This window comes from Ictalurus punctatus, chromosome 13, assembly GCF_001660625.3.
Source record: "Ictalurus punctatus breed USDA103 chromosome 13, Coco_2.0, whole genome shotgun sequence".
Taxonomy (NCBI): Eukaryota; Metazoa; Chordata; class Actinopteri; order Siluriformes; family Ictaluridae; genus Ictalurus; species Ictalurus punctatus.
Window position 1 is genome coordinate 10,695,001 of NC_030428.2, and position 527,500 is coordinate 11,222,500.

The 527,500-nt window shown below is 38.9% G+C and overlaps 13 protein-coding genes and 6 non-coding genes across 39 annotated transcripts in view; 9 read left to right on the forward strand and 10 right to left on the reverse strand.

The window, feature by feature from the left end:
* Nucleotides 1–17,087, forward strand: part of map2k4b (mitogen-activated protein kinase kinase 4b) — a 21,287-nt gene extending 4,200 nt beyond the window's left edge. The window contains exons 2-13 of one of the 2 annotated variants that reach the window (XM_017484196.3): nt 6,833–6,868; nt 7,424–7,456; nt 9,673–9,775; nt 9,877–10,051; nt 10,218–10,337; nt 12,527–12,646; nt 12,743–12,794; nt 13,069–13,196; nt 14,493–14,570; nt 14,701–14,849; nt 14,945–14,990; nt 15,184–17,087. In XM_017484196.3, coding sequence (XP_017339685.1) covers nt 6,833–6,868; nt 7,424–7,456; nt 9,673–9,775; nt 9,877–10,051; nt 10,218–10,337; nt 12,527–12,646; nt 12,743–12,794; nt 13,069–13,196; nt 14,493–14,570; nt 14,701–14,849; nt 14,945–14,990; nt 15,184–15,297 — 1,154 coding nt within the window. In that variant the 3' untranslated portion in view covers nt 15,298–17,087. The remainder of the gene's footprint in view (nt 1–6,832; nt 6,869–7,423; nt 7,457–9,672; nt 9,776–9,876; nt 10,052–10,217; nt 10,338–12,526; nt 12,647–12,742; nt 12,795–13,068; nt 13,197–14,492; nt 14,571–14,700; nt 14,850–14,944; nt 14,991–15,183) is intronic. The other variant, XM_017484197.3, reaches the window with a different exon arrangement.
* A 4,639-nt stretch (nt 17,088–21,726) lies between these two features.
* Nucleotides 21,727–122,227, reverse strand: myocd (myocardin). Of its 10 annotated transcripts, none has more exons than XM_053684868.1 (16): nt 122,115–122,227; nt 103,540–103,833; nt 57,842–58,272; nt 34,056–34,121; nt 30,994–31,049; nt 30,704–30,779; nt 30,245–30,409; nt 28,339–28,520; nt 27,863–27,964; nt 27,290–27,573; nt 27,001–27,157; nt 25,897–26,835; nt 25,615–25,758; nt 24,746–24,871; nt 23,892–23,946; nt 21,727–23,673 (listed from the first exon to the last, which is right to left on the reverse strand). In XM_053684868.1, exons 3-16 carry the CDS (start codon nt 58,221–58,223, stop codon nt 23,168–23,170), a joined length of 3,240 nt encoding a protein of 1,079 aa, XP_053540843.1. In that variant the 5' UTR covers nt 58,224–58,272; nt 103,540–103,833; nt 122,115–122,227; the 3' UTR covers nt 21,727–23,167. The 10 variants fall into 10 exon arrangements, with proteins under 10 accessions (XP_053540843.1, XP_053540841.1, XP_053540842.1 ...); XM_053684866.1 differs by having other exon boundaries at nt 21,727–23,736; XM_053684867.1 differs by having other exon boundaries at nt 23,892–23,949.
* A 22,373-nt stretch (nt 122,228–144,600) lies between these two features.
* Nucleotides 144,601–244,068, forward strand: dnah9 (dynein, axonemal, heavy chain 9). 4 transcript variants are annotated; one of them, XM_017484454.3, is made up of 69 exons: nt 144,601–145,104; nt 149,156–149,352; nt 149,933–150,091; nt 150,189–150,319; nt 150,439–150,650; nt 152,066–152,299; nt 152,483–152,650; nt 152,732–152,848; nt 153,153–153,303; nt 155,230–155,344; nt 155,489–155,557; nt 157,955–158,081; nt 160,603–160,858; nt 161,119–161,360; nt 161,449–161,584; nt 161,693–161,892; nt 162,590–163,014; nt 163,168–163,390; nt 163,629–163,795; nt 163,948–164,818; nt 165,256–165,386; nt 165,595–165,721; nt 165,979–166,131; nt 166,610–166,735; nt 167,236–167,475; nt 168,081–168,241; nt 171,759–171,915; nt 172,945–173,049; nt 176,298–176,455; nt 176,874–177,012; nt 179,528–179,815; nt 181,857–182,067; nt 182,193–182,320; nt 183,110–183,218; nt 183,439–183,586; nt 185,269–185,443; nt 185,709–185,882; nt 185,995–186,202; nt 186,771–186,936; nt 187,460–187,562; nt 189,203–189,442; nt 194,318–194,479; nt 195,124–195,320; nt 195,560–195,722; nt 195,986–196,109; nt 196,455–196,597; nt 197,927–198,088; nt 198,471–198,704; nt 203,282–203,542; nt 209,171–209,596; nt 209,968–210,087; nt 210,484–210,672; nt 210,882–211,117; nt 211,226–211,348; nt 211,962–212,166; nt 216,540–216,704; nt 217,017–217,157; nt 217,746–217,916; nt 218,049–218,171; nt 222,566–222,759; nt 223,718–223,866; nt 224,358–224,485; nt 227,022–227,249; nt 230,156–230,347; nt 232,923–233,114; nt 236,345–236,515; nt 237,271–237,453; nt 237,998–238,387; nt 243,590–244,068. In XM_017484454.3, exons 1-69 carry the CDS (start codon nt 144,754–144,756, stop codon nt 243,815–243,817), a joined length of 13,398 nt encoding a protein of 4,465 aa, XP_017339943.1. In that variant the 5' UTR covers nt 144,601–144,753; the 3' UTR covers nt 243,818–244,068. The 4 variants fall into 4 exon arrangements, with proteins under 4 accessions (XP_017339943.1, XP_017339944.1, XP_047015421.1 ...); XM_017484455.3 differs by having other exon boundaries at nt 161,696–161,892; XM_047159465.2 differs by lacking the exon at nt 144,601–145,104 and adding an exon at nt 147,345–147,950.
* Nucleotides 244,069–258,420: 14,352 nt separating this feature from the next.
* LOC108273473 (protein shisa-6) lies at nt 258,421–316,768 on the reverse strand. 7 transcript variants are annotated; one of them, XR_008397761.1, is made up of 10 exons: nt 315,840–316,768; nt 314,398–315,276; nt 312,118–312,278; nt 308,896–308,994; nt 276,833–276,871; nt 269,751–269,813; nt 265,315–265,467; nt 260,763–260,789; nt 259,322–260,195; nt 258,421–259,214 (listed from the first exon to the last, which is right to left on the reverse strand). XR_008397761.1 is itself a non-coding variant. In XM_053685211.1 (9 exons), exons 2-9 carry the CDS (start codon nt 314,940–314,942, stop codon nt 259,381–259,383), a joined length of 1,902 nt encoding a protein of 633 aa, XP_053541186.1. In that variant the 5' UTR covers nt 314,943–315,276; nt 315,840–316,768; the 3' UTR covers nt 258,421–259,380. The 7 variants fall into 7 exon arrangements, 6 of the variants coding, with proteins under 6 accessions (XP_053541186.1, XP_053541190.1, XP_053541187.1 ...); XM_053685211.1 differs by having other exon boundaries at nt 258,421–260,195; XM_053685215.1 differs by lacking the exon at nt 265,315–265,467 and having other exon boundaries at nt 258,421–260,195.
* Nucleotides 316,769–389,242: 72,474 nt separating this feature from the next.
* On the forward strand, nt 389,243–391,378 carry LOC108273541 (transmembrane protein 238). The gene has a single exon (XM_053685282.1). The coding sequence runs from the start codon at nt 389,355–389,357 to the stop codon at nt 389,880–389,882; it is 528 nt and encodes a 175-aa protein (XP_053541257.1). The 5' UTR covers nt 389,243–389,354; the 3' UTR covers nt 389,883–391,378.
* Nucleotides 391,379–396,433: 5,055 nt separating this feature from the next.
* Nucleotides 396,434–417,053, reverse strand: foxk2a (forkhead box K2a). 2 transcript variants are annotated; one of them, XM_017483681.3, is made up of 9 exons: nt 416,544–417,053; nt 415,066–415,260; nt 405,828–405,969; nt 403,055–403,201; nt 402,698–402,891; nt 402,389–402,585; nt 399,935–400,204; nt 399,640–399,840; nt 396,434–398,257 (listed from the first exon to the last, which is right to left on the reverse strand). In XM_017483681.3, exons 1-9 carry the CDS (start codon nt 416,828–416,830, stop codon nt 398,088–398,090), a joined length of 1,803 nt encoding a protein of 600 aa, XP_017339170.1. In that variant the 5' UTR covers nt 416,831–417,053; the 3' UTR covers nt 396,434–398,087. The 2 variants fall into 2 exon arrangements, with proteins under 2 accessions (XP_017339170.1, XP_017339169.1); XM_017483680.3 differs by having other exon boundaries at nt 396,434–398,260.
* Nucleotides 417,054–418,038: 985 nt separating this feature from the next.
* On the reverse strand, nt 418,039–427,944 carry wdr45b (WD repeat domain 45B). Its single transcript, XM_017483682.3, has 10 exons — nt 427,588–427,944; nt 426,915–426,989; nt 423,878–423,979; nt 423,071–423,158; nt 421,392–421,486; nt 420,310–420,500; nt 420,066–420,151; nt 419,863–419,964; nt 419,602–419,723; nt 418,039–419,368 (listed from the first exon to the last, which is right to left on the reverse strand). The coding sequence occupies exons 1-10, from the start codon at nt 427,652–427,654 to the stop codon at nt 419,262–419,264; spliced, it is 1,035 nt and encodes a 344-aa protein (XP_017339171.1). The 5' UTR covers nt 427,655–427,944; the 3' UTR covers nt 418,039–419,261.
* A 492-nt stretch (nt 427,945–428,436) lies between these two features.
* Nucleotides 428,437–428,509, forward strand: trnar-ccu (transfer RNA arginine (anticodon CCU)). Its single transcript has one exon. It is a non-coding gene; the product is annotated as a tRNA-Arg (tRNA).
* An 802-nt stretch (nt 428,510–429,311) lies between these two features.
* Nucleotides 429,312–429,383, forward strand: trnaq-cug (transfer RNA glutamine (anticodon CUG)). Its single transcript has one exon. It is a non-coding gene; the product is annotated as a tRNA-Gln (tRNA).
* A 210-nt stretch (nt 429,384–429,593) lies between these two features.
* On the forward strand, nt 429,594–429,665 carry trnaq-cug (transfer RNA glutamine (anticodon CUG)). Its single transcript has one exon. It is a non-coding gene; the product is annotated as a tRNA-Gln (tRNA).
* A 152-nt stretch (nt 429,666–429,817) lies between these two features.
* mrpl58 (mitochondrial ribosomal protein L58) lies at nt 429,818–433,113 on the forward strand. Its single transcript, XM_017482598.3, has 6 exons — nt 429,818–430,011; nt 430,135–430,162; nt 430,240–430,299; nt 430,417–430,499; nt 431,911–432,080; nt 432,802–433,113. Exons 1-6 carry the CDS (start codon nt 429,841–429,843, stop codon nt 432,884–432,886), a joined length of 597 nt encoding a protein of 198 aa, XP_017338087.1. The 5' UTR covers nt 429,818–429,840; the 3' UTR covers nt 432,887–433,113.
* Nucleotides 433,114–433,294: 181 nt separating this feature from the next.
* Nucleotides 433,295–433,366, reverse strand: trnam-cau (transfer RNA methionine (anticodon CAU)). The gene has a single exon. It is a non-coding gene; the product is annotated as a tRNA-Met (tRNA).
* Nucleotides 433,367–433,544: 178 nt separating this feature from the next.
* trnar-ucg (transfer RNA arginine (anticodon UCG)) lies at nt 433,545–433,617 on the reverse strand. Its single transcript has one exon. It is a non-coding gene; the product is annotated as a tRNA-Arg (tRNA).
* A 2,644-nt stretch (nt 433,618–436,261) lies between these two features.
* si:ch1073-357b18.4 (myb/SANT-like DNA-binding domain-containing protein) lies at nt 436,262–440,531 on the reverse strand. The gene is made up of 4 exons (XM_017482577.3): nt 440,072–440,531; nt 439,855–439,911; nt 438,019–438,335; nt 436,262–437,897 (listed from the first exon to the last, which is right to left on the reverse strand). The coding sequence occupies exons 1-4, from the start codon at nt 440,223–440,225 to the stop codon at nt 437,280–437,282; spliced, it is 1,146 nt and encodes a 381-aa protein (XP_017338066.1). The 5' UTR covers nt 440,226–440,531; the 3' UTR covers nt 436,262–437,279.
* Nucleotides 440,532–445,618: 5,087 nt separating this feature from the next.
* LOC108273946 (E3 ubiquitin-protein ligase rnf213-alpha) lies at nt 445,619–486,809 on the forward strand. The gene is made up of 66 exons (XM_017483655.3): nt 445,619–446,053; nt 448,515–448,645; nt 449,330–450,169; nt 450,260–450,504; nt 450,648–450,809; nt 451,140–451,336; nt 452,858–453,144; nt 453,278–453,522; nt 455,460–455,672; nt 456,076–456,268; nt 456,640–456,695; nt 456,975–457,137; nt 459,485–459,634; nt 459,719–459,817; nt 459,938–460,060; nt 460,154–460,343; nt 460,431–460,604; nt 460,743–460,895; nt 461,770–462,419; nt 462,557–462,716; nt 463,175–463,392; nt 463,812–463,949; nt 464,121–464,282; nt 464,398–465,640; nt 465,766–465,950; nt 466,036–466,191; nt 466,296–469,883; nt 469,983–470,113; nt 470,242–470,337; nt 470,431–470,552; nt 471,636–471,758; nt 471,882–471,901; nt 471,978–472,131; nt 472,220–472,355; nt 472,516–472,707; nt 472,830–472,960; nt 473,702–473,859; nt 473,981–474,190; nt 474,515–474,687; nt 474,987–475,107; nt 476,009–476,109; nt 476,201–476,383; nt 476,522–476,688; nt 477,388–477,490; nt 477,673–477,787; nt 478,425–478,623; nt 478,757–478,944; nt 479,099–479,221; nt 479,345–479,455; nt 479,568–479,807; nt 479,929–480,001; nt 480,186–480,220; nt 481,280–481,380; nt 481,515–481,671; nt 481,784–481,958; nt 482,043–482,137; nt 482,728–482,979; nt 483,107–483,239; nt 483,378–483,458; nt 483,608–483,788; nt 483,881–484,082; nt 484,541–484,618; nt 485,001–485,198; nt 485,345–485,434; nt 485,551–485,729; nt 485,814–486,809. Exons 1-66 carry the CDS (start codon nt 445,957–445,959, stop codon nt 485,956–485,958), a joined length of 15,690 nt encoding a protein of 5,229 aa, XP_017339144.2. The 5' UTR covers nt 445,619–445,956; the 3' UTR covers nt 485,959–486,809.
* Nucleotides 486,810–493,184: 6,375 nt separating this feature from the next.
* On the forward strand, nt 493,185–495,888 carry LOC108273509 (transmembrane protein 100). The gene is made up of 2 exons (XM_017482784.3): nt 493,185–493,287; nt 493,436–495,888. Exon 2 carries the CDS (start codon nt 493,576–493,578, stop codon nt 493,987–493,989), a length of 414 nt encoding a protein of 137 aa, XP_017338273.1. The 5' UTR covers nt 493,185–493,287; nt 493,436–493,575; the 3' UTR covers nt 493,990–495,888.
* Nucleotides 495,889–510,023: 14,135 nt separating this feature from the next.
* Nucleotides 510,024–513,446, reverse strand: LOC108273488 (solute carrier family 2, facilitated glucose transporter member 11). The gene has a single exon (XM_017482747.3). The coding sequence runs from the start codon at nt 512,338–512,340 to the stop codon at nt 510,826–510,828; it is 1,515 nt and encodes a 504-aa protein (XP_017338236.1). The 5' UTR covers nt 512,341–513,446; the 3' UTR covers nt 510,024–510,825.
* Nucleotides 512,706–512,787, reverse strand: trnal-aag (transfer RNA leucine (anticodon AAG)). Its single transcript has one exon. It is a non-coding gene; the product is annotated as a tRNA-Leu (tRNA).
* Nucleotides 513,447–516,146: 2,700 nt separating the features above from the next.
* Nucleotides 516,147–516,904, reverse strand: LOC108273447 (cytochrome c oxidase assembly protein COX19). Its single transcript, XM_017482666.3, has 3 exons — nt 516,715–516,904; nt 516,461–516,572; nt 516,147–516,353 (listed from the first exon to the last, which is right to left on the reverse strand). Exons 1-3 carry the CDS (start codon nt 516,794–516,796, stop codon nt 516,266–516,268), a joined length of 282 nt encoding a protein of 93 aa, XP_017338155.1. The 5' UTR covers nt 516,797–516,904; the 3' UTR covers nt 516,147–516,265.
* Nucleotides 516,905–527,500: the final 10,596 nt, after the last annotated feature.

Consider the following 527,500-nt stretch of genomic DNA (forward strand, 5'->3'; position numbering starts at 1 on the left):
GTATATATAACTCTCCTGGAGAACATCCTCCTGTGGGTGATACTGGCAAAATGGCGGCGGGGGGGGGATTTTAGTTATCAAACACTGTCTGACAACGAGTGGAGGCTGCAGTGGAGGTGCAGCACTCCTAAACGCACACACGCACGCATGCACACAGACGCACGCACGCACACCCACCCCTTATACTCTGAATGCAAGCATCAGTTTAAATTCACTGATATGGTGGCAGACCAAAATGATTTATTAAAATCATGAACATTTAAATGATTATTAGTGACATTAGGCTACATTTAGCTGACAGGACACGGGCTGAATGGCGATGCATGGTGGCCCATTAGGAGGTAGTTTATAACATTGCAATGCGTTAGCGTCGTTAACAAATAACTGGCTATTGCTAACATTACATGGAGTATAACGTTAGCTGGTTTGCCACAATGCAGCTGCCTCAAACAAACATAATATAGGACCGTCTTTCAGGTGCTTCGCCAAATTCCAGGTGTTTCCTCGCTTTGTTTGAAATTAACGATAGCATCGGTTGCACACCGGCTTCACAGCATGAACTATATGTTTGTTGTTATCCGCTTCGAATGCGAAGTGTTTCCTTATTCCATACCACGTTTCCTCTCAACGAGTCTGGGCGGAGCTAAACTTCTGTAGTTTGTCCCGTGTGCTTGTAGTTGTTCTTCTTCTTCACCACTTGTGGACCGACTAAACACTTGTGCGTATTTGCTGCCCCCTTCAGGTCCGGAAGAATTGCAACCTCGTTCTTGCATTAGAAACGGTACTAATGCTACTGCAGAAAAACAAGTACCGTCACCTTTTAAGAATGTTGGTACAGAAATATCGGTTCTCGTGACATCCCTAATAGCAAGTGTGTATAAGAAAGTACAAAGCTGTACTCCTGTAGTGTGCCTGAAGCGTTCTCATTGATAGCTGTGTACTGACACTGTGCAGCTGTGTCTGGCAACCAACATCCCTGGTACTGATATGTGTAGATGTGCTGGCCTTTGAAGCTGGATCAAAAACAGTTGGTAGTGATCCATGCTTGAGAACATTTTTTTTTGCAAATCCTCCTTTATATATTTATAGTTTACAGCCAACAACAGAACACTTACAAAGCTTACGAAGCTGCTCCAGTGCAGAAATGGTGGCGGACTGTGTGCAGCTCACTCAGGGGAGGAGCTATGCTAATAAGGCAGAGCTCTTCACAGTCATGGGCGGGGCCTGTTCCAATGTGACTTCACGTTAGAGAGAAAACCAAAAACGACTCGTTTTGAGACACTGTTTGTGATTTATGGGGAGAATATATAATTTTAAAAAAAGGGAGTGGGTGGATTTTTACCGTTGTAGGGTGGTTGTGTACACACACTGCCGACTCACATTTATGTTCACACCACGTAAAAGTGAATTTTGCATAATTGCAGGTCTCCTTTAATTATGATGCAACTCATTGATGGAAAAAGTTAACTTGAGGCTGTTTTTCACTTTAGCTTCTGGTAACATAAGGTTACTTTGCCTAGGTATTAGGTATGTAGTCACATATTAAACTTATACATTTTGTGGTGTATATTTAAACTTGTACATGGACAATCCACTTGTAGTGGATTTTAATATCAATAAGAGCACAATTGTTGCTGAAGAATGGACTGTTTATTATTCTGTATTGATTTATGATTATTATTTCTTTCTGGCCATTTATTTAGCTACATCCCGCTGCTTTGCTGGCAGTTTTCATCAGTTGTGCTCATTCTAGATATTCACACTTCTGATATAGTATACAGTGGTGCTTGAAAGTTTACGAACCCTTTAAAATATTCTATATATCTGGATAAACATGAACTAAAACATTATCAGATTTTCACACAAGTCCTAAAAGTAGACTAAGAGAACCTAGTTAAACAAATGAGACAAAAATATTCTATTTGGTCATTTATTTACTGAGGAAAATAATCCAGTGCTACATATCTGTGAGTGGCAAAAGTATGTGAGCCTCTAGGATTAGAAGGATTAGTATTAGAATAAAACCCTGTTTTATTTAATGAACAGAGATTTATTAGTCTGATCTTCACAACACATGTTTGTAGAAATGTATCATGGCGTGGTCAAACGAGATTTCTGAGGACCTCAGAAAAAAAAGTTGTTGATGCTCATCAGGCTGGAAAAGGTTACAAAAGCATCTCTAAAGAGCGGACTCGAATCCACAGTCAGACAGACTGTGTACAAATGCAGGAAATTTAAGACCATTGTTACCCTCTCCAGGAGTGGTGAACCAACAACCATCACTCAAAGATCAAGACGTCTAATAGTTCACGAGGTCACAAAGGAACCCAGAGTAACTTCTAAGCAACAAAAGGCCTCTCTCACGTTGGCTAATGTTCATGTGTCCACCATCAGGAGAACACTGAACAACAATGGTGTGCATGGCAGGGTTACAAGGAGAAAGCCACCGCTGTCCAAAAAGAACTTTGCTGCCCTTCTACAGTTCGCTAAAGATCACGTGGACAAGCCAGAAGACTGTTGGAAAAATGTTTTGTGGATAGTTGAGACCAAAATATTTGGTTTAAATAAGAAGCGTTATGTTTGGAGAAAGGAAAACATTACATGCCAGCATAAGATCCTTATCTAATCTGTGAAATATGGTGGTGGTAGTTTCTTGGTTTTGGCCTGTTTTACTGCATCTAGGCCAGGAAGACTTGCCATCATTGATGGAACAATGAAGTCTGAACTATACCAGCCAATTCTGAAGGAAAATATCAGGACATCTGTTCATGAACTGAATCTCAAGAGGAAGTCGAGCATGCAGCAAGACAATGGCCCTAAACACACAATTCGTTCTACCAAAAATGGTTAAAGAAGAATTAAGTTTTATGTCTTTGAGTGACTGTAGAGTCTTCATAGAGTCTTAAGGGATCTTTATGGGATCTTTATGTCTGTGTTGAGGAGTCTGAGGGATGGCCTGAGGGAAGAAGCTCCTCCTGAGCCTCTCAGATTTAGCCATCAGGCTGGTGTAGATGTCATGCAGAGAGGGGCGAACAGACCCGGAGATGTGCTCAGCTAAGCCCACCACTCTCTGCAGGGCTTTGCAGTCTGGGATAGAGCAGTTTCCGTACCACCACTGAGATGCACTGAGTCAGTAAACATTCTATAGCCAAAATACATCGCTGGGGAGTCCCTGAATTTCCTCAACAGTCTCAGATGGTACAACCGTTGGCTGGCTTGATCACCTGATGCGTCCAGATCAGGTCCTAAGAGATACCTGAAGCTGCTCACTCTGTCCACGGGGGTCCTGCCAATCTCGAGTTGGGTGTAGTTTCCTCTGCTGCCTCTTGTTTATATCCACAACCAGCGCCTTGGTTTTAGTGACCTTCAGGGAGAGACTGTTAGCCTGGCACCAAGCTACAAATTTGTCCACCTCGTCAAGGTAGGTGGCCTTGTCGCTGTTGGAGATGAATTGTGATCCGGCAATTGTGTTGTTGATAGAAGTGGAGCTGTGAGAAGACACGCATGACTGTGTGTAGAGAGAGTTGAGCAGGGGGCTCAGGACAAAACCTTGGGCTCCGGTTCTCAGGTTGAGGGAGGTAAACTGGCCCACTCACTACTTGGGGTCTGCCTGTGAGGTAGTCCAGGACCAGGTGTCAAAGAGGGGAGCATTAAGGCCGAAGTCCCTGAGCTTGGAGGCCAGTCTGTGTGGGACTATGGTATTGAAGGCTGGGATATCGTCCATAAACTGCAGCTTCACATAGCGCTCTTTGTTGTTGTCTGTATGGGAGGGTGGTGTGAAGGACCTGAGATGGCATCCTCAGTAGAACTATTGGGGCGGTAGACGAACTGGAGTGGGTCGATGGTGTCAGGGATGGAGGAGCAGATGGAGTTTTTGATAAGCCTCTCAGAAACCTCAGTGACAAGTTATGTTAAGACTACAGGATAATAATCATTTAGGCAAGAGGGCTTATTGTTCTTATTCACAGTAATAACAATAGATTTTTTTAAAGCTAGCGAGGACCACACACTCAACGGGACTCGTTGAAGATAGAAGTGAACAGACCAGCTGGCTGATCAGCGCAGGTTCTCAGCACTTTCCCGTAGGGCTGCACGATTATGGTCAAAATGATAATCATGATTATTTTGGTCAATATTTAGATCATTATTTATCACGATTATTCATTGTATATTAGGGACAACGTATTTTTGTTGCACTTTCACATTTAAATAAACAGACCGCTGCTTTCACCTCCATATTGTGCTACATTCCTGCAAATGTACAAATCTTTGCATCAAGTAAGACTGATCCTTAAAGTGCATCATCTCGTAGAAGCAAAGTATAAATAAAATTGTACTTAAAACTTAGGATAATTTAAAAAAAAACCCAAAAATGCCATCAACTAAATTAAAAATATGTAATCAAATATAACAATACGCAGCTAAATGAAAAGTTTACAATACTAACACTTTTTTTCCATCAAGATAATTTTCACAAATCAACACAACTTTTATGAAGTTTGAAGCCTAAATACAATCGCCAGAAATAAACATCTAACCATACGCTGTAAACGAACTACACCACGGTCGCTCGACTTCAACGTCACCATCACCAAGCTTCCCACAACTTCTCCAAACTTTTTTTTAAACCTTTTTCCATAATATGGATTTACTCTGTGGATGAATCTTCAGCCACGTTTTTTTTTTTGGGGGGGGGGGGGGATGGGGGGGATTGTGCACAGCATACCTGAACCAGTTTATCTGCAAAGATTTTTCCTGTTCGGCGTGATGTTAGTGTCATGTTTTCCCCTCGTGCAAGCACTGGAGCTCGCAGCACGCTTCCGGGTTATTTAGTGACTTTCTACATGTTCATTCCTTATGATTTCTGTCCTGTCTCCGCCGTTGTATTGTCATTGGTTGTTCCCTTATATGTCATTAGTCTCAGCTGTTTTGTGTTCACCCTTAGTCACGTTTGTCATTTAAACCCCTCGTGTCTCTTTGTTCGACGCGAAGATCCTATTCTCGACCTCTTTGTTTGATTATTGTTTAGCCTTGTTTATGCCTGTTTGCCAATCGCCTGACCTTTTGCTTGTTTTTGACCACGGGATTGCCTCACGTTTTGGATTTGTTGGCCTCACTTCAGTAAAGCTCCTATCTGCACTTGCATCCGTCCTAAACCCTCATTACGTGAATCAGCAACAGCCTTTCCAATACACGTATAAGCCTTTAAAAAAACAAAAGAAAATCATGAGTGGGGTTTTACTGGTGTATTTTATGTCATAGAATAAAATGCGAGAAATATTTTGAGCTTGTGTTCACCACAGACCTTATTTCAGGCTTTTAACCAAAATCCCATTTAAAAAAACCCATTGATTTCGGGATGGAACCGAAGGGAGAAAATGCTAACTCGTTTCCAGGTTTTGGCATTGGGCGGCTGTGGATCAGGTTGTAGGGCGGGTTGTCCACTAATTGTAGGGTTGGCGATTCGATTCCCGGCCCACATGTGTACTTGGGCAAGACACTGAACCCCGAGTTGCTACCCATGGCAAGTTAGTGCCTTGCATGGCAGCTCTGCTACTGTTGGTTTGTGTGAATAGGTGAACGAGACAGTGTAAATCACTTCGCATAAAAGCGCTATATAAGTGCGCCATTTTACAAAATGACGTCATCCCTGCGCCGCTCTGTGGTGATTGGCTGCAAATTAAGGAAGCACTTGATTTGATCTGCAGCGGAGTTTTCTATGAGCGGAGGACGAACTTTAAACAGTATAGCAGTCAACCATGTTCATGTAATTGTCTGTTGTCAAAATTGCAATCAAGATCAATATTCAATTAATTGTGCAGCCGTATGATGTGCCTGCTGGTAGAAGTAGCAGGATGAATTCTGAAGTGTATAGAGTTGCTTTCTGCTCAGATTCAGTCAAATGCTGAACATTTGATAGGACGGTGCTTCACAGTACAGATGGATAATAACCCAAAACATACCGTGAACGCACCCCAAGAGCTTCTTAAGGCAAAATAGTTACATGTTCTTAAATGTCTGATGACCTCAACCCAATTCAGCATGCGTTTCACTTTCTGAAGACAAAACTGAATGCAGAAAGACCCACAAACCAGCAGCAACTGAAGGCGGCTGCAGTAAAACCCTGGCAAAGCAACTCAACAGAGGAAACTTGGAATTTGGTGATGTTCATGGGTTCCAGGTTTAGGGCTTTGCATCCAAATATGAAAAATAATCTTCATATCTATGATTTTTTTAGTTTGTCCAATTACTTTTGAGTTGTGAAAATGGAGGGATTCTGTAAAATAAATAAATAAATAAATAGATAGCTGTAATTCCTAAACGGTTAATGCAATAACCTTTTTTGATAAAGCCTCCGAGTTAAAGCTGAAAGTCTAGACTTCAATCACATCTCGATTGCTCCATTTCAAATCCATTGTGGTGGGGTACAGAGGCGAAAAGTCGGTCGTTGTCCAAATACTTATGGACCTGGCTGTATATGCGGTAGTTAGCAACAGTGGCTAATATGCCATCTGTGGTTTTCCTTCTGTGATTGAACGTGTTCGGAGTCACTGGTGAAGAGGTGTATGTTAATAATACACCAGTGCTTGCGATTGCACCATCCACTGTGAATGATTCTTATCCGTTTGAATGGTAACACTATCAGGACAACCCTAATATAAGATTTTTGATGACGTGATCTCAACGATGACTGATTAGATCATTCTTTTGTTTTTATTTTCTTCTGTCACGAAGATCTTATAGCCACATCATGATAAATGGCATTGTTACTGTTTTCAAGGTGGATTTTATAACCATGTAAAAAAAAAAAATGTCTAATTTATTTTTACAGAGTCCAACACTTGCTGGAGGTGTCAGAATGAAACAGGTATTGTACTTTTTTGTTGTTGTTGTTTTTGGCTTTAGCATTTTGATTTTTAACCAATTTGGGTTACACCAATGCTACATGGAAAGTGTTTCTAATTTTCTGTAGGGATGTGGTAGAAATAGGTCTCGAGTAAAAGAATCATTTTTGCATGCACGCCATTTGCGTCCATGTGGCCACGTTGATTTACATTGGAACGTATTGGACACTTGTACTACATCTGGTGTAAAGCTTAACGCCCATTTTAGACTCCAGGAATCTTGACTGGTCATCGGGGCATCAGTGCTTCCACAAGCCTCCACAGTAAGAGCAGGGATTTAAAAATGTCGCCAAGCATATCCAACCATATATCGAACAAAATGTTCTAACTGTATGTACAGTGGTTGTCAAGCCATTTTCCTAAAATGAGACGAAGTAGTATGACAATTTCTGAATAGTTCATTTGATGTGAAAGTGTTTGAGAGGAAAAAGAAGCTATTCACACTTCATTCTAGTGGCTTGCAAAATAAATCTTTCCTGCAATTCCAAAAAAAAAATTGTTGTCGTTTCCTGCTGCAGGGTTTCAGATAAATCTGTCTGGTGCTCCTCAAAGTAAGTCCTTTTTTCCTCTGTTATTATTTTGTTTTTACACCTTTATATAAACAGTGTTGGTCACTTCTAATGTAAAATAAGGAAATGTCTTCACACTCAATATAGTGTTGATTGGCGCTAAACATGTAAGGTCATTTGAATTCAGTTTATTTTGGTAGAGTTAAAAAGGTAATCATTAGAATTTGACCAATTATTAGATTTAACCGATACAGATAACTTAAGTTGTGCAGTACCTGCCGATAACCGATTAATCACCCGATAGTTTTTAAAAAAAAAACTGATACTGAATGAAAACACTTAAAGTAAAATATTGCTGAACTTTTACAAAAATAAACAGTGCTGACTGTACCATGAAAATGTACTGTACTTTTTCAAGTAAATAAATAAATAATGAAATAAATATCAATAATATTAACTATGGGTAAGTAAATAAAAGATACACATCCGGACTGAACCAAAAAGTAACCCTCTAAATAACAAGTAAAAATGGAGACATCCAAAATGAATCAAAAAGCACTTCAAATAACACAACAAAATTTGTTCGAGATATTTTTTTTTTGTTTGTTTTGGCCTCTAGAGGCCGCTCTCATGCTGTATAATAGCCGCGAACCCTTCTCAGACGCTCCTGCAACAGACACAAAGGGAAAAACTATCGTTGTGGATTTTTTCTGATAACTGATTATTTGGATATTGTGCTGTAGAAACAACACGGTGTGCAAAGTGCAGAAAAGGAGAATGCATGTGTGTAAGTGCAAGGCGAAATCTGGCATCTGTTCCAGAAAGCAGGTTTTGCGAGTTAACTCGGGATGAACATAATCAGGATTTTTCCATTCCAGTTCCAAGGATTAGGTGAAATCCGCATCATGTACCATGACAGTTTATGTTCCGAAGTATGGCTGCAACTAACAGTTATTTTTGATAATCAATTAATCTGTCGATTATTTCTTCGATTAATCGATTAGTTGGCTTAAACGGCCTTTTTTTTTTCGAAGAAACATTATTTTGTCCTTCAAACGTTGTGCGAATTGAAGGTTGTGAAAAAGGTATTAAATGTATATGTGGGCCATGCTATACATTGTGCAAAGGATTTTTAAAAGTATTAACATTATATTTTGAAAACAAAAAAACAACTGCTTGTCCACAAGCTTCAAAGCAGAAGTTAAATCACTATATTAAAATGCTAAAAAAAGAAAAACAAAAGCACAAACTAAGTGTTAACTGGTAAGAGGTTAAATTTTCTGCAGTAAGACACACATTCACTCATCTGAACACAGTAACATGTTACGTTATTCTGTAAATGTACAAGATTTACGCTTATATACAAATTACATGTTATAACCCCATTACAGCTACTTCTCTCATAAACACAATTACTTTTGTTAAATATATCAAACAACATATTTTAATCAAAATGAACATTTTATTCCGAGTCGTCGCGCTTCCTTTCTATTGCGCGCTGTTTGATGCGTATACATGGACTCGTGCTCGTCCAGTGAAGATTAAGGGAGACTCACTCGCTGTCAGGACGAGGCTTTATGTAAAACGGAAATACTGGCGAGAATTTCTAACAGTCATAGATAAGGATATAAACGTAAAAATGTCATTTCTGCACTGAAGAAAACATGCCTGGGACACATTAAACAGCACACGCATCTGTCGCAGCATCTGACACGACAACCCACGTTAATACACTTACGAGTTTGTTTGAAACGCTTAATATAGAACATTCTCGTTTTGGATGATCTGGATCGTGCACTTTTCCCACAGAAGCAGCTCACTCTGTGACCTCCGCTGTTTCTCAGACGTGTTTAATTCATAGTACTGCGTTTTTCACCGTTCTGAAGTGACGTCACTGACCGGGGGGTTATCCACAGTGACGTCACAGACCCAACTAATCCAGAATGGAATTCGCTGTCGATTATTTTAATTATCGATTAGTTGTTGCAGCCCTACTCTGAAGCTAACCTGTATAACAGCACTTTAGGTCAATCAAAGCTTGACCTTGTGTGTGGGATTTGGGGTGCAGAGAGTACCGTCATGTTTAATTGTGTGTCAGTTATACATGTTGTGGCTTTTTATCAAACATTTTACTGACATAGAGGTTCGACTGATTGTCATGGATTAGATTTAGGAGTCTAGGATCAAACTGTCCAGATGTCTGTCCAGATGTTCTGGATTGTGTGTTAATGCAAAGTATAAATGGTTCTTGTTCCCAGGTAAACGTAAAGCACTGAAGCTAAATTTTGCTAATCCTCCGATTAAACCGAATGCAAGACTCCCCATCGCATCAGCCAATCCTTCTTTCCATAACCCACACATGTAAGTGACTCAGAAATCTTTTTCCTGTCTGAGGGTTTGTCGTTTTTAAGTTGTGTTGGTTTAATTTTGTTTGTGATGTGTGTGCACTTGCGCTGACGCAGAGAGAGACTGCGCAATCACAGTATCGAGTCATGTGGAAAGCTGAAGATTTCTCCTGAGCAGCACTGGGACTTCACTGCCGAAGACCTGAAGGACCTGGGCGAGATCGGCCGAGGAGCCTACGGCTCGGTCAACAAAATGGTTCATAAGCCCAGTGGTCAGATCATGGCTGTTAAGGTAGGATACAATACACTGTTTAAAAAAAAAAAAAAAAAATCATCATATGGACAATTTACACAAAAACAGGAGCCTTGCAAGAAATGGCTGACAAAAGCCTAGTGGTGATACTCAAGGAAAGAATTACGTCTGTGTGCTGCATGACAGTTGTGTGTTTGTGTTGCAGAGGATTCGTTCCACTGTTGATGAAAAAGAGCAGAAGCAGCTGCTCATGGATTTAGACGTAGTTATGAGGAGTAGCGACTGTCCCTATATCGTCCAATTTTATGGGGCTCTGTTCCGAGAGGTGAGCTTATCTTTATCAACCATTGACTCTATTGGACTCGCAGTCTGTAAAGGGTAAATGTGAGCAATGAACATCTCGTATATACCATATTATTAACCCCTTTGACCTTTTATAAAAAAAAAAACCCTCAAATGTGATCTTTTGTAAGGGCCAGTTTAAACACCGAGACATGCGAGCAAAAAGGGAAATCAAAAAAGAACTGGGTCTCTTTTGCATTGGTCTTTGACCCAAAAACAAACAACTAGAAGGCAACACTGGCATAACCTTTGTTTTTTAAAGTGCTGGAAACAAAACTTGTGTAATCAAATACACTCATTGAGCACTTTATTAGGAACACTATACTAATACTTGCTAGGGCCTCACTTTGCTCTTAAAACAGGCTTAATTTTTCATGGCATGAATTCCAGATGTGAGAAACATTCTTTCGAGATTCTCGTCCATGTTGATATGATTGCGTCACTCGGTCCCTGCAGATTTTTCAGGTGCATTTTCTTGCTGTGAATCTCCCGTTCTACCACATCCCAAAGGTGTTCTATTGGATTCAGATCCGGGGACCGGGAAAGCCACTGAAGAACGCTGAACTCGTTGTCGTCTTCATGAAACCGGTTTGAGACGACTTTTGCTTTGTGACATGCTGCGTTTTCATGCTGGAAGTAGCCATTAGAAGATGGTAAATTGTGACCATGAAGGGATGCACATGGCCAGGAACAATACTCAAATAGGTCGTGGCGTTCAAGCGATGGTTGATTTTGGTATTAACGAGGATCAAAGTGTGCCAAGAAAACATTCCCCACCTGACGTGGTCTTCTGCCGTTGTAGCCCATCTGCCTCAAGGTTTGACATCCTGTGCGTTCTGAGATGCTTTTCTGCTCCCCACAATTGTCAGAGTGGTTGTCTGAGTTACTGTAGCCTTTCTCTCAGCTCGAAGCAGTCTGGCCGTTCACCTCTCTCATCAACAAGGTGTTTCCGTCCGCAGAACTGCGGTTTTTACTTTATTGCACCATTCTGAATAAACTCGAGACTGATGTGAGTGAAAATCCCAGGAGATCAGCAATTATAGTAATTCTCAGAACACCTCATCTGGAACCTACAATCATGCCCCCCCATATTCTGATTTTTGGCGTGGACATTAAGCTGGTGGCTCGTATCGGCATGATTTTATGCATTGCACCGAGGCCACACGATTGGTTGATTTTAGATAATTGCATGAATGTGTAGGTGTACGGGTGTTCCAAATAAAGTGTTCAGTAAGTGTACAAAGCAAGTCAGTTCTCACTGAAAGCGTTTCAGAAGCGGTTTCACTCGTATGTATTAGGCAATATCAAGCGGCTCATGTATTGGAGCACCTCCGCTCGTGTTTAAACTTTCAATTCTAGCGGTTACTGAAGGATTTCTTTTTATTGTGTTGCTTGACTGTGTGCTATATCTTTACTGGGAGTATATTAGAAGGAAAAATGCGCAGTCCTGTAGTATTAAATGGGCCAATTTATTTACAGCTACAGCTGGAATACTGCTGCTTGTGACGTGTATTTAAAGGTGTTCAGTGAGCGAGTTTTATTATTTATTCATTTATTGTTATTTGTAGATACGCACATCGTGTGTATGTGAGTGCGTCTCTGTGTGCCACGTTTACCCATAAACCCTCGTTCTGCATCTCAGAAGTATAAATCGGCCCTAATAAGAGCGATCCTTTCTCCGTCCGGTGTTCTAATTTAATATACGATACGTATAATACAGGGTGTCTCAAAAGTCTCCATCACAGGGGAGCATGTTCGCCTGCACCACGTCGGTTGTGTCTTCGTCAGTGGATGTTGGTGGACGTCCACTTCTCGGTCGGTCCGCAACACTTCCAGTCTTTTTGAATTGGTTAATAAGTTTGGCGACAGTGTCGTGTGTGTTTGTGATGTGCTCGCCACGTTTCCTGTTCAAGTCCATCTCAACCTTTTGCGACAGCACCAATCCAGCCACGAAAATGATTTCAATACGTTCTTCTTTTGTTAAAGGCATTCTCAAAGGCTCTCTGAAGGAAATATATACATATAAACTAAGTGAGACAAATTTGGACAAAAAAGTGTTAATTTCTCCAGTGTATGGAGACTTTTGGGCCACGCTGTAGTGCGTACAACCTTTTGCCTATTTTCCGAATACAAACTCTAAAACACGTTTTCCTCTTTTCGTCTCTGTTACAGGGTGACTGCTGGATATGTATGGAACTTATGTCTACCTCGTTCGACAAATTCTACAAATATGTATATTGCTCATTAGATGATGTCATTCCAGAGGAAATATTAGGCAAAATTACATTAGCGGTGAGTGCATCTTAGCTTATGCCTTTTTAAGTGCTGTGTTGCTGCCAGTATTTTAGGATTCTTCATTTTTTTTTTTCCCCCTCAAATATATTACAGACTGTGAAAGCATTGAATCACTTGAAAGAAAACTTGAAAATAATCCACAGAGGTGAGTGTTTGATTTGCGACATTACAGTGAACTACCACTAGGTGGAGCTGTCCTATTAGTAAATTGACCTGCTGTGAACTAAAAATGCCCGATTATTGTATGCTGGCTTGTACAATGAAGCGCCAGATATATTAACAATAATGATACGTTACTAAATGTATAGATTACTGAAGGTAGAGCTTTTTTGTACTGGGGTGACTTGGAGTGATCTGCTATTACGGATTGAGTTGACTTTTGATTTCTTTAAACATGCTTTTATATTTCCAATTTGTAGACATCAAACCCTCCAACATTCTCCTGGATAGAAATGGCAACATAAAGCTGTGCGACTTTGGGATCAGTGGACAGCTGGTGGACTCTATAGCCAAGACTAGAGATGCTGGATGCAGACCTTACATGGCTGTGAGTCAGCACATTGTCACTCGCATCTCACTTTAACAAAGCTTTCTGTGATTGTAGCGCCATCCTTTTTTATCACAATGCTGCAATTACGAGTGAATGAATGATCGTGTATGAATAATGTCATTAACATTCAGTAAGCTTTTAATAAACGTGTTATGTAATACTTGCATGATTTTCTGTTCTATATTCCGTTAAAAATGTATAAAACACTATGGGTTGTGCTGTACTAGGAAAATAATCAATAGTGGGGTAGTATGATGAGCTTCCTGAGGTGTTTTACTCCTCTTATCAGTTCAAACAAGCGGCGTTTTTTTGTGAATGTTGCAGCCAAATAGGTTTTGTTTTTTGTTTTTTTTTAATTTGCAAAATTACAATTGCACGGAATTGTTTTTTCGCAGTGATGTTTGTTGGTAAATGAGACCTTTTAGCTGTACTCGTGTTCGACGCACGTGTATCAATGAGGGCTTTGACTGAATGCGCTTGCGATGTCACGTGACGCATCTTGTCCCAAATCTGTGGAAAATCTGCGGTAATTTTGACAGATTTTGCAAGCTCCTCCAAATATTGCGAACATTGCTTGATTCTGTGTTAATATCTGCAGTCGCAGAATCCTGGAGAGACTGTCTTATACCACAGCAATTGATCAACGATTACATTGTCCCAATTAAAGTATGGTGTGCCATTCTTTTTCTTTATGTATAGTTGCATTTAATAGGTATATTTAATGGTGTGGAATGCCAGCAAAACAAGATCTCCCTCACTTTCTCATGTCCGTCTCTTGCTCAAACACCCCCCCCCCCCCCCCACCCCCCCCGAAAAAAACAAAACAAAAAAACAAACAAAAAAAACAATCCTGTGCTGGAAAACGTAAAGGTCCATCATACTACTCCCTATTAATAAGCTATAAAAACAATAACATTTTTACAGTGACCACGTTAATATAAACCTGCTCTTTGCCTTGTAGCCAGAACGCCAGTCAGAGCTGCTGTTATAGAAAATTAATCTGACCAATCAGATTTGAGAATTCAGTGGCACTGTGGTACAAGTAGTTTTACTGTATTGGTGTAAAAACATTTTCCAAATTGTATTATTTGTATTATTTCCTTCTTATGTTTTTTTTGGAGCTTGCCTGTAACGGTGCTTGGAAATTCATTTGTGGTGAATAAAATCTCTCTCTCTCTCTCTCTCTCTCTCTCTCTCTCTCTCTCTCTCTCTCTCTCTCTCTCTCTCTCGATAAGAGCAGCATTCCCAACATTCCAACATCTGCTTTTATTGTTGTTATTTTTTCTTGTACAGCCCGAGAGGATAGACCCCAGTGCTTCTAGGCAAGGCTATGACGTGCGCTCGGACGTTTGGAGTTTGGGAATTACGCTGGTGCGTGATTACTTTCATCACTGACTGAATGTTTTTCATATTAATAAAGGATCGAGTTGGTGCATGAAATAAGTATAATATGTTCACATGTCCTGTGTAGCGTTGCATGATTGTTTCTCTCCTCCTTCAGTATGAGCTGGCCACCGGCCGCTTCCCATACCCCAAGTGGAACAGTGTGTTCGATCAGTTGACACAGGTGGTAAAGGGAGATCCTCCTCAACTAAGCAACTCGGAGGAGAGACAGTTTTCTCCCAAATTTATCAACTTTGTCAATCTCTGGTGAGTTTCCCAGCTTTCTCATTATGTTTACAGGGTACAGAAATGCAATACTGTAATGCAACAAGGGCTGATTTATAAACATTTTGTTTCCTTAGCCTTACAAAGGACGAGTCGAAAAGGCCAAAGTACAGAGAGCTTCTGGTAAATATGTCGCGTGTCTACAGTTACACTGATTACAAATACAATTGTTGAATATTTTTCTGGCAGTTCTGAAATGATTTAGAAGTTTGACTAGAATTCCATTGTGTTTTTATATGTACCGTCATTAAAGGTACTCAATAAAAATCGGATCTTAATATTTAATTATTTCTTTCTGTTTGCCCCCGTCCTGTAGAAACACCCGTTCATTCTGATGTACGAGGAGCGAGTGGTGGAAGTTGCCGGTTACGTGTGTAAAATCCTGGATGAAATCCCTGCCTCCCCCAGCTCTCCCATGTACGTCGACTGATTGCGTGTACGTCACCCCGAATGCAGCGCGACGTAACACGGCAGCCGTTTGGCGCACCGCATTGTCCCGTTTCTCGGTTCCACACTGCTTTTAAGGATCGACACTCCCAAAACATTGTGTGCAATATGGATCGGCTTTTCATCTTCAAAACCGTTAGTGTATTGGTCTATAAAACACGCTTAGAACAATAAGAAGAATAAGAACAATAATCCTTTGATTTGAGGTGCGATATTTATTTTTAATGCCACATTTAATGTAAATGGTTCGCTGAGTGCATTCTAGAAAATTAGAACCAGACTTGAACTCCTTCATTCAAGACACACGTCATGTTCACGGGAACGTAAATATCTACTTGAAAGTGACACGAACAACAGGAACAAGAAATCGCCGAAGCAACAGGTCACGTCGCTATCCGAATAGAAAGGAAACGCCTACCGTGTCGTGTACCGTCTAACATTTCTATGATAGGATGTGTCATTTAGAGCAATATCTGTAGGTGTAAAGCACAGCTTAATCGTGGTCTCACTTTCCGGAAGAGTACGCAGAAGTATCGTCGTCCGTGAAAGAATCCGTTACAAATGGTCGGATCATTTCGTCTAGACGTTTCGCTCCACACACGGGGGGGGTCTTTTGTGAAATTCCAACATTTCATCGGTGACGCATCTGTGACGCGTGAACGTCGTGGAAAAGACACAGACGACACTTAGATGCAGTCTGGTACCATTTGACAGATCAGTTAGTAGGTTGAAAGATTAAAACAAAAAAAAAGTCATCTTTAAAGTAGTTTTGTATAAATATGCAGCTTTAACTCACCAAATTGTATTGAATGATTTTTTTTTTTTTTAAAAACCTTCCCAGTGGTATAGTGTACACTCTTGCAGACACGCCTATCTTACTGTAAATGTAAAAGTTACAGTACACGTCCCAAAATTCCTAATATGCTACTTTATATTTTGCCACTTTTTCCTGAAGATGGCTCTGACATCTTTGCTTGTATATGCATTCTGAAAGATGTTTGAATATCACTGTTAAGGTTGCTCACTTTTAAAGAAATGTACAACACTTTGCCAAAGCCGTCTTTTACTAACTGATGTAATAGGACATCTGAAATATGACACTATACAGCATTGAGAGACTTGGTGGAAAGGTGTGTGTGTGTGTGTGTGTGTGTGTGTGTGTAAAATAGAGATCATCTGCCACACTTAAGATGTATCACTGACCTAAGAATGCTTAACTCTACATCCTTTTTTTTTTTTTTTTTTTTTTTATATAAATAGGTGTACCTTAATAAAGAAAATCCCAGTTTTGAAAACAATCTTTCAACTGTACAAAATGGCACCGTAGTAGAATATTTAATATTAGAAGGGAAAATTATGGATTTTATGTAACGTTATATTGTATCGGTATAAAGAGTGGGAAATATCTTCAAGAATTGTTCACACTGTGAAAAGATTTTAAGTGTATACATTGTGAACAGCAATCTGTAAAAAATAATAATAATAATTAAAAAAAATTGTAATTAGAGGATATGCAGGGATATTGCCTTATGTCTGCTTTTGGAGATATTAACCTCTGACGGTCTGAGCTATTTGTCTTCTTCACTTCACATATTTAAAGGATATTGATGAAATCGTAGTGTTCTTGTAGTAATGATGAGCGATAAGTATCTGCCTGCAGGTCAGTTGTGATAAGGCTAGGATGTGATTGTGACCTTATCGAACTTTTTTTTTTTTTTCTGTAAGGTCTGGAAACAAATGGACTGAATGCTAGAATAAATCCTATGAATTAGCCTCTTCTGGTGTACTGGCTGTTTGTGTGGGAGAATAAAAACACGTTAGTGCCACAGGGTCCAGGGTGTTGGGTTGAGCTCAGGTTATTTTCTATATACATTTTTTTCCTACATCTCCAAAATATGACGGTATTTTCTTGTTAAATGATCCATATATGTGAATGAGTGTGTTTCCAAGGTGTATTTTATCATGTCCATTGTTCCTGGGATAGACCATGAATCCACCTTGACCCTGACCTGTGTAAAACGGTTATTAAAGATGAATGAAGACAACTGAAGTCTATGTAAGGAATAAAACACAAGCTGTTATAAGAAAACAATCAACGTTAGGGCCGTCGGACATGATGTAGAGGGCCGTTACCAGTCCAAAGTTGATTCGTTTCCTATAACAGTACTTCTGGAAGTGTTTTATTCCTCTTATACCACAGCAATTTGTTAACGTTAACATTTTGTATTTATTAAAGAACTACAAGCCATACTTTTTTTTTTTTTATCAGTTTATAGTTACGTTAATGCTGTGAAACATCCGCGGAACAAGTTCGTACCTCTTATGACTTACAGCAGCTATAAACAGTCATTTCCTCATCAGCCGCTCATTTTGTCCTCTTTCTTGAAGTTAATAAGACGAGGAGAAAAAGTTTGTCATGTGACACAGAAATAAAGCCCTCCATCCTAAAGATTGTTGTGTTAGTGTTTACTGTAGAAACAATCATGTAATAGAAGTAATATAAACCTGTGGTTTGTCTTTCTGCTGTTATAGAAAAGTAATCAACACCCTTGACCAATCAGAACTGAGAAATCAACAGTGCTGTGATATAAATATATAATCTTAATCAGTGCTAATAATCCTGAAGAGATGTTAAGGATGGACCCAAATGGGCAGCCTAAAGATCATGAGATTACTGTGGATGGTACCATAACACCATGTAGAAACCATGAGGATGTTCTCCCTTGGATAGCCTTAGGATTGCACTCGAGTCTCCATCATTGAACAGTTAATAACTTCAGTTTGATACAGTAAGTTAAAACTATAACGAATTCAGAAGTGACTCTGATACTCGAGTTCCTATTAACACAATTATATATTCTTACTGTCCGTTTTATTCGGAACACCTGCACGTTCATGCAGTTATCTGCTCATGCAATGATGTGGCAGCAGCGCAATGCACAAAATCGTGCAGATACAAGTCAACCGCTTCAGTTAATCTTCGCATCAAACATCAGAGTGGTGAAATAGTGTGATATTGATGACTTTAACCATGGCAGGGTTTTTGCTGCAAGATACCAGTATTTTTAGATGCTTCTGATATCCTGGGAATTTCACGCACAAGTCTCTAGAGTTTACACGGAATGGTGCGAAAAAAGAAAAAGCATCCTCTGCACAAAGGGGCTGTAGTCTGAAACACCTTGTTGATGAGAGAAATCAGAGGAGAATAATCAGACTGGTTTGAGCTGACAGGAAGTCTATAGTAACTCAAATAAGCACTTTTTACAACTGTGGTGAACAGAAAAGCATCTCAGAACACACAACACATCAAACCTTCGCGGTGGATGAGCTACAACAGCAGATCACATCCGTTTCCACTCCTGTCAGTCAAGAGCAAGACTCTGAGGCTATCACGGGCACAGATTCACTGAAACTGGACAGTTGAAGATTGGAAAAAGACCAGGCAATGTATTTTTCTAAGTTCAGTTTGGGTGAGTCTGTGCCCATGATAGCCTCAGAGTCCTGCTCTTGACTGACAGGAGTGGAAACTGATGCGATCTGATGTTGTAGCTCATCCATCTCAAGGTTCAACTCAGGTTTTGTGTATGCTGAGATGCTTTTCTGCTCACCATGGTTGTAAAGAGTGATTATTTGATTTATTACACACTTCTAGGCAGCTTGAACCAATTTGGCCATTCTCCTCTGATCTACAAGGCGTTTCCACCCACAGACCTGTCACTCACTCAGTCTTTTATCGTTTCTTTACACCATTCTGTGTAAACTCAAGAGACTGTTGTGTGTGAAAATCCCAGCAGATCAGCCGTTTCTAAAATACTCAAACCAACCCATCTGCTACCAACAACCATGACTCTGTATCAAAGTCACAGAGGTCACACGTATTCTTCATTCTGATGTTTCGACGTGAACATTACCTGAAGCCCTTGACCTGTATTTTCATGATTTTAGTTATTGTGCTGCCATGATTGGCTGATTGGTTCGTAATAAAGTGGATGTTGAGTGTAGTATACAATTACAGAAGAGTAATGATGTATAATTTTTATATAATCCCACTCTCTGAAGTCACCCAGATGAAAATTGATATCTCCTTTTGAGTCTGGTTCCTCTCGAGGTTTCTTCCTCATGTCTCAGGGAGTATTTCCTTGCCACCATCACCTCTGACTTGCTGATTGGGGATAAATTTATAAATGTAAAATTTCTATCCAGAACTTGTACATTTCTGTAAAGCTGCTTTGTGACAGTGGTCATTGTTAAAAGTGCCATACAAATAAAATGGAATTGAATTAAGATGACAATTGAGATTTGTACAACTGTTTCATCACTGAAAAAAAAAAAGAAGGAAAGAAATCTATTACTCAAATTTTGGAAATTTTTAATTTGTTGGTGTTTATTGTAGTTTTAATAGTACAGTGGTGGAGACATACTGAGACGGTTTACATTGTAAAGCTGTTCAGTGGCCAAGCAGTACAAAAGCTTTTTGTCACATCTATATATTTCTTCCGCAGGAGAAAAAAAAAAAAAATGAAGACAAAAACAACACAAATTTGTTTTCTTCAGCAAGACAGAGCAATCATGTGTACTGGACAGATGTTCTGGAATGATGGAATTCGCTCGCACTCATCTGGTTTGCTGGAGTAGTGTGTGGTAAGACTGGAATTGATGAATAATGTGTCTTTAAAATTTGAATCCAGCACTACAGAACATTAGGGAAAAAAGGAGAACATGGCTGACTGCCACTTGGTCTGGTTATGAGTTTGTCCATTGGCATAATGGAGGTTTAAAAAAAAAAAAAAAACACATTTCTTAGTGATACAGTCCTCCAGAAAACATTGAATGGACATATATTTATAAATCCAATGTAAGATTCCTTACATCCCCCTATTCTAAAGCTTCGTCTCTGTAAACCTGTCATGTGTAGGAGGATTTGTGCCAAAGTAAAGCCGTCACAGACCACAAAATCAAAGACGAAGCGGTTCTGTTGCTTTTTTTTTTTTTTTGTCTCTGATAATAAGAAAGTAAATTAATTGAAACTTCTACGTGATCCGTGAAGCCCTAAATGCACTAACATAAGGCCACAGTGTGAATGCTCTTATCACTGTGCTGTTCATTTACATTAAAATACATAAATGGTTTATAAGGCAAAAGTGGGGAGTTCTGAGGATAGTGTGCAATAATAACACAGCAAGTTGTTCATTGGTGTGGAAAGTGGCTTAAGTCCTCCACAAATCGAAACATGACGACATCCATTCAAATGTCTTGTAGCACATAAAAATCGGGTCTGTTCACAGTTTAAATCGTCAGTGAACTCGATTTTCCTCTCATTCATCACACACCGAGGTTTGACAATACACAAAGATGCACTTTTCTTTTGCGCGCGCACAAAATACTGTTGAATTAATAAAGAGAAAAATGTCCACAGGTCTCGTATCTGCCAGTCCCACTGTGGGTGCAAATGTTCACAGTAAAACAATACACGGTATAATACATTTCATTCTGCACAACTGCTGGGAAGAACGGGCCACCTCTATTAACACTTTTCTTGTAAAAATAATAATAATAACAACAAGAAGATAAAATAAAAATTCCATTCGTCAATGAATTTGAACCTTAACGATTGAATTTCAGCTTTCAGTAACATTGCAAAATTATTCTTTTTTAAAATAGTACAAAAACACTTTAAACAAGCGAAACTGACACTGTGCTGTTAGTGCAATCGGAACGTTTAGCCTAACTTGCTACATCATTGACTCAACCATGGACAAGCGAAGAAAGGGAAATAAAATTAAAAACTCATTGACTTTGGGCGCACAGTGGCTTAGTGGTTCGCCTCACACCTCCAGGGTCGGGGGTTTGATTCCCACCGTGGCCCTGTGTGTGCGGAGTTTGCATGTTCTCCCTGTGCTGCGGGGGTTTCCTCCGGGTACTCCGGTTTCCTCCCCCAGTCCAAAGACATGCATGGTAGGCTGATTGGCGTGTCCAAAGTGTCCATAGTGTATAAATGGGTGTGTGAGTGTGAATGTGATTGTGCCCTGCGATGGATTGGCACCCTGTCCAGGGTGTACCCCGCCTTGTGCCCGATGCTCCCTGGGATAGGCTCCAGGTTGCCCGTGACCCTGAAAAGGATTAAGCGGTATAGAAGATGGATGGATGGATGGACACATTGACCTCCACTTCCACCTATAGTGTATCTGTATGAAGCTTGTGTCTGGTTGTAGAGTATCAAAAACTGAATGTAATATTTGAACCATGATTTGCAGTTGAATTGTCAGCTGTATAGTCAATAAAATTTTTTAAAAAAATATTACAATATAAAATATACTATATATATATATATATATATATATATATATATATATATATATATATATATATATATATATATATATAATATTATAAAATTATATTATAAAAAGGATTTTGTACCATTCCAACTTCCATTTTATTGGCAATTACACACATATACATGAGGGCATTTAGTGTAAATGTGTGTGTGCTTTTGTTTTCACTTGAGCTCAAACTGCAGCATGTTTTAACTCATATGACAGCTGTATGACTTTGATGAATACGTGCCAGTGTGACATTTGAAACTTTCCATAATAGTAAAATATATATATTTATGTTTGGATCATTTTTAAGACACAAAAAGTGCATTCAAGGACGCGACGGTTAGTATTCTGTAGAAAAATAAAACTCGGCGGTCAGATTTTCCTAGGCCAAGCATGATTGTCATGAATCTCTTGCATGAGTGTATGTCTCTCCTGTATCCTGTTCCTAAACAAAGGAATGTCTCATAAATATCTTCTGTATAAATATATCTATGCAAATATCCAAATGTCCGAATAAATACAGCCGAGATGTGACGTCTTCCAAGATAGCAAATGGGTCACGTGTCAATATTATTAGTCATATTACAAACAGCCACAAAGATGGAATCTTTCATATAGGGGGCAAGCAGTGAGCGAAATGTAAACGTAACATTGTTTTTTTTTTCTTTTACAAAGATAAAAGATGTTGAAGATGTGTACAACATGCTTATAAAGTTTTATATGTAGTCATTCATTAAGGGAATACAAATCAAGGGTTCTCATTGTTGAGACCTGACCTAAATGCATTGACTGTAAGATTAGCATGTTTGTTTTGTATTTAATCCATGGACTTGTAACTAAGACATACTCTCACATTATAGATAATGATATATTCTGATACAACTACATTGTATCTCAGCTGTCTAAATAAATTAAAATGATTTGAAAAATATAAATGGGGACGGAAACCGAAAAAAATATCTAAATAATAGAACAGAGGCAATTACATGCTGTCCAAAAATATATGCCAAATGTGTCAAAGTACTATACTACTCAAGGTGCAGTGTGAGCATTAAAGAATATTTACAATAGCACATTAGAATACATGTGGTGGTGATTTGTTTTTGTGAGCACTTCAGGAGTGTTTTGCCACACACCACGTGCAGGAAAGACATTTGAAGCAGTGGTGTAATATTTACAAATGGATTGTGAATGCTGTTGAATTTATTCTAGATGTTTAGTATGAACGGATTCGGTTCGTTTGGTTTCTGTTATTTCCAGTAATTCTTTCCCACATTCTTTCCCCACAATATAAAGTCTAAAGGATTTTCAAGTTTTGGACCAGAACAAGGTTGTTTTTGTTTTTTTAACTATAGGAAGAACATACTGACTGATATTTTAACAGGTCAGCGTGTCGCTTTATTTTATCCTATTGGCTGTGCGTCTTGTGGAAAACCACATCATTCAAAATTTTGGGTGTGAAGTGCTTCGTGTTACTGCTCAATATATACCTAGCTGTATGTTCTAACTAACGAGGGTCTCTGGTCAACTTCACCAGTGCTCAAGATGCAGGTCCATGGCTGAGTTCAGTCCAATGTCAGTCACGTCCAGGAACTCTGTGTTGAAGATACTGGGTGCTGATGGAGCCATGCTGCTGCTGAATGCTGTGGCTGAGCTGGGAGGAGTTAAGTCCAACCACTCCATGCTTTCCCACGGTGACTCAGAGAATGTCATGGCAAGCCCTTGGCCATCTGTGGGTACTGGCGAGACTTTGGTGGCCATGGGAGACAGAGGCGTGTCCATCAGGTCTCTGTTGCTGAGCAACTTGTCGTCGTGGTGATGACCTGGGAAAGAGTCACCTATTTCCTCCAGGTGGCCCTCATCAGTGCCCAACTTGACAGGGATGATGTCAACATGGCGGCACACTGGGCTCAGAAGCACCTCCAGTTGGCACTCGGTGTGCCCTGCAGCATGCTCGTATGGCACCTCAGAGGGCGAAATGTGGCTGTAGTGGCGGTGGAACTTTGGCATGGATGTGGCAGTGTTGTTGGGCGAAACTGTAAGGTGAGGCACAACTTTGGTTACTGGGGACCTCTCTTCTTTGGCGTTACCTGGCATTTCTTGATTTGGGGGGGGGGGGGGGGGGGGGGTTATGGACAGTGCAGGAAGAGGGGAAGGACATTACAGCATTTATCAGAACAGGTTAGATTAAGGAACGGGGATAGGGGACTAGAAGGGGCATGCTACTTTTATACATTTCTACTTGTATACTCACCTCCGCTTTCAATAAGGACATCAAGGAGTTCGTCCATTTGCTGACTTCTGGTCATCTGCTGCAACAAAAGAGTGCACTCATATAAATCATTAATCATACAAGCATTTGGTCTCATATTCTCTAATTTGGCCCTTTGCATTTGCGTTGTAGTTATCATAAGCTTACAAAATGTCACTGCCACTGTTGGACACAACAATTATGCTAAGCCACTGAAACTTTCAAATACAGTACATCTTGTTTACTTCTCATGAGAAGAATAGTGCATAATGACTGCAGCAAGACAAACAATTTCTTTACTGTACATAATGGCTTATCCTGCAGTACGGACACTGCCGTTTAATGCTCATAAATGGGAATTCCACCCAAAAATCAAATATTGAATGTTTCTCTTCTATACCACTAGCATGCTGATAGAAGCTAAACTTGTAGAACCAGTATGCTTTTCCAAGTCAGCTTGCTTACTTTCTTATTTCGACTCAACAACATGTCAAAGCCTGAAAACAGATTGAATCAATGATTTCATTTCAAATCCAGGAAGTGCACACTGTCTACCTGTGAAAGCATTTTTTTTCACCACAATGTATATATAACTGACAATCGAGACCAATATAGGTACACACTTTTTTTTTTTTGGGTGTAATTTTTAGGCAAAATATCAGCCAGGAAGCTCTCTACTTAGCACAACTGTTCATGTATTAGGGTGCTGATCATGCAAGGTGAAAGCAGAGAATTGTGCATTGTGAGGGTGGTATAGAAGAGAAAAAGTGTTTGTGATTTCTGTGTGTATGAGCGATGCCAGAAGCTGGTGTGATGGTGGAAGCAATGAGGCTCAGCTGGTCTTGGGACTCCTTTACCTGCTTCACTGCATCCTCATAGCATGGGGGCTGTTTAATGGCAGATGCAGTAGAGTCTGAGCTACAGAAGGTAGTGATGGAGGTGGACTTTTGGCCAATGTGCCTGGGAGAATGTAATATTGCCATCTATATGAGGAGATAGGGTGAAACGTTATACCTCAGATGTGGAAGAGGGACCAGATAAAGGCTGAAAAGTTTTCACAGATCACGCTTGGGTGTAGCAGGCATTATATGTGTTTGGCCATGACAAGGGACAAAAGGATCAACTGCTCATTTCTTTCCTCACTATCTGTCCTGGAATCATCTGTCAATGTTGAATAATAGCAGGTAGCTTTGATTTGTCCTACCATCTTGTGTGAGTTTGGCATGTGATATGACCACATGATCAGATTCATGCACATTGAGAAACTTGTGACTAGCAATGTTTATTCAGTTCAGTGAATAATGGGCTGATGAAAACATGTGACCAGTGTATTCATGATTGTGGAGAAGGTATTACAGAGAATAGACTTATATATGTATATATGTATGTATGTATGTATGTATATATATATATATATATATATATATATATATATATATATATATATATATATATATATATATATATATATATATACACACATACATACATACATATACATACTTATATATGTATATATGTATGTGTGTATATATATATATATATATATATATATATATATATATATATATATATATATATATGAGACAACTGTGGGAGGATCGGTTTTGTGACCATAGATAGAAGGAAAATCAGAAGAACAGTCAGTTTGTGTATGAAGGCTTTTTGTGCATGAATATAGTTAAGAAGGTGGGATGATGTGGACTAATCTCATCTCCTTACAAACCTTTTGCTGCATGTTTAGACTTTTGGCCTTAGAAGACCCTCTGGAGTTTAGGTTATTCTCACTGCTTGGGTACAATGGCTGCATATTTCTCTGGTCAGGTGAATAGCTGCAGCTCACAGACTGAGCAACATTCTTCTGCTGGAGCTGCAATAAGGAGCAATATTTTGTTAAATTTGTTTCAGATCCTTACGAGTCGTACCAGCTATATTCCATGTTCCTTGATGAAAAGGACTGAAGCCGTACATCAGAAAACTACTATAGCTTTTTTATGAGGTTGTGTACCTGCATGGGATGTGGTCTGGCTCCATTGTGAGGGCAGCTGTCCCTACCCAGGGGAGGTGTGAGCAGAAATGGATGGCTAGGAGAGGAGGGCAGGCTGTTGGGCTGTGGGCTACTTGAGTTCTTGGTCACTGGTGAGTCTTGAGGAGAGCACTGTGGGCTTAGATAGGCTGGGAGACCAGAAGGACTTCTAGAGGAGGGCATGTCCAGGCTCCGAAGTCCACCACCTAGGCCACAGTGTCCCATTGGCTCCATGCAGCTGTTTGGAGGCCCATTTTTTGGCTGCTTGGAGGCCATTGGACAGCTGGAGGCTACATGCTCCTGTTTGATAGACACACCAAAGAAGTGTTGCATCTGGCTCGGGGGCTGCAAGTGCACTGGCTCCTGCAGACCATGACTGTGCTTTCGTTTATGCAATTGCATCCGCAGCTCCTCTACCTGCCTTTGCTCCTGGTGTAACTTCCATGTCAGCTCCTCAATCACCTTTTGCTTCTCCACCAACATCTTGTCCTTCTCAGTGTCCAGGCCTGGTTCACCGTGCAGGCAGTTCCCCAAGTTCTGGTTGTCCTCTGCACTCAGTTGAACCGGCGACGGCTGCAGGCCAAACTGTGGAGAGGACATAGTGACGTCGCTAAAACTGTCAGGAAGAGAGCCGCTGACAGACAGCTCAGAGGAGGCAGGAGAGATGGGTGGGGTGGATGTAGTACTGCAGAATGGGTAGTACCCTCCTACATGAGAGACAGTACCAGAAGAACTTGGGGATTGGTAGGAGGAGAGCGAGCCAGTGGGGGTCACCGGGAAGGTCACAGTCGTGATATCTCCAGAGCTGGAGGGAGAAGCAGAGCTAGAGTCTTTATAGGGCCTCAGCCTTTCTATGAGGGCAGTCTTCGTGCCCGACACTGGAAGACCTCGTATTCTCAGCTGCTGACGAAGCTCAGACACCTGTTGCCAGGAAAAAAACAGGAAAATTGTACTCAGTACAAGTGACGATCCAAGTTCTTCACTTCTCTTTCTATATCTGCAAAGACTACAATGCTATAACTTTACCCTATGAAGATACTGTACATAGAGTTGTGTAAAATGTCTCCAGATAAGTGCATTCAGTACCTTTAGATCATCAAGGTTAGCAGGCAGAGGCCCTGGTCTGACTGGAGTCATGTTGGATGTGCTGCAGTATGTGGTCTTTACAGGAGATGAGGAGTTGCTGTTTTCTGTACTGGTGGCAGCACTGGAACTACATGGCGTTTGCTGTTCACTGGTCTGCCTGAAAGATATTCCCACAGTCAAACAAAAGTCAGACAAAGTTTCATCCATAATAATAGGACTGAATTTGGAATATCCTGACCAAATCTGAAATTTGAAATTATATATATATATATACATATGTAAGACTCACTTGTTTGACAAATGCTGGTGTATGGGCTGGTAGCTAAAACTCTGGCTTTGTGGACACTGGGACTGGTGTGAGTGATTCTGCTGCTGGTGCTTCTGCTGGCTGAGAATCTGCAGTTGCAGGAATAGCTGCTGCTGCTGCAGTAGCCGAGCGTAGGCTGAGTCCATTGGAGGAGGAGACTTTTCTGCTTTCTGGTCAGGCGGAATGTACTGGTGGTACTTCAGCTTTTTCACCTTTGGCTTAACATCTTTGGGCTTCTTATGGCGATTTTTGTCTGATGGTTTGGACTAGTTCATGGTCACCAAGGGCAAATAAAAATATAGTGAGATGTTTATCATTTTAAGTTATCATTATTTATCATTGGGTTTCTTAATGGTAGATACAGTACATGGAAATTGCAGATCAAATAATGCCCATATTAAGTGATTGTACATGTCTTTGCATTCTCTTGGATGTAGACTGTACTGCACCAGCTATTGGTATAACTGGTATAACATATACTTGGCGATAAAATGTTTGCACTCATGTTTATCAGTAATATTTGCAGACAATATTTGTAGAAAATGCTTGTCTTACCTTTATTATTGCAGGGACTGGAATGGGTGGAGCTGTCTGGCTGTTTGTCACAGCTGGACCTTCTTCTTGGTTTTGAATAGTGGATTCTCTGGTTTGTGACCCCTTAACAAAAAAGTTTGACAACTTAGCAAGAGAACTGACAGAATCTAATTCAAATATGTCTCTTGAGGCATGTTGGGAAAATTGTGTCTGTTGAGCCATGCCATGAAATATGTAAAGACCATTGCATTGTTTACAGTTTGTTGGGGCATGTCAGCACTGTAAGCACCATTTATACACTGATAACAAATTAAGCAGGACACTGCAATTTAATTTATTGCCACAGAGGGCAGACTTCTCAAAGCTATTTCTGACACTTCTGTAAAACTTGCAGTATTTTGTGGAATCCTGTTGATTTTCAGTCTTCTAATAACCTAATAGTTTAATCAGGGTAGACTGAGTAATGTGTATTATTGTATGTTAGTATAGTTTATCACCTGTGTAGGGCCTGTGGCCAATGAGGGGGATGGAATGCCACCGCTGGCCTTGCTCTCTGCCAAAGGCCCGGCTGAGCTCTGGGACTCATCACTAAGAGGCTGTTCAGGAGACAGGCTTTCGCTGCTGCTGTCCTCCTCAAATGCATACGAGTCCTCCTGCTTCGGAAACTTCCCATGATTCACTAGAAACATAACAAATGGACAAAACTATACCAAAACACTGCAACTCAAAGGAACTGAGATAAAACTATGGAGTCAAACCTACAAACAAGCAAATTAAAGAGGGGAAGCAAACGGATTCACTCTTAGATTGAAGTTATGACTGATAGAAAACAAACAGACTGAATAATATCTTTACTAAGAGGATGTCTCTGAAGCGTGTGTCTGTGTAAATATTTGGGAAATTGGCCTATTGCATTGTGCACACCAATCTTGTATATGTGTAGGCAGGGGCTGCAACAGATGCGTAACTGGACCCAAAATCCTACTGTGCCTTATGGTTGTGCAGCAGACATGATCCTGGCCATTGCTGAATGGTGCCATTTGTTTTTTTTTTTACTTGTGCCTAGTCAAAGCACTTGGCTCATTGGTGCTGTGATGTAGAGGGAGCAGGCTGACAGGACCACTTCATTCTAAAGGGGAACCTTGATAGTACTGAGCAGCTCTGTCCTATCAACGGAGGTCAGCTTAGGGGCTACGAGAGGGACAGTGTGTAGTGCCAGTGTGCGTTGAGATGGGAAATGGTGTGTGTGTATATGTGTGTGTGCTGACGCTTGTGTGACTTGTTCAGTATCTAAGCATGTGACCTGCCAAGAGTGTGGGCCCTGGTTTCAATCATGACAGACACTCTGCCTGCATTGTGTTGGGCACAAACGCTGTGTACCCTCCCCCAAGCCTAACTGCTGTCCAGCAACAGCCAAGGAAAGTGTGAGTGTTTTTTCCTTCCACCTGTTGGGGTTAGACTGGACTGGATAGTGTAACTAGAGACACCTGACCTCTACCTGTCCACTTTTATCAACTAAGTTAATCCCATACTGACCCCATCTGATAAAAAATATACAAGTGGATAAATGTACCAAATGTTGCTCAAAGAACAGACAAATTGTGTCTGAGTGTATATATACATATACACACAGATACTGATGACTTTTCAGATTACAGAGAGCTTGTAATTACCTTACGGGAAACATTGTAAAATCTCAGCGCTCCGTTGCTTATTTAAAAGCCTGCAGGTCTAATAATCAAACCCGAAGAGTAGGTCATGGGAGTGTTACAGGATGGGGGTCTCAGCACTGAGGACAGCTGCAGAGCGGCACAGTCCCCCCTCAGACACCTTTGTAGGTGGCTCGGTGGAGCCACATAAATCATGACGAGTCAAAACAGAGCAGCGAGAGGCCACGTTCATTTGATCTCTAGAGAAAAGGGTGGGTCCAAATACAGCTGCTGTTTGTCTCAATAAAACATGCTCGTCTCCCCGCAGAGGTAATGTAAACTGAAGTCCTCTGCCTTATGGTCAGCTTATGCAATACATTTACAGACAAGTCCGAGGAGAAAACAGATTGTTTACTTTTGAGTATGTCTAAAAACACTGGCTTTAGCAGAATCTAAAGGGACAAAGTGTGATTATGCAGCATAGTAAACACAACATTGAGTTAACACTCGTGCGCTAGAGCCGATGGCCTCCTAAATCAAGCTGTGTTTGGTGAGGAAAAGTTTGGAAGGATTGTCAGGAATCTTGCTAAATATCACTTGATGGGAGTGTATTTGGGGTCAGTGAGTCACTGCCAGAGCATGAAAATGGCTTGAAAATATCTCCTCCACATTTCCTTTTGATATAGAACGTGTGAATTGCAAGCAGGGATTAGTTTGTAATATCAGTCAACGTCAACCTAACGCTTTCTGCTACCTTTTAGAGCAGCCTCTTTAACTGTTGAATCGATGGGTATGATGTTCTTCTCGACCAGTTCCAGTGGACCTGGTCTCAGAGCGATTTTCTCGTTAAGGTCATCAGCAAGTCGGGCACGCTTGAGTTTGCTCTGCGAGTCTTGAGTGGGGCCCTCGCTGGACGAGTCTGCATAGCAACACAGCAATCACAAGCAGTATTAATCCAGATCCAAAACCTTCCACTTGCATGCATACACCATGCAGCAATGGTAGGGCTTCTAGCATAAACAGTTATTGTCTGACCGTCCAAGTCAGGCCTCACCCACAATGCTCATCACTCAATGTGGATCAAGCAGCTGAAAATGCATCTAATGTAAGTAGCTTTGTTGTATGAAATACTGCCAATACAAACCATTTTAATGTGGAGTTTAAAAAAAAAAAAATTTTTATAGGACAACGTGGTAAGCATGGAAGGTCTTACCTTGTAGAATGTGCATGTTAACCAGCTCTGACTTCTCTGGCCTACTTCGGATTTTATGCTTTAAATAATCTCCAGTCTGCGAAATATTAACAATTAGTGAAGGACTGAAGGACAGCAGAATTGTAACCAAATGTCATTTTCCCATTTTATTTGTGCACAGTACTAGACAATTTCTTGATTATCCATATTTATTCTCCAAATAACACAAGTTCCTCCTGGCAGATATGGCACGTGCCAAGGAGTCATGTTTACTTTTGCTTCAGAAAGATAAAGTGGCGTTTTGCTCTGACCTTGGAGCGTTCAAGACTTTTCCTCTGCTCATGGAATGCAGCCGGACTCTTCAAGGCTGGAAAAATAAATAAGAATGAACTAAATAAATGAGAAGGAACTAACCGTCTCTGTCAGTGAGGCCATTTGTGTGCTCACTGTCAATAAATCCTACATAAATACCCATTGCTTGCCCCATCTGTCCACTCCTGGATCAACTGCATTGTCCTCAGTAACAGTGTTGATTGAATGGCTAATCTGATCACTTGACTTAAACACAAAGGTTATTTGACCGCAGATTTGGTTGTTTTTCTTGTCCCCAGGCAAATCAGTATGCTTTAGAATTATTCCTGATACAGATATACATACTGTATGCAGATGGAGAATATGCATCATAGTTATACTCCCAATATAAACATATTGTTTCCCACCCATGTTATCTAATGGATGTGCTCGCTGGATGTGATAACTGCAACGTGGTAAAAGTGTTCAAACCTATTCCTGGAGCCCTGCCTGATTAAGTAGCACTAATGATGCTGATTAGATTAGAAATGTTAGATTTCTACTAAGCCTTGGTCTGAGACATCATCCAGACTCCTTGTCTTCTTTGGCTTGTAAAAAAAAAAGAAGCCATGTACAATTATATAAAGTAGATCTAAACTGTCTGCAGTGTGATATGCTTAGATCTATGTAGACCAGTGAAGTACCAGTTTGTTTGTTTGTTTGCTACAGTCATGGATATCACAACCCGCATCATCAAGTCAACTTAGACCTAATGTGTTCTATTGGTGAAAAATTCCGGAAAAGAAAGCTTAATGGCTCCAAACAATATTGTTTGGAAAATGTAAATAATCTTGATGAAATTAATCTATACTGAGGGAGTCGATGGAATAGTTAAAGGGATCCATGGATACCAAACAGTTGAGAACCACTGATTTAAACTATGTTAATATAAGCGCGGGGGTGGGGGGTGGGGAGGGGGAAGTCACCTTATATAAATCTGTTTTGCACTGGAACTGTCAGTTATATTGATAATAAACCAGTTCCTAAAAATAATTCTACAATTTCAAAGCCATTTTAATGAATCTTGAATCGTCAAATGCATGACCAGAACATACAATTACTTTGCCTTGTATGCTCTGGTTTGGAAGGGTACTTAATTTCCATTGGCTGTCAGTATAACAGAATATTTGCTTTGCATAGTTGCTTTGCGCATTGAAAGTTTGCAGTTCATCTGAAATTGTTTATTGCATGAAGTTGTTTATTGCCTCTGTCCTAAAGTACAGGCAGTTATATGTTTATTTTTCACCTCTGTGAATCTAACAGAAAAAGAAGAAATGTGAGGCCTTTAAATTAGACTGTGGAAGTTTAGCTGAATGTAAAGGCATATTCCCAGACAGTTAGTCAAGATAGGGTGAAATAAGATTTATGAAAAGGCCGCAAGCTCCTCCCGGCCACACGCCAAACAGCCTTGAGAGGCCTGACTGCTGCTTTCAAGTGCCTAATAAACACCAGATGTTCCTGGGGAGCTGTATATATGGGGCACACACACACACACACACACACACACACACACACTGACCATCATCCTTCCAGACAACAGAAGAATGGCTGAAATATTCCATCCATAAAATAATGTAACAGATTTAGTCATTTCAGCCTCACATGTGCTCTTTGAAACATAAGGTGCACTTTGGCGGGCCGGAAAACACGTGTGGAGACCTGAAACCTGGTGAGATTACGAAGACGAACCAACCTGGAAGAACGCTGACATTCTGCAGTCTGATACAAATGATACACTTGTCTTTAGTGAAGCTATAACTTGCTACAGAACACTGTCCAGCAGTAGCTCCAGCTCTGTTATTCATTGTAATTATATATATATATATATATATATATATATATATATATATATATATATATATATATATATATATATATATATATATATATATATATTTGTACTGTACATTTCGCCTGGTAAAAGCTTGTTGATGGCAGCTGTGGCAAACCTCCAGCTTCATTCACTTCTGGCCTGTAATCAATTGATAAACAGCCGCTGAAAATTCTTTTTAAAGGGCTGCAGACTGGCCAATCGTGATTTTGGGGGCATTTATCTTTGGCAGTCTCCCAGAGATTGATAGGACTGGGCAGGCCTCTGGATTCCTTTCCTGTGCGCACTTACACTAGTTATCTCACCACTGGAGCCTTTCTGCCTGCTATACCATTCAGCAACATGTCTCAATATATCCAGTTCAAGAGAAAAATACGCTGTGAGTAAGCTGAGACCCAGACCCATAACGGTACTGCACGTGTGTATATGTGTTTGTAGCTTAGAAGAGTTTGACACTCAGTACAACTATACAGTAGAAAGGGGATCTAGTTCACAGGTGAGCCATCCCTGTGGCAAGGGGTGTATTTTCTTTCATTCCTTTGGGTATTTTACTTCATATCATTCGACTGTCAGTATCCTCACATGAATAGCATTCCACTGTATGGAACTCCTGGTTAATTGTCTAACCTAATGGATGAAGGATGTCTGAACTGAACATGAATGTCAGCAGGCCTACTGATGCTTTGCTGCTACATATTAAAGAGTCCTGAAAGCATTGGTGGCGAAACAGAGGCGATCGTAGTGTTGGTGGTGCACTTGGCTTGCTCATGGCCTCTTGAACAAAAAGCATTCCACTAAAGTCATCCTTTACCACAGAATGTACATGACGGAATATGATTTAAAGCAGTGGGATGTTTATCACTTGCACAGGCCATTCCTTTTTCATTGTTCTGTGGAAGACCTATGCTGAACATTGCTGTGCTTCCTCTGAAAAGCCTTACACTTCTGGCCAGGCGCACTCTAACATCTGATGTGTGATTCTCCACATTTATGGCATATCATCCACTTTTTTTTTTCTTTTTTACCACTTCCCTACCTCTTGTAATCAATCAGCTGGTTTGCTTCAGACTGACACATCTCAGAAACGCCACTTGGTAGAATGGAGCATACCAAGGGCCTTGAGGAAAGGGAAGGGTGGGGTGGGGGGTTGGTTGGTCAGTGATGAGTGTGAAAAAAGGAGGTGTTACTCACGAGGCATGATGCCCTGGTCTGCTAACTGCTCCCGCGTCCTCCTCTGCTGGAGCCTCAACTGCAGGACTGTGAGTAGAGGAGGGGAGGGAAAGAGGAGAGAAGAGAAAGAGCGAGGGAGCGTGAGACAGAGCGAAAGAGAGAGACAGATCGATTCACTAACCACGAAGCAAAACTTGAGAACTGTAAATCTGCATCTGGCCAGGGAACACATCATCCCCTGCAGGCATGCAGAGATAGCAGAGTGTCTTTCCTCTGTCCTGCTTGAAGTCTAGCAACGGGCTAAATGAACAGCTCTTGCATTTATGACCCTCCTCTTCACTGGCCCTCACGCCCACGAGGACCACACACTGTAGGGAGAGTTGTTTAAAAGCCAGGAGCTATGTTTATCATAGACCTACATCCTGTTTTAAGAAATATTTGTGGGTCTGTTGCTTTCTTTGTTTTGGGTGGCGTGTCTCATATCAGGATAGCAGACGTTACTGTGTCAACTGTGGGTCACTACATGAGAAGTCATTATGAGATAATGGATTGACAAATATTAGTATATTGCTGTAAAATGGAATTTGCACCCATGGATCAAATGTTAAGCGATTTTCAATGGCGACTGTGGAGGCCGTGCACCTATGCTTGAGCTTTCACGCAAAAACAGTCTCCGTGCAGCACATCTGCTTCTCTTCTGAACACATTTTGGGTAAGATGAAGCTGAGAACCACTGCCAAGCACAGAAGAGTGGACTGTTAATGGGCAAATAGGTGGACAGTGCAGGGGAGCCTGGCTGATTTTTGGCACCAGAAAGGATCCTCTCTCACCCGAAACAGCACTGGCAGTTCTCACAAGTCCCATCATGGACTTTACCTGGAAGCAGTTTTGGACAATTTTTTTTAGTTGTTTAAAGAAATCTAGGTCACGCACAAACATTTATTTTACAACATATATCTACCTGTTGTTTTGAAAGATTTCTCTTTTTCAGACGTCCAAATAAATCAAGGCAGGATTACAGTGAGAGCAACAGGTGAATTATAAAAAAAAGGAAAGTAAAAAAGTCAAAGATAGAAGAAATGGCTTCGAGCATGGGTCTGAGATTGCTTCCTGGCAGTGTCAGCACTATTTGGCGATTGTTTGCGGTGGGGAGAGGTGGGCTTGATGAAGAATGCCAAACCCCTTGATTGCCCTAAATAATTATCCTCTATAATAACCATCGCAGCTTCACAGACACTCTGGATCGAATAACCTCAGCAATAAAAACCATATGAGCTGACTTAATGGCCTAAAATAGCTGCACCAGTTGTCTTCGGGGCATATATCTGAAATAAAATTTAAAAAAATAAAACCCAACTCGTACCTACCCTAACAGTTTTGCATTTGTTCCTGTTGTCGAATAATGCCCCGAGAACTTTCATTGGTATGTTACTTTGAATAATCCCTTACATGTTGTAGAATAATAAGAAATCCATTTGTCCAGTGCCTGAACATCGTGGACTTCATCAGACTCAGAACAAACAAATCCTGAGGCCTTTGAAGTGAAATGCTTTTTCTGTGAATAGCAATAAGGCAGTATTCTTGACATGAAGCAGATGGCTCGGAGACATTTGTATCCATATGATCAGTGTGCTTCTGTAGTGGTTGACTTATCCCAGCCGTATAGTTCACGACACCAGCAACTGCACACTTGGCTACGGGCAGGTTCAGCTGTTCGGCTTTTGCGTCTAACCAGGATCGCCATTGTTTTGTGTACCCCCGGTATCTCGTTCGCCCTCTGTATACCATATGAACTCGAGACCATTTCTGTACAGAACAGCCAAGGTCAAATCAAGACCCAACCTCAGAGGAGACGCCAAAGGTAATGCAGTAGCTCGCAATAATCACGTTATTTATGCAAGTTAGGGGGAAAGGATCATTGTGGGAGGACATGATAAACTCGCTTTGACTCACCAGAAGGCTCACAGACTTACTAAGCTGTCAGTAATTTGAGAATACCACACACATGGCCAAACACACAGTGAGCAGATGCAGTTAAACACAGTCTAACTCAGTGGGGTCTAGTGTATGTTCCGCCCCCTCCCTCCCTCCCTCCCTCCCTCCCTCACCCCTCACCCCCTGAACTCCAGCTCCTAATCCAAGTGAGCAAAGTAATTAGCATTGGCAGTGCTTGTTTACTAGCTAAGATTGAACCACACTGATGATAATCTAGGGTCTAACTGATACGTTAGCTCCCAAATCAAATGACCACTCCATTAGTTAGTGGATGCAATAATATAAATAATAATACCATCTTGGAATTTTTTGAAAGGAAAATCAAAGTGAAAGCAAAAAGGTCAGTCTGTTAAAGGAACACATGTATATAAGATTATCAGCTGATATGGACAGTTACACATCTTGAGAACCTTTGGCTGCATCGATCAAGTGACTGCGACTGGATAGTTCTCAGCTGCACAGGACACCAATTCTGCACTACACACCTTTAATTGTCTGCGCTTTTGGTACAGCATGTGCACAGTTATGTAATTACGTAATTCCACCCATCCCTTACAGCCGCTAATGAAGCTCCTCAAAGCTCTGAAAACGTCCACAAGGGACACACTGGCAGATCTCTATCTACCCTGTTTTCTCTCACGCACACACACTCACGCAGGGGAAAATAGTGGCAGCCAGTGTGCATTATCGAAGCAAAACCTATATCGCTGTGTAAACAGTCCAACATCTGTGGAGCATTATAGCACTAATATGTGCTGGTCAAAATAAGCATCTTTTTTTTTCTTTTTCTTTTTTTTTTCTTCCATACCACACTGTGGAACCGAGACATTACATCTACCCTTCCTCTGGACTCGGGGTCATTTCCTTTGTGTCAATGCTCTAAACAACAGGAGGGAAACGCTCAATTTTGCCTGTAATTTTGGGTGAGCCTTTAAAAAAATGTAAGAAAGAAAAAAAAAAATCAGACTGTGAAATCAAATAAAGTCTTTGAACGCAAAGTGCAATTGAGCCTTCAGTTGGTTCTCAGCAAGTTTGGCGTGTTTAAATATTTGTCAGACTATGTCAGTAGCATTTATGTCAGAGAGGTGGCAGTATTGTTCACAACAGATTCGTTTCAAGACAAGATTCCAGTATTCGTCTGAGAGAAGTGCCGTGAGCCGACTTGTATATAAACACGAGCACAGAAGAGACGCTTCTCAGTTCCTGAGAAGGATGGCAAGGCAGAGAGAGAGAGAAAGAGAGAGAGAGATGAGTGGAAAATGATAGAAAACAGCCCAACACACTACGAACATGAGCTGTCAGCTTTTAGGAGGACTTTAAAGCAGCACTTCGAAGGAGTAACATGACTGGTAAGGTCATGTCAAACTGCCATTTTTGTCTTTTGATAACCTTTGACCTCTGTCTCACATCAGTTCGAGCTACTGGAAGCAAGCAAACAGTCACTTATAACTACACATGTGCTGTACGTTAAAAATACTGCAATGACGACTCCAAGCATCATAAAAACACATAATTACGAGCACAGCTTAACTTTACAGAGTGATACGTTCTATAAAATCATAGCTCTTTCTTTATGATTCCATTCTCAAATAATATCAATATGACTATTTAATGTGGTTTGAAGTACTACAGTTTAATAAACAATATATTATGGACTGTTAATTAAATCCAAACAAAGTAGGTGATAAAGGATCGGCATGAGATATCTTACCTGATCTAAATTTGCTGCGAATGAGTACGGAGTGTTCAGAGCCCAGCAGGGTCATTCTGGTCACAGTAAGGTTCCAGTGTCAGCGCATTAACAGAGCAATTTGCAAACTTCAGTCCAGTTGGGTAGATTTGTCATCAACAGGGTGGCCCCGAACAAGTGAGCACAGAAGTGTCAAACGTATACACATGTAAATGCTAAGCGCAAGATGACCACAGAGTGTCAGACAGCCTGCTCGACTCTTCAGAGTGGCTACGGATCCATGTAGCAGTGGGGGCTCCACTCCATAAGAGAGAAACTGATAGGACTGTGCTGCTGGGAGGGTCTTAAACCGGAGGAGAGTGTGCTGAGCCCTCCTCCAGCTCACTACTGAGTTCTCCCTCAGCACAGGACAGGGCTGCCCCTACTGTTCAGCAACATGCGAGCCCACCACACACACATACACACATCAAAACACACACACTCATGGGGACCAACAGGTGTCAATGCTGAGAATTAAGATGTTCTACTTCCTCAACAAAACATTCCTCTTCGTCTTCACATCGGCTCTTAAATGCAAGAGCGTCTTAAACACCATCCTACCGTCTGGGATAAATTTTCAATTTGAAGTGTGGCTGTATTTCATTCTTCTCACATGTTCCTCAGGAGATCATCACAAAGGCAAAAATATATCCTGGTGCACGGTGCTGAAACTAGAGTTAGTCTGTGTGTATTTTATCTTATCTAAGGAGAAGAAATCTCCACTCAGTGTTCTGACAGCCTTTCCTCCAGCTCCCACGATCTACCACAAATATCAGAGCGGATAGTTTGGTCTCCTTTGGTAGTTGGAACACTTTAACTGTCCCTGTAGACCTGCAGGTTTACTCCATACAATGCACAAGAAAGTGAGACTATAGCAAGGTACATTTATTTATTTGTTTATTTATTTATTGCAATTCCGAGAGACATGGTAGTTACAATAAGAGCCTTGTGCTAGAAATTGTGCAAACTCTTGCAAACTAATGCATATGGACCTCAATTCTACATGGACATTCTCGCTGTGGTTACTGGGATTACGGTTGCTACTATGGCCTTGGGACTGCACTTACCACGTACAGTTTTGCACTCAAGTCTCCTTTAGTGAACAGTGGATTAGTTCAACAAACAAACTTCATGTAAAAACCATAATGAACTTTCTTTTACTTTCACACTATCCGTTGTTACCCAGATGATGATGGGTTCACTTTTGTGGCTGGTTCCTCTCAAGGTGTCTACCTCATATCATCTCAGGGAGTTTTTCTGTCACCACCGTCGCCACTGGCTTGCTCATTAGGGATACATTCACACATTTAAAATCTGTATGCTGTGTTTATATGTTTCTGTAAAGCTGCTTTGCGACAATGTCCATTGTTAAAAGCGCTATACAAATAAAATTGAATTGAATTGAACTGAATATGTCCCATTTCTAACTGTTTACACTCGCAGGTTTCCTCATAATGGAAGGGAATATAGGAGAAAAACTATAGTGATGTCATTGCTTAGCTCCGCTTACACTTCTGTGTTCCTCACATCTATTTTTCAAAGCTTTTTTCCCCCCTCCAGACTCAGCACTGGCTTGTTGTTTTAAAGCACTTTAGATTTTAAACGAATCCAAGAGCTTAAACTTGCTAATGGCACCCAAACAATCTGTTCACTCCCTTTGCCACGCGTAACGCTCCACTGTCCAATATACAAGCGCAGTCAAATATTTACATTAGTACGTCTTGAGTTGTAAGCGTGCTGTTTTTTGGGGAAAAGAGTGCCTGGCTGCACACAGTTCCCCTTGACTGGAGCTTGGAAGGCTTAATTAGCAGGTGAAAGTGCTTAAAGGGAGGTTGTGGCAGCGGCCGATTCTGAGCATCCTTGTGAAATTCCTCAGAGGGTCACTGAGTCCTGTCCTAATCCCTCCCTTTAATTGGGTCTCACGTCTCTAGAGGAGACATGTTTCATCTGAGCAGACTCCTCAAGAGCGGCTCAGTGTGACACTTCGGGACATGAATAACAGCTCTGGGTTTATGATGAATGAATGTTTACAATCATATAGTATCGGCCCGAGCAGACACACACGTGTTCTATAGCATAGAATTCAGCTACAGGCTTATGTTATGGCTGTGGTGTAATATAGCTTTATGACCTCTGGAGTTTTAAGTGCTTCTTGGAAACCTGCGGTTAACACCATATTGAATTCATCAGTAATATTACCATCCTCCGAAATGTGTTTATTGGCACCCCAAAAGGAGGTTTTATTAAAAACCTTTGCTTTGAGAGTATTGTTAACATTTGCATTTGGGTTTTATTATAACCAATATTGCACACACTGTATAATTCAGTGTGTTAAGGAATAACAAATATCGTTCATCAGTTTTCACTGGAAAAAAAAAGCTTTTAAAATTGAACCGAATCTACAAGTTTCTTGTTCCGTTTTGTCTTCTTCGTTGTAACAGCATAAAGAACGATTTCCTAACGGGTTAGTGTAGTATAAGGACTGACACACATGTCACCTGATGGATCTGTAGAAATCAGCAAAGTTTCTATAGCATTCTTGTTGTTTCAGAAAGTCAGAAGACATGAATTTGTTCAGGATTGCAAACAGACACCCACCTGTTTCATGTTCTGCGATCAATTAATGTTTTTTTTTTTGCTGTACACTGTGCAGTAATGTACTCTGGTTGGTCGATGTAATGTAACTATCTCTGTCACTACTGATTTAGACAGTCTGAAGGCAGAGCTGTTGAAAAAATTGGGGAGTGGAGGAGTGGAGCTTGTCATGCTCTTGGCTATATCTCAGAACACCTCAGACAGACAGCGTCTCACACACGCAGACGGTCAGGGGAGGAGCCGCAGCCTGCCGAGTCCTGAGTGGAGCCAGCAGGACTGAAGAGTGAGAGACAGAGAGACAGAGACAAAGGGAGAGAGAAGAAATACACAGAACGACAGACCCAGAAGGGACAGAATTAGCATGGTAGAATAGAGAGTTAGTGCTAAGACGGAGTTAAAGTAAGACAGAGTAATGAAGGCAAGAGAAAGCCATTAGCAGGCTGAAAACCTGAAGCAGCAGAAACAGCTGGCTCTTATCTGTCTGAAACGCACTGGTCTCCGTTACAACATTGCTTTAATGACCATTCTCTGCTTACTGTCCCTGCTGCGTTTGTCTTAAAGCGATGACTACGGCCACAGGTAAACACTCCCAAATGGAGCACCCAGAGAGTCCGTCTCCTGAGAAAAAGCCAAAAGATCGGAAGATTTGTCCACTTTCGGGAATGTTCATGAGCCTTTTTTTTTTTTGTGAGTCCTTTGTTTAGATCCCTCAGCATTCTTCTGAGTTATGATTTTTCAAGTTCCTCTGAAGGCTTGTATTTTTCAAAGAGCACTGCCAGTTCTCCTCAGATCCAGTTTTAAACGTGTATCACAATGAAATGATAGAACAGAATATCCGGGTGTGAACAAACCACTATTTTTTTTTTTTTTTTCATTTTCTTCACAGAGCCTGGATCTTGGGGTTAAATTGGGAGAAGAAAAGCCTATCAAGAGAAGAAGTCACGTTAAACCTGCACTGGGATCATATTAGATAGAGCTATGGAGCAAAGTCAAATTAGAAGTGAAATAAGACGAGCTAGGGCCAAAGCCTACCGAATATGAGAAGATGTGAAAAGTATTTTCATTGGTGTCAGTGAGTAAGGGCTCAGTTGTGCTGGCAAGAGGCAATGTACCTGGAATCCGAAACACAAAAAGATTATGCAGGACCCGAGCTCTGAGCATCCATACTCAGTCTGGATTGTGCTTTGTTCAGCTGGTTAGAGCTCTTTCAAATGAATTCACAGGACTCTGGCTGTTGTGAGAAAAGGAGAAATGTGCATGAACGATTGCAGTGCGAGGGCACGTGGAGCTCTCGCATCACTTCAGATTAATGCAAACTCCTTGTTATTCGCTCAATTCGAGCTCTACGCATGCTTAAAACCTGACCCCACTTTAAATTCAGTTTAACTTTCTCCAAGCTTGATTTTGCTTAATCTGAGGCCATGACTAATACTTAGATAAGAGCACGTATCAAAAATAACATTCGAAGGATTCGAGTGCAAGCTCTTTTTCTTTGCTCTACAGGAACAAAATTGATTGGTTTCTGTCAGGTAAACTAGGATCTGTTTTCCTAGTTTGATTTATGCATGGAATGGAATGTTTGCGTATGTTTTGATCAAATGTCCCTGAACTACACGTAACACTCATCGCTGTTTAGTCTAAGGACTACTGTGTATGTTGAGGAACATGTTTGGTGTATAAGTCATTGTCATTGTAGTCTCGTGAGTCTAAAGTAAAGTATTTTGGCCCAGTTTTACAGTGTAGCCTGCATTGGACTCGCAAGTTCGTGTATTGTGAAAATGTCAAAAAGACGCTGAACAGTGAAACAGCGGTCACATTCATTTTTCCAGCTTCCCAGAAATAAACTGCCTAGGTATAGGTGGAGTTCAAGTATCAGCTGAAGGATACTTGCTGTGTATGTGACTTTAGATTATGATTGGATTAGGAATCAGGAGTACATAAGAAAATAATACTGAGTGATTTTTATCCGATCTTCTTATACAGACGTGGAATACAAGATGGTAGAGACTCAGATGTACAGTGGGAGAAATAAGTATTGGACACGTCAACATTTGCTTCAATAAATATATTTCCAATGAGGCTATTCACATGAAATTTTCACCAGACATCAGTATTAACTCAATAAATCTGAAAATATAAAGAATTCACAACATTAAAGTCCTTAAATAAAGTTACGTGTAATAAAGAGGAATGACACAGGAAAAAAGTACTGAACACACTAACTGAAATGTATTTAATACTTAGTGGAGAAGCCTTTGTTTGTAATGACAGCTTCAAGACGCTTCCTGTATAAAGAAATTAATTGGCCGCCGTATCCAGGTGTGATTTTGGCCCATTGTTCTAAACATATTGTCTTTAAATCTCGTTCAATTGGATTCAAGTCAGGTGATTGACTGGGCCAATCTAACAGCTTGATTTTTTTCCTCTGACACCAACTGAGAGTTTCCTTTGCTGTATGCTTTGGATGGTTGTCCTGCTGGAAGCTCCACCCACGTCTCATCTTCATCATCCTGGTGGACGGCAGCAGATTCTTCTCAAGAATCTCCCGGTAAAGGTCTCCATTCATCGTTCCTTCAATTATATGAAGTCTGCCAGTACCATGCGATGAAGAACAGCCCCACACCATGATGCTTCCACCTCCAAACTTCACTGTTGGTGTAGTGTTTTCAGGGTGATGTGCAGTGCCATTTCTTCTCCAAACATGGTGTGCAGGATGACAGTCAAAAAGTTCAATTTTGCTCTCGTCTGACCAGACTACTCTCTCACAGTATTTCATAGTCTTGTCCAAATGAATTGTAGCAAACTTTAAACAAGCTTCGACATGCCTTTTCTTTAGTAATGGAGTCTTGCGGGGTGAGCGTGAGCAGTGGAGTGCATTGCCTATTGTTTTCTCTGTGACGACGGCACCTGCTGCCTCCGAGTGTTTCTGGAGCTCTTTCCGAGTGGTCCTTGGCTCTTGGGCTACTCTTCTGACTATTCTCCTGACTCCCTGGTCAGAAATATTGTGAGGAGCTCCTGTGCATGGCCGGTTGATGACGGAGTGATGCTGCTTCCACGTGCGGATAATGGCCCCAATGATGCTTACTGGAGGATTCAGAAGTTTGAAATATGTCTGTATTTGATTCCATCAATATGTTTTGCAACAATAAAGTCGTGAAGGTCTTGGGAGAGCTCTTTGCTTTTATCCATCATGAGATGTTTCTTGTGTGACACCTTGGTAACGAAAAGCCTTTTTATAGACCATCAATTTACTAGCCCAGCTGATATTAATGTGCACAGATAGGAGGTATAATTACTTATGGATTTCAGCTGATTCCTTGCCTTACCTTGCCTTGGAGAACTGCTTTTTTTTAAGCGGTTGAAGATGGATGGATGGATGGATGGATGGATGGACTATTGCACTATTCCAGAGTATTCTACAGTTCTGACTGACAGACTAGATTATAGTGAGCCACAGTCAGTTTTGAACTACACTACACTAAGTCTCAGGCTTAAGTATTGATTTTTAAATCCAGTTCTTAGGGAACCTCTAACAGACCATGAGACAAATGATCAAAAGCTGTAGAGCTCACTACCTGCTGCAGTAATGTTAGGAGTTGAAATCGGATTTTGCGATTGTTATGAACATCATGTTTAGAAAGTCTTAACCAATATGGAAATGTGATTAAATAAACTGACCTGTCTTCTACTGGGACAGTAGGCTGTGAGGTGAAACCTGTCTAGTCACTTACCAATTACGTGAGCGTGACACACATTAATGTACAGTAATGATCATGGTTTTTGTTTTCATCAACTCAGGAGCACTTACTTGCAGATGATGACAAGCTGAGCTTTCTTTAGTTGCATACCTTACAGAGATGTTCTCACCCTTATCTCATCTTGCTCTGTCCTGTCTCTTGCGTACTCCTTGTGGTCACCCTTTCATATCTCAGAACATTCTAGTTTTGTACTTTGAGCCATGAAAGTCTATTGCTTATACAAAATTCAATAACATCAGTACCACTTTACTATGGTATGTACTGTGTAAATGTCTACAATCAGTTAGCATGAATTTAAGGTTGTGTTAATTATCTCACATTACAGATGAGAAGATGCTTGGGGATATGCACAGAACGATCATATTATTGCTATCCACGAAGACAAAATGTCTATATTTTATATTTCAAATCTGAGTTTTAAATTATTTGTCATTCATGTTTATGTGTAATATTTCATATTTCTGTCTTCATCCAATGTTATGGGCAAAAACATGGAAATACTACTTACTCTCATTAATCAATTTAATAACTAACTAAAGAATTATAGCAGGACTTGGTCAAGCTGTGTCCTGTATTATTTTATTTATATAATCCATTATCAGCTATTGGAGTAATGATAAGTTGGACTCTTCAGAATCGTTTAATACTACAATGATGCTCTGCTCCTCAGTAATAAGATATATATATATATTTTAAACCTAACATATAATAATAATAATAATAATACCAATCCCAATACCAACTCAAACCAAAATACTTGGTACCAAATGTAATCTTGGCATTGTTATAAAGATGCAAAATCTCGGGCAGTGATGAAAAAGACTGGTTTGGTTTGTGGTTTGCGAGCAATACAAGACTTGGCTCAGCATTAGGGTCAATTACCACAATGCAGTCATACTTATCGTAACTTCCACACAAGAGCACAAATCACATTCAAGGCATCCTGAGTGGAATGCTCTGGAAGGAGATGTTTTTTGGCAGACAGTGCAACTCAGTGCTTGGCCTCGTGTGTTCTTGTGTTAATCAGGTAGCCAGAGGACTATGAATTACAAAGTACTGAAAACATTACTGTGGCACACCTGTCTGCAAGGTACTCAAGGTATGCTTGTTAAATGTAACAGCGATTCCACGGATCTGAGAGCAAGTCAGTGATCTTCATTCTTTTGTCTTTTTAGATTCCTGCACAATGCATTAGTTAAGCAAATGAAGATACATTCTATGCAAGTATTACATAGACTGTAATACATAGAGTAATACGACGGTAAGACGTATCTTGTGAGTGACTCACATTCTCAGATAGACTTACGAAGGTGGTCACTGTGGTGAAATTTCAATATTAAGAGGTATTACGCTGTTTGTATTTGAGCCGATTCCCAGAGCTGCTGGTATGTCAGCTGAAACCTTTAAAAAATATGACCCCATCCTTCAGTGTTTTACTTGGCCTTTAGGAACGACAGCTTTCAAAAGAAATTTTGAGCACCATTTGATTGATTCCCCAGCATTACAGTTTAATGAATACCACATCCAGTACAGAGTGTGCAGCTTCCTGCTCATCTAATGGCTTTATGCTCTATTTGAGTTGATAGAGATCGCTCTTTGATAAGCTCGGCCGTCAACAGTTGGGTTGAATTAAACAGATATGTTGAGTTAACCAGACTAACATCCACATGGGATTTACGTGCATCATGGGTCGTGTTAAAGATCAGCAACATGAAATGCAGTAGATGCTTTTTCAATATTTAGTATGAAGGCATAGGGGTTAGAAAAGCTTCCTGACCTGTCTGTGGTTTATTTGGCTTTTGTAGCATTTTCACATCTTTGTGAAAGAACTAAGATAAACAATATTAGAAACCACCAAAAGTTAAGTCATAAAATATCACTAAGTGCCTCCACATAGTAGCTTTAGCTGATGAGTTGTCATACTTCTCACCTCATAGCATACATCCAACACACACTGACAAAAATTTCAGATTTAATTCTTTGTACATAGTTTAAATTGATCGGTGGCTGGTAGCCAGAAACCTCATGCAGATATTGTCTTTTTCACAACTGCCAAACTGTTCTTTATAAAATCTCCGCAGTGAGCAGAAAAGCATCTCAGAATGCACAACTAATGGATCCTTGAGGCGGCTGGGCTACAACAGTAGAAGGCCACTTTGGGTTTTACTCATGTCAGCCATGAACAGGAGTCTACAGTCGGCACAGGCTCATCCAAACTGAACAGCTGAAGACTGGAATGAAAGTTTTAAACAAACTTATTGAGCGAAAATATTAAAACCATACAGTTTTCCTAATCAGTCATTTCATTAGGGCTAAAATGGTCATATGCCGTTACAGAAATGTATAATAAATAATGTTGTAAGAATAAATAAACGGATAAATAAATAAATAATAAAGAAATAACATTGATAATAAATAAATTCTGTCTTACACAGATAGCACACTGATGCGATAAAGGTCTACCATTTTCATGTCATTTGCATTTACGTCAGGAAGACAACCTTACTTCTACTGGTTCAACATTTCACTTGTTATTGCACTGCATTTGAATCCTAATCACAGTTCAAATACATGTGTAATAACCCATGTATTAACTGCACATTAAAACATCAACCAGACATTTGACTTTCAAATCAATTATATAATTAATGTAATATATGCAAAATACCTACACACTATATAGTGTATTATATTATATTTTTAGCTACATTTTAAATTATTTTAATTAAGTATATCAATTTGTTAGTATATACTGTATGCATAATAGTAGAACTACAATTTATAAATACTATATTGTACAAGGGCAGTGCTTTGTATATTTCTTCCACATTTGTTTAAGGCAGTGTGTATGTATACGTGTTTACGGAAAGCCTTTCTTAGTGAGGGCTGGAATTGTGAAGTTTGTTTTTAGCACTTATCTTGCTAATGCCTTCCAGAAATGCACAGCGGAACTTTAAAGCCTAAAACCTACAGCTCACTAAAGCATCAGTTCAGCAATACATTACTAGATGTCTCAAAAATGACACGTTAAGTACGTCCTATCACAGTTAATTTCACTGAGAAGACCCACATCACCTTTGCATCATAAGAATTCATAAATACTTACATCATCAAACTGGTTCACTAGGCATACCGTCCATTAGCCAGTCTAAACTATGTCATGACATACCAAATGCATTACACGCTGCGGGTATTTATAGCTCTGATTTAAGTGTTCTGTTTATCAGGAGTGTTCTATGATAGGGTTTCAGAGCTCATGTAAGAGAGAGCTTCAAATGAAGCATCGAGCCATTTTTCTTTCATTAAATCTAGACATTCTGGCTCAAAGTGGTGAAAAACTTCTCTGGCTGTTACTACTGGACTTAATTAATCAAAAACATGGCTTTGACGCATGAAAAAAAGAGCCAGGCAGGTAAAATAAAGATGACATTCGCTTACTCGTTGGGGAGGAAATTGTAAAAAAGGTTATATTGTTCTTTTATTGAATAATAAAGTCCCTTATTGTTTGGAGAATGTGAGCTGGCAGTGAGATGAATTAGGATCTTGAGTAATAAACTCTGCAAGTGTTGCACCAAAAGCATGTGGTATTATCTGGGATGTCTCTTGATGTGGACCTGTTATGCATTAATGTTCTTTTTGTTTTTCTTTAAACGAGTATGTTTTCCTACCTGGCTCACACTGCCGACTGTGTTTGGCGCATTCCTGTCGTCAACAGCGAGCCTCTAATCATAGCCAGGTGCTTTCTACTGAAATTAACATGTGGTTCTAACTTACCTCCTCTACACAATGACACATACCTGAGCTGCTAGTGAGAATAGCTTCAAATTAATTCGGCTTTTTTTTTTTTTTTTTTTTTTTAATATCTCAGAACAAGCAAAAGGTTGGAAAAGGTCAGAATGCAAATGTTAAGTGATATCACTTGAAATGCTATCCTTCGGCTGAGGTGAGAAAAGTGAAAACAGTCATTCCCACTGGCTCTAACGTCATCACTTATACCAGGTTTTTAGTTTTTATTTCTCTTGCTTGATGAAAAATTTGCATTCCGACCCTTTAAACTTCCAAGTTCCAGTTTACAGATCCAGACTTCCTCTTTCTCTCCGTAACTGCATCCTTTTCCTATTAGTTGCAATGTAGCCACTGAATAATTCAGTAGTTAATAAAATATGTGCTTTGAGATTAACTGAATAATAAGCTGAGATTTTAAGACAGGGGTTAAACAAACTAGTCTAGGCAAACAACTCCAAATAGACATAATGAATTATCAGTGAATTCAATCTTTTGCCATTTTGGTTTCTCCTCCTTATTTACCATCACGCTTCTAATTCCATATTTAGTAAATGTTTCGGCATATATTTTTGTGTTCGTTTCCTTGACTTCTGTGGTTCCACTGAGTCAGAGTCACTCAATATTCTGAGGAACTAGAGAAATCAGATGTATGGGGAAATTTTTATTGTTGAACTCCAACGCTAATGCAAGATAGCGAAGAAGAGAAAAATGACATGTACACTCTTAATATAAATGTGTCTTGTTTGAAAGTGATCACAGTAACATTTCAAAATATTTAGTTAGAGTTATGGTCTTAAAAGGAATTTGTAAAAAAAAATAAATTGGAATTTGAATTTGTTTCTCTCTCATTTGTAAATCAGATGATCCCTCATGGGGTTATGACCTTTAGTTTGGGAAACCCTGATTATATATATATATATATATATATATATATATATATATATATATATATATATATATATATATATATATATATATATATATATATATATATATATATATATTTCTTTACAAAAACAAAACTAATATACAATATATAAACTACATTGTTCTGTTTTTGCACTTTATATACTGTATACACACAGTGGTGCTTGACAGTTTGTGAACCTTTTAGATTTTTATTCAAACCCAGTTCTGAAAAAGTTGGGACAGTATGGAAAATGCTAATAAAAACAAAGAGGAGTGATCTGTAAATGTACTTTGGCTTTTTACCTTCTGTTTAATTTTTTCACCTTCTACAGTGCACAATTCGCCACTGCATCCTCAGAAATTATGCAAAGCAGAAGCCATACATCAACACTGTCCAGAAGCGCCGCCGACTTCTCTGGGCTCGGTCTCATTTGAGATGGACAGTAGTACAGTGGAATCGTGTTTTGTGGTCTGACGAGTCAACATTTCAAATAGTTTTTGGACAAAACAGCCGTCGTGTTCCCCGGGACAAAGATGTTATCTGTGTCAGGTCCAAAAGCCAGTGTCTGTCATGGTATGGGGGTGTGTCAGTGCCCATGGCATGGATAACTTGAACATGGTAAATGGTATAAGCACTTATATAGCGCTTTTTTTTAACCTTAGTGGTTCTAAAGCGCTTTACACTGTCTCATTCACCCATTCACACACACTCACGCACACCGATGGTAGCAGAGCTGCCATGCAAGGCGCTAACTTGCCATCGGGAGCAACTTGGGGTTCAGGGTCTTGCCCAAGGATGTGGAGTCACGTGGGCCGGGAATCAAACCACCAACCCTACAATTAGTGGACAACCCGCTCTATCAGCTGAGCCACAGCCGCCCATCTGTACACATCTGTGAGGGCATCATTAATGCAGAAAGATATGTACACATTTTGGAGCAACATACGCTGCCATCCAGAGCAGGACAACGCCAAACCACATTCTGCCCGGATTACAAGCGCATGGTTGCGTAAGCAGAGAGTGCGGGTGCGAGCATGGCCTGCCTGCAGTCCTGACCTGTCTCTGATTGAGAATGTGTGGCGCATTATGTAATGCAAAATAAAGCAATGAAGGCCCTGTACAGTTGCGTAGTTGAAGAAATGCATAATGTATGAATGAGGGACAATTATGCTTGCTAAACACAAGAGTCGACTGTCCCAACTTTTTTGGAGTGTGTTGCAGTCATCAGATTTGAAATGAGTGTATATTTTCAAAAGCAAATTAAATTCACAAAGTAAAACATCAAATAATTTGTAAATAATGTGTGTTTCCATATAGTACAGGATGAATAGAATTTTCAAGTGACACTTTTTATTGTATGTTTTTTGCCTTTTCCATACTGTCCCAACTTTTTTCGGAATTGGGGTTGTACATTTCTGCATAAATATGACCTAAAACGTCATCATATTTTCACACAAGTCCTAAAAGTTCAGATGCACTGATATTTTCCTTCATTGTTCCATCAATATATTAATAAATTAATATATTAATCAATATATTAATATTACACGTCTTGCTCTTGGAGTGATCTTTGTTGGTTCGCCACTCCAGGGAAGGGTAACAAGGGCATTAAATTTCCTCCACTTGTACACAATCTGTCTGACAGTGTATTGGTGGAGTCCAAACTCTTTAGAGATGGTTTTGTGACCTTTTCCAGCCTGATGAGCATCAACAACTCTTTTTCTGAGGTCTTCAGAAATCTCCTTTGTTCGTGCCATGATACACATCAACAAACATGTGTTGTGAAGATCAGACTTTGATAGATCCCTGATCTTTAAATAAAACAGGGCGCTCACTCAAACCTGATTGTCATCCCATTGATTGAAATCACCTGACTCTGATTTCACCTTCAATTTAACTGCTAATAGTAGAGGTTCACATACTTTTGCCACTCACAGATATGTAATATTGGAACATTTTCCTCAAATAATAAATGACCAAGTATAATACCTTTGTCTCATTTGTTTAATTTGGTTCTCTTAGTCTACTTTTAGATCTTGTGTGAAAATCTGATGTTTACACAGATATTTAGAAAATTCTAAAGGGTCCACAAACTACATACCCATGAGGTAAATACAGTAGCTGGATGCTGGAATTATGGTTAAAAATTTAACATTACTTTTTGAAGTAGGACTGTTCAGCACGTTCTTTTTTTTCTCTCAGCTGTGCTGGATCAGGCCTGTATATTGTGTTACTGTTTTCATTTCCAAGGGAAGGATTTCTCGCTTGGTAAAATTCAAGGACCAAATCTCTTGTATCCACAATACAACACCTGGAAAAAGAAAGTGTTCATTAATCTTTGCCGTTCTGAAATCCGCAGCTTTGAACGCTTTACTCCTCGAGCACATGCATCCAAGCGCTGCTCCACGACGTGACTCTGTGTTTCAGAAGAACTGTGTGGGCTGTTTGCAGGTCACCGTGGCCGAGTGCTTTCTTAATTGACTCTCTGTACGCTTTGTTTAATATGCAGCCGTTAAATAGACCACTATAAATAGAGCGGTGCATGTAATGAGCTCATGTTTTCACTCCTGAGAGTCTGCAGGATGTTTTATAGCCGACACTCCTTATCATCTGTTGTTGTGAGTGATGAATGAATCAAGATAGGCTATGTCTTTACAGTTTAATGTAGATGTCACCAATATAAAGTAAATATTGTTCCTCAGATGTATAGAGTCACAGTGGTACATGGATAGTTCAAAGTATGTGAAGTGAAATAATCTTGGTGCTCACCCAAATGTGTAATGAGTATAGTATGTCATTTTATTTACCCTGTTTTATACTACTATACACTACTTGTCAAAGTTTTAGACACACTAGATTACGTGATTAAATATACTGTATAGGTTTCATTGTCTTATGGTTGAAATTGGTACTAAAACAAATATACATAGTGAAGTTAACGGCCATGTACAAATTTATTTCTGTATTCATTTATTTAAAATGTTTTCCCCAAGTAGTTCTCTTATTTATAACTAAGTAGAAGGAACCAAAATGTGCTCAGCCTGTTAGGAAACTTTTGGAAAGTTTTACTGCACTTACACCAAAGAAATTTGCCAACAATTAAATCTTTACGCATTTTTTCTTTTATCTGCTTATAGTTACATTTAATGTTGTGGAATGTTATTATATCACTTATGTTATAATATCTTAAACAGACATTCCCTTAGCAGCCCCCCCCCCCCCCCCCCCCCCGTGAAGACTTTCCTATGGCAGAAAACCTCCTGAGTGACACTGGAGACTCCTTCCATAAATGTTCAACAAACATCCTATAGAATGCTTCACCATATCAACAATTATACATTTGTTGAAATACATTATCGCCAGTTTTACATTATGTAAAGTGCCCTCGTAAATTAGCTGTCACTATAGAAACAATAATCTATTAGAACAAGTATACAGTAATATAAGCCTGTGATTATAGCCAGCACTATTGTCAGAATTCCTGTTATTGAAAATTAATCAACAACTTCAGGCCATTCTGATTCGAGAATTCAACAGCACTGTGTAAAATAACAGGCAACAGTAACCCAACTTAAATGTTCAATTAAAGACATTTCAGCAGCATGACCGAATTTCAAGCCTAAGTTAAGAGTTCAAATCAATTAAGAGTTAAAGATATTGACTTATAGAAAAGGACTGTATAACCTTATAGTGTAAAAGGAATTGCTTTTGTTTCTATTAGCTGTGAACCTATTTCAACTGTGAATTCCTAATAGGTGAACAGCTCCTTGGCCATGGAAATGAATATTTCGAAGCTGACCACAAAATCACCTATCAATGTTCAGTCAACTGAACATATGCCATATGTGCTGCAACAAAAGTAATGATGTCTTATTTATGCTTTTGAGCTCATAACTTTGTAATTTTAAATAACATTCTACTATAATATAGCCCAATATGAGACCAATTATAATGTTCCCAGGAGGCAGCAGAAATGTGGCCTTCAACATTTTTCACTCACTTTTAAAATTCAGTGTTTGTTTTTTTCCCTCTTCATCTCATTTCATTCCCCAATGTTCTGGGCCATAAATACCTATTTATATTTACGGACATGGGGGTTAGGTACGAAAAGCCTGAATACACGATCCATCAACTAATCCTCATTACCAACTCCCTTCAAAAATCAAATCAAATGTTGGATGTACATGTAAGTAATTTCATGGATGAACTGGAACTGCAGAACAACAGCAAGCATAATACATTACTGCACATTCCACCTGTTCCTTAATGAGACAACCCTGGACCTGAGATTTTGTTTTGATTTTGTTCTGCTGATTGTATCAGCAGTGTGCTTTGGCAAAGTATCACTACTTTTTTTTTTCTTTTTTTCATAGCTGATAAATGATGCGAGACTTTTTGGAGTAAACACGGCAGTTTTGGACTATAAACTGAATTCAATGTAAGAGCCTGTGCATATATCAGGTATCAACTCCAAACATTTATAAATGTTATCATAAATGAGATCAAAAGAACCACACTAGGATTTTCACCCGTGGTTAAACAATGTCATTTGCCGGCTCAAATGCAAAGGTAAAAAGATCCTGTCTTCCTAACAGTTAGTTTAAATTTATACCAATGACTTTATCCCTCGACTCAATTTCAACAGCCTGTATCACAGTTGCTCCATTCAGTCTCTTCATGTAGTTTTGTTTTTCCATAAGCCAGGAGATCAAGTGATCCTTTTTTTTTTCCCCCTGCCTGCCTCACTGAACAATTTCAAACACATGGGTGTAATCTCTCACCCACAGTTACCAAAAAACCAGCATGGACTTCACACGAAAGAAGCCCAGAGCTGAATCTGCCTTTGCCAGGCTGTAAAGGGTTCTTATGGCAGGTGTTGGTCTGAATGAAAGAGCCAAAAATTGTTTTGTCAGTGCCTCCCTCTTAGCACTATTTCACTTTCACGATAGGATCAGGTAACAATTTCGTTTGCATGAAATGGCTATAAAACAAAGGGAAAAGCTAAATATATTAGTTCCATGTGGAAGCCTTATCACTGTTAGAACATAAATATTCAAGATCTTTGAGGTCTGCCCAGCTGTACTGACTGCATGCTCATTGTTGAACATTGCTGCATAATGGAATGACTCAAATTCAGTCATTTTCCAAAGCAGTGTTCACAATCTCGCAGAGCACCACTGCCTCCAACCATAAAAACCTCAAAATAGACCAATCATATGGACAAACGTTTGTGGACACCTGACCATCACACCCATATCTATTCTTGAACATCCTGTTCCAAAACCATGGGCATTAATATGGAGTTGGTTTCCCCTTTTCTGTTATAATAACCTCCACTCTTCTAGGAAGGCTTTCCACTAGATTTTGTAAAGCGGCTATTGGGATTTGTGCTACAATGGCATTTTAGAAGGAAAGTTCTCATATCGGGCAAGAAGGAATAGTGCGGAGTTGGAGTTCCAGTTCATCCCAATGGTGTTCGGTGGGGTTGAGGTCAGGGCTCTGTGCAGGAGACTCGATTTCTTCCAGTCCAGCCTTGGAAAACCATATCTACATGGAGCTCACTTTGTGCACAGGGGCACTGCCATGCTGGAACAGGTTTGAACCTCTTCATTCCAGTGAAAGGAAATCTTAATGCGACAACATTCAAAGACATTCTATACAATTGTGTGCTTCCAACTGTGTGGCAATAGTTTACGGAATGCCCACGTATGGGTGTGACGGTCAAGTGTCCACAGACGTTTTTCCACTTTTTAATGTAGGTGATGGGCAGCAAAGTTTCTACATCAGATGAAATCATATATTAAAGCATGATGTTCTCATCCAGAGCAGCGAAAGTGCCCTCATTATATTGTATATTCTGATTATTAAATTGGAAACGGACTAAATGAAGCGGACACCCTTGAGGAAACCAAAAATCTTTTCCTTACTTTGTTTTACAGTAGCTTGACAACAGGTTATCCCACTGACAATGGAGCTAACAAAAGTGAGCTCTGCTGGTCAGAAATCCATTTTGAAAAACTGTAGCACATCCAAAGACAGGGGCACTTAGTTCTGATCTGAAACACATGTTCGCTGTGCAACGAACTGAATCAGAATCTGAACAGAACTGAACTCAGATGAAAGGTCTTAAGATGTATGCAATTAAAATAAGTCTAAAATATGTCAAGGGCAGGTGCCTATGTTGTAGCAAAATAAGGCTGTTCTTCTATGGTCTGCTGATATGTCATACAAACACAGGCATGAGTGAATGAGAGCATCCGAGGCCTCTGTTGTGTGAATGATGCCATCATGTGGACTCTTTAAACACATCAGGCCACCAACACATTTCACGTCACAATTATTGTATCACTTCTACATCACAACAAACAGTAATTTACTTTGATGCAGTAGGTTGTGTATGGATTGTCATAGGATAAGCCTGTTGAGATCACTTCTATCACAGAGCTGTTGAATTCTCGATTCTGATTGGTCAGAAGGAGTTGATTTCCTTTCTATAACAGCAGCTTGGACAGTAGTTCTGTCTGTAAGGCAAATAACAGATTTGTATTAATGCATTCATTCGCATATATGATCACGTCTAGAGTAGCAGAATGTATGGCCGATGCTCTACGTTGTGTAATTATGTAATTGTCGACGTGGTGTTTTCTGTGTGGAGACATTTATTTAGAATTTTATGGAAGGAGTCTCCAGTGCCAGTAAAGCTGTCAGAGGTGAAGCTGTTCCTTTAAGTTTTCCAACATCTTTTTGAGGAACATCTTCAGGACGAACGCTCTGTGGTTTCTCAGTAACATGACAAACTGCATTTATTTATTATAACTTTATTAGTGGCTGGTGGGAGGATGACTGTTCGTTAGCTTTTATATTGCAAGTAACAGGAAAAAAAAAATCACAGATGTTAACATCACAGGCTTATAAGGATGGTCATGAGTCCCTGGGCCAAGACCAAGAGCTAAAGACTGGTATGATCAGGTTAACGCATGGCCACAAACAAGGCAAAAGAGATGCAAGAAATTAAGGGCTTTATATCGAAACACTGCCTTTTTATGGTGAGTAAGACACCGCCTTCATGATATACCTTCCATTCTACCAAAAATACTTGCAGATATTCTTTAGAGTGACCAGTTATGATGCCTTATACTTACATAATCTTATTCATTTCCACCATATAATACTATTCCAGAGGGAATTTGAGTTCTTAGGCCAGTATGATGAGGGCCAAGCCACTTTACACTTTGCACAATACGAGAAAAGAAGTTCCTTCAATTACCAGACAGTTTACATAACATTAACCACCGAGACTGTGACCGCAAGGGCCTTATCTTCAATTTACGTTTAGGCTTTAGAGTTTTGGCAACAGCACAAAACTACATGGTCAAAGACTTGAGCTATTAGGCTCATTTGCAGAGATAAAAATAATACTACCCATACCCCCCCCCAAAAAAAAAAAAAAAAAAAACCTGAATGAAAAGAACATTGAAGCTCGTATTCATTCTTCTCCCCAGTTCCTTTCACCCAAGCACCACCCATGACATCATGGAAAACTGAGGCGGCTTTTAAAGTGAAGTGGGAAACGCTGTATTTCTCTCACCGTTAGGTTGAGAGTTGAGAGATCCATCATTCTAAAAATACAGTTTGCATCGCTGGATTCCATAAATACCTTCAACCCCTAAAAACCTTGTGATTTGAATGGCATTTAGGCGGGTGTGATTAGACTCTAAAGTCAAGAAGAAGGAGATTTTAGCATGGATTACCCATCAGATGGTTCTAATAAAATGTTTTTTTTTTTTTTTTTTTTTTTTTTCTGGCTTAGGGAGTAACTTGGCAAACAACATGTTGCATACTCACCTATTTACCTGGAATGTATGTTTAAGTGCTTTAAGTAGAACATTTGTTGTTTAGGATGCTTGAAAAAATGATTCACTGAATTTGAATCAACTGCATCCAAAGTAAAGCTCACAGTCATGTCTCCTGGGAACACTACTATAGTCGTGTTAGTGAAGGAAAAGTATTTCCTGTATTCACTCTTCCACATGTGTAAATACAGCTTTAATAAGCTTCCAGTATTCTGAAGTAAACTATTAAACTCTAAGTAATGTTAGTAGCTCTTGATAACTCCCACCAGACTTCCACCAAAGGAATTCAATCCCTTCCTCCAATTCAAAGCCATTCATCCAAACCTCACTCCAAAACCCTTCTGTAAATCCCATCCCTAAAGACATGCTCGCACACAATGAACTGGTAAGAAAAGATGGAAAACAGCAGCAGTGTGTTTGTTCCATGCAAGCAGTTAGACACATAATTCCAGATCAAGAACCTTAGCAATCCTCAACACTGATTGTAGAATTAGTTCAGTGTGCTACTGCTTGGTTGGAAAAGTCATCCAAGCAAACATCCAAGCAAACCAATTACAGTACAAGTGTTGTTAGATACTTCTGTAGCTAACATAACTACAACTACAGTAGGCCTTGCTAAAGTACAACAGCACAACCACCACATCATGTACATTCAAATATTTAATACATACACTCTCAGAAATAAAGGTACCAAACAAAACTTTTCCTTGTTGCTGGGATGGTACCATCAAGGGTACAGCTTTTGTACCGTTAGCATATACGTTTATACCTTTAAAAATAATTCAGGACCACTGATGTACCTTTAAAGTTTTTCTCTCAATGCCAATTAAAGGTGCACCCAGGTACAACATGCATTACTAAATGTACCCTTGACAGTACTACTCCAGCAACAAGGAAAAGTACTGTTTGGTACCCTTATATCTGTAATTTTAGACAATTATATATATCAGTAGAAGTACTTTCAGAGAGCTTAAAATATTTAAGTTGAAGTTACTTTTTTCAGTTCATAACAAACTGATTTTAACAGATTAAACTTTCTTTGGCGCCACCAAAACCACACAGCTAATGTGTGATTGTTGGTTACTTACAGCACCTACTGTACGATATTTATTTCTTATTGCTGAATGCTAGTTGGATTAGCCTTTATTCAATTTGTTGGGAGATCGAGCACCTCTACTCACCATTGTTGTTTTGTAGTTGGCCCGATGCTTTTGACGAGACCTGTCTGTTGGTGTTGCACATGTTTCTTGAGCCCTTCTCAGCACTGGTTTTGGGATTCACCATGTTCTTGGAGCCCCTCTCAGCATTAGTGTTACAGTTGCCCAAGTACCTGGAACCCCTTTGAGCATTGCTGTTTGACTTTCCTGTGATCCTAGAGCCCTGATTGGTGCTGTTGGGGTTGCGTGTATTCCTGGAGCCCTGTTCCACACTGGTGTTGCAGTTGGCAATGTTCCTGGAGCTGCTATCAGAATTGGTACTGGGGTTTCCCATGTTCCTGGAGCCCGGCTCAGTGCTGGTACGGCTCTGTCCGAGCCTCTGCTCAGTGCTCTTCACTGCATTCATTGCCTCAGTCGCACTCCTCTTCCCTTCAGATCACCCACAGTTTGTCCTCCTGCCAAAACACACTTGTCAGGATACACCAGCCATGTTTAGCATAGTTGCAATGGTAGCAGTGTGTCATTTTACATTTGCTTGATGACAGCACGACAGTAAACCAAGCGTAATATATTTCCACTGAATAAACATTCAGTCGATGTCAGATTATGGCTAAACCAGTTCTTGGTCTTTAAGCTGTATGTGGACCTTCACTTTCAACCAGGTTGGAAAATATGGCTCAGCTATGGGGGAGCTCTCTGTTGATTTTTTATTAAACTCTACTTAAGCCGGAAGACATTTAGCAGCAACTAGAGTGGCTCTGTTTATTTATGAAGCATAAGCTGACTTAAAGTCCACAAACGTATCACCCTACTAGCGCACCAGCCAACTTATTAATTTACAGACCTTGCTAAGGCCTCGTCTTCTGGATAGCACTATGCGCACACACAACCACACACACACTTGCTCAGGATTCAGTAGCTTTAAGAGCCCCCACAATGTGTCCCAGTGAAAAACGAGGCCTTCACTCTCTCTTCCACAAGCCAAGACCTCTGCATGTATAGTACATCATCTACAGAAACAAACCGCACGAGGCACTACAAACATACATCTCTGTTTTCTTTAATAAGTTATGTTTTGGAAGCCACTTACTGTACATGACTGAAAAACATTCATTCACCCAGAAAATGTCATGGCTTGTAAAAATATTCATGTTATCAAAGCCTTGCTTCAAATTTATGGCACATTTGGGAAGCTAAATAACCTTGCTATTGTAGTAGATGAAGACACTGATGAATAATGGATCTATTAGACACTAACGAGTACAGTATGTAATTTAAATAAAAGCATACAATCACAAAACAGCAATCTGACACCATCCAGTATGTTATACAAGGAAATTACAATACATTCCATATTTTTGGAGGATATTACTACACTTTAAATCTTTAAATCTTCATCTGATTGAATACACTTATATTAGGATACAACGCTGCGCCTTGGAGTTATGTTGTATCTGACAACCTCTATAAGGTTGGGTCTTTGAGCAAGGCCCTTAACCTTCTCTGCTCCAGGGGCGCTGTATCATGGCTGACCCTGCGCTCTGACCCCAACGTCCTGACATGCTGGGATACGCGAAGAAAAGAATTTCACTGTGCTGTAATGTATACGTGATCAATAAAGACTCATTATCATTAAGGTGAAGGCAAAAACCTTATAAAGCTATACTTTTGTGTAAAAACCTCACATTTATCACACAAAAAAAGTCCAAAGTCTCAAAACTATTCTTAATTCAAGTTGCTGACAAATTTACCATTACCAAATTATCCGCGGATCATAGACAATTAATAAAGCATGCAGTAAAAATGCAGTGAGCTAATTTCTCACCACAGAAAACAGAATCAGATCGGATGACAAACCTCGTCTTTTTGTTTCTGGAGCAAGGTCTTTTAATGAGGTCTTAACTGATGGGCAGGACTTAAAAAAAAACCCTTTCTCAGATGGAATCCTGGCAATTTATATTCTAGTGACAAATCAGGATGCAGGATTTGTGGATTAAGCGTGCCAGATGTATGCCAAAGCATAGAAAACGTAGGAGGATCTGCGGCCGAGAGACGATGGCATTCGGATTACTCCAGCGAGACTAGCGTCTTCAAAGTCTGAGATAACATCTTCGACTATGTGATATGCACTCGTGCTCATAATTTGAGAGTTAAGGACGGAATGGCTCAATGGAATTCATGAGCATCGGTTAAGCTTATTACAGTATCCATAATGTCATCACTGTAAATTCTGCATACTGTCGTTCGAGAAAGCGCAGATCTTAACGTCTAACTTGTGGGTTCTACAAGGCAGTTTTATAAAAAGGGCAACTGATTTAATCACACTTCAACTTTCCAGGGTGGTCTACTCCAGAACGGAATAGTAAAAAGTAATTAGGTTTACAACAAAGCCGCTCCAAACGGCCGTTGTCAGCAGGAGACCGCTTTCATTGATAAATTATTTTGGGGCAGCCGCATGTGCCGTGTTTTCTTTCCTTCTGTCAGTTTTAATCATCTTCCCTTTCTCTCACTTTGCACATTTTTTTCCCCTCTTGCTGACCACCAATTGAGTTGAGCCAGGGCCAAATTTATGGGAGGTTTTCATTGCTTTCCTTATTTATGTTGGGATTATTCCAGAACTTCCAGGATGACTTTAACACGGAATTAACACCGGGAACTTTTCAATTATTATTATTATTATTATATAACAATCCTGAACTGATGTACGGCTACAGTACAACATCTTAAATGGTTATAGTTCATATGAAAAGATTCCCCATGCCATGTCTTAAACTTAAAGGACATTTCACCTGAAGTTAAAACAAGCATAGTTCAAAATGGCACATTTTATGGCCTGTGTAAAGATCAAATGTCCCAGGAAACAAAGGAACAAGTTGAACTGAGCTTGATGGGAGGTGATAATCAAACGGAATGTAAGCATAAAATTTTGGTGGGTGACGTCTTTAACAAATGAGGTGCGAATGCTCTAATCAGAAGTTTTATGAGCAGCAGAGGTGAAACGTGAAAGCACGGCTGTGATGGTTTGTGTGATAAGTTCCAAACTTCATGCATCAGAAGTGACGGTGTTTTAGCATCTACCTCACAGTAAATAGACCCCCGCATGACAAAAAGGTGCCGGCACGAAAAAACAGCGCACATCACAGGACAAGCTGTTATTAAATGACATTTTTTTAAAATAGGATTTGGCAAGATTTAAAGCTTTTGCCATTCTATAATAAACAATAGCATGGCTATATTGAAAATATTTACTTAATTCTCTAAAGTGACTTATGGCAACATTGGCTACTAAACAGAATGTCATGAGTGTTATGGCGTCAGGTGCCATAGACTGTATAAATATTCCCTGTACACTTGTTTATAGGAAAACCCCATCTGGTTTTGGCTAGCAGAGGCAGACATACCGGTGACCCCAGGTTTTTCTAATGGAAAATATAACACAAGTGTTTGCTAAGCTGGGGCTAAGCTGAGAGAACTACAGCAGTCAACTGTCAAGTGACAGACAAGACAATGTTGTAAAAGACTACAGGCTCCAGATTCAAAAGTCAGGTTTATTTTTTCATGCCTAGTAAATAGCATGTTAACATCTGAAATGCAATTTGGGGGAAATAAAATACCTTCTGGTTTTGTTTGTTTTTTGGTTGTTTTGTTTTTTTTTAGCATGGTTTAAGTGGACATTTCCTGATTTCCTTGGCTGAATCCATGATTGGGGAGCTATTTAAAAACTAACAAACAAACTTTATTTCTTAAATCATCCTGCAACACTGACTCTAAGATTACATACAAGTAAACTTTCAAAACCCATCTCAGGCCCCAATATGTTATGTTACTGCTAACAGGCTGCGTTTTGGTCTTAAATGAATAACAGGACTGAGTTAGCAGTCAGAATTAGCAATACAGAAATTGTGGATAAGTAGCATCCATGCTAATGGCATGATGATATTAACAGCGGTCTAATGATTGACATTTTATAATTTACTTTCAATCTACAATTGGGTAACAGCTTAAAAGTCAAGGTCACAAATATAATTGGAGATGAAGTAAAAAAAAAGAAAGAGAATGTGCTTCTCGTCTTCTCATGATCTTCAGGAAATGTGGATGATGCACTTCCTGTTGAACAGGTAACTTGTGGAATCTTACAAATATTTCCATCCATCCATTCATTTTATGTACCTCTTATCCTACACAGGGTTGCAGGGGAGACTGGACCTATCCCAGGGAACTCTGGGCACAAGGCAGGGGACACCCTAGATGGGGTGCCAATCCAACGCTGGGCACATTCACACACCCATTTACACAATATGGACAATTTGGAAATGCCAATCAGCCATACAACGCATGTCTTTGGACTTGTGGAGGAAACTGGAGTAGCTAGAGGAAACCCCCGAAGCACAGGCAGAACATGCAAACAACGTGCACACAAGGCGGCGGCAGGATTCGTACCCCCAACCCCAAAGGTGTGTGGAAAATGTGCCCCCTCACAAATATTTCACAGGATTGAATGTGTTTAGGTACCAGGGTTGAGTGAATGTGAATTTGAATTTTCCCTGACCTATAAAGGATGACTCATGGACAAGGATGTTTCAAGATTGTTATTTTAAATGAATTTACACATTAATGCAAAATAATACGTATTTGACTGATTTTCTTTTCAATGTAAAGTATAGGTATAGTAAGCAAAATGCAAGATTCATTATAATAACATGTACATATGTTGTTTTTGAAGGACACTTTGCCTATGCTTAAAATCTCATTTACCTTTATTCCACATACATATTTGTAAATGTCATATAAGTGGGACCCCAATCATGGAATCACCCATATGACAGACAGATTCAGTATAATTAATTCCTATCTGCAGACTTTCCATTTTCAGCATTAGCAATACCACTGGTATTCCAAACTATAGCATATCTGTCATACTTCTAACCTGCTGAACCACACACATACACCAGGCCTACACTTAATGAAGTGGTGCAGCAATGCTATTCTTGTGGTTATGTTAAATGATGCTTTTTGTGCCATTTACCTTATTTATTACTAATATGATTTAGTCTGCGAAGCTTCTAGCAGCCATGTGTGATGAACGCAGACAGATTAAAGCTGTGACTCGGGGAAGATTTACTATGTAAACTGATGTCTAATTGTTGGTTGGTTAAACTTCTAAACAAAAACAGAAAAGGGGGGAGGGGAGTTTATGTTCATGAGTTTGTTTAATAACTTCTGACTGTGGTTTGATTCGGGACTTATGGCTTTTTGTTTAATCACACTTTCAAAGTTTCGGTGCACACTGAAAAAGGATAAGGCACGCTTCATTTCATGACATTCTAAAACCTAAACCAAACCAAACCATCAAGAAACGAATCAGTCATCAATGCAAGCACCATTTTTACCAAAATTTAAGTAATTGCACCAAGCAGTACATTTGACATTTTTATGCTTTAAAATTTCCTTTACTTTTTCCTAACACATTAAATAACACCCTGATCTTAGGTTTAATATTTTGTGAATCTACTCTAATCAGTAACTACACCAAATCAAACCAGTCATATTCCCATTCCAAGTGAACTGATCCGACTGAAAGTATCATAAATCGCTAAGCATTTGAGTTTTCTTGTCTGCTTGACGTCATACAGACATTATGGTATTCTTTAGCCAACACACATTTAAAAACACAGCTGAACTACTTGTGCAGGATGAAAATATTTAACACTATTTAATAATCAGCACCCACATCCTTTAGAAAGAGAGTCACTGAACTCGGACACTTAATCATCTCTTGGGCGGAAAGAAAGGAAGAAATTCCAAGTCTCCTTGTGCTTATGTTCAACAGAAAAATAGCTTAAATTCCCAAGAGTAAAAACATGACACTTGTCTGAAGAAGAGATGCCAAGAAAGATTAGGATATTAGCTGAAAGGAGAATCAGTGAGTTTCTTGCAGCTCACCAGATGTAGCCTAACAGTGATGCCAAAGAACAGGAGTATAAACCCATCAGTCCAACACCAAAATCATTAAAAAGACATCAAGTGTGAAGGCTCAGTGCTATAGTCAGTACATAGATATTAAGTTTGTGATGCAATCAGGGGTGGCCGGTTTAATTGGCTAGCGGGACTGTCTTTTAAAGATAAAAACACATCAATATTAGGTTTCACTTTTTGGTGTCAGATTATTTGCTGTTAACAAATGTATTAAGGCAGGTTGTTTTTGGATTTTTGTGGAACGAGGCAGTTCAGTGCCACCAATGGACATCAGAAAAATGCACAGAAAGGTATAAAGAATTGAGCCTGGGGCTTATTTCTCGCTAGCCCAGATTGTCAATTCATATAGAGTGAAATGCTCCCTAGATTTGATCTCCATTTGAGGATATTTTTCAGACCACTTGACTGGTATGTCCGTACAGTGATTGAGAAGGTGTAATGAACATGAAAGTGGATTATTCACTCTTTAATGCCTCTGGAGAAGAAATTAAAAGTAGACTGAATCAGACATTAACAAATCAAAGTACAAATTACACAAAAGGACAGATGACAGAATTGTAGGATTTGTGCATTTTTGTTGTTGTTTGTTTGACTGAAAATATTACAACTTTTCTGTTTACCCTGTTCAGGATTTAAAGGAAACAGTTCAAAGTTAGTTAAAACCACAAATACAGCGGCCTATCTGCCTTGTATGTATGTGTGTGTGTTATAGTTTGCACCACATCATTCTTATTACATCATCAATGAGACCTTGTAACATAATGTGCTACTCAACTTGAATAGTTTCATTACCAAGCTATTCAGAGATTTTAGCCTTCCTATCTAATATCACCACCATTCATCACTTTATGCAATGGTATGATGTCAAAGAGTGACTCATTAAGCGTGAAAGACTTCCAGTTCAACCTATCAAACTATCAGTTGCTTGTATAAATAGCTATGAGGACACCAAGGTCCGGACTTCAGTAGTTTTGGAAGGTTTTGGATTTTTTTTTTTGGCACATATACTGTTTACAGCGTAAAAAACTTTCAGGAAATAAGCTGCTGCTTGTATGTTTTGGTTATGTATTCACTAGAAAAGTTCATATGCATTCTCTCTTATTAATCACTGTATGTAAAACGTTTTTTCCTGGAATATAATCTTTGATTTATTGAACAGTATCTCAATTCAATACATTATTCATAAAATTCAATAACTGGATGACGTAAACGATTAATTAAGGGTTAGATCTTTACTGTATTGTTCTTTAATATTTTTTTTAAAGATATATATATATATTTTTTGAAAATAAAACAATTCACCTTGCATCGTTTGAGAAAATTGCAAGGTGAAATAAAGAACATACGATGTAAGAACTAGTCTTCAATTCCAAGGTTGATAATAAGCTATGTTTCAATTAGTAGACAAAGTAAATGGTTTATACTGTATAGATTCAGCATTTTTTTGCATCAGAAATATAAAAGCAACCCTCAGAAAAAGCTTTAAGATATTGTGAACTTGCCTATTTTCTGAATTTCCTATTATTCAACTCTGTCAAATCATATGGGGCGGCTGTGGCTCAGGTTGTAGCGGGTTGTACACTAATCGTTGGGTTGGCGGTTCGATTCCCGGCCCACATGACTCCACATACCGAAGTGTCCTTGGGCAAGACACTGAACAAGGCAAGTTAGCACCTTGCATGGCAGCTCTGCTACCATTGGTGTGTGAGTGTGTGTGTGAATGGGTGAATGAGACACAGTGTAAAGTGCTTTGGATAAAAGCGCTATATAAGTGCACCATTTACCATTTAAATATCAGACTGGAGGGGCGCACGGTGGCTTAATGGTTAGCACATTTGCCTCACACGTCCGGGGTTCGACTCCCGCCGGGGCCATGTGTGTGCGGAGTTTGCATGTTCTCCCCGTGCTGCGGGGGTTTCCTCCGGGTACTCCGGTTTCCTCCCCCATTCCAAAGACATGCATGGTAGGCTGATTGACGTGTCTGTAGTGTATGAATGGGTGTGGGAGTGTGTATGTGATTGTGCCCTGCGATGGACTGGCACCCAGGTGTACCGCGCCTTGTGCCCGATGCTTCCTGGGATAGGCTCCAGGTTCCCCTGAAAAGGAGTAAGCTGTAGAAGATGGATGGATGGATGAATGGATGGATGTGTGGAATGAAAGCGCATGGAAGAATGTAATGATATCACAATGGGGATTAAAAATCAGCGATGGATGTGCACATTCGATATCGGGATATATTAACCATGACATTTCTGCGATGTGGATCCTGGTTACAGCACTGCTTGTATCATGTTGAATTTATTTACTTATGAGGAAAACAAAAGAAGATGGAAATTGCTGCGTAGTAGTATGCAGGCATTTAACAGGATTCTGAGTTCATTCACAAACTGTGTATTCGCTTATTCGAGTAAGCCAGGAAACCAATGAGAGTAATGTTACTAGTAGTACTTCCACTTGCTTGAAACTTTTACAAGGTTTATAAAGCAGTTTTGTACACTTTATCAGTGAAATCAATTCCACATAACTGAAATGCATGGCTGAGAGCGTTTACATGTGTGTCCATTTCAATCCTGAGGAAACTCTCTACATACAGTAAGTAGTGGGAATAATGCAAGTGCTCCCAAAAAAAAAAAAACAACAACACTGGGAGGCGTGTTCTGTTCTTCTCGCTGTGTGGTGAGATCTACATGAGTTAGTCCTTCTGACCATGGCCTCTGCAACCTTGCGCAGCACACCGTGTATTGAACTCTTTCGCATTCGTCTTTGCAGATTTCAAACTATGAGGACGTTAACTCTTTAGGAGCACATCTCAGAGCTCAGGTTTTGCGTGCAGTACGCCATTTCCAGGGCTTACTTTTAATGAAGCGCTGTGTAGCATCAATACAGTGTGTCTCGATTTGTTTTGATTCGTCCAATAAGGAATGCACATGTCACGCTCGGGTGCACTGATCCTCCGCTACTTTGTCCTGTTTTAACCTCGGGTGGCACAGGCTTCGTCACAGGCTGCCTCGGAGTGTCCACCAATCATCCTGGTACACTACAGGTCCCACTCCATCGCCATGAATAATACCGTGTGTTTAACTTGGAAAATAAAAGAGAAGCCGTGTAATCTAAATACATAAGGTAATATAAATACAAAGAAACCATATAATCTCCAGTGAGGCTGGCAAGAAACATGCGAGTGTGTGTTGTGTGTGTGCGTATGTGCATGACATTTTTGTTGAAGCTCCCTGGTTCGGCTCTAGCTCTCCGGGCTGGCACAGGCAGTGTTTAAAAAGCTCCCGGAAAGTTTATAGTGGGTGTACTTCTCCTCAGGTTTGTGTGACAACCTTTAACGCACCATACCCGTCACAAGCAAAACACAGGGGACCTCCCTGGAATCTTTCGCATGAATTTCCATTCATGCGTTTCCACATTTTGCTAAAGCTTCTTTTTAACCTTACAGGTATTCGTCAATTGGTTTGCAAATCGGTTTAATCTTACGTGAGTATACCTTGTACATTAATACATTAGAGAAAAAGAAATTCCATTTTCACCAACTGTTAGGCGACAGCAGCTACTCTATTACAAATACTGGGAGCAGAATAATCGACAGGTAGTTAAATAGTAAATGTAAAAAATGAGAAATTTGTATAAGTGTCTTCTCTTCTCACAGGAAGTGCACAGTTTGCCTCTATCTCAGAGTCGGCCTGAGTTGGAGCAGGATTTGACAGAGCACACCTGCAGAGGCTTGGACAAATCTAAACACCTGCCTAAAACATTTAGGCCATTCAAGATTATTATTATTATTATTTTTTTTAACATGGAAGACCTGATTTTTTAAATTTATTTTCTTTTAGTTTTTTTTTTTTTTTTTTTTTTTTTTTAAGTTTTGCTTGACTTAGAGATCCTTTAGAGATAGGACATGTTAGTGTTTTCTTCTTTCATTCATTTTCAGTAACTGCTGTATCCTGGTCAAGGTGGTGGTGAATCCAGGGTCTATCCTAGGAACACTGGGCATGAAGCAGGAATGCACTCTGTCTAATACACCAGTCCATCTCAGGGCACCATGCACACACATACAGTGGCGCTCGAAAGTTTGTCAACCCTTTAGACTTTACTAAATCTGCATGAATACGATCTAAAACATCATCATCCGATTTTCACACAAGTCCTAAACGTAAACAAAGAGAACCCAATTAAATCATCCAACCTCAGCCTGATGAGCATCAACAACTTTTTTTCTGAGGTCCTCGGAAATCTCCTTTGTTCGTGGCGTGATACAATTCCCACACGCATGTGTTGTGAAGATCAGACTCAGATAGATCCCTGTTCTTTAAATAAAACAGGGCACCCGCTCTCACCTGGTTGCCACCTGACTCTAATTTCACCTTCAATTTAAACTGCACCACACCATCATGTCACATGATCACCTGCACCTGAACTTCATTCATGTTAACGAGCACTTACAATTATTTATAGCCACAGTTTGCGCTACGTTAGTAGTCTTAAGTTTTTCTTTCTTTGCTATTGTCAATGTTGCTGTGCTTAAGGTCGTTGCTTTATGTTTAGTCTTTGCTTTAGTGTTCTACTGCTGATTCATAGTTCACTTGTTTTGTATTTGGTTGTTAATTAAATTAAATCTGCACGTGCATCCATCTCAACCTTGAAATCGTGACCGAACGTAAGACAACCAATGTAGTGCAAACTGTGGCTATAAATAACTGTAAGTGCTCGTTAACATGAATGAAGTTCAGGTGCCGGTGATCATGTGACATGATGGTGTGGTGCAGTGGCTACTGGGAACTGCAGTCCAGAGTACCTTCTCTGATGTTACCTGACAGGATGCCCCTATGTGTAAATGTACAATGGTGCTTGAAAGTTTGTGAATCCTTTAGCATTTTTGATATTTCTGCCTAATAAATATGGATTAAAACATCATCAGATACAAATCCTAAAAGTAGATTTAAAAAAAAACCCATTTAAACGAATGAGATGAGTTCCTTCTCTGATGTTATATGACACATCAACTGGGAGGTGGGAGGAAAGCAGAGAACCTGAAGGAAACCCATACAGAAACAGAGATTGCTGTATTACAGTTGATTGCGAACCAAAAACAAGGGCCAGTTATTTGCTGTTTACGTAACTATAAAATGGAGTTGGAAATGCATTCGTGCATAATGGCTTTAGTACTACACTCTAGTTTCATGGCCTTTATAAAGAAATAACTCTTCTTAAATGCTATTGTAGCTGAAAGGTTGTGGAGGAAGCCGATTTCCTTATGTTTACTTGATTGCATTAGCTTTGGCTTATTTGCAATAGGAGCTCAAGGAGGGAGTTACTCAGTAAATTTGGACAGCCTCATCATGACTGTTAGCCTGTTGAACTGACCTTTTCTTTAAGATAATATTTTATCCTCTTTGTAAGACAATTATAAATATTACACTACAAAGCGCTGTAAGTGTGTGACTCATGGACGTCCACTGTCTGTGAGTCACCGAGCCCTCAGACTCCATCTCTGACTGATGAAGTAATCTACCTTCACTTCTAATGTACTTGAATAAGCAGAGTGGAATGGCTTTAGGAAACAGCAGCAGTGTGATCGTAATGACAAGTGGCACCAAGAACATTCCCAGCTTATTCCTGTCTTTAAAGGCTCAATTCGTCTGTGTATCTGCCTCCAACCCTTCCAGCATGACCTCAGCTCTAAACCGATTACTACAATACAGTGTCGCTCTAGTAAAGTGACTGTAACAGGCCCTGAGCTTAAATAACCTAAGTACAAAAATCCTTCCTGTCAATCAGTTCATTCATTAGACAGATTTCTGGAGGGATTTGGACATGTAGAAAGAAAAGTTTGAAATAGTTTCTGCATGAAAAGAAACCACTGCCTGAGCATTTAATGTTCTTGAATAGTAATTTACCAACAGACAAAACAATCAGCGGGCACGTTTGCCTCGCATCTCTGGGGATGGGGGTTTGAATCCCGCCTCCGCCTTGTGTGCATGGAGTTTGCACGTTCTCAAGGTTTCCTCCCCCAGTCCAAAGACCTGCCCTGTACAGTAGGCTGATTGGCGTTTCTAAATTGACCATACTGTGTGGATGTGTGTTTGCGATTTTGCCCAGCGATGGGCAGGGTCCCCATCCAGGGTGTCCCACAGAGTTCCCTGGGATAGGCTTCCGGCTCTGCCGCAACCCTGTATAGAATAAGCAGTATGGACAATGGATGGATGGACAAACCTATCAGCGAATTTGCTGTAAAATCTAGAAAAATAAGCAGGAAAAAGAAAAAAAAAATCTAACTGAATGTATTGGGAACCTATGTTTGACACACATTAAAACGGTTAATTAAAGCTTTCTATTAGAGAGTAGTACTTGGCTGCATTCTCTGTGTCTGTGTGTGTATGAATGTGTGCGCACATGCCTGGGTGTGATTAAGTTGTATACACAAACACTTTCCATGAGCAAGGTAATTAGCCAGATGAAGCATGAGTGAGAAACAGCACGCTTCAGATGACCTTTCACAACCAGTGAAAATGGAAAAGCACAGGCAATGCAGTGATGCACAGCAGTGCATTCCAACAGACAAACATTTATATGACACAATACAGGAGTGCATTTCTGAAGACTTTAGCTAGGCCTCTGACGAGGACCATGACTGGAAACATCAGCGAAATTTCACTATCGGCTTCCTCGTGTAAATATCAATAGCTGGCGTGAACGATCGTGAACTGAAGAACAAAGACGCCGCTGACCTTTGAAGAGTCTTGAATCCTGTCGTCCTTGTCAGTTCTGGAGTCTGCTGCAACGTTTGTCTTGTACAGGCTTATCTCAGAATAGGATTCACTGGAAGTTGTGTTTGCTTATAACACCCCACTCCAACACAAATACACACACACTCACACACATAACATATACTGTGCGTATGTGGCTGTCTGGGAAAACCCTTCGCATTGTCAAAATGTGATATTTTGTACCGTATATAGAGGTCGGAAAACTACTGACTATCCTGAACTGAAATGTATTTCTCTTTTGCATGCATCTCAATCACAAGTGAAATTCCATCCATCCATTTTCCATACCACTTATCCTACACAGGGTTGTGTGGGAGCCTGGAGCCTATCCCAGGGAACTGGAGGCACAAGACAGGGGACACCCTGGACGGTGTGCCAACCCATCGCAGGGCACAATCCCACACACACTCTATACACTCATTCACACACTACGGACAATTTGGAAATTCCGATCAACGCCTACAATGCATGGATTTGAACTAGGGGAGGAAGCCAGAATACTGGAGGAAACCCCCGAGGCACAGGGAGAACATGTTGCACCACTTATCGCTACATTTATACCATATATGGAAAAACATCGCTTCCACTTTTTAAAGAATTATACGTTTACAATGGAAAATGAATTCTAACTTTGATTATCAGCATCCTCCACATCAGTCTCAATCTCATCAAGTCAGTTAAAAGAAAAACACAAGCTCTTATGTCACTGCTTACATCCGGTAAACGCTGAGTAATTCAGTCCGGTTTTGTACTAAATTTGTTTTCATTTCATTTAATTCTTTTTATTAGGGTATTTAAACGTTTTTCTTTTTTTTAAACTTTATTGTAACTCTGCTTCGATAATGTGATGGTGCAGAAGCATCACAGACAATGTCTACGTTTACATGGACCGCAGTAATCTAATCATGGACCTTATTCTGAATAAGACAATATTGTGATGAAGGTGTTTACATGAGTCGCTTTTCGAATACTCCTTTCATGTTCAGGTTTTACATGTTATAGAACATAGATGGATTAACGTCACACGTCATTACGTCCCCGCACCACGCCGTCCGACTCCCTCCAGAATTCCACGCATCGACATACAGTTCGTCTTCGTTATGGAACCGTATACAGTTTTGGGTGTTTTTATTTTTAATTTTACGAAAGCTTCAAGTGCAGTTAATTATTTGTCATGCTATACGAGGAAATAAACGATTGCTTAAAGCCGTGGGCTACGTCCGAAAGCGCGTACTTACCTACTATATAGTAGCCAAAATACGTGTATTTCACCTACTATATACATGCATTTCACCTACTATATAGCAGGTAAGTACGCGGTTTGGGACGCAGCGGTGTTCTCCTGTTTGCCGTCAAACGGTCGAGCGCTGCCGTGTGTGATCGTGTCCTGTCGCAAAATGCGGTGAAAAATCCCACACGACGTTAATAATGTGATTAAGGTGTGTACATGTCTGTAATACACGTCGATAATGCGACCAAAACAGGAATACTCCACACGTCTTAATAAGATTTGTGTTTACTTCGAGTATGACCTTAAGGTCATATTAAGGTCGGATTAAGGTAATCAATAATCGCTGTTTACATGCTAGTTTCTTAATCAGATTATCGGGTTAATATCGGATTATTGTTGTCCATGTAAACGTACTGAGTTTGACAGTCTGTATGGCACATGGCTATTCAACAGCTAGAACAAATCGTGACATTCACTCTGTGAGGAAATCGCACTTAGCTAGCAAGGTTCTAAGGGCTTTACGGGCAGGACTAGGTTTATATGGGGAGGTAGGGTAATATATAGTAATAACTACCAGAGCTTCTGTGTGATTTTAATACCCTGTGCGACCTGGTTGTGTCGGTTATTTTTCCGGACTGCACGTTCCCGCGCCAGTGTAGATTACAGCGTCTTTTACCTACTGTAAAACGACCTGTAAAAATAACCCCAGGTTAAACTAATCCCATGCAAATGCACTGTCTGTATTTTTTTAGGTCGTCGGTTCGTTCTCAATATTTACGTCCAATCTCAAAACGCCACTTTGACAGAGGGACATATATTTAGACAAACTTCCAGAAAAATCTCCTCCCCAATGGAATGATTATGTACCATTTGTTCAAACAGCATCTGAGAATGTCGTTTTCCCCAAAGTTTCAGCTGTCGTCCAGTTGTTTTGCTTCGTCAGTGCCGTGTTGTATTATCAAACGCTGAGGTGCAGCAACATGTTATGTATGACACACAGGGCTGCTGTGATGGATCGTCAGCATCGCGGTAACTTCTGCAGAGATCTCTTATCCCGTGCAAATTGACGACAAATTGCACAGACGTCCCTAGTAAGAATTACTTCACAGCCATATGTCCTGAAAACTAATCCCGTCGGAATAGGGCTCTAGACAACTTTAGGCAAGCAGAATGCATTTATCTCTGCGTTTGTTAAAATGGCTCCATATACAACATGATATTTTTAGGCAGACCTCAACGCAAGTTTAGATCAATCCATGGCTGTAATCTCAATAACCACAAAGAAATGAAATAATTTTTTTAGTTTTGAAAAAATAAGCACTTTACTAGACAAGGTCCTGACAAGGTAGGTTACCCCTATTTGTTCATGTTTTCCTGTAGAGTCAGGACAATATTGGTCCTGATAAGTCACAAAACACAAATGTACACACACACACACACACACACACACACACAAACACACACACACTTGTCTTACTTAACTTGTGAGGACTTCTTATTCACATAATTATTAATTATTTATTTCATTTAATATCATTATTTATTCATTATTTATTCAATATCATTATTTATTCATTATGCGGAATAAAAAGCTGCACTTTTTGGCTGGCCACCAAAAGGTCCCCATAAGGCTAAAACTGTCAAAAATTCCTATCATAGTGGGGAAAGTTGGTCCACACCAACTATTGTCTATTGTCTATCTTAATTTGGTTTTATTCTATTTGACTTTTCTTTACTCTGTTCAGCACTTTGATCAGCTTCACTGTGTTAAATGTGCTTTATAAATAAAATTTACTTACTTACCAAGGTATAAAAACATGTCCCACGGCACACACTTTCAACTCTGACACGCATATCTGCATTTGTTTAGAACATGTCAACATTGTACACATGAAATTACTCAACCAAATCACTCCGTTTGACAATTCGATTTTTCATAAAAGTCTACAAGGGAATCTTTCTGTTAGCTGTTAAATATTCTTCTTTCATTATATTCCTCATTTTCACTGATTGTTGGTGGAATGTTTTGCTTGTGTGCTGATAGACTTCGCTGAACTCTGAAGGGTCATGATAATTCGAGTATGTTGTTTCAAGTGTATCGTACTAACAGAACGGAGCAGAGTCCTTCTTTCCAAGGGATTTACAAATGTAAATTTAGAAAAGCCTAAATACCTCAGTACTAATATGGTCAGTTTGTGTTTGTCTAATTGGCAAAAGGCTGTGATTAGTAAACAGTAAAAAATGTGGCATTCCACTGAAGAACTGGCAACTCCGAGGTCACCGTCATCGTATTTTGTTGAACACTGTTTTAAAGTGCCTTTAGACCGAGATTATTCTGCAGTTTTGAGAGCAAGCAGGCTAGTTCCACACTAACACTCGTGAAAGTCCGCTTCCTTATAAGCATAAAGCCTTATAGATTTCCGTCTTCCTCTACACTTATCGTTTCAGCTGAGTCAAACAAACAGAGAACACAGAGTCCATGAGTGACCCAGGAACACAACTTAGATTGTATTTTGTGGATGTGTGGAGTTACAGATCCACAGGCGCAATAAAGAATGGCTGTCGCACACGTTTAACCTTCTCTGTGTGGAAATAGAAGAACATTCTGACGTGTGTAGAGTCATCTTATCTGTCCTGGTCTTCTTGCGTGATTTGTGCTCAACCTCCAACACAAGCAAAGCTCTCGCCAGTGGAATTCGGTCAGACTTGGAGCCACTGGGGATTTAGCACCCTAGAACCCTTCACAGCTTGGAGAAGCTGGAGTTCTGCATGTCAGATTGAGGACAAAGTGCTCTGAAAAACAACAAACACAGCGGGGCTTTTGGCAAACATAGCGCTCTGACTAGCATGCGCCTGGTTTAGTGTGGTAAAGCTAAGAACTTTAGCTGTGGTTAAATTATTTACCATATAATGCACTCTTTGTGGTGCAGACATTTTGTAATGTTGTCAGTGGACCATCATATGCCCTGGACAGGTCACTGCTGTAGCAAATCCAGTGTAAAAGTACAAAAGTACTATAATGCTTAGGGATTTCCTTCATCTTATAATTTATTTGATGATATTGGCAGGGTTGCCAGGTGTGTGGTTTATCTGCTGCTGTGGGTTAATATTTTCTGTCTGTGGGTTGGGGGTTTGATGCTTTTTTTTTTTTTGGGGGGGGGGGGGGGGGGGGGTAGATCATTATATATTAAAACATATACCATTTTAACCAAAATAATTTTATCATGCCCAGATGTTATATGAAACTGAAAACAAAATCATCATAACACACACATTGCAATTGAAATTCCCTTCAATATATATCCCTAAACTTGTCAAAGAATTGGTCTCACAGAACAATTCAGGACATATTTATGGAAACTGTAATATATAATGTAACTATTAAAAGCTGTGTATAGTCACACCTGAATAAATGAGAAACATAATGAGTGCAGATGCTTCCAGAAAGGTGTACGGTCTTGATACAATCAACATTTTACCATGCTCTGTGGCATGTAGTAAAATACCGAGCAGGCCCAGCTGACCTCAATTTTGGATCAAGATGGCACGAGGAAAAGATTTAAGAGATTTCGAAAGAGGGTTCATTATTGGGGCATGAGCTTCGATCATTAAAAAAAAAAAATGTTTTACCTGGTGAGTATTTAAATAGGGAATGCTAAAATGGGGTTTAAATAGGAAGCGTGACTGTTGTTCAGGAGACAGTGCCAATGTAGGGCATAATCAGACAGTCAGCAAGAACACCACTAGTTCTAGCAGTGTATAAAAGTATATAAAACTAACAATTGAAAAGAAATAAAAAGTCATAAATTGCCTTTAGGTTTAAATCACCTTAAATTGTCTTAGGTACAGGTTTAAGCATTTGGGATCTTGAAGATGTTTTGGCTCCCTCGGGGTGTCCCAAATGTCTCTATCCACAGGGGGTTATGTCTGCCAGCACCGTGTCGGTTGTGCCTTCATCAGTGGATGTTGGTGGACGTCCACTTCTTGATCAGTCCACAACACTTCCAGTCTTTTTGAATTGGTTAATAAGTTTGGCGACAGTGTCGTGAGTGTGTGTGTGATGTGCTCGCCACGTTTCCTGTTCAAGTCCAAATATTAACTCATTTTGGTTGTTTAACACTTTTCTTAGTGCACCCTCAAATAAGTCTTTTCCAAATTCAGGCAGAATTCTTATTTACTGCTGTCTTATACAGTATAGTGTTTAGGATAGGTCATAGAGTGGATAATAAATGAATGAGCGAGGGTATAATTTCAGACAGATCTCTTTACACTAGAATTTGGCTTTTTTTTTTTCTTTCAGGTACTTTCTCTGTAGCTGGTGACTTTGTCACATAAACTATCCTAGTGCACATTCCAGCACTTGATAAAAAGGCTTTTAACTGCTTTATACAATGTCCTGCAATACTGTGCCAGGTTTGCAGTGGTAGCTAGGAGAATTCCCAGTCACATTACATATACTGTACTGTAGGTATTAGACATACTGCCTGAGGTGTATTATTATGATAAGCAGGTGTTTATGTGTGCGGCCAGAGCCAGTGATCCAAATGACATCACATCAAAGAACAGAAACACAAGACAGCTGTACACAGTGTTGCCACACACAAAACAAATATACCCATGACAAATCACAGTGGTTTTAGTAAACAGCAACATTTCTGGCAATCCAGAAATAATAAATATGCAAGAGCAATTTCACCAGTTTCAAATTTTCCACCCATGGCTCACAGAGTCTCATATTTGGCCACAAGCTTCAGGATCCTGAACACTGCAATCTGATTAGCTCTCTGCATTTCAGTGTATATGTACTGTACTTCCATGTAAACATTTGAACACACTATTCCTAAGAGAGTTTTTGTTTTGTTTTGTTAAATGAAGCAGTTAACATCAAGTAAATCAACCAATCTTGCAAATAGTAGAAGTGTTATTATTATTTTTATTTTTTTTTTCAAAACAGTCATGCAGCTTGTAACTGTGAAAGTAGGCGGTTCTTATCTACATTTAGTGCCGAAAAACACCAGACACTCTGGTTTCTGTGACTATTATTCTCTAATGTGATTTCAAAGCTGAGCTATTCTGTAGTTTGATGGTAAGCAGGCTGTTTTAGCACCACTTGTAAAACAACACTTCCTTATAAGCACAAGGCCTTATAGATTTCTGTATTCGTCTTATCTTTGGGAGAAATTGTGATCTCATTAGTGACTCCTCTTCTGAAGAACTCCAGGGACAACAGAACATGTAAAAACAGGAGCTGAGCCAATACGATGCACTGCTGTGTTACAAGAAATTTATGGTGGCTTGTAAGTGCACACTAACAAACCAAAAACACAACAGCAAATCTCAAAATGGAAATTCTAAATGGTCATTATTGACCATCACATGCTTGTTGCTGATTGGCTACAGTGGGCATCAGTGTCAGGAAATATGAGCTTATAGGAATCTACAAATACGTTTTTATTTGTGCTTATTTTTATCCATGGCATTCATATGATGTTATTTTATATATGCTGTCAACTTTGCAAGGCATTAATATGAGTTTTGCGAATGGTGAAAGCTCATAACATTAAAACCACTTGCCTAATATTGTTTAGGTCCCCTTGTGCCACCAGAATAACTCTGACTTGTTGAGGCATAGACTCCACAAGACCTCTGAAGGTGTGCTGTGGTATCTGGCACAAAGATGTTACCAACAGATCCTTTAAGTCCCCTAAACTGCACGGTGGGGCCTCAACGGATTGGACTTCTTTGTCCAGTACATCCCACAGATGCTCGATCAGATTGAGATCTGAGGAATTTGGAGACCAAGTCAACACCTTGAACTCTTTGTTGTGTTCCTCAAACCGTTCCTGAACAATTTTTGCAGTGTGGCAGGGCGCATTATTCTGCTGAAAGAGGCCATGAAGCGTACTTGGTCTGCAACATTGTTTAGGTAGGTGGTACATGTCCAGGTAACATCCACATGTCTGGCAGCGCAGTGGTGGCTTGGTGGTTAAGGCGGGTTACTGATCGGAAGGTTGGGGGTTCAAGCCCCAGTGCTGCCAAGCTGCCCCTGTTGGGCCCTTGAGCAAGGCCCTTAACCCTCTCTGCTCCAGGGGGCGCTGTTTCATGGCTGACCCTGCGCTCTGACCACAACTTCCTGACATGCTGGGGTATGCAATGTAAAGAATTTCACTGTGCTGTAATGTATACGTGATCAATAAAGACTCATACATGAATTGCCCAGAGCATCACACTTCCTCCACCAGCTTGCATTCTTCCCATAGTGCATTCTGGTGCCATTTAGGGATGCACATGCACAAGATCCTGACTGACCTACATAGCCCCATACGCAGCAATCTGTGGTGCACTGTGTGTTCTGACACTTTTTTATAATAGACAGCATTCACCAGTTCACCAGTTGTTCTTTCTTGGACCACTTTTGGTAGGTACTAACTGCAGAAAACATGGTGCAAAAGTCCAATTCCTTTTCCTTGTGACATACATACAATCATACACTGCAGCCAAACAGCGACAAGTACAGTACTTGGCTATTTAATATTCAATATGTTGCACAATTTCTAGGTCACTATTTAAATTTAAGCAAATTTGTCATATTCACTATGTTAACTATTTCGACAAAAAGTCAGATTTTCCATGAGTCTTATCCCTTTTCTTGAAGCACATGTTGAAGTGAGCAATTGAAGAAGAAAGCCAGACAGAAGCATTTCCACTGGTTGACTAAGGATAAGTTTAGACGACAACGATGTACTAAAAACGAAAAAGTTTTTCCTTTGCGTTTTTGAAAAGTTTCTCGTATAGACGACAACGTTGTCAAAACGATCCCCGTTCACACGGATCCGCGAGAAAAACCTAAAAACGCTGTATTATGCATGTCAGGCCAGTAGTTGGCGATGTCACTTTGTACTGCGCACATAAGCATTCATGTCAACGTGTCCACCATATTGATCCGGGCCCTGTAAATAAATACAAGTTAACGGGGGAGCTGCGTTTTTTCTGGATAAAACGCACAATAACGTTTACATTTCTCAAACAATTTCAATGGTTTATAAGCTACATAGAGTATAAAAATGTTCTGTCTTCAGTTACTTAGAATCTCAATAGTTAGACTTTGAAAATTATTCACTGTCTTAAGGAATTGTGAAAACTCACGCTTGTCAAGCATAGATTTGGCTTATTTTTCTTGGTCATAGAGCGGTGCAGGGTAACATCATTTTCTACCAGCACCCGGAAGACACTGGTTCCCTTCACAAAAACCTAATAGGTTTTCCCCAGAGGCTTTTGGATTATTGCAACCAAAAAAAAAAAAGCTCTGTTATCAACAAAAGTGTATAATACTAACACGTTTTGTTCATCAAGATAATTTTCACAAATGAACACAACTTTTATGACAAATACAATCAGCAGCAATAAACAGCTAACTGTGTGCTATAAACGAACTACACCACGGTCGCTCGACTTCAACGTCACCATCACCAAGCTTCTGACAACTTCTCCAAACTTGATTTAAAAACATTTTCCATAATATGCATTTACTTTGCTGGGTATAAAAGGTAACGTTGGTATAAACAGTAAACAGGAAATGTATTTTCGTTGACTCTGAGTATTCTGCTAAAGCTAGCGGTGCCGCGTTACATTTAATGTCCCCGACAACGTCTGTAGTCCCATTCAGTCGCAACTTGTTAGCAACTGCCTTTTTCAATAAACGTAAAAGCTTTAAATAATCATGAGTGGGGTTTTATTGGTGTATTTTATGTTGTAGAATAAACGTGAAAATATTTTGAGCTTTTGTTCATCACACCTTATTTCTGGCTTTTAACCAAAATCCCATTCAGAAAACCCATTGACTTCGGGACGATGGAACCGGAAGGGCTAAAATGCTAACTCGTTTCTGGGTTTTGGAATACAAAATGACATAATCCCTGCGCCATTCTATGAATGTCGAGATGTCCCTAATGTAATATAATTTAACGTACATGTGCATAAAGTTTTTTTTTTCCCACAGCGGAAATGGATTTTTCTGACTTCAAGCACATCTTTTAGCTTTTCTTGTGCTCTAGGTCAGAATTCTGTTAACAAAGCTTGTTCATTTTTAAATACTGAAAAAATTTAAATACTGCATCTTTAAGCACTAATAATTGACCATCATGGAATAAAATCGGCAAATACAAATCGAATAGTGAGACACTAGAAGTCAGTCTGCTTTCTGTATTTTATTAGCAATAAACAAAATGATACAGTTATACTCCAAAACAGATCATTACAAAGATGATTATAAGATTTTGAAAACCCTTCGTCAGTGTAGATGTAAATTAATGTAGTGTAAATTAATAATTTGGCGTATGTATCAAATGCGTCTCCGCCGGTCGTAGTAGTGATGCAGTACATCTACACTTTGCTGGAAAAGCACAAATAAGCTCAAAATCCTGAGCAGCATAAACACAGTCTTGTAATCCACCATTATAGTTTTGAATGTCTCACGCTCATGCCTATTGACTGAACACGTAACACGCGTGCGCATGACGTCCTCGTTTTCACAAATTCTCATTTTTGTACGTTTACATGGAGACGACTTTAGCGTTTTCAGGCCCCAAAAAACGCTGTCATGTAAACGGCCCTGAAGACTTTATGGACCCTGCTGTATGCGATGTTTAATAAGGACCTACTCTTTCCATTCACACTTAATACAGTTGTGTTTCCTTTGGTTTTGTTGCTGCGTCTTCTGATTTGCTGCTGTGGTTCTAAATTTGTTATGTTTTTCATTTTGTTGTTGCTTTTGTTTTCCGTTTGTTAATCTGTTTTGCACTTACGGGCCACCACGAAAAACGGAAATCAGTAGGAACAAGTATCATGTGTGACATGGTGCTGTGTTGCATGAGAAGCATTTCTTGGGTTCTTGTTCACTTGTTGTATTTTTCGGTAATAGAAAAAAAAGAGTTCTGATAACCTGTGGTCTGGAATGAAGGCCAGAATTAATGCTGTACACCCTTTACCACTTTCAACACAAAGATCTGTATAACACAAAACCTAATACAGTACTCCACAATATCTGTTCAAACCCACTACAAAAGGAGCCAATGCTTTTGTGTGGCCTAGCGGAGGTTTACACAGGGCACATTATTTAAACAAATGTAAGACCCAGAAGGATCATTATTTTGAGTTGGATCACTCTTGGCAAACTTGTAAAATAAGATGTGGTGGATTTTACAGGCTTTCTTTAGCACAAGCTAAAAGGCCAGCTCGAGAACACTCCACGCACTGATTTATTTCATTATTCCACATTCAACAAACAGAATAGGTGACAGCTGACCTACGATGTCCTCCTGAAGCCCCCTATCAAAGTCTGTTTCCATTAAAACTTTCATTTATATACACCGTTTTATGTTACGACTTTCACAGCTTAACTTCGCTGTGTAACCTAGACGTTAAAATAATTTTGTTCCCTGCCTCATGATGTATGGTGAAAAAAACAAACAAACAAAAACGTAGAAAAGAGAAGAGTTGGTTCATAAATATTATTTTGTCATGTTTTCCATTCGATTTTGTGTAAATCGTGTGAGTTTGTGTGATTTGCTGGAACTAGTATAAAGCATTCTTTAGATGTAAGCCATATTTGCTTCTTCAAAGTCCCTATTCTTTTGGTTTCGCTCCTAATTTATGTCGTTTCTCATGCTAGGAGAAAGACGGCATGGCTTAACAAATGCCTTTATATTACAGGATTATTTGTTCTGTGGTCTAATGAATCCCCTAAGGCCTTGTATTATCTGCTGAAAGTCTGTAGGCTGAGGGATATGGGACACTGACTGCAGAACATAGCAATTTTTCCTGGGTAAATTCTTTGTCATTCATTTTCGTAGATTCGGCAGAACTAAACTAACACAATTACTATATTTTTGGCACGAGAGAAACGCGAGTCCAAAATAAAGATTGATCACAGCGTTGGCTCTGTTGCAGATGTGATAATGTGGTACATCTGTATTTGATAATGAAAGCGATCTGGAATATTCCAGAAGCTTTTGAACAAAGACATCATTACTAAACCTAAACAATAACTTTAAAAACTACTTTTACGAATTACATCTTCGAAATTACTCTGATAAGACAATTATGATAAGATCGATTCTAGTAATGTGATTTCAATGAAAAATGCAGACTGTAAAATTACGCTTTCGAGTTTCACTGCAAGTCAAGAAAATATCAATGTTTCTATTGGATTGTGCAACATTTCAACTAATAGTGCTATTTTAGGCAGTCCTAACAACATAATTATTCACTATACAGGACACAACATCTATTAAACATATTTATACCTTGTCCCTGTTCTCTTGCATCAGCTAACACTGTAACATCCCACTAACTTGTAGAGAATGTTTCTGGATTGCAGCACTGCCAAAAATAAGGACTGTACACCTGTACTCCCTTTGAAAATCCCACAAATCCCAGGTAAAGAGCAGCAGTGGTGAGGTCATGCATTATGATGTCGGAGTTTAAAAACAAAGCATGACTCAACCCGTTTCTCTGATGGCTCAAGCGTGTCCACAGCAGAGACCTCCGAGGCTTCATGTGTATCTGAGTGTGACACATGTCTTGCTCACAGGTTAGAGGCAAATTTTTATTCTGTCACTGCTTGTGGAATTACTAAACATTAGGTCAGGGACATCTCTCTACTTGGACCAGGTGACATATGGAACCTCAATAACTCTGGCACTGATTCCATAAGTCAGGAGAACTTTATTTCCTGAATTCAGCAGCAGAGTTGTTGGCAGACATTTATTTCATAACTTTGTGGTTAGCACTAAATCCTTATTGGATTCCTTTCTCTCGCTGAAAGAACTTATCCAATTCAGGGATGCTGTGAATCTGAAGCTTATCCCTGAACACTGGGTACAAGGAAAGAGTACATTCTTGGCATCACATGCACACTATCACACCTAGAATTAAATTAGCGTAGCCAGTCCACCAACAAGGCATGATATTGTAAGTGCTAGAGTTCCAATTATTACTATTTATCCATCCATTTTTCCATACTTTTTATCCTACACAAGGTCATGAGCGAGCCTGGAGCCTATCCCAGGCAACTAGGGGCAACAGGACAGGGTTCCAATCTATCGCAGGGTACAATCACACACACATTTCACACACTATGGACAATTTGGAAATGCCAATCAGCCTACAATACATGTCTTTGGACTGGGGGAGGAGGCCTGAGTCCCCAGAGGAAAACCCAGAAGCACGGGGGAGAACATGCAAACACCATGCAACCCCCCCCCCCCCCTTTCCCCATAAATGCTCAATGTTACTGAGATAGGTGTATAAAGAGGATGACAGGTTGGAAAACAACTTCATCATGCCCAAGGTATTATTTAATGTTTGTCACAGCTCTCTGTGCAAAGCATGACATTTGTGTACTGATGACTCCACTGATGGCTGCTGCCTCATAATCTCTGGCCTCCTTCACCAAAAGCTGTGGCTTCGCTGAGGCCTCGACTAATAGCTTTCTTTTCAAATGACTGCTTTGGTACACGACTTCAGAGGGGAGGCCCAAGCATGAAATTCAATTATGCAGCACACGCTGGGCCAGATGCTGCCTGTGTTAATCCTCACCATGCCTGCAGGATTTCCAACACACACCTCAACATTCCCCCAACTACCCCCCAACTACCCCCTCCCTCAAAACCTCCCCAACCGGAGGCCCAGGGCAAGAGATGGGCAAATTGTTTTCCCCTGAGGAAATGGACGAGACTGACTATTTGTGGCAGAAAAGCAGGGCACACTACCTTAATAAAAGCATAACAATGACTTTACGATGGACCTCCCGGGGGTTATTGCTAAGCGCAAAATATGATATGATACATTGATATGATGGTGCATTTTAAAAAACAATATTCTCAAAGCAAAGAAAGTCCATTGGGGGATCTGTTCAGGACCGGGTGGTTAATGATGCAATGAAGATGTGCAAGGGGGGGAGGGGCGGTAATGAAATGAAAAACAAGAGCTTAAATGTCAAAATTAGGTTACACTATTAACAGATTATGAAATACGATAATAAAATCATAAGTATTAAATCAGACCCATGTTAATTACATCAGACTTCATTGCTTTAACAAAAAAAAAAAAAAAAACTGGTTTGTTTTTCAAGTGCGAATATGAATTTTTCTATTGGGGGTTTTCCTTTTCTTTCGTGACTTCTGCCCCATTTTTAACCAGTGAGTCTAAGAAGGAGGTATACTCTTTATGTTTCTTGGTCAATAAGAGTTTGGATTGACCTCAAAACTCAGCGATGCCCACTCAATAAACTGCACTCAACATGACAGACAGAAAGCTTCACCAAGTGAAATACCTGTTACTACAGAAACGATAATGTATTACAAGTCCATCAATATAAACCTGTGATTTGTCTTGCAGCCAGGATTACCTCCAGAGCTGCTTTTACAGATAATTAATCAACACCTTCTGACCAATCAAATTTGAGAATTCAACAGTGAAAAGTTTTAAATGTGCATTAGGAATAATTGCAGCTCTAGCATTTACAAGAACTTTTGCAAATGGGTTGTGTGCCTCTTCACCCTACCTACGTTTCTACAACCAATCAAATCTAATACAACAGACATAAAAAAAATACATAAAACATAAAAAATACAGTCTTAAACTTTTAAATTCAAGGCACAACAACATCTCATAGATTCTGTATCCATAGCGTACTTAGTTAGCAATATGAACTTTGTTAGCTTTAACTTACCTAACTAGCTATCTTATAAGAACCATTAGCTTGCTTATTTAGCTCAACAACTTTTGAGCACACTTGGTTAGCAACAAAGATTTTGTTAATTTCATAAATAACAATATAATTAGCCAGCTTATAAACACTGCTAGCTGCAATTATCTAGCATGGCCAGTCATCTAAAATCAGAGTTTTATCTCATTAGCTACCTAAATGTTTAAAAACCTTTATCAGCTGATTTTTATCCAATGATCCAAACAGTTTACCGTTTCGTTTTTAACAGCTTAGATTAGCTGTCTGTGGCCGACAGTTTTTTCTCCTCCATTTTGTAAAAAACAGTTTTATTTAGGTTTATTTCTTCTAGTTTTGTTAAATGTTTTTTCCACAGAAGATTGTGTTGACAGTGACAAAAAAGGCTTTTGTCAACATTGGGAACTAACTGCATTCCACCATGTTTGTTTTTCTAAAGCACTAAATATGTGCACCCTAAAAGGGCCGTGGGTGAGTATGACTTACAAGGATGGAAATGTAACACCAACCAAGAAATCCACTGACCTCACTCTTTCCAGTTTTTTTTTCTTCCAGGTATATGAAACACCTGCTTCGACAGTCAACACATTAAATACGTACTTTTTAGTGTGTTCCCTATATTCTTTCGTATTGCTTTTAACAGTAATTCAACATAAAAACTGTAATTGTAGCTTTAAGAGCAACAGATAATGGAATCCAGATGGCATCGTTTTCAGCACACATATGCTAGCTAGCGAAAAATGCACAATGGTTACAATTATCATCGATGATAACCCTTTTGTAGGTTGAGAAAATGGAATAAAACTAAATGTGTCCACAGATAGGCTAGGTGTTAACCTAGCTGGATAGCTGACTAGTCTTTTGATGGTGATGTCTCTTTGGACATGAATTTATGTATGCACAAACAAGCTAGTAGCTAATCATATTTCTGTTAACATTGCTAGCTACAAAAGCATTAGCATTGTGTTACCTTTGACAAAATTAAGGCACAACCTGGACATGGAAACATAGGCAGAATTATGTTTTACATTATTTAAAGTTAATCACTTAAGTGTTAACTTAAAATTGATGGTTCAGTTAATGTTAGTTAGCTCTCTAGCCAAATCAGCTAGCTAAAGTGTTGTTAAGGTTGGCATTAACATCTAACATTAGACTGACATTTATGTTAAGGTTGTTGAAACTTGAAAATAAATTGTGTGAAATTTCAAAGAAGCTATGCTATAATAATACAGTTGTTAAGCTGGGCCTGGATATTACTGGTCAAGTTAGATCATTTGGCCATGGTGGTTGAAATTCATTGAGTGAGTAGAAATCTTTTTACTCTAAAATCCTGTTGACCAGCTATTTTTAAAGCCTACCGTTTTCTAAGACCCACACACCCATTAAAAAATGCCAGAATTCAAAAGCTAAGGAAAAATTCTAGCAGAGAAAAGTGACACTGGGAACAAAAAACAAAACAAAAACAACATAATTTTGGCTATATACTAATCTGCAATGCATTCATGTTTCTTGTAATTGAATCTTATGTATTCTGATTGAAATTTTAAATACATCGGTTCTTACATTTCTTAACCATAAGAGCCTTCTCTTCTCTGTAGAAATATTAATCCATTTTATGTGAAATCCCAGCCCATCAGTGCACAGGAACCTTTTATATGGTTGAACACTGGCTACATTCCCTTTGTGCTAGTAATTGGCCCACAGCGATTGCTGTTTTAGACAAACAGAGTGAAAACAGCATCCAGGTCAGTCTCTGCTGTCAGAGTATGGCCATTTCTACTGCGCCCCAGGGGTCAGCACGGACACAGGGCTGCGTGGACCGCCAAGAAATGCAGGGGAGGCTTCCTTCCCCTGATCCTGAGTGGGAACACGCTCTCCTGCTTTCTTCCACAAGGCTCATAGACAAACGAGGCAACGTTTTGTACCCACATGCTTGCTAAGTATCTGGGGCCAAGCAGAATTTTGTGGTCAGATCCGGGGAGTCTGGCTTGTTGTCGAGCGCTGTGATTGTTATGACTTGATGAGCCATTGGTGGAGATTTATGTCCCCATCTCCGTCAGTAACAACATGTTTTGGAGTTGCTTGTAGCTGTTCCCAGCTTTTCTGGGTGCAGAAAGAACTGCTGGAACTATATTTATGGCTATAGACTATCAGCCATCTGCGGTGAAATCTATGTTTGAATAAGGCAAATAATCCTTACAAAACATAATTTTTCAGTACGCCATACAGACGCATCCATCATTGGAGACATATTCGGGGACAGTGGACACACTTCTGGAATATTGAAATACTTCAGGAGGTATTAATGGCTTCCAAGAGGACTTTTTGAATGTATGAGAACTGTTCTCAATGGGGAGGAGAATAACTAGACAAATGGTTGACAAATCACTACTTATATATCAGTTTGAAATAAATCTGATAAACTCCAGTGACGTTCATTTATAGTTCCATCACACTGTGTGACTATTCTTATTTTTGAATCGACGCTTGGCTGAAAAAAAGCCAGTGGAAGCAGGCCATGATAGCCTTTTGGGGATTAAAGCAAGGGGAAACCCCTTTAGGTTGCAAATAGCATTGGGTGGTAAAGGGCGGTAGACAGCAAAAAACCTCCCCAGTGTCTGTGAGTAAAATGGCAGCTGGGAAACAAGCCGGGTCACTGTTCACTGGTGCTCCTATGGGAGTTTAAACCCAGATGGGCCTCTTCAGAACATAGAGTATCAGAATGCCAGGGCTGGTGCATCAGATCGACCCTGAGAGACTACACGAGACAGTACTGGCCAGCAGAATTAGACTACTTTATCGTTTCATCAGATGTAGGCAGTGTTAGAGGAACACAGAATTATAGGGAAAGAAGTCTCACAGTCTCGCGGGAAAGAAAAATCCAGTTTCACACATCCACATTCTCAGGGAAATGGCAAACCAAGTTTCCAGTTTAGTGTTCATGTGTGATCTTTGGAAATTTTGTGTGGGTTTGTGATTCAAATTGGGCTAGTACCTTCTAGATGGACATATTTTATACTTTACATTTTTGTGAGAACATCAGTGATACAGTGCAGAAGTCCATATTAATTGTTTCGGTGCTCACATCTCCCTCAACAGCCCGAAGAAGGCGTTTTACAGCTGACCTCTAAATAGTTTATTGGGGAATAACCTAAAGTTACCTTTCTATCTATTATCTATGGGTAAATGGTAACTTTATAAGCATATACTATATACAGTCCTTACCTGAGCTGTAAGTCAGCATAGATAAGTATTAATTTGAAAACAAAACCCACTCATGTTGAAAGTGAGGCAACGGAGCCCAACGTTAAGCTCACGTCATGATAGTTTGTGTGGGAAAAACAAAAAGGGGCAGGGATTGTCACATGGGTCGCCCAGCTCCCAGAGGCTCTATCCACTCATTCAGTCACCCAATCCATCTCTCCCTCTCTCTGTTCCTCTCAGTCTGGGGTGTCATAACAGCATATGCAATACTACATACAGTACATGGAGGTTAAACGCCCACGATCACACAGAAGCATTGCTTTATTCAACAGTTACGTATTGCAGATGTGGGTAAATACTTTATTTCCAGTGAGTGAGATTTCGCTTAACATGGCCAGCTTTGGCAAGCACTCTCAGATGTGTTACTGAACTGAACATGGGTGCGATGACGTCATTTATTTTCAAGAGGCTTTACAAGGTTCTTAATCATTTCGGGTACAAACCATAGACAAAACATAGACATCCTACTGATTATACTGGTATAACTCTGTTTAACTTTTCAGCACAAGCATGCCTGTACAAGAAGTGATTTCCTTCAACTGAAAAATACAAGTCTGTACAAGTACTATTTAATCAGGTCTCAATTACCAGTGAATAAATATCAAACTAAAAATATTTTTAGCACCGCTTAACCACAATGTCCCTTTGTAGGGAATCTATTTTGATGTTTACTTAATACGCTATTCTTAGTTCATTGTGCCTTTGCACCTGTTAATAAACAACTGGCAGTATTTTCAGTGTCAGAGGAACAAGTCCAGAAATAGCTTTCCCATGAGTTTAGTGTTTAAAATAAATGACTGGCAGGACACGCCCAGACTGCTGGAATGGCTCCGTCATGGGAACCTTTTCAAACTGTCAGTACGGCTTGAACTTTAGAACGAAATCGGGCACGTGTAAATATCTATTTTGTCTGTGCTTGTAATAGCAACAGGTCTCTTGTGGGAATAAAATGTTTTATTGCAGAAAATGAAATATGCTTTAGGTATTCAAACTTCAATGGTTCAAAACATGAGCAGTACAGAAAGCAGATAACTATTTCTTCCATAAATACATTCATATATGGAACAAAGTATAGATATTCGACAGAAAACATGATCCTGATAAGCACACTACACCAAATACTCCAACAGTGAAAAATTAAGAAAAATATGCATTTGGCCCGTTTCAGAGGACATATATACCTTAATATCACGGTCATAAGGAATCAGACAATCAGGAACAAATTTGATAAACATTAGGCATCCGTTCACCTTCATGTGCATTTGGAAGTGAAGCTGTCCAGCGGGAATGGGGCTGTATCAGTTGGCCACAAGCGCCTTTTTCCACTGCAGGGTTAGTTATTCATAATCGCCCAATAATTCATTGTTGTGCCTTGCATGTGGAGTCTACATTTGTGGGGTTAAGACATGAACGGTCTAGGCATCTGGAGTAATAATAAGTTTCCATGCTCCCTCAGAAAGGGAGTGTATTTACTTTGAGGTTGCTTGAGATATGTGGAGAGACAAGAGTCCCAGGTTGTCACTGCTTGCAAGGCAACTTGGGTGGGCAGGTCTTGCCCATATCCATAGAGGCTTACTAGGAACAGGTCTGATAAGATTGAAACATTTTGACAGAATTTATGCCAAATCTTCTCTTTAATGGTCAGGCATGCTTTTAACCCGGCTGGGTCATGTGTTTATGTATTTTTTATGCAAGGTCAGAATTGAAACATGGAGATAATGCATGATATGATAAAAAACATTAATACAAATACCAAAGGAAAAGCTTTATTGTACAAACAATTTCAAAGAGTACTCTAAAGAAGGGGTATGATGTGCATTGCAGACGAGCTGAACTAAAGCAGCACTTGGTGGAAGGCATTGAAATATTAGATTTTTCATCCTCTGTCTTTTGTTCTCATCTACTTTAAGCTTTTTGCAGGTAGCAGGATTTGTATTTTTATCTTTCGCTTGCTCATCCAACTTTTGTTAATGCTACAATGGTGTACAGGGTGTTTCTCCTTCCTTCTTGTCAGGCTCTTTCCCATGGATCTGAGCTACAGTTCTAACCTCGTGTACCACCTGAAACACATTACTCTTCTCCGGCATTTACCACCGAACACCTGTACTTTGCTTTTGAAGGTGTTCCATGATACAGCTATCAGGCCGAGCAGTGAGACAGGCCTCTATGCTTTAAAAACGTTCACACTTGCTTCATCTCCATTGCCTCCATATCTTTGACCCGTCATTATGTTAGTGTACCACGGGACTGCTCTGATTTGATATCTCTGACTTTACAAGACATGCAGAGAAACTGCGTGGAATCTACAGTTTCAGCCATTAATCTTCCAAAAAGCGAGATGTGCATCAAAGCACCACAAAAGCTACAAATCACGCTCCTGTTAAATCCAGTGCAGACATTACCTGACACGTCCAAAGACACTCTCCGTCTTCAGTTAAGCAGAGAGGAATGTTCCACCAGCTTACTCTGTTTCTCTTACTATAAACCACTGCAGAGGAATGGTTTTCTTCTCTGGACAACAAAGCTGAATATTGTACACTGTGTATGTGTGTTTAGATTACTGTCAGGCTCTTTATGATTACTGGAAAAGTTTGAGGAATCTAAACTTGTTTTCTCTCTCTCTCTCTCTCTCTCTCTCTCTCTCTCTCTCTCTCTCTCTCTCTCTCTCTCTGATGCTATCTCATCTTTGTACACTTCTAATAAATAATAAGTGAGAACTGTGTAACCTATTTAATGTAGATTCATTCATTCTATAATATACTGTACCATATTAATTGTGTACATTATTAAAAGTGGTGCATAAAGAGTTGTCACTGAAGCTGCACTTTTAGATCCGTACTAAATAATCAGAAAATACTGAAAAAAATAAAACCCAGAAAAGAAATTAGGAAAAGGCTTAGGAATGATATTTAACCTAGTGGTGAATAAACCGTGGTATCGGCCCTCCTGCTAAATGCATGGCTGCTAAATTCAAAATATTCAAACAATATGCAATTTTTTTAAAAAAAAATCACACATTAATTTTAACCCTTAAACTCCCAGACATACATACTTCATTCTTGTACAGGTACTTACATACCTGTATTATAACGTTAGCTCCTGAATGTGAGTAATGTGAGTAATGTGAGAACATGAACAAGAACAACACGTCATAAATTTTTTATCCATTTATAGTTACATTTAATGTTGTGGAACATCTGTTGAATAAATTACTGTGCGCTGTGCTGTTACAGAGAAATAAATCAACACCTTCTGACCAGTCCGATTTGAGAATTCAAAAACACCGTGATACAAATGTAATAAGTTATTTCCATATTGATTTTCTGCATTTAGTTGATTATTTTCCAGTAACAGCACATCCCAAAGTGTTCAATTCCGCTTATACCACACATTTTATCCGTTTTTAGATGCGATTATTGTTGAGGAACGTGCATGGAACAAATTATTGTCAGAGCCGTGCTGTTATAGATTGTTTGACCAATCAGAATTCAGAATTCAGAGTTGTGGTGTAAATATGTAATAGTGCCTATGCACCTTTATTTCTACATTTAGGGAAGAACCTTGGGAACGTTATGTGCAGACCAGTTAACTAACACACACACACACACACACACACACACACACACACACACACACACACACACACACACACACACACAGAGTTATGTTACATTTATAAATACATTTCTGGTAAAGGTTTTGGTGAAAATTCTGAAAAACATAAAAAGTAACATAAAAAAGAAACTATGACAACACTTATGTAAAATATGGATATACATCTATTATTAACACCAGAGAAGGTTAGTGGGATTTGTGCCAAATATATGTAGTGTGTTGTATGCCCTTATATTTTGTATTAATATTTAGGGTTCTACATGACACCAAGGAACCTACGATCCTGAAAACAAGCAGAAAAACTCACAGGTAGCATGTTCTTATAAGACTGACTTTTTGTCCCTGATTAAAAGGCATGTAGAATATATTACAATTGTGAAATATTACTCTGTGGTTTGGACTTGACACCAGTCATTAACTCCTTTGGGTAACATTTAATGCGGTAACACTGCAATTGCCAGTTCTATGTTCTAACCAAATAGGAGTTTCGGTGCCAGGAATCTAAAATGTGCTAAACCAAAACAGACATGGACCAAACAGAGTGTTTAGATCAGTGATATGGAGCTGCTGATACTGAAGAGTTTAAAGCTTTTGGAGCTTAGACATGGCAAAAGCCACCTCGTCCCGACAAGGAGCTGAGAGATGAACATAAGAGCTGAGAAATCTGACTGGAAAGCTGGAATGTAAAATGTCATTTTTCATATCTCCTGTTTTGACACGAAAAGCTTCAGCATAGAAACACAATTTAAAAAGCTCGTGAAAACCTAAATATTAATTTAACTTGAATGTGCAAGACACAAATCGTGAGCTGCTGAGTGCGTTCAACTTTGTTTGTCTAAATCCGGTTGCCATGTGCATGAGAATATACAGCACAGTTTATGGAACAACAAATAAGTAAGGAATAAAACACGACGTGTGTGCTGTCATATGAAAAATAATCCACGAGGAGTTGGTGTGATGCAGCCTGATAAGAAGAAGAGTTACTGTTCGCACCCTTTAGTTGATTATTTTCCTATAACAGCACATCCTGGAATGTTTTATTCTTCTTACACCACAGCATCTTACCAACAGTTACAATTTTTCATTTATTACATTGTGCTTTTGTTTTACATTTAATGTTGTGGAATGACCTTGAGACAAGTTAGTACCTGTCATCACTTACTTTTTCGTTATAGACGCTATAAACAGTCACTCACTCACTAGCCTTTTGTTTTTCTCTCTCTTGAAGCCAACAAGACAAAAACACTGCTTGTCATGTAACCAAACCCTTCAGTCCTCAAGACCTTCTCATGGTGGAAAACGTAAGGTACATTCACACATACAGTGATTGTTATAGCTGCAAGTTACCAGTCGCTGTACTATGAAGTCGAGAGTAAGCGGTCCTACTAATGGTTGCCATAGTAACACTTATCAGTGGGTGGCGCAACTTATCATTCCACTTTTGACAACAAACCAGTTTTCTTGCCACTGAAATGCAATATTCTGTAGGGAGAGCGTTTGTATATTAAATTCATATGTATGTATGCATCATATCCTATGAGATGAAGGAGAAGCAGTATGTGTTGTTTGGCATCTCTGCAAAAGCACCGGATTGTCTGGACTGGCAGGAAGCAAGTCGGATCACATGCGCTCTACTGTCTTCACTCCCATTAGTAGTCGTTGTGAGTCAAGTTGCTCCAAATTTGCAAAAACAACAGAAAACTTCACCGTATCAACAATTATGCGTATTCTTTGTGAAATAACAACACATTTTCCCTCTGTTTATTATTAGTTTTAGATTACATAGATCCATAGAAGTCCCTGCGAATGAGCTGTTACTACCGACACGATAAAGTATTAGAATGAGTGCATTAATATAAACCTGTGATTTGAGTTACAGCCGGAACTTCTTTCAGCGTCGCTGCCATAGAAACTTAATCAGTATTATCTGACCAATCAGAATTGAGAATTCAACATTGCTGTGGTATAATTAGGAATAATATTGTGATTCAGATAATGCAGTATGATTAGAATGTTCACACAACTAACATCAGAGCAACAGGCCAACACAAACATTCAACTCTTGAATAAGCCGGAGGAACCGTCATGGCGCACCATTACACTGGCAAGTTATGCAAGATGACATCTTATTTTGACATTATGAATGAGAAACATTCGAATAGCGAGTGGGAAATTATACACATCTTTGAACGTATCACTTTCTATAATGATCCGAATTCAGTTCAACATCTTTTTAGAGTTTGTGTATTTAACACTTGAACTAATGCTGTGGTTCCACACAGCGTGGTTCCAAGCTTTTATTATGTTAAGAGGCTGATATAAAATTCTGTCATTGGCCATCTTGTTTTATTAATCTCCTGAGCGTAAAGTGATAACAGGAAAGACGGAAAAAATTCCTGGCAAGTCAAAAACAAGGGAGAATGTAGTTTCATTTTCTTATTTGATTGCTGCTGAAATCCCCATTAGTATCACACTGACGGGTTTGTCTGTAGCATGGAAGTGATGGTGCTGCCTTTTTAGGCTGATGTCATCAGATAAGCAGGCTTGTTCCCATGTGATAAGAGCTCCTTAAAACAGTTCAGGGGAAATTACTGCAAAGAAACACTGTTTAGCTACACTTTTCTCTGATTACAGCATTTGTTTAGTAAAGCCGCGGAATGGAATGGGGGTGTGTGCAATAATATATTTACTTCGCACAGTATGTTCAAGACCAGTTATGTTCATAACCCTGCTCATAACCCTAAACTTAATCTGTGCTTCTTTTGAAATAAAAATTTTCAGATGAATTCTTGCAGATTTAAGCATAACCATAAAAAGCAACGCTGCTTTCGAGTAAAACTCGTAACTTGTCATTTCTGACCTGCAACTAGGAAAAACAAAGAAAACGCCTCTTCAGCTCTGAATTCCTACTCAGAAAATTGGAACGGTTTCCTCAAACACATGTTCAGCAACGTCAAATCAACATGGCTGCTCATGGCATCGACAGTAAATACGGCAGCACTTCATTACTTTTAAATAGGTTACATTGTATATAATTTAGTATTTGCTTTAGGTCAATCAACATATAGACATATTATCTTGTAAAATCTGTAACATACTGCATACAGACTATCTAGTTTGCTCTTTTGAGCACGATGATACAGTATATGTCACTCATCACAGTTAGTTGATGGTCATTCCTATCTTCCCAGTGTCCCAGTGTTCCCCAGTTAAATATTCTGTTAAAACACATTAATTAAACGTTTCCAAAGGTTTTATGTAGTCAGGACTCATTTTCCCAGGGCCCCATTATGTTAACTACCTTTTAACGTTAAACACCAAAGACACATTTAAATGAATAACAACATACATTACTTTAAAATATATCCTTTATCCACACTTGAAATTTATGAACATTATGACCTTGGAAAATTCACTAGGTTGCACATGCCGAACCCTTATTTGTAGCTGTTAGTTTACATTCATACATACATACAGGCAACTACATGTATGAACAATAGTGAAATGTATACACTAAACTGAAGAAATGCCATACTGTAGCCTATAAAACACAGTAAACGGTCATGAAAGGAACAAAATATTAAGCATTAACATGTCCCAGCTCTCACTTTAAATCATTATGTGCTGTATAAATATGGGGAACATATGACCCTGGGAACACTCTCCAGTTAGTTGGCTAGCTTGTTACTAACAAAGGATGAACATGGAGGTCGAGTTTTAAGTCAGTACAGCATAACACAATAATACAATAGTCACCAAGGCACCTAATGTTGAGTTTGTGGGAAAAAATACTTCAAATAACACTTCACATCCAGCCACCCGAATTTAGTCAATGTTTACTATTCAGTTATGCTAATTAGCAAATGATGCTACTTGTATTTGATAACTTAACTAGCCATACAATAACCAAAACATACTTAATAATACTAACATGATACTAATTTAAAAAAACATTCAGGATTATATTTGAGGTCAATCACACAGTTTTTTGTAGTTTTAATATTTTATAAATATTTATGTAGAAATGTATGAAAGTTTTATGTTATGTGCTGTGTTGCGCTATGTGCTTTTTAGCTAATAACTAACACGCTGGCAGCTAACAATGCGTTATGTAACATAAAAAAACCACTGAAATTGAATGTGGAAGAGCAGGAAATTAGTGTTTGCTTGACTAAGGTTTTTTTGTTTTTTGTTTTTTTTTACAGTATAATATAGACTACCACAACTATAGATTATACAGAGCTGGTTTCAGTCAATAAATATTGACGTCTACATCTACTCTCACTTACAGAGTACTTGAGTACATACAGTGGAGTCGAAAAATCTGAGGCCACTAGTGAAAATGCTTCTATTTGCAATTCTTTTCTAATTTTCATTACAACTTATATTATTGGCAACAACTTGAGTGAAACGTATTGAACTTTAGTAGTATTTGGTTTGTCCCCTTGGAGCACGGTGGCTGAGTGGTTAGCACGTTCGCCCCACACCTCCTGGGTTCCCGCCGTGGCCCTGTGTGTGTGGAGTTCTCCCCGTGCTGCGGGGGTTTCCTCCGGGTACTCCGGTTCCCTTCCCTAGTCCAAAGATATGCATGGTAGGCTGATTGGCATGTCTGTAGTGTATGAATGGATGTGTGTGATTGTGCCCTGTGATGGATTGGCACCCTGTCCAGGGTGTACCCCCCTTGTACCCGAGGCTCCCCCCAATCCTGTGGCATAAGCAGTATAGAAAATGGATGGATAGATTGGTTTGTCCCCTTTTTGCTGTAATGACAGTGTGCACTCGAGCTGACATGGATCCCACAAGTTTGTGCAAAATATTATGATCCAATTTAGATCACAACCATTTGAACGTTGTTCAATTGAAGAAATTAGACACAAGGAGACTCTGACCTTTTGTACAAAGAAGTTAACATGATCAATATCACAAATATGCTTACATTTATATAGGGACCTAGAACTCATGCAGACTCTTGAATACTACATTTTCTAGATGTTGAATGTTTACTTTCTTTGTTTGAAATATTTCAAAATTCTAAAAACTTCTGTTTATTTCCAATTTTAAATAAATAAATAAATAATCCCAAGATTATCAATATGATCTCAGACTTCTGGACCCCACTGTAGTTCACAGTAATGGTACACTTTTGAGTAGAAATAAATCATATTGCTTTTACTTTTACTTTAGTTTAAAAAAAAAAAAAACATTAAACTTTGCTAAAGTTTTAAAAAATTTTTTTTTTTTTAATCACTGCTGTAGAGTACAAAATTTAAATAATAGTAATACCCCAGAAACTGTACTGAAATTAAAAGGCCATATGTGGGGATTTTAAATGATTCAATTTAATACGAAATCAAAATGAAGCAGTTTCCTGACGAAAGTCTAAGCTTCAGGCACCAACTAAAGCAATGTCTGAGACTGTTGAAACAGTTGAGGATCCCTGGCCCAAGTTATAATGCTGCACAGGAAACAACGTGATATTGAAATGCAAACTGTGCGTGTCTAAATCTGTGGCGATTTCAGCATTTCACAGCTCAAAATCCAACCTGCGTAAAATATACAGGGAAGCCATTAGCTAGCTAAGTGAGCTAGACTAGACTAGCTAGCCAGACCTTTTACTGTAGATGTTGTTAGATGTCACGGTGATGTTCAGTGCTACTTCAGCCTATTGGCAATGCTCAAGGTAATGAGTAAGATGCATTTTTATTTACCGAACAGAGCAAGCTACAGAAACGGCAAAAGCGTTTGGCTAAGTTAAGTAGCCTGCTAATGTTAGCTTTCTTGTTGATAATGGAGGTTACTTCAGCATACAGTAGCTCACTAGATTAGAACATAATTGTTAAAAAAGGCACTGCTCAGATACAGAACATTTTCAGATTAGTTGTGTATTGACAGCTAATATAGTAAACTGATATAAATTAACAATATAAATTAATGTAAATGTAAAAAAAAAAAATTAGTAATTACTTAAGTATTTTTTTCTTATTTAATCTTATGGGGATTTTTTTTTTTTTATCACGACTTACTTTTACTCATGTGAATTATTACTACAGTAGCAGTATTTTTTACTTAAGTCTGTGGGTTTTGTACTTTTTTCCCCACCACTGGTCACTAAAAGAAATGGCCATGCAGTTGCTGGTTATCGTCACTCTGCTTTGCCAAGCCTGTAACGCAGACATTTTAATTTATTGCATGTTTCAGAGACAATTTTTCACTTTCATACTTAACTTCATTAAATAAAATACAGCTCACGAGAGGTCAGGTCGGGTGATTGGCTTTTGTAGTCACAAAAAATCTTGACCTTTCGCAAGATCTGTTTGCATAATGATCCAAGCACACACATGCTGGCCAAGAAAGAACCGAGCAGTTGTTTTGTCCAATTCTGTTCGGTCTCCTGAAATGACAGACCCATGTACAGGATATAAATAGCTTTATTTCTTATATAGTTCATTTAATAGAGATGAAAATACACTTGAATTAAAGCTGACATTCGCTGTCACAACATCATATTGGATCTGTCATGGTCTCATGTCAGATCCAGTGTGTACAGACAGATTTCCAGTGCTGTGTCTGATTGCTTTTTTTTTTTTTTTTTTGCTTGAAAACCAGACAGACTTTTCCTTTTTTTTTCTAGCTTGGAAGAAAAGCTATTTGGAAGACACACAGAGAGCTCGCAGGTGCAGGTTCTGGTGTCTGACACGCTTTGAAGAGCATATACTGTGTGTACAGAAATTGGCATTTCACAAAGGATGTCAATCAACAGTGTTTTGCAGTATATCATAGCAATGTATGCATTTTTTTTATCAGCATATATTCGAATAAAAGTCAGGGCCATCCATTAGCATAAACAAACAGCAATAATAATAATAATAGTATAATGACACACTTAGCGTTCAACATCTGTATGGCTAATTAAAGGGGAAAAAATTTTGATAAGAGGTTTCAAAATGAAAATTGATAGTCTTGTTAATTGTTCTTCCTGTTGGGAATCATGATTGTTCCAAACCCCTGCAATCTGATGTTGTTTTATTCTGTGGTATGTGAACTTATGAATGACAGCAGTGTGCCAAAACAGTTTCAGAAGGTCAAAAAAAAGACTTAGCATTCTGGATTGTAAAAGAAGGGGAAAGGAGAGAACGAAGGAAGAGACAAAACGGATAGAAAAAGGTTCATGGGCATTTATTATGTGCTAACAGCAGTTGTTAGACAGCTAGCCATTTGCCAGCTAGCTAGCAAGCCACAAAATGTCCGCTTTTTTATAGAATGAAATTTGTGCCAAAAGTATTGATTGTAACCTTTCAAGAAACAGGCAAAAATATACAATGAGAAAGAAGAAAAACTCTCTGAAACTGAAAACTGTGAACTCAGTGGCAAAAATTTAACATGGTCTTCAAATAAGCGGCATTCTCTATTAACAGTTTTCTAATCATGGTTTATGAATGCGCTGCCAGAGACTGCGTTTATGCTTTCAAATGTTTTGTTTTACGCTTCGCAACTTTACGTTCGCCATTCTGCCACAAATGTCTTGTATGGGCGGGGTTACAGCGATTTACTCTCATTGGCTAGTGAGATTTGGATTGACAGCTCCCTGATCTGGAAGTAGACATAGAATAGAATAGACTTTTGGCACAAATTTAATTCCACACTTTTTTTTTTTTAGCATATTAGCTTGTGCCAAAGCCTAAAGACAAGAAAATGGGTGGTGCTAATACGCAAATTATTATTTTTTTTTGCTCACACACACAACCATACACAGTATGATAAAGTAAAAAAAGTAGTAAAAAAGTAAAATATATTTTATATATATATATATATATATATATATATATATATATATATATATATATATATATATATATAATGAAAATATAATATAAAGGATATAAAAGATGGATGTAAGTATGGACTATATGGACTATATGAGGAATTAAGTGCAGGTATGTGCAGTTGTAGTGCAATACAATGCTGTGCAGCATGCAGCTGATATAGCTGCAGGGAAATTGCTAACATACAGTATGTAATAAATATTTATAAATGAAGGATAATATGAATATACTGTATTAACAGGAATGTAGGGGTTGTCCTCTAAGACCTGATATTTTCCAGGACATTTTTGAGTTTATGTTTTCAGAATCTAGCAGGTGGGTTTTTTTGCTACTATCTCTATATGAAGAATGTCCTAACCATTGTCTTTGACCCATGATGACCAGTATCATGATTTTGCTATTAAATTTTCAGTTATTATCTAGAATTACTTCACTACAAGTGAGCAACAGAGAAACCAAGTAGCATTTAACAGGAAATAAAGGCAATGAACCATGAGGTCATTTGTTGCCGCAACAGTTATTAATCCGAGCGACCACTGAATGGACATTGCCCTTAAGCAGAACAATGATGTCCAGGGTTAAATGAGTCATAGACTGCAGCGGCATCTCGAGCAATTAAAGTAACATTTTACAAAAATCCTCTTACCTATTTTTTTTAACATAATATCTGACACAGAAAAGATGCTGGGATGACTAATGTGTGACTCACCACCCAGTGATGATGATTAGTATTACTAAAGCTCTTATCACTTTGTGCAACTTACGACTATTTTTATCGAATACCTAATGGTTCTGCATGCAAATGTCAAATGCAGCTTTCTTTGTAAAATGGTATTAGAGGACAAATTAACTGTTTGGCTGGTCCAGATGAGTGTACATGCTGTTTTTACAAAATGCTGTTCGACTGGGTTATGTTAAGCCCTGTATTAAGCAGGATTGGATTTGATTCCTCAAACACTAAATCATTTTTGTCTTTGAAAAACCAGTAACACATTACCTTGCCTGTTGTATAAGGGCATCGAGTATGTATAAAACAATATGTGGTGACTTTTGTTTTCAGTGGCATGATGGTTTAGTGGTTCACCTCGCACCTTCGGGGTTAGGTGTTTGAATCCCATTTCTACCCTGTGTGTGTGGCGTTTGCATGTTCTCCCTGTGCTTTGGGGGGTTTCATCCGGGTACTCCTAATTCCTCCCCCAGACCATGGACATGCGTTGTAAGTTGATTATACAAGAAATAAATGTCTTATTGGGTGCAAGGTGGTTAGCACTTTCACCTCACACCTCCAGGATCGGGGGTTTGATTCACACCTTGGCCATGTGTGTGTGGAGTTTGCATATTCTCCCCGTGCTGCGGGGGTTTCCTCCGGGTACTCCGGTTTCCTCCCCCAGTCCAAAGACATGCATGGTAGTCTGATTGGCGTGTCCAAAGTGTCCGTAGAGTATGAATGGGTGTGTGATTGTGTATGTGATTGTGCCCTGTGATGGATTGGCATCCTGTCCAGGGTGTACCCTGCCTTGTACCCGATGCTCCCTGGGATAGGCTCCAGGTTCCCTGTGACCCTGAAGGAAGGATAAGCGGTATAGAAGATGGATGGATGGATAAATGTCTTATTTCTGCTATAAGGGGCAATACTAACTTCTGAGGCCAAGGGTGTACTTACTTTTTTCCACAGAAGAATATACTACTAAACATTTTTGGCGATGACTCAAATATCAAGCAGCGGGTAGCTTGATAACATGCAATATTGTTGGAGGAAGTATCACTATTGCTTAAAACAAGTAAAGTCTGCATGGCTTTAATCTAATGCTATGTAATGGAGGCGCAGTGCTATATTATGTATCGACTGTGTTCTTATCAGTGTTTCAGATTTCTGATAATACTTCATTTCTGTCACTATCATACCATCTGAACGTTGCATGATTGCATGTGTGTTTTCGTCTCAGTGACGACGGCAGCTCATTTTGTAAATATGTGAGGAGGCGAGCCAACACTGCTGCACATGTTTGTACTCCATGGCCACTGAATTGAAACTCACTATGAAGAGCATAGAAGCATGCATTTGAAATAAAATAAAATATGAACCTGTTATGCAAATGCAATTAGCAAACAAATGTCTCTCACGGCAACTACATGAGATAGAGAACATCTGCAGCATGCAATATCAACTGAAGAATGCATTGTTCGAGAAAGTCTAACTTAATTGCAGGGAATGGAAGGTTATACCTTCTGCTTTTACTCTTATGTGAAGAAACATCATGTAATAAACATTATATATATATATATATATATATATATATATATATATATATATATATATATATATATATATATCTTTTAAACTGCTCCTGCATGAAATGTAGCCTCTTTTCACATATGTTGTGGTTATTGTCATATTCCTCAACCAAAATATTTACAGCATGTTTAGAGACTGCTAAATTGTTGCTGGACCACAAGCAGATGTTTAATGAGCACACAGCATACCTGCGTAAATGATTTTAAACCATAAAGAAAAACTACTTACTTGTCCAACCATGTCAAGTGCTACAGACTTCAGGAAACACAAACGCACACATACAGTAGCAGCCAGGTTACTTACGCTAGATGCCATGAAACACACAATTTCTCTGGCTTTGGGATGAACTGCTGTGAGATCACATTTGGACTTGTGTGGGTGTGTGTGTGTAAAATACTTAAAGGTGTTCAGTCCTCAAAAGAATTCAATCGTTAAACCAACTCAGACCAAGGCCTTGAGGAATCAATAATGATAACAATGTATTAAGTAGAAGAATGTTGCAAACATATGGCTTGGCTTCATCCGAACTTCTTTGTTCAATACCTTATATTTAAAGTCTACTCTGAATGCTCTACTTTTTTCTATAGTGCCTCTTTCAAATGTCTTATACCATAGGGCTTTGGAATTCTCGATTATGATTGGTCAGAAGGTGTTGTTTAAGTAAGGAATAACACACAACAGGCATGAACTGCAGTTGGTGGCAGGGTGGCGGATTATTTTCGTACTGCATGGTCTGGAGTGTGTTATTCCGCTTATACCACAGCAATTTGCCCATGATTACAATGTTTCATTTATTAATGAACATCATATCGCACATTTTAGCACATAAAATTTAATGTTGTGGAATGTCCAAGAGACAAATTAGTTTCTGTTATCGCTTACTGAAATGAACGGTCATTCCCTCACCATCATCTCTTTTTTTCTTTCTCTCTCTTTAAAAAAAAGCTTCTCAGGTTACCAAGAAACCAAAAATCATAAACTCCTCTGTCCCGAAGACTTTCCCTTGCTGGGAAATGTTGCAAAGCAGCGTGACTGTTACAAAGTGCTAACATTCGAGACTCCTTCCATAAAAGCCTCATAAATATCTCCTAATAAAAAACATCACCCTGTCAACAGTGATACATTTTTCATTGTTAAACAACAACACATTAAAAAGAAGGAAAAAAAACCCAACTGTTTATTATTATCTTAGATTATATGGAGCGTGCCTGAATATGAGCTGTTACTATAGAAACGAGCAAGCTCACTTTAACCTATCGTTCATTTTACAGCCAGGACTGCTGTTCGAGCCGTGCTGTTATGCAAAATCAATGCACACCTTCTGACCAATCAGATTCAAGAATTCAACCTTGCTGTACACTAGTTCCGACTGCAAGGCAAAGGCAAATCACAGGTTTATATTAATGCCCTCGTTCGAATTCTTTAACGTTTCCATAGTAACAACTTACTCAGGGACTTGTAAGTAAGGAGTTTCCAGTGTCAATGCTTTGTAACAATCCATGGTTAAGCTACTCCTTTAAGACACAGGAAAGTCTTCAGGATGGAGGGCTTTGTGGTTTCTTGGTAACATCTGCATTTTTTTTTTTTTTTTGCATTATTATTAATTTCAAGAAAGAAAAAAAGAGGATGTGAGGGAAGGACTATTTATAGCTGGGTAACAACACTAACAACAAGCTACTACCTTGTTTTAAGACCTTTCCTTGATTGTATGGAACTATAAATGTATAGAAAGTATGTCATTTTCTAATCAATAAAAATTGCTAGCATGGACAAATTACTGTAGTATAAGAGGAATAAAATCATTTCGGATATGCTGTAATAGGACAGTAATCAACTTCAGGGTTATTCGTGGACATCATGAATATTTTCCTATAACAGCAAGCCAAATTGTGTTTGATTCCTCAATTGAAACCTCAGTACACTTGAGGCATTTTTATCTCAAAAGCTCTTTGATGTAGCAATGGAAACTGATTAAATCGAAGTGATGTAGGTGTCATACCTGGGAAATTTCACCGAAACTTGCTTGCACTGCGGGTCATTGCTTCGGGAACGGACACTCACACGGCTGCTCGGTGTGTGTTGCTCTTCAGCTTAGGGCGAGAATGTGGTCTAGAGTGGTGATGTGATTAAGCTTTTCTTCTCCTGCCTGTCTTTCAGTGCTCTTAAGACTCCCGGTTCTCCACAAACACTCTGACACACCAAATTTCTTCAGCAATTGTCTTAGGACTACAGCCATGTCATCACAAATCCTTCATCATCAGGTAGAAAAGGTCGACTGGACAAAGATACATTTCTGTAGAGATAGCAAAAAAAAGGGGGGGGGGGGGGGGGATTTGCTTTTAGGAACTTTGTGAGTGTGAGTGCATGCTGATAGATTATAGCACTAATGTGCATTTTGCATGAGGTAAAATAATAAAGTATATTATTTGACTGTGGATTAAAGCTCAACGTGGGAATGCAGATGTTTTGCCAGCGAGTCTGCATCTGCATAAGTGAAACATCATTTCATCAGAATGTCATATTTGTCATGGTGAGTGAAACAGAGCAATACGTCATTACCACAGACTGGAGCATTTCAAATTATATATATATATATATATATATATATATATATATATAAGCATTATAATGCTGAAACTCTTAATGGATAAATAAACCGTAGCATGTAACTTACAAGTGGAATCTCGCAGGCAAGAAAGGTCCACTGTGCATTTCCTTATCTCAGCTTCCCCACTAGTATACGAGCACACATACATGTATTGGGTGTATGTGTGTGTGTGTGTGTGTGTGTTGCATTTAGCGCGTATGATAAAGAGGAAATGTATGACAATGTGCAAAGGGAAGTGGTAAAAAAGTGACATTCATTTCATTGCTGTCAACACTCTTAGCAGGCATCTTTAGCTGAAGAAAGAGCAAACAATACACCGTACATCATATTTATATTTATTTTACATGAGCATTTATTCTTCAGTTGGGGCTCACAGATGATACAGAATCCAATTTAAGCATATACTGTATCTATTAGAGGACATACCATAGCTTGTCAAAAGTTTGTCAACGCCCTGCCTTTATTCTTTATTTTTCATTTTTACTCACTTATTTTCAGTCTCAGACACACCTCAGAGCGAAAGAGGACAGTTCTATATTTCTGACCTGAAATTAACTTAGTAGTTACTTCGTACCTAACCGTAGAACTTAGTAGAACCTCTCTGAGAAGAATAAAAATCCTCTTCATGTGAATGAAATATGAAGAAACTGTCTGAAGCACTTATAAGAAAGAAAAGACAACAAGACATGCTGTCATAGGAAAATAATCAAGGACAGAGTGCTTGCTATTTTCTGTAATAGCATGTCCTGAAGGCTGGTACTACAGCAATTTGCAAACTCTAACATACATCGAATCCATCCATCCATTTTCCATAGCGCTTATCCTACGCAGGGTTGCGTGGGAGCCTCGACCTGGATGGAGCCAACACATTGCAGTGCACAATTGCACACACATTCACACACCCATTAACACACTACGGACAATTCGGAAATGCCAATCAGCTGAGAACGCATGTCTTTGGACTGGGGGAGGAAACCAGAGTACGCGGAAAAAACCCTTGAAGCACGGGGAGACCATGCACACAGTGAAGAGGCAGGAATCAAAACCCCAGCCCTAGAGGTGTGAGGGAAACATGCTAACCACGTTCCCTCAACTCTGACATAGTTCCTGTTATCGCTTAGTACGTCATAACAGCTATAAACAGTCGTTCCCTCATCTGCCTCTCTTTGTGCTTTCATTTGACATAAATGAGACAAAATGTGCAGCTTATCATGTTATCGGGGAAAAAAAACGCAAAGCCATCTGTCATGAAAACTTTCCTGGGGTCGAAAAAAGTCAAAGTTACAGCTTTAAATGTGACTGCTTTCCTGACACTGGAGACTCCTTTCAAAAATCTCCTTACAGAAAAATATGTTTACCATATCAACGATTATACATTAAAAAAAATAAAAAATCAATTCATGTGGAGCATCTGCCGTACAAGTCCCACTGTTAGTTGTTAGTATAGAGATTATAACGTATTAGAACAAGCATATTGATACAAACCTAGCAGCTGGAACGACTGTCAGAGTTGGCTGTTGTAGAAAATGAATCAACACCTTCAGACCAATCAGAATGGAGAATTCAACAGTGCTGTTGTATAAGCATGATTTTTAAAAATGGTTTAAAAAGATTTTTGTCATGAATTGAAACTGCTTTATAAGATTTTATCTGACAATTCTGTCATTTTAAAGCTGTCTAATCTTAAGGAAGGCCTAAACAATAATAATTTAAAAAAAAAGAATGACAAAGGAAAATCAATGCTTTGGTGCAAAATGTCTCACATATTTCATTTATAACATTCACTCTCTCTTTTTTTAAAATAAATAAATAAATAAATAATAACTCTGGTTCAGCTTTAGTATCATATATTTATTATTTTAATGATTTTCAGATGACAAGTGTAAAGGCTGCAGTGGAATAATAGTATGACAAGTGTGTGCCGAGGGAAGTGTTTGTGTTCTTACCATTTTAGACTGGGTTTATGACAAGGTCATCAAGTTAGCATTAGCATCAGTTTTTATAGGTGCAACTTGTGCATGTTGACATTTGCAAACCTCTGCATTACATCTCCTCGCTTAAAAATGAAAGAGCACTCAGCCTCAAACTCAGTGCTGACGTCATCAGAGCTTTGTACCTAAATGACCTGTCGCCTCATAAACATCCTCTTCATCACTGTTCGTTTCGTTTGCTTTTGTCAGAGCAACCAAGCAGGTCATTTAAGTTAAAAGTGAAGATGAGTCCTCTTCCCAAAATAGCTCCTTCTCAGCCCGATGGCTATGCTTTTCAGTGATATTCACCCCGGAATAGACCTTTCTCAGCTTTATTCTGATTTTCACTGAAATCAGAGACAAAACAATATTGTTACTTCAACTCTCAGGAATTTATGGGCGATAATTCAAAGGCTCAAAGCCCCTGGAGGATCCGTGAGGCCACTGGAGACTCTGCGAAAGAGAGATAGAGCAACAAACAAGCTTGCGCGTGCTGCGTGCAGCTCACACATATCCTGATCTTCTACTCTTATAGTCAGCTATGAAGTGACACTTGCATTCCTCAGGTCGGCTGTTTCACACACAGACCACTCAAAGAGATTTGCATGCATTTATATTTAGCTCTGGAATGCGGCAGATTTTAAATGATGAATCATTTGGGTAGCCTTCGATTTCTCTAAAGTATTATGCATTTAACTTTGGCTCTGTATATAGTGTCCGTGTCCTGTTCTGAGTCACATTCTCACCCTCTTTCTCATTAATAGACACGACATCAGCCATCAGCTCGGGTAAATATATTTTAGACTTGGTCTGTGTGAGTACTCGATTCTGATTGGCTGGAAAGTGTGCATTCAAACCGTATAATGCACAGGTCGTTCCAGTCAGTTAAATCAGCATTCTAAATGCTGCCTATAAACAGTTATAACCATAGTAACATACCGTTCCAGTTGCATGCGGTAGTTAAACTCACAGCTTCATTATTAGTAGAGATGCGGCACAGACACAGGAAATTCACACACGCGCGATCTCTCTTATCGCACTATTTTATCTCAGTAATCGTTTAAAGCGGGTAGAATTCTTGCTCTAACGACCCGTGTATAAAATAACGAACGGGAATTAGCTGGTATTTTTATCCTTTCAGTCCAATTTTGCAATGCAAACATCAAGGATTGCTTTAATTTATCAATGCTGGTAAGTGACCGTTGTATAAACAGGATAATCCAAGGCTAGGTGTGTGCTACACTCCGCTTTGCATCGGGGGGTTCTTTGAATTCAAGTCGTGCTCTAAAATCGCGTAATGCACACCTAGACGTGGATTATCCCTTACGTATTCATACTAGGGATGTAGCTAAATATGACAACATTATTCATACTGAACAGATAATGTGTTTTCTAAACAAATACAAATACAGATTTGAATAGGAGGAGGCATTATAATGTTTTTTTGTTTGTTTGTTTGTTTGTTTTTTTTGTTTTGTTTTGTTTTTTTAAAAGAAAGCTTGCCAGAAACGTTCATGGTGCTTCTAGTTGAGAATAAATTTCTGCATCAGGACTGGGATCCCACTCCTGATAAAAAACACTAACTCATGTGAGTTAGAGAATTTTTCATTTGGGTGAGTGAGTGCTCAAATAAAGACAACGGTCATTAACATGAACATGCAGCACTACTTAGTAACTGCCTGGTCAAGGTCACGGTGGTTTAAACTAGGCTGCTAGTTTGTTTATATTTTGTGAAATAGAGCCAACTTAGTTAATGAAATAATATTGATGTAAGTACTAACAAAAGTAATAACTTTGTGATTAAAAAAATCAGTTCCATCTCAAGTGATGTAGCTGAGGCTGAAGAACTGTCAACTGACATTTCTACCCAGAAATGGGTCTGGTTCCTCTCGAGGTTTCTTCCTCATATCATCTTAGGGAGTTTTCCCCTCACCACCGGCGCCACCGGCTTGCTCATTAGGGATACATTCACACATTTAAAATCTGTATCCTGTGTTTATTTGTTTCTGTAAACCTGCATTGAGACAATGTCCACTGCTAAAAGCGATATACAAATAAAACTGAATTTAAATTGATTTGAATTTCTACTTCTGGGATTTTCCAATGTTTTCTAGTGTTTCTGGGGGCGTAGTGGTAGAGTTCATATTGAATTAAATCTGTCTGGTTTAGGCCACGCCCATTTCATGTTTAAATCTGGATACAGATACAGATATGAATAAACTTGTAGTTGTCTCTGGTCGGATCTTTCAGTTCACTTTTATCATTATCTAAAAAAAAAAGACTGTTAATTATTTTCTGATGTAATTCCAATAAATTTCCTTCCATTTTCCTTTTCCTTTTTAATGAAAAATATTTATATGGCTGATATGAGACAGGGATTTGTCATGGTGAACGTACATAATCCACTCCTAGTCACAAAATAATCAAATCATCGTTGCGAAATGTCTCACGACATGCTTCGTGCTACAGGTCTTATTCACATTACGTGAAATAAATGGTGTTTATTAATAGAAGAAAAGCATTTGACTGAAACCAAACGTCATGAAAGAGCTTGTTTATGCAGTTAAACATACTATTAGCAGTGTAGCAAATGCAATCACTCAGCATATGTGTATAAACAATGAAGTAACAAAGGGTTGGTGCATACCAGCATTAACTGTGCTTTGTTCAACAAATTAGGAAAAGTATAGATTCTGACATTCGCTTAGGATTTGTGGATGAGGCTCGAACGCAAATCCAATAACAGGCAACGAAGTAAAACTCACAAGACCATACAAAATAGGATTGTGTCTGTGACTGAGATTGGAAGAGCTATAGCTCACAGACACGCGCAACTAGAGACGTCGCCGTGTTGCTATCAAGTCTCCTTGTTATACGCATGCAGCTGCTTTGCATTAACCCAAACTCACATGTTTTAATTTGAAAATGTTGGTCTATAGGCTTGTTTCAATATGTATTTCATGATACATGATCAGATGAACAGTATGAGCAACTTTTTAACTGAATTCTAACTTAATTTACTTGATTTAGATAACTGAATGAAATTACAGATTACGTTCACAGTCCAGCACATACTCCATATTTGATTAAGCCATTAAAAGGCTGTTCATAAAATTACGAGGCATGTAGCTTCACTCGACCAAATGAATAAATAAATAGCCAAAATAGGGTTCTTCGGTTTGCCTTAAAGTTTACATGTATAAACCATTTAATCCTTGAGAGACCATCTTTTTTGAGAGCTTTGCTACTCAACATGTGGACTATAACGGTCATGCATTCCATAAACTGGGGCTAGTCAACAACCTATTAGGGTTTGAAAAACCACTTTAAGGTGCACAGACCTCATAGGAATAGCAAAGAATCTTTTGCTTTCAAAAGGTTCTTTTGTCAACACTTGTAAGAGTTTAGCGAGCCTGTTTTACATTTGATCTGCGCATTGTTCCCTGACATTTCCCCAATTTTTCTATTCAGTGAGCAGTGCTTATTGACTATGAGTGTAAACCGTTAGCTACAATTGAGGTCATAGGTTTACGCACGCCTTGCAGAATCTGCAAAATGTTCATAATTTTTTTTTCTCTTTTAAATAAAAGAAATAGAGGGATCATAAAAATTGCATTTTGATGATCGGTATAAATTTGTATTAGTTTTCTTATTATTTTTTTCATTTAGTACCGCCCTTCAGAAGACACATGAGATATTTACATGTTTCCAAGAAGACGTAATAACAATTTACACCGATCATACTGTTAAAAAGTTTACACCCCCCTGGCTCTTAATGTCTCATCTTACTTTATTGAGCATCAGTGAATGTTTGCACCTTTTGTGTTAGTTGTGTACGAGTCCCTCAGTGGTCCTCAGTGTGAAAAAAAGGATCTAAATATCATATAGTTGCTGTTGGAAAGGGGTCCAATGTGCAGAAGATGCTTGAAAAGTAAAGAATGTGCAGGACCTGGAGGATTTATCTGAAGAACAGTGGGGCAGTTTAACTGCTCAGGACAAACAAGGGACTCATGAACAACTATCACAAAACATAAACACATCATGTCAATGATCATCCAGGTAACGATCCATAGTATTAAGAATCAAGCGTATGTAAATGTTTGAACTGGTTCATTTGTGTAAATTTAGTTATTATTGTAATTCATCCACCCACCAGTGGGAGCCCTCGCCCGAATGCTGATCACGGACATGTGCCTCACACTCACTTCCTGTTTGCTACCCTATATAAACATGCCATATCCATTTCACCATTGCAAAGTATTGTTAGTTTTCTGCATTACCGAGCCATTTTCCATTACCTGCCGTCTATGCTTCATGTTATGACCACTGTTTTGTGGATTTAACTATTTCTTTGGATTGGCCATTGTTTTGTTTGCCTGGTTGGACTGTCTTTTGGTTTACCGACTTTATCTGCCTGCACCTCGACTACATCTCTCTGCTTGCCAATTTGGATTGTTTGTTTGTGTGTTTCAATAGACTGCTTGCACATGGATCCTAACACCGTCTACGTGGCTAGTTCGTCACAGAATACTTTGCCTACTGCAGATCCAATGGAAGTTTCCTAACTCCGGGGGAAAAAACTCATTTGCACACCAATCGGGTTAAAGGGGGTTATCAAGACCAGTTGCGTGACCTATGAGGCGCTAATGAGCATTTGACCCACTACATTCGCTTACTGACGACTCATCCCGCTAAACCGGTAAGCTTTGCACTACCTGAACTGTTGTAAATGCAGCAGAACCATCGATCAGTGGCAGATTATGCAATCCAGTTCAAGACTTTAGCGGCTCAAAGCAGGTGGAATAATGAGGCGCTAAAGACTGTTTTCTATGAGGGCCTGAACCACGAAATCAAAACTGAACTCACATGCAAGGGTGAGGAATCCAATCTCTCAGAATTCATTACTATGGCAATCAAGATGGACAATCTGCGACCCAAGACTCGCACCAACCCACAGTCTGCAGCCTAGCATTGCTGGAATTTCCTGAACCCCTGCAAATTGCATATGCTTGGGTCTCCATAGAGGAATGCTGGCATCAACAGAAAGAAAAGCTCTGCAACTACTTTCGTAAACCAGATCATCCCAATGCTTCCTGTCCACACAAGAAAGCTAGCCCACCAGAGTCAGTACGGAAAGTAAGTACCACGAATTGTTAGCCCTCCACTCACCAGTAATGAAGTTTCCATTAATGAGAGCTTCAAATGTGTTACAGCATTAGTGGATACTGGAGCTGCTGTAAACCTTATTCACCAAGATCTGGTACAAGAACTCAGTATACCCTCAGTAAAATGAATCCCTTCCATCCATGTCACCACTGTCCACAACGCTCCCATTAGTTCCGGCATAACACAACAAACTGCTCCAGTAACACTCAAGATTGGATTATTTCATGTTGAACACCTCTATCTATATGTCAAACTTTCCAAAACAAGCTGTCATCTTGGGGCATCCCCGGCTAGCTATTCACGATTCGTAAGTTTCCTGGAACCAAGGTGAGTGCACACAATGTTCAGGTTTCTGTCAGGAACATTGTCTTTATGTCACTGTTGACCTACCATGTTTAACCACCAGCATAGAACGCCCTGATGTGTAAGCTGAAACGTAGCTCCCTGCTGATTATGATGAGTTTGCTGAAGTGCTCAGTAAGACCAAAGCCAACCAACTTCTACCACATCGCCCTTGGGACTGTGTCATTGAACTCTTACCCAACATGGCTTCAGTGAAAAGTGGCTATGGAAACCTACATTGAAGAGGCTTTGGCCTCCGGTTTCATTTGTCCAGCCACCTCTCCTGTAGCAGTGGGCTTGTTCTTTGTGGAAAAGAAAGATGGAGGACTATGCTCATGCATTGACTACTGAGGTTTGAACTCAGTCACAGTCAAATATTGCTACCCACTGCCACTTGTCCCTTCAGCTCTAGAACAACTCCGTGAGTCATGAATTTATACCAAATTGGATCTAAGAAGCGCATACAACATTATCAATACATTTATCAGCATCAGAGAAGGGCATCAGTGGAAGACGGCATTTAGCACCACTAGGGGGTTCTATGAATATCTGGTCATGCCATATGGGCTAGCCAACACACCAGCAGTCTTTCTGTCCTTCATCAACGAGATGTTCAGGGATCTACTGAATCACTGTGTAGTGGCATACATCGATGACATCCTCAACTGCTCACAGAGCAAGGAGGAACATCTCAAGCATGTCAAGACAGTCCTGGTACATCTCCAGAAACACCAACTGTATATCAAGGGAAAAAAATGTGAGTTTCATACCACCCATACATTCCTTGGGTACAATATCAGCCACCAGTTGTGGAGATGGGCATTGCTAAGGTCACTCCAGTCATGGAATGGCCAAGACCAAGCATTGTGAAGGAATTGCAATGATTACTGGGCTTCGTTAATATCGTTTCATCTGCAACTACGTCATCATCGCAGCCCCACTCTCGTCACTACTGAAGGGCAAGTCCTCCAAGTTACCATAGAATGATACAGCCAACCATGCTTGCCGTCTATGCTTCATGCTATGACCACTGTTTTGTGGATTTATCGATGCTTTGGACTACCCATTGTTTTGTTTGCCTGGTTGAACTGTATTTTGGTTTTTTGACTTTATCTGCACCTAGACTACGTCTCTCTGCCTGCGGAGTTTGATTGTTTGTTTGTGTGTTTCTATAAATTTCCTACATATAGATTATAACACCATCTCCATGGCTAGTTCAACACAATTATTGTGTCTTTGTCTATATGTAAACGTCTGTTATGTGATATTAGCTTATTTACAGCAGTACTAATATAAAAAACAAAATGCAGTTTTTAATGATCCCTCTTATGTTTTTTAAAAAAAAAATTTTTTTAATTATTAACATTTTGCAGATTCTGCAAGGCTTATGCAAATGTAAATTTATGACCACAACTGTATGCTATGATTTCTATGTTGACTGGCAGTCTTAAGCATTAATAGTAATAAATGAACAAACAGTCCATTTAAGAACATACCTTGTTCTATAAGGGTTCTTCTCTTTTATAATAGGAATAGCCTTCATGATTTTGTAGAGTTCATTATCCAGGAAGTCCCTGTATGCGGACAATGTAGGTGATCCCTTACAAAAATCTAGTATACTTTAGTACATATTGTAAGTGTGCTATAAGTGCATTAAGTACACATACACTCACCAGACACTTTAATAAGAACACCTGTACATCTGCACATTCGTGCAACTGTCCAGTCATCCAATCAGATGGCAGCATTGCAACCTGAGTTTCAGTTAATGTTTACATCAAATGCCAGAATTGTACTAGTGGCATGGTTGTTGGTGTCAGATGGGCTGGTCTGAGTATTTTAGAAACTGCTGATTTCCTGGAATTTTTATACACAGCATTCTCTGAAACATTCACAAGAATGTGCGAAAAACAAAAAGCGAGTGGGAGTTCTCTGCACAAAACCGGCTTGTTGATGAGAGACGAGGAGAATGGCCAGACTGGTTCGAGCTGACAAAGTCTACCTTTTTATAGTACTAGGTGTATCCTGGAGGCTATCCCAGGGAACTCGGGGCATAAGGCGGGAGACCCCCTGGAGGGGTACCAACCCATAACAGGGCACAATCTCACACACACTATGGACAATTTTTAAATGCCAATCAATGCATGTCTTTGGGGAAACCGGAGAACCCGGAGGAAACCCCCCAAAGCACAGGGAGAACATGCAAACTCTGTGCACAGTGAGCGGAGGCAGGAATTAAACCCCCAACTGTACCACTAATTCTAATTCCTTTCACAGTTAAAATAAAGAGGTAGAACTACTCACCATTATCATTACTAACACACTAAAATAGTGCACATAAAAAAACAACCACGATGCAGTTTTGCTCATGATCAGTAACATAGGGGCCGAGTGAGGGGGACAGAAGTTATTTTAGTTTTTGTGGTTCATCACCACCTGTACATCACCTCTAACAAATACAGTCATCCAACTCACACTGGACAAAAGAAAAGGGCAGAAGAAACTAATTTAGTAATCTATTAACTGAAAAACAAAATGAACACTCAAGTAATAAACGAATAATTCAGTATTTAATCTACTCAAGTACATTTAAAAGTAAACTAATGCTGTAATCGTCTTACACTTAGTGTACTTCTCTTCAAGTATACTTATACATGCTAATATACAATATTTAATGTTTACTGTAAGTGTACTTAACACTTTGTGTACTTCTCTTGAAGTAGTAAACGTGGTAGTATATCAAATGTAAACTGTAAGTGTACTTCTCTCTGATATATAGACTACTAAGACGGTGGTAAATTTGTGGTAAACCTGAATGATTTTTTTTTTCTTTTCTTGTGGTAGCATTGTTAATACAGTGAGGGGGAACTGTGGTAAATATTGTGGTACGCAGCCAGTGTAGTAGGGTGTCTTTTTAGAGTTTGTAAATGAAATGAGTTTAGATTTCCTCTAATAGTTAGCTTTGTAGACTTTCTCTCAAGAGGGCTTCATTTTTCATTTGCTTTTACCATGTTTGCTTTTTCCTCTACAAAAAGAGCCTTTTGACAAATATTGATATGGCTGTGAAATTACCTCACGACCTGACGATATTCGGTATATAAAAGTAAATTACAGTAAACTGATTGCATTCACAAGGAACAGAATGTCAGTTCCTGTCCCGAACAGAACAGCAAACACACGTAACGTCATCACATACTTCCGTTGAATCATACACTGGAAAGAAAGCACATGGAGTGACCTGATCACTTTGCGATTCAATAGCACTTATTTCTTTTTCTAAAAATAAGACCTGTGGCAGACCAAAATAGACCAAAACCTATTTCGGTTGGTTGTTTCCATTGGACGAATGTTTTGTACCCTATGATGTGTGCATGTGAGAGAGGAATGCGTTTTGTTTTTTTGTTCTTCGAGGAGAAAAGGAGCTCGTTCTCCACTCAATCAGTAATGACTCATCACCTCTGTATAGGTCTGACAGATTTCTACATAGTGCAGCCGTGTTATTATTTTCCAAAATAGAAGGTTGTGTATGCACATGCTAAATTTAGCTTAAACAGACATCCTTATGAAAAGGTGAATAAACACATGATGGAATATATTCCACATTTTTAGCATGCTTAGCAAATCAGACATTACAAGCAAATGCAGTAATATGGTAGGAAGCAGAAATCATTGGTTTCAAGTAGTCAAGTAATCAGTGTTTCTAAGTATAAAGAAGATGAATGTAATGCTTACTGGAAAGTTTAACTACTCAGTGTAGGCAACATCATGTCCTATCAAGGGTCTAAGGTGTTATTTTTAGAGGAACGCAGACAAGTGATGAATCCTGAAGATCAAAGGTATGATTCATATAAGTGTAATTTGTTAGGGGGGGGATAAAGGGACAACTTCTTAAGACCTATGACTCACTTTTAGCTCTGGTAAGTCTGAATCTTATAGGTTGTATGATCTCAGACTAGTATTTGAATATAATTTCATACATTCATACATTCCTGCAAGTATCTGAGACACAGCTAAGCATTTGATGAACATATAGGTTATGTATACCCTTTATTAGGAACACCTGAACAACTGCACATTTATACCGTTATCTAATCAGCCAATCGTATGGCAGCAGCACAATGCATAAAATCATACAGACACAGGTGAAGAATTTCAATTAATGTTCACATCAAACATCAGATTGAAGAATAAGTGTGATCTCTGTGACTTTAACTTTGGCGTGGTTGTTGGTTCCAGATGGACTGGTTTGAGTACTTAAAAATCTGCTGATCTCCTGGGATTTTCACAAACAACATTCTCTAGAGGTTACACAGAATGGTGTGGAAAACAAAAACCATCTTATGAGTGGAGGATCTGCAGGCGGAAACAGCTTGTTAATGAGAGAGATCAATGAGAGAGAATGACCAGACTGGTTTGAGCTGACAGGAAGTCTATAGTAACTCAAAAAAGCATTCTTTACAACCGTGGTGAGCAGAAAAGCATCTCAGAATGCACAACACATCAAACTTCCAGCAAAAATCCAGTATCTCAAAATATTAGAATAAAGAATTTATAATACAGAAATGTCGACCTTCTGAAAAGTATGTTAATTTATGGACTGATTCTCGGTCGGGGCTTTAATTCTTTTGCATGAATTACTGCATCAATGCAGCGTGGCATGGAGGCAATCAGCCTGTGGCACTGCCGAGGTGTTCTGGAAGCCCATGTTGCTTTGATAGCGGTCTTCAGCTCGTCTGTAGTTTTGGGTGTGGTGTCTCTCATAGATTCTCTATGGGATTCAGGTCAGTCGAGTCGGCTGACCAATCAAGCACAGTAATACCATGGTCAGCAAACCAGTTACTAGTAGTTTTGGCACTGTGAGCAGGTGCCAAGTCCTGCTGGAAAAGGAAATCAGCATCTCCATAAAGCTCGTCAGCAGATGGAAGCATGAAGTGCTCTAAAATCTCCTGGTAGACGCTACATTGACTCGCGACTGTGAAAACACAGTGGACCGACACCAGCAGATGACATCGCACCCCAAATCATCACTGACTGTGGAAACTTCACACTGGACTTCAACCAACTTGGATTCTGTGCCTCTCCACTCTTCCTCCAGACTCTGGGACCTTGATTTCCAAATGAACTGCAAAGTTAGCTTTCATCTGAAAAGAGGACTTTGGACCACTGAGCAACAGTCCAGTTCTTTTTCTCCTTAGCCCAGGTAAGACGCTTCTGATGTTGTCTCTGGTTCAGGAGAGGCTTGATACTAGGAATGCGACACTGCAACATTTCTGTATTATAAATTCTTTACTCTAATATTTTGAGATACTGGATTTTTTGATTTCCATGAGCTGTAAGCCATAATCATCAACATTAAAACAAAAAAGGCTTGAAATATTTCACTTTATGTGTAATGAATCTAGAACATATGAAAGTTCCACTGTTTGAATTACAGAAAAAATTAACGTTTCTATTTGTCTGAGATGCACCTCTCTCTCTCTCTCTCTCTCTCTGCTTGGCCAGTCCATCACGTTCACTCTCAGCTTCTTTAGCAAGGCAGTGGTCGTCTTGGAAGTGTGTTTGGGGTCGTTATCATGCTGGAATACTGCATACTGATCATGCTCTGCTTCAGTATGTCACAGAAAATGTTGGCATTCATGGTTCCCTCAATGAACTGTAGCTCCCCAGTGCCTGCAGCACTCATGCAGCCCCAGACCATGACACTCCCACCACCATGCTTGACTGTAGGCAAGACACACTTGTCTTTGTACTCCTCACCTGGTTGCTGCCAAGCACGCTTGACACCATCTGAACCAAATAAGTTTATCTTGTTCTCCTCAGAGCACAGGACATGGTTCCAGCAATCCATGTCCTTAGTCTGCTTGTCTTCAGCAAACTGTTTGCGGGCTTTCTTGTGCATCATCTTTAGAAGAGGCTTCCTTCTGGGACAACAGCCATGCAGACCAATTTGATGCAGCGTGCGGCGTATGGTCTGAGCACTGACAGGCTGACCCCCCACCCCTTCAACCTCTGCAGCAATGGTGGCAGCACTCATACGTCTATTTCCCAAAGACAACCTCTGGATATGACGCTGAGCACGTGCACTCAACTTCTTTGGTCGACCATGGCGAGGCCTGTTCTGAGTGGAACCTGTCCCGTTAAACCGCTGTATGATCTTGACTACCATGCTGCAGCTCAGTGTCAGGGTCTTGGCAATCTTCTTATAGCCTAGGCCATCTTTATGTAGAACAATAATTCTTTTTTTTCAGATCCTCAGAGAGTTCTTTGCCACGAGGTGCCATGTTGAACTTCCAGTGACCAGTATGAGGGAGTGTGAGAGCGATGACGCCAAATTTAACACACCTGCTCCCCATTCACACCTGAGACCTTGTAACACTAACAAGTCACATGACACCTGAGAGGGGAAATGGCTAATTGGGCCCAATTTGGACATTTTCACTTAGAGGTGTACTCACTTTTGTTGTGAACGGTTTAGACATCAATGGCTGTGTGTTGAGTTATTTTGAGGGGACAGCAAATTTACAGTTACACAAGCTGTACACTCACTACTTTACATTGTAGCAAAGTGTCATTTCTTCAGTGTTTTCACATGAAAAGATATCATCAAATATTTACAAAAATGTGAGGGGTGTACTCACTTTTGTGAGATATATATATATATATATATATATATATATATATATATATATATATATATATATATATGTGTGTGTGTGTGTGTGTGTGTGTGTGTGTGTGTGTGTGTGTGTGTGTATATAGAATATGTGTATGTATATGTACATATGTATGTGAGAAAGAGAGAGAGAGAGAGAGAGAGAGAGAGAGGTGCATCTCAAACAAATAGAAACGTTAATATTTTCCGTAATTCAAACAGTGGAACTTTCATATGTTCTAGATTCATTACACATAAAGTGAAATATTTCAAGCCTTTTTTTTGTATATATATGTTACATAATGAGCAGTTACTATTGCACTAACACGTCCATACTACACCAGTAGTATTACAATATATCAGTGGTTGATTTGTTAGAAGTAACTGCTTTCAGGATGTCTCCTACTACTGCAGTGGGATTTAAAACAGATGGTCCTGGTAAATAGTGGAACAGTCAGAGGTTATGAGATCTCCAACTGGCTGCATGTATATGGGGCTAACGTATTGGGAATATGGGTGGACCTATTTTATCTGATTTATTGTTGTTGAAATTAGTCCTATAAATCATTGCATGTTGTATCATTTTATTCCGTATGAAACATTATATGTAGACTATACTGTATATAAACCGTACACGTACTGCAAGTAAATTTATACACAGAGATTTGGAACGTGGGTGAGCCACCTAATCTAAATATGATCATAAAGCTTTTTTTTTTGTACTGTTTAACAAAGAAAACTGTATAATCGTTAATGTACGTAGCAAAAATTTTTAACAGTTATGGAAGGAGTCTCTAGTGTCAGCGCTTTATAACACTCAGAGGTAAAACTGTCCATGAAGGTTTTAGCCATGGAAGTGTTCTGTCATTTCTTATTAACATGACAAGCTGCATTTTTATCTTTTCTTTTTAACTTCAAGAGAAAGACAAAATAGGCTAGTGAGGCAGCAACTGTTTAACATCGGAGATATCTTGCTTCTCATACATTCCACAACATTAAATATAACTACAAACAGAAAAAAAATGTATAATGTGTCCTTCATTAATATATATTTTAAAAAAAAATGCTACTGGCAAATTGAGGTAGTATGAGAGGAATAAAACACTTCAGAGAGTGCTGTTATAGAAATACTATCAGCTTGCCAATGTATCACACCACACATTTATTTATTATTTTTCTGGTGTATTGTATTTCTTATTTATTATGTATACTTATGACAGAGAGAGAGAGAGAGAGAGAGAGAGAGAGAGAGAGAGAGAGAGAGTAGCTAGGTCACAGAGAGTTCAGTAGTCCCCAGTAATTTGTATATTTCCAACGGCTTGGCTTTGTGAGTGAATCAGTAAGAATGAGTAAATTGTGTTCAATGAGAATGTATATTTTGCTTAGCACCAGAACTCTATGTCTCGTTTAAACACCAGAGTGTCTAATGTTGGCTGCTTGCCTATAATGGACCTCATCTGCAGGCACAGTGACAGCAGAGCTTACACACTGTCCGTGGTGAATTAGAACCCATGTATCTAAAGAGCGGAGGGGATGGATGACATAGTGCCTCTGCAACCCGTTATGCATGCACTGGCTGGAGCGAAACGCCTGTGACAAATGGGACCCTTCCACGAAACAAGAGTTGTACAGAGAAGAGCGATTTTGATATTTTGTCATTTACAGGCATGATTCTAAGTGATTGTATTCAACAATCGACTGGTTATCCCAAGCAAAAGCACATTTATATTTCTCTGTTATAATATGTCATAGAAGATACTTGATAAATCAGTTTATTATTGACACAGGGAATAAAAGGCTCAAATGACCTTCAGTAAACCTGCCTTTAAAAGAAAAATGATTGAGGATGGATGCGTTTAGTTTTACTCTGGATATTATTCCCATTGTTGAAACAATATTCTTCAGTATCAGATATCTGTATGGAAACTGGACAGAAGACCTTAGCAGATCCCCATGTGCTGCTCGTATCCATTTCCTAACTGCGTGGACTGGTAAATGATGATTAATTAAGTGGGTATTTGGTCTGTAGTGCTTAAGCCGCTGCATAGTCTTTCCATTTGTATAAGGCAATTATTTACGCAGAAACATTAGCTGATTTCACCTGCTGCACCTTTGTAATAAAATAGTACAGTAATGAAGGTTTCTCTGGATTATTTAGTCTAACACGTATGAGAAATATTGACTCGGAGTCTCCTTAAGCGAGCCAACAATATTACTGAAGATACAGCTCAAAAATAACTTTGAAATGTAACCCTGTCAATCAAGTAGATTAAAACATGACATATTTTGAAGGAAATGTGATGCCTTTGCCTATTGTACTAATCTCTGTATTCATGCTAATGATACCTGAATAAGAAATCGAATCTGTATGAAGTCTTTTTTTTTTTTTTTAAAGTCGTATGAAGAGTACAAACGAAGGACAACTACTAATTATAAGACTACTGTGAAATGGCACATTTCTTCAGTGTAAAATATTAACAATATACACAAACCTGTGCTCCACGTTTGGATTTTGATCACATGGTTATAAATTTCAGCCCATTCTACAAGACAAAAGAAGGAGTGGAAAGATCCCCTTCGGTGCCTTTACTTTAGCACACCACTTCATGATGTAATGTTTCTCGAAGGCAACAGGACAAGCACCAAACATTTGAGAGATCGTAATCGAAAACAGATTGGGGCTCGACAAGTGCATTTTTTAAACATGCTTGCTCAGTTAGACCTCAAACTCGGGGCGAGTCCTCAATGTCCACACACATAGAGAGACATATGCTCTGAAGGAGATGCGCCACCGACTACAGCTGATAAAAATAGGCAAGCAATTTGCCAAGCTTCATATAGAGATGTTGGGCTGCACCGAATGATTTTTATCCATTTGGTTCTAATTAGGTCTGGCTCCTGGGATCAGCCCTGAAGATATGTTCCTTCTGAACATTTCAACTTCTATAAACAACCAATCTTCTCGTTTCCAAGCTGACGGCTTTCAGGCACCGACCTGCTCGCCTCTGCCAAGAGGTCTGCGCGTTCCCCCTATGTTCTGCTTTTGACTAATAATCTTATTTCCAATATTCATTTACATCACCCAACAAAAATCCCCCAAGGCCACGCCATGCCAAGAGACATCCAAACACAATGTGTCACTGTACTGTGAGAGCATAGCCCCCGGACTCGAATATCATTTAATCACCATTTTGGAGCAGAGTGTGTGAAAACATTTCCATCAATATGATCTCAGCAAGATTTACTTAGAAGCTTTGCTGATAATGCTTACATCCATGATTACTCACTCGTCTCGGTCCTTCCTTCCTCTGTGTTAAACAACCATGTTTTAACACTGTGCTTATTAGGAAAACATGCTCAGTCAAACGACATAGGAAATATATATATATATAAAAAAAAAACGTTCATCCAAATTCCACGTGATTACACACACACACACACACACACACACACACACACACACACACAAAAAGGACCTCAAAAAATGCATTCTTTCACTCAACATGGCCGTAAATAAAAAGAATAAAATGCTTCACTTCTTTCAGAGATTTGTCAGTAAAACATCCTTCTCTGTGTATACCTTTGCTATCAATCCACCGTGCCTGTTGCACAAACTCATCTGGAAAAAGTTCAAGGACGTATCACAGGAAGGCCTCATAATTTAGGAATCAACAAATGCTAAAAGAAACGTTGTCAAATGTGAATAGAGTCTTAAATGCAAAGCATGTCTCTATTTGTGTGTGTGTGTGTGTGTGTGTGTGTGTGTCAGAAGCACAACAGGCCAGGCTGTAAGAGCAGTAAGATATGAAGGACAGGTAAGGAGGTTGAGTACTCACTGCACGTGTGTCAGAGAGGAGGTGAAGAGGAGGCTCGCCCCGGTCAGACCCCGCTTCCTGCAGCACGCGCTCACCGAGGAGTGAAAGAGCACAGACTTCTCTCCTCCCCACTCTCCGAGCTGCAACTACTCTTTACTGCCATCACTTCATTTAGCAGGGGAATACTTGGACTTAGACTATTACCTCAGCTTTGCAGGGAGCCGCCGATTACTAATGTCATTTCCATTAAAGTACATTTTTCCTTCTGAACGATTTCCATCCATTATATTAATTCACATGATTCAAAGTCAGTGCGAATCAAAAAAGAAAGCATTCCACGTTGAGTACACACAATTAGTGCTCCTTTGAAAAGTGCGAGATGTTCACACTGATATTTCACTTTGATTTATTATGGGCTTATTTCAGAGCCGACGTCATCCAAGAAGTGGACCTCATTTACATATTAAAATGTATAATCGGAAACAGTCTGTATTTTTTTTTTCTTCTTTCCCTTCAGAACACATTCCTGATTTTTTTCTTCTTCTTCTTAATGCATTCTAAAAAGGTTTACGTTTGAAACGTTTTCCTGCGAGGACAAACCCCCAGAGCAGACACTTATCGATGTATGCGTGTATTATGATTTACTGTGAACATATAAGTTAGATGTCTACATGAGCGAACCTGAATTGGCTACGGCAAAGGAATTCAAAGGCAACCCGTTACAGCTGTTTTAATTTAGAATGATGGATTTCTAGCTCTGCCTGGTGTTGAAAGGTCATTCGTAGACATCAAATAGAAAAGTTCTGACAGATAGTTTGGCGTAACTAGTCCTAAAAGAATCAAACACACCCAAGCCAATTTTAATGCATGTTTTGTTTTGGGTTTTTTTTTTTTTTTTTTTTAAATACTTCTCATAGAAGTATTTTCAGTGTAGTCTGGTATTCACTGGCTGTTGTAACTGTTTTCCTGTTTCAAGAAGATTTGATTTCCAGGATGCATGAGTAACCACCACCAACATGTAACACACATACTTACATATAGTGCATACTATGTAATGTATACGAATGACTCTATGTTCACTTTATTGTTTAGTTAAACGTAACTGCATGGTAATATTGAAAATCATCATGTTTTGTGCATATTTCAAACACATTCTCACTCACTCAATTTTGGGGAAGATATATTATTCAACCACTCCTGCGTAATCCATGTTGAAAAATTAAAAAACAGAGTCTGTTGTAAAACATAGTAATGATGACATCACACGCTAAACTTAGCAAGGACTTTACGCTTTTGTGGTGTATTTGGACTCAGCATCAGCCATGATGTCAGTTTTTGCCTTTTTGACTGAGTGTGCCGCTGAGCTCTGTATCATTCAATGCCAACTGAGACTGCCGGGGAGTCGCACATGTCTGACAAAAACAAGAGAGATTATTCTGTTCCAGTTTACACTGCAATTGAAAGCATACTCACATTAATATACGGCTCGACAGGAGGGGAGTGAGAAATGTAACGTGTTTCCTTAACCAAATATCTCATGTTCCACAGTGACCTAAATACAACTGTATCTGCATCTGTTTAGTGCTTCATGTATACAGTACAGCTGTATCTGCGTTCGAATTGAAATCCAAAGTGGGCGTGGCATAGACATGGAGGCCTTTTTTTTAAATGATGGGGGAAAAAAACTCAAAAGTAGAAATGTGAAAGGTTACACGCAGGAGTAGCGCAACAGAAAGGCCTTTGCCCTATTGTCCAGAGATTGCAAGGTGTCCCATGTCAATCACAGCAAGATTAGCCAATCGTAGGCATCTGTGGGCTCATGCAGGCAGAAGGGGGTGGATAGCACTAACACACCCTGAGGGAGCTTGAGCAGCAGTTTGAAAAGATGTGCGTGGCTTTCTGGCTTCACGTGTCTCGGAGGTTAGAGAGGTCTTCACTCTTACTGGTTGGTACTGTAGGTGTCATGTAATAGGGGAGAGCTGACTGGTGGGTGGGAATTGATCAAGATTAAATTAGGGAGAAACAAATCGAAGGGAAAATCCCATCTAAATCCAAGAAATGTAAAAGGTAAAAAATGTTTTTGTTTGTGCAACAAATCCACAATATTTTCTAACAAATGTAGTCGATTTCTCAAAATTATAAACACATTAGTAGCATAATTGAAGCCACAGTGATCCTGACCAGGCAGTTACTAAGGATGAAGAAATGAAAGAAATGTATATTTGTTCATGTTCATGAACATGGTCGTTGTTTGTATTTCAAGCTTCGTATCTGACCGCATTCATATCTGAAAGTACAATCTTTCTAGTCACATGATTTTTGCTGTTGTTCCGCAGGATCCCAAAACACCTCTGCTTTCAACCAGATGCCATGTGCCATTTCTTATAAACGTGATTTTGTTCATGCCAGAGAGAGCGTGCGTCATTGATTCTGTTTACTTTTGACACGTGTATTTGTTTTGGTTTCTGTCCTGTCTCCGCCCCTGTTCTGTTATTGGTTATTTCCTAAAGTCTCAGCTGTTTTGTGTCATCCCCTTAGATGCATTGTATATTTAAATATGTCTTTGTTTGGGGTGAAGTATTGCGTTTCTGTGTTTTGCCGCCTGTGCGTTACCGAGCCTTTGTTCTGTGTTCTCGTTTCCAGGTTCTTTGATCTTGTTCCCAGTTTCTCGTTTCTTTCGTATTCTGCCTTTGCCCTGTCTACCCTGTTTTCTGATCGCCTGACCTTTTTCCTGTTTTTCACCACGTTTTTGCCCTACAATTTGTGTTTGTCTGCCTGGCTCTCTTAACTGCACTTGCATCCATCTCTAACTTGATAGCGTGACAAATACCACTTAAACTACTACAGTGAGCATTCAAAAGAGAAAAAAAACATTTATATCCACAGCCCATTGTGTAAATAAGGGGTTTTTTATAAATAAAAATTGTTTGTAAGAGATTTTACTGCTTGATGGTGATAGCACCAATGACTTAGGACTAGATGAGTCAGTTCTCTAAAAAAAAATCTCAAACCCTCAGCTCTTTGTGAATCAAAAACAAGTGTTAAATGGAAAGTTCTGTTGACAGACTTTCTGGCAAATTTCCTCATCAGCCATGAAGGCGCTGATTGATTCCTAGCTTGGCCGATGTAAATCCATCACTACACTTTAATATCTGGAGCAGATGAACGGAATGTACCCTGGGTTTAGAAACCAACTTTTCCTGCTGGAAGAAAGCTTTAATGTTATGGTGCGCTATTTAGGACACCATATGCACATATCTTTCTGTGATTGGGAACTGCTGTTGTCGCAAACACAAAAATCACATGGATTCTCATCGCGTTGCCGATGAGGTCCGAAATTTCAGATCTTCCTGAGCAACTATCATCAGAAACAATGCCGAGAGGATGGAACAATGATGGTCCGTATTATCTTTGCAGGCTTGTAATGTCTGTTTTCAATGTGATTCGTCCAACACAATATGAGTTGTTTACACCCATAAGGGAAAATCAGTGTGTTCCAAATGCTTCAGTGGGCTCTACATTTAATTAGAACCACCTTTCTACAAAAATAGAGGTACAGGACGTTATAATGGCACTCTTGTGTGATAATGTTTTCAATGGTATTATGATGGTAAATCAATATCATGGCCAAGGAACAAATACGTTGTTTGGGGAAATATTTAACATCATCGGGTCATGGATGTTGAATACGCAAGAGAATAGGTCATTGGATTATAACGTCTATCATCTATGATCGATGACGCATTCATTATTTTTTATATGCTTTTGATATATTTTGATATTCAGATCATGCTAAGCCTGTAGCTCATGTCAAAATATGATGTCATGTGTCAGGCAGCAGAGACGACGAAAGTTTCAGGTAGAATGCTTTTTTAAAAAAAAAAAAAAAAAACAGTGCACAAATCCAGAGTGTAAGGCAAGGTCGTAGTCACAAAATAATGAGGCAATAGCCAGGCAATGTACAAACAGACTATATCAGGCAAGGCATGAGAATCAAAAACCCAAAATCCAGAAACCAGATCACTTATAATCATATCAAAAAATACACGGGATATGAGGCTTGGTAACGTCACGTCAGGCAAAAATATACTGAGCGGATACCAATGAATTTGCAGATCATGTAAATCTAAAGGTATATGGTATATTATGGGGCTTGTGAGATGTTCCAGTTACACGTTTTCATGTGTTATATTAGCAACATTAACTGTTATAAGTCATTTGGTAATTTGAATAGTATCATTTCTTAATTTTATTGATTTGATGACTTACTCTAGGCTGTAGTTTAAGCAAATCCATATGATATCCATCCATCCTTTTTCCATACTGCTTATCCTAGACAGGGTCGTGGTAGAGCCTGGAGCCTACCTCAGGGAACTTGGGGCACAAGACCGGGGACACCTTGGACAGGGTGCCAATCCATTGCAGGGCACAATCGCATACACATTCACACCTATGGACAATTTGGAAATACCAATCAGCCTGCAGCCTTTGGACTGAGGGAGGAAACAGGAGGACCCAGTGGAAACCCCCGAAGCATGGGGAGAACATGCAAACTCCATGCACACAGGGCGGAGCTGGGATTCAACCCCCAACCCTAGAGGTGTGAGGCAAACATGTTAACCACTAAGCCACTGTGCCCCCCTCCATATAATATAATTTTGCCAAATCAGCTACTGATTAAAAAGAGTAAAAAAAATACCAGTGTTTTAAATGGGAAAATATTTGATCTCACAAGTTATTCAAATGCATTTGCTTGGGTAATATTTATGGAATAAAACACAATAAAACCTTGATTATTTTCTAATAACAGTACATCCTGAAGTGAATTTCTCTTATACCACAGCAATCCATCAATGGTCAAATTGTTGTATGTATTAAAGAACAGCGTCATACATTTTTTTTAATACATCGCATTTAATGCTGTGAAACAACTATAAACTCTTATTCCCTTATCCACCTGTCTTTCTTCTCTCCCTTACGTTAATAAGAAAAAAAAACCCACACTTTTTTCCTCTGACTGTTACGAATTACTAAGAGCGGAGACTCCTTCCAAAAAAAAAATGCTCATAGTAAACTTCACAACAGCAACAAGTACCCTCATTTGCTTTATCTGTTTATGTGAAACATCCACATTCAAGCCACTGTGTAAGTTGTTACTATAGAAACAAGTGCATTATTATGCACCTTTTATTTCCCTTGCAGCTGTAACTATTGCCAGAGCTGCTGTTATAGAAAATGAATCAACACCTTCAGACCAATCAAAACAACACAGTAGTATAAATGCAGACTAATCGCCCACTTTATTAAAACCTGAAATGTATATACTTGATGTATACTTGATGTATAGGACCTGTCTTTGCTCTCAGAACAGCCTGAATTCTTCATGGAATAGATTCCACAAGGTGTTGGAAAAAATTCCTTTTAGAATCTTGTCCCTGATGACAGGTCTACATCATAGTAATAATTGCTGCAGATTTGCTCCACCACATCCCAAAGGTGCTCTATTGGATTCAAATCTGGTGACTGGGAAGGCCATTGATGTACACTGAACGCATTGTGATGTTCATGACACCAGTTTGAGATGACTTGTGCTTTGTGACGTTGCATTATCATGCTGGAAGAAGCCACTGGAAGATGAGTAAATTGTTTCCATAAAGGGATGCACATGGTCAGCAACAATACTCAGATAGGCTGTGATATTCCAACTATATTCAATTGGTATTAAGGGACCCAAAGTGTTCCAGGAAAACATACCCCACACCATTATACCACCTTCACCATTTAACACAGGGCAGGTTGGTTCCATGCGTTCATTTTGTTGATGCCAAAATTTGACCCTACCATCTGCATTTTGCAGCAGAAACCAAGATTCCACAGAACAGGCAATGTTTTTCTAATCTTCACCTGTACAGTTTCAGCAAACCTGTGCCCACTGTAGCCTCAGATTCCATGTTCTTGGCTGACAGGCGTAGAACCCGATTTGGCCGTATGCTTTTCTAGCACATCTGCCTCGAGTCCGATGTGTTCGAGGTGGTACTTCTTTGAGATGCTTTTCTACCCATCATGGTCGTAAAGCGTGGATATTTGAGTTACCATAAGCAGCTTGGACCAGTCCGACCATTCTCCTTTGACCTTTCTCATCAACAAGGTGCTTCCCCCTTCAGAAATGCTGCTCACCGAAAGTATTTTCACGATGTTTTTGCACCATTCTGTGTAAACGTTAGAGACTGTTTTTTTGGGAAAATCCCAACAGTTTCTGAAATGCTCAAACCACCCAATCTGCACCAACATCCATGCCACAGTCAAGGTAACTGAGATCCTATTTTCCCTCATGCTGATGTTTGATGTGAACATAATCTGATACTTTTTATCTGTTTCTGCATGATTTTATGCATTGTGCTACAACTGCATGATTGGCTGATTGGATAATATTTTTTTATCCAATTTTTCCTCTAGTGCTCCTTTTTAAGCCTCATTTTGGCTGAATTAGTTGCACTGCATCGAGTGAAACATGATGTGTTGCACACCCACCTGTTAGGATATTGTTCTGCTGTATATTTATACAGTTACCAGCAAATGATTTCTAATTAACATTATAGATGAAGGAACAACAGAGTTGAAAATAGATATTCCACACATCCAAATGTGCACTGCTTTGTGAAAGCAAATGTTCTTAAAAAAATAAAATAAATAATAATAATAAAATAAAGCTGAAAACATATCTCAAAAGTATCTGGTGGTGGTGGGGGAAGGGGGCGGGGGGATAAAAATGACTGAATGTTATGACTGACTATGCGGCTGTAGGCTCAAGCGATGTGTTGCATATGGCCGCATGTGTTTTCAAAGACTCCTGACAGAAAACGGAGAATAAAAGAGCTGCTTTTCTTTTCAGCTTTCTCCCGGGTGTCTAAACATCATCTAGTTGTGACTTTAATATGTCAAAGGAATATGAAGTGTATACGTGTCGTGCCAATACAAACACTGAGCTGTAATGCTAAATCTCGAGGGACATCTTTACACAGCGCTGCTTACAAAAGACTATTTGTGATTTGTCTTCTGACTGTTCTGAGGACTTAACTCCTGTACTTTCGTACTCAATCTAGACAATACAGAACAATAATAAATAGCATTCCAAAAACACTCAGCTTGATGGCTTGCGATCTTGCCAAGTCTTTGTTTTTTGAAACTTTCTTACTTTTTTTTTTTTGTGGGCTGGAGTACAAAAGCTGTTTACATTCTTCAGTTTGTCTTTTAACTCGCCATTCGGGGGAAAGCGCTGTAATAAATTTGGTGAGAGTTCTCTCTGATATTATCATGAAACACTAAGCTGGGAGAGCAGAACTTTGCCCTGTATACGAATCTGAAGGTGACTGAATGATAAGGTGGAAACAGGATCACACTCGATAAACTTCCTATAAGAAACATTTGACAGTGAAATACTTAATTGTTTTTTTGGAAGCAAGACCACCAAGCAGGAAAAGATTGTAAAAATCGTTTCAGGTCATTAGTTTAATAGCTGAGACAAGAAGTGGCCCAACTAAATCATCTACGACTATGCTCATGTGTTTGATGTTTGCTTCTTTAGTTTTGTACTGGACAACTAAAAGAAGTCTATCTCAGCCAAAATCTTTCCATAAACACACGCCCCACTCTTTATAAACCATGCTTTCATTTGTAATTTCACCTTTAAATAAACAATTTTGTAAAACAGCAGGATTAATCTGTATTTTAAAATGTTTCAATTTTAAGTTGAATTGTTTTAGCATCTCCACAACCTTTAATAAGGTAGTTATAATTATTTATGTATGGGTGATTCCGCCATTGGGACGCCATTTAGCCCTTGTAATTCTGACAGAGTATTTGTTTTATATCACTTCCCAACAATTAATCTAAGAAAGCATGCATGTAACCATTTAATAAATGTGTTAACAGATCTCATGCAACAATCTCAGGGTCCTGCACAGGGTCGTGGGGATATGCCAGACACTTTTGCTAATTTTAAGCATTTATTTCTAATCCTAATTATCTGCCAATAGAATACGACATTTTAAAGCATGAAAGGAGTAAAATACTCTAGAGACCAGTTTAATTGTCTTATATTTGGTTTATTTTAATCTTACAATAAGACAATTGTGGATATATTGACCTATTTTCGAGAGAATTTCACTTAATAAAATGTCTTTTTTTCTTTTTTTTAGTATTTCTGACAAAGCTGCAAGGATGAGAGAACTTCATTTTCTTCTTCCCATAATCTTCAGGAATTTTAGATAATGCTGGATAACGTCTTGTAGAACACGTGACTTGCGGAACATTCCAGATATTTCATGGGGATGAATATGTTTAGGTAATATGGTTGAGTTGATGGTGTTTGAACTATAATGTATATAACTAGATTTTTAATAACCTATAATGGATAATTCGTGAAAAGGGATGTTTCAAGCATAAGATGTTAAATGAATTCAGAAATGCAATGATTTCTGAAGCATTTTAATGAATAAATATTCCAAATAAAATTTAGTTGTAGTGGGTTGGCACCGGCATAAATGCTAGATAGGGTTTATTAATGATTGTTTATCTATATAGGGTTTATAAACAATGATGATCATTTACCCGAAATATGCACATAAATTGTGAAGTACACCTGGCATCTCAATCATGGAATCACCTGTATATTTATAGCTGTGCTATAAATATCTATAAGTCACTCCAGCAATAACGGCCTTCCATTAACATGGGTGTGAAAGTGTGCAAGTGTGAAAAGGCAGACAATCATGGCTCGGCTATAAGGTGAGGAAGTTTCTCACTGATACTCTCACTCGCAGTATCTCTCGCCACTGTCTCCTTTTCACAGCAACGCCTGCGGTGAGTGACTGTATGTGTGGAGCGTGCCCTCGGTAGGAGAATCACTGAAGGAAATGATCAATCACTGGGCATAAGCTGTAAACAGGCGAATGACACGTGGCAATATAAAATGGAAAATTCAAATAAACAAGAGCAAGCCTGTTTAGAGGCAGGAGCACTACAATAGCCCTGCAACAGGGCATCTAAGTAATCATTAAGAGCCATAACTCAGCGCCAGAGAACTTTAAATAAACAGTATACTTCTGCAGGCATATACACTCGGCCCGAATTTACTTTACCCAAGTCACTGAGAAACCGTAGGGTAAAGGCCATGGACCAACTTAGAACAGTTGGTATCTCACCATCGAGGAATCCTTCAGCAGTGCTGTGTAGTGTTGTGTAGTGTTGAGACAGCTGATCTTACACACAACATACCGTAGGAATGAATTATGCCCTTTCAATCAGAGGTGAATGACACGAAAACACTTTTTTTTGAGATCAGGTTAGCACTGACACATTATCTGAAAGATTCAACAATCAAATTCGAAATGCATAAATACATTCATATCTAGAATAAATATCATAATAAGCCAGGTTAACGCGTGGGCGTTGGATTGTTTCCGTCTGAAATCTATTTATTTGAGTTTCCTTTTAATATGCATGTCTTGACAGCAATAGAGAGAGCGACTTCAGCTATTCATTCAGCTTATAGCTGCGGTCGTCATTTCCAAACACTGTGGTTGGGCTACACTTTGTCATTTTGTCAGCGTCTTCCCTAGAAGCATGGACACACTAAACTGCTGCTGCTTCACAGGAAGTCACGCTGCTTTCTGGCAACTGACGTGATATACAAAAGGAGCGAATCCCATGAGAAAATAAACAAACAAATCATATTTAATAATCATTTGAATTGTTATTATTTAATATTTTGCTTTAAAATATAAAATAAACAAGTATTTCAGCTGTTGTGGCAATTGATTTACCAATTTTGCGGTGCACATTTACTTCATTTCAACTGAAAAAAATTAAATGCTGTGATTTGACAGTTTTTAATAGCAAAGTACAGTTAGAGTCGATTCGATTCGATTCGATTCGATTAGAGAGTTTTACTACCATTCTATCCATATACAAGTATACAGCAGAGCATTATACCATTCTCCAAAGCCTTGGCATGACATTATAGAAGACATTATATACTGGGTTTCCTATTATATACTCGACAACATGTACAATAATTTGAGGAAGACAATAAAACACAACAGTGGCAACAATACAGTACATACAACACAAGATATTACATACAAAACACAACATAACATGACACAGTTAAACACTATGCGCTGTGAGATACTGTATGTAGCACTGAGAGCATTTTTTCAGTAAACTGAATGGAAATCCAATTCATCCTAAATCTGTTTTTTTTTTTTTTCTTTGTTGTTGTAGAATTTTGCAATGTTTGTAAAATTTTTTGGCATTTTTCATTATCAGGGTTACACTGGGTGCCACACCGGGTACAAGGTGGGACTACACACTAGACTGGATACCAGTCAATTACATGTCACCACACAATATAATTAAAATATAATAGTTTTGAAAAAAAAAAGAAGTGTAAATTGTCAACAGTTGTCAGTGAAGTGTAGCACAGCAGAAAACCTCCATCCATCTTCTATACCACTTTATCCTTTTCAGGGTCACGGGGAAACTTGGAGACTATCCCAGGGACCATAGGGCACAAGGCGGGGTACACCCTGAACAGGATGCCAATCAATCGCAGGGCACAATCACATACACACTCACACACCCATTCATACACTACGGACACTTTGGACATGCCAATCAGCCTACCATGCATGTCTTTGGACTGGGGGAGGAAACCGGAGGAAACCCCCGCAGCACGGGGAGAACATGCAAACTCCGCACACACAGGGCCACGTTGCGAATCAAACCCCCGACCCTGGAGTTGTGAGGCGAACATGCTAACCACTAAGCCATCGTGCGCCCCATCAGAAAACCTCTGATTTACAATTCCATTGTACAGCTATTATTACACTATGCATTGTGGGATATGTAGCACTGAAAATGTTGTCCATCCATAAATTGTTTGAAAATGCAGTGCATCTTGGGATACGAATAGTTATAAATACTTTCGGGTTAGATACTAAGCCTTGCCCAGTGCAAGCTGAGATGGCTGCTATAGATTCAGTATTCATTTAGGAAACCTTAAACTGGGATGGATCCAGGAACATTTTCTCTGCTGACCTCATGGGCAAATTCCTTCCTTTAATTGAGCTCTAATTGAGGCTGATTACATGGCAGTAAAGGGGAGGTCAGGAAGTAAAAACATCAGGCTCGTTGTTTCAAGTCCACTTGATGGGTTAGGTAATACCGACATCAGTTACTCTCATCTATCACAGGTAAGGTGTCACGGCGAGTCGAGACGCAGAGGGACTGAAACTGGAGTCCACATAAAGGGCTTTCAGAAGTGAAATTCGGCATCCCCGTTGCTCCTTGACAAACTCGAGAGCTTTCTCACTTTGATACATTTCAGGCCACATCAGGTATTGTTTCTGGTGCCATTTATTTATGCATATTTTTTTTTTCACTTCAAAGAGGTTTTGCATTGTGTGAATTTTTCTTTACATCATATATGATGTACTGAATGTGGGGCTGAGTAAAACATCCAAGTTAAATGTTTGACTGATGCTGAATGCCTACCGGTTGTCTATGTAGACACCACAGACGCGTTATTGCCCTCCGACTTATCAAAAGAAATGAAATTGATTCAAATGTTGGGATTGCCAAGATCGTTCATGTACTGTAAGTGCCAACATCTTGTAAAACATATCCTTACTGCCAGTTGGCACAGGCTGGGCATTCGTTCATACAGGACTGGTGCTCATTTAGAGTCAAATAAAGTTGCTGCGCTGTTTTCTGCATTGACATAACGTGGAGGGAATTCGAAACATGGCTCGATTGATTGATTGTCATATATTCATTTTTATTTGCTCATTTACATTCAAGTTCATTTGTAAGACCAGAGTATGTCTGAATTTGACCTCCATGCTGCGACAGTAATGTCTCTCGCTCCCCATTTCATGCTGCGTGTGTTATCTCCGACTTTTACTTCATGTTTTAGGTTTCAGACATGACTAGCCCAGGTGGAGTGCTGACCTGAATGATATATTCATTTTTTTGCCATGCTCATAAAAATTCATTCTGTGCTTTTATATTGAGTTCAGAGCACAGGAGGTTTTACTGGAGGATTTTTCAAAATGGTATATGACAGCTAATAAAAAAGTTCAGTTCCTACAATGCAGTATTTACTTCAAGGTATGCAGTGAACGAGAAACACGAAGAGAATTATAATTAGTGAAATGTTTTTAGTGCGAGTTAAATCTGCAAAGGCTTCCATTGGATCAGCAAATGTGTAAAGCAAATCTGTTATTCATGTCATATTGAGGGTCCCTAGACAGCCATTACTAACCCAATATCCTGTTTGAGAGTGAGCCCCCGCTCCAGCTTGTTGGTCTTGGCCATTCACCAAAGCGTGAAAGTATGAAAATTGTCCAGTCATGGCCTGGAGCGCTCAGAAACCACCAATGTTCTGTGGCCCTGCACATGTGTTTCAAACAGGCCTGTTAAGATAGCACGCCACAACACTCGCAAATATTTGCCATGCTGCATATTCCGACGGGCCGAGCGGCTATGCCAGGGTGCAGATAAACAGCGCTGACTTCCTCCAGGCATTTTATCAGGCGTTTCTTTTTTATTATTATTCCAAATGTGTCAAGCCCCTGTGGGGGACGGCTAGGCCCAAAATAGCCCTGACATGTTGCAGCGCGGACGTGAAAACAAAAGCCATGACGGCAGCTCTCATTCAGCAGGGGCCTGTGAGGGGTCCAAGATGTCCTCCGCTGAGAGAGACTTCCAGCCACATATTCTGACATCACACCAAATAGCTCAACACAAACAATGGCCAGAGTTCCCATGTTTCTTTTCCTGGTGAGCAGAAATCACACACAATGGGTCTGAAATTGCTAAAGAGTTTAAGACTTTTATTTTTATCCAGCAGTTTTTATATACAATACAAAAACCTAATATCTAATACTTAAACATTACTTCACAAAATAATATCCACTCCTTAAAAGTAATTAAGGAAGACTTAAGAATGAGAGTTTGCCATTTCAATAGTAATAATAATAATTATTATAATAATTATAATAATAATAATAATAATAACAACAACGTAATAGTAATATATATGCAGATTTTAGCATGAACTGCTAAAGATGTCACATTCTTGATTACACATACACTATGCAATTAGACCATTTTTTTTCGACTTGTCTTAATTATACACAGCAGAAGATGTGTGTGTGTGTGTGTGTGTGTGTGTGTGTGTGTGTGTGTGTGTGTGTGTGTGTGTGTGTGTGTGTCAATTTGTGTGATTTCATTTCTGAGTCAAGGTGAAAAAGCATTTAAACTGCTTACTAAAGTATAAAACATTTTCCCAGTCAATAGTAACTGATAATTTGGTGCACATTTGGTACAAATATATATTGTCAACTTTAAAAATGATATTCATGTATTTGAAAGAGGTTAGATGTGGGTTGAATTGGAAGTTGAGGTCAGTATGTTCAATATTTGCAATCAATTTAAATAGGCTACTATGAGAAAAAGAACCTCTTCTTCTTTAGTAGAGAGATGATGAAAGTAGAAAGCTGTATAAATGTGAATTGTGTATACATCAAATCCTCCCAAATGACCAAATAACTGGTATTCTTCGACTATTTAATTATACAGGTGTTGCTTTAGCCCCCTCCAATGGTTATAAATGGTAAATGGTCCTATTTCTGTTTGCTGTAGTTTGCACAGTTTAGAATAATCCTAATTCCTCAAAGCTTGGCTAAACTTCTAAATTTACACTCGAACTGCGTGGACTGTGATAAGATTCCCATACTTGTTTACCTATTTATCCATTTTTGAAGCAAAAAAAAAATAAAAATGCTTGAAGGATGTATAAAAGGCAGGGAATATTGACATTACTTACAACTCCAATTCCAAAAAAAGTTGGGATGCTGTTTAAAATGTAAATAAATGTAAGTAAAAACAGAATGCAATGATTTGCAAATCTCATAAACCCGTATGTTATTCACAATAGAACATAGATAACATATCAAATGTTAATGGTTTTAAGAAAAAAACAATAAGGTCATTTTTAATTTGATGGCCGCAAAACGTCCCCAAAAAAGTTGGCAACAAAAGGCTGGAAAATTAAGTGTTACTTAAAAGAAACAGCTTAAGGTACATTTTGCAACTAATTAGATTCATTGGCAACAGGTCAGTGACATGATTGGGTTTACAAAGAGTATCTTAGAGAGGCAGTTTCTCTCAGATGTAAAGATGGGATTGAATCTCGATGGAAGCATGCGTTGCTCTAAAACCTTTATATACCTTTCAGCATTGATGGTGCCTTTCCAGATGTGCAAGCTGCCAATTCCATAGGCACTAATGCACCCCATACCATCAGAGATGCAGGATTTTGAACTGAGTGCTGATAAAAAGCCTTATGTCCCTCTCCTCTTTAGTCCTCTTTAGTTTAGGGGATGCGGCGTCCATGGTTTCCAAAAAGAATTGAAAATTTCGATTCGTCTGACCACAGAACAGTTTTCCACTTTGCCTCAGTCCATTTTAAAAGAGCTTTGGCCCAGAGAAGCCGGCGGCGTTTCTGGATCATGTTCACTTATGGTTTCTTCTTTGCATGATAAAGCTTTAAGCAGCATGTGTGGATGACACGGTGAACTGTGTTCACAGACAATGAGTCCTGGAGGTGGTTCTGAGCCCATGTAATGATTTCCATTACAGAATCAGGCCTGTTTTTAATGTAGTGCCTTCTGAGGGCCCGAAGACCACGGGCATGCAATATTGATTTTCACCCTTGTCCCTTGTTCACAGAGATTTCTCCAGATTGTCTGAATCTTTTAATTATATTATGTACTGTAGATGATTAGATATTCATAGTATTCGCAATTTTACGTTGAGGAACATTCTGAAATTGTTCCACAAAATGTAGACGCAGTTTCTCACAGAAACGCAGACGCAGTTTTGCCAATCTTTATTTCTGAAAGACTCTGCCTTTCTAAGATACTCTTTTTATACCGTCATCTTACTTGCCAATTAACCTCCAGCTGTTTCTTTTTAACAACACTTACTTTTCCAGTCTTTTGTTGCCCCGTCCCAACGTTTTTGAGACATGTTGCAGCCATCAAAATGAAAATTACCGTATTGTTTCCTTAAAATGGTCATTAATTCCTCAGTTTAAACATTTGATATGTTTTCTATGTTCTATTGTGAATAACATCTGGGTTTATGAGAATTGCAAATCATTGCATTCTGTTTTTATTTACATTTACATGTTACACAGCGTCCCAACTTTTTTGGACTTGGGGTTGTACAACTCGATGTCTCATTCTATCAATCAGACCAGTGGGTGTGTTTAACTCTTCATGTCTTTAGCAACCGATCATTTTTGTCTTCTCATGGCTCCAGGACTCCCAGTTCAATCCTGAGCTCGGGTTACTGTCTGTGTTGAGTTTTGTGTATTCTCCTCCTGTCTGTGTGGGTTTCCGACAGGTTCAGCAGTTTCCTCACACCTTCCAAAAACATGCAGGTGGATTGACTACTCACTGGTGTGAACGAGTGTGTGTGAGTGTGTGTGTGTGTGTGTGCGTGTGTGTGTGTGTGCTGCATCCCATCCCAGGTTACACCCAGCATTCCTGGGAAAATTACAGATCCACCGTAACCCTGACCAGGAGAAAACATTCACTGAAAATGAATGGAAGAAAATTAATTTATTTGAAAGGTTTTAGAGGGGGCACGATGGCTTAGTGTTTAGTATGTTTGCCTCACACCTCTAGGGTTGGGGGCTTGAATCCTGCCTCCACCCTGTGTACACAAAATTTCCACGTTCTCTCCGTGCTTCAGGGGTTTCCTTCCCCAGCCCAAAGACACGGGTTGTAGGCTGAATAGCATTTCCAAATTGTCCACTGTGTGTGTGTGTGTGTGTGTGTGTGTGTGTGTGTGTGTGTGTGTGTGTGTGTGTGTGTGATGTCACCCTGTCCAGGGTGTCCCCTTGCCTTGTGCGCCAAGTTCCCTGGGACAGGCTCCAGGTGACCCTGTGTAGGATAAGCGGTAAATGGATGGATGACAGGTTTCAGGAAATCTTTTACTATTTGATGAAGTAAGAGACCACCAATGTATTTGCTTTGAGATTAGACTAGAAGCATGCTAAAATAATGATGGCCTTTAGAAACGAACATTGCGGAACAACAGTACAGCCTTAAAAATTACAAACGAAAACAATTTGGCAATGTGTCCACTGAATACTTTATGATCTGTCAAACACTACAAGAAAATGTAAGAGAAAGTCCGCACATCACACCGAACACTGAGGTGATTTGAGGGCATCAGGCAACATGCCTAGACTGATTTAAATGCTAATACACCATTGTTTCTTTGAAACATCATTGTTCCAGTGAAGGTATGGAGCATAACAATACAATAGAACGGAGGAGCAGATGTTTGGAGTGAGAGTATTGGTTTGGGGCTACAGCTGCTTGTGAAAATGTGCAAATAGAAGTTCAGGAGTGAGGTAGACTGATGTTTTCATAGCTGTGTACCCAGAGGCATGATCTCCTCATTAAACGTTGTTATAGGAAATGCATATAATGTTTTATGTGTGCATTGCCCTACATATTTAACGGGAGAACCCCCCCCCCTCCCCCCACGGTATCTCTCACCATGCAGGCAGCAACGGCACCTTAATGACCGCTTTTGCTCTGTCATGCTAATCTTCAAAGTCGTCTCGGTTCCCGGCTTTGCCTACGTGCTCACGTGCTCCTTGAATTTTTTTAAAGCGAGTCACGGTGCTGTCTGAGCTAGAAAAAAAAAAAAAAGAAAAGAAAGACATTTTGCACTAGGCTACTGATGATTCGATTTGTAAGCCAATTTCGATGAATAAACATGATGTGTTTTGTTCTGCCAAGTGTGTTCTAAATGTTGGTCAGTGAAATGAAATGCGTTTCACGTCAGCTTGATGGTATTCGAACGTTTACTCAAAAGCGATATCACAGAAAGCAAACAAGGGGCAACGTAAAACATGATTCAAATTAAAACAGATGTACTACATTTTGTGTTACTTTATCAAAGTGCTTATTTAAAAAAATGCTGTATGCACTTCTAGTGCCATCCACTGCCAAAACATAGTTACTGCAGATGACATTCTCCTCTGTGTGTGTGTGTGTGTGTGTGTGTGTGTGTGTGTGTGTGTGTGTGTGTGTGTGTGTGTGTGTGTGTGTGTGTGTGTGTGTGTGTGTGGTGGGATAAGGTCAGGGGGTTTTAATCATCCAATCCTCGGGAACCTTGGGGACAGGACTGATTCCAGCTCTCAATAAACCTGAGATTATTGCAGTCCTACACTTTTGATTAGCTGTCGCAGTTGCAATAATAATAAGGAGAGGAAAAATAAGAATAATAAGCCTCTCTGGGTTTGGTCTGGGTCCTCCGGTTTCTTTTGTAGATGGATTGGCTACTCGGTTGTTCTCATGTGAGTGTCTGTGACCATTATCTGACCGATTTGACTTTGTGGGGACATTTGGCGTATCTCCAAAAGGAAAACTGCTTAAAGCGCACCTATTACAGTTTTGAAACGTGCCTAATTTTGTTTTAGAGGTGTCATACAATAGATTTACGTGCATCCAAGGTCAAAAAACAGTTTCATGTGCTCGTAATTTAAATTGCAGAGTTACCGTTTTTTCCCCTCAGTGTCGCAAACAACTCGTTCAATGATCCGTTCTAAAGGATTCATTCTAAACTCCTCCTTTCAGAGAGCATACTCTGCTCTGATTGGTCAGAGGTCCCAGTCTGTTGTGATTGGTCTACCACTGTCAGCAATCAGCTGATGAAGATCAGAGGCGGGAGGTGGGGTTTTTGTAACAAGCCTACGTAGGCTAGTACAGGAAGTAAGTCTGGAATTACTAACGAATCGTTTCAGCTGTTCAGAATCGGTTCCTTCTTTTGGGAGTCAAAAACTCAGTTTGCCCTGTGCTTTGATTTTTGAAACTTTGTAGATGTTTTACATTCACAAACAGCTCGATAACACACTACATGAAAGGTAATATTTCAAAAACCATAATAGGTGCACTTTGGAAAAAAAAAAAAAAAAAACCTGTAGCAAAAGGTTTCCTTCTGGTTACTGGGGATAAGGTTAGGGTTAGGTCTATTAATTAGATTCATTAAAATTTATATCAATGGAAGTGTGGAAGTACCTCACAAGGATAGTAAGACAAATATGTGTGTGTGTGTGTGTGTGTGTGTGTGTGTGTGTGTGTGTGTGTGTGTGTGTGTGTGTGTGTGTGTGGGTGTGTATGCGTGTGTATAATGTTCTGAAATGGACTGGTGGGGAATCCAGAACATACTCATACATTGTGCCCGGTGTTCCCAGGACTAATCATGATCCACCACGAACCTGACCATAAAGTGGTTCAATATAAAGTGTAGTTGTTTATTTGTTTTCATTTCTTACTTGTACAAATAACGTGGAAGATATGTAGAACATCATTTAATATAAAAATGGATTAAGCCGTAGCCTCAGCAAAAAAGTTTATTAAGTCGCTGAGAAAACCTGTTTAGAAAACGTGCTTCCAGTCAGGAATGCTTGTTTGTCTTTCGCTGAGCCTCCTGTCATCATTTTATAGAAACTACAGTATATGAGCCACCTAAGATCCTGTGGGTAAAGCTTATTAAACATGGACAGGAATTTAAATGTCGAACCCTGCAACTGCTAAATACTATAAATTATAAAAATGTATTTATTATACACCAATCAGTGAGTAATAAAGCCATGTAAAGACAATAAAACGGATGAATAATTAATGACAGTAAAATGGTATAAGAAATTGAGTCTAATCAAAAGCAGGGGACAACAAATGCATCTTCAGTTTCTTTTAAAAGGTCCTGAGCGTCAGACAATTCAAAATTTTTCAAGTAGAGGATTTACAATGTTTTTATTGCACTTCAGAATGCTTGATGGAAGACTATTAGACTGCTATAGTACTGATTAATTGTGCTATAATACTATCAGAATACTAACTTATACTCATAATGAAACTACAAGTCTGTATGTAAGGGGCGCAAATTTTTATTTCTTGCACCAGCCATAGTCCGGTTTATTCAGCATGCACACACACACTCACAAAATGTATACTCTAAAATGCTATTTGTATCTATAATGAGGGACTGAAAATATAACGACTCAGAATGTAATAAATATTGACTTTAAAAAAAAAAAAAAAAAAGATTATTATATAATCTATACAATTATATAGACTGCAATGTTGTGTTGTGTGTTTACAGAATTTTCAACACAAGGATCCACAGATGAACAAGGAACAGCATTAACTAGACAATAAATGTGAAGACTATAATGTGTGCAAAAGTTTGCACCCCTGTGGTTTCTAAATGCAAAAAAAAAAGGAAGATATTTTACATTTTACCTACAAATAAAAAGAAAACCAAAAAGATTGGAAATGTTTTGCCATGACCATCTCAATCTGAAGGAGGTAGATTATGACATCTTGTAGATATATCAGTACAATTGTGGAATTATACAATAGAGAAGACTCAAAAGCTGCACAGAGGAGCAATTATAAAGGCAAAGTGCAGGACTACAGTTTATTAGAAAGCATTTATATCATATTGAGAAAGTGAAAGGCAGACCTTTAAACTAATTGATTTTACTATTAAAGCCTTGACATCTGCTATTTGGCTGTTGTTTCCTGTGATAATGAAGTAACATCTGTGAAACCCAGAACACTGTCTGTATATATATATATATATATATATATATATATATATATATATATATATATATATATATATATATGACTCTGTGAAATTGTGAAATTTTCACTAGACATCAGTGTTAACTCAAGAAATCCAGAAATATAAACAATTCACAACATTAAAGTCCATAAATAAAGTTGTTTTATCATGAGATGTTTCTTTTGTGACACCTGGGTAATGAAAAGCCTTTTTATAGACCATCAATTTACTAACCCAGCTGATATTAATTTGCACAGATAGGAGGTATAATTACTTACGGATTTCAGCCGGTTCCTTGGAGAACTGCTTTCTCTTAGCGTGTTCAATACGCTTTTTTTCTGTGTTATTCCACTTTATTCCACATAACTTTATTTATGGACTTTAATGTTGTGAATTCTTTATATTCGCAGATTTCTTGAGTTAATACTGATGTCTGGTGAAAATTTCATGTGAGTAGCCTCATTGGAAATATATTTACTGAAAAAAAAATGTTGACGCGTCCAATACTTATTTCCCCCACTGTGTGTATCTGTGTATATATATATCAACAACATATGTATATATGTAGACCGGACGTTCTCCTTTAGGATTTTCTGGTAGAGAGCAGAATTCATGCTTCCCTCAATTAATGCAAGTTACCCAGGCCCTGACGCAGCAGAGCATCCCCACACCATCACACTTCCTCCACCATGCTTTTTTTGTGGGATTCTGTGTTTGGTTTACACCAAATGTAACGGGACTCCTGTCTTCCAAACAGTTCCTCTTTCGACTCATCAATCCACAGAACATTCTCCCAAAATGTTTGAGGATCATCAAGGTGTGTTTTGGCAAAATTCAGATGAGCCTCAATGTTCTTCTGGGTTAGCAGTGGTTTTATCCTCACCACTCTTCCATGGATGCCATTTTTGACCAGTGTCTTTCTGATAGTGGAGTCATTAACAGTGACCTTTATTTATGAAAGAGAGGTCTGTAGGTCCTTTGATGTTGTCCTTGGCTCTTTTGTAACTTCCTGGATGAGTAGTTGCTATGCTCCTGGAGGAATATTGGAAGGTCGGCTACTTCTAAGAAGGTTCACTGCTGTGCTGAGTTTTTCCATTTGGAGATAATGCCTCTCACTGTGGTTCTTTGGAGTTCCAGAGCCTTTGAAATGGCTTTGTAACCCTTCCCAGAATTATGTATGTCAATCACCTTCTTCCTCATCATTTCTGGAATTTCTTTCAACTTTGCCATAGTGGGTAAGACCATTTAACCAACTTCCTGCTGTTGAAAAAGTTCTATTTAAGTGTTGACTTGATTGAACAGGGTTTGCAGTAATCAGGCCTGGTTGCGTCTAGTCAAGCTGAACCCCATTATGAATGCAGTTTCATAGATTTGGGGAATTAGTAACTACGTGGGCAAATACATTTTCATACAGGCCCAGCTGGTATTGGATAACGCTTTTGCTTCAATAAATAACACTATTATTTAAACTGTATTTTGTATTTTATTCAGGTCGCCTTTGTTTTATCTTAGATTTTGTTTTCATTTCCGAAACAATTTAGTATGAGAGATACACAAAAATGGAAGGATTCAGGATAGCGGTAAATCCTTTAATATAAACAATTTTTTTTTTTAATTAAATTTCGGAAGACATTTTGCATAAAAGTGTTAATTTCCCTCATGCATGGAAACTTTTGGGACACCCTGTATAAACTTAAATGTAGAATGGTAGGAATCAATGATCGCACCGCACTGCTGATTTCTCATTAGATGTGAAGAGTGTGTTGAAAGAAAATGTTTAGGATTTAGGTTGGGATTAGGATTTAGATTTAGGATTCGGGTTTAGGATGTGGTTTGAGTGGCTGTATCGGCTGATAAAGGCTATTTTCTGGCTAGTTAGTTTAAAAACATCCGATGATCAGGGCCGCTTATATCCTGTCAGCTAAATGACTGCGGGAAAACACACTGATTTCGTTCAGTGTGTAAAGATGATGTCTCTTGTGTGGCATGATGAAAAAACTGCAGTTTGTAATCTCTGCACTGCTAAAATTTTACACCGGAAGTGAGCAGCAGTGAAGCGGGAGTTTCGGTGTCGAGTCAATTTTATTTTATTTTTTTGCCATGCTGCTCACGCTCAATTAAAGGGCCAGTACGCCGTTGAAAGATTTAAATGAAGATGAGATGACAAATATATATATATATATATATATATATATATATATATATATATATATATATATATATATATATATAATGTATATATTGCACAGAAAAATATATTTCTAGAGTGGTGAATTTCATATCCAGTTAATGTTAATATATAAAAAAAGTTGATATTATATATGACCAGTTTGATGTCAGTGATGATGTAGAAATGCTCGTGTTTGTGGTGAGTGAATGTGAGACTAACAGGAGGTTTTTTACAATTCAGTCCATGTTAATATGAATTAATAACATTCAATAAGTGAAGAAATCTTACTTTAATCTTCAGAATTGAGTTCATGTGTTAATGTTAATTAGAATAATGTGTTTTCTGTTTATGAGACCAGTCACTGTCAAACAACTTGTTGAAAAGGAGAGAATAAAGTTTTTATTTGCATTTCTTTCAGAATTCTAAAAGGCAGAACTGTCTGTATCGGTTATCGGCCGATATCACTCTGAATAATCAGTTATCGGTATCGACTAAGAAATTTACATACACTACATCAGATCTGCTCATGAATCAGACCTGTCCCAGTTTAAACTGTTCAAATGTGCCAAGAAGTGAGCACAGAGAGCAACACAGAGAGTAACTTAGTGATGTGTGCATCCACCTGTGAGAAGAATGAGCAGAAAGTCCTGAGTGTCCCTGAGCAACAGGCTCATTAATGCAAACACTGGGTTACTATGGAGCCTAAGAGGGGCACAATGAGTTTGTATGGACTTCACACTATAATCACTGATCAGCGCCACAGCAAACATGGACGAGTCTCCAGCTGAGGAGAAAAGATTCGAGTTTATAGAGGAGTATGTGCTAAAAACACTGCGATTAAAAAAGGACCGCTGGCAAAAATGCGTGAGCGTGGAGGAGCAGAAACAAGTAATCCAGGACTTTTTGGATAAACCCGACCACACGACGCTTGTTGTGTACCTGAATGCCGCCGGACAACTTGTACCTACTAATGGATTTGCAGCGAATTCGAAGAATAAAGCTGTTTATTTTATTAAACAAAGCCAAACTGCTCTGTCGTTTGACACCATGAAGGCGGACTTGATGTACGGAGACATGTCCTACTCGCCCCTGGAGCAGTTCTCAGCCTTCGTAGAAGAGGTGAGGAAACTTTCCGAGCGCGCGGATTGTTCACGCGCCGTACGTTCTTTACGTAACACACAGTACAATACGTAAAGCGTCCCTTCAGCGACGCTTCTGATTGGATGAATCCCAAATTGCTCCGTACTCACTATAGAGGTTAGGTGTACTTCATAGCGTATACAAATACACCGTGTAGTGCACTTTGTTTCTAGCAGAGTGGGATTTAGGATTCAGCCGTGTGTAGTAATGTCATGGAAATGAGTTGAGATTTAAGGTCTCTCACAAACATTTAGTTTGTTAATGAAAGTAACTTTGCTTGTTTCATGTTTGTAATGTGTTATTTGATCAGTCCGGACTAGTTGAGGATCCAGGACTGAAGTACGTTTCTGTCAGAAAACAAACAAATAAATAAACAATTAAAATCGTGCTTAATAATGATTTCTTCGCTCTGTGAACGTTTAATGTTTCATTTAGGCTGAAATACTTTTTTTCTTTCAATAATGTTATTAATAATACTTCAATCATATGTTGAACTCTCGAAATAATCTGTAAATGTTGAGCCTTGTTTATGAGTGAGCAGGTGTCTAATCACGTGCTACACTGTGTGCCGTCAGATTATAAATACAAAAGTTGCTGCTACATACAGGAATATACAAGTACTAATGCAGAATGTATTTTTGTAGACTTGTATGGGGGTTAAAACGCCAAGGATTACATTTAAGCTTTTGATCTTTTGTTCAAGCAATTCACAAAAATACTCAAACAATTGGAAACACAAGACAGGTTCACCCCCCAAAAAAACTTTGTTAAGTATAGGTGTGCGGCAATTATTGGCACACTTTTAGTCAATACTTTGTGCTATCCCCCTTTGCCAAGATAACAGCTCTGAGTCTTCTCCTATTATGCCTGATGAGGTTGGAGATTACATGGCAAGGGATCTGAGACCATTCCGTCATACAGAATCTCTCCAGATCCTTCACATTTCGAGGTCCATGCTGGTGGACTCTCCTCTTCAGTTCACTCCACAGGTTTTCTATGGGTTTCAAGTCAGGGGACTGAGATGGCCATGGCAGGAGCTTGATTTTGTAGTCAGTAAACCATTTTTGTGTTGATTTTGATGTATGTTTTGGATCATTGTCCTGCTGGAAGATCCAACCACGGCCCATTTTAAGCTTTCTGGCAGAGGCAGTCAGGTTTTCATTCCAAGATGCCATGTATCCTAACAAAATGTCCAGGTCCTCTGGGAGAAAAACAGCCCCAAAACATTAAAGAGCCACCACCATATTTAACCGTGGGCATGAGGTCCTTTTCCATATGGCTACCTCGCTGTGTATGCCAAAACCAGCTCTGGTGTTTATTGCCACAAAGTTCTATTTTGGTTTCATCTGACCATAGAACCCGATCCCATTTAAAGTTCCAGTAGTGTCTGGCAAACTGAAGACGCTTGACTTAGTTTTTGGACAAGAGTAGAGCCTCTTTTCTTGAAACCTTTCCAAGCAACTTGTGGTGATGTAAGTGACTTCAGATTGTAGTTTTGGAGACTTTCTGACCCCAAGAGACAACGAACTTCTGCAGCTGTGATCCTTGGAGATTTTTTTGCCATTTTTTTAACCGTCCTCTTCACAGTGTGTTGAGACAACATAGACACACATCCTCTTATTTGTGTTTGTGTGCGTGTGTGTGACATTATGGCTTAAGCATTCTTCAAAGTTGCTAGGTTTATTATAATGTATTGGTCACAAGTGGAAAAAAGCAATGACATTATTACTTTGATGATGGATTTTGCTATTTTTATTGCTACAATTTAAATGAAGACATGTTATAGATGTTGTTTCCACCTTGTAGTGTCTTGCCTTATACTATTTTGAATTAATCCTGGTTGGTGCATTGACCCATGAACGAACACACTGAATGTCCTCGGAGGTTCTGCAGTTCTAGAGCATGAATCTGTAATTGTTTGTGTATTTAAAAAAAAAAGAACTGAAATTTTCTATTTCTATGAGTGAGTTAAGGCTACACATAGGCTAGTGCTAACTATATTTTTTTTTTTGCATGTTTGTGTCTATTTGGATACAAGCTGAGCACCACGTAAGCAATAACAAAATATGATTCTGTTCACACCGGACGTTTTAAACACGAGTGAGGCGCTGAATGAAAATGTAAACTCACTATTTGACAGTAGATGGCGCTACACGAAACGCAGAAATACTCCGGTACACAAGGTGGCGCTGCACAACTTTCCGTTTCTGACACCCACTTATCACTGAGAAGAAGAAGAGAGAGCGTATTTACAGCTTTAAGCCGTTCACACACGTTTTGCAAACTCGGTAAAGCGTGTACGTACTTTTGTGAAACGTAAGGTTTCTGTTAATTTGGCCACTGCAGCAAATACTTCTTTAAAGCGAAATCCTTAATTAAAGTCCTAATTTTAAACCGGATACTCTTTTTCTAAATAAATCATTATTTCAATTATATCAAAAATAAGTATGTGAATGTATGATAATATAGCGACGCAATAATGGGGCAATCAGCGGATTATCATCTGCAGGGAAGAGACAAAGAAACAAACAATGCTATTTAGTGTAGAAAACAACACTGAAATAATTAAATGGATCATTTAGAATATATACTTGCATTACAGTGTCGTCAAAAAAATAAATAAATAAAAAAAATAGCCACAACATAATAAATACACTTATATAGTATTCAGTGTGTAATTTGGAATCTGGTGCTTTCAAAGGACACCTTGTTTATGTGTGTAGGCAGAAGGATTTATTAGCAGTGAGCATTTTATTTCCGGTGTCACTTCAGCACTCTCACCAAAATGGCGGATGCTTGGATCTTCTTCAGCTGCTTCTGCGTCGGTAAGACAGTTTTGTACTTGAACGCCATCAAGTCGTACTTTTATGTAACTTCAGCAGCGGGCATGTGAACAAAAGCGCGAATCTCATTGGTCGGCCAGGTTTTAACGTGGCACATCACAAAAAAAAAAAGAAAAAAAAAAAGCATTGTTAAAAATATTTGACGCCATGCGTTTTACGCCTGGGTGTGAACAGTCACTGACTACGTTTACATAGACAGCAATACTCTGAATAAGAAACTACCATGTAAACGGATATTATTGATGACCTTAATCCGACAAAAGTCATACTCGAAGTAAACACAAATCAAATTTAGACGTGTGGAGTATTCCTGTTTAGACACATTATCAAAGTGCATTAGTAGACTACGTTTACATGGACAGCAGTAATCTAATTATGGACCTTATTCTGAATAAGACAATATTGTGATTAAAGTGTTTACATGAGTCGCTTTTAGAATACTCCTTTCATGTTCAGGTTTGACATGTTATAGAACATGGAGCGAGTAACGGCACACGTCATTACGTCCCCGCGCCGCGCCGTCCAACCTTCCTCCAGAATTTCACATATCGACATACAGTTGGTCTTTGTTATGGTACCGTATACAGTTTTGGGCATTTCATTTTTAATTTTACGAAAGCTTCAAGTGCACTTAATTATTTGTCATGCTATACATGCAAATAGACGACTGCTTGAAGCCACAGGCTGTGTCCCAAACCGCATACTTACCTACTATATAGTAGCTGAAATACATGTATTTCTCCTACTATATAGTAGGTAAGTACGCAGTTTCGGACGCAGCCGTGCTCTCTTGTTTGCCGTCAAACGGTTGAGCACTGCCGTGTGTGATCGTGTCCTGTCGCAAAATGCGATGAAAACTCCCACATGACGTTAACAATGTGATTAAGGTTTGTACATGTCTGTAATACACATCGAGAACGCGACTAAAACAGGAATTCTCCACACGTCTTAATTCGGTTTGTGTTTACTTCGAGTATGACTTTAGCCAGATTAAGGTCATCAATAATCACTGTTCACATGCTAGTTTCTTAATCAGAGTATCGTCTTAATCGGGTTAATATCGGATTATTGTTGTCCATGCAAACTACTGAGTGACAGCCATTGGGGCGTTAAACGGTGTGAACAGGGCTTAAAGTCTTATTGTTTGCTCTTATTGTGCGTTTTTTTGTACTTCTTTACCCATTCAGGTTGTGGCTCCAGTGTTGCTCAACAACGATAACCACTACCAGTGGCCTCACGTCATGTCTCAGGACCTAATGCGACACGTCCATGCCCTGAAATCCAGTGTGTTTATGATGTCTGGACAAGTCAAAGGCAAAACTCTCCTTCCTCTTCCTGCAGGATCAGAGAGAATTGAACAAGCAGCTTTTGAAAGAGAAATGAGGTGCAGGAGAAATGATCTGTTGTATTTTTAAATGTGTGATATTCATTCATTGCCACAGTGAACTATGGGATAGGTTTGACCTAACTGCTCAGTATAGTTTTATTTGGAACTTTTTTTTAATTAGTTTCCTCAGGGCTATTCCTGCAGTGCATTGATGATGGTTCACCTGTGGCCACTGACATTTCTTTATACACACCTCAGTGCAACATGACAGCAAGAAGCATCAACTGTGACAGATCTCGGCTCAGCGAGAAACTCCCTTGAGGGCTAGCTGTGTACAATCATCAAGAAACTATCTTTCTTTTTGTTTTTGCTCTGTGATTTCAGTATGGCTTGTTCTGTTTGCATGGGAACTTTAACAGTGTCTCCTCAATTGAAGCTGTCATGTCAGCAGCAATTAAAAGTAAAATCTATGACTGCATTAAACGTACAATAGTTATCTCAGTTGAGATACTTTCATTCTTTACCTGACTGAATTCATAAAGTAGATCTCAGTGTATGCGAATGCTTGTATGTTGTACTGAAAGATCTTTGGTCACGAGGCAAACACAAACAGTCCGGTTTCTTTTGAATGCCTCAGGGGAGATCTGGTGGATAAGAGTATCATCCACTCCATTGAATCCATGGTGATTGAGTGGAGCCATCAGATTCATGAGGTTCTCAAGAGAGACTCGTCTGAGCCTTTGCTGGAGGGCGAAAACCCCACGCCACATGTAGAGCTCAACTTTTGGAGGAATAGGTCAGTGGAATTTGTTATTACTTGAAACCAATATCTTTTCGAATCCTCATCACCATTTATACTGTGTTTATATTCTTTCTTTTGAATTTATCACTAGGTATGCTGACCTTGAGTGTATACACAACCAATTTAAGTCACCCAAAGTGACCAAAATGGCTGAACTCTTGGACGCAATGGAGAGTAGTTACTATCCTGCTTTTATAAACATGCTACAGCTTGTAAATGGAGGTAAAGGCAAACCCTGTTCCGTCGTTCGTTTCTAAAGTTACAGAGCACTTTTCCGCTCAGTTTGTTTCTTAACGGCACAAACGCTACTGATGCTTATGCATTGTGTTCCTTTTACAAAGCTTTGGAGGAAGCGAGGGACATCAATATCTTCCTGAAGCCTTTAGAGCGTCTTACAGAAGATTTGGAGAACACAGATTTCACCGACGTGAAAGCCAGACTTGCGCCTCTCATGCACACGGTGTGTCTAGTGTGGGCCAGCTCCAAGTACTATAACACTCCAGCCAGAGTGATTGTGCTTTTACAAGAGTTCTGCAACCTGCTCATTCAAAAGGTGTGTTATTAAACTGCTGAGTGCTTCACTTTGGCTAAAAACATTAGTTGTAAGCTGTGATTTTTTTTTGTTGGACTGTGTTTTTAATCTCTATCTCGTACCTATCGTAGATGAAGGGTGTTATATTGTTTCAAATCGGTTATTGTTTAAAATTACATGTTGAATATAGATTGTTACCAGTTCATTATGTACACCTAGGTTGCACCAAGTGGCGTTTCTAAAACATTGGGCTTTAGTGGCAGACTTTTGTGACAATGGCGTAAGCATTTCATTTGGGTCATGCTCATGTTGCTTTTCTCATTAAAGTGCTTGTATGCGCTTACTCTCACAGCCTTAATATTTCATAAACAATCCGGTACCTGGTGGCCAGTAGAGCTGTCTACACCTACACATAACACAACACTATCACAGCAAAGCAGAAAACAAGCACAGCTACTAAGCAACTAGTAATTCTCTCACACACGCACACACACACACACACACACACACACACATTGTGATTAGTAGGTGCATCAAATCATTTGTAGTTTGCTAATGTAGTTATGATGGCATTTGTTGTCAAGGAAGGAACACCAAAAGGATCAGATAATAAATAAAACAACAACAATAATAATAATAATAATAATAATAATAATAATAAATCATGGCAGCATTACCCTGTCCAATTCTTTCTCTTCACTTTTGGGTTCCACTTATCCAATTTGTAGGTATACTGCACAACTACTGACTGTTCCTCAATTTGTCAGCCCTTCTAACCTGTCAGTTAGTGGAAATAGCTGCTGGTGCGTAGCGTAGAGGGCATCTAGGAGATAAGCTGAAGAGGACAGCTTAAAGAGATTGTAATTTTATATCTCATAAACTCTCCATCTCAGATCAAGTCTAGGTTCCCAGTACACTTGATATTGTTCCCAGTTCTTTGTGTGCTTTTATTTAACTTGCAGCATATGCCACCGTTCTGGTTTTGGTCTTGTTTTTGATGACCCCTTTGTGTTCACCAGTTCTATGTTCAGCCTTAATTCATTATTTATTCCCTTGTTGTTTCTAGTTCTCATCACAAAGTCTTGCTAAATATGTAGTGCATTTTTTCTCTGTATATTGTTTCTGGTTTTTCAGCTCTTGTATGATTTTTGTGTGAATATGCCTTATCCCAAGCGTTGACCCCTACTAAAGAGTATCTCAATCATTTTTGAATTTCCAAATATAAAAACCATTCTGGGTTTACTCATTGTGTCTTGCCTCTAATTGCATATTACAATATAACTACAAAGTGACCTATATGGAAGGTGTACCTGATAAAATGGCCAATCGGTGTAAGTAAAGAGTACTTCAAATAGCAACCTGGTGTAATTGAGATGCTTTGTGCAGATTTTGTAAAGATAAAACCTCTTTTCCACTTCCTGGTATCTTGTGTGAAGGCTCGGAGCCATCTCAATCCAGAGGACATCCTGAAAGGTGATGTGGTGGAAAGTCTTTCATGCATGGAAAGTACTCTGGATGTACTTACACACTTCAAGGAAATCTTCAATGAGAAAAGAAACAGCTTGACTCAGTACCAGAGAAACGGGATGGAAGTAAAGCCTTGGGACTTCTCGCCTTCCATGGTGTTTTCTGGACTGGATCGTTTCACAGGGCGTCTAAAGGCGATCGAGGTGAGTCTAGGGGTATTTGTAAAGAACCAGACGATATAGACGACAGTGTGGTTCCTTGTTGTTTTACTGCTTTAACTCAATGCTGTTTAAAAATGAAATCCCCAGCCAGTTTCTCATATTAATATGAATGATTCTTTTCCTTTTTTATCGATACGTACCACTTTTTTTTTTAATCTCCTCCAGACTTTACTGCTGACTGTGGTCGATATGATGAAACTGGAGAAGGTGGAATTCGGAGGCGTTCGTGGACGAGCTCTTAGTCAGCAGGTTGCGTGGCTACATGAGGACTTCCTGGAGAGATACAAACTGTTCACAGAGAAGTCTTCTGACTGCCTTGATGTTTGCAATGCGGTATGTAGGCCAGATATATTAAACCGATACAGACGCAAATATTGCCCAGATCATGCCTTACTGAATGAAGGTATTTTCCAGGAGTTTGAGGCAGATTTAGCCGAATTTGAATGTAAAGTGAAAGACACAGATCGACGCCTCGGTGCAATTTTCTGCCAGGCGTTTGATGATGCTTCAGGGCTCGAGCATGCCTTCAAGGTGAGTGATAGGCAAATGATGGATGTTGTTGTATCTCAGATTACACACTAATTCAGACAGTCTACAGTAGATTCCATGCCTTTTATTAGTTCCTTATGAATTTCACATATCTGCTTAATGAAAGTGTCAGGAATGCAGCCTGAAATGTATGACTAGGGAGAGTACAAAGCAGTACAAATTCTTAAGAGTGAGAGAGATCTTCACGTGAACCATACATCACATAATGTATGGTTCATAATCAGTATCTTATTTCACTTTGGTTGTATCGTATTGCCATACATGTCGTGGGTGTCCTTATTTGCAGGTTTTGGACATGTTTGGCAGTCTGCTCGAACGCCCTCTAATAGCAGCTGATGCTCAGAAGAGATACCCGGTGCTAGTGAAAATGTTTGACAAGGAGCTCGACTGCTGCAAGGCACTCTACAAAAAACACACACAGACCGAGGAGCAGCTGGGTGAGATGAATATACACTGCCCGTCAAAAGTTTAGACTTTAATCATTCTTTATTCGTATACCCCCCCCCCCCCCCCCCCCCCCCCCCGCACACACACACACATTTTATAATAATAATAAAGAATAGAATAGAATAGAATAGCAATAGAATAACACAAATGGATCTATGGGAATTATGTTGTGATAAAAAAAAATCCAAAATAAATTGAAATAATTTAATATTATAGCATCTTCAATGTAGAAACCCTTTTTGCTTAGAATTTCCAGAAATGTATTCTTGGCATTTTCTAAACCGATTTCTTGAGGAATCTCCCTGAGATGCTTTTTAAACACTATTAAAGGAGTTCCCACCTACGCTGGACACTTATTGGCTGCTGTTCGGAATATTTCGCTCCGTGTATTGTTTGTATATTTTTGTATGATAGTTTTAGAATGAAAGAAATGAATATGTTGGCACAATTATATTTTGGTCTACAACACCGATTTCAAACATTTATTCATACACCTTCAGATCAAAAGGTTTTTAAGATCATGAGAAACGTTTCAGTCAAGTGTCTCCAAACGTTCGACTGGTAGTGTGTGTGTATGTATATGTATATGTGTATATATATATATATATATATATATATATATATATATATATATATATATATATATATATATATATATATATATATATATATATATATATATATCTCCAGAGCATTTATTTGGTTAAATAATGAAATGTTAGTAACAGCTCCTATGAATCCTGTATATTCATTATTCATAACACATTTATAATGCATTTCTGTATGTTATATAGCATTCACATTAAACTAAAGTGAGTTTACTTTTCCACTATCTAAATACTCAGTACGACTACTACATCAGAGCCTGTGTGTTATGTAAGGAATAAAACACCACAGGGTGTGCTGTTATAGGAAAGTAATCAACGATGTGGTGATGTGATGTAAAGAAGAGGGGTGTTACCACCTCTAGGGTCCATTACTTTCCTATAACGGCACATCCTGATGTGTTTAATTTCTCTTATTTGCCAACCAGGGATAAGAAATGATTCTGATTTCAATCCGCTTCATTCTCACTCTGCTTTCTGAAAGCCTAGGGCAATAAATCCAATCCGAACACTACATTTAACAAGAAATGAATATTTATTTTTAAACATCTTCAGAGCATCCTCCTACCTGGCATTATGATTTGTTGCTTGCAGAATTGTAAAAGATTTTCTTCCGAGATTCTCCTGCTTTCGCCCCATTTTCCAAAAATATGACTATATTTGACATTATATTTTATACACTATATTTTACACATGGGTACACACAGGAAGTATTGAGCTGTACTTAGATAACCACACATAAGTAGTGTGTAGGGATTAACAAGTCCTTGCGCGAGGGAGGATGAGCTTTGCGGCTTTGCTTTGCTGAACTCAAGGACGCATTTTAGAGAGGTGTAAATGTGGAAAAATAAATCAAGGAAATGTTGAATTAAACTATATATATTATAAACAATATACACAGTATAAATAATGAAAAAAAGTGATTTCATCCGGGCAACAATGTTCTCTTCCATTACATGACACATTAGTATGTCCTAGTACTTGCACACTTTTGATACACACTCAAAAGTATGCACTTTTTACGATCACATACACATTCACACACGCGTTTATACACTACGGACAATTTGGACATACCAATCAGCCTACCATGCATGTCTTTGCACTGGGGGAGGAAACCGGAATACCCGGAGGAAACCCCCGCAGCACGGGGAGAACATGCAAAGTCCGCGCACACAGTTCCATGGCAGGACCTGAACTCCTGCCCTTGGAGGTGTGAGGCGAACGTGCTAACCACTAAGCCACCGTGCGCCCACATTTTAATAGGAGTGTGTAGACTTTTATTTATATATATATATATATATATTCTAGGTTACCCGCCGGTCAGTAGGAACATGCCAGTGGTAGCAGGTGGATTGAAATGGGCACAGCAATTACAAGAGCGCATCCAGATCCCGTACAACAACTTCCGGTACATCATGCACCCGTGAGTGTTTGTGGGACGTTTTCACGTTTTTAAAGCTAGGTTTGACGTCAGTCATATAAGATATAATGCATTGTACAGTTCTTACTTATGACATCGTTGGTGTCCTTTATCAACTAGGTTTATTATTTTTTTTAATGTGACTAGGTGTATGGAATCAGCTGATGGAGAAAAAGTCATGCAGAAATATGAGGAAATGATGCTGCTGCTTAAACGGTGAGTCACGCATGTCCTTTCCTCCAAAATGAAAGGTAATTACAATGCCAGCTGCAGCTTGCCTCCTCCAGCTTATGTTTCATGTTTTTCCACATTATTTGCACTTGCATTATTATTATTCACTAGACCCACCCACCCCCCACTCCTTGCCTTAATATTTTGTCTGTTAATGTTTTTTTTTGTCTACAAGCAAGTTATTAAGTAGTACATTCTTCATAACCGTTCTTATTTTTTTTGTGCGTGTGCTGTGGTGACATCATCTTAGTACGGAGGCCTTTATAATAGATAATGAACTTGCAAAGTAGACATATGTGGTTTTGTAAAGCCTGTAGCACATGTGCAACAATAAAATACAGAGGAACCAAACGGAGACATCCAGTCCCTAGCATGATTTATTTGCTCATATGGAAAGCCAGTATTTATAGGTTATTACACAGCGGTCTCATTTTCTCAAGCTCCCCTCTATTCTCTCAGTTGTACCGAAAGAACAATAGTTCTGTCAAGCGGTTCTAACAAATATGTCTGGGTAGCACATAGCTGGAGTTGTAGCACACATTTCCTTGAACATGTGTGCACTTTAGAATATACATTTATTTTCGCGTGTGTGTTATTGCATGGATTAAAACCAAATGATGAATTACCCTGTGGCATAGACCCGATGGTAATCGCTAGCATTACGCAAGCAATCTAGTTAGAGCTATTATGGGCATCTCTAGTTATTACTTCTTGACACAGCAGCTTATGATTTATGTGCAGCATGGAGCTATTTGATTTCTCAGGACTCTGTGCTGCAAACCGCAATAAGACAATTAAGCCACCATGCACTGTGCAGAATTCCAATGAAGACCAGAGTGCAAAGGCTCTCACAATAAGCTTATAAAGAGATTACTTTAGCAGTAGGGACCAGGCACATCTTCCTTTTCCTGTTTTATAATAAATGGATCTTGTTTTATGCTGCCTTTTTGTATTTCAACCACCAGAATCGGTTCTGTAGTACTTAAATGTTTGTCAAATATTGAGTTTCTCACAAGGGAAGAAAATTCTTCGAGAGGATCTCTGCGGATCTAATATGTGCGCCATGTGGGAATTTCACTGCTGGACTAGCAATGCGTTTTTTTTGGACTCCTTAAAAAAACAAAAAAACAGTAACACGTTCTATGAATGGGCATAATTATAACGACCTATGAATACACTGACGGCATAAAAAACAATGTAAAAATGTTATAATTACTTAATAACTTAAAACTATAATTCCTACAAAAATACCTTCCACTTTACAGCAATGCATTATAAGTTGTTGTTGCTATAATTGTAACGCATCACCAACACCAAAGAAGCCGTGATGTTTTTAAAAAGTAGCTGAATATTTATTTATTTATTTATTTATTTATTTTCATGTACGAGCGTCAATTACTGACAGGCATGTGATATTGTCGTATATGAAATTCTAAGTTGTATTTATGAGCAGTAAGTAAAGTGGGACATTTTAAACAAAAGGAAATGTTTATTTAACCAGCTGCATTTCAAATGTTTTTCTAATAATTTTCTAATAACGACTCTGGTATTATAAGTAAAAAGTAGCAATGCAGGTCAATGTGCCCTCGCATAATGTGTTACTAACACTGCTTATAATGCTATATGCTAAGAATTCATAGTGCTATAAAGTATTGTATTTTCTTAAGTAATTATATCAATGATTTATATGGCATATATGGCTTATAATGCCGTGTGGATGTGTTATAATATGTTGTGAATGTGTTCATAGTTCATTATACATAATTGTAGTTCGTAGCCCTTACAGAAAGTAGAGATAGCACAATATATTTTTGTTTTTATGATATACTGATACTGATGCTGATATTTAAACCTTATCAGCTGATAACGATGCTCTTCTGGTCAGTTTTTTTTATTTATTTAAATACTACAAAGCTTTAAAATGATTTTAAAAAACTGAAGACTAAAAAAAAAAAATAAAAAAAAAATACAGGAAAAAATACATAGCTAAAACACAACCACCGCTGCTTTTTTTTCTTCTTCAAAAATCATTTACACTGCAAATATGAAGTATAAATATAAGAAAAACCAATCCTAGAAAAATCAAGTCTCTTTATATTTAAAAATATTTCCGGTCACAGAAAGAAAAAAAAAAAAAAAAAACCTTTTCCCAATCCAATTCCAATCTTTTACAATTTTTTCTATACAGGATTGAATCGAATTCATTCTATTTTTCTCCTTTTCTGATTTACAATTTTTTGCTGCTATAAGCCCGATCAAACTGATGCCATCTGGAATATAAAATATTACCAACAAAAACGTTACTAATGGAATGTACATAATAGCAGTATACATATTCATTTTTCATGAGCTGTGTTCTTCATGTACTGTATTTACTTCTAGGTATTCCACTAAGCTTTATAACAGATGGACTGAATCAGTGGGTGAAAAATCCCAGTATAATCTCAACCAGCCCCTGATATCCAGAGACCCAGTGTCTAAACTTATCAGTGTCAACTTCAACCCACAGGTAATGACTTCTAATAATCATGTGTACATGCAGTATTTCAGATGTTTGTACAGAACTAATATTTTAAAATCGAAACGATCAAGAAACAAACCAAGTACTTGTTTTGGAAAGGAAAAAAAAAATGGTTAACACTTTGTTTATGCTTAGTTTGGATTTGCATTACAGTTATCGACTAGACCACTGTAACACTTGTATGAGATCCGTACAGGCTCTCCACTTGTATCTGTACAGGCTCTCCACATTCTTTGTGTATCTGCAAATACTGTGTATATTCAGCTGTTTGCTTTTTTTTTTTTTTTTGGAAACAGACCATGGGTACGAATATCTGCCAAATCACTAGTAAATAACTAAGTAACTATTATTAATGGAAAATCCTGTGCAGGATGTCACTGCGCTATGGCTATAATTGGAGTAATCTTTGACTAAGATTCCAAAACAAGACCCCCCTTCCCTTGTAGTTCATGTTCAGTCATCCACAACAAAATGCAATGTTTTCACATCAACCTGTCCTGCTGTTTTCCAAAGAATATTTTCTCTTCTTTTTTCTCATTAAGAAACTCAGTGTTCCCATTGACAATAAGGACGTTTATTGTAATTATACTGTTGCTTTTGCTTCCAGCATTTAATAAGCCATTTCTCTTTGTGATTCCACAAAGTTTTGGAATTTGAAGCCATTAATTCTTTTACCAAATTACTTTGGGAGTCTTTATACCAATTCAGAAGTAGAGGTGTAACACAGTGCCTCTATCTGTATCTGTTTAGTACTCCCAATATCCATGTTTGTATTTGTATTGTAACTTGAAGTGGGTGTGGCTTAAATGTTTATTTGGCTCTATTTCCCCCAAATATAGGTTTAAACTAACTAGCCTGATTTAAACCACCACAACCCTGACCAGGCAGTTACAAGGATGAATGAATAAACACTGTAAATGCTTTGTTTATGTTCACTTTAATGAATGTACTATTTTTTATTTTTTTTTGTCCCAAGAGCTTCATATCTCTTTTTTTACTCCCACAAACTTCAACGCTTGCATACACCCACGAACTTCATATCTGTCCACCCCTGCTCCCACATGAAAGTGAAAACACTCACAATTGCTTGACTTTTCTGTTGCTTCCCATAGGATCCTGTTCCCAATGCACCCTTTCGAAATTGTTGCTTTAAAGCAACACAACATCTTAGCTTACATTCTACCATCCGTCCGTAACTCAGCACGTATTACCGCTCATGTTTTGCTTGTTTATTCTGTAATGTTGGGGTCAGTGTATCTCAAGTGGTCCAATAATTGTAAACAATCATAAACATAAACATTAATGAAACTCAAACTCAGGTTTCAGGTTTGTCTCTGGTTCCCCCACCAGAGATATTCAACCAGAAAGTGAGGGGAATATCAAAAGAAAATTCACTTTCTCACCCCCATAAAAAGAGAAGTCTCAAACCTGAAATGTTCTGCATGTACACTATAGTTACCTAGGCACCCCCTAAAAAATTTAAACTGAGACTCGAACCCTTCCCATTATAAATTGACCCTAAGGTAGCTCACTGTGAGCTATCTTGAACATTACATTTGAGTTAAGTTCTAAGGTTAAGGAACAAGAATGTACAAAATGGTTTTATATATATATATATATATATATATATATATATATATATATGTATATGTATGTATATGTATGTATATATATGTATGTATATGTATGTATATATATATGTATATATATGTATGTATATATATATATGTATATATATATATGTATGTGTGTATATATATATGTATATATATATGTATATATATATGTATATATATATGTATGTATATATATGTATGTATATATATGTATGTATATATATATATGTATATATATATATGTATATATATATATATATATATATATATATATATATATATATATATATATATATATATGTATATATATATATGTATGTGTATGTATATATATATATGTATGTGTATATATATATATATATGTATGTGTATATATATATATATATATATATATATATATATATATATAATGTATATAATGTATATATGTATATATCTTGTAATGCGCTCTAGAGATCGTTTTTTGTCTTAAGGAGCTAGGACCATCCTGAGCCGAGATTTTGAAGTTTCTGTAATATTTGCCGTATAACCAAAATGTGTTGTGTGCCATGACACAAAGATGGCTGTCGTAGTTAAACCAAGTAACAAAAAACAAACAAACAAAAAAAAAACCTGGTGGTTCTGCAATGCCAATATGTTGAGGTTATCACTCAAAAAATGAATTAGGGAAATTAAAAATGATCAAGCAACCTGCATTGGACCACTTGATATGGAATGACCTGTTGCTTAATATATATGACTGATAATGTCACTCTTTAACTTATCCCTTATCCTCACACATAGACTTTTTTTTTTTACATTGATCTCCTTTAATAAAAGCACAGATGTGCAGGATTCTCTGGTTTTATAACAGCATTTTTATAGAAACGGTACTTGTCGATCTTGTCCTCTAGTTGGTGTCAGTACTACGAGAGGTAAAGTACCTGGAGGCCAGGCAAGATGAGGATATTCCAGATCTCGCTGCTGATATTTACTCCAACAAAGAGCAGCTCTGGCAGTACATAGCTAACCTGGATCTCATGACTGGCTGGTACAACAAAGTGATGGGGACGGTGCTGGAGGTGGAGTTCCCTCTGATCCAGAACCAGCTGAAAGACATTGACATCAAACTGAAGGATGCTGAAGACACCATCAACTGGACAAGCAAAGGTATAGTACAATGTATATATAAAGGTATAATATATCAGAGCTGTTCAAACTAAGACAGCATTTATTATTAATATCGGCCAAAAGCCTTTAACCAAAGTGTCACTGCCTCTTCTTCATTGTTATGATACAGCAATTAGTTTTTCATTTTGTGTAGCCTCAGTGTGAATTCACAGGAACCGTGAAAGCCATTAAAAGCCTGGTAGCTTAATCTGTTATATTAATAACTTCAGTCATGACCATAGCTCATGTGTCACTGCTAGGAATCTGGGAGTACATCCAAGATGTGCGTGAGGCAGTACACGATCTTGAAAAGCGACTTCAGAGGACAAAAGACAATGTGGAAAAGATCCAGAGCATTATGAAGAATTGGACGCATCCCATATTTGAGAGGAAGGATGGAAAGAAAGACAGTCTGCTCAACTTGGAGGACAAGCAAGAGCGTTTGGAGAAAACCTATGACCAGATCCGTACCTCTGGCACCATGCTCCATTTCTTACTGAATGTCAGTGATGGAGTCATTTCATAAAATAAGATAGTGGATGTCTAGAATGTATATAACTTTTCTTTTGCATTCTTTTAAAATCATTTAGGATAACTTGAAACTGTTCCAAGTGGATCCCTCATCAGCTGAATGGAGGTCCTATGTGGAGTACATTGATGAAATGGTTATAGATGGATTCTTCAACAGCATTGAAAGCTCCCTCAAATTCTTTTTGGACAATACTGGTTTGCTTTTGTTTTTCTTAAGTTAAGCTGAAGATTTCGGTGCTTCTTGTGTTTTTATTCATAGGCAGATTGTAATACTCTTCATTAAATTTCTTTAATGGCCTACAGCAGACGAGACACCTGGATTGGCTCCACTTTTTGAAGTCCATCTAAATCTAGAGGTTCCTGACATAGTCTTCCATCCACCCCTTGAGTTTGGAGCTGCTGATGGCTTCTATGATCTAGTGGAGGGTCTCATCAATGATGTCTACAGGATCTCCTCTCTAGTCCCACGACTGGCTGAGTATAACAGCTTTCCACATTACCAGGTATTGCCGTGTCCCTAACAGTTGACTTCATCTGTCCTATAGCACATGTGGTGATGGGTATATTATATAGAGAAGGTGCGACTGTACTGTACATAGCAAAGTTATTACTATCATGCTATAGATCATTAGTCGATAACAGTCCAGATGTGGACCCGGCAAAGTATTTCATTCAGTATTTCAGTGTTTAGAAGAACTTCTCAGCAATTGGAAAAACCTGGCTGTAGCTCAGCCCAGTTTTCTAAACATGAACCCTCATGACTTCTGTTGCAGCCAATCACATACGTTATGTAAATTATTTAGAGGAAGGCAGAGAATCCTCTCGGTTCTGCTTGGTGAAATGATAACATGGTTCAACAATGAATGTTTAAAGATGACTTAGAGAGGCCTATGCGTTTCTGCTCTGCTTCACATTTAAACAGATGCCACATGTGTTCACCGTGCCAGTCACATGAATTTGTAACAAGTGTGAAACAAAACATAAGCACCTTGAAATATAATGCGTCATATTTACAGCCGTGAACTAATCACTAATGGTTAAAGATTAAAAGCTCTGTCATGTTATTTGCCTATCTGAAACTTTATTAGCAAAGAATATTGCCTATGAATATTTGTTGAATACCCTGGCTATAAATCTAATCCAGGTTCTAAGTACATCACTAGAGCTTCTTTCTGAAACATGGACACTCGTTGTCTACAGGCTGATATGGAGGAAATGGCAGATCTTGCAGACATGCGTCAGCTTCTAATGGACCGAGTGCAGAGGGTCATGGTGAAATGTTGTGAGCACTGTAATGCGCTCGAACGTTACGGCTACCTCTACGTTGACGACCGGAAGGAGTTTATGAGGCAGTTCTTGCTCTATGGCCACATCCTCACAAACGAGGAAATCGAGGCGCACGCAGTGGACGGAGTCCCTGAAAACCCCCCGACCCTGGAGCGCTTCCGTGAGCAAGTGGACTCTTACGAGAGTGTGTACGAAGAAGTGCAGAAGCTAGAGCCTGTCTGCGTGTTCGAAGGCTGGATGAGAGTGGACGCACGGGCCTTCAAAAGCGCTCTGCTCAATATTATCAAAAAGTGGAGCCTTATGTTCAAACAGCATCTTATCGACCATGTGACACACAGGTAGCTTACTGTTTCTGAAGGAAATTTTTCAGAAAAGAATAATATCAGGAGTGAATTGTAGTTAAATAGCCTGGAGAGAAAAAAATGATGTAATTGATTGAATAACTTTCACTTCTCTTTGGTGCCTTTTTTTTTCTTCCTTTCCCTCTCCAGTTTGTCAGATCTAGAAGAGTTTATTAAGGTAACCGAGACTGGCCTTAGCAGGAAGGTGGGAGAGGGAGACTATGCTGCGCTGGTGGAGATTATGGGTCACTTAATGGCAGTGAAAGAGCGACAGAGTGCCACGGATGAAATGTTTGAGCCTCTGCGGCACACCATTGATCTCCTGAAGACATATGAGCAGGAACTTTCTGAAGTGGTGTATAAACAGCTAGAGGTAATTGCGTTCATAAAACGGCTAAACAGTCAATACTACCAAAAGGCCATAAAGCTGTTACGGCTCGGGTATTTCACTTTATAAATATAGGGACAGTGCACTCCCAAATCCCACATAAGCAGGCACTTGATTAAATACTTCATCAGAGGTGGTCTATACAGAGTAACATGCAGCTACACACAATAAAACACTAAACAACTAGATGGAGTCCACTCAGACTGTTGTTAATATGTCATAGGAGCTGCCAGAGAAGTGGACAGCCATGAAGAAGCAAGCTGTAGTGATGAAGCAACACGTGGCGCCACTGCAGGCCAATGAGGTGGCTAACCTGCGCCGAAAGTGCGCCGGATTCGACGTACAGCAGCACGTTTTCAGGGAGCAGTTCCGCACCAAAGGACCTTTTAGGTAAACCTTGCAGGACTTGAATATTATCCTTTTTATAATAGACATCAGTAGCATTAACAGAGTCATGAGTAGTGAATGACGGCCTGTTTCTGTTGTTGATGCTCACTAAATTTGAATGTAAACATGACCATCCTGATTTTATTCACTTTTAGGTTTGACAGCGCAAACCCTTACCACATGCTAAACATAGCACACAAACAGATTGAGGAGAAAGAATCAGTTATGACTGCACTCACTGAGTCAGCCAGCCTGTTTGAAGTCAACGTCCCTGACTACAAGCAACTCAAGCTGTGTCGTAAAGAGGTGTCCATCCTTAAAGAGCTGTGGGATATGATAATGGCGATGAGGTTCAGTCTTGACTCCTGGCGCACCACACCATGGAGGGACATCAACGTGGATGACATGGAGATGGAGTGCAAGCGCGTCTCCAAGGAACTGCGGGCTCTGGACAAAGAGGCACGAGCATGGGATGCTTTCAGTGGTCTGGAGGGCATTGTGAGAAACACATTGACATCACTGCGTGCCGTAGCCGAGCTACAGAACCCAGCCATCCGACCCAGGCACTGGCAACAGCTGATGATGGCCACGGGAGTCCGATTCACCATGGACCGAGACACCACGCTGGCCGATCTGCTGGACCTAAATTTGCACTGCTTTGAGGATGAGGTGAGGGCCATCGTGGACCGGGCTGTGAAGGAAATGGGCATGGAGAAGGTCCTGAGTGAGCTGGATGCCACTTGGACGGCAATGGAGTTTGGCTACGAGTCACACCCTCGCACCAGTGTCCAACTGCTCAAGGCGGACGAGGAGCTTGTTGAGACACTGGAAGACAACCAGGTGCAGCTGCAGAACCTCATGTCTTCCAAGTACATTGCCTTCTTTCTGGACGAAGTGTCGTCTTGGCAGCGCCGGCTCTCAGCGGCTGACTCGGTGATCTCCATCTGGTTTGAAGTTCAGAGGACTTGGTCCCACTTGGAGAGCATTTTCATTGGCTCGGAGGACATCCGCTCACAGTTACCTGAGGTTCGGAATAAATTTTGATATATATTTGTTTCTCACTTTTCTATTCTCATGTGTATCGTTTTGGTGACACTATAAGTCTGTGCATGATTCATTTATATATATATATATGTATGCAAATCATACCATCAGTCCAAAAAGACAATATGAATGTACCACAGAATGTATCTGTTATCAATGAGTGCACCAGATGCCTGTAATGAGGACTTGGCCTATCCTAATGAGGTCATTACTGACTGGAGAATCATCTTGTCCTACCCACTGGCAGTGGATTCATTGATTTAGTTCAGAGATGAAAATGTTTGTCTCTTGAAAACCATGCTTTTGGCTGAATACGTCTTGATAATTATCATGGTATTCTAATAACCAGGAACACAGATGTTTGCTAGTAATGTTGGTTATTATTTTACCGCTGCAATTCTCTCATGGATATCTCGCAGGATTCCAAGCGCTTTGAAGGCATTGACACAGATTTCAAAGAGCTGGCTTATGATGCTCATAAAACGCCCAACGTTGTGGAGGCCACCAATAAACCCGGGCTTTACAACAGACTGGAGGACATTCAGAGCAGGTTCATTGCTTGTTTTTATGTCTTCTTTTTTTTTTTTTTTTGGTCATTTATGCTTTTTCAGAGTGGCCCACATTTTCACAGCAGTGCAATATGGGAGTGAATGTAGTGTGACCATTCATATCATCTATAACCCTCAGGGTGTATTTCAGTCCTCTATGAAAGTACAAGCTACAAACACACATTATCGGCATGGTGCTTCTTCCTGCAGGCTGGCTCTCTGTGAGAAAGCTCTGGCTGAATATCTGGATACAAAGCGGCTGGCTTTCCCCAGGTTCTACTTCATCTCGTCTGCCGATCTGCTGGATATTCTGTCCAATGGCACCAACCCTCAGCAGGTAACACACACCCCAGCTTTATATACAAGCTTTACATGTTCATTGATTTCAGCATGTTTTCTTTAAACTAGGCTTTTAGGGAGGAACTTTGCATGCAGCACTCGACATCACACTCCAGATGGCAGTGTTGATCACTGCTCAAGTCGCCCGCTTGGTTGACTTGAAGACACATTCTGTAATGTTGTGATGGATTATGTGTAAACATTTCTAAACAAACAACATTCTTTTTAGTTGAGCTTTTTGTTCTCCACCCTCAGGTTCAAAGGCATCTGTCTAAGTTGTTCGACAATATGGCGAAGATGGAGTTTGAAAACGATGGCGAGGGCAACCCCAGTAAATCGGGGCTGGGCATGTACAGCAAAGAGGACGAGTATGTTCCTTTCAACGAGCCCTGCGACTGCTCTGGCCAGGTATATTTACCTACTGAAAATCATTGGTCAATGAAAATTCTAAGCATGTAAAGTTCTCGTGCCTTCACTGATAGTAATGACGGTTCGTTCATGTAAAATATTATTGTGAAATGCTGTTACATTTCTTCAGATTTCTTCATGTTCTCCTTGTGTTTGGATGGGTTTTGTCCGGGTTCTCCGGTATCTTCTAAAACATGGCAGATTGGCTGTGTTAAATTGCCACTAGGTGTGAGTGGGTGTGTGAAAGTGTGTGAGGAATTGGCATCCAATCCAGGGTGTGTCCTATCTCATGGCCAGTGTCCCCAGGGATAGGGTCAAGATCCAACTCAATAATGCACTTACTGAAGATGAATGAATTCTGACTCACTCTTATACTGCACCAAATTACACACTTTGAGGTGTTTATATTTTCTATTACACTGACTTATTGTAATGATAATGCTCAGGTGATGTAGAATAATGTAACAATGCTTTGCAGGTTGAGTTATGGCTGAATAGAGTTCTGGATACGATGCGTACTACTGTGCGCCACGAGATGACAGAGGCTGTTGTAGCATACGAGGAGAAACCGAGAGAACAGTGGCTGTTTGACTATCCCGCTCAGGTATGCACTAGATCCCTTTCTTAACACTGACAAAGTTCAAAATTTCACAAGAATAAGGGAAGCCTCCACAGACATTTTGAAAGCTTATTATAAACTGAATTGATTAGGCTTAAGTTTGGAACGCAGCTATAAAACAGCTTAATCAAAGCGTGACGTTCACTGTGTCCGGAAATCGCACTCAACTAGCAAGGTTTTAGACGTCTCTAGGCACACTGACGGTTTTCACCGCTGCATTTGTTAAACTGGCCCAACATGATATTTGAAAAGGATAGCCAAGGCAGGTCTAAAAAGTAATCCTAAAAAGTAATAATCGTTTTTGGAAAGAATTCGAACACAGTCAAACCCAAAGAAAAAAAAACTGCCACAACCAACTACAGTGCAATCCAACTCATTTATATTCATTTAAAGCAATAAGTTCTAGTGATGAATTATTAAGCTGGTACCAGACTCCCAGCGTACCCTGTAAATGCTATTATGTGTTTGGGTGTGCGTCTTGTTAGGTTGCACTCACCTGTACTCAGATCTGGTGGACGACTGACGTCGGCATGGCCTTCGCCAGGCTCGAGGAGGGTTATGAGAACGCTATGAAGGACTATTATAAGAAACAAGTGAGCCAGCTGAATACGCTCATCACCATGCTGATTGGACAGCTCAGCCCTGGAGACAGACAGAAGGTCATGACCATCTGCACTATAGATGTCCACGCCAGAGACGTAGTGGCAAAGATCATCGCCCAGAAGGTACCACCATCAACCTCAACGTCATCCGCTTACCATATATAGCGGGACGGCTGTAGTCTCTGCAGAATCATTGTGTATTCTGTCATAGTCAGCACATAGAGAGCGACATTACAGAGCCAGCACTGCATTAGCTTGTTCAGTAAGGGAGTTTGGAATACATTTTCATTAAGAAATGTACATACGATATTATTTGCTGTGTAATTATCTTATTATTCCATATTATTATTTTAGAAGAAAGCCGAACCGTGCTTTAATTTTTTTTTTGGATTTGCTCGAGTAATGACTGCTAAGTCAAATAGAAATCCTAATGAAAGCAAAGTGAAGAGAGTGGCTTAGCCTCTGGATAATTTCTCTTCACCACTCAGGTGTTACATTCTCTCGTCTTTAATCCTCCATAATCACCGTCTTTGCATGGTGCAGAGTATTAGCCGAACATGGTCTGGCACTCGCAAATTGGTTCTCACATGCCAACGTGTATGAAAAGTTCGGAATTGTTAGCAGTTGTAGCTTCTTTTTTTTTTTTAATGACTATAAAAGACTTTGTACAACTTCAACTTCTGTGTGAGATCCGAGTTTAGTCTGTGACTGGGTTCCTTGACTCCCAGGTGGAGAACTCGCAGGCGTTCGTATGGCTGTCCCAACTGCGCCACCGTTGGGACGAGGGGGAGAGGCATTGCTTCGCCAACATCTGTGATGCCCAGTTTCTCTACTCCTACGAGTACCTGGGCAACACGCCACGTCTCGTCATCACGCCACTCACAGACAGGTGAGTCCAACAGAGGCTCTCTCCGGCGTGATGTGACTCTTTATGTAAATTTCAAGTCTAAAGTTAGTTATCGATAACTGTGTGAAGCCCTTCCTAATCAGAGATGCACTTGAGTGGAGATAAAGTACACTACAACAATCAATCTGGCTCCATAACATCCACTAATTCAAAATATTAACCTTTGAAAGTAGGGTTGCAACTAATGATTTTCATAATCGATAAGCTGGCTTAATTTTTTTTTTTTTTTTTTTTTTTTTTTTTTTTTGATTAATCGGATGGGGCGGAGCAAACTTTCAGTACCATTTTTTTTGTTGTTGTTTATTTAAAATAAAATCCACAAACTGTGTGTTACAAATATAAACTTCAGACTAACCCTTTACACAACTGTTTGTCCAACTGTATAAGACTGAAAAGAACCCAATACACACACACACACACACACACACACACACCAGAATATATATTATTCATTTAGTACTGTAGTTTCATTCAGAGCTTTTTTGTGCATCCATAAAAAGTAATGCATAAATACTTGTATATAGTAGTTTATATTATATAATAGTATTTATGCATTTTTATGGATACACAAAAAGCCCTGAATTAAACTACAGTCCTAAATTAATAATAAAAACTCTTTCACTGCACCTTGAGGTTTCTGTTACTCACTGTCTTTAGGAATATTATTTTCCTTGTGTTTACTTTTTTAATCTTACTGTTTTAATTAGACATTACAGATCTTACTCACGCTCCCACTGTGTATCGGCGCGTCTACACCGCGCGTGATCGGCAACGCAGCCTCGTTACTAACGCATCACTTCCGTTATAATAAACACCAGAATTTACACTGCAAGCGTGCAAATACAACATATAATGACAATAAACTTAAATGAAACAAAATCTTTTAAGCAACCCGCACCAGTTTCCCCCACCCCTTGCACACACTGGAGCATTTCGGATATAAACATAGGTTTGTGCTCGTGCATCACTGTCGTGCTCCAGTGCTACACAAACTCCGCTTTATAAAGTTTGATCTTCTCTGCAGTGTTTAATATAAAAAGCTCCCCTGCTTTAAAGGAGAATTCATTGTCGGTGACTCTGGGTATTAGGCTAAAGCTAGAGTCTAAAGCGTTGCATTACGTGCGTACGACATCATGTGCTACTGTCTGGTAAACAGCTTATACTTCCAAGTTATTAAAAAAAAAACGCTCATGTTCCATTTGAGATGATATTACCTTTCTAAAATTCATACACTAAACAGTAGAGTATACAGTACATAGTGTAAGTGTATAGTACTTCATTTGGGACAAAACTTTAGTATTTACTGTTCGAAGCGTGTTTTCGGGAACAGAAGGTTCCCGTAATAAGTATTTGTGCTCCGTGCCGCACGCAGACCACCTGATCGATAATGAGATTCATTGAGAACAATTTTCATAATCGATTATTATCGATTTTATTGATTAGTCGTTGCAGCTCTTTTTAAAAACCCACTTTATTCGGTTTATGATCTTAAAGCACATTTTGCAGTAACCACTTATGGATGATTCAATAAAACGAATAAGAAAAGAATGTGATTAGGAGTGTGAGGAATGTAAGTCTGGCCCCATTTATGTTAGGAGTTTAAAGGGTTAAATTTCAAAAGATGGGAAAAAAAAAAAGTTCAAGTTCTTCAAAACTTGTTCACGGTGTGACAGTGGATAGTGTCGCTTGGATTAATGTCAGTGTGAAGTTTCTTCCAGGTTCTCCAGTTTCCTCCCACATCTCAAAAACATGCCAGTGTATGGTTTGACTATGTTAATTGTGCATTTGTGTGTGCATGGTGCCGTGTGCTGGGCTGGTATCCTATCCAGGGTGTACTGTATGTATTCCCAGCTCTCGCTCATTGTTCCGGCTCAGGATCCACCATGATGGTGGCCAGGATACAGATGAAAGAATGAATAAATAATAAACTGCTTGACATGGACGCTCCATGAAATAAAGCAATTCAACAACATCCAGAGACATAAAAAAGCACCTTATACTTTCCCCTCTTAAAAGAAATGGGTCGTGCAAATGATACGACATGCCCCAAACTTACATTCAGCCATACACTTCCTGTGTTAAACCAGTCTAATAACAGAAGACGTTTGCATATTGCTTCTTGTATTTCATGATGCAATATCACTTTCCTGTTACAATATATTCTCGCAGCCTCCCACAGCAAAACTCTTGCAGTGACAGTTTTCTCTGTTTGACCAGCTTGCTCACTCAAATGAGTTCCCCCTGTAAATAAAAAAAGAAACAGTTTCAATTCAATTTCATTTGTATAGTGCTTTCAACAATAGACATTGCCACAAATCTGCTTTGCATAAATCCTGATATAGATCTAGTTCCGTAATGAGCAAGCCAGAAGTGACAATGGCAAGGACAATGTCTCCGAGATGGCATGGGGAAGAAACCTTGAGAGGTGCCAGATTAAAAAGGGAGCCAGACCCTTGTGGGTGACACCAGATAGTGGGATTATAAATCATTACAGTATACAGCTGGTAGTGTGAAGAGTGAAGGCTAACATACTAAGCATGTTGAAAGGGTGCTCAGTATGAGCGTATTGTGAAGAAGAGTCCTGGGATAACCACAGGACAGGGATTTTGATTACAGCAACAGTGCTTATGTACAAATCTACAGTATCCAGGTAAGATTATCAGCTAAAATAAGGGTGAGACGCGGGCTTGAAAGTGTTTTTGGAACGTTTGAACTATATAAGTTTATGCAGATTCTAAAGTTTAGGATGACTTTACAGTTTAGGCAAATGAGTCACCTAGTGTGTATAGCAAGCAGATGTGGATGGGAAGAAGACAGCACTTGAAACTTCCTTTTCAGGCTTGCTGATTTTAGTCTTCCCAACACACACACAGCTCATCACAGTTGTAGCGCAAGCTTCAGAGCCCAATAAAGAAAGAAAGTGTCCCATTAAACACTTTCCTGTTAAAAGCAGATAGCAAGTTGCTGAAGCTCTTCAGCAAGCTGTTTATACTAAAAATGCCCCAAATGGATTCTGGATGTCTTTGAAACAACAACAAAGCGGAAATGCATGTCTTTGATGGAGAAATCAATGGCGCAGAGTCTTACCAAGCATATGGTGGTGGAGGGGGGTTTCATAGCTCCTGGAATAGTCCGTTGACCTGTAACTCTGTCTTTCATCCATGTTGAGATGAATGCGGGGAGAAATGCTAGCGGTGCAGATGGCTCCATTATGTTTCGGGACTCTAACGGTGTAAGAAAGGTTATTGCTTCCTATAATCATAAACTGTCATTAGGGAAAATGTTTCTGGGAACTAATGGGGCAGCATCTACTTTTTAACTAAATTAGGCTCTGTGTAAGCTCATGTTTAGTTACAGTACACAAAGATATTGATATTGCCAAATATTTCCCAAAATCAAATAAATGAATCACTTATTTATTTATTTATTTATTTATTTATTTATTTAAATTTGCCAAATGGATATTGTGTGGACATGCTTGTGTGTGTGACCGTCACAGATGCTACATCACACTGACCCAGTCCCTCCATCTGACCATGAGCGGAGCCCCAGCTGGTCCGGCAGGCACGGGGAAAACCGAGACCACCAAGGACCTGGGCCGAGCGCTCGGCATCATGGTGTACGTCTTCAACTGCTCCGAGCAGATGGACTACAAGGTGAAAGACTCTGCCGTGTGTAGATCTTCAGTCGTTTATTTTCTTCTTTCTGGGAGACCGTTTTTTTGGGGAGGGTTGTTTTTTTTTTTTTGCATCTGCATTCACCTCAACTTCAGAGCACAACTCTTGGCATGTTGTTTTAATTAAGAGGAAATTAGGGTCGGTGAGTTCACCGCAGGTTTGCTGATGAATGTGTGTTTTTCTGCTCATACCCTGCGGCACATGTCCTCCTTTCTCGCTCTCTCTTTCTCCTTTCTTCTTTTCTTCCTTGTCCATCATCTCCTGAGCTGTGTATTAAAGCAAAGCAAAGCTGTCCTCTGCCAACATGGAGGCCAGCAGATTAGTAAAGCTCTGATGCCTAGGCTTATTTACCTCCTAAGCCTTGTCACCTATCTCCTCAGTATTCCGGCCTCGTTGCTGCTTGTCGCTGTATTCACTAGTCGGGAGAAAAAGCCATATAATATGACAGTCAATAGAGACACAGGACTAATCTCTTTATCCAGCTTGTACCTGCTGAGGCTGCTGCATCATTACCGGACCTGGTTGTACACTGCAGTATGATACTGGTCAGAGTGAGAAAGAGAATCAAATTAAATACAGAGAGGCTAATAAAACAAAAATGAAGGGGTGGACGGGGCTTTAGGATCACACATATCCACAATCAATCAACACTCATTTGTGTCAGAGTTCTTCCTCCCTTGATATTTAACATTGTGTTCCCCTGCACGTAAAGAGGCTCTGCTGCTCTGCTTAGAGTTATTGCATGATGCTTTTTGAATATGAATTAAATGCAGGGATATTAGCAAACACTAGGCCATTGACGCTTATTGGCCGTGGACAGAGTGCAAATCATGCAGCATTCTCATGACTCGAGCGATAAAAAGGGAACGCCGGAACGTAGCTACGATTCGGTCGTCGCACCGCATCTATTCACTATCATCTGTTCTGAAGTGATTCAGTTGAGACTCTAACCAGCATGTAACAATCTCACCCTGCCTCCTTTTCTCTCTTGTCTTTCACATCCCATAGTCCTGTGGCAACATCTACAAAGGCCTGGCGCAGACAGGCGCCTGGGGCTGCTTCGATGAGTTTAACAGGATCTCAGTGGAGGTGCTGTCTGTGGTCGCGGTGCAGGTGAGTTTTCACCTCACGCATGACGTTAACTCTGGAGCGGATTAGTAGGTATGCTTGTGCGACGTTGACTTAACATGCTCGTGATTTTACCGCATACGCAATAAAAAATCCGTGATACACGACCGAATCGTCTAAAATTGATAGCTTAAAAAAAATAAGCAAGCATTTGCACCATTTCAGGTTGAAGCAGAATAACGGGAAGGCATAATAATATTATCAGCTGTTTGCTGGCAGCGGCAATGAAAATGCTCCTGAACGCATGATGGATTTTAAGGTGATTCTGCAGTAATGTACAAATAAACAGTAAACAAACATAAAGGTACATTTTTCAGTTTAATCATTTTACTAATCAGTAGTCTAACTGGCCACCTGGCTGACGTTTTTCACGGTTGATCTGCTGCTCAAAGGTGTTTAAATGAGTCTGAGCTCTTTTAATCACTTTTCAATTATAATCTCGATTAACATTATTTGTAAAATGTTCAATTTGACACGTCTTTGCAGGCATGTTTTTAATCTTTTTTAGGTCAAAACTTCCATCCTTTTTTTTTTTTTTTTCCCTTTTGAAAGTGCTGCTTTTGACCATTTTCAAACAAAATGTTTTGGTGGCATCCCTAATAAATATAGTTAACTGATGTTAGTGGTATACTTGTTATATAGTTATTACCTTGACATAAAGCAGGGGTACCCTTGCTACCCTGGGTGCGAGTCCAGTCAAGAACATGTGAGATGTGGGAAGGGGAACAGGTTTCCAGTATTAGTTAAAATCAAACCGCCTGAGTTCAAAAACACCTGGGAAATCATTTCAAATGAAATATTCCTTATTTCCTGGGAAGAAGACGACTGCTTTTTTTTTTTTTGTTGTATTTTTGTATGACTGTTTGTACTAGTGTACTCGGCTGTTAAATTGCACAGCTCCTACGCAAAATGCTTAAAGGTTAGCAGGTCTAGTAATACAATATAATCTGAGTAAATGTCGCAGGGTATTATATTAGTGTAAAATTATGTAGAGATGATTACAGTACATTGTTATATCGCACAAGCCTATAATACGAAGTGCTTCAGTATCCCTAGTACTAAGCAGAAGACAGGCAACTGGCTTCTTTCTTGCTTTTCTCCTCACAATCTCATTTACCAAATCATCAAAGTCCAGCTGTTTAACAAGCTCAGACTGAAAGACCAGCACTAACAGCATGTTGTGTCTTATTTAGTCCATTTTAGTTTGGAGCTCATTTTATAATCTGAGCCGTTCTGACTCGGTTCAGGTTTTATGGTTATCCATGTTTTTTTGTTAAAAAAAAAAATCGAAATAATCCGCTTATCTAGTTCAGTATGGCCGTAAAAGAATGAGTATCGGTACAAATTCAGACCCTTACACCAATAGGGGCTTGATAGGTGGTGTTTGTGACTCAGCATAATGGCCAATCAGTCTAATCATTCAGTGTAAATCTATGGGAACATTTCCAATAGGTCTGGACAGTAAATCCTTCTCTGTGTCACAGCCAGAGTTCTCTAAAATTGGCACAACACTTTTCGCACTCAGCTGCTCAGAGCAAAACTCGGAACCGGCCATGCTCAAGGAAAACCTCTAATGTACCATTGGGTTTAATCTCACGTTGTTTTAATTAGCAGTTACGAAAGGCATTTTGCTGTACATTTGCTTTTAGAGTGTGCCTGTCAGGCTTTTATGTGGCGCATTCTTGAGAAATTACACGACAAAGTAAATCTTAATTACCCGGTCACAAATACCTGCCTGCAGACATAATCTACCCCTGATGATGGATAGTTTCATAAACCTGAATGACCGGTGAACGTTACGGTTGCGCGTTTTTTTTTCCAAGAACTGTGCTACACTACAGCAGAAACTGTTTAACGGCACATTTCAGGGACTGGTGACTCAGAGATAGCTGAGAATGAAAGCAAAGGTGGGCTCTCTTTAAGCATCGACGGCACTGTCTGAATCCTGAAAATGTCAGAGCAATGTATGTGTTTTTCGGATGCTGTGATGAATAATGAATCAACGTACCATTTATTTTGGCGGTGCGCTTTTAAAGAATAATCTTACCAAGTTTGAGAACATCAGTGAAGCTGTGCTGGGGCGTTAATGTGCCCCGTCTTCCCGTGCACTCGCAACACAAAGTGGCTTTTTGGTGGTGGAGGATCGTTTGATAATCCATTCTATTTAAGCCCAACTGTAGACAGGATGAGAGAATACACGGCGTTTAGGTTTTGTATGTGAGAACTGTTGCTTAGGCGAAAACAAACAGAAGGAAGCCAGCAGACATATCAGTATTGAGACAAATTAGCCCAGCTCAGCTTTTCACTATGGGAGGCACAGCACTAGTGGTAAATGGGTTCCTTAATATGGAACGCTTTATTTTCCTCGTAAATGCTACTAGTGGAAAAGATGTGGCAATTTAACTGATTCTTCTCCATTTTCCCCAAACTGGGCATGATTTTTCAAGTAAATTCAATTTCCTTTGGAGCAGAACTTACTTTGATTTGATCCATCATTCAGTTGAGATGCTCACCTCTAAGATATAATGTGAAAAGACTTATGGATTTGGAGTTCACTCGAGGACACCAGCTCTATTATAGCCTACATGACGCTGGCATTATAACGGTCTAATGCCACTGTTTATCTGCATCATTGAGTGCTGTGAGGGTATTTTTTTTTTTTTCTTCCCCTGAATAATTTGCATTTAGCCAACACTAAACTGCTTCCAATGTGCTGCAGCACAGGTGGAATATATTATATGATGTGATTTTCTGATGTGCGGTGCAATTGATGCCATCCCCAGTGAATATTAATCTGATGTACAGCTGAATTTGCTCTCACTTGGCAATCAAACAGGCTCGATGAGAGAGATAGGATGAAGAGCTAGAGCATATGGCTATGTGATGTCTGCCTTGCATGTTTGGCGCAACGTCTGAGTTACGCTCGAAGCAAAACGCTGCGATTTTTCCCTCGATGAAAAGCATTCCATGAAAAGCTTTGTGCTTATTTAACCTTCACTTCTTAACTTGAAGTGGTGCATAAATGGATTAAATACATCTAGCTCATTGACACCAACACAGTGTTTGGGTGAGCATTACAATCACCTCAAATACTTTTGTAGAGAATGTTATCAAAGCTGTCTTATGATTTCATTAAAGATGCATAATACACCAGGCATTCGAGAGTAGCTGTAAAGCATTTAAATGATCCTCCAGTTTGATCCTTAGCATCAGGTGTCTGTGGTGTTTATCAGGTCAAAAGTATCCAGGATGCCATTCGGGATAAGAAGAAACGCTTTAACTTCATGGGTGAGGAAGTGAACCTGGTTCCTTCTGTGGGCATCTTCATCACGATGAATCCAGGCTACGCCGGCAGGACGGAGCTGCCTGAGAACCTGAAAGCTCTCTTTCGGTAAGTGTGGGATATCCATAAAAATTTGTAAGTGTTGGCAAATTGTGTTGGTATAAGAGGAATAAAATACAACCATTTAGGAAATGCTGTTATTGTTAAAAGAAAAAAAAAAAAAGTTGTGTTTCATTCCATACTTAATCATGGCATGCTTTTGCTGTGTATTTTCTGTATAAATCTAACACAGATCTTGTATGCCGTCTGTTAGAGTAGCTCTTAAAGCAGTAGGTGTATAACCCCGGCGTCCTGGCGAAATTCCCCCATTGGTCTTTCTCTGTCATAGCTGGTGTTTATTCGGTCTTCTGGTGGTGGTTAAGGAGCCCCCCCCCAATACTATGTAAAGTGCTTTGAGTGTCTAGAAAAGCGCTATATAAATGTAACTGCATTTATGTGTGTGAGTATTTTCATGGTTCTCCTGCAGGCCCTGTGCCATGGTAGTGCCGGACTTTGAACTCATCTGTGAGATCATGTTGGTAGCAGAAGGCTTTATCGAGGCCAGACTGTTGGCCAGGAAGTTCATCACACTCTACCAGCTCTGCAAGGAGCTTCTGTCCAAACAGGTAAAGGACATTCCAGCATTGAGATGGTTAAAAATCTACTCTCAAACTCAATCTTTAAACATTCTGTAGTGTTTCCCAAAGTAATCTCTACTCTACTGTAGAGACTATGGGGCGGCTGTGGCTCAGGTTGTAGAGCGGGTTGTCCACTAATCGTAGGGTTGGCGGTTCGATTCCCGGCCCACGCGACTACACATACCGAAGTGTCCTTGGGCGAGACACTGAAGCCCAAGTTGCTCCACGTTGATGGCAAGCTAGTGCCTTACATGGCAGCTCTGCTACCATTGGTGTGTGAGTGTGTGTGAATGGGTGAGACGGTGTAAAGCACTTTGGAAGTGCAGACCATTTATTGCATCCGTAGCATATGGTTGATTATGATGGACACTTTTGGCATGTGAAGCCCAACATTTTCTTTAAACTGTCGCTCACAGGACGGTGTACCAGACACAGAGTAAAGCGCTATCTACCTTCTTACGCATATATGACCTCGCAGATCCAGACCCCGTGATATGATGCGACAGCAGACATAGAGTATGCTATGCATCCCACACAGTGAGCATGGCTCATTTTGCTTCCACAGCTGGCTGTAGCAGTGCCAGAATTTGACCTAAGAATTTGAAAACTGGGACAATTTCCCAAGGGAATAATTTAGAGGTTAAGTGTTATCGTGTTACTCTGCATTTCTACAGTTGAACTCATAAGTGTCTCAGTTTCCCGTGATTGCTCACGAAGAGTGCAGAATAAGTGGAATTACTTTTTTATTGATTTGGATGCTGATGAAAGTCAATAAGATAATCTCTCATCCTAACACCTTTATTTGATTTGATTCTTTTTTAGAGTTCAACAGGTGTCATTTTGAATTCCGATAATTTAAACCTTTATTGACCAAATTTAATAACTGCTTTTAGGACTTTATTATGAGTTTGTTTCAAGTCAGTGGGTTTTCCCCTTTTTTGTTTTTGTTTTAGTTTTATTAATGCAAGAATGTTTTTTATTTTTTTTATTTTTATCAGTGGCAATTGCCTATATGCGGTAGATGTAGCAGATAAAGGTTATCTTGAAAAAATCTGAAATATTCCAGATTACAGTTACAGCCAGCATTGCCATCCCATGAGGCTGGCGTTTATCTGTTAAAATAATATTTTAAAGAAAGCACTGTTCCTTCTAATTCCATTTTACGCCTCTCTCCATTTTCTACAAAGGCCACGTTTTGACAGTTGCAGCAAGACCGTTTGACTTTTTATGGCAGTTATAACCTACTGCGTTTGACTTCGGTATTTTAAAGCACTCAAATATTTTCCTGGCAAAAAGGTCACCACTTCTTTATAGCATGATAAATAATTTTAATGATACTGTATAGTGAGTAACAGGGTTAGATGAGCATAATTTTTTGTTTGTTTGTTTTTGTTACTTTGTTAAATCAGATTTTTTTTTTTAAAAATACAATATTGTTGATAAAAGCATTATGGCTCTTTCATAGTCTAAACACATAGTTGGTCTATTGGCTCAATTTAATCTTGTTAGAGCTTGATTGAGAAAGTGAGTGGTGTCAACATTTCTGCATAATCTGATGCACATCATATATTTATAATTAAATGCACATAGAACTGTACCGTTTCTTATAAAGCAATGAATACAGTTGTGTATTTTGTAAACGATTGAACTGTAACTTAAGCTGCACTTCTTTACCTCGTCATGAGCAACCACACAGTCTGAGCCAAGAACTTCATAATAATACATATGTATTCATATGATGATGGAATATTCCCTCTCTTTTGAGTCACAGTATTGTTTGTGTTTACATCATGAATAAAATTGTTTGCTCTTCGATTTGTTTTGAATATGGCTGTCTTGAGTCCTTGATGTTGCTCATCTTAAGCTGTTCTCTACTACTGCGTATCGTTATGAGTATTCTTCTTCTCCAAGCAGCACTTTTCAAATAGGAAAAAAGCATTTAAGATATCAGTAACAATTTACAACAGCTGTAAATTATGTCAACTGAATAATCATGCACTAATACCTGAATGAAGTTCAAACATTATCGGATGGCGTTGAGACGAAACGATTGGTGTTTATCGTTGATGCGTCTTTCTACGTTCGATAAGGAGGATCGACGTGAATCATGAAAGCGATTCGGCGCCATGCGATGATGTTTGCGTACAACTCGAAATTAGGCATGTTTAATTCATGTTCTTTCTTATAGAGCATGTTTGATTTAGTTTACCCGATGTGTTGATGAATATATTAACTAACAAACATGTACTTAAGGTAGTCGTTATTCGTGCTCTTCATTAGGTTGTGATTAGTGCATGCCTTAACTTATTAGTTTGTATTTTTTTTTAACTAAGTATTAATATTAGTGCATGATTATTCATGTATTGTGTTAAATGAAAACTGTTCAAAATGTGCTGCTAGGTAGACTTTCAGAACATAACGTAGACAAAGTGTTGGTACAGTGTGGAATTGTGTCGTGTGCCATATTAGATTTGGTTTCCTCTGACCCACTCTTATAACTCAGGACCACTACGACTGGGGACTGCGAGCCATCAAGTCTGTGCTGGTGGTGGCCGGGTCTCTGAAGAGAGGCGATCCAGAGCGACCCGAGGATCAAGTGCTCATGAGGGCGCTGAGAGATTTTAACGTGCCCAAGATAGTGACGGATGACATGCCCGTCTTCATGGGTCTCATTGGAGACCTGTTCCCCGCTCTGGATGTCCCCCGTAAGAGGGACCTGGACTTTGAGAAGTTCGTCAAACAGTCTGTACTGGACCTCAAACTGCAGGCCGAAGACAACTTTGTGCTTAAGGTGAGGGAGCCTGCGCATTGGGTTTTTTTTTCAGGTGTGTGTGTGCATGTGTGCATTTTGCTCTGTATCCACGACGACCACCCTGACCAGGATACACTAGTGTAGAACGCCGGTAGGCACCGAGGGGAACAAGGACACCGAACGCAGGCTTTAGAGAGTGTGATGCTGTCTTTTTATTGATGCTTTATTAAGCTATTTTCAGCACTTTACTCATCAAATTGTATTTGATGAATAAAGTTTCACAAGGCTGTCTGTCTTGCTCTCTCTTTGCAGCGTCAACAGAATCTTACTCAAACACACACAGACTATAAAAACACTTCATTCTAAGCCACACACCGGTGTACCCGCTCGCACATTACCCACTATTTCTCTGTGTCTCCTCCACACACTCGCGCCCGGTGCCTGACCCTGTCCCCACTGCCACAAGCGGCTACTGAATATGAATGAATAAACGAATGAACGAGTGGCTTCAGATTTCAGGCTGAAAGTGCAGGTATCCCCTAAACTATATTATGCTCAAGCTGCTTGAGACACCAGTCTTGTTTAGAGGAACATGACAAGGACAGACTTCTCTCTCTCTCTCTCTCTCTCTCTCTCTCTCTATTACCTCACTATTATCTCAGTCTCTCACTCCCTGACATTCTCTATTATCTCTTTCTCTCTCCCTTACCTACCCTCAATCTCTCAGCAAGGTCATATATGGATGATATACTGCGTATGTTCAAATGCACCATTTAAGACTGACGTACGCTTTATCCAATAGACAGGCATTATATTTCAGTAATCCGAATAACCAAATGATTTTTGGTGCCGTTGCTAGCTCCTGTAGGTTGCTTGTTCATGCAGCATAATAAGCTTCTAAATGTAACCATTACTCCTCAAAGAGCTGTCATCTCATATCAGCCCACAGTTGACAGGTGTTACAGGGCATATCTCTCTAGTGAGAGGTTCGGAAGAGCTCAAAATGTCAAGGTGTCATCAGCAGAGAGCTAGGGAATGGCCCTGATGCTGCAATCACTCTTCTCCCCCCCCCCCCCCCCCCCTCCCTTTTTCTCCTTGCCAGCTCTGCTTTTCTTGCACATTGCCTTCCGTTAAGAGCCATAAACCCACTGGTGTGTTTGTGCCAAATAGACATTAGCGTCAAAGGAGTCTGAAACTGGATATATTGGACAAATATAAGGAAACAGAAATTACAGTGTGATAGTGCCTCAGGTGCTGGGGTTGAGTTCTAATTTCCAGCATTAGGGCGAGTCTCGGCTATCAGCGCCGTCGCTCCCGCCAGAGCCAGGGGAAATAAGTGCAATCTCGAACAGGTCAAAGAGCCACCCAAACAGGATAACAGCACTCCATCAGTGGAGGCTGAGCTCTGAGTGAGGATTTTAACCCCTGCCGTGGTGCAGGCGAAGATGCTCAGGTACCTGACTCCAGCTCAGCTGTGCCCCGCACTTTGATGCCCCTCTTCCTCTGTGATTTGTACAAGAAAGGAAGAGCGGAGACAAGGAGGGGTGCACGGAATTAACCCTTAGCCACTGTCCCTGACGAACCAGCTGACAGCCATTGCTTCAAAGATGCAATCATTCGTTCCTTTGAACCACTGAAACAGCTCTGAGGAGCCCAACGGGAAACCACGTCAATGCCATTGATTGAACATGCCATCTCTCAATCACATTCCCTCTGTCTCTCTCTGTCTATCTCGTTTCTTGGTCGTTCTCTCTGTAGCTTTCATCTCTTTCTCACCGTCTGTCTCTTTCCCACTCATCTCACACCCTGTCTCCCACTGCCTCCTCTCTGATGGCTTCTCTCGTTTAATGCTTCTTGTTCTTATCACACTCCAGAAATGTCCCAATCGTTCAGTATTCAGCCAGATGGGTCTCGCTGAGCAGCCTGATCTTCATCAGGGATGTCGTTTGTGAGAGACAAGCCCTGCCAGCACAATCCTACACCAGCTGATGATGTATTCTGCAGTATTCCAGTGTGGTGTTGGATTCAGGAACGGATCTGTATAAAGCTGCACTTAAAAACTGAAACTTGTTTTCTGCAGGTGGTTCAGCTAGAGGAGCTGTTGGCTGTTCGACACTCCGTGTTTGTGGTTGGCAACGCCGGCACGGGCAAATCACAAGTACTCAAGTCTCTCCACAAAACCTACCAGAACATGAAGCGCAGGCCCGTATGGGCCGACCTTAACCCCAAAGCTGTCACCAATGATGAGCTTTTCGGCATCATAAACCCAGCCACAAGAGAGTGGAAAGACGGTGAGGGCTGGCTCTGCATTTCCTGCCTTCCATTCCAAAAGGCTTTCTTTTTAAACGATTCTGCACATTTTCCCCCATTGCCTGTTGTTTTGTAGCATGACACTGAGAATAGGATTTCATTTCAGGGCTGTTTTCTAATATCATGCGCGAGTTGGCCAACATCAGCCACGCCGGGCCCAAGTGGATTGTGCTGGACGGAGATATCGATCCAATGTGGATTGAGTCTTTGAACACAGTAATGGACGATAACAAGGTACAGCTCCGAGCTTTCATGTTTCAGCTCAGTGAATGCCATTTCATCTGCTCGGCTTGCATCTTTGACAATGTGTCATTATTTAAAGCGCACCGATTATGCTTTTGAAACCTGCCTAATTTTGTTTTAAAGGTCTCATACAAGAGATTTACACGCATCCGAGGTCAAAAAACACTTTAACGTGCTCATAATTTAAATTGCAGCATTACATACCCCCCCCCCCCCTCCCCCCAGTGTCACGAACGACTCGTTCAGTGATCCGTTCTACAGGATTCGTTCTAAACTCCTCCTTTCAGAGAGCATACTCTGCTCTGATTGGTCAAGATGTCCCAGTCTGTTGTGATTGGTCTACCACTGTCAGTGTGTTTCGAAAAGGAAACCCCCCAACTACCATAACGAGTTTCAGCGCTGTCTGTTTGCGAGCAGCCGATGAAGAACAGAGGCGGGTTTTATTTTTGTTACAGACCTAGGTAGGTTAGTACAGGAAGTAAGTCTGGAATTACAAACGACTCGTTTCAGCTCTTCAGAATCGATCCCTTCGTTTGGGAGTCAATAACTCCGTTCGTCCTGCGCTTTGATTTTTGAAACTTTGCAGACTTTTTACATTCCCAAACAGCTCGATAACACACTACATGAAAGGTAATATCTGAAAAACCATAATAGGTGCACTTTAAATGTATGTGATTAGTCAGCTAGTTAGGTTAACAGAACCAACAAATCATGTTACACAGTATTTTTCAAACCGAAACGTGAGTGCATGTGTGTATGCGTTGGTGTGGAACGTTGTAGGTGCTGACTCTGGCCAGTAATGAGCGGATTCCTCTGAACCCCACGATGAGGCTGGTGTTCGAGATTAGCCACCTCCGCACTGCTACCCCTGCTACAGTCTCCAGAGCAGGTCCAAGTGCCTTCTATCACACTTACTCTTATAGAAGAACCTCTCCTTTCCACCTTAGAGTGGAAAAGAAGTCCCAGTAATATCTGACAGAACTTTTATAGATATGTAGTGATGATTCAGAACTCTTCAACCTAGAGCTCGTATGCGGTATGTTTACATTGTTTAGTATAGTTCTGGCGTGTTCTTGCGCTTGTGAGTATCAAACTGTGTTTTCTTCCAGGTATATTGTACATCAACCAAGCGGATTTAGGATGGAATCCACCAGTGACCAGTTGGATTGACAGGAGAGAAATTCAGTCTGAGAAAGCCAATCTGACCATTTTGTTTGACAAGTACCTCCCACCATGCCTCGATACTCTCAGATCAAGGTAACACGTAAAAGGTTGTACTGTCAGATTGTACTGTCATATGGCATGTCATTTTTTTTTTCCTCCATTTTTCTTCCATCGTAATGATGCTAGGATTCGGACCATATTTCAAATGATGTCAGCAACTTAAGTTCAAATGATATATGCCTAAATATTGACCTTTATTAATATATTTACAGGGAAAGGTTTATTTTTATTTTATATTTTATTGCAGTTATTGGAGCGCTTTTATTTGTGCCTCAAAGGTTACCAGGTTTATTTCGTGTAGCGCTGTTTGGGAAGAAGTTTTTTTTTTTTTTTTTCTTTCCGGTAGCATCTAGAACACAAGCACTTGTCTTTAAGCAGGAGAAAGAGAAAGAAACACTGAGGGAAGGATCTTTAAATAAACATCTAGTAATAATGCATAGTCATAGTGGTGATTATCATATGAATTTGTGAGTACTGCAATTTGTCGATATGGGTTTAAACCACCCGTTAGCCTAATTACCTTGCACCTCCGGGGTTGGGGGTTCAATTCCCACCTCCACCCTGTGTACAGAGAGGGTTTCCTCCCCCAGTCGAAAGACATGTGTTGTAGGCTGATTAGCATTTCTAAATTGTCTGTAGTGTGTGAATGGGTGTGTGAATGTTGCCACCCCTCTGGATGTATGTATGTATGGATGGATGGATGGTTTTACCAACCATAATAGGATAAACTTCATTAGATTTATAGAGCGATGCGTATGATATAATGATTATATACAAGACATGTTTTAGCTAGTGCCAATGTGCTAAATTGTGCATACAAACGTGTTAATGTGACCGTGAGATGCAAAATCACGGTCATGTGTGCGAATGATTTTGCTTTCTTCATACGCCTCATAATCAATTTTCTATTTTGCGTTCTTGAATGGATAGACCCTCGCCATGTTTTGGTTAATGAGCGTTCTCTTATAAAGCGAATATGCCTACAGTTAAACGAATAAGCCGACTGAGCCGTCATCTGCTGTGGTTAGGAGCATCTCATAACTTTATTATAGTAACGCGTTTAAAATGAGGTCCTTGAGAGAAGGAGAGAACTCCTGTCTCTGATGCATCTCTTCTGAGCTCCTGTATGAACACGTGTTAATACAAATCTTTTCATGACCTCTTCAGGGGCTTTGATGATCAGTTATTTATAATATACAGTATAGTATCATATTTATAATGATAATGAGTCTTTATTGATCACGTATACATTACAGCACAGTGAAATTCTTTTCTTCACATATCAGAGCATGTTAGGAAGTTGGGGTCAGAGCGCAGGGTCAGCCATGATACAGCGCCCCCTGGAGAGAGGGTTAAGGGCAGAGAGGGTTAAGGGTCTTGCTCAAGGGCCCAACAGTGGCAGCTTGGCAGTGGTACCCCTGACCTTCTGATCAGTAACCCAGAGCTTGGCAGTGCTGGGGCCTGAACCCCCGACCTTCTGATCAGTAACCCAGAGTCTTAACCGCTAAGCCACCACTGCCCCCTACCAAGCCACCACTGCCCCCTGCCAAGCCACCACTGCCCCCTGCCAAGCTACCACTTGACTCTGAGTAGAGCACAATTACTTATAATATAACTTGTACAGTATGTTATGCTGTTCTTCTGTAATAAGTTCAGTCACTGGCACCATATTCATGGTGGTCACATTGTCACAGCTGTCAGTGTTTTTCCTCCAGATTTAAAAAAATCATCCCGGTTCCGGAGCAGAGTATGGTCCAGATGCTGTGCCATCTCTTAGAATGTCTGCTAACCCCCGAGCACACTCCTCCAGACTGCCATAAAGAACTCTACGAGCTCTACTTTGTCTTCGCTGCCATCTGGGCCTTCGGTGGGGCTCTATTTCAAGATCAGGTACGTGATTTCTCTCACACTGTTCACCGTTCAAAAATGTACAAGCTATTAAGGCTCTGTCGAAGATAATGCCACAGATGGTATTTAATTTTGCTAATTTGTTTATTTTTCCATGCTGGCAGTTAAAGTATGATGAATACTGTGTAGTTTTTTTTTTTCTGGGGGGGCAGGGTTGGTTTTGTTTTTTTGGGGGGAATTATTAAGCATTTATCATTCAGGCGAATAAAATTAAGGGCAGCCTTGAGATTTGCATGTGTCTACACAGCTGGTTGATTACAGAGTGGAGTTCAGTAAGTGGTGGGTTACTGAGTTCAAAACCATCAAGTTCCCCTCTCAAGGCACCGTGTTTGACTACTACATCGACCCGGAGACGAAGAAGTTTGAGCCGTGGTCTAAGATGGTGCCTAAGTTTGAAATGGATCCAGATATACCTCTACAGGTTGGTCTGAGACTCTCTTTTTTTTCCATTTACTTGTCATTAGAGCTAATGGGGCATTAGATTAGTTTATGGCTTCCATGTCCTTGTGTTTAATGGCCTTTCCTCTGTATAGGCCTGTCTGGTGCACACCACAGAGACCATTCGGGTGAGCTACTTTATGGATCGTCTTTTGGAAAAGAGAAGGCCTGTCATGCTCGTAGGAAACGCCGGCACTGGCAAATCTGTGCTTGTAGGCAGCAAACTTAGCTCCTTAGACCCTGAAAAATACACCATCAAAAACGTCCCCTTCAACTACTACACCACGTCAGCCATGCTGCAAGGTATGTATACGAAACAGAGCCGTGCAGTTATTTTATTGTAATTGCATTCATCTTTGGACAACAACAGAGCATGTTTTTTTTTTTATTTTTTATTTTTTTTTTTTAAACTTGAGATTAGGGTTAAGTGGGGAGCTTTAAACTGTAACAACACGAGTACTGATTTCATCTGCTTTTTTTTGTGTCCTCCTGTGCCTCGTCAATCTGCTGGGTTTGATATTCGTCATGCGTGGTGTATGTAGCCATGTGTCCCTGCTGCTTCCTCAGCGCATCTCATCCATACCAGAGACCGCTGTAGCAAAATGTAGCATGCACATCAGAAACGAACAGGCAGATTGTACGCAGGGCTGGGCGTGATTGGGATTTGCTGCGCTAATTGTTTTATATTAATATTTTGCTGCTGCGATCTCATACATACTCAGAGAGACTGCAGACTGATGGTTCATTAGCTGTGTTTGTCTGGTTTGCATGTGCAGTAGTGCAAAACTGTTTTAACAAAACAAATGCACACACTGTGTTTAGACAAAAACAAGGCTGGATTAATTGTTTAATTTCTATGCGACCGCTCTAGCCGTCTTGGAAAAACCTTTAGAGAAGAAAGCAGGAAGGAACTACGGCCCTCCAGGAAGCAAGAGACTCGTCTACTTTATCGACGACATGAACATGCCGGAAGTGGACGCCTACGGCACGGTGCAACCTCACACGCTAATCCGCCAACACATGGACTACAATCACTGGTACTTGAAACTTTTCCACTTTGCTTATTTAGCATTATTAATATTAACAAGCGCAGGTCTGGATCGCCTGCATAAGCCTGGCTTGTGAATTATGAACCAGTGTGTTGGAGCCAAATTATTAGAAGCTCAAATAAACAAATTTGTGATTCAGTGCTGCTAAGAATAGCGTTGCCCCTGAGCGTTTGCCCGCGTTGGTGCGGATGTCAATTACGCGGGTAATTGCGATGATGTACGCAATCAGGGTGTTATTCTGGCTGAGATGGTTACAGTATGTGATATTTGCTGAAGAAATTTTATTAGATTGAGCAAATAGTGAGAAAATATGGCAGATTTTATTTGCAGAGACGGGTAAAGAGAGTGCACACTCGGTTTCGCAGCATGTCTGGGGTGTGTAAGATTTAAAATAGTGAGAAATAGCTGAGGTCAGTAAATCTTCTAGTGGATTTGGGCAAAGGCAAGCTGTGCATTCTAAGTGAGTGTGTGTGTGTGTGTGTGTGTGTGCGTGTGTGTTGTTTCCTCACAGGTACGATAGAAGCAAGCTGCAGCTGAAGGAGATCCACAACGTGCAGTACGTGTCCTGCATGAACCCCACAGCGGGAAGCTTCACTATTAATCCACGTCTTCAGGTTGCAAGTTCTTACACACTCATACACACACACACACACACACACACACACACAAAATACCACATTTATTGCGCCAGAGTGCCCAGCACACACCAGGTATCAGTGGAGAGGAAAGAGTGATGTAGCCAATTCAGAGATGGGGATTATTAGGGGGGCATTATAGATAAGAGCCAATGGGGGAATTTCGGCAGGACACCGGGGTTATACCCCTACTCTCTTACGAGAACTGTCCTGGGATTTTTAATGACCACATTTTTTATGTCTCAGGTTCTGTTTTTACAGTATAGTGTTCCCATCACTACACTGGGGCATTAGGCTCCACACAGACCACAGAGTGAGGCCAGCAGGTGGCGCTCACTAATACCACTTCCAGCAGCAATCTTAGTTTTCCCCAGCTTTCTTTTATTTATTTCTTTTATTTTATATTATATTATACCAGATAATACCAGTAGTCTTTTTTTTCCTCCTGCAGTAAACCTCCAGTACTGTACAGGCTGCCAGGCCTAAAGTCAGAGTGGAGCTTGCTGGCGTTCGAATAGAAACGAGGGGAAAACGGTGTTTCTGACTGGTGTCTCACCATAGCAGACGTTAGACAATAAAATGGGATTAAACACACTGAGACCCATTCATTTGATTATTTGGCGTGGTTAAATACCGTATTGTAACGATGCATCAGTTGAGCTTTGAATTATATTTGACACTGAAAAACATTGTGTCATAGTAATTGAGATATTATTAGAAAATATTGCAGGCAGATACAAGCAAAAAATTTACTGTATGACTTAGATTTTTTTTTCCTTTTTTTTTTTTAAAAAAAACTGTAATTCTAGGTCTAGTCGAGACAGATTATAATCTGGAGTGATGAGGAATTGTAAGAATCGTGATTCAAGACATCACTGGTATTTCTGCTTCTGGCTATCCTTGTTTTTGTGTTTCTGGGGCATAGTGGTAGCGTCCATATTTAATTTTGGAGAAAAAAAAAACAACTTTTGCTTTAGGTCACACTTGCTTCTCATTTAAATCCAAATACAGATTCAGATATTGGCATGGGATTACACCCTTACTGTAGGTCTTGCTCAAACTTCTAACACTTCAACACATTCTCCAGCATACTACAATGATTGCTTTTTGCCAAACAGGATTTTTGTTGATGCACACTACCCATGGGAAGCATAAACTAAACCACTAAACTCAGAGAAAATACTTCAAATCTTGTGCTAGTGTTTTGAAGTAATCCAAAATATGCAACTGTTAAGTAGAAAATGAACATGCGTGTTTTAAAACGCATTGCCGACGGGAACTTAATCGAATATCTGCTTATGTTATCCACTTTCTCGCACTTCTTCAGATAAACAGTCACTTTGAGCACCATCACGTACAATGCACTCTTTACTTTGGGTTATTTTATCAGACTATCTTCTATTCTCTCTGTATAGTCTAATCTCTCTTTCTCTTTCTGTCCGTCTCTCTCATGGGTTTGCGGTGAAGTGAAATTGTCTCATACTATTGACTGGCTTACTTACCCCAAGCCCTCATATCTGTGCTATTACGAAATCAGTTCAATTCAATGCACGTTCAGTTAGGACAGTTTCGAAAGTACTTTTATATCTATCTAAAGTTCTCGACCCGTTCCTTCGCAGCGCCATTTCTCTGTGTTCGCGCTCTCGTTCCCTGGAGTGGAGGCTCTCAACACCATCTACTGCAGCATTCTGAGCCAGCACCTGAGTGGCGAAGGATTCAGCAGCGTGCTTCAAAAAAGCTGCGGCCAGCTCGTCCAGCTGGCTCTGGCATTTCATCAGCGCGTGAGTGCCACCTTCCTGCCCACCGCCATCAAATTCCACTACATCTTCAACCTGCGTGACCTCTCAAACATATTCCAGGTATATATATATATTTATATATTTATATATACACATTCAGATCCTGCTTGTCTCCACAGAGCTTGAATTATTCAGTGTTAACCAACCTCGCCTCCCAGATGCCCTTGCCAGCCCAAAAGGTTACTCCAGAGTGTGTTTGAGATGTATTTAAAGTTCATTGGGCCTGATTATGCCGTGGATTAGATTGATGGCATTGCTTTTATAAGCCTTTCATCTCCGAGAAGTAATTTCTCTTTTAAATGGCTATTGATTTTAAAGGCAGACTTAATCGGAGAGTAGAGTTAAAGAAAAGGGTAATAGATCACATCTCGCAGGTATTACACTTTTAATGTATTTAAATGAACCAACTCAAATGAAAATTTGGCTGAGGGCAATCCCTTGGCAAATATCTCTGTCGCTGCTTTCTGACTTAACAGGGTCTTAAATGAATAATTAATTCTTCCTGTTGAGTTTTTTTTTTTTTTATTATTATTCATAATTCAATGGAAATTGTTTCATTTCAGACAAAAGACCAAGAAAATTGGCACTTTTGTTTTACACTGAAAGGGCTTTTGATGTCTCTCACAGAAGTTACTTGGGTCAACCCTTGGTTACATTTTCATTTGTAGTCAGTTTTATTGTACTTCCAAAATGCATTTGTACTTTCAACAAAGTTGGATAAGCATAGCCTGCTGGAAACTTTGTGCCATTAACTACAGCTTTATATATAAAGAAGAAAAAAAATGAAGTGTCCTTTCCTTTTAAGTGTGACGTTTTTTTTTGTTTTTTTTTCCCTCGACGTGCTATTGTGCTGCTTTCAACAAGCTGGCACTGATGTCTGGTATTTAAAAAAACGGGGATTTATTGGGCCTCATCCTCAGCACTGAGAAGATGAAAGACAAAACAGGAGGCTGGCCTCTAAACCCCTGCACATTGTGTTCAGTGCAGTCAGAATAATGAAGCAAAATGAGAGAGAGAGAGAGGCGAAGATGGGACACAGTTGAGAGAACATTTGAAGAGCCGACCTTATTTCTGCTTTTACTAATTCAGCCAGCAGTTCAGGCGAGCGTTGTGTCAGACTCTAGGTCATGTCCATTTAGGCCACACTTTCCGGCAGTTTCTCTGCTCTCACAGAAGCTTTTACTGAACCATTTTATCTTATTCAGTTTGAATAGCTTATACGTTTGTGTTTTTCATATTTACTGTACAAGGGAGTCAGTAGAGCTGATTGTTTCTGAACTTCAGAAATGTAAACGTGAACAATACACTATGAACATATAAACATATTTATTGTTAACACTAACGTTCACGCACAAACGTATTAACATATTCCCTGTGGTCATTAACACACTATTAACATATTAACCCATTGAAATATTTACTGTTAACACTAATGTTCATGCATAAACTTATCCACTGGTGATGTTCACAAAGTAACACTAACATATTTATTGTTAACATTAACACACACACGCACACACACACACACACATATATATATATATATATAACCCACTATTAATATATTTACTGTTAACATATTAATGCACTATTAACACATTTATTGTTAACACATTAAACCATTATGAAAATATTAGCCCACTGAAATATTTACTGTTAACACTAATGTTCACGTATTAACATATTCGCTGTTAACATATTAACACATTAACATAGTTACTCTTAACATATTAACACATTAACATAGTTACTCTTAACATATTAACACATTAACATATTTACTCTTAACATATTAACACATTAACATAGTTACTCTTAACATATTAACACATTAACATATTTACTCTTAACATATTAACACATTAACATATTTACTCTTAACATATTAACATAGTTACTCTTAACATATTAACACATTAACATATTTACTCTTAACATATTTACAAGCTATCAACATATTCACTGTTAACATATTTACTCTTAACATATTAACACTAACATATTTACTCTTAACATATTTACAAGCTATCAACATATTCACTGTTAACATATTTACACTTAACATATTAACACTAACATATTTACTCTCAACATATTAACACATTAACATATTTACTCTTAACATATTAACATAGTACTCTTAACATATTAACACTAACATATTTACTCTTAACACATTAACATAGTTACTCTTAACATATTAACACATTAACATAGTTACTCTTAACATATTAACACATTAACATATTTACTCTTAACATATTAACATAGTTGCTCTTAACATATTAACACATTAACATATTTACATTTAACATATTAACATATTAACATAGTTACTCTTAACATATTAATACACTATTAACATGTTTACTGTTAACACATTATTAACGTATTATCCCATTAAAATATTTACTGTTAACACTAACATTCAGGTATTAATGTATTCACTGTTGAAGTTAACACACTATTAACATATTCACTGTAAACGTTACTGTTGATTATAACAGTTGAAATAAGAATGGTAACAAGGTAAAAAAAAAATAAAAAATCAGAGGCATTTCCTCTGTAGCAAGATACGTTTACTTTTAACATTATAAAACAAATCCTAATTCAAATATTGCCACAAGGTTCAGTGTATATCTGGAGTTCTTTGACAGAGCTAAAGTAATTAATTTATAGCCTGTGAATGTGGGTGCTCAGATAATTAGGCTCCATTGAGGGTAAAATCCATCAGCACGCATTGTGTAGGCTCTGCTGCGAGCTGACAGCCTCATGTTTTCTGTAGGGTCTGCCATAACAGAGAGGCAGAGCTCTAGGCGGTTTGCAGTGTGTCTGTGTGTGTGTGCATGTCATCTTAACTGACTTCTCCAGGCACGTTCTTGCCAAGGGAAAGCCGGGGACTGCGGAGCTCATCCAGATTGAATGGGCAATCAGTTTGATTTATCTGTTTATCAACCGAGGGCACCTTACGAAACATTATTATGCCACCATTTCAAAAGACTGTTATTTGAGAGGCAGGGCATCACTTCCATTTTGCATTCAGGATTTTTAGTATAGAAAAAGGCTCTTCTTTTACATAATATCATTCACAGACTACTACATTGTATGTTTATGGCGTTTAGGAAATCCTGGTGAATTTGAGGTGTATTTGCACAGATGGTGCTACGCGTGTCTTGGACAGTTGTAGTTTCATTAACAGTCTGCCTCAGTCCAGAGTGCCACGTCCTCTATGTTCACGTTACATAATTTGCTTACTTCAGTTCACACCGGACATAGAGGACAATTGTCGCATCATTACCAACGTTGGGATTAATTTGATTGCTTCCAAGGCCTATTCCAGGAAGCAGTATGCAGGAACTGTAGCTGAGGCAGAACTGTAGTCGCAATGTACAATGCTGGCAAAATGCCATCTGCATACCTGACCACAGTGGATATTCTGCACGGTCAGAAATATGATCAATTTCCTATTAATCAAACAAGTAAAGCACAGTGCTTTTGGTTGATAAGTTAGTTTGAGGGCTGCCAGATCTTTACAGTGCATGTCGTTTAGTTACATTCAACAGCTTGTGGTGAATGTAAGCATCATTTAATAACAATCAATTAGGAGGTAATGGGGCTTAGTGCAAGTTGTGAAAACAACAGGAAGCTGTCTTAATGATCGAAGAGTCAGAATCCAGAAAGTCTGAAGGTTGAGGCTAAGTAGAAAGTTAGCATACTTGCAGCTGTTTATGTTCCCTCCGAGTAATCAGTGCCTTGTTGAAACATTAAGGTCGGCAGGTACAATCTGCTGACAGGAGAGCTTTTCCAGAAAAGGTCTGTAATGCTAAGCAGTTTGTTAAATCCATTGGAAGAATGTTATTTAATTTAAAGTGTTTCCCTTAACTAATGTAGTATATAAAGTCCTTCTCAAATTGACAGATTAATATTCTTATACAATATATTCTAAAATATGCAAATTTCTGTACAAAACACCCTCAAAGATCCAATTGCCCAAACTGAACTTTGGTTGTTATTATTAATAATAGTTATTGTTGTTGTTGTTGTTGTCATTGGTGTGATAGTGGTGGTGGTATTTTTGTTGGTGTTCTTTTTATTGTTACTGGTGGTGGTGTTTTGGTGGTGGTTGTTTTTTTGTTGGTGGTGTTTTTGCTGCTGTTGATGGTGTTTCAGGTTTTATTGGTGTTTTGGTTGTTGGTGTTTTTGGTGTTGTTGGTGGTGGTGGTATATTTGGTGGTGGTTTTGGTAGTGATGTTTGGTGTTGTTTTTGGTGGTGTTTTTGATGTTGGTGGTGTTTCAGGTTTTATTGTTGTTTTGGGTGTTGATGGTGTTGGGGGTTTTGGTATTGTTGTTGCTGTTGGTGTATTTGGTGGTATTATTGGTGATGTTTTGGTGGTGTTTGGTGGTTTTGGTGGTGGTTTTTTTTTGGCTTTGTTGTTGGTGGTTATTCGCTAATATTCAATGTTATCAGGGATTGCACAGGTCATACAAAATCCATTTTGGTTTCTATTGTCTATACCTTTTGTGAATGAGAAATGAGAACTTCTCAGAAGATGCAAACAGTCAATTTCCTCAGGTAATTAAGACATTATGCGCCATGACATTTAATAATTTGCCTGCTGTAATAAATTCCAGAAACAGATTTAATCTTCTTTGGAAGTCAATTCATTCAAGAACTTGTTTTGGCATGCAGTAAATGGTTCATAACTCTCTCTGTTCAACCTGTCAGACCTTCGTAAGCTTGATCATTTTTGTTCTCTCTGCATTTGGCCTGAATACAGAATGACTGTCCTCCAGGATTCTGCAACCTTTCATTATGAACTCTTCATTATGCCTTTTCTACATTCTCCCCCACACAGCATCTAATGAACAAATGAAAACTGAAAAACACGTCCTCCAGCTAATGTGCAATGACTATGTATATCTTCTCCGTTTCAGGGCATTCTCTTCTGTAAAAGTGAGTGTGTCAAGACACCTCAGGACCTGGTGAAGATTTACCTCCATGAGTCCAACCGAGTTTATCGGGACAAGATGGTGGAAGACAAGGACTTTGCCACTTTTGATAAGCTGCAGTCTGAAATAGTGGGAAAGTTTTATGAGGTGAGAGGCTTCAGCTTGAGTTTGAGGAAGCGCGCTGTAGTCATTAGGGCATGTGTGTCCGGTTCAGCGAGGCTGCTCTGGTCTGGTCAGTCAGTACTACCTCAGACAGACAAAATTAATCAGAGCTAAAGCCTGTCAGCCTGCACTGCCATCAGTCCAGCAAATTAGAGGAAAATACGGAGGATAAAGAAAAGAAATGATGTAATGGCTGTTCTATCCGCTGCCCACCGGCTCCCTCAGTTTATCACAGAGTGGTTATTCTAGTAGAAAGAGGGAGAAAACTGACATTCCTTTTCTTGCTATTCTTCTGTAACGCAGCATTCTGTCAACTTCATGACACACACACACACACACACATTCTCAACTCACAGTCTCACAGTCAAATCTGCCTAGTCCTACTGCATCAGTCTGTCATGTCAGCCAAGAAAGGAAGCTGCCCAGCTCCAGTGTAGGCAGGAGCGCTGTGAAAATAATAATTATGTATTATGTTAATAGCATCAATTAAAACAAAAGAACGTAATATTTTAGGTGAATATTATTTTAACAGATTTGGACTGTCCCCTCCCAAGACAGCAGCATTCTAGAGCTCGTATTCAATGTTTAATATTTGATAGCATGCTAAAGTGAGTTTGTGTTCCCATCAGGACATGGAGGAGGCTCTTGCAGAGGCCAAGGTGATGAATATGTACTGCCATTTCGCCTCGGGCATTGGCGAGCCAAAATACATGCCGGTGAATTCCTGGGAAAGCCTGAACAAAACCCTTCTGGAGGCTCTCGACAGCTACAACGAGGTCAACGCTGCACTCAATCTCGTTCTCTTCGAGGATGCCATGTGTCATATGTAAGCAAAAGACCAGGATTGAATTAAATCAATATGTATAATCCTATACCTGCTGCATATGAGGAAAAGTAAGACGAAAGGCTCGGCCTGATAATGACAGTGTTTGTGGAGCTGAGGAGAAGGAAAATGATGACAGTGATGATGATGATAATGCTGATAACGAACTGACAGCGACGAGTTCCGCAATAACAACTCTAATTCCCTTCCACTTGCATTTCCACCCTTCTCATCTGCTTCAGCTGTCGCATCAACCGCATCCTGGAGTCTCCCAGGGGAAACGCCTTGCTGGTCGGGGTGGGCGGGAGCGGCAAGCAGAGCCTGACAAGACTGGCAGCCTTCATCAGCTCCCTTGAGGTCTTCCAGATTACTCTGAAGAAAGGATACAGCATTACCGATCTCAAGGTGCATCCTCTTGTAACACAAACACAACTACCTGAGCACTTTATTTCTTTTCTAAGTGACACACTGATGAGATGAGATTGCATACTTTTGTTTATCTCTTGGAGCGTATAGCAAGCCTATATATGAATAAAGCTGGTCCTTGCAAAAGCTGACAATTACGATAACATTTGAATATGTACCCGAGGCCCTTTTCAGCACTCTATGATATTATGCAGAATTGCAAAATGGCAATCTGACAGGAGTGTGTGTGTGTGTGTATTTAGAGCGATTTGGCCACACTGTACATCAAAGCTGGGGTGAAGAATGTTGGCACCGTGTTCCTCATGACAGATGCCCAGGTTGCAGATGAGAAGTTCCTTGTGTTAGTCAATGATCTTTTGGCATCAGGTAAGCACTGACATGTACGAACTCACAGCTGGCTTTCAAGTCGGCTTTATTTCTCTGCCAACTACGAAGAGTAGGCTACAGAATCGTTCTGCTTAGTGGTCTATTAATGCAGTTTTATTTTAAAGTAACATCACTGCCAGATAGCTTTAGTCATTAGGTGTTTGCTATCGACTGAGGTAATAAGTACTAAATCAGAATGAGGTGTGCGCTCCCTTCTGTTATTTTGAAATATTTAATCCTAATATTTACAAGACCTGACAGAATGGTAATTTAAAACGCTGAGCCTCTTAGCTGTCATCACCCTCGGCTTCTCACGGTCTATATATTTGTTTCTCTTGCACACAGGTGAGATCCCAGACCTGTTCCCTGATGACGAGGTGGAGAACGTCATTAACGGTGTGAGGAATGAGGTGCGCGGCCTGGGCCTCCTGGACACCAGGGAGAACTGCTGGAAATTCTTCATCGACCGCGTCCGCCGACAGCTCAAGGTGTGTGAGGATGAGTGAATCATAGGACCACCAACTTGTTAACATAATTGCACAGTATAATGGTGTAGATTTCTTTTAGATGGGTTGACATCTGTTCTTTCATTATATGCAATAATATATGGAAGCTAAGTCACTGCTTGTCACAGTTTTGCCTTTTAAGGTTGCAGTATGGTGTGTAAATAGAGGGTATTCATTGACGTCACTTTCCCTCGGGGACACGCCCCCTCGGCCTGACTGAGGGGCAGAACATCCAGCAAAATGCCTGGTTTTAATAGGGGAAGAAGCGAAAACGCTAGTATAACTAACGATTATCAGCTTAAATTAAAGGCGGTTAGACTCGACAGTGACCCTTACAACTTGCTCAAAAACCTGTGGTCCATGGACATTGGCATGTGGCTAGAAATGAGTTTTCCCCACATTTATATGTACTTGATTCCGAGGCCGGGGAAATACACTAAGCAAAGCCTGAAGGTATACAAAAGCCTTGACACTTGCTCATACTTTAAACTGGGATTTGTTGGAGATATTAAAGTGATATGAACACCAATAAACATTCTGGTTGTATGTGGGCCGGTTTGCACACATTTTTATTTTAATATATAATGTTATCTAGTAAACAGTCAGCTAGCTAGTCCTAGTTTGTTTGTAGCGAACAGTGCTTCCACTTCTTTACGTTATAAATCTGTGAAGGTAAAACACAGTCAGAGAATGAATGAGCCCCCGTTATTCATCAATGGAAATAGGTAGTGTTTAAAAAGAAATATGTAGGAAATTATTCAGCATCGTACAACATGAATACCACATGCCAAAAGACTTACACTGCTCGACTCAGTAATGAAGGACTGGATGGGTTTTTGCACTCTGTAAAAAGATAGCTCTGAGTTCTTGTTGAATCTGTTAGCACAGTCGATCTCACAACAGCTTTTTCCCATTTTAGATGCGTTTTTTTCTTCTTCTGTGTTTTCGCGGAATTCACGCTGTACACTAATGCTGCCGCTCAGTCTTTTTGCCACTCAGTGGGCGTGACCGTGGCGAGTTTTACCTACTGTGACATCACGTGCATACCCTTTATAGGACTGTCTCTATTGTGTTTTGATATTATTATTTGAGACTGTTTACTCATCAAGATGACGAACGCCTCCAATTCTATTGGTAAAGAATAAAAAAATAATAAAAACAGGGAGTGCTGTTATAGGAAAATAATCAATAACAGTGTAGTGTGATGCTGGTACCACCCCAAAGTAACAGCATGTCCCAACATATTTATTGAGGGTTATGTAATGTAAAGGACTGCCCATTAACCAGTCTTGGGCTGTCATATATTTGCAGGTGGCCCTGTGCTTCTCCCCAGTGGGTAATAAGTTGAGGGTGCGCAGCAGGAAGTTCCCAGCTGTGGTGAATTGCACTGCCATCGACTGGTTCCACGAGTGGCCACAGGAGGCGCTGGAGTCAGTCAGCATGAGGTTCCTCCAGGAGGTGGAGCACATTGAGGTGAGAAACACGCATAATGTGGGCCAGGGGTCGTTACACAGGGCTCCTTGACACAGAAATGGGATTCCATATATGGTGATTGCATCATATACCATCTTAACTGCATGGACTTAGATAGTATCCAAGTGTGAACAACTATCAGGTTGAGCTGTTAACATAATTCAATGCAGAGTCCTTTTATTTATTTTTTTTGCAAGTCAAGACGCCTGGAGTCATGAGAGAAATAATTAGCCTGCGCCGGGTGGTGTAAAGTCATTCTCAGTGTCGTGTTTGGGAAGAAATGAAATTATGATCCAAACTGAATGCATTGACACCTCTGGCAAGGTGCTGTTCTTGTACACTTGGATGGAAATGAGATTTTTTTTCTCTCTCTCTCCTATAGCCACAAGTGAAGGACTCAGTAAGTAAGTTTATGGCTTATGTCCACGTCAGCGTCAACAAAATCTCGAAGGACTACCTGGTCAATGACAGGCGATACAACTACACTACACCCAAGTCCTTCCTGGAGCAGATCAAACTGTACAGGAACCTGCTGGCTCTCAAGAGGAAGGACCTCAGCATGAAAATGGAGAGACTAGAAAATGGCCTGCAGAAGCTCAACAGCACCTCGGCTCAGGTATGTCCTTCATCCTGCCTGTCTAAAATACAGTCCACATCACGTGGAGACATCTAGTGTTAAATTATTTATATAATCAGCTTACATTCTCAGCAAAATAACAACGGATGGGCGAAAAGAATATCCAATGAAATAGTTTTGGGGTTTTTTTTTTAAGCTCAGTGATGTTAATGTTCCAGATGGACTCACTCCTTTTGCATTGTTCAGCAGTTTCCAAAATCTGAGAGAAAACTGCAGTAACATGCATGACATTGTACCTCACTATAGTCCATCACCAGCTTCGGTCCACCGTGTTCTGCCTTTCTGTTTTGCTCTCCGGCAGCAGTGCATATTTACTCAAATGAGCCATCGTGAAAATGAAAATCAGCAGCCTCTTCCCGGCAGAAGCTGTTTTATTTTCAGGTTACTGCCTCCGTAGACGTCTCTTTAAAAAGACACACTGGAATGAGCTTTAATTGGTTCTATTTACAGTCACCCATTATGGCTCCTATTTCTTCTCAGCCATCAGCTCTCCCTGTAGATTTGAATGAAGAGAACGGGTCAGTTGGTGTCACTATGCTGTGCACTCTGTGTGCTGAGTGCTGTGCACACCGTGTGCATTAAAAAATAAAAAATAAATAAAAAAAGAAAGGTCGGAAAGTTCTGTGGAATAAATTACTGACCGAACATCGCCTGTGTCAAACCAACATGCAATTTTGCATAATCCTGAGGTTAATAATGTTTAATGAAGGGCTGCTGGAAGTTCAAAACATTGTTAGCTCCAGTCATTATCCGCCTAACGTCACTTTGCTTCGGTGCGGGTTCATTTCGACGGCTGTGTGTTACAGTACGAACTACCCTGTGGCTTCTTCAAGCTGCTCGTGTCAGTTTAGAAGAAGGTGGGTGTGAATCCCAGAGGTGCAGACCTGCTAAATCTCTCTTTTCATTCGCGACTAATGGCTTCAGGGCGGCGTTCTTGGACTTCGGCACGCTTTCAAGGCAGACGCGATCGGAGATCTCATTTGCACGCATAAGTCATACTTCTCGAGAGGAAGGTGGGGAAACCGATTTGAAACACTCTATTGTGCGGACCGAGACTGACGCCCACTAGAGTGGCTTGTTTATATTAGTGTCTCGGGAATTGATGATGAAGAAGTGTAGGAAAGAGGGGTGGGTCAGGATTGGCTGATAGCTGGCTGGCTATCAAAATAAGAAGTGGGTGTTAATGACGGAGAAAGTTTATTGGTGTTGTAGAGCTCGGCTTTATTGAAGTGGGACCACTGTAACATGTAATTAGTGAATATTGATGCAAACTAGCTGGGTCCCTACCCACATGCTGGAAATTCATATGGATTTCTGTCAGGTTATCCTTTATTAAATCCATTTATTAGATCCATTATTAGATTGTGTAGAATTGGCCCATTGGTTTAGGCACACTTTGAGACCACATTACTTCGAATCAGGTTTTTTTGAAAACATGCAATATTTAGTTTCTCTCTGCTATAAAACCAGATAAGGCTGCTTTATTAGCCATAAACACCTTTTTTTTTTTTTTTTCTCTCTCCCAAACCTTGTTATAATAATGTTAGCTGATCCATGTTCACATAAGCGTAGTTACCTTTAGTCTTGCTCCAGTCTCGTATTTGAGAGTAGCACGAAAAGCGTTTAACAGAGGTCATACTGGCTTTTGAAGGAATCTTCAGCCTCTACATGGTGCAGTCTCTGTGCCGAAGTTGCATGTAGTTCTCTGAGTACCTTTTCTTCTGCAGAAGTGGGGATCATTATAGCTGTTTCATGCAGTTTGGAGAGCGAAGAGGGAGAAGCTCGGATGAAGTGCAGTTTTAAGTGTGCTTTCTGACTGTGCTTTTGCGAGCAATTAGTACTCCATCATCTCTACCTCCTATTCATCTGTTTAATTACCCACACGATAGCAACTTGATGTGTTTTTGTGTGTTTCGCCATTCCGCTACCCCGAAGGTGGTTTGTCCCAGACGTCTCATTTTCTTCTGACTAATCAGCTCATTTGGAATAAAAAAAAAAAACTCTGGTTTTGATTTCTCATTTACCTTGAGAAGAGTTGAGATTGCAGAGGAACTTTATATATATATATATTTATATATATATATATATATATATATATATATATATATATATATATATATATATATATATATGTGTGTGTGTGTGTGTGTGTATGTATATATATATATATATATATATATATATATATATATATATATATATATATATACACACACACACACACTTATGTAACAATTTGTGCAGTCTAGTTCATACACCATGCTGCTTTAGATTGTTGCTGGTGGCGGTTGTGCAGCTAATTACTTCATTGCAGTTCTCTCCCCTGATTGACTTTTCCCTCTCTGACAGTGCTCGGTGGAAAACGGCCATATCAAGGATTTTGTAATTAGGAAAGACTTTGTCTATTAAAGTATCCGCATCAATCATATCTGCACCAGCCTTCATTCTAGGTATTGTTTTTGCCCGTTGTCAATTAAAAATGACAACTCACTAATTTCTCAGATAACATCATAAATACAATTTCAATCCGACTCCTAAAACAATAACAAATAATCTGTTATTCATAAGCTCTAGAGATGCAATTAGACGATAATGACAAATTCATTAGTTTTCATATTTAACGATTATGATCCTCTTGACAAATATAGCTTGCAGCATATGTTGTTTTCCATTTTGCATTCAAACTGCTTTTGAAAAATTATTATTATTATTATTATTATTATTGTTGTTGTTGTTGTTATCATTATTAATAATAATAATAACAATAATAATCATAATAATAATATACCCTACTTCAACAAATTACCATGAGCCTAAAACATTAAATGTTTTCACTACATTAGAATAATTTGAGTCTTACTGGATGTGTGAACTAAAAATAAATAAATAAATAAATAAATGGTGATCATATCCTGTTCTTGGACTTGCCCAGAATCTCGCAGTCCCAGATCAATAATGCAAAACGTCTGAACTTAAAGAGCAACTTGTTTACCGCAAGTTAAAATATGCCTAAAAATAAATGTTTGGTGAGTACAATTGATTTCTAGCAATAAATAAACTTTGTTCTACCGGCACTTAAAAATCTATGAAACGAATCTGTTCATGAAATGTATTGTTTAGACTATAATCAGAATTTGAATCCGATTCGGAATGAATTTTATTGACCAGGTGAGACTTAATGCGATGTGCACATAAAATAAACATTGGTTTAAGTCTGGAAGTGAGGAGGTTGTTTGCTTTTGCTGTAGTTTTGGAGGCAGGAAATCAATAGAAGGAGAGGTGCATGTGTGACTTGACTGTGTGCAGCTACAATTAAAGTGGGATGTTACTGGCAGGTACGGTGGCTTAGGGTTGGGAGTTCGAATACCGCATCTAACTTTGGGATGTGCGCGGAGTCTCCATGTTCTCCCCGTGCTTTGGGGGTTTCCTCTGGGCACTCCGGTTTCCTCCCCGAGTCCAACGACATGCGTTATAGGCTGAGTGGCATTTCCAAATTTTCCTAGGATAGGCTCCAGGCCCCCCAACGACCCTGTGTAGGATAAGCGGTATGGAAAATGGATGGATGAGAGGTTACATTGCGTACTTACTGGTGAATTTCCCAGAAACGACCCAAAATGGTGTTGTTTTCAGTTGCATTGCACTGTTGCAATAGTGCCAATGAAATATTTCTATTCAGCATTTCATAAATTTCATTATATTTTCTTACTAACACTTTCTTTTTGCAGACACTTTGTCCTCAATGTTTATTCCCCAAATTTGTGATCTGATCGGTTGACATCACTTTACATTTTTCAGAATAGTTCAAACTTTTGGAAGCACTATACTGTGAGGGGGGGGATGCTAGTGGCAGCGTTTTTTTTTTTTGTTTTTTTAAAAGTCACATTCAGTCTGCTTTGCGGCTGCTTCCCATAGGACTCCATGTAAAACACGCACTGGCATTTAATAATAATAATAAAAAAAAAAAACAGTCTGAAAGCAAACTTAGTGTTCACTTACAAAGATCTTGACCTGACAGTCGTTCCCTTAACACAGATCTGAAAACAAGTTAAGCAGTAACTTATTCAAGTACAAGAAAAATAAAACATAAAAAAAAAGAAGCTCGAATTGAATACCATAAAATATGACAGGACAAATAATGAAAGCAGCAAAGAAAATAGTGCCTGAGAATTACAAATGTGTATGCAGGAAAGAACCGAATGTGCTAGATGTGCAAGTTTTATCTCCCTCAAGCATTTTGAATCATCCTCATGCCACTGCTGAAGATTATTGAAGATTCATATTAAAGATTAACAGCTGGATAAGAATCATAATAGAGCAGGCTTGGTCAATTAGTATCACTATCACGTCTTGGGGAGAGCCAGCATGCAGGACCACAGAGCACTGGTGTGCAATAATCCTTTTGAAGAAACAACAGCATCTCTACTTTAATTTTTTTTTTCATATCACCATTAGAATAGTTCTTGCAGCGAAGTCACATACCCGATACAATATAGTAGCTTGTCTAAAGCATGAACTTGTTTATTATTTCTCATGGATCCTCTTGGGTCCTGCTGTAGGTGGATGACCTGAAGGCCAAGCTGGCCGCTCAGGAGGTGGACCTGAAGCAGAAGAACGAGGATGCAGACAAGCTAATTCAGGTGGTGGGGGTGGAGACGGAGAAGGTGAGTCGGGAAAAGGCTGTGGCTGATGAGGAGGAGCAAAAGGTGGCCAGCATCGCTGAAGTTGTGGGCAGAAAGCAGAGGGACTGCGAGACGGATTTGGCCAAGGCTGAGCCTGCTCTCATAGCAGCCCAGGAAGCCCTCAACACACTGAACAAGGTCCAACACACAACACAGCATATCTTCTTACAAACTAGCTCTGGTCTATGGTGTTGCTATATGGAGCATGCTAGTATAGGACTGTGCTATTATCAGTAAATAAGCACGGACAGGATGGTGTGAAGTCAATTATTTTCCTATAACAGCATGTACCAAAGTGTTTTAGAATATACCCTTATACCAAAGCAATATGTTTTGTGAATTAAAGAATGACATCTCGTTCTTTTTAACAAGTTCTCTAGTGCAGATTTGATCATTTTATGTGATAGCAGCTTGTCATGTTGCCAAAAAAAAAAACTTCAGGGACAGGGCGGGACAGCTTTGCCTCATTTACAAAGCTCTGGCACTGGAGACTCCTTTCAGAAATGCTACATGCTAAATGCTAATGCAAAATCAAACAAAAGCCACAATATTCAGCTTCAGATCTTTCAAAATTACCACAGGTCTTCAGATTTCGGTCAAGACGCAAGCCATCTTCGATTTATATGTTTCAAACATGAGTACAGCTAAAAGGTCTCATCTACCAACAAACATCACTACGACAATTTTGTGCAATTGCAATTTCACCGATTCAAGTCGTTTTCCATAAAAAAAAGCACAAAACCTCCGCAAGTTGAAAAGAAACGGCAAAATCAAGCATTTTTGGCCGCAACAATCACAAAACAAACTCCGCGAAATCCTGTATGGACCGCATATCAATCATTAGACATTCTTTGTTAAAGAATGCTTTTCATGTGTTCATTATTAGGCATCCTCAATCCAAGTCCCATGTGAATTACTCTTGTTATTATTGTGTTACTATAAAAATGATAACACATCCGAAGTAGCACATTCATATAACCGTGACCGTGTGGCCAATCAGATTCAAGAATGCGTTCAAACAGCGCTGCCGTATAAGGAAGTATAAAAGCCAGCGTTTGAAAAGAATTTTGTGGCATGAATGAATCACTAATCGAGTTATCATTCATGTATTAGGTGTAGGAACAAATATATAACAGTTTTATTCCTATATAAACCACATGTTACTGTAAATAAATACAAATTGTTACAGGCTGAAACTTCAAATATAGTTTCAGTCTTGACAAAAACTTTGGCTTGTTAGGTCCGTCTTCATACCACTTGTGACCCGTCTGTTACTTTTTCATTCTCTTTGCACTCCGGGTTGCTGTTTATTCCGTCAGCCCTTTCACGCTTGCTATATATTGCCAGCTTTGGCCACAAGGAGAGAACACATAAGCTGTACAGAAATGACAAGAGGCATCTAGTTCTGATGTAAACAAGTGGTAACAGGGAATGAAAGCTCATGGAGCACATGGCAAGTGGTGCTTTACTTGATTATATAATGCACATTTTCTTTAGGATGAGCAGCTTTGAGCAGTATTCGGTTAGTAGGGTTAGAAGTCAGTAGGTTTTGTTTGCAGATTACCGAGCACAGAAGTGTGTCCTTCTGTTCATATATGCAAATGTTCATGTGCAATGGATCCAATATGGAACTAAGAGCAGCTCTGAACATGACTTTAAGATCATTGAAAACCACATAGAAGTCTTCAAGTAGGAATATAACGTTCATTAGGCTAACTAGATGGAACATTCGTTTTGATAACTAGCCGGTTTGTGTATTTTCAGATTTTTCTAGCAAGCTAGCTAATAAGAGATAACCTGTCAGGAATACTAAGAGGATTTTAATTTATATTGATAGCCTGAGAACTAGACCTAACAGAATTTCGGAGAGAATCTTGTAAATCCTGTTTGTATTCTTCACCGCTAGCTAAGCTAACCTGATAGAAGCATTTGTGTCATACTCATCAGTGTTTATAGTACGGTATTACTGCTAATGTTAATCACATTGATAATATAGCCTAAGCCAGATCCATTGACAGCAGTGTGCTAGTTTTTTTTTCTGGCCAGCTCTACTACACCTGTTGTTTCCAACCTTTTTAATGTCTGATTTCTCAGCAATAAGGCGTCTTTTGTCCAGGCTCCAATTGCAGACCTAAAAACTGATTTGATGTGTCTTACTAAAACTTGGCAAAAACTTCATGACTTTTTTCATCTAAACCAAACAATACCACCAGGATTTGTTTACATCTGTAAATCTCGCACTCATTTATCGCGAGAACCTTAAAATCACCCCGGTTTCAGTCTCAGAGCCATCCTCTTTTGAAAGTCTGGCCATCCAACTGAAGGGACCTACTCCCACCATTGTAGCAGCCATTTACCTATCTCCCAAGCCCTCTGCTATATTTCATACTGAACTCACTTCTATTTTGACAAGTTTGTGTGCTATGTCCCCAAGCGTTATTTTAATGGGAGATTTTAATCTCCATTTCGATAACCCCACTAGCGCACTTTGTAAGGATTTTAATTCCTTGTTGGGTTCCCTACACACAATAAAGGTCACATATTAGATTTAGTTTGTTGTTCTTGTATCTTACCATGTAATTCCCCATTTCTAGCTGCCAACAACCCCTTCGTGGTATACACTGGAACTGCCGCCCTCCACCACTCTCTCGGCCTTCAAACCTTCATCAGTCGAGGATCTCATGGATCTCATCACCAAGTCCAAGTCGTCTACTTGCTCACTGGATCCCCTTCCTGCCACCCTGGTTAAAGCCTGCCTTCCCTCAATTTCCCCTATTATCACGTCTATAATTAACTCTTTGCTGTTGACTGCCACTATTGTTTCCTCGTTCAAGACTGCTTCCATTACACCAGTTCTGAAAAAAAAAAAAAAACCTTGTGCAGATCCTCATGATTTTAATAATTACCAGCCCATTTCTAACCTTGCTTTTATTGTGAAAATTCTTGAACGGACAGCGGAATCTCTGCTCCAGTCTCACCTGCAGAAGAATAATCTTTACAAGCCATTTCAATCCGGTTTCGGTTCATCCTCATCCTCCGCACCCTCAGTGTCACCTCAGATACCATGTCCCATTCGCTATTATTGGAGCGACTGGCTGACATAAGGTTAGCAGCACTGTACTTCTTTGGTTTTCATCCTACCTCAACGACAGGAAACAGTTTGTTCTGGTCAAGAATGTCCGGTCAGAATCGGCCTTGGTTAGTCAGGGTGTCCCACAGGGATCGGTGCTGGGACCACTCCTCTTTATTATGTACCTTTTACCCCTCGGACATATTCTCTGCCATCATAGACTGCATTTTCACTGTTACACCGATGACACTCGGCTTTATATCTCCACTAAACCAAACACCTCCCTGCCCCCCCCAACCCCTGTTCTCACTACCTGGGACATCACAACTTGGATGCCTAATAATTTCTTAAAACTTGATGGCAATAAAAGTTAGGTTCTTCTGATTGACTCTAAGTCCACATTCTCCAAAACTCCATCTTTCACTATTACCATTGACGACAGCACGGGTGACATTTCCTCTCCAACAAAGAGCCTTGGTGTCATATTTGACAGTTTACTCTCTTTTGGTCCTCACATCAATAATATCGCACATACTGCCTTCTTCCACCTTCCCGATATTGCTAGACTCCGCCCTTCCCTCTCATACCACAGTACTCAAGTATTTATTCCCATATTGACTACTGTAATGCGTATCCGTTTGGGCATATCTGATAAACGTGTCCAGCAGTTCCGAATGATTCAAAACTCAGCTGTAAGAATTATTACTCCTACAAAGTCCACTGACCAGATCACACCCTCCCTTCTTCAGCTCCATTGGCTTCCGGTCCAACAACGAGTTCACTATAAAATTCAACTGCTCACATTCAAAGCCATTGATAATCTGGCTCCCTCCTCCCTCTCAGAGCTTCTTCGTCCTTATACCCGCGCCAATCTCTACGATCCTCCTCTGCTTCTCTACTCACTGCTCCAGCTTTTAAACTCAGCACTATGGGTGGAACAGCTTTCAGTTGGAACTCACTCCCACTGTATATTTGTCAGATGGACTTTATTTCACAGTTCAAATCCCAGATTAAAGCACATCTGTTCAAATGAGTTTATTCATTATAACAAATTCCTATATATTATTGCTTCATCTATTTTTATTTGGTGTATCTATTTTAACTATGCTGTTCTTATTGTATGTTGTCTTTCTGTAAGGTATCCTTGAGTTGCTATGAAAGACGGCAACAAATAAAATGTATTATTACTATTATTATTATTATTAATCTAGAGTGACAGAAAATCTAAGAGGGGTTTTAGTGTTTTTAATATTTATTAATATATTGGTTATAACCTTCACCAGTTCTTGCTAGCTTGCTAACATAAGCTAATCCTGATAGGATTTCTGAAAGTATTTGAAGTGATGTTTATACACATTTATAATCTTCACTACTAATTCTAAATGGATGAAAAGCCTGAATGTAATCATGAAACTACACCTACTTAGAAATGTTTGACAGCTGTGTCTTTTGGTCTGTTCTCTCTCTCTCTCTCTCTCTCTCTCTCTCTCTCTCTCTCTCTCTCTCTCTCTCTCTCTCTCTCTGTCTCTCATGCAGCTCATTTGCTAATTGGCAAGACACCGACGCAGTGTCATTTTTCCTCACTGTTGCTTTCCGCAGCATTAGACAGAAACATTTATTCAGTGTTCGAGCGTAGTCAGTCGTGTGTAGTACCTGCCTAAGTACGCCCCAAAAAGTGTGGTATCAATTAACCATGGGCGATTGCACGATGGGAAATTTGGATTAAATGTAATCGGCTTATCACATGGTACGAGTGTGGAGATTAAATAAATCATCAGCTGTCTTACAACACTTAAAGATACTCATTGTGCACAAGGATGATTGATGGAGGAGGTGGTGTAAAAACATCATGACATCTTCCTGGTTAGCAGACCGACCATACGAGACGTCGTTGAGATGTAAATTGCATACAGTTGAGGTCATGCGTTTACATAAGCTTTGCAGAATCTGCAAAATGTCAATGAAAATTGTATTTCGTTTTTTTTTTTCATTTAGTACTGCCCTGAATACACTATTTTACATAACAGATGTGTACATATATTCCACAAGAAAACAATAATAACTGAATTTACACAAATGAACCACTTCAGCAGTTTACATTATGCTTGATTCTTAATTCTGTCTGTCCTCATCTGGATGATCAACGACTGTTTTATGTTTTAGGAGAGTTGTTCAGTTAAACTGCCCACTGCTCTTCAGAAAAATCCTCCAGGTCCCGCACATTCTTTGCTTTTCCAGCATCTTCTGCATATTGTACCCCTTTCCAACAGTAGCTATATGATTTAGAGATTTCACACTGAGGACGACTGAGAGACTCGTACACAACTATTACAAAAGGTGCAAACGTTCACTGATGCTCAAGAAGGTAACACGATACGTTAAGAGCCAGGGGGGTGTAAACTTTTGAACAGGGTGATCTGTGTACATTGTTATAACCAATTATATGTAAACATCTGTTATGTGAAATAGCTGATTCATTCAACCAAAAAAAAAATGCATAGACACACCCACTGATCTGCAGTCTGAAAATAAACCATTCTCACCAAACTGGCTGATAAAATTGCCGGTAAAGGTATTCACCAAATCGAGAGCGAGTGTTTGTTTAAAAAAAAAAAAAAAAAAAAAAACTTTTTAGCATGAGCTTATATTTGATTAGCATACCGGGTTTTTTTCAATGTTGTATTTCTTCCCTTTAGAACAACCTGACAGAGCTGAAGTCCTTCGGCTCTCCTGTGGCTGCCGTCACCAACGTGACTGCCGCCGTCATGGTCCTGATGGCTCCTGGGGGCAAAGTTCCGAAAGACCGCAGCTGGAAAGCAGCTAAAGTCATGATGGCTAAAGTCGACACCTTCCTGGACTCACTGATCAACTTCAACAAGGAGAACGTCCATGAGAACTGCCTGAAAGCCATCCAGCCCTACCTGCAGGATCCAGAGTTCAAACCAGAGCTGGTGGCGGCAAAGTCCTATTCCGCAGCAGGCCTCTGTTCCTGGGTCATTAACATTGTAAAGTTCTATGAGGTTTACTGCGAAGTGGAGCCCAAGAGACAAGCCCTGAACAAGGCTAATGCAGAGCTAGCTTCTGCTGAGGAGAAACTCTCAGTCATTAAAGCAAAAATCAATGTAAGTCAACTCTACCTGGGGTTCTTTCCAACATGAAACTGTTCCGAAGCATGTGCGCATGTGCGCTTAGTATCTCTTTGCAGAAATTGTACAGGCTGCCTTGAAAACACTCCTACAAAATGTTTTCAGTTCTATATTTCAAAGTGATAAAGCTGCGTTTTCAGCTGCTAATTGTGTTTGTCCCGCTGGTTATTATCACTGCAGCGAGGATTCATTGTCGAGGCAGCTAAGTCTGCGTTAACTTTTCAAGGCTACAAAGAGTGTAAACAAATATCTTGTTTATACTCTTATGTGGATAGCGTTTAGAATCGTTCATTTCTGTTTTTGTCTCTCTCTTTTAACAACCTCTGTTCCTCCTCTCCCCCTGACAGCTCCTTAATGAGAACTTGGCAAAGCTGACAGCAAAATTTGAGAAAGCCACAGCAGACAAGTTGAAGTGCCAACAAGAGGCCGAAACCACAGCACGCACAATCTCTCTTGCCAACCGCCTGGTGAGAGCCCCAATTCAACCCCCCCATACAAATACACACACACACACACACACACACACACAAGTATATAGTTTTTGGCAGTATTGCTTTGCTCTCCTCTGGAAGCCACTGAATTTCTATGAAGATCAAGATGATGTGAAAAAAATAATCCATTCAGGTAATTTTGGCAGCTTAGGTCTTAATTACACCATAAACACAGCAGACAGGTGGACAGATCCGTCAATCAAAGCCACATGAGCAAAAACTGTAATCATTACTCTTTACTAATGTGAGCCAATCATGAAACTAGTTAAAATGAAAGATGTTTCCACAACAAATTTGTGTGAACTGCTACCAATAATCTTAACTACACGATTCATATTCATGTACCGCAAGTGAATCATTCTCTCTCCTCAGGTTGGAGGTTTGGCGTCGGAGAACGTGCGCTGGGCCGAGGCGGTGGCTAGCTTCAAGCATCAGGAGAGGACTCTGTGTGGGGATGTTCTTCTCATCACTGCCTTTGTTTCTTATCTGGGCTACTTCACCAAGCGCTACCGCCTCGAACTAATGGACAATACCTGGAGGCCTTATCTTAGCCAGCTTACAGTGTGTTTATTTCCATGTCTATTAAATCTTAGACTGTTGACTCAGTCTGCTCTTATACGCTGCTCGACGACAACAGCAGCTTTCCTGTAATCTCTGTAGCGTTATAATAACATCTCACTGTTTGGTCACTCGAGTTCTTCTAAGATTGTTTACTCTTAGAACTGAAACACAGTGTGGTGTCTCACTTATGTCTTCTTTTTCTCCATCAGGTGCCTATCCCAGTCACACCAGGTCTGGACCCTCTCACTATGCTGATGGACGATGCAGATCTCGCCACCTGGCAGAACGAAGGGCTTCCGGCCGATCGGATGTCCACTGAGAATGCCACCATCTTAACCAGCTGTGAGCGCTGGCCACTCATGGTGGACCCCCAACTCCAGGGGATAAAATGGATTAAGAACAAATATGGAGATGACCTTCGGGTCATTAGGATTGGACAGAGAGGGTAAAAGTCACTGGCTGGCTATATCAGATTGCGATTTCTCATTTTTGTTATGTAGTAAGTCTATTTTCTTAATATCCCACGATGGGGTTTTCTTTTTCCATATTGTAGATATCTAGACTCGATTGAGAGGGCCTTATCTGCAGGTGAGGTTGTCCTTATTGAAAACCTGGAGGAGACTGTCGATCCAGTGCTTGGGCCCCTACTTGGCCGAGAAACGATAAAGAAAGGACGGTAAGCGTTGCGAAAACCTAGGTACCAATCAATTCAAGATAAAATCAAAAACATTTATAGGATTAAATACCGGAGTGAAATCCTTGCTAGTAACATCCCCGTGCCTTTATTAATCACATATATATTACATCACAGTGAAATTCTTTTCTTCACATACCCCAGCATAGGAAGTTGGGGTCAGAGCGCAGGGTCAGCCATGATGCGGTGCCCCTGAAGCAGAGAGGGTTAAGGGCCTTGCTCAAGGGCCCAACAGTGGCAGCTTGAACCCCCGACCTTCCAATCAGTAACCCAGAGCCTTAACGCCAAGCCAGGGTTAGGGTTATGGAGAATGAAATATACATGACTGGTGGCCCACATGTACAGAATATCTATAACACACCAGTGCTGTATATTTCACTCTCCATAACATTAACAATGTGAAATGCCTGTGATTGTTCAGATAAGAAGTATACCAATCTTTGACCTTCATAAGCGTTGCATAAACCCTTTATAAAGCAGTGCTGGTGGATGTATGAGTTGCCCAACAGCTTTGTTGTGAATGTAGCAGGGACCGTGAAACGCATCCCATTTTTATTACACATACTATACAGTACATTCTGCTGCTTTATTCCAGCTACATAAAGATTGGTGACAAGGAGTGCGAGTACAACCCAAGTTTCCGGCTCATCCTCCACACCAAGCTTGCTAACCCCCACTACCAGCCGGAGTTGCAGGCCCAGTGTACGCTGGTCAACTTCACAGTGACGCGGGACGGCCTGGAAGACCAGCTCCTGGCTGCCGTTGTCAGCATGGAGAGACCTGACCTGGAGGAGCTCAAGGTGAGAGCTGACGCACTTAATTATTTTCAATTGCCCTTCGTCTCTGGCATCTCACTATTATGCTGATGGGATAATATGCTGTTTCACACTAAAGTCTCCCCTGAAGATCATCACTGCGGCTTTCATTAAAAGCAGGAAGACGGCTCTTTGATATGAGCTTATCCTCTTACTGCTTTGTGTGGAGGAATTAAGCGCATGCAGTTAATTGGAGGAGAACTTTTTTTTTTTTTTTTTTTTAAACTTAATTGGCTTCATCAGTTGTGTTTTGTAGTTGGGGTAAACGCGGAGATAATTAGTCGGGTTACGATGATAGCCAGCAGCTTGTCAATCGTGTTTTTTTTCTTGGAATAACAAAAAAAGTGCAGTTTTACACGACCTTCAATTTTGATGTGCTCTTCAGAATGGCCGTGCTGTTTGACTCATCTAAGAGTGTTCAGAAAGGGTGTTATGTAAATCAAAACAAACGAGGCTTGCTCTCTAGATTACACCTCTTTTACTGTCACACTAATGTTCTGTAGGCTTCCCCTGTCCTCTCATTAGCTTGTAAGCTACTTTCATGCAAGCCTACACTATTAACTGTAGGGTTCATACATTCTACTAATACTCACTAGGTCCATGAGACAGAGAGATGCTTTTATATCTCTCTAATGCTTTTCTTTCTCTGGCTCAGGCTCAGGTGGTAGAGCTGTTTGTCCACTTATCGTAGGGTTGGCGGTTCGATTCCCGGCCCACATGACTCCACATACCGAAGTGTCCTTGGGCAAGACGCTGAACCCCGAGGTTCTCCCGATGGAAAGTTAGCGCCTTGCATGGCAGCTCTGCTACCATTAGTGTGTATGAGTGTGTGTGAATGGGTGAATGAGACACAGTGTAAAGTGCAGACCAATACTTTATGTCCCAAAGTGTGCACTTAATTCAAACCGGAAACAAATGAGTATTTTTTTCAAGTAACCGGAGAGAGAAAAAACCCCAACGTTTTTGGTGATTTGCTCCAAATGCACGGTGCTTGAGTGAAATCTGCTGTGAAATTTAATGAAGTTCAGTCAATCAAAAACGAAGTGAGATACTATAGAGACACTGCAGTATATTATTACCTCAGTTCATTTTCAAAGTTGTAAAAAAATAAAATAAAATAATGATCATTTCATGCTGCTGCTTTATAAACGCAGGGGGTGAGTTGTGCTTTTTGTAAATAGTCTACTGCAGTTAATTACTTACACGTCACAAAACTTTTTTTCCCCCTATAGATTTAGGTACGTTTCATTGTAAAAATTTCTTTATTTAAAGACATTCACAAAAACAAAAATAATCACTAAATAGGCCTTAAACTGCGTTCATGCTGAAGATCAGGAAAGGATTATGAGCTGTGTAAATGTCAGCTGAGCATGTCTGGGCATCTGCCGCCTCCTTTTAACGAAGAACGGAAAAAAAAAACCTCATTTTTTTAATTGAACTTAACTGAATGCCTCATTATTTGCCTGAAATTATGAAAGCATTGTCTCCTTTTAATTTTAATTACACATGCTGACTGGTTAATTGTTTGTTTTCCCCTCACATCTGGGGAAATTGCATATACTATACAAGTCAGACTTACTTAGTAGTTACTGACTCATTAAGGAAGATGAGGGCTTCTTTCACCTTTTTAGCTAAAGGTTACTGTATGTGTAAGGTCAAAGGTCATTGACTTTTGAATGTAAGCGATTTCCAGTCGAAAGCCAAGATAGCCTACGATAGATAGGTGGAGCCTGCATTATTAATGGTGTTATAAAAGTCTTCATAAATGGACCAAGTCCTGTAGATTTCTGTTTATTGCCTAGGTTTTGGGCAAGAAAACAAACAACATATAGATTTTTTTTTTTTCTTAAACAATTATGTCTAAATACACTCACCATCCACGTTATTAGGAATACCTGTACACCTGCACATTCATGCAATTATCTAATCAGCCAGTCATGTGGCAGCATAAAATCAATGCAGATACAGGTCAAGAGCTTCAGTTAACGTTTCCATCAAAGATCAGAATGAAGAAAAAATGCGATCTCTTTGACGTCGATCATGGCATGGATATCGGTACCAGACGGACTGGTTTGAGTATTTCAGAAACTGTTGATCTCCTGAGATTTTCACACAAAACAGTTTCTAGAATTTATACAGAATGCTGCGAAAAACAGAAATCCTGGAGGTGGAAATGCCTTGTTAATAAGAGAGCTCCGAGGAGAATGGCCAGATTGGTTCGAGCTGTCAGGAAGGATATAGTAACTCATACAATCACTCTTTACAACCGTAGTGAGCAGAAAAGCATCTCTGCATGCACACAGTATCAAACCTTATGATGGATGGGCTTCTACCGTTGAAGATTAGATTTAAAAAAAACTCACTTTTTTCGGTCTTTAACTGTCCTGTTCCCCGTGATACCCTCAGATTTTTGTTCGTGACTGACAGGAGTGGAAACTGATGTGATCTGCTGTTGTAGCTCATCCGTCTCAAGGTCTGATGTGATGTGAATACTGAGATGCTTTTCTGCTCACAACAATTGTACAAAGTGATTATATGAGTTGCTGTAGACTTCCTGTCAGCTCAGACCAGTCTGGTTATTCTCCTCTGATCTCTCTCATCAACAAGGTGTTTCACACAGACCCTCCACTCACAGGATTTTTTGTTGTTGTTTTTCGCATCATTTATTAAATAATTCAAACCAGCCCATCTGAGATCAACAACCACGCCATGGTTAAAGTCACAGAGATCACACTTTTCCACCATTCTGATGTTTGATGTGTATTTGCACGATTATTATTTTTTTTGCATTGTGCTGCTGCCATATAATTAACTGATTAGATAACTGCATGAATGTACAGGTGTTCCTGATAAAGTGTAATGGATGGTGAGTGTAGATCCATGTGCTTACCAGGCATGTAAGTGAATATGAATACATATGAACAAATAATTAGTTTTACATGGATACAACTACAGATACGAATAGGAGGAGCTCTTACCACAAGGAGTCCGGTTTAAGTCAGAAGTGTGAATCGGGATCGTGATACTGCAGGATGCAAAAATAAATAAATAAAAGAAATCATGTAAACAGGAGATTTTTACTTTCATTCCGGTGTGAGTAAGCAGTCGGTGATGAAGCTCGCGAGACAAAAAAAAAAAGATGCAGTGTATTTACCGTGCTCATTCATTCATCGTTAGTGAGTGCCTGGGCAGGGTTTTGGTGGGTTGAATTCGGTTAGAGACAGAACCAAGTTAGTCAGTTAGGAAATATTGTGGGCAGATGCAAACATAAACCGAAGATTATGTTATCAAATGCTGTTAGATGTTGTTGAGAACTGTCTGAGCCAGAATTTACATATCACACTGATAGTGCTGGCATGTTTACTTCTGGGATTTCTTCCAGACTTTTCTAGTGTTTCCAGGGCACATAGTGCAAGTAGTGAATAAAAATTCATATTTAATTGAAAATATAAACTTTCTGATTTATCCCATGCCCACTTTGGATACAAATATCTGTATATTAAAGTGCACCTATTACGGTTTTTCAGATATTACCTTTCATGTAGTGTGTTATCGAGCTGTTTGGGAATGTAAAAACGTCTGCAAAGTTTCAAAAATCAAAGAGTTATCGACTACCAAAAGAAGGAAGTGATTCTGAACAGCTGAAACGAGTCGTTAGTGATTCCAGACTCACTTCCTGTGCTAATTTACGTCGGTTTGTAACAAAAACCCGCCTCTAGTCTTCATCGGCTGCTCGCGAACAGACGGCGCTGGAAGTCGTTATAGTAGTGGGCGTTTCCTTTTACAACACACGCTGACAGCGGTAGACCAATCACAACAGACTGGGACATCTGACCAATCAGAGCAGAGTATGCTCTCTGAAAGGAGGAGTTTAGAACGAATCTAGAACGGATCATTGAGCGAGTCGTTTGTGATACTGGGGGGAAAAAAGGTAACACTGCAGTTTAAATTATGAGCACGTTAAAGTGTTTTTTGACCTCGGATGCATGTCAATCTATTGTATGAAACCTTTAAAACAAAATTAGTCAGGTTTCAAATCCATAATAGGTGTGCTTTGAGATGTGTGTGTGTTGTTTGTAAAGGAGAGTCTACAAAGTCCATATGGAGTTTATTGCATGTGATGCCAAGGGGAAGCAAAGTTAATCCACTCAGACTTTTTATTTATTTATTTATTTTTACATCTGCTGTTTGCAGATACAGTATGTATTGATTACTGTCGTCTTTAAGCTGTTTGACACACACAGCCCATCTAACCTGCGTTTCTTGGCCTCACTTACTTTTCACACAGGTCAGTGGTTTTAATCGCTGGCTCTTTTTATTTCTTCTTCTTCTTCTTCTTCTTCTTTTTTTTTTTCCAGTCGAACCTCACAAAGCAGCAGAACGGCTTCAAGATCACGTTGAAAACTCTGGAAGACAACCTCCTCTCGCGCCTGTCTTCAGCTTCTGGAAATTTCCTGGGAGACACCGAACTGGTTGAGAACTTGGAGATAACCAAACGCACAGCTGCCGAGATCGAAGAGAAGGTTGTTCAGTTCGCTCTTTATAAATGGAATCATAAAGGCGGATATTGTCAGTAAAACGATGGTACGGTGTTTAAGTAATAAGGAAAAGTCCGCTCTGAAACACATTCAGATATGTTTAGATGGAAATATTTGTGATGATGTGATGCAAATTCGTTGGTTGAAGTAAGAGCTCATGATTTTCCATTAACATCCCTGTGAGAACAAGGTAATGTTTAGATTTAGGTGTAATAGAGCATTAATTATATGGGTTAATAATTGTCACTGGAAGCTACTCACAAGGATAATAAGACGTGTGTGTGTGTGTGATTTCAGGTGAAAGAGGCAAAAGTGACGGAAGCTAAAATCAACGAGGCGAGAGAGCACTACCGTCCGGCGGCTGCCCGCGCCTCTCTCCTCTACTTCATCATGAACGATCTGAACAAAATCCATCCCATGTACCAGTTTGCTCTCAAGGTAGCCCTCACTACTGATCCTGAACTTTATGCGCACTCTCTTCAAGCACAACTCACTGTCACCGTGCTTCCTCTGTCTCAGCCTTCGAGTTCGGCCTCGCCTGGAACGCGTCCGCTCGCTCTTTCAGCCGTCGAAATATCCCTCCTAATACACTGCTCTGTCAGCATCTGCAAACAATCACGCGCTTGCCGTAATGAAATGGGAAGTTTGATTCTGACAACGTGTCAGCTTGCAGAAGAGGAGCTGCGTGAGCATTAGTGGAAGATAGATTAAAAACACTTAATTAAGTCGCTCGTTGTCTTTGTTCAGTGACATTCTCATATTCCGAGACGGTCGCCGTGCTGTGACAAAATACAATCTTCAGCAATCGCAAAATAATTGCTTTGTTCTTTTATACAAATTTATGCAGGGGAAATGAGCACGAGCGTAAGCGTGTAGAAATGTCCATAAAAGCTGCCTTCTAAAATGGCTTGTTTAATGCTGAGGTAAAATGGCCCGATGATTAATCGCTCAGCAATGCAAATATTTGGAGCTGGTTTACGATCTAGATTTTTGTCTCCTTGCTTGTGTGTGTGTGTGTTCTGTCAGGCCTTCAGTGTGGTTTTCCAGAAAGCTGTAATGAAGGCAGCTCCAGACGAGGTGCTGAAGCAAAGGGTTTTAAATCTGATCGACAGCATCACATTCTCCGTGTTTCAGTACACCACCCGCGGCCTTTTCGAATGCGACAAACTCACATACACGGCGCAGCTCGCATTTCAGGTAGGGTATTTCCCTCATTAGATCTGTCATTGTCTTCATAAGCATCTTTTGCCTAACATTTTTTCTCACTCCTCTCTCTCTCTCTCTCTCTCTCTCTCTCTCTCTCTCGCTGTGTGTGTCTTGTCTACACAGATTTTAGTGATGAATAAGGAAATCAACACTAATGAGCTGGATTTTCTGCTGAGGTACCCCGTCCAGCCTGGTGTAACATCCCCCGTCGACTTCCTGTCTCATCATTCATGGGGAGGAATCAAGGTAAAACAGTCATCAGATGCGTGCGTCGAGGTGTCATTTACTTCTGATTTGTTTCACATGCAAATCCGTAAAACGTGCACATTTGCAGCTTAAGATGATGACTTGCATCACAGTTACATCACCCACCCAAGTTTGTGTAGGAACTTGAGAAGGAAGAAGAAAAAAAAAAAAAAAAAAAGTATTCTTCATGCATGACTCAACCCAGCTGTCCTGGACGTTTTCCTTTTCAGCCATGACACACAGAATAGCATTAGTGCTGAACATCTCCAAGGACGATGCAGAGTAAAAGTTTACCCATTTGTCAGATCTGATAAGCAGTAAGCTGAATTGTAATGGCAAGTACATCCCTGATGCTTTCAAAGCATGTTAATATTTCAATCCAATCCTTAATATAAAGATATAAAGATTTAGAAGTTGTTTTAAAATGACTGTTTTAGTTTAGCTTAACTGTCTAATCGACCAACAGCAATACATAACCGCTGTAATGGAGCCATTATGCTTTTTGGATTATATATAAAGTAACACGGGAACTAACTACAGCATTGAAGACATTAGAATAAATATACAGTAAAGTCAGCCCATATACTGTAAGTGTCTTATAGGCTAGAACAGGAATTTGAGGGGGGAGGGGGGGGGGGGGGGGGCACGTTCATACTGCTTGAACTAAGATAAAAATAAATAAATAAGCTGAATGTGTTTACTAAAATACTAACATGGTCAATATCACAAATTTGCTTATATTTAAATAGGGAACTAGAAATAGTGCAGGATATTGAATATTAAAATATGATGATATATTGAACATTCATTTCCAAATTTAAATGAAAAAATATGAATAAATAAATTCCCTGATTTTTCAGTGCGGTCTGCTGCTGCTATAATTAGGAGCACGTGCACATTCATGCAGTTAACCGATGAGCCAATCGTGTGGCGGCGGTGCAAAAAATGCACACAAAATAAATCATGCAGGTACAGGTGGTCAAAAGCTTGAGTTAATGCTCACATCAGACATCAGAGGAAGAAAAAGTGTCCTCTCTGTGACTTTGGTAGTGACATGGATGTTTGCTGATCTCCTGGGAATTTCACACTTAACAATGTCGAGAGTTTACACAGAATTTTATTTATTAACAGCCATAATATTAATAGTATTAATATTAAAACCACCTGCCTAATATTGTGTAGGTCCCCTTGTGCCACCAAAACAGCTCTGATCTATCGAGGCATGGACTCCTCAAGACATCTGAAGGTGCGCTGTGGTATCTGGCACCAAGGTGTTTGCAGCAGATCCTTTAAGTCTTGTAAATTGCGATGTGGGGCCTGTATGGATGGGACTTGTTTGTTCGGTACATCCCCCAGATGCTCGATCAGATTGAGATCTGGGGAATTTGTAGGCCAGTTCAACACCTTGAACTCTTTGTGGTGTTCCTCAAACCGTTCCTGAGCAATTTTTGAAGCGTGGCAGGGCGCATTGAGGCCATTGCCTTTAGGGAATGCCATTACATTGAAGGGGTGTACTTGGTCTGCAACAATGTTTAGGTAGGTGGTACGTGTCAAAGTAACTTCCACATGAATACAGGACCCAAGCAGAACATTTCCCAGCACGTCACACTAGTAGTACCTTTCTTGGACCGCTTTTGGTAGGTACAAATTGCTGCATACCGAGGACACCATTCAAGACCTGCTGTTTTGGAGCTGCTCTGACCCAGTCATCTAGCCATCACAATTTGGCCCTCGTCACAGTCACTCAGATCCTTACGCTTGCTTCCAACACATCAACTTCAAGAACTGACTGTTCACTTGCTGCCTAATATATCCCACCCCTTGACAGGTGCCACTGTAACGAGATAAGCAATGTTATTCACGTCACCTGCAAGTGGTTTTAACGTTACAGCTGATTGATCACATCAGGTTATGGAGGCGAAGGCGGATGCAGGTGCAGATTAAGGTTTAATAACGATCAAATTAAAACACAAAAAGAATCTAGGAACACGTGGCGAGGTACCAGGACTAGAAAACAAACATGAAACAAAACATAAGCGACCGGAGAGCCGAACGTGACTCGTTACGTTATGAAGTGCTCGTTAGCATCAATGTGAATCAGGTGCAGATGGTCATGTGACAGTGGGGTGCAGTGGCTACAGGGAATCATTGTCCTCCTGCAACCACCTAACCGCCCCCTTAACGCACGGCTCCTAGAGTGCGTAATAAGTTCAGGAGGGTGTCCTGTATACTCAGACTACAGGTCGTTAAGCATTTAAAAGTTCACGTGAGTGTCATCTCTCGCGGGGACGGAAAAAGGACGCTCGATGTCTTCCACGGGACCGTCTCTTCCGCACTGCAGAGAGATGACATCGATTCACATCACATGAATCAGGTCCAGATGGTCATGTGACAGTGATGCCGTGGGGTGCAGTGGCTGCTGGGAATCGTAGTCCCGAGCTAGTTCCTGCATATCCAAGACAGATCACACACACATATGGCCAAAACATTGTGGACACCTCACCATCAGACCTATATGAACCACAAGAAACAGCTAAACTGTGCAGTTTAAAATTTTGAGATGTTTGGGCTTTTTTGTCTTTCGACATCCTCCACACTGCATGAGCTGACAGTGTGCACATGGGCCCAGTTCCTAGCAAACTTCCAACTGTTTCCGACGTGAAATATTTTGTTATAGCCCTACTATAACTGCTTATGTATTTTATAACCATTATCTGATTTGTTCAGATACCATCTACTATCTGTTTTTTTATTTATTTATTTATTTTTTTTTTAAATGTTAAATTTTGGGTTTTCACATGCTAGTGGATGACGGATAGATTTTACAAGTGTGCAACCTCATATTTATACTGCAGGGAGACAGTGCATGGGTAACAGAGTTCCTGGTGTTGAGAGCAAATGAAAAATAATTTTTCAAGAACGCCAATTTGTTTTTCATTATTGAAAATATTCAACATAGGAGTGTCAGTTATTTTGGAACGTTTATTTTTGAGAGAATATATTAGGACATTTCTCCTGAATTGTTATGGTGTGCAGTGTTTTTTTCTTTTTTTTTTATTACAGTTGTTTTTGCTCATTTTTATGAACACTACCCATAATTCTGGAGCCCAGTGTGAATAAGAAAGAGTTTCACAATACGAAGGCTTTCCTTTTGCAGCATCAGCACTTTGCAACTCTTCATTGTGAAGAAACTTGCTAATGTTTACTCAGCAATTTAAACAGTATAAAGACAATTTGCTTCGCCATTATATTAAATTAACACGCAAACACCCACCCCCAAACCTCCCTGGGACTTCTTTTGTTGCCAGTTATTTTAATTTTTTTTCCTTTAGCAGTTCGACATGGCTCATTCAGCAATTATGGCACCTGTGTGCATGTAATATAAAATGCACACCAAGTGTTACAAAGGTATTATAGTGTATAATGTGCTTTAATCTATTATTAGGACCTGTGAAATTTAAACGGAATTGTTGGTACCAGTAATGCGTCATATTCTATTCTTCTACCTATCCATTCATGATTAAAATAAATAAATAATATGTCGTTAATAATCTGATGATGCCCAGTGATGTATCTTACCATTGCCCTTTGTTTCCTTTGCTAAAAAGTTTATTTTCATATGGGATGTTTTATACGATAAAATAAATTGTTAAAAACTCTCTGCTGAATCCGCTTTTTTTTTTTTTTTTTTTTTTTAATGTAAAAATCATACTACTCATACATGTCCTTACCAACAGAGATATTTAATATCCTTAAAATATCAAGGTTAAATTTTGACCAGGTTCTTTGCGGACAACTTTCTGACCTGCCGGTGTTGTAGTTTAAATTGCGGTGCTATTGTACTGCTTAATAACTCTGAAATGAAATTATTTCATGATAAGTACAGTTAAGTGCAAACATCTGCATTCCATTAGGATAAAATAAAGATTTTAATTCTTATCAACAAGACGTTTGGTGCGATAAGTAGATCATATAGTGCATGTTCATTAAAGTGTATGAATAAGAAAAAAATTGATATTAGTTGAAAAGTTTGCATCTCCCTTTCTGAATGCGAAATGATTTTTTTTTTTTTTTTTTCATGGCTTGTTGACACGGCACTACTGAATTCCTGAATCTGATTGGTCTGAAGGTGTTGATTCATTTTCTATAACTGCATGGCTCTGACTTAAACTACAGTTGCTCTAATGAAAGCAATAACAAGAAATGACTTGTCATGGAGGTTCCCAGACATTAAGTGGAACTTTAAATGGACAAAATGTATAACAAATAATTGACCTAGTTGAAAAATTACTGTGGTACAAAAGGAATAAACCACTTCAGGATATCAAATAACTGCCTCTGAATTCTTTGTGGATCCTTTTGATCCTCTAACCAGGTTGTTTGTGTTGTCTCAGGCACTTTGTACGATGGATGAGTTCCGTAACCTAGACCGGGACATCGAGGGCTCAGCAAAGCGCTGGAAGAAGTTTGTGGAGTCAGAGTGTCCAGAGAAAGAGAAATTCCCTCAAGAGTGGAAGAATAAGACCTCGCTGCAGAGGCTGTGCATGATGCGAGCGCTACGACCTGACAGAATGACGTATGCTGTCAGGTCAGTTCTCACACTAATCAAATGAGAATCAGTCCAGCTAATCGAGCAGTAAGGTGTTAATTAGTAAACAGATTTTTTTATGAACATGCCATTTCTGTGGGACGGGGGGAGGGGTAGGTGGTGTCATAGCACGTTTGCCTCACACCTTCGGGATTGGCGGTTCGATTCTCACCACCACACAGTTTACATTTTCTCCCCGTGCTTCAGGGGTTTCCTCCGGGTAATCCAGTTTCCTCCCCCAGTCCAATGACGTGCATTGAACGCTGCATTGAAGGCATATCTAAATTGTCCATAGTGTGTGAATGGGTGTGCAAGTGTGTGTATGATTGGGCCCTACAATGGATTGGCACCCCACCCAGGGTGTCTTCTGCCTTGTTCCCCGAGTCCCCTGGGATAGACTCCAGGCTTCCCACTGCACTGTGCAGGATAAGTGGTAGAGAAAATGAATAGATGGATGGATGGATGGATGCCATCACCGTACACTCTGTAAAAACTTCATTGTCAACCCTTATCTGGTTTGAGCTTTTTATATTCCAGCTCTTCACGTGTATGACTCATGTTATCCGAGGCTGAGAATTCTGATTAGCCGGCTTGAGGCTGTAGTAAAATCTGTGGGCATGGATGAGTAAGCATAGAATTGCTCTACAGTAAAAATAAATAAATAAATAAATAAATCCATGTATATAAACAATCATACGCTTTGGCTTAAGAAGGACCAAACTAACCTTACAAGAATGGTCCTTGTGTAAATGTTCTCTATGCAGCTGATAGTGGAAGCAAATAGCTTGGAATTTGTTCTATTTTGTTTCATGAGCACACCTATTTTTTTATTATTTTTTTTTTTATCACGTTTGATCTAAAATGTGTCAGTGACATGTGTTAGTGTCATGTTTGAACAGACAGATTATAGCACGTTGTAAATGCATTCTGAGTGAAAGCCCTCTGTTTCTCTGGACAGAGATTTTGTGGAGGAAAAGCTGGGAAGTAAGTATGTGATGAGTCGAACAGTAGATTTTGCCATCTCCTTTGAAGAATCCGGAGCTGCCACGCCCATATTCTTCATCCTCTCTCCTGGAGTCGATCCCCTAAAGGATGTGGAGAAACATGGTACAATTGCTTAGACTTCTTTTTTTTCTTTCTGTTCTCTTAAACTTGACAGTTTTCAGACGAAACTTTTTAATGGCCTCATGTTCAAGTCCACGGTGGCTGGATCGACTGGTGTTTTGGGAGATGTTTCCGAAACACAAAATACCGGTTTTCGTTTAAGAAGAAGAAGAAGAAGAAGGGAAAAAAAAGGTATCAGGAGGCTAGCGCTGGCTGTCCATGCATCATGTGATTTGAAAGGGTACATCTTATAAGGCTCCTGGAGAAGTGTGGAGATCGATTAGGCATGGCTGTGTGTGCGAGTGTGACTAATCGAATCACAGCCAAAGTGCACTGCAATCAATTAGTGTATGCTTGCATAAAGAGAGCCCGTCTGACAATTGTAAGCGCATCGAGTGTTTATATACTGTATGAACATGTGTAAAGTAGGTCTAAATGAAGTAGTTCCTATGAACATTTGTGAAGTAGCTGCTGAATAATATTTCGTCTCGCAGGTCGAAAGCTGGGCTACACGTTTGACAATAAAAACCTCCACAACGTGTCTCTTGGCCAGGGTCAGGAGGTGGTGGCTGAAAAAACTTTGGACCTTGCTGCACATGAAGGCCACTGGGTAATATTACAGGTAAAGACGCACAGTTTGGTGTTTCGGGTCACTTTTACATACATACGCAGCTGACTTTACAGCTAATTCATCCACTTCCTGTTGCCCTTTTTAATAGCAGTTAACCTGCGTTTAGCTGATCAGCAGCAACCTCGCTATGGGAATTCAGTTACGAGTTGTAAGTATGCTATTGTCTTGGTCAGCACTGTGTGTCTCACCCAGTCGCCCAGGCTCCCTCTCTAGTGATTAATGACTCGTTTGGTCTGCCAGAATAGTGGGGGGGGGGGGGGAGTGGGGGGGGGGGGTGTGTTCTTACTCCAAGCTAGCACGATGGCCCAACCCCAGGGACAGAGACGCACTCCACTAATGAGTCTATTAGGTTGCTTCTACTCCATCCAAATGTCAGTGTGAAAACACTCTCCGCTCTCCTGCCCAGCTGCTTATTATGGGTATTAGTTTGGAACCCGTCCAGCCCACTATTGAAAAATAACATATTTGCCAAATGCATATGGTTCGACAGACAAAGGATCAGTATGCTAAGAAAATGGCGTTTTGAATACAGGTAATTTACTGGGTTCGGATAAATACCACGGTAATGACGACAAAAACAGTATGTATCCACGCAGATGGATTACATTGCCGTATCTCTTCGCAACAGGGCTGCATTTTTACTTTCTAAAGAAGCACCAGTACAGAATCCTAATGGCTCTTATTGGCAGCTGGAAATGGCACCAGTAGGAAGAATGTGAGTGTTCTTTCTTTAAATCCCTAAGCAGCATATCACTGATCCGGGATTTAAAGAAAACCGCAGGCAAGGAAATGAGCGGTTGTTTAATTACTTTTGCATAACAGTCCAGATCAATGCATTTAGAGGAACGTCCCCCCCCCCCCATAAGAAAGCTCCCACCCCCCCACCCCCCTCTCTCCCTCTGCTAAATGCCCACTCCACCACCCATCTGTTCCACAAAAGTTCAGGGAAGCTCAGTGGGTCAATGGAAAGTTCCCCTCCAGTGAAGGTTAATTATATCACAGCATACAGAGCTCAGTCGACCAAAATGCAGAAATCCACTTGCTGTGGAGAGGCAATCAATTGCAGAGATTGGAAGGAGAAAATCCACAGTCTTGGGAATCAAGTGGCCTAAACTGGCTGGACCCCTCATCCTCCCCCGACCCCCACCCCGCCTCATGTTCTTAAATGTACTCTTAAAGGCCTACAATGAGCTGTGAATAAGAGAGCATCAGAAAGGAACAAGGTGAGGTTCCTCGGGGCAGGAGAAAAGCATTATTGGAGAAAAGGTTGCCATGGCAGCATTCAACTTTTAATGAGTTTTGGAGAAAAGAAGCGACGCCACAAAATACGGTTTACTCTCAGACTGTGTCGCTGCTTAGCACCTACAGCTCATGCTCAGGTTCTGGTGCTGTTTTGATGCCAGTGTGTACATCAAAGTCTCATCATCGTAGTCAAACATAAATTCTGCCTTAGTGGAAGCTGTCATTTTACTTACATGCTCAAGTTCTGTTCTGACGACACTTTTTTCTCCCCCTGATTATTTAATTATGTTGTTAACAGGTTATGCCTAATGAATCAGACACAGTAATTGTATAATCACTTCATACAGCTCCAAAGCCGCTGATTGCAAACTCCGACACATCTCCTCTTCCATGAATGCAGACACCACAGATGTGGCGTCTCCCTGCTGGGTGAGCGCTTGATAAGCCAACGTGTTTAGCCAGGGGAAGGCGAAAAAAGGACACACTCTGCATGCTGGCAAGCCGCAATAACGCACAATAACAGCAAGTACGTGTTGTTAACAGCAATCAAAACACCTCTTCTCCGACAGCGTGGATAACTTTCTGTCGTCTCTAAGTGCTGAGAACATTGAGGGTCGGCACTTTTCTTTCACAAGGAATTCATTTCCACTTGCTCTCTGTCACTCTGTGCCCTTTAGGAACAACGGTTTAATTTGCGCTGACGAGTTGGAAATTGTTTTGTGCTCTACAGTGGTGCGGATCCTTTTCACCCTTTCGTGGCCTGTAATGTGGATATCTTACCATCTTCCGTTTAAATTCAAATGTCCGATTGTGTTCAAGAGCTTTTCTAGGAAAACGATCCGGCCGGTATTTTGGTCGCTGAATAACACCTTTTTTTTTTTGTCCATGGAAATTAGAAGAAATCTTTGCAGAGTCACTGTTGGTGGATCAGTATTCGGTTCACACCTCAGCATGCCTGTGCTAAGACCTGGCTCGTTTTTATCCCAAGCAACAGAAAGAATGCTTCAGGATCTGCTGTTAACAGAACTGTTCAGCCGAGTGGTTAATTCTGGATCGTTTCACTGCGGCTTGTTCTCTGTGTCATAGTCGAGTCTGTACAAAGTGTCTGGTTGTCAGATCAAACATGATAATAGGCTACACGTGTACAGTACACTCTAGATATTTTGCATGAAGCATTCTGTCGTAGCCATATATCTATTCAGCCTTGGCATCGTTTGAGATTTCGATAACACCACGACACCATGTTCATAATCTTACCACACGTTCGTTTCTCTTTCGAATCCAGAACATACATCTGGTGGCCAAGTGGCTGGGCACTCTGGAGAAGAAGCTGGAGCAGCACGGCGACGCCAGCCACCAGGACTTCAGAGTGTTCATCAGTGCCGAGCCTTCGTCTTCCCCCGAGGGTCACATCATCCCACAGGGTATTCTCGAGAACTCCATCAAAATCACCAACGAACCACCGCTGGGCATGCATGCCAACCTGCACAAAGCTTTGGATAACTTCAACCAGGTACACCAAGACAAGTAACATATGGTACATGTGAAACATATGGTATGGCAATTTTCTATCTGTCATATTACAAGCGAAATTCTTTCAGACACACTCGGACAAAATCCAATTACAGATGTTCGTTTCACGAACGTCTTAAGACGCCAATAAAAAACCGAGTGCCTTAGAAATAGCGTCGTCCCTCTATCTGGAATCCTGTGCTTTTCATCGTGGTAATCGCTGTCGACTAAATGATTTGGGATATTGTCATAGCTCATGATGATTAAAATTCTGCATGTCTTATCAATGAAACCCATCCGATGCCGTTACCCTAGAGCTTTGCTCTGAGCTCATTTTGTGCTTGCACAAGCTGATGGTTATCTATCAGATAAAATGCTCTAGCGGCATACTGGCGTTGTAGCTTTTCTCTGTTAAATGGCTCGCGCTCCAGTCATGTATGCACCTTGAAAGCAAATCTACGCTATAGAAAATGAAACGTGGCCTCAGCGTCTCACCAGTTCTAGGAAGCTGCAACAATATCCAGGAAACTGACCTTTTCAGCAACCAGAGCTATTGTAACATTGATATATGGAATTTATATCTGCAGTGTACACTGCTCACACCACCTGACGAAACACATAATTAAACAATACATTCTGTACAGTGGATATATTGACACATGGTTTGGGGAGATTTAGTTGGGCTTGGATGTTTGTTTGTTTTTTTTTGTGAGAAAGGGCCAGCCTACCCCATAGCCCAAATGTGTGAAAAATACGAGAGATTGCCGTCACATGCAGAGAGTAATCAGTACTTGTCAGATATTCCCGCAGCTCTTTTAATGTTGCCGCAGGTTTCTTGGCAGCCTCTCTGATAAGTTTTTTGTCTTCTCCTTTTATAAATTTTGGAGGGAAGCCCTGTTTTTGGTGATGTCACTGTGGTGCTCCATTTTCTCTATTGATGTTGATGATGGCCTTTACAGTGTTCCATAGTACTAATCTAATGTTTTGGAAATTCATTTATAACCCTCTCCTGATCAATACCTTTCAACAAGTGCGATACCACGCATGCTTTGTAAGCTCTTTGCAGACCATGGCTTCAGCACTCAGATGAAACCAAAGAAGATGTGAAGGAAATCCTAAAGCAACAGCGGATCTTTATTTGGGGTTGATCCGAATAATTTCATTGATAAGAACTGTATGATAATTACTTTTGAACACGTGATTGAGTTTGATCGGTTGATTCTGAACATAGCCACATCCCTGATCGTAAAAGGGCGTGCACGCTTGTGCAACCAGGTTATTGTAACGTTTGAATTTTTCCTATTGTTCCCTAAAAATGTTTCCGATTTTGTTTTTCACTTCATTTTAATATTTTAGTGAATTTGAAAATTTTACTGTTAGTATACTGTGTTTTCTATTAGGTTCACTCTCTGTCCCTCGAACCATATCTACATTGCATCTGTCGTTCATGTGCAAGGGTGAGAAAACCAACAATGAAGAAATGTGAGAAAGAAATATTGCATGCAATAATAACAATAGAAAGGACATGATGAGTTATATGGATTTTATCGAACATCTCCCAATCTGCAGAATCACATTTAGCACATATGTTAAAACAGAAATCATGGACAGCTAGATGGATATATCTCGTCTTCCTACAACACATCTGCATGTGTGGCTAATAATGGCCAAATGACGGCTCTCTTATTTTTTTCTCTCTCTCTACAATGCTACATGACATTTGTTTTGTTTGTTTTTTTAATCAATTTTTCATTTTAATGTTTTCTTTTTTTTTGCCTGGACGCACCTATGAGAATCGGTATTTTAATCACCGGTGTTTTTGGTAATTAATCGGCGTTTTAATTTAAACCACCCCAAACCCCAGGAAAAATGTACTGCTGCTTTTTTTTTTTCCTTGAGCCTCTCAGCTGTGCGCTAGAGGAGCAGTGCAGTGCTTTCTGTCGTATTCACCCCAGTGATGCTGTGTTTGGAATCTTAATGCGTCCCGTGTCTGAATGAGAGTCTCCATAACTCCGCCTTTAGTCGAGCTCTCGCGTCCAACATACTAAGTCTCCTATAGCCTTCGCTGCACGCAGTTTCAACAGTGTTGCTGGCGTGCCTGTTTAAGCCACTTTCAGTTGCCATTTATTTCTTTAACGCCCACTCCTTCCCTGTCCTTCTCATTAGAGTCATCTTTAATAATGAGCCGGAGGGGAAAGCAGGATTGTTAAGCACACTGATAAGTGATAACGATTAAAAACATCTCAGAATTTATTGAGTCTGGTCCAATCGTTTGTCTGTGCTAATGAATGAAGGCCTGCTGGGAGATGCAATGGAAAATAGAATGTAGCAGGTGGTCAGTTCAGTAATAATAACAACAACAATAATTTATATAAAGGTATTTGTATATCTTTCATACAATGCAGCTTGAAGTGCTTTGCAACGAAAAAGCCCATAAAATTAATAATCAAACGAACAAAGCAAGTAATAATTTAGAATTTAGAAAAATGTAGAAAATAAAGAAAAAAAATTTAAGTTAATAAAATTATTGTTCTAAAAACAACAATAATTTAACCATAAAATAAATAAGGTAAATAAAAAAAATGTGTAAATCAGGAAACTGCAGCTCAGAAAAAAAACCAATTAAAAGTAAGTATTTAATATACATTAAAAAAAATATATATATATAAATAAATGTCAAATTATACAAAAATGATAATGTAAAAAGTCCAGGGATATATTCTAAGCTGCCTTTTTAAATTAAATTCTTCTCTTTTTTTTTTTTCATGACTAACCGAAGATGCCGGCTGCATGTCTTGTGGGAGGGAGTTATAGTTTGGGAGTGTATACACTCAGCTTTGGTTATAAATGGGAACTTAACACTCGATTGTTCCGAAATGACTCCCATAATTGTGTGCTCTTTGACAGGACACGCTGGAGATGTGCACTCGTGAAAATGAGTTTAAAAGCATCCTGTTTGCGCTGTGCTACTTCCACGCCGTGGTGGCTGAGAGGCGAAAGTTTGGACCTCAAGGCTGGAACAGGAGCTATCCGTTCAACACCGGCGACCTGACCATCTCCGTCAACGTCCTCTACAACTATCTGGAGGCCAACAGTAAGGTGAGGACCTACTGCCCCTGTCAGAGCAACAATAAACTGATTTGAGGATGAAATAGAGTGAAAAAGTGAAAGAAAGAGTGAACGTGAGAGAGGGTAAAAACAAGGCTTGTTGACACATGCCCTGCCTGCAGAAAAGCGAGTCAGGCTTTTGCTGAAGCTGGTGAAATTACCTTTCTCTTCCCACACACCATCCCACTCCAAATCGAAAAGCTTTGGCCTTTTCTACACAAAGCCATTCCGCATTTCAGAGGTTACTTATATGTGGTAAAACCACAATAGAAATAAGTCTTCTTGCATTTCCATGAACCGCACTGAGGAGTGTAGTCTTCAGAGAGCTTTACACATTTACTTGCTTGGATTTAAGGACATGAAGGGAAAGGAATCTTGTAGCGTTTTGCACTTATGCCACAATTAAATCATTTGTACGTCTGCAAACAGACAATGATACGTTGACGTGTTGTATTAAGCCTTGAATCCAAAATTGCACTTTCAAGCCTGAGTGTTCCCCACCTACTTCATCTTACATGGTCACTGAGCTCATTTTATACACCTTTTACCTGCGAAAGCACTTTATCTGTCAGCGGTATGCCAGCCAGTATATATTAACTTAATCACATTGCACGGAGGAGCTACAGGGACATGGGTTGCTGCTAGAGAAGCCCCGGAGGCAGCCATTTTAACAGGCATACATGCAATAATCTACAGTATAATGGATATAAATATATTATATTTTCCTTAGTCGATGCATTTAAAACTGCAACAGTTGACATTTGGTAAGACTTCAGGATAGGGTGTTACATACATATTAGGCATTAATTCATAGCTAATAAATGTGCATATAATTCATTAACACAGCAGTTTTGCATTTTGCAACATCAGCAACTTATTAGTGCTTAATTAGTGTTTCATATCCGTACCTACGTGTATTATATGTTTTGACTGTTTCTCCTTAGTAACTGTGGTTTCTGGAAATGTATATGACCCTGAATGTTGGCGTAACCTACGGTATATTTTGAAATAGAAATCTATTGGAATATCCTCTTTGCAGGCAATATTTAAACATATTCAAAGTCAGCTTGTGTAGCTGCTTAGGTTTTTTTTTTTTTTTTTTTTTTGTTTCTTTTTTTCCGAGCAGTAAAAAGTAAAGAATATTAAAATCACCTCCTGCACATAGCTCACGTCTCTGAGGTTGGCACATTTTCTGGTTGCTCTCAAGCCAGTGAGAACCTTTAAACATAAGTGTTGCCTTTAAGCCTGCGAAATGGCGGGATAGAAAATGCAGACTGTAGAAGCCTGAAGACGTGTTGTTTTTTTTCCCCCCTTCAAATCCTGCCAAGTGATATAAAAGCACGAGACAATTAAACAAGAAACGATTCATCGCAATAATCACTGCAAATTTGGTCTGCGTCTAACAATATGGCTTCCCCACACCTTATTCAGGAGCTTATAGAATAGCACTTGATCCAGCACCTCCTATCATTTTGCATATTATTTTTATCATCTGACAGTTCATAGGGTGCGCAATTTTACATAGCCATTAGACACTAAATAGAGGTTATGGAATGTGTGCAGGACCTAGGCTGTTTCATCATGCTTTTAATAGTGCTGACGTTTTTGTTAATTCAGCACGCTCTCCTGTAAGAAAACGACAGATAAGCTGACCGACGTGATTTTAGCCTTAAAAATGGATGATGATATTAATGACTTCATTAATAGTCATGTTTATGTTTTCAGATTAGCCTTAAATGTATTTAAAGTCCAAAACATGAACGACACAATGTGGTTATATCAAACTGTCAGACAGTGGTGCTGGACTTAATAGTGCACTGTGAAACAAAGGTCGATGTCGAGCATACAGGGTATACTTAAAGACAGACATTTATGGCGACGTCTCATTAATCGTTTTGTGTTGATAGAGTGCATTGCGAGCACACCTTTGAGTGTTACAATCATTGTATTAATCAAGCATATATCCAGAACCTGTAGTCATAAAAGGAGAAGCGGGTAATACCTACAGCATACCATAAAGAATATGAGAGCACTAAATAAAGCATGTAAATCGTGGCAAATTAAGTGAGGAATAAAACATGACAGGGTGGGTTGTTACAATCTGACATGTGTTGTGACGGCATTTTTTTATTTATTTTTTTTATTAAAGAACAATATTCTGAACAATAAAATTGTGGTATGTTCATGAATGTTGTATTTGATTTCAGTGGAGCGTCACTGATACGTGAGGCATCATTATTAACAACTAACGTGGAATTAATTAGACGTTTTCTATTATATGTTATACTCTATTGCACCTGCTTTCAGTAAAAAGCAACCCACATTTTCACTTCTATTAGTATAGTATGATGTGATCGTGTTCGGAAAAAAAATCAAATGTATCATGAATGTATTTATTTTTTTGTAACTGATAGTAATGGAGTTTGATATTTGAACCCTATTGTATACAGGTTATGATGTGCAATATAACACTAGATACTGCTTAGAAGATCAGAAATGAGCTCAGAGATGCACTGCGGTCTCCAGAGTGGAGATTGGAATAGCGAGCGCGTTTTGTTTTGTTCAGGTGCCATACGACGACCTTCGCTACCTCTTTGGAGAGATAATGTACGGTGGCCACATCACTGACGACTGGGACCGCAGGCTGTGCCGCACCTACCTGGAGGAGTTCATCAAACCGGAGATGATGGAGGGGGAGCTGTACCTGGCCCCAGGCTTCCCACTGCCTGGGCACATGGATTACAACGGCTATCACCAGGTAAATGCACCTCCTGCCACCTCTCTCTCTCACAGAAACGGAGTGAAAGTGAGAAACTCCTACATCCCTACTGTATGTACTTGGAGTTATTTTTGGGGAAATGGCATCAAGGCTGGTTATTGAAACGTCATGCGCAGTAATCCTACATATACACACACTTGTGACTGCATAACAGTAATTTTATTCTGTGTTAAAGCAGCAGATGTGCAAATAATTACACTTAAGATGTTGTTCTCTACATAAAATGCCCGAATCTTTGGCCATTATTTGCATAGCAGCCAAAGCTTACTTGTAACAGACTACACTGCATTTCTATAACAAATCGTATTTATCATATGTTAATTGTTTTTATTACACATGTATAATAAATTCACTAAAATTAGTTTTAAGTAAATTTTAAATTGTGGGCATGATGGCTTAGTGGTTAGCACTCTCTCGGGTGCTGGGCTCGAATCTCATCTCCGGCCCGGAGATGTTTGCGCGTTCTCCCCGTGCTTCAGGGGTTTTTTCTGGGAACTCTGCTTTCCTCCCCGTGTCCAAAGCCAAAAGCGTTGTAGGCTGATTGACATTTCCAAATTGTCCACAGTGTGTGAATGGGTGTCCGTCCCTGGAGTCCCGAGTTCCCTGGGATTGGCTCTAAGCTCCCCACAATCCTGTGTAGGATAAGCGTTATGGAAAATGGATGTATGGATGGATGGAAATTTTAAAGTAACTATTCATTTTAATTCCAGTTGATTTTAATCATATGTGATAACATTGATTTGTTTTAATACATTTATCGTTTTTTTACATTTATTGGATTTTTTTTCTGTTTAATAGAAAAACCATAAGCTAATCACTTTATTTTTATGTCTATATGTAACAGTCTCTTTAATCACGGAATTCAATTACACAACCTCCAACTTTATTTGTTTAGAAACCTATTTATTGGCAGTCAGTGCTACTCATTAATGAAACATTGGACTCAATATATCGGACAGCAAGTACTTTTTTAGTCCAGGAATCTTTCCCTGCTGGACATTTTGGAAAACAACAGTATATATTTTTTATATTTTTTCCAGTATATGTATTTATTAAACCAGACCACTGCCTGATTTTCTGATGCATTCACAAGTTCCATATAAACGGTAAAGAAAGCTTTCTGTGCATTTACACAGCCCAGTTTTCCTACAATGATGAATGTTACTAACATCTTAATTCAGTTAAGCTTAGTGTGATTTTGAACTTAACTGCATTATGCTGAAGTTGTTCTAAGATAAAGCGCTAAGGCACATGGCATTTTTCCAACATCGCAGGAATACCTGAGGCGTATTTTAAACAGTATTAGAATGTTTGTGTATCTGAAGCCCACATCCCTACAGCTGGTTTATAAATCCTGTACTTAGAGTGGACAAATACTGAGATTGAAAAACGTCTTTTTCTTAGCAGCAGCTCTTCTTCCTTTGCGGCAACAATATGTGCATCACTCTTGTTTGATTCTGGCAGTCAAGATTGTAGTTGAATTGTTATACCGTTGATAATCATTACAGCTATAAAAGCCTAATTATTTGCAGACTTCCTCTGTATGGTAACAACCGTTACTGCTATGTTTGAAGTGCTATTTAATTATCAATACTTCTCTCAGACCACCCATAGTGCTCTGTTCCTGTGGAATATTATTTTTCAGTTTAAGTGCATCTTATGTAAGGCAACTTGCAGTACAAAAATTGCTTCACTATTTACACAGGGAAAGTTGTGTGTATTCCAAATCAGCTGCTTAAGAATATGCGAATATGTCCTCGGTGTAGTTCACACCTGCACAGTTACCAAATTTGTCTTAAGTAGAAATATCCAAAAACCGGTTCTTCAATATTGTCTAGACCACCACGTTGAAACTCCAAGTACTTGCCATTAAACCCAATAAAATATCAGGAATAGAAAATGCAGACGGAAGACGCAAGTCAGGTTTTTTTCTTTCCTTTTTTCTGACAAATGTAATACTATATATCATAAAAGCAAGAGAGAAATTAAAAATGAAAAAAAAAGAGACTAAATATGATGATGGATGAATGAGAAGTTATCGAGCACTGAAATAAACATCTAAACTAAAGTGTATTGGCAGTGTATTGCCACATGAATAGTCCTAGCTATAATGACGACATTATGCAACGCAAATTTGGTTTAATTTAACAGTATGGCATCCACCATCATTGATCAGCAGATTAACACTTAATCTAACACTTGATGTCTTATTGTTATTTTACTCTTTTATATTGTAGTCTTGAAAAACTAAATCAAGGTCAAGAAATCACGATGTGTGCATGGGATGTGTGTGATTTTATCACACTCTATTTTGAGGTGTTGAATTAACCAAACAGTGTTGTTTGTTATTGGAATGTGCTCTCTGGTAAAGAAAACCCTAGGCACAGTAACCACGGTTTGAAGGATAAGCTGACCAAGCACTCATCTGCTCTGTTTACAGCTCACATTGTGTTACTTTATGGATCATTTTATCCATAAGAAATTGGAGATAAGCAACTAAGATTCTGTCTCCTTCAAAAAATAAAACAAAAACAACTGATTGTGAACTTTAAAGAGATGATACATAAATTCCAGGATGTTGTTTTTACATCATACTGCCGAACAGTGCTGCTGGACTTAACACTGCTCCTCTCTTGATCTGGTATCTTGCAGGAAATATTCGCTTGGGTGCAAAATCAGAATTGTACGTAACTGAGACACACCTCCGTTTTAGTCCGACACTACCTTAACTCATCATCCATTTTTAACTCTCACGAAACCTCTGAGTAAAAACCTCAAACCTCAGCTCTGAATTCAGCCCTTGGTTTATATGCATTGGCATAAATATCCGTATAATGAGTGTTTTCAGAATTCGTAGAGGTGCACACGCTTGTGGAGTGTGGAACTCTTTCTTTCTCTACTTCCATCCAAACCTCTCTATCAGTCTTAAGCTGACCATCATGGCAGCTTTGGAAACCATGTTTCTCTTAGAATTACTGGGTGAAGTCTAAATTCTCTTAAAGCCTCAGGCTACCGGCGAAGCGTTCATTCGCTTAAGCCATTGTTTGTGTGCTGACTTTCTGTGCGGTCTTTCTGTAGTGCCTTCCAAACAGTGAAATTGTCTATATTTGTGATCGCAATCTTGCTTGAGCATTTTAATCCATGATTCCTGAAATTTACCTGACACATAAATACTTTCTGCTCTCCATTGTTTTGTTTTTTTCCCTCAGTACATCGATGAAGCACTGCCTGCAGAGTCGCCTTATCTGTACGGCCTACACCCCAACGCTGAGATCGGTTTCTTAACTCAGACCTCAGAGAAGCTCTTCCGCACCGTTCTTGAGATGCAGCCCAGAGACGGAGGCTCTGGGGAAGGCAGCGGCACCTCACGAGACGAGAAGGTGCACATACGTCAGCGTGTTTCATTGAGTTTTCCAGCAAAACGGCAAAAAACAAAACTTTTTCTGTTACAAGATGGTAAAACCTACACAGATCAAGTTGCCTGTGATGTTTTTTTTTTTTTTTTCTAGCAGTGTACGGACATTTCCTCCTCATACATATGCCGAATGCAATCTGTACCCGTTATTAGCCATTAGTCACAATATAGCTTCATCAGTGTACTTCATGGCCTCTATTTATCCCCATTACTATCATCAGTTGATCAAATAGACGTGATCCTATTCACTATATTGTCTCTGACTAGGGTCAGCTACCCTTAAAAGGGTCAGCTTCATTACACTGTCATATTGATACGCATTTTAATACAGAGACAGGAGCCCCATTTCTGTCTGAAGAGGTTAAGTGGAGCTAATTCCCTAGAAGTGGGCTCGTTTCCGTTAGCTCTGACATTTAATAGATTAGATATGGGTGCTGTGGAAGTGTGTCTGGATGCATTATGACAGCTGACCTTTTTAAGTTAAGAGATTGGGATTTGTAAGCAATCACAATTTTGCATTAAACAGGTCATGCAAGTGGCAGAGACAAATAAGTCTCTTTTTTTTTTTTTTTTTTACCAATATATTGATTGTTATCCACTTCCTCTGTGGACTTTGTGTTTGTGAGATGTTCAAGGAACGCTTAAGAACCTACGTTGTGTAGTTAAGAAATAAATCTGAGTTGTGCTACACTTGCTCACAGAAATGTTTCCATGTTAAAGGTGAAAACTGTCCTGGATGAGATCCTCGAGAAGCTCCCAGAAGAGTTTAACATGACGGAGCTGATGGGGAAGGTGGAGGAGAGGAGCCCATATGTGGTGGTGGCCCTGCAAGAGTGTGAGCGTATGAACATCTTGACACAGGAGATCAAACGCTCACTCAAAGAGCTCAATCTTGGTCTGAAGGTACTGTCCAGCACAGATACACTCATGTACACACTGCCATGAATTACAATGTATGAATATTGATTTTCCTAGTGTGTGTGTGTGTGCTATTAGGATGTAGTTGTCTCTTTGGTCTCTTGGCCAATCTGATACCATGACATTTCAAATGTGCTCTGAGTGCTCCATTACAGGTCATTCAGGATAAATGAAATTTAAGCACCAGGGTGCCACAAATCGATTGCACTGCTCGTTCGAAAGCTATTTTAAGTGCATTATATCACTGAATGTCGTTGCACTCTTGATTAAGGAGAAGTGTGGGCCATTTGAACCTTGCCAAAGAGTAATCTGATTTACTACTCATTGATACATTTGGGATTTAATTCTCATCAGGCAAAAAACAGTTCAAGTGTTACAATGTTCATGACTATGGTTGTCTCTGACTCCAGTAAATACTCACATTGCATCTAGTACACTAAGCCATAGCCACTTTTTAGGAATGTCTTTAAATGGTATTGGATCACTGATTAAAATATGGGAATTATTAATTGGCATGTTCCTCTCTCAGGGCGAGCTCACGATGACCGGTGACATGGAGAACCTCCAGAACGCCATCTACCTGGAGCTGGTTCCTGACTCATGGAGTAAACGTGCGTACGCGTCCACGTGTGGCCTGACGCTCTGGTTCACCGATCTGCTGTGCCGAATCCGTGAGCTGGAGAGCTGGACTTCAGACTTCAGCCTGCCCTCTGCCGTTTGGCTCGCCGGCTTCTTCAACCCGCAGTCCTTCCTTACAGCTATCATGCAGTCCACAGCGCGTCGAAACGAGTGGCCGCTTGACAAGATGAGCCTGCAGTGCGATGTCACCAAGAAGAACCGCGAAGAGTTCAGCTCTCCGCCGCGTGAGGGAGCGTATGTACATGGCCTCTTCATGGAGGGAGCACGATGGGATACACAGGTAAGAGGCAAAGAGGTGATAATAGAAGGACTTTGAACAAATGTAGCAAGAAATACAATCGTGTTTGTGATATGACAGCTTAGAAATGCATTTCAATGGAAAAAGGACACAGCGTTTGGAGGACATAGTATTTGGAGAGAATTTTTGGAGAATCCTCAGTGATTAGGTTAGCTCACATACATCCAAAATGGTGGTAAAGAAGATGACAAATGGTTCAGACTCAAAGTGATAACACCATAAATGCTCAGAGCTTTTGATTGGTTGATGTTGGTTGTTGATTCTTCTTCAAAGATGTTGACCTCAGGGCAGGGGTGACTTGGTAAACTCCAGATGTGCCTGCTCTTCACCTTCTTCTAAATACTGATTCCGACCTGTGACTATTATTAACCACTAATTACAACACATTATTATGTCATTGACTCTACACTAAACAGTGGACAATTACATGTGACAGTTACACTTCTCTATATTCTCTGTGCTATACATTAACTGACTACATTCTTAGGAACACCTCGACAGCTCATTCGTGCAATTATCCCTTCATGTGGTTAATGTTCACATCAAACATTTTCCCCAGAATGGGGGGAAAAAGGTGATCTCAGTCATTTTGACTGTGGCATGGTTTGTTAGTGCCAGATGGGCTGGTTTGAGTATTTCAGAAATTTTCAGTCAGAATGGTGCGAAAAACAAAAAAAAACATCCAGTGAGGGCCAGTTCTGTGGACAGAAATGCATTGTTCATGAGAGAGGTCAGAGCAGAATGACCAAATTAATTTGAGCTGACATGAAGTCTACAGAAACTCAAATTACCATTCTTTACAACCTTGGTGAGCAGAGAAACATCTCAGAATGCATAACACATCTAACCTTGAAGAAAATGGGCTACAGAAGAGCAATCTGAAGAGACAGTAGTCCCAGAACTGCTGCGCATTTTTAGTTGTTTTTTTTTGTACCATTCTGTGTAAACTATAGAGACTGTTGTGTGAGAAAACCCCAGAAGATCAGCAGTTTCTGAAATACTCCAACCAGTTTGTCTTGCACCAACGACCAAGCTACTGAGATCACTGAGATGTTTTCCCCTATTCTGTTTGATCTATTTGAAGCTCTTGACCTTGCATTGTACTGCTGTTACATGATTTGGATAATTGCACAAATGAGAAGGGGAACCAGTGTTCCTAATAAAGTGGCTGGTGAGTGTAGACAGTCTTAAAATAGACCTACATTACACACAGTCATATTGTAAGCCAGAGATCACTGTGTGCAAGTAGGAGGCAGAGGGTTAAGGGTATAGTGTGGGTTCTTGTACAGATTTAATTGGGTATTCTGTGAGAATCAATACCTCAAATCATCTTTCAGTGAAACTGACTTTTAGGTGTTAGTCGGTGTTAAATGCACTGGACCAAGGTTGGTTAAAGACATGGCATACTGTGGGTGCCTCAGTAAACTATATTTGAATGGAAAGTAAAGCATGAAAAATTCACATCCAGAGCTGTTATCCCGTGTAAGATTGGAATGCGAGTGGGAGATGTTCGTTTTTGATCTATAAAAAAGGCCAACATCTGCTAAGGGCGAGAAGACACATCCAGCAATATGTGCACACACATCCTTTGAGAGCCATGCATACGTCTAACGTTCCTTAAGTTTCTCAATCCACGCATTTGAAGCCGAGTTTCGCTTCAACAGAGTCTGTTAATTCAATTCAATTCAATTCAATTCAATTCAATTTTATTTGTATAGCGCTTTTTACAATAGACATTGTCTCAAAGCAGCTTTACAAAAATATCAACACGGTATACAGATATTAAGAGTGCTAATTTATCATGTAGTGCGAATTCATGTAGTGACAATATATTTCTTATCTTAGAAATATTTCTGAGATGAAAGAAGGCTATCCTAGTAATATTATCTACATGAGCATCAAATGATAGGCTGGAGTCAATAATCACACCAAGGTCTTTTACTGCTGCACATGATGAAACAGAAAGACCATCCAGAGTTACTATGTGATCAGAAAGCTTACTTCTAGCTATACGTGGTCCTAATACAAGTACTTCTGTCTTATCAGAATTAAGTAAAAGGAAGTTATATAGCATCCAACATCTAATGTCCTTTACACAATCCTCAACTTTATTAAGCTGCTGTCTGTCCTCTGACTTCGTTGAAACATACAACTGTGTATCATCAGCATAACAGTGGAAGCTAATTCCATGTTTACGAATAATTTGACCTAGAGGTAGCATATATAAGTAAAAAGCAGTGGGCCTAAAACAGAACCTTGTGGAACACCAAATTTAACCTGGTATGCGTGGAGAAGTCTCCATTTACATCTACGAACTGATAACAATCGGTCAAATAGGACCTGAGCCAGGAGAGGACTGTTCCCTTAATGCCTACAACATTTTCTAATCTATCAAGGAGAACAGTATGATCTATAGTATCAAAAGCTGCACTAAGGTCAAGTAACACAAGCAGCAAGACACAACCCTGATCAGAGGCCAGTAGGTCATATACTACTTTAACTAGCGCTATCTCTGTGCTATGATGAGGTCTAAATCCTGACTGATACATTTCATGAATGTTATTCCTATGCAAGTACGAGCATAACGGCTGTGCTACAACCTTTTCTAAGATCTTGGAGTATAGGGGAGATTTGATATAGGTCTATAGCTGGACAGTTGAGAGGGGTCAAGGTCAGGTTTTTTAATCAGGGGTTTAATAACTGCTAATTTAAGTGATTTAGGTACCTAGCCAGTGCTAAGGGAAGAACTGATTATATTTAAAAGTGGTTCAATTACTCCAGGACCAATCTGTTTAAAGAAACATGTAGGTACAGGATCTCGTATGCAAGTTGATGAATTTGCTGAAGAAATTAATGTAGGTAGTTTGGTCTGAAACATGCTAAACATTGATCTGATATTGCTATATTATCATCTAATTGGTTAGTTATAATACTGTTTGGTTTTAATTTAATAGCCTGAATTTCACATTTAATATTTTCAATCTTACCAATGAAAAATTCCATGAAATCTTCGCTGCTATGTAATGATTGAGTGCTTCTTTCTGTAATGCTTTTATTCCTAGTTAAATTTTGCTACTGTGTTGAATAGAAATCTTGAATTGTTTTTGTTATCTCCTATTAAGGTGGAGAGAGAGACTTTTCTAGCATCGCTAAGAGATTCTCTATAGTTCAGGAGGCTCTCTTTCCATGCCGTTTGAAACACTACCAATTTGGTTTGACGCCATTTACGTTCTAATCGTCGAGTGGTCTGTTTTAAGGTACGCGTTTGATCGTTATACCAGGGTGCTAGTTTTCTCTCATTAATTCATTTTCTTTTGAGTGGAGCCGCTCTATCTAGCGTGTAGCGGAGTGTTGACTCTAAGCGTTCAGTCGCCTGATTGAGTTCTATCGGATCAGATGGTGAACCAAATCTAATTGATGTCTCTGCAAGGTTATTTCTGAAGCTCGGTGCAGTAGCTGATGTGAAAGTACGTTTTACACGGTAGCGAGGCCAGGTGTAAATATTATGATCAATACGTGTTATGAACGCGATATTAGATAATGGTCCGAGACAACTTCAGACTGCGGAAAAATTACAGTATTTTCTATATTTAATCCGTATGTTAGTATGAGGTCAAGAGTGTGACCACCATTATGAGTAGGTCCGATTAATGACACCAGCTATATATTAAATGGTATTGTAAAGCTAATCAACCAGTTGATTTGGACACAATAGCTAAAATGAGCTTTTCAAAAATAATCGAGTAAAACGAATGTGCTATTTGCAGGTTAAGAAACATTTGCCTGGTCACAGCTATAGAGTTTATGCAGTAGATGACTGGAGAACAGCTTGCACTGTGGTCTTTACAGGAGTGTGTAAATGTGTGCTGCTTTCCCAGGTCTCTAAAGGCAGGTTTTAATTACAGCATGTGAAAACTGTGCATGGATTCATTTTAATTGGTACCCCAGCTCGGCTGTTTTCGCCTATACCTTAAATCGACTCAGACAGAGAGCCAGGTTTGCCTCCGTGCCCCGTGGGAAAAAACCCACTCTGCAGCTCTCCAGCTGTAAAAGCATAAACAAGCACAGATGCCTCAGAAACAGCATGACTGGACAAATCTAAAGTTTTGACATAACGCTAGGAATTTACATTTAGGATTTAGGTTTTTTCTGAACGATTTTAAAATGACAGTTTTAGACGTTAGATATTCTGAAAGTGCAAGTGCAGAACACACCTTCAGCTCAGCTGTGTAGAGAATATTTGTGGAAATGTGAAAAGGGGGAGAACTTGGGTTGCTTTTCTGCACTAGACAGCCAGAGTCTCAAGTAGGAGTCACTGAATGGTACGGTGGAGATGGAGAGGTGGTGGGCGCAGAAACTCCATCTTGAGTAGAGAAAGAGGGAGATGGGAATTTAAAGAAAGAAAGTTAACTAGGAAGTAGGTAGAGCTTCATGCGTAGTCTTCCTTCAGTTATTTCAAACCTGCATATTCTGTATTTGATCTTGTGGTTTTAATAGCTGTGAGTGGGCCATCAGGTAAAAAAGCAGCTTTCGGTGCAGAGGTGATTTAGCGCAAAGCAGCCGACCACGCAGGTCTCAGGAATGTGAAGAAATTTGATTTGTATGACTGTCTTAGATGAAGAAAAAAAATAAAGCTTAAACCTGAGATATCGTGTTGCTTTGAATTCCTGCAGCAAGATGTTGTTCAATTTGTTCATGATGCTATTAGAGCACTAATTAAAGGGGAGATCACGAACTGTGCATCACTATCAGCACTGATAGCATTCGAGCTTTGGCCTGATATTCATGATCTGAAAGATTTATGCGCTAGAAAATAATAAAACATTCCCTCCTCACAATGTCTGTACAGCATGACGTGAAAAGCAAAACCGTTTCAATTTCAAACGAATTAACTTTCGGGGGTTTTTTTTCAAAGGGACCCAGGGATTAATGCTGAATTATTATTATTGGGCTGTTGTTGTTTTTTTTTTTTTTTTTGTTATAGAAATAATGAAAAAGCTCTTTACTAAGATTAATTGCATGTACTTTTAAGGGACTTGTCAGAAATTGACTGCACTTAAAAGGATTTGTAAAGTCAGATGACTCAGCAATGTTCTTCAGAACAATTTCAGCTACTCGACATTCACTTATATGACACGATAAACTTTTCACAGCAGAACGTTTCCCGTGTGTCATGTGTTGCAGGCTGGTGTGATCGTCGACGCCCGTCTGAAAGAACTCACCCCCGCCATGCCAGTCATCTTCATCAAGGCCGTACCCGTAGACAAGCAAGAGACGCGTAACGTCTACCAGTGTCCTGTCTACAAGACCAAACAGAGAGGACCTACCTACGTGTGGACATTTAACCTGAAAACCAAAGAGAATCCGTCCAAATGGACCCTGGCAGGAGTGGCATTGCTGCTGCAGATATAGAGCGTAACCACGTATGTATATGGATAATCTTAGCAAAACTTTGCCACTATAATTAATTGCATTTATGCACTTTTACCACAAGTCTGGTACCTTTTGTAGAAGCGTTATGGGGTTTTGGGGGGTGTTGGGGGAAAGGGGGAGGAAGTAGTTACAGAAGTACTTTGCTGTAGCTCTGTGCTAAATACTTAAGATCTGTAGAAACTGTGACTTCATGACTATCATCTGGCTATTAAATATCACCTTTTATACCATACCAGTGTCAATTGCTCAATTCTGATTGGTCCAAAAGTGTTCATTAATTTTCACTAACAACACCACTTGGGCAGAAATTCCAGCTGCATGGTTTATGTTAATGCTCTCATTCAATATGCTGTCGTTCACAGAGGCTCGTATGGCAGACATGCCACATATTAGGGGTTTTCACAATACCATAAACAATTCTTATGATACTATACCAGCTGAAGTATCATGATACCAAGCAATATTGTGTTCATTCTTAATTCAAATCTACAAAATGAACAAAAATTTACAGAAATACATGGATATCAATGAAAACAGACTAACCAAATTTTCCTGTGAATACTTTATTAATGAGAATGAATAACTGGCTAACGGAAAAAACCCAAGAACAGTCATACAACTGCCAAGCAACTGATCCAGTCTCCCACATATTTCATCTATTGTGAAATCATCCACATGGAAATTGTCCTCAGAGTACTAAGAATGAACAGTAGGAATAAATAACTGAATTTGGAAATGAACTCCAAAAAAAGCATCAAATTGGGAACGTTACTAGCAGCACGGCTAATTTAAGCATTTACAAACAGCGGTTAGCATAAGCGTTAGCTCGCTTACAAGCAAACAGGAAATCTTTAAAGCTTTAGGTAAAGAATTTAGGTTTAATGAAGTGCCACTAACATTTGTGTATTCTGCAAAAGCAGTGAGATGTGTCATTTTAGTGAAAATAGTAATAAATAGTATTTACATAGCTGTGAATTTAAGTTTTCTGATGTGCGAAAGTCTTCAGGATGGAGTATTTTCCTAGTAGCAGTCAAGACGCATTGTTTAGTCTTACTCAAAAGAGAGAAATAAGAGAGAGGCTAGTGAAGGAATAACTATATAAGTGATATAACGTAAGTAACGACAGAAAATTGTTATGCGGCTGTTCCACAACAGTAAACGTACCTACTGTATAAAAGGATAGAAATTGCTGTGGTTTAAGAGGAATAAAACATTTCAGAACCTGCTGTTGTAGGAAGATAATCAACTTTGGGGTGGGGTGGTAACATTGGGATTCATCACATCGTCCCATCATTGATTTTCCTATAACAGCATCCCCCATTGTGTTTGATCCCTTACTGGAAATCATTCTATAGCATCTTCATACACCTCATCTTCCTTTGCTCTCTTCCCAGAACACCCCTTTTTATATTGAAGTCATGTGTCTGTTCTCTCTCTCCATGAGTCTTTATCCTCTGAGTCTTTCTGCTTGGATTCTCAATATCAGATATCCCACTGAGCTAAAACCATAACAGTACCTCTAACCTTTTGCCATGAAAAGTCTCAACTCCACGTTCAGACCGAGCTGCTGCTTCAGATCCTACCATGTCCTGAGACGGGGGAGAAACTAGAAACGGCTCCCCTGAAGATATTGCAATCCTTGCACAGTATTTTTCTGTGAATCGTCTCGCACAGCAATGGGCCTCGAGGGAACTTTATATCTGTTATTGAGAATACCTAACAGCGCATTCAGACACTGAGGTATGATACAGAGCCATGTGGAAAGGGAATACGGGAAACGCAATAAATATAGCTGGAATCCAATTATAATGATCTAGCAAGAGTAGTTTTAGATAACATAAAGAATTTCTCCTTCTGTATCTTCGAAATCCCACGACGAGAAGTTTAGTTCACTACTCCGTGCGTATGCTGCTTTTATTTTGAAAAACAGATACAAAAGGTTTCGTTTTGGATACTGAGGTTTAAGTTTAAGGTTGGATTTAGGTGTAGGAGCAGAATTAATTAGCTACGTTAATAACAGAGTTGGGGGAAAAACCTCACAGAAAACACTTTTTCTGATAACGCAGTTGTCATAAATTTATGTAATCTGATGACAGTTACTGATCCCAATAAAATGACGTTACTTGCGTTACAAATTTATTGTTAAGAAAACAATATTAAGTAAAATGCATCTTTAAAATAAATCACGTTTTGCCCTGAAGATTTTTTCTTTAGCCCTGAATAATTCTCCACTTGGAGCGGTTTGTCACTACGGAACTGAACGTCAGTAAAAGAAGACGGTGACGTCGTCGTTTTATATCTTCAGTGAACAGATTCGAGACCAGTCGAACAGGGTTTACAGGAAAATACGTGGAAATACTCGTGTCTTATTGGCTCACGGCTCTGAATTCTGCCAAACGCTAGCTCACACCATCAGAGTGAGGGAACATGGATATACGCCAATTTTTTTTAAACTAGTAAAGAGGTTGAAACTGAAACGGTAACATCCTCTGATGCTGAGCAGGAAAATGTACATGTCTATACGAGTTCCAGTTTACGTGAACATGATACGAGCGGAGCATAAGGAAAGATAATGTACTTTGCATGGCACTGTAGCAGCTAAACCCATACAGTGATAGGTTAGCTGTGCCTCCCCTTGGCTAGTGACACCAAACTAGTCTAGTTAGAAAAGTTTTATATTTTATCAGTCTGGAAGTTCTACAAACAGTGACAACACCAGAGGCAAGTGTTATGATAAATGATGTTATGGGAAGTGCCCAGGACATTAGACTTCTGATCTGAAGGTCGTGAGTTCAAATCCCAGCACCACCATGCTGCCACTGCAAGACCCTTAACTCTTAACTGCTCAGTTGTATAAAAAATTTAGATCATTGTAAGTTGCTCTGGATAAGGGTGTCTGCCAAATGGCAAAAATGTAAACCCAACTTTTTCTGATCTTGTCCTACTTTGACATGCGCTAAAATTATTGAAAGAACTATGTGTTTCACTTTGTAGTGTATTTTTGTAGGTTTGGTAAGTTTTGAAAGTGACGTGAAAGTAAAGTAATTAGTAATCTGATAACTTTTTAAATGCAGTAATCAGCAATGTAATCAAATTACAATTTTAATGTAGTAATTAGTAATCTATAGTGGATAACCTTTTTAGTAACTTACCCAACACTGATTAATAAGTACGTCAACTGAAGGGCTTTACAAGAATAGTAAGACAAAGATGTGTGTGTGTGTGTGAGTGTGCACTTGCTGTACTGCTACAGTAAATCTGCTAAAGAAGAGACTTTCCTTTCAACATTATAAATCTCTTAGATAAACCATTATTTAGAGAAAAAAAAAAAAAAAACATCTAACAATCCTGTAATGTAATCCTATTTGCTTATTAAATTGTACAACATCGATTTTTGTTTTCCCCGCTAGATGGGTATATTTAATGAATTACTGAATCAAAAAAAGTTTTAATAAGAATCTAGCAATATGCAAAAGTGCATTGAAGCTCATGCTTTGCCACCAAAACTCCTCCACAACTGATGCTGCACTGGCATGTTGGCATCTGTCCATGATTAAATGTATGGTGCATTGTTTAAGGCAATTAGTCAGATAATGAATGCAGATTATACAGCATTACGAATGGTCAGACCAAGGGCAGAGAGAGAGAGAGACACTCCCACTGTTCTTGTGGCAGAGTAATTGTACAAGTGCAGAAAATTTCATGTCGAAAAGAACGAATAAAATTTCCCTTGGAAAAATTCCGCTCGATTGCAATAGAGGAATTTCTTGTCTGTAAAAAAGCTGCAACACATTGTGATATAAAGTACAGTGCAAAAGTCTTATGCACCCGATTTTTTTTTTATTACAAACTTTGTTATGGATTTTTTAAATTTTATTTCAGTGCAAAACATTTTAGATTCCCAAACTTTAGTTTTCTAGAACAAAATGAAATGTTTGTGTGTCATTAAAGAAAGTAGCGTATTACGTAAGAGACACTTTCCAGACAAAACACAAGTGCGACAGTCAAAGTCTCCAGAAGAACCGTGACTGGTTCTGCAAGATGCTCAATAAAACGTACAGCTCATTTCCTTATAAAACTGCACTAAGTGTACCAGAGAATGCTATTTTTATTTATTTGTCACACCAAATATTGACTTTGTTTCATTTATTATGGTTTACTGCTCTTTATAGTATTTTCTTATATGTAGAAACATTTAATTTTATTATTATGAAGGCATCTTTGCTGTACAGTATTTCTTTGCATGTGCCTCAGACTTTTGCACAGTACTGTATAAATATTCTCTGTGTATATATTCTCTGAGGAGCTACACATGTTACTCCTGAGATACTATTGATCCTGACTCCTTCTGCTCTCCGGACCTGCCCGAGCCATCCTGAGGTCCTACTTCTGTTTGGAAAAACCACTCACTGATGCTAAGGATGGCCCTTAGCACTACTGTCCACTACTGTGGACAGTACCATATAGAAACCAAGAGGATGGCTGTGGATTTTCTTCCTTGGGTAGCCTGAGGATGACAATTTCTAAGAACAATTTGCACTCAAATCATTGAGCGGTTAATAACTTCAGTTTGACACAATAGGCTTTAAGTTGAATTCAGAAATGACTCTGATGCTCATACTCCTAAGCTCACAAGTAGCTCACAAGTTCAGGTTAACACAGTTAGCACTTTTTGACTATATAGTATACGGTTATAGAAGACAAATTATTTATGATCGCACTAGCTGGTGTCACACAGTTGAGGATGCGTTCCCTTTTGAGTCTGGTTCCTCTCAAGGTTTCTTCTTCCTTTCATCTCAGGGAGTTTTTCATTGCCACCATTGCCTCTTGGCTTACTCATTAGGAAGAAATCTATCAATTTAAAATTTACATCCAGAATTTATACATTTCTGTAAAACTGCTTTGTAACAATGTGCATTGTTAAAAGCTCTATACAAATAAGTTTGTTCATTTGAATTATTTCATATACATGTTTTCAGATGAATGAACATTGACTGAAACCTTCTAAAGGAAATTGCATAATTTCTGTTGTGAATGTATTCTCCTAAACACAGCTGAGGTTAATGCAGCATGTTTTTGTCTTCTTTTTTTTTTCTTTCCTTTTTTTTTCAGGCTGTTTATTTGACTAAATTATTTCAGAATTTGACATCTGGATGGAACTATGACTTAAGGGGATTTTTTTATGCTAAACAATTATTCTGATTAATGCTATAAATATAACAAAACAGCTGTGAGATCTAAAAAGTAAGACATTACCAACCTTATTTTATTATCTAAACATCTGCTGACTAACGGTAATCACTTTGCTCTCGATCGCCAGTCATTTGCGCGGAAAAATATTAAATTATCGCCCGCTACGCCATAAACTCTGATTGAATTTGTTCATTTCTTAATCCATAAATTTCAAATATAAATATAAGCAGCACGTTTTTTCTACAGCCAACCTTGACCTAAAGCTTTGCTGTTAATTAGGAGTCTTGTCAGATTTTACAACATGACACCATAAAAAGATGATATAGGGAAGTTGATATAGGGAAAATGATGTAGTCAGAGAGAAATGAAATGGAAGGAATCTCTCTGTGCTGTGGCTTTGAGGCGAATACAGTAGAGCAGAAATGAAAGCCCATCTGCCATCACACTCCCTGCTCTAATTTTTTTTCTGTAACCTGAAGAAATGCTATACGCCTCCACCAGGACCGAGCTGGCATTTTAGAACTAACAGATGAATTATATTAATATTTTATGGTCAAACTAGCACCATCATTCATTCACCTTCAGTAAGAGCTCCATCCTGGTCAGCATCGCAGTGGCTTCAGAGATGATCCCAGGAACACTGGGCGCAAGGTGGGATAATTCACTCTGGTTGGGACACCAGTCTATGCACACACACATTTACATATTTATTTACACCTGGGGAAATTTAGAGTCACCATTCTGCTCTAAATTTGTGGACACCTGACCATCACGCCCTTATGCGTTTCTTCCACAAACGATTGCCACAAAGTCAGAAGCAAGAAATTGTATAGCATGTAATGTATAGTAGCATTACAATTTCTCCTCACTGGAACTACGAGGCCCAAACCTGTTCTAGCATGACAATGAAAGATAAAATATAGAATAATGATATGGTTTGCCAAGTTTGGAGTGGAAAAAATTGAATGGCCTCCACAGAGCCCCGACCTCAACCCCACTGAACACCTTTACGATGAACTGGAATGTGAACTGCGCCCCAGGCCTTCTTGTCCCACATTAGATCCTGACCTCACTAATGCTCATGTGGCTGAATGGACAAATCCTCTCAGCCATGCTCCAAAATCTAGTGGAAAGCCATCCCAGAAGAGTGGAGGTTATTATAAAAGAAAAGGGAGGACTAAATCTGGAATGGGTTGTTGAAAATGCAATTGTGGGTGTGGTGTTCAGGTGTCCACAAACCTTTGGACATACTGTCTTCCTCCAGCAGGTTTTTTGGAGGTGGGAAGAAACTGGAGAACCCAGAGGAAACCCCCATGGAAACCCAGATCCTAAACCAAGGTTCTCCAGGTTCTCCAGTTTCAGATCCTAACCCAAGGTTAGGATCACACCTGAAAACCTTGAGCTGTGGGGCAGCACCACCGCACCACCCAAAAGCAACATCAAGATAACTGGTAGAAAGAGATTGATCAATGTGATGCTTTGTCCTTCGTCCTTTAATGCTTTTGGGAAACTCATTTTTAGTATGTGTAAAAAAAAAAATACATACATTCGTGTTGAATCAAATTCCTTTTGGAAAGCAGCTCCAGTTAGGAAAAAATGGTACAGCCTTGGTCTTCTTAGCAAGTATGCAATATATTTCATGTAAAAAGAAAAGGCTCTAAATCAAGCTTTTCTTCATGATTCTGTCCATCACACAGCTTTAAATAGTCTACCATTTCTTTCTAAAAAAAAATAATAAAAAATTCAGCTCCTCTCCACTAGTTATTCCCAAGCTTACCAACATTTTAGTTGCACTCCTTCACCACTTATTATAGTGCCGTTTATTTTATGCACCATGACTGCCATTCAAGTTGTTTTTTTGTTTGTTTTTTTTTTTTTTATAAAGCCACATTCGGGCGGACAATTAATTTTTCATATTGCATGGGGCATGTTTGCGCTGCAGGGAGCATACACTGGGGGAGAAGTGTCAGTCCTTGTAGAGAAAGGTACTAAGGCTTGTGGCTCAGAATGAGAAAGAAGGTGGCTTTAATCATTTTCTGCGGGAAATGGCAGTTGCTAGGTTACAGGTCAGTGTTGAGAAATGGCTAATGTAAAAAGCCAGTGAGAGCACTCTATGTGTAATTATGGCTGTGCTCCAGCATATTGGGATTCTAACTAGAATGCTTATATTATGTATAGATTCCCATGCTAATGTGTCCTAAAGTGTTGTTATTTGACACCAGGTATACTTTCATTTGATTTGTGTGCTTGAAGGAACACTTTAGAGTACAACAGTGTAGACCTGGCAGGAATTTTCACTCCTAAATATGTAAAGTCATAGCTAAGACGGAAATGGCCCATGATGTTGCAATTAAAGTTATATATTTCTACACAAATTCTATTTTTTGCACTATTCTGTTATTCCATTCGGTTGCATGCTGTACCTGAAGACCGGAATGTCTGAATAACATTGTGGAATTACTGTGTACTGCTTCTATCCGTTTTTTCCACCATGGTTATGTCACTTGACTAAGTAACTGCTTACAAATTATAACTCACCGTGTCTTTTATGTCTCTGGTACAGCTCCTAATTCTATCAAATAGAATTATTAAAAATAATTCTATAAAATTTCTGTCACATTTAGAGATTTTAGAGACACCTTCTATGAAGAATATAACAAAAATATTTCACTTGTTAGAATTTTTTCATTTAGGTTAAGTCTTTAAAAATGGCCTTACAGTATGTTTGCACTGATTCTAACAATGATAACAAGGAAGGCTTGTTGACACGTCCCTCAGGTTAGTTTCCACCCTGTTACACCTGGTCCCTGGATACATCTCTGTTTTGTGCAATGGCATTATATCTTGAAACTGACATAATTATTTTTTAGTGAAACAGCCAAGTCTGGTCGAGTGAGTTGTTCTACTCGCTACTGTCTTGTTACTGTCTTACTCGTCTAGCCCATGCACTTTGTAAGAGCTAACAGAATGTCCACCCTCTTGTTCAGAGTGGACATAGTGAACCCAGAGTGGACATAGACTAGACTAGTATAAAAGTGAAATTGGTAATCAAACGTAACAATTTTTAATATGGGGATTTTACGACAATGAACTCTTGTTTGTCGTTTAGGTCTTGTATTTCTCATAATGTTAATAGGTTAACTCCTATAGAACTTAGAATTTGTGACAAGTTTGCGTGCAATACTCTTTATCCCGCATTAGGAATTATAAAATAAAATAATACTTTACATTATATTTATCAGAAATATTTAAATAAATATGTATTAGAAAAGTCCACATAATGTACTGTATGTTCAGTCGTTTTGTTTGTATATGTCCAGAGTCAGGACAGCTAAGTATCTACGTTTTCTTTTAAGTAAAGTTTGTAGACTTTTTCTGGCACAAAAATAGTTGATGGCCGCTTAAAAATTGGTAAAACAAGATGTGAATTTTCAAGGGACATTTTTTTTTTTTTTTGTCGTCTAAAAGCTTTGCTAAATAGAAGTACATTTACATTGCAGTAGACTGACAAATGTTCACAATTCTGTAAAGGCACTTATAAGTCCTGTATTCTAAATTAAAAATTCAAATGCAAAGAGGATGTACTTTAACTGAACAAGACATTGCTTTCAAAGACAGCGCTAGTGAAAGCTTTTCATTATTTTATAGAGGCTCTGTCTTAGCCAGCAGCCATTTGCACAGTGTCGAAGCTCAGATATGACTCAACCCTGTTTCAGAAGCACATCTTTACTCGGCCTGCTTTGCAATCTCGATTTCATTTAAGTGTCATATTTTTATCTGCATGCTGATGGGATAGAACAGGCCTGAAATGCAATGTTTGCCATCACACCTGAATATGTGGAGAGCAGTACTGCAAATGTCTGAGCCTTTGTTGGGTGTGATAACTGGATTTGCGTCCTTGGAGTTCAATGAATTTAAAGAAGGCTTTTTGGTATTTGCTATGCAAGTGGTAGGTGTTAATTCCAATGTTAAAAAAAGCGTGTTTCTTAGCAGATGGTACACTCTGTCTATTTTCTTATATTTTCCTACTGGATATCTCAGTGGCTTGCAACCCAGCACTAATGTAGAATACCACAATTTTTTCCTGAGCAATTTTTGCACTGTGGCAGAGTGCATTATCCTGCTGAAAGAGGCCACTGCTATTATGGAATACTGTTGCAATGAAGGGGTGTACTTGGTGTTTAGGTAGGTGGTGTATGTCAAAGTACCAGTCACCATGAATTCCAGGACTCAAGGTTTCCCAGCAGAACATTGCCCAGAGCATCACACTTCCTCCACCAGCTTGCCTTCTTCCCATAATGCATCCAGGTGCATGAAAGTGATGCAAATGCATCGGCATATGATGTAAAAAAAATTTAAATAAAATGATTCATCAGATCAGGCCATCTTCTTCCATTGCTCCATGATCCAGTTCTGATGCTCACGTGCCCACTGTTGGTGCTTTCAGTGCTGGACAGGGGTCAGCATGGGCACTGGTCTGGCCAGACTGCAGCTACGCAGTCCCATATGCAGCAAGCATGTGTGTTCTGACATCTTCCTATCATAGCTAGCATGAACTTTTTCAGCAGTTTGTGCTGCAGTAGTTTTTCTGTGGGATCGGACCAGATGGGGCAGCCTTCGATCCCCATGCACTTCGGTGAGCCTGTGCACCTGTGACCCTGTCGCCGATCGACTGCATGTCCTTCCTTGGAACACTTTTGGTAGGTACTAACCACTGCATGCCGAGAACACCCCTCAAGTCCTGCTGTTTTGGAGATACTCTGACCCAGGCGTCTAGCCATCACAATTTGGCCCTTGTCAAAGTTGCTGAGGTTCTTGTGCTAGCCCATTTTTCCTGCTTCTAACACATCAACTTCGTGAGCTGACTGTACACCTGCTTAATATATTCCACCCCTTAACGAGATAACAATGTTATTCACTTCACCTCTCAGTGGTTTTAATGCTATGGCTGGTCTGGGTGTGTAACCATCTGCTTTACTTCTTTACATTCCAGTTCACCACAGCAGTTTCAGAACTAGTTCTTGCCATATATCAAATGTCACAATGGTTCATAACATGCTGTACTCTATTGAGGATGAGAATCATTCAAACTCACCATAGAGTACACGCGTTGCAACGAAACAACATTCAGTCTGTAAACCAGTGAAGGCAGATGGTGAGTTCCATGTTGCTGTGTCACAAATATCCATGACAATCCCATCATTGCAGTCCAGGACATAGCCATAGTATGTGTCAAATTGCATTTAACACAAGAAAGTGACACTTGAGTTCAAGTAATCACTAATCACTTCTTTTACCTAAAGACCTAACCTGACTTCAAAGACAAAACATTTGGTTAGTCACATGACAGCTGCCAGTTATTTCCACATAGCATCCACATGGGCATATTCTCTTCTGCAGATATTTTTCTGAGCTCTACACTTGAATGTGTTAACTGTTAGCACTTGTCAAAGATGATCCAGTCCCAAACAATCTGGAATTTCATTATGTCCATCATTCAACTCCATCAGGGCCTGCTTCAGGAAGCCAGTTGTTTAGTGGTAGTGATTTTTTAACCAACATTGGATGATTTTATATACTGTACGCTGCCTTCTTCAGAAGCCTGTGATCTTGTTCTGTGAGTGGGTGTGTTCTTTCACTTTGGCGTTGAACTGCTGTTCCATGTTCTTCTACTCCCTTACATTCTGGACCACCAGGGCAGTTTCCTGAACTAAATGATTTTTCCCATTTACTTGCCAAGTACTAATAGCGAAGTCATCACTTTGTGAGTATGACCTCAAGTGGGCAGCTTGCCATCAAATACAATGACATTTTATAGGCTGCCCACATGGGTTCATATAAATCATATGCGCACAGAAATCATCCAACGCTGGCTAAAAAATCACTACCAATAACCAACCAGCTTCCCGAAGCAATATTATATTATAATTGTTTATAAGAACAAATCTTGGCAATTATCACACAGATGACTGTAATAAATTTTTTTTCCCACTGATTATATTTCACAATCTTGTGTTTATGTCACAAAAACAGAACAGAAAGTAATTGTGTTTTTATCAGTTGAGGATGTGATGCAATGCAATGCAGTTGTAAGCACTTGATCTGTCCTGGAGTACACACTGCATTATTTATACGACAAATGCAATTATTGCATCAACTAACATGAAGTGAAAGAAGCCATGTTCTAGACGATTTGCCGTGTTTTAGCCATTTTCTAGAAGTTTTCGTTTCATTTCAAAATCATTTCATATTTTATTACCCTCTAATAAGGTTTGTACTATAAAGTTGAAAGCACACAATTGTATAGCAAATGTATAGCTGTAGCATTATAATTTTACCTTCACTGTAACTACAGTGATAAGGCTAGCTCAAACACTGTTCAAACATGACAACACCCCTGTGCGCAAAGAAAGGTCCATGAAGACATCCTTTAGCCAAGCTTGGAGTGGAAAAAATTGAGTCCTGCTCAGTGCCCGACCTCACTAATGCTCTTGTGGCTGAATGGACAAATCCTCTCGACTATATTCCAAACTCTGGTGGAAAGCCTTCCAACAAGAGTGGAGGTGATTATAACAGAAAAGCAGGGAATACATCTAGAATGGGATGTTCAAAAAGCACATATGGGTGTAATGGTCTGGTGTCCGCAAACTTTTGTCCATATAGTGTAATTATAATTATTTGTATGACATTTGATATTCAGCAACAATTTCCTGATTATGACAGATCGAGTCAGTAATGAACTGATTTGCATTGATTAGCATTGTATAAAGATAACTAATTTGGGACTCGAGATTTATTTGTTTTAATATCACACTTCAGTGTTTGGTAGTTGAAGATGTCAGTGTGGTGTGGTGAAGGAGGACTTAATGGTGGTTAACACACCAACATTTTGCAATGAGCCTTAGTATGAATACAATTTCTCCTACCCCTGGCAAAAATGATGGAATCACCACACCCCGCATATAGAGTATGTTCACCCAGATTTTTTACTTTGTAGCAAATAAACAAAGCACAGATATGACACAAAACAATTTTTCTTTAATAGCTGAACATTCTGGCTTCGTAAAACATACCTCAAACAAATGAAATGAAATTATTTTAATTAATGGCATATTTCCCCCCAAAAAATTAGGTAAGGGCATAAACTTACGGAATTACTCAAGGTTGAGGAACAAATTATGGAAACACCTTGTAAATTGCATTTCTAAAACAAATACCAAATGCAAATTAGTCTTAACCTTGGACTTTTTTGAGGGCCATGTTTCCTTTCAAATAGAGTTGTCAAATGAAACAATTGAGGATTCGAAACAATTGTAAAGTAAAGAAGTAAATGAGTAAATAAAACTTCTTCAAGAAGGAAATCTGACTTAAGATGTGACAGAAGATGTTGGTTGTTCTCATTCAGCTATGTATAAAATTTGGTGCAAGTATAAACAAAATGGGAAGGTTATAAAAGGAAAACATACAGGTAGACAAAGTAAGACGCCAAAGCATCAGGAGAGAAAACAAAAGCAATATGCCATAAAAATAGAAAATGCACAGCAAAGCAAATGAAAAAGGAGTCAATGTTTGTGACACAACTGGAAGAAACGTACAGAAAAGCCAAATGAAAACCAGCACTAACACCTAAACAGAATAAATCAGTGGGCTAAAAAGAAGCAGTCATGGAGTATGGATGATTGGATGAAAGTGATATTCAGTGATGCTGTTCTAATGAAACATGTAAAGATGACTGCCTGAAGAAAACAACTTGGTTTCTCCACTCATCTATGATATGTGGTTGCATGTCAGGTAAAAGACAAGGTAAAGGAGACCTCAACAGTCCGTGCACAGGTGTATACTGACATTTTAAGACTCCTTTCTCATTCCATCGATAGAGAATAGGTTTGGTCGTGATGAAGACTTTTTTCAGGATGATAATGCTTCTTGCAACAGAGTAAAAAATGTTAAAGCTTTTCTTCAGGAAAAGCAGATCAACTCATTGACATGGCCAGCAAACAGTCCGGATCTCAATCCCATTGAAAATTAATGGTAGAAATTAAAGAAGAATTCCTGCAAAGCTGATTTGTCACCCGCTATTCGAGAACGTCGGAATCAGCTTGATGGAGAATATTATTTATCATTAGTGAAGTAAATGCCTCAAAGGAAAAAAAGCCCGAGTAGGAGCAACAAAGTACTAATTGTGATTTTTGTTGTTGTTGTTGATGATGATTCCATAATTTCTTCCCTTTATTTGGAAAAAATACGCCATTAAATAAAATCATTTCATTTATTTGAGGTATGTTTTACACAGCTAGAATGTACAGTTATTAAACAAAAATTGTTTTGTGTCATATCTGTGATTTGTTTATTTGCTACAAAGAAAGAAGAAAAAAAAAAAACAGGTGAACATCCTTAAGTGTGGTGATTCTGTTTTGTTTTGTTTTTGACAGGGGTTGTACTAAATCCACCGAATGCTGCATGTTAAATGAAGAGTAGGCTGTAATATCGAGAAGGGGATGCCCGTATATAGTATGGACTCAAAGACACTTAAACATCCTCTCAGGAATCTTGTCAAAACACCTCGTTAACCGTTAGCACTAGCAGCGAAGCTTACAAACATTTATAAATCAAGGCAAGTTAGGTCATGATAGCTAGCTGGTTAACAAAATACATGTCTGTGAATATAAATGTGTAAATGGTCATGACTTCTATATGGACTCTAAGGCTACACTCATAGCACCACAATGAAGTGATACAGATCTGATTTTCTTTCAGGACTGTATGGACACAAAAATCTGATCTTTTCAATCAGACCTGGGCCACTTTAGTAATGCGGCCCCAGATTGGATACATTGGATATTGGATTTGTGGATGTGCAACATGAATGAGAATGGTACGTTTGGAATTTGTGTGAGTTTTCTCCAATGGGCATATACATACAACAGTCACTGTTATCATCTAGTGTTAGCAACATCTAATGGAGTAGAGAAACAACAATGGGGAAAATGAAGATTTTCCTGGTATTTGAGGAATCGAATTCAAGCAAAATTGAAATATCGAAACCGAGTAGTGCACTGTAACAACTGCCCAAGGAACTGTTATGCACATTGGGGTAGTTTATGGGGGAAAGTGCATTCTTATTACAGGCAGATAAGAGTCACTTGCAGTTACAAATGTGAACTGTCAAGACAGACAGCTTTGATCAGAGCAAAAAATAAATAAATAAAAATCAGAATTGTGAAAAAAGCTTGTAATGTGAACATAGCCAAAGACACGCCCACATTTCCATTTCCGTCACTGAGAGACACGTCTTCTGTTTTCTGCTACCTACTATATCGACATTGTTAGTAATATTTGGAAATAGATGCACATTATGAAGCACACAATAGATTTACTCCAGGTGAGTATTTTGTTTAGAAAAATAAGGATGGTTTATTTGAAGCAACTACAACAAGCATATTATATTCTTCTTGTGAGTCACTCACTGGAGCACAGTCTACAGCCAGATATCAAGAGTGGTCATGTAGTTTCACCCAGTTCTCATTCTACAAACACGATTGCAATGACACGTACAATATTTGTATTCATTTAAAATGATCCGATCCTGGGCGAGTGGGTCATATCTGTAATTGTTGAATTTCTAAAAGAAAACTATACAAATGCCAACCAGAACAGACTTCTCCAATTACTGAGGCTAAAACAGCTTATTTACAATCATCTACGCAAAGGAACTCGCCATTGGCAATCAAACGAATGAGCAAAACAAATCAGTCAAACAAAAAAAGCTAAACAAAACAACAACAACAACAAAAAAAAGAAAAAAATTGTTTTTAATCAAAAATCAAAAATTGCTTCTTTTTTAAAAAAAAATTAATTGTGCTTTTTAACCCACAAAACCACTTCGTTGATGAAATGGAACAGTTTCATAGAGGCACCAATAGAAGTGCTAACATCAGTTTCATTTAAGAACTTCTAAAGCTATGACTAGGACTTTAAGTACAAACAGTATGTGTATTTATACATTTATAAAGTTATATAATTCCATTACACGTTCGCACCAACTAGCGCTTTCATTTACACCTTCTGTCGTTCTGGAAAAGTCTCTGCACATTCTTTTCTGCAAAGCCCTTATGAACTGCAGAACTGGAGGGATGGTTTCTAACAAGCTGCACAATCTTCTAGTCCATCCTTTATCAATGATCTACAAATACACAAAAAATAATGGGTATGCACACAGAAGGGTCTCTTGTCTGAGTACAGGGTATATGTGGAATAGAGTATAGTGTAGACGAGGACTGGTTGTCAGACCTTTCTGTGTGTGTGTGAGTTCCTGGTGGATGGCTGAGGTCCGATTGAAATCATTCGAGTTAAACAGTCACTTCGGTCTTACTACCTGTACGGTAGTGGTGGTGATGCTGCTGCTGAGCCGCCTGCGGGACATAGTGCAGCTGTTCCACGGTCTGCGTGCGGCGTGAGGCAAACGCCTGTCTCTTGGAGGTGGTTTGGCTCTTGGTCAGCGTGTTGTGCACTGCAGCAGTGCCGCTGTTGTTCGAGGCACTGGGATGCGAGTGTATTTTGGTCATCTTGTAGTGGTCCAAGAGCGGCGTGGTGGGCATAAACACGTCCGTGTGTGATATGGCTCTGGACATGGACTTGTCACCGTGAAAGCTGCCACGTTTGGGTGGCATCGTCTTATCGGGAGAGAGCAGCGGGTCCTGCGAGCGTAGCCTGTCCTGCGAGTAGAGGCGCTCTTGCGAGTGCATGCGTTCGTGAGAGTGTAGACGCTCGTGCGAGTGGACACGCTCCTGCGAGTAGCGGCGGTCCTGCGAATGCAGCCGGTCCTGGGAGATGAGGCGCTCGTGTGAGCGGAGGCGTTCAGCTGATAGCAGCTGCTCGTCGGATAGGATGCGCTCACCGTATGGGGACGTGGGGTAAGCAGATACGGCATAGTCCTGAGCATAGCCACGCTCTGGGGACAGCACGCGGTCTTGAGACATGGCTCTCTGGACACGGTGAGGACGTTGGCGTGACGACTGCTGCTGCTGTTGTTGTTGCTGTTGAGCCTGTTGGCTACTCTGAGAATCCTGGCTCACCTTGATCATGTGTAGTGGCAGGGTGCCGCGTGCTGCCAGATCAGGAAGGTGCCTCTTACGGCTATAGTACTCATCCACATCCTTGTCAGCTGTGGAAGAGCAGAGGCAGACTCAATCAAAATTCATCATACTTCCACCAACCATGTGTTTTATCAATATCATATGTAAAACTGTCGTAATTATAAACGCAAAAAAACCCCAAACAACTGCATAGTAGCCATGCAGTTTATAACTAGCTATATGCTAGAGGCTGTCTAGGAACAATCTTTATTCTGACCCATTTTTTTTTACCAGCATCATGAGTCCTTCTCAACAAAAGCAACCTAATAAATCTTATACCAGATAAGAGTGAAAGATGGCAGATATAAGTACTGTAAACTCCTGACTGAGAACTATGCTCTCAAATGCGTTATCTCTCTGTTTTTTAGCCGACATTATCTTTACTGTTTTTTAAACTTCATGCCAGGCAGTTTATGTACCTTGCTGACTAGTTTAAGTTTGCTTAAGTAGTGATCAGACCATGCACATTTAAATTAATGGTCTGAATATAAAGCCATATTAAAGGGAATAAAGTTTAACATCTAAGTGGCTTAAGTGATTAAGCAGGATAGCTTGCTTGAAAAGAAACAAATAAACAAATAAAACTCTGTACTTACATTGGGTCTTCACAACACCTTCATAAGCTTTGCACAAAGCACAAAACAAGGAAATATTAGTGATTTAAGACTGTTGTATCTAACATGTTATTACTTTGTCCACAATAACTCATGAATAAATGAAGCTTTGAGATCTTCTGTTAAATATGTAGTCATGTGGAACAAATAAGCATGCCCCATGGAAACGGTTTATATATATATATATATATATATATATATATATATATATATATATATAAATATACATACATACATACATACATACATACACACACACACACACACACACACACACACACACACATATATATATATATATATATATATATATATATATATATATATATATATATATATATATATATATATATATATATATATAATGTATATATATATATATATATATAATGTATATATATTTGGACAAGCAAACATTTTAAACAGTGCCTAAAGTTGATGCACTCTATCAAATGACACATACAGTTGACATTTTGTAATAATTTTCACAATTTAAATGAACAAAAAACAGATCAGTCACATGGAAAAAGTAAGCACACCCCTACATTTATGACACCTTCAAATCCATAAAATTAGAATCAGGTGTTCAAGATTGGGTTCCAGTGATTAGAATCTGCTTAGGGAGTGCAGGTGGAACCTGATTTATTTTTACCACTCTCAGATCTAGTGTCTGGTGTTCTCTTTGTTATTGAGGTGTGTGGTGTCATCATGCCAAGATCTAAAGAGGTCTTTAGACCTTCAGAAAAAAAGGCTGTGGATGCCTAGGAGTCTGGCAAAGGAATTTAGAAAATGTCCAAATGATTTGAAATACATCATTCCACTGTGGGGAAAATCATCTACAAATGGCGCAGATTTCAAACGACTGCCAATTTGTCCAGGACTGGCCGTCCCAGCAAATTCAGCCCAACAACAGACCGTCTGATCCAAAAAGAAGACTCCAAGAGCCCCAAAATTTCATCACAGGATCTGCTAGTAAGTCTTGCAATTGTTGGTGTCAAAATGTGTGCTTCTACAATTAGAAAGAGAATGCACAAATTTGACCTGCATGGGAGGCGTGTCAGGAAAAAGCCTTTACAAGATTACAGTTTGTCAATGAGCATATAGGCAAAGACGAGGCCTTTTGGAATAATGTGCTCTGGACAGACGAATCAAAGAGAGAGTTGTTTGGCCACAGTAACAGCAGACATGTTTGCTGCAGACAAAGGACAGCTTTTCCGAAGCAGCACCTCATACCAACTGTGAAACACGGTGGTGAAAATGTTATGGTTTGGGGTTGCTTCACTGCCTCATGGTCTGGACAACTTACATTCATTGATTCAACTCTGAATTCTGCATCATATCAAAGAGTGTTGAAGATAATGTGAGGCCATCTGTCCAAAAGTTGAACTGAACGTGGACCTTTCAACAGGATAATGATCCTAAGCACACTAGCAGATCCACCAAGGAATGGCTCAAAAAGAAGAAATGGAGGGTTATGGAATGGCCTAGTGAAAGTCCGGATTTGAACCCCATTGAAATGTTGTGTGGGGATTTGAAACAGCCCGTACATGCAAGAAAACCCTCAAACATCTTGCAACTGAAAGAATATTGCATAGAAGGGTGGTCAAAAATTCCAGCAAGCCTGGTGGACAATTATGCAAAACACCTACAAGAAATTATTTCTGCTAAAGAGGGCAATACTACCTTCTGAGGCCAAAGGTGTACTTAATTTTTTCCACAGAAGAATATCACATTTATTGATATTTCTGTTGAATAAATGATTGAAAAAACTAATTTTCCTTGTGGTTTTGTTCAAGTTTATCAACTTTATTAACAGGCGCTGTTTCAAAGATGATCAAATGTTTGCTTGTCCAACTAGCTCAAATAAAAAGCCAACAATTTCCATGGGGTGTATTTTCACACGACTGTAGACCTGTCACCTTGCTCTGTTTACTTCATATAGATTCCTCAACTGACCTGATGATGGTCCATTTGGATTCAAAACTATTATGAAGCACCATCCTAATACAAATTTTCCTGTGGTCAAACTAAATTGGGCTTTTATAAGACTGTTACAAGACACTAGGTACACCTTCACTCAGTTACAATGTGATAAATATGCTGTTAACAAAAACACCAATATCTTTCAAGATAAGCATTACACAAGTATAGTTACAGTCATAAATTATCAACCCATAATGCTAATTGAAGATTCTCTCTTTTGTGAAAAGGTCAACGTAATATACACTGTATAATGTGACCTCAAGTTTTTACTTAAGACTTTCATAGACGTTCCATCATTGCCTAAATTTATGCAATGCATATGAATGTTATAAAGACCCAATGTAGGTACTCTTCAAGTAAAAAACTAAACCAACTAAACACAAAACACAAAGAACATAATGAGAGAATGGTATTTTTACATTTCTTTTCAATTCTAGCACTTCCTGAATCTAAGAATTTAATACTTAACACTCCCAGCTGAAACATAATATGCTTATACTATGATTACTGCATGTATTTCTGTATCTTGCTATATTGTTTTTTTTTTTTGTTCCACCCCTTAGAGTAATATCAAAAATACCAGAATGTTAAATACAGATTGTTACATACATGTTACGTTATAGTTAGACATCAATATACAGTGAGTAATTTTCTTCACAACAGTACGATGGTCCTGATAGGATTCTTGTAATAGAGATAAAGCAAACCAAAACAGATTTCACTGGTTATCTAAACTGGAGCTCACACACAAGTGCACTGAGTGACTGCTGTATCTGTAACTGAATGATTAGGAAAGCAAAGTAATTCAATTATGGCCTGCTCCAAGATGAAGAATGAAGCTGATGACCTTGAGATCCGTTACCCTCGAAGGATCTCTCTAGCTGAGACGCTGATAGTGCTTAACTTTGGGGAGGAATGAAGCTGTATTCAAGGAAATTAAAACCTCAAATCAAGGAAATGTCATTTCTGTAGCAAACCCAAGTTAGAGATTTCCAGATTTAAGGCTACTGCATTTCAGAATGCAGTTCCCTGAGGTGCTGGTAGATTTTGAGACAATACGTAATAAACTTACTGCATGGGAACTCGATCAAGCTTACTGCAAATTAAAAAGTAGGTTTCTCCATGTGTTAAACTGAGCACAACTTGGATATGTTGAACAAACTTAATAGATTATCAGTTCATCTCCCAGACACCACAACTGTATGCAATTCCCTATAAACTAAAGGGTATAATAATAATAATAATTATTATTATTATTATTATTATAAATTCTCACTACAAGGATATTATACTACCCGTACACAAAAACTCACAAGCCTACTAATCAGATGATGGAGATGCTATACATTTGAGACACAGGGGTGAGAATATGAGAATGTATTTATACAGCTGGCAGACACTGTATTTGTATGTAATCTCTGTGAATTCCAATTTTACCTGAATGGCCTTTGGCAAATTTCCAGACATTTTTCCATATTTCATAATTAATTATTATACATAACTCTTTCCCCCATGCCGTTCTTAGCCTTCAAGGCATAATAAAGCAAGCTGACATACTTCTCTACAGCTACAAGGTTGTCAGTTATTGTAAGACAATGGAGGTTTTTGAAATTTAACAGTATAAAAAATGTCTAAAAGCAATATCACCAAATTAAATTTTTCATATATAAACTAATTTAAACTCAAGGAGGAAACGAGAGTGACTTATTTATTACTAAGAGCTGAATGTAGAATGTTCAGCATTTGTGACTGTATGTATGTAGTTAATAAAGGTGGAAAGAAAGATCTACCAATTTCCTGTAGTTCACTTGAATTGAAGTCCAAAGGAGCCTGGGCTAATCCATATTAAATTACACATGCCATTTGAAATATTTACTCTTTACTTAGGGAACATTATGAAAGGAGATCTTATTACACGGAATAAATCTACTATCAGTCAGATCAATAGAATGGAGCAGCGAGGTCATGGGGAAGTCCTCTGCAGCGATTGAAGCAAACTGCAATCTGTTAATCGCTTGCTTTGGTATTGAATGCCATGCCATAAAGAGGGCTTCTGAATGGGGGGGGGGGGGGGGGGGGGGTTAAATAAAGCTTGGATGATCTGACAAGCACAATGGTTCAATCATGGATGTATTCTTCCAGGTGGTAAATCCTGCTCCTGGAGAATTATCCTCCAGCAAACTTTAGCTCCTGACAACTTCAATAAGCTGGATCAGACTTGCTAAATGCGATTGATCTCAAGGAGCAGGTTTGTGCACACTTGATATAGAATACAAATGCAAAAGACCATTAAGTGCGTGCAGTGCAATGTGGAAAATGCAGGGTTGGGGTCAATTCCAGCTATTCAGAGCAATAAATTCAATTCACGCAGTGAAATTAAGTAATAGTTAATAATGAAATGAATCTGCACATTCAAAATACAAGATGCGTTTCAGGTCGTCAACCGAACTGGCTAAGGTTGAAGCGAAAAACGGAATTGAAACGAAATTGATCCCAGCCTTGATAAAAACAACAAGCTCAGTAGAGAGTAGAATGAGAAAGTGGCTCTAACTCAGTCTTTTGAGCGAGGAGTACTTGTTGAGGTCAGCCTTCATGGCGGTTTCATAGGATGGAGGCAGGTGCGAGAGGCTCTGGAAGGAGCGGGAGAAGGACAGATCGTATGGCTCCGTCTGCGATGTGAGGATGCTGTTCATGCGCGTGCTCTCTGGAGGACGACAAGACAGTAGACCAAAAGATGTGTCAAAACAAAGTAACAACTATAAACAATTCTATCTATTTTCTGCTCGGGGGAGTTCGACGCTGCAGCAGAAGGACTGCAGGGAAATCAGTGGATGAACTGGAGCCTATGACTTAGAGGCTAATGAGCCATGGTGAGACAGTGATTTAGTCAAGCCCTTGTAAATAGTGTCGCGTTTCCAGCCTGCTAGTCAGCAGAGAACCCTTGTTTCCTTAGTGATATGATGTCAGTAAAAGCCAGGGAGGAGGAAGGAGGTTGTCACTGCAGCTCCTTCATCTCCCTGGGCTTTGTGGCCGTCACGCCAGCCTGGGCATGGTTTGGACATACAGGGATCGTGCTCTGATTAAAAGTATGGCAGAGACTAGTGCCACAGAATGGGCTCCGAGACAAACATGATGCGTCAGGGAGCCGGAGGGTGCGGCAGGAGGGGAGGATAGTGTTTACGCAACACCATGTGCTCTATTTTACACTGTTCAGCACATGCTGTGATCTTTGCTTTGCCTAGGTATGGCATGGCAAGACAGTTTAATCTTTTTTATTTTTTAAGAGATTAGGAGGAAAAGGCTTTGGTAGGTGGCTTTGTAAGTCTCAGGACGTTTTCACACCTGGCTCATTTGGAGCGTTTCTTTTGGAACCTGGTGAGATTCCTCTCACGGTTCGGTCCGTCTAGACGTGAATGAACACGGCAATCGTGCTCGGATCCGCACCAAAACAATCGGTCTGAGACCACCCGAACCAGGTGGTCTCGGCCCGATTGCAAATGAACGCTGAAGCAGTTCGCTTGTGGTGAGAAAGCAATCCGACCCAACGGACCGACAAACCAACCTGTATAGCAATGCATGATGGGAAATGTGTTACGTAAAAAGCGTGTTTTGCTAATGGCAATCTGAGAAACCGTGGAAAATGGAGAACTGGATAATGTTTGCAGTAAAAGCTTAAATGAAATATGAGATTAAATGAATCTACTGATGCTTTTATTTGAGCATATTGCAATGAAGGCATTCATATGATGTTCTTTTAGATATGCGGTCAGCTTGGCACGACATTAATATAGGTATGCAAATACTTGAAAACTAAAGCCTAAAGGAAGCTTGGGTTATATACTTGTGACAGTCATACGCCAAGTCCAAGCAGCAACAAGCATGTGATGGTCAATAAGGACTTACACTTTCCATTTTGAGTTAGTGGTGGTGTGTTTTGGTTTTGCTGTTGCGCTTCTGGTTTGGATCTCATGTATTTGGTATATAAAGTATAGTACGTAATCAGTGGCAAATTGCTGCGGTGTAAGAGGAATAAAACGCTTCACTGTGTAATTTTATTAGCAAATACTCATTGGCATTGGGACCGCAGTTCACCACCCTGTGCTGTTGTTGATTAGTTTCCTGTAACAGCTTGCTCCAACAGGTTTTATACCTTACATATCATTTAAAGCTGATTTAATATATTAGGAGGAAAAGGAGAATGGTGGTGGCGTTGGCAAGTTTTTTTTTGTTTTTGTTTTTTTAAGTGTATCAACTGATACTGCGATCTGGGACATGTAAGTATGGTTATGCTTTAGCCAAAACACAAACAAATGCTATAATACAGTCTGTTCCTCTTTTCAGTATTAAACACAGTTATGAACATTGCATTTTTGCTTCTTAATTAAATCATAACATCTCAAAGTATACGGCAATAGTAATAAAAGTGTCTGGGAGGCTGCACTGCAGTGTTATTGAGAGGAAAGTTCCATTGCCATAAACAGAATTAACCTCTCTGAGAAAAAGCAATAACAGGCTTTGTCTTATAACAACCAATCTGCTGAAATAAATAAATAAATAAATAAATAAATCTTTGGAGCTTGTTAGGGAGTGCTATCCATCTTCTCACCCCACCCGCTTCCTCCCGGTCGAATTAAAGCGGCTCACCAAAAGGCGGTGATTTAATCCTTTCACTAACAAGATGAGCAGTTGCTGCTTGCTACTTTGAGCATTTTCTAGCCTCCGCATTTCGAGGACACCAGTCGAGAGCTCTTTATCCGAGGCGCACGTAGCACACATTCGGAGCTTTCCCTTCATCTTTTGATCAGTGTGTGTTCATTAAGCAAAAAAAAAAAAAAACATTGATGAAGTATGAATACTCCGTGTCAGCTTGTTTTTATAGTTGTCGCCCCTGCTTGGCTTGTTCGTCTGCTCGAATTGATTCTTCAAGCGAACGTCATGTGTAGCGTGTGCACTGCGGCAGGCGTAAGTGAATTGGCTCGTGCTGAAATGGCCACGTTGGCTGCCTTCGACTTCATTTTGTGGAAAGGAATGAGATTATGAAGGCAAACGCTAAGTAAAAGGCGTTGCAGGAGAAAGAGTGAAGGAGTGGCAGATGTAATCATGGTCTCGAACTTCAAATGTAGCTCATATTAATACTTTTTTTCCGAATTCTAACCTTATTTATATTTATGGCATGTATTACCGCTCTCACTACCAGCCTTCTGAACCTGATTGATATTTTTAGTGTTGTAAGGCACTCAGTTGTGGCTGTTTATCAAATTAGGTACATGGCTTCTCAGTTATGGAACACTTCTTTGCATTGTAGTCATTATTTTTAACAATGCACCACTAAATTCATAATAAATAAGAGTCTATGCTTTTACCACAAGATGAGTACGGGATAAAGCTCGAGGGGGTATTTTCCAATAACAGCATGTCCTAAAGTGTTTTATTCCTCTCATACCATGGCAACTGTTATTTATTAAAGAATGACATCATACTTTTTGTCATTTTATTGTTACATTTAATGTTATGGAATGTTATAGCCACACATCAGCCGCTCTTTTTCTCTAAGTTTTCTTTCCCGGTTTTCCAATTTAGTCTTGCCAATTCCAACTGCCAGTCATGCTGGGCAGAAGAAAGGGTTATCTGCCCTCTTCCACATACATGTGCTTACAGGTGCCTGTGATTGACTAATGTTGTTCTGATTAATAAAGTGGGGACAGTTCTGCCATTTCTCCCAACCAGAGAGCATGGCTAATTTTGCTCTCTTGACTCGGATAGGTGTTTTGAATTAAAAAACATCGATCTCTCAACAATACGGTGAACACTTTTCTGTTGCGCCTCTTGGGAGACTCTCCTGTAGTTAATACCTTGACTTTTGCATGGCGGAAAACTTGCTGGCTGTTACAAAGTGCTGACGCTGAAGACACCTTCCATGAATGCTAAATAAACATCTCAAAGCATCACCATATCAATGATTATTTATTATACAGTCGAGGTCATATGTTTACATATCCTTGAACAGGATGTTCGGTGTTGTTTACAGAGCTTATTTTTTTTATTTAGTACTGCCCTTCAGAAGCTAAATAAGATATTTACATGTTTCCAAGAAGACGAAATAATAACAATTTACACCGATCATCCTGTTCAAAAGTTTACACACCCCCGGCTCTTAATGTATCGTGTTACCTTCTTGAGCATCAGTGAATGTTTGCACCTTTTGTAATAGTTGTGTACGAGTCCCTCAGTCGTCCTCAGTGTGAAATGGATGTTAAAATAATATAGGCGCTGCAAAGGGGTAAAATATGCAGAAGATGCTGAAAAAGCAAAGAATGTGCAGGGTCTGGAGGATTTTTCTGAAGAACAGTGGGCAGTTTAACTGCTCAGGACAACACACAGGATTAAGAACCAAGCAGATGTAAATTTTGAACTGTTTCATTTGTGTACATTTATTTGTGTATTTCTGTTAAGTTATTATTGTGTCTTGTTGACTATATGTGAACATCTATTCTGTGAAATAGCTTATTCAGGGTAGTACTAAATAAACAAACAACATGTAATTTTTATGATCCCTCTAATTTTCCCCTGGTTATTACTATTAGATTACGTGGAATGTCCGCCACACAAATCCCTGCGCATTAGCTGCTGGATTGATCGTGCCAAACTGGCAGAAAGACCAAGCTGAGCTTTCGAAATTTTGAGCACCACTCATTCTGAACAGAGTGGACTGTGTCCACTAGAGAACAATAACTCAATGTGAACTGCATCCTCTTGCTGGTGACAGTGTTGAAGATGTACAGTGGCACTAGCCAGTTCACAGAACCATCAGGCTTGGAGGCAGGTGGTGGTTAAATAGCACACATCTCCGGGGAAAAAAATGGCAGCGGGGAAAGAAATAACAGTGCTTGTTTTTTGTAGTACATGCGGTTGTTATCATGATAGACAGATAAACTTTATTTATCCCAAAAGAATGTGATGAGAAGTGAGGAGAAGAGTGATCCTTACCATTTTTAGGTGTTCGAGTAGGACTACTGAGACCCACATGGTTGTAGTTGTGTTGATGCGTGCCTGCAGAAGAAGCAATGACATGTCTGATTTGTTGGTAAAAAAAAAAAAAAAAAAAAAAAAAAGGATACCGAATCATGATACAAAACAAGCTCTTATCTAGAACATGGATGCCCAGATAAGAGAAATGGCCCATTAGCGGAAGACACAATCCTAATCGTAATGAGCAAAATGGTCCAGCACACACAAATTACATGGACTAAAGAGCAACAACACAGCAATGGTGATGAAAATGTGAGTGCACTTTAAAATATTTAGAGCAATAACAGAGATTTATGTTCGACATGACAGAAGAGAGATGTCATGCAGAAACTGCTTCATGCACATCAAGTACTCATCTGCAGTACCACAAGCTGTATGGGTAAGAATGATACATTAGAAACATCATACATATTTATTACTCATATGTGTGCCATAATTAAAGCTAGCACATCTGCTCGCTTTTATGTTTGTACCTTTGGGGAACCTTTATTTTCTAGCTGTCACAATGTGTGTATGTGTGTGTCTTGGTGTGGTGTGTGTTTGTGTACACTGCAGAGAGCAGTATTTTGGAAGTGTTCAGGCTATGGTACCGCAGTGTGTGACTTTTGTGGAGGTTGGGGAGGGAGCGTGGTACGTTTAGTTCACTGTGATGTGAGCTGTGACGAATGGTAGCTATCCTGTGTTGCCAAGAGCGGACCAGTGAAATGCCTGTGATAAATGACTGCACTGTGGTATGGACCCCACACACCAATAATGGGGGTGTGTGGTGTTCTGCCTGTTTGAAATGAATTGCTGCACCATTCAGAAGTCAAAACAAGTTGGTTTATCCAAGAATTCTTGGTTAATTCTTTAACAGTTGTGAGACATGTGGGTATTTTTTTACTGAACAAAAAGTATTGCTAATGCTATACAAGGATATATAATGTATAAAATACATTGGGGAGTGTTGGGAAGTAGCAAGCTACAAGTATTGACATTATTTTAAGTAGCTGAGCTATTTTCAAAATAATGTAGCTTTTCCAGTAACAAGCCACTTTTTCAACAAGTAGAGTGTAGCGTTTTACCTTCTCACACATTATTCATTTTGAATCAAAGAAATCTCAATGTGTAAACTATTTTATATACAGATTGTCCCAAAAGTCTCAATACAGTACACAGGAGAAACAGATATATATATATATATATATATATATATATATATATATATATGTATATATATATATATATATATATATATATATATATATATATGTATATGTATAGATGGATGGATAGATAGATAGATAGATAGATAGATCATTTATTTGTCCTCATTGATTTGATCATTAATTTGTTTCCACCGTGGGTGCGTATAAAAACAAACACAACAACACCATACATATAATACATATGATACATATATGTCCATTGACATATAATACAAATGGATACTTTTTAGCTAAATGTCTTCCGAAGTTTTTCATACTTTCTCGTGGCTGGATCGGGAAGCTGTCGCAAGGTTGCAATGGACTTGAAAAGGAAACATGGCGAGCACATCACACACACAATGCTGTCACCAAACTTATTAACCAATTCAAAAAGACTGGAAGTGTTGCGGACCGACCGAGAAGTGGACGTCCACCAACATCCACCGACAAAGACACAACCGACATGGTGCTGGCAAACATACTCCCCTGTATGCATGGAGATTTCTGGGACACCCTGCTTTTCTAATTTGCGTAGAATGCAGAAGGTGTGTGCCTCTTGTACTCTGGGAATAACAGCATCGTGCATCCTACTAGTGATTAAAACAGGACGATTGAACTCTACAATATCCATGGCCATATTTATCAAATGTATGGAAGATTCATACATACAGCAGATACACATTTGTTTGTAAACTATGCAAACTATACGGAAATGAAAAATCGACTGTTCACAAATTTAAGCCCCAATTTAAAGTCCCATAAATCAGTCCATACAGGATTTCACTGAGTTGTTTAATAGCTAGCAACAGCCAATATGACATAACAAGCAACGATGACAAGCATTTGCATTGTGGCAAACGGCCAAACACAGCTATTTAATTCAGTGTTATACAGATTACCCATTAATGTTAACTGGCATGTATCTCACTAAGAGTGGTTTGCAAAGATAAAAGTTAAATCCATGTTATGGCACTGCCTGCACAAAGCGTGTACATTTTATCTGCAATTAAATTAGCTGCACAAATAAATATGCCACAGTTGTTTTTCCTCGGTTTGACAAAATAGATTCAGGGCGAAGAATGGAGCTAGCTACTTTTTTTGTAATGTAGCTAGCTCCTTTAAGTGAAGAGTAGTTCAGCTGTAGCTTAACTACTATAAATCATGAGTAGCTTGTAGATTGACAAAGTACAGTAGCTTCTTCAACACTGATGAGCTGAGTTATAAATATATACCTTGCTAAGAGCGTGAGAAGCCTTATTCCTGAACAAACACACCATGGAAATACCTCAGCAGTGAGTCTGCTTCTACAACATCTGCTAAATGAAATCTGTTCAAGTTCAAGTGAAAAAGTTAAAGACGATTTAAGAGGCCAGTGCACTATCAAATTAAGTCACATATCGGACCAAGTGTGTGTGTGTGCTGCAGCACAGGCAGACATAAACTAGATTCGTTGTAAGGCCTAATTAATACCAAGCACGGTCCAGTTGAGTGATCTCGCTTTAATCTGGGGACCAATTAGCCACTTTTCAGAGGGTAAAAGCGGAGCGCTAAAACCTAGCTACAGCCCAAGGTCCGTTACAGTGACCTGTCACTCTGTCATACTCTCGACTCAAAAAAATAAAAAATTCCAGGCAACAGGAGACAGTCGGCGAAGAGGGCGGAAAGTTATTAATAATAACTTAAACCACTCCAGAACCACTCCACTGCCTTTTACAATTCTTTTTCTTTTCCTGCACCTGGCAAGCTTGAGAATGTGAAAATTAATTGGAGGCACAGGGGCACACTGTTGTCTTTTGTTATGGAGATGCTTCCCATTTTGCCTTTAAGGCTATTCGGGTAAGTAGGCGGGCGGTAAAGTTTCAGCTTGTTTCATTCAGGCTCCTTGGAGAAAGGAGAAGTAAACTTTAGGTGTCATTAGGGGAGAAAGATTCACCCGTGCTGAATCCGGGAAAGTTTTGACCCACCGCCTTGAGTGCAAAGATTCCGAGAGATGTTGAATGCAGGATGGTTGAGTCGCAGAAGCCGTGCTGAACCCGCAGCATTATCGCTCCCTTGTTTCGCCACAAGGTCTACTTTGTTGTGAATCATGTACAGCCTACGTTGTTGATGGGTTTGGCCTTTCAAAACAAAAACAGTATAGGGAGCAGCAATCACTGATCCCAGCGCCTACGGGCGAATGAATCTTCACATCGCACGCATTCCTGCTTCACACCTAATACATCCTGACAACAACACTCCTGCCAGTCCGCATAATAATATCCAGATGGTACACCAGTGATTCAGTATTCTGACATTTCTGTTGCATATTCACATGAGGAAAATCTCTATCGGTATCACAAAGAGTGACAAATGTTGTATATGTAGGCTGTATTACTGCGAAAATAGTGGTGTACAGGACTCTTTCGCAAAGCAAATTTATGTTCATGTTATGAAAGTTCCTTGCTTTATACTTCTTTTATCCTTTCTGTCACCATTTCTGTCCAAGGATTTGTTTACAACAAATGCTGAGAGGCTTTTCGTCCAATATTTTTGCATAGACCCAAATTGAATCTAATTAAAATAAACAATACACTCAAAAACATATATGAAGACATGTCTAGAATTTGCATTAGCAATGGCCTGAAAACTCATCAACAAAGACGCCTTTTATATGAAACCTTAGTAGTTGAAACAAAAACCTGAACTGAACCCTGTGATTCTTTTCTTGTCTGAATATTAAGCCTAAAAGGGATGACCTGATTCAAAGAAGAAGAAAAATAATCCACAGAATTTAAGAGGAAGTAAATAAACAAGGTCATAAAAGAACATTTGCATGAACAGCTGTGTAGCCTCCAGTGTTGCAAAGTGCCCCCCTCTTCTCTCCCCAGATCACCCTCAGGCCAGGCCAGTGTTGTTTAGAAGCAACTGCAACACACAAATTGCCTCCTTAATAACCACAACATGCCAACCGTCTGAAATTAGAAATCGTTCCTTTCCTACACTGTGTCTGATTAAAGATGACATTTTTTTTTCTTCCACTGAATGTAAAGACTAAGGTCCTCTGCATGGTTTAAAAAGACCATGAATAAAATAGCTGGTTGACCTTTAATGAAACATGAGTTTTAAAAAGTGGCTGGTGCTCAGGATATTGAGGTTTGGTGGTATGGATATCAGTGCGCCATGAGCAGGAGAGACCAGACCTAGAAGTCTTCATACATCCTTTTACAAACTTAACCTTTTTCATTTTTTTTCTCCCTTTCCACCATGCAAAAAAAAGCCTTTTAATTACCAACGCCGTGTGATATCCAGGGCAGGGCCAGGTGAGGTGCGGGCTCTGGCCCCAGTGGGCATGTTGACAGGGCAAATGCAGTGGGCTTGCCCTTCTCCTGCTGCTCTGATGGACGGAAGAGCCAGGCAAACCGATGGGAGTTGGCATTTAGCGTCTGACAAAGAGAATTAACATTTACTTGCAAAATGTTAAATGCCATAATGGTCCGGCATGCAGATTTGGAGTAAAACTCAATGGTTTTCCAGGGATCATCAGGAATCAGAAAAAAGGAGGGTTCCTGAGTGGTGCAACCAAAAAAAAAGTTCACCCTATCATCAGGAGGTTGGGAGTTTGAATACTGATGATGAGACAGCAATCCGTGGCTCAGGATCCAAGGAAGCATATTTAGCTCTTCTGTCTGGGTGGGAGGAGGGCATTAATCTGGATGGACAGTTCTGGGCTCATGTATATGGAAGAGGGGACAAAGGATGGCCTACATATATACATATATATATATATACAGAACCCTCTAGCATTTTTGTTTTTAGCAGGGTTCAGATCCGGAGATTGTCATGGCAAGATATTGTTCTTGTGTTTCTTTAACCATATCTGTATTGATTTGAATTGCAACAATGCCACAGGAATTCCATCCATCCATCCATTTTCCATACCGCTTGTCCTATGCAGGGTCATGGGGGAGCCTGGAGCCTATCCCAGGGGACTTGGAGCACAAGGCAGGGGACACCCTGGACGGGGTGCCAACCCATTGCAGGGCAGAATCACACACCCATTCACACACTGTGGACAATTTAGAGATGTCAATCAGCCTACAAGAAATGTTTTTGGACTTGATGAGGAAACCAGAATACCCGGAGGAAACCCCTGAAGCATGGGGAAAACAAGCAAGCTCCGCACACACAGGGCGGAGGCAGGATTCAAACCTCCAACCCTGGAGGTGCGAGGCAAACATGCTAACCACTAAGCCACCGTGCTCTCCCCTTCCCCCCCAGCAAAATCGTCTGTGATCTCTGGCTGGGAGGAGCATAGTCTCGCTCCCCTGTGCATCACATTAATTCTAGCTCATCGTAGGCTCCTGTAAGCTCCAGTAAATATGCGGAAGAGGGCAATAGCGCTTTCCTCTGAGTGTGTTACTCTGCCGAGTGATGCAATAGCAGCAGTTAAAAAAGATACAGCTGGTTATCTTCACGTGTCTTGAATGAAGCAGGTGGTTGATAGCTGTAGCATGTAGCTGTAGCTGGCTGGTGCGTGGGAGTTGGCAGATGACCAGAATCACAAATTGTTACAAACTGTCAAGGCTTTACAGCTTTTTTTTTGGTTTTCAGATAGACTAATAAACTGAAAATACTTCTGGTGTTTCTTGGGAAAGACAAAACTAGACTAAAATTTTGATTTATGAATGTTAACGCTTTCCTCCGAGTGTTCAGCTGTTCCGCTTACTTCTCATTCTATGTCACATAACATGAGAAGTAATTTGGTGGTTGGCTTCAAGTGTCTCAGAAGCTGATTTGTGATAGGGAAGAGCTATCTAGTGGGTGGGAATTGGCAAAACTTCAGCCAAAAAGGGATTTAAAAAAAAAAAAACAGAGTTAAGGCATTCCTCCAGTATCATGAAGGGCTAGGTTGTTGATGAAGCAGGTGAAAAATTTGCAATAATAAGCCACTGAAATATTTCCTAGCCATTTGCGATTGCATTCACTAATACTCTGGCAATCATGGTATACCTGAGGCAAGAGGCAGTAGATGTGAAAAAGCTTGATGTGTAAATAATAGCCTGGTCTTTCTTGTGAAGTGCTTGGTCCCACACTGACAAATGCATACTGACAGCCTTTTCAAGTGACTATATAACCCATCTCCAGAGGTCACAGTGAGCAACACTTCCCTGCCTCATTTAGCAATATCACAGACCTGCAGTTATATGAAGAAGACTGACCCCATACAAACGCATGGGTGGATTTCCTGACTGGGAAGGCACATTATAGAGGAAAAGCTCACGGCACACCGTGTTTTCTTGTTTTTATTTCATTTCACTCAGCCTAAATGTGTTACATAACACCCGTAATGACATTATGAAACGTCAACATTTACATCAATTGCAAGATTTCTCTTCTTGTTGTAAATCACTGTTACACATACCAGGTTTCCTGTGGATCCCAGAGTCGAGGTCTTCTCTCGACGTCGAGTAGCGTTGAGTTGTTAACAAGGATAAGCACAGATTTATCTGATGTCTTCTTTTATTAACAAGAAGTAACATCATCAATAAAACTGTCTTTATCCTTGCACAGGTGTTTGCACTTCCTCGTTCTGAGGTGGCCAAAGCTTGTGTAAGAGACTTCAGGGAGACAGAAAACAGTCCAAAAGAACAGAGACACTATGGGGGAGTGAGTCAAGCAGAAGGGAGTGCTGGGCTTTTAATGAAAGAAATAAAGAGAATGAAAACAGGACAAATCTAATCGAGCGTCGGCACAGATCTACAAGGTGAGGGGTGAGAGTACACGGACGTACACAACCACCACAAACACAGACGGAGGCTAGCGTCAGGGGTCAAAGGGGAAAACACACTCAACCACACAGAATTGCCTTCCTACCATGGTGACTCTGAGATCGCATCGGCCACTGCCTTTCTCCTAGAAAACACAACCAAGCAGAGCGAGGCGGTGAGTGGGTGACCATCCAGCATACTGAGCACAAACACACACTGTAGAGAGAGCATTACATAACATCCAGCGTCTCCAAAAGAGGGCACTCCATTTGTTACATTTTCTGAGTGATCCTAGTTAAAATTCATCAGTAAATAAAACAATGTCAGCAAACCATGGCTTAATTAATTGAAAAGCATCAAATAAATCATGCTGTTAAATAGGAAGCATTGAAGACATGTCGAAGAAATATACCAAATTCTAATTAATGGTAATATTAATGTATCCAAAACAAAAAAATGCTGCCTACTAGGCTGGATTCTGAACAGGGGTTTAAGGCTACAGTGGGCACAGGCTCATCCAAACTGCACGGTTGAAGATTGGAAAAAGACCAGGTGATGTTTTTCCAATCTTCAGCTGAGCCTGCATCCACTGTAGCCTTAGATTCGAGGTCGTGGTTATGGCTAAAACGAATGGAACCTGACGTGGATTTCTGCTGTTGTGGCCCATCAACCTCAAGGTTCACCGTTATCTAACATGTTAAGATGCTTTTCTGCTTATCATAGTTGTAAAGAGTGGTTATTTGAGTTACCATAGCCATCATGTCAGCTCAGACCAGTCTGACCATTCTCCTCCTCTCTCATCAACAAGGCGTTTCTGCCCGGAGAACTGTCGCTCACTGACTGTTTTTCGTTTTTCGCACCATTTTGTGTAAACTCTAAACACTGTCGTGTGTTCAAAATCCAAGTAGATCAGCAGTTTCTGATTTGCCATCAGCAAGTCGTTGAGATAATATTCTCCTCCATTCTGATCTGCATGATTTTATGCATTGCACTGCTGCCACATGATGGACTGATCTGATAAACACATGAATTCGCAAGTGTTCAAAGCTGACGGCGAGTGTATGTATATGTTGCTAATCTACGTATCCCACAGTCCTGTGCATCAGCCGGCCTGTAAAAAAATGGCTTGGAAAACGACAGCAAGAGAGGGAGCAGTTGTGAACAGAGAAGTAATTTGTAATTATTCTTGATGTAAGATTTCATTTCTAGAGAGAAACGGTTGGTATAGTCACAGAATATTAATTTGATTTTCCCTAATACTTGTTTTCATCACAGATATTTAGTTAAGTCAAGTAATGTGGCAATATAATCTGCCTTGGAAGCTTGTCTCAAAATATTTCCTCAAAAGGTACTTTATAAGACTGACTTATGACGTCACAGACACACATAATAAACGCAATAAAATCCAGAATATCTGTCAATTTTACAAGTCCAAAAACTGTAAATGAATAACTGTAGTGCTTGGTCTATCTGAGCAATCTAAGCTTTCCATTAAAGGAATACTCCATTGTTCCAATACTTCAAGATAGAAAACACATTTACACAAAACACACTTATAATGTAAGTCTAAGAGGGGCATGTAATAAACATTTATGCAAAATATGTTTTTGTAGAGCACTTTCATGAATGTTTCAATCAAAGCTAGTCTAAATTAGGCTCTAAATCTGTGAGATTTTTTTTTTTTCTTCCTGGGAGGAATGCATGATTATGCATTACAAACATAGACATACAGTCAAGGAAGTGCCTCAGTTTTGGCAAGATTGCTCATCAATACAACAAAACTTTAAATAAAAACAGAAATAACTTTTATTGTATTGCTCCAGTCCTTATATAAAACTTTTCTCATTGTAAAACCTTTATTGTGTTAGAGTGTAATGACAGAATTCTGCAACTGCCCTTTGACTTCCATTAAAAGTGAGTTTTGAGGAAACAGTTTCAGTTCTTTTCTCAGTAAAAGGAAAATTATTCAAAAATAACTGTCTGTGGAAATAGCCCATGCAATACAGATGCAGCAGACAACGTCATTGGAAAAAATAGTGGAATATTGCTTTAAATGAAAGCTCCAATTTGAATGTCCGGGTTGGGTAAGCTATGGTTTCTATTTCTGCACTTTTTTTGTACATTTTACAAAGGGACATATATAATTATTATATTATATACTATAATAAGACATAATGTAATATTCAAAGCCGATCATTTGTCAGTCAGGATATTTAACAACCTGTAGCATATGGTAAAAATGTCATCATGCTCCCAAATGATTAATGGGATCCCCATTAATCTCTTTCCAAAGGGTTTTTATTGTCTTCTTAAATAATGGGTGAGCAAAAGGACAAGATAATAGCTAACTTCACTTTTCACTAGGAGACTCTTCAAATCTGAAGATTTCACAAGTAGCACCATGAACTTGCCCATATCTGATTTCACCAGGAAAACCCTAATTAACCCATAAGCCTGCCTCATTTTTCACATATCACTTTATTATAGTACCTCTGATTTTATATGAGGAGTAGGAGGCTGTTGAGTGGGAAAGTGCCAAATGACTACATCTCTCTAAAGATGGTTCATGGTCTTCAAATGTCAGTCCATGCCTGGCTGGAATCTGTACTCTCTCCTAATTAAAGCGCAAGACAGTTTAAAGAGACAGAAAGAGAAGGAATGACAAGAAGCGCCTACGTGGATGTTCTTCACCAAGTCGTGAAAGACATCAGGAGAGAAGATGAAATGTTGTGAAGATGCAACACTAACGTGATATTACTGCAGGCTAGCCAAAGCCCATCACTTTGATCCCTTACTATTAATTAAACATTTGCAGTGCATAGCCATCACTGCCTGAGAAACGGGGGCAACGATTTCTGCACAGGAGCCGGCTAATCAGAGAGTCACAATAGCATCCCAGAACAACAATCTAGCTGTATGACAGCTCCAGCATTACACCCAAGCAAAAGTCAGCTGAGCTTCTGCGCTACCATTCAAACATGTCAGCTGATGTCAACTTCAAATCAGACTTTCCTCTAGGTTAAAAATGTACACTGCTCATAGCAGGGGATCCAATCTAGATGATTCATTGGCTGATTTGGATGCTATGATGTCACCAGGCTCCAGGCATCCCCAGAGAGCACTCCAGCCCTGATCTCAATCAATCCTAGCAAAGATTTTCATTTAGATTGCAGTCCAGAGTGAATGGTCTTATAAGGGCTCAGCTTCTGTGTCGTTCATACCAGCAATCCATGCTGAGGTGGTGCATTTTCATGAGATCACTAACATGGAGTTAAGCCAGAAAGGTATTATTGCTGGGTATAATCTGGAGGATTAAAGCAAAGAAATGGAGGGTGAGAAAACATTAGATTCACATTGGGAATCTATTAAAGCAGCTGTATCCTGTTCAGGTCCTGGAGTTTCGAGCATTTATCGCTCAGAATGAACTCATTTGCTAATTGGCATGTCCTTCATGAAATTATTTGAGTCTGTCAGAGTAATCTGACACTATGCGCACTAATAGCATTGCCTTCCAAGGACACAACAATATTAGATTTGGATCACCATTCTGAGATCCAGCAGTACTCTGTAAGGGTCTTACTATACACAAAATTCATTGAATACTTTGATACAATACAATAAGTTGGTGTCTGGATATGATACATTTTCAATATAGCCAAAAAAAGCTCAGCTTGAATATGTGCCTCAGGTTTCCTTTTTAAATAGGTTAAAACGTTCAACGTTATAAAAGCACAATACTAATAATGACATAATTATCACACAATGTTTACGTGATCCATTCAAACTCATAGCAGTATATTCTAAACAAACGCTGTACATTAAAATGCAAGAAAATTAAACATATCTAATTAAATATTAGCTCTCTGGACAAACTTTCACAGGTGTACAGGGTTGCCAGGTCTCATCAAACTTTCCACTCCAACTATATCTCAAAACCTGCATGAAATTAGCTTAAAGGTATTGGATTTTTTTTTTCTTTCTTTTTTCTCAGTTTTTCACCTTTTTCCGCAACTCAGTACTCAACCTCACCCCATAATTCCAAACTAGCTCAATTTGGCAACCCTGCTAGTGACTCTCAAGGACTGTGTCTGACGTCACACAGCTCTCTGTGGCTCAAGCATTATATTTGAATCCTGCGTTCTCCACTGTACTGAGTGGTTTCATATCTGCAGCTATGAACTTCCCAATCCCCACAAGGATTTTCTTTAACCCAGACTGAAGCAGACAGAGCGATAGAGAGAGAGAGAGAGAGAGAGAGAGAGAGAGAGAGAGAGAGAGAGAGAGAGAGAGAGAGAGAGACTCTTGATATTTCCACCTACATCATCTATGCAATGGTATTAGTGGTGACTAGTATGCTAGTACTCTAATGTGCATGTATGCAATTAGCTCATGTATTAGCTCATAAACAACAGCATTTTCAGGAGAAGCATGCTTTAAAAAAAAAAAAAAAAAAAAAAAAAACCCTCAAGCTTCTTCTGGTTCGACATAAAGATTAAGCTACTTTGTCAGAGGAAGTGGTGTGGCCTTGATTAAGTTTTAATGTTTATTACACCTCAAGCTATACAAGTCGTTTTTTTTTTTTTTTTTTTACAACGAATAGCCTACTGTAAATGTATTATTCGATATGCTGATGTATGCTGATGTATCAAATTGAGAACCCATTATCAAACGATATGATACAATACAATACACTGTACTGTTACACCCCTAGTACGCTGTTCCTTTTCTCCAAGGTCAGGTTGAGTAAAACTGCGCCGAATCCTCATACAATCGTGTTTGACTGTGCTTTGCATGTATTTTGAGGACGGTGGGAAATGAGAAACCAGCTGAAAGCAGCATTTGCTTTCTGAGTTGGACTGAAGTTTAATGACAACTCTTATCTAACATCTGAAACAGCTACATCTCCATTTAAGCTACAAAGCCCCTTCAATCCATTTCTCTGATGATTGGTGTAAGCATTCAGAGTCTATGACCGCTGCCTACTGTCTCAGAAGAAAAGGCCTGTCTGTTTTTTTCTAAACTTATTTTGTCTCTGCCATCAGAGTTTTAAGCATCTAAAATCAACATTTGCTGAGATAAGCACATGGGCGCAGTAATAACTCACATTAATTAAACATCCTGAGCAGTGGCAGGATCGATGGGAGCCCTTTTGTTCTGAAGTACTGAGACTCACTGTCATTAGCATATTAACAAATCAAATCAAGGAGCAATGCCAGACTGAGGCAGGTAGTGTCTGGAAAGAGAGAGAGAGAGAGAGAGAGAGAGAGAGAGAGAGAGAGAGAGAGAGAGAGAGAGAGAGAGAGAGAGAGAGAGAGAGAACTGAAGTATGTAGGACTGGCGTGACGTCCCACTGAGAGCGATAGGCTGCTAAGTGCCTGCTCCATCATCATGTCAGCATAATAAGTAACATGTGAGACAGAGGAGGATGCGTTTAAATGTCACCCTCCCCACACTCAGGTAACTAAGTAATATGCAGTAAAGTGAGAGTTGTGTGAACAAAAGCTCATTCCTGACTGCAGAGGAAGCCAAAGGTCTGATAGACTTTGGAAACTGAAATGCAACAGTGACTCACTGTGATTAGACAGAAGCACAGCTTGAGTCCTCTTCAATCTGTTTACTTGCTCTTTCACTCAAGCAACTTAACCGAATGTGTGTCTGTTTCAAAAAATCATTTAGGACCCATTAGACAGATCTGCCTAGTGGATATAAAAATATATCACTTGTGATAAATATGCATGTGCAAATGCATATGCAAAAAAACAAAAAAAAAAACAAAACCATGAACAGCAGTAATGCTGGTACACTGAACCTTTAGGTTTACTGTTTTAAATCCAGACACCACATGTAAAATATGTTCCATTATTAACTAAATACAATATATAAAAAGACAACATGCTACCTAAACTTACCGTTAACTTTGTTGTATTTTGTGGAAAGAATTTCAACAGGTGGATTTTTTTCATTCTCTCCAAATAGCAGAGAAAGCTTTCCCCCAAAACATTGTCATTTAGACCATTTATAGTCAATTAGATTAAAGTATCTTACAGAACCAGCCAGTTTTTTTCTGGAGATTTTGACTATTGCACTTGCTTTTTATTTTTATTTTTGCAGCAAAACCCAGCAGCCTTCATTATGATTTTCAGACCACTCAAAAGTGGTCTCTTATGTAATATTCTGCTTTCTTTACTGACATACAAACGTTTTTCTTGAACATTTCATTTTGTGCTGGAAAACTAAAATGTTGGGAAATTTTGTTTTTACAATGTTTTTGTACTGACTTGATAATGTAGAAGTCATAAAACAAAAATCTACAAAATCTATAAAGATTTCACACGCTAGATCGCAAGACTTAAAGCCAGAGTTTGACTTTGGCGGCTTCACTAATATCTTTAGTCTTGATTTATAAGGTCAATTGATTCAGTTGTATTTGCAGAGCATTTTTAGCTAGAGTGATTGTCACAAACCAGATTTACAGAAATCTGTATAGAGATTATATATATATATATATATATATATATATATATATATATTTATTTATTTATATATATACACACACACACACATCCCTAATGAGAAACTAGAGGTGACAGTGAGATGTCATGAGGAAGAAACCTTGAGAGAAACCAGATCCAAAATCTGGCCCATCTTCATCTGGCTGTCACCCGATAGTGGATTATAAATCATTACTTTTGCATGACTGTATACTATAAAGTCAAATAGTACTAAGTTTGTAGAAAGAGAGAAAAAAATATTATGAGCGTATTTGCAATGACAGAAGTTTTGTGACGTATTTATAAGTAAATAATTGACAAATAATTCAAATCCTACCAAATCATAATATGAAGATCCAAAGACTTGGTGTGATACCCCAATAAAAGTAAAATTAATTCTCAGTGTAATAGCACTGGATGACATATTTAATGTTCTATTGCCATGTTTTTGTATTTTAAAAAATACAGTTTAATATAAACCATTCCTGATTACTTTCAACAGGTTACTGTATATTTCATTCTAATGTCAGTCTGTACAGGATTTCCCGGATTTTTTTTTTTTTTTTGTGATTGTTGCGGCCAAAAATGCTTGATTTTCCTGCGGACTTTTAACAAAAATGTGAAAAATTGTGATGTGAAAATTGTGTGGAGTTTTTTGTGCTTTTTTTGCGGAAAACTACTTGAATTGGCGAAATTGCAATTGCGGTCGTTCACAGTGATGTTTGTTAGTAAATGAGACCTTTTTAGCTGTACTGATGTTTGACGCACGTGAATAGAAGAAGTTTTTGGCTGAAAGCACGTTGTGATGGCGTCCCATGACACGTCTTGGCCCACATCTGAGGTCATCCAGAAACACTGCAAGCTCCTCCGAATATTGCAGAGCCTGCTTGATTTTGCGTTAGTTTCTGTTGTCACAAAATCGTGAAATCCTGGAGGGACTATACTGTGAGTAGGAAAAGAAATACAGGTGTTTTATGTATTACACCTGGTCTTAAATCATTACACTCCAGACTTCTTGAGATTACGGTGAGTATCCACATTTCGTTGTGATTTGTAGGTGAAACTTTCACCATACATTTGCGAACAGAAGCAAAATGACGAGACTGCAGAAATGCAAAGCACACCGTGTGAGGGCAAGGCACAAGCGCAAAGCAGAAATAGAGATTCTTAATGTGAGATGCCAGATTTTATTTCCACGCTGCACACAGGGCTCCAGGATCAAAGTGGAGAAGTCATTTTAATTCGGAGACTCATACCTCATCGCCAGTCGACAAGCTCATTACTGAGAGCTGCTGCAGTTAGGTGGCAGGAGAAAACGATGGAGGGTTTGATAAAAGACAATCTTACACATGCTTTTGGAATCATTGATTTGTGCCATTGTTCCACTTGTCTCCCAGCACCATGAGCTACGACAAAGATTTATGGTCCCAAAGCCTTTATGATTTACTCTCTTTCAGAAAAAAAAGAGGTGAACACAAAACATGAAAAGGCTGACAATATCACCATAATGTATTGTCAACTGTAGCACTTAGAGCTCAGTTGGTTAAAAGGCTGTTGATATTGTCCGAAAAGCTGAAACCCAAAAAGATCAGAGACGCTTACGTGTTATGTAACACAATTTTCACTCTAGAGTGGTAGCAGTAGATTTCACTGTTGCTATTTCCAGTGCCCTTGCTCTACCCTTTAATTAGATAAAGAAGGAACTGCAGGTCTTGTAAATGTTGTTCATCATTATATGATGCCATAATGGTGGAGCGACACAGAATCGTGTCACTAAACAGAGGCTCGGTCTAACATGGCTTGTCTATGCTTATACACAAAACCATCTGGTACGCACAACACAACAAGGATAAGCATGCTAAGTCATGTTCGCAAAGAAAAGAGCCCATTAATATGGAAGAAGTTGCTTCCACAAAGGGCGCATGGTGGATTAGTGGTGAGCACGTTTGCCTCACACCTGTGGGGGTTTCCTCCGGGTAGTCCGGTTTCCTCCCCCAGTCCAAAGACATGCATGGTAGGCTGATTGGTGTTTCCAAAGTGTCCGTAGTGTGTGAATGTGTATGTGAGTGTGCCTAGTGATGGATTGGCACCCTGTCCAGGTTGTACCCCACCTTGTCCCCGATGCTAACTGGGATAGGCTCCAGGTTCCCTGTGACCCTGAAGGAAGGATAAGTGGTATAGAAGATGGATGGATGTTTCTACAAAAAAAGGGGAGGCAGTCAAATCTTGACATCGACACTGATAGGTGCAATTTTTCAATGTTCCCTTGCCTTCTCTTAAACGAAACGATATCTTAAACATCATGCTTAAAATTATAAACCCAGACCACAACAGAAAGGCAGATAGTCGGGGAAATTTGTAAAATGTCATGAGACGTTTGCCTTTGCAGATGAATTGCACAGAATAAAAGCCCAGACTACTAACCTAAGAGAAATGGAAAATAATAAAGTTTAAAAAAAAAAAAAATCATTTAGTTAATGACAGCAAAGGAAAATGAAGAGTGCAGAGCCACTGGAATAACTTAGCTATGGATAATTTAAAAACTGCATGAGCTCATGAATGGAATTACTGCTTCATCAAACAAGCAAATGAATTAAATTCCCCAACAAATGTTGGCCCATTAGGAGACATGTGCAAGTCAGCTAGCAGGTAAGAGCTAGTATAGAAGTGCTCGAATAGGATAGTATACAAGTGCTCTCATAGGCTAGTATAGAAGTGCTCGAATAGGATAGTATGCAAGTGCTCGGATAGGATAGTATACAAGTGCTCAAGCAGGCTAGTATGCAAGTGCTTGAATATGGTAGTATATAAGTGCTCAAGCAGGCTAGTATACAAGTGCTTGAATATGATAGTATACAAGTGGTCAAGTAGGATAGTATACAAGTGCTCAAGTAGTACTGAATGCAAAAATATGATGTGCTGAATCTATCGACCGTTTAGCTTTTAAAAATCCTTTTGAATCCTGTCCCACTTATTTAAATATTCAATAAAGATGAAAAGCTCAATTTGATGATTTAATAAAGAAAACTACAGTAGAATACAAATCATATAAAGCATTGCTTCTCAAAGTTGGGTCCCTGAAGCATAGCCTTGGGGTCTTTTTTCTTAAATCAAGTTACAGAGTAGAATCACATACACCTACGAATAGTATGCAATTAGCACTAGTAGACCAGTAGGTAAACACATATGTAAATTGGTATGCAAGTGTGCTACTAAGCAAGCATGTAAGTATGCTAGTAGGCCAGTATGCATGTGCATAAATGGGCTAGTATTCAGTGAGTATATACAAATGCATAGGTAGACTAGTAAAAAGTATGTAATAATTCTAGTATGCATGTGCATAATGTATGCTAGTATGCAAATTAATATGTTTGCTACTACACAAGCATGCCAGTAGGATAGTATGCAAGTGTACATTTAGGGTAGAATGCAAATAGGTTAGTATGTAAGTGCACAAGTATGTAGTATGCAAGTAGGCTAGGAAGCAAGTATGATAAGTATGATAGGTTAGTATGCAAGTAAGCAACTGCATAAGCAGGCTTGTGGGTAAGCTAGTATGTGACTAGGCTAGTATGCAAGTAGGTTAGTATGCCAGTGCATGGCTATGCACTGATGATCCCGTAAGGCAAATGATTCAGTAAGAAAGTATGCTAGTAGACAAGTAAATTATGTAGTAGGCAAGAACGCAAATATGTACGCAGTCTAAGTATGTACATATGCTGGTATGAAAGTACACAAAATTGGAAAATGTGCAAGCAGGCAAGTATGCAATAGACAAATAGGCATGTAGGCAAAAGGCTAGTATGCAAGTGCACAATAGGTTGGTGTAGCAATCATATACTGTTTAGATAAGTAGTTAGAAAGTATTTCTATTTAAAAAATGCACTGGTGACTTGTGCTGTGTGCTGTCTGTCTATTAAGCCTTAACCAAAAGCCTAACTTTTTTTTGTTCAAGCCACATTAAGACGTAAGCAAAGTCAGTCAAAACCAGTACAATCATTGTAGGTTTCAAATGGATTATCGAGAAATAAGATTGGATTTACTGTCATAATAGTAGCCAGATTACTGTTCACTTAATCAAATGCAGTTTACTAGGTAACTATTATCAAATGGCATTCGCTGAAATGTTTAATGTAACATGAGAAAACTGAAGAATTTCATCATTTGTGCACTTGGTATTGATTCATTTTACGATTGCAATATGATGCTATTATCTTTTCATCCCTGGTAATAGAGAGGAACCATGTCAATCAATACCTGCAATGCAAACGTCCACAAGAGCACCAAGGCAACCAACGACACAAATGACTGACCACAATTACAACTAGGCCAGTGCTGGCATAGCAAATGGCCAATTAGTGTTGTTGGATAGATGGGAAACAGCTTTTATCTTCACTAATGACACTGCAACGTTCATAGTTAAAAGGAATTCAGTAGTCCACGTCTACACAAAAGCAAAAGAATGACATGAAGCCTGCAATAGCAAGGTGTCATCTGGTAGCAACCCTGCGAGCCGCTAATCATCTTAACCCTTACTTCTACTCATTACAGGTCCAACCATACAAAATTACTCATGTTGGTCAGAAGACATTGCAACTCACTATGAGAATCGAGAGGCAAAATAAATATGGCTATTTATTATAAAACTAGATAACAATGGGAACATTGTTAGAGACTCAAATGGGAACATTCTTTAAAAATCATGAATTCTTAAGAAATTGTGACATAAAAATAAAGACGCATGAGGGACAAGTATGTGGGGGGTTTAGCAAGCTGCAGACGAAAGCTGAAAATTCGCAGTATTTGGTCTGGGATGCTCTTTACAAATTGAACATTCACTAATACCTCAAAGATGGCTCATATCCATAGCCATAGAAAAGGCAGGGAGGGGGAACACAAACACACAAAGCTGATGCTTGCTGTTAGTTTTGTCTCTGTTTTCTGAACTGACTTGTGTTTTTTCTAGTAGCAAAATCATGACATAACTGAATGAATCCTGCTTTGTATACAAGAGAAGAGAGATTTAGCTTTGTTTATTTTATTCAGCCGAGCCTTTTAGTTTCTGGCCCAATCCAATATGGTGGCCACGTCAATCTATTGGTGCGTCTCAATCAGCTCCCTGGTTCTCTAGGTCGTGAATCAGTATATCGTGTACAAGGGTTCGGGCACTGGTGAAGACCCTGGCTCACTACACATTGGGACACTGATGACTCAATTTCTGCCAAAATGATTTTTTAAAATCATAAAAACGTAAGTCATTAGACTCACGCAAACCGTATAGAGAACGTGAAATAAAGTTAAAAATCACTAACGTAATAATCATTTGAGAGCTACAACAACGATAACAAGCTATTTTGTATACGAAGTTTGAGTTCGTCTGACATTTTTTTCAAGCTGAGAGGCTTCAGAAAAATGTAGTCATTTCCAGTAAGGGAACATAGTGAGTATCGATGCTCCCTGGGATTTTTTTTATGGAGCGAACATTCCAGTACACTGGAAGGATTTCGCGATTGAGACAGCTCTTAAAAATGGCTGCCTTCTTGATCAGTGCCATGACTACTGAACTACTGTAGGTAGCTGATTGAGACACAAGCTATATCGCAGTAGCTAGCAACATTGGCTAATCCTAACATAATAACGATTTGCTACATCTATGCTTCCACCAGCCTGTCTCATTCCAAGGTGGTCTAAAGCCACATTTATTTTAGTACTCCAATTGTTGCTAATATATCATTAATAAATTCATGCGTTTGCATGGATTTCCTGCAAATTCTTCAGTTACCAACAACACGTCTCAAAATCAACCGTGACAGGATAAAGTAGTTACTGAATTTTGGCTAATATTGCAAATTTAAATATGCATCAAGTGTCTATTCAGCACAGTTGTGTTGCCAGAGCCATATGATAATAATGATAATGAGTCTTTATTGGTCACAGCACAGTGAATTTCTTTTCTTCACATACTCCAGCATGCCAGGAAGTAGGGGTCAGACATGATACAGCACCCCGGAGCAGAGAGAGTTAAGGGCCCAACAGTGGCAGCTTGAACCCCTGACCTTCCAATCAGTAACCCAGGGCCTTAACTGCCAAGCCACCACTGCCCCATATCTCCCTGCAGTTCTTGCTTGGTTTCCCACTGAGGCTAAGCAGGGTTAAACCTGGCCAGTACCTTGATGGGAGACCTCCGGGGGAAAGCTAAGGTTGCTGCTGGAAGTGGTGTTAGTGAGGCCAGCAGGGGGTGCTAACCTTGTGATCTGTGTGGTGCCTGATGCCCCAGTATAGTGACAGGGACACTATACTGTAAAACAGCATTGCCTTTTGGACGAGACCTTAAACCAGGGTCCTGACTCCCTGTGGTCATTAAAAATCCCTTGGCGAAATTAATAGGCTCTTGGCGAAATTCCCTTCTCTATCATGACCCCCTAATAATCCCCATCTCTGAATTGGCTACATCACTCTCTCCTCTCCACTGATAGCTGGTATGTGGTGGGCATCCTGGTGCACTGTGGCTGCTGTTGCATCATCCAGGTCGATGCTACAAACTGATGGTGGTTGAGGAGACCCCCCCCCCCCCCCCCATTCTATGTAAAGCACTTTGAGTCTCTAGAAAAAGCGCTGTATAAATGTAACTGTAACAACTAACAACTCCCTCATGAAGAACAATTCACGCAAAGGCACAGACATTCTAAATCAGTTAAAATATAAGAAACATTTAGTAATCGGCCAACATCAGGAAGAACAAAAGTAGAAATTGGTGAAATGATGTACTGAGAATGTCAACAACATTAACATTAGTACCATAGTTATTAACGTGTACCATCATGCTAACATGTATGAAAGAGTTCACATGGTAAAAAGCATTGATTCCCATAGACAGTACACATTTTCTTGTACTGAGAAAGTCACTTATAATGGGAGTCTAAGGGCAGTTGGAACACTACTACATTTTTGTCATTCAGGTGACTTGAGTTTTCACTGAGACTTTGTGTTATCTATGTATCATCACACGCAAACTTTTGTGATCTCTGTGTGTTGATTATGTTTGTAATACATAACCACAAATTCTTCCCTCTGAAAAAGTAATGTCTTAAAGGACAAATTAAACAGATTTCAAATTTGACATTTGACTAAACAGCATATGAGGACTTTCTATTTAAAAAAAACCCCAAACATATTACTCATGAACATTTATTGCCCTTCCTCTGGTGTTTTTAGACTTCCGTTATGAATGAGTTTCAAGTAAACATGTTTTCCATTCTCAGCACAAGGAAGTGTGTTGAATATTCTGGCACATGGTAATTATCCATACCCTACAGACACTGTAGATAGATGTTAGGGTGAAAAGCCTGGAGTATTCCTTTGCAATGTGTTCAATATGACAAATAACGAATATATTAATAGTTATAAATAATGGCACATATGATACAAGGCTATAGATAGACTTGTTAATTGGAGTTAGATATAAAGCTTTCTTATGTTTATTGATTTCAAAGTTTGTTTAATTTGAATGCTTCACTGTTCTGAAGTGGAGGAGGTTGATGTTTTGTTTGCAGAGGAACTGGCATAGTGAATGAAAATGCTCAGCCGTTTAAGATGCTGATTTAAATGCATGCCAGTTATTCACTGCTGTGGTCGTCCAAGCATGAAGTGCATGAGCAATGCATAACTGTTTAATATTTAATAGAAGAACAAAACCTGTCATTATTTCTCTTCGGAAGCTGTAAGCATCAATGCATGTTGCATTAGACCCTGGTTTGTAGAGAAACTCCTTTATGCTTGAAAGTATTGACTGATGAACCCGGACTGAAAATAATGTGATGATCATTTCCTATAACCCTATAATTCTGATGCCAGGTCTATATGGGCAACTGAGTATACACTGGAGAGAGGGAGGGAGGGAGAGAGAGAGAGAGAGAGAGAGAGTTAATTTTGTGTGCTGAGGGTTAAAAAATATTTGAAGAGATTCAGAGACACCTTGACTCATTAAGATTTAATGACTGGTAACGTTTCAAATGGAATTTAATTTCAGTCCCCCCCTTTTTTTTTTTTTTTTTTAGATTTGTTCATCTGGTGGAGACAAGCATTTACACTGAATGAATGTGAGTCACTAAGAGCAAAGTGAGATTTATGGAGATCATTCCATCAAAAGACGGCTTTGTTCATTCATACAGTGCTTCTCGTTTCTTTAATTGCACCTCCTCGTTTCGTTTCCTAGCTTCCCTTCCTCGCTTCTTCGCACCTCCCTCCCAGGAAGCGAAGAAAGGAGACAAGGACAGGAGCAATCAAGAACAAACATATTCTGCAAATGAGGCGTCCTTGTTCACTGAAGCTTCACTTGTTATTTGTACCCATTGTTTATTTAGCCTAATCAAGATGATTCATTTTGTATCTGTGGTTCTTGTTATTGAATCATGTATTTGAATGAGGTTTTTTGTTTTAAAAGATTTTCATTCATAGGCTTGCATAGGTTTATGTCAAACACTAGAATGAAAAAAAAAAAGACTTCCATGGAGGATCTAGAATCGTGCTTTCTCCTTGTTCCTTGATTCCTCCGAGTGAATTTTAAGTACTGCTACGTCCGTAAAGATGGTGACTTCAATTGATTTCCTGGTCATGCCCTGAAAGATGTATGATTGAGGAACAAAGGCATCAATTAGAGTTTTGGGATGCACCCGTATTCACTCTTCAATCATTCTGAAATGTGTGAAGGAGTCAAACATAACACTATGCACACCTACAAATCCATGAAATATATCTGCATCGTAGCCAGTCTTTTGGTAAACAACGCATCATTCGTGGCACATCTTTGCACTCGATTTTTTAAAATGTGCCATGTAATCAATCAAAATAAAAGCTAGACGCTGACGGCTGGGGCTTTGTGGAGATGATGCATTTCTTATGTGCTTGCCTTTCAGGCTGTTTTCAAAGGGTCTGGTCATCGCTTACACAGCTTTAGCATGGGTCTGTGAGCGACACTGATAAGAAATGGGAATACAGTCGAGCATGCCATAATCAATATCAAACAGCAGAATACAAATTAGAAATCTCTATTCATATCAAAGCCTCCAAGTACACAGTAAAATCCCCAGCGTTGACTGAACACCTACAGAGTGTAACTAAAACCTAAACCCATGTGAATTTACACAGACACACACAACAGGCACAGAAAATAAGCTATACAAATCCATTAAACAACTTTTAGAAAGCCAGAAAAAATGTTATCAAGAGAGGAAATATGAATACGTTCATCATCACAAGATCCTGGTGGTAAAGCACCAGCCTTTGCTGCTTTACTATGATCTGATATTTATGATCTTTCACATATCATCAATTAAAAAATCATCAAAAAATCCATTAAAACTTTAAGTACTCTGACTTAAAGCGCACCTATTATGGTTTTGAAACGTGCCTAATTTTGTTTTAGAGGTCTCATACAATAGATTTATATGCATCCAAGGTCAAAAACACTTTAATGTGCTCATAATTTAAATTCAATGATCCGTTCTAAAGGATTCGTTCTAAACTCCTCCTCTCAGAGAGCATACTCTGCTGTTTCTGGTCAGATGTCCCAGTCTGTTGTGATTGGTCTACCGCTATCAGCATGTGTCAAAAAGGAAACGCCTACTACCATAACGAGTTTCAGCGCCGTCTGTTTGCGAGCATCAGATGAAGACCAGAGGCTTGTTTTTTGTTTTGTTTTTGTTACAAACCTACGTAGGTTAGTACAGGAAGTAAGTCTGGAATTACTAACGACTCGTTTCAGCTGTTCAGAATCGCTTCCTTCTTTTGAGCGTCAATAACTCCGTTTGTCGTGTGCTTTGATTTTTGAAACTTTGCAGACTTTTTACATTCACAAACAGCTACATAACACACTACAACACACTGCCAGATTTTTTTTTGATAAACCTGTGTGTTGTTTGCGATTGTTTGATATCCATGAGAGCAGAGTGTTTTTGCAAAAAATTTTAAACAAAAGATCAAAAGGTTAAACAATAAGAGACAATAAGACCATTTAGACACAGCCTTCTTTGTTCATATTTACCAAGGGTGCCAATATTAGTGGATATTGTACATATTATATACAATCATATTAGCGCAAACTTTGTGTTAGACTTAGACTTCTACATTATCGAGTCAGTCTAAAATGAATTGTTAAAGAGAAATGTTTGTATGTCAGTAAAGAAAGCAGAGTATTACGTAAGAGACACTTTTCAGAGAAAAACACAATGAAGGCTGCTGGGTTTTGCTGCAAAAAATAAGACGCGAGTGTGATAGTCAAAGTCTCCAGAAGAACCGTGTCTGGTTCAAGATGCTCAGAAAATTACAGCTCATTTCCTTATAAAACTGCACCAATTGTACCCAAGACTTTTTTTTTTCTTTTTCTTTAAAGCAAAGGGTCGTCACACCAAATACTGACTTTGTTTAATTTATTTCTGCTTACTGCTCTTTGTAGTACTTTTTTAAATGTAAAATGACGTAGTTAAATGGAAGCATTTCTAAGTTTCTGCCTAAGACTTTTGCACAATACCACTGAAGTTAATAGGACAGAAAAATCCTTAGACTGTTCCATGGTGGAAAAATGAAAGGAACAGCTTTACCCCTGATTGTTACAAAGTGCTCACATTTGAGACTCTTTCCAAAGATATAGAAAGCTCTGCCATGAGAATGATTAGACATTTTTCTGTGTTAAATATCAACACATTTTTTATCAGTTTGTTATTAGGCTAAGATTAAGTGGAGCATCTGCCATACAAGTCTCTGTGTACATAGTTACTATAGAAACGCTAACATAGTAGAGTGAGCACATTAATATAAATTTGTGATTTGTCTTGCAGCTAGAACTACTGTCAGAGCTGCTGTTGTAGAAAATGAATCAAGTCCTTCTGACCAATAAGATTTGAGAATTCAAAAGCACTGTGGTATAAAAAAATAAAAAATAAAACAAATTATCTTACCCTGACGCTTCATATCTGCTTTTTTACAGTAAAAAAAAAGAAAAAAAAAGAAAAGTAAAGAAACACAATGGTATGCACATCAATATTCCGATATTAATTGGAATTAGACATTATTCTGATTCCTCTAATTCCGATTCCCACCCCTGGAATATGCCTGTTTTAATCGGAAATGTGTTGTATGTAAACACCTTATTCAGATAATCCACTGAAAGGAGATATATGCACATACTCAGTCTGCGAGGAATTGTGGGTGCTAACAGATGCTTAGCTGTAGGCTAGGTATTTAGGAATGGCAACTTGTACGCAAGTTGTCGGCGTATTCGGAATACACCGTAATTCGGAAACATCGTATTCGGAATATGGCTACAACCCGAACGTAGACTTTAAACAGAATTTGATGTGCATGTAAACGTCTTCAATTACACACTAAAAACTACTCCGGAATCTTATAGTAATGTATTATTAAAATGATAGTAAATATAGTTCAAGAAACAAGCACTCAAGTTGGAAATATAAGTTGCAGTTGGAGTTCACAGCAAACTGACAAATCTCTGCTTATACCACAAATATAGCTGAAGTAAGGAGAGCTATACACATCTGATGTGATAATAACCACTAAATCATATATTCTCTCATATCACAGCTCTCACATACCTACAGCAACATACTGCAGCAACAAGCAATTTTAAAAATCTTCGCAGAGTTTGACAAGAAAGCTGACGCTCAATTTGTCAGTCACTGATTGATTATTCTAGCTGAGAGGTGGGATAAAAGGGAGCCTGGACTTCACAGATGCTGTGCTTTTTAAATGAGATATGAGGCTAGTGGGGCTAAGCGAGGTGCACTAGTTTAGCATCGTGCCAACTGCAGATTTAAATGATCACACACTCGCTTCAAATCATAGAAGGATGTTAACCAGGCTTACATTCCTCATTTTCACAACTACAAACCTATTAGTTACAATTGATTTACGAAATAATTCATAATATGGTTTAATATTTGATATATATTTGCTAACGTAGGGGTTAGATCATCTTGAGTGTACTCGCTTATGGCACTCTACAACATGCTGTTATCTGTAGAAAGCACACTGCATAGTCAACAACAGTAGCAACAGCCATCTTGAAGCCGAATTTCTTTCTTCCTCGCAACGTAGTTTGCTGTAACTCTATGTAAAAGTAACGTCGGATGATAGTTTCAGTTTGGCTAACGTTGATGACGACATAGCCTGAAACAAAATTAAACAGAACATTTGGAAATTTGGAAATGAGAGACAAATTTTTCTCAGCTTTTGTGGCGAAAACAAGGTCACTGTGGTACACATGCATATATCCCTTTCCATTTTCCATGCCTTTCCCTTTGCAATATATCCAGGCTTGGGGAGTAACGGAATACATGTAACGGGAATACTATCAGGATTAAATTTTTCTTTCATTTAAAACCAAAGAAATGAATCTTTTGATGTAACACAATATAGACAGCTGCTTGATAATAGTTCTGGTTCTCTCTTGCCGGTCATGACTCACACGAGCAACCTCCTGGTGCATGCGCAAATAATAAATAAATAAATAAATAAATACATTTTGAGTAAAAGTTCATTTGCTAGAAATGAACACAAATTGTTCTCTGAAATGCTTTTCTGATGTAATGTTACCCGAATCAGGGACAGCGATCGTTTATTTATTTATTTATGTATTTATTTGAAACAAATCCAAACACTGACCGTTCTAAAACAAGCTCTACATAGTCCAAAAAGAATCAGATTGCATTACTTTCATATTGTGATACTTGGATTACGTCACTGATGACATTTTTTATGAAGTCATTTCTAACTGTAACGGAATGCATTTTGAAAGTAACCCTCCCAACCCTGAATATATCTTACAGTAAGAGCAGTTCACAGTTCATTTTTGATCACTATGTGCAAAAAAATTGGAACCTAATGGAGCATTTTGCATGATCTAGAAAGGCGAGCATCTCAGTGGAATACTGTATATCTGTCAATATTTTTAAATTATTGGTCAGTCAACTGAGATATTTAGGATTTCAACAGAATTTTAAATATATGGAATATAACGGCATTGTCAATGTGGACTTGACAAAGATGAACTTTTGTTGATATAAGTGCCCCTGTGGAAGAGTCGCCACCCTTGTTTGTTAGCTACATTATCCAGGTAGCTCCAGTGCACAACTAAAGAAGCAAATTTGTGCCACTGAACACATCTTGGCTGAAAGTCTACATTTGGTATGGGGGGAAATTATACAGATTTCATTTTGGCCCCAATCTTTAGCATAAGGAAGCAGTTTTTATATTTGTAGGGTGAAGTGCAGCACGATGTTTAATTGAACCTGCATTTCTGTACACTTTCTAATGCGCAATATAGCTTAAAGCAGTTTAGTCACATCACAATCTTCTCCAAGGTCTCCCTCACCTCATATCTGATGCATGACTGCCTTCGTGACTTCCTAAAGTTTAATTAATTGTTTTCACGCTTGCCCAGACTGCTGAATCTCTTACAGGAATCGAGCAACACTGCAGATAGGATTTCTATTGCATAGCTGACAAAGCAGTCGGCATGCACCAGCAAGATCTTACATTCCGAGTGACTCGTCAGAAGGTTAATACCGTTCGCGTTGCATCCGAACGTAACTGCACTTGTCGCATTCTGTCTAAAGCAGGTAACTCTGATGGGCGTGGTTAGTGCTCTCGGAGCGTGAGCGATTCAAACCTGACATGAGAAACACGATGCAGTCGAACATTATGCAGATTTACCACTTTATGCTCCATGTCCTGATGATGAATAGAATGAAGTTAAATTACGCTGCACAGCTCTGTGTCATTACACACCCTTTAACTCAGTGGATGCAAATTATACAGCGGCTTCGGTACACCTTCTATCATAGGATAAATGGAAATGAGTTGACGACACTGGTGCATTGGAATAACAGCTTGCTGCACGCAAGGACGATTCAGCTGTGCGCTCCGACAGCAATGGGGGTTTGTTGCTGGTTACAAAGTTGTTTAAACAAGCTAGACGGGGTATTAATAGAGCAGGGACGGCCGACAATGCTCTCACAGGAAATAAATCAATATGGTGCCTTTGAGATGCGGCACATTGGAGAGGCACTCAAAAAGCCCTGCTCGCATGGTACCAGGTTGCGACGATGCAGACATGCAGAGTGCCTCAAAAGCTCAAAACGCAAAGTCATTCCTTTGCTGTGAGTATGACAGCAAGAGATAATAAAAAAATGGTCTCTTTCTGCTGACAAGAACAGACTATCTATTACGATTGCTACAAGAAAAAAATAAATCACAATACAAGCTCACGGTTGTGAATCAGTGGTCTGAATACATCCATGCTGGTCATTGTGCAAAGTCTGGAACCGAGTTTAAGCAGCAGATGTGGAACAGAGAGTGAAAGTGTCAGTGTGGCAGAGACAATCTTTCTTCCCTGTGCCTCGGCTGATCTCGGCCTCCAGGGTCATTGCTTTTAAGAGAAAAGCTGAGTGTGTCTTCCCATCGGCAGGACAAGTTTTTGCAACAGCCTCTATTTTGCAGATGAAAAAAGTTCAGTTCAAAAGATCAGAACACAAGTAAGAGAAAACCTTACTTTTACTATATTCATGTCTTCCCGGAGGCCTTATTTCACAAAAGGGGTGTACACTTAGCAATGGAAAGTCTGAACAATGCTGAGAATCATATTCCTCACTGACACAAACAAAAAAAAAAAACAAAAACCACAGACTCTTATTCACAGTCGTCCACATTCCCCTTCGGACTTGATACAATAACAAATCGCTACCTTTGAGATGTGCGTTTAAGCCTCAATACAAAGCTTTTTCAGCTCTACACGGTGACCAGTGGGGTTTCTCACTCAGAGTCTCTCTCTCTTCTCTTTCTTCCATTACCCGTCCATAGAGATCTTCCCAACACAGCGTGTCATCTCAGATATACCTTCTGACAGCTTTTATGTTAACATCTACCTACCTCTTACTGTCAACATGAAAAGTCTGGGTTTCTTAAGAAAAGTGCACTTGTCACTCTATGCACCCCACCAAGAGAATACAATTATGACTAAAACTTATGTCTTATTACTGTTTTCTAATCTTTTCAACGTTGATATATATTCCAGAAACCCATTAAACACACCCCGTTGCTTTGAATACGTCTGCAATTATCCACCTTTATCCATAAGATAAAAGCAACATTTGGAAAACCCATACATTCGAGTGATTTGCCCATCTGCATCTCCAGCTTATCATACAAAATAGCATGATAGCAATATGAAGTGAGATTACATCAGAAGCATTGCTGTCTCTTCCTCTTCTTGTTCACTTTTGTCAATCTGTGGGCTGTTTTGTTTGTCAAATCAATAGCGCAAACATTAAAACTGCCTATTAATTTCCTTTATTTTATTAACACACAAACATATCCTTCCATTATCGTGCATAAAAGTAACAGGCTCCCAGCAGGAGTCAGATCAGCAGTCTCGCTCTATCCACAGCCCCCTCCTCGGCGTACACACTAATTGGATCTCGGAGCATTTATTACCAGTGAAAAAGGCTGTCAATTATGTAACAAGTGCATCAAATCAATGTGACACAGGAAGAAAAACACCTGTAGCCTCCAAGGGCACTTGGCAAGTTAGTCAGAGCTGCAAGAGCTGCTTGAGGCCTATTAGTCTGGAGATGCATCTAATGGGATATGTTGTATCATGTCTGTACCGCATATCAAATTTCTAATTTGTCACAGTTAAAAAATTTTATTTATAAATTTTAAAGATTTTTTTTTTTTTACCCAAGGGTGCATAAGTCCTTCCTGGATATTTTAAAGATTTGGTGTAATTCCAAAAAAACTGTAATGAGGCAATTACTCAGAGCCTGCTTCAGTCTTGTGTAACAGAAACTAAGTGCCCCAGCAATACTGTTCCCCATCACCAAATTTCCTGCTTTTCACAGAAACTTTATGCAATAGCAGAACAGACAAAACAAACCATACAGAGTGTCATACATAAGCCCTATTCGGATTGGATAAGTTTATCAGAGGGACATCGGGAATACATTTTTCACACTTCTCCTCAGTGATAAAACTCTCGCATCATGGTGACCAATAAAAAATTAGCACAGGAAGAACGAGTTTCTAGCAGGTTGTGTTTTCCACAAACCCGGATGTTTGCGCCATATGATCACGTTAACATTCACATCATAGCATCCAAGCAGTTGAAGAGTCACTGGAGTAGGGAAAAGCCACTGGCTTCCAGCAACAATTGTAAATACAATAAACAAATGAAAATACAATGAAACAATAATCACAAAGTATACGAGAAGCAACCATTGTTCTTTTTATGGCTTGCTAAGTGTTTAATGTCTGAAGTAGGATCGGTGATACATGCTATGAGACTAAATACTAAGTAGCGGCAGTCAATTTTTTTTTTTTCCCCCAATGCAAGGCAGCATCTGCGTAGAAATTCACGAACATGTGTATCCGGATAGGACTAAAATAATCTGCTGAGTTTGGTAAGAAAAAACAAAAACAAAAAAAAGAGTAGGTAATTCAGTCTGTAATTTTCACAGAGGAGGCCTTGAGAAAAACACCGGCATGACCGATCCGACCAGGATTCAAGTCACAAATTAACGCCTGTAAAATAGGAAATTACCCCAGGACCACATGAACATTTAATCCCATCCAGATAGGGCTATAGTGAGTCTTATCATTCGAGCATTTACTCCTTTAATGGTCATAGCTTGGGAACGGTAAACTGATTAGTGCCTGCATGCACAGTGAAGCCATATGTAGCACTGCTCTGCTGAAGCGAAGACGGAAAGCATTACAGACACGATTGCGTGCAGCCCTGGTATTCAGGAGGCGTGCCACTAAGTCAGGTTCGCATTAAAAGCTATTGGAATACAAAGTGTCCTGGAAAATTAAAATAAACACTAAATGCAAAAGCAGAGATGCTCTCTTTAGCTCCCAGTTCACTATCACCTTTTAATCTTTGCAGAATGGATTTACTTGAAGCTGTTGTGTGGATGGCTGGTATACTTTTTATATTTTTTTAAAGAAGTAAAAATAGGAATAATTTTTTGCCATCCACATCGTCGTATTTGCAGTTAAATGGCTTGAGGCATTTGCAAAGGCTCAATGCAACTTGCAGATTTTTTGTGTTCTTTTTTGCGGAAAACTACTTGAATTGGCGAAATTGCAATCGCACATAATAGTTGTGCGTGGTCTTTCACAGTGATGTTTGATGGTAAATGAGACTTTTTAGCTGCACTCATGTTCGATGTATGTGAAGACCGCTTTTGGCTGAATGCCTGTTGTGATGACTTGTCTTGGCCTAAATCTGTGGTAATTTGTGGTAAAAAATTTTTTTAAAAAAAACAACAACAACTAATTATCGCAAAATCCTAGAGGGACTGGGTTGAGAGAAAAAAAACCCACTCGTATTAAGTAAAGGCTGGGCTTCCTAGCTCAGACTGCAGATTCACACCTGCTATTATGACTGTTGTGTTTACACTTGGTGAACCCCCCCTAGATTTACAGTCCATTGGGGAGAGTAATGGAGCTGTCACACCCATCACAGTCATCAGCAGTGAATGAGAAGATGCACATGAAACAGGTGGATTACTTTCTAGATAATTAATTAATCTTTTTTTTTTTTCTCCAAAATGCATTTGGAGTAGATACTGGAATTAAATAGAATAAGTCCATTCAAAGTACAAATTAATGTCTGAACTGTACATTTTCTTTGGCTTGTTTTGAATGAAAGAGCTAGTTAACATTAAGCACAACTTTTCTGTTGACCATGCTTACAACTAGAAAGAGACGGGGCATGAATATGGACTTGAAACACAACATTAAGCCACAGGAACTGTGCTGAATATCTGACTTTCATTGAGTGTGTGTAGCTGTTTTATGCTTATATCTATACAATCGGCCCATGTTATATGGTTCAATCTTAATGGTTTCACAGTAGTAATGGTGGTTCAACACTCCCGTTCAATACCTTGGCCAGCCGTCACTGAGCTTTTACGTTCTAATACGATACCTGCACAATCTCTCTTGTACAAAAACATCAGCTGACTCTGAGAAGGTTTTGCCTGAAATGACATGTCTAGTTTCCATTCCAGACAGAATGGCAAATTTCACACAAGGCAAAGCAATTGTTCCATTTGTGCACCCATACAATAGTGCCTGAGAGTGAAATAGGGGAGAAGAGAAGAGACGGAGGGATAACAGTGATCTGCCTTCTGTCTTCTTTCCTGCCGCTTCCATATGAATAATAGATCACAAATGAAAACTAGAGATTGGCTCACATGTGGTGAACATAACATAAGGTCAAGGAAATACCCTTGGGAATTCGGATGATTCAGATATGCCTTCTTCAATTTCTCAGGTCCATGGTTATTATTCCATGGTTATTCTTTCATGATCAGGCCACACTGGGTTCATTAAATCATGGCTTTGTTACACAAAATACCATCAGGAAGAGGAATTCACTTCAATCCAATTTAATAAAAATGGATCTCTTACAGTAATACTGGCCTGAGCGCCATTAAAAAGCACACACAAATGAAAGAAATGTAGCTTATAACAAAAAGCAAATTCCAGGCTTCCTGCATCTTTTTCATTTTCAGATGCATTTATCAAGGAGTCAAAAAGAATGTTTGTAAAGTGTTCACAAGTTCATTTCCCTTCCCAGTCTAAGCCGTTCTGGCTTTATTCAGCACCCGCTTTCTCTTCGCTACACCTAGCCTTAACTGTTAATTAAACTGCTAATTACAGAGATCACACTGAAAGTGAGAGGTGAGTACCTGAGACTTCTCAAGCTCCACTATAATCGTAGGTACAGTGCTACAAACCTCAGGGGGGCAACATTGGGCGCGAAGTCACACTAATTTCAAAGGAAATACGCAAAACATTCAATAAACAAATTAGGCATATTGTGTCAGAATTTTAGTAATAAATACATATAATTATGAAATGTATAAAAGACAAACCAGTTGAGGTGGGAAAATCATGAGAAAATAATTTTCCCTCTGAGGTGGTTCAGAGCACTGCTGCTCATTATTTGTATAAAGTCTTTTGTCTACTCGCATATTGAATAATAATCTGAGGAGAAAACTCATTCATGTGAATGTTACGCATTTATGTAACACTATAGAACGTGTCTTTTTATGTATGCATTTTTTGGGGGTGAATAATTACATTAAATTTATCTATGCCAATTAAGCCAACTGTGCATGTGAATAGTACCTCATAGAAAAGTGGCAATAATGAGAATAATAAAAGTCTTCATGAGGGTTCCAGTGGTGCGCTTACTCAGTTACAAGCATACATGATCTTCAGAGATGTCATAATGACAATAAATAACATAGTGTACATGAGGGAAATTAGCATGAAAAGCTCTTTATGTTTCAACTGCTGCATAACATTTACCCACGTACGCACTTACTCTAATGGACTCTGATAAAACGTTGCCTCCCCATTTGGGTGAAAATGCCCTGATTAATGGCGCACATTAAGCAGTGCAGACATGTTAAGGTTCTCAAATTTTTTTGTCCTCAAATACACTTCACTCTTTTTCAGAAAAAAAAAAAAAAAAAAAAACTTTTTCAAGTCTGTAGTTGTGAACTTTGGATGTTGGGTTCAAAACTGAAAGAAAGAAAAAAATAGTCTCAAAATTACTCACACATTAATAGTATACAAACTCAATTTCAATGTTAAACAGAGCATAAAATCACTGTTGCTATTCTTCCACAGGCACGTCCGTGCTCGTGGACTGCAAACCACTTTATATCCACAAGAATACAAGAAACCCAACATCATAAAGAAGGCGAGAAAAATCCAGTCAAGCAAATCAAAGTGAGAACATGAACCTGGAGTGAAAAGCGTGTCGGCCCATTTCCTTTAAGACTCGTTATTGGCTTCGGACAATTTGCACTCATCATACTGTAAGTGGGCAGTGAGGTCATTTTTACTTGCTGTCTCGACCAGAAATGAGCAGGAAATCCTTCCACATGTAATAAAAGGAGCTGGAATGAATGGAAGTCAATTTTCATCCATGTGAGACTCTAGTGTCTCCTCTTTGTCCACTCGTATTGGCCTATACAGCGCTTATTATTGGGATTTTTCACCCTTTTTTCCACACCCGTTCTACAACATATTACCACTAGCTTTTGGGGATTTCAAGGCTCAGCAAGCAGTTCAGCAAATTGCACCTCTAAAGTGGTCTTATGGTCAAACTCAGTGGACAGCAGGAAAAAAAAAACAACCTAGAACTGATCAAGTCCAAGTCACAATACAGAGAAATGCACTGTAACTCGGAAGAACCTGTTTTTATCTGTGACACTACAGAGCACTACAAAACTGATGTGAATATTAGTAGCACAAATGCAGACTATTTAGCAGCTCTTTCTTAATGACTATATGCATTAGCATATACTGTATATCATCTAGCATGAGCTTTCATGGAGGCTGTGCCCTGTAAGAGCTGAAAACAATAGCAGTGTGGCAACGTTATGTACAGTAGATATTGGAAGTGACTTCACTAGCATTTTCTTCCAAGGTTTGAAGACAGGGCTCTCAGCACACGGGGGGTATTGAGTGAGACAGCTGGACCAGAGGAGCCAGAGGACGACTGAGCTGACATTTAGAGATTTGGCTGTTTATGGGCACAGCAGGAGGCATTTCCTGTTAGCTGTCAGCATAATGAATTTTCTGGTAAGGATTCTGACAGCCTAGCCAAGTCACCTGCCCACAGATGATAATCACCAGCTCCAGTCTCGTTGCCAACCAAGACACACACACACACACACACACACACACACACACACACACACACACTGGCCACTTTATTAGGAACACCCGTATACCTGCTTATTCATACTGTTATATAATCAGTTATATCAATCATGTGGCAGCAGCAGAATGCATAAAATCATGAGGTCAAGAGCTTCAGTTAATGTTCACATCAAACATCATAATGGGGAATAAGTGTGATCTCTGTGATTTTAACCGTGGCGTGGTTGTTGCTGCCAGATGGGTTGGTTTGAGTATTTCAGAAACTGCTGATCTCCTGGGATTTTCACATACAACAGTCTCTAGACATTACACAGACTGGGGCAAAAAACACAAAAAACAAAAAACATAGAGTGAGCGACATTTCTGTTTGTGGAAACGCCTTGTTGATAAGAGAGGTGAGAGGAAATTGGACAGATTGGTCTGAGCTGCCAGGAAGGATAAAGTAACTCAACTCAAATAATCACTCTTTACAACCATGGTGAGCAGAAAAGCATCTCAGCATACACAAAACATTGAACCTTGGCTACAACAGCAGAAGACCACATTGGGTTCCACTCCTGTAACCCAACAACAGGAATCTGAGGCTATCATCGGCACAGGCTCACGGTCAGAAAATTCACTTTTTTTCCAGTCTTCAACTGTCCAGCTTGGGTGAGTCCGTGCCCATGATAGCCTCAGATTCCTGCTCTTGACTGACAGGAGTGGAAACTGATATGATCTGCTGTTGAAGCTCATCCATCTCAAGGTTTGATGTATTGTGTGTTACGAGATGTCTTTCAGCTCACCACGGTTGTAAAAAGTGCTTATTTGAGTTGCTGTAGACTTCCTGTCAGCTCAAACCAGTCTGATCATTCTCCTCTGATCTCTCTCACCAACAAGGTGTTTCAGCCTATAGATCCTCCACTTACAGGATGTTTTTTTTGTTCTTTCACATCCTTTCTATGTAAACTCCAGAGACTTGTGAGTGAAATTCCCAGGAGATAAGCAGTTTCTGAAACTGTGCACTGTGTTGCTGCCACATGATTGGCTGATTCGATAACCGCATGAATGAGCAGGTGTTCCTAATAAAGTGGATGGTGAGTGCATGTCTGTGTGGAGGAATATGTGAGTGATGAAGATAAAACCAGTCATAGTTTTATCAAATCAGACTGAACGAATAAGGAACAAGAGAACTATTAAACTCTTGAGAATACTGTGTGCGCACTTCACTTGTACACTTTGAAGAGTAAATTATGAAATCCCCTCCAACAAACCAACATCCTAGCCAATAGCAAACAGCCATCTATTTTCAAGTGCGGACAGGTAATCCACTCATCTACTCCTCTTGAATAAAAATAAGCTTATTGAATGGTAACAGATCCCACTGGGATACCAATAAGTCACACACCATTATGGCTGTGAAATTGAATGGCGTCACATATTTCCATAAGATAAACTCCAATCCTGCGTCAACCCACTTTCTACCCTCCTATGTGGGTTGATGGCTGTGTTCCTATGTGTTAATGGCTTCCCAGTCATGCATAAATCACCTAAATTCATTAAAAACCTCAAGCTACCACTTATGCTCAGTGCCACTCATGTCTTTCAAGGCAATGCATGAAATCAAATACTGTCCACTGTTATTAAAAACAAATAAAAACGTACAACTATTCAAGTCCCAGTAAGCTGTGTGCATGTCAGTCCAGAAGTGAAGCATTTTCTAAAGCATCTACTCAATGTCTCAGTGTATAAGCTTTCATTGTACCCACTAATAAATGAATAGCAGGTATCTATCATAATGATACGGATCATCAATAGATATCTTTGATATTTAAGCAAATGTGCATGCTTTTTCAAGCAAAGGCTGTAGTAGACTTGTTTCTACAGAGAAAATGTCAAAGATCAAATACTCCAAACTTTTTTAAAGGCATATAAACAGCAATTCTCAGCTCTTCTCACACAACCCACTTTATCTACCTCAGCTGAGGTTCCTTTTCATTACCAGAGCAGATATTTCACAAGATTGTGTTTTCTCGAACCGTGGAGGAAAGCGACAGCTATGGCGGTGCATGTGGACATTTATGGATGGCTAAAATGTGGCGCTTCACTACTTTCGCGAAAGTGGAATTAGGAAGCGCTGGAGCAAGTTTCCTCTAAAAGCATACTGAACAGATGGCTGCTCCTCATTAAATTCTAGCAGTGTGTGCACAGCTTAGGGGAATTCTGTTCAGGATGGTGAGTGATTCTCCAGGCCTAGTATCCCCTGGACCACTTCTTCAGGCCAGCACAAGACAAAGGAGATCCCATAAGAACGTGCTGCTGCAGTCTCATCCCTCGCCTTGCCGCATGAGCTGATGGAAGCGTTTGATTGCGTGAGCTGACGGATGGGCTCGGAGTCTATTGAAAGTGTGACTGAATAAGCAACTGAATGTTGATAAGAGTATCTTGAAAAGAATGAACAGCTTTCTTCAGGGAGCTATTCTATATTCACAAAGCCGAAGCAAAGGTCAGGGTCTGACAAACCAATCACATCCTTTTCCTCCTGCCCCTGAATGACGCATCAGAACAGTATATCTGAACAGCTAGTGAATATATTAGATTTAAGAGCATTACTTTTCTACATGCTGGTTTAATGAATAATAATTAGTACCTCACCGTGTTTGTGGTAAAATTTCAAGCAGAGTGCTTCTTTGGTGACACACCAGGTAATTCCTTTGAGATTCAAACATATCAGTAATTTTCAAAAGCTTCGTTTGAAGAGTTCTTCTTGTAAAACGCCTAGCTGAATGTTTCAATCGAAAAGTTTGAGCTTGAAAGCGTTCAGAGTTGGATAGATTCTTTAAAAAAAAAACAAAAAGAGCACAGCACTATAGGTCAAACAGAAGGAGAAGAAAACTTCTTTGAACATATGTGAAGCATGCAGCTAACATGATGCCCTTGTTCTGACATTCCCACCTTTCTTCCTGGGAGCAACAAACAACAAAGTCTCAAGCTCTAATTAGGCCCCAAAACAAACTGCTAATTATTTAATACCAAGCTTCACCGAAAAACTCCCTTGTGCACATAGTACAAGCTTTAATTTATATGCTTGACTGCCCTTTCACTTAAGAAATAATCTCTTAGTTGCCTGTTTCCCTTGATTCTTACATCAGAAGGATCTTCAGTGTGTAAAAGTCAAAACACACACAAAAAAAGTCTGTAATCGATAGGTTTTGTTTGCTTTGATCTCAACTGGTTTCCACTTAAAGACTGGAAGGAGCAATGTGTCAGACAGCCTGGAGGCAGGATGACAAGATGCTGTCTAATGTCCATGAGAGGAAAAGACAGAGCGAGGGAGGGGGGGATGTCAAGAAAGAAAACGAGTCCAATTTAACAAGCTAGATGCCATTGCACCAAAAGTCTACTTTCATTAACAATAGCAGTGGAATCCAAACTCACTTGACTATTTGGGACTCTCTCTAGGGTCTAATTCTGATGTACAAAACATTGTTGCGATTTTGCTCCAACACTGAATATTGCAAAGCAAACAAGCATTCTGAGAGATAACATAACAGAAGAATTAAAAAAAAAAAAGAAAAAAGGAATGCTCGCTCTGATGTTCAAGGGCTTCAGCTCCGTCTAAATGATTTTGTATTATGCACCGAGACAAAGCTGACCTTTATGGGATGGACCAAAAAAAGAACGCGAAAAAATACATTTTGAAAGCTGCACAGCCAGTAGCACTACTTTAATAGGAGAGCGGTGATTGTGCTCATGTCTTAAAAACATACAGTCTGGAAATGCACCAGTACCGTCACTACTCATATTTCATCAAGCATCTCTAAAAATAACTAGCACTTCTGTCGTGGAGGCACATGGGTGAATAGGTCTCTGCAAAAAGGGCACTTAAATATACGGAAAGCAAAAACAAACCACCCGGGTAGAGTGGTGGGGGGAATGAGTCACACCAAACAAAAAGAAATGGATTTCAGCTCATTGCTTTGTAGTAGCAAAAAATGCAGGCAGATAAATGGCACCTAATGGAGACTGGCTGTGATGCAGCTCACGCCTTCCTTTCTTCCCTGGCTCACATGGATGCATGATCTATGATGCTTTATTTCTAGGGTAGCTCTTGATTTATGTAGGCAATGGACACTACTCAGAGAAGCCTCACTAGAATGCGTTATGGCAAAGGAACGTATATAAATCACATATACATCAATGACATGTTTGTCATTCTGTGCAATTAAAGCCGATCTAGGTTTATTAATGCCACGCTATAGGTTTGCTTACATATCAGAGACATGGTCTGTTCGCCAATTATTCACTGTCCAATAGGGGAAAAAATACACCACTCTAATAATGCAGAAGGTCTACTGTACAGAGAGTAAAATAAAAGCATTCTCCAGTATTCTAATATGCGTGTGATCTGGAAATGAGCAAGCCTTATGTCAGGAGACATGACTAGACACTAGAGTTATCCCTTAATGAGAAAGCCTCAGTGTGTGTATATACCAAAATCACAGAAAATAATGAAGATCGCAACCTAGCTTCAGGCTCTAATCCACAGTATAATTGCCCACTGGGGTTAAATTTTCAAGATCTGGGTTAGATAATGAAATGGAATTAGCGTGTTATCTTACCTGCTATTTAAACCAGAAGGTAATACAATTATGTAAAGCATTTGTTGGTTTTTAAAAAAGAAGCAAGTTATGTGTTTGTCATAAACATTTGCATAGTGTTAAGGAAAAAGCACTTGATCTGCACGCATCATTCAGTTATGCTGATTATAAGAGTTAGGCTTTATCACACTAATAGCACTTCTCTGTTGATGAACTTGAGTGCACTACACTCCAGTAAGCATTAAAAAAAAAAAAAGCCCAAATATCCTTCATAATATATTTCAGTGAGTCTAATGTAGTTGGAGACTGCCCATTTGTACAAGAAAGAACAGCATTACCTTTCGCATGGCCCCTCCCTAGAGTCACAAAGCCAGACGAGATGAAGTTGTGAAGGTCGTGTCCTCCACCACGGCCGCTCTCCTTCGAATAGTGTCCACCTGAAATGATCGAGTTGACCGTGAAGCCAAACAGCAAGTGCATGAGAACCGTATACACTTGCAGTTGATTCTCCTTTCAGGGTAAACAGAAGCTGAATGCCATAAACAGTAAAATTCCCTTGGCACCCAGAGTTATGACTTTCCATAATTCAGACATGAAGTCACCTTGCTTGTGCAGGTGGGGTGACTATCAGAATCCTGCATGCATCACGAGGTGGTATTTCTGCTCTTGACATTGTAATTACCAGTGCAATACCAAGTATAATACTGTATCTGATATCCTGATGATAACCTTGGATGCCATTTGGAAGCTTAAATCCGAAGGCAATTACATGACACAGTGGCTGGCGAAATAAGAACGGGAAACTTCCATGAAAATATTCAATTACGCCATGAGAGTGAGGACACAATAGATATTAGACTATTATTAATTCCCTAGTCTACTCAGAATTATAAAAATCATATTAGTGTTGTTCAGAGATAGACGGGATGTGTGAAATGGAGCAAGGCAGAACGGTCAAATGAAAAGTGGACGGGTTTTATAATGGGGTTGTTTAAAGAAGCTCCATTCAGTAGCTTCACTGTTCCAGCTATCAAGAACAGTTTTGATCACCAGTAACAGTTGGACAAACCCAGCAAAACAAATGCAGCGAAACTGCCTTGTGCTTGGTACAGGCGAGCACTGACACATCATACGAATCAAATAATTGAGTGTGTGACAGGGCGGTTCAAACTGAACAAAGCCACCGAATCAACCAGACACTGGGACTTCAGTGCATCACCGCGGTAGCTGACAGAAGCAGCTGAGTGATCCAGCTAAGCCTTCATTATGAAGATCCACTATGCAACTCTCTGACTAAATATAACCAACTGTTCTACTAATCTCCCTGGGGTATTGTGAAAACAAGTTCAGCCTTCAGTCATGTCACAGGAACTTTTAAATGACAACACCTTCGAGGTACTGTCAGTGCAAGTGTGTGTTTGATGCAACACTTTGCCTCAGGTGTGTCCTGGAGCAGAAGCGGACTGATAAAGCCGACGTTAATGTCCTCATATTCGGATGTGTGTGAGAGATTTCAGACCCTCTGGGGAAAACCTCACTTATTGCTAAGAGATCATGGCCTGTGCAATGTTTATTTTAATTGCTGCATAGATGCCACGATGTCAAGCGAGAGAGAGAGAGAAAGAGATAGAGAGAGAGCAAGAGAGAGAAAGAGGGTGAGAGAGACCGAGAGAGAGAGAGCGACAGAGAGAGGGCAAGCGAGAGAGAGAGGGCGAGAGAGACAGAGAGAGAGAGAGAGACAAATGCATATAATTATGAAAGTCCTTTGTGGTTGCCACATGTTGAATGAATTAAATCATTGTTTAACGTAAGTAATGTGAATTTCATGGATCTTTTATAGCATATAAGAAAAGAGACACATACATGGAGAGACAATAACACTGATGTTTTCACCTACGGCAATACAATGAATTGTTTTTAGTAGTTTTAAGAGGTTATATTAATGCTCCATTCTGCTTTGTCAGTTATTTTTTTAAAATCTATTAATTAGTGCATATAAATTAGTCAAATTAACCCTGTAGCAAGGACAAACTTTCAATCACAATTCTAAAAGATTATGAAAGACATACATCTAAAGTACTGCAATAATGCAAATAATCCATCCGTCCATCCATTTTCTGTACCGCTTATTCTACATAGGGTCGTGGGGGAACCTGGAGCCTATCCCAGCGGACTCGTGGCACAAGGCAGGGGACACCCTGGACGGGGTGCCATCCCATCACAGAATGCAAATAATCATATAAAGGAAAAAAAATCAGTATGCATTCTTAAAAATCAGGAGGACTGAGACTGCGTTGTAGTTTATGCCAATTTTGCATCAGGGCATGTCATTTCGCATGTTCTGTTTGAACTGACACTGGCCTCACCCTGTCAGTGCACAGGACTGCAATTTATATATAAGTTACCCACACTCCCCTGGAGTCTTTCAGTAAATCTAATGTCAGACAGAGTCTCTAGTGCAAGTGCTCTCAGTGAGTCTCGGTCATAGCTGACCTCCGGTGCCACGATGACAATACAAGGTCAACATGGATGACCAAGCTCAGCATAACACACAACGCATTCAGTCATTCGCACCACTGACTGGGGATCGGAGTACACAAACAGCTGTGACTGAGCGTCATGGATAGTGTGGGATGGTGTAATGTGAGTCCGTAGAGATTTCATAGTCTCCACCCAAGATTTACTTCAACCCGCTATATTATATGACTAAATACTAAAACAGGGATCACAGCATATTTCAACTCTATTATAGAAGCCTCTTAAAATGCTCGATAAAATACTTCTGAGAATGTAGAGGACACATAGTCAGCACTTGGTCATACAGTAAGCCAGCCATTAATACATTTATATTCTAATTATCATGATCAATTAGGTAGAATATCTGCTTATCAAAAAATATCACAATCTGACAAACAGCTAAAACAACAGAACAGATCAATAACCCTTCCCAAATATTCACATTCGGTGGATGTATGCAGTGTTGAACATATGACAGCATACAGTTTGAATCCATACCAAAATGATGGCTGGCTCATAATTGCACAATTGTTTATGCATGTGCCTGAATTTGGCATGGGAAAAATCAGTTGATGAGTGAGGGTTAACATGCCAGATTAATCTGTAGTGCATGAGTGAAGCACAAGCACAAGTTAGCTCATTTTCAGCTGTTCTGGCCTCAGTATGAATTATCCACTGTTTGAGTGACACACGTCTGGCACCTTGACAACAGTGAAGCCCATAAAATCCAGCGATGAGCTCTCTGATATACGCTTAACACAGCAGTCTAACACAATGTGGCTGTGACTGAGACAGACAAGCCTTGACTGAAATCGCATCCATTTAAATAAATACAAAGCTGCTTTGAATATACCTTGGTATCTCAGTTTGGCTTTTTAACACATTTCATTTTATTTATTGCTATATTCTCACGAGATCACTATGTCATCATACAAGAACATTTCCTTTATATAAAGATTTTCCCATTTCATTTGGAAGCAGAAAGTGAAATGAAAGCGAAATGCAAAAGTATTAGTAATCGAGAGTGTTGTCCAGAATCTCACCATGATTGGATTTGGATGTGTGAACAGGGGTGTAGTGGTTTTTGGAGCCTGTCCGCTGTGGAGTGTCGTCTTTGGATGAGCTGTTCATTGCCGCAAAGTTTTCACAGTCATATTGGGATATGGGAATGGGTCCTTGCTGCCTCAAAATATCTGCAAGGGCTCTGCAGGAAGCGATCACACAGATACAGTGTAAACATGATTGACTTGCAATTTCTCTGCTCGTGCAGTTTAACACTCCGGCACAGAAAATGACCTGCGACTACAACTGAATGTGATGTAGTTAAGCAAACTGGTGTGGCTGCATAGGTTTCATCACTTTATCATTTATTATAGTGTTGCAGCATACATGTATAGGTAATGTTTGCCGTTCAGAATAATTCCAGATTATGGATGTTGTGTTATTTACGTTTATTTTAATACAGAGAAACCCAATCTCTTCGCCATTTGCTCCCCTCTGCTCTATTAGCATAATGGAAATGTCAACACCACACTTTCCAATTACATTCTTATTCTGCATGATTATTTGTTTGCTCTGAAGATTTTAATATTTACACAAGAAGCCACATTGTACATCCACCACAACTATAAGAACCTCTTCACCTCTATTACCAACTTATCTTTTTTTTTTTTTTTTTTTTTAATGTGCACTGATTTTTGTTTTTTTTTTGTGTGTGTGTTTTTTTCCATGCAAGTGTGATCGTTTAAATCAGCCAGGGTTTTAATATGATACAGATTTGGAGATCTTCTGTTAAGATACATTTCAAAACAATATGGTGCAATATAATGTGATGGAGGACTGTGCAAAAAGCTGCATTTTAATTAAAAATATGTGTTAGAATGCTTCTAGGAGTCAGAGACTAACAGGCACAGAGGCGACACTTGTGAATCTTTAAACCGATAAACCTCAGCAATATTGATCAGTGCTGAGCAGCGAAATGAAAAGTTGAGAAATATTCAATAATAAATGTGGCATATCCATTTATCTACCACACTGGCTTTATTGAGTTCACTGGTGGACACAGTTTCATATTTTCATCACTAGTGCCTTGCCTTGCCTTGCCTCGAACCCTGCCGCTGTGTCACACAGCCGTGATTGCATGACAATGGGAAGATTATGATGCTGTGGAAAAATAACCAATCAGATTTTTGCCCTCATTTGCTTATTACTTAGACATGAAATTGTCCATGTCCTCTGAAGAATAATGTAACAATGAAATGAGAGCTAGAGATCATCTTGCCCATCATAAACGAACAGTGAGGCTTTATGATGTGCCCAGTCAGGAGGAGGCCGTTATAAAATCAGCTTTTATTGAACACTTCAAATGGAAAGTAAAATTGAAGTACAGTGAATGAGCTATAAAGCCTCTCTTTTGATGTTTGGCTAGAACTGATGACCACAGAGCATCATAATGACGAACATTCAGCTCTGCTTGGGAATCTGGTCACGACCAGCTCATACCACATCTAATATTGCATGCAGGCAGCGATGCGAAAAAGCGGCACATCTACAGAAGAGGAAGACTGCAGAGGTTATTATTTACTCAGAAACCTCCTATCTCCAAAACCAGAAGTTTTCAGGAGAAATAGTTGATCTGGTGAGTGCTTAGTGATGATAAAGCTTTGTGTTCAAAACCATATACACTGGCTTTCGAGACTTCCATCATTTATCATTACGTAGAAAATTGGCGATGGCCTAAAAATTCTGCCTTACAGTAAGTGACTATAAGTTTATGTAGAGCTTCGTATGGAATTTCATACTTCCGTGTTCCACTTTGAACTATTTTCAGTAGGCATCTTAATAGGCAGTTATATCAACTCTGGTGGCACGTGCAAATCACAAATATGAGAAAAGCATCTCTCTGTGTGTGTGATGCTGTTTTTTTTATTTTTACATATTCTGCATGTATGTAGGTACTGATTGATTTCATGTAAGTAAATAACTCTGGCCATGAAGTATCTGTTGTTACACTTGTCACAATGTTTAAACCCAAACACCAAACAGTATCACAGAATGCTTTGGCACTTGTAGTGCCTTAGTGTGGGAGTACGATTTTATTTACATAATATTTAGTGGTACGGGTCCAGAATAAATGTTGATGCTGCCTCAAATCATTTTAACACACTTAATAAGCAAATTCAACCTCCAACAATTATAGCTGTGAAAATGTGATGTGAAAATAGCACGCCACTTTAATTAGTGTAGGTCTATTCATTTTTTGTGCTTACTATTTTGTAAAGTAGTGTGCTGTTTTGGGGCGTGTCCTTAGTTCCTACTCTCACCTGTGAATGTTCATTTCCTGAGGCGGCCTCGTAGCCTTGTCGTAGGCGACCTTAGCCGAGACGCCGAGCGCGATGACGAAGGCTATGACGCCACACGTGATGTACACTGCTGTGTTGGTCTGGTCGGCGCTCGGGTCGTACGGCTCGCTGGTCGGGGCAGGTGACGGTGCAGCGGTTTTCACCCAGTCGGGCTTGTTGTAGTTCTTGCACGAGCGCTGGTCCAGCCGGTTGCCCCGGAACTGGCAGCAGAAGCGCAAGTAGCAGGAACCGCAGCAGTAGCGGTGATCCGTGTTGTTGCACTCGAATTCACGGTCGAACTGGCCGCTTACGTCGTAGTAGCCCAGGCACGTGTCGTGGTTCTGAACCGCAGAGGAAACGGGCACGGGTGCGGGCGCGGGGGAGAGCGCGGTGCCGTTCAGCTCCTTGGGCTTGGCGGTCCGCCGCGGTGCCACTTTCGTGCGCTTTGCTGTCGACGTGCACAGCACACTCAACGGGTCCAGATAAATCAAAAGGAGCAGGATGGCCCAAGGAGCAGGATGGCCCATGGCTCGTACTAGCCTCCTTTTTTTTTTTTTTTTTTTTTTTTTTTTGATTTCACCTTTTTCCCCCCCTGTCGATGATTTGTTTACTTGTGTCCTACACGATCCTAAAGTTCCAGATTCCTCCGTTTCTCTGCATCTCTGCTAAGAGTCTCCTAAGAACATTACAGGCTACGTGCACAGTGCCATTAGTGTAAGCGGAATCGCGTGCCGTTCATGGACAGAGAGGAGACGTGCCAGTCACAGAGATGAACACACATCGCCCGTCCAGTGTTTCCCGTCAGCGCCCTGAGCGCGAGCTCTGAGCCAGCGAGCTTTACCTCCTGCTTTTCATCTTGCTCTGGCAAGAAGCACACACGCACTTCACTGTTATTTGACCGTCAGTTAAACCAGACAAGGCATTAAATGTTGATGAGGGGGTTGGATCAAGCAGGAGAAGTACTTTTAAAGGAGTGCTTTAACTAATTGATGTAGTATGCGCACTGCTCTGCCGTTCCATTACGCACAAGCGTGCATGGCCAGGCTAGTGTTTTAACTATAAATACATTCCAGAACAACACATTTCACTACTAATAATAAGTATAAAATATGTAACATTTAAAAAACACACACACACTTTGTACACAGAATCACTTCTGGATTCTTGACTATTCATATGACAGAGGACAAACTGTTCTAAAGCGCACGTGCGTTAAGGGTCACTGGCTCCGTTCCAAACCGCAGTTAATCTTACTTAACTGTAGATGAGATTTCTAGTCCTGTTTGTGGTAGGTTCATGCCCGGTTAAACACTATGTTGTACAGCAGGATGCGGGTTGGGATGTAGCCAGTGAGTGTTTCGGCTTAAATAAAGAAATGAACTGAAAACATTGCTGTCCTAACATGAAGCGTGAGCGGGACTTACCTGCGCGTGGCGCGGTGCTTGCTGGGTGCGCGGCCGCTGGCGGAGCGCTGAGTGAGCGGGGTGTCAGCAGCCTCGCGCCCTTCTGCCTTGCATCATTAAGAGCGCTGCTGACGTCACGGCTCCGCGCGCTGTTGCTGCCGCTGCTCTCGCGCACACATGTCAGTCTGAGCGCAAGCCACGCCGCCAATCCTTTACAGTTTCTGCGCGTTGAGTTACTTTTCATTTGCGCCATGAAAATATTCACAGACGCGTGATAACATTAGTTAATCCATTGTTTAAACAAATGCAGCGTTAGTCTTTTCTTCCCTTCCTCACCCCCACTCACTCCTTCTGCCTCTCTGTCTTTCTCCCTGTCACCCCCCACCCCTCTCTCTCTCTCTCTCTCTCTCTCTCTCTCTCTCTCTCTCTTGCTCATCATTCTATCTCTCTTTCTCATCTTTCACATGCTCTTTTCCTGTCTCTTTCTCATCTTTCTGTCTTTCCTTCTGTCTGGCTCTCTGTCTTTCTCTCTCTCTCTCTCTCTCTCTCTCTCTCTCTCTCTCTCTCTCTCTCTCTTATCTTTCCATCTCTCATTCTTCTTGTCTCCGTCTTTTTCATCTTTCCCTATCTCCTTTCCTGTCTTGCTCTCTTTATCGCTCTCGTCATCGTTCCCGCTCTCTCTCCCTCGTGTCTTTCTTTTTTTCATTTTCCCTTCTCTGCCCCACCTTTCTTACTTATCTTCCTGTCTGTCATTTCCCCCATCTCTTTCCCACTCTCTCTTTGTCTCTCATTCTTATCTTTCCCACTCTCTATCTCATTTTTCATTCCCTTTCTCTCCCCATTCTTTTTTATCTTTCTCTCTGTAATTTTCTCTCCAATGTCTCTCTTACTTTCTCATCTTCCCGCGCTCATTTTCTACTGTTTTCTTTCTATCCATCTCAGCTCTTTGTTTCTTCTCGTTTTATCTCCACCCATTTCATTGATTTTCCGTGCCTGCAGACGTTTGGCAGGTAGAGATGCTGAGCTGTCGGAGGCAGTCAGTCTTACTGCGCTGATGGAAAGGCTTTGGCTGACAGGATGTCTGAGTTTGAAGCTCGTGAAGTTAGCACACCACACGCTCCAGCCATGCCTGCTCCATCTGCAGCTGATGCTCCGAGCCTATATAGTTCATCACAGTACACAAAGCTCCACAGGCTACAGATCACTCTTACTAACACACATATTGCACACACCATAAGACATGAAATGTTCGTTTTTTTATGGTTTAACTGCTACCTTTAATCTTAAGAGATGATGAGGCATGCTGCTGTATTAGCCTACAGAGACACAGGCACAGATGTTGCGAAAATGAAAAATTAATTAAAAGGGGAAGACCTACTGTACCTTGACATGAGAGATTTCCATCCTATTGGCAAAGGCTGATGAGTGTTATTTTTCAGTCTCACTTTTATGTGTCAAACACAGATTTATTTTATGAACACCTCTGTCCTTTACTTCATCAAATTCTATTCATTTTGCTCTACTTATTTATGTATATTGTCAGATAAACAGAGTACTGTACAGGTACCTACAGTACTTAAACGTACTCAGAAGGTATAAAAGTCAGTGACAAGAGTTTCTTCCCTGAAAGGTACACCGTGGTACCTCCCCCCAAGAGTGTGTTAGGAAAGTGTTGCTGCTAAATAACACTTCCACTGGTTCACTCTGAGCTATAACTGAAATCCATTTCTGCTTGTTATGCCTATGTTATAATTTAACATTAGTCTCTAACATAGGAGTGTTTTAATGCTTCGCTGAGGTTAAGGATTCACTGCGCAGGAAGCAATACGGCAGCTAGCAGTTAATGTTAAGGTTCAAAAGTATAAGTGTGCACGTAAAAAAGATGAAATGCCAAAATCAGGTGCTATTATATAATGAGCAAAGAGTAAATAATTTTAAATATTTGTGCATGTAGGCTTTGAGCATCTCTGAATGAACAGCCTACACAATTCTCTGATTATAAAGCCTGGAAGCAGTTGCTAAGCTACCATTTTTTTTATGACATCCATACTTACTGTAATGAAAAATTTAAATACTCCTTGTGAAGTTTTCCTTCGGACTTATACTCGGACAGAGGAGATACATAATTTCGAAGACTAATGCAGTCACAATAGAAATATGCATACAGGGGGGAAAAACAGCAGATTATACAGAGTGCATATATTTTATGAAATGCTGTAACTTCTACCACTCGCAGGAAGCCACCCACGTTTTCTCGGTGCATTTGTTTCATTTTCATTCACTAGGAGGAACACTGTGAGGAACCCCATTTTGTATTCGAAGCAGCCGTGCTTTTGTGAGAGAAAACGGAGGGGTGCGGTTTTGCAGTGTCCTTAAAGCAAGTCAAGAGTTGTGCCTTGTGCTGGAGAACAGAGGCGGTGTCCAGAGGAAGATTAAAGCCTGCAGTGTTCTGGTAAAGAGTCTGCATCCCACCTACAATTTGAGCCTTTATATCGCTGTACTGCTGTTATAAACTGAATGCCTTTCCCAGCACTCATTTCAATTTCAAATGAAGGATACTGCACTACTGCACATATAAAGCAGGCAACACCTTGAGAGTAATTCAAATGTTAATACCTCCTTCCCAAAAATCAGTTTACATTGTTTACAGACATCAAGAAATACTGAATTTGTGTCTGCGCTTTTATTTCCCTTGGTCACAGCATGAGTGCTTACCTGATTAGAGGCATCAGAGAACATCGGACAACATAAAGCAAACAGCACGATAACCTGTCTCTACAAACGTGCAGAAGAACACGTAGCAGTCTAGAAAACGGTTCGAAGCGTGTGGCCACATCACAAATGTTAATCCTCACCATCTAATCAGACCTCTAATGACTTTGCTCCTTTCTTTTAAACCCAAATATGAATTCCATTAGCAGTTAGCATTGTATTTTCCGTAATTACAGTGTTAAGGAGCTGATTGTGTATTTAATTGATGAACTCAACCGTACCACAAGTAAAAACGATGGCATTATCACTTCATTATTCTGATGAAGTGTTGTACCACATTATTATTATTTCAGTCTTCAGTTACAAGTCATTCTCATGGGGAGAATACATGCCTTTGTAAACCAGTTTAAACTGGCTTGTTCTTACACTCAATATATGCAGTTACGCAATATAAACTAGCAGGATACGACACTCAATATATGGAGTTACACAATAAACACTAGCAGTGTAGGACACTCGGTATGTGGAGTTACACAATAAACAATAACAGTGTAGGACACTCAATATGTGGAGTTACACAGTAAACACTAGCAGTTTACGACACTCAATATGTGGAGTTACACAATAAACACTATCAATGTAGGACACTCAATATGTGTAGTTACACAATAAACACTAGCAGTGTACGACACTCAATATGTGGAGTTACAATTCAATTTCAATTCAATTTTATTTGTATAGCACTTTTAACAATGGACATTGTCTCAAAGCAGCTTTACAGGAACATATAAACACAGCATACAGATTTTAAAGTGTGAATGTATCCCTAATGAGCAAGCCAGTGGCGACGGTGGTGAGAGGAAAAACTCCCTAAGATGACATGAGGAAGAAACCTTGAGAGGAACCAGACTCAAAAGGGAACCCATCATTGTCTGGGTAACAATGGATAGTGTGAAAGTAAAAGAAAGTTCATTATGGTTATATAAAGACTGTTTGTTGAACTAGTCCACTGTTCACTAAAGGAGACCGGAGTGCAAAATAGCATGTGGTAATTGCAGTCCTGAGGCCATAGTAGCAACCGTAGTCCCAGCAACCACAGCGAGAATGCCCATGTGGAATTGAGGTCCAAAACCATTTCCATGGTACTTCAAGTGGTACCATCCTAAGCAATCTCCAGAATGTAGTCTCCAGTTGATGAGAGCTCCAACTAATTTTTATGATGGATGAGGCTGGTCCGGAGAGCAGAAAGGGTCAGGATCACTGGCATCTCCATAAAATCATGTGTGGCTTGACAGAAGGAGAGAGGGAGAGGGAGGTAAAGAGACGGAGAGATTGTTAGGTATGCTTACTGTCCCGTGATGGGTAAGACTATGTACTTTGTGTACAAGAAAGTCTATTCATGATAAGCTTGTGTAAACAAATATGTTTTCAGCCTAGACTACACTATAGTCACACGATAAACAACAGCAGTGTACTACACTTAATATGTGGAGTTACACAATAAACACTAACCATAAACTCCATATGTCATTGAATTTCATCACACTCTCTTTTAATTTTACAGTAGCAGAAGTATTTATACCCTGAACAGGTACACAGTGATCTCAGATCGTCTGAGGGGTTTATGAAACCCAAGCTTTTGCTATTTTCAGCATGATCAAAAGCAACAAAGCTGTGAGATTTTCTGCATGTCTCTCAACCTTTACTTTTTTCTTTTTTTTTCATCAAACACAGCACTTGGCAGCAACACTGCTTTTAAACACACTGTCCCCTTGTGTATCAGCATGTGTGTGGGGTCTCTGTGAAGAAAGTGCTGGGTCAAGAATTCTGAATATATCTCATATGCTGGAAGGAATAAAGGAACAATGCACAAGCTTTGAAGTGAAGACACAGGTTTGTAGTGTTGCACACAAGGACAAAGACACCATGTGGACGTTTTTATTGTGTAAATCCACATGTATTAATACAAGAATAAACTCATGGGTAGGCTGACCGAGTGAGTACTGGCTAATTCAGAGTCCATTAGCGAACCAGGTTGTCCAGACTTAATTTGACCAATAATCAGGCTTGGGGAGTAACAGAATACATTTAGCGGCATGTTACGTAATCAGGATACAAAAAAAAACTGGTACCTGTAATCCGTTACAGTTATGCCAAAAAACAAAGTAATCAGATTACAGGTACATTTTGTTAAAAATGGGAATACCATCAGGATACTTTTTTCATTTACAGCAAAAGAAATTAATCTTTTGACATAAGACAATAGAGACAGCTAAAGGGAAAATTCTCCCTAATTCAAGTGGCTCGACATGATGTACTGCATCATGGGGAATGTCAAGGAGGAGCCTACCAATCAGGCTGGAACCGTCAACCACTGTGACTCTCGTCTAGCCTGCCGAGTCGACAGAGAACGTCGTTCAGCTGCCTTGCTCGTCTGAGGATGCCGCTCAGACTGCCTGTTCAGCGGAAGAACTTGCTCTGCCTTCCGGTGCGGCCAAGAGCTTCGCTTTTCTTCAGACCATGCAGAGCGTTGCTCTCCCTTCTAGCTTCATGGGGAATGTCGCTTTCTCCTCAGGCTCCGACTTGAGCGTCGTTCCTCCCGCTGGCTGTGCAGTACCCATCGCTCTGCATTCAAGCCATGCCGGGGATATCATGTCATCTCTCTGCGGTGCAGAAGAGACTGCCCCACACCTCAAACTCAGAGAGCACACCAGGTTCCTGTCCAATGGCAATGAGGTGACCTCCCAAGCAATGTTCAGTGCAACGAGAAGGCCTCTTAAACCTTGGTCCTGTCTGAGGGAGACGAGACGGCCTCTCAAGCCATGTTCCTGTCCGAGGGCAATGTGACGGCCTCTCAAGCCATGTTCCTGTCTGAGGGCAATGTGACGGCCTCTCAAGCCATGTTCCTGTCTGAGGGCAATGTGACTGCATCTCAAGCCATGTTCCTGTCTGAGGGCAATGTGACTGCATCTCAAGCCATGTTCCTGTCGAAGGGCGACGTGACTGCATCTCAAGCCATGTTCCTGTCAAAGGACGATGAGACGGCCTCTCAAGCCACGTTCCTGTCTGAGGGCGATGAGACGGCCTCTCAAGCCATATTCCTGTCTGAGGATGTCAATCTTCCTTCCTGTTCCGCTGAGGATGTCGCTATACCTTCCTGTTCCACCGAAGCAGACAATCCAGCTTCCCACGCCTGGGTGCTGCCTAGGGACCCTGGTGAACCTGCCCCAGCTTCATGCATGCTCCTCGGATCCTTGAGGAGCCTGCTGTCTATGCTATTGCTCTTCTCTTGACTTTATTTACATGTGTGACCTTGAAGCAATCCAAAAATAATCAGATTACATTACTTTCATATTGTGGTAGTTTGATTACCTTACTGATTAAATTTTTTCTTAAGTCATTTGTAACTGTAACAAAATACATTTTTAATGAACCCTCCCAACCCTATGTCCTATAATCAAGTGCATATTTATAAGAAATATGCACTTGTTTTTTTCAAGTGACATTATTATTATTAGGTTATCACTGGACTGTTGTTTATTCAATTTCACAACCAGTGCCTTGGATTAATGATGCGATCATATACTTTAATGTCTTTGATAACTTTGAATAGTTTTCAGCTGCATGTGCTCTATTCAGGGCTAAAATTCTCCTTATACTTGACATTTTAATATTTTGTGTAATGGGAAGTCTGTATTATATGTGTAGCACATTGTTATGTAGAATCATGTGGCCAGTAAAATGAGTAAAATGAACACTGGGTTGTTGATGAGTTTCTAACAGATATTACTGTTTAAAATACAAATTCGAATACCTATTGCTGAAGAAACTGGTTAAACACATCTTTTCTGAACCTATCCAGCGTTTCTTTGTTTAGTGCTAATATATGAGTGGTGAGCTTAGAAGGGATGAATATCTGCTGGTGTTAATCAAAATTCACATTCCACCAGTGCATGAGAGAGCCAGCATCCATTACGTACTTTCCTCTGTCTCAGCAAGGAGAAAGTGTAGCCTGCGTGAATTAACCGTGATTTTGACATGCACAGCCTGTTATGTTTCCTTTGGCACTTCACAGGTTTGTGAGCACAAGATGTATTGTGAGATGAAAGCTCATCTGTGCGTACCGAATGCACAAATGGAGTGATCCACACCAAATGCTGCTGTGCATACACAGCGAATCATGATGCATAATCTATACACATCCATAACAGGCTAAGGCTCGAACATGTATGCAAATGGGACAGCATGGACACATCAGTGATCTCCTTAAGATCTCAGTCGCAGGTGTTGTCAAGGCAACTTAGCCGCAGCTGTGTGCATTTAGCTCTGTGAACTTGTGGAATAAATTAGCATTCAGATTAAATGGTGGACTAAGAATTTCCTAAGACACTCTATCTTTGTAATATGTTCTAAGTATATTAAGTAAGGAAGGAATATAACCTGATGTTATAGGAAAATAATCAATAGGATAGTGAGATGAGTGACCATTATCCCACTTTTATAATAACAGCATGTCTTAAATTGAGTTTTATTATTTTTCATTTATTAAATCTGTTTACAGTTACACTATATGACATCACACCCATATATAGTTCTTCCCCAAACAACTGCCACAAAGTTGGAAGCACACAATTCTGTAGGATGTCATTGTATGCTGTATCATTACAATTTCCCCTTTTTCTGGAACTAAGGGGTCAAACCTGTTCCAGCATGGCAATGCCCCTGTGCACAAAGCGAGCTCCATGAAGACATGATTTGCCAAGGTTGGAGTGGAACAACTCAAGTGTCCTGCACAGAGCCCTGAGCTCAACCCCACTGAACACCTTTTGGATGAATTTGAACTCTGACTGAACCCCAGGCCTCCTCATCCAACATCAGTTCCTGATCTCATTAATGATCTTGTGGCTGAATCAGGAGCACAAATCCCCACAGCCATGCTCCAAAATCTAGTGGAAAGCCTTCCCAGAAGAGTGGAGGTTATTATAACAGCAAAGTGGAACTACATTTGGAATGGGATGTTCAACAAGCACATATAGGTGTGATGTTCAGGTGTTAGCGTACCTTTGGCCATAGAGTCGGGGTACTCAATCCTGGACTCGGACACATAACTCCAATTATGAACAAAGTCGGACTTGTAGTGCACTCGGGAAAATTTGTACTTTAACTTGACACGGAGTCGGACATTTTGGACTCCGCGTCATGTGAAACATGAAACGAAACATAAAAAAATAAATAACAACATAGAATTAAGATAACAAGAAATTAATGAATTTCTGTGTGCACACGTTTTAAGTGTTTTTTTAAAGTGTTTTTTTAAAGTGTTTTAACACTTAAAACGTGGGCACATCATGCGAGTACCAAACTGAGTTGTCTTTAGCAGCTTATTACACTTGGACGGTCAAATAAATACACACACATCATGTCAAAATCCAGGTCTGGCTGAGTATTCATGCAAACACAGTCAGTTATGTCTTAAGTGAATATAAACAGTTGAGGGAAAAATCAGAGGTGTGCTAATACAGTATATTGGATCTGTGCATTAGGTCTTAAGGTGGCAGCAGTCTAATAAACCTGCTGCTGTCTGTATCATTAATGTTAATCAATCAAAAAAAAGACAAAGAGAAAATCACTCACTCACTCATTTGACGTCAGCGAATTTAATAAGAATCACTGTATATGTCATATAGTGAAGTCTATTTTATTTTACATTTAATTGCTTTATTCAATTTCTGTAGTATTTCTTACTTGAATGCTACTGATAGACCTACCTGAGAAAACGTATCGTTATCGTGAAATAACACTGTAGTCATATTGCCCACCCCTAAACATTAGCATTTGGTGATTCCAGTCTTGAATTGCAAGTAAAGTGTGAAATGTACTTCTTAATGTAGTAAATATCATAAACTCAGAACTGAGTTTGTTGTCATTCATAGACGGATTAAAAGCAGTAATAAAGCATAAAGCTTGTTATGACATGCTGCTAAATGTAACTCTGCTCTGTACTCTCTCTCTCTCAGTCTATATAACTGTAGGGGAGAGGCATCAAATCACTGAAATGTCAACTTGAACTGACACAATATAGTGTGATACAATAACAAAACAATTTCATTTGTATTTTCATACACTTGTAATATAATAAAAGTTACATATACCTCTATAATCCCTTTTTTTTCTTTGAAACCATTTTTTGATAGGAAACTAGTTGAGGTGCTGATGACATGAAATAAAGATATTAAATGGCAATGGCAAGATGTAATAGTGGTAGTTTTTGTTACATTTATGTTGCCATTGATTTGTGAAGGTTAAAATATTCATTTAACCGCTCAATGTTGAGTTTACAATTGCAATTTCAAATCTTTTTTCAATTTAATGTACTTCCTGGACTCGGCCAGACTTAACTCGGACTCTGCCATTGAGGATTCCGACTTGAGTCCATCATGGCCCCTTTTGGACTCGGGCTCGACTGGTTTAGGGATTTGGTCTCGACTCGAACTCGACAAAGGTAGACTCGACGCCAGCACCACCATATAGTGTACATTTAATATTGTGGAACATATGCTAAGTTGATTTATTGTTTATTAACATTTATTAACTTTCCCATTAAAGCAGCTGTAAACAGTCATTCTTTTGCCAGCCTCTTTTTCCTCTCATGCCGCTTGTCATATTACAGAGATACTTTGCGATGTCAGAAAAGTGACAACTTTAGTTCTGACTGGTACAAAGCACTGAGACTGGAGATTCTTTCAAAACTGCTAAATAAATCTCCATCACAAAAAACATATAGAAATCTATATAATTGTTTTTAAAATCAGTATATATGGAGCGTCCACCATTAAAGTCTGTATGAATTAGCTATTGCCATAGAAGTGATAACATATTACAACAAACAAACAAACACGTGAATATAAACTGGAACTACATTCCCGGCTAATCTAGAAAATTAAAACACCTTCTGACAAATCTTCAGGAATTCAGCAGTACTGTGGTATAAAGTATATTATTACAGTCTACTATCAATGTTCACAAGACTGCTTCATTTAAAAGACTGGAACACTGAGACTGATTTGAAGTCCCATGTAAGTCATTTATTTCATTTAAGTCACCAGTGGTACATTTCAATGTTTACATTTCGAGTCATCTTTCAAACAAACAAGATATTCATCACATCCACTATTTTAGCTGAGTTCCGGTTTATTTCAGTTGATGATAGTTGTTGGTGAATATTCAAACATACATTTTGTGACAGTCTAATCCAGAGAGGCAATCTGTTAAGGTACATAAGGAAGACAAAGAAGTGACAGGCAACTGCAATTCCAGAATTTCCATAGTTGCACATACACACAAACACATTCTTCTTTTTTCTCTATCTCCTTTTTGGCTGAAATAAATTAATGCAGCGATAATGCATTAATTAGTGGCCGGAAATATATAGTCTGGGACAAAATCTTTTCATTATTTCCCTCGGTCCCTTATGTCTGATGTCAAGGCAAGCCTTGATTTGATCAATGTGATGCAGAAATGCAACGCTTGGCCTCTTGAAGAGAAGCCCGTTTTGCCATCACGCACATCTGACACATCTGCATATGGCTGTTACCTTCCTGTCAGCTGTGTGATTGCTGCGTGTGGAAGTAAAAGAGTTATTGGAAATGGCTAGCAGCTTATGTGATCCACGCCTGAGCCCCACAGAGGAATACTTTTACAGCTGCTTCTGTTTTGCTTACTCCTGATGTTGTTTGTGGGATGAATGCATTAAGTGGGTCACAGCTGCCATGAGAAGTGCATTTTGGCTTCTCTGCAGGACTTTCCTGGGGCTGGGGAAAATTGAATAGCCCTGTTTCAAATATATACTACTGTTCCACCATCATGGCCCTATTTCTTGTCAAAAGCAGAAATGCATGAGATGGAATGTTAAATCATTCATTTACCAAATGAAACATGCTTTCGTTCCTTCTCATTCCCCAGCACCATGTTTTATTTTGTGTCTTTGCCTTATCTGTCAGAAATCTCATATATATATAAGTACTGTATCTCATAATTCTTTATTTGGCATTATTATTATTATTATTATTATTATTATTATTATTATTATTATTATTATTATTATATCATGTTATTACATAAGTCAATGCTAAACATAGCTGTCATGAATTTGATTTCAATTTAATTTAATTTGGATGGCACTTTTAACAACAAAGCATTTGCAGAAATATATGAATTCCGTAAATAAAATTTAAATTTTATAAATTTATCCCTAATGAGCAAGCCAGAGGCAGTGGTGCAAAGGAAAAATTCATGAGGAAGAAACCTTGAGAGGAGCCAGACTCAAAAGGAGCCCATCCTCATCTGGGTGACACCGGATAGTGTAATTAGAAATAATTTCCCTTCTACACAATCAAAAAGTGCAATTGTGTAACCAGGAACCTATGATCTTATGAGCAACTTGATGAATATTATTTATGAATTGTGACAAGTCAATATAACTTGTGAATTATGTGTTAAATTTATCATTTGGATTTTAGATATTCATCTTGCTTGCCAATTAACACTTAACAGCATGGCTTCTTGCTTTCAATCAGCTCTTCAACTCCGTGGTTGCAGATTTAACAGCCATTGAGCGTGGAGACTGACATCTTTTCATTTACTCCTCACAGCTTGAGCCACACAAACACAATACGCACGATACGTGACCAGTCTTTGACCTTCTGTGCATGCCGTCAAAACGTGTGCGCCACTTCCACCATGGACAACAGCCATTAACCTGACGTAAGTGAGCCACCATTTCATGCAAAGATTTTTACAGACCACCTGGCAGATATTACAATATCCCATATTAATGCTGTCGGCTAGTGCATCTGAGCATAACCACTATTAAATACTGCAGTGGTGTGGTTTGAGGCCTGGGGATAAATTATCTCATCTTGGCTTTTAACATGACCTCAGAAATATCATCTGCCATGAAAACTCAGGGAAGAAGTCTGAGAAGTTCTGAAAGGCCGTCAGCACCGGGTCATGGCTGTAAAAAAAACTTCAAATCTGGAACAGACTCTCTGAGGAAGAAGTGAGAGCAGAACTGCACATCGCAGCACATGCAGATTAAGAACCTCAGAGACTTGTCATGTTCTTTCCTTTGTTCTGTCAATAGAGCGAATACCCACAGAACACACTAAAGAGTCAACAAAAGAGGTGCACATCAAAGACCACGCACACACCCCGATGTCTTTTTTATTTGTTGCTGTTGTAGGTATTGCTGTTTCAGCACTTTGTTCAGTAAGCACTTTATTGTGTGGGCCCTGTAACATGTTGAATGTAAGCTGGGCAGTGTCTCTTGTATACATGTGTATGTATGCACACTTTCCATCCACTTTATTAGGAACACCTGTACACCTGCAGATTCATGCATTTATCCAATCAGCCAGTCATGTGGCAGCAGCGCAATGTATGAAATAATGCAGATACAGGTCAAAAGTTTCAGTTAATGTGCACATCAAACATCAGAATGAAGAATAAGTGTGATCTCTGTGGCTTTAACCATGATGGCATGGTTGTTCGTACCAGATGGGCTGGTTTGAGCATTTCAGGACCTGCTGATCTCCCATGATAGCCTCAGATTCTTGTTCTTGGATGACAGAAGTGGAACCTGATGTGGTCTTCTGCTGTTGTAGCTCATTCACCTCAAGGTTTGATGTGTTGTGCATTCTGAGATGCTTTTCTGCTCACAACAACTGTAAAGAGTGCGTGTTTGAGTTACTATAGACTTTCTGTCAACTCAAATATATACAGTGCCCTCCACTAATATTGGCACCCTTGGTAAATATGACTAAGGAAGGCTGTGAAAAATACCCATTTCCACCACCAGGGCAATAATTAAGAAGTTCCAGTCAACTGGAAATGTTAGGAATCAACCTGGACTTGGACGTGTGTGTATATTGTCTCAACGCACTGTGAAGAGGACGGTTCGAGTGGCCAAAAAATCTCCAAGGATCACAGCTGGAGAATTGCAGACGTTAGTTGTGTTTTGGGGTCAGAAAGTCTCCAAAACTACAATCTGAAGTCACCTACATCACCACAATTTGTTTGGAAAGGTTTCAAGAAGAAAGCCAAAAAATCGAGGGTCTTCAGTTTGTCAGACACTACTGGAACTTCAAATGGAATCGGGTTCTATGGTCAGATGAAATAAAAATAGAGCTTTTTGGCAATAAACTCCAGAAGTGGTTTTGGCACACAGAGAGGCAGCCATATGGAAAAGTACCTCATCCCCACGGTTAAATATGGTGGTGGCTCTTTAATGTTTTGGGGCTGTTTTTCTGCTAGAGGACCTGGACATTTTGTTAGGATACATGGCATCATGAACTCTATCAAATATCAAATGAAAACCTGACTGCCTCTGCCAGAAAGCTTCAAATGGGCCGTGTTGGATCTTTCAGCAGGCCAATGATCCAAAACACACATCAAAATCAATACAGAAATGGTTTACTGACCACAAAATCAAGGTCCTGCCATGGCCATCCCAGTCCACTGACTTGAACCCATAGAAAACCTGTGGAGTGAACTGAAGAGGAGAGTCCACCAGCGTGGACCTTGAAATGTGAAGGATCTGTATGGCGGAATGTTCTCAATGTTCTCAGATCCCTTGACATGTATTCTCCAAAGACTCAGAGCTATTATATTGGCATAGGGAGGTAGCACAAAGTATTGACTAATTGTTGCACACCTATGTTTTTTTTTTTTTGGATAAACCTGTGTTGTGTTTGCAATTGTTTGATGTCCATGAGAGCAGAGTATTTTTTATGATTTTTTTTTTTAAACAAAAGATAAAAAGATTAAACAATAAAGACAGCCTTCTTTGCACATATTTACCAAGTGTGCCAATATTAGTGGAGGGAACTGTATATACACACATACAGTGGATCTCAAAAGTTGTGGACAGTTTTACAGAAAGTATTAGAATTAAAAAAATTCTCAAATAAAAGTGAAATATGCAACATCTTCACTAGTCAAAATTCAAGATATAGCACAATTTCTAGGTCACAATTTACATTTAAGCAAATTTGTCATATCGTCCATTTAGCTCCTTCGTACGAAAGGTCAGATTTTCCGTGAGTCTCATCCCTTCCACTGAAGCATTTGTGAAACAGATGACACACCGATGGATTTGATCTAACATGGATCATCAGGTTTTACACAAACTGTGTGTAACTGTGGAGTCTGTGTCAGCTCAAGAGTGTAGAAGAGAGAGTGATGTAGCCAATTCAGAGTTAGGGATTATTAGGGGGCCATGATAGACAAGGACCAATGGGGGAATTTCGGCAGGACACCGGAGGTATACCCCTACTCTCTTACGATAAGTGTCGTGGGATTTTTAACGACCACAGAGAGTCAGGACCTCCGTGTAACGTCTCATCCGAAAGACTGTGCTGTTTTTACATTATAGTGTCCCCATCACTATACTTGGGTATTAAGCTCCACACAGACCACAGGGTGAGCGCCACCTGCTGGCCTCACTAATACCACTTCCAGCATCAACCTTAGTTTTCCCCAGGAGGTCTCCCATCCAGGTACTGGCCAGATTCAACCCTGCTTAGCTTCAGTGGGAAACCAGGCGAGAACTGCAGGGACATCTGGCTCTGGCATTTAAAAATTCAATAAAAAAAAAAACATTTTTAAATGGTTTTCACTAACCCAGAAATTCAGTCATAAAATGCACATCTAAGATAAAATGTGTATTTAAAAAAAAGACAAGGTGAACAGTATTGTATGTATACACAATATATATGTATACTGTTATATTGTGAATTTCAAACATCTAACCAAGGTATAACCACTTAAGTAGTGCAAGAAATGACATTATTTTACTGGAGCAATCTACAACCCCAATTCCGAAAAAGTTGGGACAGTATTGAAAATGCAAAAAACAAACAAACAATAAGAGTAATTTGAAAATTCAGTTCACCCTGTCCTATACTGAAAACACACTATTAACACATTATTTTATGTTTTACTTTGTGAATTTTAGTTATTTTTGAAAATATACACTCATTTCATATGTGATGACTGCAACACACTCCAAAAAAGTTGGGACAGTCGACTGTTTACCCCTGTGTAACATCATCTTTTCTTTTAATAACACTTATTAAGCGTTCGGGTACTGAAACACAAGTTGGTTAAATTTAGCAAGCGGAATCATTCATCCATTATGCATTTCCTCAGCTGCACAAATGTACTGGGCCTGCGTTGCCTTATTTTGCGATTCATAATGCACCACACATTCTCAATCAGAGGCAGGCAGGCCATGCTAGCACCCGCACTCTCTGCTTATGCAACCACGTGCTTGTAATCCGGGCAGAATGTGGTTTGGTGTTGTCCTTCTCTGGATGGCAGCATATGTGGCTCCAAAATGTGTACATATCTTTCTGCATTAATAGTTCCCTCACAGATGTGCAAGTTACCCATGACATGGGTGCTGACACACTCCCACATCATGACAGACGCTGGCTTTTGGGCCTGACGCTGATAACAGCTTGGATGGTCCTTTTCCTCTTTGGCCTGGAGAACACAACATCTGTTTTGTCCAAAAACTATTTAAAATGTTGACTCGTCGGACACAAAACACGATTTCACTGTGCTACTGTCCATCTCAGATGAGACCAAGCTCAGAGAAGTCAGCGGTGCTTCTGGACAGTGTTGCTGTATGGCTTCTGCTTTGCATAGTAAAGCCTTAACTTGCATCTGTGGATGCAGCAGCGAATGCTGTTGACTGACAAAGGTTTTTAAGACTGTGATGTCTGAGGGATCGGAGATCATGTGCATTCAGAAGTGGCCTTGCCCTTTACGCACTGAGATTTGACCGGATTACTTGAATCTTTTAATTATATTGTGTACTGTAGAAGGTGAAATGGCCAAAATACCGATTTGTCTTTGGGGAATGTTGTTCTCAAAGTATTGGATTATTCCTAGCAAACAATTCGACGTCGAATAGTCAGCGAAAAGTCGCAAAGATTATCGTCGATATGACGTATAATCAAGCCGCAAAACGGGGACACTTTTATAACCATTGGTAATGGTAAATGTAAATGGTACTTATATAGCGCTTTACACTGTGTCTCATTCACCCATTCACACTCACACACCAATGGTAGCAGAGCTGCCATGCAAGGCGCTAACTTGCCATCAGGAGCAACTTGGGGTTCAGTGTCTTGCCCAAGGATACTTCGGCATGTGGGGTCATGTGGGCCAGGAATCGAACCGCCAACCCTACGATTAATGGACAACCCACTCTACCACCTGAACCACAGCCGCCCCTGACTTAATGTTAAACCAGCATTTAAACATATTAACCATATGATTATCTTGTGATAATATATGGAATATTTTAATCAAAGTATAATCCAATCAAAGTATAATCTTATCATCAATGTATAAGATATAAGAGAGTATACTCTCTTATATCTCTTGTATTGTGTACTGTCCCCTATTATCTCTCACATTCAAGCGCAATATCGAACACTATCAGAACAACTTTCGTATTTATTAAACAAGATTTCGACCACATATTAGCAATGAAGGGATTGCGACTTCAGAATCTTTTATTCAGGTATATAAAATAAACAACATTTTTACATGTCATGGAAGTGCCTAGAGTATAGTCTACTTAACAATCCATTCATATATAACACAAACATACCAGTTCAAGATATAGCCTATATGTACAATGAAATCCAGCGTGGTTTAGGGACGATATCGGCGCATGCGCATGCTTAGCTTCGTATCTTTGGTTTCATATGTGCAATTTCATATGCAAGAGATTTCGTATTCCCGTAAATTAGAGAATAGGCTATCAAAAAATGAAATAAAAATAAATCTTAGTGAACAATGAACAATCACCTCTAGATATATTTCTTTGAAATTGCACAGCAGTAACTTCATTAATCAGTTTTTTCCGCATAATTGCAGAGTAATATAGCGTTTCAAGAATGTTAACATTGTTCAAGCTTCTTTTCTACATATATTTGACGTCGATGATTTTTTTCGTCGCGATCAAGCCTCTTTTCCACTACCTGTAGCTTTCATTTCAACGGCGGGGGTTCGCTTGACTTCGTTGAAAGCGCGTTTGTCTTTGCTGGGTTTGCTGACGCATCTGTTGGCAGATTGGCGAGCCTCGGCCCATCCTTGCCCTTGAAGGACTAGTCCTTTTTTGGAGGCTCCTTATATACTATGATTAGACGATTGCCTCACCTGTTTCACATCACCTTCTTATTTCAACTTGTCACATCGCCATTAGTCCTAAATTGTCCCTGTCCCAACTTTTTTGGAATGTGTTGCATGCATCAATTTCAAAATAAACATTTACCTTCAAAAAGCTATGCAGTTGATTAGATAAAACATGAAATACCTTGTCTTTATACGTTTGTTGTTTAAATACAAGTCAAAGTACATTTACAACTCACACCTCTTTGTTTTTATTAGCATTTTCCATACTGTTCGGAATTGGGGTTGTAAGTATAATGTGATAGGGAAAAGCCAAAAATCCTTATCACTCTAATTAGGTACTTGTAGCATACCACATAATAATAATTCGAGCACTGTCTATGAGTCTTTTATCTATTGGTTTCCTTTAATAATAATGCACTCATTTGGAGTCCAATTAGGATCTGAGAGCAACCAGTTAATAAGTTCCACAAAGGTTTAGGTTTCTTTATTTATATGCAATTCCGTATCAGTTTTTTGGCAGTCTTTAGTAAACTCAAATAAGCACTCTTTACAACTTTGCTGAACTGAAAAGCATCTCAGAATGCACAACATATCGAACCTTGAGGTGGATGGGCTACAACAGCAGAAAACCTCATCAGATCCCACTCCTGTCAGCCAAGAACAGGAATCAGAGGCTATCAATGACACAGACTCATCCAAACTGGAGAGTTGAAGACTGGTAAAAGACCATGTGATTTTTTTCTAAGCTTCAACTGTCCAATTTGGGTGAGCCTGGAGACAGGAGTGGAACCCAGTGTGGTCTTTTGCTGTTGTAGCCAGGTCTGTGGGCAGAAATGCCTTGTCTTCGTCAGAGTAGAATGACCAGACAGGTTCAGGCTGACAGGAATTCTACAGTAACTTGATTAGTCTCTGTTTACAACTGTGGTAAGCAGAAAAACATCCTAGAATCAAACCTTGAGGTGGATGAGCTACAACAGCAGAAGACCACACTGGGTTCCACTCTTGTCAGCCAAGAACAGGAATCTGAGACTACAGTGGGGACAGACCAACTAAATCTGAACAGTTGAAGATTGGAAATACACCGGGCAATATTTTTCCAATCTTCAACCGTCTGATTTACTCCAGTTCAATCTTTTTCCCCATTCTAATATTTGATGTGAACATGAAGCTCTTGACCTGTATGGTTTTACGCATTGCTCCTGGATGTTGCATGTGCAGGTGTATAAGGTTCCTAGTAAAGTGGTCCGTGTTTACATCAGTGTCATCAGTTATGCAAGAATACACACTCCATTACAAACAGCCTGGGAAAATTACCCTGAATGAAACAGATCTAATTGAATTGCAGATGTCAGGGATGAGGGTGAATTTCAAAAGCCTGGCATGATCATATACACAGATACAGGGAGAATGTCTGTGTAAGGTAATCATAGGAAAGTAAACAAAGAGGAAGAAGCTAAAGCCACCAGTTCTCATTAGAGGACAACAGTTTGAACACCATTATTTCACTTCAATATTGTACCCTTTTTTTTTTTACTTCAAAGTATTTCTTGGGTGTGAAAGTAGTTTAACTTTATGCTGTCTTCTTTAAAAGTTTGTCCTCTGATGTGAGTAATTAGAAAGGAACGCTCTACGACTGTCCAATTATTCAAGATTGCGAGTGGACCAAGCAGATCACTAAATGATCCAAAGACAAATCCAGGCACATCCACACTGTCACTTCCAATCACAGGTGTAATGGTTAAAGTAACCGTACCTTTAACAGGCCTCTCTGAACTCTTAATTCACATTAGCTGATTGCTACACCTTTGTTAATTAAGAGCTCAGTCTGATATCATGCCTTTCTCATCCTGCTTTTCATTCTACAACTGGATTTGTTAATGGATTTGTTCTGATCCAGGAACTACAGTAAACAATGAGGCCAAATACCTCAGGCATACAAGGGTCTATGTACTGTAGCTGTTCACCGAGGCAGGTTGTTTGCTATAAGCAGGATAAGTGCAATGGATATTTTAGTTATTGGGAAATACAGAAACATATGATTTTTAGGGAGGAGTGTGAGCTATAGTACCATCTCCTAGGTGCTGTACAAATCCAACATCTCCGACACTATTAATCAAAACAGATAGCTCAAAAAATACATTAAAGAAGAATTTGGCATCCTTTGCTTGCATCTTAGTTTCTGGTCATGGTGTTTCACAGTTAATATTATGTGAAAATAGGCGTATCAGTCAAAAGGCAATTTATTAGCCAACAAAGTCGGCCAAATCTCACCATCTGCTTCTGTTGGAGCTAATCCTGAAATTGAAAGCTATTCTTTACTGTCTTGGTGGAAAAAAAATTGGCCGGTGATTTTTCTTTATTGACAGCTTTCTCAAAAGGAAAAGAATAATTATTAATTATTAAAGTAATATATAGGTTTCAGATTTGAAGGATGTATTGACCTTTGATGGTGTTAAAGAAAATGTTTAGTGATATAGCAATATTTATGTAGACATGTATCAAAAACACCTTCACATTCTTTGATCCTACAGATGGTCAGTATGTGTGGATGTGTGTGTGGGGAGCTTAAATAAGACATCAAGGGAAAAAGACTAAAATCACATTTAAAATTTTTTTTGCAATGTCTAGCATGTTTATTTCATTTTGTTGGTTCAAAATGACCTGAACTAATTTATATATATATATATATATATATATATATATATATATATATATATATATATATATATATCCTTATAAACATACAGTACATGACATTTTATTTCCAAACCATCCACCCCTGTGTTCACTTAAATAGACGACACTGACACACGGAATATTTCCTCTCTCTGTCACAGTATGTTGGTGATTTTCCACACACAGAATAATGGCTAGTTCTCTCTCCACTACATACTAATGAAGCCGGGTGTTTGCTAAAGCATGCTAACACTTTATAGAGGTTTCAGATATTCTTTTATTCATGAACCATGAGGGGGAATGCTGTTGAATTTTAGATTTATCTGAAAGTACCAGACTACCACTACAATAGTGCTTGATGCTTTCACAGCTATATACTCTATATTTTATTATACATAATAGTAGGACTAAGAAAGCATAATAATATTGCATGACTACTGACCATATGAGACCGTATGCAATCAGACTTTTTTGTGTTACTCCCAGGATTTTTATTCTGATAATCATGTTAACATATGTTTTGGCAAATTGGTATAAACAGCAAAATTCCTCAGGTTAAATGAACACATATAGTGTTCATGTGTGTACAGATAAATTTATATAAAGATTTATGTTGTTGATAAGTCATCACTGAGGAAGTTGCTGTGTATGCTGTCTTTACTCTTTCCCTCCCACCAAACCTCAGCTGAGACCATAAACTATTCATTAATATTCACAGCCATCATCAATATCGCGTATAATTCAACAACCCTAAATCCTGAAATATATAGCTGCTGTTCCTCAACTATGAGTAAAATGCAGCATCTGAGGATGAAGAGATGTAAAATATTCAACTGAGTGTGGCAGGAAGTTTCAGAGTGTTGCGTTTATACCAGGGCCGTTAGCACCATAGACACTTAGGGGGATTTACCCCCCCCCCCCCCAATAATCAGATATGACCAAATTGCCCCCCCCCCCCCCCCCCCCAGTATTTAATATTTTTGATGCTGCTCTGCTGAACTCAGTTATGCACCACTACTTATGTTGTTAGGATGACAAGGGGGAAGGGGGGGGGGGGGGGGGGGAGTAGGCTGGTCTATCTTGGAGGTCAAGCAACGCTTGCTCGTCAATGTCAAAATGTTTGAAATGGCCAATCAAATCAAAGAGGGCATAAGCTGTGCAATGCTTCAGTCTTAACGGTGAAATATAGTAATATCCAGGGATGCAAACATTTACGTGATTCATGTAATGTACTGCGTTATTGTCAATGTGACGAGACAAGAAACATTAACAGAGCCATGTTCAATATATTAAGCAGAAGATGAAGAATGAATGTGTGCATGTTGTGAATGAATGTAATGAACGTGGTTACGTGGCTTTACTGGTAGCCTTTCAGTAAATTCACTTATCTAAGAAAATGATTCATAAAACTAAAATTGAGAGAGTTATCATCCTCAGACCTAACCTAGAACATGGTGAAACATGTGGTTTTGACTCAAGTGTGTTTTTAGGTTGTGGTTAGGAAAAAGTCATTTATTAAAATAAAAATATATTATTTGCAAATCTAGTTCTTTAACTATTTGTTTAATCCTTTAATTCTCCTTTCTGGACAATAAACCCCCAAGTGTCTGCAACCACTGTATTTTATACGAGGCTGTATGACCTTGTCAGGTCTGTGCTGAAAAAGTTAAAGGGATAGTTCATCTAAAAATGAAAATTCTGTTATCATATACTTCCCCTTATGTCATTCCAAACCCAAATACTGTTCTCATAACATAAAAGAAGATCCACCCCCGCCCCAAACTCTTTTCCACTCTACTACAGCTCTATTCCAGAAGATAGTGATCATGAGCTTTAAAACGTGCACTATAAAAGCGCTATAAAACTATACTCTAAGTGGCCATATGAGACCTTTGTGTCGTATGGACTGCTTTTCTGTATAGCGGTGTAAACATTCTTCAAAATTCTCCTTTTGTGTTACACTGAAAACAACATACAGGTTTGGAACAACTTGAAGGTAAGTAGATAATTTTGTGTAAGTAATTTTGCCTGGCTTGCTGACCCAGTCATGATGTTTTACAGCAACATTATGACAATAATGAAAAGATAATCAAATGATATTATTTTTTTCTTTGGGGCAGCAGATAAAAACGTTAAGCCGACAGGAACAGGAAAAAGGTTAGCAGTATATACACAGTGGAAGTAATTCATATTTGGTCTACTCTACAGTTCAGAACATACAATATTATTCACTATATCTGTGCATAATAAGATGAAAGGCCTGCCTGGGGGAAAAGAGTGAGTAAAACTGAAATAAAATAAACCATCCAATCTAACTTTTATTGTATTGTAATACACACTGACCTTACTATATTTATTTTGGTCCTAAATATAAAGGTCTTGCATTGTATATATATAAATAGTTGGGCCTTTATTACATAGAGAACTAAAAAGGACCATTATATTTGTGACCCCAGCCCCACCAAATGGTTTGGTCTCCCCAATGTTCAGGATGTGGTTACAGCCTACAAACAAATTATCCAGCTAATAGCATGCTCGCTGAAATGGAGAGAATATGCAGATCATGCCATGTAATCATTTTCTTTAAAATCAGTGCTCTGTAACCTGTTGCAGTTTCAAAACTGAGCGAGGAATTCTATATGCTGAATTATTTTTTAATGATAATTATTGTATATAATGAAAGATGTCGCTATATCAGCCGTTTGCACTCTTGGGAAAACAGTTAGAGGATCGACAAACATCAACTTTTCAATGGAAATGGACAACATCTGACCAGACTTTTGGGTGTTGCACCAGTGTGTGTGGTGCTGGTACAAGTGTATATAATGCTGCAGGTTATTTTTGCACTGCTCTCATCCCAGCATTGCCAATGTGCTGTTTAAAAAAACAGCAGTCTTGCTCTACTTGATACACTCATAGCATTAACACATACTCTTGTGTCATTGCCACTTCTGTACCAATGCACAAAGAATATCTGTTCTGCAGTGGTCCTATGGGGTTCCTATCCAGCGGTGTGCATGGCAACAAATGGCCAACAGTCAGTACTTATATACCTTCAAAATGACCTATATGGGTGGTTCGCTAACTCTCTCTCTCTTCCTCTCTCTCTCTCTCTCTCTCTCTCTATCATTAAGTTATGTGATTTCATGACAAAAAGGTATTTCCAGCTGCAGTGCTGCATTATTTAAACTATACTGCAAGCTTTTTAAATCAGGCACCCTTTAATGGACAATTATGCCAGGTGAAATTCAGAAAAAGCAATATCTTCTATATTGTTCTGGTAAACAAATGAGTCCACTTAATAAGTCTATAGAAGGAATATTCAGTTTCTGTAGCTAATTTATACCCTCCACACAGTCACTGCAGTATTATGCCATTTGATGTTGCTCTTTTTGAAAATGCAATACCATGACATAAAGGTAAATCCATGACCTATCCTTTAATCATAGTAAGAAGCAAAGCATGAATTTTTCATACACTTCCAGCAATAGTTGGGAGCTTCGCTGCTCTGAGCCAAACTGTAATTCAAGATAGAAGTTCCCTTTGTCCTCTGCGGTATACAGTGTCCTCCACTAATATTGGCACCCTTGGTAAATATGAGCAAGGAAAGCTGTGAAAAATTGTCTTTATTGTTTACCCTTTTGATATTTGGTTAAAAAAAATTCACAAAAATACTCTGCTATCATGGATATCAAACAATTGCAAACACAACACAGGTTTATCAAAAAAAAAAAATCTTTGTAAAGTATAAGTGTGCAACAATTATTGGCACCGCTATGAATTCATATGAGAAAAATTAAGTATATTCCCATTGATGTTTTACTTTTTTTTACCTGGGTGATTAGGAACAGGAAATTGTTCAACCATAACTTCTCGTTCCACAGGGGTATAAATAAGAGGTAACACATAGGCCAAATTCCCTTAGACGTTCATAACAATGGGTAAGACCAAGGAATATAACTGTGATGTGCGGCAAAAGGTTGTTGAACTTCACAAAATGGGAAGTGGCTATAAGAAAATAGCAAAAGCATTGAAAATGCCAATTTCCACCATCAGGACAATAATTAAGAAGTTTCAGTCAACTGAAAATGTTATGAATCAACCTGGAATTGGACGTGTGTCTGTATATCGTCTCTACACGCTGTGAATAGGATGGTTAAATTGGCCAAAAAATCTCCAAGGATCACCGCTGGAGAATTGCAGAAGTTAGTTGCGTCTTGGGGTCAGAAAGTCTCCAAAACTACAATCTGAAGTCACCTACATCACCACAATTTGTTTGGAAGATTTACAAGAATAAAGCCTCTACTCTCATCCAAAAACAAACTCCAGCGTCTTTAGTTTGCCAGACACTACTGGAACTTCAAATAGGATCGGGTTCTATTATATTAAATGAAAACTTGACTGCCTCTGCCAGAAAGCTTAAAATGGGCCGTGGTTGGATCTTCCAGCAGGACAATGATCCAAAACACACATCAAAATCAACACAGAAATGGTTTACTGACCACAAAATCAAGCTCCTCCCATGGCCATCCCAGTCCCCTGACTTGAAACCCATAGAAAACCTGTGGGGTGAACTGAAGAGGAGAGTCCAACCAGCATGGACCTCGAAATGTGAAGAATCTGGAGAGATTCTGTATGGAGGAATGGTCTCAGATCCCTTCCCATGTATTCTCCAACCTCATCAGACATTATCGGAGACGACTCAGAGCTGTTAAGTTGGCCAAGGGAGGTAGCACAAAGTATTGACTAAAAGGGTGCCAATAATTGTTGCACATCCATATTTAACAATTGTTTGATATCCATGAGAGCAGTGTATTTCTGCGATTTTTTTTAAAACAGAAGATTAAAAGGTTAAACAATAAAGACAATTTCACAGCCTCTTGCTCATATTTACTAAGGGTGCCAATATTAAAGACCAGTGGTGTAGGACATACTCAAACATGGTACTTAAGTAAAAGTACAAATAAGCAGAGGAAAATGTACTCTAGTAAAAAATAGAAGTACCACATTAACCACCTTACGTAAGTAAAAGTAAGTAAGCACTTGCTTTTAAATATACTTAAAGTATTAAAAGTAAAAGTACTTGCCTAATGGGTTGCCCATTATAACTATCTATATTTTAATTAAAGCACAGTATGGACTGTGCCATTTTAATAAAGAATGCTAAAGATGATGCTCCTGGTAATGCTTGCAAACAATCTCTTTTGATTACTGGAAAGGTTGTTGAACTTGTGTTTACCCTCTGTGGCACAGTTCACACTCAGACTTACAGTTCAATAGATAACAAGTAATCCCCTAGGTCTGACCTGCAGAGTTAAATGCTATTAAGCAAAAACAAAAAAGAAGACTGGTTATACCTTTAAAAGATTTCTTTAAATGTAAAACAGTCATCTAATGCAAATCATTGTGTTGTGTTGACTGCAGTATAGAAAACAAATCAAACACACTACTAAACATCCCAGGAATAGACACTGGATTTGCATACCAGGCAGGAACAAAGGTAAATCTTAGAATGAGAAAATGAGAATGAATGAATCTGTAATGAGAATTTAACCACAGCTAAACACTTCCTTTCCTACTTTTACAGGAAAAAACATTCTACCTCAATATGTTTCTTCAAATTTGAGTGCGAATTCTTTGAAAGCCAGCAACTCATGTTTTCGAGGGAGACAAAGAATGCACTGAAATCTCCACGAGACGTTCTTAGAACCCGTTATCTCAAATAACTCTTTTTAAATAGGGCCATGGGTGGCACGTATCAGATGGCTGAGAGATTGCCTCTTCTGAATTCATTTTTTCAAGTGTCAGGCTACTACTGCTGCAAAAGGCGCACTCTGCTCTCGTTGAAGTAGGGATCCTACCTGATTGGTTTCAACTTTAGTGGACCAGCAATGCTCTCTCTATTCTTATATGTATACATATTGGCCCCCAAAAAAGTGATCATAATATGTAACGGAATGCATTGTAGAAATGTAGTGGAAAGGAAAGTATAGATATTTTCTGCAAAATGCACTGTGAAAAAAAAAGTTAAAGTATCCACTATTAATTCTTCTTAAGTAAAGTACAGATACTTGAAAAATGTACTTAAGTGCAGTAATGAAGCATTTGTACTTTGTTACATTCCACCACTGGGAAAGACATTTAATATGTTAAATGAACAGGAGACAAATCAACAAAACATAAATCATGCTCTTTTGTGTTGAACACAAAAAATGCTCATCCATATTCAGGAAGCAGCACTTGATAACGGTAGCCGTACAGGGCACAGATCATCAGTATGTGATATTGGTGTATTTTCCTGGGAACTGTGAATAGTTTGAGTCTTATCCTCAGAGAGAAAATATTTTCATCACTGGAAAATTCATTGACAGACCAGAGATTATCAGTGCAATATGTAATGCTGTACACTTCAGGAAAGTTCAGTAGCATATTATGTGGGATGTGTTTAGTCTGTGTGACATTAGTTTAGAACACTTTGTTTTGCAGTTTATTAGTCATCTGCATAGATCACAACCTAAAGATGAAGTCCGTGTAGCAACATAGGGTGCTTGGCTATAATATGATATATATTCATATTTTCAAAACTTCTCGCTGGCTGCCACACTTGCCACTAGAAGAACAGCATCTAATACATAGTGAGAATTTTACAGCAAATATCCTGCTTCTAACTCTGTCATATTCCTCACTTTTTCACAATATGAAAACATTTCCTGTTAACAATATCATTTGCAAGCTCCCAAGTGATGCAAAAGAAAAGCATCCACCTTTGGGAGGTGCCAATCTTTGGCCAAATTGGCCATACTCTCTCTCGTCAATCACAGAGATATTAGCCAATAGTGGGAGTCTGTGAGCTCTTGAGGAGCGCAGATAGAGCTTTCCTATGATGAGGGTGTTATGCTGGCCTATGATGCAGCATAAGTGGCAGTTCGAAACGATGCGGTTGGCTGGCTTAACGTGTCTCGGCGGAAGTACGTGTTAACCTTCATCCTCCCTGTTTAATAGCTGTTGTGTGATATCATAGAGCTGACTGGGTGACAAAATTATGGAGAAAAATGTGTGGGGGGAAACAGTATCATTTGTGTCATGAAGTAGAACCAACATGAGAAGAAATCATAGTCAGAATCAGACAAAAAACAACTGAGAGTAGGGTAATCAAACTCAAACCCAAAGGGCAGAGGCAAAAGTAAAACATGGAATGGCAAACAGGGAAAAATGCTCAAAAATGTACTCAGGAAAACTGACAACACTTCCAAAAATTAGAGGGGAGTGAGCTGGTATTAATAAAGTTCAGTGTGAGCTAAATGAGAATTAAACAGGTTACAGATGCATTCAGTAAACAAGTGATTGGGATAGATATAATGTCCAGATTGGTCATGGTGGTGTTTTGGTCGGACAATTTGTGCCTAGAGGTTTATAACAAATGAATATTGTAAGCAAACTTAATTTATTTTAATTTTTTCCAACACTCCAAAATTGTGTACATTTTTTTTCCAGTACTACAAAATTGTGTAAAACGTTTTTACTTTAAAAACTGAAATGATGTCTGAAACTGAAATAATGTGTTGCATATTATTTATAGGCCAAACAAAGTGCCAAACAATTCCTACACATATGTAGAGGAAGCCATCAAACAGGTGGTGTTTGGATGCCCAAATGAATCACAGGATAGAACTTCCATTATTTCAGAAACTGATCCCCACCCACTCCAATCATTTGATTGACAAACCACCAACTACTAGGCTATGCTGACAACTGCCGAAAATACAATACCGCTTCTCCCTTGGGTTTAGACGTCAGTTATCATGAATCACTTCTGAACACTGCTGTCCATAAAGACGAGCAGAAGGGCAGCTCTGTACAAGGGATGTAATGTAGGAGGGCTAGTCAGCTGTCAAGTTTTTAAATGGGGTTAGAATAATACAGTTCAGTATTATTCTAACCCCATGTTCAGGGTAATATAGCACTGGTTTCAAGTTATTACAACAAGTTTCTAAGTTTCGTGTTCTAAATGGCAGCCAAGTTAAGTGGAAGGTCTGTACGCTTGTGCTACCAGAGAGAAAGTTTCCACTCATAGCTGAGAATTAAGGCTCAACGAGGCAGATGGGGCTTTCAAAAATGAGTTTGATTCCAGCAAGCATAGGGGAACCCTGGAGATTCAGGGAAAATTTAATGCACGCACCATTTGGTCCTTTAATTTCAGCCTCCTGACTGAAGGTACAGTGCTCTATGGCTGAGTGCTTCCTTTCCTCATTACAAAGGCTGCTAGGCGCACTCTAGAGATTCTCTCCCATCAGGTTTACTAGATATGACTTATTAAAAAACCATACAAGCTCTTCATAAACAAAGCCTTTTTTTTTTTTTTTTTTTAGGTTTGAGGACACTCCATAAAATAGCAAAGAGTATTGCTATTTTAAAGAAAATCCGATTTTAAAAAAGCATTTCATCATTATCGTAGCGATTTGTAAAACATATGACTACACATATATGAAAATATAGATGCAGGAGTTTAATAACAGAATATCTGCAATCTGTAAGCATTATCATGTCCTAGTGCTAAATTGTTTAAATGAGCTGATTTCAGCTCATATATTAAAATAAATTTAAAAAAAGCCTCAGTAAGAATATATAATTATTTCTGGGGCAGCCTCTAATTGTCTCTTCTTGTAACCATTTAATAAGACTTTATTTATTATTTATGATTGCATTCAGTGTTTAGAGACCTAGCCTGTGCTATAGTAGAATGAATAATGCTAGCAGAAATTGCTCCAGCATGATGGCCTACACATGAATTCTGTGATATTTATGACCAATTTAGAGGCTATAACTCAAATAATAAAATATAAATGCCATACAGTAAAGGCTGGTGCAATATGGGCTTTTTCTTTTTTTTTTCTTTCATTTTTCATTTCATATTTCATGGAGGAATACTCCACAACTAAAACTGCCAGAGGCCCAGGCCTGCTTAATCATATCTCAAGAACGAGTGGAGGGATTTAGCTTGTATTCTATATTTTGGAAATCTCCAGTTAGAGGACATATTACTGGTAAAAGCTTCAAAGTGAAGGAGAAAGAAGAAGAAAAATGGAAGGTGCGTCTTGCAAAACATCAGCATTAAAAAGCCTGAAGCTATTTTCAGGCTGAGCAGTGTTTTTTTGCAGGTGAACCTAGGGGCTGGTTTTCAGTGAAAGAATTATCTTTGTAAAGTAGCTAAAATGCAACATTAGGAAGAGAGCTATCTGGGTTTGATCAGATTGTTATGAAAAAGCTTTTCAAAGGGGCAGGAGCAGGTACAGTATGTAGGATGCTTGATTACCAGAAACATTTCTCAATGATGCTCAGTGCATTCATGCTCAGAGACAGTCCATCACAATTTTTTTTAGAAAAAACAGCACATTTACACAGAGTGGTGCGAATAACAAAAAACATCAAGCGATTGATGAGAAAGGTCAGAGGATAATGACTGGTTTGAGCTGATGGGACAGGTATGATAACACAAATAAATACTCTTTAGAACTGTATTGAGCAGAAAATTATCTCAGAATGTACAACATGCCTAACCTTAAGGTAAGCAGAAGACCACATTGGGTTCTACTCCTATCAGCCAAAAACAGGAATCTGAGACAGTCATGGGCACTGGCTCACCGAAATTGGACAGTTGAAGAAAAATATTGACAGGTCTTTTTTTTTTTTTTTTTAATGAATTTGTAATGCATTTTAATGCTGCCACATGATTGGCTGATTGGACAATTGAATGAATGAGCAGGTGTACAGGTGTTCCTCTTAAAGTGGCCAGTGAGTCTATTTATATGCCAGGCCATTATGTGAATACTTGAGGATTGACCTGGGATTATCTTGTATTGTGGCTCTGGTCACGTGATCTTCACTGATGAAACTGCAGTGTCAAATAGTTCTTATCTAGAGACTGTGCCAAACTGGGGCCAATTTCAGAAGGCTCCAAGGCTGAGTACTACATTTAGCAAGCTGCCGATTATACTCATGACAGTCAGATTTTTCCAGCTAACAATGTCAATAATCAATAAGCAGTCAAGCTTATTTCTACAGCAATGAAGCAAATTGATTTAAGCTGCTTAGCAGTGATTTTTAATTGTTCAAAATCACTGAATAAAATATCAGTTCCCTAACACAGGCACCAGCCATATACTTAGCTCCTCCTGAATGTAGGCATTCATTAATGCCACGTTGACATAATAATCATTCGGCATAAATGTCACGCTACAGGTTGATTTAAATTGCATGATCTGCATAAGCAATATTTTTGCCCTTCACCTGACAGTAGTAGCTGCTGTATTATAATTAGGATGTCTTAAAAGACTGAATAAATTAAGTTCTAATTAGGATAAAACTTAATTTGTTGTACTTTGAATTATTGCAGGTTCCAATCTGAACTAAAGTGAACTGATTGTAAATTTTGTCAGAGGATCAAACTGTGAATGGTTAGAGGAAAATATAATGTCAGAGCGTATAAGTAATACAACACAGATTATCAATGTACTTTCTATCTCCCATCTCTACTACATGTTGTGAAATATCAAAACGTTCAGCTGGGTCAAAATTGTTTTTGTGTCTAAGCTTTTAATTCCGAACAAATCTAAAGAAATGTAGTCACCAGTAACAGATGAATGAAATCGATTGATTGAAGCTGCTTCGGTTGTCAAGCAGTCACAGTGATATCTCGTAAGGGAAATAGGTGTAGCAGAAGGAAGAGGAAAACAACCAATTACACTTTGATTCACAGAACTGGATATTGCAATCACTGCCAGGTAATTGGAAAAGACGTCAAATTTAATTTGGTAACGGGTTTTATTTAGTTCCCAAGTACTAATGATGCATTATCTCTTAGATTTCGTTCACCTTTATGTATGGTGGTCTGGGAAAACCCTTCACATGGTTAGATAATGACTTTTCATACTATATACAGTATAGCTCATTCCTTAACTAAACATATGTTTATCTTTTGCATGTGCATCAACAGCAAGTAAACTTATAGCATGTCTGGTTACCTGCAAAAGTGAGAAAACTAGTCTAAAAGCAGTTGCTATTTACTAAAATCAGTAGTATTTAATATGTAATAACTAAGATTATAATTATAAATTATATAATTATATAAATAATTATATAAATTATAAATATGACCATGAGAACTATCTATCTTTATAGCAGCATTCATAGCATATTATACAGACTGACTGGCTTTTCAGCCATCACACCATCCAGCAGTTATTCCATGTTTGTTTGTTTGTTTTTAAAAAGTAAACAGCATATCACTGGAAAATTACATGTTCGAATTCAGACTATGCTAGAATCATTTGTGGCCAGGAGCCAAGTGAGCAAAATTGGTCAAGCTCTCCAGGCAGGAATGATATACTCTCTCCCTTGTCAATCAGAGTGACACTAGATAATTGTGGGGTCATGTATGAGGAAGAGGGCAGATAGCACTTTCCTTCAAGTGTGTTATGCTACCCTGTTAGCTCGAAAAGCTAAAAAAAACTTGGCTGGTGTCCAAGGAAGAACATGTTCGTTGTGTAGATTATTAGAAGTCATTATATTTACATATAATATAAATGATTTTATGAGCCCTTACAAACTCTGAAGTCACCTCTATAGGATCTCAATTGGAATTAATATTATTCTGAGATTATATCAGGTTACAGGCCAGTAGCCAGCCTAGTGGAACGGGGGACCTTTTTTTCAAAAAGTGGACCTGTGTGCAGTTTTTCCCCTCATTTCCCCTCATTTAAGTGACTTTTTATGCACCAATTTGTGCTGCATTAGCTTGTCTACTGGTATCTTCACGAGCACGCTTTTTGATGCACAGAAAATATTTACTACAATGTTTTCAAATTGCTTACCAAGATCCTGTACCACCTTTTTCAGTCCAAACACACACACACACACACACACACACACACACACACACACACACGCACACATACACACAGGGACGGGGGACTACCCAAACCCCCCCTTGTCTACGGGCATGGGTTATCACAAGTAAACAGTCCACCCACCTGTACATTTGTAACCTAATCTACTCAAGAAAAACAAACAATTATAGTGACACTTTAGTCAAAAATAATTATCTTAATGAGTCAGAAGTTTAAAACGAGAAAAGAGTGATCCCTTTGATCATCCAGCATCAACCACATAAGTCTCTGTCTCATCACCTGAGGTAAAAATCACTTGTGACAATTAAACACAAGCCTCATTGTTCTCTTTACACTCAACTAACTCTCTGATTAATTCAGTGAGTTCCTTTCTCCTGGGTAAATTTCCCATATTTTCATTAAGTCAGTCAAAATGTAAAACTTTGTCCACAGTTATCTGTATGTGTGTAAGCTTATTTCTCTCTTTTGAAGACAATGTGATGCGTACCATGGAAAATTTCACAGCTGGTATCTGATTGCAAACTGAATTGAGTTGGCTTATATCTGTTTTTGCTGTGGCATGGCGTTAGCTGACATTCACTGTGAGGAAATACATTTAGCTAGCAAGATTTTGCACATATTTAGACTGACTCATTGTTAAACTCCCTCCATGATCCCAACAAGAACAACCAAGGCAATGTTAAAAAGTCAGTAAAACATTTCACGTCGTTATGATGAATTATGGTTTCTTAATGTTGAGGTGTCAAAGTGTGCTATAGGCAGTAACATTCGATTTTAGCCAAAACTCAATTCTCTACCTTTTTGGTTGTTGTTGTTGTTGTTGTTTCCTAGAATTCAGCCACAGTGAACTTCAATAGGTTTCCCAGTCCCCTATATCCTCGTCATTCCCACCCTCTTCCACCGCCTGGTTTCCTGTCCATTACTGCAGCATGTTCACAGGTCCGACGTCACATTAAATGATATTTCAAGTTCGACACCAACTTAAAAGTGGAGAAAATAAACTGACATTTAGTGATTTACAGTGGTGCTCAAAAGTTTGTGAACCTTTTAGGATTTTCTATATATCTGCATAAATATGACCTAAAACATCATCAGACAATCCTAAAAGTAGACAAGGAGAACCCAATTAAACGAATGAGCCAAAAATATTATACATGGTCATTTATTTATTGAGGAAAATGATCCAATATTACATATCTGTGAGTGGCAAAAGTATGTGAACCTCTAGGATTAGCAGTTTAATTGAAGGTGAAATTAGAGTCAGGTGTTTTCAATCAATGGGATGACAATCAGGTGTGAGTGAATGCCCTGGTTTATTTAAAGAACAGGTTGCAGTTATTGCTGCACAAGGGGGTCACACCAGATAATAATAATGATAATGAGTCTTTATTGGTCACAGCACAGTGATATTCTTTTCTTTGCATACCCGAAAATGCCAGGAAGTTGGGGTCAGAGCACAGGGTCAGCCATGATACGGCGTTAAGGGCCCAACAATGATAGCTTGGCAGCGCTGGGGCTTAAACCCCTGACCTTCCGATCAGTAACCCAAAGCCTCACAGATATGTAATATTGGATCATTTTCCTCAATAAATAAATGATCAAGTATAATATTTTTGGCTCATTTATTTAATTGGGTTCTCTTAGTCTACGTTTAGGACTTCTGATGATGTTTTAGGTCATATTTATGCAGATATGTAGAAAATTCTAAAGGGTTCACAAACTTTCAAGCACCACTGTAAACTTGCAGCAAATATTTTGCTTAGAACTCTGGATCTTATGGTACATTATGCCTTTTTAAACAACATATGATAAATATAACACAATAGTAGTCCCTATCTTCCCTACATTCTACTCTATTACACGAATTTACCTTTATTACTGATACCTTTATTAGCTAGCATAATTATCTAAATTACTAGACAATGCAGTAGTGAAATTTACAAGAACAGCCAACATCCTTCCAATGTTGCAGTATGTTCTGCTCCCATGTCCTCTAGAAAGTCAAAAATGCACACATCAGGGGCAGGGATGAATTTTGTAAGCCATGGGCCAACAAGCTTCAGAAACAGAAATGACACCTTCCTTGTTTTGTGTAGCAAGTTGTTCTGCCCCATCGCTTTTGTTTACTTCTGTTAGAAATGACAAAAAAGTCATCTGCGTTTATTCCACACATCTGTGATGCATGAGCACATGTGACTGATAACATGAGCCTACTATGATTAGGCCTACTAATTGGTCAACATGTAAATGAGCTGCTTGTATTTCTAGAGAGATGCTGACACATAAAAGTTGATCTTTCATTAAAACCATTTTATTATCAATGGTTTATTTAATTTTCGTTTCATTTTATTAAAAGAAAAAAAAAACCCTCCATACTTGTACTCTTCTATCTAGTGTTGACTGTATGTTCTTAACTTTATATAAAGCTACCCACTGTCAGATCTGGGATCTGGATTACTGTAAAACTGCTTTGTGAAAACTTTTGAAATTAATTGTATACAGGAACCCAATAATATTTTGAACCCTGATGCATTCATACAGTATTCAGTAGCAATAATAAAAGGACTTTGGTGAAATCTGCCATTTGTGTCAACATTGCATAAACAGAGCATCCAAAGGAGAGTTTTCCCAGCATAACGGACCTGTGATGTATGCGTAGCAGACACTAAGTGCTGGGATGGATGTGCATAAATTAGAATGGCATGTGATGTAGAATAACAGGGGTTAAGGGTGAAGATGAGAGTGATGCCCCTGCCGTATTAATTATAGCGCCTCTGCCCTCACTAAATCCCCATTAGCTGCCTCAGGAAGGAGGGAGAATTGCAAAAGAAAGCAGTCTTTATGATCTTTTTAAATATATGGTCTTTGATGAGATCTTTTTATTTCCTGCTGTGTGCGTCCATCTGCGTGTATGTATGCAAGTGGGTGTAATTTCTTGCTGACATCTCTCTCACATCTCTTATGATGCTTAAATGTGTTAGTCTTGAGTAAATGATGGTCTGTTAACGGAAGAACAACCTTCATCTGGGGGCGTTTTTTTTTCTCCAGATCTGATGTACAGATCTCCGTTTTTACCAAAGCTTTGCTGAAGAAGGGCATACTGTGTAAAAATGTCTTTTGTTAAAAGGGACAGTGATTCAGAGCTGCGACTGAAGAATGCAACAATACTTTGAATGCGTGATTCAATTAATATTCATTCAGTGTTAAATGCCTTTTATGAGCAATGTTTGTTTCTTTCCTGAGCCTGAAAATGAAAAGCAAATGTAGTCAGTGAGAAGAACAGTCATGTTAACAAGAACAGTCACTCAATGTTTTCTTGGCAAACAGAAGAAGGATAAAGTAATAGTTTTTTGTATTTGAAATATATCTGCGCATAAAAGTCTATTTTCCATTTTAAGAATAGTAATGCTATGCGGGGGAAAAAATCTAAAGGGTCTAACACAGGTGTAAGGAGAGATAGTGGCCGCAGAGTCTGTTCATAGAGTAGCAATTGTATTTAATCCAAAGCCAGCACAACTTTCCTGAAGTTTATTAAACTAAAACCTGAGCCCAAGGAGAAATTTGAGACACCCTGGAAGCAATCCTACTTCCAAGAGCACAATAAAGTACAAGGACACTTTTTAAGTATGTTTTGTATGTAATCCTTCTCTCTCTTTTTTAAATTAAATTCAGCGTCGACACAAAGGCAGATGCACCACATATCACAGCCAGTAGTCTGGAGATAGACCTGGGATTTAAGAATCATGGCATTATCTTTGAATAGATATCTATCTACTTGCCCTTGTTAAATGGTTGAACCGTGTAATCTATTTTCATTTGGTCCTCTTTTTTCCCCCCCGGTGTTTCTACCCGGTTCCTGGCAACACTTCCTGTGTGCGCCTCTGTAGAAAGCAGTGTGATGGAATTCTAAGCATTCGGAAACACTCCTGTGAGGATACTTTATTGCAGGTATCATGTTTTAAGGCAGGCTTGAAATCAGTGTTTACACCCCATGGCCATGCTGAGTGAGTGCGGTTCAGAGGGTTAGATATTTGTTCATATTAGATTTACGTATGACTGTGTCGTGAAAGCTCCTTCTTGCTACTTGTCACCCTTCTTTTTCTATTTGTGTTGTTGTACAGTGCTGCTTGAAAGTTTGTGAACCCTTTAGAATTTTCTTTATATCTGCACGAATATGATCTAAAACATCATCAGATTTTCACACAAGTCCTAAACGTACATAAAGAGAACCCAATTAAACAAATAAGACAAAAATATTATACTTGGTCATTTATTTATCGAGGAAAATGATCCAATATTACATATCTGATCATTTTCCTCAATAAATAAATGACCATGTATAAAATTTTTGTCTCATTTGTTCAATTAGGTTCTCTTTATCATTTTTTAGGACATATGTGAAAATCTAATGATGTTAGGTCACATTTATGCAGATATATAGAAAATTCTAAAGGGTTCACAAACTTTCGAGTAATACTGTATGTAAAGCTTAACATCATACTCAATTAAAAAATTCCAGCACAACTCAGTTTCAGAAACTGAATCTAGCCAAAATATATTTTACAGCAGAAACAGTTCTGTACATCATAGATTTCTGCACTTACACTTTCCCTTTGTTTGCCTATGTTTGTGGAAATTGATTAGATCGAATTCCCATTATTTGCTATAAAACAAGATATTGGAGGCCACCAAATATCTTTAAACTAGCCCAAAACTGCAAGCCACAGATTTCTTTTTGGGGGTTTTTCACCCACAAACTTGTTCTCAAAAAAGACCAATCTGGTGTAAAAAATTGTGACCCTGATCATACCTATGCTCTTGGGCATATATTACGCTATTCGTTACGTGAAGCACTCGGAGCACAGTTACTGTTGTGTCTAGATTTTCCAGTACCATTTGCACAATGTCCACTTGTTGGATCACCTCTACCTTGGTGTTCTGGTACCTCATGTTTTACAAATTGGTCGCTGGTGAAGATTTTTAAGGTACGACAAAGTTTCTCAGAAGTCTATTAGAAAACTGTCAAAAACTGTTCAGCATATATAATATGATAAATGAAGACTGGAACATGGAAGGTAAGGAGTGCCAAATGAAAACAAATTGCATCCAGCAATTGACAGTCAAGCTAGCATGCTTAATTACAAATTAGTAAATATCAGCAGTTTATAAAGTAGGTAATAATTGGCTTGGGTGTCAAGAGTATGCACAGGATGGATGCCGTGTATCTGAAATCAGGAGCACCATCTCACAGTCTTGCATCAGCAGCATGTCAAATAGTATGAGTAGCACCTCGGGATCCTACAACACCAGCCTTTTGGATCGCAGATGTCAATATATTTGGCAAAATGATTGTTAATTCTGTTTGGAGCAAACTGGCACACTGGGTTTGACATGTACATGACAACCAGGGTGCAAGCTGTAACTCCAGTGAACCTTGTTATATTTGTATGATATTATAAATACTGAATTCCCTAAGATAGTAAGAAATGTTTATAGCAATATTTGGTTATTACAGTGGAATTTTATTCATAGAAAATGTAGAGTTGATAACAGTGCTAACATGGTCACATTTCCAGGATCTAGTAAGAACGAAGTGGAGCTTGTTTACTTGAACAACCAGCCTGCATGACATTACAATAGTCCAAAGTAGAAATTGTAATGATATGAACCTTTTTCCTCTGTGTTATGTGCAAATGCTACATTATTTAGCTTAGCAATACTTTTTAGTTAAAGAAAGTATATTCTAGTAATGCTGCTTACATATATGTGCCTGAGAAGACTCAGTGGAATCAATAGTGATGTCAGGGTTTTCCACTTCTGTTCTTGGAGCAACTGAAAAGCTATCAAGGTTTAGCTATTTTTTTTTATTGCATTTAGTAGGAGAACATTGCTTGATTTCTAACCTTTTATGTACTTTATACAATATCCACATCAACACCTTGAACATTCGTCATGTTCTTCAAACCATTCCTGAACAATTTTTGCAGTGTAGCAGGGCACATTATCCTGCTGAAAGAGGCCACTGCCATTAAGGAATACCGTTGCCATGAAGGGGTGTATTTAGTCTGCAACAGTGTTTAGGTAGGTGGTGGGTGTCAAAGTAACATCCACATGAATACCAGGACTCAAGGTTTCCCAGCAGAACATCGCCCAGAGTATCAAACTACTTCCACTGGCTTGCCTTCTTCCCATAGTGCATCCTGTTGCCATGTCATCCCCAGGTAAGCGACGCACATGCACCCGGCCATCCACATGACGTAAACGTGATTCATCAGACCAGGCCGTTTTCTTCCATTGCTCCATGGTCCAGTTCTGATGCTCACATGCCAATTGTAGGCACTTTCGGTAGTGGATAGGGGTCCGCATAGGCACTCTGACTGTTCTGCAGCTATGAAGTCCATACACAGCAAGCTGCGATGCACTGTGTGTTCTGACACTTTTCTATCATAAGCAGTATTAACTTTTCAGCAATTTGTGCTGCAGTATCTCTTCTGTGGGATCGGACCAGATGGGATAATATTATTCACTTCATCTGTCAGTGGTTTTAATGTTATGGCTGATAGGTGTATAATAAACTTTTTTTTTTTAAAAAAACATTCGTGTTCTATTAATTCTCCTGATTATGTGTAAATTTACACATAAGAAGACGAACTATTGTAAACCTCAACTTCATCTCAATTATATCATTCACTGGGACTAAGAGCACCATCAAAAAATTATGTGAAACCCAGTTGTTTATATTAGTGGCATTAATCAAAGAATATGAAAAATAAATAAAGTGAGCCAACCCAAACCCATAAATTAAGACAGCTGAAACTGGGCATTAAATTTTAACAAAAAAAATGCAGCTGTATAAATGTAGGACAGGCTGGTCTGTCTGCACGTAGCCATAAGCCATAAACAAATGCCTCAGGGGAAAATTAAGGTCATGCTTATGAGGGAAAGGATGTCGAAAGTCCGGTATTTCTTAAGAAGATGAAAGCTGGCTTATAAATTGGTTTCATTTACCATGGCATCTTCTTTTAATGCCGTGCTGAGACACTTAAAATTATTTTAAATTAGCAGTTGTGTGACACGCTGGATGTCCATGATCACCTGGGTACAATGTAGATCTTTTTTTCTCCTTCATTTTCATGTCACGTGATTTACTTGTCATCTTACTTAAGTCAACTTTTCTGTAATTTCTGTCTCTTGATTTTTTTAGGTGCTGCTAAATAATTTTATTGGCATAGAAGTGAGTTGAAACAGCTTGCACACCTATCTTTCTGTCTTTTCTCTCGTTGTTAATTTCATGTCCCCAGCCCTCTGTTCACTTGACCTTTTATTTTTAAAATGTTGCTATTTGACAGATATAAGCCAATGTCCTATTTATTCTATCTGTTTTTTGCATCATCAACCCACGCATTATTATTATTTGTTGCTCACACCTCTATTGTTAACTGTGCAATAATCCATATACCCATTCATGTATATAAACAAGGTGTTACTCATCTGTATATATTCAAATTTGTATTCATCTGTACATACATTGAGGTGTACATATACCATTATTATTATTTTTTTAATACTCTAATACTTATTTTTCTATTCCTATTGTGTGTGTGTATATATATATATATATATATATATATATATATATATATATATATATATATATATATATATATGTATGTATGTATTTCTAGATACTTTATTTCAATTCTATTCCTATTTAATGTGTATTCTTTCCTATCAGTTTTTTTGTGTAACTGAGCTGCTGTAACGAGGGAATTTCCCCTGTGTGGGATCAATAAATGTCATCTTATCTTATCTTATCTTATATGCAGTCATGGGGCAGAGAGCTATTCAACTCCATACTGTAAAAGGGAGATCTGCAACAAGCGCTAATAAAGGCCCATTGGGGCAGGAATGCAGACCCATGCTCATTCTATGAACATTTTCAGTGGAAGAGGAAGAGTGGACATGAAAGTTAATGACAGGGTTGCAATTTCATGCTTTGTACACTGAACTGGGAATGTTTTTAAATTACATAGCATATAATCTGAATTAAATCTTTTTTATTTATTTATTTTTTTTTTTTTGCACATATAAGAAATGTGTAAGTGCAGACAGTGTGTATGCTTGTATATGATGTACAGGACCATTTCTTTTGTAATGTATATTACAAAGATTGAGAGAGGGAAAGGAGAATTATAGAGTGGATAAGGATGTCTGTGCATCAGGAATGCACTATGGTGACCTTCTTTCCCACACAAAGGCTGAGAAAAAGAAGGAAATTATTTATTTTTTCAATGTCTGGATTTTTTTGGACTAGTTTCAGAGTCTTTTGTCTGGTTTTTAAAAAGGGATGTTGGGCTGGAAATTTTGCTAAAACTTAGCAACCTAGGTTAATGCTATTAGCTGTTGATATTCAAATTCTGTAGAGAACACAGTTACAAGTGTACATTTAAAACCATTCAAAAGGCCTACTGTGGAGTTACTGTAAAAATTCACTAGATAGTAGCCTATGCTGTGTTGTTGTTAATGCTGTCCTGCCCCACCAAAATCTACTGGTCACGAGTCACTGCTGATACTGATGGGTTGCCATTACTGAGCAATAACACACCTTCAGATTCTCAATTTACCTTGCACAACATAATTTTCAGCCCAAAATGTAAATGAGAACAAACATTAGATATGGTTGGTTGCACTCTGGGCTTTTATTGTGGCCCAGGTCCCAAAAACCTTGAAAGCGACTGCTTACACTTCAGTCACTTTTGACAAACAATACACTTGCTAATGCCAAAACTGGCCTTATGTGCCTATAGTCAACTATATCTGAGGGGGTTTTTTTTTGTTGTTTTTTTTCCCCCGGTAACTAGGGAGTCCTGCTGTAGTAATATTAATTCTATTTCTGAAATATCACGTTGAAATTGTTACCACATACACACACTATGGGCACTATATATAAGCCAATAATGATCTTATTTCAAACAAAAATACAAATTGTTCTAAAGTAATTGGACACATGACATAATTCAATCTTTTTAAATGTTCAAAATTTTTAAAAACCATTGGGTCTGATACGTATAATCCACAGGCAAATTAAATGAAGTGAAGTGATTTTGTTGTTGTTTTCTTGTGTTTTAGGTTTTTGGGGTGGGGGTGGGGAGGTAGCGGTTCAACTAAGCTAATCCTGGTAAAATATGTCAGATAGGTCAGCATGCCTTCATCATGGCATACTTTTCTCTAAGTGGGAAAAGTCACCTGAACACAGAGCATCATGGAAGCTCTTTGTCTGTGCATGTCCACAGTAAGTGAGATGTGAGGAGCGGACATATTGAGAGCCTGAATAGAGCTGTTTGGCTGGCCAGGCCCTGTGCTGCTGGACACGACACGGCTGCCATAGTAACTGACAGTGGCAGGGATGTGAGCACTGGCGCATTTCCACTGCTGGCTTGTCAGGGGGCGCACTACAGCAGGGGGCTGATCACTTTCTGATCCAACAGCTCCTGGAGATGCAAGATTAATGGGGGAACAACACACTGTAGGAAAAAAAAGAAAGTTTAAGAGGAAGTGATTGCAAGCCAAGCTTGTAATGATGACAGAGGCTGCAATTTAAGCCACAGGCTAGCTCCTGGTGCACTCAGAGTTTATAATGTAATCTAAAATAATAATAATAATAATAATAATAATAATAATAATAATAATAATAATAATAATAATGTATAAGGTTTAAATATGCTATTATTACACATCAGGAAATACTTGTAGAAAAGGAAATGTACACATCATACATGCAAAACTATCACTTCCATCCTTCGATGTTCTGTACCACTTATCCTACACAGGGTCACAGAGGAGCCTGGAGCCTATCCCAGTGAACTCTGGGCACAAATCGGGGAACACCCTGGACAGGGTGCCAACCCATGCACAATCATACACATTCACATTGTTCATATGGACAATTTAGAGATGCCAGTCAGCCTGCACTACAACGTATATCTTGGGTCTGCTGGAGGAAACCGGAGTACCCGGAGGAAACCCCAAAGCATGGGGAGAACATGGAAACTTCACACACACAGGACGGAGGTGGGAATTGAACCCCCAACCCTGGATGTGTGAGACAAATGTGCTAATCACTGTCTTATTTGTTTATTAACATAGATGAGATTTTGTGTGTGTGTGTGTGTGTGTGTGTGTGTGTGTGTGTGTGTGTGTGTGTGTGTGTGTGTGTGTGTGTGTGTGTGTGTGTGTGTGTGTGTGTGTGTGTGTGTGTGTGTGTGTGTGTGTGTGCATTCAACTTTCTTTAAATTTTTAACCAGATTGAACAAAAATTGAAATTATGTTGTTTGAGCTGTGTCCTGCAAGTGAATATTTTTTAAGCCACTAGTAAAGTGTCTAATAATTCAGTTTTATATTAAGATTTCTTTAGTTAACATGGAAAAAGTACTTAAGCTTTAATAAAGTAATATTATAATCATGGATTGGAGAAACATTAGTCAATACAGGTGTATTCAGTTCATATTTACACAAATGTTAATTAATCATTAGTTCATTTACCTATTACCTTTCGTGTATTTATTCAGTCATTCGTTTTCAGTAAGATTTATCCTGGTGAGGTTTGCGGTGGTTTTCAGAACACTGTTCGTCACACTAGACGTGACACCAGTCCAATCGCAGGGCACCATGTACACAGATAGATATATAGATAGACAGACAGACAGACATGCAGATAAATAGATCTTATTGATCCTGCGAGGGAAATTGTTATGGTATAGCAGCATAAAGAATAGCAATAAAAATTAAAAGCAGAATTGCAGAGGGAGAAATACATACAGTCAAACCTCATTGCAATGTTAAGTCCACATAACAGAATGTTTAAGGAGGTGAAAATCAGAGAAACTGGAGGAAACCCATGTGAACACAGGAAGAAAATGCAAAAGTCCAGTAACCTGAGCTCTGGATCTAACTGGGAATCCTGGATCTGTGAGGAGATAACGCTACATGCTCTAGCCACTTTATTACTTTCTTAACATTACCATTATTAATGATTTATTCGTGTTAAAGTGTATTATTTGTTAATGTTACCTAATGCAGTAAATTATGTTAGTTAAGGGACGGAAAGCCTTAATAATTCGAATAATCCTAAATTGAAAGTAGTTCGGTTAAATGGATATAACATACACATTATTTAACATGCAAACAACATTGCAACGAGGATTTCCAAACAATCCTACAGTAGCATGATAAATAGGTTTGCTTCGATCACCTAGCAAGAAGGTTTATCTAAGAATTTATCCATTTTTGATGTCAGTGCTGTAGCCCAGTTATAAGTCTCTGCTTAAAAAAACACAACAAAAAAACAAAAACAACAGGATTCTGGTTAAAGTTTGACTCTTGGCAAGTAGGCATATAGTGAGAGAAAATAAATACAATAGAGTCAGGTTGATGGAAAGGAAATTATAGAAAAGAGTTTGATATTCACAGAAGCTAAAAATGAATCACAAAGCTAAGTCAAAATAAAACGCCCAAAGCTCAGACAGCTCACCGCTGTTCCACATTATGGTGATGACGGTAATGACAATAATTACAGCCATTCTCTAAGCTGTAATAAAGGGTGGATGAGAGAATAATTGTAACACCATGTAAATGTGTAAATGGGTAAAAGAGTGTGAATCTTCTACATCGCTGATGCATTTTTAGATAAAAAATGGTGCATGGGTATAATAAATTCTTACTTAATAGTCCAGTTATTACTTGATCCATTTATAGAAATAGTGAGCCAGAAGCTCTACTAATTTTGATTTAGTTAGAAAAGAGACAAGTCACACAAGAGAAAGGTAAACAGCCACACATGTAATTATAAAGGGTTTGTTTTTTTTGTTTTTTGTTTTTCATTATGCATATTTCCAGTTCTTACTCAGGGCATGGAAAACAAATAAGAAGCAAAGCATTGTCGGTATTTGCATTGGTTTTAGCTGTCGGTTATACAGATGCATGAGGAGCAGTTTCATAACCTTGTGTATAGAAATCCAGCCCACTCAGAATACACAATGCATTTGCATTCCCCTTATCATAAATTTATTTGCTGATTTGTATTAATGCCATATTCTAAAATATTTAGTGATCTTTTTTTTTTCTCTCTCAGGGGTCAAATTGAAGGTCATTTCCAAATCCCTGCTATTATCTATACTGGAATAAATTATTTTAGTTAGACATGCATTGTGCTGCACTGATCTTGACCTTTCTGAGTAAGTGAAAAAAAAAACTTTGGAAAAATGACAAATGATCTAATAGTGCAGTGGTGAACCCCTCTCCAAACTTAAATGTCCCATTCTTAAAATTTCCTCGCTCTCTTTCTCCCCCACACATACTTGAAATTGTTTTTGCCATTATAAAGCCACTATATACATTTAGTTTTCCAGGCCCTTTAGCTTTGTGAATAGATTTTGCATTTATGTACAAATGTCCTGTCCATTACAAATATGACTTTTTTTTTTTTTTTTTTTTTTTTTTACTGTGAGACTATCAGAGCCTCTGTGTTTCTTCTCTACACCATCCTGAATCAAACTGTTTTGCTCACTGTATTTCTTGAAATATTCCCCCAAAAAATTTGACTATGAATTTACATTTTACTGTTGCTCTCTCTTGAATTTGCCGCAGAGACATTATTACAAAAATGCAAAACACTCGTCCTCCCTAGTCTCCAAAGAGTTTTCGTCTCTTAACTTCATTTCACTAAATGAAGATTTGTTGATTAGGAATAGAAGAAGATTGCTGTAGAATTATGGCCTTGGCTAATGCTCAGACTGGGGTTTTGCCAGTCATAATAAGGAACTGATAAAGACTCTTCTAGCTCTTAGATCCCTTCTGCACCTGAGACCTACTTGGCCAATAAACAGTGCAGACTCTCTAAATCTCAAAGCTTGGGAATGGAGTAATGCTATTACTTATCAGAAATATGTCTCTGTACCTTCCCACCAGACAGTGATGTGTAATAGCATGCAAATGTAATAACTTTACTGTAGAAAAATAAACGTTCTGAGCACGGGGGAGGGATTACCCAATTCAAGACTCTATTTAATGGTTCTGAAAGTATTTTTAGGAAAATTATGCCATTTATCCATCAGATATGAGGGGTGCTGCCATGCCAGTGGGAGCTCGGTGAAACGGCACTGATTTAAAAAAAAAAAAAAAAAATGAAGAAGAAGAAGAAGGCTAAGGCGAAGGATGTTGTTGGATTTGGATGATGCTTATTTCTTTCATGTATCCATTCATTCATCATCAGTAACTACTTTTTCCTGGTTAGAGTTTCAGTGGGTCAGCAGCCCATCCCAGGCCAGGGATGTAACCTGAATGGGCATCTGGAGCTTTTTAGCCTTGAAGATTTTTTCTTTAGCCCTGAATTATTCTCCATTTGGAGCAGTTTTTCACTACATAACTGAACATCAGTTAAAGAAGGCAGCAGTGTTGTAATTTTGTATCTTTAATGAACAGAGTGTTGTATTTTATCTCCAGTGAATAGTTTCAAGACCAATCAGACAGGGTTTCCAGGAAAATACGTGGAAATACTCATGTCTTATTGGATCTCAATTCTCCCAAACGCTAGCTCACACAGTCAGTTAGTGTGAAGGAAAAATGGATATACAGTATGCCGATTTATTTATTTATTTATTTTTACCAGTAAAGAGGTTGAAACTGTAACACTAACATCCTCACATGCTAAGAAGGAAAACTAGGTGTGTAAATGTCTATTTGAGTTCCAGTTTATGTGAACATGATATGAGCAGTGCATAAGGACAGCTAACGTACTTTGCATAGCATTGTAGCAGCTAAACCCATACAATGATAGCTTAGTTGTTCCTCCCCTTGCCTAGTGACACCAGACCAGCGTACTCTCATGTTAGTTTTATATTTTATTGGTCCGGTAGTCCTGCAAACAGTGATAAAAACCAAGTTTTATGATAAATCCAATTTTTTGTCCAATTTTAAAAAAAAATTAAACCTGCAAGAAAAGGAATACATGGAAACCATCTATTTAGAAGTGAGTTGTTGTTTTTTTATTGTTGTTGTTGTTGTTGTTGTTGTTGTTTTTTTAAATTGATGGAGAAGAATCTGGGATCATGATTAACAGTTCAGATAATGCCCCTGTCCCTGGAACACCAGGAGTGAGATGGGAATAATCAGCCTGAAGATCATTGAGATTACTGAGGATGAAAAGAAAAAAAACAAAACATGAAGATGGCTTTGGAATGCAATTCAGTCTGTTGTCACTCGGATGAGGATGGCCTCCCTTTTGAGTCTGGTTCCTCTCAAAGTTTCTTCCTCATATCATCTCAGGGAGTTTTTCCTTGCAACTGTCGCCTCCGGCTTGCTCATTAGGGATAAATTCCTAAATGTAAAATTTATATCCTGAATTTATATATTTCTGTAAGTGAATTGAATAATCCCTGGATGGGACACCAGTCAATCACACCATGCACACACATTCAATTAAATTCAATTAAATTTTATTTGTTTAGCCCTTTTTACAATGGACATTGCCTCAAAGCAGCTTTACAGAAACATATAAACAGAGGATACAGATATTAAATGTGTGAATTTATCCCTAATGAGCAAGCCGATGGTGATGGTGGCGAGGAAAAACTCCCTAAGATGATATGAGGAAGAAACCCTGAGAGGAACCAGACTCAGAAGGGAACCCATCCTCATCTGTTAGTGTGAAAGTAAAAGAAAGTTCATTATGGTTTTAACATGAAGTCTGTTTGTTAAACTAGTCCACTGTTCAAAGGAGACCTGAGTGCAAAACTGCATGGTGTAATTGCAGTCCCGGGGCCTTAGAAGCAACTGTAGTCCCAGCAACCACAGTGAGTGTGTCCATCTGGAATTGGAGTAGATGAGAGCTCCATCCAGAGGTAGGGCATCTGAATGGATCAGGCAGGTCCGGAGAGCAGAAAGAATCAGGGTCTCGAGTATCTCCATAAAATCACGTGTGGCTCGACAGAAGGAGAGAGGGAGAGATTGTTTAGTAAGACTGTGCTTTGCACCTTTTGATCTAAGTAGGCGTGGCAGATCATAGAAATCCAAAAGTTTGCTTAGATATATTCACATACTCATTTACACCAATCCACCTCTCTGCATTTTTTTGGCTGGTGAAAGGAAATGGGAGAACCAAGAGGAAACCCAAATGGACACAAGAACATGGGAAACTCCACATAGACAGTAAATTGGGCTAAGGATTGAACTGGGGAGCTCAGCTAGGAGATGGAAATGCTACCCACTGCAAAAACCTTGCAGCCCATAGGCAGACTTAGTGTGTTTGGGTATTGATTCTTAATATGTACTTTAACTTTGTTTGAAATGTGTTATCCCCAAAAAACTAGTAACTAATGTTACATGCATAACACTAACAAATTGCTATATATCTGTAATATGTGAATTAATGTCAAACCTGTGAATATTTCTCTGTATTCTTTCTAAAAGGTTACATTACAAGATATCCAATTGTTTCAATGAGCAGGCAATGTGACACTTTGCAAGTAAATATGAGTTCAAATGTCACATCCATAATGCTGAAATTGTCCTGATGTGTTCCTCCTCTTGGACCGCTGGTCCCTTTGATTTCAGGAGGAGTGGAAAGCTCGGAAGAAAGGCAATGAATCAAAACGCCTGCACGGTGAATGCAGATAGCAGAGCAAGGCCTGAGGAATAATAGACTTGATTGAATTAGCCATCCATTTTGCTCCATGCTCATAAATCTGGGACGCCTTGATCTCTCTGGCATCCAAAAAAAGGGGGCCGGGCTTTAAAAGAGAGCGAGCCTCACAGCTATAGCAATCACACAGCATCTGTGCCCAGAGACAGGCTAGTGTCACTGAGTTAATGCAAGACCTTATGGATTTAATCTAGCTGTATAATCCCAGGGACTTTACCTGCCTTGATTTGAGGACGTCTGGGTCAGTAAGGCACTCGGCAAGAAATGATTTGGCATTACAATATCTTAGAGAGATTCAGAATAATGAATTACATGTTCAAGAGTTGTTTGTCACAAAAATACATGAGCATTTCCTCTGAAAAAATGGTACAGAGAAAAGATCACATTGGACAGTGAGAGTATACATCATGATAATAATAGTAATAATAATAATAATAATAATAATAATAATAATAATAATAATAAACTTGCAACCTGAAAAAAGGGATGTAGGAGATCAACACGAGGATATAATGATTAACTTCTGGTGGATAAATTGGTCCTAGAGGACATGAAAAGAGGAAAGCTCAACCTCAGCATGGTATGGATTGACTACAAGAAGGCTTTTGATATAGTTGGATCATGATAGCCTCAATGATCACTGAACATATTTAGAGCCAGCCCAACCATGACATTGTTCCTTGGGAAGTATCTCATATGGGAAGTATGAGAAGACAAAGTCAAAACTGGTCAGGGATAGCTCCAAGTACCAGCCAGTTTTGGCAAAAAAAAAACTTTTGGCATCTGCTGAAAAGTTGAAGTTGAAGAGGACTTTCACTTGTCAGCATGACAATGATCCGAAGCACACATCCAAATCAACAAAAGAATGGCTTCAGTAAAAAAATAATAATAAAATAAAATCAAATAAAAAATAGATTAATGTTTTAGAATGGGCTAGCCAGAGCCCAGACCTGAGCCCAGACCAGAGCCCAGACTTGACCTTTGTTTTTGCAAAGAAGAGTGAGAAGATATTCCCAAATCAATATGTGCCAAGCTGAAAGACTCTTATCCAAACAGACTGAGTGCTGTAATAAAATCAAAGGTGCTTCAACTAAGTATTAGTTCAGCAGTGTGCAGACTTCTGCAATTTCAAAAAAATCTGTTTTCTCTGAAATGCGCCACTTTTTTTTTTTTTTAACATCACAAAACCCTACTATTTTAACAGGGGTGTGCATACTTTTTATATCTATTGTAGGCAGAGCCACAAGAGGGGAATGGCAATACATATCCAAAATTCAACAAGTTTCGACAGTCTCAAGGCAATCAGTGATAAACAAGAGAGATACATTATTGCTAAGGGAAGACTAGAACATGAAGAAATAACATTGATTAATGTGTATGCCCCACTAGATAGTGATAAACAATTTTTTAAGTCCCTATTTACAATCATTGCCACGGAATCAGAAAGCATTGTAATTTGCAGGAGAGATTTCAGTGTGATCATAACCTAGATACACCAATCCTCAACAGACATAAAACCTACATAATCAAATTCATACAGGCATTATTAAAGGACCAGGGAATGTTGATGTTTGGAGGGAACTTCACCCATTGGAAAAAGGCTATACACATTATTTGACTCCACATAATACCCATTCAATAACTGATTTTATGTTTATGAATGGCTGCGAACTACTCAGGGCGGCAAAATGCAAAATTGGTGCGACTGATATATCAGATCATAACGCAATACATTTAGTTGTACATTTGGGTCGTAAACAGAAAAACACCACCTGGAGACTCAATGTAGGCATTTTAAATAACAAAACAATAAGTGAGCAGATTAAAATGGAGATATAGGAGGAGATATAAAGGAGATATAAAGAAAAAGAAATGGAAGAAATTAAACCTAATATTTTATGGGATGTGCTGAAAGCTGTTATATGGGGGAAATGAGTAGCTCTTACCACTCAATAACAGAAACTTAAACAGGCTACTTACCTTAATCTGACTAAGAAACTTGGAAACACACTATCAAAATACTCATCAAACAGATTTTATAGCAAATATAGACAATTAAAGGAGAAGTAGATATCATTTTAAGAGGAGAGATGGAGAGGAAATTAATCATTTAAAACATATGACTCAGGTCCAAAGCTACCAAGCCACTATCAAAATGAATATGAATTGTTATAAAACTCTATATACATAGCCAGCCTTAGGTAAGTAAGACACTTCCTCAGCTCCCTTAACCTACCATCTATCAGAGAAACACAAAACAAGAATCTTATAGTCACTATTAAACTTCAGAAGGTGTTCAAATCCATTTACATTTACCCAGAGCAACTTATAATTATCTCATTTTCAAACAACTGAGCACTTGAGGGTTAAGAGCCTTACTCAAAGGCTCAGACGCAGCTTTCTTGGCAGTATTGGGATTTGCACTCACAAGCTTCCTTGCAGATGTCCACTGCCTTATCCACTGAGCTACCACTGCCCACTGACATATCTACATTGAAGGCTAGCAAGTCTCCAGATGGTGATGGTTTTCTAGTGGAATGGTATAGGAACTTTAAAAAAGAATTAACTCCTCTACTTATTTCGTCTTTTAACTGGACTCTTAAGGAAGCACAGTTATCCCCCTCGTGGAACAATGCATTAATATCCCTAATTCCCAAAGATGGCAAAGACAGAGAATGTTGTAGGAATTACCACCCTATATCACTACTCAGTGTAGATTATAAGATATATACATACATTATTGCAAAGAGACATAGGAATTTCATGATAGAATTCATTGATGAAGATCAACCAGGTTTCATCACAGGTCGTCAAACACAGGATGATATTAGGAGAAGCTTACATATTATAATCACAATACAAAGGAAAACGTACAAGCTCTATTTTGATTGGTCTGGATGCATGGAAGGATATTGCGAATAGGGATTTTTTATATTTAGTGTTAGAGAGATTTGTTTTTTAACAAAGCTTTAATTAATGTATCAAAATCCAACAGCTAGATTGGATGACAGAAAATGACAGAAAGGACAATCTTTGATAGAGGAGCACATCAGGGGTGTAGTTAGCGCAAGCAATACAACAGAGCCGACACCTGAGAGCAGTTACTATCAAAGGGCGAACACATGTCATTATCTTAACTGCAGATTATGTTATAATCTATCTGGAGAATCCTAACATGTTCCCCACTCTTGATGAAACTGTTAGATACATATGGCAGACATTCAGCATACAAGATAGATGTTAATATAGCACAGATATTGGCCTTTAATTCCCCTCCCCCCAAGACATCAGGAAGACATTCCAAGTAAAATGGGATGCAAAAACTTTCAAATATCTGGGTGTTACTTTAACGAAGCAATTACATCAACTTTACGATACAAACTATAACTGTATCCATTCACAGATTAAAAGAGACGTTGAGAACTGGTCTTCTTTATCATTAAACTTTAGCTAAAAAATGAAGTAATTAAAATTAATTTGGTCCCTAGACTTCACTTCCTATTAAAATACCTCAACAAAGGTTCCTTCTGTGGGACAAGATGATTTCCCAATTCATATGGAGTGGTGGGAAGTCAAGAATGAAGTACTCTACACTACAGCTGACCCAACATAAGGGTGGGATTTCACTGCCAAACCGGAAAGATTACTTCTAGGCAGCTCAACTAGGGCCACTAATTAAATGGTGCGGTGAAAATTGTAGTGCAAGGTGGAAAGACATTGAAAAGGCAGTAGAACGAGTTCCAATCCAATCCCTTACTGGTAATATTCAACTTTGAACGAAATTACAGGATTTAATAGACCCACTAATCTCCCATACATTAGTTATCTGTTTTGACTTCATTAAACAACAAAAATTTGAACGGGAAGTGAAACATCTAAGCTGGGTTGCTCATGATGAGAGATTTAAACCTGGCCAAAATTTCAGAAAATGGGGGAGAAAGGGCATCACAGCAATATGTACAATTATTGTACAATGTGATGAGTTGTCAGGAATTCCGGGATAATTCTGGATTAGGGAATATCTTTTCAGATACTTTCAGATACAGAAGTACAAGCTTTCCAAATCTCTAAACCTCTAATTGCAATGGTGGATAATATTATATTGAAGACATATAACAGGATCAAATATAGGGTGACATCTCCTTGACAATTTGAGGGACCGCAAAACTTCCTCCATTCTGTACTAAAGCTAAATGGGAGAGGGAGCAAAATATCAATATTGCAGACGAAGAGTCTGGAAAAATGTTTTAATGTTTTAAAATTGTTTTACACAATGCTTGCCCACTAGCTCAAGGATATGGAAAGAAAAATTGGACTCACTATTTTATAACTAAAATAAAGAGTAAACAATTCGATATTAATATGTGTTAATTAAATTAACACGATATTAATATATCGTGTTGCCTTCTTGAGCATCAGTGAATGTTTGCACCTTTTGTAATAGTTGTGTACGAGTCTCTCAGTTGTCCTAAGAGTGAAAAGATGGATCTTAAAATCATAGCCACTGTTGGAAAGGGGTCAAATATGCAGAAGGTGCTGGAAAACCGAAGAATGTGCAGGACCTGGAGGATTTTTCTGAAGAAGAGTGGGCAGTTTAACTGCTCAGGACAAACAAGGAACTCGTGAACAACTCTCACAAAACATAAAAACATTCATTGTATGTAAACTTTTGAAATGGTTCATTTGTGTATATTCTGTTATTATTGTGTTTTGTGGACTATATGTAAACAGCTTTTATGTGAAATAGCTTTTTCAAGGCAGTACTACATAAAAAAAACAAAATGCAATGTTTATGATCCCTCTTATTTTATTGTTATTATTAACATTTTGCATATTCTGCAAAGCATATGTAAAGTTATGACCTCAACTGTCCATATTGTTGGGGAAAAATGACTTACCAGCTATGGTTGAAGGAAAAAGTATTTTTTTAAGTATGAAAAATGAAGGAGGTATGATGTAACGGGAATACAGATGGAGAAACAGACACACAAATACAAGGATTCATTCTTTTTTGTAACAGACTATTGTAAACATGGGCAATCTTGTACTTTTTTTTGTTGGTTTGTTGGTTTGATTGTTTGTTTTGTTGTGTTTTGTCTTGTTACACAAAATCCTATTAAACATCAAAGTGGAAAAAAGAAAAGTCCTTACTATTGGATAATTAAAACCTAAGGAGTCTGGTGGACACCTGGTATAAAACTACTGAGAAAAGTAATAATAATAATAATAATAATAATAATAATAATAATAATAATAATAATAATAATGAGGCAATTGCTTAATATATAGAATACATTTGATCATTCAAGTAAAATGTGTTGCTAGATTCAAGGCTTTCTTATATCACATTTATTTTGTAGTTTCTTTTATATCATTTTGCTGTCAAAACATATGAACAAGGAAACAGTTGCTCACTGGAAAGTCTGTCCTCTCATGTCAGTTAAATTAGGCTCTTAGCACAGAGACAGCTTGATCAAAAACTTGTTTTAATGGTGAGGAATCTATACAAGAGCTTTAAATAAGACATGAAACAATACTTCTACATTGCTATATGAATGTGATTCATAGCACAGGAAAGCAACACATCAGAAGCAAAACAAAGACTAAAGTCTAAAGCAATGCAAAAATAATCGATCTCTGTAGGACTGATTGTTTAGAGACTACAGAAAGAGTATTGCGTCATCAGAACACAAATAACTTTCTGCCTCATTGCTCTGTCAGGGGATCATCATGCACATTCATGAAGTGTGGGAATGAGAGGTTACTGAATCATAAAGTGATGTGTGTGCATGTGTGTGTGTGTGTGTGTGTGTGTGTGTGTGTGTGTGTGTGTGTGTGTGTGTGTGTGTGTTGGGGGAAACCATAAAGTGCCTTTGGTGCCCTCATCAGAATTACTCAATCATCATGAACATAATGCAAAATAATAAAATTCTGAGGTTTTATTATAAATGGCCAAACATTTACACATATATAAAACAATGATAAGTCTCTTGAAATGTGTTTTTTTCTCATTTCATACCCTTTTGTTTAAGCGGATGTATGAGTGTAAAAAGTGGTTAAATGACACAAAATTCAAATACTTTTTAAATGTTCTTACGTAAAAGTTATTTGATAAAACAAGTCATTTTGATCATTTATATTCGATTTTCATAATAATGTTAAACATTGAATCCCTTTGCTAACTGAAGGTACACCATGTGTTCATTAAATGCTAACTTTAGACAGAAATATCCGCCATGTCATTGTCCACCCTGTTACCAAGCCTTCCATGACAGTGTGGACAATGGTACATGACAGGGAGGAGGACATGTGCGTAGTTTTTGCCAGATTCTTATAATGTTTTCACATATTACAACAATTATTACACACATATTATAACCATAGATGCAATACATAGTAGTAATTATTTTGGTATTTTATACTTTGCAACAGCCAATCTGATTCAAGCCCCTGATCTGATCTGATCTTTTTCACATGTGGTTTAAAATAAAGTGTATAAATGTTGTTGTTTTTTTTTTTTTTTAATCTCACTGTAGGTACCTGCCATAGCTGCCATAAAAGGCACTATGAGAATCCATCAAGCCATCAGTTTGACACCCGGACAGATGAAGTACAGAGATATTTCATGTCTGTGTAAAAGGGATGACGGCGTTTTGAACTACTCCTGCTTTAAGCTTCAGGAGGTGAAGTTCAAGTTTAAGTGGCTTTATTGTCATTTCAACCATATACAGCTGGTACAGTACACAGCGAAACAAAACAGTGTTCCTCCAGGACCACAGTGCTGTATAGAACAACACACTAACCACATGAGACGGCACAGAACTAAATAAGATCTACTTTAGCTGATGTTCCGCCCTGTCATTTTGTTGTCCACCCTGTCATCTTCATCTTTTATGAGAATAAATAAATTATTTGAAGACGTTAGCGAAACCTGTGTGATTTCTTTATTAACAAATGAGGGCCAATTAGTATTGTTTGAAAGTCTGGACAGATATCTTTGTTGTTAGATTTTATTTAGAAAAGAAAGTGCAACTGTCACATATTTTATAAGGAAAAATTTTTTTTGCAGTAATTTCATTTTTATCAAAAGACTTTTACCATTAACTATAATGTATTTCATTGCATATAATCCCTATGCAATGAAAATGTGTTTACTCTACTTTGGATTTGTCCATGACAGTCTGGACATGTTTTGTGGTATTCTCGTACATTGTTTGCTGTTAATTTATAAAAAGTGCTGGAGCTTGACCAACAGGCATTTCTAACAGCCTTAGGTCTCCTTAATAAAACAACTATGAAGTTGGAAAATCTCAGCTTTTTTATTTTGGAAATTGTGACATCTCAAAGGCACTTTATGGTCATTTTGAGCTGTGTGTGTGCATACAACATGACTCTCATTTCTTTACCAATACTGTAGCTTTTAGCTTTGATGAAGCCTTCAGGCCTCAGTATGGTGCATTGATTTATCAGTATTCCTGTCTCACTATGGCCTTTCCTGAAGGCCAAGATGGGCTTGCCTCGAAAACTAAGGTACAAGCCAGTGGAATTTTAAGAACCATGACCAGCATACAAAACTTTTCATAGACCTGTCTGCCTTCATAACACTGCATATGATCTTACTCTCAGTGAAATGTTCAATAATATAAAAGACATAACTTTATTAATTGCGCCTGGAGGTGGAGAAGGTTTATTCGTAATACATATTTGTTCCACTGAGCTGTTATTATTAAGTTTTCCTAGAAAAAAGCTTCAGTTATGTACTGATGTGAGAACGGATGTCGAACATGTCTTCAGATTTGTTGCATATTTGTTAAAACTTTCAATTACACACATGTGTGTGTGTGTGTGTGTGTGTGTGTGTGCATATGGTGGTGTGTGTGTGTGCGTGGTGTGGTGTGTTAGTTTTCAAGGTGTGTCCTTCTTCAAGCTCACGCACAGCTTAATTTTTTATCGATGCACAATATGTAACCCACAGTTGATGGGCCGTGCAAAAGCGTGACAGCTGTAAATGTTAACTTACAAAACCTACAGGAATATTAGTACACGAGACTGATGCCAGTTTGCATATTAATGCACAAGGAAAACATTCCTCTTCTTCAAGTCAGAGGACGTGTAGCACGCATGCTGTAAAGCACAGTGTATTTTAATTAGTCGGCAGGAAGAGTACGTCCAAACCTCACAAGGGGTTTGCAGCAAACGCTTTGATGCCATGCCTTGTCATCTCTGTTTAAATCAACTTTACACTGCAGACAGCTGATTACTGTAACGGTTATATAACTTGCCAAAATATGAGCATTTTGAACAAGAACTCTTAATGTGACCTCTGACATGCACTTCCTTCTCACTTCCTGGTTTTCGTGGACTCAATGCTTTTGAACCCTTGCTTTGTTTTATGGATTATTCTCTGCATTTTCCTTTGGCCTTGTTTAATATATTTATTATGTTTTGACCATTGTTGTGTTTTTAGTATTGGATGGCAATTTCACCCTGTTTGCCAAGATTTGTGTTAAGTCTTCTTTACACATGGATTCTCACTCTGCATTTGCGTCTAATATGTTGCAGAATTTTGATGCCTGTATTTGCAAATTCTGATCATGTGTCCTAGCTTTTGAGTCATGAAAGTGTTTGCTTTATCATCGGGAGATTATGAGTTATAATCCCAACAATGCCACAACCATCTGTGGCCAGGAGTCAAGGGAATAAAATTGGCCATGATTTCTGGGTGGGAGGAATAGCATACTCTTTCTCATTTATGCCATTTTGGCAGACACCCTTATCCAGAGCGACTTACATTTATTACATTCATTTATACATCTGAGCAAATGAGGGTTAAAGGTCTTACCCAAGGCCCAACAGTGGTAGCTTGGCAGAGCTGGGGCATGAACTCCTGACCTTCTGATCAGTAATCCAGAGCCTTTAATCACTGAGCCACCACTGCCCTGCATATGTGATATGTGAGCATATATGCATAGCATATGCAAGCTAATGTATGTGGAAGACGGCAGATCGGGCTTTCCTCTGAATATGACACAGCATGAGAAGCAGTTCGAAAAAGATGTGGTTGGCTAGCTTCACGTGCCTCATAGGAAGCAGGTGATAGACTTCACCTTCTCCTGGTGGTTTTTGTTGTGTAATAGGGAAGAATTGGCTAGTGGGTGTGAATTGTCAAGCCCAATTTGGGCAGAAAGTGGTGGAAATCCCCCCACACTCAAAAAAAAAAAGAGTCTTTGTTACACAGAGTACTGGTTCTTGTATTGACTTTTGTTGGTGTTGACATCACTAATCCCTCCATTTGATTTTATAGCAAAGACCTGATAAAAGATATGAGGAGAAGGAGACACTTTCATGCTGTTTTCAGGAAACAATTATGCATGCAGTGCACCATTCTCTCGAAAGGGTTTGTCTCTCCATTCTGACAGGTTAGAAAGGGAAAAAAGCACATAATCCATCCGACTGAGATATGTGACAGTGAGGGTGGTGAGTAAGCAGACCTATTCTCTTTCATACGGTCTCACTGTTACATATACAAAATGCCCTTGCACATAAATACAGGCATCCATTTATTGGACAGCAGGAGCACTCTGGAAGTGCCTTGCCATTTATTATTTTTTTGTGAATGAGAAGGAGATTGAGAATAGGCCCTGGAATGCAGCAGAGGAGGAGGGGAAAGGATACAAATCATTCTTAGGCTGCCAGAGCCTCCCGTCGAGAGCATACTCTAGGCGGAGGACAAAAATGTGATCGATAGCATTTTTGCAGAGCTGTCAGTGGATTTATCCTGCAATTAGACATCTCCAGGTGGCCATAGGTAAGGCCCTGACAGCTGGGGTTCTCCAAGTGACGGGTGAAATCTCATCATGCCAGACCTGCGGTCTATGGTGTGACGGGAGGGATACACCACACGTTCTTGACACCTTTGCTATCTTTCACAGGGTCATGGTTTATGATCACAGACAATGGGAGGAGACAGATGCTTCAAAGTGAAATGACTCTCAATGAATCACAAACTAGTTAAACTTATGTGCGGACAATTGGCAAGAGATAGCAGTATGCACTAAAGCACATTTTAATTCCTTTAATTACTGTTACAGTGACAAAAGATGTTAAATTGCCCGTACAAATGAAAATGCCAGTAGCTTATGTTAAGAAAACTTGGTCAAAGTGTTGACTGGTAGCTTGTCCTTCTATTAAGTTGTAATATAAATTCCATTCAATTTTAAAACGGTCCTTCTGTTAAAGATTGCAAGCTGTGTGGGTCGCAGTGTCTGCCACTTATCTGCATATAAGAGCCTGCCCTGAGGAGAATCGGTTAGATTTAAAATGAATTAAATGGAACCGGTTTCAATTGAACTCCTCTCAAGCAGAACTGTGGCTTTGGTGAGAGCGAGAGAGAGAGAGAGAGAAAGAGAGAGAGAGAGAGAGAGAGAGAGAGAGAGAGAGAGCGAGAGAGAGAGAAATGGTTGCTTTCTCTCATGTCATTTATTGAAATATTCTACTGCATAATTGCACAAATGGTAACCTGTGCCCTGTCATTGCCAGGACTGAAATTGCTTTAAAATATGCACTGGGCACCCAAAGACGTTAGCACTGCTCTGTTCTGAGACAGAATGGCCTTCTCCCGAAAACAAGGACACCAAAATCTGTTGTTTTTCTCCACACAAGTGCTCAGTCTGTTTGTTGCTGCCACAGCGTGAACTGTTCCAGAGATCAGAGATTCATGCTCGGTCGCTCTGGCTTGACCGAAAAGTGAGAAAACAACAACAAAAACTGTTTTGCAGAGGATATGAGGAGGAATTTGCAATTTAGGTACAGATTTACCCTTCCCTTATATTTAGTGTCCAAAACTATGACAAATAACTTGCAACATAACTTTTAAATTAGTTGGCTTGTAATCCAAAACAGGCAGGCTTGTCTCATTATATAATAAACCCATTAAACCCATATGGAAAAATCCCAGGGTGGACTACAGTAGCACTTGCAGAATATGTTATTAAGATGGGATTTCATAGTACATTATTAATATCTCACAATCCAGTTGGATTTTTATGAGTTACCCCTGGAATGTGGAAGTAAGGAGATACTATGGGATTTTTATAGATTACCTTTTAGATATGTTCTGTGTCTTATCGGCGTCCTACCGTGTCTTTTATGGGCTTATAGTTCTAGCCCATAAAATAAATAAAATTGTGAAAAATATATTACATGTTACTATCTAATGCAGGACCTGCAATATGGCTTTCATATGGAGTTTATGATGTACAGTAAGTTCAGGTGATTATGGGAATGTCATGGAAATCTTATCACATCCTGTGGCTTTTATGAAAATTTAATGCAGATGACATCAGGTGCTTCAGGTCCACATACTCCATGGCAAGCTAAGTGGGTTTACCATAAATCTTTATGAGGTCCCTTTTAAATATGTATAGTATATATACCATGACTTCCCATGAATGCACTACAAACATCTCCTAGGAAAGCCATATGAGAGCATGAGTTTACACTGAGTTTTCATCTATTCAAGGTCAAGGATTTTCCATAAAAATAGTACAGGATAGGGATTATTTTACTGACATTTAAAAGGAGACCAGTTAACCTAGTTTGCATCCCATAGCTTGGCCCCTAACCAGAGCAAATTTGTAATCAAGATTTAAGTTGGGTTCAAGTTTGTTGCACTTGGTAGTTAGCTGATGAGAAAATTATGAGCTTCAGTGTAGCTCCGTATGATCGTGTTAGACTAACTCTTGTGTTATTTTGTAGTATGAATGTTCGCTATCTAATGTTATAGTTAGAATGTTCTTGAATGTAGTCTTTGGACCGTTGTAACAAACTAACTAATATCAAAACTAACCACGGGGGGGAAAAGAGGGTCATCAACCCTCTTCTTGGAGATCTACGTTCCTGAAGATTTCATCTTCAACCAATATCTAACACACCTGTGTTAGTTGATCAAGAATTTCTGCAGGCAATGATTAGATGGTCAGGTGTGCACGATTATGGTTGGAGCTAATGGCTGTGTCCGAAATCGCGTATTGTGACAATATGTACTGCATTCGATGCAGTACCTATTGCACGGGCATTGAAACAGTACGTACTAATCAGTATGTATGTGTAGTATGAATACAATCCCGGACATACTACGTCTGCCATGTTGGCAATTTCATGTGATTTTTGACGTCATCATCAACACAAAAATATTAAAGGGGCCACCAGATTAAAGCAACAGCACTAATGGTAAATTGCACATCAGGAAAGTTAACTGAATTAGTAATTTAATGTGGCCAGTGTTAACAGGTTGAGGTAAACTAATTGCCATTAGCTTGGCCAGCTGAGGCATGATGGAGACAACTGTGACAACTGTTGTCTTGTTTAAACCTTCAACAATTTAACAATTTGCTTGGGTATTGTTAAGCAAGTCCTGTTTAGCCAAGGTTTATTACTTAAAAAGAGCTGACGCATTGTCTTCCGCAGTTCTTTTTCAGAACCAGTCCCATTGCATGGGATTTTTGACTCACGTAGTGTCCATCGGTTGCATACTGCAAAATCTCGCCGGAAACAGTACGCCATCCAGGTGTTTATCACCTGCTGCGAATTCGGACATACTACCCGTCTGGCGTACTGTTTTTCGCCTACTGTGTTGTAGAGTAGTAAGCGATTTCGGACGCAACCAGTGTCTTCAGGAAGGTAGATCTCCGAGAACAGGTTTGGTGACCACTGGTATACAGGAACCTAGCAAGGAGTTATGGGCCCCTTGAAAGAATATCCCAAACCCCCTTTAATTAAATACTGCATTTGATGTAAATTAAACATCCTATTAAATTTTTCTGAGCCCCCATCTGTGGGGCCACTAAAAATGTCATCTCCTATCACCCTACAAGCAACAACCCTTCTGCTATGTACATAATTATAGATGACAATACATAAATTCCCCAACATTACTTACTGGTATTGCTCATTACCAGCTCATCTTAGAGCATGTACAGTAACCCAAACAGGTAAAGTTGCATTTAAAACAATCTGCTAAAGGGATAAATCAGCTTATTTTCACTGACTGTTCTGTTACCGAGAAAGACATGACATACAAAAGGAGGCTTAAAATTCATGTCAGCCTCAGGGACCTGAATGTTAGCTATGGCACTGCAGGCTGCGCATTGTCCTCCCCTCTTGTGATATGATGGCAGTTAAAATATTATATCTCTATACTATTTTCATTCATTAATGTCAGTGGACATGGACAAGGGCTTTACTGCTTTGTTGTATCAGTGTATAAATATACACTGAGCTGAAAGTACCCTATGTATGTGAGTACAGTTTAAAGAATAACCCTTGGCACAGAAAGCAGTATCCAAAGGCTTAATCATCTCAGTGCTAGATGAATCAGTTTTTCACATGTGTAACTGCTAAGAGAGATAAAAACAGCATTATGAGGATCTGCGCAGAGAGATAAGACAAATCTTTCAGCTCCTACTCCAGCTCCAGGGTGTGTGTTCACCAGCACCTGATCAAAAACCTACATATCTGCTTTTGTGTGCAGACACGCCAGGGCAGGGTTGCCCTTTGTTTTGCTCTAGCCATGTTTTATTGAGTGCCAGCACAAAATACATTTAATTTACACTCATGCTTGTCAGTCAAACCTATTCTCCAGGGCTAGACTGGTAAAAAATTATAGCCATGCTGGCTTTATAAGACAACCCCTGTATCATCTTTCAGCTAGTTTGATGGAAATACATGGCATACACTGACAGTGTGCCATCTTTTAACCTGATGGTAAGACTTGACATATACACTGACGCTGTCTCATCTTTCATTTTGATGGAAAAACATGGCAAATATGAGGTCTATGTCACATAAGATGAATGCACTTCATATACTGTACATGCACCTATAAATTGCAAGCTTTTACCCAACACCCACCCACACACACACACACACACACACACACACACACACACACACACACACACATGCATATGCACAAACATACAGCAGGCACACAAATCCCATTAGCTGAGTTGACCTTGAGCAGGATAATGAAAATACAAATTAGCTTCCTCCCCTTTACCCTTCATTCCCCCCCACCCTACCCACTGATTTATTTGATGCTAGTAAAGCTTACACTGTCTGCTCAGAGAGGCAAAGAGAATAGTGCTTTTACTGAATTCAGCTTTTCTTAGTGGTCTCTGATAAACAATGAAGTCTGACACTTCCTGGTCATCAAAGCGTAAGTGACTTGGGGACATTTCCTTCTAAAGTATGCTTGACTCTGAGAAGTAGTCCAGTTTGACCGTTACTGAAAATCTGCTTCCCTGCCTGCAGCGTCAACAATCTCATCAAGAAATTACAGCCTGCTCTTGACATGAGCCTCAAACTGAGTCACACTTAGAGCAGTGCAATCTGCCCAGTGACAGCTGAACTTTAAATTGTATTAGAGTAAAATATTATTGTATTCTACTGTATTGTATTGTACAATTGTGGTATAATATCACACACATTTTTTTGGTATTTTATGGTGTAATATCAGACATAAATCTCCTTTTTTTGCCTCACTACACACTGGAAGGTGAAAGAAACAGAAACAAGGAGAAATAGTGTCTTCGCAGACTACAGAACCGTCTGCTTGAAATGCTGAAGGAGGCTCACGCCTGCCTGAACTACAAACCCACTGGGACATCGGTGCATGGGTAAAACACAGTCTCGTTGGAAAGAGCTTCAAATCCAGGTATTAAGATATTGACATTTTGAAAATGCTGAGCATTAAACCACCTGCAGTGCCTCATTAGAAATCACATTTTTGTAAGTTTTGATACACACCTTCACTCATTCAGAACCTTAATAATAATATGAACTTCTAAAGTGCTTTGTTTATATTCTGAAGTTGAAATATAGTCTGAAATTAGATTATACAGAGCAAAAGATAAATTTGCCCTTCACTTCAACAATTTAGGGCTTTTTTTAAGTGATGTATAACAGAAGCACAACTTACAATTTCAATACTGATAACAAAACCTTGAGTATGAGCCAATGCCACACAATGCCAACACCCATCCAATACTATTTTCTTTAACAAGTATGTTTTAAAATTAAAATGTATTAAAATGTTACTTATTTTTAATTTACCTACTTCACAGTTAAACTCTTTAGCACAACAATTTCTTGCATCTTATAAGTATAATCCATAACAGAAGAAAAAACATTGATATAAAAATAGGCTTAGTGGTTAGCATGGTCGCCTTGCACCTCCAGAGTTGGGGGTTTGAACCTTGCCTCTGTGCAAAGTTTGCGTGTTCTCCCCATGCTTTGGGGGTTTTCTCTGGGTACTCTAATTTCCTCCCCTCTAAAGATGTGTGTTTTATGCTGATTGGCATTTCCACATTGTCTGTATAGTGTCTGTAATTGTGGGATACTTCACTGTGTAGGATAAGCAGTGTGGAAGATGGATGGATATACAGTATACTCATTTCCAAAAAAACTTTTTTCCATTTCCAAACTAGATTTGTTACATCTATCTTTTTTTTTATAAACTGGTATTGGAGAAGTGTCATCCCTACAGTAGTTACCATCTTTCAGTCACTGGCACAGAACCAGTGCTCTCAGCTGACAATTTTATGTTACAAAAATTTGTCTGACTATTACAGCTCAATGGTTTTCAGGTTCTTCTGGAGTGTCTTTATGCAACAATTATAAACATTCCTATTCCAAATAGGAATGTGCTGTGCATTTAACATTTTTAATTGTCAAAAAGTGAAACATTAGACAATGGTTGTTTTTTTGTGAACCTGGAACACTGTGTGAGGAATATTCTGAGAACATTACAAAGCTAATTATTGCAGCAGATCTTTTTTTAAAACACTGTAGGAATGTTAGAAAATATCAAATAATTAATTTAATCCACTGATAATGTTCTCTGGAGTGCACCTTCATTTTCACTCGTCTTTCTAATTGCACAAGTTGGATACATGACTGCACCTAATATCTTTGTTTTTTTCATGGACCATATGTCATTATTGCCAGACCATAAAAAAGATTGAATACAATACGATAATATTACTCAGTGAAGGTGATTGTGATAAGATATTGCCCATATGCAAGATATGCATATGAGTTGATTGTCCTTCCCTACAGCATGCATATGCTTCCTGGTGATTGACTGTGTGATGCATAACACAAATTAAAACAGCTCATGCATGAAAAACAAATATGTGCATTTTATTTGTGACAGGTTTGAAATATGAGAGACACCATATATTGGCAACCTGCCTAGTAAAGTTTATATAAAACATCATCCTTCTATATGTGAAAGCCTGTAAACTACTACTCATTGATCTTTTTTTAACTATAATAAGCAAAGACATATATAAGAACTTGAATTGACTTATTTGGGCATAAATTAGAATACCTATAGACCTACTCAACGTGGGAGAAAAAATATCTAGACAATCCATAGCGGCGCTCGTTTTATATATATGATTCCCTAGGGATCCTTCCTCTGGCCTGCGCACATAGCAGCATTCATTACGTAATGATTAACCATTAGCTTTTCAATCACGTTTGATTGATTCACTTTCAATATACGCAATTACTATTAGTCAATTTTATTCACATGGTGTGAACGTCAACCTTTAATGCTTTACCTGCAATGCAGTACCAGCAAGCTGGCTTCTAACAGTTCTTACAAAAATTCTCGTATTTCATGATGCATATTGTCTGAAGCAATTTATAGTGCTGACTACAGATTCATTAAAATGATCAGCAAAGCGAATAACGTTTTTCCCAGTGAATAGTTTCGTGGGATTGTACATCTCTGAAGCTCAAAAAATCCCATCACAGATTAAAAATACATTCTTTGGTGCAGAACTTTTGCCAAATTATATGTAAACAGTTATGTCTGACACCAGGCTGTTAAATGCTGCCTGTAAATGCCCAAATTACATGCTGCCCTTGATTAGCCAGCAGCAGTACATTTAGCTTGAGAGAAGAACATCACTTGGAAGTGCTCCAAAAAGTCATTTTGCTAGTCCCTGTCTTTAAGGCATTAATTTCAAGCACTTTGTTATGCACAGGTCCAGTGGTGTTGGATTCATTTCAACTTTGGGGGAAGCACCATCGCATAAATATTTCTTTCCTTTTTTTATAGTGTAAAATTCCAACTCTGTGCATAAAATGCTAGCTTGATTCAAATGTTTCTTGCAGTGCCAGGAGAGAGAACACATCAAGAGACTTGAGACTGGGATGCAGGTTCACAGTCCAACAGAACAATAACCCTAAGCCAAAGCTCCACTGAATTGGTTCTAAACCAAACACCCAAATGTGTTAGAATGGCCCAGTCAAAGCCAAGACCTCAAACCGACTGAGAATGTGTGGCATGAATTGAAAATCGATGTTCACCATAATGGTCTCCATCCAATCTGACAGAGCTTCAGCAAATTGGCAAAGAAGAATGGCCAAAAATATTCGGATCCAGTTGTGCAAAACTGATAGAGACATGTCCCAGAAGGCCCGCAGCTGTAACTGCAGGTTGCAAGTATTGACCAAGTGGAGTGAATACTTATGCAACCAACACATGACTACCTTTTTGTTTATTATCCTATTTAAAAAGACCCCCTCCCTCCCCAACCCAAAAATCCATTACAATTCCAGGTTGTAACACTACCAAATGTGGAAAAATTATATTATACTCTATTATATACATTATATGGCCTAATGTTTGTAGACACCTCACCATCACACACGTGTGTCCTTGTTGAACATCCCATTCCAAAGCTGATCCCCCCTTTGCTGCTATAACGTCCTCTACTATTGTGGGAATGCTTTCCAAACTTAAAACTACAGCATACAAAGACATCTTATACACTTGTGTCCTTCCAACTTTGTAGTAATAGTTTGGGGAGGCTCACATATGGGTGTGATATTCGTGTGTCCACATACTTTTGGCCATATTGTGTATACTGTATATAGTACATTGTTAGACAAATAATACTTTCATTAGCTAGCCAACTGGGCAAGTGAAAGCTCCATTATGCTGCCCAGTCTTGTGTTTTGTTTGCCTTAACTGAGTAGGATAAAAAGTGCTAGGTTTTTTTTCTAACATATGGCCAGTTAGTTAGGCAATTGAGTATGTTAAAATAGACTAAGGAACACAAAAAAGTATATGATTTATATCTGTATGATATTAGCAAATATGTATGCACATGCAAAATACATTATAAGCATAAGTAAACTGTGTCACAACAACCTATATGCATGTTTCAGGAAAAGTATATAAAATAGAACGATATCATCTACAGTACTTAGAAAACAAGAGTTTTGCTTATACCTTCAGTTTACACAGAAGTATAATCATTAAACATTTTATTATGTTTGCATTAATGTGTGAATCAAATGTGTGTTATCTTTTTTCATTAGTCATTCATTATTCAACAGGAAGTTACATCATCCATAAATGTTGTTTCCTTTATTTTCAATGATATTGAGATATCGAGTGAGAAGGTCACACTACTGTCCTCATGCTGGTGTTACAAATAAACTGCTGACAGTAAACTACGACACCAACTAATTTCCCTATTCATATAAAATAAAATGACTCAAAACTTTTTTTTTATTGTTACAGAATGAGACACAAGAAACAGAGTGAGTAGTGAGTAGGGAGAGGTTAAAGCTTGCTGGCAAGGAGGTGGCTCACAGCAGGTTGATCATGGGACGTTACATCCCTGTGAAACCCAGAGGAGCCGGCTGCAACAGGCTGGCAGTCTCGTGTCCCGCTAGTATAGACCACACCCTTCACTGGCAGGTTTTCAATACAGAGCAGGAGAAAGAACTTAGGGACTCTTAACAAAGACCATCTGCCATGTACTATGGACACAGACCCAAAAAGGTAGTTAAACTTTTTACTGAGTAAGTTAGCTTAGTTTACTATGCATTCCTAAACTGTGTGCATTACATTACAATTTAATTACAAGTGTTTCATTAGTCTGAGATTGTATGACATCTTTCCTTCCTCATTCAGGGTTCATATACATTCCTACCAATACATTTCCATGACTTTTCCATGACTTATGAGGCAAATTATTATGACCATGCATTCCCTGAAACTATGTACACGTGTAAAATAAGAATAAAAACTCATGTCAAAATTTACCACAGCATATCTTATATATATCTTAAATAAACCAAAACCAAAATAACGACAGTAAGGTCAGTGTGTATTGAAGAATGTTTACACAGCTATTCTGTAAAAGCAGTGGACTAGTATGGCCACTTGGAGAACCGTTTTTATAGTGCACCTTTAAAGGTCATGATCACTATCTTCTGCCATTTTATAGAATAGACCTGTAATAGAGTGGAAAACAGTGGAAAAATATCTTCTTTTATGTTGTGAAAAGTAACAGTATTCGGGTTTGGAATGACAATAGGGACATTAATAGGTGAACTATCACTTTAACTTTTTGAGCACAGACCTGACAAGGTCATACAGACTAGTATAAAATACAGTGGTTGCAGACACTTGGGGGTTTATTGTCCAGAAAAGAGAATTAACGGAATAAAGAAAATAGTTAAAGAACTAGATTTGCAATTATTATTTTATTTTAATAAATGACTTTGTCCTAACCACAACCTAAAAACACATGAGTCAAAACCATACATTTCACCATGTTCTAGTTTAAGTCTGAGGATGATAACTCTTTGAGATATAGGAATCATTAACTCGCCCACTTTGAATTTTATGAATCGTGAATTTAATGAAAGGCTGCCAGTAAAGCCGGGTAATCACGTTCATAACATTCATTCACAATATGCACACATTCATTTTTCATCTTATGCCTAATATGACCGTTTGGCCATTTCTGATTACTGGGGGAACGTGTCCCCCTCATTGTCTGTGGTGGTTATGGCCTTGACTCAAAGTACAATCTGCAGCTGTGCCAGACGCTACCCCACACAAAGAACATAATGTGACTAATCGCCCAAACATCAAGTACTGTTTAACACTATTAACAATTAAACATATATTCCATTATACATGGTGTGTGTGAAGCAAATTTGATTAACTTTTCCTAAATTTTCTGGGTTTATTTATTTTTCCAAAACTTGGTCTGGACATTGCTATTTTAAAATGACTTTTCCGGGGGTTTTTTTATGACTGAACCCTGATCATTCCTTTTTTTTTTTCACAAATTTCCATGTCAGTGTTTTATGTCAGTGTATTATATATATATTCATTATATTATTCATTATTATTAAATGTTATTCATTGTTAAGCAGTTATTAATAATACACTTTATATGTCATTGTATACAGTATATGTCATTGGTCTACTACTGTATTTATTATTGTTTGTCACTCTTGCCAGTATTCATGTTTATGTTGATGCATATATTTAAATCCAGTTAGGTTGTAATTATATATCCATCCATCCATCCATCCATCAATTTTTCATACTGCTTGCCTGACTCAGGGTTGTGAGGAAGCCTGGAGCTTATTCTAGTGAACTCAGGGCACAAGGCCGGGGATACCCTGGACAGGTGCTAACCCATCACAGGGCACAATCACATACATATTCACACACCACGGTCAATTATGAAATTCCAATCAACCTCCAATGCATGACTTTGGACTGAGGGAGGAAACCAAAGTATAAGGAGGAAACTCCCGAAGCACTGGGAGAACATGCAAGCCTTAACCCCCGACTCTAGAGGTGTGAGGCAAACATGCTAACCACTAGTGCCCCCTATTGTAAATATATGTGTCAGAACATCAAAAACTGAATGTGTAACAATTCACTTCTTACATTTTGGCCTGAGTAAGGTAAGATAAGATAGATAAACTTTATTGATCCCACACTGGGGAAATTCCCTTGTTACAGCGGCTCAATTACACACAGCAGATAAGAAAAACACAAAGAGAACAGAAAAAAAAAAAAAATATATATATATATATATATATATATATATATATATATATATATATATAATAGGTATAGAAAAATAAGAATAAGAGCAATAATAATAGTAATATGTGAATGAACACCTCATTTTATTTACAGATGAATAAGAATATATACAGATAACACCTCGTTCATATTAACAAATGGAATATTGCACAGGTCACAGTATAGGGTGAGCTACAAATATTAATAAATTAATAAATATGCACAGTGCAGAATATTAAAAATGTGTAGGCTGATGTTGCAAAACAGCTAGCAGTGCTACATTATGTTGTTTTTGCATTAAAGAGTCTGACTGCTGTTGGAATGAAGGACCTGCAGTAGCACTCCTTCTTCCACTGAGGGTGCAGCAGTCTGTTGCTGAAGGAGCTGCTCAGGGAACCCAATGTCTCATGCAGGGGGTGAGAGGAGTTGCCCATGATTGATGCCAGCTTTGCTAACATCCTCCTCTACCCCACCACCTCTAGATGGTAGATGCTGGAAACAAAGTTGAGTTTTCATTTGTAGCAGAGATGTGGAGGTCGATTGAATTTTTGTAATGTTACTTTTACCAAAACCCACACAAAATCAAATATTACTTGGTTGGTGTGTGTGTGTGTGTGTGTGTGTGTGTGTGTGTGTGTGTGTGTGTGTGTGTGTGTGTGTGTGTGTGTGTGTGTGTGTGTGGAGCATGACGGAGGACCTGCTGCAGAGATATGACCAGATATCAGAATAAATAGAGCTAATCTTCTTAATGAAGCACAGCAGCAGGCACGATAACATTAATGTGGAGATGCTTACTGTATTACTGTACATGCACATTTGTAGTGCCTAATAACTGATTTTGCCTATCAAATGAAATGCAAAGCAATTTTATTTGGTTATTAGCAAGGAAGTAGAGTACGATGAGATCAGTTTCAGCAAGAGGCAGGCAAAGAATTAGAGTCATTGTTCAAAATATGGCAAACTTTGTCCCTTTTAGAAAAATGGTAATGAGCCAAAAGAGTCGGTTCTTAATGCTGAGCTAAATGACTCACTGAAAAGAGCTGAAATTCCCACCCTCAGTATCGGACCGTTTATATTCTACCGGGTAAAAGTCATGACCGAAATTGGTTGCCATGAATCTAACTTGTGGAAGTGATAATTTGATTTTCTTTTCTTTTATTATTTTTATTTGCTCAATTTAACATCCAACAACAATCAAAACAGTATAGCCTATTTAAAAGGGAAACCCCTCCATGCTGAAAAAAAAAAAACCCAATAGAAATCATCACAAGAAATTCTAATGGTTTCCATTACAAATACCTTTACAAACCATCAGCTAACCATTATAACCATTGGCCTACCATTATTGATCATTAATGGTATCCACTAGATATATAACATGTTAACATGTTATGGCATATGCTAACAAGATAACATGCCACCAATAGAAGGCAACAAAATACCGGTAGAGACCAACAGTGACCATTACAGTTTCAATTAAAACCTATGCAATTCCCATTATAAGCATTAAAACCATTACTAATTCTATGAGGGTTTCTGTTGGTTTTTTTTCTTCTTTTTTTCGGGGTGGTGGTGGGGGGAGGGGGGGGGGGGGGGTTCAGCAGGGCTATGTGTTCAGCATGCATTATTTGAGGGGGAAGATGGCGGGTTATGGAATGTGAGAAATATATCTGCCCATAGAATATTGTCCTGTTTATTTTATATGCTCATGAGAATACATACGTGAATAACGAAATAATAAACGAAATATTGCACTGAATCAAACAAACTGGGGGAAAACATCAGGCAGTGGGGGAAATTACTTCTGGGTTTTGTTGAGATGATTGCTACTCGTGTAAAAATGTTAATTTATAAATAAGTCGAATGTGCCTTTATAGGGGTCTTGTGTAGTTTACTACTGCCACCTGCTGCTCATAAAATATACCTTCGTCTAATGCAGTACTGGTGTTGCTGGGTTTTACAAATGTTTACATTTTCGTTTAGTTCGACGAGCTTATCCAGACACGTTTGCATAAGCAAATGAAAAAGCACATGCTGGCTAAACAAACACAAATATGGCAGCTTATGATGTTGGTCATGATGATGGTTGTTGTTGTTGTTGTTGTTATTATTATATAGTCAATTTTGAAGCCACGAGCATATAACTATTTTTGATTCCTCATCTCAATTGGATTTAGGATTTGTATTGTTTTATTAAGCCACAATAATCATGGTCCATGTTCATCCGTCCAGCCATCCTGCCATTTTCTGTCCCACTTATCCTACACAGGGACTCATGGAGCCTGCATGGAGGCTATCCCAGGGAACTTGGGGCACAAGGCATGGGACACCCGGGACAGGGGACGAGCCCATTGCAGGGCACAATCGCACACGCATGTCTTTGGACTGGGGAAGGAAACTAGAGTAACCAGAGGAAACTTCCAAAGCACAAGGAAAGCATGCAAACTCCATGCACACAGAGTGGAGGCAGGAATCAAACCCCCAATCCTGGAGGTGTGAGACAAACATGCTAACCCCTAAGCCCCCGTGCCCCCATGGTGGTTTAGCCTTTTCAAATTCCTGCTAAACCACAGTTATTGTAAGACACTCAGACTAAAACAAACAAAAAAAAAAAAGTCATACTGTTTGAGTACATTTCATAAACTATGAATGTTAGAATAGAAATGAAAAATATATCAAATTAATTAATGTGAATTAAATTGGACAGAGACTGAAACAAATCTTACAATGTCAGCCTTTACAACAAAATCTAATAATACATATTTAGTGAGGAAAAACGTTTTAATTTTTAGAGAATGCATGCTATGTTTAATAACGAATTCACCATTAATGTTCCAATGGTGTTTGTGATGAAATGGTGTAACCAACTGTACTGCAGGACTAAATATACAGTATACATTAAAGATAGGGCTCTACCCTATATAAGTACACACTATAGTCTTTACACCCGTGCACTATTTGTGAGCCTAATGTGATATGATATAGTAGCGTTTCTTGCACAGGTATGAGTGTGTCAAGCACAGCACCAGTTCTGGGTTTTACCCAGAACCTCAGTGTAACTGCTCAGGTGACCACCGCACAACAGTATGCCAACCACCCTGTGGTGGTTGACACTGGTGAAGGGTTAGAAGACATTTTCCATACCACTTATACTAAGCAGGGTGGTGAGGGAGCCTAGATCCTGTCCCAGGGAACATTTTAAAACATAAAACATCATTTCTAAAACACAACATGTAACATGACTAGTAATCTTTCTGAGATGCCACTACCATGCCAGTATCAATGCTGTGCTAAAAATGATCCATCATTCAAATAACATCTGGTCATTGGTTCTATGATGGCCTGTCCAGTGATGTATGTGGTGGATGTGGCTTGAGGAATTCTGCCTACAACAGGTTGACTACAGTCAGCAATTGTACACCTACAAAGTGCATCTATGTGGTAGGTGTATATGACAATGTAGTACTATGTTTACTTATACCACTTAGGTTTTGAATGCTCAATTCTGATTGGTCAGAAGGTGTTCATTAATTTTCTGTAACAATATAGCGTGGACAGTGGTTTGAGCTGCAGGATTTATATTAACACGCTTGTTTTTAATATGTTATTGTTTCTGTATTAACAATTTACACAGGGACTCCACATTAACAGATTAAAATCGTGTGTAATTGATATGATGCCATTTTCTGTAAGGAGATTTTTATTTAGCATTTTGGGAAGGAGTTTCCAGTGTCAGAGCTTTATAAGAGTCAGAGGTAAAGGTTTCTATCTTTAAAGGTTTTCAGTTTCTCTGTAACATGACAAGCTGCATTGGCTTCACAAGAGAGGAAAAAACAGGACACAGGAGCATTAGTAAGGTCAGGAGGCTCTGATGTCAAGCTAGAAGGCCGGGTGCATAGTCGTTATTCCAGTTCGTCCCAGATGAGTTCAGTGGGGTTGAGGTCAGGGCTCTGTGCAGGCCACTCCAACCTTGGCAAACCATATCTTCATGGACCTTGCTTTGTGCACAGGGGCACTGGCATGCTGGAATATGTTTGGACCTCTTAGTTACAGTGAAGGGAAATTGTAATGCTCCAGCATACAAAGACATCCTATGCAAATTTGTGCTTCTAACTTTGTGGCAACAGTTTAGGGGAAAACCGCATATGGGTGTAATGGTCAGGTGTCCACAAACTTTTGGCCATATAATGTATTGAATGGATGTTTAATGCATTTTTTATTACATCATTAAATTAAATGTAACTGTAAATGGATAAAAAAAAAGTATGATCAATATGATTAAAAAGTGTCATTGTTGGCAAATAATAAATGCAATAAAACATGACAGGAAAATAATCAGCTGTGTGGGTGGTGTTGGCCCAACTCATAGCTATTACACAAATATGTATACTTACAGGATTAGACTACTTCTAAACATATAAATGCACTGTTTCCTTGTTTACACTGCTTACCCACCATCTCCCTTTATGGAAAACCATATGCAAGGGCAATAGAAGTATAAAGTATTAACCCTTTCATGCATATTAAAAGTAAAATCGACTTATAGACAGTCGATTTAAGGCTCGTTTTTATGCTTTAGTAAAATATAAGATGCAAATCACTGCCGAATCACTTGAGAACATTACTGTAAATTAACGTGATAATAGTCTAGCTCCCTAGACTATTTGTCGTTCTCAGTGTTTACTAACTTTCTACATAAAATTATATATATATATATAGATAACATTGTGCTGGACTGAGATTTTTACAACTAGTTTTAATTGAATTGAATTGAATTGAATCCAATTTTATTTTCTTTTATTTAATTATTGTTGATTTTGCGAAGATCATGCAACAGTCCTAAACTGTGCAAATTTGCATGTTCAGAAAGGATATTTGTGGTCAACATTGCATATGTTATACTTAGATGTAAAATGTGTGTGTGTGTGTGTGTGTGTGTGTGTGTGTGTGTGTGTGTAGATAGATATGTAGATATATATTTTTTATTTATTTATTTATTTATTTATTTATTATTATTATTATTATTATTATTTCAGTCATACTGAAATGTAAGCCTTTTGTATTCACAGACAATCCATTTACTTTTTAATACAAGTCATGTTTAGGTAGAAGCGAGATATATTCATATCTCATGCAATTTTTAAAGTTTTAATAAAGAGAGAAAATGTATCAAATTTGGATATGCGTATAAATAATTTATGCATTAAAGGGTTTAAAAAAAGAACAACAACTAAACTCCTTTATAGTCCAAACTTCGCTCAACAAAGGCGTGGCTTTCACGTATCGTGACGTCATCTCAGGGCGGGGCTACCACACAGGTGTCCGCTCGGCAGGAGTGAGAGAAAGAACTAGCTTTGCGCTGTTGAACGAAGCACGAGCCGCTGTTTTTGCCCCATGCGGCGGTGGTGTGCGTCATGGTGCCGAGGTGCATCGGGGGCTGCGTGCCCTTATTCGTGCTTGGCGTGGTTTTTGACGTGGTCGGCTTGATTGTGCTGCTCGTCGGTGCTCTCGCCAACCTGCGCCTGGACGGCCGCTTTTACGGCGACTTTCTCGTCTACACGGGCTCCATCGTGGTGTTCCTGAGCCTCATGTGGTGGGTGTTGTGGTACACAGGAAACGCAACGATCCCCTCGGACGAGCTGGAGAAAACCCCGCTGGACAACTTGGCGCTGTGGGCGCGCAGATTGTCCACCAGCATTGCGCACACCGGAGCCAAATCCATGGAGGTTGGAGAGAAGAACAAGAGCGTCGATGCCCAAGAATTGATGAATGGGTCCATGCCTGTGTACATTAACATTCCCACTAGGACGGCGTGGCAGATCTCGGGCATGGAGGGCTACGACAACGCAGCTTTCGAAAGAAGTGTTGACATGCCTCCAACAAGTCAGAAAACAGTACAGCTGGATATTCTGGGGAACGGACGAATAGAAAGACTTCTCTGATCAACAATAAAACATTCTCTTTTTTTCCTCTTAGTTTTCCAGGTTCCCTTTGAGCTTCTCTGGTGGAGTTTTATAATCTTGATCTGCAGGTTGTTCTCCTTCAGATAGTATCAGATGTTCGGATCCAGGTGGATCTGACCTGCTTCAGCCTTTTCTGTACACTTCAGCACTACATATGATCCGATCCACAAGGGTGCCTTCTGTTTACTCAGCACTTTTATAGTTGTGTGCACATATTCCGAATGATTTCTGGATCTTATTCGTTCATCTATGGACTTGAACTTGAATGGGCTGAAGTTTTGAGCTCAAGCGTTTTCTGGCCGTATCATGTTTATGGCCATCATATCATTGTCAAAAGGGCACTCATCTTATTTGTTTCATGGAAAGTTATAAATGCACTGGTACACTGTAAAACCGGATAGTTCGTTTAACTCAAAAACTTTGAGGAAAGTAATTACCTCAGAATTTTTACGTTGATAAATCAATTTCTTTAAGCCAAATACACTTAAATATAACATAAATTGAACTCAAACTTTGTAATGTAAAATAAATTGTTGTTATATTTAAGTGTATTTGGCTTAAAGAAATTGATTTATCAACTTTAAAAATTTTGAGGTAATTAGTTTCCTCACATTTTTTGAGTTAAATGAACTATCCGGTTTTACAGAGTGCTAGGGAAGTGACATGGTGAATAAAGTTAGAGGTTTATCTTGTCATGATGTCTTTAAGACATAAGATTTACTACACTTCCTTCACAATGTTTTGGATTACCTTTAATGATCCCCCAAAAGGATACTAAACTGTTCCTTTCTTGGCACTGGGGTGGAATCCTCTAAGCATACGCATTACGCACCTTTAGTATGTATCTTTTGCCTAGAAAGGTACATACAGTATACCGTACCTTTTAAAGCATTACTCTAATGGTCTAACTATGTACCTTAAATGTTTGTTAAATCCACATGAACGATATACACAAAATATTTCCCCTATGTGTTTCCCCAGTAGGTTATGTATTACTTGCATTTGCTTCAAGTGTAATAAATGGAATGCAGTTTTATGGATGGGGGGGATCTATTATGGCATAAGTTGCTTGTGCCAGTTTGATTTTCTACCACCCTACATTTATTTCAGATCAAGTAATAAGTTAATTTTTAATGAGAGTTAATGAGCGATGAAGTTGTTGTTTATTGTGGTAATATAGTTCAGTATGTTCAGTAAAAATTCCTGAGAATCAACTCTGATGTTCTATTAATTGTATTTTGCAGGTGTCTTTTGGAAGCTCAACACAAAAATCAACTGCTTCTATTCAGGGAACCATGTTTTAATATTGCACAATGCTCGACAGATTTTTATATGTATTTGTATGTACTTTAAACAGATGTATTTTGTTTATATGGCTGAATATTTGTTTACATGAATATATCTTCAGGAATTAAATATATTTTAGATATTAAATACTCTATATTAAAGAATTTTAATGTTGATTATGAACCATAGATATTTGGTTGCATCTTTCATATTGTTGTGTCTAGTAAGGAAATTCATAGCAGTAAATTCTAATTATAAATGTTTTTTCCAGAAGTTACTGGAAATAACGACATAATATGGTGATTACACTTCGAGATAAAATACATAAATGTACTCAAGAGCAGTTCAATTTAAATGTAATGAGAGAATGTTATAAATGTTGTATGTGTAATTTATACCCCAGCACTGTTGACGTCCCAGATCTGATTGGTTAAAAGCTGTTGAATAATTTTCTATAATACCGTGGTTCTTACAGTAGTTTCTGCTGTAAGTTATGTAAATGTGCTCAGTTGAATACAATAACATTTCTATAGCAAAAATAAATTCCCAGGACTCGAAGGGCAGATGCTCCACATAATCTAAGCCTGCTAATAAACAGGTTTTTAAACGTTTTAATTATTTAACAAGGAAAAAATGTATAAACATTGGAGAACCTTTCTTTAAGTAGATTTTTAAAAAAACACAAACGTTTATGGACGTTGTCTCCAGGGTCAGCGCTTTGTAACTGTCACTAAGTTTTCTGCAATGGGAAAGTCTTCAGGACAGAGGACGTTCTCATTTCTCCATAACATGAAAAGTGGAGACTTCTGACACAAATTTATAACATTTATTAATTTATAAAGAGAGGGGAAAAAGTTTGGAGATGTAATGACTGTTTATAGCTGTTACATTTTTTTCTAATGGCTTTATTGTGGCTAGTCTAAATGTTTTATAGCATTATACATCCTGATTATAGTCTCCTGTATTCTTTTACTCTCATGAAACTTGGGTTGGGATTTTTTTTTTTTTTCTGGTTTCCTGTATGATTTTGTTCCCTGTATATTTGCATGACCTCACATTTAAAAACCAGTAAGGGCAGAATGTCAAATCGAGTTATAGACCAGAAGATTGAAAGTAGAGATTTAAGATAATCTGCTAGTAACTCGATGAATGTTTTGATCACTACTGAATTATTCTTCTTAACTTTTTATAACAGAACATTTACCATTTTTGACTATTTCATGACTGCTGCCTAGTCACTGAATTTGATGTATACAGTGGGGGAAATAAGTATTGGACGTGTCAACATTTTTTTCAGTAATTGCTGCCGTTTAGGAGATGCTCTGATCCAGTCGTCTAGCCATCACAATTTGGCCCTTGTAATAGTTGCTCGGATCTTTATGCTTGCCCATTTTTCCTGCCTCCAACACATCGACTTCGAGAACTGACTTTTCACTTTCTGTGTAATATACCCCACTCCTTGACAGGTGCCACTGTAACAAGATAATCAATGTTAATCACTTCACCTGTCTCCACTCTAACACAAGGAATTGATCTGAAAATCGCCTGCGAGGCATATGTACCCTCCAAAGAAACTGCACTAACAACTACAAAAGCGCTGGACAAGGTCAACATTTGTATGTTGGTTGCCATGGTGTGTATGTTGCTATGAAATATGAACTATATCCTGGTGAACTTGGCATCTGACATGCAGTGAAACAGGTTTTCCATAAGGGACACCCTGTTGCTTTGTGTGCAGCCATTTGACCCATGTCTTTCAGATAATCCTGTTTCATATGCAAAGCAGGTGTGTAGGTGTTTAAACCGAAGACAAGCCATAGAAGATTTGGGAAGGAATGTATCTCAGACTATTGCTCCTTTGTTTTAGTCAATGAAAGGCTTTAATATTGAACTGTCAGTTTGAAAAGCCAATATCGGTTCTTATTCTGTCTGATTCTATATAGTGTGGTTTAACACCTCGGGTTGTTCTGTATCCTGTAAACAAGCCCGATGCACACTCCGCCAGTTTTCCAAGCCACTGCTTTACAAACATTACAGGCACTCATTACTAATACCTGAGTCTAGCACTACATCACATCTTTGTGACAGGTGCCTGGTTCATCGAAAGACTTGGATGGACTAACAGGTCAGATTTCCTGTACACCTCTAACATGTTAGACAGACATCTAGATATCCAGTTCCAACACCTCTGAGCAGGGAAACACGACACCGCCAGCAGTACAGTGCCAGAACAGGACATTTAAGGCAAACAGTAAGATCAAATTGTGTCTGATTGCAGACACACCAAACATGCCCTGCTTTTATACTGATAACCCAGAACAAGCACATTTCATAGTTTCATATTACTCTTGTTTACACTTTCTTTTCTGGTCATTCGGGCATTTTAAGATTTTCACCTCTATGTAATGTACAGCATTTCATAATAAATATTGCTTCATGCCATTTCTCGTACTGCTTAGCAAATATTACGTTAACACTGAAGCTACGGGTTGGCTTTAGGCTTTTTATTAGATCCCTACCCAATGTGATGATCAGGGAATCAGGTGCTGCCTCAATATCAAGTGTAATATTTTGACAATTAATAATTCAGAGCGCCAGGACGCTGTAGAGTGTAGCCACGACTAGCCACTGGCGTCTCCAGGTTTAATCTGCAGAGTGCACGTCACATAATGTACGCTGCTACCTATTGTGATCGGAATCAAACCATCTGTACTTTATTGAACCATGCATACAATCATATCAGTTGTGAAAACACATCCTTAATTGTGGTCTGGCACATATTAACCACCCTGTTTATCAGGGAGTCAGTGAAATCAGTGAGTCAATGTGTAATTGTAAAATGCTTGACAGGTTGCATAAAGCAATTATTAATGATTGTTTCTCCTGTGTTTGCATTTGAGGGGTGGCAGAGAGGTGTGGGGAGTAGCGATGTCGCCTTACAGTGCCAAGGTCCCCAGGTTTGATCTTGAGCTTTTTATTACTGTCTGTGCTGAGGTTTGCATGTGTCTGTATGCGTTTCCTCTTGGTTATCGGATTTCTTCTCACCTCTCAAAAACATGGTAGTATGTGGTTGGGCTATGCTAAACTGTGCTAGGTGTGAATGAGTATGGAATATGGTGTACTGCAATGAAGTAGCATCCCATCCAGGGTTTATTCCTGTGCAGTGTTCCAGGGATAGGCTCTGGAACCACCACAATCGTGATCATGATTAAATAGTTCCTGAAGACGAACGAATGAACATTTATTGTTCTGCTTGTTAAAAGCAAAGCCTGCTCACACACGCTCCATACATTGTTTATTCATGCAAAGCAACTTACAGGTAGGATATCTTCAGAGACACCAACTGTGGCTCTAGGATTAGTAGTACAGAATCTTGACAACCCACAGGTATTTCTTGATACTAGTTTCCTTCCAGGATGATGAGAAGAAATGCATAATTATTACAAGTCAGGCAATGCAAATTGCAAATGACTGTGAAGGTCACAGTATTAGGCAAGTTACCATGCTTAAAACAAAGCCAATTAGCTTGTCTTTAAAAAGAAGGAAAAAGCCATTTATTTAAAGCTTGGGCATTTTCTGTACATCCCATAATGCACCAGAAGTCATGAGAAGCAGTAACATTGGAACAGATAGCCATGGCATGTTCCATTATTGTCAGACATTAAGGACATAAAGCTGTTCCACTTCCATTCGAACTGAAATTTTTCAGCAAACTAGCAAGATATACATCCGTAGGATCGTCAGGAACGTCATATTAAATAATTACATGACTCTCCGTTTCACATCAACATCATTAGTCTACACTAGATCAGGAGGTGTACAATAATATTAAGGCTATTTAATGGAGCCATAGAGGGAGTTATTTAGAGGGAGTGGTGGCTTGGCGGTTAAGGCTCTGGGTTACTGATCAGAAGGTCGAGGGTACAAGCACTGCCAAGCTGCCACTGTTGGGCCCTTGAACAAGGCCCTTAACCCTCTCTGCTCCAGGGGCGCTGGATCATGGCTGACCCTGCGCTCTGACCCCAACTGCTGGGGTATGCGTATAAAAGAATTTCACTGTGCTGTGACATCTGTGATTAATAAATACTCATTATCATTAGATACAAGGTGAAATTATTTATAAACCTACAGTACTTTGACTTATTAAGGTTTGTATTGAATCCAATGACTTGTGCTTGCTACTTAGGTCCCTATGTGATCATCTCTTTTATTATCTTTCTTACTTTCTTTATGGAACACTTTGAACAGCATTTTATATATGAATGGTGCTATATAAAGATAGATTTATTATCCTAAGTATATAAAATCTTTAGTTTATCATGGATCAATTCACTATAGTGGCAGTGCACTTATCTTGTTAGGGTCGGTTATTCCACCTACACTGCACGTTATAGTGCATTACTAAGATGCATTTCTTTTCCAGGATTGTAAAATGAGTATATCTAGAATGTCTAATGGAAAGGAAGGATGCTAAGGGATATAAACACTGCAATTGTGGGGATGAGTAGATACCACTTTACAACACTGGGTGGACCTGCATCTAACCTGAACTGTCATACACCTTCTACAGTTGGTTTTATAGAAATGAATCACCACACAATTTATCAAAGTATTATGATTGCAACGTTAGGATAGATTTGGAGTTCTTTTCACTTGTCAGGACCGACAATGACAGACTTTTTAAATGATCGACTTTTTGAAAATTCTTTAAAGAATATCAAAAAAAAAAAAAAACCTCACCAAGTTACCACTGTGTGCAGGTTCACAACTTTTTATTTATTTACTGCAATTTATCCTTCGTATATTTAACAACTCGCTAGATACAAAGGACCTGTGCCTCTGATGGTGTAATTACCTACGTACACAGGACTGTTCGAATGTTTTTCAAAGGGTCAACGTTGAGCAGAAAATCAAAGAGGCAGTTTTGGATACTTCAAACTTCATCAGTTTCGCTTCCCTCTGGAAGGCAGACTGGAAAACTTAAAGCAAGATCATTTCATAATTTAGCTTTAATACCCATTCTGAAAATTTATCTTCAGAAATATTTGTAAAACTAATGCTTCATGAAGAACACAATTTGTTAAACGCTGCCTCACTTGTCAATGCAGAATGTTTACACGGCTATATCTGGAAGAAGCCATGTGTGCGACCGTCGGATGATCATGTGATCACACAGCGCCATCTACAGAAGACGTACACGAGTCATCTCCAGCATTTGTAGAAAACGACTGACACACACACAGTTCGAACAGAAATTATGGAGCTTTTAATTTATGTAAAAAATGCATTTCACCCACTGAAGCAGAACAACATCTACCACATAATTTTTTTTCTTGTGGAATACATCTCATTCGAGCCATCTCTTTCAGCTGTCTGAACAACATAAAATAATAACGGGCAACTGTCAACTGTAACACAAAGTTAACACAGCCAAGGACATACTGAAAACATAAAAGGGTCGAGGGAGGAAAGGAAATAGCATTAAAGAGTTTTAAGTGCAGTGTGGTCCGAATCAAAGCAGATTCTTCTCAGTCTCCCCCCCCATCTCTTTTCCTTCTTGGTTCTTGTCTAAGGAACCAGCTCAGGTGCCGTATATGCTCTCTACACATCTTCATGCAAGCTCTGATGAAATATTTCGGTGAAATACAAATAGGAAATATAATTCCCTTATTTCGTAAGTTATCTGTTAAAATATGAAGAAAAAAAAAAGCTCTTGAGGAAGTGAGAAACATCATTTGGATTTGTTTCAACAAAAGTAACACAAGTCCTCTATTAATAGTGTTTTCTTTGAGGAAGCAATTACATTCACTTCTATAAATGTACGAGTCCATACGTTTAAAAAGTAAAAAGCGAGAAAAACGTGTGAGATAAATGCCACTGAACTCACTTTAGCACTGTTTTCGTTGTTAAATACCTGTGCCGCGGAGAACATAAATACAGACAAATTATATCCTAAGATACACATGTACAACAAATTACTGCATATCTACTAAGGACTGGATTAGGTAGGTCGACATTGAGCGAGGCTAGCTGCCATGATAGAGGAAAAAGCTCCTCATTCTACTTTTGCTGAAGAGAATCGCGTTTAAAGAATAGGGAAAAACCTCATTGAGTTGTGGCTGTGTGCAGGTTCACAGCTTTACAACCAACCTCTTTTTCTTTTCTTTGTTTTTTTTTTGTTTGTTTGTTTGTTTGCTATTTGGCAAGTTCTTATGTGACCTCTTTAAATTGAACCCATTTGCTCAGTATAATTAACAACTTGCTGGATACGAAGGACATGTGCCTATAATTTAGATCTACTGCATGTACAATATAAATCCATCAAAAGTTATGCTACGGTTAAGGAAAACCATAGATGACCAGCCTATATGGTGGAATTACCTGCATACACAGGAATGTTCGAATGTTACCTGTTGCTTCCTGAAATTTAAAACGGACTCGCTATGTTAGGCTGCCGGCTATTCGTCCAGAGAACGCAAAAAATCCATATCGCAATCTCTTCACCTTCTAAGTTCTGCCCAGAGGTAGAAGAGATGGGGGCATGGACCTTCCTGCTAAGTTTTGATCTAAAGTACATTTCGTAGCTTTAAGTACACTATATCAATATATGTATGCATATGTCAGTGAGTACTTAAATATTTTTGCTAAAAAGGTCTCCTGTCACTTTCTCGCTGTCCACTTCTAGTTGTCCTCCTCACAACCTCAGCACGTCTTTCTTCGACTTTGCACATCCTGCACGTGTCTGTGCCATCTTTAAATCGTTCTACTCTCCTCCAATTTGCTTCTCACTTCCCAGTTTGGCACCTTAGACTGAACAAGAGATAACGTGGGTTTTACGGTGGGTGTGGTTTCAACTAAGAAGGGTCTGTGAGGATAAAGGAAAGTGACGTGGCAGCTCTAATCGGTGGTGTCCCTCTCTGCTGCGGCGGGAACGGCCCCCGTGTCCCCTCCGTCATCAGCCTTGAGCCGTTTGGGGTCAGGCTGCTCGGACTGGTCGCCGTTCTGCCTTTTGGTGGGCAAAGATGCTGACGCAGAGGCGTGAGTGGCCAGCATGTGGAGAGGACTGGCTACTGGGCACAGAGGAAAACAAAACAAGACATAAGACAAATTTTAAATGCTTTCAAATTTTTCTTTTTTTAAACAAAAAAGTAACAAGTGTCCAAATTACTCTGAGGTGTTGTCAATACTGTCACATGTTGAAGAGAAAAACAAATTTCACCCTATATTTCTAAAAACCATAGAGCTGCGGTAGTCAACTATGTAATTCATTAACTATTCTTGCTACTGGGTGTGTGTAATATGAATCCTTCCCCTGACTGCTCAAGCATATCATCAGACAACAGAAAAAGTTCAATTACTTGTCAGCGCTTGTAAAGATGAAACAAAGCGCTATTTTTTTCTGTAACGGTTAAGCCAAAGGGCCTTGTAAAGATAGAGCAGACAATCTGCGAAATCAGCCTACAATCTTGAATAAACGTGCACGATTTACATCATTTCAAACTTGCCCTGTTTTCAAATGTTAAAAGATGAATTTTACAATATAAGATGGATTAAAGTTTTTAGAAACATTATCCCACGGCTAAGTTTTGTGAGACTCGTCAGATGCGTCTTCGCCTGAATTCTGAAAACAGCCCAAATGACGACCAAAATCAAGTTTTTTCTGCTAATAATGCAGTTTGACATGTCTATTTAAAGAAAACAAATACACTTTACCAAAACAATGTGGAAATTTTTATATTTCATTTTTTTTTTGGAACCATTCCTAGGCTGTCTGCCTGCAATGATCGTGCTGGGTAATGAGCCAGTTTAACAAAGAGACAGTAGTAAAAACAATCAGTCTGCCTACAGATATCTGCTTTTCTCATGATTCGATCAAGATGTTATAGCTATGCGCCATAGCGAACCGATAATAAGCCTAATCAGTTCAGTTCGTTATCTGATACAGACAATGTCTGTGGGCTGTCACATCGTCATCAAAACAAAGATCGCTTACACACAAGGTACAGCCAGCAGTTTAAAAATGTTTAAATGGGCCAATAATAATGCATTAATAATAATAAATTTAGTCCAGAGAAGTGGTTGAATTAATCAGCGATTAGTTCTGCACTGCTGTAAAAGCAAACAGAGATCAGATGACGATGAGGTTCTTGAGATTTAAATGCCGCAAATGATTTTGACCTCACGCCACTTTTGGGGGTAAACAATAAATTAATTTAAAATGCTACAACTTGTGGTTGAGATATATGAAAAAAAGTTGGTTCAGGATATTTCAGAACCTACATATAAAACAGAAAATCTCACCATATCACCAAAATTGGGCCATGTGCAAGGTTTTCCCAGCCACCACACATTTGACCTGATACCAAAATCCTCACGTCTTTTGTAGTGCTTCATTCTCAGAAGATTCCTTTGCAGCATGTGTGGAAAAGAAACACTGCAGGTTCCTTACCAGTGTTTGTTGATCCTTGGATTGCAGCCACCACATGCGTGCCGTTTTGTGTGATGGCCTTAACAGGAAGCTGATGCTGTCCCAAAGGTGCCTGCTGCACTATAGTAACTGTCTGTATGGGAGTGGCTGCAGAAGTTTGAAGGACACGAGTAGCTGCACCTATAGAGGCAGTTGTGATGGCAGGCACAGGTTCTACTTTCACTGGGGGGGGAGGGATAATAATAAAGTGGAATGAATGGTATTGTACAACGCCAATTTACATCAAATGTGATGTCAAAATTCGAGTGCTGCTCACCTTTGACCTCTGGGTGATCCCCATTCTCCAGTGGTTCTGTTTTGCACACAACTTGGTCTTCTGGTGTGCGCGCATTGGCTGTAGCGAAGCCCGTAACGGCAGTCACTGAGACTGCAGGGATCTGGTGCACCACATGGAGTGTCTGCATGATGGGCTGCTGGGAGGTGGAGGTCGTGACTGGTGTAGCCACGGCGTAGCTCATCGGTTTGAGGCTCTGTGGGAGTTGCCGCTGGACGGTGATCAGCACGGGCTGACTGGAGACTGGAGAACCTGCGAGAGAAGCAGCATTAACTTGAGCTCTACGCCAGTGGTGGTTAAGAATAAACTACTGTACAGGCTTCATTTGGAACAAAACTGCATAATATCATCCAACCACAAAGTCATGCATTACATCAAACGCTTTTCAACACCTGACATAGGCCAGTCATGATAATTACTGTATCGACTTACTGTACGATATATGGACATGGCCTCGATCATTTTTGCTGACCTTGATACTGCCCACTGTGATTACCTGCATGTTTGTTTACCTAAGAATGAATGTGACCAACATTTTAGCCACTGACACTGCTGCTGTCCTCTTGCCTGCTCTAGGGCTGTCAAATAAAAATTCGAACTTTGAATATTTGTTGAATTTAAGATTAAAAACGCAAAAAACGTGCATTCGAATTTAAATTGTGTTGCAAGCGCTAGCACCGACTTGAATTAAAATATACTTTAAAAAAAAAAAGAAAAGAAGAAAAATAAAAGAGACACTAACAAGAGGTAACAGTTCTAGTGTTTCAAATAATCCAGTCATAGTCAATGTCGGAGATTGACCCGTTTAAGCTGCGTGAGCTGAAGAGTGAATGAACACCGGTAAACTGAAGCGCTTTAGTAGCGGGTTAATTAACTCATCCAAATGCATCCTATACGAGAACAAATCAACCATTTACACAACATAAAGCTAATATTACAATTTCCTTTTGCATAAAATGGACGCAAATGCACTTAAGTAACGCGCTAGGTAGAATCAGAATAATTCTCCACTTGAAGCGGTTTGTCACTACGTAACTGAACGTTAGTAAAAGAAGACGGCGGTGTTGTAATTTTATATCTTCAGTGAACAGAGGTGAGACCAATCAGACAGGGTTTACAAGAAAATACTCGTCTTATTGGCTGACGGCTCTCAATATGCCAAATGCTAGCTCACACAGTCAGCGTGAGGGGAAAAAGAATAGATGCCTTTTTTTTCCCCCTTTTTTACACCAGTATAGGGGTTGAAACGGAAACACCAACATCCTCTGATGCTGAGCAGGAAAACAAGGAGTGTACATGTCTATACGAGTTCCAGTTTACGTGAACATGATACGAGCGGAGCATAAGGAAAGATAATGTACTTTGCATGGCACTGTAGCAGCTAAACCCATACAGTGATAGGTTAGCTGTGCCTCCCCTTGGCTAGTGACACCAAACTAGTCTAGTTAGAAAAGTTTTATATTTTATCAGTCTGGAAGTCCTATAAAACAGTGACAACATCAGAGGCAAGTTTTATGATAAATCCAACTTATTCTGATCATGGACAACAAAACATAGGCTACTAGCTGAGCTGGAGAAAATGCATGGAGAAGGATCTGGGCTCAGACCCGGATGATTAACAGTCCAGCTAACGATCCTAGCAGTCTACCCAGTGCACAACATTGTATTACAGTACTGTACTCACTGTAATATTTCAGGAGATCAGGTTTTCACAACAAAAACATGTGAAAACGGGCTAAGATAATATTTAAATGTGTGAATATTTGGTCTAATTTTTGCATTTTCTCTTCAACTAAGATGCCGTTGAGTAATATTCGATGCCATTTTAGTCCGAGTAAAACTGACTAAAATATATTTAGTCGATATGTTACATTTCTCCCTAGGTGTGAATAAGTGTGTGATGTCATCATGTGAACACTGTACAGTGGACTTGCATCTCACTCGCAGTGTATTCCCAGCTCATGCCTAGTGTTCCCATGACTGGCTAATGACCACACTGACCCTGACCAGGATAGAGCAGTTAATGAAGATGAATGATTGTTTCTATTACCTTTCACTGTTTCCTTTATTTGACCATGCCTACCTTCCTGTCAGGAAGTTCTTTCTTGCTACATCTTTATACATGCCTTTATTGCTAGTCATTTTTACATGCGCGTTTAATAAACCGGCTCCTTATTTACCCAACATGTTCTTCCCAGAAAGCCTAGTCAAGATTAAAGTTAATAAAACCTTTCCAATTGGATTAGGAGAAACGTGTTGGCTTAAATCAGACACGCCAAAATACATTACAGCCAGAAAAATCTGATTAATCGGTTTGTAAATATTTAACCGCAGTGACTTCAGACAGGTGTTCTCTGGCAGCTACACGTATTCCAAAATCTTTCAAATGCATAAAAAAATCCCCTAAACAATTTCTACTCAGTGCTTCAGACTTACCTGATGTGTTCTGTGCAAAGCGAGCCTCTTGAATGACTGCTAGTTTGGGCTGAACTGCAGCAGCTGGAGCAGAGGCAGGGGAGGGCTCGGGGTCTGTGGGAACAGGAGAGCCTTCTCGCGACAAGCTGTCAGGAGTCTGTACGCCACTAGAGTGGGCTGACAGCGCCCCTGTGTGGTTAGGAGAGGCTGGAGCACTCCTGGAACAAACAAGGTTGGAACGTTTACAAAATGAAACACTTTCAAAATAAGAACTAAAACATCATTTATTTTAAGGCAAAGCGAGCTTCAGAGGCGTTTGGCTTTGAGTACCGGGAGGACTGCGGGCCGAGCGGGGTCCTGAAGCAAGGAACGCCACGAGGCCTTCTTTTACGGAAGGCCTGATCCATCAGCTTGCCCTCTGTGGAGGGGTCTATCCTCCAGAATGAACCTTTGCCAGGCTCTTCTTGGGATCTGGGCACTTTGATAAAGTAGCGGTTTAAGGACAGATTGTGGCGAATAGAATTCTGGGGGGTGGGGGGGAGGGAGAGAAAGCAAAACAGGAGATGATTAATTTGTGACCTTATGCTCTACACAAGAGGTTATACAAAAAAAAAAAATAATGATAAAATTCAAATTTTGAAAACATACTCGAAACAGAAATTTCACAAAAACTCAGTAAATACTAACCTGCCAGCCCTTGTCTGCAGTTCTGTAGTATGGGTAGTTTTTAGTGATGTGGGTGTATATTCCATTCAGAGTGAGCTGTTTATCTGGAGCCATGGTAATTGCTTGGACAATCAGTTGTGCATATGAGTAGGGCGGTTTAGAGTCATCCTGTTGTACACACAAAATGAGGGATGAATCATATTTACACTTCTCTCTCCACAGTAAATAAGTCACAAAGTCGTTTGCTCACGAAAGCATAACAATAAAGCAGCACAAATTTATCATTTGCAGTGTCTCAAGGTGCCTATACAACGTGCTGCTGCAGAAACACTGCATCCTAATGCACACCCTCACACCATGTGGTAAACTGCTTTCTAGTCTTCGATGAAACCAATGATGCAAGAGCAAATTTCATTATCATATTTTTCTATGAAAAAGGTAGAAATTGCATCAGAGCTCTGCAGAGCACGCTAACACTGTAGATCTGTTTATGAAGAAGTATCCCGCGAGTTACGGCAGTGCGAGAAATTTTAGAAAGAATGAAAATTAATTTAAGGCAAATGTTCATCTGAATCCATACGAGGTAAAACCAGATGATGTTTAAATCAGTATCAGTAAATGGCTAAAGCCCCGGGGAACCTAAATCAGTCTTTGTATTAGACCGGGGTTTAATCTTATCCAGAAAGGACCGGTGTGGGTGCAGGTTTCCATTCCAACCAAGCGGAAGCCATACCTGAATCTATTGAAAGCCAAGATCAACTGATTAAACAGGTGGAATCAGGTGTGCCTTCTGCTTGGGTGGAATGAAAACCTGCACCCACACCGGCCCTTTCCGGATAAGATTGCCCACCCCTGTATTACGCCAACATCAGTCTTGTTCATTCACATTATACGCAATAATAAGTATGAATAACTGGTGCCTTTACAATTCCTCCAATTCTCCCTTTCAGTGTAAACTAGGTAATGCTCATCTTGGGTATAGCTACCCATCCATCATTCGATAGGAGGCTCTTAATTCAATACATCTGTGAATGAAACAATACCTTCTACAGGCTGCATAAAAAAAAGCAGACCATTTGTTATAATATACTGCTTATATGAAAAGAGATTAACATTTAAACTTTTAATCAAGCCCACACAAGCTCCTCTAAACGTCCTCTTTATCTTGGATCAGGAATGGCTACAGGGGTTTCTCCTAAGCATACTGTTTCCATGAGCCACGCTAGTGTGCTGGCAAACTAGTGTACTACAGTGAGAAAAACAGCAATGGCTACAGTCAATGCTGAATGTTTAAGGTCTGGAGTATGGGACCATTTGGCACCCTGTCCAGGGTGTACCCCGCCTTGTACCCGATGCTCCCTGGGATAGGCTCCAGGTTTCCCTGTGACCCTGAAGGAAGGGTAAGCGGTATAGAAGATGGATGGACGGACGTATGGGAGCATTTTGGCAGCCTGATAAGTTACGACCCTCACGGGCAGTGATTGGCGAACCGGACCCTTACAGTCTGCAAATCCGCCAAATGTGTTATAAATATTAATACCTCAATCATACAGCTAATATGGCGTAAACACAAACTGCTCTCTGCTGCACTCAGGCAGCCTTTCCACGCTGATTCAGTCCAGGCTATAGAAATCACCGTGGCGACTGGGAGGTTCATATTAGGTATGTGCATATTAGAGAACACACGATTCAAAAAGACATCAAGTGCTAGAGAGAGCTACGTGACTGACCCAGAGTCACATCAGAGAACACCAACCAGGTTTAGATTTGTACTGCTTCTGTTTCTTTATATGATGCGAAGGGTCTGAATGCATCGCACCAACACGGTCATTTTCACTTATTGTACTTTAATAATGTTGAATGTTTTTAATCAGTTGAAAATGGCACATTCAGGCAAGGGCTTATATTCTGATGTACATGCACAAATGGAATGAATTAGTTTGACCCCAACTTAGAGTTGCACCATGCTGGGAGTGTGCTCATTACAAGGAAGTGTGAAGTTTGGAGTCAATGGTATTTAGTTTATCATCAATAAAAGAGTCAGGGAGTGAAGGAACTTTGACCGAATCACCTAATTTCTCAGGAAACCTTATGTATTATAAACTGTGTATTTTCACCTTCTCTATATTTATTACTGAAGCATGCAGATGTTATGCTCTGGATTAGCCAGTGACTATGTTTACATGGACAGCAGTAATCTAAGTATTGACCTTATTCTGAATAAGACAATATTGTGATTAAGGTGTTTACGAGTTGCTTTTAGAATATTCCTTTCATGTTCCCGGCTTACACGTTATAGAACATAGATCCATTAACGGCACACGTCATTACGTCCCCACGCCACGCCGTCCGATGTTTTTATTTTTAATTTTATGAAAGCTTCAAGTGCAGTTGAGCATGGTTGAGCACTGCCGTGTGTGTACGTGTCCTGTCACAAAATGGGGTGAAAACTCCCACACGACATTAATAGAGTGATTAAGGTGTGTACATGTCTGTAATGCACATCGATAACGTGACTAAAACAAGAATACTCAACACGTCTTAATTCGATTTGTGTTTACTTCGAGTATGACTTTAGTCGGATTAAGGTCATCAATAATCGCTGTTTACATGCTAGATTCTTAATCAGAGCATCGTCTTAATCTGGTTAATATCGGATTATTTTTGTCCATGTAAACGTACTGTGTGTGAGAGAGACATTATCCACAATGTGTGAGAGTCTAGTGACAAGAATTTACTACTGGTCATACTTAAATCACATATTTATCTTGACTTTAGGGTTGAGTTGTCATACCTTCGGACTGTCTCCTCCAGAGGCTTCTTTGTCATTTTCAGACTGCGAGTTGTCCCCTATGAGTTCGGCAGTGAGCCCACGCCCTACTCTGTAACTGGACAGTCCTGCTCCTCGAGGACTGGATGGACATGAGTTCGCAGCACTTGGGAAACACAAAAAGAAGAGCGTTGCTAGGATGAAATTAATAACCAAAACTCACACAGTGAGCTGGAACATGACTTGCATTTTGTTTCTATATTTTGAATCCAAATTATGTAGGAGTCACAACACATTTAGCACATTTTCTTCCCTTATCACCATGTAGAAGCTATGCTGTTCCTAGAAGAGATCTTCAACACTTGGTTGCAAGTAATTTTGTATTAATATTAGTATCCTGAATTGACTGATGGTACAGCAGTCATCATCTGTTCCAGTCTGTTTTCATGTGCTGAAGACTGAACCAGATAAACAAATATGCTGTCCTGGATTTCCGCCTGAAAGCCTTGCTAACCAAGACAACGCGTCACCTTCATGTTGCATGATCAAGCTTTGTACGACATGTTTTGAGGCAGATTGACGAGATTGGCAGACTTCAGAATTTCTCCTGCTCCTATCCACTCTATTTAGCGAGGCGATAATGATATGAATTAAAAGCATTAAATGGCATTTTCATGCTGTGTAATAAAGGGAGAAAAGGAATAACATTTTGCATGAATCCGTTTCACCGACGGCATGGTGAATAGAAGCGCTCGTCTAGATGTGAATATATTCAAACGTGTAAATCAGGAGAACACATTGTTATTTTGATTCAAGTGTAAAATGTCAAATTGTTCCCAAGCCAGGTATTTTGGAAGCGGTCTGGCTTGTGAAGCCACATTAAAAAAGGAACAAATTTGAAAATACACTTATCCAGGTTTTGCATCTTAAAGCACAGCTATTGTGGTTTTGTTTTAAAGGACTCGTACGATAGATTTACATGCAAATCAGTTTAATGCAGCATTTAGCTGCAGCATTACCTTTTTCCCCCTCAGTATCATAAACGACTCGTTCAATGATCCGTTCTAAAGGATTCGTTCTAATCTCCTCCTTTCAAGCATACTCTGCTCTGATTGGTCAGATGTCCCAGTCTGTTGTGATTGGTCTAACACTGCCAGCGTGTTTCAAAAAGTAACCGCCTACTACCATAACCAGTTTCAGCGCCGTCTGTTTGCGAGCAGCCGATGAAGACTAGAGGCGGGTTTTTGTTACAAACCTACGTAGGTTAGTACAAGAAGTAAGGCTGGAATTACTAACGACTCGTTTCAGCTGTTCAGAATCACTTCCTTCTTTTTGGGATTCAATAAGTCCGTTCGTCCTGCGCTTTGATGTTTTTACATTCACAAACAGCTCTAAAACACACTACATGAAAGGTAATATCTGAAAAAAAATAATAGGTGCATTTTAATATACAGTATACCAGAGGGATGGTTCTTCATACAACAACCATTGCTAGCTTTTAATTTGGAATTGCGGTAAATTGTGCAAGGCTAACCTAAAATAAGGAATAGCATAAGGAAAGATAATGTACTTTGCATGGACCTGTAGCAGCTAAACTCATACAATGATAGCTTAGCTGTGCCTCCCCATGGCTAGCGACACCAAATTAGCCTTGCCGAGGCAAGTGTTAAGATAAATCCAACTTTTTCTGATCATGTCTTACATTGGCATGCGCTAAAACTACTGAAAGAACTAGGAGTTTCATTTTGTAATGTATTTTTGTAGATTTGATAGGTTTTGAAATTAACTGAAAGTAACCTAATTAGTAATCTCATTACTTTTTACATGCAGTAATCAGTAATGGATTCCCTTTTTGTTTGAGCAATGTACCCAAACATGATCTTTAGTGTGTTGCTTGGCAACGACTCTACTAAAAGTTGCTGAAGATCTACGTTGATTAGCAGAAGAATGATTATTTATCATCAATATATTATGGCATTTTTTTGTTGCTGTGTGTTTACTTTAGGTATATGTAGTAAACATTTTATAAAAGCAATAAGCCCAGCGAAGACTTTGTTTACAGTGAGTTTAGAACAGCTAAGGGCGTTTTTAACAACACCCCTTATCTGTTCCAAAATCACTAAACCACGGCCTCGCAGGGCTTATTGCTTTATTAAAAATGCTTTTAATTTGTCATAGCCTCAGTCAATATAATATTGAAAATAACTGTATTACTCTTGTTTACAAATTACTTTTCCTAATCACATTTCATATTCGGTCAATTCCAGCACATTTAGCACGTTTAGTCCTTCATATGCTTCCTATTTTCTCATGCAACATTTGCAAATTTTGATATCGGGGGAGTTGGGTCACAGAAAGCACCTCACTTGTTATTGTCTAGAATAGTACCACCATATTAAAGTCATATTAAATATCAGTGAAACTATAGCTGGGCCAGGGTATTTTAGGAAGGTCATTTAACCAAACTTCTTTCTCAAGCAGAACATACACACACACAGAGGAAAGACTATGGAAGAATAAACCTCAATATCATACAGCCGCACTTCTGTGTCTACGTGAAGTCTAATGCTTTATTAATGCTGTGGGACAACTAGCAATGGGCTCTACTTCACGCTGATAGTCGTTCACGTAACATCGGTAATGCGGCCAATTGGAATAGGTAAAGAAGCTAAAGCATGTCCATAACTACAGTACTGTAGTGCATCATTAATAGCTTAGCAATTCGAGAGCAGTAATCAAAGAACCTCTTTAAAATTACCTACGACCACATTGTTTGCAGAGCCATAGCTTGAGCTGGAATAGATTCAGCCGTCCCCAATGACACAGACAGTATCAATCAGTATTTAACACCAACGTAATGCTATTATTCTTCATTTAGCGGTGACTCAAACGTGGCCAAAAGGTATGCAAACAGGTACGAAGCCTAAAGAGAGTCAGAAGTTCTTTTATGGTAAAAACCACACTTGAATTTATACTGGAGAGAGCCGTCAGACATGGTACATAAATCAACAGCACAAAGAAGAGAACACACTCAAAAATCTATCAAATACATTACATTTCATTATTTATGAAAACCTCAAAACAAGTCTACCGAGACTTGCGCTTAAACAGTGAAGACACTACAATAAAAAGTAAGTAAACTACCGGGCTTCAAAGGGCATTTCGTAAGTGACTTCAGATAAAACAGGTGTGCTGCGTACCAATTCACCTACTATCCGTCCAAAACAGTACACGAGAGTAGCATTATCGTGCCCCAAATAGTACTATGTTGAAACGAGTGTCCCAAAAGGTACCCGGATGGTCAACTATTTCTGGTAGATTTTCAAAGTGTGGATCCGTGGACACTTTCAGCTGATATCACCCGCCGCCACTTTCTGACTGTTTGCTTTGTGACGCATTTTAGAGGTGTAAAAGAAACGATGAACAATAAAATCAAGGTCATTTCAATTATATAGTACAAATTATATAAAGGAATAATGAATGAAGAAAAGCTGCAATGCAGTGTTTGTTTACTGTGACTGTAACTAGCCAACGACATGCTCTGTTGCATGATGTGAAGTATGTCCCAGTACTTCCATACTCTTTTGCTACACACTCAAAAGTATGTACTTTTTCATCACAAAGAGTATATACTTTTAGTGCATAACAAAAGTAGGCGATTTGAGACAAATCTAAAGATTTCTTCATTTCAACTTCCATTTTGTCGATTGTAATAGGGGAGTTATTACTTATTGCAAAAAAAAAAAACACAAAACAAAACAAAAAACAATAACTATCTGTACAGATTGTCTCAGATTTACAACTATATGATCGGTCTATCGCCACTTGGCCAGGCTGTGGATCACGTTCCTAGAATTTGATTAGTTACGGAGGTAACCAGTCCGACTACTGTCACACAATCAGCATCAAATTTTTCTTAAAAACTGATAAACAATTGTCGTCATATAGTGCTGGGCAATCATGGGTGCAAAAACAGAATAGGGCTGAGCACACAACCTTGGGGAGATACTGTACTTAAAACAAGTCCATGAGAAAGCTTATTGGCAATTTTCACCCTTTGAGGCTTGCTCACTAATAAGCATTGGGGGAATGACTGTATTAAAAGCAAAGCTGCAATCTAATAAACTGCACCTTCTACTGATCTATTTTCCCTATAAGCAAACTGCAAGAGTGAGGCGGATGGAATTTGATGCAATCCAACACCAGTCCTTCCAAACATTTCAGCAGTACAGAAATATACGACTCTGCTATACGACTGGCGTTTTCTTGGGTAAGAAAACGGATACGTCCTAAATGTTCTCGGCACATAGTGGTGTATAAAATGATGTATTATAAATGTCCGTAGGAACAGCGGTGAGCTGTTCTGTGAGAAATTATGACTAGTTGGACGGCTTCCCAGCTATCGTCCTGGAAAGAGCCTTCTGCCCTTCAAGCTCCTAGAACACTAGATTGGTTAATTTGCTGAAATCAGTGAAAGTAAAACAGCAGGATTTAGTATTCATAAAATCGTGATTAGAATTTTCCACATATGTTGACCTTGATAAAGCACTCTACACCAGGCATGCTCTCTAGATTAGAAAGTGATCATGCGAACTCTAAGCTTAGTTCGTATGTCCAAGTTAAGCCAAACGTTTGATTATGATATTGCTTGAATGTTTTCTGCAGAATGCATGCATCTATATTATCTATCTATCTCTCTCTCTCTCTCTCTCTCTCTCTCTCTCTCTACGAGGACAACATCAGATCTGTTTTTGGGTTTTATTAGATCTAGCCCTCTGAGTGTACACTGAAAAGAAAAATTGATTTAAACGCTTTCTTAATATTATTAGAGCAACAGGCCAGGAAATTATTTCCTCTTGTTGGATGTTTAGCACGCTGAAAATACTTTGAGAATGCTGATTAAAATTTTTTTTTTTTAAATTTAAATCGCAGACTATAATCGAAATCGAATCTGCATGAGAATTTTCATGTTTAAAGTACAAGATCAGGGTGTTATTGATGCTACTGAAGAGTCAGTATGAGGGTGAATAGAAGCAGATGTTAAAAACACTACAGTGTCTATGTGAGTTTCCTCCCACATAGCCAGTAGGTGAACAGGCTACACCAAGTTCTCCATAGGGGTAAATGAGTGTGTGCGTGGTGCCCTGTGATGGACTGGCATCCCATCCAGGGTGTGTCCCTGCCTCCCAGTGTTCCTGGGATAGGCTCCAGATCACCGCAACCCTGACCAGGATAGCGTGGTTACTGAAGATGAATGACCGATATAACCACTTCCAGTGCTTTCTGTACAAACTATATGAAGTATTACACTGCATAATTAACCACTAATTAGTAATCCCACACTTTTTTTTTAAAATTCCATTTCTAAAACCTTCGATGAAAAAACAATTGCAAGGGAATCATTTCAGTACCGAATTCAGAAGTATTTTCCAAGCCTGTCCAGTTAGTAGTATGAAACAGAGGTAGTTATAATTAAAAAAATGATAGTGTCCTGACATTTTGAATGGGTTTGAAGACATTTCTGAAAATATCCGAGATGCTGTCTTACAGTGACATTGACTGATGAGAGTCTAGAATCATCTACATGCAGTCAGATAGCATCCTAATCAACAGCCACTCACTGGGCAAAGACAAGTGATTGCACTAGTGGGCATTGACCATCGCTGTCCATCCAGAATACTCTGAACCAATCTTACGCCTGGAGAGGTTTAGACATGCCCTTATCATCATCATCATCGTCATCGTCATCATCATCATCATCATCATATAAGCAGTGAGGAGATTAGGAAATGAATAATAATTGCATGAATAGTTCAAATGGGAAATGTTAAAAGATAGGGATGTCATGAGAACCGATACTTCGGTACCAACATTCCTAAAACGTGATGGTACTTGTTTTTCTGCAACACCATAGGTAATGAAGGTACCAAGGTTGCAATTCTTCCGGAACTGAAGGGGGCAGCAAATACGCATAAGTGTTTTAGTCAGTCCACAAGTGGTAAAGAAGAACGCCTAGAAGCACACGGAAAAAACTACAGAAAATGGCGAAGTTTAGCTCCGCCCTGACTCGTTGAGAGAAAAGGTGGTAAGAGTCAAATATAGAAATACTTCGCATTTGAGGCGAATGACAAACATATAATTGATGCTCTGAAGCCGGTGTGCAACCGATGGTATCGTTCATTTCAGACAAAGCGAGGAAACACCTGGAATTTGGCGAAGCACCTGAAACACAGTCCTACATTATGTTTGTTTGAGGCAGCTGTATTGTTGCCGTGAAACCAGCTAACGTTATGCTCCATGTAATATTTGCGATTGCCAGTTATTTGTTAACGACGCTAACGCATTGTAATGTTATACACTACCTCCTAATGGTCCACCATGCATCGCCATTCAGCCCATCAGCAAAATGTAGCCTATTGTCACTAATAACTATTCAAATGTTCATGCTTTTAATAAATCTTTCTAGCCTGCCACCATATCAGTGAATTTAACTAATGCTTACATTCAGAGTATAAGGGATGTGTGTGTGCGCGTGTGCTTAGGAGTGCACCTTAGCACTTGTGTTTTATTACTCATTGTCAGACAGTGTTTGATAAGTAAAATATCCCTCTCGCTCTCTCTTTTTGCCAGTATTAGCCAGAGGGGGGATGTCCTCCATGAGTTTTTGATTTTATTTTAACCACACCGTGGTATCGACTTTGGTATCGAGTACTTTTGGTGGTATCGGTACCGACTACTAGATTTTTGGTATCATGACATCCCTAGTTAAAGAAGTAAAAATGTGCTGGAAGATAAGGGATAGGGAGAAGCGAGAAGGTGAAAAAAAAAAATGGGACAGCAAAAAAACTAAACAAAAGGAGTAATATTATAAGAAGTCAATTAGTGTGTCCATTTGAGATATAGAGTTTGACTTGCTCTATAATCCATATTTGTATTTTCCTATATTTTGTATCAGTAGATCTAATTATTATTGATCATTTCTTTTTAGAAATTCCATTTCATCAGCTTGCGCTTCACTATAAGAGCTATTTATGAAGACTGGTGGAAGCTTGGATGCTATTCAGCAATTTCAAGTGAACTAAAGTGATACACACAGTGTGGGAGCCAACCGTAATGATATGCTGCTGCTGCTGTCTAAAACTTAACAACTGTTTCATTTGTTAGTTTATTTAAAGTTGTTTTTGGATTCCAACATGTATAAAAAAATAATAATACAAAAAAAAAAAAATTGTATTCAGATCACATATGGAATTCTATGATAAATGTCATTTGTGATAAAAGGGAAGGACATAACATTTAGAACGGCAACATGAACTTAAAGCCCATCCATCACTATTTTAAGAAATTTGACATGCCTCTAAGCTTTGCTGCTCTGACATGTAGTTTTTGCCTCGTTTTGCCAACCATACAACACATTATCAGTTTTCACACACCCAGCTCCAAGAAATAAATAAATACATCAAATACACGTCAGTATGCAATTATTGTCTCAGAACATGGTGTGAATGTGTACCATCACATGCCTTATCTTACACATTTACTGCTTTCTTCTAACTTGTGTTCTAATGTTTGTTTGCGAAATATGACTTTTTTTTTTTTTAAATATATATTTGGCTGATTTATTTAGGGATTTATTCACAGCTTTAATGAAACCAGTTAGGGCTTAAAATAAAGCCTCCCATCTTGTGGAGGCTCTGTGACTTCACATGAACGTTCCTCCCTAATAAGAAACAGCTGCAAAGCCAACTGTCTAAATACTGGGACGATTGCGCGAAACACACTTGAAATACGTTCCTGTTTACATCACCAACTCAACCTCGAGAACACCCTCACAAGCCGTGTCCAGGCTTCTGAATAAGGAAAAGGTCCTAGTGAAAGAAGCTCTTATCCATGACTGTTCTCACTCCCAAAAACATACTCGGTGATGATTTCCCTCAAAATGCATCCTATTCTAACAGAGGTTCGAACATTGCTACCAAGAAAATCCTAGCTGTTAGATGCACGTGGGGGCATGAGCATGTCTGTGAACAAGGAGGTTCATTTTCTTTCTTTCTTCTTTTTTTTTTTTTTTTTTTTTTTTTTTTTTTTTAAGATGTGTGCAACAGTAAAAACACAGTGAAGCAATAGTCCATTGTCTGCTACTTAATAATAAGAAGCTCCTCCATTTTTACCAAAAGAACCCACAGTTCCATCTACTTTGTTTCTACAGGCTCACAAGACCAAGGCTCATGATTTCATGAGTCAAAGTTCACCTAGATTAAAAAAAAAAAAAAAAAAGCCATGAAATAAAAGTAACTGCTACCAGAACAGCAAACAAGTCTCAAACAAGAGTTTTGTGTGACTGTCGCGGCCAAAAATGCTTTTTTTTTGCTGCGGGATTTTTCAAAATTTGTCATTTCTGCTGAAAACTATTTAAATTGGTGAAGCTACAATTGCATGAAATTATCTTTTGCCGTGATGTTTGTTTGTAAATTACAGATTTAGCTGTACACATGCTTGACACACGTGAATGGAAGAGGTCTTTGGCTGAACAGGTGTTGTGAGGATGTCACATGACGCATCTTGGCTCAAATCTGCGATAATTTTTTCAAATTGCAAGCTCCTCCGAATATTAAGGAATTTGCAAAATTGCGAAATCCTAGAGGGACTGGCAAACGGGCATCTTTCACAACTACGATCCTCTCCCGTTCAGTGAATGAGCTTTTCTACCAGATGAATTTTATCCATGTTTGGGTCTTACTGCGGATTTATCCAAAAACAAAAGGCAGAAAAGCATCATTTTCAGGTGTTTCCAAAATCACTGTAGCTAGGGGTCCAAAAATCATAAATGCTACAGCGTTTGTTTACACGTTTGCCACTGGTCACGTAAGCTTTAACCTAATAAAATCAACCCATGGGTAAGCAATCGTTTAACAGCAACGCTCAGAATCACACAGGTATCTTAGTGTCCAAAAATGTACAAACACATCCAGAATTCTATTTGCTCATCAAAACACACATTAAAAAAAGCAAAACGGTTAAATTAGTAGACACATTCTGTTAACTTGCTAGAAGGCTGCAGACAGGTTTGAAGTCTTTCTCTCTGATCAGAATAATTCAACCAACAAACCTTTCGGGGCATCAACAGCTCTTGCAAAAAAACACAATAACATACAAAATACCGGGAGTTTATCCAGCGCGCTGCGTGTCATTCTTCCTTATGAGCACCAATGCACATGAATAGCTGTTGAATATGAATATGAATATGAAGATGACGGTGTACCTGATTGTCCCTGTGGGAGAGGGAAGAGGACTCATCAGGTGGGCAATGTTGTCTGGAATGTTGATGGTCAGGGGCGAGATCTGAGGCTGGACGGCTTTCACGGGGGACTCTGGGGTGTTCCTCTTATCCTTCTTGTTGCTGGCCAGGGCGGTGAATGTGATCTTGATGTTTGTGCTGGGGAAGCGAAATGTGCACCTTTAAAAGAAAGAGGACAACATTCACGGGACATTTAGACATGGTCTCTTAAGATACTTGCAACAAACAGCCTATTTTGCACCTACACAAATCAAAACCCTTAATCTAAAATAAAAATAAATTAAGCTTAACCTTTTGTATTAGCAAGACTCAAGGTAGCAGACGTACACAAGGCACAGGCCCAATTACCAGGCAGTAACAGAACCCACAAGCATCTGTAGTTTATATATGGGTACCAGCCTGACCAGCTTACATAAGGCATACTCCTTTTTATTTTTATTATTAACACAGATATATTTGAAGCACTGCTAAACTTTAAAAGACCAAGCTGAGACTGGCGTGAACCTGAGGACATTTAATCTGCTTTGTGCAATTCATAAAACAAACAAACAAACAAACGAATAAATAAATATCTGGACTGAGTAACATTTTATTAATAGTTATACTCTTGTGACTCACAACCTGCAACAAGGCTTTACACAACTATCATTTCAAATCATATAAACGATGAAATCTTTCAATTATGCAAATCCTGTGGCTTCCCAAAAAACTTTAAACCAGGACCAACTTTCGAAGGTTGAAATAAAAAGCACCATGTGAATGGATTTGTGAAAAGCCTGATCTCAGCTCAAAACCAAAAGAATAAAACAAACAAACTCAGCTCTTTATTCTTACAAGTCACAATTTTAAAGCAGTGTAACCAGCAATGCTTTGATAATATGGATACACAAAGTCCTGCTGTTGAATCAGGGTCACAAGCATTAATCACAAACCCCCTTTTCCAGCACAATTACACACAAAACAAAAGGAGTTAAGTTTTAATAATAATAGCACTGCATTTACTCATATAATCATATAATGTGAAGGAATCAGGGATTGAATCACAGCGCACAGATGAGGAGCTGAAAGGGTTAAAAGGACAGGATGTTGCCCTGTAGCTAATCACTTTGAGTCGTTCTAGTTTAAATACCTGATTAGCTACACTATGTATATCGCTAAAAAAAAAAGTCTGTCTTGAAATATGTATACTGTACTGAGGGATGTGTGCTGTAGAAATTTGGTGTGAAGGAGAGCTAATGAAGGGGGCAAGTGAGCGTTAGCCGACATGCTAAGTAACGCTGTGCGGCTTAGCAGGAAACATGAGAGATGTGTGTTGGTCCAAACAGACACGTGCTGCCGCGCAAAACAAAACAAAAACCCGCGGGTCAACCGCGTTAAATGCGTTTAGCCGTGCAATTCGGTTGATTTGAATCTATTGCAGTGATGCACTTTGGTGGTCTTACACTCGGGGAAGCTGGAGAGGAGGAGCCCCGCGTCTCTGAAATACCCCGTCCACGAACACCCCGTTTTTGCCGAGGCACCGCAGGTAGAAGTCTCCGCCGCCGGCGCCGTCCTCACCCGCCGTGAAGATCTCGAGGTGCCTACGGGAGATGAAGCTCGAGTGGCCCATGCTCACGTCCACCGAGCCCTGCGACGAGTTGCGGCCGATGGTCACCGAGCGCTTCTTCATCAGGTACTCAAATTCTCGGCCCTCAAGCCGGGCCACTGCCGACCCCGACGTCCCCGCCATCTTTTTTTTCTTGGCAATAAGTCTTTTGACGTTGATTTAAAATGACGAGGCTTTTCACTGGGGTGGTCTTGTTGACTTTTGTGATGGGTGTACAAATTTGGAAAAAATTTGGCTTGGGGGCAATCAAATCGGAGGATGGATATAAAACCGGAGGAGCGTGCCAGTGCGGGGACAGCGGCTCCAACCCACCGCCGCAACAGAGAGAAAGAGGACAGGATAAAACGGAACCAAACAAACAATGAGGGCTGGGCTAACAGTGACCGACAGCGCGGCGGGCCAATCAGGTTCTAGATGATGTAGGCGACACGGGTTTTCATCGGTTAGAGCCAGAACAGTGTGAGTGTGTGTAATGTGTGGAGTTTGGTTGCACCACGAGCCTGACACGCATGTTAATAGTGTGCTGGAGGAGACGGATTGGTGAGAATCAGCTTCAATATATTGAGAAGCCGTTCACTTTCATCAAATAAATCTGGACTAAACGACGACCAGGGTATAATGATGCGGGTATTAAACAATAATAATAATAATGTCACACATTGTGAAGAGATTCTTGTCATGATTGCTCAAATACATTACTAACGTTCATTCTGATCCTTGAGCTGCAGTTTCACGTGTATTATAAAACAATGTTACTGATTTTACTGAGAATGAACTAAATGACATACATTGTCACCCGAAGAGAATATTTTTATACTAAAAGCATCTTTTGTTTCGTTTTCATCATTGTACAAAATCTCATGTTCACAATTATAACATGTCAGACACACACATGGTAATGGTTTAGTAATTAACTACATTCCAGAATGTAATTAAATTCCAGAATGTTTTGGTTTATGGAGAAAAAAATACCCCGACCTTTTGTCTGCATTGCTAATAAGTAACATTATTTCAGACAGGGATGTGCATCTCTGAAGTGGAAAACATACCACCTCTAATATCCATGCTTTTATCAGATCCTCAAATTAATCTGTTATATGAAGTTGACTCAAATGGTTTAACACAGCCTCATTTTGTAATTAGTGACTAACCTAGTAATAAAAAAGAAGCAAAAAAATAAACAAACAAAGATATTTCAGTAGACAGATATACTGTCAGTAATGTTTTGAAGTAGCTACTGGTGTTAGTAAGCACGTTACGTCATTTGATGGACGTGGCAAAACACCGCGAATAGCCAATCAGCACACGTACAGATCAACCAATCAGCAGACTCGGTTTTACAATCAGTTTAATTTGTTACATGACACATTGTGAACTATGTATCCCTGCGGAATTCAGTCGTAGAGTAGATTACAGCATGTTTAACGCTGCATTAGGTGTAAATCACTTGAACATTTACAAACACGAGAAAAGCATGAAATAAGCTTCTAATCAACAAAGTTGGGGAAAAAAAATAGAAAAAAGCCAAAACAATTAAATGAATACAGCTTATAGATGTTACCGTTGGGCACTTTGGTAATATGTTCACAGACACATTAGTAGGGCAAAAAAAAAAGGAAGGAAAAAAAAGAGATGGATTTAACAAACTGAAATGAATACCATCCTTCCATTAATGATTCGCCAATCATTTTTCAGATTTCAAACCAACCGTTTTTTTTTTTAACATCCTAAAATTTTAGCAACCCAAATTATTATTATTTTTTTTATCACTTTTTTTTAAAGATCAAATTCTGGTTTAATAGGATGCTTCTCTCTCTTGTCTTATGAATAATCATAAAGAGGACATCTGTAATCCATTAATGCAACACGCATGACTATGCACATACTATTAAAATGCATTAAGCAAATACTAATTTGTTCCGAAAGATCTCAACTTAACACCTGATAAAAATAATGAAAATTGCACATACATGTAAGTAACAATGAATGAAGAAAAACAAAAAAACCCCCACATATCTACATTGTACTTGTTCTGTTGTATTATGCTATATTGTTGCAGTTACATATGCCTGGGATTTTGTTTTTACACAACAAGTAAAACAAAATCTAAGACTACCAATATTATGTACATATATAGTGTGACTGATGAATAAGCATACACATCCTTCCTCTTCGGTAATGACAGAGGCACTCACTATAGTAGGTTAGTTAGTGGACAAATATTCTTCTAGCCAACTCTATGCTTATAAAAGAGCAGTTCGCATGGAAGACCTTTTAAAAAGCAACTGTTGTCGTTCAAAAATAGTTTCCCCCCCTCTTCTCACTCCACTGAATGACTGCAGTCAGTTTATTCATCCATCTCTCCAGTGGTCAGAGTTTCTTTTAAGTTCTTTAAAGACTGGCTAGTGAGATTATAGACCTCGTAATCTTCCTGCATCAGGGAGTCACTCAGTCAGGAATGCCACATACAGTTATTCGTCTGACTGTCTTCAAATTTGGAGATGTCAGGAAATGAAAAAAAAAAATATCAATTGAAACCAAGAACGGTCTGTGCTCAGATCTTCTCGTCGGTCATTTCCAAGAACTGGGCATATACATCCCTGGAACACTCCCCTTTTTGGTTGAACAGGAACTTGTAATAGCTGCCATCAGCACAAATGGCTGGATAAGGGATAGAAGTAATGAAAAGTAACGGTTAGTAAGTGTGCTCAGAAAGTCAGTAAACTGTTTGCAGTGGAAATGATTTACCACAAATTCATTCTTAATCCAATGTTTGTAAACTATAAAAGGAGTCTTTTCTCAGGCCATGAATGAGGTTTTCATATCTCTATGTCACACCTGATTAGTTAATTTTAACTAAAGGCTGCTAAATTAAACACATAAGTCCTCTTCACCTATGACTGCATTGGGCTCAGTTCCAAAGGCACAGACACAGGGTGAGCCAGATGGGAGCTGGAACTTTGAGAAACTCCACTTGGAGCTGAAATACTTGGGTAGGAAACTGGCTGAGGCCAAGCTGTAATTAAAATAAATAAATAAAATAAAATAAAATAAAAGCAACATAACTACAGGTAAGAAGCAGCGAATCTATGAGGAGGCATAGTTAACAACTATAAAGAAATGTCCAGCAAATGACTTCAAATTTTGTCCCAAACCTTGATTGCTTGTTCCTTTTGGGATCTTCTGCAGCAAATATGTGGACAGTCCCATGGTCACTCGACACACAGATGAGAGACGCATCCTGGTTGAAGTTAATGCTGCAAGACAACAAAGGCATTAAATATATATGTTACTTACCATGGACTCCTGGACGTGGTTTGGAATCTTGTATCACAACATAAAATAATTGACAACTCACCAATATATGTTTGCAGTCTGCGATCCTCGTCTTAACTCCTGAATCAGATGACCCGCTGATGTGTCAAATATTCTGATCAGAGTCCCCTGAAGAAGAAATGAAAACCACATTAGACCATAAACATCTACACTATTCTTTTTCTTTCTTTAAATCAGGAGTTATTTATTTATACAGAAAATTTTCACAAAGCAATACTGTTCAAAATTGCCATGCTCGTATCAGTACTTCCTCGTCAATTTCTCACTTTTTCCGAAGCTGTGGCTATCCGTGTGCCCTGGAGGTTGAGGGCGATACAACACAGAGCTCCTTCGTGAGCAGGAATGTCCACAGGAGGCCTCTCTGTGTTGGCCAAGTCTACTATCTGCACATGTCCAGAGTGGGTGCCGGGAAATGCTAGCAAAGAGTTGTTGCTGTTTGGACACAGAACACACAAACCTGCAAAGATAATCGAAGAAGTAAACTGCATCAACTATCTGAAAATATTCCAGAAGAAAACAATTCAGTTACAACTAACAACGCAATTTTATTACAAGTCAATGTAATAAAACTTCACAAACATACAAAATAAGAATCAGCCTCATGATATGAAACCTATGGACATGAACAAACGCATTTGTAAAATCATGCGCAAGAGCGTTTACACAAGAAATGTGGCATTTATAAAAAATTCCGTTTGGGACAACGTTCATATCCTACAAGAACTTGTGAGTTTGTGGAAACCTACATAAAAGTAGACTCACTAAAGTGAACCTTGATTGATCAGCTTCAAATTGTATAGTTGGTAGGAGTTACTTCAATTTTATATACGACTTATTCTGTCAAGTTTAAATAGCTTATTTATTTGTATGTAATGAATCTTGTGAAACTCTGTCGTTTGATGTTAATCAACTTAAAGAAAGCAATCCAAAATAAATCCATACATAAAAGACGTAAGGCTAGCTATTCAGAAATGCTACCATATAAAAGATGGAAGAATTAGTGCAAGTCTATAATAGCTGATATGCTGCGTGGGCTGAGCTGCATTACTGGAAATTTTAGCGTACACACACACACACACTTCACCGTTTAGTCATTTTCAGCTCTCCGTGAGCGTTTCCCTTTAGCGACGCACACAAAACTCTATAAATGTAAATAAGCTGTGCCGTAAACACGCTTGCTAAGTTACAGGTGATTGGCATTTACCAAAAACAGCATTACCCAAACTTCAGTAAATCTGGTGGGGATTTGTTGTGTGGTTTGTTATACAAAAACATTTCCAGATGTGATAAATGAGTCCTTTGAATATTTCACTACAGTTTATTCAGAGTGTGAAATAGACAGACATACCTTTAGGGTTGTAGCATGTTTCAAAGACATGCAGCTGGTGCGGGTTGTGTGTGAAAGTGAAGACTTTGATCATTGAATCCAGGACCACCACAATTCTGAAAAGAAAAAAACCCCCAAAACACACAGACAAATTCTGGCTTTATGTATTACGATATGCTAACAACCCTTATAACAGCAACATCATATACAGTTAGGTCAGCTGTATTTAAATATAAAAATAAAGCACATGGACCAAGCACTATTCAGCTTAATATTTAATACAGAATTTGTCTTGGTGTCAGAGTCTAAATTGCTGTACTCAGTTGTGTCAGTTGGTACTCATTCCCATACCTAAATGATCAGATTCTTATCAGGACAAAAATGGCCCCATTTTCATTCGACAGTGTACGCATCACTTGACACGCCAGCGAAGATAAAAGCATAATTCAATTTATTTTCATTTTTGGCTTCCTAAATTAAACATCATGGGTTGCGATACTGGTGAGCTTAGCTGAATAATGGCTACTGTCAGTTACTGGTTCTGGTTCGATAAATGACTTGCTTCCGATTTATGTTTCAGAATGGTTTGGGTGGTAAAATTAATTCATTTTACATACACATTTAAAGGAATATTGTATTGTAAATGTACAATGTGAATTAAAGCCCATTTTCTGTTTTTTAAAAATACGATACCTGTTTTGTATTTTGTTGCTACATTGGCTGAATAACTGTAACAAATAATCATGATTTCAATACTGAACTAAACATATTACGGTTATTTTATTAACCTTCACACAGCCCTAATCAACTATCTTTTTATATTTGATGATGTGAGCACTTTAGGACATGCAGCTAGCATTACTTTTATTTCCCACACCAGTCATGTAAAGAGCTACAGTCAGAAGATGATGCAAGGTTGACTTGCTTCCTGGCTCTTAGTTGCATGACTTGCAAAAGACTGCTAGAGATTATTGTTTGTGCTTTGACCTCAGAATTTAAAGCCCCTGGCAACATGACTTCAAACGATCTGTCATTAAACAAGCATTTATCAGCGGTACAGTCAAGAAATATACATCTGTAACGATATAAGAAGTCCTATTTTCTAAATGTTTGGAATGGTGTGTGTATCAGATCACATAATGTCTAACAATGACTTGAAGTGTTCGCACTAGAAAAGCGTGTAGGAATGACAGAGCTGAACTTCCACAGTGCACTTGTTTTCAAACAAGTTGACTCATTACATGCTGTGTTGGTGTATTCATTCATATAACGTGGGTTTTTTTTTTTTTTTTTAACTGCTCATCAATACCTCCCATAAAGTACTACATTGTGTATAAAATGTGTGTAAAACTAGAACACTGTAGAAAGATGCCGTTTCCTCAGGCTCAGGCACAAAGATACAGAGAGGGCAGGAAAGAAGTCAGTTTAGTTTCCTCGGTTGGGTTAAAGCCGTAGAAGCAGATGGTGAATTCTGATATGTCAGTAAGCTCGATCTCACCTCTAACAAATGTAGGACCGTCCAACTCAAATCGGACAGAAAAAAATCTGAAAAAAATTGATTCAGAACTATCTTAACTGGAAAAAAAAGTTCTTTCTTTTGCAGTAAGTTGGCAGGGGCTTTAATGATATTGATTAAATGACGGTGAATGGCATATTTGAATTAACGTGTGAAATTATCGTTTGAAAGTAAAGACAAATACCTGTCTCTTCGAAGCTTAACAGCTTTGACTTCTGTGGAAAACTCAATCTCAATCACAGTCTTTTTCTTAAGATCATCCCAGATCATCACTAGTTAAAAAAAAAAAAAAAAGAAAGATAAAAACATACATATGTGGCTTTTAAAAACAGTTATTGATGAAGTATGATTTAATACAATATCCTTTAAAAAAAAAATTCATTTCATTTCAAATTTTTTTAGAATTTCTATTCATTTCATTTTCCCCCTTGTCTAGATGATCAAACTCACATCTGGCTGGAGGATGTGTAAATTTGCGTGTAACATTTTAACAGCACATAACATTTAATAACCAGACAACCTGCGATTTGTGAATGGAAACCAGAATGTACAGATGTAAATCTTTTCTACTTTTTAATAAGTAGTAATAGACATAAGAGGTATTGTGTAGATGCACCGGGCTGAGGACATGGATACAGATGTGGCTGCCTTGGGCATGCAAATGCACAGCTGGGATATTTAAAGACGCTTGGATATCACTGCATGATTCTTTAGGTTGTTACATTAGAGATTTGCTCATACATCATCCTGCATTCTCAAAACTTTTCTTGTTTCTGAACAACTTTTTAAAAATAACGGTCAGTGTGTTTCTGTAGGTTTGATTTGGCCTCACCAAAATAAAAAAATAAAAAACCCTTACTGCAATACTGACCTCTACAAACAAACATTCAAAACTGCATTCATGCATTTTCAGTCATTATACTGAATGTCATATTAAGTGCTGAGGTATACAATATGCTATTTTGCCCATATTGTGAACAAGAGAACATACCTTTATTAGGTGGGTACTTGGGTTTCTTGCCTCCTCCAACAAGTGCAAGGTAGTTGCATCGAAAGAGCATCTCAACATGCCCGACTCCACCCTCAAGAAACTCTGGAAGCCAAACACAATGTCAAGCAACTTCTCAGGACCACATTTGGAGCAGAAGATGCTCTATTAAATGACAGCAATCAACCCCATGACATCATGGTTCACATTTTCTAAACATAACTCTCATTCTGTCTCACTTAGTTATGCTTAACCTTGGGGTTGTTTTTTTTAATGTGGGTTAGATGGCAGGAGATTTTTTTACCAATCGTTATTTCTAATGTAGTTGGCTTCTAGATAGAAACACTAGAAAATACAGTATTCATGCTATACTGTATTTTGCAAGGTAGGCCCATAATGTGAACAGCGTGTGAACAATATTTCAGTCCGTAGCTGGAAATGGGCGAGATACACTGGGGCGACTCTAGTTGGGGAGTTTGTTTGTTTTTCTTGTTTGGGGGTCGGGGCGGGAGGGGTGGGTTTGAGTTATATGCAAATATAAATATAACAAATATGAACATATAAATACCTCTATAATATAGAACATTACACTTATTTCATGTCTCCCTCAAACAATATGGTCAATGAACATTCATGAATTATGTGTGGCACAAAACAAACAGCGTTCATCTTCCGTATCATATCGTCTCACTCCTAGCTTTTTTTTTCTTTTCTTTTTTTTTTTTTACACCAGGTTTTCCAAAGTAATTTAATATAGTTTTTTTCATCCGGCATAACTGACTGTCTTTTCCCCCTTCAAACTCTTCTCTCTCTCTCTTTCTTGCCTTTTTTTTTTTGGACCATCAACAAAAATAAGAGTGACAGCCTGAGTCAATAGTGGCTTAAGAATCTGTATGAATGACAGCTAAAACACTTTACAAACATTACATATCTCTATGTAACTGCTGACTAAGTGTCTATTTGTAATAAACATGCAGGATAACATAACTGTTCCCACTGGCTGCAGCCTGTAGGTATTTTGGCCAATCACAAAAGTAAACATTGTACAACCACATGCAGAATATCACTGCTACGCTTATGTGTGGAACTTGCTCTCGTAGGCTTTCGAGTGGATAAAAGATATAAATCCTCTTCATTACGCAGACACCGTGTGTAGAGGTAAAATCTCATTGGACTAACAAACGTTGTGATCATATACACTGGTAACCCATGTTTATAACATTTACACAATCACTACATGACTGAAAGCTTATTATAACCAGGAGTGCTAGTAAATTATCAGGTTTGCTGGTTTGTCTGGGTTCACATATTGCATTTCATGTAATATCTTCAAGATCCTAAAGCTCATTGTGTGGAGAATTCATTTCTGTGCTTTCCTACACCAATTTTGTAAATATAACATGCACATTCATTATATGGCCAAAAGTATGTGGACACCTGTCCATCACAACCTTATGTGCCCATTCTAAAACCATGGCATTTAATACGGAGCATGATGTCAAATGCATGTAATGCACTGCCGCTAGCTTTAGCAGAATACCCAGAGTCAACGACAATAAATTTCTTGCTTACTGTTTGTGTCAACATTACCTTTTATGTCCAACATGACCTCAGTCACCAGCAGACAGAGGCGTAATAGTCAAGTGACAGCGGAAAAAAGTGTGCAGCCTCCAAGTCCTCTAAGACAGGGCAGCATTTTATATTAAATGTAGTGTAGAAGACTATAACCTGCCAACTTTACAAAGCGGAGTTTATGTAGCACAGAAGCACGAGCACAAACTTATATTTATATCCAAAATGCTCCACTGCGTGCAAGGGCTTGGGGAATCTGGGGCGAGTTGCTTAAAAGGTTTAGCTTAAATCAAGTTTATTGTCATTATATGCTGTATTCGTGCACTTGCATTGTAAATTCTGTCATTTATTATAACCGAAGTGATTTATTAGTAACGAGGCTCCGGTGCTCCTCATTCGTGGTGATTAACAGTGTAACGCAAGTAATGTTATGTTACTGTAATGTTAAATTAAAACGGTATGATCAAAGTAAACATAAGTAAAACAATATGTCTAAAGGCAGTGAGTAACAGAAACCACAAGGTGCAATTAATGTGAGATTTTATTATTCATTTAGGACTGTAGTTTAATGATCAGTGCTTTTTTGTGCATCCATAAAAATAATGCATAAATACTTTATATATATATATATATATATATATATATATGGATTACTCGACAAACAGTTGTGTTCGTGTAAAGTTTACATTTTTACACGTTTTATGCCGTCCAACGAATCGATTAATCGGAAAAATAATCGACCGATTACTCGACTACGAAAACAATCGTTAGTTGCAGCCCTATTTCCAACTCTGTGGCAACAATTTGGCAGGAAGAAGCACATATGCTTGTGATGGTCAAGTGTCCACAAACTTTGGCCATTTAAATGTATTTGCATGTTATATACTAAACCAGTGCAAGAAAGCACAGAAATTAATACCCCACACAAGGGGTTTTAAGTTTGTGAAAATATTACATTGTGCAATGTGTGAACCCAGACAAACACATTCATTTGCTCACTCATGATTTATTGACTATAATAAGCTTCAGTGTGCCACACAAGAACAGTCCTCTCATTAGTCTTGAGAATTTTGAGCCCTAAAAATGGAGTCACCAACCAAAAAAAATTGTAGTCATGAACGGCAGTTCAGTTTTAGAAACATGGCGGGAGGAGGGGGGAAAATAACTAATTTAGATTTCTCACAACTCACACAACTGCCATGAGGTGCATACTTAACATGCTTGTGTGTGTGTGTGTATTTTAAGTGATCACACTGGAAAATCATGTGCTGGACAGTACACTGAGTTGTAACTTCCTTATACCTTATGTCTTCCACATAATTTTAACAGGATTGCTGAAATGAATCGAGTTTGATATTGGCTATATTTATGCGTTATCGTTATGTATACATGAGTAAATTATCTCCAGAGTGATTGAGTAGATGAGGTTACTGATCTGTCAGGTCACGTGTCAATCAGCAGCACTCACCTTGTTTCTCTTTTTCTTTAAGAGGATCTGTGTTGTACACCCTGAAGCCATTTTCCATCCCGCATGCAAAGCATCCTAAAAAATAAAAAATAAAAAAAACGGAGAGGGGGAAAAAAAGAGAGTAATTCAGCTATAAAATGTGTGCTTTCCAACAGATTAATACATTTTCTGACTGATAAAATAAAGCAACTCCTAGGTATCCGGTCAGCCGAATGAGATAATCTCAGAGTCTCCAAGTAAACAAATATTCAAATGTTTTTGCAGCATAATGTCTTCAAACTGACAACGGCTAATTTGCTCATGCGATTTTCCTGGCGTGCTATAATAAAATGGACATATTTTCGGGATGTAAACAAACCGAATGCAGCCAGTTAGCTAGCTGTCTACCTAGCAAACCGAGAACTAATCGAGCTTTCATGAAATATATGATCAAGACAACTCTAACAACTGTTATTTTTTCATCTAGCTACTTGAGATGTTCCATATAAACAAGTACTTAGATAGCCATCAAGCCAAAATATGCATCTATCTTCATTAAATCGACTCAAACTATTAGCTAGCTTGCTAATGGAGCTACCACTGGCTATCGTCTCCAAGGCATAGCGACGGTCACGTTAGTTAGCTTAGCATAGCTTTAGCTTAGCTCACCAGGAACAACATAAAAACATCCTACCATGGTCTTGGTTAAATCCAGCATACAGAAGTCCATTTCCATGAGGGTTGGATGGTAGTAAATTCATGGTGCGTGCAAGTTGTTTAGTCCGAAACTGTCAGAATAACCTGCTTGAGTTTAACCAAAAAGACACCATTCCTCTAACTAGGCTCTGTAGGATATGGGTTTGGCTTTGCTGTATCACTAAACGCAACTGTCCTGTCCTGTGCTGTGGTGTGTTCCTTCCTTTCTCAGCAGGAAGCTCAAAAGATCGCCAAACAAACCACAGGGAAAAATAATCGACGAGAGCAACGGATTGAAGATGTTATAATTTGTGAGATTAGATTAGCTAGCCACACAACTAACATCTGATTTCAATCTGAAGGCAGAAATCCTTCTGTCTCGGAGACAAAGTAAGGAGAGGCGCTGTGGCAGTGATAAATAAATAAGTATGGAGGGGAAACACTCCTGTCTGAGCTGCAGCCATCAGCTCACTGACATTAGGTGTAGATTTATCATCACATCCGCGTTTGCACTCTTTACACACGGATGAGAAGTGTAAAAAGCAGAGTTGAAGACACAAAAGCAGCCAGTCAGTTAGAATAAAATGCGAATGAAGAAAATAAAACACCAGAGATGCGGTGTGTGTGTGTGTGTGTTTAATACATTGAATAAATATAATACTCCATAGAATAAATGCATACCAGAATAAATTGAAATAATACGAAAGTTAAAAAAGTTATCTCCGCAGATAGGCCTCGACCTTATAATGTGCTAATATTAGCTTATTTGTTTGTTTGTTTATTTTTATTTACACCCTGTTTTAAGCAGATACGTTTATAGTGATATATCTGCTACATCCTTATTATAGCCCCAGTGGCCTAATGGATAAGGCACTGGCCTCCTAAGCCAGGGATTGTGGGTTCGAGTCCCATCTGGGGTGAGCTTGTTTTTACAAACGTGCCAGATTGTTCATTTGGCCACTCTCTTGTCTCTCTGTTAGATCTGTTTTGTTTTTTCAGCCTAATGATGGCCTCCTTCACTTGTACGGACACCTCTTTGGACCGCATATTGAGACCTTTTATCTCTGTCATTTGTCATGAAATGAAGAGGAAACAAGCCATATTCGGCCATGAAACTGCTTATCAGTCAATTGTCCATCTACTTTTGAGCTTGTGAAAATCGAGGGACGCACATCTTGATTGCTTTATTTCAAATCGATTGTGGTGGTGTTCAGAGGCATAGTTACGAACATTATGTCACTGTTCAAATACTTATGGACCTGACTGTATAGTGGACATCTCTTTTAATCCTCCACATGTACACAATATCTGAAAGCAAGTATTTGAACAATGCATCTTGCATATGCTATACATGCGACGAAACTGAAGTCCTCATGGGTTCCTCCGGGTTCTCAGGTTTCCTCCAACCTCCCAAAATCCTGCCAGTAGGTGGATTGGCTAAGATAATAGCTATAGTTATGCTCAGCAGACCAGCGATGCCACCTCACAGCTCCTGGGTCCTCAGATTGAATACCCTGATCTTGAGTTACTGTCTTTGTGTACATGTTCATATGTTGTCCCTGTGTTGTATGGGTTTCCTCCTGGTTCTCCAGTTTCCTCCCATTTCTCAGAAACATTCTGGTGGATTGGATTGGGGGGTGCTCTGTAATGGAGGAGTAAATTCCAGATCCAGATATCAGACGTTTATGTTTATAAAGGCAAAACGAGCCTCAAGTGTCAACTGGTTCCATGGTGTAATGGTTAGCACTCTGGACTCTGAATCCAGCGATCCGAGTTCAAATCTCGGTGGAACCTACCTTTATTTTAAAAACACTTATTATTATGAAATAAGTGTTTTAAGCCGGATGCACACTGTGAGATTTTTAATAGTTCTCAAAATTCTCAAAATGTATCTCAGACGACCAAATCGTGCCAAAATCGTATAGTGTGAAGCCGGCTTTACTATGTATGTATTTGTATGTATGTATTAACATGACTCGTATAGCAGGGGCCCCATGCTTAACTGGTTCCATGGTGTAATGGTTAGCACTCTGGACTCTGAATCCAGCGATCCGAGTTCAAATCTCGGTGGAACCTTCATTATACATTTAATTTAATAAAAAGGTTACATGTAAGCACATCATTATCTTCTTACCATGAACTCATTAGAGGCAAAGCAAAGTTTTCATTAGACCTCTTACGTCCATTTTTATTTAGCAAATATACACACGTACATTACCCGGAAGTAGTACGTACCTTCCTTTAAATCAATATGGCGTCTCCCGTAAAAGCATGTTGTTTATGTTTCTCGCGATCTGTACAGTTTGTAAACAGGACCGAACGGTCACGACAAATATTATCTAAATTATATTGCAATACATTTTTAATTCGCCATTTAGGCAGTTGCCAGAAGCTCCTGGCCAAGCATTCGGATAATTCACAGGTGAGGTACAGACCTCATCGACACAACAGCTCGACTTTAACTTGGAGAGAAATGCTATTTATTGCTTTAATCCGGTGCTGAATTAAAGAAAAGTACAACTCATTAACTCTATACATTCAACAGGGTGATCAGCCTGCTGACGTCCCAGTTGGTACGTATGTTCCATTCATAATGTGACTAATAACAGCTGTTGTGTCTCCTGTTTTAAACTACTTTGTCCTATGACAGATAAACTTAAAATAACTTACAGTCGGAGCAGCGGACCAGGAGGTCAACACGTAAACAAAGGTTGTATCATGAGTATCTACCTTGCACCGAATAATTACTTCAAATCATTAAGGATTTTGTGCACGACATAAAAAAAAGGCATTTGTATTTGTTTGCTGTTTTGTCGTCACTACACAGTCAATACAAAAGCAGAGGTTCGGTTTCATGTCCAGACTGCAGAATGGATTCCAGAGGAGGTGAAAACCGAGATCCTCTTAAAGGTGGGGACACAAACAATGCCATTGTGTTGTCTGCACAGAAATGGTTAAATGTCTAATTTGGTTCCTAAAAGTAGTACAGTGTGAGCCAACACTATTTTGACATAATATAAAACATTGCATTTTTCTATTTAAAAAAAAAATCCTGTTATGACAAAATATAACTTTTGTACCAACCGAGGATTTTTTAAAATAGAGAATGTTTTATATTCTCATATTCATCACATTTGGTTATTTTTTTTTCACATTTGGTTATTACATTTTGCGTTTAAACGGAAAAACATCTAGTTCTCTTGACAAATGTCAATGTGCACTGTTATTCAAACCCCAACCTCAGTACTTTGTGGAGCATCCTTTTGCCTTGATAACCTCCAATAAGCGATATTGGTATGACTGTCAAGTTTCTGGCACCACTCTTGTGGAATCTTTGCCCATTCTTCTCATGCAAATGCTTCCAGTGCATTGAGGTTTGATGGCTTCTGTGCTGCAACTGCTTTCTTTAAATTCCACCAGAGATTTTCTGATCACTCCATATAACTGTGTCCCAGAACTCTTACTGTTTTAATCCGGTTGACCCTTCTTGTGCTTCTTGGTCAAGTGTGACGTGCATAGTGGAGTCCGTCCATGAAGTCCTTGGTTGTTAAGCATTCTTATGCTTGCCACTGACACATTTGTCCCCGTCTTCATGGGGTCATCCTGTAGTGTCTTTTGCAGGAACACAAGGGTTTTTCTTCGTTGACCTGATGAAATGGCCTCGATGAAATTTTGGACTTTCTCCCATGGCCAGGCTGGTGTACCATAAGTTTTGAATGTCTGTACAATGCTCCCAATGAACACTCCCTAGGAGTGTTCAAGGTCTTGGAAATCTTCTTATACCCATAAGAGTAATGAAATTGGAGCAATGAATTTGGAGCAATGAAATTATCTCCTCGCTTAGTCTTCACCATTGCTGCAACACACCTTGAACACATCCCTGGGTGGTGTTTATATGATCACATCACAGCTGAAGCAAATTAAGGGTTGTTATTGAGTTCCCAATGGGTTAATCATGTTTTAACGCAACTTTAGTTCATACAGATTAACAGTAGGTTTTAAAATCAGCAATATTATATAGGGGTTAAATAATTGTGACGTGGTAGTATTAACAAAATATCCTGCTACTCTAAAATGCTACATGATTCATTTTCTTTGTACTTTTGCTGTATCATTAAACTGATAAAGACTTGATTTAAAGCAAATTCTAGCTCTGCAGAAAAGTTTATAACTCCTTACTTTCTTTGGGGCTTTGAATATTTCTGATTGCAACTGTACATCGGTTATGTCTGTGCATCACATACATCAATATGTTGATTTTATCAAGATAAATATTTGTTAATCTAGTTACCCTTTGCTCTGTCTTTACCTACATTTACAGTATAAAACTCGGATCAATAAAGCTGGTGAGTTAATAGTAACTTCAGAGGTTAGCAGAAGCCAACAGAGGAACTTGGATGACTGTTTACAGAAGATCTCTGAGATCATTACTGAAGCCAGTCAGCAACCACCAGAGCCATCAGCAGAGGATCTCACCCTGAGGGCTAAAAGGTGCATCTGTCAAAGGCTAATAAAATTTGTAGTGAAATCAAACTTATTAACCAGGCACTAACAAAACAATAACATCTTGGCATCTTTTTCATAAATGTACAGTGCTTTGTGTAAGTATTCATCCCCGTTTGGTTGCCTCTCTGAATTAATGCCCTCTTTAATGGTCACTGATGTTTGTTGAATCGCCTCCTCTAGGCAGAGTTCCTGTTGTGCCATATTCTTAAAATTTTTTAATAATTGATTAAAATTTATTCCCTTGGATGTTAAAATGGATTTATTTATATAACCAAACAATGATTGATGCTTTTCCAGTACAGTCCCGGATGTTTGTTTAGGTGTGTTGCCTAAAAAAGTCTGGAGACCTCAAGGGACACGTGTATTTATATTGAGATTATGTAACATTTTAGCTACAGGTAAACTCCATATAACTAATTATGTGACTTTTTAAGGCAGCTGGTTACACCAGAACTAATTTAGAGGTTTCACAGAAACAAGAGTGAATACTTCTGCAGTCACAATTTAAAAAATAAATAAATATTAGCAAATAATTTTGCAGACTATTTTGATTTACCTTTACACCCCTTCAACACACCCTGGGTTATTTTGTGTAGATGAATAATATTTCCATTTCAGTTCCAGGTTGTAACACTACAAATGTGGAATACTTATCCAAGCCGCTGTATATTAGCCTATACATTTATTTATCTATTTTGTTCCACAGGTTAGAGAAAAGAAATTTAGCAAGGCTCAAACAGAAAAAGCTCCATTCCTCAACGAAGCAAGCACGACAAGTTAATTTTGACTGAGTTGCAGCTGTGATTTTTTTAAAATCTTTTGAATATATTGTATATATTATACCTTTTTTTTGAAAATTATGAATATCCTGTGTCTGATTTTTGAATGAACTGATGGAAGAATTTTCTCCTATTCCTACATGTATGTGAACCCCAAAGTGATATGTATTTTTGCAAAGTATTACTGTGCATTATGTAACTGTTTGGGTTATAGTAAATAAATTGAATTGTGAAAATTGTTGATTTGTTAAGTTCTAATAATGTTATAATTAAGTTATTACATATTTACATTCTATTCCATGACATGAAACAGCTGGTTACAGACATTTTAGACAGGAATGATCTCATATAGTGTGTTCACCGTAATTTTATTAAAAAAAAATGTGAAAATTTGAAAAATTTTAAAAATGAAAAAAAGCTTAGCAGAGGATGGTTTCGATCCATCGACCTCTGGGTTATGGGCCCAGCACGCTTCCGCTGCGCCACTCTGCTCGTCAGTAGCCTTGTTTCACGTTCTAGCTATTTAGGTTTAATGCAATGTGAATCTGTTAGGAATCTGGTTGTCTATTAATGTTTATGGTGGTAGATACATCGAGGTTAATACGTCTTATTCTTTTCGAAATGTGCAATAAGACTATTCCTTCGGTTTTAGGTTGGGAATAGAAAAAAACGACCACGAAGGGACTCGAACCCTCAATCTTCTGATCCGAAGTCAGACGCCTTATCCATTAGGCCACGCGGTCATTATAGGTATATGCGTTCTACGGTGACTACGTAAATACAACTAAGTTTGTGATTTCGCCAATACAACATTAATAATGTTGGATGTTCACACGTGCTTTATTTTAGTTATATATGACCACGGATTTTCTTGATACTAGTTCTGTTACAAAAAGTCACCTTTTCAGAAATGCAACATGATACGCCCCCCACAACCTGCAGCTGCACAGTAAAGTGTTTATATGTTAATGATGAAGTGATAATCATGATAACCAGAAAATAGATGTGATTGTTCACTTTCCCACCGTCTCATTGGGCTGTGTGTAATTACAGCTGACCAACTTGAACTGTCCCCATCCCCAATGTTTCAAGATATAAACATGTGCATTTTCCTTGATGAAAACGCAGCATGCTGTACAGTGCCCTCCACTAATATTGGTGACTGGACTAATATCCCGTAGACTGGAACTTCTTTATTATTGTCCTGATGGTGGAAATGGGCGTTTTCAATGCTTGTGCTATTTTCTTATAGATACTTCCCATTTTGTGAAACTCAACAACCTTTTGCCGCACATCACAGCTATATTCCTTGGTCTTACCCATTGTTATGAATGACTATGGGAATTTGGCCTATGTGTTACCTCATATTTATACACCTGTGGAACAGGAAGTTATGGTTTAACAATTTCCTGTTCCTAGTCACCCAGGTGTACCAAATATGTAAAATATAAATGGGAATATACTTCAAATATTATTTTCTCGTATGAATTCATAGGGGTGCGAATAATTCTTGCACACCTATATTTAACAAAGATATATTATATATACTATATATATATACAGTGAGGGGAAAAAAGTATTTGATCCCCTGCTGATTTTGTACGTTTGCCCACTGACAAAGAAATGATCAGTCTATAATTTTAATGGTAGATTTATTTGAACAGTGAGAGACAGAATAACAACAAAAAAATCCAGAAAAACGCACGTCAAAAATGTTATAAATTGATTTGCATTTTAATGAGGGAAATAAGTATTTGACCCCTCTGCAAAACATGACTTAGTACTTGGTTTAAAAACCCTTGTTGGCAATCACAGAGGTCAGACGTTTCTTGTAGTTGGCCACCAGGTTTGCACACATCTCAGGAGTGATTTTGTCCCACTCCTCTTTGCAGATCTTCTCCAAATCATTAAGGTTTCGAGACTGACGTTTGGCAACTCGAACCTTCAGCTCTCTCCACAGATTTTCTATGGGATTAAGGTCTGGAGACTGGCTAGGCCACTCCAGGACCTTAATGTGCTTCTTCTTGAGCCACTCCTTTGTTGCCTTGGCCGTGTGTTTTGGGTCATTGTCATGCTGGAATATCCATCCACGACCCATTTTCAATGCCCTGTCTGGGGGAAGGAGGTTTTCACCCAAGATTTGACGGTACATGGCCCCGTCCATCGTCCCTTTGATGCGGTGAAGTTGTCCTGTCCCCTTAGCAGAAAAAAAAACCCAAAGCATAATGTTTCCACCTCCATGTTTGACGGTGGGGATGGTGTTCCAGGGGTCATAGGCAGCATTCCTCCTCCTCCAAAGACGGCGAGTTGAGTTGATGCCAAAGAGCTCCATTTTGGTCTCATCTGACCTGAACACTTTCACCCAGTTGTCCTCTGAATCATTCAGATGTTCATTGGCAAACTTCAGACGGGCATGTATATGTGCTTTCTTGAGCAGCAGACCTTGCGCGCGCTGCAGGATTTCAGTCCTTCACGGCGTAGTGTGTTACCAATTGTTTTCTTGGTGACTATGGTCCCAGCTGCCTTGAGATCATTGACAAGATCCTCCCGTGTAGTTCTGGGCTGATTCCTCACTGTTCTCATGATCAATGCAACTCCACGAGGTGAGATCTTGCATGGAGCCCCAGGCCGAGGGAGACTGACAGTTCTTTTGTGCTTCTTCCATTTGCGAATAATCGCACCAACTGTTGTCCCCTTCTCACCAAGCTGCTTGGCAATGGTCTTGTAGCCCATTCCAGACTTGTGTAGGTCTACAATCTTGTCCCTGACATCCTTGGAGAGCTCTTTGGTCTTGGCCATGGTGGAGAGTTTGGAATCTGATTGATTGATTGCTTCTGTGGACAGGTGTCTTTTATACAGGTAACAAACTGATATTAGGAGCACTCCCTTTAAGAGTGTGCTCGTAATCTCAGCTCGTTACCTGTATAAAAGACACCTGGGAGCCAGAAATCTTTCTGATTGAGAGGGGGTCAAATAATTATTTCCCTCATTAAAATGCAAATTAATTTATAAAATTTTTGACATGCGTTTTTCTGGATTTTTTTGTTGTTATTCTATAGTTAATTAATCTGTCAATTATTTCTTCGATTTATTGATTTGCTGGATAAAAAGGCAAAAAAAAAAACATGTTATTTCACTTTATGTTCAATGTTGTCCTTCAAATGTGAAGGCTATGAAAAAGATATTAAATGTATCTATGTGGGCCATGCTATACATGTGCATAGGATTGTTTTTTTTAAATAAAATATTAGCATTATATTTTGAAGAAAAAAACCCTGATTGTCCACAAGCTTTAAAGCAGAAGTTAAATGCATATATTAAAATGTTTAAAAAAAAAAGACAAACAAAAGCACAAACTAAGAGTTAACACACACATTCACTCATCTGAACACAGTAACATGTTTCTTTATTCTGTAAATGTATGACAGTTCTTACATTGCTATACATGTTCTAACCCCATTACAGCTACTGCTCTCATTAAAAAAACACAATTCATTTTGTTTCTAAATATCACTAAATATAGCATCAAACAACATATTTTAATCAAAATGAATATTTTATTTAGAGTTATTGTGCTTCCTTTATTTTGCACGCTGTTTGATGCGTATACGTGGACTCGCGCTTGTCCAGTGAAGTTTAATGCTCACTCGCTGTCAGAACGAGTCTTCATGTAAAATGCTTTATGTAAAATACTAGCATGAATTTCTAACAGTTATAGATAAGGATATAAACGTAAAAAAATGTCATTTCTGCACTGAAGAAAACATGCCTGGGACACATTAAACAGCACACGCATCTGTAGCAGCATCTGACATGACAAGCCACGTTAATACACTTACGAGTTTGTTTGAAACGCTTAATATAGAACATTCTCATGTTTTGGACAATCTGGATCATGCACTTTTCCCACAGCAGCAGCTCACTCTGTGACCTCCGCTGTTTCTCAGACATGTTTAATTCATGGAAATGTGTTTTTCACCGTTCTGAAGTGACGTCACTGTGGATAAACCCCGCATCGGTATCGTCACAGACCCAACTAATCCATAATGAAATTTGCTATTGATTATTTTAATTATCGATTTTATCGATTAGTTGTTGCAGCCCTACTAATCACAAACATCTTGAATGTCAGAACACTTTAATGTAGTATTTGGTAGCAGTACTATATTGAAAAATGTAGTAAGCTTAACAAAGTAATGAAAATTTAAAAAAAAAAAAAAAAAAAAAAAAAAAAGAAGAGTGGAAAATATCTTACTCTGTTACAACATTTCCAGTAACATTTCTACATTTACTTGTAATTAGTAACCAACAATAAATGAAAAAACAACACTGCACACACATACATAGGACCATCTGAATCTAACGAAATCATATATATTTTTAAAATCTTCTTTTGATTTGTTACTTAATATTTATCAGCCAGTCTCTGGAGCAGGGCAATGATAGTGTCTTGCTTGGATGAGATTAACTCCAGGGCTGTTGCCATCCTTCCCACTGCTTCAGCCATGCTACCTAGTGTTCTTTCCTGGCGCCGTTTACGGGCGTCATTTTTGCGGTGACGCTGCTCATCCAGGCGTGCGCGTTCTTCATGACTGGTGATGAAATTGCGAAGAAGGGTAGTACGCTCACCTGCGTGCCCCTGCTGCTGGGCAATGCGAGAGCCCACTGAGCCGAGCTGAAGATGCAGAAACCTCCGTTTCAGTGGCTGCCTTGTGATCTTGGAAGCAGGTCTGGGGGAAACCGTGGGCATGGAACTGTCAGTGCTGCATGCAGGGCCTGGGTCTGGATTTGGGGATGTGTTACACAGCAAAGGGGATGTCACCAGCGTAGGAACTGGGGAAGGTGCGGTGAAGAGGCCACTAGGGAGCAAACAAGGAGTGGCCACTGCAGCGACTGACACACTGTGTGGCTGGTGCTCTTCAGACTTTACAGCTGTTTTAGCTGTGGTTGCAACTCCAACAGGAGTGGCTGAAGCAGGATCGTGCTGATTAATCTTTGTTTTTCCCAATACTTTGTCCATCATCTGTTATGTGAAGCGACACAAAAAATTTGATGTATGTAAAGACACTTTAAAAAGAATAACAAAACCTACCATGCTTACTGCTGTCATTATTTAATTCAGTGCATCAGCTAATTCAACATACCTCAAAGTATTCCCATGAGGTCTTGGCCTGGCCTCTGCCCAATCTGCTGCGCTCTTTTACTCTCTTGTATGTGACAATGAGGTTGTTCCATTTTCTTCTAATCTTTTCTACTGGCAGCAAGTGGCCAAGGTTCTCCAGCTCATTCTGGACATTCTGGAAGAGACGAGAGCGTTCATGGGAGCCATACACGTCCCAGCAACGATGCATCGCTTCAATGAGGTGCACAATAGCACGGTGGGTGAACTCGGATGAGGTAGACACTGCTTCAGGGTAGCCCCGTGCCGCAGTACCTTTTCTTGCTTCCTCCCTTCTAACAGCTGTGAAAAAGTAAGTATTAGGAATGCAATAATACCATCCCCCCGACCGTATACAAGCGCACTCTTTATGATACTTGTCAATACTGATATGGTTACCAAAATGAGTAACCTACTTAGTTACTGTACATAAACCTAATCAGTAAGTAATAAGTAATAAACTCCATGTGCCGAGTTTTATGGCAAAGATATTATGCCATTTAGTATCTTTAATAGAGAGCGCAAGGTTGATCAACCTGAGTGCTATCTACAAGTGTGGTCACAAGGTGTCTCAGTTCTCGCAGAACTGAAGTGCTTTCATGAGTCACAGTTCCTCTAAACACTAACATTACTACTCAGTGCTTGCCTATGATTTTGTGTGAACTTATTTTTAATCACCACGCTCACTGGTAAGTGCTCCACATTCATAAGGCGTTTTATCAGGTTACTTGTATTGCAGGAAGACGCTGTATGACCTCGTCTTGTTAAATCTCCGGCTCTCAGCCCCAAAAAGAACAGAGCAGACGCAGAGCGAGGTGTGAGTGCAGCAGGAAAGCAAGACCTCACGCTTGCAGGACAGTACTGGCAACATTTGGAAAGTTGCTAAGGTTTGTCCAAAAAGTCGCTAGATTTGTTGCTAGGGTTTTTTTTTTTATTATTTAAATAAAAAAGCCACTAAATTCGCTAAGTTGGCAACACTGGTCTGCACTGACAGCTAGATAAAAGGCAGGCTAAACTCGGCCTCTCCCCAGCAACAAGAAAATACAGAAGGAGAGAGAACATGGAGCGTTTCATTTATACACATTTTACTTGAAAAACAATAAAATGCACCGAGTACCCAAATGATACCCTGTCTGTGAATAATTTTTTTTAAAATTCGCACCCCCTTCTGATCTCTCCACACCCCCCTGGTTGAGATCCACTGAAATAGTCAGGATTTAACTGAGTTTTTTTGTGATTATTGCAGCCAAAAATGCTTGATTTTGCTGTGGCTTTTTTCAAAATTTGTGATGCAATTTTGCAGAGTTTTTGTGCTTTTTTTTTTTGCAGAAAACTACTCAAATTGGCAAAATTGCAATTCCACAAAATTGTTTTGCACGGCCTTTTGCAGTGATGCTTGTTGGTAAATAAGACCTTTTATCTCTACTCATGTTCGACGCACGTGAATCGAAGAGTTCTTTGGATGAATGCATGCTTTGATGACCTCACATTGCCACGTCTTGGCCCGAAATCTGTGGTAATTTCGAACAATTTCAAGCTCCTCTGAATATTGCGGCGTTTCGTTAATTCGTCACAAAATTGCAAAATCCTGGAGGGACTGTATAGTATCACATGGTATTGGAGCATTTGTTTTTACAAGTATGCGTGTGGTATCGGTAACAATACATACCTAGTCACAATAACACTGTAATACTAATATACTTTGTTATGATTTAGTTACATGTTGAATGTATTTTTGCATGCAATATGTGTTGGTACTGTGCATTACACACACACACACACACACACACACACACACACACCAATTTATGAAAAGACTCACCATGGGGTACCTTCTGGTCTCTAAATACAGATACAGGACTGTTTATACTGATAGGGTCTGCAATTCATAAAAACAATTAGAGGTTTATTTTGCTTCATAGTATTTAGAAAGGCACCAGGGTCAATCATGACAACTATTTAAACCTATGACTTCAGTAGAATCTGAGGTGCAAGGCTGTTTTGGGACTACTGGAGAAAGTGTAACCAGTACCACTCACAAAGGAACACAGGGGTCGGCTCCTTGAGCTGCTCCACATGATGAGCCGCAGTTACAGAAGAAATGCTCGCAGTCGACTCAGTTGCAGCTGGACTTTCATCGCAGGATGGAGGCATAACACTTTCAGATGACTCGATTTTCAGCGACACGTCCATCACTACACTGGGAGTCAAACAGTTCGTGTTAATAATGTTATAGTTCCGTGTTACGGTGCGGTTCAAAACTACGCACAAACAGTCTCCAGACTCTCCTCAGGCTTCCCGCGTGTACTTCCCTGAAAAATAAAAAATAAAAAGTGCTCAGAAATCTCTGCTTAGTGAGAGCTAAGAAAGAGCTTAGCGAAATATTCGCGGTATCAGGTATATTTCTTTTTCAGCTTAGTCTACAACCTGTAGTTAACAGTGAGGCACCAAAAAATAATGGCTGCACCCTTCACTATGCAACTGCGCAAATATTCCTGCGTACATCTACAACACCATTGGTCGCCTCTCGCTTACGTCACACGCAGCGCCTGCGCTTTTGCAGACGCATTGCGCAGACGTCAAGTATTCACGGCTAGGAAAGCGGAAAAGCGAAAGCTCTGTGTGTCTGTGTGTGTGTGTGTTCCCCCCCATTGTGAGGACCTTTTTGGTTGCGAGGACTTTTGCCCCCGTCCTCACAAAATTATCACTTAAAACCGAGTACACTGACCTTAATTATCACCATGATCATTATTTTTGCTAAAAACAAAATAACTTGTTTGTTCCTTACATTAGTGGTTAATTTACATGCGCGACTGCGTGTGTGTGGGTGTTTGTGTTTCTGAGCCTCTGCACTCTCCTGATCCTTTACATTTTCCTCAGTGGAGGAATTTTTCTGATTGGCCAGTTCAAATTTGGGACGAGAATCACTCTGGGGGAAATGGGGGCGGGGCTTATACCTTCAGGAGGTAAAAATTTTAATCATTATAATTAACCAATCATTAGTGACTAGTTTAATTGTGTTTTAGGTCTGGTTCAGATGCAAGACTTAGATCACATTCTTTTTTGCCTGGTACCCTTCTGAGAGTCAAGAACTTGCTCAAATGACGCCACACCGTCTCTTTTTCCTCTTCACTCCATGTTTTTTTCTTGTTTTGTGGTGTATCATTATTTGGATCTGCAGAAATAATGCATACCACTGTTTAAGTAAATATCATCTGACATGATAAGTCCATGTGAGACACTAAATAAAGATGACAAAAAGAGAGAGAGAGAAACAGAGACAAACGGAGACAAAATGAGACAGTGACAAAGAAAGAAATAAAAATAGAGAGAAAGACAGAGACAGCTTGAGAGACAGGGAGAGAGCGATAGAGAGAAGTGTTTGTGCCATTGTCACTAACAAATGACTAAAGTGCTGTTCATGGTTTAAAGTCATGATACATGATACATTCCAGGCAATCTAGGTGCACACAGTTATTAAACAGTATACAAACCTGCCTGGAATATGTTAAGCTACATACAAACAATGGGTCAAGGATTTTTGTAAGTAATAACCCCATTTCCAGAAAATTTGGGATTTTTCCTAAAATGCAATAGCAACAAAAATCTGTGGTTTGTCAAGTCTCTTGAAACTTTAATTAACTGAGAAAGAAAAAGAACAAAGAAAAGATATTCAATGTTTTCACTGACCAACTTAATTGTATTTTGTTAATATAAAATTTTTTTAGAATTTGATGCTTTCAGCACACTCAAAAAAAGTTGGGACAGAGGCAAAATTAGACTGAAAAGTTTTATATATATATATATATATATATATATATATATATATATATATATATATATATATATATATATATTGTACTTTGTCAGTTAATTAAAGTTTCAAGAGACTTGACAAATCACAGATTTTTGTTTTTATTGCATTTTAGAAAAGAATCACAACTTTTACAGAAATGGGGTTAGTATGTAGTTAATATGTGTGTTTACTGGAGTTTTGTGGTTTTAAAAAGATTAGTATGCAAGCTATCCATGGTTTCCCTGGTAGCTCCTGGCTAATGTGATACCAAGGCATATACTACACAGCTCTAGCTACAGAACATGTGCAAAAACACAAAGTTTACCACAGATCAGTTTACTCTGGCTAAAAAAAATGACATGCCCATTCTGAACATATATAAGATGTATTCCTGTTTAAAATATAATTCTAGAGTGATCTATACTTTTTAGCATGAAAACATACATGTAAAGGTGGATTCTGGGAAGGCTGTATTCTTTTCTGTTCTTCTGTCCTTTTCTCTGTCATCTATAAAATACTGACTTATTCTGAAATTATTGTCTTTAGTAGATTACATTAAGTCTTTGTTACCACAAATCTGTGACCAGGTTAGTACAGGCTATAATCAAGGTTTAGGTGGAGTATTAGGGCACGCCAACTTAGATTTTAGAGTCCAGTCTAACAACTTGGCATTAAGTCAAGTGTACTTAGAGTGTGCAGGCTAGATAGGGAATTTCCGTTTAGGATAACGTAAAGTTGATTGACCAATCAGTGTACATAGGGTGAAAGTCTAAACCTCTGGTTATTATAATATTCTTCTAGTTAATGTGTAGATAGGAAACAATGCATGATTATATAAAGCTAATTTTATTCAGATATTATTGGTCTATCTCTGTAGATTTTCGTGGTCATGACCTCTGGCTAGAAATAACGTTACTATAATTAAGTGTCACTATCTAAGGGGACTAAATAAAGTACTTTTTAGAAAAGGGCAAGCATGGGGCGGCCATCTAAATAATATTAGTCAATTACCTCTGGCTAATGACCAACACTGCCAAGTTTGTGACCGTGAGGTCCACGTACATGGCATGTCCGAGTGACATGGAATCCGAATGAACGAGCACAATTTAAAGTAAACTAGATAAACTAGAATTAATCAAATGTAAAAGATCATTAGTATCAAAATACAAATAACTAGGAAATAAATACAACATTGAGGTTTTTACAGTTGGAGTCACATTTAATTTAAGAGAGAGTCAAACTGAATTGGAATGACAAATTCACGAGAAAATTAAGTTGTGATCATGAGAAAACAACAGAAAACATTTTTAATCATGTATGGCCGCTTAGGGCTTCCGTAGTTGTGCAATGGACCGTCCCAGCACATTTCTGGTAGTGGGACAGGGTCCTCATCTGTTTAGTGTTCCCTAAGTAATATGTTTCAGCTGGTTAATAGATTTACTGTAGCTGATTAACCAAAAGTTGATTAAGCATGTTTTAATGTTGTAAGCTCTCTGTTTGCAACTGCGACCTCACGTTAACTAAAAATTAAGCTAGTGAGTTTACCGTTACCTCAGGATAGAAGCTAGCATAGTTTAATTAAAATACTTCTGAGGGATAAATTCGACTTTTCAAGAGCCTTGTATATATATCTCCATCTAAATCATATATCAAAATTATTCTTTTTAGATGCATATTTTGATTTATTTAGATTATTGTTGTTAAAAAGAAGTTAAAACTACAAGTATGAGTCAGGCTTCCATCAACTATTGTTTTGCCGCAATGACTTCTGGGACTTCAAGCGAGTTCGGTGCGCTCAGGTCAGCATCCAATGCATCCTCAATATCAAGAACACATCCGGGTAATTTCATGTGTCCCCGGTACTTGCATTCTTGAGTATTGGAATTGAACTTCGGCAATGGATGATGATGTAGAACGAGTTCATGAGGATGTAAGATTCCTTAAGAATGCATATTGAGAAACACCCTAAGACAATATTCTGATTCCCCAAATTCTGATTCCTGAGTCATGTGATGTCATGACGTCATCATGTCACATCATCACAAGGCGCATTCAGCCAAAGCCTTCTTCAATTCACGTGTGTCGAACATGAGTACAGCTAAGATGACTTGTTTACCAACAAACATCACCGCAAAACAATCTTGTGCAATTGCGCCAATTCAAGTATTTTTCTGCAGAAAAGTACAAAAAAACTCTGCAAGTTGCATCGCAAATTTTTTAAAAAGCCCCAGCAAAATCAAGCATTTTTGGCTGCAACAATCATAAAAAATCCACGAAACCCTGTTCTTCACATGTTTCAGTTAGTTAGGTAGTTGGTGTCAGCCATGATACAACAGTCCTGGAGTACAGAGTTCATTTGCTGTTATAACAGCTTCAACTGTTCTGGGAAATCACTAGATTCTAGATAGATTTCACTAGATTTTGGAGCGTGGCTGTAGGGATTTGTGTCCATTCAGCCACAAGAGCATTATGAGGTCATTCAGTGATGTCACACGAGGAGGCCTGGCGTAGAGTCGGTGTTCCAGTTCATCTCAAAGGTGCTCAGTGGGGTTGAGGTCAGGGCTCTGTGCAATCCGCTCTATTTCTTCCACATCAACCTTGGCAAACCATGCCTTTATGGAGCCAGTTTGTGTGCAGGGGCATTGTCATGATGAAACAGGTTTGGGCCCTTTAGTTCCAGTTAAGTGAAATCTTATTACTACAGCATACAAAGACATTCTATACAATTGTTTGCTTCCAACTTTGTGGCAGTAGTTTGGTGATGAACCCCATACGGGCATGATAGTCAATGTCCACATACTTTTTTTGTCAGTGTATAGTATATATAATTTATTTATGATGCATAGACAAATAAAACGGACCACTGTAACAAAAACATAAGCATCAAGTTAGTTCAATGCATGTAAAGATGTCTGTAAATCATTTAATCATTTTCAAGATTTTCATAAATTACCAAACAAAAGAAAAGAGTAGAAAAGGGAAGGGGTATACATTGATCAGCCATAACATTAAAACCACCTGACTAATATTGTGTAGGTAAGCGACACACACGCACCCGGCCATACACATGATGTAAAATAAAATGTGATTCATCAGACCAAACTATCTCCTTCCATTGCTCCATGGTCCAGTTCTGATGCTCATGTGCCCACTATAGGTGCTTTCGGCACTGGACAGGGGTCAGTATGGGCACTCTGACTGGTCTGTGGTTACGCAGCCCCATACGCAGCAAGTTGTGCTGTGTTCTGACACCTTTTATCATAGCCAGCATTAACTTTTTCAGCTCTTGGTGCTACGATAGCTCTTCTGTCGGATCGGACCATACGGGCCTATGCACCCACCTTGGACCATTTATCATCCATACTAACCACTGCATACCTGGAACTTGCTGTTTTCATTGTGGCCCTCACTCAGATCCTTACGCTTGTCCATTTTCCCTGCTTCCAACACATTAACTTTGAGAACTCCCTGTTTACTTTCTGCCTAATATATCCCACCCCTTGACACTGTATCGAGATCAATGTTATTCACTTCACCTCCCAGTGCTTTTAATGTTATAGCTGATCGCTGTAATGGATGGAGCCTTTATCTTATGAAACATCTTAATTAAAGTAAGTGCGCATATAGGTTGTCAATTAGGCTGACGTCCTTAAAAGCCCTATTCCTCTCACAGCAAGCCTACACCCAAGAGCCAGAAAACGAAACAAACAGTCGTATATGTGGAAATCGAAACTTAGACTACGTCCTATACTAGCATACTACCCTACTGAATAGTGTGTCTGGTATATACTTGATTTCACCACTGTGCTAGATTGGTATACTATTTAGAACGCTAGGCTAGTTGTTTGGTTGTTGTACTTTTGCCCAGCTTTGGCGTCAGAGCTTTCTGTTCCTGTGGATCACAGGACACGGACGCTGTCGTGCGCTTCATCAGATTTGAAGACTTGTAAAAACCAGTTCTTGGTATTTGAGACTGAAAGCCATGACAGGATAATACAACAGGACAACGAAACCTTTCGCGCAGCTATGGCAGTTCATTCAGTGCGCGTGGATTTTATTTTTTATTGATTTATTTTAATCGTATAGTCGCTTTTCGGGGCAACAATTTTGATTTATTTGGTTTTGGAGATGCAGTGCCCGGAATGTGGGTTCGCTCTGAAGGAGTCTTTCCGCTTTTGCCCCGAGTGCGGATACAGATTGAGCACGCAGCCAAGTAGCACTACAGGTGAGGGATTTCAGCTCCACTGCTTCTGGGATTTTACATCAAAGTAACCAGTGCACTATCTTCATGAAGTCGTATAAGATTTTTTTTTTTCGTTTTTTTCTCAAATAAATGTTTTGTATGTTTCTTTTTTATTTAATTTTATTTATTTATTTATTTATTTATTTATTTATTTTTTTACGTTTATCAGATATATAGGCCAACGCCTTCACGCCTTCCTTATGATAAATACAATATTACAATGTGATACATGACTATAAATACTTTGAACTTTATTACACGGATGGTGAATATTCATATGTTTGTGCTTTAAAAAAAATACACAGAAGACTGTATTAAAACCAGAGTGTTGATAAGTAATATTCTGTATGTCAGTGGTTCTCAACACGGGGCGCGGAGAGATGGGAAGGGGGGCGAAAATTGTTTTCAAGGAAAAACAAAAACAAAAACAACACCAACAGGGCATCATTTGGGGACTCGGTGTATTATATTGCTTTTCAAATAGAATGTGTATAAATGGAAAAAACCCCGCGTTCCCTCTCTCTCTGTATTTTCTCATTGTTGGGAAGAGGCGGAGCTTAGCCTGACTTTACCTAGCTGTCAGGACTGGAATAAAGTTGGCTTGATGTTGGACATGCATATTCTCCCCGTGCTGCGGGGGTTTCCTCCGGGTACTCCGGTTTCCTCCCCCAGTCCAAAGACATGCGTGGTAGGCTGATTGGCGTGTCTAAAGTGTCCGTAGTGTATGAATGGGTGTGTGATTGTGTGTGTGATTGTGTGCCCTGTGATGGACTGGCACCCTGTCCAGGGTGTACCCTGCCTTGTGCCCGATGCTCCCTGGGATAGGCTCCAGGTTCCCCCGCGACCCTGAAAAGGAGTAAGCGGTTGAAGATGGATGGATGGATGATGTTGGACGGTCGATATTTGCAGATATGCGGAAATTAAGGGACCGTCTCTAAAGTTACATACGACATTGTTACACACGTTTCTAACTTCAATAGCATTTGAAGAGAATGATTTACAGTCATATAACCAACTGTATAGTGTTCATGTAGGTGTCGGCTATAACACACACCTTTTAGATTTTTGATATTTAACCCTACAATGCATGAACCAAAAAACCTACACAAACTGACATTTTTGGTAACTAATTTTTTGTAGCCTGTACTGTAGCCTACATAAGGAACTGTGTACAGTTTAATTTATTTATGTACATGTTTAGACAGATTGTGGATGGGAGCCGAAGGAATTCAACATTATTTACCAGCATTTCCAGTCAACTTTTTGAGCCCTGTTGAACTGCTTCTCTGATATGGAAAGGCATGTCACATGGAACCATCTGCAGTTGTGACATACAATCTGATAAAAGATAATAATAATCTTATCAAATTGCTCAGTAATCAATTAGTTTCTCTCTCTCTCTCTCTCTCTCTCTCTCTCTCTCTCTCTCTCTCTCTCTCTCTCTCTCTCTCTCTCTCTCTCTCTCTCTCTCTCTCTCTCTCTCTCTCTACCTCTACACACACAGTTCCGTATACAGTTTTCAACAAGGCAGTTATCTGGTGGCCTGCTAACAGACATAAAATAAACATCTTTGAAATATTAAAACATTTGTGTATTGTCAGTACTTTTAATTATTTCATTAATAGGACTTTTTTTGGGTGAAGAAAATTATTAATTCCAATACGGGTCATTTTTACCCCCTTTATGCATCCGTGTAGGTTTTTTGGTTCATGCATTGTAAGGTTAAATATTTAAAAAAATCTAAAAGGTGTGCATCATATCTGACACCTTCATGAATACTATGCAGTTGGTTTTGTGACTGTAAGTCGTTCCCTTCAAATGCTATTGAGCTTTAAATTATGGTATATTTTGTGTATGAGCCCAATTGGTAGTGAAATTCATGTCAAATTTACATATGACTTAATTGTTTATTTTATATACAATATCAAAAATCTAAAAGGTGTGCTTTGTAGCTGACACCCAGATGAACACTTCACAGTTGGTTTTGTGACTGTAAGTCATTGCCTTCAAATGCTATTGAAGTTAGAAATGTGTATACCAATGTCGTATGTAACTTTTGAGAAGGTCCCTTAATTTGCGAATATCTGAAGAATATCGAACACCCAACATCAACATCAATGTTATATAGATTCATAAAAATCATAAAAGTTAGTTTAAAAAATCAAAAAAGTACAAAAACACAAAATAATAACATCTATCTATCTATCTATCTATCTATCTATCTATCTATCTATCTATCTATCTATCTATCAAAAACAGATTCTAGATTAGGTTATATAAAGATAGATTTTATATAAATAATCATTATACCTGGTCTCCTCCAATATGGGGGGATGGGGGGCATGCCACATGATAAGGGAGGCTTGGGGGGGGCTTTACTTACATAAGGTTCAGAAGCTCTGCTGTAGAGTAAGCCTACATTTATGAACTGTTTTCTTGACAGGTGGAAAGTCCCCAGAACAACAGGCCCATCAAGGAAAAGAGGCAAAACGAAACCAGGCAGATCCAGACATTGATACCAATTCATCCTCAGGGCATTGCATTGAGTTTCCAGGAGCTAGAGTGAGAGAAAAGGTAAACAGAAATATACTGTAGGTTGTAGGTTATACAGCATTTGTGTTCTAACCTAACAGTATAGTAATGCTCAAGTTCATGTAGACTTTCCTCTGCTCTTTTACCTCGCCCCTTGTCCAATGTGTCATTTTAATATTAAATTCCGCCATTGTGCATCACTTCATCTTGTAATATAGTGCAGTCAGATGCCAGTGACTGGCAGAACTAAATTATTATAGAATTAGAAATACTTAGACACTTATTAGCATAGTGGGGTTAAAATAATCCATTAGCCAATTGTCCATATCTCCATATCTATGACTAAGCCACATTTATTAATCTATAAATCTTCAGTATGGAGTTTTGCATTGATTTTGGGTATTATGGTTTTGGGTTTATGGTTATTTCTTCCTAAAAAATAGATTGCGTAGAAACCATTGTCCTCCCTGGTCAATAACATACTGATAGTTATTATTAACATTCAAAAATGTTTTTGGAAGAGGTGAAAAGCTGAACGCAAGTGGTACTGCTTGAGCTTGAGTTGGTCACACCATACTAAAAATGTTAAATAAATAAATAAATAAATAAATAAATAAATAAATAAATAAATAAATAAATGTTTTTAAATGGCTGCTGTCCTAGAATTTCATTGTTGGGAAAATTTTTAAAAGTGTCATGGGCCATGTTGCTCTCTGTTCTCCTCAGGAAATTTCAAATCCAGGTCTCAGTTCATCACAGACTGACACAAATCAAGATAAAGATGATTATACCTCTGAGAGAACGCACAATGAAATCTCTACTATCAAAGAAGATGTACCACAAGATGGCGCCAGTTTGTCTTCTGAAAAAGCAACTGAAGTTAAAGTTAGGCTGTCTGTTGATACAGCTTCCCAAAACACACAGACATCACCCCATGTCAGGGATAGAATGTCTTCCCAGTCTCATCAAACATCCTCTTCAGATCTTCCAAGCCAGTGCTCTAGCCAGTCATTTCCAGCACCACCTGGAATAAGGTCCTCTTCATCTGAAGCAACCAGCCAGAGTAATGTGGGGCCGGACTCTGGCAAGTGTCAACTCACTGAAGAACATATTGAGATGGAAGTGAACAGTATCTCTTCTGAGCCTGATCCTGCGAACAATCTCAAGACAGAGTCTTCAACAAATGATTTTTCTGTACAGTGTGCCCTGTCAGACTCTACAACTCAATCACAGATAAAGGACCAAAATGAACACAAGTTACCACCTAATGCAAATGAAGCAACAAAAGTGGTGTTGATCAGTCCAACACAGTCTTCCACAGCTGGCATATTGCCTCCTTTAGGTGATTGGACCACTAAAGAACCAGATACAAGTTCTCATGGGGACATTGCGAAAGCACAGACTGAAAACTTGAATCAGCAATCTTCAGTTCCTCTGCAGCCTTCAAACAGCCATACTACTGAAGTCACAAAAGAGGAAACGCACACATTGCAATGTACCACTGGACAGGGTGAAAAACAACAAAAGCCCTTGAACAGGAAATTATTTGGGCCACATAATAATGAGGTATGAGTTACTCTTAAAAATAAAAACAACTTATAATTTGTCACTTGCTTATGTCTATTTTTTGTTGCATGAACATTTATCTGACTCTAGGAAGGAATTGCTGCAAAACCCAAAGCAGACAATGTTGGCAACAAACAGCAAACTAAACATGAAGATGACACAGCACAAAACAAAGAAACAAATGCCCTTCAGAAGAAAAGGAACATAGACACCCCTAAACAAGGCTTTAACACTGAGAAGCCTTTACCTCAGGTGGAAAGTGTCCCTTCAAACCAAAACCATGAAGTGGGTTTTCAAGAAGTGTCATCAAAGAAGAAAAAGGACAACCAGAACTAGTATGTTTAGCTTAATCTCAAGAGATTTCACTGCCTTTTTAACCATTAAGGAAAAGTTTTTCTTTTTAAATTACTCTGTTCCTTCTTTAATGACTCCTATTTGTATGATTTTCTAAGTTTATATCTTAATCTAAATCTATTAGCACATCAAACCAACAACAGGATCCCAAAGACATCACCATTTTCTTTCATGCCATCTTATCCAAAGACTTTAACATAGACCCATCAAAAGACACTGTTACTATAAGATCAGTTGGTTTAGCAGGGAATTGGAATCAGGATATTTTGGAAATGGAAGTCACAAGGTAAGCCATTCAAAGCAGCATTTATTTATTTTTATTTATCTGATAAATATTAATAACAACAACAAAACAACAACAACAATAACAATTATTTTTGTTGTTGTTATTGCTATTATTATTATTATTATTATTATTATTATTAATTGATACAGTGTTCTCCAACTGATTAATGTTACTACAGCCCACTCAGAATTAATCTACGTTTACACTTCTGTCTGGAGCAGACTGGAGCAGACAATGGTTGTCCAGTAAAATAAAGAAATGATTGTAATGTCAACATCTAGGTAATTCTGTGATTTTTCTCACTAAGTTCCTGTTTCTGTTTTCCTACAGAAACCTAGGACATGACGGTTTTCTTGTGCAAGGAAAACTTGAAACCAGTAGAAAGAATGTTAAGAAGTATATTCCTTATAAATATGTTGTTCACAAGCAAGACAAATCACATGAATATGAACATATCTACAAAGACAATGCAAGGGGCATTGTTAATCGCTGTCTGATAATCAGAGAAAACTTACTTACACAACAAGGTAATTTTTTTTTATGTAGGAATCACCTACAACACTGGCAGAAATGTTAAATCTGATGTTATGTAACAACTATAAACAAACAAATAACCTCAGGTGACAACAAAAAGCACATCGGTTTTCAATATGTACTCATTTTTCTTAATTAGCAAGAATATACTGGCGAATGTACTGGCGATAGATCGGAATTTCAGCTTTTTTACGCCCTGATATACATCTACATGTGTTAAACAACTTAGAAAATGCCAATTTTTGTTTGAACCCATGGGTCAGTCCATCTCAAGTGTTACAATAATTGTAAAGGTATTTGTAAACGTTATTATTATTATTATTTGTAAAGTAATTGTAAATGGTTGCTTGACCGTTTAATTTTTTTTTTGATTATGTTTATGTATTGGCATTGCAAAACCACCAGTTTTTTTATTATTATTATTTTACTTGGTTTAACTATGATGGCCATCTTTGTGTTATGGCACACAACAAACTGTATAACAAAGTTATACAGTTGTTTATGGCAGTGGTAACCAACCCTCTTCCTTGAGATCTACCTTTCTGCAGGTTACATCTCCAACCAAATCTAACACACCTGTTTGGATTGATCAAGAACTTCTTAAGGCAATGAGTAGATGGTCAGATGGGCACAATTACGGTTAAAGTTAAAGTCTTCAGCAGGTAGATCTCCAGGAAGAGTACTATTTTGTACCAAAATAGTAGATCAGGGGTCTTCAAATCAGCCGTCGACACTCTTCTGCAGAGTTTAGCTCTAGCCCTAATCAAACACACCTGAACAAGCTAACCAAGGACTACTAGAAAATTATAGGCAGGTAAGTTTGGAGGATGGAGCTAAACTCTACAGATTTGAAGAACCCTGTGAGAGATCACTTTCTAGAATCATTTTTTTAAATTGCACGTTCTCTCCCCCATAAAAAAAGCGAAGTCTCAAACCCAAAATGTTCTGCATGCCAACTACACTTACCTAGGTACCCCTAAAATAAAATCTAGACTGAGACTCAATCTAGACTGTTCCCCTTATAAATTGACCCTAAGTGGAACTGTGAGCAATCTTGAGCATAACATTTGGACTTAAGTTCTAATCAGGTACCTTGTAATGTGCTCTAAGGTCAGTTTTTGTTCCAAGGAGCGAGGACATCCTGAACTAAGATATTGAGGTTTCCATAAAAAGCTGTGTAACCAACATTTGCTGTGTGGTTTTGCAACGCCAAAACATTAAATCAGAAAAAATAAAACAGGGTCAAGCAACCTGTATTGGGCCACCTGAGATGGAATGACCCCCACATATTATTTGTGATCAGAAATATTGGAACATGTGAGTAGCAGGTGTTTCTTGTTGCCCAGGTATGCTCTGTTAGAGTGAGTGTTAGGTGTGTCTTGTTCGATTTAAATCCACTTGTCTTCAGTGTATAACAAAAACAAAAGAATTGGCCTTGCCATTCCATTACTTTTGGAGGAGACTTTATATAAAGGTGACATATTATGTTTATTCATGTATTTTTTGTGTTGCAGGGGAATGGCACCAGTATGATGATATAATATGTGCAAAGCCTTCACATGGTAGGGTTGAAAGGATAATAAACTGGTTGGTGAGCATGAAGCCTGATTTATTGAGAGGAAGATCTATAGCAGGACAGATCATGTTGGAAACAATCAGTGATATCCTTGGTGAATGGAGTAAGCTAAATGTGAGAAACTTCTTTGTCCAGCTCCAACAGTTCTTCAAAACTTATTCACATCCCCATGTATATGAAGAACAGGCAAATCCATGGCACTCTTTGGAGTATGGTGAAAGTCAGGTATGATATACTAAGGAAATATTTATACCATATATGCCAAATCAAATCTTAAATCATTATAATACTTTTATTTGTGCATTTTAAAACTAAATTCATTGTTTATAATAATCTCCATCAATTGTCCTTTTTTTAGGTGAAAGAACTTCTCACACATTTCATGCTGACCAAGATTGCTTCTGTTCAAGCAAACAGAAATTTATCAATTCAAGATCAGCAAAGGGCAGTGGCCATCTTTCTGCTGGTTTATCTAAAATATAATCTACCCATAGATCAGAAATCAGCTTATGAAATTGGCTGGCTACTTTGTCTTCCCACACTGTCAAAGAAAGAATTCAGTTCCTACTGGGATGCGTTTTTACAGCCTCTTCAAGAAGAATGGTATGACTTTGGTCTCAATGGGTAGTTAGTCTAGTTAATGTGCTTTATATTAGTAATAGTTAATATGCTATATACACACACTGACTATTTTAATAAGAACATCTGTACCCTTCCTCAGTCATGCAATTATTTAATCAACCAATCATGTGGCATCAATACATAGAATCAAACAGATACGGGTCAAGAGCGTCAGTTAATGTTTACATCAAACATCAGAATGCAGAAAAATGAGATTGCAGTGACTTTGACTGTAACATGTAGGTTGGTGTTGGATGGGCTGATTTGTATCTTTCAGAAAGGTGCGAGAAAAAAACACATTCAGTGAGTGACAATTCTACAAGCCAAAATGTGTTCTTGATGAGAGAGTTCAGAGGAGAATGATCAGACAGGTCCCAGCATACAGGGAGGCGACAGTAACTTAAATAACCACTCTTTATAACCATGATGAGCAGATAAAATATTTCAGAATGCACAGCAAGTCAAAACCTGAGGCAGTCAGGTTTAAATAGGAGAAAACCACATCAGTTTCCACTCATATGAACCAAGAGCAAGAATGTTAAGATACACTAGGTAAAGGCTCATCAAAATTGGACAGTTGAAGATTGAAAAGACATTACTTGGTCTTTTTTCAATCTTCACCTGTCTAGTTTCAGTGTGCTGTGTTCTTGGCTTACAGGAGGTGAACTTGATATGGTCTTCTGCTGTTTTAGAACATCTGTCTCAAGGTTTGATGTGGATATTTGAGTTATTGTAGCTTTCCTGTCAACTGGAACCAGTCTAGCCATTCTCCTCTGACCTCTCAGACCGCTTCTCTGCTCATACAACTGCCACTTCAGTTCAATTCAATTCAATTCAATTCAATTCAATTCAATTCAATTCAATTTTATTTGTATAGCGATTTTTACAATAGACATTGTCTCAAAGCAGCTTTACAGAAATATATAAACACGGTATACAGATATTAAAAGTGCGAATTTATCCCAATTGAGCAAGCCGGTGGCGACGGTGGCAAGGAAAAACTCCCTAAGATGTTAAGAGGAAGAAACCTTGAGAGAAACCAGACTCAGGAGGGAACCCGTCCTCATCTGGGTAATCCACTTACTGGATGTTTTGTTTTCTTTGTTTTTCATTATAGTTTGTAAACTGTAGAGACTGTTTCGTATGAAAATCCCAGAGGATCAGTAGTTCATGAAATACCAGCCTGTCTGGCACCAACAACCATATCAAAGTCACTGCGAAGGTTTCTGCATTCTAATGTTGGATGTGAACATTAATTGAAGCTCTTGAGCTGTATCCACATGATTTTATTCATTGTGCTGTGGTCATATGGTTAACTGAATGAGCAGGTAAACAGGCATTTAAATTGGCTGGTGAGTGTATATACAGTGGATATAAAAAAAAGATTTTAAAAATTGCAATAACCTGGTTATTTTGTGTACAATTGTGCACACCAATTTACTAGTACTTTGTTAAAGCACCTTTTAATCTTGTTTGGTAAGAGTCTACCTACTTATCACATATATATTTGACAATATTATTCCACTCATCCTTGCAAAAATGCTACAGAAATATAAAATTGCTAGAGGATCATTTGTGCACAGTCCGCCACCTTCAAGTCCTCCCAGAGGTACCTTTAACACCACCACCACCCCCCTTCCCCGGACAACGTTTCTATTTGTATTTCACTTTCTTCTTTGCTATATCATATTACAGGCGGGAAAAGATCTGACAGGATTTAGTTTTACATCACAAAAAATAGAATTGTAACAGGGGTGTGTACACTTTTTATGCGTACTGTAGTCGATATTTCAAATGTGTTAATAATATACAATGTGCATGTTGCCATATTCACCTTACATGCATTAGGTATATTTGTTTTTCTTTGAATTGTTTAACAGACATACATAGTTATGTTTACAATTTTTTTTATTTAACAGTGTTGCAGATGCAATTCGAAAGTTTTGTCAGATTGCACTTACCAGAAAAACTACCAACTGGATACTTGTTCTTCCGTTGCTGCATTTTTTGGAGAGAGACAGCAAACCATTTGAGCCAAACACACACTCTACAGGACAAGAGTTTGACATTTGGGCAGGACTTAAAGGGCTGAAAATTCCTCTTACTCACGTTACAGACTCGCAATACACAAGGTAATTATGTTTTATTTGTCATATCATATCTTCATAAAACTGTTTTGAAATGCTGTTTAATCATATATTTATGTCAGAATAGCAAGAATGAGCTATTTCCTTGTATAACCACTGTTTATCGCTAATATAATCGTTTCTTGAAAAAATATTTCATGTGCTAATAGCACTTGAAGTATTATTTCAAGTGCTTTGTGAAGACATTAATTCTTAAAATGCATTTTGTGGTGCATTCCACGAGATTAAATGTAACTAATCAAATAAATGTTGTTAATATGTTGTTGTTGATGTTGTTTTAAAAATGTGTTGTTTTTAATAAATGAATAAATAATATTTGATATGGTCCCTTCCTATTATTTCTTACAAAGCAGCTCTATAAAGTCTCTGTTACCCCCTTCATTTACAGGGCGCTTATGAAGGTCATGGAGGACCATAAACATTTGCTTGACATAGATCGGTTACTTTCCCGTTCCTGGATGTGTTTGCTGGGTTTGAATAATTTGCTGGAATATATATCCTTGACTTCTGTGGATATCCTAGATGTCCTTATCATGCTAAACTACAGACCTGACAGCAAGGAGTTGCAACATGGCAGAGTGGTAAACTGAACTTCAGACTTACTCTATTTGCTCAGTTTATCTTACATTGTATAAATACTGAGACTACTAAAACAATGGGAATGTTAATATGTGGAATATACTTGAAACAATGACATATATATATATATATATATATATATATATATATATATATATATATATAAATATAGAAAATATAATATTCCAGACAAATATTTTGGACAATTTTAACGACTGTACTAATACTGATTAATGTGCTTATATTAATTAACACTATATTTTATGGAGTTATGGGGATTTATTTTTTACTATTTACTCAATTACACTTGCATAAAATATATGAAAAATCAATGAAAAAACAACTTTATTTGATGTTTACATGTATTTTACAGGACCTGAAGCTGTTGTTTTCAGATCTCCCTGATAGAATTAAATACCAACAATTCAGGTATATTGTAGTTATTTAAAAGCTAAAAACAATGAGCTACATAAACTATTTTAAAAAATACATAGACCTTGAAATTCTTTTATAAAACGTCTGCACTAACATGTAAACAAGTAAAACTATTTCCACATGCAATTAAACTGAGTGATGGATTACTTGAATACTCCAAAGGCCTGCTCCCCTTATGCTTTTACACTGTTATTGTGTGCCCTTATATATCCCCATATGTTACTTACAGGAAATAAAAATTACACAATGAGTAATCTAATTTCTGTTTATCAGGTTTAAAGATAATGACTATTCCGAACTTTGCTTGACAAAGTGTTTCAGTCTTCTGGCTAAAATGTGTTGGAATTTCAAGGACGCGTATAATTCTGAAGTTCCTCTGGAATGCTTGAAATTTTTCAGTCGGATCATGGATTTGAAAGAATGTCTCAGTGAAAAGGTAATCATGTTGTTTCCTAAAATATAAAAGTATGTTTTCAAAAAAATTGCAAAAAATATTTCCTTACGCTATGTATGTGATAGTACCTTGTCTCAAGTTAACTACATTCTTTAAGCTGTTGTATTCTTATCACTCCACAGCCCCAAGTGTAGTGTGTACACATTCATATTGTGGTAACTGATGTGTTAGCTCATGTGACAGTTTGGTACTTTTTGAGATTACATTTGTGTTTATATGTAATAGGGTACACAATATGCTTGTGCAATGTAACAATATTATCGTCCCTACATGACCTTACATTGGCATGATATCCAGTGATGTTTATTGCCATTTATATTATATTACATTACTGGACATACCAACATTACACATTTTGTGTCTGAGCTTTGCAAAACTTTGAAGTACACTAGTGTTAGACAAAAAAGGTTACTGTCTAGGTGCACTGCATTATGGGTATTGTAGTATAGGATAGGGGTTGAAGATTGTGAAGTGTGTGTGAAGTGCAGAGAGATTCTCCTTTTTTGATCTGCTAGCCTGCAAATTTTTGTTTTGTTTTTGTCTTTGGAAGTAAAACTGAGTGGAATTAATCATTTTGCATGGAGATGCTCACGTGGGCTCCTTATCTTTCTGCAGTGTTAATTGTAGAATGTTTTAAGTTAATTTATGCAAAATAAAATCCATCATTGTGTATCGAAAGAGACCCCAGGAAAAAGTGAGGATATCGGTGCAGGATTTTATTAATAGACACACACAAAAAAACAGTTCCAGGCCATACGTAGGTAAGGCACAGAACAACAAAATCCAAACTAGTCAAGGATTATCCAAAAAGTGAGAGATCAAGAAATTAGACACATTAATACACAAGCAGTCTGGAGCAAAAAAAACTTGGAATTGTTTCTGGGTTAGATACAATGCAAACAGTTAATGGAAAGACTCAGAGGAGGTTGCTCTCTGGCAGCATGGTGGAGAACTGGCTGTGATATGACAGTGTACATTCGACTTGAGTAACATTAGACAAGTATATATTTAACATTAGGTTAGTATATTTATTGGATGGCACCCAAAGAATCAAAGAGGAAAAAGAGAGAAAAAAGATCAAGATTGTGATCACAAAAGATTATGTAGGCCAGCAATGAAGTGCGCTGCAACCCAGGTTTGATTTCCGTTCAGGGAACCAACCCCAGCCACTGGAGAGTTGCATAAGCTAGTACAGTCTGGTGCTAGTGCTGGTCCCAAGCCCGGAAAATGGGGAGGGCTGTGTCAGGAAGGGCTTCCAACTTCTGCCACAATCAAAATATGCAGACAGGTGATCTGCTGTGGCTCAGACAAGCCAAGAGAGAGGAAAAATATAAATAAATGATTAAATACACCATTCAGTTGACTTTTGGAAATCGCCACAGGTCCTGACTGCACAGCTAGTAATATTATTATGCATTCCCCTTCTTTCCTTTAACCAGAAATCACTCATTTTCCGGTCTTTTTTTGCTACTGGTCATGTAGTTTTAAAACATTTATCACAATATTTCAAAATAGGAAATCGCAATCGTGAAAAATCAATATAGCGCAAACCTAGTACATTTACATTACATTTTACATTTATTCACTTAGCAGACGCTTTTATCCAAAGCGACTTACAAATGAGAAAGATACAAGCAAAGTACACAGTATGTCCACTGAAAATTCACAAGAAAGTGTTTTTGCTAGGCAGACAAAGAATGAAATTCTTCATTGAGTGTTTACACTTGTGCCTTTATACATATTTGTGCCACTTGTGCAAATACACTACTTGTAAGTGTGGCTCCTTCCAGTCGTTCAAAACGCCCACTTAAGCTATTGAATCCAAGCGTATAGTTGATGCATGACTCAGTGAGACTCTTGAAACCAAGTTCCTCCTTTTCACTATTTACAGAAGGGACTGAAAACTGTACAAAACAAAATAAAGACATGCTCAAAGACTGGTGTGTTCCCTCGGCTCAATAGCCTCATCAACTACCAAAGTAGAAGTGAAATTTATGGTCCTTATTAAAATGTTAATGTCAGAGGCTACTTCAGAGGCTGCTTCAGGCACTCACCCGATACATATATAATGTTCTACATATGAAATACATATAACACAACAAAAAGCATTTAAAAAATGGTGGTGTTAACTAACGGTTGTTAGGTTGTACATGTGAAACCCACTTGGCACCCTGACCATCTCACAGCTTATAGCCCCCCCCTTTTTATTATTATTATTATTAATATTTTACATAGGGTGGTGTGGTGTCGGTGGGGGAATCATTATATTCCAATCTCTTTAGTGCCAGGCTGCTATCTCTTTAATCCATTACAAGGTGTTGTTTTAAAGAAATCAACTGAGGCTCAGAGAGGGAAGTGCAAAGAGATGTTCGAGCAGGCAGAAAGAACTGTAAGAGAATGGCTCCGAAACACCTTCTCCAATCGTTTACTGGACAGCTCATTCAGCTACACAAAATTCACTAATGTTCGTGAAGTTGAGGTAGGAATTATTCGTTTCACACAAATTTTTAAATGCTGACAAATCAAGTATATAGTTTTCATCTTGTGATTTATTGATAATTAGGTGTGGAGTAAGCTGGTTTCTCTGAGTTTTGCTAACAAGGAGTTTTGCTCAGCATGGAGAAAAACATTCTTAACGCAGTTTGAAGGAAAGCTGAAACAGGTAAGAAAATGATATAGTGTTTTTGTGGTGTTTTAATTGAATACTTGCCAGATATGTGCAGAAAGTCTGAATCCACTATGCCACAAGTTTACACACATCATGCTATTTTATTGTCATTAGGAACACCCAATTCATCAGATTGAAATCTACTGCAATGAAGTAGCTAATGTGAACTCCAAGTTCCCTTCATTATCTTCCTCTTTTGAAAACTGTGCATTAGAGGCTGTCACCACTGTGTGTCAGGTATTGATCATATCCATTCCTTTAAAAGTTAAGGAAAAACATTCCTCTATACAAATATATGAGCTTAATGTCATTCTTGTTTCCGTAAATCAGAGTGGATCAGAGAGGATTTTGTTTGAAAAACTCAGCCGCCATGACTTAAGTAAATTTGGAAATTTGGTATCTGCAATTGTACTCAAAGCTTGGCCAAAGACTGAAGATGGAAAGTATCAAGATGGAGAGGAGCTGGTAGTACAACATCTGTTAACATGGCCTACAGCAAGCAAAATCTTTCAACTACAAGGTGTGAATTTACAATGATACTTGCTGCTACTTTGCTAGTTTATTTGTCAGCGTATTGTACAGCATTTTAAATTGAGATTTTCTTCAGGTGCAAATGGGAAACTCACTGATCAACTCTCAGACAAAGCCAGGGAGTTAATGGCCATGGCAGGCTCTGCATTCAGCTGTGTTGCACAAAAATTTATCCAAGGAGACATTACAATAAAGATCCTGAATCAGATCCTGAAACAGGAGGATGCATTCACTGAGCTTCTACAGATTGGTAATCACTCAAACCTGCCAGACAATAATTATTTAGCTTCATACAGTATATGTATTTTACCCCACTTGTCTATGTAACTTCCAAGATCTTAGTTAATGTCTTTATTGAATTGAAATCTGGATTTACACTTCCTTGCAGATTCTTTGTGTGATGATGGTCGGTGCAAAGACAGTAGAGCTGTGAAAACTCTGCTGAGAAGAAGGAAAGAAGAAGTCGAGAACATCTACAATGAAAAAGAGTTCATTGCATGCTTACTACATGTGTGCAACACACTCCAAAATCATGTCAAAGGTATTGTATTTGTTTATTTATATTCGATGTAATTCCAGAGCATAAAAATCGCAATAATAATCAAGCAGAACAGAGCAGCACATTATGCAGAGGACAGGGGACAAATTGTTAATCAGGTATACACACAAATTGGAAGAGAAATATGAGACTTCAAACACAAGTTAAACCCACTTCCTTTAACCAGCCCAAATCATTTACTCTACACTACCATGGATTAATATTAAAGTGCACAGACACCCAAATAGTGCAACATAAGATGTTGCACTAACATAAGATGCTCACTAAATTCTGAATACAGACTGATCGAAACAACTGTAAAGAGGAAGGCTGAGGTTTGGGTACAAATGTAAGCTTTTATTTCAACAAAATTGAAATCATCAAGTGAGTCACAGTCAAATATTCAAGGGTCCGTACAATTCAATTCAATTCAGTTTTATTTTTATAGCGCTTTTAACAATGGACATTGTCCCAAATCACCTTTACAGAATATATACAAGTCCTTGAATAAGTACTATTCAGCTATTCTATATATACTTCTGTAAGTTATTATAGAAACAATAATGAATTAGAATGAAAACGTTAATATAAACTATTGTCCAGTCCTGCTGTTATAGAAAATTAATCAATACCATCTGACCAATCAGAATTCAGCATTCAACAGGACTGTGGTATACAAAATGTGTAATTCATTTGATTCATATTTGAAACATTACTTTGTGTTACGTACAACTTCCCTGTCCTGCATGCCTGCTTGATTTAATTACACACGCTGCTTAAAATAATAATAATAATAATATTAAATTATTGTAGTAGCTTGAAGGCAAGTGATTTTTTTCTGGGGGAATCTTTAACCAAATTCTTCAATACTTCACAGTTGATACTGCGGACCTTGAAAAGAAACACACAGATAATGTGGAGCAGATGTGCCTGGACGAATTCATGGAAGTTCATCAGCTTGATGGGAGTTCTTCAGAAGTGACAGGACTGGTCACATATTTCAACCTGTGCAATCTCACTAGAACAATGGCAAAGCGACTGCATGCTTTGAAAGACAGCTACATCTTTTCTATGTGCTGGGAGAACAAAGCCAAAACACTCTCATACACTGAGCAAGATGATGAAGATGATGAAGATGATGATGATGATGATGATGATGAAACAGAGCCAATAAGAGATATGGAGCCATGCACACTAGAGTTCATCTATGCAAAAATATTCAAGCCTTGCGACACTCAATATAAAAGTATCTACACCAGTTTGAAGGATGGTTCTATAACTTTCCAGACCGTCGACAGTGTCTTTGAGGTCTATAAGGGCAAATATGATGATCTTAGAAAAGATCTGGAAATCATGTGCAAAATAAATCCTAAAGATAATAGGCGGTGGATTAAGGATAGAATCCATCAAATCCAACAATACCATGGCCTACACTTAGCAGTAGAATCAGCTCAAGTAATCATGGATGTCAAGAAAGACCTATGCCTTAAGGGAAACTTCGACATACTAAATAGACTGCTTGACGTTGTGAGTTATCAAAGCAAATGTGTTATTAATGTAAAATACAATGATCATTTGAGAACATTTATGCTGGACAGTATGTAAATACTCTTAATAAGTTTACAGTTAAAGATATAATTATTAAAATATTGACTGTTTTTCAGAGTAAGGCTGACTTCAAGGAGGAAAGCTTAGATCAAATTGATGACAACTTAATAAGTGCCAAAGATGTACTGGCAGACATAACAGAGGATCGCAGACTGTGTCTTAAGGAACTCAGCCTTAGAATAAAATTTGCTGAGTGGGTCAAAGAGGCCTTGCCAGGTAAGTTCTTAATCTGGGGTTTAACCTATAAATTTAGTATGGTTAATATTAACAGACTGTACTGTAACAGAGAGTAATGACAGACTGTGTCGTTTTAGTTATATTTATGTTCTCAAAATGGAATATGTTGTCTGTACCCTGGTTTATGATATAGGAGTTTATGACTAAAAGCATATGAATTTAGCTTTCATTTTTACTGTCTAAGCCTTAAACCTAAGCCTTAAACTTGCTGAACAGAAACCTTGAGATGTTAAAGTAAAAATCTACTTTAACATGTCAAGGTTTCTGTTCAGCAAGTGCACCTTCTTCATCTGAACTCAGATATCCGAGCTGGGATTTCTATTTACTTCCATACTGCTAATGGTTCTGTTAAAATAATTTCACATAATATTAGATCACTCAGTTATCAAATAATTTTAGATCAGTACTAATGTTTTATAACTCTTTGATATTCACAGATATCAGTCAGCTTAAAGTCTTTGTTGATCTTGCAACAATCTCTGCTGGAGAGAATGCTATGGATGTCGATCGAGTGGCTTGTTTCCACGATGTCGTGCAAGGATACTCTTCCATGCTTTATGGACTAAGTACTGATTCTGATTTTGATGCTTTTAAGAGAGCCCTGCAAAAACTGTGGAAAGCCCTGGAAAGTGACCGCGACATCACAAAAAAGCTGGTATGCACAATATGGTAGTTTGTAAACAATTGTTGTAAAGAAAGTTATCAATTTTTACAGGTTACTTTTACAGATCATTGGAAATATGTGGCCTAGCTATGTATATAATATATCAAGACCTTCCTTGCATTTATAAGTTTTATCTGACGTTTTGAGCTAATAAATGTTATTTACATGCTACTGAATATATGTGAAAACTGGTACATCACAATATGAATTGAAAGTATTTTTAAATTAAAAACATAATAATTATTTAACAGTCATGATAAAGTTAGTAAATACGATTAAAAGGCGGCAAAGTCACAAGTTTGTTTGCTTATGAAACAGTCACTGTGGCTAGAATTGATAGTATTGCTGATATCATATACAATGTTTGGATTCATAGAAATGTATGTATTTTGTCTACTGTCTGTAAATAGAAAGACACTGCTCGTCACTTGGATTGGCTAAAGTCAGTGAAAGAGAGTCATGGCTCGGTGGAATTGTCCTCCCTCTCTTTTGCCAAAGCCATAAACGAAAGAGGAGTGTATTCCATCACTGCCCCAAACCAAAAAAAGGTGTATATTTATGTTACTTTGTGAATACGATTTTATTTTTATTGTTTTTAATTAGGCTGCATTTTATTCTTTTAGGAAAGTGTTGATAAAATGCATTGTTCACTTAGAATATTATAAATATTTAATTTACATTAGGAGATACATTTTTAAAATTGACTCTTTCTGCAACAGATCAACATGGACACCACTCTCAAACTTTATGTCCCAGAGGGACATGGAGAAGAACAGGAGATTCGCTGTTATTCTTTAGAAGATGTTAGAGATCTCCAGAACAAACTCATGCTTATGTCTGGGAAGGCGGAGCAAAACAATGAGGTTGAACATTTCACAGAGGTAAAAAAAAAAAAAAAAAAAATCTGAGGTAGAAGAAGTTTGCTTTTTTGACAGACTTAGGAGCTTCTTGTTGGCTGACTCTGGTGCCATAAAACTTGTTCTTTTTTCCCCTAAGGTGTTTGACCATGTTCAGAGACTAGCTGGGATATTTCTTGATCTTCTTTCTGCTGGAAACCCTTTATTCAGGCAGTGGGAAGCGAAAATCAACTGTTGCACCGTAAATTCTGATCATCTCACCAACGACAGAATCATTCTAGACTTTAATATGAGTAGCATTCTTGAAGAAATAGCAATAGATGGTAATGCCGTTGAACAACTACCAAAACTTTGCCAGAAAATGGAAAGGTACCTAAGTGACTGGAGGACCTTTATGGAAAAACAGAGATCTAAGAACTACTACCTTAATTATTACACTGCTGAGCAAATTGTCTATCTTTGCGAACAGCTCTCTTTGAAACATTTAAATGAAGACTTAGATGAGTGTGCATTGATGATGCTCTCATTTATCAACCCCAAGTCTTCTACATCTAATGTGTGGAAAACATGGAACCTTGTGTTTCAAGATTCAGATGCTTTGATATCTGAGGAAGGCTTAAGTATAAGTGTACAAGATGCCTCAGACAAAGATTTTGGTTTAGGTACATTAGATTTCATTTGGGATAAGTATATAACAGACATGAAGACTTTTCTACCAGATACACTGGATATCTCAGGTTTAGGGAAACTTCTTGAGAGGCTGAACAATAACTTGAAGTGGGATTATGAGGACGATGACCAAGAAGAGTTCAAGCCTTTACATCCAGATGAAGAACCAAATGAAATCAGACGAGAGTTGCCAAAGGGACTGATGCAGGGTCGTCCCAATCTCATAGTTTGCCCCAAAGAAGAAATCCTGCCGACTTGTCTCAGTGTTTACTCTGCCAGCGAATATGCACCACTGCCTTCATATGATGAAGTCCTACTGTGCAGTTCAACCACTCCATATGAACATGTGGAACTTTTTCTAAGACGTTGCCTCACCACCGCAAATATCGGCGAGAAGATCTACACCCTGCTATATGCTGATCTCTTGAGTTATGAAGTCAGTTATGCTGTGGAACAGTTGTTTCACAAACTTCATTCTGGATCAAGAAAGGATTACAAACTTGTGATTATTTGCAGCTTGGAACAAGAACATGCTTACATCCCCTCTGCATTTAGTTTGTTCAAGCTGCACATAATTCCAAGAGAATCCTTACAGAGACTCCAAATGTATCTCTGTAGACACTATACAGTGCCAGCAGAACAGGCTAGTGCTGCTACTGTATTCAAAGACAGGCAATCTGTTGGAATTGTGTCATCAAAACGAGCAGGAGTTGGTAAGTAATGGAAAACTCTTTTGGAATTTTTTTTCTTTCATCATTAGTTTAATTTAATGTTCATTTAATGTTTCATTTAATGTAATAAAATTAAATATATCCAAAAATGTTTCTGATTATTTCAGGAAAATCCTTGTATGTTCAGAGGCTTTATGAAAAGCTCAAGGCATCTGAAAGACCTGGAACTTCGTATCTGAAGTGCATTCGCTTAACTGAGTCTATAATCGATGAAAGTGCTATCCTTCCTTCATTGCTTGAAACACCAAACCAGAATGGGCTTGTGATCTTTCATTTCGATGTTGCAACAGTGGTAAGAATTTAGTTTGATGAAACTCAGCAAGTTCTGTTGCAATATATTTCACTGTACATTTGTATTAATTGCTGTGAACTTTTAGGTGCAAAAAGGACTGCATGAGTTTTTATTTAAACTGTTAGTTCTTGGTTATCTAATGGACACTGAAGGACGTATGTGGAAACGTAGCAGCCAGCACTTGTATGTCATTGAGATGTTACAACACACCACTGAATTTTCAAGATCTGTTGCAAGAATGGTAAGTTTTTTTTTTACTCAGTAATTTTTAATATTTTAAAAAATGTCAGTGCTTTGTTTTGAAATAGCAGAACCTATATGATATGAAGATATTTTCATTCACAGGATTCAAACACAGCTTTCACTGAAGTTTTCCCCAAAGTGCAATGCAGACCACCTAAAGAAGTTTTGGAACTAGAAATGAGAGTAACAGATGATCCTAGCTTTGACATTGACGATCCACTTATGGATGATGAGTATTTCAGAAGTGAAGCTTATCAGAGGCCTTATCAGTATTTGAAGCGCTTTCATGAGGGGATTAACCTTGACAACTTCACCTTCAGTGGAGTTGAAGGTTCTCATACAGAATGTCTTCAGATGTTGTTTTTCTACTGTGGAATTGCTGATCCATCATGGGCAGAGTTAAGAAACTTTTCATGGTTCCTTAACCTTCAGTTACAAGATTGTGAGACATCAATTTTCTGTAACATGGACATTGTTGGAGACACTCTGAGAGGTTTCAGAAAATTTGTGGTTGACTTCATGATTTTAATGGCCAAAGACTTTGCTACGCCATCATTAAACATTTCAGATCAAAGTCTTGGAGGACAACATATAAGCCTAATTGATGCTAATGAAGAAGATCTGGCTCCATTTCGCATCAGGAAGAGATGGGAGTCAGAGCCCCATCCATACATCTTTTTCAACGATGATCATGAGTCCATGACCTTCATTGGTTTCCACCTCAGGTTAAATGCTGAGAATGGCGTTGATGCCTTTGATCCATCAACAAACAGAGTCATAAGGAAGAACATTATGACAAAACAGCTGTATACTGGTCTCCAGCATAACAAGGTCCCTTTCAACATTAATTTTGATGACTTACCAAGAAGTGACAAGATTGAGCACTTGTGCAGTGTTCTTGGAGTCAAATGGCCATCAGATCCTGATGAGACCTACCAGCTCACTATGGACAATATATTGAAGATGATGGCAATTCACATGAGGTTCAGATGTGGCATTCCTGTCATTATCATGGGAGAAACTGGTTGTGGAAAGACAAGACTTATCAAATTTATGTGTGAGCTGCAAAGAAGTGGAAACCCAGCAGAAAATATGAAATTGGTAAAGGTTCATGGTGGCACAACTCCTGATGTAATTTATACCAAAGTACAAGAAGCTGAGTCCATTGCATGCTTGAATAAAGAGAAACATGACCTTGATTCAGTCATTTTCTTTGATGAAGCCAATACCACTGAAGCAATCAGTTGTCTGAAAGAAGTGCTTTGTGACAATTCTGTGCAAGGGAATAAACTTCAACCCCAAACTGGTCTACAGGTTATTGCTGCTTGCAATCCTTACAGAAAACACTCAAATGAGATGATTGAAAGATTGGAAGGAGCAGGGTTGGGATACATCGTGAAAGCTAATCAGACACAGGATAAACTGGGCTCTATTCCTCTCCGTCAACTGGTATACAGAGTTCATGCATTGCCCCCAAGTATGGTTCCATTAGTGTGGGACTTTGGGCAGCTTGATGACAACACAGAAAAAATGTACATTAATCAAATTGTTAAGAGTGTGGTTGAAAAAAAGTCAGTCAACAAAGACTATATCAAGATGATGACTGATGTCCTATCTGCATCACAGTGCTACATGAGGAAGAGAAAAGACGAATGTAGCTTTGTCAGTTTGAGAGATGTTGAACGCTGCATGCAAGTATTTGAGTGGTTCTACACCAATTACGAAATGTTTTTTGAAGAATTGGAAGAGTTCTTGAATCAGAAGAAGAAGCGAAACCAATCAAAGAGTGAAACAATCTCTTTAGATGACAAAGATCCTGCTGAATGGGCTCTGTTGATGGCAGTGGCAGTATGCTATCATGCATGCTTGGAAAAGAAAAAGGAATTTTGGACAAAACTCTGCAGATTTTTCCCAAGCTATAACAAACTCAAAAATGTATCACAAGAAATCACTCAAATACAGGATCTTCTTCTACATGATGTACCCCTAGGTGGTACAATTGCTAAAAATAAGGCATTGAAAGAAAATGTGTTCATGATGGTGGTGTGCATTGAACTGCGTATTCCACTGTTCTTAGTTGGTAAGCCTGGGAGCTCAAAGTCTCTGTCGAAGACCTTAGTGGCAGACGCAATGCAAGGCCAAGCTGCACACTCTAAACTGTACAGAAAATTGAAGCAGATTCACCTAACATCCTACCAGTGCAGTCCTCACTCAACTGCAGAGGGAATTATTAACACATTTAAACAGTGTGCACGATTTCAAGAGGGGAAAAATCTGAAAGAGTATGTCTCTGTTGTTGTGCTAGATGAGATAGGCCTAGCTGAAGACTCCCCAAAAATGCCTCTAAAAACCCTTCACCCCTTGTTGGAAGAAGGTTGCATTGATGATGACCCACTACCCCATAAAAAAGTTGGGTTTATTGGCATCTCAAACTGGGCTTTGGACCCAGCCAAAATGAATAGGGGAATCTTTGTCTCCCGAGGCGACCCAGATCAGAATGAACTCATTCAAACAGCCACAGGAATTTGTTCTTTGCAACCAGTGGTCCTGGAAAACATCAAGCATCTTTTCCACCCTTTGGCAGTTGCCTACCTGCAGATCTGCAGCATGCAAGGTAAAGGATTTTTTGGCTTACGTGATTACTACAGCTTAATCAAGATGCTGTATGTTTTTTCCAGAGATTCTTATCTTTCTTCAGAGCAAATTGTTCATGCAGTGTTGAGAAATTTCAGTGGCTTGGATAATGTGGATGCTCTGAAAATCTTTGCCAAAACACTTCACATAAAACCTTGCTTGGATGACCTCAGTACTCTCGATTTGGTAAGGCAAAACATCACTGGCAAAGCTCAGAATGAGGACTGTCGCTACCTTCTTATACTAACCAAGAACTTTGCAGGCCTTCAAATTCTTCAGCAAAATATCTTCATGGATAACAATCTTCCAGAGATCATCTTTGGTTCAAGTTTTCCTAAAGATCAGGAGTACACACAAGTCTGCAAGAATATCAACCGTGTGAAGATCTGCATGGAAACTGGCCAGACTGTTGTGCTTTTAAACCTTCAAAATCTTTACGAAAGTCTGTATGATGCATTAAACCAGTACTATGTTTTCCTGGGTGGTCAAAAATACGTTGATCTTGGTCTTGGGACACACCGTGTGAAGTGTAGAGTACACGAAGACTTCCGGCTTATTGTCATTGAGGAGAAAGATGTGGTCTACAAACAATTCCCAATTCCACTAATTAACAGACTTGAAAAACACTACCTTGACATCAACAGTGTCCTAATGAGTGGTCAGAAAGAAGCTGTCAAACAACTGCAGAGCTGGGTCGGACATTTTGTGAATTCAGTCAATCAACATTCCCGTTCACACAAGTACTTGCCACAAGACGTTTTCATTGGTTACCATTCAGATACATGTTCCTCTGTGATACTGCAAGTAGTGGAGAAACTGAGGGAAGACATTGAGGATGCAGACATCCAAGACAAACTGTTAATGGAAGCCAAGCATGTCTTACTAAATTGTGCCACCCCAGATTCTGTGGTACGGTTGGAGTATACTGATTTGCCAGATGTAGAGACAGAGCAACTGTTCAATACATACTTTAAGGAACAGAAACACCACTCTCTGGCAGAATTCATTGCCTCTCATATCCCAAAGGGGCATCGGAACCATTACATCTTTACAGAGGTAGGATTTAACTCTTTTTTCCCCATGCTATATTTAATTTTATTCTTCAATGGGTTTTTACTGTAGATTATTCACTATTATTGTATGTGCTTTGTGAAGGTTACAACTTTTTCAAGGTTGTTGACAGCTGCAGATGTTAAGCAACTTAAGCACAAAACAGGGATTTCCAACATTGATCACCTGTCACTGCGACAGTTTGAGACAGAATTTTCCTTCCTCAAAAAAATAAGGTATAAATTTGTCCCTCAGTGACTTATCTTATCCACTCACTACGTATAAGATTATCCACTATGGTCATATACACAGGAGGGGAAAGTGTTTATTTTTTCTTTAATTTGTTTGTAAATTGTCTTTTCAGGCAGTTCCTAGGCACACAGTGTGCAGATAAGATTCTTCTAGTTCAAATGGATTTTGGGGAGGATTCAGCAAGTGCAAATCTTCTTGCATCTGCCAGGTGTGTTGTACATTTCCTGACATTCACAAATCACTGCTGATCACAGAGTGATTAAAATGTTTAATCGCAATCAACTACTGGGTTTCTATGCAGGTACTCCTCCATGAATGAAATCATCCGATCAAAACATATAGATGAATGTAGGGTGTTTCTGTATTTCATCATCAAACTACCAAGAATGGAGAGTGGAACCTTCTACACTGGATTTCAAGGAGGTACATTTTTTTTTTACTTCATTTTTAATATGAAATATTTATGTTGAAACATTCACTCCCGTTGTCCCGTTATTATGTACATTGTATGTATCTAACCTCATCGGTACAGAGTGGAGCTAGAATTTAATCTGTTACTATGCATAGTTTTTCAAACTTCCTTTCTCCATCAGTGGAAAGGGGCCACTGCTAACCAGCTAACTCTCACCACAGCAGTGACACTGACATAGTAATATCATCTTTATGGATGTTATGGCTTTTTAAACATCTCAATGAGAATAGACTATTGATCAAAATATTCAGGCAACAGAGGTTCTGTGCTCTCAAGCTGAGCTCTGAAGAAGGGCTAGAATAGGATTAAAGTAAGGAATAAATCACAATGGTGCATGCTGTTTTTGGAAAATTATCAGGGTTGATGTGATGCGGCATCCCCCAAAGTTGTTCATTTTTCTATACCATCATATGCCCAGGTGTTTAATTCCTCTTGCACCACAGCAATTTACCAGTGATTACATTGTTTTATTAATTAAAGAATGACATGTTGTTCAGTTAGTGTCTGTTGTTACTTACACTATAGCAGCTATAAACGGTTGTTCCCTCACCAGCCTCTGTTTTTTTCTTTCCCCTTAAAGTTAATAAGACAAAACAAATTGACGTTACTAAGAATCCAGAAAACACAAAGTCCTCTGTGCGGACTGTTATAAAGCACTGAAACCCGAGACTCCTTAAATGTCTCCTTCACCAATTATATTAACAATTATACGTTTTTCTTAAATAACAACATGTTTTTAAACTGTTTATTATTCATCTTAAATTACATGGATTATCTGTTATACAAGTCCTTGTGTATGAGCTGTTACTATAAAAACAAAAACATATTGTTAAGAAATCCTAACGTCATTGTTCTTCCTAATACACTGGAACCAGTGGCACACACTATAACTTCTGTGTTATTGTTGTACTAAGAATGATCCACCACCTAGACAATATGATTATATGCATTCATACACAAATATGAATGCTTGTATGAGTGTATTGTATAATACATACAGAATCAAGCACTTTTTTTGTATTTGGTTTTTATAGGGCATTGGATGTCAGTTCACATTGATGACCTCAGAAGTTCTCAAGAGATTGTATCAGATGTCCAGAATCTGAGAAATGTGTCCATTTGTGAGCTCTTTGAGGACATTGCAGTGGAAACTCCTGGTATTATTCCATATAAACTTTCAGAATTATTATTTGAATATGAAAGTTTCTTTCTTTCTTTCATTCTTTCTTTTTTTCCGATTCCTAAACCTTTAATTGCTGTTTTTGTTGTTTTTCTTATAGGAGAAAATTCTGATGATTTGGTAAGTATAGCATGATTGTAATAAATAGTATTCATTAGTTATAATCAAGGCTATATCAGCACTAACTGTGTTTTAGACAGTGGAGAAGGTGTTTGATACAACAGCACTGCTGCGCAGTTGTATCCAGAGCTCTGTGGGAATGCTAAGGGATTTTGAAGATGGAGGAAGTCTTAGTACAAGAAGAGTGGACATCTTGCTTACGCTCTTGGAGAACAGCAACAAACTGAAAGGTTTGTCTGATTTCTATCCAGTTCTCTGCTTTGTCTCATTTTGATGAAGAATTTCATCATTTTAATAATGTTTTCTCTTATACAATAGTTATGTTCATGGAGACATTGCAAAAGCGCCTTCATCTCTTGTTGAAAACACGTGAGGACAATGCTGATATGCCCAAACACTGGGTGTCCAGAGAAGCGTCAAATATCGAGGCTCTCCAAGAGGGAGGAACTTTTAAGTAAGCACTATTGTGAAGCAGAAACACTGCATAGCCTTTATGCATTACAATTATGTTTTTATGAACGTGACATTTTACATAAAGAGCAGAAGTTTTTATTTATTGTACAGTATTGTTTTAACTTGAATGTTTTTACTGTGTTGTGAATATTTGTTGACAGACACACCCTGTGGCGTAGAGTACAGGCTGTGGTCACTCCTTTCCTGGCACAGCTGATTTCTGTCATTGACCGTAACTGCAATCTGGACCTTCTACTTGACACTAACAGTGAGGACGAAGTAAAAAATCTGTGGCTTCTCATATTTGAAAACAAAGCACTGCTGGATATACCATACATCCCAACTGGGCAAATGTGAGTTACCTTAATTATTTATTGTATTGTATAATCATATGTTAATTCAACTACAGGAACAGTACCGCTTGTGATAACTGTCATGGATTTACGTTAAAAAAATGTTAACTGTTTGTGCATAGCTCCGAGTCACAGACCATCCTGATCCAGAGCCATATGTCAGCAGGAAGAACTATGTCCTCCACTATGCCCTTTAGCTGGAGGATTAAAGATCTGTTAGATGACCTCTGGGAGTACACCTTACAGAAAGAGGGTGACTGTCTTTTCATACATGTCATATTTTGAATATTATTGAATAATGAAAGCACAATGCATAAAATCATGCAGATACAGGTCAAGGGCTATAGCGCATGTCCATGTCAAACAATAGAATGGGGAAAATGTGATCTCAGTGACTTTGACAATGGCATAGTTGTTGACGCCATACGGGCTGGTTTGAGTATTTCAGAAACTACTGATCTCCTGAGATTTTCACACACACAAGAGTCTCTAGAGTTTATACAGAAACTTGAAATAAAAAGCAAAAAAACATCCAGTGAGTGGCAGTTCTGCAAGCGGAAACACCTACTTGATTAGAGAGGTCAGACTGGTTCGAGCTGACGGGACGATAACATAAATCAAATGATCACTCTTTACCATGGTGAGCAGAAAAGCATCTCAGAACGTTCACTTTGAGGTGGATGGGTTAAAACAGCATAGTGTAGGCCACGTTGGGTTACACTCCTGTCAGCGAAGAACAGGAATCTGAGGCTACAGTGAGCACAGGCTTTTTTCTTTTTTTTTTTTTAATTTTCAAATCTATGTGTATCTGCATGACTTTATGCATTGTGCTGCTGCTACTTGTTTGGCTGACTCCATAATAATTCCATGAATAATAATTCCATGATAATTCCATGAATGAGCAAATGTACATGTCCCTAATAAAGTGGCCAGTGAGTAATATAGTTAATATGATTAACAATATTGTAAACAGAGCTTCTCCCCCCCCCCTTAGATCAATCCCATAAGCAGTTTGAGGAGGTCTTCCAGAGGACTGTACTGGGCGAATATTTCGAAAAGGTGGACAAAAAAATGCAGAAAGAATTTTTCCACAGATATCTTCAAGATTTTGTTGTTTTAACGATGAAAGTTTCAACTGTTGGTGAACAACAAGTAAGCTAACTCAGTGTTTTGGTTTATTTGTTTCGTATCTGAAGACATTTTGTGCGGTTAAACTGTTTACATATTATCTAGCGTCATGTTTCTACACTGATTGTTGATTTGGCCGTTCTAGTTGCTGTGTGATGCCATGACGAGCTGTGCGAATGAGCTGTGCAGGAGGCGAAGCAGCTCAGTGGAGAGTGAGCTCTCCTTGCCACTCATCCATACCGCTTATCATGAGTTCCAGAAACGACTGCAAAATTTCTCTAGGATGATATCCATCCTGCCTCAAGTGGTCCTGTCCTTACAGGGAAATCTTCATGTGATGCACACAGCTGAGATGGTACTATCATTTTAAGTATCTTGTTTCAGTTTCTCACTAGGTCCTCTGTTATGGTTTATACTTTGCTGTGATATGATGATATATTACAGTAAAGTAAAGATGATATATTTACAGTATGATGATACTGTGTTGATGATACTTAGTAGTTCTTTAATTAGTAACATATAACAACTGTATCAGTACCAACTGATAATTTTGTGTGTTATGTTTCCTGTTGACCATATAATGTTATATAATACTGTGTTTATTTAAAATTTGGTGGGACAGAATTTCTTTATTAGTTATCATTTTAAAATATATGCGATACTTTTTTTTTTTTTAAAGGTTTTAGATGTGTATTGTGCTTTTGCCTGTCTGGAGCACCTAGAGCACCTGGAATTTAACCGGGACTGGATGAAGCAAGTGATGAAACTTCAAGTCCCTATTGAAGTGGTGTGCTCAGAACAGACCCTAAAGCAGTATAGTGAGAGGAGTCGTGAAATGGCAAAGCATATCCAGTAAGCTTCAACCGGACAATTACTTTCAGTTTGCAGCTGCGTTGTTCTCCAGTGATCATTTTTTCATCGACTCATAATCATAATGATGATTCATTACATAGTTCAGAAGTTTCCTCAGCTCAGTGCTGTCTGTGTGAACAGAAGATTAGATTATTAAAGTAAATCAAATGAGCTTATTCCTACAATAATGTTGCTTAAAAAATAAATCATTGTGCTTTATTGCAAGTAGTACAATTAGAAATATTTCCATTTTCTTTGTACACTGCTTATACTTATTATACATATAATTTGTGTTCCAGAAATCGATGGAGACGCATCTTCACCCTGGCTCTGTTTGTGGAGCACATCCTGTTGGATATTGAGGCTGAAGACGAGAGGCTAAAACCACTGGTTATGCAGTGCACTCGAAACCTAGGGAAGGTGAGGATCCATACTGCTTTTATATCAGTAGAGCACACACATACCCAGCGAAACATTTCTTACTCATTTCTCAAGTGATAGTGTCAAAACCTTACAGTATAGCAGTACTGTATATTTATAACTGCAAAATATGATTTAAACTCAAATCTTTTTCTGTATGTTCTAGTTGAACCAACAGAAGTGTTGTTAAACTCCCAGACTGGCTGAAGCATATATGATGATGTATTGACACTTACAGTTTAATTATGCTAAATCCCTAGATTATGGGAAACATTTTCAGTACAGGCAATGGCTGTTTATCTGGTTTTGCACATGCAAAGATATTCTGTACAACCTATCAAATGCACATTTTATAACACAATATACAGTACTGTGCAAAAATCTTTTTTTAGGCACTCTATTTTTTTAGTGCAATATAATAATGAAGGCTGCTGGGTTTTGCTGCAAAAATAACAAGCAAGTGCGATAGTCAACAGAAAAACTGTGTCTGGTTCTGTAAGATGCTCAGTTAAATTTACCAGCTAATTTCCTTATAAAACTGCACAAATTATATCTGAGACAACAATTAAATTTTTTTAAGCAAAGGGTCGTCACACCAAATATTGACTCTGTTTCATTTATTACTGTTTACAGCTGTTTATAGTAATTTTTTAATGTAAAAACATTTCATTTCATTACTTTTGAAGGCATCTTTGCGCTGCAGCGTTTCTTTTGCGAAGACCTTTGCACAGTACTGTATTACCTCTATCAAATCAGACATTTCACTATATAATAGAAATGATCCTCCACACTGATAAAAGTAGCCTATAAGATTTCTTAGGTTTTTCGCACCTGAGATAAATGTATATACATGTTAAGCAGTACCATTGGGTTATGGTTTAATTTCTCATTTTTGTCACAGGTACTTGAGAAAAGCTCCGACATGAAATTGGAGAAAACCTTTCTAGCTGTGATTGACATTCTCAGATCCTGCAAGGAAAGAGCAAGTGAGCTCATATTCAAGTAAGACGTCCAACGATACTCCTCTGACCTGTCAGTTTTAGTCTCTTTTTTTTAGTCTAATTTTAATGTATTAAATCATTGTTCAACTAAGGTTTGGCCTCCAGACGTGCCCTGTATGTAGGGTAGAACCTCAAGACCCAGTAGAATTGCCATGCAATCATATCTTCTGCCAGCCTTGTATCAGAAGGTGGCTTATTCCAGGCCAGATGTACTGTGCTCTGTGTACCCAACCTGTGCCAGATGACTTTGAGCAGAAAGTCTCTGAGGATGTTCGGTAGGTATTACCTGTTTCTACACTCATGTCTTAATACAACACTCGTTTTAAATAAGTTAGTTTGAATCATTTTTGTGCTCAAATAACATCGAATCCATTACTCGTGTGTGTAATAATCTGTTTATGATGACTTTGCAGAACGTGTCTCAAATTAAATGCCCAGTTCAGACAACGGTGCAACGCCTTTTTTATAGAGGTAGTGTCCACAGTTTGTTTTAAGGACAATTCCCCTCCATCCAGAGCTGTCATTCTGCACCTATTGTCCTTCCTCATGGTTGAGGCAAAGCCAGATTCCTTATCACATGGTAAGCTAACTTGATGACTATTTTAAATGTGTTTACTGCTTACATTGCTCGCATTTATATACAGTACTTTGCAACCGTTTTAGGCACATGCAAAGAAATGCTGCAGAGCAAAGATGCTTTCAAAATAATGAAATGAAATGTTTATACATTTTTTAAAAATACCGTAAAGAGCAGTAAACAGTAGCAAATGCAACAAAGTCTATATTTGATGTGACAAAAAATAGATAAATAAATAAAAATAGTAGTCTCCGGTACAGTTTGTGCAGTTTTACAAGGAAATGAGCTGTAAGTTTTATTGAGCATCTTGCAGAACCAGTCACGGTTCTTCTGGAGACTTTGACTGTCGCACTCGCTTCTTATTTTTGCAGCAAAACCCAGCAGCCTTCATTGTGTTTTGTCTGAAAAGTGTCTCTTACGTAATATGCTGCTTTATTTAGTGACACACAAACATTAAATTTTGTCCTAGAAAACTGTTTGGGAATCTAAAATGTTTTTTTGTACTGACTTGATATGAAATAAATTAAATTTAAAAAATCTATAACAAAGTTTGTACTAAAAATAATAGGGTGCCTAAAACTTTTTGCACAGTACTGAATATGTACAATACATTTCTACTTACAGTTTAAAATAAGATATGCAATGCCTTATTGTACTATACTGAGAATGGAAGTATGATGTTTTTTTGGTCCTCTCTATCAGCGCACAGTTATATCCACACCAAAACCCTGTCACCATTCAACGAGTGTATGGATAGAAATCCTGTTATAAGGTCTATGGTGCTTAAACTCCTGCTCAAATACAGGTATGTATGTATAGGTATGAATTACTGAATGCTTCATGCTCAGTAATTATATGGTCCCCAGCTGCTTGTCACATAGGTTCACCAAAAACACTTCTCTGTGTGGATTTATCATGGTATAATTTGAGGAATCTGATATATATGGAGAAGATATTGCTAAATAAACATGTTAATATGTATTTCAGCTTTGATGAGGTGAGAGAATACCTCGAACAGCACCTGACGAGTATTCTACAGAGCAAACTTCTGTATGGCACCGATAAAAGTGAACTGTATGCTTTGTACATCAATTGCTTTGAGGTGAGAACACTGGCCAAAACGACATCTTAAAATCTCCAGATTTTATGCATACTTCTATACCACAGTGCTGCTGAATTTGTGATTCTGATTCGTCAGAAGGTGTTGAGTAATTTTGAGTAACAGCAGGTCTGAGAGTAGTGTGGTAGTACAGGCGTTATTGTGCTCATTCTAATACAATAGTGTTTTTATGGTAACAGCTAATTCACAGGGACTTGTATGGTGCATGCTCCTAATAATCTACTAAGTCTAATAATCAACAGATTAAAAACGTTTTGTTACAGTTTTGATTTTGTAACAGTTTTCCATCATAGGAAAGTCTAAGGATGAAGAATGTTGCATTTTGCAGTTTCTTGATACATTTTCTGCACTTTTAAAAGAAATTATTATCTTCAATGAAAAGTGAGAGAACATCAGAACTAACTTGTTTCATGGACATTTAACAAAATTAAATGTAGTATAACTATACGTGTGACTCTAATATGGTATAAGAGGAATAATAATAACACTTTAATAATGAATAATTTTATACTGAACAAAAACAATGATTATTTTCCTTTTACGGCGCTCCCACGTTTTATTCCTTACATGTCAAATCCAATTTTATATAATATTTTTGTTATTTTGAATTTTTTTTTAGGATTCTATGTTTGAGAAAAAGCAGTTGAGCTGCATGGATAAGCAGAGGGCATGTCTGCAAGAGGGGAGAGATATCCTACACTACGTTTTGCACACAGGCAGGGTGGCCACAGATGAGATCTCCATTGAGAGCCTGAAGCAGATTGCAAGACTGCGTATATGCTTGGACATGGGTGCTCAGCTGCTCACAACATTACCAGGTAGTTGTTAGTTCAACAAAACTAATGCTAGTGAGTTGTCATGATGTACAATTAGGAATCTGTTAAATGGAGAATGTAATGGTGGAATAAAAGGTTATGGCTACTGTGATAAGATTATGGCTATCGTTATTAGGGAGCATGGAGAAACATCAGGAGGAGTTCTTGAACACAATGATAGAGCTTTGTAAAAAGGGCAGCAATGACTGGTACAGAGTGTACCTGATCAGAAAGATTTGCAGCTTGCAGGGAGTTGAAACTGCTCGGGGAATGCAAAAGGAAGCGAAGTTCCACTGGCTTTTTCCCGAAGAAATCATACAACAGGTAGGTATTATAATACCTATTATGTACCATACATACATACAACATATCCCCTATATAATGTATATGTGGAAATTACTGAACCAGTTCTGATGTGGAGCTTAATACTTAATTATCTTATACGCTGAAAACTTGTGTATTTTATTATGTATTTCAGGAAGAGCATGGGGGCCATGTTGACCAGTACCTTGTGTATGGTGAAAGTTATAAAACTATACGTGAGGCAGTTGCAAAGGCTGTAATTGAGGGTAGAGCACAAAGCATAGATGAAGCCATCAGGGTATTTATTTATTTATTTATTTATTTATTTATTTATTTAGGGGTTTTGGGCCTGTTTTTTATTTGTTCCACAATAACAGTGGCTCTGATTTCATAATCTGTATACTTTATCATTTATTTATAGAGATGTACATGTACTCCAAAAAGAATGGCCTTCTATATCCTTCTGGCCCTTTTCCAAGAAGTTACCAGTCTATATCAAGCAGCCAACCCAGTCCTCCATCCCAAACCAGAGGTTTGAGGGTTTTGTGTTTAATTTGTAAATCATGTCATCAGCAGAAAATCTAGCACATTCATAATAGCTATATCCCATGTAGTATTATCACAAGTGTTTTTATTTTTTGAAGCAACGGCAAGTCCTTGAGGATTACATCCATGGCTTACAATATTTCACCCCCGAGATGATGGTGTTTGCTGAAAATCTGGTAAACAACAGACTGGGCAGCCTAAGTGTTGATATGCAGCAATCAAACACAATGATCACCCTTACAGAGCTGAGCATCCATCTGAAGGCTGTACTGTTGTGTGGGGTTGAGGGAGTGCTATCTCCCCTTATACAACTGGCATTTTCCCCTGCTACCATGCAGGTACATCTTGTTTCCTTTACTACACTTCTACACTAAACTCTGTGAGATCTGATTTTTGCATTCATCTGCCTTCTACAATATATGTATGCATCTATATAATGTTCTTTGTCATTTTGTACAGATGGCATTTATACCCACAATGCCTGAAGACATGCTGGCTACAGCAAAGAAGGTTCTTGGTTACACCTGGTATAGTAAGTTGAACAAACAATTTTGCTCTTTGTGAATCGGATTTTTTGGGGGGGTCTAACACAATTTAAATGGTTTCAGCAGTGCAGCGTCTTGTCCTATTTTGTAATTATGTGGAATTTAATAGTCTTTATGAGATTTTAGAGATTTATTGGAGATTTTATAGTGCTTATTTTTACTCTCTCGTAGCCTGTCCCAATGGCCACCCATGTGTTGTTGACAAGGTAAGCCATAGCTATCATTCTTTGTTTTGCACCATTATTACGTACTTTGAAGCCACTATGTTATATAAACTCATAGTGATATTTAAGTGGTATATAACTCATAGTGATATTTAATCTATTAAAGCTATTAACAGAATTTAGCTATTACAATTTTACCAAATGTCACAGAATTTTGTTTGTAAATTTGAGTTCTAAAAGAGCCATTACGAATATAAATTAAAGCTATATATTAAATCAGATTTAAATCATACTCCTGGTGTCATATGGAAGTGTATGGTTTGAAACACGTTTTTAAACTGTTTCATCTAAATGGTCAACTGACACAGCTTTTCACTTTTGGAGTTTCTCACCAGTTACAATTTTGACTAAGAATAAAAAGATTTGAAACATATTTTGAAAAGACATACTGTTTGTGCCAAAAGGGTGTCCAATGATTAAAATGAATGTACTCTGAGGAAAGCTGGGGAAAGCTTCAGATTAAATTAGTTAACAAAACCAGAAACATGGACATATTGACTAAGAGAAACACCACATGTACTATTGTTTTATAAGCATTTGTGCTGCTGATAGTGGCCAGTTTTGTGAGTAATTAAAAATGTGCATGCAAATAAACATAGGCATAGCCTACCTAATTAATATATAGTTGATGCAGTATAAACCTCTGATGCAAATAGCTTTCTGTCAGCTTATTGATGTTTCTTGGGTATCTTGGCATGAAATTTATTATTAAGGATTTTGAATCGCATGTAATCTGAAGGTTTCATTTATGTGTGTTCCTTTTCTTTAGTTTGGAGCTATAATATCTTTTAAAATATTTTCCCATACATTTCTAATAATGTAATTTAGTAATGTCCACAAATAGGTTTGAATGGCCAGTGAACACTAATTAACACATTTGATAAGTCTTTTTTTACACTGTCTGTGTAGAGTAGATGCAATGTAAAGAGTCAAATGTTTATTAACTTGCATCTGTCTAGGATTCAACAGCTATTTAACTAAGATGATATGGTGGACTGTAATGTTGAATTTGAGGTAAAAGGTGGTCACTGTCTTCTGCAGTGTGGCAAGCCTACTCGGATGGGGAGATGTTTGGAGTGTGGAGCAACTGTGGGAGGAATTAGTCATCAACCCGTGCAAGGTTTCAATAAAATGCGTCCAGAGTGAGTCATCCAATAAATTGAGACAAAGCTTTTATGGGGAAAATGTGAAATAAAACAATGAGATTTTTGTTCAAAAGAAAGCTTAAAATACCTTGAGCATCTCACTAGTCTCATCACTAATTGTGTCTTTTTAGAGGGGATCGGACTCAGACAGGCCATATTCTAGGAGATCCACAGAGACGGGATAACCCAGATGCACTGGATACAAAAGGCTTGTCTCTGACTCCCTTTACATTGCTCAGAATGATGACCCATCTGGCCATGTTGCTCGGAGCATCAGAACAGCCCCAGGTATATTTACTAATGCACTGCAATGATTAAAACTAATTCCATACTCATAGTTCATAATTCCTTTACACTAAAACATCCCTGCATACTTTTCCCCTTTGTCATAATGTCCCAGTATATCGCACAGATCATCCGACCTCCAGTACAGAATCCCTGTGAGTTTTTGATAAGGCATCTGACGGAGGATTTGGAGCATCTAGGCAGGGCCCTGGGAAAAGGTGTTGATGACACAGTCACTACTGTACACTTGATGCTCAGCTGGGCCCTGGAGCCTCCTCAGAATGTTCAGTGTAAGACCTGTTATATAAGAGGATGATTGCAACAAGTGCTTAATTTCTTTAGTAACCTGTTGAAAATAATGATGTCTTTTTTAGGGCCTGCTGGCTATGATAATGTCCTCTCAACCAAGGAAGCCAGGAATGCCTGGGAGATCGCCTTGTCTCATAATGTCATTACTCCCAAATTGAAGGCAAGCCCTGATTTGTTACACATCACTAGGACACTTCATTGTTCCATTTAGGAAGAGATATACTATATATATATGGATTTTGATTTAAATGCAAGTGCTGGCATATTGCAGATTTGGTTATGAATATGCTATATGTCCCATTTTCACCCATTTAGAGCTTTCTAGACCAGAATGAAATCACATAAATAGCATGGATAGAGTGACACAAGATGGGTGGATAACACTTCATTGTCTATTGGGATGCAGACTTCAGGCAAATCCTAAAAAGAATATACTGTCCAATTGTAATATAAATAAGCTACTGCTAAACTGATAACTCAGTTGGCTACTAAGTATAAATTGATGTAAGTTGGTGCGTCATTAGACACAGAACAACCTATAACATAATGTCCAACAAAATTAATAGATTGTCTAATTGCCGTCATAGAGCAGAGGAATTTCCTGATATAAACACTAGTTTTACAGTGCTAACACCGTCCTGCAGTGATGATCAAAATGCCACTCACACCACAATCTTATGCTTAATGTTTTGTATTTACATTATGGTCATGAAAGCTGAGCCCTGAGATGTTTCTCATGTTGGATTACAGAAGCTGGAACGTAAACTCAAAAAGGTGAATGACACCATGAGGGGCGATGCCCGTGTGTCGTCTGATCCCATCCTGAAGCTGATGTACGGAGACCCACGGATGTTCCTGTCCTCCCTGCCCCAGCAGTCTGTACTTCACAGCTCTGCTGTTTGGAGCTGCAGGGAGAAAGGATCTCTGCTTAGCCTCACACACATCGTTGAGCAGAATGATGGCAAAGATTACTTTCCTCTACTCTGGAGATTTCTACAGAAGGTTATTTGCATCTTCATCTCAGTGCTTCTTTAGCCCAGCTGTATGTCTTGTGTGTGGAGATTAGCTGTAGTTTTATGACAAAGATGTGATGTTACACTAAGTCTGTCGTCTCTATTTTACTGTGTAGGAGCCTGAATTCCGGCTGGTCAGCTTCCTTCCGGACATTCTGGCTCTGCAGAGAAACCTGGTTAAGAAGTTTCAGAATGTGCCTGATTTGATCTGTGGAACAATTAGGGATTTTATGGATAAGCAACCATCTGGTAATCGTATTTACATTACATTTAACACACATTAGAAACAAAGCAGCTTGATGTATGAAGAGTTTGTAGACACATTTAAACATCACTTTCAAATTTTGACGAGCTGGCTAAACAACCTCCGTTTTTGTGCATCAATAGCATCTACAAAGAGGTGGTACAAGAAGCGCATTCAAACTTTCCTGAGTTCATGGAATCAGCTGCGGACGTCCTTGGCCAACTGTGAGTGTTACACGTCTTCTATTTGGAGAACAGCAGTTCACTGCGCGTCCTTACCCTCACACCTACAAGCATAGTCTGAAACTCCTACTGAGAGTTATAGAACGTCATATGTAGTCAAGTGCTGCTTTTGTGTGTGTGTGTCTGTGTAGATGAGGTGAATGTACCAGGAGATTATTGCAGTGTGGATCTTGATGAGAGTAGCGAGTTGCAAGTGCTGATTCCTCGGAGGCAGGGAGCAGGGCTGTGTGCTACTGCGCTGCTCAGCTACCTGGTCTCTCTGCATAACCAGCTGGTCAGCGCAGCCAGCCAACACACAGGGGAGAATAACAGGTACTGGATACTTTATTAGGATTTGAATAGGAGTTTATACGTTAGAACATTTTGAACAGCAGATGATATTGAGCGGTTGTCCTCCTGCACAGCTACCTGGTAAGCCTCACAGAAGTAAGCGACCTGCACGTGATTCGGTACGATGTGGACAGAGACCTGCTCCCCCTGGTGCTGTCTAACTGCCAGTACAGCATGGAGCGTGGCCAGGAGACACTGTCTGAATATGACCTACCCAAGATACAGCAACAGGTCTTCGCCCGCTTCTTACAAGGCAAACCCCAAATCACAATGACTGTAAGTGAACAGCATTAATGAGTGATTATTTACCTTGTGAATTTGAATCCTCCTGCATGTTTGCAGACTGTAATATGAAGAAGAGTAAAAACAATGGAGTACTGCATATTGTATTGTAATATATTGTAATTATTTTTTTTTAAATATATGAAATCCAACTAAATGAATAATACAGAGTATTTATGCTGGAAGGAACCCCTGGACTATAGTTCCCAGCAGCCACTGCACCCCACTGCATCACTGTCGCATGACCACCTGCACCTGATTCACTTTCATGTTAATGAGTACTTAACCATAACCTGACAATTTATAGCACATCATATTGTAATATATTGTAATAAAAAAAATGGTGCGGCAGCATCCAACAATATGAAGAATACAAACAAGAGTATTTAGAGCACCTCTGTCATACTGCAATATACTGTCATGTTCACTGCGTATTATAATTTTTATTACAGGGAATTCCCACTCTGGTTAGCAGACAGGAACGCAATTATGAGAATATATTCAAAGACATCAGTGAAAAAGTGGCTCAGGTAAGAAACACGCATAGATTTCAATTCAAATCACTTTACAATACAGATTCTCAACAGCATATAAACAAATGTTGATATTTTATCAAAATATACTGTATATAATCATTATTGTACACATTTGCTATTAAAAGTATGTAGATGATTAAAAACTGACAGCCATAAAAAAAATAAAGTTTTCTACTAAACCACTTGCCCTTTGGGGACAAATTAAGTGGAAGTGAAGTAGAAGTGAAGTGAAGTAAACTCTTCATGATAGCTTTATATGGATTGTTGAAAGTATGTAGAAGTTCTACAGCTTACTGTGCTATCAGAGTCGTCCTCCCCCCCTCCATTTCTATGCAAATAAAAGCACTAATATTGAGCTTTTGTGTGAAATTGTCAGGAGCCCCTGACCTCTTTGAGTTCCTCTGGGCTGATATCAGAGCTGCAGTCTCTCAGTGACGTCTGTGAGACCTTGTCAGCAGTAGAGGTTGCTCTGGGCTTCCTGGCTATGACTGGAGGTGATGAGCACATGCCTCTGGAGGAGTATCTGGAGAAGATACTGCACATGGGGAATCAGACTGCCCCTCATATCCTTAAGGTGAATCGGTGGTCATGGAGACAGCAACTGATAACATGAAATTGAATTGAGTACTACATAATAGGTGCAATAAGAAATCCATCATTCTTATCAGTACAGTGTTTAATCTGATCCACTGTCTTTTTTCCTCTTCATGGTGTGTGAAGACTCTGGGCAGATGTAGTCTGAAGCACTGTGTGGCGCTATGGCAACTCCTTACTTCACTCAAGTCTGAGCATATGCTTCGCCTTAAGAGGGTAATGAATCATGTTTTTTTTTTCTCCATTATACAAAATAATACAAGATCTCCTCATCAGATGCATCATATATTGAATAATATATTTCCTTACATTCATTTTCTCTTTCTATTCAGGATCCCTTCTTAGGAATCCCAGCAGAGTATCAGCAGCCACTGGGGGAAAAGGAGAAAAAGCTACTGATCAGCTTCTTGTCTAAGAGCTCTGTGGATGTCTGGCTTCTTGAAATGCATGAGTTCTTGTTGCTGAAACTGAAAAACCAAAGAGCAACTGACACCTTTATGCATTTCTGGAGGTGAGAACATGAGCTGAATCTAGTAAAGATCAGCTATCATGGTGTTTTGGATGTTTGCTAAACTCATTCTTTATTCTTCATCAGCATTAAAGAAACCCTGACCTCCTACATGGATCGCAAAAATCTTGACGTTCCTCTAGATGTGGAGGAAGCCTTTGCAGATGAGATCCAGTTGTCCCAGCTGGTGGAGACCTGGAAGTTCACTGTGACGTACAAACAACAAAGATAAAGCACTAAAGATAATAGTGCAATGATGATATTCCTATCAAGCATGACTATTGGGACAATCCTTCACATTGTGTTCACTCTTACTAAAAAATATATATATATATTTTTTTTTTTTCTTCCATTTTCCGTTTTCCATTCAGGAAACTTCAAGGTTTTCCCCCCTTTTCTCCCATTTTATTTTGTTTTCTAAAGATAATGTTTTTATTATCTATTCATTAAAAAAATTACAAATAATGGGATTTAATCAACCATCTGTTATATAGTTTTTCATCAGACTTACTGTAACTTACCAGGCTTATTGTTTTAGTGATTAAGTAACTGCAACTGTCACTGAAGTAATGAAGCCATGGAATTTTCTTTTTTGTTTGTTTGTTTCTTTCTTTCTTTCTTTCTTTGTCTTTGTTTTTTCGGAAAACAAATATCTTTTCATTTTGTTATATAGTTTTCCATACTGGAAATCTCATGGAATAGAGAGGGTATTTTTCATGTTTTAAATTTCCCCCCTAAGATATGTTCATTTGTTATATATTGAGAGTTAATTAACATTTAATCAGACTTATTGTTAATCAGGATTATAAATACTTGGATAAATCTTAAGTAATGAAGGCATTGTAACATTTAAAAAAAAAAAAAAATTATGTGGTCATACCACTGGATGGGGCTGTGGGACATTTTATTTTCCAGAGTCCGACTCTGAAGTGTGCCGTTAGAAATCCATTTACTATTTTGTTCACTGAGAGTCATAAAACCAAATTTTCTCCTGTTCTCCTGTTCTCCTGACTATTCCAACAGTTGAATTAAATTTTCTTTATATCAGTGATGCAAATAAAATAAGTGCATAATTAAATCTTACATTCTTCAGATGAGTCACATACTGTTTAACCCTGTTACACTCTTGCTGCAGCCTTAAAAGCAGAATGTCCGTTGCCCAAAGTACATGAAGCCACTCAAGCCCTATGCTGTACACAATCTCTTTATCCATGGTATTCTACTGAGCCTGGTGAGTCACAACACGACCCCGAAAAAGCCTGTGATTTTCATCTCATGTCCACATTAAGGGGAGTGTTGTCTAGCAGCCGTGCACGAGTCTCTCACTTATCTCTGGACTATGGTATCTCCACCATCAAAAGCCGGTGATAAACCTTTATTGTAATTATGCCTGCTTTTCCTGTTCACATGTCACCTTTCTGTCTAAATGAACACCACTTTCAGTTGGAACACTTATTTAAATCATAGCATAATTTTCCAGGTTATCATTTTACAAAAAATTTTGCCACACTGTCCTGATAATTATATTTGTGAAAATGATGGTATTCCTATTGAAACTTGACTGTAATATTAGGGTGGAATCAGATACCAGTAATGAATCTCTGTTAGGTTCATTCTGGTACAATGAGATGGAATGAATTCTGTCATTCTACAAATGAGAAATAGAACATTAATTCGGCAATTAAGGAGTTACTATTGTTAAACCAAGGATGAGAGTATATACTTTCTTTAAACACATCTGGAATAATAATGTGGAAGGAAGATGCAATCATGTGCAATTAGTTAATCCGGGCATGATTAGAGAGCTTTGATTGTAATGGTCTCTTTATTCTCCCACGGTGTGTGTCTGTGTGTGCTGCCTCTTTAGCTATCTATATGTCGTCTGTGGGAGGAATTAAAATGTCCTTTTTAGCAATCAGAATATTATCACCATAACCAATTGCTTTTCCTTATGACGACTGAATTTAAATGGGCATTTTGGCTCCTATTCCTCGATGCCAAATTCTGTCCCCATCGAAAAGTAAGCTTATGCTCTTATAGATAAAGTATGTGTCCTTAAGAGAAGCAGGATTAAGTATACCTGTGACTCATTCGTTCATGTCCCCGAGATTTGACAGCTTCAACATTAATTCAGATCATCAGATTGCTGCAGTACCTCTTTAAATCCCAGTAATTAGGAGTTAGTCTTAAAACACATTACAAACAAGTGAAAATTTAAATGAATGCACTGTCTGTAGCTAATGGCACACATAAGGTTTGTAAAAGTCACACTGCCATCTGTTCAGATTACTGTCATTAGATGTGTCCGAGGTTGATTTTATATTTAACCTGCCAGTGATCATATGGACAGTGATATTCACTTTCTTTTAATGCTCTTATAGACATTATATTTATGAATACTCTCTGTATGAATGGCATGGCGCCACTATTTCACAGGTCGTGGTTATTCCGTGACGTGTATGTGAAGCATGAGAATAATAAATGTGAGTGAGAAACGTGGTGTAAATGTGAATAATAACCCTGTCTGAAAAGTTTACATTTTGCATCCAAAGTGATCTGAATCAGTATTGAAACTGACACATTTCTCATCAAACATGCAGCGTTTAAGCCATTGCAAGGCATTAGAAAATGCGAGACACTGCCCTTGATAAAGCACCACTTTGATTTTGACTTTGGTGGCTTAGTGGTTACACCGCCAGGGTTGAGGGTTCGATTCCCGTCGCAGCCCTGTGTGTGCGGAGTTTGCATATTCTCCCTGTGTATCAGGGGTTTCCTTCCCCAGTCCAAAGACATGCATTGTAGGCTGATTGGCATATCCAAAAGTATCTGTAGTGTATGAATGGGTGTGTGAATGTGTGTGTGTGTGATTGTGCCCTGCAATGGACTGGCACCCCTGCCTTGTGCCCCATGCCTCCTGGGATAGGATGTTCCCCCGTAACCCAGTAAGGATAAGCGGTACAGAAAATGGATAGATGGATTACCCTGCAAAATCGGATGAAGGAAAAAACATGGGCCAAAGAGGAAAAAGTCAGTAATAATAAATCAGATCTACCTTTCTGACATGAACAGGTTTAATCATAACTGATGTTTATTCATGTGGATTTATATTTATTCATTACGTAGATGTTTTATCTGAAACAGCTTATACCTGATCCAATCTGAGCACAAAGCTACGTAGATGAGCATTATGGGCCAGTGCTGAAGCGCTTATACGTCTGCTTCCCTGGCAGTCCTAGGGCTTGATCTCTTAACCTTCAAATCGCTCGCTCAGACCCATAACCACTGAGACATTCCTGCCACATGTAAAGCAAAATACTTATCAAAACTTAACTGTTAGAAAACTTGAAACGCTCTCTTGGGCACTGTGGTTCACATGGTGGTTGTAATATACAGTACATTATGCTCTTCATTGATAGTTTGACCTGAAGTTAATTCCATATATTCATCCTATATTACAAAGTTTAAAAACAGCGAGTACTATGGTAACCTAGCTCATGGAGACCACATAGGTTATTTTTAGGCTCTTCCAATCAATCCACCTAAAAGAATGTTTTGAATGGAATTTTGTGCAGCCTGCAATGTGCTAGAAGAGAGCTCACTGAATTGTGTGTTTTTAGTGACTGATGGAACAATTTTACAAATTGTACGGAAAGCAATATTTCCTTATAAGTATTATTTCATTTTTTATCAGATTACCACCCTCATCATCTCGTTATTTATTTATTTAAATGTCAAATAACCTTGTTGTGTTCAGTAATGAAATAATTAAATGACAAATGGACACCACTTTTACTACTGTCTAAAATGCACGAGTGCATTGCAATTATCAATATAATTGTACATCTCATGTAGTGTTTTATATACCATATGTCCCCTGAAATAAATTCCTGACTACACCACTAATCAGTGTAGAGAAATACAGCTGGAAACCTCATGTTACATAGATGAAGATCAATGTTCCCTAAGGCAAATTTCTTTGAGTAACATGGAGACATGCTATAACTGCATACAGTGGCTTAAAACAGTATATCTTAGAGGCCATCCGAAATGTGCTATAATTATTGCATTTTTTTGCATGCAGTTAGGACAAAATGTTTTTCCATGACATAAATCAGCCATTATCCAGTCTTAATTAGCCATTAAATAAGCTTGCTGTGTTTATAGGCACCTATGTGCTGAGGGCAGGCAGTTCTGATAAACAGCTAAAAACAGCGAAACGTTCAAGATCTCTTCAAAAACAAAAGTTGCAATTGACTCTCTGCCTTCTTAAGGATTCAGAGAGTGAATCCTTAGCCCTTTATGATTAATCACAAAACCTGTCTATTAAATAAAAAAATATAGCCTGCTTCTGTGTTCCTCATGCTGCTGAGTAACATCAGAATTAACAATACAAACAAGGCCACATTGCACCCACAATCTTTTAACAATTTTTGTAGCCTAAATTTTGAATGCTAGACGAACAGACCTTATACAGAATTTAATGTAAATGGATGCATTAATTTTATACCAGAAATTGAGACCCATGAACCCATGAAAAAGCCATGTTCATTATGGTTGATTAGTGACACACTGCTGGTAAAGCTGGCCTTAGTGGTGCAACTAACATGCCCCCCCCCCCGCCCCCCCCCTCTCCCCCCCCCCTCTGCCCCCCCCCAAGCAAGGTCTTTCACAGTGGACAGGGCAATTACCCAGAATAGGGCTGTGTGGGATGGTCTGTCACATTCCAATAAATATTGCTCATAACTAGAACTGTGTGGGATGAGATTTTCAAAATATTAAAGCAAAAAAAAAAAAAAAAAAGCTTATGCAGTTTTTCCAGTCCCTCCTGGTCTGTCCTCCTCCATTAAATGTCTTCTTTATTATGTCCATTATGTAGCTACTGTATGAAATGTCACTGACACATCCACATGACACCAGAGCTCTGTCTTTGTCTCATTCCCTATGGTTTATTTGTCATTTTGTTTATTGTACCATTAATGAATTTGTCGTTCATATTTGGTTTAGCTGCTCATCAATACATGAAAACAGGACTATTATTTTTATCAGTGATCCACTTGATAAAGTAAATGTTACTAAAAGTGACATTTTGTGTAATGCCATCATGGAATACACGTGAATCAATAACTGGGTTAATGCAGGCATAACATGCATGATTTGATTCAGTAAATGACAAAGAACAGTAATGACCCTATGAACAGGAAAATCAGAGATAGGAAAAAATAAAAATTGGTGTATATAAAGATATTAAGAGACTAATACTAAAAGCACTGTCATTAAACAGGGGAGTATATACAACAGCTTTTAATGAGCCCATGAGCAAGCAGCTGGTGCTGGGAATAATGATCAACATGTGCCAGGGTGGAGCTGGAGGCTATGCTGAGCCTCCAAGAGACTCCTTGAGAGAATATTTTTTTGCTTGAAAGAATGGGATTGTCCATTAAATTAGGCTCCATCGAATGCTAATGTCGAGCTCTGCCTTGTGGATCAAATAGTGCCTCAGTGATTGTGCACAGCTGTGGTGACGCTGCCCCTATAATACACAGCCCTCTCAGACCATTGTTCAATTCTGTTTGAAGTGATAATATTACTGATTACCAGTGAAGTGGTAATCAGTCATATCACCAAGCGTAGTTACATGCTGCTGCTGCTGCATTCACATTACCACAAATGGACACTATAAGATTATAAATTAATTAATTATTTAATACATAAGACCGATACGACTCCTTGTCATTCCACCTCCTATGTTAGTCTTTCTCTGTCTGTCTTGTCAAGAGCAGTAGGTGCTAAATGACAGGAGTGACACACACATACTGTACGTGATTCCGGCCAATTAGGTACTGCAACTCGAGCTGAGCTTAGACAGTTCAACTTTGACTCAAAAACAATAAATGCAGTGTAAAGGTGTGACAGCAGACTGCATCTCCCAAAACCCAACAACAATGTATTTGTAACTATAGGCTTGGCAGACACCTTGGTTTCCAGTGGGCGGCTGGTTAGCTGGCAAGGCCAATACCAGACGGGGTGACAGGTGGAGCTGGGCGCCTACTGAGGTCTGTGGGCGAGGTTCTGATAGATGCTAAAGCCTGTTCCTCTGTGCCCAGCCTGCCAGTGGCATCACTGAGTCACTGGGAAGGAGGAGAATCACAGCAAGTAGAGACATATGGCATCTGCTCTCTGGTGATCACTCCTGTCCCTTCTTTTCTCTTCTTTATACGTTATGTTATTGACAGTTAATCCAATTAAGCCACTAACAAGGGGTAGCCTAGGCTCTCTTCACGGAATCAACTGATTTGCACTCATTAACGAGGAAAAACATAACCATCAAGCTCTGCAAATTCATAGCAAGGGAAACCCTGGAAACTACATTATAAACAATAAACAATAAACCAAATAGCTGACTATAAATCTCACAATCATTGTTGATGTCAAGCCCCCCCTTGTTTCTCTCTCTTTCTCTCTCTCTCTCTCTCTCTCTCTCTCTCTCTCTCTCTCTCTCTCTCTCTCTCTCTCCCTCTCTCCCCCCTGATCCCCCCCCCCTCTCTCTCTCTCTGGTACCCAGAATATCCATTATATGTATTATTTCATATTTATCACACTCTCCCTCCTCTGCCTCCTACTCCACTGACTTCATATGACATCAGAGAGGACAGAAGGGTTCGCAAGCACGCAATCTTGCAATATTTGGCAACAGTGTTCAAATACATTTTTTAAAAATGTACCTTTTAGAGTCAATATTCATGACTCATTGTGATTCACATTTCATCATTTCCACATTTAAAATGCCCTTACTCTCTAGCATGCACAAGGTCAAAGAATGCACAAGTGAAGTCATATTCAGAATACAAATGAGTGGGTCAGTTTTGCAAATTCAGATCCAATTACATGTTACTATTTTTTTCATGAACCAGCATACTACACCAAAGTGTATTTATTTTATACGTTATATTCACACACACACACACACACACACACACACACACACACACACACACACACACACACACACACACATTCTCCTATACTCAAACTCAAACTCAAATATAGGTGGTAAAAGTCATACCATTACCAACATGAAATTATTTCGACCTCACACAAAGGACTGACCAAATAGGAGCAAATTAAGTGCCGGACTGTGAGACAGAGAAGATGACAGTTCATAATAGATAGAGGCAGATAATATAGTATGGATGAAAGGTGATGATATGATGAAATGCAGCGCTGGCTGAATCAGATTTTTTTCTATTAAGGAAAGAAGAACACAGACAGAGAAGTGTACTAAGAGAGAGGGAGATAGAAAGAGAGATTGTGGGAGTGTAGGTGGTGGATATAAGCATCACAGCTCAGTATTATGTTTAGCCGTCTCTCTACCACATATGATGTCATAGCACCAAATCAACCAATCAGGAATCTAAGACCTCTCTGCTTTCACTGGCCCCACCCTCCTCTTGGCTCCTTATACTCCACTCGGCTCAACTAGAAAATATACAACGTGCTGTCAGATGAGCAGAGCAGACACACTATCACCACAAACACAGCCACACAGAGAAGGAGTGCATGTGTGAGTCTTCTTTCCCTCGGGCATGGCATGACGCTAGTACTTACCTCCTCTCCCTCCTTCCTTCTCTTTACAAACTCTGTGTGCTTGTCTGTCTTCTTTTCCTCACACCTGCTAAATCCCTCTCTTTTGAATCTCTTTTTCCTCCTAGGCAAATGCGTCCCGCTGACAAAGATAGTACAGGAAGGCACGAGCACCAGAAGAGGAATCGTCACCACAAGCAGAAGCAGCAGCAGCAACAGCAACAGTGGTCCTTAACTGTTCACCTCTCACCTGGCTCACAGCTCAGAGATGGGCTGCTCATCCGGCCGTCTGCCCTGTCAGCCTCCAGCCAGTGCACAGCTGCCCACACTGGACCCGGACTCCAACCTGCTCCATGATGGAAGAGCACCCCCCACCACCCCTAAAACTCCAGAGAACCTCTCCACATTAGACCGGCTGACGCAGGCAACAGGTGGCACAGAAAAGTCCTGGTACCGCTGTGTGTTTCCCTTTGGAGTCATCTCGCTAGTGATTGGCATGGCAGGCACAGGTGTCACCTTCACCTTCAACACCCTGCTTCAAACCAAAGTGGTGTCCCTGGTGTTGCTGGTAGTTGGCTTTGTCATGCTGCTAGTGGCAGCTGCCTGTTGGAGGGTCCATAGGGCAAAGAGGAAGGAGAAGAAGGAAGGAGTTTTCTTCAGTGCTGAGCAGAACACACTATAAAACACTCTCATGCTTACCTTGACTGACAGGAAACATTCATGGGTGCAGAGGAAAGAGACATTTCCTCCTCACATCATTTCGTAGGACGTTCTTCTTCTTGATAGAAGAAATTTCTAAAAGCAGCACTTAACAACTGGCTATGCTAGAGGCCCTTGGGCCATGGGGATCTAACTGCACTGTGTACAAACACGAACAGAACAGTTCGACTCAAACAAGTGTGACAGAAGATGTTTCCTGAAATCCATTGTACTTCTCCTTGTACTGTGTTTCTGAGGACTCATGCAGCAAGAATGTAGTGAACTTATTTCTGGACCTCATTCTAACACCGAGGTCCCTTACAGTGCTCATTCATTCATACATACTACAGTAGGCAAAAGTGCCAAGTGACGCAGATGGAGGCAAAATTCCACGATAAGAGGGAACGTATTTGACATGCCTATCAGAAGGCATTAATATACAAGAATATATAGAGGAGAGGACCTCTCTAAGGAACTGAGAGCTGGCCAGTGTAAGTGGAGGAACCATGAGGAAGACTGAGGTCAGTACATCCAGCACTGTGCAAGAAAAGGGAAAAGTTATTTCTTCAATGAGTATAAAAAGCTGGAAAGTTCTCTCAGAAGACTTAGAATTAGAGAACACGCTGGTCCTTAATACTTCATAATCTGCTCTACACGCCTCCTGAGAGGGATGTTTTCTATCTCTTGAGAGTGGTGAAGGTATATGTGTGATGTTAGATACTTTGTGCAAAGATATATTTTTGGCGGTGGTGTTGAAAAGTAAAATGTGTGTGCATGAGCGTCCTCTCATGTGCATGCATGTGTTTCTGCATAGTGTTTGTAAAAGCACTCAGGTATTTGAGTGGGTTCCTACTTTGCTGTATGACTGATGGCAGAAAGTGCTTTATCATAAAAGTCATTAGCAGGTCTTTCTCTAGCGCTGTACTTGGAGACCTCTAGAGAACTGGTGATAACTGTCCAATGATTTGGAGTGGTTTACTCTCGCATTCGCGGTTAATCATGCTGTTGTGCCATTGAATACTGAATTATTTTACTTTGTGTAAACAAATGAATGTATTACCAGCTTGATAGATTATTAAATATGTTGTGATAAACAGTCAATTTACAATATAAAAGAGAAAGAACTGAAGTAGAATGAACACAAGTCTTATCTCTAGTTCTTTAAGCACTTGTAATCTAGCTTTTGTTTATATTATAGCAGAAGATCTTTTTGTATTTCTGTGAATAGAACGGCAGACTTTTTGGTATTTTGTGTTTATTCTTTCAGTGCCTGTCTTTTTACATTCAATATTTTCTAATCAGTTTTCACCGGTCGTTCCAGAGTTACAACGCTGTCAAAAGGATTATTCAGTACTCTTTTATATCAGCTCATTGATCTCATATATAGCATTACCACCAGAAATGATGAGAGTAGTGAGAGGGACACCTGAGCTCCACAGAAATTGCCTGGGCTTGACGTAAGAGACAAGAAAGACTGAACAAACAATGTTCTATAATGTGTCCTCAGAGGTGTGCCGACATTGTAGTGCCTGTCTATGCCCTTATATCTGCAGCTACCGAGATATACTGAGAGAAAATGGAGGGGAATAGGAACCGAGAATGGGAGAAGGAGGGAGGGGGAGCTTCAGTGAGGATTCATTGATAAAAAAGCAGCTGGAAACAGTCCTGCGTGCTTGGAATATAAATCAGCACAAAGCTAAGCACCAATCTAAGCCTTACACACCTATATATGTCCTTTTTGGTGCACAATAGTCATAACCCATACATTCCATACATCCCATAACCTCTGTATCAATTAGCTTACAATGTGTCTACACAAGTGACATGTGAACTGAATCAGTACTGAAAGTCTTACTCGTTTGCACCCTAAATCTAAAGAAACCTAAAGATTATAGCTGTAAACGCTGCTCCCCAGTGCCTGCTTTCTTGGCCAATGTGCTTATTAGTCGCAGATACTGACTATAAAACGGAGTTTGAATTACCAATCCTCATATTCTTAAATTAGGCTATTGATCTGTAATACATATTTTTCTTGTTTGCTGTGTAGTAAAACTGGCAGCATGTTGAGCTGGTTTAAGCATGTTAGTGGTGGCTTGGTGTTGAGTTCAATAAACATGCAGCGTTGAGGAAAAGCGTTGTTTTTTTAAACAGCCTTGTCAGAGCATCATCTAGAGCTCCTGCAATGCAATTTCAGTAATTGTTACACTTGAGATTGAGAGACTGAAAAGAGAGAGAGAGAGAGAGAGAGAGAGAGAGAGAGAGAGAGAGAGAGAGAGAGAAGGAGGGGCAGGCACTGCATCCTGCAAGCACCTACATACAATTAGTGATAGTAGAGCTTTTCATGCCAGGCTAGTTAGGATATATGAAAGAAAATCTCAAAAAGAAACCAACTGAAAGCAATTAATGTCTTCTTTTTTTTGTTGCTACAGTTCTTGTCTCTCTCTCTCTCTCTCTCTCTCTCTCTCTCTCTCTCTCTCTCTCTCTCTCTCTCTCTTTCAGTAAACAGTTATTCTAATTGACACAACTCACTTTTAGGCATTGATGCACCTTCTTTCTTGTAAGTATTATTCTGTCTTTCAAGGTTTAAAGGTCCAAGTTCGGAGAAGGTCAGTGTGAATGTTATGCACATACAAAGCAGACTATGAGCCTACTATCTTAAAATGTGGTTTCACTCTGTCTTGTTCCAACTTGTTTCCTTGCAGCCTATTGAGTTTAACTGGAACAATCAATGTATCATGGCCTACACATCGCTCTAATTACATTCTAATTGCTTTTCCTCTTTTACTCCCACACACTCAGATCTTTATATCGCTAAGTTAATATTATCACACATGTGCCTGGTTGGATTGGTAGATGTGCTTGGAGCGTTTGGCAAAAATGTCACCAAGGAGAAAGGATAGGAGAAAATTCCAATAGGCCACTTAACCATTATAGACCTTCTTCATTATAGACCTTCTTCAGTCAAATAGATTTTTAGGACATTAGGCAATAACATCATGAGATTGTTATTAAAACATTATCTCACGTTGTAGATTACTGAAATGATTTTGGTTATAAAGCATTAAGAGACTCATTTCTTGGAAATGAAACTTGGAAATAGACAATGCCTGAGGAGTCATGTGTCATCTCTGCTTGTCCCTCCTGCTGAGTCATACCATTACGTTGTCAGATGGTTTTAGTGCTATGGTGCACTAACAAAGTTATGTTTTGCTTTATCAAATACACGTTATTAGCATTCTTTGTTTATCTAGAATGTATGAGGTTAGAACCCATGAGTTTATCTATTTGATCCCTGAAATCTAGCAGAAGTTTCAAATGACATTTCAGATTTGACCATTTCTGAGTTTGTGGATTTCTAATGTCCTGATTACTGCTACCCATTAAAATGTGTCCATTTGGCAGACGCCCATTTAGTAGCTTTGAACTCAAAGTCAGAAAGGTTGTTTGTTTTGGGAGTAATTTACTGTAAGATCAAAAATAAAATCACAAAGTTCCATGAACAAAGAGGATAATGGCTAGACTGGTTCAAGATGACAGAAATGCTATGGTATCTCAAATTACCACTCTTTACAACCATGGTGAGCAGAAAAACCTCTCAGAACACATCAAACTTTGTGGTGGATGGGCTGAAACAGCAGAAAAACATCAGCCAAGAACAAGAATCTGAGGTGATACAGGAGGTCACAGGCTCACCCAAACTGGACAGTTGAAGATCAGAAAATCTTGGTCACCTGCTCTGATCCATTTCTGTTGCAAATTGCAGATTCAGATTCATACATCTGAGCAGTAAAGGGTTATGGGCCTTTCTCAAGGAGCCCAACAGCAGCAGCTTGGCAGTGCTGGGGTTTGAACTCAACCTTCTGAGCAGTAGACCAACACCTTAACCACTGTGCAACCACTCACCAGTTCAGGCTGGTGGTGGTGGTGTAATGGTGTGGGAATGTTTCTTTGCATACACTGGGCCCCTTAATAGCAATTGGGCATTGTTTGAAAGCCAAAGCCCATCTAAGTATTGTTTCTGACCATGTGCATCCTTTTATGGCCACAATTTACACAATGGCTACTTCCAGCATGATAATGCACCAGATCACAAAGCAAAAGTCAACTAAAACTGGTTCCATGAACATGACAATGAGTTCAATGTATTTCAATAGCCTCTCCAGTCACAAGATCTGAATCCAACAGCACCTTTGGGAGATTTACAGTATGGATGTGCAGCTGACAGATCTGCAGCAATTATGTGATGCAATCATGTTGATATGGATAACAAATCTCAAAAAATGTTTTCAACACCTTGTGGAATCAATATCACAAAGAATTGAGGCTGCCCTGAGAGCAAAGTGGGGTCCTCCTCATTATTAGAATGGATTTCCTTATACACTGAATTGTGCAAGGAATTGTTTATTAGAATCATTGATTAGAGTTACATAAAATGTAAAGCATGTTCTTATTGTTAATACAAACTTTTATGAAATAAGTAGATTAATTATTCAAAAGTAATATCAGTTTTACTCTCTACTTTAAAATGTCAACCCAGTTAACCTTATAAAAATTCCACTGAAGTGGAACTTTTCTAAAGTAACATGATTCTCAGAAAGAACAGAAATCTGGGTCTACATCTAGATCCCTAATGAGCAAGCCAGAGAAGACAGTGGCAAGAAAAAACTCTCTGAGATGGCATAAGGAACAAACCTTTAAAAAAGAGAACCCCATCCAATTTAAGTAAATTTAATAAGAAAGTTTCTTCTAATTTCAAATTATTTCTGTTTTTGTAAAATATTTTGTCAAAAAAGAAAAAGCATAAGATATAACCCTGATGACCTAAACACAAATGGTCTTAAATAGCCTTAAATGAGCAACTATCCTTTTTGAGAGTGTAGGGCTATATAATAATGTTGATCAAGAAAACCTTTACCAAAGATCACAGAAGACGACAGAAGCTTCCAGAGTTGGACTAGGCTCAGTTTGAGAGAGGTGGGAATTAAATGGGATGTCCTCCTGCTGCTTTAAGGTATTACAAAAAAAAAAAAAAAAGAGGTCCCATTTTTTTAAAAACCGCCATCCTACTTTCAGATTAGAATTTGATATTATAATAAATACATTTGATATTTGATCAATTTGATAGATATCTAACAGATTATAACAGACCTGTTACTGACATTTCAGTTTCATTCATATTTGAGATTCACACAAAGTTTGTATATTGACTCTTGATCGAAATGTTTTAAGTAGAAAACCATGTTTCTAGGTTAAATGTGTTCAATTCAATTAATCACACTTAATCAACACTTAAATCAAGCTCTGCTGAATGGTAACCAACGTTTGGTTTGTATTTCAGCATTACTGGGTAATACCCATGAATGCAGCTATACATTTATCACTCCATACATCCACCTTCTATAGCGCTTATCCTACAGGGTCGTGGGGAACCTGGAGCCTATCCCAGGGAGCATGGCATGGTACACCCTGGACGGGGTGTCAATCCATCACAGGGCACAATCACATACACACTCACACACCCATTCATACACTACAGACACACCAATCAGCCTACTATGCATGTCTTAGGACTGGGGGAGGAACCTGAAGTACCCGGAGGAAACCCCTGCAGCAAGGGGAGAACACGCAAGCTCCACAGACACAGGGCCGTGACGGGAGGTGTGAGGCAAACCTTGGAGGTGTGAGGCAACGTGCTAACCACTAAGCCAGTGTGCACCCTACATTTATCACTGATATCTTTTATTATTTATTACTGAAAATGTATGGCTTATTAATACAGAATATTTGTTGGAACAAATAAATATGTTTCAGTAATGGCAATGATTTTTTGTTGTTGTTGCTGTTTTTTAAATATATGTTTTTCAATAAAAAAAAATAATATTTCTGGGGGAATCAGTTCATTTTTTCTATTAATTTTATTGAGTAAAATGTTTCATCTTTTTTTTTTTTTTTAAAGTATTTCATTTTTTTTAAAGACGTTTTATGGTAGCTTCCAAAATCACCCCTGAATAAAAAAAAAAAAACTTTAGTCAAATGGATAATGCAGTAAACAGAAATATTAGATTTATATATTGTTCAATTGTATGGGCTATAGCACTATGGCACTCCGTTGAGGTTTTTTTGTGTGTGAAGTTATACCTGCTCTTGTGAGAATTACCCTATTACTCAAATTCTCTACCCTACATCAGCTTTGGCTGCCATCATCCCCATACACAGTTCATTCATGTTTAATGATCATCCACCATTCTAGGCTTATTTTCCTGCTTTCCATCTAAACTAGACAATCTGAATCAAACAATCTTTCTGTGAATATGAAATTCTCACTCTGCTTTTGCCTCAGGAGTGATGCAGTGAGCCCGATGTGCTATGTTAAACCATACTGTCAGAAAGCGTAGTTGTCAGGATAGTATGCTTGCTTTTAAAATGTCACAATAATTGAGATACTGTTGCGTTCTATGATTCATGCTATATGTATGCATAATCAAAACGCACTAGCTAAGAAAATGTACATAATCTAAGCAAGTCATTTGAACTAATCATTTGCATTATGTAAATGCAGTAGGTGAAATCAGTGAAAGGTCAATGCGAGATGAGCATCTGCTTCTGTAACCATTATGCCAGGGGTGCTAAATCATTTCCACAATTATACTGAACAATACCACCAAGCAACATGAATACAGCAGATAAATTTGGGAACCCAGAATTCATGACACAAATCTTTCAAATGTAACCACTTAATGTTCGTCTTTCTTATTATTGAGTATTGTAATATGTGAGGGGAAATGCCATTTGCAATCATTAACTATTGTGGCTGCTTTAATTATGTTTCTTTGCTGTAAAATGATTAATTACAGTTGTCAAAATGTGATGGCTGAGTAGTCCTCACCAAAAACTCCTCTCTGTGAGACACTGAAAACAGCTGTGTTTCTTCTCTTTCATTTCCTTTATGCTCTTTCCCTTGCTACATATTCAATGTAGTAGAAAACGCTTCCAGGCTTTGGTGTTTCAATGCTCACTGAACAGTTCTTTAGCCTGCGTTTATCTGCCTTTAGATAGAAATGTTCCATGATTTATGCCAGTATAACAGCTTTGTATGCCTTTAGCCAATTATCTAAGTACATATATGAACTTTGGAGTAGGCATGGTTTAAAAATGTCTTTAATGTGTAATTTGGCTCCCAGGTACTTCCATTCTGTGAGTATATTGATTATTCAGTTTGTGAAATGAAATTCATTACTTGACCATTATTATAATTCACATTTTACACAACAGAGGTCTGTTCCTGACAGATCCTCGAAAGTCCATGTGCTTCCTGCAGCAGAGGTTTAATGAGGCAGCCAGGAGAATGCAGAACCCAGCATGACAGCAGCGTGACTTACATAGATGAAACTTCATACATTAATCATTTTCCTAATAAACACTTCGCAGTCTGTGCAAATGCCTCACAGTTGGTCCACAGTCTGTGAATTCAGATGAACATTTTCAGGGCCCTGCTAATAGCCAATGTTCAGCAGAGCACAAGATTTAAAGAGACAGCCACCTATAAGGAGTCAAGGTATGGGATAAATCACAGGGAAATCTACAGAACCTCCCCATCTGGAAAGAACATCTTCGTTTTTTCCTGACATGCCACCAGCATGACCAGCATAATGCATGCTGATTGTTAGCAAGCAAAATGCAAGAGCAGCTTTAGCAGTAAGTTTTGGTCGTCATCTAGCAGATATTCCAGTAACAGGCCAGCACCAAACTATGTACACCAAGCTAAGAATCTGTTTTTTTATTGTTTGTTTAACTTGTCTTTTTGCCATAAAGGTGATCAATCTTTAAAAAGCTAATCCTTATACATCCTTACAAAGTTTAATGTCACTCAATAAACGGTATAAACCATATTTCATTCCTTCTAAGCTGCTGACTCCGTTGCCTGGAGTCATGTAAAATGCAAAAGATTACTATTTCATATCTCCTTCATCACTTTAATACATCTAATATCAGGGACATGCTGGAATCACTAGGTTGTAAATCTTTTTCTTTCCAAATGCCTGTTAGGTATCCTGCTATCAATCTATAACATCACTTCCCTCTGTCTTCCAAAGGAAACGGATAGCCGAGCGGAGCAGATTCTGATAAGTGTCCCTGGATGACCATTCAGTGGAGATAAATGAAAGGGTTGTGGGTGGTGAGTGTGTGCACTGGACTACATGGTACTATCTTAGGGATTTAGCCAGGCTGGCTACTGTGTTAATGACACAGTGTTAGTGAAGAGTTCATTTTCTTCTATATTTAAGCATGGCTGTCAGTAAATTTTCTTCACTACAATAAACTTGCTTTTATCTATCATTCTTTTCCTCAATATTCTTATTTTCTTCAATGAGACCCCAAAGAAATAACTTACCAAAATTTAGCACATTGGGCAGGTACTGTAGCATTATGAATAATTGGCTAAGCACCATTATAAATGAGAATGGAATAGCTTTTAGTCACTTCAGTAAATTGTCTAGATGTGGATGATGGAAGTATTACTTTGAATATAGGCCATATGATTTATTTACTTGTAAAATGTAAAATTTAGTTTAGGGAGAGGCAGTACATACAATAGTATGATTTAGAACGAATTGGTATTGTTATTGTTTTGTGAGACTTTTTGCATGTTCTGTGCAATGTTTGTATTCTACATTTTATGCATTCATTAGCATCAACATTTTATATACTAATTGCCTATAGTGACATTTAAGGCTTAATAATTATTTATCCCATCATGAACAATTTCAGTGTATTGGAGCCTCAAGCTTCTATTGTGACTTTTCTGTGACCTCCAAACACAATACCACTTGATCTAATCAATCCCACAATCCCTGCAGTTACTGCCTCCACACAAGAAGCTACACAACACTATTGCACCTTTGAGTTTAAAAAAATAAATAAATAAAATCACTATATGATACTCTTGTATCTGCATTTGTTCTATTGCAGGATGGTGAAAAAAATACAGAATTTAAGACTGTGTAAATAATACCACTGTGTAACTAATGCATAGAAAACAAACCTCAAACATTGCAGATATCGGTGACTGGAGATGCCACCGTTGCTATACCAACACATACCATGTATCTGCCTCAATATGTCGCATTTAGCGTGATTCACAAACAACCTACCTGCCAATTTTCTGTTTAATCACACATTACAGGGGACAATACTGTTTTGAGCTTAAAAAATCTTACTCTGTAAATAACAAATTTTATTTAAAAAAATATGACGTATATATAAAATCACACTCTTCTATCAGTCTTTCCACCCGTTCATCTTTCAGTCACCAGTTTGTCTTTGTTCCCTGCATGAAAACCCAGTTTTATTCTAGTATTTTTGCAGATACACTCTAATGTGCTCCTGTTCTCCAAACAACATCAACACAACATGACCAGGTCAAAGCAGGAAAAGTAGAGAGGCAAAAACAAACCATATGAGCCTGTTTCTGGAAGAAGAAAAAAAAAAACATTCTGTGCCCCCTCACCAACACTGAGTCTGAAACAACACTGTACTTGAGAATCTAATTAGCCAGAGAAGCTGTCTGCACATTTCCAATTTATGTAAATGAAGACAGTGCTGTGTAGAGCTGAGACTATAAAGTGAATAGCCGATCAGGTTCAAAGAGGGATACTATGCCACTAATAAGAGAAAGTATCCTTTGAGGGGAAACATTTATAATATGAGAAGATTTATTGTCAGTGATGCTGGCCTCATTGTCTTCTGAAAGGGCTTTTACTTGATATCTTATTTGATCATTTAAAGCAGACATATTTCACACACAATGATTAGCTTTGTTGAAGTGCTTCACGGTTCCCTGGAGAAAATAAAAATTGAGGATAAAATTCAACCTGTCACACTACACTCCGGGTTTTTTTTTTATCCTACTATCAGTTTATCCCAGTTTTTTGGATGAATGATTGAATATTCTAACTCATCCTGTATCTCTATGTGTAACACATATACACACAGATTATACACTGATATAGCTTCATTTATTTCAGAGTGTGAGAACTATTAATGGGTTCTTACAAATACACTCTGTGACACTTCCCACACAATTTTTAAATTAGAACATCACTCCAGAGTGATCAAATAAAGCTTTAAGTAGATCATCTAACAGGGAATAATGGCAGAAAGTATTACATACCTGTATATGCAGCTGCAATCTTATTTGCTTGGTCTTATTATTTCCTTATTCATACTTTCTTCTATACTTCCTTATTTATTTGTTTCTTCTGGTCTCCTCCAATGTGTGTAATGCTACATATGTGCTATTTGTCATATGCACTCACCATCCACTTTATTAGGAACACCTGAACAACTGCACATTCATGCAGTTATCTAATTTGCCAATCGCGTGGCAGCAGCACGATACAAAAAAAATAAATAATAATTATGCAGACACAGGTCGAGAGCTTTAGTTAATGTTAAAATCCCATTACATTAGAAGTTTATGAATTACTCAAACCAATACTATATCTGCATGATTTTACACATTTGTGCTGCTGCCACATGATCGAACGATTGGATAATTACATAAATGAGTAGGTGTACAGGTGTTCCTATTAAAGTGGACACTGAGTGTACTCTCATGTATATACATTTACATTATGTTTATAATTGTACATCTTATAACTTTATTATCTATGCTGTAAATTTAGCATATTTACAACAAAATGAAGTTGAAAATGAAATTAGTATGTTTGGTTTTAGAGCTGTGTCTTCATGATCCCATGATCAAACAGTGTATGATATTCAAAAGTTTGCATTCAAAACCAAACCTTTGCCCTTTCTGAGTGCAATATGAATATTCTGTAATAATGTTCATGCCCACCTTTCACCTTTATAACTGCTCCCAGCGCTTTCATATCCTCTGAGCAGCATTTAGATGTTTTGTCAAAACTTCAATTCTAAGTAATTTTCTGTTGTTTTGGACTGATGTCTTGTTGCAGGATGCAGTGCCCTCCACTAATATTGGCACCCTTGGTAAATATGAGCTAAGAAGGCTGTGAAAAATGATTTTCATTGTTTAACCTTTTGATCTTTTGTTTAAAAAATTACAGAAATACTCTGCAAAACACAGATCCGCCCTCTTCATGAATAAATAAATAAAATTTTATATATATATATATATATATATATATATATATATATATATATATATATATATATATATATATATAGGTGTGGTAAATATAGGAGTGCAACAATTGTTGGCACCCTTTTAGTCAATACTTTGTGCTACCTCTCTTTACCAAGATAACAGCTCTGAGTCTTCTCCTATAATACCTGATAAGGCTGGAGAATACAGGGCAAGGGATCTGAGACCGTTCCTCCATACATAATCTCTCCAGATCCTTCACATTTCAAGGTCCATGCTGGTGGACTCTCCTCTTCAGTTCTATGCGTTTCATCAGGGGACTTGGATGGCCATGGCAGGACCTTGATTTTGTGGTCAGTAAACCACTTTTGTACCATGTATGTTTTGGATCGTTGTCCTGCTGGAAGATCCAACTACAGCCCATTTGAAGCTTTCTGGCAGAGGCAGTCAGGTTTTCATTTAATATCTGTTGATATTTGAGTTGATACCTGAGTCCATGATGCCATATATCCTAAAAAAAAAAATGTCCAGATCCTCTGGCAGAAAAACAGTCCTAAAACATTAAAGAGCCACCACCATATTTAACCGTGGGCATGAGGTACTTTTCCATATGTCTGCCTCTCTGTGTGCGCCAAAACCACCCCTGATGTTTATTGCCAAAAAGCTTGGTGTTGGTTTCATCTGACTATACAACCCGATCCCATTTGAAGTTCCAGTAGTGTCTGGCAAACTGAAGAAGCTTGAGTTTGTTTTTGGATGAGAGTAGGGGACTTTTTTGTTGAAACTCTTCCAAACAACTTGTGGTGATGTAGGTGACTTCAGATTGTAGTTTTGGAGACTTTCTGACTCCAAGACGCAAGGAACTTCTGCAATTCTACAGCGATGATCCTTGGAGATTTTGTGGCCACTCGAACCCTCCTCTTCACAGTGCAGACACACGTCCAATTCCAGGATGATTCATAACATTTCCAGTTGACTAGAACTCCTTAATTATTGCCCTGATGGTGGAAATGGGCATTGTTCTTCTTTCGGCTGCTCCCATTAGGGGTTGCCACAGCGGATCAGTGGTCCGCATATTTGATTTGGCACAGGTTTTATGCTTTATGCCCTTCTGACATAATGCTACAATTTTATTTGGGGCTGGGAATTAGTGCGACACAGTGGCAGGATTAGTTCCCTGCCTAGGAATCGAACCCTGGTCATGGAGGTGAGAGCAGTGGTGAGAACATACATATAGACAACATTTTATCTGAAAACAGCTACAAAACATACATAGGGAAGGATTTGTATTGTGAGCAAATTACGATTCTCAGTCTAGCTCACCTTTTGAATTAGTGGTACTCCTTTAATAAAGATTAGGATTTTAATATGTGAAGAGGGGTATTAGGTTGCAAAAGCATTTTAATTGTTTGGTGTCCACAGTGTGCAGTATTGTTTTGATTCATAATAACTTTTGGTGTTGCTGGATTTTTCTTTATTTTTCCTTGTGCTACAGTATGTTTATGTGCTTTTTAAGGAGACCATTACCACAAAGACTTCTGGCTCATGCCTAGTCACCTATGTGGGGGCATCTTATAAGTAATAGATGACATTGCATTCAGAATTGCATAATTAAATTAATCTGTAGCAATAATAAAATATAATTTTAGTTTTTTTAAGTGTCTTTTTATTTTTGTGTGTAAAGTTGCACTGAAATGTGCAATATCATGCCTGCTTTTTCATTTCTTTTCTTTTCAGTTCAATTACGATGTTATATTTGATGTTTATTGTTCTCCAGCATAGTAAATATCATTTGTAAATCAAAGTTGTGTGAAGTTGTGTTTTCTTTCCTTTCTTAAGTAAAACAATACATATTACGTTATTTATAACCACAAGCCATAGTTTTAATAGCGACCGTATTGCATAGCTACTTGATCCAGTTTTAATAAAAAATGCATGAGGAGAGAAAAGATTAGGATTAGTTTCATTATTTTCTCTCCTTGTGCATTTTCTATAATCACTTTCCTATTGCAATCATTAAATGTCCTATTCATTTCATGCTTGTAGCTTTCAGATGGTTAGGTTTAATTCTGAGGCACAGCTTTTAGTCCATTCTTCTCAGAAATCTTGCAAATGCAGTAATGTAAGAAGTCATACATGTTTCCCTCCTAAATGTATCCCCAGTATCATAAAGACTCTCCAAAAATACACATTATGTATTAAAATGCCACGGGCTCTGTTTGATGGAGCACTACTTCTTATTGTTCCTTCTTTTAGAGCTTTCAGATAAAAACTCTTGAAAGCTGGCACGAGGTACACCATGTTCTCCTTGATAGAACATGGAGTAATTGCTGTCATTATTATGCCAAAATACTCCTATTAACACCTTCAGAAATACATTAAGGCATAGAAACTTGCAAGCTGGAGAGAGGTCATATAGTCACAGACTCAGACTGCTCCAGAATTACGCCCTTAATGCAACCAAGATAAATGTAGTCGCTTCAATAGGATCACCTGAACAACCTGCTCATTTATGCAGTTATCCAGTCAGCCAATCACGTGGCAGCAGCACAATGCATGAAATCCTTTGTGTAAACTCTAGAAACTGTTGTATGTGAAAATCCCAGGAGATCATACTCAGACCAGCCCACCCGCTACCAATATCCATGCTACAATCCAGAGACCACATGTTTTCTTCATTGTGATGTTTGATGTAAACATTACCCAAAGTTCTTGACCTGTATTTGCATGATTTTTGCATTGAACCGCTACCACATGATTTGGCTGATTAGATAACTCCGTGAATGTGCAAGTGCACAAGTGTTCCTTATAAAGTGGATGGTGAGTGTATATAAAATAATCAACAAAAAATTTTGAGGCAAAACATAGGGGGACAACAGATTTATTCAAACACAATATTTCAAACCAAAGAGTTTTCTTTCTTTCTTTTTTTCCTGCAAAGTGCTGGTTTCAAAATTAGTGCTATTAACATTTGCTGAGGTTTACTTTGGAGAGAATAATAGACTAAGCCTATCTCTGTAATGCCAACAAGGATGGAGGATATTTGCAGAACATCTTGCCCCACTCTTCTATGTCTCAATCCATCTTCAGTTCTTACCACATGTTTAAAACAGGCTTCAAAGCCAGAGACTGGAATGGCCATTGCAAAACACTGATTTTCTTTTCCCACAACCATTTCTGAGCTTATTTGGATGTTGGAAGAGCGGGGTCTTTATTTTTGTTGAAGGATCCATCTAAAGCCAAGTCTAAACCTTCTAGTAGAGGAAACGAGGTTTTAGGTTAAAACCTCCTGTTACTTAGCTGAATTCATGATGCCATCAGTGTTGACACTAACTGCAAAATAACCCCAAAGCATCATATTTTAGAGGATACCAGGTTATTTATTTTATAATAACATTATGCTGGAGACAGAAATGACTAAAGTGATGTACAAAAGGTCTTGTGTGATCAGTACAACACCATCCCAACTTGCACTAAAAGCATTTCTCAGTGCTTCAGTCAACTTTAGTAAAACATTAACTTCCATTAATATTTTGTTATCTACAAACATTATTCATGACACCGATTCCTGAATGTGTTGGAAACATTCCTTTGAGTTTCTTGTCCATGTTAACATGATTGCATCACATAATTGCTGCACATTTGTCAGCTGCACATTCATGCTGTGAATCTCCCATTATACCAAATCCCAAAGGTGCTCTATTGGATTCAGAGCTGGGGACTGGGAAGGTCACTGAAGCACACTGAGCTCATTGTCATGTTCATGGAGGCAGTTTGAAATGAATTGCGCTTTCTGACATGGTGTCCATGTGTCTCTTGTGGTTATTAAATTATCATGGACTATCATGGTAACAGCAAATTATTTTTGCTTTTTCTTTGTCGTGGTAGCTTGTTGATGGTGGAAGAAAATGCTCATACCTCATCCTTTTGTCTGTGTTCTGCTCCCCTCCAGACAAAAAAAAATAAAAATAAAAAAAAATAAAAGTTATACAAATCAATTCAATTCAATTTTATTTGTATAGCGCTTTCTACAATAGACATTGTCTCAAAGCAGCTTTACAGAAATATCAACATGGTATACAGATATTAAAGGAGTGAATTTATCCCAACTGAGCAAGCCACTGAGTGGCGACGGTGGCAAGGAAAAACTCCCTAAGATGTTTTAAGAGGAAGAAACCTTGATAGGAACCCGACTCAGAAGGGAACCCATCCTCATCTGGGTAAATCATCTGGGTTATACAGTATCCGAGTTTGTTCAAAATCTCCCAGGAACGAATAATTAAGAAAAGAGAAATCTTTTGATGCAATTCTACACTTCCTTTTCAAAAAGACTCAACGATTGCATTATGATCTTGTACACATGTAAGGCTTTATTTGCATCACTGCTTAATATGAGCATAAATATATATATTTATTTTTTTTGTATACAGAGATTAGAATGGAAACAGTTGGTCAGTTTTAAAATTGGACGAGGAACAGCAGAATGAACTCTTTCCATCTGCTATCATGTCATCTGCTGGCCATGAATTGGCATGCTGAGAGTGACCTTGTTCACATGAGACAAGAATCAGTATGCAGTGATAAAGTGTCAAGACAGTACATGAGAACAGCCAAGAGTGTCTTTGGGATACAGTGCCATCTATTGGAAGGTAATATAGCACACCTAATACAGTTCTAAGTTTGCAAACATGTAGTTTAAAACGATTGCCTTGATCTTTAAGACATACAGACAAAAAAAAAGCTCTTTCAAAGAAACATCGTTTGCTTTGGAGTTTTTATATAATAGATAAAACTACTGAGTAAAGGACTAGAAGTGCAATTTGTTTGAAGGCACTACAATCATGCACAGTATTTTCATCAGTGTGGTTTAACACAAATTCATTTCAAGTACAATCAAATACCATGACTTTTTATTCATAGCATTCTTAATAAAGGAGACACCATCATTTATGTATGGAGCACCATTATACATAACATAACAGCATTTGAATAGCGAAAGAGAATCTCTGAGTTTGAAATAACATATTACATATAGTTGAATCTCTTTACACTGCAGCAAAAATATAAATTTTACATTTTAAAACTTAAATTAGGTTATAAATAGCTTATCCTGTACAATGTTTTTATCAGTGCATACACAGAAATAAGTAATTCACAGCCTACTAAAATATTAATACGTATACATACAGAGACAGCATGCATAATTTGTTTTTGGTAGAATCACGCATATTCAAGAAAGAATTTATCTGAATAATAATAAAATAAATAAATATTAATAAATCTGATATAATTTGATTGTCAATAAAATCAGCCTACCCAATGTCTGTCACTGGAGACATGGGTTATTGTTCCCAGGCAGACAATGTTTTAATCACAAACAGTCACAAGCTGCCAGCAGCAAAACGAGCAAACTTTAAGATGCCCTGAAGTCTACTATTTAGATTTATTCAGACACTGACATTGGGACTACCATCAAACAGCAAATTAAATAACGCTCAGGTATGAATAACTGATCATTTACTCAATTAGAAATTATTTAAAAATTTGGAATCTGTGCTAGAAGAATCCAATGTCTTCCCAAAACACCTGACTGTACCTTTAACAAAATGGATGCAGCACAGACTTGATGATATTGCAAAGCCAGCAAGAACAATAATGTAAAATACACGGTATAATCAATTTGTATGAACTCTATCAATCATCAGAATTCAGATGGATAATGTGTTTGGATTCCTGTAGCGGTAAGTGGTCCTGTTTTGAATTAGATGAGGCCTTCTTGTTGTGTTTCTCAAACTCTGCAGTGATTTCAGCTATAGTCTTCCCCTTTGTCTCAGGTAAGACAAGACCGATGAATATGGATGAGACCACACACACACCACAGAAAGGAATGAAACAAAACTGGCCCATACTGTTGACTATGAAAGGAAAGGCCATTCCCACCAAGAAGAGGTTGAGCCACATCATGGAGCCGGCCATCATGTAAGCTGCAGGTCGATCCATCTGGTTGAAGAGCTCAGTGGGAAGTATACCGGTTACCCCTGCAGGACCCATGCCAAAGCTCAGGATGTAAGCAAAGACACATGCCATGCTCAGGTAGGGCATACCAGCCACTTTACCCTGCAGAGACAGAGCCAGGGTGAACACCACTGCCCAGCCAGCCATGAACACGTACCCGCCAACAAGGAGCAAGCGACGACCCAGTCTTTCAATCAGAAAGTTACACATTACAGCTGCAGTGAATTCGCAAGCACCGGTGCCAATGGCAACATACTGGATCTTATCCATGGGTATTCCTGCCTCCTGAAATATGTATGAGGCATAGAAGTAGATGGAGTCGTTCCCACAGAGCATCATGGAACTGCTGGCTACCATGACAATGCACAGCTGACGCCGAAGACTACGATCAGACAGTAGTTCCCAGAGTGATTTGGCTCGAGCCTCACCGACTGCTTTCTGTTCCTCCAGCATTTCCTCCATCTCAGCATCAAACACATTACAGCCCCTCAGGCGGGTAAGAGCGTGACTGCAGGCCTCTCGATCGCCTCTGTCGATGAGCAGGTAGCGAGGGCTCTCCGGGAACCAAGGAAGCGTGAGCAGCTGGAGCAGGCCAGGAACAGCGTTGCTGGCTAGAAGATACGGCCAGAGAGCCTCACGCCCCAACAGTTCAGTCAAACCTGTCACCTGCCCCAGTAGGATTCCCATTGCTGTGAAAACAGCAGAGGAAAAGGCAACAGCACCCCTCATGGCTTTAGGAGCACTCTCCCCGAAATACATAGGCTGGACGTTCATGCTCACGCCTGCATTAACTCCTACAAGCAAACGAGCAATGATGATCATCTCAAAGGATTTGGCTGAGCGACTGCTCAGTGCCATGAGTGTACTAACCAAAAGGAAAGAGTTATTCAGCAACAGGGTTTGTTTGCGTCCAAAGCGGATAGCCAGAGGGCCAGCAAGCAGCGACCCAAACAGTCCGCCAAGGGAAAAGGCAGAAACTATAACGGTCCAGATAAGGACCACCTGATTGGAGTCCAGAGCTGTGCCCCACCTCTCCATACACGTCTCATTAATAAACTTCTGTATGTAGATAGTGGGTGCATTGACGATGGCCAAATTGTAGCCATACTGAAGAGTTCCCCCAATAGCAGCAGAGCAGACAGTCAGTGCAAGAGTTAAAGAACAGCCCTTGTCGTGCTTCATTGATCTATTCATTTTTAATAATGATTAACATATATTTATATTACCATTATATATTAAACATAAGATTTACAAGCACAAGTCTCATACTGACACATAATGAAAAGGCTGTTTCACTGACCTGAAAAGAAACCCAAATGACATTTAACCGGCAACTCTGAAGTGGTGTGAAGGAAGATACAAATCTCTACCCCATGTACTGGGATTGCTTTCAAAATAAGAGACCAGTCACAATGGCAATGCTTTTCTAATATGCTTTACTGCCTTGGTTCAGACAACATGGTATTATAATATTTGATACCGTTCACCGTTACATCTATTAGGCATTAATTTACATGTATCATTATGTCTCAATTTCAAAGAATAGTTTGAAAACGTTTTGGCAGCGGTGGGATTCGAACCCACGCCCCCGAAGAGACTGGAGCCTTAATCCAGCGCCTTAGACCGCTCGGCCACGCTACCGTACAAGAGAGTGAAACGCTGTCACTAAACTAAAACCTCAAACGGTTCTCTCTCTTTTACAGTATATAATGATTGTCCATTGGTCAGTCTAATCATATTGGCGATCCTATTGCAGATTTCATTCATCATTTCTGTAGGTATTACTGAGCCTTAGCTTTTCCTGGCTAAATCTAGGATGGGTCGGATTAACTAATGGGCATTTCTCGTGATCTCTACTTAATTTTCTTGTGATCTCGACAATAACAAAAGTTGTTATTGGACTGGTGTAACATGCACGTTGGCATCTTCGCCATTATAAATGTAGTAATTGCCCGCTGGAATTTATCTCCGCATTAAGAGAGGGGCGTGTGTGTGTGTCCCCTTCTCAAGTGTCAGACACAAATCCGGAAGTCGTCAACCCTGCAGGGATGAGGTATTTTTGCAGGCCACCCCAGGATTTTTCCATTGCCTTTTGGATTACTGGATAAACTCTGTGACTAACAAAAGTTTATGATTCTTACATATTTCATAAAATAATCTTCACAAATGAACACAACATTTAGGAAATTTGAAGCCTAACTACAATCGCCAGAAGTACAAAGTTAATGTTAGGCTATAAACGAACTACACCACGGTCGCAGGACTTCAACGTCACCAACTGAGTAAACAGGTGGAATCAGGTGTGGCTTCTGCTTGGTTGGAGTGAAAACTTGCACCCACACAGGCCCTTTTCGGATAAGACTGGACACCCCTGATCTAGCTAAATTATTTCTTAACCCTCTAGTCTTGGAGACCTGTTAAGGTCACTAAATTGTCTGTTATAAAAGTCTGTTATTACTGACTGCATCTCATCTATTTCTATTTGTCAGTCTCCTTCTACTCTGTCCATCACAGTAAAAAGACCACCATAGGTATGCAGTCATACTATACTGACCTGCTATGTCACGGTTGTGCTGAGAATTGTCTACTAAATTCAGCAAACAGTCTGTACAGGATTTTGTTGTTTTTTTTTGTTTGTTTGTTTTTTTTTGTGCGTGATCGTTATGGCCAAAAATGCTTCAGAATACAAAAATCAGAATTTGTGATGCAATTTGCAGAGATATTTGTGCTTGCGGAAAACTACTTGAATTGGCAAAATTGCAATTGCTCTAAATTGTTTTGCACGATCTTTAGCAGTGATGTTTGTTGGTAAATGAGACCTTTGAGCTGTACTCATGTTTGACGCGTGTGAACTGAAGAGTTCTTTGGCGGAATGCATGCTTCGATGATGTCATGACACATCTTGGCCCAAATCTGCTGAAATAATTTAGAAAAATTGCAAGCTCCTGTGAATATTGCAGAGTTCCCTTGATTTTGCGTTTATTTCAGCGATCGCAAAATCGCTAAATCCTGGAGGGACTGAACAACAGTGACAAAGCAGCAAGTTACATTTAAATTGAGGTTTTCTTTAATTTTAAGCAACTTAGATATGACAGAAAAGCAACAAATCCAAACAATTAGCTCAGATGATTCCTCAGTCCAATCCTATGGCATGTGGTCAGATGTTTCTTCAGTTCCCCACTCACAACTTTAGTTACTATCTGCAATTAGTGCCCATTTACTAATGTTCACAAAATGTGTATAAACGTTTTATAAAGGAAATAAAGCTAGAAATTAAGTAGTATAGCATGTTGGTGCTTCTGGCTTGAAAGATAAATCATAGGGTCAACAGGGCCATTATCCACAGGCCTCCAAATCCAAGGGAATGCAAGCTGTAGCCTCCCAAATTTGAAAATAAAATGAAAGTGGAATAGTGGAGCAGCAAAGAGAGAGAAAAAATAAAAGAGACAGATGGCAGTGCTGGCTGATGTTCCAATGATATCAATCTATTTTTAACCAATACATGTTAATGGAGAACGTAGTGCTGATCAAGCATTTACTGAAACAGTCAGTACCTTTACATGGACAACAATATTCCGATATTAACTAGATTAAGACAATACTCTGATTAAGAAACTAGCATGTAAACAGTGATTATTGATGACCTTAATCCAACTAAAGTCCTACTCAAAGTAAACACAAATCTTATTAAGACATGTGGAGTATTCCTATTTTAGTCACATTATTGAAGTGCGTTACAGACATGTACACACCTTAATCACACTATTAACATCGTGTGGGAGTTTTCACCGCTTCTTGCGACAGGACACATACACACACACACACGGCAGTGCTCAACCGTTTCACGGCAAACAAGAGAGCACGGCTGCGTCCGAAACCGCATACTTACCTACTATAATAGGTGAAATATATAGTTACTATATAGTAGATAAGTACACCAGTTCTGACGCAGTCAACGGCTTCAAGCAATCGTCTATTTGCATGTATAGCATGACAAATAATTAACTGCACTTGAAGCTTTTGTAAAATTAAAAATAAAACACCCAAAACTGTATACGGTTCCATAACAAAGACGAACTGTATGTTGATACGTGAAATTCTGGAGGGGACGGCGTGGCGTGGGGACATAATGACTTGTGACATTAATCAATCTATGTTCTATAACATGTACAATGGGAACATGAAAGGAATATTTTAAAAGCAACTCGTAAACACCTTAATCACAATATTGTCGTGTTCAGAATAAGGTCAGTAATTAGATTACTGCTGTCCATGTAAATGTAGTCAGTGTTTGATGCCAAGTATTTTATCAAGAATGCTGCCAATATCAACACCACCAGCATTGTTGCGGTGAAGGTGTTGTCTAACACTAGCTAGCTGGCTTCTACTAATTGTTTATCATTGCATTTTTCCTGACAGACTCCCGTATTTTTTTTATAACCCACAGCTTGCTTTTAGATTAGCAACTGCTGATTCATCTTACACACTTGTATCTGAAATGTTTCTTTAGCTACTCATGTACACAAGTACAGTTGGTCATCGGAACTAAATGGTACCTGCCCACAAGAGACAAACTACAAATGAATTTCACACTAGCGAGTGGCATGTAGGATGAGGTGTCTGACCAAAATCATACCGCTTTTCCTACACAGGGTCGCAGGGAGCCTGGAGCCTCTCCCAGGGAAGTCCCAGGATGTGGTGCCAACCCATCACAGGGCACAATCACACACACATTCACACACCGCTTCACACACTATAGACAATTTGGAAATGCCAATCAGCCTACAGTGCATGTCTTTGGGCTGGGGAAGGAAACCAGAGTACCCGGAGGAAACCCCCAAGGCATGAGGAGAACGTGCAGGCTCCACGCACACAGGGGGCAGAAGCAGGATTCGAGCCCCCAACTCCAGAGGTGCGAAGCAAGCGTGCTAACTACTAAGCCCCCCACCTATATAAATATATATTATATATAATATATAATAATACACTCAACAGTAAAGTATATGAAACATTTTTATACATTTTATATATTAAATCAATGTACACACTATTGGAAAAATACCCTTATACCACACTTTATATCAACTTAAATAATAATACGTGTCATAATTTGTTTTCGTTAAGGTTTCTCCTGGGTCTTCTCTGTGGCTTGATCCATCAGGTCCTTGAAGCCGAGCTTGTCAAGAGGCTCCTTCGCCATCAACTGCCTAAAGAACAACACACACACACACACACACACACACACACACATCTGTAAGTAAATACACGACTTGTAAACACTTTACTTAGCTAACCCTCTCTCCAGCCAGCTTACTTGTCCATTCTACACTCCAGGTACTCTTTGGACTGTAGTCGGCACAGAGTGTTGTCGAAATTGTTTTGTCTGAGACAGCGCATGAATTTCTCTTTGAAGTCTTTACATTCACCTGTAAACACAAACGTACCACACTGCGTAATGTTCACGCAACAATAACACGCAGATAACATGAGTCAAGTGACGCATGAGTACTGCGCTCAACTCTACGCGTTGTGCGTAACCTTCCTATTCATATACATGACTTGGCTTACCGAAATGGTCTAAGGGGAATGACCCTTTATCAGGAGGTCGTGGTTTAAATGATTTTGTGCTGAAATTCATTGCCGTCGACATTGTTGACTTTGTTTTTCCTGTTAAAACTGCATTAAACCGAAAATTTGAGCGCGTTTGTTTGAGAGGAACTCAGGTGAAGCATCCCGAAACAATCGCTTCCATTTCCGCCTTTTACACTTCAAAATAAAAGGCACAATGTTATTAATTTATTTATTGTTTATTTTATTTTTTAAATTATTTTATTAATGCTCAAAGCAATATACAGCCAATAACAGATAACAACAGTGAGAAACAAAAAAAAAATGAGGAGGAGGATTCAATCGAAAATAAATCGCAAATATTGACAAGTTTGGAGAATTACAAGTCAATAAAAACTGGAAAAGAACTAAAAACATAATGTTTTTAAAGTCTTTTTTTTTGTTCTGACATAATTTAAGAAATGTAAGATATTGCTCGAATTCTTTAATAAAAACAAAAAAAAGAGAGGTCTGGAGTTTGAATATTTGGATCTGTGAATGTGGAACTTAGCAAGCGACAGAATCGAATGTATAACATAAAATTGTCCTTTTTTAGACTGATCATAGTCAGCAAAGCCCAGTACCATATCATTGCAACACAAAGCACATTGAAACTAATTCATTTTATCTCTACTCCGAATCAGTTTCATACATATTTTTGCAGCAGTACTACACAGTGGAGCACTTACAGCATTCATTACATAGCTTTGTTGATTTACACACCTTTGACAGGATGTATATTTATTATAAAGGGTGTCGCAAAAGTCTCCATACATAGGGGATATTAACACTTTTTTTTTTTTTTTAGCAAAATGTAACTTTATTTATAAAGTGTCCTCTACATGATTGCCATTTCTTTGTAAACACACACAGAGTCGTCTCTCCCAACTTTGGCTCCCAGTTTGGCAGCAGTGTCGTGTGTGATCTGCTCGCCATGTTTCCTGTTAAAGTCCATCGCAGCCTTGTGACAGCTTGCCGATTCAGCCGTTAGAATTATTTCATTACATTCCTCTTTTGTCAAAGGAATTCTTAAAGGCTATCTAAATGGTAAATGGCACACTTATATAGTGCTTTTATCCAAAGTACTTTACACTGTGTCTCATTCACCCATTCACATACACACGCACACCAATGGTAGCAGAGCTGACATGCAAGGCGCTAACTTGCCATCAGGAGCAACTTTGGGTTCAGTGACTTGCCCAAGGACACGCCGGCATGTGGAGTACTTAGGCCGAGAATCGAACCGCCAACCCTACGATTAGTGGACAACCCACTCTACCACCCGAGCCACAGCCGCCCAATCTATATATACATAAACTAAGTATAAACAATTTTGGAAGACATTTTGCTAAAAAGTGTTCCTCTATGTACAGTATGGAGACTTTTGGGACACCCTATATAAGGCAGGGGTCTTCAATCATATTCACAAAAGACCAGTGTGGCTACAGGCTTTTGTTCCAAACAAGCAGGAACCACACCTTTTTCCACTTGTTGAATCAGTTCCTCTTGGTCTCCAGTGAACTATCATGCGTGCCTCCAATTTGGCTGGAATAAAATACTGCAGCCACATCGGCCCTTTCCGGATAAGATTGAAGACCCCTGATATAAGGAATAAAACACAACAGGTCATGCTGTATTTGGAACATAATCACGGATGGGATGGTGTGATGCACTATTTCTCTAAGTAGAGTTATTTTAGAGCTTATTTTACAATAACAGCATGTCCTGAAAAGTTTTGTTCCTCTTATGCTTCAACGATTTGTCAAAGATTTACAATTTTTAATTTATTAATGAAAGACCTCATGCTTTTTAATCATTTACAATTGTATTAAATGTTGTGTGACGTCTGAGAGACAAGTTAGTTCTCTTTTGAAAGTTAATAAGACAAAATTGCCTGGCATGTTATAGAGAAATGAGAAAGCAGAAAGTCCTCTGTCCTGAAGAATCCCTAGTGGTGGAAAACTTACAGACTATTACAAAGCTCTAATGCTGGATACTACTACCATAAATTTTAAATTAATGTCTAGTTACAGAAAGCTTAATTATAACAATGGTTATATGTTTGGTTGTTGTTGTTGTTGTTGTTGTTGTTTGTTAAATGAGAACACATTTTTAAAATCCATTTATTTGTTGCCTTACATTATGTAGATTGTCTTCCGTACAAGACATATTAGGACAAGTGCATTTATTTAAACCTGTGATTTGAATTACAACCAGCACTGCAGTTATAGAAAATAAATCAACACCTTCTGACCAATCCAACAGTGCTGTGTTATAAAGTTCTATAAATGTGTAACTGTTACAGTACATGCTCTTTTACATGTTTTATAATGGCAATAATTGTGGTCATATACCATGGCAGTTTTGCTTTATCTGAGTAGGAGTGTCAGCTATTTCCCCACACTTTTTATGATGGCTGAAAGTGTGAGGCTATAAATTCCATATGATGTGCTCATGACTATTGAACGATACAAATTCAACATAATTATGTTGTGCTTCCACACTTTAACTTCTAATAACTAATTAACTAATTAATTAAATTAACTATTATCACTTTTAAAATCACATCAGCTTAAAACCAAAAAGGTAGAAAGTTTAGGTAAGCGAAAGCTAATAGAAAGTTGTATTGAAAATAAATACATTTATATTTCTGAAGACAGCTTGAAAGAATAAATCCTTTATTTATATGTACAATTTAAAAGCAGTATATACAATAGTTCAATAAATTAGGTGTACAGTAGGAGGCTCTCAGTGTTTTGGAACCTGACAGGTCCAGCTGGTTGGATCAGGATTGTACACAAACTCCGTCCTGCAGAACAATAACAAAAAGAGGTTAGCTCTGACATAAATTACCATCTTTATCCACATTTTAAAGGAAGTAGGAAATTCTTACAGAAATTCGATATGAGAAAGAAAACTTACTCTCTTTTTTGTGGCTGACCATTTCCACGACACAGCAGGCCCTCATCACATGGACAGATCTGGTTGATGCTAAATGCTAGTCCTCCATCTGGCACGAAGCAGCTCTCACCCAGTACCAATCGACGCTTACACACCCTTTCACCATGATGACGGGCGCAGCACATCGAAGCCCCACAGTCCTTGTCTACTTTACACCGGGCACCTGAGATGATGATGAGAATTACAGACAGCACAATTTAGACTCAGATGCAAACGTTGAATTCCTATTCATCATGCACTGGCATACTGTCGTGCTTTGAAGTGATAAATAGTATTGCCCTTACCTTCCTGTCCTTCTGGAATGCTCCTGATGCATCTGCCGAACATGCAGCTGAGTCCTCGCACACACTGGGCATCTCGCCGGCAGTATTTCCCTTCTTGTCTTAGGGGAACACACAGGCCAAAATGGCGGTCGCAGGAGAAACCCTTTCCACAGGCACGATCATGGTCACAGCCCACCTACAACCAGACGCACATATTTGGAACCAAATTCAGGTAACCACATGCAAATTCAGTAGCTTGTTTAACATCTGAGCTCACTATGGTTGAGTAGTGAATGCAAAGGAGACCAGTTTTGTTGCTGAGAGGTTTTTTTTTTTTTCTCTACAGGTACCTTATTTGCTATGCAGTACAAAATTACAGTGATAATCAATGTCTTTCTAGGTTACAGTGTATTTGAGAATTATTGAATAACAAAGGGCTATTTGCAGTCCCATTTATTTCTTTTCAAATATTTAAATAATACAGGTGGCTAATAATGAGTAAGTTTTATTTTCCATCAGAATCTACATAGCATATGTATGGGCTAGTTCTTGTCATTTGTTGAAATTTCAGTTTTCATGTTTTCAAAATGAATTTTGGATGGGTTAGTGCAACTTAATGATGAATACAGATTAGCCACAATTTTTAACACACGTAGGAAACACCTACTCACCGTATCACCCTTTTGACTGTTAGGAGATGTCTCTGTCTGTCTTTCTCTCAGCCCCATAGGTCTTTCTTCTGGTGGGCTGTATGGCATCGATAGCATCCAGGCCCAGATCCGAGCTTGAACGGCTGACACACACATACACACAAACAGGATGTGCAGGAACCTCACTGTAGTGTTCATGTTCAGTGCTCACACAAGTTTTTCAGTGCTCACACAAAACAGCTAGAAATGCCTAGTCGATGTTAGTGTCAACAAATGGCAGTCCGTCCTATCTGTGAAGCTCTCTCTGCATGGCATCAGTGATCGACCAGCACATGTCCTGCACCTTATATACCCATATGCAGCAACTCTTTCTCTTGTGCTTGTGTTTGTTAAAGCCATAGGATAGGAGGAGACAATTAGTAGTTACAGGATTAGCAAAATTGCTTGCACCGCCCCTCGACACCCCGTGCTTAGGTGACAGTAGTGTATTTATCAGCTGCAGAGGTGAAAGGAGGGGGGCAGGGATGAGGTCGTCTGGGCTAATGGACAGATAACAGGCTTCAACAATGGGGCAAAGCAAGCAGCTCACCTCCATTCATAGGAATACGCGGGGTGAGGCACTGAATGGCAGACAAACAGCTCATATGGACCTGGAGCGTGGAGAGGTATGCAGAAGGCTGCTTGCTGTTGACCTCAGCCCCTGCCTCTGGACAAACAGTCCCCCTCTACCCTAATACAGACCCCCTATAGACCCCTTCAGCCCCATGCTGGGAGTAATATGCAGAAGTGCTTTGCACAGACGACTCTGGCGATGTCAGTAAACATAATTATCATCAGCAATCAGCAGTCTGCAGCAGGAGCACTGACTGGCAACGCAAATTGATAGCAGGCTTCTGTTTTTTTACTCACCTATTTTATTTCAGTATTTAGGATATCTGTGTTAATGTATTACATTTGTACAGATACAAGATAGCCCTACTTTAACAATACAAATCAAATAAAAATTAGAAGTTATCATGAGTGTCAAATGTAATATAGATTGCATGTAATTTTACTGATCATAGGCTAACAAATCATTCTCTCTCTCTCTCTCTCTCTCTCTCTCTCTCTCTCTCTCTCTCTCTCTCTCTTACATTTCTGCAAAAAATGCTGAATTCCAATGTTGTGACAAATGCCAAACATCTTACTTACTTCCCGCTTTATATCTTCCAGATTACTATGTAAGGCCTTGCACATTATCTTTGCTGTTATTGGCACGTGAACCTACATTTTAGTCCCATCAAAATAAATCTTGTAAATGTTATGAAAACATGCTGGTAAGCGCCAAAAAATATTGCTTTTTCAGGTTTAAATTACTGACTTCTCTTCCTTTTGTGTAGTCCTGTGCCAAAAAAACCTAACCCAAAAGTTCTACCATTTAAAAAGCAATCACAATTACAAGAAACATTTAGCAGTAAAGCAGTGGACATGTCTTTGCTTCAGTGGTGACAGACCTTAATGATAAAGAGCCAGTGAGAGGATAAGATCTAATTTCCCAGTTTGGCTGAAGCATTGTGGTGGAAAGCAGACGCATTGTTTCCCTTGTACACAGCTCTTGTCTGCTGTCTGATTGTCTGCCACTCTGTCGTCTCATTAGGACCCAATTAACGCCTTTATCAATTAATGATTGCTAAGGTGATAATGAAAGAGAGACACTGGAGATAGTGAATGGAGGAACCGATTGCCATACCATATATAGCATTTTTTTAAAAATTATTTCTTTCTTTCTTTTATTTATTTAGTTCTATCTATTTATTTATCATTATTATTTTTAAAAAATTCACTTGTTTTTACCATTTTCATCTCTTTTGCTGTAGAACATCAGGAATGAAGGTGCTCCAAACCACCTCATCAATGCTTTAATGTTAATGTAAAATATGTCTTGTTGAAAGAACATCTGTTAGTGTTTTCATGTGTTCCAATATGTTGTAAACAATATTTCAAACCAAATGTATCCAAGTGTCTAAACAGACCATAAGAACAGCATATCTTTATCTATGTATCTTTAAGCTGAGTACACTTTCTGAACAGATGTGTAAAGGTCTGTGAGCTACAGGGAGCAGTCTGTACCTAATCCAACACAGACTGTTTATTTGGATAAACCAACACTGTTGTTCAACTACAGGACAATATATTGGTGTTAAGTGCTTGTGGGACTGACACTGAGGATATGTCTGCACTAGCCAATTTACCTTCTCTGCCAGGCTTCCATGTGTGTTTAATGTTATGCATAAATCACTTATACTCAGTATCTCACACTGATTCAGAATCTGAAGAGGAAACAACAGGAAATTTAATGACATGTTAGAATGGTCTGTTTGGTGTGTGTATGAAAATTGCAAAGAACAATGACTTGTATTTACTGACATTACAGCTGCAGCTTTATAAAACATTAGCGCAAAGCTAAACGGCGAATTAACATTTGTCTTGGTAAACACAAGTAGAAATTTGAATATCGTGGATATCTTGAGTCTTGAATTGTAGTTATATCCTTATAGAACAGAAGTAAAAACCTGTCAAACTATAGCAATACATTCAAGATCCAGATCACTAACCTTAGCTAAATTAGCTAGATATCTTAGCTCACATGCTCTGTAGTTGTGTAACAGTTGTAAATGCCATTGTAGTGTATACCATCATAATAACCATTTTAAAACAGCATTTTCTGCTACAGTGTATTTTAACACTTTTTCCCCAAACACAAACACAATGATTGGTGTTGATCGTCGCTGCAGGGGGTGGATCACTCAGATAACAGTGTAATTAGCGTTACATTAGCAATCCCCAAATAACTCGTAGATTTAGCCATTGTAAAACAATTAGAATCCGTTCTAATGATGGGCAGGCTGTGGATATTGTATGGTTGTTTCTGCATGGGTTCATGGACAAAGGTAATTTCATTGAATGGGATTTAATGTTATTTTTGTTATCACTGGCACTGAAGCATAATTCTATTACAATGAAATTTTAAAAAAGCTGTTTTGAAAGACGGCATGTATAAAAACCATAACAATGCCCAGCGCACAGAGCAGCGTTTTGATTGCTGTCTATCATGTAATTACTGCTCGTTATTTTGAAGCCATTGTCTCAGTCCTTCATGTATGCACAGCACGAGTCTGCTCTGCTCTGATTGTCTGACTGCCATAAGGAGCCAATTAAAGGCCTTTATCAGTAAATGATGACTGAACTGATAATGGGTGAGACATTGGAATCAGGCTAGAGAAGTGTGTGTGTGTGTGTGTGTGTGTGTGTGTGTGTGTGTGTGTGTGTGTGGTGGGGGGTGGTCGGGATAGTGGGTGTGTTTGTGTCAGTCTGCATGGCTGCCTTCAATCAATAATAGCCTATCAATAATGTAGATAAAAATACCTCATACGGATTATGCTGAGAAAATGATTCTTCAGCAATGTTAAAATATGTACATGCCATAACATATAACATACACAGCATCTACACCAGAAAAATATCAGACTAACGTGCCTTCAATTATGAATGTTATAAATCTTGCTAGTTGTGAAAACTGTCTATTAGTGTTAGGCAGTTTGTTTGGTTCGGTTCAACCACCCAGTGTTGGGTTATTTTCCACATTTCCAAATGAATTGGATCCATCTGCCTCAACACCTCACAGACCCAGAAGAGACCAATATACACCAATCCATCCATTTTCTCTAACACTTATCCTGCACAGGGCACTCGGGGCATGAGGCTGGGGACACCCTGGATGGGCACACACACTCACACACTATGGACAGTTTGGAAGTAAAGCATGTCTTTGGGATGGGGGACGAAACCCGCAGTAAACCCCCAAAGCCCGGGGAGAGCATGCAAACTCAGCACACACAGGATTCAAACCCCCAACATTGGAGGTGCGTGGCAAGTGTGCTAAACACTATGCCACCGTGCCCCTCTCTTCAATATACAATATATCCATAATACAAGGATAAAAAAGATAAAGACTTCATTTTGAATATTGAGACAAAGACAAAGTCTTAACAAAGAAAAGGAAACAGATCAGGGTTTACACACATACTGTACGTGGACATGAGGCACATGTGGTCCTAAATGACCAGGCATGTGGGAGGTGGACCGAGCACAAATTTCAGAGGGGACATACACTTCACGAAAGTACAGATGTGTGAGGACGCTGTGAGCTACAGGAAGCAGTCCATAACTAATCCAGTACAAGATGTTTATTTGGGTTCACCAGTACTGTTGTTCCAACACGGGACAATATATCGATATTAAGTGAATGCTGTCCTGAATGTGTTCTGCTTACCCTACTGTACCTATGTTATCTGTCAAGTCAAGCGTATTTTCTTCATGGTTGTGTTAAGCTGTCAGTAATATAGACCACAACACTGTTGAATTCTCGATTCCAATGATGTTGATCGATTTTCTATAATAGCAGCTGTGACAGCAGTGTGACTCTAATTCAAATCACAAGTTTATATTAATGTGCTCTTTATAATGCAGTATAATTTCGATAATAACAACTCATTCACAGGAACTTGTATGGCATCATCTACATAATATAAGGCTATAAATGGATTTAAACTGCACAACCAATAGTGTTTTATTCCTTACATGCGGCATACACCATAACTTACTGGAGAAGTAAACAAAGATTAGAGGTAGAGGACACAAATAAAACAAAGATTAGAGGTAGAGTCATTGAACATACCGATGCAAACAACAGGCCACATTCTCTACTCAACAGCATAATCTAACACAGACTGTTTACTTGGAAAAGGCCAATACAGATGTCTGAGTGTTGTACACTAAGAAACTGGTGTGACGTGTAGGTCTACCTTGGCCAATTTCTCTTTTCTGCTTCTCTGAAATACTTACACTCTCACATACGCATAGCATTTAATTAGGTATAGATCATCACTGCAGGGGGTGAATCACTCGGACAACCACGCAGTTACTGTTACATTAGCGATTTACAAATAACTCGTAGCTTTAGCCATTGTAAAACAGGTGGGATCCATTATGTTGATGGACAGACTGTGTGTATTGTATTGTGGATTCATTGAATGGTTAAAGCCTCACACATTATCTTTGCTGTCACTGGCACCTGGACATGAATTTGAATTTGAAGAATTTTAAGTTTTTAGGTTTTAAAGTGATTTCTATGCTTTATGGCCAAAAGTTTGTGGACACCTGACCATCACACCCATATGTGCTTTTTGCTGTTATAATAATCTCCACTCTTATAGGAAGGGTTTCTGCTGGATTTTGGAGCCGTGGCTGTGGGGATTTGTGCTCATTCAGCCACAAGAGCATTAATGAGGCCAGGCACTGATGTCGGATGAGGAGGCTTTGTGAGCAATCGGCATCCCAAAGGTGTTCAGTGGGGTTGAGGTCATGGCTCTGTGCAGCCCACTTGAGTTCTTCCACACCAACTCTGGCAAATCATGTCTTCATGGAGCTCGCTTTGTGCACAGGGGATTATCATGCTGGAGCAGCTTTGGGCCTCTTAGTTCCAGTGTAAGGAAATTTTAATGTTATAGCATGCAAGACATCCTATACAATTGTATCCTATTCAACGTTGTGGCAACAGTTTAGGGACGGCCCACATATGGATGTGATGTGATAGTCAGGTGTCCACAAACCTCTGGCCATATAATGTATTATTACTACATCATCTTCTATTTCTGGCAGCAGTTTTCACACTGTATTGAAATAAGCATGAGAACTTGATACTGGCAAGTTGTCAGCGTTGATCTCATTCTGACAATTACATAAAAGCGCTGAGACAAAACATCATTACAGACTTTTCCACTAATGATATTTCTGTCTCCTTTCCTTAATCTTTTTCACTATTGGTCAATATCCCTTTATACCAGTGTTCTGTTATCTGACTGACACGATGGCCAGTGGTGGATGAAGAACCTCACAATGAGTTATACAGACAACTGCAGGTCTCAAACAACAGAGGGTATCAAGGCTGTGGTACATTTAGTGCTAACAGTAAAGTACACACAAAAACAACAAAGTGTGTCTGTTGTTTTTCAACAGCTTTTATTGGTAACCTTATGTTCCTTTGTCATGGGTTTGTGTAAAATGGGGTTTATATGCTTTGGAAGAGAACCGAGTGTTCTCTTTCTCTCTACATATATATGTCATTATTTGCTGTTATATCATGGGGAAATTGCACTACACTGACCTACATCAATGGCTGGGTAATGAAACTTAACCTTGCTGAAATCTTTACAGGCCAAATTGCACATGGAATCACAAACACATTCCTCCACAGCAGTAAAACCTGCAGATACAGAATCATTACTAACTAAACATCTGGATCTGCATGACCTGTACTACATCTGATTTGAGTTGTTTCAATTATGTTATTTCTAACAAATGATGTAATAATGTGGTTCTTTAATCTCTCATTTTGCTGTCTATAAAACTTAGGATTGGGTTGATTTCATTTGTTCAGAGTGAAATGACATCACTGTAGATATCACTTCCAGTGTTTTTGTAATTTCTGTATTTTCATGTTCTATTTTTTCCACACAATCACAGTCACATTTATATGCTCTCTGAAGGGAATTTTACTTGATCTTTTATCTGATGCTTTTGGTATTAGCAGCCTCTCTTATCTGACACATACTGTACATCTATGTAAATTTATAATCAATCTGTGAAGAGATTTGATCTCTGAACTGCTGCTTCAGATTTCTGTAGATGTGTAGGAGTTTCGTGTTGGTGAATTACATTTACACAAGCTGACGCCTACTAGGATATAAGATGTTAAATGATGGAAGTGGTAAGACTTTAGTCAACAAGTCTTATGTAAGGATTTATTGGTGTGTTATACTAGCCTATAAGTCA

Coding starts and splice junctions, on each gene's coding strand:
- foxk2a (XM_017483680.3), bottom strand. CDS start 416,830: ATGGCGGGGACGTCGGGGTCGGCAGTGGCCCGGCTTGAGGGCCGAGAA. Junction 415,261..416,543: donor CCTCTCCAGCTTCCCCGAGT/GTAAGACCACCA, acceptor TTTCTTTTAAAG/GTGCACATTTCGCTTCCCCA. Junction 403,202..405,827: donor CTGGAGGAGACAGTCCGAAG/GTATGACAACTC, acceptor TGTGTACAACAG/GATGACTCTAAACCGCCCTA.
- dnah9 (XM_017484454.3), top strand. CDS start 144,754: ATGGACGAGTCTCCAGCTGAGGAGAAAAGATTCGAGTTTATAGAGGAG. Junction 177,013..179,527: donor AGGAGCTTCTGTCCAAACAG/GTAAAGGACATT, acceptor CTTATAACTCAG/GACCACTACGACTGGGGACT. Junction 218,172..222,565: donor ATTCATGGGGAGGAATCAAG/GTAAAACAGTCA, acceptor GTGTTGTCTCAG/GCACTTTGTACGATGGATGA.
- si:ch1073-357b18.4 (XM_017482577.3), bottom strand. CDS start 440,225: ATGGACGTGTCGCTGAAAATCGAGTCATCTGAAAGTGTTATGCCTCCA. Junction 439,912..440,071: donor GCCGACCCCTGTGTTCCTTT/GTGAGTGGTACT, acceptor TATGAATTGCAG/ACCCTATCAGTATAAACAGT. Junction 437,898..438,018: donor CCTCATGGGAATACTTTGAG/GTATGTTGAATT, acceptor TTCACATAACAG/ATGATGGACAAAGTATTGGG.
- LOC108273447 (XM_017482666.3), bottom strand. CDS start 516,796: ATGTCGACGGCAATGAATTTCAGCACAAAATCATTTAAACCACGACCT. Junction 516,573..516,714: donor ATTCCCCTTAGACCATTTCG/GTAAGCCAAGTC, acceptor TTGTGTTTACAG/GTGAATGTAAAGACTTCAAA. Junction 516,354..516,460: donor CTGGAGTGTAGAATGGACAA/GTAAGCTGGCTG, acceptor GTTGTTCTTTAG/GCAGTTGATGGCGAAGGAGC.
- mrpl58 (XM_017482598.3), top strand. CDS start 429,841: ATGGCGTCTCCCGTAAAAGCATGTTGTTTATGTTTCTCGCGATCTGTA. Junction 430,163..430,239: donor GCCTGCTGACGTCCCAGTTG/GTACGTATGTTC, acceptor GTCCTATGACAG/ATAAACTTAAAATAACTTAC. Junction 430,300..430,416: donor AGGTCAACACGTAAACAAAG/GTTGTATCATGA, acceptor GTCACTACACAG/TCAATACAAAAGCAGAGGTT.
- wdr45b (XM_017483682.3), bottom strand. CDS start 427,654: ATGAATTTACTACCATCCAACCCTCATGGAAATGGACTTCTGTATGCT. Junction 426,990..427,587: donor TGGATTTAACCAAGACCATG/GTAGGATGTTTT, acceptor TTTATTTTTTAG/GATGCTTTGCATGCGGGATG. Junction 419,965..420,065: donor CAGACTGCAAACATATATTG/GTGAGTTGTCAA, acceptor GTTGTCTTGCAG/CATTAACTTCAACCAGGATG.
- LOC108273488 (XM_017482747.3), bottom strand. CDS start 512,340: ATGAATAGATCAATGAAGCACGACAAGGGCTGTTCTTTAACTCTTGCA.
- LOC108273541 (XM_053685282.1), top strand. CDS start 389,355: ATGGTGCCGAGGTGCATCGGGGGCTGCGTGCCCTTATTCGTGCTTGGC.
- LOC108273473 (XM_053685211.1), bottom strand. CDS start 314,942: ATGGGCCATCCTGCTCCTTGGGCCATCCTGCTCCTTTTGATTTATCTG. Junction 312,279..314,397: donor CAGGAAATGAACATTCACAG/GTGAGAGTAGGA, acceptor CGCTTCCTGCAG/AGCCCTTGCAGATATTTTGA. Junction 265,468..269,750: donor TACTCGAACACCTAAAAATG/GTAAGGATCACT, acceptor GTCGTCCTCCAG/AGAGCACGCGCATGAACAGC.
- LOC108273509 (XM_017482784.3), top strand. CDS start 493,576: ATGGGCTGCTCATCCGGCCGTCTGCCCTGTCAGCCTCCAGCCAGTGCA.
- myocd (XM_017484268.3), bottom strand. CDS start 58,223: ATGAATGCAGTGAAGAGCACTGAGCAGAGGCTCGGACAGAGCCGTACC. Junction 26,836..27,000: donor CTAACCTTGATGATCTAAAG/GTACTGAATGCA, acceptor TCCTGGCAACAG/GTGTCTGAGCTTCGTCAGCA. Junction 24,872..25,614: donor GTCTAAACATGCAGCAAAAG/GTTTGTAAGGAG, acceptor CTCCTCATATAG/ATGGCAATATTACATTCTCC.
- LOC108273946 (XM_017483655.3), top strand. CDS start 445,957: ATGCAGTGCCCGGAATGTGGGTTCGCTCTGAAGGAGTCTTTCCGCTTT. Junction 448,646..449,329: donor GAGCTAGAGTGAGAGAAAAG/GTAAACAGAAAT, acceptor TGTTCTCCTCAG/GAAATTTCAAATCCAGGTCT. Junction 450,810..451,139: donor TTGGAAATGGAAGTCACAAG/GTAAGCCATTCA, acceptor GTTTTCCTACAG/AAACCTAGGACATGACGGTT.